The 517,154-nt window shown below is 48.1% G+C and overlaps 1 long non-coding RNA gene and 1 pseudogene across 1 annotated transcript; both read left to right on the top strand.

Moving 5' to 3' along the window:
• The first annotated feature begins 36,938 nt into the window (after positions 1–36,938).
• On the top strand, positions 36,939–357,078 carry LOC136600985 (uncharacterized). Its single transcript, XR_010789283.1, has 3 exons — positions 36,939–37,007; positions 356,748–356,848; positions 357,013–357,078. It is a non-coding gene; the product is annotated as an uncharacterized lncRNA (long non-coding RNA).
• On the top strand, positions 333,210–333,383 carry LOC136600991 (U2 spliceosomal RNA; annotated as a pseudogene).
• Positions 357,079–517,154: the final 160,076 nt, after the last annotated feature.

Below are 517,154 nucleotides of genomic sequence, written 5' to 3'. Positions count from 1 at the left end.
CGTCCGCGCGTACACCCGCGGCAAATAGAGCATGCCGTGGGTGAGGACGGGTGATTTTACGGTGCGGAATTCCGCTGTGAAATTCCGCACCGTAAGCATTGAGCTACTAGGTTGAATAGATCCGTCTGTGGGAAGGAGCCTTAAGGCCTCATGTCCACTAGCAAAATGGAATTGCGGTTTCCGCAGCGGATTTGCCCCTAGGGAATCATTGGCCATCCGTGGTCCATTAAACTGATTTTTGCACCCGCGGATGGAATTTTAATAGAATTGCGTTTTTCACGCGTGGGAGAAAAAAACCCAGCATGCTCCATTTTACCGCGGATCGGCCACATTGCTATCACATTGATAGCAATGTGTGCAGATATCTGCATGCAAAAATTATACAATAGAAAGCTGATTCTACGCGGATTGTATTTTTCCAGTGGACATGAGGCCTAAGGCCGCCTGCAGACGGCCGTGTCGCATCCAGCTGCTCGCAACGGGACCCGACCTGAGCGCCTGCAGAGAGCAGTGCGGAACTCGCCCGCTCCCGCAGCTCTGACTCATGTGCCAGCAGAATTAGAGCATGGCGCGGTTTGTTTTCTGCGCGTGATTTCGCGTAGACAAACCACGGCCTTCTGCATAGGATTGCGTATTGAAATTCAATCCTATGCAGGCGTGTACAGCCGGAAATGTACGGTGCTTCGTCTGGCATAGACTGAAGTGGCAGCGGTGCGCACTCGTCATCAGCTGATTGGCAGGGATTCTGAGAGGCAGATCAACACTTCACTGCGCATAGATCATCAGTACTGGAGTCCCAGGGAACCCTTTTAACCCCTTGCCACCGCAGCACGTGAATGTATGTATATGTTAGGAAGCAGCTTTCTGGAATGGACTTGCATCTACATCCTACAGATCTGAGCCCATCTACTGCTGAAGACTGTTGCTAATGACAGTTGGCCTCCCGCAGTCACAGCGGGGATGGGTGAGACAACCGATTCCGCTGTTAATGCTTTGCATGCAACGATTGCTCTTATTTCATTAGGTTTTTGCATGTAATCAGATATACTTCAGTCTAAGCCGACCTGAGTATAAGCCAAGGTACCAACTTTTACCCCAAAAACCTGGGGTCAATTATTGACTTGAGTATAAGCCAAGGGGTAATATTAGGTACCTCGGCTAACACTTGGATCGGCTATACTCAAGTATGCATTGTGGCTGCTGCTACAGGCCAAGTGGGCAGTATCCCCCTAGGTAAACTAATTAAGGGGTGTATTGTTAAAATTTTGTGGCTGCTCAACAGCTCTACAACTGTGCTATGGGGCTTTAAAGGCCTTCAAGCAAAATGTCTGTTACGTCTGCTGCTGGTATATGTTGCTCAAAGCTTCAGTTTACTAGCAGCACAGCCCTGAGAGGGTTAATTGATTGAGCTGCCTGGGTGTGGTACTTCCTGCAAGCCAATCTCCTGGCTCTGTGCATACATATAAAGCCAGCTCTTGGCAGTCTGTGTCTGGGTTTCAGACTGAGCAGTTATGAATCCTTGTCTTGAGGTATCTGCCTTTTTCCCACGCAGAACTTGTAAGTGGTTATGTGTCTCTCAGCTTCCCGAAGACGGTTTGGACACCTGTAGTCCTTGTCTCCGTTATATGCATTCCCTTTACAGCTGTGGCCTCTGTACGTCTTGTCTGCTCTGTGTGTCAGTTAATGTAACTTGACACAGTCTCCTATCTCACCTTGTGTAGCTGACTGTCTATTCCCCTATATTATTGAGATGGCACTATATTTGATAGTTGGCGGTGTGCCCCATGCTATGTCCTGCTCCACTTGCAGTTGGCAGTGTGCCCCCTGCTCTGTCCTGTCCCAGATGCAAGCTTTCTGTGTGATCTGTGTCTTGCAGTTTCATGCCCGTTTGTACGTTTACGTTCTGTCAGTTTAGTGTTACCTCATCTCCTGTGTGAATGTTGTCCGGGTCTCCTGGACTCATGGTTAGTGTAGGGAATAGCGGTATAACCAGGAGCTTAGAAGTTCGCCCGCTAGCTTCACGTTTTGTCTAAAATGTCAAGTAATACCTGTTCTTTATAATCAGCCTATCTGTTAGTAGTGGTTGCATTTTTGGCTTCTGTATGCAGTGTTTTCTATCTCTGTGTATTCTGTTCCGTCTCTGTTATATGCCATGCGTGTGTCCTGTTCTGTGGCTCCTAGGATCAGCTATGGCCCAGATCCGAAGACCGCTGGGCCGCGCTCTTATTTGGGCGATGTCTACGCTTAGGTTGGGCCACTGTCGACCCCCCCCCTTTTAGCACAGGGTCAGTGGCATGGATTCCATGTGAATTTCCTGTGTGCATCTTTGGTCACGATGGTGTTGGCAGTCTGCTAAATCTGCCCACACGATCATAACAGTCTGTTCAGAAAGCCACATAGTACTGTTTACATTTTGGGTCCCATTTGTGCATACTAACATAGTGAACAAGCTTTCATGCGATGCAACAGAGAGGAAGGCTCCATAGGGTAACATGGGCCACGAAACCTCACGAGTCGCGGGCATATCGGGATGTCGCACCCTCCAAAACATGTGAATTGCCCCATTGGAAAGCATAGGCCGAACAAACACGTGATTTGTCGCAGTGTGACTTTGTCGCTCATGTAAACGCGGCCTGAGTATTAGGGGACTCCCTAATATATACGAGCCTCCTAACATTTAGGCCATGTTACTGTACAAATCTTTGATAAGATATATATTTCCATCTGTTTACTTTATTCTGGACGCACATTAGAAAAACTTCAGGTTTTTTTTTAACAATTTAGGAGACGTACAAATTTTACATTGATTTTTAACATTTTGAGGAACACTTTTTTTTCCTGCACCAAGCCAAGATTGCAAAGTCTCATGGGTGTCCAAATGATAGATCCCCCCACAAATGACCCCATTTTATAAACTACACCCCTTAATGTATTCACTGAGGGGGTCAGGAGGATTTTTACCCCACAGGTTTTGTCAAGAATTAATGCAATTTGGAGGGGAAGAAATTAAATTTCATATTTTTGCAAATATGTCATTTTAATTTTAATGATGGGATTTTTTTCTATATTGCACATGAAGATGAGGATTGGCACCCCAAAATGGAGACCCCCCGTATGTCCCATGTTCAGAGATATACCCATTGTGGCCCTAATCTTGTGTCCGTATGCACAATGGGGCCCAAACCGAAAGGAGCAGCCGGTGGCTTTGTGAACAGTTATTTTGCATGAAAGTGTTTTAGGTCCCATTGCTCACTTGTGGAGCCCTTGAGCACTTTGGAGAACCCCCACAAATGACCCTGTTTAAAAAAACTAGACCCTTTAACGAATTCCTCTAGGGCTGTGCTGCGTATTTTGACCCACAGTATTTGAATGAATCTGAGCAAAGCAGAAGGAAAAAAGTTAAAGTTGTACTACCTCTAGCTTGGATACAAAATGTGAAACAGACCCCGTTGTATCGCCTCTAGCTTGGATACAAGACGTGATATGGGTGGGCAAGCTGCCACTTGGGATGCATTATGCATTGACACTTGGGGGTCAGGATAACAGCATGCTGACAATAGAGGGCAATGTATAGCTTTATGTCTTTGGTGATGTTAAATTCATTCTCTGTGGCTGATTTTACACAAGTGAGCACTATATCAGCCCGAGAAACTCAAACCAATATCTCGCATGGCAAATATGCGAGTGTGTCTGCCAGTGCAGTGCGCCTTGTAAGAACAATGCATTGCGATGTGTGTATGTGTGTAAAATATATACACATACATACACACATACATATACAAACACACACACACTGCTGTAGGAGCAACTGTAAGAAACAAAATAAATGGTGGGAATATGGCGGCCGCCTGATCTTTCACGCACATAGTATTCATAGGGGAGGTCCTATATTTTCTCGGTCAAGTATTAACGGGAGAGAATACTGCTGGTGAAAACGAAACCACAGAAAGCTTAGGCTTAGTTTTGTCCCAATATACGGCCGTGACCATCACCAGCGATGCTTTTTTTTTTTAGAGGATTAAATCGCATCGCTGCCGCGCACATTAAAAACCACATGTTTTTGTTTAACGCGCAAGTCGGTAGGACTTTCCAATGTTAACATTGCAGCGCATATTTGTCGCCTTGTGATGCGATAAAACGCAGCCTCCATAGGATTACATGGGAGATTTTTAAAAACGCACTGCGCAGAAGGACACAGCAGGCTGCGATTTTCTCTCTCAACATCACATCAGTGAAAACCTTGCTGAAGGGAAGGGAATAGAGATGAGCGAACGTACTCGTTTCGAGTACTTACGCACCCGAGTACCGCCATTTTCGAGTACATCAGTACTCGCGCGCAAAGATTCGGGGGGCGCCGTGGCGGCACGGGGGGTAGCAGTGGGGAGTGGGGGGGAGAGGGAGAGAGAGAGGGCTCCCCCCTGTTCCCCGCTGCTACTCCCCGCACCGCCACGCCTCTCCCCGCCCCCCGGCGCCCCCCGAATCTTTGCGCGCGAGTACTGAAGTACTCGAAAATGGCGGTACTCGGGTGCGTAAGTACTCGAAACGAGTACGTTCGCTCATCTCTAGAAGGGAACCGTCGGGAATCATTGGCTGCGAAATCTGCTTTTTTTTTTTCAATAACCAACGCATCAGTTAAAAATGGCGCGATTTTACCCGCCGGTTTGAAACCACCCTAGAGAAAAATAGGGCAAAAAGATGGAGAACTGGGAGGTGACCCGCTAATCTCTATGGTGCTGTAAGTTTGGGTAAATCCAATAGGTGGTGCAACACGTTTCTGTAAAACCAACAGAGGGCGCTGCAATGTTACTGTAGAAACCAATGGACAGCATGGCAGGTAGCTATACATAAACTATACAAAATCTGATTGGTTGCTGCTGCCGCCGCCATTTTTTTAAAAGGTACGCTCAGTTCTTTCATAGAGAACAAGAAGGTAGGTACTTACAATTCAGGTAGGTAGGTTCAGTTTGGGCCTGGGAGAGACTCCAGTGGAGACTGACGGAAAAATGGCTGCTTACAACCTGTGGTCCTTGTTTCGGGTGCGTTTGTCACCATCGATCTAATGTATCTTACTGCATAGATATATATCTAGCTATAAAAATAGATAGTTATATATCAATATAGATATTTCTAAAAATATCTAGCTTTACGTATAATTTAAACTTCTATAGTTATGGTTTTGTAAGGCTGAAAACAGACATACAGAATTTGTATTATTATCAGCATTATTCTTATAATTGCCATTGATGTTATTCCAGGGTCAGGTAATACACTGCATGAGGCTTTGACCAATTTTTACTATTTTAGGTAAAAAGCTGCATTGACTGCACTTCTGCATTTAGTGCGATATGGTAGGACTGCAAGCAAAGCCTGAGACAAGATCTTGGTGCGCCCCATGACAATACATATCAGGTAGGTATCCTGCCCTAGAGGTATGAAGGCACCATACAGCAGCACTCATCTGTAATCCAACCTGCAGGGACATTGTGTGCTGCTGTAATGCCCCAAAGTTACTGTAAGATTCTATTGCTTTACTGGTTTTTGCTTTTTTTGGTGTTTTTTATCTTTCATCCCAGTGCTACAAAGACCGAGGACAGAAAGCTCTGGCACTGAAATACTGTGATGAGGCTTCAGCCATGCCACCGGTTACTAAAGAGGTGAGGACTGTCAGTAGTAACGTGGTAACACAATTCAACTGTTGTTTCAGCCATTAATTTACTGACCTACTCCACTGCTTACTGTATTGATTCTCTAGAATAGAGCCTCCATAGCCGCCTGTTCCCCATCTTCTATACTAGAAGCTAGAAGTGGTACAACGCAGTACTAGAGTCCCCTTGCCTGTCCTTATCTTATCTTTTATCCAAGCTACAAGGCGTACAACAGGGTACTAGAGCCTCCATTCCCATCTGTATAACCTCTTGTATCCAAGCTAGAAGTGGTACAACAGGACACCAGAGCCTCCTTGCCCACGTTTCATGTTTTGTCACCAGCTGCTTCCTTTGGGTAAGTGAGAATAGTGAGAATTTTGGCCCATGTGAAAGGGGAATTACTGTATGCTAAACTGTTCATTTTCATTACCTTCTATGACATTTATGGAAATGACACGGCACAGATTATTGTTAGGGGTTCCATCATACTCCCCTTCTGTAGCCGCACCGCCTCCACGCTCCCCTCATGTAAGCCCACTTTCCTAGTGTAACCGTATTGTCACCACACCCCCCTTATGTAACCATACCGTCTTCACACTCCCCGCATGTAACCATACCACGGTTCGAAAAGTGTCATAATAGAGCCTTAAAGGGGTTCTGTCATTAAAAACAAAAAAATATACTGTATACTTACCGATTGCTCCCCAGGGAGCCTGCTTACCTCTTCTTCTTATCCCAAATCTTCTCCTGGAGCCGCTTGTCACTTCGGTCACGTGACCTCCAGCAACCCGATTTTCCTCCATCCGGTCAAAAAGTGTACATTGCGCTACCTTCCGCTTCCTTCACTAGTGACGTATGCGTACATTGCCTTGTCAGGAAGCACGGAATGAAAGCAGCCGTGCGAGACAATGGCGCGACTGCGCACCCCGCACACGACTGCGCATGCAGCTATCCTGGAGATAGCTATAGTCTATGGAATATACACGGGCTTTAGCCTTGGCAGTCGTCGTCTTTAAAATCTATGTATAGCTACCTCCCATGCTGTCCATTGGTTTCTACAGTAACATTGCAGCGCCCTCTATTGGTTTTACAGAAACGTGCTGCACCTATGCTCCCTTTAATAAATGATCCCCAAATAGGGGACGTATCAGATGCAACACGCTCAGGCAGCACTCCGGGCGCACCCACAATGCTCTGAGGGAGCTGGAAGACCTTTGCATAGCCCCACCCAACGCTTTCTCAACCGCGCCCTCCCCCCTCCCCCTCACATCCTCCTCAGTCCTTCCTCTTGCACCGTGCTCACGCATCCTAGGCTTGCAGAGCCTGCAGGACTCGTCACCTCCCTACGCAGGATGGTTAAGCAGACGATGACACTAGAAGCAAGCACTAGTTTGCCTCTGAAGGTGCGTCCGTCGGTCGTTTTGAGAGATCTCTTTTGGTGGACGCATTTCGAGTGGGGACGGACGTAAACTTTTTCCCAAAAAAAGGAAAATTGGCTTCGAGCCCATAGGGCTTTATTGGCTTCCCCTGGGCTGGCATTAGTAGACCCTAGTAAGAATAAGAATAGATCAGCATGGTCATCTGAAGAAGTTAAAATGTACAGCAGGCCTTTTTTTTCCCCGCCATACATAAATAAATTCATCCATCCATCCATAACTATAGATTATATAGAGAAATAAATCTTGCTATTTGTATAGCGATAGATAGATAGATAGATAGATAGATAGAGTAGATTATAGACATACATTATATCCACATGATAGATTTTAGATTATTTATATCTGTGTAGATTTTATCATCTATATTAATTAGATAATCCATAGATCTATTATCTATCTATCAATCAATAGATCTATTATATAATCAACATACATTATAGAATCTACATATATACATAATACAGCTTTATGTGTTTGTGTATGTATGTAGATATATAAATATATATATATATATATATATATATATATATATATCATCTAAAATCTATCTTTAATCTATATGCACAAAATCTATATAATCTATATCTACATAATTAATAAATAAATAGATAGATTCATTCATTCATACTCATTCATTCATACATACATACATACATACACACTGTATGCAAATGAGCCAGGTGTCTGGCAGGCTGATGTCACTGCATTGTGATGTCATCAATTTAGAAGTATAAATACCGGACTTGGCAGCCATGTTAGTCAGTCTCCGCTGCAGCTCGGAGACGGGAGGTGGGGGAACCCCTATCTCCTCCGAGAAGCCACAGAACTGGACCCTTTTTATTTTTAGCAGAGTGCATTTTTAATGCAGCACACAAGGGGGAGACAGCGGCCTACCAAAATCTACTGGGTCATATGACGTGGCTGGCGGTGGGCGGGGAAGCGGTTTTTACTCACTCTGAGGAGTAAAGCCCTGGGGACTGTGGACATGACAGCTCCTGGCGGAAGATGATGATTGGTATTTGTTTCGGGGGTGGGGGGAGAAAATTCCGGAATACTTATTGGGTGTCTCGTCTGAAGTTTTTGCATCTATGGTCGGGGAATGGGAGAGCCCAAATCTTATAGTTCCAGTGTATGTACAACCTTCCACGAGAGCGCGGGGACGTTACTAGTCTAAGTAAACGATGCGCATAAATGCCACAAATGTATTAACCCTTAATCGTACTGACCAGCAGATTGTGTGCCTTTAGGAAAAGCATAGGTGTACCGTCAGGTGTCACAATTGCAAACCGGCCCCTGCGGTGAGGGAACTCAGAGGCCCCCACCATATAAAGAATGTGCATGGAGTGCATTACTCCCTTGCCGCACTGCCTGTTGTGGGAGGGGGTGGAGGGTTGGCCAATGCAGTGTACAGCGCGGAGCTGGTTGATGACATCATCATTCTTCTGCTCCTGGCACCCGTGTGGTCTCCTCACACTACCAGACGCCTGTTTTGGGAGGGGTGGAGGGTCGGCCGACGCGGTGTACGGCGCGGAGTTGGATGATGACATCATCATCCTGCTCCTGGCGCCTGTGTGGTCCCTTCACACTGCCGGACGCCTGTTGTGGGAGGGGTGGAGTGTCGGCCGACGCGGTGTATGTAGTGGAGCCGGATGATGACATCATCATTCTTCTGCTCCTGGCACCTGTAGAGAGCATTGGTCCTGTTCCGGAGGGCTGGTCCCATGACTGTCATATTCTGACTGCCCTGTGTTTGTCCCCCCCTTCCCCACGGCTCAGGGGTCAATGTATTTCTTGGAAGCCCCTTGAGAACATGGCCATATGAGGCCTGGTGAAGTGTAGTTCTTATTTTCCCATCTCTCGATGCCTGTGATGTATTCCAGCATTAATGCCCGGATACATTGTGTCCTGCGGGGGGCAGATTATCTCCATATCAAACACAACGCTTGGTTTTGGAAGTTCTTTTCCCATCCCTGCATTCAGCATCCCATAACTTCTGCATCTTCCCCGGTCAGAGGTAGGTGAGGCCTTGCTTTCTACGTGACGACCTTTTTGCCCCATTTTGGGTCCATACTTTTGATCACTTAGTATTTTGCCTCCATTTATTAGAGGTTTGTCTTTTTCTCCAGTTTTTCTGTGTTTGATAGTGTATTCAGTGTATTGTACAGGCCATTACGGATATGGTGATACCAAATATGGGGGTCTTCACCCCCCCTCCCATATGAAATAGAGGAAAATGCACAGAAAAGTTGAATATCTATATCTCTCTCTATAGGGGCCACAACAGCCATGATTATACAAGAGGCTTCTGTACCGCAATGCCTCATCAGTTACAGTAGTGATCATAGGTAATGGCAAGCAGGGACACCTGTTGTCATGGCAACCAATCGGCCCGCCACGATTACAAGGGCCAGACGACATAACATAGGGAGCATGCTCCCTCGGGGAATCCTCTACTTGCTGCCATCTCAACAGAATGTAGGAGTTTAATAGTAGGGATCGCTATCCTTATGTACCCTGCTGTAGCAGTGGGAAGCCCGCTATCGGATGGTGTGAGCTCAGCTTCTGATCCCACGCCATCCACATGATGTACGCTTGTGTCCTGTTGTGGCAAGTACCACACAGCCAGGACAGACGTACATCCGGTGGCATTAAGGGTTTAACCCCTTAAGAGATAACTTATGTCCTGGGTGGTTGGTACTTGCTGTAAACTCGTGGGAGCAGAATCTGAGATTGTACTATCCCACAGTGGGAGCTGGCTGGGACTGACAGCAATCTATGCTGATCGTGGCATGTAAAGGGTTCACAGAGGGAGCTGGCTGGGACTGACAGCAATCTATGCTGACCGTGGCATGTAAAGGGTTCACAGTGGGAGCTGGCTGGGGCTCACAGCAATCTATGCTGACCGTGGCATGTAAAGGGTTTATAGAGGGAGCTGGCTGGGACTGACAGCAATCTATGCTGACCGTAGCATGTAAAGGGTTCGCAGAGGGAGCTGGCTGGGACTGACAGCAATCTATGCTGACTGGGCATGTAAAAGGTTTACAGGGGGAGCTGGCTGGGACTGACAGCCATCTATGCTGACCGCGGCATGTGGAGGGAGCACAGAGGGAGCTGGCTGGGACTGACAGCAATCTACGCTGATCGCGACATGTAAAGGGTTTACAGAGGGAGCTGGCTGGGACTGACAGCCATCTTTGCTGACCGCGGCTTGTAAAGGGTTCACAGTGGGAGCTGGCTGGGATTGAAAGTAATAAATGCTGACCACGGCATGTAAAGGGTTTACAGAGGGAGCTGGCTGGGGCTGACAGCAATCTATGCTGACCGTGGCATGAAAAACATAGTAACATAGTAACATAGTATGTAAGGCCGAATGAAGACATTGTCCATCTAGTCCAGCCTGTCTATCCTACTGTGTTGATCCAGAGGAAGGCAAAAAACCCCAAGGCCAGAAGCCAATTAGCCCTTTTTGGGGGAAAAATTCCTTCCCGACTCCCTAATGGCAATCAGACTGTTCCCTGGATCAACCCCTAATAGTTCCTACCTGCCTGTATACCAGGATTGACACTTAACCTAATATTTATATCCTGTAATATCCTTCTTCTCCAGAAAGACATCAAGTCCCCTTTTAAACTCCTCTATCGATTTTGCCATCACCACTTCCTCCGGTAGAGAGTTCCACAGTCTAACTGCTCTTACAGTAAAGAACCCCTTTCTATGTTGGTGATGAAACCTACTTTCCTCTAATCGTAGCGGATGTCCTCTTGTTACCTTTGTGGTCCTGGGTGTAAACAGATCACGGGAGAGATCCATGTGTTGTCCCCTCATGTACTTATACATGGTTATTTGGTCGCCTCTTAACCTTTTTTCTAGAGTAAATAGTCCCAATTTGGATAGCCTCTCTGGGTATTCCAGTCCCGTCATTCCATGTATTAGTTTAGTTGCCCTTCTTTGAACCCCTTCAAGCACTGTGACATCTTTCCTGAGCACCGGTGTCCAGAATTGTACGCAGTATTCCATGTGAGGCCTGACAAGTGCCTTATATAGTGGAAGGATAATGTTCTCGTCCTTCGCCCCTATACCTCTTTTAATGCACCCCAAGACTTTATTTGCCTTTGCAGCAGCTGACTGGCATTGGTTACTCCAGTTTAGTCTATTATCCACTAATACCCCTAGATCCTTTTCCATATCACTTTTCCCTAGTGGTACCCCAATAAGTGAATATTGGTGACATCCGTTTCTCCTGCCCATGTGCATAGTCTTACATTTTTCAACATTGAACTTCATTTGCCATTTTTCTGCCCAAGCCCCCATCTTATCCAGGTCCGTTTGTAGCCGCACATTGTCCTCCGTTGCATTAATTATATTGTATAATTTTGTGTCATCTGCAAATATTGATATTTTGCTGTGCAGCCCCTCTATCAGGTCATTAATAAATATGTTGAACAGAGTGGGGCCTAATACTGAACCCTGTGGCACCCCGCTAGCGACTGTGGTCCAATCAGAGTACGAACCATTTATTACCACCCTCTGCTTTCTATCGTTGAGCCAATTTTTTACCCACTTACACACGTTTTCGCCCAGTCCGAGCTGCCTCATTTTGTATATTAGCCTATTATGTGGCACAGTGTCAAAGGCTTTAGAGAAGTCCAGATATACAAGATCAATAGATTCCCCCTGGTCCAGCTTAGAGCTTACTTCATCGTAGAAACTGATCAGATTTGTCTGACATGAGCGACCCTTCATGAATCCATGCTGGTGAGGAGTTATTCCCTTAATCTCCTTGAGGTACTCATCGATGGCGTCTCTCAGAATCCCCTCGAAAATTTTTCCTGTTACTGAAGTGAGACTTACTGGCCTGTAGTTACCAGGCTCACTTTTGCTCCCTTTTTTGTAAATTGGAACCACGTTGGCAATGTGCCAGTCCAATGGTACTACTCCGGTCTTGATAGTGTCTAGAAATATTAGGTATAGCGGCCTAGCTATCTCGTCACTTAGTTCCTTTAGTATCCTTGGGTGTAATCCATCTGGGCCCGGTGATTTATCAATTTTAGTTTTCTTTAGACGCTTCCGCACCTCCTCCTGCGTTAGGTATGAGATATTTTGTGAGGGGTTCGTTTTATTCCCCTGCATCTCGTGTGGCATTTCCTTTTCTTTGGTGAACACACTTGAGAAGAAGCTGTTTAGTAGATTTGCTTTCCCTTCGTCATCATCAATGATTTCTCCTGCATTGTTTTTTAAAGGGCCAGCGCTCTCCCTGCAAATCCTTTTGCTGTTTATGTAGTTGAAAAATAGCTTCGGGTTGTTTCTGCTCTCTTTTGCGATCCGTCTTTCTGCTTCCTCCTTGGCAGTTTTGATCGTATCTTTGCATATTTTGTTTTTTTCCCTGTATGATTTTAGCGCTTCTTCGCTGCCTTCTTGCTTTAGTAGTTTGAACGCTTTCTTCTTTTCGTTTATTGCCCCTCGTACCGTCTTGTCGAGCCACATTGGTTTCCTTTTAGCTGAGTTTCTTTTATTTTTAAAGGGAATGAACTGCTCACATGAGGTGATTAGGATCCTTTTGAACTTTTCCCATTTTTCCTCCGTACTGATATTTTTGAGGATGTTGTCCCAATTAATGTTACCGATAGTAGTTCTAAGCTCATCAAATTTTGCTTTACTAAAGTTTAGTTTCTTTGCCACTCCCTTATAAGGCTTCCTATTGATTGACAGCTGGAAGTTGATTATATTGTGGTCGCTGTTCCCCAAGTGCCCCTCAACCTGAACCCCCCTTATACGTTCCGGTTTGTTAGTTAGTACTAGGTCCAGAATGGCCCTCCCTCTTGTTGGTTCCTGCACAAGTTGGTTCAGGTAATTGTCTTTAATTACTCTCAAGAACTTATCACCCCTGTGAGATTTGCAGGTTTCGTTCTCCCATGTTATATCTGGGTAATTAAAGTCCCCCATGATAATTACTTCGTTTCGTTTTGACACCTCTTCTATCTGCCTTAGTAGTAAGTCTTCAGTTTCTTCTGTTGCTTTTGGTGGTCGATAGAAGACCCCTATCAGGATTTTGTTATTTTTTCCTCCCTGTATTTCTACCCACAGAGATTCCACCTGTTCGTCTCCTACCCCTATATCCTCCCGTAGCCTCGGCTTCAAGTTCGATTTGACGTACAGACATACCCCTCCCCCTTTCTGGTTCCTTCGGTCTCTTCTGAAGAGATTGTACCCCTGCAAATTCACCGCCCAATCGCACTTATCATCAAGGTTTACAGAGGGAGCTGGCTTGGGCTGACAGCAATCTATGCTGACCGTGACATGTAAAGGGTTCACAGAGGGAGCTGGCTGGGGCTGACAGCAATCTATGCTGACCGTGGCATGTAAAAGGTTTACAGAGGGAGCTGGCTGGGGCTGACAGCAATCTATGCTGACCGTGGCATATAAAGGGAGCACAGTGGGAGCTGGCTTGGGCTGACAGCAATCTATGCTGACCGTGGAATGTAAAGGGTTCACAGTGGGAGCTGGTTGGGACTGACAGCAATCTATGCTGACCGTGGAATGTAAAGGGTACAATGGTGTCGCATCTGTAAGAAGTCCCCGCGCTGCACGCAGATGGCGCAGAGCGGTGCAGTTGGGGCCGCGCCATGTCCGCTAGGTGCTGTTATTCACCCGCCCCTCCAGCCTCCTGTGCGGCAGTAGCCATGCATGAAGACTCGGCCTGCGCTGTGCAGCTGCTTCTGTTGTGCGCATAAACCTCTCCATTTATGACCCCACTAGTCCCAGCGAAGACTAGAGAGCCCTCCCCATTACCCACAATGCCCCAGCGGAGACTATGGCCCGCCCATTACCCACAATGCCCTGGTTAAAGCAGCTGTAAACACTAATGCCCACTAGAGATATGATAGCCTCATCTGCTGGATGTGCAGCTCTGCCTGCAGGAACTGAAGTCCGGCCACCGCACCCACCCCAAAAGACATGAAGTTCAGAACTGCTGCGTTAAAAAACTAGACCCCTTAACGAATTCTTCTAGGGCTGTGCTGCGTATTTTGACCCACAGTATTTGAATGAATCTGAGCAAAGCAAAAGGAAAAAATTACAATTTTAATTTTTTGGGCAATTGTGTCATTTTAAAAGCATTTTTTTGTACAGTGTACATAGGAATGAAGACTTTCACTCCAAAATGGATCCCCGTTTGTCCCGTGTTCAGAAACCTACCCATTGTGGCCCTAATATTATGACCGTATGCACAACAGGGCCCAAACCGAAAGGCGCATCAAACGTCAACTGTGTCTTAACATTTACGTAATCGCCATTATCCATCGGATAACAGCGATCACATGACCGGGGACCGCTCACTGCGGCCCTCAGTCACTGCTCCAGGCTCTCGGCTACCTTTAGTAGCCAGGAGTAAGGAGACTTTAAATTTACCAGGCCCTCTGCAGCTTCTGCGCTTGCGTCCACCATCTTGCTGATGGGCATATGCGCTCACATGGACCATGCTCCATTTTCGTGCGGGAGACCAAAATCGGAATTTACTCACCTGCTCCGGATCTTCCCTTCGCCGCGGCTGGCTGTATAACCTATCCAGTCGTGTAACGATCACAATAAAGCTGCGCTGCGAACACACAGGATAGATGATGTATACTCACTTAGGAGAGGGGAGTGTCAGCCTCCCCCCTCAGGAGTCCGAGATGGCACTAAACAATTGTTAACTCCGAAGACTACCTCCACCAGAATCGAAAGTTGCTTCCTCACGATCCAATATCAGGAAATAGTTTTTATTATTAAACAAACACAAATAGGTCCCTTTTTGAGGGGACCCGGCATATACATACAACGCGTTTCGGCTGTTGGAAGCCTTTTTCAAGTATATCCTGCCACTCATAGATAGCTAACTTAAATATAAAACTACTAGACATACAATTCAATCACCTGGAAGAGCCACGTTGTATCGGGCGAAGTATACATCCTGGCGTGCGTCCCTGCATTGCCACCGGCTCACGCGTCATAATAACGCTGCTGGAGGACCTGTGATGATGCCGAAAAGTGGGCGGAGCAAGCGGTCACATGACTGGCAATGTCATGTGACACCGCAGATGGAATTGACAGTGAGGAGGTCACGTGACTGGCACTGTCATGTGAGCGGCACAGACACGGCACATTACGTATGGGGGTTCACAGCGGGAGAGGTGGGCTAGCCGTCACCTATTATCCCGGCTGACATGTAAAGCTCCTTCCCATGTAATAACATGATAGGCATCCTATAATGTGATACACCATGACATATCAAAAAAGGCCCATTATATAAATATATATATAAATATATATATATTATATAAATATATAAATTATATAAGTGATTTTTTTTTAAATGGAGCATGAAAAAATCTGGACCATGCTCCATTTTCGTGCGGGAGACCAAAATCGGAATTCACCTGCTCCAGATCTTCCCTTCGCCGCGGCTGGCTGTATAACATATCCAGTCGTGTGAGACCGGCCTTCGGTAGATCACTACCTTTTTATCACGTGACCAGGGACAGCTCAACGAGACCACCGATCACTGCTCCAGGCTCTCGGTGACCTTTGGTAGCCGGGAGCATAGAGATTTAAAATTTACCGGGCTCCCCAGCTGCTGCGCATGTCTCTGGCATTTTAAGGCAGGTTCATGCGCAGAAGCCGGAGAAGGTCCACGGAGGAGGATCACATTGAGGTTCAAATACGGAGGCCTCCGGTAAGAAGTTTCACCGATCTAAGAGGGGAGATTAAACTTCAACTTTTTCTTAACTTTTACATGATTGCCGCTATCCAACCGAGGATAAGGATCCCGGGGGACATCTCTGGAGGCCTATAGAAATATTGTCACCTTCCTTTACGGATTGGATTCGTTACGGAATGGATATCCATTGGCTAACGGCAATCACGTGACTGGGGACCATGTACTGCGGCCCACCATGAAATCTCCAGGCTCTCGGCTATGTTTGGTAGCCAGGAGCAGGGATATCTTAAATTACTCAGGCAAACTGCGGCTCTTGCATCGGCCAACGTTGACGACGGGCGCGTGCGCAGAAGCCGAGGTGAGGTCCAAGGGTAAATCCGGGGGCCTTAGGTATGTAATTACATCTCCCCTCACGAATATGAGCGAAGATTACATTTGACCATTTTTTAACTTTGTTTACTTTTAAGGGTGACTGGTGGTCGCGCCAACAGCAGGGAGCTGTCATGTCCACAGCCCCCAGGGCTTTAATCCCCAGAGCAAGTGTCTTTTTACGGCCCTGGAGATTAAAGGCCGCTTAGGCAGGAAGTCACTAAGGGGTTAAGGAGCAAACAGACTTCGTCACTAGGGCCGCTCTCACACAGACAGTTTTTACAGCGTTTAGCTCGGCGTTTGAAAAGCCACGGTAAACACTGTAAAACACCTCCATTGATTTCAGTGGAGCTTCTCAGTGATGTGGATTTATTTTGGGGTCTACGGCGTAATCAATAGGAATGTTTGTACCCTTCCAGATTTATGTTCAGAGATTGTGCGCACAATGTAAGAGATCACACGGAGACAAGACTGTCAGTGAAGAAAGTCTTCCTGACTGTTTATTAGTAGGCGTATAGCATCTTATATAGCATGATGAGTTAATTGCCCTTTATGGGCAGCAGGAAGCAATACGTGGTTGGGAATCAAAGCATGGGATTGGGTGGTCCAAATATGGTCTTTTTCCATACGGTCCTGCGTGAGTTGCTGTAGTCATGGACGTCCGACATCACGTGGTTTCAGGTACAAAATCAGCGCCATCTCTCCGAGTTTGATGGAGAGGGCAGGGGCGAGAATGAGCAATGTGTCGTCAAATGACGCCTGAGGGTTATGTGCAGGTAAAATGTGTCCTGAGGTTATGAGCGTGTGTTTCTATAATGCTGCATATTCTGATGACGGTTAGCAGTAATGAAACTGTCTGTTTTACTAACTGTCCCTACACTACCCCGCAGCCCTCAACGGTTGACCCTCCTCGACCTCCCAGATCGAGGCAGGCCCATCGAGCAAGCTAAGGCAAGCTCTCCGGGTCTACCACAGGGTTTTTCACAGCCCTTGCGACTGGACCACAGCTAGCCTGAGTCCCCTGTATTAGTTTAGTCGCTCTTCTTTGAACCCCCTCCAATACTGTAACATCTTTCCTGAGCACCGGTGATGAAATAAGAACATCTAAAATCTATTTGGTATCTTCGTGTCCATAACAATTTGAACTCTCAAAAAATCTGCATCATTTATGTTGTCAGAAAAAAAGCCAAAATGTCAGAATTGTACTTTTTGGGTCATTCAATTCCCCCCCCCCAAAAAATATCATAAAAAACGTCCACGGTCCAAGGGTAAATCCGGGGGCCTTAGGTATGTAATTGCATCTCCCCTCACGAATATGAGCGAAGATTACATTTTACCATTTTTTAACTTTCTGTTGACTTTTAAGGGTGACTGGTGGTCGCGCCAACAGCAGGGAGTTGTCATGTCAAGCACTGAGCTCCCATGAACGGCGGAGTCGTAGTCATGCAATGAGACTAGTGCTACGTGACCAAGATCGCTGTATAGCCCTGCGACCTCACACTCTCGGGCCGGCTTCACACCACCGGTTTCCTATTGTTCAATCCGCAGTCGTCGTCCACACGGAGGATCTGCAGCAAATCACATGCATTGAAAGATACATACTACTGCTACTTCCTTTACACTCGCGGTCATCTGCATTACAGAATCTGCAGGAACGCAGGGTCGCCGGCTGGGGTAACGGCCAGATTCTGCTGTGGTATCCCGCAATCGGAATGTGAAGCGGTTGTGTGCAGCTGGCCTTACTGAAGACAATGTAGTTGCGATACAACTCACAAGTAGCTGCGACCAATATATTGCAAAAATCCAACCTCGGTGAGGTTTTAGCACTCTATAGGTTGTGGGAACTTGCGCGACCCCATTGATATATTTGAGAATGCAAGTTCACAGGGCTGCACAGCGATCTTTGGTCACATGACCCATGTCATGGCGAAAGACTCCATAGAGCTCCAGCCTTAGGGCTCATGTCCACGATTGTGTTCTCACCGCAGAGAGGCAGCGTTTTACGCATACCACCGTGGGCTCTTCGGCCAGATTCACACAGATGTATTTGCGTAGCATATTACGCATGAAAAATATACATGCTAAATACATGTCAGTAGAACCCGCTGATTGCAGCGAGTTCCTTCACATAAGTGTATTTTGCATGCGCATTTTGTCCAAAAAAAAAGCAGTCCCCTTTATTTTCTCGTGCATTTCTGCAGGGGAAGAACATGTATTATTCTAATTACACTAATTGCCTATTTCAATAAATGGCGGCATGGTTGCGTGTTTTTTTGCGCTTGCAAATGTGCTTGATTCATGCTAACAAAAGTACAGTAAGGGCCGCTTCACACAAACATATTTGTTTCAATGGGTGCCTTCAGAATTCTCTTTACAATATAGTTGCGTATAGGCTGCGGGTATATCCGCGACCACGGAGCACAATAGGCTCTATGCTGCGGATATCCGCGGTAAAATAGAACCTGCTGCGTTCTCTTTTCTGCTTCCAGGGGTGGAAATTCTGCAGGAAATCCGGCAGCGGAATTTCCGCCCGTGTGCACGGGGCCTAAGGCTGCTCTAAGACGTGCGTTCAGAAAACACAGCTTAAAATCGTGGGTTTTTTACCTCAATTTTGAGCAGCACTTTTGAACGCATGGTAAAGCGGTTTTAATGCACCCCACAATTGTGATGGGTGGGGAGGTGCGTTAGAAAACGCAAATACAGGACAGATAGCGCTTAAAAATCACCGCTTCCGAGCTCACGTCTGAGTAATCGCATTCAAATCAATAGAAACAGTATACCGCAATAAAAAGCGGTGTGTGTGTGTGATTCTCATCTAGCGCAGGAAACGCGTTAATAGGGCTAATTCATGTATGGAAATTCGTTTTGCAGCTTTCCTAGCTATCCTCCGGCACGGCTACTTACCCGAAGTGATGCGAGGCGGTTTTGAGATAAAAATGCCTCACATCCGCGGGGAAATTGCATGTTGGCGAGGGAGTGATTCACGGCCCGATATCGCACTCGTCCGTGTGACGTTAGCTTTATAGTTTGGGGGATAGTTCTGGTATACACGCTGATTTTGTAGCATAGATGCGCTGTGAATTGAGGTGAATATATATTTTGGCAAGTCAGTCAATGGAGCTAAAAGAGGAGTCAAGGCATGATCTACTGACTTAGGGCTAATGCCCACGGATGGATTTCTGCCGCGTTTCATGAACCTAATAATAGCTTACTGCCTTTAAATGTTCACACATCATGAAAGAAATCGTGCCATGTTCTAATTGCCACGGGAAAACGCGCAGCCGGCGTCCATTGCAGTCAATTGAAGCCATGCATCACGTGATACATGGCGGAAGTATAGCATGATTACGCGTTTTTTTTGTTTTTTTCAGCCTCACTGCGGCTGTAGATTGCTGCGCCCGTGTGAAGGAGTCCTAAAGAATATTTAACATTAAGCAAAAACTAGTGCCAGATTCTTGACAAGCACACAAGCTACCGCTAATCTCTGCGCCAAAACTATGCCAAATGATTGTGCCCCAATACCTTTACCTTACTTATATTTGTTACTGTATTACTTTATTATTGCAACACACTGTATGCAAATGAGCCAGGTGTCTGGCAGGCTGATGTCACTGCATTGTGATGTCATCAATTTAGAAGTATAAATACCGGCAGCCATGTTAGTCAGTCTCCACTGCAGCTTGGAGACGGGAGGTGGGGGAACCCCTATCTCCTCCGAGAAGCCACAGAACTGGACCTTTTTTTATTTTTAGCTGAGTGCATTTTTAATGCAGCACACAAGGGGGAGACAGCGGCCTACCAAAATCTACTGGGTCATATGACGCGGCTGGCGGTGGGCGGGGAAGCGTTTTTTACTCTATCTTCCGCTGTGCTACAGCGGAAGATAGCGTGACGGACGGCTTCCATTGACTAGAATGGAGGCCGGCCACGCGTACACCCGCGGCAAATAAAGCATACCGCGGGTGAGGTCGGGTGATTTCACAGTGCGGAATTCCGCGATGGAATTCCGCACCGTGAGCATTGAGCTATTAGGTTCAATAGAACCTAATAGCTGCGGGCAATGCAGCGGACTTACGCAGCGTATTACGCAGCGGAAATCCCTCCGTGGGAAGGAGCCCTAACTTTAGCCAGCAGAAGGCGCCATAGTATAAGGCAGAAAAAGAAAAGCCCCTAGGCAACCCCGAATCCAAAATTGGATTGCAGAGGGTTAAAGAGGCCCTATCCTTTTTAGAACGACGGGGTAAAATCATACGTCCTGATCAGCCCCGCCCCTGACACGTTGGCACTTTGCGATAAATAAGTGGGTTTTGTGTTGCAGTTTGGGTACCCAGTCTCTAAAAGGTTCGCCATCACTGATATAGAGGAAGCCCCGACATGTTGGACATGTTGGATACACATGGGAGTGCAGCGCCAAAAACACATGGAACCGTAGTGAGAGGAAAAACAGTGTGAAAATGGCCTTATAAAGATATATTTTTACATTTAGGCTGGATTCCGACGAGCTTACGCATATTTGCACAGACAAAGAAATAACACGCAACGATTATCTCAGCTAGTGAAATAGACAATTAGTATAATATGCGTTCTTTCCCTATGAGAATGTGCGAGAAAATATAGTATGCTGCGTATTTTTTTGTGCGATCGAAATGCACAATGTATGTACGTACGTGCGTGTATGTATGTAAGTACGTGCGTGTATGTATGTACGTGCGTGCATGCATGCATGTATGTATGTATGTACGTACGTGCGTGTATGTATGTACGTACGTGCGTGTATGTGTGTACGTGCGTGTATGTGTGTACGTGCGTGTATGTGTGTACGTGCGTGTATGTATGTACGTGCGTGTATGTATGTACGTGCGTGTATGTACGTGCGTGTATGTATGTACGTATGTACATGTGTTTATGTATGTATGTACGTGCGTGTATGTATGTATGTACGCGTACGTACGTGTATGTATGTACGTACGCGTGTGTACGTACGCGTGTGTATGTACGTACGCGTGTGTACGTACGCGTGTGTATGTACGTACGCGTGTGTACACGTACGTCGAATTTGGACAATAGTATGCTGTGCATACTAACATAACATTAGGGCCACAATGGGTACATTTCTGAAAACAATACAAACAGGGGTATCCATTTTGGGGTGTCAGTGCACATGAAAATGATTTTGGGGGAAAAAATTTTGGAATAGCACATTACCCGAACACTTTTTTTTTTTTTTTAATCTAAATTGCATTAATTCCTGAAAATGTGGGATCTAAATAATGTGGCGCGCATGCGCAGAAGCCGGCGAGCCCGGCAAATGCAAAATCTCCCTGCACCCGGCTGTCACAGATAGCCGAGTGCAGGGAGATATGACTGGGATAACGGTGATCTTATAAAGTTAAAAAGTAAAAAAAAAAAAAAAGTTAAAAGTATTACGTACCCAAGGTCCCGGATTTGTTCCCTGGTGGGATGTTGATCCGTGGACCTTACCCCAGCTTCTGCGCATGCGCCCGTCAGTATGATGGCGGACGCATGCGCAAAAGTGAAAGATTGCCCAATAAATGTAACATCTCCCTGCTGCTGGCTACCAAAGGTCGCCAAGAGCCTGGAGATGTCACGGGGAGCCGCGGTATACGGTTACTGGTCACGTGATCGCCGTTATCCAATGCATAATGGCGATCACGTAAAAGTTCTTTAAAAAGTGGCAGTTTCATCTCCCCTCACCGAAGCGATCGGTGAGAGGAGATGAAACATCTTCTCGGAGGCTTCCGCATTTGAATCCAGATGCGATTATCCTCCATGGATCCTGCCAGCTCCTGGGTATGCGCCCGCCGGCAAAATGCCGGACACATTCGCAGGAGCTGGGGAGCCCAGGAAATTTTAAATCTCCTTGCTCCCAGCGACCAATGGTTGCTGCGTGCTTGGAGCAGTGACCGGGGGCCTCGTTGAGCGGTCCCCGGTCACATGATAAAGTAGCGAACTAACATTAGGCCGGTCACACATGACCGGAGAGGAATTACGGGTTCTGCATGCGCTTGATCAACGGTAATCCACGGATCAATCGCATGCATTGGATTACACAATTCCCCCCAATTAGCGGGTCGGAATTGCGTAATCCACTCGCAGAAACCACACACACATATATACACACACACACACAAGGCTCTCACCCTGCAGCTGCTCCTCCTCAGCGATGCTCTCCTTGCTGCAGAGATCATGTTCTCTGCACTCCCCTTCCCTCCTCCGCGGCCGTTGTCAGTCTGCTATCGGCACTCCTCTATTACTGTCTGCATTAGACAGAACAAGCCGAGAGCAGACTGCCTACTGACAGCAGCACTCCCCACCAGGCACACAAACAGCAGCGGGGGAGGGGCGGCCCACAAAGGACACAGAAGAACTGGCAGTATCTCAAGAGCCCTGTAGCCCCCCATGCTCCCCCTATTCATCACCCTCAGGGGCAAACACAAGGGGCCCACGCCAGCACCCTCCACCAGACTCACATTGCGAAGAGGAGCAATGGGATTGGCGCGCACACCTGCGTTCACTCCCCACCAAAAGAGATCTGGACGAATCTCTATATAAGCTCGAACAATCCCACAAAAGAGACATTACAGGTCTACAAAAAGACATCCTGCACGTAGGTCAACGCCTTGGGGAAGTGGAGGAAATACAGGAAAAGCTAATTGACACTGTCGACTCGCACAGAAAGGTCATCCAAGCACAGTCGGCCCAAATTTCGGAGTTGTTTCTTCACTTAGACGACCTTGAAAACCGCCATAGGCGGAACAATTTGCGCATAAGAGGCCTAGACGAAAGGGTCGAGCACAACCAACTTGCCACCTGGGCACAAAAATTCTTCAACGACTTACTGAAACGCCCACCAGAAGACCTCATAGAGATCGACAGAATACACCGCACTCTGGGCCCGCGCTCCGCAGACCCCGCAAGGCCGCGAGATGTAGTGTGCAGAGTGCACTTCTTCCAGGAGAAAGAACAGATAATGAGAAGCGCTAGAGATGCTGGAAATCTACACTACAAGGGGTCCCCCATTCTCATCCTACAAGACCTTTCCCGCCGCACACTTCAACAAAGAAGAGCACTAAAACCACTACTGACGGCGCTGAGAGATAAGGACATTCTATATCAATGGGGCTACCCCTTCCAACTGCAGGCGCGCAAAGGGAACAAAAGAGCAACCTTTAGGTCCCTGGGGGATCTGCCCAATTTCCTGCACACATTCGAACTCCCGATGATTGACTTACCGGACTGGCCCAGACACGTAGGGGCGCTGGCTCCCGCTGTGGGCTCCCCATGGCAAAGAGCCAGCGACAAAACCAAACGCTGACAACCCAGACCCTCTCTTCTGAGATGCCGACCAACTGTCAAGAGACAAACGCAAGCCGACGTCCCCGCTTGCCCACCCGCTCCAGAGACCCGCTGAGACATCACTAACGCTCCTGAGAACGGAGCCACTAAGCTATAGCCTTAAAATGTTATATTTGTTCTAGCCGCGGCCGTAACGGGGCACAGCTCCGATGCCAGGTTTCGTTCGTTCCCCAGCAGAGGGTGCAGCCCGGGCGCTGCCACGTAAGGTGTTTTCCTTAAACTGCACTGAGGAAAGTTTAATGGGGCCTCACCCCATATATGTTATATTTCTCCTGTCTGTTTCTGTGTTGTTCTTTCACCCCCCCTTCCCACCTCTCCCACTTGTGCCTTACCCCCCACACCCCCCCACACCCTAAGATTGGTCACCTAGCATTCCAAAACACGCTCACTCAACTACTAGAGATATGGCCAACGTAACAGTCTGCACTTACAATGTTAAAGGCCTGAACACTCCGGGGAAAAGAAGCCAAGTTCTGTATCACTTACATAAGAAAAAAATAATGGTAGCCTTACTGCAAGAGACCCACTTTAAAGCAGACAACATTCCACGCTTTTCCTCTAAATTCTACACCACGTGGGTCCACAGCCCGCACCCCACAAAAAAGGCGAGGGGGGTCTCGGTGGCACTACACAAGTCCTTCCAACATGAGGTGATCGATCAAATGGTCGACCCACAGGGCCGTTACATCTTCTTAAAACTAGAGGTCATGAATTCAATAATCTCAATTGCTAACATTTATTTCCCCAATCAGGACCAGATCTCCTTCGGGCTGACAACTTTGAGAAAACTGGCTGACTTCGCCGATGGCTCTGACGTGATCCTAGGCGGCGACCTTAATCTAGTGATGGACCCAGGACTGGACTCGTCGGTTGGTAAGTCCCCCATCTCCCACGCAGCACGTCGCACATTCAAAAAAGAACTAGATAGGCTGAGGTTGGTGGACCTGTGGAGGATTTTGCACCCCGGGGTCAGGGACTATAGCTTCCATTCGGCGGTGCATAACAGCTACAGCCGAATAGACCACCTTTTTATATCCCACAGACTGTTGGACCATGGCCCCTCGTGCTCCATAGGCCCCTTCCTGTGGTCAGACCACGCCCCTATCTATGGGGGTCTCTCTAGAGTGGGAGGACCTCCCAAAACATTTCAGTGGAAACTCAACGACAATTTGCTTAACGACGCTGTCTGCGCCGGAGACATCAAAAAAACAATAGAGATGTTCGCGGAAACACAAAGGGAGGTCCACACAGACCCCCCCATTAAATGGGAGGCCCTGAAGTGCGTCCTACGAGGCGTCTTCATCTCCCATGGATCCCGCTTAAAAAAAGACAGGTCAGCAAAACTGAAAAGACTCTTAGAAGAATTACAGACAAAAGAGAGACTAAACAAAGGTAGACCCACAGAGAACACGAAAGTGGAAATCTCCACAATTCGTCAACAAATCCTCTCGATACTCGACCAAAGGACACTAGGATTCAGAGACAAGATGCGCAGATGCGCGTTCGAGTATGGAGATAAATGTGGGAAATGGCTCTCAAAGACCCTACACCCCAAGGCCCCCCTGACTTATATCCCGAAAATACAAAAGCGACAGGGAGGAGTAGCCCACTCAACTACCGAAATTCTCGAGGCCTTCCGCGAATACTATAGCAGCCTATATAACATAGAGAGAGACCCCGCTCGGACCCCGAGGGACAGTGAAGTCGAGGAATACCTAGACAGCCACGCTCCTGGACCTATAGATCCAGAAGCGTCTGCGGAAATGGAAGAGGACTTCTCCCCCACAGAAGTCTCAGCCCTCATCAAAGAGCTAAAAGTAGGCAAGAGCCCGGGCCCAGACGGACTGACCCCAAAATTCTATAAACTATTCAAAAACGAATTAGCCCCATTGCTGACCAATTCTTTCAATGCAATAAACAGAGGCTGCCCCTTCCCGACTCAGGCCTTGCAGGCACACCTGGTCGTAATACCCAAACCGGGAAAAGACGCTACGGAGTGCGGTAGTTACAGGCCTATTTCACTCCTAAACGTAGACGTTAAACTTTTCGCCAAGTCAATCGCCACCCGACTTCAGCCATACATCCCGAAACTAATACATAGAGACCAGGTGGGGTTTGTCCCGGGAAGAGAGGGGAGGGACAATATAATAAAAACCATGTCACTGATCTCGCGGGCCCGACAAGAGAGGTCTCCATTAGGCCTTATGGCGGTCGACGCCGAAAAGGCCTTCGACAGGGTCGGATGGAGGTTCTTAGAGGGCACACTGGGGAGAGTGGGACTGGGGCCCCGCATGAGGGAGTGGATTATGGCGCTATACGGGAACCCCTCGGCGAGGATCAGAATCAACGGCGCCCTCTCAGATAACATCCCCATACGAAACGGAACGCGACAGGGCTGCCCGCTGTCCCCCTTTTTATACATATTGACGATGGAGTCCCTGGCCAACGCCATAAGAAAAAACGATGCCATAAGAGGGGTTAAACTGGGCCAGAGGGAGCTTAAACTCTCTTTATTCGCAGACGACCTCCTGCTATATTTATCCTGCCCGAGAATAGGGATCCCGGTTCTTCTGCAGGAATTCGACAAATTTAGTGCGATTAGCAACTTCAAAATCAACCTGCAAAAAACCGAAATGCTAAATATCTCCCTCCCAAGGGACGAAGCACACTCCCTACAGGAACTTTTCCCACTCAAATGGCAATCGAAATCCCTCAAATACTTAGGAATACAACTGCCGGAAGACCCCGCAAACGTATACGACCTAAACTTTAAACCCTTCCTAACAAACTTAGAGAGAGACCTGGGGAAATGGAGTCCCCTCTTCCTATCCTGGGCGGGAAGGGTGAACGCGGTCAAAATGGACGTCTTACCAAAGTTCCTGTACATATGCCAAGCATTCCCCATAAAACTGCACAGGGCCTATTTTAAGCACATCCGCTCCCTGATTACTAAGTTTGTCTGGCGAGGCCGCAGTCCCAGACTTAAATACAGAACCCTGACCAGAGACAAACCCAGGGGAGGCCTGGGCCTCCCAGACTTTTCACTGTATAATAAAGCTAACATAGCGAACTGCGTGCTAAACCTGCTCAGGAACCGGAGCTCCAAGCTCTGGGTTGAACTAGAATACAACCTAGATGCCAGGCAGACGCAGGGAGTATTCTGGATCCCGCAGACCTTAATTAGGCGCCTTACAGTAATGTCCCCACTGCTGAACCAGCTAACAAGAGCCTGGTCGGGCTTTGCAAGGGATACAGAACTGATCTCAGTGCCAGGCCCCTTCACACCTCTACTAGCTAACCCCCAATTTGAGGCCTTCCTACACCGAAAAACCCTAGCGACCACGTCAATAAACCCCGCGCCACGACTAAGAGACGTAATGACAGGAGACAATCTGAAACCACTGACGGAACTATTTGAAGGACGCATCGTTCCACCAGGGACGTGACTAGAATACTTCCAGCTGAGGAGTGCGATAGACACCCTGGGTCCTGAGTCCCGGGGGGCGGAAGACCCCACTGACTTTGAAAAATTGTGCATGTCCACAGCCCCCATCAGCCACCCAATCTCAGTACTTTATAAGATGATGCTGGACCGGGAGATGGGGGATGGTCCCCTAGACTTTGTCCACGCGTGGGAAGAAGAATTGGGAAGGCACCTGCAGCCGAATGATTGGGTCAAAGCGTTTGCCCTGACACACAAGGGGTCGGTATACTCCAGACTCCAAGAACTAAATTTTAAAATAATCTCTCGCTGGTACAGAACCCCAGCCAGGGGTTGCCAATGAGCAACCAGTTTTTCAGTCTTTATTTTTGTGCATTCCTGGGATCAGAACTATAAGGGGACTAAAGTACATTCGTGTGAAGGAGCCCTCGGCGCAATTTTATGCATATGAGAGCGAATTTGCTTACCCCCTTAGACTCTAATGGAATATCGGGAGCGCAAATGCACGTAAAAATCATTGCGGTTTCTGCGACCGCTTTTCTGCTAAATTTAGCACGCCGTGTGAAAGAGGCCCTAGGGCTTCGGCAGACGAGTGTACACGCCAAGACTATTGTCGCAGTGGAGCGTATTTGTGCATAAACAAGGTTTACAGTAATCGGGTTGCGCTTGAAATGCCAGTTCACACGCGCGTTCACCCCTTTCCGTGGCATACAGTGGCGATGGTCATCTTCTCCCTGCGACGGCCGCCGGGTCACAACCCTTTCCTGTCATTTTTGTATATAAAACGCAGAAAGATGAGGTGAGAAACACCCTTAGGGTCAGGGGCGTACCTAAAGGCTCAAGGGCCCGGGTGCAAAAGTTCAGCTCAGGGCCCCCCCTTACCTTTCTCACCGCGTACCCATACCTAAATCATGCTGCATACAGCTGCAAAACGAATTTCCATACATGAATTAGCCCTATTAACGCGTTTCCTGCACTAGATGAAAATCACACACACACACCACTTTTTATTGCGGTATACTGCTTCCATTGATTTGAATGCGATTACTCAGACGTGAGCTCGGAAGCGGTGATTTTTAAGCGCTATCTGTCCTGTATTTGCGTTTTCTAACGCACCTCCCCACCTATCACAATTGTGGGGTGCATTAAAACCGCTTTACCATGCGTTCAAAAGTGCTGCTAAAAATTGAGGTAAAAAACCCACGATTTTAAGCTGTGTTTTCTGAATGCACGTCTTAGAGCAGCCCTAGGCCCCGTGCACACGGGCGGAAATTCCGCTGCCGGATTTCCCGCAGAATTTCCACCCATGGAAGCTGCTATAGGATTGCGTTAGAAAACGCAATCCTAGGCAGACGGCCGCGGTTTGTCCGCGCGAAATCACACGTGGAAAACAAACCGCGGCATGCTCTATTTCTGTGCAGGGATCGCAGAGCCCCACACAGAAACGTCACTCCCCGGCCGCTGGCACCGGTCTGCGCATTTAGGACGGCAACTCCCACAGCCTAGAAGTTTGTATGATCTAGAGCACAGGTGTCAAACAATGCCCGCGGGCCGAATCCGGCCCGCCGCCTATGCAGTAGGTTCCCTCACTCCTCCGTGCTGTAGCTCGGCCTGTGGTGTTGCCGTGTCAGGGTGGATTTTATCTGACCTGCTTTGCGATCCTCCCTGCGACTGTGAGCAGTTTGTGGATCTGGGCTCCCTGGACTGGCAGCTTGCGCTATCGTCCGAGTCGTCCGTCTCAGCGGCTCTCTCCTTCTGCACGCTGCTGCTAGGTCGCGCCGGACCTCCCGTCGGCGCCATCTTGATTTTTCCCCGCTCACCGGCCGCCTCTGCTTGCGGTCTCAGGAACGGCTCCAAACTGCCTGCACTGCGTTCCGGAGTGCGCCCCGAGGTGTTCTGGGCTCTCTTGCGCCCCATGACGTCTCTCTGTGCCGCTGTGATAGCTTGTGGAGCCTTAAAGAAGCCGCGGCCGCCGGAGCGCGTCTCAGAAGCTACTTACTCCGGCATCAGGTAGCTCCGCCCCCCCCTTTTTAAACTTTTTAAAAACTTTTTAAACTTTTTTTTTACTTTTTCACACTTTTTTTTTTAACTTTACATGATCACTGTCATCCACCCAGACACATGTTTTTACGTCCTCAGGGATTAAGGCCCACTTGGGCAGGACGTAAAAACACTATGGGCTGGTCACTAAGGGGTTAAGAATTAAATTATGCAAACCGAATAATACGAAATGTAACGATTGGCCAATTTTGCATCTTTCAAATAATGTGGAATATGATTTAGACGCGTTACCACTGAGAAACAAGGCGAGGTTCATCCATAGACTCATCACAACAGTTCTTTTGTTTTATTATATACTTTATTATTGTGATTTGCATTTTATGTACTTTGTCAAATCAATAATTTAGAAAATCAATTAAATATTTGTTGATGAAAATGGACAAATGTTTCCGCTTACCTGTACAGAGCTGACGGAAAATGCGTTTTTCCCATGGAATCGGCTCTTTAACCCCTTAACGACGGCCCCATCGGGATTCTACGTCCTGGCCGGCTGGGCTTTATTCCTAGAGGACGTAGTTTTATGCATCCTCTAGGAATGACAGCCCTGCAGGCTCAGGACGTGATAGCTCCATGCTGCCGGTTACCGGAGGTAGCCGACAGCATGGAGCTGTCATCCCGGGCCGCGGGACCCCACCCCCGGTCACGCGATCGCGTTAAACTCAATGGAAAGTTAAAAACAATTAAAGTTTCAGCTCCCCTTACGGATCCGAGCGTCCACCAAAAGAGATCTCTCAAAACGACCGACGGACGCACCTTCAGAGGCAAACTGGTGCTTGCTTCTAGTGTCATCGTCTGCTTAACCATCCTGCGTAGGGAGGTGACGAGTCCTGCAGGCTCTGCAAGCCTAGGATGCGTGAGCACGGTGCAAGAGGAAGGACTGAGGAGGATGTGAGGGGGAGGGGGGAGGGCGCGGTTGAGAAAGCGTTGGGTGGGGCTATGCAAAGGTCTTCCAGCTCCCTCAGAGCATTGTGGGTGCGCCCGGAGTGCTGCCTGAGCGTGTTGCATCTGATACGTCCCCTATTTGGGGATCATTTATTAAAGGGAGCATAGGTGCAGCACGTTTCTGTAAAACCAATAGAGGGCGCTGCAATGTTACTGTAGAAACCAATGGACAGCATGGGAGGTAGCTATACATAGATTTTAAAGACGACGACTGCCAAGGCTAAAGCCCGTGTATATTCCATAGACTATAGCTATCTCCAGGATAGCTGCATGCGCAGTCGTGTGCGGGGTGCGCAGTCGCGCCATTGTCTCGCACGGCTGCTTTCATTCCGTGCTTCCTGACAAGGCAATGTACGCATACGTCACTAGTAAAGGAAGCGGAAGGTAGCGCAATGTACACTTTTTGACCGGATGGAGGAAAATCGGGTTGCTGGAGGTCACGTGACCGAAGTGACAAGCGGCTCCAGGAGAAGATTTGGGATAAGAAGAAGAGGTAAGCAGGCTCCCTGGGGAGCAATAGGTAAGTATACAGTATATTTTTTTGTTTTTAATGACAGAACCCCTTTAAGGCTCTATTATGACACTTTTCGAACCGTGGTATGGTTACATGCGGGGAGTGTGAAGACGGTATGGTTACATAAGGGGGGTGTGGTGACAATACGGTTACACTAGGAAAGTGGGCTTACATGAGGGGAGCGTGGAGGCGGTGCGGCTACAGAAGGGGAGTGTGATGGAACCCCTAACAATAATCTGTGCCGTGTCATTTCCATAAATGTCATAGAAGGTAATGAAAATGAACAGTTTAGCATACAGTAATTGCACTTTCACATGGGCCAAAATTCTCACTATTCTCACTTACCCAAAGGAAGCAGCTGGTGACAAAACATGAAACGTGGGCAAGGAGGCTCTGGTGTCCTGTTGTACCACTTCTAGCTTGGATACAAGAGGTTATACAGATGGGAATGGAGGCTCTAGTACCCTGTTGTACGCCTTGTAGCTTGGATAAAAGATAAGATAAGGACAGGCAAGGGGACTCTAGTACTGCGTTGTACCACTTCTAGCTTCTAGTATAGAAGATGGGGAACAGGCGGCTATGGAGGCTCTATTCTAGAGAATCAATACAGTAAGCAGTGGAGTAGGTCAGTAAATTAATGGCTGAAATAACAGTTGAATTGTGTTACCACGTTACTACTGACAGTCCTCACCTCTTTAGTAACCGGTGGCATGGCTGAAGCCTCATCACAGTATTTCAGTGCCAGAGCTTTCTGTCCTCGGTCTTTGTAGCACTGGGATGAAAGATAAAAAACACCAAAAAAAGCAAAAACCAGTAAAGCAATAGAATCTTACAGTAACTTTGGGGCATTACAGCAGCACACAATGTCCCTGCAGGTTGGATTACAGATGAGTGCTGCTGTATGGTGCCTTCATACCTCTAGGGCAGGATACCTACCTGATATGTATTGTCATGGGGCGCACCAAGATCTTGTCTCAGGCTTTGCTTGCAGTCCTACCATATCGCACTAAATGCAGAAGTGCAGTCAATGCAGCTTTTTACCTAAAATAGTAAAAATTGGTCAAAGCCTCATGCAGTGTATTACCTGACCCTGGAATAACATCAATGGCAATTATAAGAATAATGCTGATAATAATACAAATTCTGTATGTCTGTTTTCAGCCTTACAAAACCATAACTATAGAAGTTTAAATTTATACGTAAAGCTAGATATTTTTAGAAATATCTATATTGATATATAACTATCTATTTTTATAGCTAGATATATATCTATGCAGTAAGATGCATTAGATCGATGGTGACACGCGCACCCGAAACAAGGACCACAGGTTGTAAGCAGCCATTTTTCCGTCAGTCTCCACTGGAGTCTCTCCCAGGCCCAAACTGAACCTACCTACCTGAATTGTAAGTACCTACCTTCTTGTTCTCTATGAAAGAACTGAGCGTACCTTTTAAAAAAATGGCGGCAGCAGCAGCAACCAATCACATTTTGTATAGTTTATGTATAGCTACCTGCCATGCTGTCCATTGGTTTCTACAGTAACATTGCAGCGCCCTCTGTTGGTTTTACAGAAACGTGCTGCACCACCTATTGGATTTACCCAAACTTACAGCACCATAGAGATTAGCGGGTCACCTCCCAGTTCTCCATCTTTTTGCCCTATTTTTCTCTAGGGTGGTTTCAAACCGGCGGGTAAAATCGCGCCATTTTTAACCGATGCGTTGGTTATTGAAAAAAAAGCAGATTTCGCAGCCAATGATTCCCAACGGTTCCCTTCCCTTCAGCAAGGTTTTCACTGATGTGATGTTGAGAGAGAAAATCACAGCCTGCTGTGTCCTTCTGCGCAGTGCGTTTTTTAAAATCTCCCATGTAATCCTATGGAGGCTGCGTTTTATCGCATCACAAGGCGAAAAATATGCGCTGCATGTTAACATTGGAAAGTCCTACCGACTTGCGCGTTAAACAAAAACATGCGGTTTTTAATGTGCGCGGCAGCGATGCGATTTAATCCTCTAAAAAAAAAGCATCGCTGGTGATTGTCACGGCCGTATATTGGGACAAAACTAAGCCTAAGATTTCTGTGGTTTCGTTTTCACCAGCAGTATTCTCTCCCGTTAATACTTGACCGAGAAAATATAGGACCTCCCCTATGAATACTATGTGCGTAAAAGATCAGGCGGCCGCCATATTCCCACCATTTATTTTGTTTTTTACAGTTGCTCCTACAGCGGTGTGTGTTTGTGTTTGTATATGTATGTGTGTATGTATGTGTATATATTTTACACACATACACACATCGCAATGCATTGTTCTTACAAGGCGCACTGCACTGGCAGACACACTCGCATATTTGCCATGCGAGATATTGGTTTGAGTTTCTCGGGCTGATATAGTGCTCACTTGTGTAAAATCAGCCACAGAGAATGAATTTAACATCACCAAAGACATAAAGCTATACATTGCCCTCTATTGTCAGCATGCTGTTATCCTGACCCCCAAGTGTCAATGCATAATGCATCCCAAGTGGCAGCTTGCCCACCCATATCACGTCTTGTAGCCAAGCTAGAGGCGATACAACAGGGTCTGTTTCACATTTTGTATCCAAGCTAGAGGTAGTACAACTTTAACTTTTTTCCTTCTGCTTTGCTCAGATTCATTCAAATACTGTGGGTCAAAATACGCAGCACAGCCCTAGAGGAATTCGTTAAGGGGTCTAGTTTTTTTAAACAGGGTCATTTGTGGGGGTTCTCCAACAGCACCTAGCGGACATGGCGCGGCCCCAACTGCACCGCTCTGCGCCATCTGCGTGCAGCGCGGGGACTTCTTACAGATGCGACACTATTGTACCCTTTACATTCCACGGTCAGCATAGATTGCTGTCAGTCCCAACCAGCTCCCACTGTGAACCCTTTACATTCCACGGTCAGCATAGATTGCTGTCAGCCCAAGCCAGCTCCCACTGTGCTCCCTTTATATGCCGCGGTCAGCATAGATTGCTGTCAGCCCCAGCCAGCTCCCTCTGTAAACCTTTTACATGCCACGGTCAGCATAGATTGCTGTCAGCCCCAGCCAGCTCCCTCTGTGAACCCTTTACATGTCACGGTCAGCATAGATTGCTGTCAGCCCCAGCTAGCTCCCTCTGTAAACCCTTTACATGCCGTGGTCAGCATTTATTGCTTTCAATCCCAGCCAGCTCCCACTGTGAACCCTTTACATGTCGCGATCAGCGTAGATTGCTGTCAGTCCCAGCCAGCTCCCACTGTGCTCCCTTTATATGCCGCGGTCAGCATAGATTGCTGTCAGCCCCAGCCAGCTCCCTCTGTGAACCCTTTACATGTCACGGTCAGCATAGATTGCTGTCAGCCCCAGCTAGCTCCCTCTGTAAACCCTTTACATGCCGTGGTCAGCATTTATTGCTTTCAATCCCAGCCAGCTCCCACTGTGCTCCCTTCACATGCCGCGGTCAGCATAGATGGCTGTCAGTCCCAGCCAGCTCCCTCTGTAAACCTTTTACATGCCCAGTCAGCATAGAGTGCTGTCAGTCCCAGCCAGCTCCCTCTGCGAACCCTTTACATGCCACAGTCAGCATAGATTGCTGTCAGTCCCAGCCAGCTCCCTCTATAAACCCTTTACATGCCACGGTCAGCATAGATTGCTGTGAGCCCCAGCCAGCTCCCACTGTGCACTCCCCGCATGTAAACGCACCGTCAATACACTCCCCAGCATGTAACCACACCGTCACCACACTCCCCGCATGTAACCCCACCATCACCACACCGCCCTTATGTAACCGTACCGCCACCACACTCCCAGCATGTAACCCCACCGTCTCCACACTCCCTGCATGTAACCGTACCGTCACCACACTCCCTGCATGTAACCCCAGGTCGCCACATTTCCCTCATGAAAACCCACTAGTCATTTGAGGGGGTTCTTTATAGTTTTGGCCGCTCAATGGCTCTATAAGTGGGCAATGGGGCCTGAAATTTATTCAGTGGTACCCTGAAATCCAACGGGTATTCCTTTCATTGTAGGCCTAGCCATGGGTCCTGTAAGTCTATTAGGGCCACAATGGGTATGTTTCTGAACACGGGACAAACAGGGGTATCGATTTTGGGGTGAAAGCCTTCATTTATATGTGTGCTGTACAAAAAAAACTGTTTTTAAATTGACACAATAGCCCAAAAAATGAAAATCCTATTTTTTTCCTTTTGCTTTGCTTGAATTTATTCAAAAACTGTGGGGTCAAAATATGCAGTACATCCCTAGATAAATTCGTTAAGGGGTCTAGTTTTTAAAATGGGGTCATTTGTGGGGGTTCTATATGGTTTTGGGCGCTCAAGAACTCTACAAGTGGGCAATGGGGCCTAAAAGGACTTCAAGCAAAATCTATGTTCTGAAAGCCACCGATTACTCCTTTTATTTTGGGCCCCGTTGTGTATCCAGACATAAGATTAGGGCCACAATGGGTATGTCTCTGAACACGGGACAAACGGGTATCCATTTTTGGGTGCAAGTCTTCCTTCATATGTGTGCTGTACAAAAAAAGCTGTTTTTAAAATGACAGAATTGCCGAAAAAACGAAAATCACAATTTTTTCCTTTTGCTTGGTTTGAATTCATTCAAAAACTGTGGGGTCAAAATATGCAGTACACCCCTAGATAAATTCCTTAAGGGGTCTAGTTTTCAAAATGGGGTCATTTGTGGGGGGTTTCTATTGTTTTGGGCGCTCAAGAACTCTACATGTGTGCTATGGGGCCTAAAAGGACTTCAAGCAAAATTTCTGTTTTGAAAGACACTGACTACTCCTTTCATTTTGGGCCCCGTTGTGGACTCAGATATAACAATAGGGCCACAATGGGTATATTTCTGAACACGGGAGAAATAGGGGTATCCATTTTGGGGTGTAAATCCTGATTTTCATGTAAACTATAGGAAAAAAATATGTCTTTAAAATAACAGATTTGCAAAAATATGAAATTTTACTTTTTCTCCTCTAAATTGAATTAATTCCTGAAAAAAAACTGTGGGGTCAAAATACTCATGACACCCCTCAGTGAATACATTAAGGGGTGTAGTTTTTAAAATGAGGTCATTTGGGGGGGTATCTATTATTCTGACACTCATGAGCCTTTCCAATCTCGGCTTGGTATAGAAAAACAAAGTGTTCCTCAAAATGCTAAAAAGTAATGTTAAATTTGTACGTCTCCTAAATAGTTAAAAAAAAACGAAAGTTTTTCCAATGTGCGCCCAAAATAAAGTAAACGGGTGGAAATATAAATCTTAGCAAAAATTTCTATATTATGTTTGCACATATTTAAGATATTGCAGTTGGAAATGTGAAAAAATGACGATTTTTTTCAAAATTTTCCCAATTGTGGCGCTTTTAATAAATAAACACAATTTCTATCGGTCTATTTTTTCCGCCTAAATGAAGCACAACATGTGGCGAAAAAACAATGTCAGAATCGCTTGGATATGCAAAACCTTTCTGGTGTTTTTCCATGTTAAAGTGACACATGTCAGATTTGGAAAATTTGGCCTGGTCATTAAGGCGCAAACAGGCTTGGTCACTAAGGGGTTAAATATGAGCCATACAGAAGTTATTCACTTACCTGCTCCGTTGCTGGCGTCCCCGTCTCCATGGCTCCGTCTAATTTCGCTGGCTTCTTGCTTTTTTAGACGCGCTTGCGCTGTGCGGTCTTCTGCCTGGTGAATGGGGCCGCTCGTGCCAGAGAGCTGCTCACCGCGTCGTCATCGTAGCTCCGCCCCGTCACGTGTGCCGATTCCAGCCAATCAGGAGGCTGGAATCGGCAATGGAACGCAAGGAAGGAGAAGAAAATCCACGGTGCACCATGGGAGAAGACCCGCGGTCCACCGTGGGAGAAGACCAGCGGCGCCATCTTTAAAAGAAGAATAGAAGAAGCTGCAGAACGCTGATGCAGGTAAGTGCAATGTGCTTTTTAAAAACTAACCTATGCTTTCTTTTTAACAGACTTTAAATGCACACAAAAGTAGAGCATGCAGCGGTTTTTTCGCATTTGGGCAAAAAAAGGAAACGAAAACCAATCCGTTGAAATCAATGGGTTTTATTCTCTGCATATTGTGCTCAGAAAGTTTGCGCATGCTAACACACGCGTGTAAATGTCCATGTGAAGGAACTCTTAAGCCTGGCTTCACATCGGTGTGTTTGTGTGCGCATTTATGCAGCGAATAGAGCCCTAATGAACGGGTTCGTTCACAAGTGCGCATCTTTACATTTCATGCAAAAAAAAATATGCAGCATACTCTATTTTGCGGCACTTTTGCACACCAAAAGTCCCCATAGAAGTCAATGGGGATGCACAAATATACATGTGATATGCCAGGAGGTGCGTGATACGTTGCGTAATTGCGCAGGAAAGGAACACATCCAGAACTCGTTAGACTAATTCCATACATATTTTTAGGTGACTTGGACATTTTCGTTCCTAAGATCTGAGTTCGACCAACAGACGGGCCTAATGTCACACGATGTCAATAGTAAGTAGCTTGTGTTCTCCCGCGGGGTTTTGAACGATAATTGTCCCATGTAAAAACATGCAGAAACTGAACGACTGGATCAGAATCGTCCAGTTGTTCACTTTTAAGCAGCTTAAAATCCAAACACATTTCTCGGTGTAAGCAGCAGCCGTCCAGTACTGAACGTCTGCTGCTTACAGTGAATGGAGGTGAGCAGAACTCTCCTCCAGCTGCCCCGCCTCCCTGCTGGCTGCGCTGTCAGCGATCCAGCAATGCTCGCTCCTGTGCAGAGCGAGCACCACAGGGATGAATGTCGGGCATTGTTTGCCTGACACTCGTTTTGTGTAAAAGGACCCTTGGACCTCCCTCACACAGGTGTTTTTGTACAGTTTTTAGTGCTGCGCTAAACGCTGTACAACGCACCCATACATTTCAATGGGGCTGCTCACACAAGGCTAAAAATGCTGTGTCTTCAACGCTGCGCTTTAACAGCGTTGCATGTTCTATTTTGGGACGTTTTCAGCCCTGTGTCACCCATTGAAATGAATGGGCAGCGGCCCGGGCTTCCCCTGCACTGACAAATGATCTATTGCTGTAAGCGAGGTTTGAGAACTCTCCTCCAGCAATAGATTGCTGTGATTGGACAGCATGGAGCTGTCATCCCGGGCCGCGGGACCCCACCCCCGGTCACGCGATCGCGTTAAACTCAATGGAAAGTTAAAAACAATTAAAGTTTCAGCTCCCCTTACGGATCGGATCCGTAAGGGGAGCTGAGAGTACTCACCTCCGGTCCTCCGCAGCGTCCGGATCCTTCTGTCTTCTCCCCGGCACTGCCGCCGGCGTCTGCGCGTCCGCGCCAGACGCATTACGTCACGCGCATGCACAGAGAGCCGGGAGGCCCGGGAAATTTAAAAATTCCCTGCTCTCGACTAGAATGAGTAGCCGAGAGCAGGGAGCTGTCACCGGGAGCCGCTGTATGCGGTTCCCGCTCACATGATCCACCATTTTGCTTTTGTTGGTATCGGGTTGCATGTATTGATCGTGTCCTGTATGTGATAGTATAATATAGATATTTTCCCCGCTGTGGTGGTGGCGTTACCTATTATGTCCGCCACTATGTTCGTTGTCACTGTTATTTCCGCCAAATTCTTTTACATCTGTGACTGAAGGCTTAGAAGGGTATTTCAATCTCAGCAAATAAAAGTAATACCTTGTATAATCAAAAATTAAAATTTTCCAATATAATTTATAAGCGACTATATGCATAAAACAATGCGGGTGTCCCGTAGTGTACTAACGGTCTATGTGATGCCGACTCTGTCGGCAGAGACTGCGTATGGCAGCGAGTGTACTGCGCATGACTACGTATCTCACGTACACGATCATGCGATGTGTGACTGTCTTTTTTCTTCTAATTCCCTGCTCTGTTTCATCGTGGGGGTTGCATATGTATTGCGTATGGACAGTGCTGTATATACGCTGCCCATACAAAAGTATAGGGCTCACACTGCGTGGTATGTGGAGAAATAGAGCAAGCTGCCATCTTTTCCTCGCTCGGATCTACACACAGTGTTTGATTCAAGAAGCAATCCAGCGGGATGGCGCCGAGTGGCTGGAGGAGTTAATCGCCAGCTGCAGGTCGGGATCGGAGTCGGGGAGGCCACTCGAGCCAGCAGCAAGGGAGCCGGTATCCGGAGAGGGAGCAGCACTAGAGGGGGATGCCGGGCGAGGCCGCCCGAAGCAAAGAAACCCCCCCCCCCCCCCCGGCGCGACTCAGCCCGAGTCCCGCTGCAAAGAGAGGCGGCCGTAAGAGCAGTCGCGGCGGCGAGAGGCCGCAAGGAGCAGGACGTGCCATGAGGTTTTTAGCGCCAAATTCAAACCGGGCGTCGGGGAGAGCGCCGGGACCGGTGCCCATCGTGAAATCTCCAGGCTTTCAGCTACGTTTGCTAGCCAGCAACAGGGAGATTTTAAATTACCCCGGCAATCTGGGGTAAGGTCCGCGGATAAATCCGGGGGCTTTAGGTATGTAATTTCATCTCCACTCACGGATATGAGGAAAGATGAAATTTTAAAGTTTTTAACTGTTTACTTGGATAACGGCAATAGCGTGACTGGGGGTCACTCTGGCAGCTGACAACAAGGAGCTGTCATGTCCACAGCCCCCAGGGCTGTAATCCTCAGCATGAGCATGTTTTTATGGCTGTGGGGATTAAAAACACTATAGGGCGGTCAATAAGGGGTTAAGGAGCAAACAGACTTTGTCACTAAGGCCTCTTTCACACAGAATGTTTTTTACAGCATTTAGCGTGGTTTGTGAAAAGCCGCAAAAAAAACCACTGATTGATCACAATGGAGCTTCTCAGGGAGCGTTCGAACACTACAATTTTCTAATGCTATCTGCTCTAGTTTAGTTTGTTTCAGCCCTTTTTAATGCCCCATATCACCCATTGTAAAGAGGCGCCGGAATAGTAGCCCCCGGGGATATATATGGAGGCAGCCCATGACAGGGTTAACGGGGAGGCCAGGGTTAATGGAAGGGTGAAGAGGGGGGGGGGGGTGTGTAGTATAGGGGGGAGTAGAGGGGGAAGTTAGAGAGAAAGTGCGGGAACAGCAGGGGGAGGAGCATCCCTAGGCGGCAACGGAGGAAGAAGAAGCAGAAGGAGAAGACGGAGGCCACGAGGAAGAAGAGGGAAGAGGTAGAGAAGACCCAAGACCCCAGGCAGAAGTCCCAAGACCCCAGGCAGAAGTCCCAAGACCCCAGGCAGAAGTCCCAAGACCCCAGGCAGAAGTCCCAAGACCCCAGGCAGAAGTCCCAAGACCCCAGACAGGAGTCCCAAGACCGAAGTCTGCAGACTGAAGTCCCCAGACCTGTCCGTGAAGAGCCCGAAGGTGATCGTCAGGAAGCGCCCAGAAGAGGACTTACCGGACATGGAGGCCGCCATGGAGAAGATCCGGGCAGCGGTGGAGGAGCGGGGCATCGACTGGCTCATGAGGGTCCTGGATGTCGGGGCCCCGGGCCCATCGGAGGTGGAAGCGGCACCCGCACGGTCAGCAGCATCGGGGGGAGAGGCGTCCGGAGCCCCTGCAGCAACTGCGGTGAGAGAAAGGGGGCGAAGGACAGCCGCTGCGGGGAGCCGCACACCGGAGGCAGCAGCGGGAGCGCTGTCGGGGACTGCTAGCGGCCGGAGGGAGGAGGCAGGAGGGAGCAGGCAGACACCGGCAGCATCGGCGAGAGGGCCGAGTACTAGGAGGGCCCGCGCTCCGGCGCGTCTGAGCCCTGATCAGGCTCCACAGCGTCGGCGCCGCATAGAGAGTCCCTCACGGGCCCCTCCGGGCCGGCTCCCTGCACCATCCATGCCATCGGGGGAGCGCAGGCCCGGGAGGAATCTCGCCGGGCGGCACGGCGCAGCGTCCGGCACTAGGTCCCGTGCTGCCAGGGGGGCGGGGCCTAACACCGGGCTGTCGGCGGTGAACCGAGCTACAGCGTGGGGCCGCTCTGCAGGAGAGCCGGTGGTAGCAGAGCAGCCCCACAGTGACTTCCAGGGACAAGCTGAAGTGCGGCCCGTGAGAGCCAGGCCGAGCAGCAGGCAGGCGGCTGCGAATCCGGAGGTGCGTATGCAGCCAGAGGAGGACCCCGGTCGTCAGTTCGGACCACATTCGGACGAGGAATCGGATCCGCTGGAGGGAGGATCGGCGGCTGGTGGGACTACAGCCCCTACGCAGCCAGGTGAGCAAACACACGGGGACAGTACATTACATGCAGTTAGCCGCGTTGCGCACGCGGGAGATAGTTTTGGGGGGTGGACAGGGGATGGGGGGGCGATGGCAGGCACACATGGCGCAGCGAGTGATTTTGGGTTATTTCTGGGTGGATTATGGGAGTTGTGGCGCAAGCAAGACGCAAGAGCAGGGCCGTCGCCAGTAGCTGCTTGGACGCTACCGTCCAATGCGTCGATCGCCGACGATAGCGCTAGGGGTGGTAGCACGGCGGGGGCGTCTGTAGGGCAGCAGGTAGCGCCCGTTACGGTAGGGGTCCAGACAGAGAAAGATGGGGAAGGGATTCGCTTGGATGACAGAGCAAAGGGGGAAGTTTATGTGTGTTTCGAGGGCCCCCTAGGTGCACACTTAAAGAAGGAGGTTAGAGAAAAGATTTGGCGCGACGAATACGTCGAGATCTTTTCCCTTCTCCCTTTGGAAAAATTCAATTTAGATAAAGGGAAAAGGACAGAATATAAGAAGGAAGAGGAGGAGAAACGTCGGTGGAGACTGATTCCACAGACGTTCTCCAACTGGATGCAAGCCTTCGCTATTCTGGCCAGCGTTATAGGTGAAAAGGCGCCTGAGAATTGCTCCAGCCTTTTTTGCTATCTCGATGCGATAGGTGAGGCGTACAGGGTGTACGGGGGCCAGACGTGGCTTAGGTACGACGAACAATTTCGTCAGCGGAAAGCGATCCGACCGTCTATTCGGTGGGATCAGAAAGATATTGGCCTATGGTTGCGGGTAATGGCCCCAGTTAGGTTTGGCCAGCCCTTTCAGGGGGGGGCCGGGACTAGCAGCTCGGCCAGTGGTTCCCAAGGGGGGGGGCAGGGAGGACAGTCAGGGAGTCATAGGCTCGGATTGTGTTGGCAGTTTAACGACGGCCAATGCAAATTCGGGAACTCTTGCAGGTTCAAGCACGTCTGCTCCGTGTGTAACGGCACGTCACATGGAGCAGCAAAGTGCTTTAAAAAAGGAAAAGGAAAGGGTTTCGGGGCACCTGGAAAAAGGGATGACACCAGTGAAACTGGCAAAGATGGTGCCGTTTCTAAATAGGTACCCCGACCGAGATAAGGCTAGTTTACTGTTTGAGGGTTTTAGGGACGGTTTTAGAATTCCCGCCCCAGTTCATAGGGTTCCGGTCACAACCAAGAATTTGCCGTCAGCGATTCGGCAATCGGCTGTGGTGACCGAAAAATTGTTTAAGGAGGTTCAGTTAGGCCGCATGGCGGGACCGTTCCGTTCCCCGCCCGTGGCGGACCTGGTGGTCTCACCGCTGGGGGTTGTTCCTAAGAAGGAACCTAACAAGTTTCGACTCATACACCATCTGTCATACCCAAAGGGGGCGTCAGTAAATGACGGTATAGACCCGGAAATTTGTTCTGTGGTGTATACTTCATTTGACGCCGCAATAAAATGGGTCCGCAGGTATGGGCAGGGAGCGAAGCTGGCAAAGGTGGATATCGAGTCTGCGTTTAGGTTGCTCCCAGTTGCTCCCGAGAGCATTCGTTTGTTAGGGTGTTTTTGGGAGGGAAGTTATTTTGCGGATAGGTGCCTACCCATGGGCTGTTCCATTTCTTGCGCTTATTTTGAAGCGTTCAGTTCCTTTTTAGAATGGGTAGTTAGGGATTGCACGGGGATTAGGTCAGTGATCCATTATTTGGATGACTTCCTATGCATAGGGCCAGCAGGTTCGCCTATTTGTGCAACTTTGCTGGGGTCACTTCAATGGGTTTCCGGTCAATTCGGGGTGCCTTTGGCGCCTGGGAAGACAGAGGGGCCCAATACATGTTTAAAGTTCCTGGGCATTACCATTGACACGGTTGCAATGGAATGCAGATTGCCCGAGGAGAAGTTGACAGAGTTAAAGGCGGAGGTAAAAAGAGCAAGGGTTGTCACCAAGGTCACTTTGAGGGAGCTCCAATCGTTATTGGGCAAGCTTAATTTCGCTTGCCGAATAATGCCGATGGGGCGAATTTTCAGCAGAAGGCTAGCGTCAGCAACGGCGGGGGTTCGGTTACCCCACCATTTTATCCGGCTAGGTAAGGAACTCAAGAAAGATTTAGCAGTATGGGCGGCGTTTCTAGAGAACTACAACGGTCGGTCAGTAATGATGGAGGAAATGGTAAACAATTTTGATTGGGAATTGTTTACTGACGCCGCAGGGAGTTCGGGTTTTGGGATTTACTTCCAGGGCCAGTGGTGCGCGGCCGGATGGCCGAGCGATTGGTTCTCGTCAGGGTTGGTAAGGAACTTGGTGCTACTCGAGCTCTTCCCCATTATAGTGGCGGTGGAGATATGGGGCGAGCAATTTAGGAACAAGAGAGTACGCTTTCACTGCGACAACCTGGGGGTCGTGCAGGCGATAAATAAATTGTCTGCATCGTCCCCTCCAGTGGTGGCCTTACTGCGCCACCTGGTGCTGAAAGCGTTATCACTTAACGCTTGGATAGGTGCGGTACATGTGCCGGGGGTGAGCAATTCACTAGCGGATGCTCTTTCTCGTTGCCAGTGGGAGCGATTCCGACGTTTGGCCCCGGCAGCAGAGAAGGAAGGGGTGTCTTGCCCGAGACACATCTGGAGCGTGGTCAGCGAGCAGTGAGGCACTTGATAGGTACCTCACTGGCTCGGAGTACGTGGACGTCTTATAGGGCAGCCTGGTCGGAATGGGAGGAGTGGCTGCAGCAGTGGGGAATCGTGCGTTCAGACGAGGACAGGGTAGGGGCGTTGTTAGGATGGTTGGGGAAAAGTTCTGAGACAGGGTTGTCAGTCGCCAGAGTTAACAAATTTATGGGAGGAGTGGCGTTTGGCGCTAAGTTGCGGGGTTTGACTGATGTTACAAAGAATTTTGTAGTCAGACAGGCACTAAAGGGGTTTAGAAGGGGGCGGGGGGGGGGTCAGATATGCGTCGGCCAATCTCGTTCGACTTGTTGAAGAGATTGGGGGGCGCATTGGGGGAGATATGCGGGGACGGGTTTGAATACTCGCTTTTTAAGTTGGCTTTTTCATTAGCTTTCTTTGGGGCTCTTCGGCTGGGGGAACTGGTTTCCCCCAGCAAAAAGAAAGGGGGGGGTTTACAAAGCGAGGATACCAAGGTTATAAAAGGGCGGTTGGAATTAGTCATCCGTCGTTCTAAGATGGATCAGGAGGGTAGAGGTCGGAGAGTGTCGCTAGGACAAGTGCGGGGAGAGTCCATGTGCCCAGTTAAATGTTGGGAGGACTACAGTTTGTTAGCAGGAGTCAGGGTGGGGCCTCTTCTGCAGCACCGAGATGGTCGTTTTTTGTCAAGGTTCCAGTTCGAGGCGGTGTTAAGAAGAGCGATAGATACGCTGGGGTTAGACAGCTCTAATTTCGGGACACATTCTTTTAGAATAGGCGCGGCAACGGAGGCAGCAGAGAGGGGACTTGATAGTCAGGCGGTGATGGGCATCGGTCGGTGGCAGTCGGGACGGTTTAAACGTTATATCAGGCCGCACTTGCTTTAAGCGGGGGGGGGGGTACGTTTTTGCGGCGGGGTTAATTACGACTAGTTGTTTTTTCTTTTGTTACAGATCATCGAGCCGCGTTGGTGTGGATAATGGGCCACTCTTTTGTGTATTGGGGGGGGGGATTGGGCTAAGATCAGGCCTAACGGTAGACAGTTAAGGCTGAGTAGAGAGACGGCGGTAATTCGATGGATCGGAGTGCGGGGCATGGCCTGGTTCCGGGTGTTACAGGACGTTCAGCGCTTAGTCTCCCTAGACAGGCCGCCTAACATCCTCGTACTGCACGTCGGGGGCAACGATTTGGGGCAGAGACCCTTTAGGGACCTAGGTAGGGACATCCGGTACGATATGCTTCGTATGATGCAGATGTACCGGGGCTTGATCGTGGTCTGGTCAGAGATGGTCCCTCGCAAGGTGTGGCGCAACGCGCGCTCAGTGCGGGGGATAGACAAGGCCAGGATCAAGGTTAACCGGGAGGTTTCACGCTTCGTTGCGCGTAATGGAGGAGTGGCCGTTCGGCACATAGATCTTGAGAAGGGAGTAGGAAACTATTGGAGGAGCGATGGCGTGCATCTCAACGAGATTGGGACGGATCTGTGGTTAGAGGGGGTTCAGGAGGGAATAGAACGCGCGTTAGTTCTGTGGGGTGCTGCGCAGGCATGAGGTGGTCATGCCATGCTGGCGGTGGCGTTCGGAAGGGGGGGGGGGGGGAGTTCTTGGAGCCAGCTGATGTGCGGGGCGGGGGGGGGGGGGAACGGGGGCTGATGGCTACCTCCCCCCCCCCCCCTCCCCCTTTTTGGGTATAGTGTGTGTGGTCAGCCTGTCGCCTCCCGGCTCTGTCAGGCCGTAGTCCCTGCAGAGAAACGTGGCTAGCCGAGGAACGGCTCGCGCCTCTCTGAGTCGGGAGGAGGAGGGCGACTAGGGGCAACCGGTTGTGTGTTGCCTCCCGAGTCGGCTGTCTTGCGACGGGAGGGTTTTAGCGGGAAGGATTTCAGTCTCCCGAGTCGGATAGAGGGAGAGAGCGGCGGGAGGCAGGACGGAAATCCTTTTCCCTGTTGGGGAGGCGACAGGGGGTTGGAGGCTCCAGCGACTTCCCCCTTTTCAGTGGGTTGTTTTATTTGATGTTTTTATCAATTGTTAATAAGAATTTTAATAAATGGCCGCTGTGGCCAAAAATTTATCCAAGCTAGAAGTTGCAGCGTTTTAATTGAAGAAAGGGGGAGGTTTGGGTTAGGTCACAGAGGTCACATCCGATATACCCGCGTCAAGAGGCGCCGGAATAGTAGCCCCCGGGGATATATATGGAGGCAGCCCATGACAGGGTTAACGGGGAGGCCAGGGTTAATGGAAGGGTGAAGAGGGGGGGGGTGTGTAGTATAGGGAGGAGTAGAGGGGGAAGTTAGAGAGAAAGTGCGGGAACAGCAGGGGGAGGAGCATCCCTAGGCGGCAACGGAGGAAGAAGAAGCAGAAGGAGAAGACGGAGGCCACGAGGAAGTCCCACCCACCCGCCCTTACTTTAGCATATAGGGGGCAGTTTAGTTAGTAGAAAGGGTCGTAGAGGTATCGTAACATTGTCATAGCGGCGTTCGGAAGGGGGGGGGGGAAGAGTTCTTGGAGCCAGCTGATGTGCGGGGCGGGGGGGGGGGGGGGAACGGGGGCTGATGGCTACCTCCCCCCCCCCCCCCCCCTCCCCCTTTTTGGGTATAGTGTGTGTGGTCAGCCTGTCGCCTCCCGGCTCTGTCAGGCCGTAGTCCCTGCAGAGAAACGTGGCTAGCCGAGGAACGGCTCGCGCCTCTCTGAGTCGGGAGGAGGAGGGCGACTAGGGGCAACCGGTTGTGTGTTGCCTCCCGAGTCGGCTGTCTTGCGACGGGAGGGTTTTAGCGGGAAGGATTTCAGTCTCCCGAGTCGGATAGAGGGAGAGAGCGGCGGGAGGCAGGACGGAAATCCTTTTCCCTGTTGGGGAGGCGACAGAGGGGGTTGGAGGCTCCAGGGACTTCCCCCTTTTCAGTGGGTTGTTTTATTTGATGTTTTTATCAATTGTTAATAAGAATTTTAATAAATGGCCGCTGTGGCCAAAAATTTATCCAAGCTAGAAGTTGCAGCGTTTTAATTGAAGAAAGGGGGAGGTTTGGGTTAGGTCACAGAGGTCACATCCGATATACCCGCGTCATGACTGCCACCTCTGTACACCTTATTTCTCTATCAAGGAGTACAGTCATTGCCTCTAGGGAGTACTTAGTCTGTCCTGGTATTGTGATGAAGGTAGGTACAACACATAGTGCCATGATAACCTTTGCTGAATTTTTAAGTAATTTATTTGAGAAGGGAATACTTGGCCAAGGAATGTTGGAAAACCCTATTCTAGATGCTCATGGTCTGCTTGTATCTTGTGCGCACTCTTCTCTGAACACACACCCTTAGGGCTAATTCACATGGACATATGTCTCCCAATGTGAAAAATACATGCGTAGTAAGCAGTGCTAAAAGCCCACTGATTTGTCTAGGGCTTCTCACACCAGCGTTTTTTATTCACGTCTGTGGAAAAAAAATTGCACCGTGTCCTATTTTGGTGCGGAATATGCACCTTATCTAGTTTTTGGGGATTTAACAGGCGTAGTAAATGTGCATATGAAAAATACGTGGGACACATACTCCCGTCTGAGTGAGCCCTTAATCTATGGGGGTTTGCCTTTGTTTCCGCAGGAGAAATCAGCTTGTCCAGGCCTGTCTGTTTCCTTCGGGGATGCTAGGATATTCTAGGATATATATATATTTATGCATATGCATATAGTCGCTTATAAATTATATTGGAAAATTTTAATTTTTGATTATACAAGGTATTACTTTTATTTGCTGAGATTGAAATACCCTTCTAAGCCTTCAGTCACAGATGTAAAAGAATTTGGCGGAAATAACAGTGACAACGAACATAGTGGCGGACATAATAGGTAACGCCACCACCACAGCGGGGAAAATATCTATATTATACTATCACATACAGGACACGATCAATACATGCAACCCGATACCAACAAAAGCAAAATGGTGGATCATGTGAGCGGGAACCGCATACAGCGGCTCCCGGTGACAGCTCCCTGCTCTCGGCTACTCATTCTAGTCGAGAGCAGGGAATTTTTAAATTTCCCGGGCCTCCCGGCTCTCTGTGCATGCGCGTGACGTAATGCGTCTGGCGCGCACGCGCAGACGCCGGCGGCAGTGCCGGGGAGAAGACAGAAGGATCCGGACGCTGCTGAGGACCGGAGGTGAGTACTCTCAGCTCCCCTTACGGATCCGATCCGTAAGGGGAGCTGAAACTTTAATTGTTTTTAACTTTCCATTGAGTTTAACGCGATCGCGTGATCGGGGGTGGGGTCCCGCGGCCCGGGATGACAGCTCCATGCTGTCCAATCACAGCAATCTATTGCTGGAGGAGAGTTCTCAAACCTCGCTTACAGCAATAGATCATTTGTCAGTGCAGGGGAAGCCCGGGCCGCTGCCCATTCATTTCAATGGGTGACACAGGGCTGAAAACGTCCCAAAATAGAACATGCAACGCTGTTAAAGCGCAGCGTTGAAGACACAGCATTTTTAGCCTTGTGTGAGCAGCCCCATTGAAATGTATGGGTGCGTTGTACAGCGTTTAGCGCAGCACTAAAAACTGTACAAAAACACCTGTGTGAGGGAGGTCCAAGGGTCCTTTTACACAAAACGAGTGTCAGGCAAACAATGCCCGACATTCATCCCTGTGGTGCTCGCTCTGCACAGGAGCGAGCATTGCTGGATCGCTGACAGCGCAGCCAGCAGGGAGGCGGGGCAGCTGGAGGAGAGTTCTGCTCACCTCCATTCACTGTAAGCAGCAGACGTTCAGTACTGGACGGCTGCTGCTTACACCGAGAAATGTGTTTGGATTTTAAGCTGCTTAAAAGTGAACAACTGGACGATTCTGATCCAGTCGTTCAGTTTCTGCATGTTTTTACATGGGACAATTATCGTTCAAAACCCCGCGGGAGAACACAAGCTACTTACTATTGACATCGTGTGACATTAGGCCCGTCTGTTGGTCGAACTCAGATCTTAGGAACGAAAATGTCCAAGTCACCTAAAAATATGTATGGAATTAGTCTAACGAGTTCTGGATGTGTTCCTTTCCTGCGCAATTACGCAGCGTATCACGCACCTCCTGGCATATCACATGTATATTTGTGCATCCCCATTGACTTCTATGGGGACTTTTGGTGTGCAAAAGTGCCGCAAAATAGAGTATGCTGCATATTTTTTTTTGCATGAAATGTAAAGATGCGCACTTGTGAACGAACCCGTTCATTAGGGCTCTATTCGCTGCATAAATGCGCACACAAACACACCGATGTGAAGCCAGGCTTAAGAGTTCCTTCACATGGACATTTACACGCGTGTGTTAGCATGCGCAAACTTTCTGAGCACAATATGCAGAGAATAAAACCCATTGATTTCAACGGATTGGTTTTCGTTTCCTTTTTTTGCCCAAATGCGAAAAAACCGCTGCATGCTCTACTTTTGTGTGCATTTAAAGTCTGTTAAAAAGAAAGCATAGGTTAGTTTTTAAAAAGCACATTGCACTTACCTGCATCAGCGTTCTGCAGCTTCTTCTATTCTTCTTTTAAAGATGGCGCCGCTGGTCTTCTCCCACGGTGGACCGCGGGTCTTCTCCCATGGTGCACCGTGGATTTTCTTCTCCTTCCTTGCGTTCCATTGCCGATTCCAGCCTCCTGATTGGCTGGAATCGGCACACGTGACGGGGCGGAGCTACGATGACGACGCGGTGAGCAGCTCTCCGGCACGAGCGGCCCCATTCACCAGGCAGAAGACCGCACAGCGCAAGCGCGTCTAAAAAAGCAAGAAGCCAGCGGAATTAGACGGAGCCATGGAGACGGGGACGCCAGCAACGGAGCAGGTAAGTGAATAACTTCTGTATGGCTCATATTTAACCCCTTAGTGACCAAGCCTGTTTGCGCCTTAATGACCAGGCCAAATTTTCCAAATCTGACATGTGTCACTTTAACATGGAAAAACACCAGAAAGGTTTTGCATATCCAAGCGATTCTGACATTGTTTTTTCGCCACATGTTGTGCTTCATTTAGGCGGAAAAAATAGACCGATAGAAATTGTGTTTATTTATTAAAAGCGCCACAATTGGGAAAATGTTGAAAAAAATCGTCATTTTTTCACATTTCCAACTGCAATATCTTAAATATGTGCAAACATAATATAGAAATTTTTGCTAAGATTTATATTTCCACCCGTTTACTTTATTTTGGGCGCACATTGGAAAAACTTTCGTTTTTTTTTAACTATTTAGGAGACGTACAAATTTAACATTACTTTTTAGCATTTTGAGGAACACTTTGTTTTTCTATACCAAGCCGAGATTGGAAAGGCTCATGAGTGTCAGAATAATAGATACCCCCCCAAATGACCTCATTTTAAAAACTACACCCCTTAATGTATTCACTGAGGGGTGTCATGAGTATTTTGACCCCACAGTTTTTTTTCAGGAATTAATTCAATTTAGAGGAGAAAAAGTAAAATTTCATATTTTTGCAAATCTGTTATTTTAAAGACATATTTTTTTCCTATAGTTTACATGAAAATCAGGATTTACACCCCAAAATGGATACCCCTATTTCTCCCGTGTTCAGAAATATACCCATTGTGGCCCTATTGTTATATCTGAGTCCACAACGGGGCCCAAAATGAAAGGAGTAGTCAGTGTCTTTCAAAACAGAAATTTTGCTTGAAGTCCTTTTAGGCCCCATAGCACACATGTAGAGTTCTTGAGCGCCCAAAACAATAGAAACCCCCCACAAATGACCCCATTTTGAAAACTAGACCCCTTAAGGAATTTATCTAGGGGTGTACTGCATATTTTGACCCCACAGTTTTTGAATGAATTCAAACCAAGCAAAAGGAAAAAATTGTGATTTTCGTTTTTTCGGCAATTCTGTCATTTTAAAAACAGCTTTTTTTGTACAGCACACATATGAAGGAAGACTTGCACCCAAAAATGGATACCCGTTTGTCCCGTGTTCAGAGACATACCCATTGTGGCCCTAATCTTATGTCTGGATACACAACGGGGCCCAAAATAAAAGGAGTAATCGGTGGCTTTCAGAACATAGATTTTGCTTGAAGTCCTTTTAGGCCCCATTGCCCACTTGTAGAGTTCTTGAGCGCCCAAAACCATATAGAACCCCCACAAATGACCCCATTTTAAAAACTAGACCCCTTAACGAATTTATCTAGGGATGTACTGCATATTTTGACCCCACAGTTTTTGAATAAATTCAAGCAAAGCAAAAGGAAAAAAATAGGATTTTCATTTTTTGGGCTATTGTGTCAATTTAAAAACAGTTTTTTTTGTACAGCACACATATAAATGAAGGCTTTCACCCCAAAATCGATACCCCTGTTTGTCCCGTGTTCAGAAACATACCCATTGTGGCCCTAATAGACTTACAGGACCCATGGCTAGGCCTACAATGAAAGGAATACCCGTTGGATTTCAGGGTACCACTGAATAAATTTCAGGCCCCATTGCCCACTTATAGAGCCATTGAGCGGCCAAAACTATAAAGAACCCCCTCAAATGACTAGTGGGTTTTCATGAGGGAAATGTGGCGACCTGGGGTTACATGCAGGGAGTGTGGTGACGGTACGGTTACATGCAGGGAGTGTGGAGACGGTGGGGTTACATGCTGGGAGTGTGGTGGCGGTACGGTTACATAAGGGCGGTGTGGTGATGGTGGGGTTACATGCGGGGAGTGTGGTGACGGTGTGGTTACATGCTGGGGAGTGTATTGACGGTGCGTTTACATGCGGGGAGTGCACAGTGGGAGCTGGCTGGGGCTCACAGCAATCTATGCTGACCGTGGCATGTAAAGGGTTTATAGAGGGAGCTGGCTGGGACTGACAGCAATCTATGCTGACTGTGGCATGTAAAGGGTTCGCAGAGGGAGCTGGCTGGGACTGACAGCAATCTATGCTGACTGGGCATGTAAAAGGTTTACAGAGGGAGCTGGCTGGGACTGACAGCCATCTATGCTGACCGCGGCATGTGAAGGGAGCACAGAGGGAGCTGGCTGGGACTGACAGCAATCTACGCTGATCGCGACATGTAAAGGGTTCACAGTGGGAGCTGGCTGGGATTGAAAGCAATAAATGCTGACCACGGCATGTAAAGGGTTTACAGAGGGAGCTAGCTGGGGCTGACAGCAATCTATGCTGACCGTGACATGTAAAGGGTTCACAGAGGGAGCTGGCTGGGGCTGACAGCAATCTATGCTGACCGTGACATGTAAAAGGTTTACAGAGGGAGCTGGCTGGGGCTGACAGCAATCTATGCTGACCGCGGCATATAAAGGGAGCACAGTGGGAGCTGGCTTGGGCTGACAGCAATCTATGCTGACCGTGGAATGTAAAGGGTTCACAGTGGAAGCTGGTTGGGACTGACAGCAATCTATGCTGACCGTGGAATGTAAAGGGTACAATAGTGTCGCATCTGTAAGAAGTCCCCGCGCTGCACGCAGATGGCGCAGAGCGGTGCAGTTGGGGCCGCGCCATGTCCGCTAGGTGCTGTTGGAGAACCCCCACAAATGACCCTGTTTAAAAAAACTAGACCCCTTAACGAATTCCTCTAGGGCTGTGCTGCGTATTTTGACCCACAGTATTTGAATGAATCTGAGCAAAGCAGAAGGAAAAAAGTTAAAGTTGTACTACCTCTAGCTTGGATACAAAATGTGAAACAGACCCTGTTGTATCGCCTCTAGCTTGGCTACAAGACGTGATATGGGTGGGCAAGCTGCCACTTGGGATGCATTATGCATTGACACTTGGGGGTCAGGATAACAGCATGCTGACAATAGAGGGCAATGTATAGCTTTATGTCTTTGGTGATGTTAAATTCATTCTCTGTGGCTGATTTTACACAAGTGAGCACTATATCAGCCCGAGAAACTCAAACCAATATCTCGCATGGCAAATATGCGAGTGTGTCTGCCAGTGCAGTGCGCCTTGTAAGAACAATGCATTGCGATGTGTGTATGTGTGTAAAATATATACACATACATACACACATACATATACAAACACAAACACACACCGCTGTAGGAGCAACTGTAAGAAACAAAATAAATGGTGGGAATATGGCGGCCGCCTGATCTTTTACGCACATAGTATTCATAGGGGAGGTCCTATATTTTCTCGGTCAAGTATTAACGGGAGAGAATACTGCTGGTGAAAACGAAACCACAGAAATCTTAGGCTTAGTTTTGTCCCAATATACGGCCGTGACAATCACCAGCGATGCTTTTTTTTTAGAGGATTAAATCGCATCGCTGCCGCGCACATTAAAAACCGCATGTTTTTGTTTAACGCGCAAGTCGGTAGGACTTTCCAATGTTAACATGCAGCGCATATTTTTCGCCTTGTGATGCGATAAAACGCAGCCTCCATAGGATTACATGGGAGATTTTAAAAAACGCACTGCGCAGAAGGACACAGCAGGCTGTGATTTTCTCTCTCAACATCACATCAGTGAAAACCTTGCTGAAGGGAAGGGAACCGTTGGGAATCATTGGCTGCGAAATCTGCTTTTTTTTCAATAACCAACGCATCGGTTAAAAATGGCGCGATTTTACCCGCCGGTTTGAAACCACCCTAGAGAAAAATAGGGCAAAAAGATGGAGAACTGGGAGGTGACCCGCTAATCTCTATGGTGCTGTAAGTTTGGGTAAATCCAATAGGTGGTGCAGCACGTTTCTGTAAAACCAACAGAGGGCGCTGCAATGTTACTGTAGAAACCAATGGACAGCATGGCAGGTAGCTATACATAAACTATACAAAATGTGATTGGTTGCTGCTGCTGCCGCCATTTTTTTAAAAGGTACGCTCAGTTCTTTCATAGAGAACAAGAAGGTAGGTACTTACAATTCAGGTAGGTAGGTTCAGTTTGGGCCTGGGAGAGACTCCAGTGGAGACTGACGGAAAAATGGCTGCTTACAACCTGTGGTCCTTGTTTCGGGTGCGCGTGTCACCATCGATCTAATGCATCTTACTGCATAGATATATATCTAGCTATAAAAATAGATAGTTATATATCAATATAGATATTTCTAAAAATATCTAGCTTTACGTATAAATTTAAACTTCTATAGTTATGGTTTTGTAAGGCTGAAAACAGACATACAGAATTTGTATTATTATCAGCATTATTCTTATAATTGCCATTGATGTTATTCCAGGGTCAGGTAATACACTGCATGAGGCTTTGACCAATTTTTACTATTTTAGGTAAAAAGCTGCATTGACTGCACTTCTGCATTTAGTGCGATATGGTAGGACTGCAAGCAAAGCCTGAGACAAGATCTTGGTGCGCCCCATGACAATACATATCAGGTAGGTATCCTGCCCTAGAGGTATGAAGGCACCATACAGCAGCACTCATCTGTAATCCAACCTGCAGGGACATTGTGTGCTGCTGTAATGCCCCAAAGTTACTGTAAGATTCTATTGCTTTACTGGTTTTTGCTTTTTTTGGTGTTTTTTATCTTTCATCCCAGTGCTACAAAGACCGAGGACAGAAAGCTCTGGCACTGAAATACTGTGATGAGGCTTCAGCCATGCCACCGGTTACTAAAGAGGTGAGGACTATCAGTAGTAACGTGGTAACACAATTCAACTGTTCATTTCAGCCATTGATTTACTGACCTACTCCACTGCTTACTGTATTGATTCTCTAGAATAGAGCCTAGAATCACACGTGGAAAACAAACCGCGGCATGCTCTATTTCTGTGCGGGGCTCTGCGAGCCCCGCACAGAAACGTCACTCGCCGGCCGCTGGCACCGGTCTGCGCATTTAGGATGGCAACTCCCACAGCCTAGAAGTTTGTATGATCTAGAGGCTCAGTCACAGCAAATGTGGACACATAATACCATATGGAACCTGTATGCCTCAATTGCCCCCCATATCACATCTTGTATCCAAGCTAGAGGCGGTACAACAAAGTACTAGAGCCTCCATACTCGCCTGTATCACATCTTGTATCCAAGCTAGAGGTGGGACAACAGGGTACTAGAGCCTCCATGTTCGCCTGTATCACATCATCTTTTTTTATGATCGCAGGGAGAGAAAACGGCAGAATTGAGCTCCAGGCTCTCGGTGACCTTTGTTAGCCGGGAGCACAGAGATTAAAAAATGTACCGGGCTCCCCAGCTGCTGCGCATGTGTCTGGCATTTTAAGGCAGGTTCATGCGCAGAAGCCGGAGAAGGTCCACGGAGGAGGATCACATCGAGGTTCAAATACGGAGGCCTCCGGTAAGAAGTTTCATCTCCTCTCACCGATCAAAGAGGGGAGATTAAACTTCAACTTTTTCTTAACTTTTACATGATCGCCGTTATCCAACCGAGGATAAGGATCCCGTCGGGGGACATCGCCGGAGGCCTTAGGGAAATATTTTCACCTTCCCTTACGGATTGGATTCGTGACAGGAGGTGAAGCTGTAACTCTTACTTTTACATGATCGCCGTTATCCATTGGCTAATGGCAATCACGTGACTGGGGACCACGTACTGCGGCCCACCATGAAATCTCCAGGCTCTCGGCTATGTTTGGTAGCCAGGAGCAGGGATATCTTAAATTACTCAGGCAATCTGCGGCTCTTGCATCGGCCAACATTGACGACGGGCGCGTGCGCAGAAGCTGAGGTGAGGTCCAAGGGTAAATCCGGGGGCCTTAGGTATGTAATTGCATCTCCCCTCACGAATATGAGCGAAGATTACATTTTACCATTTTTTAACTTTCTGTTTACTTTTAAGGGTGACTGGTGGTCGCGCCAACAGCAGGGAGTTGTCATGTCAAGCACTGAGCTCCCATGAACGGCAGAGTCGTAGTCATGCAATGAGACTAGTGCTACGTGACCAAGATCGCTGTATAGCCCTGCGACCTCACACTCTCGGGCCGGCTTCACACCACCGGTTTCCTATTGTTCAATCCGCAGTCATCGTCCACACGGAGGATCTGCAGCAAATCACATGCATTGAAAGATACATACTACTGCTACTTCCTTCACACTCGCGGTCATCTGCATTACAGATTCTGCAGGAACGCTGGGGTAACGGCCAGGTTCCGCTGTGGTATCCCGCATTCGGAATGTGAAGCGGTCGTGTGCAGCTGGCCTTACTGAAGACAATGTAGTTGCGATACAACTCACAAGTAGCTGCGACCAATATATTGCAAAAATCCAACCTCGGTGAGGTTTTAGCACTCTATAGGTTGTGGGAACTTGCGCGACCCCATTGATATATTTGAGTATGCAAGTTCACAGGGCTGCACAGCGATCTTTGGTCACATGACCCATGTCATGGCGAAAGACTCCATAGAGCTCCAGCCTTAGGGCTCATGTCCACGATTGTGTTCTCACCGCAGAGACGCAGCGTTTTACGCATACCACCGTGGGCTCTTCGGACAGATTCACACAGATGTATTTGCGTAGCATATTACGCATGAAAAATATACATGCTAAATACACGTCAGTAGAACCCGCTGATTGCAGCGAGTTCCTTCACATAAGTGTATTTTGCATGCGCATTTTGTCCAAAAAAAAAGCATTCCCCCTTATTTTCTCGTGCATTTCTGCAGGGGAAGAACATGTATTATTCTAATTACACTAATTGCCCATTTCAATAAATGGCAGCATGGTTGCGTGTTTTTTTGCGCTTGCAAATGTGCTTGATTCATGCTAACAAAAGTACAGTAAGGGCCGCTTCACACAAACATATTTGTTTCAATGGGTGCCTTCAGAATTCAAACATGTGGGCAAGGAGGCTCTGGTATCCTGTTGTACCACTTCTAGCTTGGATACAAGAGGTTATACAGATGGGAATGGAGGCTCTAGTACCCTGTTGTACGCCTTGTAGCTTGGATAAAAGATAAGATAAGGACAGGCAAGGGGACTCTAGTACCCCGTTGTACCACTTCTAGCTTCTAGAATAGAAGATGGGGAACAGGCGGCTATGGAGGCTCTATTCTAGAGAATCAATACAGTAAGCAGTGGAGTAGGTCAGTAAATCAATGGCTGAAATAACAGTTGAATTGTGTTACCACGTTACTACTGACAGTCCTCACCTCTTTAGTAACCAGTGGCATGGCTGAAGCCTCATCACAGTATTTCAGTGCCAGAGCTTTCTGTCCTCGGTCTTTGTAGCACTGGGATGAAAGATAAAAAACACCAAAAAAAGCAAAAACCAGTAAAGCAATAGAATCTTACAGTAACTTTGGGGCATGACTAGGTACAACGGAGTCGTCGCTGTGACCACTTACCCCCCCATTACCCCTTTTAACCTAGCTTATCTAAAATAAACACCGACAACTTCTTTTTGGATTAAATTTGGCCACAGCAGCCAATTTTATTATAACATACAACAATAAATCCTGAATAACACTTTTTTAACCCTTATCCTAACTACTATGGAGAGATCCTTGGAGTTCCCCACAAAATTATCTGTCGCCTCACCCAAAAAACAAGGAAGATAGGTGTAACTGTCTCCCGTCTCCTAAAAATCCTGACTCGGGAAACCCTATCTTCCAAACTACGCCTCCCGTCTCCAATCACCTGACTCAGGAGACTCGCCATTTACCTCGAGTCACCAACCTCCCGACCCCGAGGCTATCTAGCCATACCCCGGCTATTAACAACCACAACTTTAGCAGGTAACCCCCTGCCAAACAAGAGGCGACAGACCCACCTACAATTTAAAACTAACCAGAGGGGGGAGGAGGTAACTCTACTAACCCCTGCCTCCCCCCTTACCCCCTCTTATATTGACTCCAAGGACCCCTCCCTAACCGCCACAGCCAGCATGGCTTGAAACCTCAAGCCTGCGCCGCCCTCCACAACAACAAGGCGCGCTCCACTCCCTCCTGAACTGCCTCTAACCACAAGTCCAAACCTATCTCATTTAAATGCACCCCATCTTGTCTCCAATAATTCCCCCTGCCAGACTCTAGGTCTATGTGTCGCACCGCGACCCCCCCATTCCTTCCCACAAAGCGAGATACTTCCCTATTAAGCTTTATTCTCGCTTTGTCTAATCCTCTTGCAGTCCGCACAAACTTCCATACCTGCCTAGGCACGATCTCTGACCAGACCACCACCATCTTCTTATGCGCCGCTAACAATCTCAGGATATCATACCTGATATCCCTCGATAGATCCCTGAAGGGCCTTTTCCCCAAATCATTCCCCCCTGCATGTATAACAACTATGTCCGGGGCCCTGTCTAAACCCACCATCCTCTCAAACTCCTCCAACACTTTGCACCACGACATCCCTCTAACTCCCATCCATCTCAGGACCGCCTCTGACCTAGGAAACCTCAACTGTCTCCCGTCCTGCCTCACACTAGCCCTCTCCGCCCCCCAATAAACATATGAGTGGCCCATAATCCACACAAGCGCCGATTGTGAACCTGAAACAAAAAGGAGAAAACAAAATTGACCAACACCCCTTGATTATCATTATACCCCCTACCCCCCTAACACTGTTACAGCAACTGGGGACGAACATACAATTTATATCTCCCAGATTGCCACCTACCGATTTTTCTAATCGACTCGCCCGACAAACCTTGCACCTGTGCCTCTGTAGCCGCCCCCACCCTAAACGAGTGTGTCCCAAATTGCGACTCATCTAAACCGAGCTCCCTCAGCGCCTTCCCAAAGATCGCTGTAAACTGGAAGCGTGACAAAAACTGGCCCCCCTCATGCTGCAATAAAGGGCCTAATCTCTTACCCGCTACCTCAGTATAGCTAACCCATGCCGACACGGGGCACATTATTGACCCGTGAACCCTACCCAATCTAATCAAATGTCCCCGCCCAGCCTGATCTGTTTTTGATCGGCGTATGACCAACTCTAAATGGTCATCAACTTTTCTAACATCCCCCCCCCTGTAAACCTCCCCCAACTGATTTACTAGGGGACACCAACTCCCCCACCCTAAATGCCCCAAAAAAATGCCAGTGAAAACGCTAACCTGAATAACGATCTTTCGAACAACGTATCGCAGAGGCCTTCCAGTACCCCCCCTAACTTTTCTAACAACTCAAACGAAACTGGTCTACGTAAGTCCACACTGCCTTTACCTTTTCTAAAACCCTTCAACGCTTGTCTCACTAGGAAATTCTTCGTTATATCCCCCACCCCCCTTAACTTACACCCAAATGCTACCCCTGCCATGAACCTGTTCGCTCGTGACACCGAAACATTATCCTGCTCTGCCTTACCCAACCAACTTAACAGCGCCCCCACTCTATCTTCCTCCGCCTCTCCTATCCCAAGCTGACCTACCCAGCCTTCCCACTCCTGCCACGCTGCTATATACGCAGCTCTAGTACCCCGAGCCAGTGACCTCTCGATTAGATGCCCCACTGCTCTCTTACCACACTCCAAAGATGAGACGGGCACGTCCTCCCTCGGTCCTCCGCCTGAGGGGCCAGGGTCCTGAATCGCTCCCACTGAAACCGAGAAAGAGCATCCGCGATTGAATTCTCAATCCCCGGCACGTGCACCGCCACTATCCAAATATTCATCTTCAATGTTTCCAATACCAGGTGGCGCAACAAATTCACCACCGGGGGTGATGAGGCGGTCAAAGCATTGATCACCTGCACCACCCCCATATTGTCACAATGGAACCTCACCTTCTTGTTCTGAAGGCGATCGCCCCAAAGCGCCACGGCCACCACTATTGGAAACAGTTCCAACAATACCAGATTCTTCGTCAAACCTTCCTCCCGCCATCTGACTGGCCATTCCCCAACACACCATTGCCCCTGGCAAAATGCCCCAAATCCCGCACTCCCTGCCGCGTCTGTAAACAACTCGTAGTCCACATTCTCACTCACTTCCGAGATTATCATGGACCTCCCATTGTATTTGTTTAAAAAGGAAGCCCAGACTGCTAGGTCCCCTTTTAAACTCCTCCCCACTCTGATGTAGTGATGCGGGGCTCGAATTCCCGCCGTGGCCGATGCCATTCTTCGACAAAATATTCGCCCCATAGGCATTATTCTGCAAGCGAAATTCAACTTGCCCAATAATGACTGAAGCCCCTTCAGCGTGACTTTCTTGACTTTCCGTGTCTTTTCTACCTCGCATTTTAAATCCCGCAACTTATCTTCCGGTAATTGACATACCATCGCCTCCGTATCAATCCAGATGCCCAAAAACTGAAGAGAAGTTGCAGGGCCCTCTGTCTTGTCGGGAGCCAAAGGCACCCCGAACCGATCCGCCACCCACTGTAACGTTCCCAGCAGAGTCGCACACATCGGCGATTCCGCTGGGCCAATACACAAAAAATCGTCAAGGTAGTGAATTACTGACTGCTGCTTTGCAGTGTCTTTCACTACCCATTCCAAGAAAGTGCTGAAGGCTTCGAAGTATGCACATGAGATTGAACATCCCATGGGCAGACACCGATCGGCGAAATACTTACCTCCCCAAAAACAACCAAGTAAGCGAATACTATCTGGAGAAACCGGCAAAAGGCGGAACGCCGACTCAATGTCGGCTTTCGCTAACAGCGCCCCCCTCCCATACCTTCTTACCCATTTTAGTGCCGCATCAAAAGATGTATAAACCACCGAATGTCAGGACAGTGTCCGGGATATGGGGTCCCTGAGATATCCCGCAACCCCTGTCCCTGCCTACTTGCCCCCCTGGGCTACCCCCCAGGGCGACAACTGGGCGACGGTCCCTACCCTCACTAGGGAAGCGGGACACGGGAGACAAACAGACACTGAGACAAGCAACGGTAGAATGGTCAGACAATCCGGGTAGGCAACAAGAGGGTACGCAGTACGGAGGGGTCAGGCAAAAACGTGGTCAAGTCCAAAAGCAGGTGTCAGAAAAGCCGAGGTCACAAGAGCAGTCAGGATAAACGCGGGTGCAGCTGGAGAACCAAACTAACACTGGCAAGGCCTGAGAGGAAAACACACCTATTTAAATGCTGTCAGCGCTCCCGCCCCAGAAGCTGATTGGGGCGGGGAGCCTGACAGCAGCAGGGCTAATCAGGGCGGTGCTGGGGGCACGCCCCCAGTCTCACTGCACAGACCGTTACCAGGGAAGCCAGCCTGGTAGTCAAGCGACTAGAAGCACCAGCTGCCTCCCTAGCAACCCGGCGGCGACCAGTCTTACAGCGGCCCGGGGAGATCACAAGAACCGGGGTACCTCTGCGCCGTGCTCCTGTACCCCGGGTGGCCGGACCGGTGGTGCGGGCCCGGCGGCCCCGAGAGTTGCCGGTTCTGACAGTACCCCCCCTTCTACGGGGGGACACCGGACCCCCATGGCCAGGTGCGGGCTTAAGCGGGAAAGCCCTGTGGAATGCCTGGACTAGGCGTGGCGCATGCACGTCCCTGGCAGGGACCCACGTCCTATCCTCAGGGCCAAATCCTCTCCAGTGGACCAGGTACTGCAGCCCACCTCTAACCCGTCGGGCATCCACAAGCCTTTCTACTTCATACTCCAGTTCCCCCTGTACCAGAGAGGGAGGAGGCGGGTTCTGGGTGGGGAGAACTGGAGTCACATACTTCTTAAGCAAGTTCTTGTGAAAAACCTTGTGGACCTTCCAGGGGTCAGGAAGTGCCAACTTATATGACACCGGGTTGATAACCTGAGAAACCGTAAATGGGCCAATGAACCGAGGAGCAAGTTTCAGGGAGGGAACCTTAAGTCTCAGATTCTTAGATGATAATAAAACCTGCTCCCCGACCACAAAAGGTGCAGAGATAGTACGTCTTTTATTTGCGTATTTACGCAGTTTCTCTTGGGAACCCTGAAGGTTCTTACGAACCTGGGCCCAAACTGTGCACAGTTCTTCGGCGGATATGTCGGCGGCCGGATTGTTCGAGACCAAAGGAGTAGAAAGCGAGAACCGGGGATGGAACCCATAGTTACAAAAAAAAGGTGACAGTTGGGTCGACGAGTTACCATGGTTGTTAATAGCAAATTCGGCGAGAGGTAAGTAGTTGGCCCACTGATGCTGGTTATCAGAGACAAACAGTCGCAGATACTGGATAAGTTCTTGGTTCATCCGTTCCGTTTGTCCGTTACTCTCGGGATGGAAAGCGGAGGAAAAGGACAAATTAACGTTTAGATTTTTACAGAAGGCTCGCCAGAAGCGAGCGACGAACTGAACCCCTCTATCAGACACAATATCCTCGGGGATCCCATGTAACCGAACAATCTCCTTGATGAACATCTCAGACAAAAGTTTGGCGTTAGGCAACTTGCCAAGTGGAACAAAATGAGACATTTTGGAGAAACGGTCAACTATTACCCAAATGACCGTATTCCCCAGCGAGGATGGCAGATCAGTAATAAAATCCATGGACAAATGGGACCATGGCCTGGACGGAATGGGCAAGGGCAGAAGAGGCCCCTCAGGACGTCTCCTGAGGTTCTTCCCCCTTGCGCAAACCGGGCACGCGGACACAAATACCCGTACATCCTTGGCCATGTGCGGCCACCAATAGAGTCTGGCCGCTAACTCCAGAGTACCCCTGATACCGGGGTGTCCAGCTAGGACTGAAGCATGTGTCTCCTCTAACACTTTCAATCTCAGTGACAACGGGACAAATAATTTGCCTTCCGGAAGGGCTTCAGGAGCAGATTGTTGAGCGGCGTGAATGAGAGGTGAAAGGTCGGAGGAGACAGCAGCGAGGACCACCCCAGGGGAGAGAATGCTCTCAGGCTCCGGCTCGGAAGGTTCCGGAGAACCAAAACTCCTAGACAGGGCATCAGCCTTGACATTCTTAGAACCAGGTCTATAGGTAACAACAAAATTGAACCGAGAGAAAAACAAGGCCCAGCGGGCTTGCCGAGCATTTAACCTCTTAGCGGAATCTAGATAAGTGAGGTTTTTATGGTCAGTGAGTACCGTAATCTGGTGATGGGCTCCTTCCAAAAAATGCCTCCACTCTTCGAAAGCCCACTTAATCGCCAGCAATTCCCGGTTGCCTATATCATAGTTCCGTTCGGTGGACGAAAACTTCCTAGAAAAATAGGCACACGGTCTAAGGTTGGTGAGAGTGGAGGGACCTTGGGACAGTACCGCTCCCACACCAAACTCAGAGGCATCTACCTCCACCACAAAAGGACTGGACAGATCCGGTTGTACTAGGACAGGTGCAGACGAGAACGCCGCCTTTAGGGTATTGAAGGCCCTCAGAGCCTCAGAAGACCAGGTCCTCACATCTGCCCCCTTTCTGGTGAGGTCCGTTAGAGGTTTAGCCACCACGGAGAAGTCTTTAATGAATTTGCGATAGTAGTTGGCGAAGCCGAGGAAGCGTTGAAGGGCTTTCAACGACCCTGGCTGGGCCCACTCCGTGATGGCCTTCACCTTTTCAGGATCCATCTGGAAGTCGCATGGCGTGATGATATACCCCAAAAATGATATCTTTTGTACCCCGAAAACACATTTCTCGAGTTTAGCAAACAGCTTGTTATGTCTGAGTCGAGCTAGCACAGTCTGAACGTGAGTATGGTGACTCGGCAAGTCGGAGGAAAAAATCAAAATGTCGTCTAGATATACAACCACGAACACCCCCATGATATCCTGAAACACTGAGTTCATGTACCCCTGAAAAATGGCGGGGGCGTTACACAATCCAAAAGGCATAACTAGGTATTCAAAATGCCCGAGGGGCGTATTGAAGGCGGTTTTCCACTCATCCCCCTCCCGAATGCGGATGAGGTTGTATGCTCCCCTGAGATCAAGTTTAGAAAACCATCGGGCACCAGCGACCTGGTTGAGGAGGTCAGGAATGAGTGGAAGAGCATACTGGTTTCGGACTGTGATTTTATTTAGCTCTCTATAGTCAATACAGGGCCGGAGACCCCCATCCTTCTTCTCAACGAAGAAAAACCCGGCGCCCACCGGGGATTCTGAGGGCCGGATGTGCCCCTTGGCCAGGCTGTCCTGGATGTAGTCCCTCATGGATTCTCTCTCTGGAACCGTAACGTTATAAATGCGGCCCTTAGGAAGTTTGGCCCCAGGAATCAAGTCTATTTTACAGTCCCATTCCCTATGAGGGGGCAGAGCTTCAGATAATTGTTTGGAGAACACGTCAGAAAACTCGGAGAGGTATTCTGGTAGGGGGCTCCCCTCGCAGGTGGAGATTCCCACCTTCACCGCACAAAGGTGGTTGGCACAGCGGGGACCCCACTTTACCAGTTCCAACGTGTCCCAATTTACTACCGGGTTGTGCTCCCGGAGCCAGGGGAGGCCTAGGACGACGTCCACAGACAAATCTCTCATCACTAGAAAGGTGCAGGTTTCCACGTGTAAGGCTCCTATAGTAAACCTTACTTCAGGGGTCACCAGATTAACCACCCCTGCTTGCAAAGGAGTGGAGTCCACTCCTGAAACCAGAATCGGAGTTTCTAAACGTAACAAAACCCCGGACAGTTGAGCAACGAAATTAAAGTTAACGAAATTAGCCGCAGCCCCCGAATCAACAAAGGCTTGCCCAGTACGGTGGAAAGCATGAAATTCTAGGGTGCAAGGCACTAACATTTTGGACAACACAGGGAGTACCTTGGCTCCTAGACAGTCCCCCCGATAACTGCCTAGGAGCGGGAGTTCTTCCTGCCGAGGCTTCTTAGCGCAGGTAGCAATGCGGTGACCCGGCTCCCCACAGTAGAAGCAGAGGTTCTTCTTCAGGCGGTGTTCCCGTCGTTGCTCGGGGTTCACGGCTCCCAGCTCCATGGCCTCGGTGGTGGGAGGGTAAAAGGTCGGGTCAGTCGAAGAAGTAGACGTGGGGAGTGGGGTGGTCCGAGCGGCGTGTCTGGCCCTCAAACGTCGGTCGGCTCGAATAGCCAGCGACATGGCTTGCTCCAGGGTTTTAGGCTCTGGGTGGGCCACAAGTAGGTCCTTGAGACCCTCAGACAGACCGGTCAAAAATAAGTCTTTTAGGGCGGCATCGTTCCACCGGGATTCCGTACAATGTTGACGGAATTGGGAACAGTAGTCCTCCGCCATCTTACAACCCTGGCGCAGGGCCAGAAGTTTGGAGACTGCGTAGCCCGCCCGGTCGGGTTCGTCATAAATTTGACCCAGGGCGAAAAAAAAGGCGTCAAGGGATAGTCGGGCTGGGGAGCCAGCTGGTAGCGAGAAAGCCCAATTCTGGGGCTCTCCCCTCAGGCGGGTAATTACGATTCCCACTTTCTGGTATTCAGTACCAGAGGAGTGGGGGCGGAGATCAAAGTAGAGCTTGCAGCTCTCTCTAAATGCAAAAAACTGATCTCTCTCTCCGGAGAAGCAATCCGGAAGCGTGGCTCGAGGTTCTGACATCGTTCCTGGAGCGGACGAGGGCTGCATGGGGCCTGCAGCTGCCACTTGTTCCCGTGGCTGCAAGCGGGCTGTTAGGTCCTGGGCAAGGGTCGTAAGGACCTGGACCTGGTTCGCTACAGCCGCCACGGCCTCCATCGAGGGGCTCAAAGTTGCCGGGCGGATGCAAGGGTCTGACCTTAGTTCGGCCAGTGTTACTGTCAGGACAGTGTCCGGGATATGGGGTCCCTGAGATATCCCGCAACCCCTGTCCCTGCCTACTTGCCCCCCTGGGCTACCCCCCAGGGCGACAACTGGGCGACGGTCCCTACCCTCACTAGGGAAGCGGGACACGGGAGACAAACAGACACTGAGACAAGCAACGGTAGAATGGTCAGACAATCCGGGTAGGCAACAAGAGGGTACGCAGTACGGAGGGGTCAGGCAAAAACGTGGTCAAGTCCAAAAGCAGGTGTCAGAAAAGCCGAGGTCACAAGAGCAGTCAGGATAAACGCGGGTGCAGCTGGAGAACCAAACTAACACTGGCAAGGCCTGAGAGGAAAACACACCTATTTAAATGCTGTCAGCGCTCCCGCCCCAGAAGCTGATTGGGGCGGGGAGCCTGACAGCAGCAGGGCTAATCAGGGCGGTGCTGGGGGCACGCCCCCAGTCTCACTGCACAGACCGTTACCAGGGAAGCCAGCCTGGTAGTCAAGCGACTAGAAGCACCAGCTGCCTCCCTAGCAACCCGGCGGCGACCAGTCTTACAGCGGCCCGGGGAGATCACAAGAACCGGGGTACCTCTGCGCCGTGCTCCTGTACCCCGGGTGGCCGGACCGGTGGTGCGGGCCCGGCGGCCCCGAGAGTTGCCGGTTCTGACACCGAACAGAGCTCAGGGTCTATACCATCATTCACTGATGCCCCTTTCGGATAAGAAAGATGGTGTATTAACCGAAACTTATTCGGTTCCCTCTTAGGTACTACTCCCAGGGGAGACACTACGAAGTTCCGGAGGGGAGGCTCCTGAAAGGGGCCTGCCATCCGCCCTAAGCTAATTTCTTTTGCCAGTTTCTCCGAAACCACTTCCGGATTCCTCATGGCCGAGAGTAGGTTTTTTGTTGATAACGGAATCTCATGTTTTGGGGGAGGGATGTGAAACCCCCCCCGAAAACCTTCTTCCAACAATTTCGCCTTTTCCCTGTCAGGATACCTATTTAGAAACCTGACCATCTCTTCCAGCCTCACCGGCGTCCTCCCTTTTTCCACCCCCTCCTGCGGCCTTTCCTTTTCCTTTCTTAAAGCATTTTGATGCTCCTTGTGACCCGCCATTGCAGTGTGAGCAGACATGCTTAAATCTGCAGCCTGCTCCGAATTTGCATTGGCCCTCATTAAATTGCCAACACAAACCGACTCTATTACCCCCTGACTGACCCCCCTGGTTTCCCCCCTGTGAGGTTGAAGCCAGGCCTGATGGCCCGGCTCCCCCGTGAAAAGGCTGCCCAAATCGACTAGGTGCCATGACCCGAAGCCACAGACCAATATCTTTTTGGTCCCAACGGATTGACGGCCTCACCGCCTTACGTTGCCTAAACTGTTCGTCGTACCTTAACCAGGTTTGACCCCCGTAAACCCGATACGCCTCGCCTATCGAATCTAGATAACAGAAGAGGCCGGAACAGTTCTCCGGCGCCTTCTCCCCAATTACGCTGGCCAATATAGCGAACGCCTGCAACCAATTATTAAATGTTTGAGGAATTAAACGCCATCTGCGTTTTTCTTCCTCCTCCTTCTTGTATTCGGTCCTTTTGCCTTTGTCCAAATTAAATTTCTCCAAAGGCAAGAGGGAGAATATCTCTACAAATTCGTCCCGCCATATCTTCTCCCTCGTTTCCTTCTTAAGATGTGCTCCCAACGGGCCCTCGAAACACACGTATACCTCCCCTTTTGCCCTATCGTCCAACCGCACTGCTTCCCCGTCCCTTTCCGTTTGTACGGCAACCGTCACCCCTGACGCCGTTTCATCTGCCCCCCCCGAGCTGACCCCTAGAGTACTTACCCTACTGGAAGGGGTTGCCATTGAAGTACTCCATGCAGCCACCGGCGATGGCCCCACGTCCGGCCCTCCCGTTCCCCCTGCCTGGACTCCCCCAGTCGCCCCAGCGGGGAAGCCCTCCCCGCCAGACGACACACTACCCGGCGTGTTAAACGCCGTTCCAGGCAAACCGACCGACCCCATTTCCTGCCTCCGCAGGAATTCCCACATACAACCCATAAGTGCCCTCAAATCGTTATCCCCCCCATGCGCACCAGCAAAACTGACCGCACCACTACCTATACCCCCCCCCCTACAGGCACAGATCTAGCAATAACATTTACAGTGTTTTGTGTGGTAGACTCACCGGGCTGCGCAGGTGCTGTGGGCCCACCAGCCGCCGCTCCGTCTTCCTGGCGTCTCATCCTGGGATCCGTCCATGTCCCGCCCGATCCGTCTGATTCCTCCGCCGACTGCCGCCTCTCCGCTGCGCGCGCAGCCGCCCCGCTGGAACTCAAAAAACCGGCATTAATAAAATCCTCCGGACCAGCCTGCTGCTGTCCCCTTCTTCCGCCAAACACCTGCTCCAGCTCCCCTCCCCTGGTCCCCCGGCTAACCCTCCCGCTGGGTCCACACTGCTCCCCTCCAGCAGCTCTGGACCCTCTGCTCTGTCCTGACACGGATCCTCTCGCCGAACTGGGACAAGGGCGCTCCTCTCTGCTACCCTCACCGCTGGAGTGCCCCCCCCCTCTAACTGCTCCTGGAGCCGACTGTGCAGTCGCAGGTCCCGGCCCCCTCGCAGCCCGGGTACCTGCGCTGCACGCAGCGCCATGCCGCCGATTAGGATTCCTCCCAGCCCTGGCCCCCCCCCCTGCCGCTGCGGGGGCTGGCCCGGCTGGAGGTTCCACAGATGGGCTCCCTGTGCGGCGCCGGCGCACAGGCGCGTGCTCGGGGCTAAGCCTCTCCGGCGCACGCGCCCGACGCGGCCTCCTCTCCCTCTCTGGAACTGCCGCCGCTCCCCCCTCTCCCTCACTTGCCAGTCTTTCGAGCCACCCGATTCCTCACTCAGCTGCCGCTGCCCGGATCCTCTCCATCAGCGCTTCCATCTCTTCAGGCTCTTCTTGAACTGCAGTACCTCCGATCTCCACCGGGGGCAATCTTCCTGCTCAGGTCCTGTCACCAACGGTGTTTTGTGCTCCGGTCTTCTGAACAGCGATCTTCCTGCTCCGGTCTTCTCACTAACGGTCTTCTTGCTCCGATCTCCTCACCAGCGGTCTTCCTGCTCTGGTCTTCTCACCAGCGGTCTTCTTGCTCCGATCTTCTCACCAGCGGTCTTCCTGCTCAGGTCTTCAGGTAGGTCTTCTAATTTCTTCTGTCTTCACCCGATCGTCCTCTGCTTCAGGTCCTCCCGATCCTCCTCAGCTGCCACGCTTAAATTCTTATCCTGCTGTCTTTTTTCTTCGGTCTTCACTCTTCTCCCCGTCCAGGTTCCAGGTCCTTCTTCTTCCTCTGCTGCTCCCGGAATGACTCCTCCCCCTTTTCTTCCCGCTCTTTCTATCCCATAAACCTTTGCTCCCCCTCATTACACCCCCTCCCTTTTAACCTCCACCTCACCTTATTTTCATTTAAAATATTAACCCTTTCCTCCCCGTTAACCCCGTCATGATCGCCTTCACCTACGGCCTTGCGGGCCCCGGTTCCGGCCTCCCTTTACAGCAGCACACAATGTCCCTGCAGGTTGGATTACAGATGAGTGCTGCTGTATGGTGCCTTCATACCTCTAGGGCAGGATACCTACCTGATATGTATTGTCATGGGGCGCACCAAGATCTTGTCTCAGGCTTTGCTTGCAGTCCTACCATATCGCACTAAATGCAGAAGTGCAGTCAATGCAGCTTTTTACCTAAAATAGTAAAAATTGGTCAAAGCCTCATGCAGTGTATTACCTGACCCTGGAATAACATCAATGGCAATTATAAGAATAATGCTGATAATAATACAAATTCTGTATGTCTGTTTTCAGCCTTACAAAACCATAACTATAGAAGTTTACATTTATACGTAAAGCTAGATATTTTTAGAAATATCTATATTGATATATAACTATCTATTTTTATAGCTAGATATATATCTATGCAGTAAGATACATTAGATCGATGGTGACACACGCACCCGAAACAAGGACCACAGGTTGTAAGCAGCCATTTTTCCGTCAGTCTCCACTGGAGTCTCTCCCAGGCCCAAACTGAACCTACCTACCTGAATTGTAAGTACCTACCTTCTTGTTCTCTATGAAAGAACTGAGCGTACCTTTTAAAAAAATGGCGGCGGCAGCAGCAACCAATCAGATTTTGTATAGTTTATGTATAGCTACCTGCCATGCTTTCCATTGGTTTCTACAGTAACATTGCAGCGCCCTCTGTTGGTTTTACAGAAACGTGCTGCACCACCTATTGGATTTACCCAAACTTACAGCACCATAGAGATTAGCGGGTCACCTCCCAGTTCTCCATCTTTTTGCCCTATTTTTCTCTAGGGTGGTTTCAAACCGGCGGGTAAAATCGCGCCATTTTTAACCGATGCGTTGGTTATTGAAAAAAAAAAGCAGATTTCGCAGCCAATGATTCCCGACGGTTCCCTTCCCTTCAGCAAGGTTTTCACTGATGTGATGTTGAGAGAGAAAATCACAGCCTGCTGTGTCCTTCTGCGCAGTGCGTTTTTTAAAATCTCCCATGTAATCCTATGGAGGCTGCGTTTTAGCGCATCACAAGGCGAAAAATATGCGCTGCAATGTTAACATTGGAAAGTCCTACCGACTTGCACGTTAAACAAAAACATGCGGTTTTTAATGTGCGCGGCAGCGATGCGATTTAATCCTCTAAAAAAAAGGATCGCTGGTGATTGTCACGGCCGTATATTGGGACAAAACTAAGCCTAAGATTTCTGGCTGGAATCGGCACACGTGACGGGGGGGGAACTACGATGACGACGCGGTGAGCAGCTCTCCGGCACGAGCGGCCCCATTCACCAGGCAGAAGACCGCACAGCGCAAGCGCGTCTAAAAAAGCAAGAAGCCAGCGAAATTAGACGGAGCCATGGAGACGGGGACGCCAGCAACGGAGCAGGTAAGTGAATAACTTCTGTATGGCTCATATTTAACCCCTTAGTGACCAAGCCTGTTTGCGCCTTAATGACCAGGCCAAATTTGGCAAATCTGACATGTGTCACTTTAACATGGAAAAACACCAGAAAGGTTTTGCATATCCAAGCGATTCTGACATTGTTTTTTCGCCACATGTTGTGCTTCATTTAGGCGGAAAAAATAGACCGATAGAAATTGTGTTTATTTATTAAAAGCGCCAAAATTGGGAAAATTTTGAAAAAAATGGTCATTTTTTCACATTTCCAACTGCAATATCTTAAATATGTGCAAACATAATATAGAAATTTTTGCTAAGATTTATATTTCCACCCGTTTACTTTATTTTGGGCGCACATTGGAAAAACTTTCGGTTTTTTTTAACTATTTAGGAGACGTACAAATTTAACATTACTTTTTAGCATTTTGAGGAACACTTTGTTTTTCTATACCAAGCCGAGATTGGAAAGGCTCATGAGTGTCAGAATAATAGATACCCCCCCCAAATGACCTCATTTTAAAAACTACACCCCTTAATGTATTCACTGAGGGGTGTCATGAGTATTTTGACCCCACAGTTTTTTTTCAGGAATTAATTCAATTTAGAGGAGAAAAAGTAAAATTTCATATTTTTGCAAATCTGTTATTTTAAAGACATATTTTTTTCCTATAGTTTACATGAAAATCATGATTTACACCCCAAAATGGATACCCCTATTTCTCCCGTGTTCAGAAATTTACCCATTGTGGCCCTATTGTTATATCTGAGTCCACAACGGGGCCCAAAATGAAAGGAGTAGTCAGTGTCTTTCAAAACAGAAATTTTGCTTGAAGTCCTTTTAGGCCCCATAGCACACATGTAGAGTTCTTGAGCGCCCAAAACAATAGAAACCCCCCACAAATGACCCCATTTTGAAAACTAGACCCCTTAAGGAATTTATCTAGGGGTGTACTGCATATTTTGACCCCACAGTTTTTGAATGAATTCAAACCAAGCAAAAGGAAAAAATTGTGATTTTCGTTTTTTCGGCAATTCTGTCATTTTAAAAACAGCTTTTTTTGTACAGCACACATATGAAGGAAGACTTGCACCCAAAAATGGATACCCCTGTTTGTCCCGTGTTCAGAGACATACCCATTGTGGCCCTAATCTTATGTCTGGATACACAACGGGGCCCAAAATAAAAGGAGTAATCGGTGGCTTTCAGAACATAGATTTTGCTTGAAGTCCTTTTAGGCCCCATTGCCCACTTGTAGAGTTCTTGAGCGCCCAAAACCATATAGAACCCCCACAAATGACCCCATTTTAAAAACTAGACCCCTTAACGAATTTATCTAGGGATGTACTGCATATTTTGACAGTGGCGGCGCGGTTACGTGCAGGGAGTGTGGTGGCGGCGCGGTTACGTGCAGGGAGTGTAGTGGCGGCACGGTAACATGAGGGAATTGTGGTGGCGGTGCGGTTATGTGCGGGGAGTGTGGTGACGGTGCGGAGAGTGTGGAGGCGCAATGGTTACATGAGGAAGGTGTGGTGATGGTACGGTTACATGCTGGGAGTGTGGTGGCGGTACGGTTACATAAGGGCGGTGTGGTGATGGTGGGGTTACATGCTGGGGAGTGTGGTGACGGTGTGGTTACATGCTGGGGAGTGTAGTGACGGTGTGTTTACATGCGGGGAGTGTGGAGGCGGCGCGGTTACATGCGGGGAGTGTGGAGGCGGTACAGCTGCACAAGGGGAGTGTGGTGGGGATGCTGATTTTCGCACCTGTGATGGAACCCCTAACAATAATTTGTGCCGTGCCATTTCCATAAATGTCATAGAAGGCAATGAAAATGAAGTGAACAGTTTAGCATACAGTAATGCCCCTTTCGCACGGGCCAAAAATCTCACTTACCCAAAGGAACCAGCTTATTCACACTCATGAGGCTCTATTAGACTACATAAATAGGTACGCAGCATGTTCTACTTTAGGGCTCATGCGATGTACTGCCGTGTGACACGTGGTGAATCAGTATATCAGTGAGTATATGGCCGCTCTCTGTGATTTTTTTTTTTTTGTTGTCTGACTTTTATTGATCCATTCACATTAGCGTGTAAACACTGTGTGTAGATCCGAGCGAGGAAAAGATGGCAGCTTGCTCTATTTCTCCACATACCACGCAGTGTGAGCCCTATACTTTTGTATGGGCAGCGTATATACAGCACTGTCCATACGCAATACATATGCAACCCCCACGATGAAACAGAGCAGGGAATTAGAAGAAAAAAGACAGTCACACATCGCATGATCGTGTACGTGAGATACGTAGTCATGCGCAGTACACTCGCTGCCATACGCAGTCTCTGCCGACAGAGTCGGCATCACATAGACCGTTAGTACACTACGGGACACCCGCATTGTTTTATGCATATAGTCGCTTATAAATTATATTGGAAAATTTTAATTTTTGATTATACAAGGTATTACTTTTATTTGCTGAGATTGAAATACCCTTCTAAGCCTTCAGTCACAGATGTAAAAGAATTTGGCGGAAATAACAGTGACAACGAACATAGTGGCGGACATAATAGGTAACACCACCACCACAGCGGGGAAAATATCTATATTATACTATCACATACAGGACACGATCAATGCATGCAACCCGATACCAACAAAAGCAAAATGGTGGATCATGTGAGCGGGAACCGCATACAGCAGCTCCCGGTGACAGCTCCCTGCTCTCGGCTACTCATTCTAGTCGAGAGCAGGGAATTTTTAAATTTCCCGGGCCTCCCGGCTCTCTGTGCATGCGCGTGACGTAATGCGTCTGGCGCGCACGCGCAGACGCCGGCGGCAGTGCCGGGGAGAAGACAGAAGGATCCGGACGCTGCGGAGGACCGGAGGTGAGTACTCTCAGCTCCCCTTACGGATCCGATCCGTAAGGGGAGCTGAAACTTTAATTGTTTTTAACTTTCCATTGAGTTTAACGCGATCGCGTGACCGGGGGTGGGGTCCCGCGGCCCGGGATGACAGCTCCATGCTGTCGGCTACCTCCGGTAACCGGCAGCATGGAGCTATCACGTCCTGAGCCTGCAGGGCTGTCATTCCTAGAGGATGCATAAAACTACGTCCTCTAGGAATAAAGCCCAGCCGGCCAGGACGTAGAATCCCGATGGGGCCGTCGTTAAGGGGTTAAAGAGCCGATTCCATGGGAAAAACGCATTTTCCGTCAGCTCTGTACAGGTAAGCGGAAACATTTGTCCATTTTCATCAACAAATATTTATTTGATTTTCTAAATTATTGATTTGACAAAGTACATAAAATGCAAATCACAATAATAAAACAAAAGAACTGTTGTGATGAGTCTATGGATGAACCTCGCCTTGTTTCTCAGTGGTAACGCGTCTAAATCATATTCCACATTATTTGAAAGATGCAAAATTGGCCAATCGTTACATTTCGTATTATTCGGTTTGCATAATTTAATTCTTAACCCCTTAGTGACCAGCCCATAGTGTTTTTACGTCCTGCCCAAGTGGGCCTTAATCCCTGAGGACGTAAAAACATGTGTCTGGGTGGATGACAGTGATCATGTAAAGTTAAAAAAAAAAGTGTGAAAAAGTAAAAAAAAAGTTTAAAAAGTTTTTAAAAAGTTTAAAAAGGGGGGGGCGGAGCTACCTGATGCCGGAGTAAGTCGCTTCTGAGACGCGCTCCGGCGGCCGCGGCTTCTTTAAGGCTCCACAAGCTATCACAGCGGCACAGAGAGACGTCATGGGGCGCAAGAGAGCCCAGAACACCTCGGGGCGCACTCCGGAACGCAGTGCAGGCAGTTTGGAGCCGTTCCTGAGACCGCAAGCAGAGGCGGCCGGTGAGCGGGGAAAAATCAAGATGGCGCCGACGGGAGGTCCGGCGCGACCTAGCAGCAGCGTGCAGAAGGAGAGAGCCGCTGAGACGGACGACTCGGACGATAGCGCAAGCTGCCAGTCCAGGGAGCCCAGATCCACAAACTGCTCACAGTCGCAGGGAGGATCGCAAAGCAGGTCAGATAAAATCCACCCTGACACGGCAACACCACAGGCCGAGCTACAGCACTCCCCACCAGGCACACAAACAGCAGCGGGGGAGGGGCGGCCCACAAAGGACACAGAAGAACTGGCAGTATCTCAAGAGCCCTGTAGCCCCCCATGCTCCCCCTATTCATCACCCTCAGGGGCAAACACAAGGGGCCCACGCCAGCACCCTCCACCAGACTCACATTGCGAAGAGGAGCAATGGGATTGGCGCGCACACCTGCGTTCACTCCCCACCAAAAGAGATCTGGACGAATCTCTATATAAGCTCGAACAATCCCACAAAAGAGACATTACAGGTCTACAAAAAGACATCCTGCTCGTAGGTCAACGCCTTGGGGAAGTGGAGGAAATACAGGAAAAGCTAATTGACATTGTCGACTCGCACAGAAAGGTCATCCAAGCACAGTCGGCCCAAATTTCGGAGTTGTTTCTTCACTTAGACGACCTTGAAAACCGCCATAGGCGGAACAATTTGCGCATAAGAGGCCTAGACGAAAGGGTCGAGCACAACCAACTTGCCACCTGGGCACAAAAATTCTTCAACGACTTACTGAAACGCCCACCAGAAGACCTCATAGAGATCGACAGAATACACCGCACTCTGGGCCCGCGCTCCGCAGACCCCGCAAGGCCGCGAGATGTAGTGTGCAGAGTGCACTTCTTCCAGGAGAAAGAACAGATAATGAGAAGCGCTAGAGATGCTGGAAATCTACACTACAAGGGGTCCCCCATTCTCATCCTACAAGACCTTTCCCGCCGCACACTTCAACAAAGAAGAGCACTAAAACCACTACTGACGGCGCTGAGAGATAAGGACATTCTATATCAATGGGGCTACCCCTTCCAACTGCAGGCGCGCAAAGGGAACAAAAGAGCAACCTTTAGGTCCCTGGGGGATCTGCCCAATTTCCTGCACACATTCGAACTCCCGATGATTGACTTACCGGACTGGCCCAGACACGTAGGGGCGCTGGCTCCCGCTGTGGGCTCCCCATGGCAAAGAGCCAGCGACAAAACCAAACGCTGACAACCCAGACCCTCTCTTCTGAGATGCCGACCAACTGTCAAGAGACAAACGCAAGCCGACGTCCCCGCTTGCCCACCCGCTCCAGAGACCCGCTGAGACATCACTAACGCTCCTGAGAACGGAGCCACTAAGCTATAGCCTTAAAATGTTATATTTGTTCTAGCCGCGGCCGTAACGGGGCACAGCTCCGATGCCAGGTTTCGTTCGTTCCCCAGCAGAGGGTGCAGCCCGGGCGCTGCCACGTAAGGTGTTTTCCTTAAACTGCACTGAGGAAAGTTTAATGGGGCCTCACCCCATATATGTTATATTTCTCCTGTCTGTTTCTGTGTTGTTCTTTCACCCCCCCTTCCCACCTCTCCCACTTGTGCCTTACCCCCCCCCCCCCACACCCTAAGATTGGTCACCTAGCATTCCAAAACACGCTCACTCAACTACTAGAGATATGGCCAACGTAACAGTCTGCACTTACAATGTTAAAGGCCTGAACACTCCGGGGAAAAGAAGCCAAGTTCTGTATCACTTACATAAGAAAAAAATAATGGTAGCCTTACTGCAAGAGACCCACTTTAAAGCAGACAACATTCCACGCTTTTCCTCTAAATTCTACACCACGTGGGTCCACAGCCCGCACCCCACAAAAAAGGCGAGGGGGGTCTCGGTGGCACTACACAAGTCCTTCCAACATGAGGTGATCGATCAAATGGTCGACCCACAGGGCCGTTACATCTTCTTAAAACTAGAGGTCATGAATTCAATAATCTCAATTGCTAACATTTATTTCCCCAATCAGGACCAGATCTCCTTCGGGCTGACAACTTTGAGAAAACTGGCTGACTTCGCCGATGGCTCTGACGTGATCCTAGGCGGCGACCTTAATCTAGTGATGGACCCAGGACTGGACTCGTCGGTTGGTAAGTCCCCCATCTCCCACGCAGCACGTCGCACATTCAAAAAAGAACTAGATAGGCTGAGGTTGGTGGACCTGTGGAGGATTTTGCACCCCGGGGTCAGGGACTATAGCTTCCATTCGGCGGTGCATAACAGCTACAGCCGAATAGACCACCTTTTTATATCCCACAGACTGTTGGACCATGGCCCCTCGTGCTCCATAGGCCCCTTCCTGTGGTCAGACCACGCCCCTATCTATGGGGGTCTCTCTAGAGTGGGAGGACCTCCCAAAACATTTCAGTGGAAACTCAACGACAATTTGCTTAACGACGCTGTCTGCGCCGGAGACATCAAAAAAACAATAGAGATGTTCGCGGAAACACACAGGGAGGACCACACAGACCCCCCCATTAAATGGGAGGCCCTGAAGTGCGTCCTACGAGGCGTCTTCATCTCCCATGGATCCCGCTTAAAAAAAGACAGGTCAGCAAAACTGAAAAGACTCTTAGAAGAATTACAGACAAAAGAGAGACTAAACAAAGGTAGACCCACAGAGAACACGAAAGTGGAAATCTCCACAATTCGTCAACAAATCCTCTCGATACTCGACCAAAGGACACTAGGATTCAGAGACAAGATGCGCAGATGCGCGTTCGAGTATGGAGATAAATGTGGGAAATGGCTCTCAAAGACCCTACACCCCAAGGCCCCCCTGACTTATATCCCGAAAATACAAAAGCGACAGGGAGGAGTAGCCCACTCAACTACCGAAATTCTCGAGGCCTTCCGCGAATACTATAGCAGCCTATATAACATAGAGAGAGACCCCGCTCGGACCCCGAGGGACAGTGAAGTCGAGGAATACCTAGACAGCCACGCTCCTGGACCTATAGATCCAGAAGCGTCCGCGGAAATGGAAGAGGACTTCTCCCTCACAGAAGTCTCAGCCCTCATCAAAGAGCTAAAAGTAGGCAAGAGCCCGGGCCCAGACGGACTGACCCCAAAATTCTATAAACTATTCAAAAACGAATTAGCCCCATTGCTGACCAATTCTTTCAATGCAATAAACAGAGGCTGCCCCTTCCCGACTCAGGCCTTGCAGGCACACCTGGTCGTAATACCCAAACCGGGAAAAGACGCTACGGAGTGCGGTAGTTACAGGCCTATTTCACTCCTAAACGTAGACGTTAAACTTTTCGCCAAGTCAATCGCCACCCGACTTCAGCCATACATCCCGAAACTAATACATAGAGACCAGGTGGGGTTTGTCCCGGGAAGAGAGGGGAGGGACAATATAATAAAAACCATGTCACTGATCTCGCGGGCCCGACAAGAGAGGTCTCCATTAGGCCTTATGGCGGTCGACGCCGAAAAGGCCTTCGACAGGGTCGGATGGAGGTTCTTAGAGGGCACACTGGGGAGAGTGGGACTGGGGCCCCGCATGAGGGAGTGGATTATGGCGCTATACGGGAACCCCTCGGCGAGGATCAGAATCAACGGCGCCCTCTCAGATAACATCCCCATACGAAACGGAACGCGACAGGGCTGCCCGCTGTCCCCCTTTTTATACATATTGACGATGGAGTCCCTGGCCAACGCCATAAGAAAAAACGATGCCATAAGAGGGGTTAAACTGGGCCAGAGGGAGCTTAAACTCTCTTTATTCGCAGACGACCTCCTGCTATATTTATCCTGCCCGAGAATAGGGATCCCGGTTCTTCTGCAGGAATTCGACAAATTTAGTGCAATTAGCAACTTCAAAATCAACCTGCAAAAAACCGAAATGCTAAATATCTCCCTCCCAAGGGACGAAGCACACTCCCTACAGGAACTTTTCCCACTCAAATGGCAATCGAAATCCCTCAAATACTTAGGAATACAACTGCCGGAAGACCCCGCAAACGTATACGACCTAAACTTTAAACCCTTCCTAACAAACTTAGAGAGAGACCTGGGGAAATGGAGTCCCCTCTTCCTATCCTGGGCGGGAAGGGTGAACGCGGTCAAAATGGACGTCTTACCAAAGTTCCTGTACATATGCCAAGCATTCCCCATAAAACTGCACAGGGCCTATTTTAAGCACATCCGCTCCCTGATTACTAAGTTTGTCTGGCGAGGCCGCAGTCCCAGACTTAAATACAGAACCCTGACCAGAGACAAACCCAGGGGAGGCCTGGGCCTCCCAGACTTTTCACTGTATTATAAAGCTAACATAGCGAACTGCGTGCTAAACCTGCTCAGGAACCGGAGCTCCAAGCTCTGGGTTGAACTAGAATACGACCTAGATGCCAGGCAGACGCAGGGAGTATTCTGGATCCCGCAGACCTTAATTAGGCGCCTTACAGTAATGTCCCCACTGCTGAACCAGCTAACAAGAGCCTGGTCGGGCTTTGCAAGGGATACAGAACTGATCTCAGTGCCAGGCCCCTTCACACCTCTACTAGCTAACCCCCAATTTGAGGCCTTCCTACACCGAAAAACCCTAGCGACCACGTCAATAAACCCCGCGCCACGACTAAGAGACGTAATGACAGGAGACAATCTGAAACCACTGACGGAACTATTTGAAGGACGCATCGTTCCACCAGGGACGTGGCTAGAATACTTCCAGCTGAGGAGTGCGATAGACACCCTGGGTCCTGAGTCCCGGGGGGCGGAAGACCCCACTGACTTTGAAAAATTGTGCATGTCCACAGCCCCCATCAGCCACCCAATCTCAGTACTTTATAAGATGATGCTGGACCGGGAGATGGGGGATGGTCCCCTAGACTTTGTCCACGCGTGGGAAGAAGAATTGGGAAGGCACCTGCAGCCGAATGATTGGGTCAAAGCGTTTGCCCTGACACACAAGGGGTCGGTATACTCCAGACTCCAAGAACTAAATTTTAAAATAATCTCTCGCTGGTACAGAACCCCAGCCAGGGGTTGCCAATGAGCAACCAGTTTTTCAGTCTTTATTTTTGTGCATTCCTGGGATCAGAACTATAAGGGGACTAAAGTACATTCGTGTGAAGGAGCCCTCGGCGCAATTTTATGCATATGAGAGCGAATTTGCTTACCCCCTTAGACTCTAATGGAATATCGGGAGCGCAAATGCACGTAAAAATCATTGCGGTTTCTGCGACCGCTTTTCTGCTAAATTTAGCACGCCGTGTGAAAGAGGCCCTAGGGCTTCGGCAGACGAGTGTACACGCCAAGACTATTGTCGCAGTGGAGCGTATTTGTGCATAAACAAGGTTTACAGTAATCGGGTTGCGCTTGAAATGCCAGTTCACACGCGCGTTCACCCCTTTCCGTGGCATACAGTGGCGATGGTCATCTTCTCCCTGCGACGGCCGCCGGGTCACAACCCTTTCCTGTCATTTTTGTATATAAAATGCAGAAAGATGAGGTGAGAAACACCCTTAGGGTCAGGGGCGTACCTAAAGGCTCAAGGGCCCGGGTGCAAAAGTTCAGCTCAGGGCCCCCCCCTTACCTTTCTCACCGCGTACCCATACCTAAATCATGCTGCATACAGCTGCAAAACGAATTTCCATACATGAATTAGCCCTATTAACGCGTTTCCTGCACTAGATGAAAATCACACACACACACCACTTTTTATTGCGGTATACTGCTTCCATTGATTTGAATGCGATTACTCAGACGTGAGCTCGGAAGCGGTGATTTTTAAGCGCTATCTGTCCTGTATTTGCGTTTTCTAACGCACCTCCCCACCCATCACAATTGTGGGGTGCATTAAAACCGCTTTACCATGCGTTCAAAAGTGCTGCTAAAAATTGAGGTAAAAAACCCACGATTTTAAGCTGTGTTTTCTGAATGCACGTCTTAGAGCAGCCCTAGGCCCCGTGCACACGGGCGGAAATTCCGCTGCCGGATTTCCCGCAGAATTTCCACCCATGGAAGCTGCTATAGGATTGCGTTAGAAAACGCAATCCTAGGCAGACGGCCGCGGTTTGTCCGCGCGAAATCACACGTGGAAAACAAACCGCGGCATGCTCTATTTCTGTGCAGGGATCGCAGAGCCCCACACAGAAACGTCACTCCCCGGCCGCTGGCACCGGTCTGCGCATTTAGGACGGCAACTCCCACAGCCTAGAAGTTTGTATGATCTAGAGCACAGGTGTCAAACAATGCCCGCAGGCCGAATCCGGCCCGCCGCCTATGCAGTAAGTTCCCTCACTCCTCCGTGCTGCTGTCAGTAGGCAGTCTGCTCTCGGCTTGTTCTGTCTAATGCAGACAGTAATAGAGGAGTGCCGATAGCAGACTGACAACGGCCGCGGAGGAGGGAAGGGGAGTGCAGAGAACATGATCTCTGCAGCAAGGAGAGCATCGCTGAGGAGGAGCAGCTGCAGGGTGAGAGCCGTGTGTGTGTGTGTATATATGTGTGTGTGGTTTCTGCGAGTGGATTACGCAATTCCGACCCGCTAATTGGGGGGAATTGTGTAATCCAATGCATGCGATTGATCCGTGGATTACCGTTGATCAAGCGCATGCAGAACCCGTAATTCCTCTCCGGTCATGTGTGACCGGCCTAATGTTAGTTCGCTACTTTATCATGTGACCGGGGACCGCTCAACGAGGCCCCCGGTCACTGCTCCAAGCACGCAGCAACCATTGGTCGCTGGGAGCAAGGAGATTTAAAATTTCCTGGGCTCCCCAGCTCCTGCGAATGTGTCCGGCATTTTGCCGGCGGGCGCATACCCAGGAGCTGGCAGGATCCATGGAGGATAATCGCATCTGGATTCAAATGCGGAAGCCTCCGAGAAGATGTTTCATCTCCTCTCACCGATCGCTTCGGTGAGGGGAGATGAAACTGCCACTTTTTAAAGAACTTTTACGTGATCGCCATTATGCATTGGATAACGGCGATCACGTGACCAGTAACCGTATACCGCGGCTCCCCGTGACATCTCCAGGCTCTTGGCGACCTTTGGTAGCCAGCAGCAGGGAGATGTTACATTTATTGGGCAATCTTTCACTTTTGCGCATGCGTCCGCCATCATGCTGACGGGCGCATGCGCAGAAGCTGGGGTAAGGTCCACGGATCAACATCCCACCAGGGAACAAATCCGGGACCTTGGGTACGTAATTTCATCCCCCTTACGGATACGATCCGTAAGGGGAGATGAAACTTTAACTTTTTAAACTTTTAACTTTTTTTTTTTTTTTACTTTTTAACTTTATAAGATCACCGTTATCCCAGTCATATCTCCCTGCACTCGGCTATCTGTGACAGCCGGGTGCAGGGAGATTTTGCATTTGCCGGGCTCGCCGGCTTCTGCGCATGCGCGCCACATTATTTAGATCCCACATTTTCAGAAATTAATGCAATTTAGATTAAAAAAAAAAAAAAAAGTGTTCGGGTAATGTGCTATTCTAAAATTTTTTCCCCCAAAATCATTTTCATGTGCACTGACACCCCAAAATGGATACCCCTGTTTGTATTGTTTTCAGAAATGTACCCATTGTGGCCCTAATGTTATGTTAGTATGCACAAATAGGACCCAAAATGTAATCAGTACTATGTGGCTTTCTGAACAGACTGTTATGATCGTGTGGGCAGATTTAGCAGACTGCCAACACCATCGTGACCAAAGGACTAGTAGTCTAGTAGTATACATGCACACAGGAAATTCACATGGAATCCATGCCACTGACCCTGTGCTAAAAGGGGGGGGGGGGGGTCGACAGTGGCCCAACCTAAGCGTAGACATCGCCCAAATAAGAGGGCGGCCCAGCGGTCTTCGGAACTGGGCCATAGCTGATCCTAGGAGCCACAGAACAGGACACACGCATGGCATATAACAGAGACGGAACAGAATACAGAGATAGAAAACACTGCATACAGAAGCCAAAAATGCAACCACTACTAACAGATAGGCTGATTATAAAGAACAGGTATTACTTGACATTTTAGACAAAACGTGAAGCTAGCGGGCGAACTTCTAAGCTCCTGATTATACCGCTATTCCCTACACTAACCATGAGTCCAGGAGACCCGGACAACGATCACACAGGAGATCTCTAATAAATCTCTAAACCGCTATAAGCTACATACTGTCCCTGCTTTTCTTCACCACAACTTTAATAGATCCAGACATCTCATTTGGACAATTAGTATGTTTTTCCGAAGCTTTGTTAGCTGTGTGCTAATTTGGTACAGTATTGTGATGGCACCTGTACGTTTGCAAGAAAATAAATAAAAGCTATTAGTGTATCCAAAAATGCCAAATAAAAAATAAAAATTCAAAAATTTTATGTAATCTGTTATCCGGCCTATAAAATGAAATTTTAGCACAGCAAATTATTGTCCAAATTCGACGTACGTGTACACACGCGTACGTACATACACACGCGTACGTACACACGCGTACGTACATACACACGCGTACGTACACACGCGTACGTACGTACATACATACACGCACGTACATACATAAACGCATGTACGTACATACGTACATACATACACGCACGTACATGCACGTACGTACATACATACATACATACACGTACGTACATACATGCACGCACGTACGTACATACATACACGCACGTACGTACATACATACACGCACGTACGTACATACATACACGCACGTACGTACATACATACACGTACGTACATACATACATACATGCACGTACGTACATACATACACGCACGTACGTACATACATTGTGCATTTCGATCGCACAAAAAAATACGCAGCATACTATATTTTCTCGCACATTCTCATAGGGAAAGAACGCATATTATACTAATTGTCTATTTCACTAGCTGAGATAATCGTTGCGTGTTATTTCTTTGTCTGTGCAAATATGCGTAAGCTCGTCGGAATCCAGCCTAAATGTAAAAATATATCTTTATAAGGCCATTTTCACACTGTTTTTCCTCTCACTACGGTTCCATGTGTTTTTGGCGCTGCACTCCCATGTGTATCCAACATGTCCAACATGTCGGGGCTTCCTCTATATCAGTGATGGCGAACCTTTTAGAGACTGGGTACCCAAACTGCAACACAAAAGCCACTTATTTATCGCAAAGTGCCAACGTGTCAGGGGCGGGGCTGATCAGGACGTATGATTTTACCCCGTCGTTCTAAAAAGGACAGGGCCTCTTTAACCCTCTGCAATCCAATTTTGGATTCGGGGTTGCCTAGGGGCTTTTCTTTTTCTGCCTTATACTATGGCGCCTTCTGCTGGCTAAAGTTAGGGCTCCTTCCCACGGAGGGATTTCCGCTGCGTAATACGCTGCGTAAGTCCGCTGCATTGCCCGCAGCTATTAGGTTCTATTGAACCTAATAGCTCAATGCTCACGGTGCGGAATTCCATCGCGGAATTCCGCACTGTGAAATCACCCGACCTCACCCGCGGTATGCTTTATTTGCCGCGGGTGTACGCGTGGCCGGCCTCCATTCTAGTCAATGGAAGCCATCCGTCACGCTATCTTCCGCTGTAGCACAGCGGAAGATAGAGTAAAAACCGCTTCCCCGCCCACCGCCAGCCGCGTCATATGACCCAGTAGATTTTGGTAGGCCGCTGTCTCCCCCTTGTGTGCTGCATTAAAAATGCACTCAGCTAAAAATAAAAAAAGGTCCAGTTCTGTGGCTTCTCGGAGGAGATAGGGTTTCCCCCACCTCCCGTCTCCAAGCTGCAGTGGAGACTGACTAACATGGCTGCCGGTATTTATACTTCTAAATTGATGACCTCACAATGCAGTGACATCAGCCTGCCAGACACCTGGCTCATTTGCATACAGTGTGTTGCAATAATAAAGTAATACAGTAACAAATATAAGTAAGGTAAAGGTATTGGGGCACAATCATTTGGCATAGTTTTGGCGCAGAGATTAGCGGTAGCTTGTGTGCTTGTCAAGAATCTGGCACTAGTTTTTGCTTAATGTTAAATATTCTTTAGGACTCCTTCACACGGGCGCAGCAATCTACAGCCGCAGTGAGGCTGAAAAAAACAAAAAAAACGCGTAATCATGCTATACTTCCGCCATGTATCACGTGATGCATGGCTTCAATTGACTGCAATGGACGCCGGCTGCGCGTTTTCCCGTGGCAATTAGAACATGGCACGATTTCTTTCATGCTGTGTGAACATTTAAAGGCAGTAAGCTATTATTAGGTTCATGAAACGCGGCAGAAATCCATCCGTGGGCATTAGCCCTAAGTCAGTAGATCATGCCTTGACTCCTCTTTTAGGTCCATTGACTGACTTGCCAAAATATATATTCACCTCAATTCACAGCGCATCTATGCTACAAAATCAGCGTGTATACCAGAACTATCCCCCAAACTATAAAGCTAACGTCACACGGACGAGTGCGATATCGGGCCGTGAATCACTCCCTCGCCAACATGCAATTTCCCCGCGGATGTGAGGCATTTTTATCTCAAAACCGCCTCGCATCACTTCGGGTAAGTAGCCGTGCCGGAGGATAGCTAGGAAAGCTGCAAAACGAATTTCCATACATGAATTAGCCCTATTAACGCGTTTCCTGCGCTAGATGAGAATCACACACACACACCGCTTTTTATTGCGGTATACTGTTTCTATTGATTTGAATGCGATTACTCAGACGTGAGCTCGGAAGCGGTGATTTTTAAGCGCTATCTGTCCTGTATTTGCGTTTTCTAACGCACCTCCCCACCCATCACAATTGTGGGGTGCATTAAAACCGCTTTACCATGCGTTCAAAAGTGCTGCTCAAAATTGAGGTAAAAAACCCACGATTTTAAGCTGTGTTTTCTGAACGCACGTCTTAGAGCAGCCTTAGGCCCCGTGCACACGGGCGGAAATTCCGCTGCCGGATTTCCTGCAGAATTTCCACCCATGGAAGCAGAAAAGAGAACGCAGCAGGTTCTATTTTACCGCGGATATCCGCAGCATAGAGCCTATTGTGCTCCGTGGTCGCGGATATACCCGCAGCCTATACGCAACTATATTGTAAAGAGAATTCTGAAGGCACCCATTGAAACAAATATGTTTGTGTGAAGCGGCCCTTACTGTACTTTTGTTAGCATGAATCAAGCACATTTGCAAGCGCAAAAAAACACGCAACCATGCCGCCATTTATTGAAATAGGCAATTAGTGTAATTAGAATAATACATGTTCTTCCCCTGCAGAAATGCACGAGAAAATAAAGGGGACTGCTTTTTTTTTGGACAAAATGCGCATGCAAAATACACTTATGTGAAGGAACTCGCTGCAATCAGCGGGTTCTACTGACGTGTATTTAGCATGTATATTTTTCATGCGTAATATGCTACGCAAATACATCTGTGTGAATCTGGCCGAAGAGCCCACGGTGGTATGCGTAAAACGCTGCGTCTCTGCGGTGAGAACACAATCGTGGACATGAGCCCTAAGGCTGGAGCTCTATGGAGTCTTTCGCCATGACATGGGTCATGTGACCAAAGATCGCTGTGCAGCCCTGTGAACTTGCATTCTCAAATATATCAATGGGGTCGCGCAAGTTCCCACAACCTATAGAGTGCTAAAACCTCACCGAGGTTGGATTTTTGCAATATATTGGTCGTAGCTACTTGTGAGTTGTATCGCAACTACATTGTCTTCAGTAAGGCCAGCTGCACACGACCGCTTCACATTCCGAATGCGGGATACCACAGCGGAATCTGGCCGTTACCCCAGCCGGCGACCCTGCGTTCCTGCAGATTCTGTAATGCAGATGACCGCGAGTGTGAAGGAAGTAGCAGTAGTATGTATCTTTCAATGCATGTGATTTGCTGCAGATCCTCCGTGTGGACGACGACTGCGGATTGAATAATAGGAAACCGGTAATGTGAAGCCGGCCCGAGAGTGTGAGGTCGCAGGGCTATACAGCGATCTTGGTCACGTAGCACTAGTCTCATTGCATGACTACGACTCCGCCGTTCATGGGAGCTCAGTGCTTGACATGACAACTCCCTGCTGTTGGCGCGACCACCAGTCACCCTTAAAAGTCAACAGAAAGTTAAAAAATGGTAAAATGTAATCTTCGCTCATATTCGTGAGGGGAGATGCAATTACATACCTAAGGCCCCCGGATTTACCCTTGGACCTCACCTCAGCTTCTGCGCACGCGCCCGTCGTCAACGTTGGCCGATGCAAGAGCCGCAGATTGCCTGAGTAATTTAAGATATCCCTGCTCCTGGCTACCAAACATAGCTGAGAGCCTGGAGATTTCATGGTGGGCCGCAGTACGTGGTCCCCAGTCACGTGATTGCCATTAGCCAATGGATAACGGCGATCATGTAAAAGTAAAAGAGTTACAGCTTCACCTCCTGTCACGAATCCAATCCGTAAGGGAAGGTGAAAATATTTCCCTAAGGCCTCCGGCGATGTCCCCCGACGGGATCCTTATCCTCGGTTGGATAACGGCGATCATGTAAAAGTTAAGAAAAAGTTGAAGTTTAATCTCCCCTCTTTGATCGGTGAGAGGAGATGAAACTTCTTACCGGAGGCCTCCGTATTTGAACCTCGATGTGATCCTCCTTCGTGGACCTTCTCCGGCTTCTGCGCATGAACCTGCCTTAAAATGCCAGACACATGCGCAGCAGCTAGGGAGCCCGGTAAATTTTAAATCTCTGTGCTCCCGGCTAACAAAGGTCACCAAGAGCCTGGAGCAGTGATCGGTGGTCTCGTTGAGCTGTCCCTGGTCACGTGATAAAAAGGTAGCGATCTACCGAAGGCCGGTCTCACACGACTGGATATGTTATACAGCCAGCCGCGGCGAAGGGAAGATCCGGAGCAGGTGAGTAAATTCCGATTTTGGTCTCCCGCACGAAAATGGAGCATGGTCCAGATTTTTTCATGCTCAATTTTTAAAAAAATCACTTTTATTGACCATCCGCGGGTATTTATCTACCCGCGGGTGATCAATGCATCCCTATGGGATGCGGATCCGCGGGCAGGAGAAGAGTTAAAATCCGCCTTAGGCCCCATGTCCACGGGCAAATTCGGATTTTGAATCCGCATCGTTTTTCCTGCACGCGGATCCACGCCCCATAGGGATGCATTAGACACCCGCAGGTAGTAAAATATCTGCGGATGTCATTTTTCCTGCAGGCGCGGGTCCCATGTGCAGAAAAAAATCCGGACATGATACATTCAGGCGTGGGACTCCCGCGGGGACGGCTCCCGCAGGCTTCTATTGAGGCCTATGGAAGCCGTCCGGATCCGCAGGAGACCCGCGCCTGAATTAAACTCACCTGCTCCGGGCAAGCAAGAAGAGGGAGAGTGTGCCAGAGTGGTCCGTGGAAGCAAGAAGACCCAAGACTGAGGATGGAAGATTTGCGGCTACAGATTCAAGAAGCAATCCAGCGGAATGGCGCCGAGTGGCTGGAGGAGTTAATCGCCAGCTGCAGGTCGGGATCGGAGTCGGGGGGGCCACTCGAGCCAGCAGCAAGGGAGCCGGTATCCGGAGAGGGAGCAGCACAAGAGGGGGATGCCGGGCGAGGCCGCCCGAAGCGAAGAAACACCCCCCCCCCCCCCCCCCCCGGCGCGACTCAGCCCGAGTCCCACTGCAAAGAGAGGCGGTCATAAGAGCAGTCGCGGCGGCGAGAGGCCGCAAGGAGCAAGACGCGCCATGAGGTTTTTGGCGCCAAATTCAAACCGGGTGTCGGGGAGAGCGCCGGGACCGGTGCCCATCGTGAAATCTCCAGGCTTTCAGCTACGTTTGCTAGCCAGCAACAGGGAGATTTTAAATTACCCCGGCAATCTGGGGTAAGGTCCGCGGATAAATCCGGGGGCTTTAGGTATGTAATTTCATCTCCACTCACGGATATGAGGAAAGATGAAATTTTAAAGTTTTTAACTGTTTACTTGGATAACGGCAATAGCGTGACTGGGGGTCACTCGGGCAGCTGACAACAAGGAGCTGTCATGTCCACAGCCCCCAGGGCTGTAATCCTCAGCATGAGCATGTTTTTATGGCTGTGGGGATTAAAAACACTATAGGGCGGTCAATAAGGGGTTAAGGAGGTACAAAATCAGCGCCATCTCTCTGAGTTTGATGGAGAGGGCAGGGGCGAGAATGAGCAATGTGTCGTCAAATGACGCCTGAGGGTTATGTGCAGGTAAAATGTGTCCTGAGGTTATGATGAGCGTGTGTTTCTATCATGCTGCATATTCTGATGACGGTTAGCAGTAATGAAACTGTCTGTTTTACTAACTGTCCCTACACTACCCCGCAGCCCTCAACGGTTGACCCTCCTCGACCTCCCAGATCGAGGCAGGCCCATCGAGCAAGCTAAGGCAAGCTCTCCGGGTCTACCACTGGGTTTTTCACAGCCCTTGCAACTGGACCACAGCTAGCCTGAGCCCCCTGTATTAGTTTAGTCGCTCTTCTTTGAACCCCCTCCAATACTGTAACATCTTTCCTGAGCACCGGTGATGAAATAAGAACATCTAAAATCTATTTGGTATCTTCGTGTCCATAACAATTTGAACTCTCAAAAAATCAGCATCATTTATGTTGTCAGAAAAAAAGCCAAAATGTCAGAATTGTACTTTTTGGGTCATTCAATTCCCCCCCCCAAAAAAAATATCATAAAAAACGATGAAAAAGTGGCATGTAGTCCAAAATGATACCAAGAGAAACCATAGGTTGTCCTGCAAAGTTTTGAGATGGCAGCAAGTAAAGGATTCCCCAAGGGAGCGTGCTCCCTATGTTATGTCGTCTGGCCCTTGTAATCATGGCGGGCCGATGGGTTGCCATGACAACAGGTGTCCCTGCTTGCCATTACCTATGATCACTACTGTAACTGATAAGGCATTGCCGTACGTGTACGTATGTATATATATTTATTATATATGATTGTTCTGACCAGGTTGGGGGAGTAGTGGTCAATGTAAGTGGGTGGAGCGGATCTAGAGATCAGTAATACTGGTGTGATGTGACTGTTAACCTGCTGATTTTTCATCATTTCCTGCAGATCTGACGTCCTTGAGAATGGGAAGGCTGTCCGACAGTGAAGAGACCCTCGACGTTCAGCAATCTTGAAACCCTTCGTTTTATGGACTGCTTTTTGCCTGTGACTCACCTTTTTTTTTTTTTATAAGCTTTTTCTTTCAAAGAATTATGACGGAGGATCCTGAAAAACTGCGCAATATTTTACACCGATTGAGTAAACAGAAAAGATACCCAAACACAGCGGCCTTTGTTTTATCTGGGAATGACACTTGGTGTAAAATCCACATTTTTAATAAATAATAAAACGTGATTTGAATTTGTTTTTTTGTTTTACCTTATTTATGTTTTTAACTCCTGATTACCCACGCTGTAAAGCCGGCTGCACATGGCTGTGACGGGCTCCGCCATGGAATTCCGGGGCGGAGCCCGTCACGGCGGCCCCAAGAGACCCCAATACTTACCTCCAGTTTCGGAGTCCCGCATGACGCCTCAGCGCGCATGGGCAATCGAGCGCGTGACGCACCGCAGCGGCATGTGACGCGGTAGGCGTAGAGGCGGTTTCACACTATCTTCCGCTGTGCTACAGCGGAAGATAGCGTGAATGGACGGCTTCCACAGACTGCAATGGAAGCCGTCCGCGCGTACACCCGCGGCAAATAGAGCATGCCGTGGGTGAGGAGGGGTGATTTTACGGTGCGGAATTCCGCTGTGAAATTCCGCACCGTAAGCATTGAGCTATTAGGTTGAATAGATCCGTCTGTGGGAAGGAGCCTTAAGGCCTCATGTCCACTAGCAAAATGGAATTGCGGTTTCCGCAGCGGATTTGCCCCTAGGGAATCATTGGCCATCCGTGGTCCATTAAACTGATTTTTGCACCCGCGGATGGAATTTTAATAGAATTGCGTTTTTCACGCGTGGGAGAAAAAAACCCGGCATGCTCCATTTTACCGCGGATCGGCCACATTGCTATCACATTGATAGCAATGTGTGCAGATATCTGCATGCAAAAATTATACAATAGAAAGCTGATTCTACGCGGATTGTATTTTTCCAGTGGACATGAGGCCTAAGGCCGCCTGCAGACGGCCGTGTCGCATCCAGCTGCTCGCAACGGGACCCGACCTGAGCGCCTGCAGAGAGCAGTGCGGAACTCATGTGCCAGCAGACGGCACATGCGCAGAGCCGGCAGCCAGCGAGTGACGTTTATGTCCGGGGCTCTGCGAACCCCGCACAGAATTAGAGCATGGCGCAGTTTGTTTTCTGCGCGTGATTTCGCGTAGACAAACCACGGCCTTCTGCATAGGATTGCGTATTGAAATGCAATCCTATGCAGGCGTGTACAGCCGGAAATGTACGGTGCTTCGTCTGGCATAGACTGAAGTGGCAGCGGTGCGCACTCGTCATCAGCTGATTGGCAGGGATTCTGTGAGGCAGATCAACACTTCACTGCGCATAGATCATCAGTACTGGAGTCCCAGGGAACCCTTTTAACCCCTTGCCACCGCAGCACGTGAATGTATGTATATGTTAGAAAGCAGCTTTCTGGAATGGACTTGCATCTACATCCTACAGATCTGAGCCCATCTACTGCTGAAGACTGTTGCTAATGACAGTTGGCCTCCCGCAGTCACAGCGGGGATGGGTGAGACAACCGATTCCCGCTGTTAATGCTTTGCATGCAACGATTGCTCTTATTTCATTAGGTTTTTGCATGTAATCAGATATACTTCAGTCTAAGCCGACCTGAGTATAAGCCAAGGTACCAACTTTTACCCCAAAAACCTGGGGTCAATTATTGACTTGAGTATAAGCCAAGGGGTAATATTAGGTACCTCGGCTAACACTTGGATCGGCTATACTCAAGTATGCATTGTGGCTGCTGCTACAGGCCAAGTGGGCATTATCCCCCTAGGTAAACTAATTAAGGGGTGTATTGTTAAAATTTTGTGGCTGCTCAACAGCTCTACAACTGTGCTATGGGGCTTTAAAGGCCTTCAAGCAAAATGTCTGTTACGTCTGCTGCTGGTATATGTTGCTCAAAGCTTCAGTTTACTAGCAGCACAGCCCTGAGAGGGTTAATTGATTGAGCTGCCTGGGTGTGGTACTTCCTGCAAGCCAATCTCCTGGCTCTGTGCATACATATAAAGCCAGCTCTTGGCAGTCTGTGTCTGGGTTTCAGACTGAGCAGTTATGAATCCTTGTCTTGAGGTATCTGCCTTTTTCCCACGCAGAACTTGTAAGTGGTTATGTGTCTCTCAGCTTCCCGAAGACGGTTTGGACACCTGTAGTCCTTGTCTCCGTTATATGCATTCCCTTTACAGCTGTGGCCTCTGTACGTCTTGTCTGCTCTGTGTGTCAGTTAATGTAACTTGACACAGTCTCCTATCTCACCTTGTGTAGCTGACTGTCTATTCCCCTATATTATTGAGATGGCACTATATTTGATAGTTGGCGGTGTGCCCCATGCTATGTCCTGCTCCACTTGCAGTTGGCAGTGTGCCCCCTGCTCTGTCCTGTCCCAGATGCAAGCTTTCTGTGTGATCTGTGTCTTGCAGTTTCATGCCCGTTTGTACGTTTACGTTCTGTCAGTTTAGTGTTACCTCATCTCCTGTGTGAATGTTGTCCGGGTCTCCTGGACTCATGGTTAGTGTAGGGAATAGCGGTATAACCAGGAGCTTAGAAGTTCGCCCGCTAGCTTCACGTTTTGTCTAAAATGTCAAGTAATACCTGTTCTTTATAATCAGCCTATCTGTTAGTAGTGGTTGCATTTTTGGCTTCTGTATGCAGTGTTTTCTATCTCTGTGTATTCTGTTCCGTCTCTGTTATATGCCATGCGTGTGTCCTGTTCTGTGGCTCCTAGGATCAGCTATGGCCCAGATCCGAAGACCGCTGGGCCGCCCTCTTATTTGGGCGATGTCTACGCTTAGGTTGGGCCACTGTCGACCCCCCCCCCCCTTTTAGCACAGGGTCAGTGGCATGGATTCCATGTGAATTTCCTGTGTGCATCTTTGGTCACGATGGTGTTGGCAGTCTGCTAAATCTGCCCACACGATCATAACAGTCTGTTCAGAAAGCCACATAGTACTGTTTACATTTTGGGTCCCATTTGTGCATACTAACATAACATTAGGGCCACAATGGGTACATTTCTGAAAACAATACAAACAGGGGTATCCATTTTGGGGTGTCAGTGCACATGAAAATGATTTTGGGGGAAAAAAATTTAGAATAGCACATTACCCGAACACTTTTTTTTAAAATCTAAATTGCATTAATTCCTGAAAATGTGGGATCTAATTACTCCTGACACCCCTCAGTGAACACATTAAGGGGTGTACTTTGTAAAATAGGGTCATTTTAGGGGGTATGTATTCTGACACCCACGAGCCTTTGCAATCTTGGCTCGGTGGAGAAAAAAGGGTTTATCAAAATGAGGAAAAGTAAGATTCAACTTGAATGTCTCCTAAATGGTTCCAAACAAAGGATGTTTTTGCAAATGTGCGTCTAGAATAAAGTGAACAGATGGAAATATATGTTGGCAAAGATTTGTAGAGTATGCTTGCACATATGAGATATAACATTTGCAAATGTTAAAAAATTACAAGTTATTCAAAATGTTGTCAATATTCTTAATTTTAATTAATATACACAACTTCTAACTGCCCATTTTTACCACTTAAACGAAGTACAACAAGGCACAGAAAAAACAATGTAAGAATCACTTCGATTTGCAAACATGCCCATCTTGAAAGCGTCCTACTGAGCCAACATCTAGGACCGTCAGTCTCTCTGCTGCTTCAACAATGATTGTGAGCAAACGCAGTGTGGTAATCTTGAAATAACTTATCAGCTCACCTGTAAAGAAGAAGGAAAAAAGTTTGCTTTATTCTGGTGGTTTGCGTACTTTGTGGCTAATAAATCTCTAAACCGCTATAAGCTACATACTGTCCCTGCTTTTCTTCACCACAACTTTAATAGATCCAGACATCTCATTTGGACAATTGGTATGTTTTTCCGAAGCTTTGTTAGCTGTGTGCTAATTTGGTACAGTATTGTGATGGCACCTGTACGTTTGCTAGAAAATAAATAAAAGCTATTAGTGTATCCAAAAATGCCAAATAAAAAATAAAAATTCAAAAATTTTATGTAATCTGTTATCCGGCCTATAAGATGAAGTTTTAACACAGCAAATTATTGTCCAAATTCGACGTACGTGTACACACGCGTACGTACATACACACGCGTACGTACGTACACACGTACACGTATGTACGTACATACATACATGCACGCACGTACATACATACATACATACACGCACGTACGTACATACATACACGCACGCACGTACGTACGTACACGCACGCACATACGTACATACACGTATATACGTACATACATGTACATACGTACGTGTACGTACATACACACACAGTAATATATATACATATATGAACATATGAGCAGATGCAAGTGAAAACCTGCAAATATGCGCCAAATATACACATATGAGCAGATGCTAGTGAAAACATGTAAACATGCACATATGAGCAGATGCAAGCGAAAACCTGCAAACATGCACATATGAGCAGATGCAAGCAAAAACCTGCAACTAGGCGCAAAATGTGCACATATGAGCAGATGCACGCAATGAAAATTTTGGCAGATGCAGCAGCTTACCTCGACGAGTTATGTCAGCTGGTGTCCGAGCGAAGCAAAATTCTTCTCAAAACGTGTCCAAACGTCAGGATCCTCTCCACACGTAAGTTTGCAAAAAGGCGCACAAATCTCGGGTGGCCGCGTCTCCACACGTAGCGCACAATTCTGCAAAAACAGTCAGGTGGCGTCGCGCAAATCTCAAGTGACGTACTCACCACACGTAGCGCACGAATCTCGGGTGGCCGCGTCTCCACACGTAGCGCACGAATCTGCAAAAAAAAGTCAGGTGGCGTGGTGCAAATCTCAAGTGACATACTCACCACACGTAGCGCACGAATCTCGGGTGGCCGCGTCTCCACACGTAGCGCACGAATCTCAGGTGGCCGCGTCTCCACACGTAGCGCACGAATCTCGGGTGGCCACGTCTCCACACGTAGCGCACGAATCTGCAAAAACAGTCAGGTGGCGTCGCGCAAATCTCAGGTGACGTACTCACCACACGTAGCGCACGAATCTCGGGTGGCCGCGTCTCCACACGTAGCGCACGAATCTGCAAAAAAAAGTCAGGTGGCGTGGTGCAAATCTCAAGTGACATACTCACCACACGTAGCGCACGAATCTCGGGTGGCCGCGTCTCCACACGTAGCGCACGAATCTCAGGTGGCCGCGTCTCCACACGTAGCGCACGAATCTCAGGTGGCCGCGTCTCCACACGTAGCGCACGAATCTCAGGTGGCTGCGTCTCCACACGTAGCGCACAGCGCACAAATCTCAGGTGGGTACTCACCACATGTAGCGCACAGCGCACTAATCTCAGGTGGCGTCTCCACACGTAGCGCACAGTGCACAAATCTCAGGCGGCCGCGTCTCCACAATTAGCGCACAAATCTCAGGTGGCCGCGTCTCCACACGTAGCGCACAAATCTCAGGTGACCGCGTCTCCACAAATAGCGCACAGCGCACTGGCTGCTGGGAGATCCTACCACCAGCCAATACATTCTAGCCAGCAGATCAGTGAAGTGGCTAGAGTGGAGCTACTGAAGAGAGGAGCCGCTCCAATCTAGTCTTGTGGAACTAGTGAGCTCCATATTACCTTCAGAGGGGAAGGATGGGTGGGGGGCTCATTTGTTGGCTGATGGCGTCCTTTACACGGGCTAAACACGAACGGCTCCTTGTCGTCTCTCTCCGTGTAAACCACAACCATAGCTGCGGATTTGGACAGCAGATCACTGCAGCCGATCCACAACCATAGCTGCGGAATTGGACAGCAGATCACTGCAGCCGATCCACAACCGTAGCTGCGGATTTGGACAGCAGCTCACCGCAGCCGATCCACAACCGTAGCTGCGGATTTGGCAAACAAAAAACTGTGTACTGCGCATGACCGGCTGTTTATGTGCAGTACACCGGTTTTTGTTTGTATTTCCCGCACCATCACTTAGATATGACTCGGGTACCCGCAGCCCATGCACAATACAGTTGCGTATGGGCTGCGGGTATATCCGCGACTATAGAGCACAATGGGCTCGAGGTCGTGGATATCCACGGTAAAATATAACATGCTGTGTTCTGTTTTCTGCGAGTGGATTAGGTAATTCCGACTCGCTAATTGGGGGGAATTGTGATTGATCCATGGATTACCGCTGATCAAGCGCATGCAGAACCCGTAATTCCTATCCGGCCGTGTGAGACAGGCCCAATGTTAGATCCCTACTTTTTTATCACGTGACTAGGGACCGCTCATCAAGGCCACCAATCACTGCTCCAAGCACTCCGCGACCGTTGGTCGCCAACAGCAGGGAGGTTTAAAATTTCCTGGGCTCCTGCGAATGTGTCCGGCATTTTGCCGGCGGGCACATGCGCAGAGGCCGGAAAGGTCCATGGAGGATAACCGCATCTGGATTAAAATGCGGAAGCCTCCGAGAAGATGTTTTATCTCCTCTCGCTGATCGCCGGGGTAAGGTCCTCGGATCAAATGCAAATCATAATAATAAAGTATATAATAAAACAAAAAAACTGTTGTGATGAGTCTATGGATGAACCTCGCCTTGTTTTTCAGTGGTAACGGGTCTAAATCATATTCCACATTATTTGAAAGATGCAAAATTGGCCAATCGTTACATTTCGTATTATTCAGTTTGCATAATTTAATTCTTAACCCCATAATGACCAGCACATAGTGTTTTTACATCCTGCCCAAGTGGGCCTTAATCCCTGAGGACGTAAAAACTTGTGTCTGGACGTGACAGCTTCATGCTGTCGGTGCCCGCAGATAGCTCCTCTGGGTAATATGTAAATGAGGGAGCTGGCATGAATCCTCCTTAGGGAGAGCAACTACAAACTGAGTAAGGAAACGCACCTGGCCATGCATGCTCCTCTGGGTAATATGCAAATGAGGGAGCTGGCATGAATCCTCCTAAGGGAGAGCAACTACAAACTGAGTAAGGAAACGCACCTGGCCATGCATGCTCCTCTGGGTAATATGCAAATGAGAAAGCTGGCATGAATCCTCCTTAGGGAGCGCAACTACAAACTGAGTAAGTAGACGCACCTGGCCATGCACGCTCCTCTGGGTAATATGCAAATGAGGGAGCTGGCATGAATCCTCCTCAGGAAGAGCAACTACAAACTGAGTAAGGAGCCGCACCTGGCCATGCACGCTCCTCTGGGTAATATGCAAATAAGGGAGCTAACATGAATCCTCCTTAGGGAGAGCAACTACAAACAGAGTAAGGAGACGCACCTGGCCATGCACGCTACTCTGGGTAATATGCAAATGAGCGAGCTGGCACGAATCCTCCTTAGGGAGAGCAACTGCAAACTGAGTAAGGGGATGCACATGGCCATGCACGCTCCTCTGGGTAATATGCAAATGAGGGAGCTGGCATGAATCCTCCTTAGGGAGAGCAACTACAAACTGAGTAAGGAGACGCACCTGGCCATGCACGCTACTCTGGGTAATATGCAAATGAGGGAGCTGGCACGAATCCTCCTTAGGGAGAGCAACTGCAAACTGAGTAAGGAAACGCACCTGGCCATGCACGCTCTTCTGGGTAATATGCAAATGAGGGAGCTGGCATAAATCCTCCTTAGGGAGAGCAACTACAAACTGAGTAAGGAGATGCACCTGGCCATGCACGCTCCTCTGGGTCATAGGCGTACATATAGGGGGTGCTGGGGTCGCGGTTGCCACCCGGCCCCTGAGCCCCCGGGGGCCCTCTTTCGCACGGACTGACCGCAGTTACTTTCATTAAGGTCTCTGCACTCGCCGGCAGCTTCTCCTGCACGCCGGCGCTTCCTCCCGGACCTCCGCTCAGACTCCTCCCCTCTGCAGGAGAAGCTGCCGGCCCGCGCGCATGTGTTTCTTTTCAGCCCCACTTCTGTAGCCTTGAGTACTTCCAGCAACCTCATTGGTTGTTGGGGACACACCTTCCTTTAAGATGTGCCCGAGGATACAGTTACACAGAGCTGTGCACGAGAAACAGGTGCTGACAGGAATACAGTTACACAGATCTGCCGTGTATTCACAGAGCTGACGAAGCAAGAGAAGCAGTGAATACACCGCAGATCTGTGTAACTGTACTCCTGTCAGCACCTGCTTCTCGTGCACAGCTCTGTGTAAATGTATCCTCGGGCACATCTGAAAGGAAGGTGTGTCCCCAACAACCAATGAGGTTGCTGGAAGTACTCAAGGCTACTGAAGTGGGGCTGAAACTGCGGTCAGTGTGCGGGACCCTGTGTGACGGGGGTGGGGAGCACGAGGGGCACCCTGTGTGATGGGGGGTGAACGAAGGGGACCCTGTGTGATGGGGCGGGGGAGAACGAGGGGGACCCTGAGTGATGGGGGAGGGGGGGGGGGGAGAACGAGGGGCACCCTGTGTGATGGGGGGAGAACGAGGGGGGCCCTGTGTGATGGGGGGGGGAGAACGAGGGGGGCCCTGTGTGATGTGGGGGAGAACGAGGGTGATCCTGTGGGATGGGGGGGGGAGCACGAGGGGGACCCTGTGTGATGGGGGGTGAACGAAGGGGACCCTGTGTGATGGGGGTGGGGAGCACAAGGGGCACCCTGTGTGATGGGGGGTGAACGAAGGGGACCCTGTGTGATGGGGCGGGGGAGAACGAGGGGGACCCTGAGTGATGGGGGGGGGGGGAGAACGAGGGGCACCCTGTGTGATGGGGGGGAGAACGAGGGGGGCCCTGTGTGATGGGGGGGGGGGAGAACGAGGGGGGCCCTGTGTGATGTGGGGGAGAACGAGGGTGATCCTGTGGGATGGGGGGGGGGGGGGGAACAAGGGTGATCCTGTGTGATGGGGGGAGAATGAGGGGGATCCTGTGTGATGGGGAGTGGGAGGTGGGGTACGAGAGGCGTTCTGTGTGATGGGGAGTGTGTGGAGGGAAAACAAGGGGCGTTCCGTGTAGTGGGGGGGGGGGGGGTATAAGAGGCACTTCGTGTGATGGGGAGTGGGGGGGGGGGGGCGACGACAAGGGGTGTTCCATGTGATGGGGAGTGTTTAGAGTGTCACTGCGTATGGAGACAATGTATTGCGTATGGGTGGTTTATCACATGCAGCCCATAGAAGTGTACAGGGCTCACGTTGCATGGTACACAAAGAAAGAAAGCATGCTGGGATTTATTTCTCTTGCATATCTACATGCAGTCCATTGACTTTCATTGACTGCGTTCACTGTGCACCACGTGTGTATGCGCAACGCACGCATATTAGGTGGTGAAAACCTGGCCGTGGACATGAGCCCCAAACATGTTATATAAAGTTAGCTTTATGTTGTTTCTATTGTATATATTGTTATTATGCTGTCTCCAATGTATATGTGTGTGTGTATGTATATATATATATTTTTTTCTTTTTCTTTCCTGAGGAAGCGAAGCATGCCTTGAGGCTTGTGTTCTGGATGTTTTAAAACTCTGCTAAAACCACTGATTACCAATGATCTATTGATGGGTAATTTTAAAAAAACAGTAATGGAGCTAAAAGTGATGTAGAAGTAGTAGCCGTGAAAAGGAGTGGAGGTTGGAGGGGTCTGTAGAGGGCCCCAAGCTAAACTTATGCACCCGAGCCCATGAGCCTCTATCTACACCCCTGCTCTGGGTAATATGCAAATGAGGGAGCTGGCATGAATCCTCCTTAGGGAGAGCAACTACAAACTGAGTAAGGAGACGCAGCTGGCCATGCACGCTCCTCTGGGTAATATGCAAATAAGGGAGCTGGCATGAATCCTCCTTAGGGAGAGCAACTACAAACTGAGTAAGGAGACGCACCTGGCCATGCACGCTACTTTGGGTAATATGCAAATGAGGGAGCTGGCATGAATCCTCCTTAGGGAGAGCAACTGCAAACTGAGTAAGTAGACGCACCTCGTCATGCATGCTCCTCTGGGTAATACGCAAATAAGGGAGCTGGCATGAATCCTCCTTAGGGAGAGCAACTACAAACTGAGTAAGTACACGCACCTGGCCATGCACGCTCCTCTGGGTAATATGCAAATAAGGGAGCTGGCATAAATCCTCCTTAGGGAGAGCAAGTACAAATTGAGTAAGTAGATGCACCTGGCTGTGCACGCTCCTCTGGGTAATATGCAAATGAAGGAGCTGGCATGAATCCTCCTTAGGGAGAGCACCTACAAACTGAGTAAGGAGACGAACCTGGCCATGCACGCTCCTCTGGGTAATATGCAAATAAGGGAACTGGCATGAATCCTCCTTAGGGAGAGCAAGTACAAATTGAGTAAGTAGACGCACCTGGCCATGCACGCTCCTCTGGGTAATATGCAAATATCCGTAGCGGGCCTGATTTTCCCCGTGGACCTCGATTTTGAGCTCCCCGCCTAGAGCATGAATCAGAGCACGATTCGCGTCTAACACAAACTCACTGTTTTCACCGTCCTGTAACTCGGCACCTGAGAGGTGTAGACCGTGTTTGAAAAAGCAATAAGCTTGCGCTCCCAGCCTAGAGCATGAATCAGAGCACGATTCGCGTCTAACACAAACTCACTGTTTTCACCGTCCTGTAACTCGGCACCTGAGAGGTGTAGACCGTGTTTGAAAAAGCAATAAGCTTGAGCTCCCCGCCTAGAGCATGAATCAGAGCACGATTCGCGTCTAACACAGACTCACTGTTTTCACCGTCCTGTACCTCGGCACCTGAGAGGTGTAGACCGTGTTTGAAAAAGCAATAAGCTTGAGCTCCCAGCCTAGAGCATGAATCAGAGCACGATTCGCGTCTAACACAAACTCACTGTTTTCACCGTCCTGTAACTCGGCACCTGAGAGGTGTACACCGTGTTTGAAAAAGCAATAAGCTTGCGCTCCCAGCCTAGAGCATGAATCAGAGCACGATTCACGTCTAACACAAACTCACTGTTTTCACCGTCCTGTAACTCGGCACCTGAGAGGAGTAGACCGTGTTTGAAAAAGCAATAAGCTTTAGCTCCCAGCCTAGAGCATGAATCAGAGCACGATTCGCGTCTAACACAAACTCACTGTTTTCACCGTCCTGTAACTCGGTACCTTAGAGGTGTAGACCGTGTTTGAAAAAGCAATAAGCTTGCGCTCCCAGCCTAGAGCATGAATCAGAGCACGATTCGCGTCTAACACAAACTCACTGTTTTCACCGTCCTGTAAATCGGCACCTGAGAGGTGTAGACCGTGTTTGAAAAAGCAATAAGCTTTAGCTCCCAGCCTAGAGCATGAATCCAAGCACGATTCGCGTCTAACACAAACTCACTGTTTTCACCGTCGTGTAACTCGGCACCTGAGAGGTGTAGACAGTGTTTGAAAAAGTAATAAGCTTGCGCTCCCAGCCTAGAGCATGAATCAGAGCACGATTCGCGTCTAACACAAACTCACTGTTTTCACCGTCCTGTAACTCGGCACCTGAGAGGAGTAGACCGTGTTTGAAAAAGCAATAAGCTTTAGCTCCCAGCCTAGAGCATGAATCAGAGCACGATTCGCGTCTAACACAAACTCACTGTTTTCACCGTCCTGTAACTCGGCACCTGAGAGATGTAGACCGTGTTTGAAAAAGCAATAAGCTTGCGCTCCCAGCCTAGAGCATGAATCAGAGCACGATTCGCGTCTAACACAAACTCACTGTTTTCACCGTCCTGTACCTCGGCACCTGAGAGGTGTAGACCGTGTTTGAAAAAGCATTACGCTTGCGCTCCCAGCCTAGAGCATCAATCCCAGCACGATTCGCGTCTAACACAAACTCACTGTTTTCACCGTCCTGTACCTCGGCACCTGAGAGGTGTAGACCGTGTTTGAAAAAGCAAAAAGCTTGCGCTCCCAGCCTAGAGCATGAATCAGAGCACGATTCGCGTCTAACACAAACTCACTGTTTTCACCGTCCTGTAACTCGGCACCTGAGAGGTGTAGACCGTGTTTGAAACAGCAATAAGCTTGCGCTCCCAGCCTAGAGCATGAATCAGAGCACGATTCGCGTCTAACACAAACTCACTGTTTTCACCGTCCTGTAACTCGGCACCTGAGAGGTGTAGACCGTGTTTGAAAAAGCAATAAGCTTTAGGTCCCAGCCTAGAGCATGAATCAGAGCACGATTCGCGTCTAACACAAACTCACTGTTTTCACCGTCCTGTACCTCGGCACCTGAGAGGTGTAGACCGTGTTTGAAAAAGCATTACGCTTGCGCTCCCAGCCTAGAGCATGAATCCAAGCACGATTCGCGTCTAACACAAACTCACTGTTTTCACCGTCCTGTAACTCGGCACCTGAGAGGTGTAGACCGTGTTTGAAAAAGCAATAAGCTTGCGCTCCCAGCCTAGAGCATGAATCAGAGCACGATTCGCGTCTAACACAAACTCACTGTTTTCACCGTCCTGTACCTCGGCACCTGAGAGGTGTAGACCGTGTTTGAAAAAGCATTACGCTTGCGCTCCCAGCCTAGAGCATCAATCCCAGCATGATTCGCGTCTAACACAAACTCACTGTTTTCACCGTCCTGTACCTCGGCACCTGAGAGGTGTAGACCGTGTTTGAAAAAGCAAAAAGCTTGCGCTCCCGGCCTAGAGCATGAATCAGAGCACGATTCGCGTCTAACACAAACTCACTGTTTTCACCGTCCTGTAACTCGGCACCTGAGAGGTGTAGACCGTGTTTGAAACAGCAATAAGCTTGCGCTCCCAGCCTAGAGCATGAATCCAAGCACGATTCGCGTCTAACACAAACTCACTGTTTTCACCGTCCTGTAACTCGGCACCTGAGAGGAGTAGACCGTGTTTGAAAAACCAATAAGCTTTAGCTCCCAGCCTAGAGCATGAATCCAAGCACGATTCGCGTCTAACACAAACTCACTGTTTTCACCGTCCTGTAACTCGGCACCTGAGAGGTGTAGACCGTGTTTGAAAAAGCAATAAGCTTGCGCTCCCAGCCTAGAGCATGAATCAGAGCACGATTCGCGTCTAACACAAACTCACTGTTTTCACCGTCCTGTAACTCGGCACCTGAGAGGTGTACACCGTGTTTGAAGAAGCAATAAGCTTTAGCTCCCAGCCTAGAGCATGAGTCAGAGCACGATTCGCGTCTAACACAAACTCACTGTTTTCACCGTCCTGTAACTCGGCACCTGAGAGATGTAGACCGTGTTTGAAAAAGCAATAAGCTTGCGCTCCCAGCCTAGAGCATGAATCATAGCACGATTCGCGTCTAACACAAACTCACTGTTTTCACCGTCCTGTAACTCGGCACCTGAGAGGTGTAGACCGTGTTTGAAAAAGCAATAAGCTTGCGCTCCCAGCCTAGAGCATGAATCAGAGCACGATTCGCGTCTAACACAAACTCACTGTTTTCACCGTCCTGTACCTCGGCACCTGAGAGGTGTAGACCGTGTTTGAAAAAGCATTACGCTTGCGCTCCCAGCCTAGAGCATCAATCCCAGCACGATTCGCGTCTAACACAAACTCACTGTTTTCACCGTCCTGTACCTCGGCACCTGAGAGGTGTAGACCGTGTTTGAAAAAGCAAAAAGCTTGCGCTCCCAGCCTAGAGCATGAATCAGAGCACGATTCGCGTCTAACACAAACTCACTGTTTTCACCGTCCTGTAACTCGGCACCTGAGAGGTGTAGACCGTGTTTGAAACAGCAATAAGCTTGCGCTCCCAGCCTAGAGCATGAATCAGAGCACGATTCGCGTCTAACACAAACTCACTGTTTTCACCGTCCTGTAACTCGGCACCTGAGAGGTGTAGACCGTGTTTGAAAAAGCAATAAGCTTTAGCTCCCAGCCTAGAGCATGAATCAGAGCACGATTCGCGTCTAACACAAACTCACTGTTTTCACCGTCCTGTACCTCGGCACCTGAGAGGTGTAGACCGTGTTTGAAAAAGCATTACGCTTGCGCTCCCAGCCTAGAGCATGAATCCAAGCACGATTCGCGTCTAACACAAACTCACTGTTTTCACCGTCCTGTAACTCGGCACCTGAGAGGTGTAGACCGTGTTTGAAAAAGCAATAAGCTTGCGCTCCCAGCCTAGAGCATGAATCAGAGCACGATTCGCGTCTAACACAAACTCACTGTTTTCACCGTCCTGTAACTCGGCACCTGAGAGGAGTAGACCGTGTTTGAAAAACCAATAAGCTTTAGCTCCCAGCCTAGAGCATGAATCAGAGCACGATTCGCGTCTAACACAAACTCACTGTTTTCACCGTCCTGTAACTCGGCACCTGAGAGATGTAGACCGTGTTTGAAAAAGCAATAAGCTTGCGCTCCCAGCCTAGAGCATGAATCAGAGCACGATTCGCGTCTAACACAAACTCACTGTTTTCACCGTCCTGTAACTCGGCACCTGAGAGGTGTAGACCGTGTTTGAAGAAGCAATAAGCTTTAGCTCCCGGCCTAGAGCATGAATCAGAGCACGATTCGCGTCTAACACAAACTCACTGTTTTCACCGTCCTGTAACTCGGCATCTGAGAGGAGTAGACCGTGTTTGAAAAACCAATAAGCTTTAGCTCCCAGCCTAGAGCATGCATCAGAGCACGATTCGCGACTAACACAAACTCACTGTTTTCACCGTCCTGTAACTCGGCACCTGAGAGATGTAGACCGTGTTTGATAAAGCAATAAGCTTGCGCTCCCAGCCTACAGCATGAATCCAAGCACGATTCGCGTCTAACACAAACTCACTGTTTTCACCGTCCTGTAACTCGGCACCTGAGAGGAGTAGACCGTGTTTGAAAAACCAATAAGCTTTAGCTCCCAGCCTAGAGCATGAATCAGAGCACGATTCGCGTCTAACACAAACTCACTGTTTTCACCGTCCTGTACCTCGGCACCTGAGAGGTGTAGACCGTGTTTGAAAAAGCATTACGCTTGCGCTCCCAGCCTAGAGCATCAATCCCAGCACGATTCGCGTCTAACACAAACTCACTGTTTTCACCGTCCTGTACCTCGGCACCTGAGAGGTGTAGACCGTGTTTGAAAAAGCAAAAAGCTTGCGCTCCCAGCCTAGAGCATGAATCAGAGCACGATTCGCGTCTAACACAAACTCACTGTTTTCACCGTCCTGTAACTCGGCACCTGAGAGGTGTAGACCGTGTTTGAAACAGCAATAAGCTTGCGCTCCCAGCCTAGAGCATGAATCAGAGCACGATTCGCGTCTAACACAAACTCACTGTTTTCACCGTCCTGTAACTCGGCACCTGAGAGGTGTAGACCGTGTTTGAAAAAGCAATAAGCTTTAGCTCCCAGCCTAGAGCATGAATCAGAGCACGATTCGCGTCTAACACAAACTCACTGTTTTCACCGTCCTGTACCTCGGCACCTGAGAGGTGTAGACCGTGTTTGAAAAAGCATTACGCTTGCGCTCCCAGCCTAGAGCATGAATCCAAGCACGATTCGCGTCTAACACAAACTCACTGTTTTCACCGTCCTGTAACTCGGCACCTGAGAGGTGTAGACCGTGTTTGAAAAAGCAATAAGCTTGCGCTCCCAGCCTAGAGCATGAATCAGAGCACGATTCGCGTCTAACACAAACTCACTGTTTTCACCGTCCTGTAACTCGGCACCTGAGAGGAGTAGACCGTGTTTGAAAAACCAATAAGCTTTAGCTCCCAGCCTAGAGCATGAATCAGAGCACGATTCGCGTCTAACACAAACTCACTGTTTTCACCGTCCTGTAACTCGGCACCTGAGAGATGTAGACCGTGTTTGAAAAAGCAATAAGCTTGCGCTCCCAGCCTAGAGCATGAATCAGAGCACGATTCGCGTCTAACACAAACTCACTGTTTTCACCGTCCTGTAACTCGGCACCTGAGAGGTGTAGACCGTGTTTGAAGAAGCAATAAGCTTTAGCTCCCGGCCTAGAGCATGAATCAGAGCACGATTCGCGTCTAACACAAACTCACTGTTTTCACCGTCCTGTAACTCGGCATCTGAGAGGAGTAGACCGTGTTTGAAAAACCAATAAGCTTTAGCTCCCAGCCTAGAGCATGCATCAGAGCACGATTCGCGACTAACACAAACTCACTGTTTTCACCGTCCTGTAACTCGGCACCTGAGAGATGTAGACCGTGTTTGATAAAGCAATAAGCTTGCGCTCCCAGCCTACAGCATGAATCCAAGCACGATTCGCGTCTAACACAAACTCACTGTTTTCACCGTCCTGTAACTCGGCACCTGAGAGGAGTAGACCGTGTTTGAAAAACCAATAAGCTTTAGCTCCCAGCCTAGAGCATGAATCAGAGCACGATTCGCGTCTAACACAAACTCACTGTTTTCACCGTCCTGTACCTCGGCACCTGAGAGGTGTAGACCGTGTTTGAAAAAGCATTACGCTTGCGCTCCCAGCCTAGAGCATGAATCCAAGCACGATTCGCGTCTAACACAAACTCACTGTTTTCACCGTCCTGTAACTCGGCACCTGAGAGGTGTAGACCGTGTTTGAAAAAGCAATAAGCTTGCGCTCCCAGCCTAGAGCATGAATCAGAGCACGATTCGCGTCTAACACAAACTCACTGTTTTCACCGTCCTGTAACTCGGCACCTGAGAGGAGTAGACCGTGTTTGAAAAACCAATAAGCTTTAGCTCCCAGCCTAGAGCATGAATCAGAGCACGATTCGCGTCTAACACAAACTCACTGTTTTCACCGTCCTGTAACTCGGCACCTGAGAGATGTAGACCGTGTTTGAAAAAGCAATAAGCTTGCGCTCCCAGCCTAGAGCATGAATCAGAGCACGATTCGCGTCTAACACAAACTCACTGTTTTCACCGTCCTGTAACTCGGCACCTGAGAGGTGTAGACCGTGTTTGAAGAAGCAATAAGCTTTAGCTCCCGGCCTAGAGCATGAATCAGAGCACGATTCGCGTCTAACACAAACTCACTGTTTTCACCGTCCTGTAACTCGGCATCTGAGAGGAGTAGACCGTGTTTGAAAAAGCAATAAGCTTTAGCTCCCAGCCTAGAGCATGCATCAGAGCACGATTCGCGACTAACACAAACTCACTGTTTTCACCGTCCTGTAACTCGGCACCTGAGAGATGTAGACCGTGTTTGATAAAGCAATAAGCTTGCGCTCCCAGCCTAGAGCATGAATCCAAGCACGATTCGCGTCTAACACAAACTCACTGTTTTCACCGTCCTGTACCTCGGCACCTGAGAGGTGTAGACCGTGTTTGAAAAAGCATTACGCTTGCGCTCCCAGCCTAGAGCATCAATCCCAGCACGATTCGCGTCTAACACAAACTCACTGTTTTCACCGTCCTGTACCTCGGCACCTGAGAGGTGTAGACCGTGTTTGAAAAAGCAAAAAGCTTGCGCTCCCAGCCTAGAGCATGAATCAGAGCACGATTCGCGTCTAACACAAACTCACTGTTTTCACCGTCCTGTAACTCGGCACCTGAGAGGTGTAGACCGTGTTTGAAACAGCAATAAGCTTGCGCTCCCAGCCTAGAGCATGAATCAGAGCACGATTCGCGTCTAACACAAACTCACTGTTTTCACCGTCCTGTAACTCGGCACCTGAGAGGTGTAGACCGTGTTTGAAAAAGCAATAAGCTTTAGCTCCCAGCCCAGAGCATGAATCAGAGCACGATTCGCGTCTAACACAAACTCACTGTTTTCACCGTCCTGTACCTCGGCACCTGAGAGGTGTAGACCGTGTTTGAAAAAGCATTACGCTTGCGCTCCCAGCCTAGAGCATGAATCCAAGCACGATTCGCGTCTAACACAAACTCACTGTTTTCACCGTCCTGTAACTCGGCACCTGAGAGGTGTAGACCGTGTTTGAAAAAGCAATAAGCTTGCGCTCCCAGCCTAGAGCATGAATCAGAGCACGATTCGCGTCTAACACAAACTCACTGTTTTCACCGTCCTGTAACTCGGCACCTGAGAGGAGTAGACCGTGTTTGAAAAACCAATAAGCTTTAGCTCCCAGCCTAGAGCATGAATCAGAGCACGATTCGCGTCTAACACAAACTCACTGTTTTCACCGTCCTGTAACTCGGCACCTGAGAGATGTAGACCGTGTTTGAAGAAGCAATAAGCTTTAGCTCCCGGCCTAGAGCATGAATCAGAGCACGATTCGCGTCTAACACAAACTCACTGTTTTCACCGTCCTGTAACTCGGCATCTGAGAGGAGTAGACCGTGTTTGAAAAACCAATAAGCTTTAGCTCCCAGCCTAGAGCATGCATCAGAGCACGATTCGCGACTAACACAAACTCACTGTTTTCACCGTCCTGTAACTCGGCACCTGAGAGATGTAGACCGTGTTTGATAAAGCAATAAGCTTGCGCTCCCAGCCTAGAGCATGAATCCAAGCACGATTCGCGTCTAACACAAACTCACTGTTTTCACCGTCCTGTAACTCGGCACCTGAGAGGAGTAGACCGTGTTTGAAAAACCAATAAGCTTTAGCTCCCAGCCTAGAGCATGCATCAGAGCACGATTCGCGTCTAACACAAACTCACTGTTTTCACCGTCCTGTAACTCGGCACCTGAGAGATGTAGACCGTGTTTGAAAAAGCAATAAGCTTGCGCTCCCAGCCTAGAGCATGAATCCAAGCACGATTCGCGTCTAACACAAACTCACTGTTTTCACCGTCCTGTAACTCGGCACCTGAGAGGTGTAGACCGTGTTTGAAAAAGCAATAAGCTTGCGCTCCCAGCCTAGAGCATGAATCAGAGCACGATTCGCGTCTAACACAAACTCACTGTTTTCACCGTCCTGTAACTCGGCACCTGAGAGGTGTACACCGTGTTTGAAGAAGCAATAAGCTTTAGCTCCCAGCCTAGAGCATGAGTCAGAGCACGATTCGCGTCTAACACAAACTCACTGTTTTCACCGTCCTGTAACTCGGCACCTGAGAGATGTAGACCGTGTTTGAAAAAACAATAAGCTTGCGCTCCCAGCCTACAGCATGAATCATAGCACGATTCGCGTCTAACACAAACTCACTGTTTTCACCGTCCTGTAACTCGGCACCTGAGAGGTGTAGACCGTGTTTGAAAAAGCAATAAGCTTGCGCTCCCAGCCTAGAGCATGAATCAGAGCACGATTCGCGTCTAACACAAACTCACTGTTTTCACCGTCCTGTACCTCGGCACCTGAGAGGTGTAGACCGTGTTTGAAAAAGCATTACGCTTGCGCTCCCAGCCTAGAGCATCAATCCCAGCACGATTCGCGTCTAACACAAACTCACTGTTTTCACCGTCCTGTACCTCGGCACCTGAGAGGTGTAGACCGTGTTTGAAAAAGCAAAAAGCTTGCGCTCCCAGCCTAGAGCATGAATCAGAGCACGATTCGCGTCTAACACAAACTCACTGTTTTCACCGTCCTGTAACTCGGCACCTGAGAGGTGTAGACCGTGTTTGAAACAGCAATAAGCTTGCGCTCCCAGCCTAGAGCATGAATCCAAGCACGATTCGCGTCTAACACAAACTCACTGTTTTCACCGTCCTGTAACTCGGCACCTGAGAGGAGTAGACCGTGTTTGAAAAACCAATAAGCTTTAGCTCCCAGCCTAGAGCATGAATCAGAGCACGATTCGCGTCTAACACAAACTCACTGTTTTCACCGTCCTGTACCTCGGCACCTGAGAGGTGTAGACCGTGTTTGAAAAAGCATTACGCTTGCGCTCCCAGCCTAGAGCATGAATCCAAGCACGATTCGCGTCTAACACAAACTCACTGTTTTCACCGTCCTGTAACTCGGCACCTGAGAGGTGTAGACCGTGTTTGAAAAAGCAATAAGCTTGCGCTCCCAGCCTAGAGCATGAATCAGAGCACGATTCGCGTCTAACACAAACTCACTGTTTTCACCGTCCTGTACCTCGGCACCTGAGAGGTGTAGACCGTGTTTGAAAAAGCATTACGCTTGCGCTCCCAGCCTAGAGCATCAATCCCAGCATGATTCGCGTCTAACACAAACTCACTGTTTTCACCGTCCTGTACCTCGGCACCTGAGAGGTGTAGACCGTGTTTGAAAAAGCAAAAAGCTTGCGCTCCCAGCCTAGAGCATGAATCAGAGCACGATTCGCGTCTAACACAAACTCACTGTTTTCACCGTCCTGTAACTCGGCACCTGAGAGGTGTAGACCGTGTTTGAAACAGCAATAAGCTTGCGCTCCCAGCCTAGAGCATGAATCCAAGCACGATTCGCGTCTAACACAAACTCACTGTTTTCACCGTCCTGTAACTCGGCACCTGAGAGGAGTAGACCGTGTTTGAAAAACCAATAAGCTTTAGCTCCCAGCCTAGAGCATGAATCCAAGCACGATTCGCGTCTAACACAAACTCACTGTTTTCACCGTCCTGTAACTCGGCACCTGAGAGGTGTAGACCGTGTTTGAAAAAGCAATAAGCTTGCGCTCCCAGCCTAGAGCATGAATCAGAGCACGATTCGCGTCTAACACAAACTCACTGTTTTCACCGTCCTGTAACTCGGCACCTGAGAGGTGTACACCGTGTTTGAAGAAGCAATAAGCTTTAGCTCCCAGCCTAGAGCATGAGTCAGAGCACGATTCGCGTCTAACACAAACTCACTGTTTTCACCGTCCTGTAACTCGGCACCTGAGAGATGTAGACCGTGTTTGAAAAAGCAATAAGCTTGCGCTCCCAGCCTAGAGCATGAATCATAGCACGATTCGCGTCTAACACAAACTCACTGTTTTCACCGTCCTGTAACTCGGCACCTGAGAGGTGTAGACCGTGTTTGAAAAAGCAATAAGCTTGCGCTCCCAGCCTAGAGCATGAATCAGAGCACGATTCGCGTCTAACACAAACTCACTGTTTTCACCGTCCTGTACCTCGGCACCTGAGAGGTGTAGACCGTGTTTGAAAAAGCATTACGCTTGCGCTCCCAGCCTAGAGCATCAATCCCAGCACGATTCGCGTCTAACACAAACTCACTGTTTTCACCGTCCTGTACCTCGGCACCTGAGAGGTGTAGACCGTGTTTGAAAAAGCAAAAAGCTTGCGCTCCCAGCGTAGAGCATGAATCAGAGCACGATTCGCGTCTAACACAAACTCACTGTTTTCACCGTCCTGTAACTCGGCACCTGAGAGGTGTAGACCGTGTTTGAAACAGCAATAAGCTTGCGCTCCCAGCCTAGAGCATGAATCAGAGCACGATTCGCGTCTAACACAAACTCACTGTTTTCACCGTCCTGTAACTCGGCACCTGAGAGGTGTAGACCGTGTTTGAAAAAGCAATAAGCTTTAGCTCCCAGCCTAGAGCATGAATCAGAGCACGATTCGCGTCTAACACAAACTCACTGTTTTCACCGTCCTGTACCTCGGCACCTGAGAGGTGTAGACCGTGTTTGAAAAAGCATTACGCTTGCGCTCCCAGCCTAGAGCATGAATCCAAGCACGATTCGCGTCTAACACAAACTCACTGTTTTCACCGTCCTGTAACTCGGCACCTGAGAGGTGTAGACCGTGTTTGAAAAAGCAATAAGCTTGCGCTCCCAGCCTAGAGCATGAATCAGAGCACGATTCGCGTCTAACACAAACTCACTGTTTTCACCGTCCTGTAACTCGGCACCTGAGAGGAGTAGACCGTGTTTGAAAAACCAATAAGCTTTAGCTCCCAGCCTAGAGCATGAATCAGAGCACGATTCGCGTCTAACACAAACTCACTGTTTTCACCGTCCTGTAACTCGGCACCTGAGAGATGTAGACCGTGTTTGAAAAAGCAATAAGCTTGCGCTCCCAGCCTAGAGCATGAATCAGAGCACGATTCGCGTCTAACACAAACTCACTGTTTTCACCGTCCTGTAACTCGGCACCTGAGAGGTGTAGACCGTGTTTGAAGAAGCAATAAGCTTTAGCTCCCGGCCTAGAGCATGAATCAGAGCACGATTCGCGTCTAACACAAACTCACTGTTTTCACCGTCCTGTAACTCGGCATCTGAGAGGAGTAGACCGTGTTTGAAAAACCAATAAGCTTTAGCTCCCAGCCTAGAGCATGCATCAGAGCACGATTCGCGACTAACACAAACTCACTGTTTTCACCGTCCTGTAACTCGGCACCTGAGAGATGTAGACCGTGTTTGATAAAGCAATAAGCTTGCGCTCCCAGCCTACAGCATGAATCCAAGCACGATTCGCGTCTAACACAAACTCACTGTTTTCACCGTCCTGTAACTCGGCACCTGAGAGGAGTAGACCGTGTTTGAAAAACCAATAAGCTTTAGCTCCCAGCCTAGAGCATGAATCAGAGCACGATTCGCGTCTAACACAAACTCACTGTTTTCACCGTCCTGTACCTCGGCACCTGAGAGGTGTAGACCGTGTTTGAAAAAGCATTACGCTTGCGCTCCCAGCCTAGAGCATGAATCCAAGCACGATTCGCGTCTAACACAAACTCACTGTTTTCACCGTCCTGTAACTCGGCACCTGAGAGGTGTAGACCGTGTTTGAAAAAGCAATAAGCTTGCGCTCCCAGCCTAGAGCATGAATCAGAGCACGATTCGCGTCTAACACAAACTCACTGTTTTCACCGTCCTGTAACTCGGCACCTGAGAGGAGTAGACCGTGTTTGAAAAACCAATAAGCTTTAGCTCCCAGCCTAGAGCATGAATCAGAGCACGATTCGCGTCTAACACAAACTCACTGTTTTCACCGTCCTGTAACTCGGCACCTGAGAGATGTAGACCGTGTTTGAAAAAGCAATAAGCTTGCGCTCCCAGCCTAGAGCATGAATCAGAGCACGATTCGCGTCTAACACAAACTCACTGTTTTCACCGTCCTGTAACTCGGCACCTGAGAGGTGTAGACCGTGTTTGAAGAAGCAATAAGCTTTAGCTCCCGGCCTAGAGCATGAATCAGAGCACGATTCGCGTCTAACACAAACTCACTGTTTTCACCGTCCTGTAACTCGGCATCTGAGAGGAGTAGACCGTGTTTGAAAAAGCAATAAGCTTTAGCTCCCAGCCTAGAGCATGCATCAGAGCACGATTCGCGACTAACACAAACTCACTGTTTTCACCGTCCTGTAACTCGGCACCTGAGAGATGTAGACCGTGTTTGATAAAGCAATAAGCTTGCGCTCCCAGCCTAGAGCATGAATCCAAGCACGATTCGCGTCTAACACAAACTCACTGTTTTCACCGTCCTGTAACTCGGCACCTGAGAGGAGTAGACCGTGTTTGAAAAACCAATAAGCTTTAGCTCCCAGCCTAGAGCATGCATCAGAGCACGATTCGCGTCTAACACAAACTCACTGTTTTCACCGTCCTGTAACTCGGCACCTGAGAGATGTAGACCGTGTTTGAAAAAGCAATAAGCTTGCGCTCCCAGCCTAGAGCATGAATCCAAGCACGATTCGCGTCTAACACAAACTCACTGTTTTCACCGTCCTGTAACTCGGCACCTGAGAGGTGTAGACCGTGTTTGAAAAAGCAATAAGCTTGCGCTCCCAGCCTAGAGCATGAATCAGAGCACGATTCGCGTCTAACACAAACTCACTGTTTTCACCGTCCTGTAACTCGGCACCTGAGAGGTGTACACCGTGTTTGAAGAAGCAATAAGCTTTAGCTCCCAGCCTAGAGCATGAGTCAGAGCACGATTCGCGTCTAACACAAACTCACTGTTTTCACCGTCCTGTAACTCGGCACCTGAGAGATGTAGACCGTGTTTGAAAAAACAATAAGCTTGCGCTCCCAGCCTACAGCATGAATCATAGCACGATTCGCGTCTAACACAAACTCACTGTTTTCACCGTCCTGTAACTCGGCACCTGAGAGGTGTAGACCGTGTTTGAAAAAGCAATAAGCTTGCGCTCCCAGCCTAGAGCATGAATCAGAGCACGATTCGCGTCTAACACAAACTCACTGTTTTCACCGTCCTGTACCTCGGCACCTGAGAGGTGTAGACCGTGTTTGAAAAAGCATTACGCTTGCGCTCCCAGCCTAGAGCATCAATCCCAGCACGATTCGCGTCTAACACAAACTCACTGTTTTCACCGTCCTGTACCTCGGCACCTGAGAGGTGTAGACCGTGTTTGAAAAAGCAAAAAGCTTGCGCTCCCAGCCTAGAGCATGAATCAGAGCACGATTCGCGTCTAACACAAACTCACTGTTTTCACCGTCCTGTAACTCGGCACCTGAGAGGTGTAGACCGTGTTTGAAACAGCAATAAGCTTGCGCTCCCAGCCTAGAGCATGAATCAGAGCACGATTCGCGTCTAACACAAACTCACTGTTTTCACCGTCCTGTAACTCGGCACCTGAGAGGTGTAGACCGTGTTTGAAAAAGCAATAAGCTTTAGCTCCCAGCCCAGAGCATGAATCAGAGCACGATTCGCGTCTAACACAAACTCACTGTTTTCACCGTCCTGTACCTCGGCACCTGAGAGGTGTAGACCGTGTTTGAAAAAGCATTACGCTTGCGCTCCCAGCCTAGAGCATGAATCCAAGCACGATTCGCGTCTAACACAAACTCACTGTTTTCACCGTCCTGTAACTCGGCACCTGAGAGGTGTAGACCGTGTTTGAAAAAGCAATAAGCTTGCGCTCCCAGCCTAGAGCATGAATCAGAGCACGATTCGCGTCTAACACAAACTCACTGTTTTCACCGTCCTGTAACTCGGCACCTGAGAGGAGTAGACCGTGTTTGAAAAACCAATAAGCTTTAGCTCCCAGCCTAGAGCATGAATCAGAGCACGATTCGCGTCTAACACAAACTCACTGTTTTCACCGTCCTGTAACTCGGCACCTGAGAGATGTAGACCGTGTTTGAAGAAGCAATAAGCTTTAGCTCCCGGCCTAGAGCATGAATCAGAGCACGATTCGCGTCTAACACAAACTCACTGTTTTCACCGTCCTGTAACTCGGCATCTGAGAGGAGTAGACCGTGTTTGAAAAACCAATAAGCTTTAGCTCCCAGCCTAGAGCATGCATCAGAGCACGATTCGCGACTAACACAAACTCACTGTTTTCACCGTCCTGTAACTCGGCACCTGAGAGATGTAGACCGTGTTTGATAAAGCAATAAGCTTGCGCTCCCAGCCTAGAGCATGAATCCAAGCACGATTCGCGTCTAACACAAACTCACTGTTTTCACCGTCCTGTAACTCGGCACCTGAGAGGAGTAGACCGTGTTTGAAAAACCAATAAGCTTTAGCTCCCAGCCTAGAGCATGCATCAGAGCACGATTCGCGTCTAACACAAACTCACTGTTTTCACCGTCCTGTAACTCGGCACCTGAGAGATGTAGACCGTGTTTGAAAAAGCAATAAGCTTGCGCTCCCAGCCTAGAGCATGAATCCAAGCACGATTCGCGTCTAACACAAACTCACTGTTTTCACCGTCCTGTAACTCGGCACCTGAGAGGTGTAGACCGTGTTTGAAAAAGCAATAAGCTTGCGCTCCCAGCCTAGAGCATGAATCAGAGCACGATTCGCGTCTAACACAAACTCACTGTTTTCACCGTCCTGTAACTCGGCACCTGAGAGGTGTACACCGTGTTTGAAGAAGCAATAAGCTTTAGCTCCCAGCCTAGAGCATGAGTCAGAGCACGATTCGCGTCTAACACAAACTCACTGTTTTCACCGTCCTGTAACTCGGCACCTGAGAGATGTAGACCGTGTTTGAAAAAACAATAAGCTTGCGCTCCCAGCCTACAGCATGAATCATAGCACGATTCGCGTCTAACACAAACTCACTGTTTTCACCGTCCTGTAACTCGGCACCTGAGAGGTGTAGACCGTGTTTGAAAAAGCAATAAGCTTGCGCTCCCAGCCTAGAGCATGAATCAGAGCACGATTCGCGTCTAACACAAACTCACTGTTTTCACCGTCCTGTACCTCGGCACCTGAGAGGTGTAGACCGTGTTTGAAAAAGCATTACGCTTGCGCTCCCAGCCTAGAGCATCAATCCCAGCACGATTCGCGTCTAACACAAACTCACTGTTTTCACCGTCCTGTACCTCGGCACCTGAGAGGTGTAGACCGTGTTTGAAAAAGCAAAAAGCTTGCGCTCCCAGCCTAGAGCATGAGTCAGAGCACGATTCGCGTCTAACACAAACTCACTGTTTTCACCGTCCTGTAACTCGGCACCTGAGAGGTGTAGACCGTGTTTGAAACAGCAATAAGCTTGCGCTCCCAGCCTAGAGCATGAATCCAAGCACGATTCGCGTCTAACACAAACTCACTGTTTTCACCGTCCTGTAACTCGGCACCTGAGAGGAGTAGACCGTGTTTGAAAAACCAATAAGCTTTAGCTCCCAGCCTAGAGCATGAATCAGAGCACGATTCGCGTCTAACACAAACTCACTGTTTTCACCGTCCTGTACCTCGGCACCTGAGAGGTGTAGACCGTGTTTGAAAAAGCATTACGCTTGCGCTCCCAGCCTAGAGCATGAATCCAAGCACGATTCGCGTCTAACACAAACTCACTGTTTTCACCGTCCTGTAACTCGGCACCTGAGAGGTGTAGACCGTGTTTGAAAAAGCAATAAGCTTGCGCTCCCAGCCTAGAGCATGAATCAGAGCACGATTCGCGTCTAACACAAACTCACTGTTTTCACCGTCCTGTACCTCGGCACCTGAGAGGTGTAGACCGTGTTTGAAAAAGCATTACGCTTGCGCTCCCAGCCTAGAGCATCAATCCCAGCATGATTCGCGTCTAACACAAACTCACTGTTTTCACCGTCCTGTACCTCGGCACCTGAGAGGTGTAGACCGTGTTTGAAAAAGCAAAAAGCTTGCGCTCCCAGCCTAGAGCATGAATCAGAGCACGATTCGCGTCTAACACAAACTCACTGTTTTCACCGTCCTGTAACTCGGCACCTGAGAGGTGTAGACCGTGTTTGAAACAGCAATAAGCTTGCGCTCCCAGCCTAGAGCATGAATCCAAGCACGATTCGCGTCTAACACAAACTCACTGTTTTCACCGTCCTGTAACTCGGCACCTGAGAGGAGTAGACCGTGTTTGAAAAACCAATAAGCTTTAGCTCCCAGCCTAGAGCATGAATCCAAGCACGATTCGCGTCTAACACAAACTCACTGTTTTCACCGTCCTGTAACTCGGCACCTGAGAGGTGTAGACCGTGTTTGAAAAAGCAATAAGCTTGCGCTCCCAGCCTAGAGCATGAATCAGAGCACGATTCGCGTCTAACACAAACTCACTGTTTTCACCGTCCTGTAACTCGGCACCTGAGAGGTGTACACCGTGTTTGAAGAAGCAATAAGCTTTAGCTCCCAGCCTAGAGCATGAGTCAGAGCACGATTCGCGTCTAACACAAACTCACTGTTTTCACCGTCCTGTAACTCGGCACCTGAGAGATGTAGACCGTGTTTGAAAAAGCAATAAGCTTGCGCTCCCAGCCTAGAGCATGAATCATAGCACGATTCGCGTCTAACACAAACTCACTGTTTTCACCGTCCTGTAACTCGGCACCTGAGAGGTGTAGACCGTGTTTGAAAAAGCAATAAGCTTGCGCTCCCAGCCTAGAGCATGAATCAGAGCACGATTCGCGTCTAACACAAACTCACTGTTTTCACCGTCCTGTACCTCGGCACCTGAGAGGTGTAGACCGTGTTTGAAAAAGCATTACGCTTGCGCTCCCAGCCTAGAGCATCAATCCCAGCACGATTCGCGTCTAACACAAACTCACTGTTTTCACCGTCCTGTACCTCGGCACCTGAGAGGTGTAGACCGTGTTTGAAAAAGCAAAAAGCTTGCGCTCCCAGCGTAGAGCATGAATCAGAGCACGATTCGCGTCTAACACAAACTCACTGTTTTCACCGTCCTGTAACTCGGCACCTGAGAGGTGTAGACCGTGTTTGAAACAGCAATAAGCTTGCGCTCCCAGCCTAGAGCATGAATCAGAGCACGATTCGCGTCTAACACAAACTCACTGTTTTCACCGTCCTGTAACTCGGCACCTGAGAGGTGTAGACCGTGTTTGAAAAAGCAATAAGCTTTAGCTCCCAGCCTAGAGCATGAATCAGAGCACGATTCGCGTCTAACACAAACTCACTGTTTTCACCGTCCTGTACCTCGGCACCTGAGAGGTGTAGACCGTGTTTGAAAAAGCATTACGCTTGCGCTCCCAGCCTAGAGCATGAATCCAAGCACGATTCGCGTCTAACACAAACTCACTGTTTTCACCGTCCTGTAACTCGGCACCTGAGAGGTGTAGACCGTGTTTGAAAAAGCAATAAGCTTGCGCTCCCAGCCTAGAGCATGAATCAGAGCACGATTCGCGTCTAACACAAACTCACTGTTTTCACCGTCCTGTAACTCGGCACCTGAGAGGAGTAGACCGTGTTTGAAAAACCAATAAGCTTTAGCTCCCAGCCTAGAGCATGAATCAGAGCACGATTCGCGTCTAACACAAACTCACTGTTTTCACCGTCCTGTAACTCGGCACCTGAGAGATGTAGACCGTGTTTGAAAAAGCAATAAGCTTGCGCTCCCAGCCTAGAGCATGAATCAGAGCACGATTCGCGTCTAACACAAACTCACTGTTTTCACCGTCCTGTAACTCGGCACCTGAGAGGTGTAGACCGTGTTTGAAGAAGCAATAAGCTTTAGCTCCCGGCCTAGAGCATGAATCAGAGCACGATTCGCGTCTAACACAAACTCACTGTTTTCACCGTCCTGTAACTCGGCATCTGAGAGGAGTAGACCGTGTTTGAAAAACCAATAAGCTTTAGCTCCCAGCCTAGAGCATGCATCAGAGCACGATTCGCGACTAACACAAACTCACTGTTTTCACCGTCCTGTAACTCGGCACCTGAGAGATGTAGACCGTGTTTGATAAAGCAATAAGCTTGCGCTCCCAGCCTACAGCATGAATCCAAGCACGATTCGCGTCTAACACAAACTCACTGTTTTCACCGTCCTGTAACTCGGCACCTGAGAGGAGTAGACCGTGTTTGAAAAACCAATAAGCTTTAGCTCCCAGCCTAGAGCATGAATCAGAGCACGATTCGCGTCTAACACAAACTCACTGTTTTCACCGTCCTGTACCTCGGCACCTGAGAGGTGTAGACCGTGTTTGAAAAAGCATTACGCTTGCGCTCCCAGCCTAGAGCATGAATCCAAGCACGATTCGCGTCTAACACAAACTCACTGTTTTCACCGTCCTGTAACTCGGCACCTGAGAGGTGTAGACCGTGTTTGAAAAAGCAATAAGCTTGCGCTCCCAGCCTAGAGCATGAATCAGAGCACGATTCGCGTCTAACACAAACTCACTGTTTTCACCGTCCTGTAACTCGGCACCTGAGAGGAGTAGACCGTGTTTGAAAAACCAATAAGCTTTAGCTCCCAGCCTAGAGCATGAATCAGAGCACGATTCGCGTCTAACACAAACTCACTGTTTTCACCGTCCTGTAACTCGGCACCTGAGAGATGTAGACCGTGTTTGAAAAAGCAATAAGCTTGCGCTCCCAGCCTAGAGCATGAATCAGAGCACGATTCGCGTCTAACACAAACTCACTGTTTTCACCGTCCTGTAACTCGGCACCTGAGAGGTGTAGACCGTGTTTGAAGAAGCAATAAGCTTTAGCTCCCGGCCTAGAGCATGAATCAGAGCACGATTCGCGTCTAACACAAACTCACTGTTTTCACCGTCCTGTAACTCGGCATCTGAGAGGAGTAGACCGTGTTTGAAAAAGCAATAAGCTTTAGCTCCCAGCCTAGAGCATGCATCAGAGCACGATTCGCGACTAACACAAACTCACTGTTTTCACCGTCCTGTAACTCGGCACCTGAGAGATGTAGACCGTGTTTGATAAAGCAATAAGCTTGCGCTCCCAGCCTAGAGCATGAATCCAAGCACGATTCGCGTCTAACACAAACTCACTGTTTTCACCGTCCTGTAACTCGGCACCTGAGAGGAGTAGACCGTGTTTGAAAAACCAATAAGCTTTAGCTCCCAGCCTAGAGCATGCATCAGAGCACGATTCGCGTCTAACACAAACTCACTGTTTTCACCGTCCTGTAACTCGGCACCTGAGAGATGTAGACCGTGTTTGAAAAAGCAATAAGCTTGCGCTCCCAGCCTAGAGCATGAATCCAAGCACGATTCGCGTCTAACACAAACTCACTGTTTTCACCGTCCTGTAACTCGGCACCTGAGAGGTGTAGACCGTGTTTGAAAAAGCAATAAGCTTGCGCTCCCAGCCTAGAGCATGAATCAGAGCACGATTCGCGTCTAACACAAACTCACTGTTTTCACCGTCCTGTAACTCGGCACCTGAGAGGTGTACACCGTGTTTGAAGAAGCAATAAGCTTTAGCTCCCAGCCTAGAGCATGAGTCAGAGCACGATTCGCGTCTAACACAAACTCACTGTTTTCACCGTCCTGTAACTCGGCACCTGAGAGATGTAGACCGTGTTTGAAAAAACAATAAGCTTGCGCTCCCAGCCTACAGCATGAATCATAGCACGATTCGCGTCTAACACAAACTCACTGTTTTCACCGTCCTGTAACTCGGCACCTGAGAGGTGTAGACCGTGTTTGAAAAAGCAATAAGCTTGCGCTCCCAGCCTAGAGCATGAATCAGAGCACGATTCGCGTCTAACACAAACTCACTGTTTTCACCGTCCTGTACCTCGGCACCTGAGAGGTGTAGACCGTGTTTGAAAAAGCATTACGCTTGCGCTCCCAGCCTAGAGCATCAATCCCAGCACGATTCGCGTCTAACACAAACTCACTGTTTTCACCGTCCTGTACCTCGGCACCTGAGAGGTGTAGACCGTGTTTGAAAAAGCAAAAAGCTTGCGCTCCCAGCCTAGAGCATGAATCAGAGCACGATTCGCGTCTAACACAAACTCACTGTTTTCACCGTCCTGTAACTCGGCACCTGAGAGGTGTAGACCGTGTTTGAAACAGCAATAAGCTTGCGCTCCCAGCCTAGAGCATGAATCAGAGCACGATTCGCGTCTAACACAAACTCACTGTTTTCACCGTCCTGTAACTCGGCACCTGAGAGGTGTAGACCGTGTTTGAAAAAGCAATAAGCTTTAGCTCCCAGCCCAGAGCATGAATCAGAGCACGATTCGCGTCTAACACAAACTCACTGTTTTCACCGTCCTGTACCTCGGCACCTGAGAGGTGTAGACCGTGTTTGAAAAAGCATTACGCTTGCGCTCCCAGCCTAGAGCATGAATCCAAGCACGATTCGCGTCTAACACAAACTCACTGTTTTCACCGTCCTGTAACTCGGCACCTGAGAGGTGTAGACCGTGTTTGAAAAAGCAATAAGCTTGCGCTCCCAGCCTAGAGCATGAATCAGAGCACGATTCGCGTCTAACACAAACTCACTGTTTTCACCGTCCTGTAACTCGGCACCTGAGAGGAGTAGACCGTGTTTGAAAAACCAATAAGCTTTAGCTCCCAGCCTAGAGCATGAATCAGAGCACGATTCGCGTCTAACACAAACTCACTGTTTTCACCGTCCTGTAACTCGGCACCTGAGAGATGTAGACCGTGTTTGAAGAAGCAATAAGCTTTAGCTCCCGGCCTAGAGCATGAATCAGAGCACGATTCGCGTCTAACACAAACTCACTGTTTTCACCGTCCTGTAACTCGGCATCTGAGAGGAGTAGACCGTGTTTGAAAAACCAATAAGCTTTAGCTCCCAGCCTAGAGCATGCATCAGAGCACGATTCGCGACTAACACAAACTCACTGTTTTCACCGTCCTGTAACTCGGCACCTGAGAGATGTAGACCGTGTTTGATAAAGCAATAAGCTTGCGCTCCCAGCCTAGAGCATGAATCCAAGCACGATTCGCGTCTAACACAAACTCACTGTTTTCACCGTCCTGTAACTCGGCACCTGAGAGGAGTAGACCGTGTTTGAAAAACCAATAAGCTTTAGCTCCCAGCCTAGAGCATGCATCAGAGCACGATTCGCGTCTAACACAAACTCACTGTTTTCACCGTCCTGTAACTCGGCACCTGAGAGATGTAGACCGTGTTTGAAAAAGCAATAAGCTTGCGCTCCCAGCCTAGAGCATGAATCCAAGCACGATTCGCGTCTAACACAAACTCACTGTTTTCACCGTCCTGTAACTCGGCACCTGAGAGGTGTAGACCGTGTTTGAAAAAGCAATAAGCTTGCGCTCCCAGCCTAGAGCATGAATCAGAGCACGATTCGCGTCTAACACAAACTCACTGTTTTCACCGTCCTGTAACTCGGCACCTGAGAGGTGTACACCGTGTTTGAAGAAGCAATAAGCTTTAGCTCCCAGCCTAGAGCATGAGTCAGAGCACGATTCGCGTCTAACACAAACTCACTGTTTTCACCGTCCTGTAACTCGGCACCTGAGAGATGTAGACCGTGTTTGAAAAAACAATAAGCTTGCGCTCCCAGCCTACAGCATGAATCATAGCACGATTCGCGTCTAACACAAACTCACTGTTTTCACCGTCCTGTAACTCGGCACCTGAGAGGTGTAGACCGTGTTTGAAAAAGCAATAAGCTTGCGCTCCCAGCCTAGAGCATGAATCAGAGCACGATTCGCGTCTAACACAAACTCACTGTTTTCACCGTCCTGTACCTCGGCACCTGAGAGGTGTAGACCGTGTTTGAAAAAGCATTACGCTTGCGCTCCCAGCCTAGAGCATCAATCCCAGCACGATTCGCGTCTAACACAAACTCACTGTTTTCACCGTCCTGTACCTCGGCACCTGAGAGGTGTAGACCGTGTTTGAAAAAGCAATAAGCTTGCGCTCCCAGCCTAGAGCATGAATCAGAGCACGATTCGCGTCTAACACAAACTCACTGTTTTCACCGTCCTGTAACTCGGCACCTGAGAGGTGTAGACCGTGTTTGAAACAGCAATAAGCTTGCGCTCCCAGCCTAGAGCATGAATCAGAGCACGATTCGCGTCTAACACAAACTCACTGTTTTCACCGTCCTGTAACTCGGCACCTGAGAGGTGTAGACCGTGTTTGAAAAAGCAATAAGCTTTAGCTCCCAGCCTAGAGCATGAATCAGAGCACGATTCGCGTCTAACACAAACTCACTGTTTTCACCGTCCTGTACCTCGGCACCTGAGAGGTGTAGACCGTGTTTGAAAAAGCATTACGCTTGCGCTCCCAGCCTAGAGCATGAATCCAAGCACGATTCGCGTCTAACACAAACTCACTGTTTTCACCGTCCTGTAACTCGGCACCTGAGAGGTGTAGACCGTGTTTGAAAAAGCAATAAGCTTGCGCTCCCAGCCTAGAGCATGAATCAGAGCACGATTCGCGTCTAACACAAACTCACTGTTTTCACCGTCCTGTAACTCGGCACCTGAGAGGAGTAGACCGTGTTTGAAAAACCAATAAGCTTTAGCTCCCAGCCTAGAGCATGAATCAGAGCACGATTCGCGTCTAACACAAACTCACTGTTTTCACCGTCCTGTAACTCGGCACCTGAGAGATGTAGACCGTGTTTGAAAAAGCAATAAGCTTGCGCTCCCAGCCTAGAGCATGAATCAGAGCACGATTCGCGTCTAACACAAACTCACTGTTTTCACCGTCCTGTAACTCGGCACCTGAGAGGTGTAGACCGTGTTTGAAGAAGCAATAAGCTTTAGCTCCCGGCCTAGAGCATGAATCAGAGCACGATTCGCGTCTAACACAAACTCACTGTTTTCACCGTCCTGTAACTCGGCATCTGAGAGGAGTAGACCGTGTTTGAAAAACCAATAAGCTTTAGCTGCCAGCCTAGAGCATGCATCAGAGCACGATTCGCGACTAACACAAACTCACTGTTTTCACCGTCCTGTAACTCGGCACCTGAGAGATGTAGACCGTGTTTGATAAAGCAATAAGCTTGCGCTCCCAGCCTACAGCATGAATCCAAGCACGATTCGCGTCTAACACAAACTCACTGTTTTCACCGTCCTGTAACTCGGCACCTGAGAGGCGTAGACCGTGTTTGAAAAACCAATAAGCTTTAGCTCCCAGCCTAGAGCATGAATCAGAGCACGATTCGCGTCTAACACAAACTCACTGTTTTCACCGTCCTGTACCTCGGCACCTGAGAGGTGTAGACCGTGTTTGAAAAAGCATTACGCTTGCGCTCCCAGCCTAGAGCATCAATCCCAGCACGATTCGCGTCTAACACAAACTCACTGTTTTCACCGTCCTGTACCTCGGCACCTGAGAGGTGTAGACCGTGTTTGAAAAAGCAAAAAGCTTGCGCTCCCAGCCTAGAGCATGAATCAGAGCACGATTCGCGTCTAACACAAACTCACTGTTTTCACCGTCCTGTAACTCGGCACCTGAGAGGTGTAGACCGTGTTTGAAACAGCAATAAGCTTGCGCTCCCAGCCTAGAGCATGAATCAGAGCACGATTCGCGTCTAACACAAACTCACTGTTTTCACCGTCCTGTAACTCGGCACCTGAGAGGTGTAGACCGTGTTTGAAAAAGCAATAAGCTTTAGCTCCCAGCCTAGAGCATGAATCAGAGCACGATTCGCGTCTAACACAAACTCACTGTTTTCACCGTCCTGTACCTCGGCACCTGAGAGGTGTAGACCGTGTTTGAAAAAGCATTACGCTTGCGCTCCCAGCCTAGAGCATGAATCCAAGCACGATTCGCGTCTAACACAAACTCACTGTTTTCACCGTCCTGTAACTCGGCACCTGAGAGGTGTAGACCGTGTTTGAAAAAGCAATAAGCTTGCGCTCCCAGCCTAGAGCATGAATCAGAGCACGATTCGCGTCTAACACAAACTCACTGTTTTCACCGTCCTGTAACTCGGCACCTGAGAGGAGTAGACCGTGTTTGAAAAACCAATAAGCTTTAGCTCCCAGCCTAGAGCATGAATCAGAGCACGATTCGCGTCTAACACAAACTCACTGTTTTCACCGTCCTGTAACTCGGCACCTGAGAGATGTAGACCGTGTTTGAAAAAGCAATAAGCTTGCGCTCCCAGCCTAGAGCATGAATCAGAGCACGATTCGCGTCTAACACAAACTCACTGTTTTCACCGTCCTGTAACTCGGCACCTGAGAGGTGTAGACCGTGTTTGAAGAAGCAATAAGCTTTAGCTCCCGGCCTAGAGCATGAATCAGAGCACGATTCGCGTCTAACACAAACTCACTGTTTTCACCGTCCTGTAACTCGGCATCTGAGAGGAGTAGACCGTGTTTGAAAAACCAATAAGCTTTAGCTCCCAGCCTAGAGCATGCATCAGAGCACGATTCGCGACTAACACAAACTCACTGTTTTCACCGTCCTGTAACTCGGCACCTGAGAGATGTAGACCGTGTTTGATAAAGCAATAAGCTTGCGCTCCCAGCCTACAGCATGAATCCAAGCACGATTCGCGTCTAACACAAACTCACTGTTTTCACCGTCCTGTAACTCGGCACCTGAGAGGAGTAGACCGTGTTTGAAAAACCAATAAGCTTTAGCTCCCAGCCTAGAGCATGAATCAGAGCACGATTCGCGTCTAACACAAACTCACTGTTTTCACCGTCCTGTACCTCGGCACCTGAGAGGTGTAGACCGTGTTTGAAAAAGCATTACGCTTGCGCTCCCAGCCTAGAGCATGAATCCAAGCACGATTCGCGTCTAACACAAACTCACTGTTTTCACCGTCCTGTAACTCGGCACCTGAGAGGTGTAGACCGTGTTTGAAAAAGCAATAAGCTTGCGCTCCCAGCCTAGAGCATGAATCAGAGCACGATTCGCGTCTAACACAAACTCACTGTTTTCACCGTCCTGTAACTCGGCACCTGAGAGGAGTAGACCGTGTTTGAAAAACCAATAAGCTTTAGCTCCCAGCCTAGAGCATGAATCAGAGCACGATTCGCGTCTAACACAAACTCACTGTTTTCACCGTCCTGTAACTCGGCACCTGAGAGATGTAGACCGTGTTTGAAAAAGCAATAAGCTTGCGCTCCCAGCCTAGAGCATGAATCAGAGCACGATTCGCGTCTAACACAAACTCACTGTTTTCACCGTCCTGTAACTCGGCACCTGAGAGGTGTAGACCGTGTTTGAAGAAGCAATAAGCTTTAGCTCCCGGCCTAGAGCATGAATCAGAGCACGATTCGCGTCTAACACAAACTCACTGTTTTCACCGTCCTGTAACTCGGCATCTGAGAGGAGTAGACCGTGTTTGAAAAAGCAATAAGCTTGCGCTCCCAGCCTAGAGCATGAATCCAAGCACGATTCGCGTCTAACACAAACTCACTGTTTTCACCGTCCTGTAACTCGGCACCTGAGAGGAGTAGACCGTGTTTGAAAAACCAATAAGCTTTAGCTCCCAGCCTAGAGCATGCATCAGAGCACGATTCGCGTCTAACACAAACTCACTGTTTTCACCGTCCTGTAACTCGGCACCTGAGAGATGTAGACCGTGTTTGAAAAAGCAATAAGCTTGCGCTCCCAGCCTAGAGCATGAATCCAAGCACGATTCGCGTCTAACACAAACTCACTGTTTTCACCGTCCTGTAACTCGGCACCTGAGAGGTGTAGACCGTGTTTGAAAAAGCAATAAGCTTGCGCTCCCAGCCTAGAGCATGAATCAGAGCACGATTCGCGTCTAACACAAACTCACTGTTTTCACCGTCCTGTAACTCGGCACCTGAGAGGTGTACACCGTGTTTGAAGAAGCAATAAGCTTTAGCTCCCAGCCTAGAGCATGAGTTAGAGCACGATTCGCGTCTAACACAAACTCACTGTTTTCACCGTCCTGTAACTCGGCACCTGAGAGGTGTAGACCGTGTTTGAAAAAGCAATAAGCTTTAGCTCCCAGCCTAGAGCATGAATCAGAGCACGATTCGCGTCTAACACAAACTCACTGTTTTCACCGTCCTGTACCTCGGCACCTGAGAGGTGTAGACCGTGTTTGAAAAAGCATTACGCTTGCGCTCCCAGCCTAGAGCATGAATCCAAGCACGATTCGCGTCTAACACAAACTCACTGTTTTCACCGTCCTGTAACTCGGCACCTGAGAGGTGTAGACCGTGTTTGAAAAAGCAATAAGCTTGCGCTCCCAGCCTAGAGCATGAATCAGAGCACGATTCGCGTCTAACACAAACTCACTGTTTTCACCGTCCTGTAACTCGGCACCTGAGAGGAGTAGACCGTGTTTGAAAAACCAATAAGCTTTAGCTCCCAGCCTAGAGCATGAATCAGAGCACGATTCGCGTCTAACACAAACTCACTGTTTTCACCGTCCTGTAACTCGGCACCTGAGAGATGTAGACCGTGTTTGAAGAAGCAATAAGCTTTAGCTCCCGGCCTAGAGCATGAATCAGAGCACGATTCGCGTCTAACACAAACTCACTGTTTTCACCGTCCTGTAACTCGGCATCTGAGAGGAGTAGACCGTGTTTGAAAAACCAATAAGCTTTAGCTCCCAGCCTAGAGCATGCATCAGAGCACGATTCGCGACTAACACAAACTCACTGTTTTCACCGTCCTGTAACTCGGCACCTGAGAGATGTAGACCGTGTTTGATAAAGCAATAAGCTTGCGCTCCCAGCCTAGAGCATGAATCCAAGCACGATTCGCGTCTAACACAAACTCACTGTTTTCACCGTCCTGTAACTCGGCACCTGAGAGGAGTAGACCGTGTTTGAAAAACCAATAAGCTTTAGCTCCCAGCCTAGAGCATGCATCAGAGCACGATTCGCGTCTAACACAAACTCACTGTTTTCACCGTCCTGTAACTCGGCACCTGAGAGATGTAGACCGTGTTTGAAAAAGCAATAAGCTTGCGCTCCCAGCCTAGAGCATGAATCCAAGCACGATTCGCGTCTAACACAAACTCACTGTTTTCACCGTCCTGTAACTCGGCACCTGAGAGGTGTAGACCGTGTTTGAAAAAGCAATAAGCTTGCGCTCCCAGCCTAGAGCATGAATCAGAGCACGATTCGCGTCTAACACAAACTCACTGTTTTCACCGTCCTGTAACTCGGCACCTGAGAGGTGTACACCGTGTTTGAAGAAGCAATAAGCTTTAGCTCCCAGCCTAGAGCATGAGTCAGAGCACGATTCGCGTCTAACACAAACTCACTGTTTTCACCGTCCTGTAACTCGGCACCTGAGAGATGTAGACCGTGTTTGAAAAAACAATAAGCTTGCGCTCCCAGCCTACAGCATGAATCATAGCACGATTCGCGTCTAACACAAACTCACTGTTTTCACCGTCCTGTAACTCGGCACCTGAGAGGTGTAGACCGTGTTTGAAAAAGCAATAAGCTTGCGCTCCCAGCCTAGAGCATGAATCAGAGCACGATTCGCGTCTAACACAAACTCACTGTTTTCACCGTCCTGTACCTCGGCACCTGAGAGGTGTAGACCGTGTTTGAAAAAGCATTACGCTTGCGCTCCCAGCCTAGAGCATCAATCCCAGCACGATTCGCGTCTAACACAAACTCACTGTTTTCACCGTCCTGTACCTCGGCACCTGAGAGGTGTAGACCGTGTTTGAAAAAGCAAAAAGCTTGCGCTCCCAGCCTAGAGCATGAATCAGAGCACGATTCGCGTCTAACACAAACTCACTGTTTTCACCGTCCTGTAACTCGGCACCTGAGAGGTGTAGACCGTGTTTGAAACAGCAATAAGCTTGCGCTCCCAGCCTAGAGCATGAATCCAAGCACGATTCGCGTCTAACACAAACTCACTGTTTTCACCGTCCTGTAACTCGGCACCTGAGAGGAGTAGACCGTGTTTGAAAAACCAATAAGCTTTAGCTCCCAGCCTAGAGCATGAATCAGAGCACGATTCGCGTCTAACACAAACTCACTGTTTTCACCGTCCTGTACCTCGGCACCTGAGAGGTGTAGACCGTGTTTGAAAAAGCATTACGCTTGCGCTCCCAGCCTAGAGCATGAATCCAAGCACGATTCGCGTCTAACACAAACTCACTGTTTTCACCGTCCTGTAACTCGGCACCTGAGAGGTGTAGACCGTGTTTGAAAAAGCAATAAGCTTGCGCTCCCAGCCTAGAGCATGAATCAGAGCACGATTCGCGTCTAACACAAACTCACTGTTTTCACCGTCCTGTACCTCGGCACCTGAGAGGTGTAGACCGTGTTTGAAAAAGCATTACGCTTGCGCTCCCAGCCTAGAGCATCAATCCCAGCATGATTCGCGTCTAACACAAACTCACTGTTTTCACCGTCCTGTACCTCGGCACCTGAGAGGTGTAGACCGTGTTTGAAAAAGCAAAAAGCTTGCGCTCCCAGCCTAGAGCATGAATCAGAGCACGATTCGCGTCTAACACAAACTCACTGTTTTCACCGTCCTGTAACTCGGCACCTGAGAGGTGTAGACCGTGTTTGAAACAGCAATAAGCTTGCGCTCCCAGCCTAGAGCATGAATCCAAGCACGATTCGCGTCTAACACAAACTCACTGTTTTCACCGTCCTGTAACTCGGCACCTGAGAGGAGTAGACCGTGTTTGAAAAACCAATAAGCTTTAGCTCCCAGCCTAGAGCATGAATCCAAGCACGATTCGCGTCTAACACAAACTCACTGTTTTCACCGTCCTGTAACTCGGCACCTGAGAGGTGTAGACCGTGTTTGAAAAAGCAATAAGCTTGCGCTCCCAGCCTAGAGCATGAATCAGAGCACGATTCGCGTCTAACACAAACTCACTGTTTTCACCGTCCTGTAACTCGGCACCTGAGAGGTGTACACCGTGTTTGAAGAAGCAATAAGCTTTAGCTCCCAGCCTAGAGCATGAGTCAGAGCACGATTCGCGTCTAACACAAACTCACTGTTTTCACCGTCCTGTAACTCGGCACCTGAGAGATGTAGACCGTGTTTGAAAAAGCAATAAGCTTGCGCTCCCAGCCTAGAGCATGAATCATAGCACGATTCGCGTCTAACACAAACTCACTGTTTTCACCGTCCTGTAACTCGGCACCTGAGAGGTGTAGACCGTGTTTGAAAAAGCAATAAGCTTGCGCTCCCAGCCTAGAGCATGAATCAGAGCACGATTCGCGTCTAACACAAACTCACTGTTTTCACCGTCCTGTACCTCGGCACCTGAGAGGTGTAGACCGTGTTTGAAAAAGCATTACGCTTGCGCTCCCAGCCTAGAGCATCAATCCCAGCACGATTCGCGTCTAACACAAACTCACTGTTTTCACCGTCCTGTACCTCGGCACCTGAGAGGTGTAGACCGTGTTTGAAAAAGCAAAAAGCTTGCGCTCCCAGCGTAGAGCATGAATCAGAGCACGATTCGCGTCTAACACAAACTCACTGTTTTCACCGTCCTGTAACTCGGCACCTGAGAGGTGTAGACCGTGTTTGAAACAGCAATAAGCTTGCGCTCCCAGCCTAGAGCATGAATCAGAGCACGATTCGCGTCTAACACAAACTCACTGTTTTCACCGTCCTGTACCTCGGCACCTGAGAGGTGTAGACCGTGTTTGAAAAAGCAATAAGCTTTAGCTCCCAGCCTAGAGCATGAATCAGAGCACGATTCGCGTCTAACACAAACTCACTGTTTTCACCGTCCTGTACCTCGGCACCTGAGAGGTGTAGACCGTGTTTGAAAAAGCATTACGCTTGCGCTCCCAGCCTAGAGCATGAATCCAAGCACGATTCGCGTCTAACACAAACTCACTGTTTTCACCGTCCTGTAACTCGGCACCTGAGAGGTGTAGACCGTGTTTGAAAAAGCAATAAGCTTGCGCTCCCAGCCTAGAGCATGAATCAGAGCACGATTCGCGTCTAACACAAACTCACTGTTTTCACCGTCCTGTAACTCGGCACCTGAGAGGAGTAGACCGTGTTTGAAAAACCAATAAGCTTTAGCTCCCAGCCTAGAGCATGAATCAGAGCACGATTCGCGTCTAACACAAACTCACTGTTTTCACCGTCCTGTAACTCGGCACCTGAGAGATGTAGACCGTGTTTGAAAAAGCAATAAGCTTGCGCTCCCAGCCTAGAGCATGAATCAGAGCACGATTCGCGTCTAACACAAACTCACTGTTTTCACCGTCCTGTAACTCGGCACCTGAGAGGTGTAGACCGTGTTTGAAGAAGCAATAAGCTTTAGCTCCCGGCCTAGAGCATGAATCAGAGCACGATTCGCGTCTAACACAAACTCACTGTTTTCACCGTCCTGTAACTCGGCATCTGAGAGGAGTAGACCGTGTTTGAAAAACCAATAAGCTTTAGCTCCCAGCCTAGAGCATGCATCAGAGCACGATTCGCGACTAACACAAACTCACTGTTTTCACCGTCCTGTAACTCGGCACCTGAGAGATGTAGACCGTGTTTGATAAAGCAATAAGCTTGCGCTCCCAGCCTACAGCATGAATCCAAGCACGATTCGCGTCTAACACAAACTCACTGTTTTCACCGTCCTGTAACTCGGCACCTGAGAGGAGTAGACCGTGTTTGAAAAACCAATAAGCTTTAGCTCCCAGCCTAGAGCATGAATCAGAGCACGATTCGCGTCTAACACAAACTCACTGTTTTCACCGTCCTGTACCTCGGCACCTGAGAGGTGTAGACCGTGTTTGAAAAAGCATTACGCTTGCGCTCCCAGCCTAGAGCATGAATCCAAGCACGATTCGCGTCTAACACAAACTCACTGTTTTCACCGTCCTGTAACTCGGCACCTGAGAGGTGTAGACCGTGTTTGAAAAAGCAATAAGCTTGCGCTCCCAGCCTAGAGCATGAATCAGAGCACGATTCGCGTCTAACACAAACTCACTGTTTTCACCGTCCTGTAACTCGGCACCTGAGAGGAGTAGACCGTGTTTGAAAAACCAATAAGCTTTAGCTCCCAGCCTAGAGCATGAATCAGAGCACGATTCGCGTCTAACACAAACTCACTGTTTTCACCGTCCTGTAACTCGGCACCTGAGAGATGTAGACCGTGTTTGAAAAAGCAATAAGCTTGCGCTCCCAGCCTAGAGCATGAATCAGAGCACGATTCGCGTCTAACACAAACTCACTGTTTTCACCGTCCTGTAACTCGGCACCTGAGAGGTGTAGACCGTGTTTGAAGAAGCAATAAGCTTTAGCTCCCGGCCTAGAGCATGAATCAGAGCACGATTCGCGTCTAACACAAACTCACTGTTTTCACCGTCCTGTAACTCGGCATCTGAGAGGAGTAGACCGTGTTTGAAAAAGCAATAAGCTTTAGCTCCCAGCCTAGAGCATGCATCAGAGCACGATTCGCGACTAACACAAACTCACTGTTTTCACCGTCCTGTAACTCGGCACCTGAGAGATGTAGACCGTGTTTGATAAAGCAATAAGCTTGCGCTCCCAGCCTAGAGCATGAATCCAAGCACGATTCGCGTCTAACACAAACTCACTGTTTTCACCGTCCTGTAACTCGGCACCTGAGAGGAGTAGACCGTGTTTGAAAAACCAATAAGCTTTAGCTCCCAGCCTAGAGCATGCATCAGAGCACGATTCGCGTCTAACACAAACTCACTGTTTTCACCGTCCTGTAACTCGGCACCTGAGAGATGTAGACCGTGTTTGAAAAAGCAATAAGCTTGCGCTCCCAGCCTAGAGCATGAATCCAAGCACGATTCGCGTCTAACACAAACTCACTGTTTTCACCGTCCTGTAACTCGGCACCTGAGAGGTGTAGACCGTGTTTGAAAAAGCAATAAGCTTGCGCTCCCAGCCTAGAGCATGAATCAGAGCACGATTCGCGTCTAACACAAACTCACTGTTTTCACCGTCCTGTAACTCGGCACCTGAGAGGTGTACACCGTGTTTGAAGAAGCAATAAGCTTTAGCTCCCAGCCTAGAGCATGAGTCAGAGCACGATTCGCGTCTAACACAAACTCACTGTTTTCACCGTCCTGTAACTCGGCACCTGAGAGATGTAGACCGTGTTTGAAAAAACAATAAGCTTGCGCTCCCAGCCTACAGCATGAATCATAGCACGATTCGCGTCTAACACAAACTCACTGTTTTCACCGTCCTGTAACTCGGCACCTGAGAGGTGTAGACCGTGTTTGAAAAAGCAATAAGCTTGCGCTCCCAGCCTAGAGCATGAATCAGAGCACGATTCGCGTCTAACACAAACTCACTGTTTTCACCGTCCTGTACCTCGGCACCTGAGAGGTGTAGACCGTGTTTGAAAAAGCATTACGCTTGCGCTCCCAGCCTAGAGCATCAATCCCAGCACGATTCGCGTCTAACACAAACTCACTGTTTTCACCGTCCTGTACCTCGGCACCTGAGAGGTGTAGACCGTGTTTGAAAAAGCAAAAAGCTTGCGCTCCCAGCCTAGAGCATGAATCAGAGCACGATTCGCGTCTAACACAAACTCACTGTTTTCACCGTCCTGTAACTCGGCACCTGAGAGGTGTAGACCGTGTTTGAAACAGCAATAAGCTTGCGCTCCCAGCCTAGAGCATGAATCAGAGCACGATTCGCGTCTAACACAAACTCACTGTTTTCACCGTCCTGTAACTCGGCACCTGAGAGGTGTAGACCGTGTTTGAAAAAGCAATAAGCTTTAGCTCCCAGCCCAGAGCATGAATCAGAGCACGATTCGCGTCTAACACAAACTCACTGTTTTCACCGTCCTGTACCTCGGCACCTGAGAGGTGTAGACCGTGTTTGAAAAAGCATTACGCTTGCGCTCCCAGCCTAGAGCATGAATCCAAGCACGATTCGCGTCTAACACAAACTCACTGTTTTCACCGTCCTGTAACTCGGCACCTGAGAGGTGTAGACCGTGTTTGAAAAAGCAATAAGCTTGCGCTCCCAGCCTAGAGCATGAATCAGAGCACGATTCGCGTCTAACACAAACTCACTGTTTTCACCGTCCTGTAACTCGGCACCTGAGAGGAGTAGACCGTGTTTGAAAAACCAATAAGCTTTAGCTCCCAGCCTAGAGCATGAATCAGAGCACGATTCGCGTCTAACACAAACTCACTGTTTTCACCGTCCTGTAACTCGGCACCTGAGAGATGTAGACCGTGTTTGAAGAAGCAATAAGCTTTAGCTCCCGGCCTAGAGCATGAATCAGAGCACGATTCGCGTCTAACACAAACTCACTGTTTTCACCGTCCTGTAACTCGGCATCTGAGAGGAGTAGACCGTGTTTGAAAAACCAATAAGCTTTAGCTCCCAGCCTAGAGCATGCATCAGAGCACGATTCGCGACTAACACAAACTCACTGTTTTCACCGTCCTGTAACTCGGCACCTGAGAGATGTAGACCGTGTTTGATAAAGCAATAAGCTTGCGCTCCCAGCCTAGAGCATGAATCCAAGCACGATTCGCGTCTAACACAAACTCACTGTTTTCACCGTCCTGTAACTCGGCACCTGAGAGGAGTAGACCGTGTTTGAAAAACCAATAAGCTTTAGCTCCCAGCCTAGAGCATGCATCAGAGCACGATTCGCGTCTAACACAAACTCACTGTTTTCACCGTCCTGTAACTCGGCACCTGAGAGATGTAGACCGTGTTTGAAAAAGCAATAAGCTTGCGCTCCCAGCCTAGAGCATGAATCCAAGCACGATTCGCGTCTAACACAAACTCACTGTTTTCACCGTCCTGTAACTCGGCACCTGAGAGGTGTAGACCGTGTTTGAAAAAGCAATAAGCTTGCGCTCCCAGCCTAGAGCATGAATCAGAGCACGATTCGCGTCTAACACAAACTCACTGTTTTCACCGTCCTGTAACTCGGCACCTGAGAGGTGTACACCGTGTTTGAAGAAGCAATAAGCTTTAGCTCCCAGCCTAGAGCATGAGTCAGAGCACGATTCGCGTCTAACACAAACTCACTGTTTTCACCGTCCTGTAACTCGGCACCTGAGAGATGTAGACCGTGTTTGAAAAAACAATAAGCTTGCGCTCCCAGCCTACAGCATGAATCATAGCACGATTCGCGTCTAACACAAACTCACTGTTTTCACCGTCCTGTAACTCGGCACCTGAGAGGTGTAGACCGTGTTTGAAAAAGCAATAAGCTTGCGCTCCCAGCCTAGAGCATGAACCAGAGCACGATTCGCGTCTAACACAAACTCACTGTTTTCACCGTCCTGTACCTCGGCACCTGAGAGGTGTAGACCGTGTTTGAAAAAGCATTACGCTTGCGCTCCCAGCCTAGAGCATCAATCCCAGCACGATTCGCGTCTAACACAAACTCACTGTTTTCACCGTCCTGTACCTCGGCACCTGAGAGGTGTAGACCGTGTTTGAAAAAGCAAAAAGCTTGCGCTCCCAGCCTAGAGCATGAATCAGAGCACGATTCGCGTCTAACACAAACTCACTGTTTTCACCGTCCTGTAACTCGGCACCTGAGAGATGTAGACCGTGTTTGAAAAAGCAATAAGCTTGCGCTCCCAGCCTAGAGCATGAATCCAAGCACGATTCGCGTCTAACACAAACTCACTGTTTTCACCGTCCTGTAACTCGGCACCTGAGAGGTGTAGACCGTGTTTGAAAAAGCAATAAGCTTGCGCTCCCAGCCTAGAGCATGAATCAGAGCACGATTCGCGTCTAACACAAACTCACTGTTTTCACCGTCCTGTAACTCGGCACCTGAGAGGTGTACACCGTGTTTGAAGAAGCAATAAGCTTTAGCTCCCAGCCTAGAGCATGAGTCAGAGCACGATTCGCGTCTAACACAAACTCACTGTTTTCACCGTCCTGTAACTCGGCACCTGAGAGATGTAGACCGTGTTTGAAAAAGCAATAAGCTTGCGCTCCCAGCCTAGAGCATGAATCAGAGCACGATTCGCGTCTAACACAAACTCACTGTTTTCACCGTCCTGTACCTCGGCACCTGAGAGGTGTAGACCGTGTTTGAAAAAGCATTACGCTTGCGCTCCCAGCCTAGAGCATCAATCCCAGCACGATTCGCGTCTAACACAAACTCACTGTTTTCACCGTCCTGTACCTCGGCACCTGAGAGGTGTAGACCGTGTTTGAAAAAGCAAAAAGCTTGCGCTCCCAGCCTAGAGCATGAATCAGAGCACGATTCGCGTCTAACACAAACTCACTGTTTTCACCGTCCTGTAACTCGGCACCTGAGAGGTGTAGACCGTGTTTGAAAAAGCAATAAGCTTGCGCTCCCAGCCTAGAGCATGAATCAGAGCACGATTCGCGTCTAACACAAACTCACTGTTTTCACCGTCCTGTAACTCGGCACCTGAGAGGAGTAGACTGTGTTTGAAAAAGCAATAAGCTTTAGCTCCCAGCCTAGAGCATCAATCAGAGCACGATTCGCGTCTAACACAAACTCACTGTTTTCACCGTCCTGTAACTCGGCACCTGAGAGGTGTAGACCGTGTTTGAAAAAGCAATAAGCTTGCGCTCCCAGCCTAGAGCATGAGTCATAGCACGATTCGCGTCTAACACAAACTCACTGTTTTCACCGTCCTGTAACTCGGCACCTGAGAGGTGTAGACCGTGTTTGAAAAAGCAATAAGCTTGCGCTCCCAGCCTAGAGCATGAATCAGAGCACGATTCGCGTCTAACACAAACTCACTGTTTTCACCGTCCTGTACCTCGGCACCTGAGAGGTGTAGACCGTGTTTGAAAAAGCATTACGCTTGCGCTCCCAGCCTAGAGCATGAATCCAAGCACGATTCGCGTCTAACACAAACTCACTGTTTTCACCGTCCTGTAACTCGGCACCTGAGAGGTGTAGACCGTGTTTGAAAAAGCAATAAGCTTGCGCTCCCAGCCTAGAGCATGAATCATAGCACGATTCGCGTCTAACACAAACTCACTGTTTTCACCGTCCTGTAACTCGGCACCTGAGAGGTGTAGACCGTGTTTGAAAAAGCAATAAGCTTGCGCTCCCAGCCTAGAGCATGAATCAGAGCACGATTCGCGTCTAACACAAACTCACTGTTTTCACCGTCCTGTACCTCGGCACCTGAGAGGTGTAGACCGTGTTTGAAAAAGCATTACGCTTGCGCTCCCAGCCTAGAGCATCAATCCCAGCACGATTCGCGTCTAACACAAACTCACTGTTTTCACCGTCCTGTACCTCGGCACCTGAGAGGTGTAGACCGTGTTTGAAAAAGCAAAAAGCTTGCGCTCCCAGCCTAGAGCATGAATCAGAGCACGATTCGCGTCTAACACAAACTCACTGTTTTCACCGTCCTGTAACTCGGCACCTGAGAGGTGTAGACCGTGTTTGAAACAGCAATAAGCTTGCGCTCCCAGCCTAGAGCATGAATCCAAGCACGATTCGCGTCTAACACAAACTCACTGTTTTCACTGTCCTGTAACTCGGCACCTGAGAGGTGTAGACCGTGTTTGAAAAAGCAATAAGCTTGCGCTCCCAGCCTAGAGCATGAATCAGAGCACGATTCGCGTCTAACACAAACTCACTGTTTTCACCGTCCTGTACCTCGGCACCTGAGAGGTGTAGACCGTGTTTGAAAAAGCATTACGCTTGCGCTCCCAGCCTAGAGCATCAATCCCAGCACGATTCGCGTCTAACACAAACTCACTGTTTTCACCGTCCTGTACCTCGGCACCTGAGAGGTGTAGACCGTGTTTGAAAAAGCAAAAAGCTTGCGCTCCCAGCCTAGAGCATGAATCAGAGCACGATTCGCGTCTAACACAAACTCACTGTTTTCACCGTCCTGTAACTCGGCACCTGAGAGGTGTAGACCGTGTTTGAAACAGCAATAAGCTTGCGCTCCCAGCCTAGAGCATGAATCCAAGCACGATTCGCGTCTAACACAAACTCACTGTTTTCACCGTCCTGTAACTCGGCACCTGAGAGGAGTAGACCGTGTTTGAAAAACCAATAAGCTTGCGCTCCCAGCCTAGAGCATGAATCAGAGCACGATTCGCGTCTAACACAAACTCACTGTTTTCACCGTCCTGTAACTCGGCACCTGAGAGGTGTAGACCGTGTTTGAAGAAGCAATAAGCTTTAGCTCCCGGCCTAGAGCATGAATCAGAGCACGATTCGCGTCTAACACAAACTCACTGTTTTCACCGTCCTGTAACTCGGCATCTGAGAGGAGTAGACCGTGTTTGAAAAACCAATAAGCTTTAGCTCCCAGCCTAGAGCATGCATCAGAGCACGATTCGCGACTAACACAAACTCACTGTTTTCACCGTCCTGTAACTCGGCACCTGAGAGATGTAGACCGTGTTTGATAAAGCAATAAGCTTGCGCTCCCAGCCTAGAGCATGAATCCAAGCACGATTCGCGTCTAACACAAACTCACTGTTTTCACCGTCCTGTAACTCGGCACCTGAGAGGAGTAGACCGTGTTTGAAAAACCAAAAAGCTTTAGCTCCCAGCCTAGAGCATGCATCAGAGCACGATTCGCGTCTAACACAAACTCACTGTTTTCACCGTCCTGTAACTCGGCACCTGAGAGATGTAGACCGTGTTTGAAAAAACAATAAGCTTGCGCTCCCAGCCTACAGCATGAATCATAGCACGATTCGCGTCTAACACAAACTCACTGTTTTCACCGTCCTGTAACTCGGCACCTGAGAGGTGTAGACCGTGTTTGAAAAAGCAATAAGCTTGCGCTCCCAGCCTAGAGCATGAACCAGAGCACGATTCGCGTCTAACACAAACTCACTGTTTTCACCGTCCTGTACCTCGGCACCTGAGAGGTGTAGACCGTGTTTGAAAAAGCATTACGCTTGCGCTCCCAGCCTAGAGCATCAATCCCAGCACGATTCGCGTCTAACACAAACTCACTGTTTTCACCGTCCTGTACCTCGGCACCTGAGAGGTGTAGACCGTGTTTGAAAAAGCAAAAAGCTTGCGCTCCCAGCCTAGAGCATGAATCAGAGCACGATTCGCGTCTAACACAAACTCACTGTTTTCACCGTCCTGTAACTCGGCACCTGAGAGATGTAGACCGTGTTTGAAAAAGCAATAAGCTTGCGCTCCCAGCCTAGAGCATGAATCCAAGCACGATTCGCGTCTAACACAAACTCACTGTTTTCACCGTCCTGTAACTCGGCACCTGAGAGGTGTAGACCGTGTTTGAAAAAGCAATAAGCTTGCGCTCCCAGCCTAGAGCATGAATCAGAGCACGATTCGCGTCTAACACAAACTCACTGTTTTCACCGTCCTGTAACTCGGCACCTGAGAGGTGTACACCGTGTTTGAAGAAGCAATAAGCTTTAGCTCCCAGCCTAGAGCATGAGTCAGAGCACGATTCGCGTCTAACACAAACTCACTGTTTTCACCGTCCTGTAACTCGGCACCTGAGAGATGTAGACCGTGTTTGAAAAAGCAATAAGCTTGCGCTCCCAGCCTAGAGCATGAATCAGAGCACGATTCGCGTCTAACACAAACTCACTGTTTTCACCGTCCTGTACCTCGGCACCTGAGAGGTGTAGACCGTGTTTGAAAAAGCATTACGCTTGCGCTCCCAGCCTAGAGCATCAATCCCAGCACGATTCGCGTCTAACACAAACTCACTGTTTTCACCGTCCTGTACCTCGGCACCTGAGAGGTGTAGACCGTGTTTGAAAAAGCAAAAAGCTTGCGCTCCCAGCCTAGAGCATGAATCAGAGCACGATTCGCGTCTAACACAAACTCACTGTTTTCACCGTCCTGTAACTCGGCACCTGAGAGGTGTAGACCGTGTTTGAAAAAGCAATAAGCTTGCGCTCCCAGCCTAGAGCATGAATCAGAGCACGATTCGCGTCTAACACAAACTCACTGTTTTCACCGTCCTGTAACTCGGCACCTGAGAGGAGTAGACTGTGTTTGAAAAAGCAATAAGCTTTAGCTCCCAGCCTAGAGCATCAATCAGAGCACGATTCGCGTCTAACACAAACTCACTGTTTTCACCGTCCTGTAACTCGGCACCTGAGAGGTGTAGACCGTGTTTGAAAAAGCAATAAGCTTGCGCTCCCAGCCTAGAGCATGAGTCATAGCACGATTCGCGTCTAACACAAACTCACTGTTTTCACCGTCCTGTAACTCGGCACCTGAGAGGTGTAGACCGTGTTTGAAAAAGCAATAAGCTTGCGCTCCCAGCCTAGAGCATGAATCAGAGCACGATTCGCGTCTAACACAAACTCACTGTTTTCACCGTCCTGTACCTCGGCACCTGAGAGGTGTAGACCGTGTTTGAAAAAGCATTACGCTTGCGCTCCCAGCCTAGAGCATGAATCCAAGCACGATTCGCGTCTAACACAAACTCACTGTTTTCACCGTCCTGTAACTCGGCACCTGAGAGGTGTAGACCGTGTTTGAAAAAGCAATAAGCTTGCGCTCCCAGCCTAGAGCATGAATCATAGCACGATTCGCGTCTAACACAAACTCACTGTTTTCACCGTCCTGTAACTCGGCACCTGAGAGGTGTAGACCGTGTTTGAAAAAGCAATAAGCTTGCGCTCCCAGCCTAGAGCATGAATCAGAGCACGATTCGCGTCTAACACAAACTCACTGTTTTCACCGTCCTGTACCTCGGCACCTGAGAGGTGTAGACCGTGTTTGAAAAAGCATTACGCTTGCGCTCCCAGCCTAGAGCATCAATCCCAGCACGATTCGCGTCTAACACAAACTCACTGTTTTCACCGTCCTGTACCTCGGCACCTGAGAGGTGTAGACCGTGTTTGAAAAAGCAAAAAGCTTGCGCTCCCAGCCTAGAGCATGAATCAGAGCACGATTCGCGTCTAACACAAACTCACTGTTTTCACCGTCCTGTAACTCGGCACCTGAGAGGTGTAGACCGTGTTTGAAACAGCAATAAGCTTGCGCTCCCAGCCTAGAGCATGAATCCAAGCACGATTCGCGTCTAACACAAACTCACTGTTTTCACTGTCCTGTAACTCGGCACCTGAGAGGTGTAGACCGTGTTTGAAAAAGCAATAAGCTTGCGCTCCCAGCCTAGAGCATGAATCAGAGCACGATTCGCGTCTAACACAAACTCACTGTTTTCACCGTCCTGTACCTCGGCACCTGAGAGGTGTAGACCGTGTTTGAAAAAGCATTACGCTTGCGCTCCCAGCCTAGAGCATCAATCCCAGCACGATTCGCGTCTAACACAAACTCACTGTTTTCACCGTCCTGTACCTCGGCACCTGAGAGGTGTAGACCGTGTTTGAAAAAGCAAAAAGCTTGCGCTCCCAGCCTAGAGCATGAATCAGAGCACGATTCGCGTCTAACACAAACTCACTGTTTTCACCGTCCTGTAACTCGGCACCTGAGAGGTGTAGACCGTGTTTGAAACAGCAATAAGCTTGCGCTCCCAGCCTAGAGCATGAATCCAAGCACGATTCGCGTCTAACACAAACTCACTGTTTTCACCGTCCTGTAACTCGGCACCTGAGAGGAGTAGACCGTGTTTGAAAAACCAATAAGCTTGCGCTCCCAGCCTAGAGCATGAATCAGAGCACGATTCGCGTCTAACACAAACTCACTGTTTTCACCGTCCTGTAACTCGGCACCTGAGAGGTGTAGACCGTGTTTGAAGAAGCAATAAGCTTTAGCTCCCGGCCTAGAGCATGAATCAGAGCACGATTCGCGTCTAACACAAACTCACTGTTTTCACCGTCCTGTAACTCGGCATCTGAGAGGAGTAGACCGTGTTTGAAAAACCAATAAGCTTTAGCTCCCAGCCTAGAGCATGCATCAGAGCACGATTCGCGACTAACACAAACTCACTGTTTTCACCGTCCTGTAACTCGGCACCTGAGAGATGTAGACCGTGTTTGATAAAGCAATAAGCTTGCGCTCCCAGCCTAGAGCATGAATCCAAGCACGATTCGCGTCTAACACAAACTCACTGTTTTCACCGTCCTGTAACTCGGCACCTGAGAGGAGTAGACCGTGTTTGAAAAACCAAAAAGCTTTAGCTCCCAGCCTAGAGCATGCATCAGAGCACGATTCGCGTCTAACACAAACTCACTGTTTTCACCGTCCTGTAACTCGGCACCTGAGAGATGTAGACCGTGTTTGAAAAAGCAATAAGCTTGCGCTCCCAGCCTAGAGCATGAATCCAAGCACGATTCGCGTCTAACACAAACTCACTGTTTTCACCGTCCTGTAACTCGGCACCTGAGAGGTGTAGACCGTGTTTGAAAAAGCAATAAGCTTGCGCTCCCAGCCTAGAGCATGAATCAGAGCACGATTCGCGTCTAACACAAACTCACTGTTTTCACCGTCCTGTAACTCGGCACCTGAGAGGTGTACACCGTGTTTGAAGAAGCAATAAGCTTTAGCTCCCAGCCTAGAGCATGAGTCAGAGCACGATTCGCGTCTAACACAAACTCACTGTTTTCACCGTCCTGTAACTCGGCACCTGAGAGATGTAGACCGTGTTTGAAAAAACAATAAGCTTGCGCTCCCAGCCTACAGCATGAATCATAGCACGATTCGCGTCTAACACAAACTCACTGTTTTCACCGTCCTGTAACTCGGCACCTGAGAGGTGTAGACCGTGTTTGAAAAAGCAATAAGCTTGCGCTCCCAGCCTAGAGCATGAATCAGAGCACGATTCGCGTCTAACACAAACTCACTGTTTTCACCGTCCTGTACCTCGGCACCTGAGAGGTGTAGACCGTGTTTGAAAAAGCATTACGCTTGCGCTCCCAGCCTAGAGCATCAATCCCAGCACGATTCGCGTCTAACACAAACTCACTGTTTTCACCGTCCTGTACCTCGGCACCTGAGAGGTGTAGACCGTGTTTGAAAAAGCAAAAAGCTTGCGCTCCCAGCCTAGAGCATGAATCAGAGCACGATTCGCGTCTAACACAAACTCACTGTTTTCACCGTCCTGTAACTCGGCACCTGAGAGGTGTAGACCGTGTTTGAAACAGCAATAAGCTTGCGCTCCCAGCCTAGAGCATGAATCCAAGCACGATTCGCGTCTAACACAAACTCACTGTTTTCACCGTCCTGTAACTCGGCACCTGAGAGGAGTAGACCGTGTTTGAAAAACCAATAAGCTTTAGCTCCCAGCCTAGAGCATGCATCAGAGCACGATTCGCGTCTAACACAAACTCACTGTTTTCACCGTCCTGTAACTCGGCACCTGAGAGATGTAGACCGTGTTTGAAAAAGCAATAAGCTTGCGCTCCCAGCCTAGAGCATGAATCCAAGCACGATTCGCGTCTAACACAAACTCACTGTTTTCACCGTCCTGTAACTCGGCACCTGAGAGGTGTAGACCGTGTTTGAAAAAGCAATAAGCTTGCGCTCCCAGCCTAGAGCATGAATCAGAGCACGATTCGCGTCTAACACAAACTCACTGTTTTCACCGTCCTGTAACTCGGCACCTGAGAGGTGTAGACCGTGTTTGAAAAAGCAATAAGCTTGCGCTCCCAGCCTAGAGCATGAATCAGAGCACGATTCGCGTCTAACACAAACTCACTGTTTTCACCGTCCTGTAACTCGGCACCTGAGAGGTGTAGACCGTGTTTGAAAAAGCAATAAGCTTGCGCTCCCTGCCTAGAGCATGAATCAGAGCACGATTCGCGTCTAACACAAACTCACTGTTTTCACCGTCCTGTAACTCGGCACCTGAGAGGTGTAGACCGTGTTTGAAAAAGCAATAAGCTTGCGCTCCCAGCCTAGAGCATGAATCAGAGCACGATTCGCGTCTAACACAAACTCACTGTTTTCACCGTCCTGTAACTCGGCACCTGAGAGACGTAGACCGTGTTTGAAAAAGCAATAAGCTTGAGCTCCCATCCTAGAGCATGAATCAGAGCACGATTCGCGTCTAGCACAAACTCACTGTTTTCACCGTCCTGTACCTCGGCACCTGAGAGGTGTAGACCGTGTTTGAAAAAGCAATAAGCTTGAGCTCCCAGCCTAGAGCATGAATCAGAGCACGATTCGCGTCTAACACAAACTCACTGTTTTCACCGTCCTGTAACTCGGCACCTGAGAGGTGTAGACCGTGTTTGAAAAAGCAATAAGCTTGCGCTCCCAGCCTAGAGCATGAATCAGAGCACGATTCGCGTCTAACACAAACTCACTGTTTTCACCGTCCTGTAACTCGGCACCTGAGAGGTGTAGACCGTGTTGGAAAAAGCAATAAGCTTGAGCTCCCAGCCTAGAGCATGAATCAGAGCACGATTCGCGTCTAACACAAACTCACTGTTTTCACCGTCCTGTAAGTCAGCACCTGAGAGATGTAGACCGTGTTTGAAAAAGCAATAAGCTTGCGCTCCCAGCCTAGAGCATGAATCATATCACGATTCGGGTCTAACACAAACTCACTGTTTTCACCGTCCTGTACCTCGGCACCTGAGAGGTGTAGACCGTGTTTGAAAAAGCAATAAGCATGCGCTCCCAGCCTAGAGCAGGAATCAGAGCACGATTCGCGTCTAACACAAACTCACTGTTTTCACCGTCCTGTAACTCGGCACCTGAGAGGTGTAGACCGTGTTTGAAAAAGCAATAAGCTTGCGCTCCCAGCCTAGAGCATGAATCAGAGCACGATTCGCGTCTAACACAAACTCACTGTTTTCACCGTCCTGTAACTCGGAACCTGAGAGGTGTAGACCGTGTTTGAAAAAGCAATAAGCTTGCGCTCCCAGCCTGGAGCATGAATCATATCACGATTCGCGTCTAACACAAACTCACTGTTTTCACCGTCCAGTAACTCGGCACCTGAGAGATGTAGACCGTGTTTGAAAAAGCAATAAGCTTGCGCTCCCAGCCTAGAGCATGATTCAGAGCACGATTCGCGTCTAACACAAACTCACTGTTTTCACCGTCCTGTAACTCGGCACTTGAGAGGTGTAGACCGTGTTTGAAAAAGCAATAAGCTTGCGCTCCCAGCCTAAAACATGAATCAGAGCACGATTCGCGTCTAACACAAACTCACTGTTTTCACCGTCCTGTACCTCGGCACCTGAGAGGTGTAGACCGTGTTTGAAAAAGCATTACGCTTGCGCTCCCAGCCTAGAGCATGAATCCCAGCACGATTCGCGTCTAACACAAACTCACTGTTTTCACCGTCCTGTAATTCGGCACTTGAGAGGTGTAGACGGTGTTTGAAAAAGCAAGAAGCTTGCGCTCCCAGCCTAGAGCATGAATCCCAGCACGATTCGCGTCTAACACAAACTCACTGTTTTCACTGTCCTGTACCTCGGCACCTGAGAGGTGTAGACCGTGTTTGAAAAAGCAATAAGCTTGCGCTCCCAGCCTAGAGCATCAATCATAGCACGATTCGCGTCTAACACAAACTCACTGTTTTCACCGTCCTGTAACTCGGCACCTGAGAGGTGTAGACCGTGTTTAAAAAAGCAATAAGGTTGCCATCCCAGCCTAGAGCATGAATCAGAGCACGATTCGCGTCTAACACAAACTCACTGTTTTCACCGTCCTGTAACTCGGCACCTGAGAGGTGTAGACCGTGTTTGAAAAAGCAATAAGCTTGCGCTCCCAGCCTAGAGCATGAATCAGAGCACGATTCGCGTCTAACACAAACTCACTGTTTTCACCGTCCTGTAACTCGGCACCTGAGAGATGTAGACCGTGTTTGAAAAAGCAATAAGCTTGCGCTCCCAGCCTAGAGCATGAATCAGAGCACGATTCGCGTCTAACACAAACTCACTGTTTTCACCGTCCTGTAACTCGGCACCTGAGAGGTGTAGACCGTGTTTGAAAAAGCAATAAGGTTGCGCTCCCAGCCTAGAGCATGAATCAGAGCACGATTCGCGTCTAACACAAACTCACTGTTTTCACCGTCCTGTAACTCGGCACCTGAGAGGTGTAGACCGTGTTTGAAAAAGCAATAAGCTTGCGCTCCCAGCCTAGAGCATGAATAAGAGCACGATTCGCGTCTAACACAAACTCACTGTTTTCACCGTCCTGTAACTCGGCACCTGAGAGATGTAGACCGTGTTTGAAAAAGCAATAAGCTTGCGCTCCCAGCCTAGAGCATGATTCAGAGCACGATTCGCGTCTAACACAAACTCACTGTTTTCACCGTCCTGTAACTCGGCACTTGAGAGGTGTAGACCGTGTTTGAAAAAGCAATAAGCTTGCGCTCCCAGCCTAAAACATGAATCAGAGCACGATTCGCGTCTAACACAAACTCACTGTTTTCACCGTCCTGTACCTCGGCACCTGAGAGGTGTAGACCGTGTTTGAAAAAGCATTACGCTTGCGCTCCCAGCCTAGAGCATGAATCCCAGCACGATTCGCGTCTAACACAAACTCACTGTTTTCACCGTCCTGTAACTCGGCACTTGAGAGGTGTAGACCGTGTTTGAAAAAGCAAGAAGCTTGCGCTCCCAGCCTAGAACATGAATCAGAGCACGATTCGCGTCTAACACAAACTCACTGTTTTCACCGTCCTGTAACTCGGCACCTGAGAGATGTAGACCGTGTTTGAAAAAGCAATAAGGTTGCGCTCCCAGCCTAGAGCATGAATCCCAGCACGATTCGCGTCTAACACAAACTCACTGTTTTCACTGTCCTGTACCTCGGCACCTGAGAGGTGTAGACCGTGTTTGAAAAAGCTATAAGGTTGCGCTCCCAGCCTAGAGCATGATTCAGAGCACGATTCGCGTCTAACACAAACTCACTGTTTTCACCGTCCAGTAACTCGGCACCTGAGAGATGTAGACCGTGTTTGAAAAAGCAATAAGCTTGCACTCCCAGCCTAGAGCATGATTCAGAGCACGATTCGCGTCTAACACAAACTCACTGTTTTCACCGTCCTGTAACTCGGCACTTGAGAGGTGTAGACCGTGTTTGAAAAAGCAATAAGCTTGCGCTCCCAGCCTAAAACATGAATCAGAGCACGATTCGCGTCTAACACAAACTCACTGTTTTCACCGTCCTTCACCTCGGCACCTGAGAGGTGTAGACCGTGTTTGAAAAAGCAATAAGCTTGCGCTCCCAGCCTAGAGCATGAATCATAGCACGATTCGCGTCTAACACAAACTCACTGTTTTCACCGTCCTGTAACTCGGCACCTGAGAGGTGTAGACCGTGTTTGAAAAGGCAATAAGCTTGCGCTCCCAGCCTAGAGCATGAATCAGAGCACGATTCGCGTCTAACACAAACTCACTGTTTTCACCGTCCTGTACCTCGGCACCTGAGAGGTGTAGACCGTGTTTGAAAAAGCATTACGCTTGCGCTCCCAGCCTAGAGCATCAATCCCAGCACGATTCGCGTCTAACACAAACTCACTGTTTTCACCGTCCTGTACCTCGGCACCTGAGAGGTGTAGACCGTGTTTGAAAAAGCAAAAAGCTTGCGCTCCCAGCCTAGAGCATGAATCAGAGCACGATTCGCGTCTAACACAAACTCACTGTTTTCACCGTCCTGTAACTCGGCACCTGAGAGGTGTAGACCGTGTTTGAAACAGCAATAAGCTTGCGCTCCCAGCCTAGAGCATGAATCCAAGCACGATTCGCGTCTAACACAAACTCACTGTTTTCACTGTCCTGTAACTCGGCACCTGAGAGGTGTAGACCGTGTTTGAAAAAGCAATAAGCTTGCGCTCCCAGCCTAGAGCATGAATCAGAGCACGATTCGCGTCTAACACAAACTCACTGTTTTCACCGTCCTGTACCTCGGCACCTGAGAGGTGTAGACCGTGTTTGAAAAAGCATTACGCTTGCGCTCCCAGCCTAGAGCATCAATCCCAGCACGATTCGCGTCTAACACAAACTCACTGTTTTCACCGTCCTGTACCTCGGCACCTGAGAGGTGTAGACCGTGTTTGAAAAAGCAAAAAGCTTGCGCTCCCAGCCTAGAGCATGAATCAGAGCACGATTCGCGTCTAACACAAACTCACTGTTTTCACCGTCCTGTAACTCGGCACCTGAGAGGTGTAGACCGTGTTTGAAACAGCAATAAGCTTGCGCTCCCAGCCTAGAGCATGAATCCAAGCACGATTCGCGTCTAACACAAACTCACTGTTTTCACCGTCCTGTAACTCGGCACCTGAGAGGAGTAGACCGTGTTTGAAAAACCAATAAGCTTGCGCTCCCAGCCTAGAGCATGAATCAGAGCACGATTCGCGTCTAACACAAACTCACTGTTTTCACCGTCCTGTAACTCGGCACCTGAGAGGTGTACACCGTGTTTGAAGAAGCAATAAGCTTTAGCTCCCAGCCTAGAGCATGAGTCAGAGCACGATTCGCGTCTAACACAAACTCACTGTTTTCACCGTCCTGTAACTCGGCACCTGAGAGATGTAGACCGTGTTTGAAAAAACAATAAGCTTGCGCTCCCAGCCTACAGCATGAATCATAGCACGATTCGCGTCTAACACAAACTCACTGTTTTCACCGTCCTGTAACTCGGCACCTGAGAGGTGTAGACCGTGTTTGAAAAAGCAATAAGCTTGCGCTCCCAGCCTAGAGCATGAATCAGAGCACGATTCGCGTCTAACACAAACTCACTGTTTTCACCGTCCTGTACCTCGGCACCTGAGAGGTGTAGACCGTGTTTGAAAAAGCATTACGCTTGCGCTCCCAGCCTAGAGCATCAATCCCAGCACGATTCGCGTCTAACACAAACTCACTGTTTTCACCGTCCTGTACCTCGGCACCTGAGAGGTGTAGACCGTGTTTGAAAAAGCAAAAAGCTTGCGCTCCCAGCCTAGAGCATGAATCAGAGCACGATTCGCGTCTAACACAAACTCACTGTTTTCACCGTCCTGTAACTCGGCACCTGAGAGGTGTAGACCGTGTTTGAAACAGCAATAAGCTTGCGCTCCCAGCCTAGAGCATGAATCCAAGCACGATTCGCGTCTAACACAAACTCACTGTTTTCACCGTCCTGTAACTCGGCACCTGAGAGGAGTAGACCGTGTTTGAAAAACCAATAAGCTTTAGCTCCCAGCCTAGAGCATGCATCAGAGCACGATTCGCGTCTAACACAAACTCACTGTTTTCACCGTCCTGTAACTCGGCACCTGAGAGATGTAGACCGTGTTTGAAAAAGCAATAAGCTTGCGCTCCCAGCCTAGAGCATGAATCCAAGCACGATTCGCGTCTAACACAAACTCACTGTTTTCACCGTCCTGTAACTCGGCACCTGAGAGGTGTAGACCGTGTTTGAAAAAGCAATAAGCTTGCGCTCCCAGCCTAGAGCATGAATCAGAGCACGATTCGCGTCTAACACAAACTCACTGTTTTCACCGTCCTGTAACTCGGCACCTGAGAGGTGTAGACCGTGTTTGAAAAAGCAATAAGCTTGCGCTCCCAGCCTAGAGCATGAATCAGAGCACGATTCGCGTCTAACACAAACTCACTGTTTTCACCGTCCTGTACCTCGGCACCTGAGAGGTGTAGACCGTGTTTGAAAAAGCAATAAGCTTGCGCTCCCTGCCTAGAGCATGAATCAGAGCACGATTCGCGTCTAACACAAACTCACTGTTTTCACCGTCCTGTAACTCGGCACCTGAGAGGTGTAGACCGTGTTTGAAAAAGCAATAAGCTTGCGCTCCCAGCCTAGAGCATGAATCAGAGCACGATTCGCGTCTAACACAAACTCACTGTTTTCACCGTCCTGTAACTCGGCACCTGAGAGACGTAGACCGTGTTTGAAAAAGCAATAAGCTTGAGCTCCCATCCTAGAGCATGAATCAGAGCACGATTCGCGTCTAGCACAAACTCACTGTTTTCACCGTCCTGTACCTCGGCACCTGAGAGGTGTAGACCGTGTTTGAAAAAGCAATAAGCTTGAGCTCCCAGCCTAGAGCATGAATCAGAGCACGATTCGCGTCTAACACAAACTCACTGTTTTCACCGTCCTGTAACTCGGCACCTGAGAGGTGTAGACCGTGTTTGAAAAAGCAATAAGCTTGCGCTCCCAGCCTAGAGCATGAATCAGAGCACGATTCGCGTCTAACACAAACTCACTGTTTTCACCGTCCTGTAACTCGGCACCTGAGAGGTGTAGACCGTGTTGGAAAAAGCAATAAGCTTGAGCTCCCAGCCTAGAGCATGAATCAGAGCACGATTCGCGTCTAACACAAACTCACTGTTTTCACCGTCCTGTAACTCAGCACCTGAGAGATGTAGACCGTGTTTGAAAAAGCAATAAGCTTGCGCTCCCAGCCTAGAGCATGAATCATATCACGATTCGCGTCTAACACAAACTCACTGTTTTCACCGTCCTGTACCTCGGCACCTGAGAGGTGTAGACCGTGTTTGAAAAAGCAATAAGCATGCGCTCCCAGCCTAGAGCAGGAATCAGAGCACGATTCGCGTCTAACACAAACTCACTGTTTTCACCGTCCTGTAACTCGGCACCTGAGAGGTGTAGACCGTGTTTGAAAAAGCAATAAGCTTGCGCTCCCAGCCTAGAGCATGAATCAGAGCACGATTCGCGTCTAACACAAACTCACTGTTTTCACCGTCCTGTAACTCGGAACCTGAGAGGTGTAGACCGTGTTTGAAAAAGCAATAAGCTTGCGCTCCCAGCCTGGAGCATGAATCATATCACGATTCGCGTCTAACACAAACTCACTGTTTTCACCGTCCTGTAACTCGGCACCTGAGAGATGTAGACCGTGTTTGAAAAAGCAATAAGCTTGCGCTCCCAGCCTAGAGCATGATTCAGAGCACGATTCGCGTCTAACACAAACTCACTGTTTTCACCGTCCTGTAACTCGGCACTTGAGAGGTGTAGACCGTGTTTGAAAAAGCAATAAGCTTGCGCTCCCAGCCTAAAACATGAATCAGAGCACGATTCGCGTCTAACACAAACTCACTGTTTTCACCGTCCTGTACCTCGGCACCTGAGAGGTGTAGACCGTGTTTGAAAAAGCATTACGCTTGCGCTCCCAGCCTAGAGCATGAATCCCAGCACGATTCGCGTCTAACACAAACTCACTGTTTTCACCGTCCTGTAATTCGGCACTTGAGAGGTGTAGACGGTGTTTGAAAAAGCAAGAAGCTTGCGCTCCCAGCCTAGAGCATGAATCCCAGCACGATTCGCGTCTAACACAAACTCACTGTTTTCACTGTCCTGTACCTCGGCACCTGAGAGGTGTAGACCGTGTTTGAAAAAGCAATAAGCTTGCGCTCCCAGCCTAGAGCATCAATCATAGCACGATTCGCGTCTAACACAAACTCACTGTTTTCACCGTCCTGTAACTCGGCACCTGAGAGGTGTAGACCGTGTTTAAAAAAGCAATAAGGTTGCCATCCCAGCCTAGAGCATGAATCAGAGCACGATTCGCGTCTAACACAAACTCACTGTTTTCACCGTCCTGTAACTCGGCACCTGAGAGGTGTAGACCGTGTTTGAAAAAGCAATAAGCTTGCGCTCCCAGCCTAGAGCATGAATCAGAGCACGATTCGCGTCTAACACAAACTCACTGTTTTCACCGTCCTGTAACTCGGCACCTGAGAGATGTAGACCGTGTTTGAAAAAGCAATAAGCTTGCGCTCCCAGCCTAGAGCATGAATCAGAGCACGATTCGCGTCTAACACAAACTCACTGTTTTCACCGTCCTGTAACTCGGCACCTGAGAGGTGTAGACCGTGTTTGAAAAAGCAATAAGGTTGCGCTCCCAGCCTAGAGCATGAATCAGAGCACGATTCGCGTCTAACACAAACTCACTGTTTTCACCGTCCTGTAACTCGGCACCTGAGAGGTGTAGACCGTGTTTGAAAAAGCAATAAGCTTGCGCTCCCAGCCTAGAGCATGAATAAGAGCACGATTCGCGTCTAACACAAACTCACTGTTTTCACCGTCCTGTAACTCGGCACCTGAGAGATGTAGACCGTGTTTGAAAAAGCAATAAGCTTGCGCTCCCAGCCTAGAGCATGATTCAGAGCACGATTCGCGTCTAACACAAACTCACTGTTTTCACCGTCCTGTAACTCGGCACTTGAGAGGTGTAGACCGTGTTTGAAAAAGCAATAAGCTTGCGATCCCAGCCTAAAACATGAATCAGAGCACGATTCGCGTCTAACACAAACTCACTGTTTTCACCGTCCTGTACCTCGGCACCTGAGAGGTGTAGACCGTGTTTGAAAAAGCATTACGCTTGCGCTCCCAGCCTAGAGCATGAATCCCAGCACGATTCGCGTCTAACACAAACTCACTGTTTTCACCGTCCTGTAACTCGGCACTTGAGAGGTGTAGACCGTGTTTGAAAAAGCAAGAAGCTTGCGCTCCCAGCCTAGAACATGAATCAGAGCACGATTCGCGTCTAACACAAACTCACTGTTTTCACCGTCCTGTAACTCGGCACCTGAGAGATGTAGACCGTGTTTGAAAAAGCAATAAGGTTGCGCTCCCAGCCTAGAGCATGAATCCCAGCACGATTCGCGTCTAACACAAACTCACTGTTTTCACTGTCCTGTACCTCGGCACCTGAGAGGTGTAGACCGTGTTTGAAAAAGCTATAAGGTTGCGCTCCCAGCCTAGAGCATGATTCAGAGCACGATTCGCGTCTAACACAAACTCACTGTTTTCACCGTCCAGTAACTCGGCACCTGAGAGATGTAGACCGTGTTTGAAAAAGCAATAAGCTTGCGCTCCCAGCCTAGAGCATGATTCAGAGCACGATTCGCGTCTAACACAAACTCACTGTTTTCACCGTCCTGTAACTCGGCACTTGAGAGGTGTAGACCGTGTTTGAAAAAGCAATAAGCTTGCGCTCCCAGCCTAAAACATGAATCAGAGCACGATTCGCGTCTAACACAAACTCACTGTTTTCACCGTCCTGTACCTCGGCACCTGAGAGGTGTAGACCGTGTTTGAAAAAGCATTACGCTTGCGCTCCCAGCCTAGAGCATGAATCCCAGCACGATTCGCGTCTAACACAAACTCACTGTTTTCACCGTCCTGTAACTCGGCACTTGAGAGGTGTAGACCGTGTTTGAAAAAGCAAGAAGCTTGCGCTCCCAGCCTAGAGCATGAATCCCAGCACGATTCGCGTCTAACACAAACTCACTGTTTTCACTGTCCTGTACCTCGGCACCTGAGAGGTGTAGACCGTGTTTGAAAAAGCAATAAGCTTGCGCTCCCAGCCTAGAGCATGAATCCCAGCACGATTCGCGTCTAACACAAACTCACTGTTTTCACCGTCCTGTAACTCGGCACTTGAGAGGTGTAGACCGTGTTTGAAAAAGCAAGAAGCTTGCGCTCCCAGCCTAGAACATGAATCAGAGCACGATTCGCGTCTAACACAAACTCACTGTTTTCACCGTCCTGTAACTCGGCACCTGAGAGATGTAGACCGTGTTTGAAAAAGCAATAAGCTTGCGCTCCCAGCCTAGAGCATCAATCATAGCACGATTCGCGTCTAACACAAACTCACTGTTTTCACCGTCCTGTAGCTCGGCACCTGGGAGGTGTAGACCGTGTTTGAAAAAGCAATAAGGTTGCGCTCCCAGCCTAGAGCATGAATCAGAGCACGATTCGCGTCTAACACAAACTCACTGTTTTCACCGTCCTGTAACTCGGCACCTGAGAGGTGTAGACCGTGTTTGAAAAAGCAATAAGCTTGCGCTCCCAGCCTAGAGCATGAATCAGAGCACGATTCGCGTCTAACACAAACTCACTGTTTTCACCGTCCTGTAACTCGGCACCTGAGAGATGTAGACCGTGTTTGAAAAAGCAATAAGCTTGCGCTCCCAGCCTAGAGCATGAATCAGAGCACGATTCGCGTCTAACACAAACTCACTGTTTTCACCGTCCTGTAACTCGGCACCTGAGAGGTGTAGACCGTGTTTGAAAAAGCAATAAGCTTTAGCTCCCAGCCTAGAGCATGAATCAGAGCACGATTCGCGTCTAACACAAACTCACTGTTTTCACCGTCCTGTAACTCGGCACCTGAGAGATGTAGACCGTGTTTGAAAAAGCAATAAGCTTGCGCTCCCAGCCTAGAGCATGAATCAGAGCACGATTCGCGTCTAACACAAACTCACTGTTTTCACCGTCCTGTAACTCGGCATCTGAGAGGTGTAGACCGTGTTTGAAAGAGCAATAAGCTTGCGCTCCCAGCCTAGAGCATGAATCAGAGCACGATTCGCGTCTAACACAAACTCACTGTTTTCACCGTCCTGTAACTCGGCACCTGAGAGGTGTAGACCGTGTTTGAAAAAGCAATAAGCTTGCGCTCCCAGCCTAGAGCATGAATCAGAGCACGATTCACGTCTAACACAAACTCACTGTTTTCACCGTCCTGTAACTCGGCACCTGAGAGGTGTAGACCGTGTTTGAAAAAGCAATAAGCTTTAGCTCCCAGCCTAGAGCATGAATCAGAGCACGATTCGCGTCTAACACAAACTCACTGTTTTCACCGTCCTGTAACTCGGCACTTGAGAGGTGTAGACCGTGTTTGAAAAAGCAAGAAGCTTGCGCTCCCAGCCTAGAGCATGAATCCCAGCACGATTCGCGTCTAACACAAACTCACTGTTTTCACTGTCCTGTACCTCGGCACCTGAGAGGTGTAGACCGTGTTTGAAAAAGCAATAAGCTTGCGCTCCCAGCCTAGAGCATGAATCCCAGCACGATTCGCGTCTAACACAAACTCACTGTTTTCACCGTCCTGTAACTCGGCACTTGAGAGGTGTAGACCGTGTTTGAAAAAGCAAGAAGCTTGCGCTCCCAGCCTAGAACATGAATCAGAGCACGATTCGCGTCTAACACAAACTCACTGTTTTCACCGTCCTGTAACTCGGCACCTGAGAGATGTAGACCGTGTTTGAAAAAGCAATAAGCTTGCGCTCCCAGCCTAGAGCATCAATCATAGCACGATTCGCGTCTAACACAAACTCACTGTTTTCACCGTCCTGTAGCTCGGCACCTGGGAGGTGTAGACCGTGTTTGAAAAAGCAATAAGGTTGCGCTCCCAGCCTAGAGCATGAATCAGAGCACGATTCGCGTCTAACACAAACTCACTGTTTTCACCGTCCTGTAACTCGGCACCTGAGAGGTGTAGACCGTGTTTGAAAAAGCAATAAGCTTGCGCTCCCAGCCTAGAGCATGAATCAGAGCACGATTCGCGTCTAACACAAACTCACTGTTTTCACCGTCCTGTAACTCGGCACCTGAGAGATGTAGACCGTGTTTGAAAAAGCAATAAGCTTGCGCTCCCAGCCTAGAGCATGAATCAGAGCACGATTCGCGTCTAACACAAACTCACTGTTTTCACCGTCCTGTAACTCGGCACCTGAGAGGTGTAGACCGTGTTTGAAAAAGCAATAAGCTTTAGCTCCCAGCCTAGAGCATGAATCAGAGCACGATTCGCGTCTAACACAAACTCACTGTTTTCACCGTCCTGTAACTCGGCACCTGAGAGATGTAGACCGTGTTTGAAAAAGCAATAAGCTTGCGCTCCCAGCCTAGAGCATGAATCAGAGCACGATTCGCGTCTAACACAAACTCACTGTTTTCACCGTCCTGTAACTCGGCATCTGAGAGGTGTAGACCGTGTTTGAAAGAGCAATAAGCTTGCGCTCCCAGCCTAGAGCATGAATCAGAGCACGATTCGCGTCTAACACAAACTCACTGTTTTCACCGTCCTGTAACTCGGCACCTGAGAGGTGTAGACCGTGTTTGAAAAAGCAATAAGCTTGCGCTCCCAGCCTAGAGCATGAATCAGAGCACGATTCACGTCTAACACAAACTCACTGTTTTCACCGTCCTGTAACTCGGCACCTGAGAGGTGTAGACCGTGTTTGAAAAAGCAATAAGCTTTAGCTCCCAGCCTAGAGCATGAATCAGAGCACGATTCGCGTCTAACACAAACTCACTGTTTTCACCGTCCTGTAACTCGGCACCTGAGAGATGTAGACCGTGTTTGAAAAAGCAATAAGCTTGCGCTCCCAGCCTAGAGCATGAATCATATCACGATTCGCGTCTAACACAAACTCACTGTTTTCACCGTCCTGTACCTCGGCACTTGAGAGGTGTAGACCGTGTTTGAAAAAGCAATAAGCATGCGCTCCCAGCCTAGAGCAGGAATCAGAGCACGATTCACGTCTAACACAAACTCACTGTTTTCACCGTCCTGTAACTCGGCACCTGAGAGGTGTAGACCGTGTTTGAAAAAGCAATAAGCTTGCGCTCCCAGCCTAGAGCATGAATCAGAGCACGATTCGCGTCTAACACAAACTCACTGTTTTCACCGTCCTGTAACTCGGAACCTGAGAGGTGTAGACCGTGTTTGAAAAAGCAATAAGCTTGCGCTCCCAGCCTGGAGCATGAATCAGAGCACGATTCACGTCTAACACAAACTCACTGTTTTCACCGTCCAGTAACTCGGCACCTGAGAGATGTAGACCGTGTTTGAAAAAGCAATAAGCTTGCGCTCCCAGCCTAGAGCATGATTCAGAGCACGATTCGCGTCTAACACAAACTCACTGTTTTCACCGTCCTGTAACTCGGCACTTGAGAGGTGTAGACCGTGTTTGAAAAAGCAATAAGCTTGCGCTCCCAGCCTAAAACATAAATCAGAGCACGATTCGCGTCTAACACAAACTCACTGTTTTCACCGTCCTGTACCTCGGCACCTGAGAGGTGTAGACCGTGTTTGAAAAAGCATTACGCTTGCGCTACCAGCCTAGAGCATGAATCCCAGCACGATTCGCGTCTAACACAAACTCACTGTTTTCACCGTCCTGTAACTCGGCACTTGAGAGGTGTAGACCGTGTTTGAAAAAGCAAGAAGCTTGCGCTCCCAGCCTAGAGCATGAATCCCAGCACGATTCGCGTCTAACACAAACTCACTGTTTTCACCGTCCTGTAACTCGGCACCTGAGAGGTGTAGACCGTGTTTGAAAAAGCAATAAGCTTGCGCTCCCAGCCTAGAGCATGAATCAGAGCACGATTCGCGTCTAACACAAACTCACTGTTTTCACCGTCCTGTAACTCGGCACCTGAGAGGTGTAGACCGTGTTGGAAAAAGCAATAAGCTTGAGCTCCCAGCCTAGAGCATGAATCAGAGCACGATTCGCGTCTAACACAAACTCACTGTTTTCACCGTCCTGTAACTCAGCACCTGAGAGATGTAGACCGTGTTTGAAAAAGCAATAAGCTTGCGCTCCCAGCCTAGAGCATGAATCATATCACGATTCGCGTCTAACACAAACTCACTGTTTTCACCGTCCTGTACCTCGGCACCTGAGAGGTGTAGACCGTGTTTGAAAAAGCAATAAGCATGCGCTCCCAGCCTAGAGCAGGAATCAGAGCACGATTCGCGTCTAACACAAACTCACTGTTTTCACCGTCCTGTAACTCGGCACCTGAGAGGTGTAGACCGTGTTTGAAAAAGCAATAAGCTTGCGCTCCCAGCCTAGAGCATGAATCAGAGCACGATTCGCGTCTAACACAAACTCACTGTTTTCACCGTCCTGTAACTCGGAACCTGAGAGGTGTAGACCGTGTTTGAAAAAGCAATAAGCTTGCGCTCCCAGCCTGGAGCATGAATCATATCACGATTCGCGTCTAACACAAACTCACTGTTTTCACCGTCCAGTAACTCGGCACCTGAGAGATGTAGACCGTGTTTGAAAAAGCAATAAGCTTGCGCTCCCAGCCTAGAGCATGATTCAGAGCACGATTCGCGTCTAACACAAACTCACTGTTTTCACCGTCCTGTAACTCGGCACTTGAGAGGTGTAGACCGTGTTTGAAAAAGCAATAAGCTTGCGCTCCCAGCCTAAAACATGAATCAGAGCACGATTCGCGTCTAACACAAACTCACTGTTTTCACCGTCCTGTACCTCGGCACCTGAGAGGTGTAGACCGTGTTTGAAAAAGCATTACGCTTGCGCTCCCAGCCTAGAGCATGAATCCCAGCACGATTCGCGTCTAACACAAACTCACTGTTTTCACCGTCCTGTAATTCGGCACTTGAGAGGTGTAGACGGTGTTTGAAAAAGCAAGAAGCTTGCGCTCCCAGCCTAGAGCATGAATCCCAGCACGATTCGCGTCTAACACAAACTCACTGTTTTCACTGTCCTGTACCTCGGCACCTGAGAGGTGTAGACCGTGTTTGAAAAAGCAATAAGCTTGCGCTCCCAGCCTAGAGCATCAATCATAGCACGATTCGCGTCTAACACAAACTCACTGTTTTCACCGTCCTGTAACTCGGCACCTGAGAGGTGTAGACCGTGTTTAAAAAAGCAATAAGGTTGCCATCCCAGCCTAGAGCATGAATCAGAGCACGATTCGCGTCTAACACAAACTCACTGTTTTCACCGTCCTGTAACTCGGCACCTGAGAGGTGTAGACCGTGTTTGAAAAAGCAATAAGCTTGCGCTCCCAGCCTAGAGCATGAATCAGAGCACGATTCGCGTCTAACACAAACTCACTGTTTTCACCGTCCTGTAACTCGGCACCTGAGAGATGTAGACCGTGTTTGAAAAAGCAATAAGCTTGCGCTCCCAGCCTAGAGCATGAATCAGAGCACGATTCGCGTCTAACACAAACTCACTGTTTTCACCGTCCTGTAACTCGGCACCTGAGAGGTGTAGACCGTGTTTGAAAAAGCAATAAGGTTGCGCTCCCAGCCTAGAGCATGAATCAGAGCACGATTCGCGTCTAACACAAACTCACTGTTTTCACCGTCCTGTAACTCGGCACCTGAGAGGTGTAGACCGTGTTTGAAAAAGCAATAAGCTTGCGCTCCCAGCCTAGAGCATGAATAAGAGCACGATTCGCGTCTAACACAAACTCACTGTTTTCACCGTCCTGTAACTCGGCACCTGAGAGATGTAGACCGTGTTTGAAAAAGCAATAAGCTTGCGCTCCCAGCCTAGAGCATGATTCAGAGCACGATTCGCGTCTAACACAAACTCACTGTTTTCACCGTCCTGTAACTCGGCACTTGAGAGGTGTAGACCGTGTTTGAAAAAGCAATAAGCTTGCGCTCCCAGCCTAAAACATGAATCAGAGCACGATTCGCGTCTAACACAAACTCACTGTTTTCACCGTCCTGTACCTCGGCACCTGAGAGGTGTAGACCGTGTTTGAAAAAGCATTACGCTTGCGCTCCCAGCCTAGAGCATGAATCCCAGCACGATTCGCGTCTAACACAAACTCACTGTTTTCACCGTCCTGTAACTCGGCACTTGAGAGGTGTAGACCGTGTTTGAAAAAGCAAGAAGCTTGCGCTCCCAGCCTAGAACATGAATCAGAGCACGATTCGCGTCTAACACAAACTCACTGTTTTCACCGTCCTGTAACTCGGCACCTGAGAGATGTAGACCGTGTTTGAAAAAGCAATAAGGTTGCGCTCCCAGCCTAGAGCATGAATCCCAGCACGATTCGCGTCTAACACAAACTCACTGTTTTCACTGTCCTGTACCTCGGCACCTGAGAGGTGTAGACCGTGTTTGAAAAAGCTATAAGGTTGCGCTCCCAGCCTAGAGCATGATTCAGAGCACGATTCGCGTCTAACACAAACTCACTGTTTTCACCGTCCAGTAACTCGGCACCTGAGAGATGTAGACCGTGTTTGAAAAAGCAATAAGCTTGCGCTCCCAGCCTAGAGCATGATTCAGAGCACGATTCGCGTCTAACACAAACTCACTGTTTTCACCGTCCTGTAACTCGGCACTTGAGAGGTGTAGACCGTGTTTGAAAAAGCAATAAGCTTGCGCTCCCAGCCTAAAACATGAATCAGAGCACGATTCGCGTCTAACACAAACTCACTGTTTTCACCGTCCTGTACCTCGGCACCTGAGAGGTGTAGACCGTGTTTGAAAAAGCATTACGCTTGCGCTCCCAGCCTAGAGCATGAATCCCAGCACGATTCGCGTCTAACACAAACTCACTGTTTTCACCGTCCTGTAACTCGGCACTTGAGAGGTGTAGACCGTGTTTGAAAAAGCAAGAAGCTTGCGCTCCCAGCCTAGAGCATGAATCCCAGCACGATTCGCGTCTAACACAAACTCACTGTTTTCACTGTCCTGTACCTCGGCACCTGAGAGGTGTAGACCGTGTTTGAAAAAGCAATAAGCTTGCGCTCCCAGCCTAGAGCATGAATCCCAGCACGATTCGCGTCTAACACAAACTCACTGTTTTCACCGTCCTGTAACTCGGCACTTGAGAGGTGTAGACCGTGTTTGAAAAAGCAAGAAGCTTGCGCTCCCAGCCTAGAACATGAATCAGAGCACGATTCGCGTCTAACACAAACTCACTGTTTTCACCGTCCTGTAACTCGGCACCTGAGAGATGTAGACCGTGTTTGAAAAAGCAATAAGCTTGCGCTCCCAGCCTAGAGCATCAATCATAGCACGATTCGCGTCTAACACAAACTCACTGTTTTCACCGTCCTGTAGCTCGGCACCTGGGAGGTGTAGACCGTGTTTGAAAAAGCAATAAGGTTGCGCTCCCAGCCTAGAGCATGAATCAGAGCACGATTCGCGTCTAACACAAACTCACTGTTTTCACCGTCCTGTAACTCGGCACCTGAGAGGTGTAGACCGTGTTTGAAAAAGCAATAAGCTTGCGCTCCCAGCCTAGAGCATGAATCAGAGCACGATTCGCGTCTAACACAAACTCACTGTTTTCACCGTCCTGTAACTCGGCACCTGAGAGATGTAGACCGTGTTTGAAAAAGCAATAAGCTTGCGCTCCCAGCCTAGAGCATGAATCAGAGCACGATTCGCGTCTAACACAAACTCACTGTTTTCACCGTCCTGTAACTCGGCACCTGAGAGGTGTAGACCGTGTTTGAAAAAGCAATAAGCTTTAGCTCCCAGCCTAGAGCATGAATCAGAGCACGATTCGCGTCTAACACAAACTCACTGTTTTCACCGTCCTGTAACTCGGCACCTGAGAGATGTAGACCGTGTTTGAAAAAGCAATAAGCTTGCGCTCCCAGCCTAGAGCATGAATCAGAGCACGATTCGCGTCTAACACAAACTCACTGTTTTCACCGTCCTGTAACTCGGCATCTGAGAGGTGTAGACCGTGTTTGAAAAAGCAATAAGCTTGCGCTCCCAGCCTAGAGCATGAATCAGAGCACGATTCGCGTCTAACACAAACTCACTGTTTTCACCGTCCTGTAACTCGGCACCTGAGAGGTGTAGACCGTGTTTGAAAAAGCAATAAGCTTGCGCTCCCAGCCTAGAGCATGAATCAGAGCACGATTCACGTCTAACACAAACTCACTGTTTTCACCGTCCTGTAACTCGGCACCTGAGAGGTGTAGACCGTGTTTGAAAAAGCAATAAGCTTTAGCTCCCAGCCTAGAGCATGAATCAGAGCACGATTCGCGTCTAACACAAACTCACTGTTTTCACCGTCCTGTAACTCGGCACCTGAGAGATGTAGACCGTGTTTGAAAAAGCAATAAGCTTGCGCTCCCAGCCTAGAGCATGAATCATATCACGATTCGCGTCTAACACAAACTCACTGTTTTCACCGTCCTGTACCTCGGCACTTGAGAGGTGTAGACCGTGTTTGAAAAAGCAATAAGCATGCGCTCCCAGCCTAGAGCAGGAATCAGAGCACGATTCACGTCTAACACAAACTCAGTTTTCACCGTCCTGTAACTCGGCACCTGAGAGGTGTAGACCGTGTTTGAAAAAGCAATAAGCTTGCGCTCCCAGCCTAGAGCATGAATCAGAGCACGATTCGCGTCTAACACAAACTCACTGTTTTCACCGTCCTGTAACTCGGAACCTGAGAGGTGTAGACCGTGTTTGAAAAAGCAATAAGCTTGCGCTCCCAGCCTGGAGCATGAATCAGAGCACGATTCACGTCTAACACAAACTCACTGTTTTCACCGTCCAGTAACTCGGCACCTGAGAGATGTAGACCGTGTTTGAAAAAGCAATAAGCTTGCGCTCCCAGCCTAGAGCATGATTCAGAGCACGATTCGCGTCTAACACAAACTCACTGTTTTCACCGTCCTGTAACTCGGCACTTGAGAGGTGTAGACCGTGTTTGAAAAAGCAATAAGCTTGCGCTCCCAGCCTAAAACATAAATCAGAGCACGATTCGCGTCTAACACAAACTCACTGTTTTCACCGTCCTGTACCTCGGCACCTGAGAGGTGTAGACCGTGTTTGAAAAAGCATTACGCTTGCGCTACCAGCCTAGAGCATGAATCCCAGCACGATTCGCGTCTAACACAAACTCACTGTTTTCACCGTCCTGTAACTCGGCACTTGAGAGGTGTAGACCGTGTTTGAAAAAGCAAGAAGCTTGCGCTCCCAGCCTAGAGCATGAATCCCAGCACGATTCGCGTCTAACACAAACTCACTGTTTTCACTGTCCTGTACCTCGGCACCTGAGAGGTGTAGACCGTGTTTGAAAAAGCTATAAGGTTGCGCTCCCAGCCTAGAGCATGAATCAGAGCACGATTCGCGTCTAACACAAACTCACTGTTTTCACCTTCCTGTAACTCGGCACTTGAGCGGTGTAGACCGTGTTTGAAAAAGCAATAAGCTTGCGCTCCCAGCCTAGAACATGAATCAGAGCACGATTCGCGTCTAACACAAACTCACTGTTTTCACCGTCCTGTAACTCGGCACCTGAGAGATGTAGACCGTGTTTGAAAAAGCAATAAGCTTGCGCTCCCAGCCTAGAGCATCAATCATAGCACGATTCGCGTCTAACACAAACTCACTGTTTTCACCGTCCTGTAACTCGGCACCTGAGAGGTGTAGACCGTGTTTGAAAAAGCAATAAGCTTGCGCTCCCAGCCTAGAGCATGAATCAGAGCACGATTCGCGTCTAACACAAACTCACTGTTTTCACCGTCCTGTAACTCGGCACCTGAGAGGTGTAGACCGTGTTTGAAAAAGCAATAAGCTTGCGCTCCCAGCCTAGAGCATGAATCAGAGCACGATTCGCGTCTAACACAAACTCACTGTTTTCACCGTCCTGTAACTCGGCACCTGAGAGATGTAGACCGTGTTTGAAAAAGCAATAAGCTTGCGCTCCCAGCCTAGAGCATGAATCAGAGCACGATTCGCGTCTAACACAAACTTACTGTTTTCACCGTCCTGTAACTCGGCACCTGAGAGGTGTAGACCGTGTTTGAAAAAACAATAAGGTTGCGCTCCCAGCCTAGAGCATGAATCAGAGCACGATTCGCGTCTAACACAAACTCACTGTTTTCACCGTCCTGTAACTCGGCACCTGAGAGGTGTAGACCGTGTTTGAAAAAGCAATAAGCTTGCGCTCCCAGCCTAGGGCATGAATCAGAGCACGATTCGCGTCTAACACAAACTCACTGTTTTCACCGTCCTGTAACTCGGCACCTGAGAGATGTAGACCGTGTTTGAAAAAGCAATAAGCTTGCGCTCCCAGCCTAGAGCATGATTCAGAGCACGATTCGCGTCTAACACAAACTCACTGTTTTCACCGTCCTGTAACTCGGCACTTGAGAGGTGTAGACCGTGTTTGAAAAAGCAATAAGCTTGCGCTCCCAGCCTAAAACATGAATCAGAGCACGATTCGCGTCTAACACAAACTCACTGTTTTCACCGTCCTGTACCTCGGCACCTGAGAGGTGTAGACCGTGTTTGAAAAAGCATTACGCTTGCGCTCCCAACCTAGAGCATGAATCCCAGCACGATTCGCGTCTAACACAAACTCACTGTTTTCACCGTCCTGTAACTCGGCACTTGAGAGGTGTAGACCGTGTTTGAAAAAGCAAGAAGCTTGCGCTCCCAGCCTAGAGCATGAATCCCAGCACGATTCGCGTCTAACACAAACTCACTGTTTTCACTGTCCTGTACCTCGGCACCCGAGAGGTGTAGACCGTGTTTGAAAAAGCTATAAGGTTGCGCTCCCAGCCTAGAGCATGAATCAGAGCACGATTCGCGTCTAACACAAACTCACTGTTTTCACCGTCCTGTAACTCGGCACTTGAGCGGTGTAGACCGTGTTTGAAAAAGCAATAAGCTTGCGCTCCCAGCCTAGAACATGAATCAGAGCACGATTCGCGTCTAACACAAACTCACTGTTTTCACCGTCCTGTAACTCGGCACCTGAGAGATGTAGACCGTGTTTGAAAAAGCAATAAGCTTGCGCTCCCAGCCTAGAGCATCAATCATAGCACGATTCGCGTCTAACACAAACTCACTGTTTTCACCGTCCTGTAACTCGGCACCTGAGAGGTGTAGACCGTGTTTGAAAAAGCAATAAGGTTGCGCTCCCAGCCTAGAGCATGAATCAGAGCACGATTCGCGTCTAACACAAACTCACTGTTTTCACCGTCCTGTAACTCGGCACCTGAGAGGTGTAGACCGTGTTTGAAAAAGCAATAAGCTTGCGCTCCCAGCCTAGAGCATGAATCAGAGCACGATTCGCGTCTAACACAAACTCACTGTTTTCACCGTCCTGTAACTCGGCACCTGAGAGATGTAGACCGTGTTTGAAAAAGCAATAAGCTTGCGCTCCCAGCCTAGAGCATGAATCAGAGCACGATTCGCGTCTAACACAAACTCACTGTTTTCACCGTCCTGTAACTCGGCACCTGAGAGATGTAGACCGTGTTTGAAAAAGCAATAAGCTTGCGCTCCCAGCCTAGAGCAGGAATCAGAGCACGATTCGCGTCTAACACAAACTCACTGTTTTCACCGTCCTGTAACTCGGCACCTGAGAGGTGTAGACCGTGTTTGAAAAAGCAATAAGCTTGCGCTCCCAGCCTAGAGCATGATTCAGAGCACGATTCGCGTCTAACACAAACTCACTGTTTTCACCGTCCTGTAACTCGGCACTTGAGAGGTGTAGACCGTGTTTGAAAAAGCAATAAGCTTGCGCTCCCAGCCTAAAACGTGAATCAGAGCACGATTCGCGTCTAACACAAACTCACTGTTTTCACCGTCCTTTACCTCGGCACCTGAGAGGTGTAGACCGTGTTTGAAAAAGCATTACGCTTGCGCTCCCAGCCTAGAGCATGAATCCCAGCACGATTCGCGTCTAACACAAACTCACTGTTTTCACCGTCCTGTAACTCGGCACTTGAGAGGTGTAGACCGTGTTTGAAAAAGCAAGAAGCTTGCGCTCCCAGCCTAGAGCATGAATCCCAGCACGATTCGCGTCTAACACAAACTCACTGTTTTCACTGTCCTGTACCTCGCCACCCGAGAGGTGTAGACCGTGTTTGAAAAAGCTATAAGGTTGCGCTCCCAGCCTAGAGCATGAATCAGAGCACGATTCGCGTCTAACACAAACTCACTGTTTTCACCGTCCTGTAACTCGGCACTTGAGCGGTGTAGACCGTGTTTGAAAAAGCAATAAGCTTGCGCTCCCAGCCTAGAACATGAATCAGAGCACGATTCGCGTCTAACACAAACTCACTGTTTTCACCGTCCTGTAACTCGGCACCTGAGAGATGTAGACCGTGTTTGAAAAAGCAATAAGCTTGCGCTCCCAGCCTAGAGCATCAATCATAGCACGATTCGCGTCTAACACAAACTCACTGTTTTCACCGTCCTGTAACTCGGCACCTGAGAGGTGTAGACCGTGTTTGAAAAAGCAATAAGGTTGCGCTCCCAGCCTAGAGCATGAATCATAGCACGATTCGCGTCTAACACAAACTCACTGTTTTCACCGTCCTGTAACTCGGCACCTGAGAGGTGTAGACCGTGTTTGAAAAAGCAATAAGCTTGCGCTCCCAGCCTAGAGCATGAATCAGAGCACGATTCGCGTCTAACACAAACTCACTGTTTTTACCGTCCTGTAACTCGGAACCTGAGAGGTGTAGACCGTGTTTGAAAAAGCAATAAGCTTGCGCTCCCAGCCTGGAGCATGAATCAGAGCACGATTCGCGTCTAACACAAACTCACTGTTTTCACCGTCCAGTAACTCGGCACCTGAGAGATGTAGACCGTGTTTGAAAAAGCAATAAGCTTGCGCTCCCAGCCTAGAGCATGATTCAGAGCACGATTCGCGTCTAACACAAACTCACTGTTTTCACCGTCCTGTAACTCGGCACTTGAGAGGTGTAGACCGTGTTTGAAAAAGCAATAAGCTTGCGCTCCCAGCCTAAAACATGAATCAGAGCACGATTCGCGTCTAACACAAACTCACTGTTTTCACCGTCCTGTAACTCGGAACCTGAGAGGTGTAGACCGTGTTTGAAAAAGCAATAAGCTTGCGCTCCCAGCCTGGAGCATGAATCAGAGCACGATTCGCGTCTAACACAAACTCACTGTTTTCACCGTCCTGTAACTCGGCACCTGAGAGATGTAGACCGTGTTTGAAAAAGCAATAAGCTTGCGCTCCCAGCCTAGAGCATGATTCAGAGCACGATTCGCGTCTAACACAAACTCACTGTTTTCACCGTCCTGTAACTCGGCACTTGAGAGGTGTAGACCGTGTTTGAAAAAGCAATAAGCTTGCGCTCCCAGCCTAAAACATGAATCAGAGCACGATTCGCGTCTAACACAAACTCACTGTTTTCACCGTCCTGTACCTCGGCACCTGAGAGGTGTAGGCCGTGTTTGAAAAAGCATTACGCTTGCGCTCCCAGCCTAGAGCATGAATCCCAGCACGATTCGCGTCTAACACAAACTCACTGTTTTCACCGTCCTGTAACTCGGCACTTGAGAGGTGTAGACCGTGTTTGAAAAAGCAAGAAGCTTGCGCTCCCAGCCTAGAGCATGAATCCCAGCACGACTCGCGTCTAACACAAACTCACTGTTTTCACTGTCCTGTACCTCGGCACCTGAGAGGTGTAGACCGTGTTTGAAAAAGCTATAAGGTTGCGCTCCCAGCCTAGAGCATGAATCAGAGCACGATTCGCGTCTAACACAAACTCACTGTTTTCACCTTCCTGTAACTCGGCACTTGAGCGGTGTAGACCGTGTTTGAAAAAGCAATAAGCTTGCGCTCCCAGCCTAGAACATGAATCAGAGCACGATTCGCGTCTAACACAAACTCACTGTTTTCACCGTCCTGTAACTCGGCACCTGAGAGATGTAGACCGTGTTTGAAAAAGCAATAAGCTTGCGCTCCCAGCCTAGAGCATCAATCATAGCACGATTCGCGTCTAACACAAACTCACTGTTTTCACCGTCCTGTAACTCGGCACCTGAGAGGTGTAGACCGTGTTTGAAAAAGCAATAAGGTTGCGCTCCCAGCCTAGAGCATGAATCAGAGCACGATTCGCGTCTAACACAAACTCACTGTTTTCACCGTCCTGTAACTCGGCACCTGAGAGGTGTAGACCGTGTTTGAAAAAGCAATAAGCTTGCGCTCCCAGCCTAGAGCATGAATCAGAGCACGATTCGCGTCTAACACAAACTCACTGTTTTCACCATCCTGTAACTCGGCACCTGAGAGATGTAGACCGTGTTTGAAAAAGCAATAAGCTTGCGCTCCCAGCCTAGAGCATGAATCAGAGCACGATTCGCGTCTAACACAAACTCACTGTTTTCACCGTCCTGTAACTCGGCACCTGAGAGGTGTAGACCGTGTTTGAAAAAGCAATAAGCTTGCGCTCCCAGCCTAGAGCATGAATCAGAGCACGATTCGCGTCTAACACAAACTCACTGTTTTCACCGTCCTGTAACTCGGCACCTGAGAGGTGTAGACCGTGTTTGAAAAAGCAATAAGCTTGCGCTCCCAGCCTAGAGCATGAACCAGAGCACGATTCGCGTCTAACACAAACTCACTGTTTTCACCGTCCTGTAACTCGGCACCTGAGAGGTGTAGACCGTGTTTGAAAAAGCAATAAGCTTGCGCTCCCAGCCTAGAGCATGAATCAGAGCACGATTCGCGTCTAACACAAACTCACTGTTTTCACCGTCCTGTAACTCGGCACCTGAGAGGTGTAGACCGTGTTTGAAAAAGCAATAAGCTTTAGCTCCCAGCCTAGAGCATGAATCAGAGCACGATTCGCGTCTAACACAAACTCACTGTTTTCACCGTCCTGTAACTCGGCACCTGAGAGATGTAGACCATGTTTGAAAAAGCAATAAGCTTGCGCTCCCAGCCTAGAGCATGAATCAGAGCACGATTCGCGTCTAACACAAACTCACTGTTTTCACCGTCCTGTAACTCGGCACCTGAGAGACGTAGACCGTGTTTGAAAAAGCAATAAGCTTGAGCTCCCAGCCTAGAGCATGAATCAGAGCACGATTCGCGTCTAGCACAAACTCACTGTTTTCACCGTCCTGTACCTCGGCACCTGAGAGGTGTAGACCGTGTTTGAAAAAGCAATAAGCTTGAGCTCCCAGCCTAGAGCATGAATCAGAGCACGATTCGCGTCTAACACAAACTCACTGTTTTCACCGTCCTGTAACTCGGCACCTGAGAGGTGTAGACCGTGTTTGAAAAAGCAATAAGCTTGCGCTCCCAGCCTAGAGCATGAATCAGAGCACGATTCGCGTCTAACACAAACTCACTGTTTTCACCGTCCTGTAACTCGGCACCTGAGAGGTGTAGACCGTGTTGGAAAAAGCAATAAGCTTGAGCTCCCAGCCTAGAGCATGAATCAGAGCACGATTCGCGTCTAACACAAACTCACTGTTTTCACCGTCCTGTAACTCAGCACCTGAGAGATGTAGACCGTGTTTGAAAAAGCAATAAGCTTGCGCTCCCAGCCTAGAGCATGAATCATATCACGATTCGCGTCTAACACAAACTCACTGTTTTCACCGTCCTGTACCTCGGCACCTGAGAGGTGTAGACCGTGTTTGAAAAAGCAATAAGCATGCGCTCCCAGCCTAGAGCAGGAATCAGAGCACGATTCGCGTCTAACACAAACTCACTGTTTTCACCATCCTGTAACTCGGCACCTGAGAGGTGTAGACCGTGTTTGAAAAAGCAATAAGCTTGCGCTCCCAGCCTAGAGCATGAATCAGAGCACGATTCGCGTCTAACACAAACTCATTGTTTTCACCGTCCTGTAACTCGGAACCTGAGAGGTGTAGACCGTGTTTGAAAAAGCAATAAGCTTGCGCTCCCAGCCTGGAGCATGAATCATAACACGATTCGCGTCTAACACAAACTCACTGTTTTCACCGTCCAGTAACTCGGCACCTGAGAGATGTAGACCGTGTTTGAAAAAGCAATAAGCTTGCGCTCCCAGCCTAGAGCATGATTCAGAGCACGATTCGCGTCTAACACAAACTCACTGTTTTCACCGTCCTGTAACTCGGCACCTGAGAGGTGTAGACCGTGTTTGAAAAAGCAATAAGGTTGCCATCCCAGCCTAGAGCATGAATCAGAGCACGATTCGCGTCTAACACAAACTCACTGTTTTCACCGTCCTGTAACTCGGCACCTGAGAGGTGTAGACCGTGTTTGAAAAAGCAATAAGCTTGCGCTCCCAGCCTAGAGCATGAATCAGAGCACGATTCGCGTCTAACACAAACTCACTGTTTTCACCGTCCTGTAACTCGGCACCTGAGAGATGTAGACCGTGTTTGAAAAAGCAATAAGCTTGCGCTCCCAGCCTAGAGCATGAATCAGAGCACGATTCGCGTCTAACACAAACTCACTGTTTTCACCGTCCTGTAACTCGGCACCTGAGAGGTGTAGACCGTGTTTGAAAAAGCAATAAGGTTGCGCTCCCAGCCTAGAGCATGAATCAGAGCACGATTCGCGTCTAACACAAACTCACTGTTTTCACCGTCCTGTAACTCGGCACCTGAGAGGTGTAGACCGTGTTTGAAAAAGCAATAAGCTTGCGCTCCCAGCCTAGAGCATGAATCAGAGCACGATTCGCGTCTAACACAAACTCACTGTTTTCACCGTCCTGTAACTCGGCACCTGAGAGATGTAGACCGTGTTTGAAAAAGCAATAAGCTTGCGCTCCCAGCCTAGAGCATGATTCAGAGCACGATTCGCGTCTAACACAAACTCACTGTTTTCACCGTCCTGTAACTCGGCACTTGAGAGGTGTAGACCGTGTTTGAAAAAGCAATAAGCTTGCGCTCCCAGCCTAAAACATGAATCAGAGCACGATTCGCGTCTAACACAAACTCACTGTTTTCACCGTCCTGTACCTCGGCACCTGAGAGGTGTAGACCGTGTTTGAAAAAGCATTACGCTTGCGCTCCCAGCCTAGAGCATGAATCCCAGCACGATTCGCGTCTAACACAAACTCACTGTTTTCACCGTCCTGTAACTCGGCACTTGAGAGGTGTAGACCGTGTTTGAAAAAGCAAGAAGCTTGCGCTCCCAGCCTAGAACATGAATCAGAGCACGATTCGCGTCTAACACAAACTCACTGTTTTCACCGTCCTGTAACTCGGCACCTGAGAGATGTAGACCGTGTTTGAAAAAGCAATAAGCTTGCGCTCCCAGCCTAGAGCATCAATCATAGCACGATTCGCGTCTAACACAAACTCACTGTTTTCACCGTCCTGTAACTCGGCACCTGAGAGGTGTAGACCGTGTTTGAAAAAGCAATAAGGTTGCGCTCCCAGCCTAGAGCATGAATCAGAGCACGATTCGCGTCTAACACAAACTCACTGTTTTCACCGTCCTGTAACTCGGCACCTGAGAGGTGTAGACCGTGTTTGAAAAAGCAATAAGCTTGCGCTCCCAGCCTAGAGCATGAATCAGAGCACGATTCGCGTCTAACACAAACTCACTGTTTTCACCGTCCTGTAACTCGGCACCTGAGAGATGTAGACCGTGTTTGAAAAAGCAATAAGCTTGCGCTCCCAGCCTAGAGCATGAATCAGAGCACGATTCGCGTCTAACACAAACTCACTGTTTTCACCGTCCTGTAACTCGGCACCTGAGAGGTGTAGACCGTGTTTGAAAAAGCAATAAGCTTGCGCTCCCAGCCTAGAGCATGAATCAGAGCACGATTCGCGTCTAACACAAACTCACTGTTTTCACCGTCCTGTAACTCGGCACCTGAGAGGTGTAGACCGTGTTTGAAAAAGCAATAAGCTTGCGCTCCCAGCCTAGAGCATGAATCAGAGCACGATTCGCGTCTAACACAAACTCACTGTTTTCACCGTCCTGTAACTCGGCACCTGAGAGGTGTAGACCGTGTTTGAAAAAGCAATAAGCTTTAGCTCCCAGCCTAGAGCATGAATCAGAGCACGATTCGCGTCTAACACAAACTCACTGATTTCACCGTCCTGTAACTCGGCACCTGAGAGATGTAGACCGTGTTTGAAAAAGCAATACGCTTGCGCTCCCAGCCTAGAGCATGATTCAGAGCACGATTCGCGTCTAACACAAACTCACTGTTTTCACCGTCCTGTAACTCGGCACTTGAGAGGTGTAGACCGTGTTTGAAAAAGCAATAAGCTTGCGCTCCCAGCCTAAAACATAAATCAGAGCACGATTCGCGTCTAACACAAACTCACTGTTTTCACCGTCCTGTACCTCGGCACCTGAGAGGTGTAGACCGTGTTTGAAAAAGCATTACGCTTGCGCTCCCAGCCTAGAGCATGAATCCCAGCACGATTCGCGTCTAACACAAACTCACTGTTTTCACCGTCCTGTAACTCGGCACCTGAGAGGTGTAGACCGTGTTTGAAAAAGCAATAAGCTTGCGCTCCCAGCCTAGAGCATGAATCAGAGCACGATTCGCGTCTAACACAAACTCACTGTTTTCACCGTCCTGTAACTCGGCACCTGAGAGGTGTAGACCGTGTTTGAAAAAGCAATAAGCTTGCGCTCCCAGCCTAGAGCATGAATCAGAGCACGATTCGCGTCTAACACAAACTCACTGTTTTCACCGTCCTGTAACTCGGCACCTGAGAGATGTAGACCGTGTTTGAAAAAGCAATAAGCTTGCGCTCCCAGCCTAGAGCATGAATCAGAGCACGATTCGCGTCTAACACAAACTCACTGTTTTCACCGTCCTGTAACTCGGCACCTGAGAGGTGTAGACCGTGTTTGAAAAAGCAATAAGCTTGCGCTCCCAGCCTAGAGCATGAATCAGAGCACGATTCGCGTCTAACACAAACTCACTGTTTTCACCGTCCTGTAACTCGGCACCTGAGAGGTGTAGACCGTGTTTGAAAAAGCAATAAGCTTGCGCTCCCAGCCTAGAGCATGAATCAGAGCACGATTCGCGTCTAACACAAACTCACTGTTTTCACCGTCCTGTAACTCGGCACCTGAGAGGTGTAGACCGTGTTTGAAAAAGCAATAAGCTTGCGCTCCCAGCCTAGAGCATGAATCAGAGCACGATTCGCGTCTAACACAAATTCACTGTTTTCACCGTCCTGTAACTCGGCACCTGAGAGGTGTAGACCGTGTTTGAAAAAGCAATAAGCTTTAGCTCCCAGCCTAGAGCATGAATCAGAGCACGATTCGCGTCTAACACAAACTCACTGTTTTCACCGTCCTGTAACTCGGCACCTGAGAGATGTAGACCGTGTTTGAAAAAGCAATAAGCTTGCGCTCCCAGCCTAGAGCATGAATCAGAGCACGATTCGCGTCTAACACAAACTCACTGTTTTCACCGTCCTGTAACTCGGCACCTGAGAGACGTAGACCGTGTTTGAAAAAGCAATAAGCTTGAGCTCCCATCCTAGAGCATGAATCAGAGCACGATTCGCGTCTAGCACAAACTCACTGTTTTCACCGTCCTGTACCTCGGCACCTGAGAGGTGTAGACCGTGTTTGAAAAAGCAATAAGCTTGAGCTCCCAGCCTAGAGCATGAATCAGAGCACGATTCGCGTCTAACACAAACTCACTGTTTTCACCGTCCTGTAACTCGGCACCTGAGAGGTGTAGACCGTGTTTGAAAAAGCAATAAGCTTGCGCTCCCAGCCTAGAGCATGAATCAGAGCACGATTCGCGTCTAACACAAACTCACTGTTTTCACCGTCCTGTAACTCGGAACCTGAGAGGTGTAGACCGTGTTTGAAAAAGCAATAAGCTTGCGCTCCCAGCCTGGAGCATGAATCATATCACGATTCGCGTCTAACACAAACTCACTGTTTTCACCGTCCAGTAACTCGGCACCTGAGAGATGTAGACCGTGTTTGAAAAAGCAATAAGCTTGCGCTCCCAGCCTAGAGCATGATTCAGAGCACGATTCGCGTCTAACACAAACTCACTGTTTTCACCGTCCTGTAACTCGGCACTTGAGAGGTGTAGACCGTGTTTGAAAAAGCAATAAGCTTGCGCTCCCAGCCTAAAACATGAATCAGAGCACGATTCGCGTCTAACACAAACTCACTGTTTTCACCGTCCTGTACCTCGGCACCTGAGAGGTGTAGACCGTGTTTGAAAAAGCATTACGCTTGCGCTCCCAGCCTAGAGCATGAATCAGAGCACGATTCGCGTCTAACACAAACTCACTGTTTTCACCGTCCTGTAACTCGGCACTTGAGAGGTGTAGACGGTGTTTGAAAAAGCAAGAAGCTTGCGCTCCCAGCCTAGAGCATGAATCCCAGCACGATTCGCGTCTAACACAAACTCACTGTTTTCACTGTCCTGTACCTCGGCACCTGAGAGGTGTAGACCGTGTTTGAAAAAGCAATAAGCTTGCGCTCCCAGCCTAGAGCATCAATCATAGCACGATTCGCGTCTAACACAAACTCACTGTTTTCACCGTCCTGTAACTCGGCACCTGAGGGGTGTAGACCGTGTTTAAAAAAGCAATAAGGTTGCCATCCCAGCCTAGAGCATGAATCAGAGCACGATTCGCGTCTAACACAAACTCACTGTTTTCACCGTCCTGTAACTCGGCACCTGAGAGGTGTAGACCGTGTTTGAAAAAGCAATAAGCTTGCGCTCCCAGCCTAGAGCATGAATCAGAGCACGATTCGCGTCTAACACAAACTCACTGTTTTCACCGTCCTGTAACTCGGCACCTGAGAGATGTAGACCGTGTTTGAAAAAGCAATAAGCTTGCGCTCCCAGCCTAGAGCATGAATCAGAGCACGATTCGCGTCTAACACAAACTCACTGTTTTCACCGTCCTGTAACTCGGCACCTGAGAGGTGTAGACCGTGTTTGAAACAGCAATAAGGTTGCGCTCCCAGCCTAGAGCATGAATCAGAGCACGATTCGCGTCTAACACAAACTCACTGTTTTCACCGTCCTGTAACTCGGCACCTGAGAGGTGTAGACCGTGTTTGAAAAAGCAATAAGCTTGCGCTCCCAGCCTAGAGCATGAATAAGAGCACGATTCGCGTCTAACACAAACTCACTGTTTTCACCGTCCTGTAACTCGGCACCTGAGAGATGTAGACCGTGTTTGAAAAAGCAATAAGCTTGCGCTCCCAGCCTAGAGCATGATTCAGAGCACGATTCGCGTCTAACACAAACTCACTGTTTTCACCGTCCTGTAACTCGGCACTTGAGAGGTGTAGACCGTGTTTGAAAAAGCAATAAGCTTGCGCTCCCAGCCTAAAACATGAATCAGAGCACGATTCGCGTCTAACACAAACTCACTGTTTTCACCGTCCTGTACCTCGGCACCTGAGAGGTGTAGACCGTGTTTGAAAAAGCATTACGCTTGCGCTCCCAGCCTAGAGCATGAATCCCAGCACGATTCGCGTCTAACACAAACTCACTGTTTTCACCGTCCTGTAACTCGGCACTTGAGAGGTGTAGACCGTGTTTGAAAAAGCAAGAAGCTTGCGCTCCCAGCCTAGAACATGAATCAGAGCACGATTCGCGTCTAACACAAACTCACTGTTTTCACCGTCCTGTAACTCGGCACCTGAGAGATGTAGACCGTGTTTGAAAAAGCAATAAGGTTGCGCTCCCAGCCTAGAGCATGAATCCCAGCACGATTCGCGTCTAACACAAACTCACTGTTTTCACTGTCCTGTACCTCGGCACCTGAGAGGTGCAGACCGTGTTTGAAAAAGCTATAAGGTTGCGCTCCCAGCCTAGAGCATGAATCAGAGCACGATTCGCGTCTAACACAAACTCACTGTTTTCACCTTCCTGTAACTCGGCACTTGAGCGGTGTAGACCGTGTTTGAAAAAGCAATAAGCTTGCGCTCCCAGCCTAGAACATAAATCAGAGCACGATTCGCGTCTAACACAAACTCACTGTTTTCACCGTCCTGTAACTCGGCACCTGAGAGATGTAGACCGTGTTTGAAAAAGCAATAAGCTTGCGCTCCCAGCCTAGAGCATGAATCAGAGCACGATTCGCGTCTTACACAAACTCACTGTTTTCACCGTCCTGTAACTCGGCACCTGAGAGGTGTAGACCGTGTTTGAAAAAGCAATAAGCTTGCGCTCCCAGCCTAGAGCATGAATCAGAGCACGATTCGCGTCTAACACAAACTCACTGTTTTCACCGTCCTGTAACTCGGCACCTGAGAGATGTAGACCGTGTTTGAAAAAGCAATAAGCTTGCGCTCCCAGCCTAGAGCATGAATCAGAGCACGATTCGCGTCTAACACAAACTCACTGTTTTCACCGTCCTGTAACTCGGCACCTGAGAGGTGTAGACCGTGTTTGAAAAAGCAATAAGCTTGCGCTCCCAGCCTAGAGCATGAATCAGAGCACGATTCGCGTCTAACACAAACTCACTGTTTTCACCGTCCTGTAACTCGGCACCTGAGAGGTGTAGACCGTGTTTGAAAAAGCAATAAGCTTGCGCTCCCAGCCTAGAGCATGAATCAGAGCACGATTCGCGTCTAACACAAACTCACTGTTTTCACCGTCCTGTAACTCGGCACCTGAGAGGTGTAGACCGTGTTTGAAAAAGCAATAAGCTTGCGCTCCCAGCCTAGAGCATGAATCAGAGCACGATTCGCGTCTAACACAAACTCACTGTTTTCACCGTCCTGTAACTCGGCACCTGAGAGGTGTAGACCGTGTTTGAAAAAGCAATAAGCTTTAGCTCCCAGCCTAGAGCATGAATCAGAGCACGATTCGCGTCTAACACAAACTCACTGTTTTCACCGTCCTGTAACTCGGCACCTGAGAGATGTAGACCGTGTTTGAAAAAGCAATAAGCTTGCGCTCCCAGCCTAGAGCATGAATCAGAGCACGATTTGCGTCTAACACAAACTCACTGTTTTCACCGTCCTGTAACTCGGCACCTGAGAGACGTAGACCGTGTTTGAAAAAGCAATAAGCTTGAGCTCCCAGCCTAGAGCATGAATCAGAGCACGATTCGCGTCTAGCACAAACTCACTGTTTTCACCGTCCTGTACCTCGGCACCTGAGAGGTGTAGACCGTGTTTGAAAAAGCAATAAGCTTGAGCTCCCTGCCTAGAGCATGAATCAGAGCACGATTCGCGTCTAACACAAACTCACTGTTTTCACCGTCCTGTAACTCGGCACCTGAGAGGTGTAGACCGTGTTTGAAAAAGCAATAAGCTTGCGCTCCCAGCCTAGAGCATGAATCAGAGCACGATTCGCGTCTAACACAAACTCACTGTTTTCACCGTCCTGTAACTCGGAACCTGAGAGGTGTAGACCGTGTTTGAAAAAGCAATAAGCTTGCGCTCCCAGCCTGGAGCATGAATCATAACACGATTCGCGTCTAACACAAACTCACTGTTTTCACCGTCCAGTAACTCGGCACCTGAGAGATGTAGACCGTGTTTGAAAAAGCAATAAGCTTGCGCTCCCAGCCTAGAGCATGATTCAGAGCACGATTCGCGTCTAACACAAACTCACTGTTTTCACCGTCCTGTAACTCGGCACTTGAGAGGTGTAGACCGTGTTTGAAAAAGCAATAAGCTTGCGCTCCCAGCCTAAAACATGAATCAGAGCACGATTCGCGTCTAACACAAACTCACTGTTTTCACCGTCCTGTACCTCGGCACCTGAGAGGTGTAGACCGTGTTTGAAAAAGCATTACGCTTGCGCTCCCAGCCTAGAGCATGAATCCCAGCACGATTCGCGTCTAACACAAACTCACTGTTTTCACCGTCCTGTAACTCGGCACTTGAGAGGTGTAGACCGTGTTTGAAAAAGCAAGAAGCTTGCGCTCCCAGCCTAGAGCATGAATCCCAGCACGATTCGCGTCTAACACAAACTCACTGTTTTCACTGTCCTGTACCTCGGCACCTGAGAGGTGTAGACCGTGTTTGAAAAAGCAATAAGCTTGCGCTCCCAGCCTAGAGCATCAATCATAGCACGATTCGCGTCTAACACAAACTCACTGTTTTCACCGTCCTGTAACTCGGCACCTGAGAGGTGTAGACCGTGTTTGAAAAAGCAATAAGGTTGCCATCCCAGCCTAGAGCATGAATCAGAGCACGATTCGCGTCTAACACAAACTCACTGTTTTCACCGTCCTGTAACTCGGCACCTGAGAGGTGTAGACCGTGTTTGAAAAAGCAATAAGCTTGCGCTCCCAGCCTAGAGCATGAATCAGAGCACGATTCGCGTCTAACACAAACTCACTGTTTTCACCGTCCTGTAACTCGGCACCTGAGAGATGTAGACCGTGTTTGAAAAAGCAATAAGCTTGCGCTCCCAGCCTAGAGCATGAATCAGAGCACGATTCGCGTCTAACACAAACTCACTGTTTTCACCGTCCTGTAACTCGGCACCTGAGAGGTGTAGACCGTGTTTGAAAAAGCAATAAGGTTGCGCTCCCAGCCTAGAGCATGAATCAGAGCACGATTCGCGTCTAACACAAACTCACTGTTTTCACCGTCCTGTAACTCGGCACCTGAGAGGTGTAGACCGTGTTTGAAAAAGCAATAAGCTTGCGCTCCCAGCCTAGAGCATGAATCAGAGCACGATTCGCGTCTAACACAAACTCACTGTTTTCACCGTCCTGTAACTCGGCACCTGAGAGATGTAGACCGTGTTTGAAAAAGCAATAAGCTTGCGCTCCCAGCCTAGAGCATGATTCAGAGCACGATTCGCGTCTAACACAAACTCACTGTTTTCACCGTCCTGTAACTCGGCACTTGAGAGGTGTAGACCGTGTTTGAAAAAGCAATAAGCTTGCGCTCCCAGCCTAAAACATGAATCAGAGCACGATTCGCGTCTAACACAAACTCACTGTTTTCACCGTCCTGTACCTCGGCACCTGGGAGGTGTAGACCGTGTTTGAAAAAGCATTACGCTTGCGCTCCCAGCCTAGAGCATGAATCCCAGCACGATTCGCGTCTAACACAAACTCACTGTTTTCACCGTCCTGTAACTCGGCACTTGAGAGGTGTAGACCGTGTTTGAAAAAGCAAGAAGCTTGCGCTCCCAGCCTAGAACATGAATCAGAGCACGATTCGCGTCTAACACAAACTCACTGTTTTCACCGTCCTGTAACTCGGCACCTGAGAGATGTAGACCGTGTTTGAAAAAGCAATAAGCTTGCGCTCCCAGCCTAGAGCATCAATCATAGCACGATTCGCGTCTAACACAAACTCACTGTTTTCACCGTCCTGTAACTCGGCACCTGAGAGGTGTAGACCGTGTTTGAAAAAGCAATAAGGTTGCGCTCCCAGCCTAGAGCATGAATCAGAGCACGATTCGCGTCTAACACAAACTCACTGTTTTCACCGTCCTGTAACTCGGCACCTGAGAGGTGTAGACCGTGTTTGAAAAAGCAATAAGCTTGCGCTCCCAGCCTAGAGCATGAATCAGAGCACGATTCGCGTCTAACACAAACGCACTGTTTTCACCGTCCTGTAACTCGGCACCTGAGAGATGTAGACCGTGTTTGAAAAAGCAATAAGCTTGCGCTCCCAGCCTAGAGCATGAATCAGAGCACGATTCGCGTCTAACACAAACTCACTGTTTTCACCGTCCTGTAACTCGGCACCTGAGAGGTGTAGACCGTGTTTGAAAAAGCAATAAGCTTGCGCTCCCAGCCTAGAGCATGAATCAGAGCACGATTCGCGTCTAACACAAACTCACTGTTTTCACCGTCCTGTAACTCGGCACCTGAGAGGTGTAGACCGTGTTTGAAAAAGCAATAAGCTTGCGCTCCCAGCCTAGAGCATGAATCAGAGCACGATTCGCGTCTAACACAAACTCACTGTTTTCACCGTCCTGTAACTCGGCACCTGAGAGGTGTAGACCGTGTTTGAAAAAGCAATAAGCTTTAGCTCCCAGCCTAGAGCATGAATCAGAGCACGATTCGCGTCTAACACAAACTCACTGATTTCACCGTCCTGTAACTCGGCACCTGAGAGATGTAGACCGTGTTTGAAAAAGCAATACGCTTGCGCTCCCAGCCTAGAGCATGATTCAGAGCACGATTCGCGTCTAACACAAACTCACTGTTTTCACCGTCCTGTAACTCGGCACTTGAGAGGTGTAGACCGTGTTTGAAAAAGCAATAAGCTTGCGCTCCCAGCCTAAAACATAAATCAGAGCACGATTCGCGTCTAACACAAACTCACTGTTTTCACCGTCCTGTACCTCGGCACCTGAGAGGTGTAGACCGTGTTTGAAAAAGCAATAAGCTTGCGCTCCCAGCCTAGAGCATGAATCAGAGCACGATTCGCGTCTAACACAAACTCACTGTTTTCACCGTCCTGTAACTCGGCACCTGAGAGGTGTAGACCGTGTTTGAAAAAGCAATAAGCTTGCGCTCCCAGCCTAGAGCATGAATCAGAGCACGATTCGCGTCTAACACAAACTCACTGTTTTCACCGTCCTGTAACTCGGCACCTGAGAGGTGTAGACCGTGTTTGAAAAAGCAATAAGCTTGCGCTCCCAGCCTAGAGCATGAATCAGAGCACGATTCGCGTCTAACACAAACTCACTGTTTTCACCGTCCTGTAACTCGGCACCTGAGAGATGTAGACCGTGTTTGAAAAAGCAATAAGCTTGCGCTCCCAGCCTAGAGCATGAATCAGAGCACGATTCGCGTCTAACACAAACTCACTGTTTTCACCGTCCTGTAACTCGGCACCTGAGAGGTGTAGACCGTGTTTGAAAAAGCAATAAGCTTGCGCTCCCAGCCTAGAGCATGAATCAGAGCACGATTCGCGTCTAACACAAACTCACTGTTTTCACCGTCCTGTAACTCGGCACCTGAGAGGTGTAGACCGTGTTTGAAAAAGCAATAAGCTTGCGCTCCCAGCCTAGAGCATGAATCAGAGCACGATTCGCGTCTAACACAAACTCACTGTTTTCACCGTCCTGTAACTCGGCACCTGAGAGGTGTAGACCGTGTTTGAAAAAGCAATAAGCTTGCGCTCCCAGCCTAGAGCATGAATCAGAGCACGATTCGCGTCTAACACAAATTCACTGTTTTCACCGTCCTGTAACTCGGCACCTGAGAGGTGTAGACCGTGTTTGAAAAAGCAATAAGCTTTAGCTCCCAGCCTAGAGCATGAATCAGAGCACGATTCGCGTCTAACACAAACTCACTGTTTTCACCGTCCTGTAACTCGGCACCTGAGAGATGTAGACCGTGTTTGAAAAAGCAATAAGCTTGCGCTCCCAGCCTAGAGCATGAATCAGAGCACGATTCGCGTCTAACACAAACTCACTGTTTTCACCGTCCTGTAACTCGGCACCTGAGAGACGTAGACCGTGTTTGAAAAAGCAATAAGCTTGAGCTCCCATCCTAGAGCATGAATCAGAGCACGATTCGCGTCTAGCACAAACTCACTGTTTTCACCGTCCTGTACCTCGGCACCTGAGAGGTGTAGACCGTGTTTGAAAAAGCAATAAGCTTGAGCTCCCAGCCTAGAGCATGAATCAGAGCACGATTCGCGTCTAACACAAACTCACTGTTTTCACCGTCCTGTAACTCGGCACCTGAGAGGTGTAGACCGTGTTTGAAAAAGCAATAAGCTTGCGCTCCCAGCCTAGAGCATGAATCAGAGCACGATTCGCGTCTAACACAAACTCACTGTTTTCACCGTCCTGTAACTCGGCACCTGAGAGGTGTAGACCGTGTTGGAAAAAGCAATAAGCTTGAGCTCCCAGCCTAGAGCATGAATCAGAGCACGATTCGCGTCTAACACAAACTCACTGTTTTCACCGTCCTGTAACTCAGCACCTGAGAGATGTAGACCGTGTTTGAAAAAGCAATAAGCTTGCGCTCCCAGCCTAGAGCATGAATCATATCACGATTCGCGTCTAACACAAACTCACTGTTTTCACCGTCCTGTAACTCGGCACCTGAGAGGTGTAGACCGTGTTTGAAAAAGCAATAAGCATGCGCTCCCAGCCTAGAGCAGGAATCAGAGCACGATTCGCGTCTAACACAAACTCACTGTTTTCACCGTCCTGTAACTCGGCACCTGAGAGGTGTAGACCGTGTTTGAAAAAGCAATAAGCTTGCGCTCCCAGCCTAGAGCATGAATCAGAGCACGATTCGCGTCTAACACTAACTCACTGTTTTCACCGTCCTGTAACTCGGCACCTGAGAGGTGTAGACCGTGTTTGAAAAAGCAATAAGCTTGCGCTCCCAGCCTAGAGCATGAATCAGAGCACGATTCGCGTCTAACACAAACTCACTGTTTTCACCGTCCTGTAACTCGGCACCTGAGAGGTGTAGACCGTGTTTGAAAAAGCAATAAGCTTGCGCTCCCAGCCTAGAGCATGAATCAGAGCACGATTCGCGTCTAACACAAACTCACTGTTTTCACCGTCCTGTAACTCGGCACCTGAGAGGTGTAGACCGTGTTTGAAAAAGCAATAAGCTTTAGCTCCCAGCCTAGAGCATGAATCAGAGCACGATTCGCGTCTAACACAAACTCACTGTTTTCACCGTCCTGTAACTCGGCACCTGAGAGATGTAGACCGTGTTTGAAAAAGCAATAAGCTTGCGCTCCCAGCCTAGAGCATGAATCAGAGCACGATTCGCGTCTAACACAAACTCACTGTTTTCACCGTCCTGTAACTCGGCACCTGAGAGACGTAGACCGTGTTTGAAAAAGCAATAAGCTTGAGCTCCCAGCCTAGAGCATGAATCAGAGCACGATTCGCGTCTAGCACAAACTCACTGTTTTCACCGTCCTGTACCTCGGCACCTGAGAGGTGTAGACCGTGTTTGAAAAAGCAATAAGCTTGAGCTCCCAGCCTAGAGCATGAATCAGAGCACGATTCGCGTCTAACACAAACTCACTGTTTTCACCGTCCTGTAACTCGGCACCTGAGAGGTGTAGACCGTGTTTGAAAAAGCAATAAGCTTGCGCTCCCAGCCTAGAGCATGAATCAGAGCACGATTCGCGTCTAACACAAACTCACTGTTTTCACCGTCCTGTAACTCGGCACCTGAGAGGTGTAGACCGTGTTGGAAAAAGCAATAAGCTTGAGCTCCCAGCCTAGAGCATGAATCAGAGCACGATTCGCGTCTAACACAAACTCACTGTTTTCACCGTCCTGTAACTCAGCACCTGAGAGATGTAGACCGTGTTTGAAAAAGCAATAAGCTTGCGCTCCCAGCCTAGAGCATGAATCATATCACGATTCGCGTCTAACACAAACTCACTGTTTTCACCGTCCTGTACCTCGGCACCTGAGAGGTGTAGACCGTGTTTGAAAAAGCAATAAGCATGCGCTCCCAGCCTAGAGCAGGAATCAGAGCACGATTCGCGTCTAACACAAACTCACTGTTTTCACCGTCCTGTAACTCGGCACCTGAGAGGTGTAGACCGTGTTTGAAAAAGCAATAAGCTTGCGCTCCCAGCCTAGAGCATGAATCAGAGCACGATTCGCGTCTAACACAAACTCACTGTTTTCACCGTCCTGTAACTCGGCACCTGAGAGGTGTAGACCGTGTTTGAAAAAGCAATAAGCTTTAGCTCCCAGCCTAGAGCATGAATCAGAGCACGATTCGCGTCTAACACAAACTCACTGTTTTCACCGTCCTGTAACTCGGCACCTGAGAGATGTAGACCGTGTTTGAAAAAGCAATAAGCTTGCGCTCCCAGCCTAGAGCATGAATCAGAGCACGATTTGCGTCTAACACAAACTCACTGTTTTCACCGTCCTGTAACTCGGCACCTGAGAGACGTAGACCGTGTTTGAAAAAGCAATCAGCTTGAGCTCCCAGCCTAGAGCATGAATCAGAGCACGATTCGCGTCTAGCACAAACTCACTGTTTTCACCGTCCTGTACCTCGGCACCTGAGAGGTGTAGACCGTGTTTGAAAAAGCAATAAGCTTGAGCTCCCAGCCTAGAGCATGAATCAGAGCACGATTCGCGTCTAACACAAACTCACTGTTTTCACCGTCCTGTAACTCGGCACCTGAGAGGTGTAGACCGTGTTTGAAAAAGCAATAAGCTTGCGCTCCCAGCCTAGAGCATGAATCAGAGCACGATTCGCGTCTAACACAAACTCACTGTTTTCACCGTCCTGTAACTCGGCACCTGAGAGGTGTAGACCGTGTTGGAAAAAGCAATAAGCTTGAGCTCCCAGCCTAGAGCATGAATCAGAGCACGATTCGCGTCTAACACAAACTCACTGTTTTCACCGTCCTGTAACTCAGCACCTGAGAGATGTAGACCGTGTTTGAAAAAGCAATAAGCTTGCGCTCCCAGCCTAGAGCATGAATCATATCACGATTCGCGTCTAACACAAACTCACTGTTTTCACCGTCCTGTACCTCGGCACCTGAGAGGTGTAGACCGTGTTTGAAAAAGCAATAAGCATGCGCTCCCAGCCTAGAGCAGGAATCAGAGCACGATTCGCGTCTAACACAAACTCACTGTTTTCACCATCCTGTAACTCGGCACCTGAGAGGTGTAGACCGTGTTTGAAAAAGCAATAAGCTTGCGCTCCCAGCCTAGAGCATGAATCAGAGCACGATTCGCGTCTAACACAAACTCACTGTTTTCACCGTCCTGTAACTCGGAACCTGAGAGGTGTAGACCGTGTTTGAAAAAGCAATAAGCTTGCGCTCCCAGCCTGGAGCATGAATCATAACACGATTCGCGTCTAACACAAACTCACTGTTTTCACCGTCCAGTAACTCGGCACCTGAGAGATGTAGACCGTGTTTGAAAAAGCAATAAGCTTGCGCTCCCAGCCTAGAGCATGATTCAGAGCACGATTCGCGTCTAACACAAACTCACTGTTTTCACCGTCCTGTAACTCGGCACTTGAGAGGTGTAGACCGTGTTTGAAAAAGCAATAAGCTTGCGCTCCCAGCCTAAAACATGAATCAGAGCACGATTCGCGTCTAACACAAACTCACTGTTTTCACCGTCCTGTACCTCGGCACCTGAGAGGTGTAGACCGTGTTTGAAAAAGCATTACGCTTGCGCTCCCAGCCTAGAGCATGAATCCCAGCACGATTCGCGTCTAACACAAACTCACTGTTTTCACCGTCCTGTAACTCGGCACTTGAGAGGTGTAGACCGTGTTTGAAAAAGCAAGAAGCTTGCGCTCCCAGCCTAGAGCATGAATCCCAGCACGATTCGCGTCTAACACAAACTCACTGTTTTCACTGTCCTGTACCTCGGCACCTGAGAGGTGTAGACCGTGTTTGAAAAAGCAATAAGCTTGCGCTCCCAGCCTAGAGCATCAATCATAGCACGATTCGCGTCTAACACAAACTCACTGTTTTCACCGTCCTGTAACTCGGCACCTGAGAGGTGTAGACCGTGTTTGAAAAAGCAATAAGGTTGCCATCCCAGCCTAGAGCATGAATCAGAGCACGATTCGCGTCTAACACAAACTCACTGTTTTCACCGTCCTGTAACTCGGCACCTGAGAGGTGTAGACCGTGTTTGAAAAAGCAATAAGCTTGCGCTCCCAGCCTAGAGCATGAATCAGAGCACGATTCGCGTCTAACACAAACTCACTGTTTTCACCGTCCTGTAACTCGGCACCTGAGAGATGTAGACCGTGTTTGAAAAAGCAATAAGCTTGCGCTCCCAGCCTAGAGCATGAATCAGAGCACGATTCGCGTCTAACACAAACTCACTGTTTTCACCGTCCTGTAACTCGGCACCTGAGAGGTGTAGACCGTGTTTGAAAAAGCAATAAGGTTGCGCTCCCAGCCTAGAGCATGAATCAGAGCACGATTCGCGTCTAACACAAACTCACTGTTTTCACCGTCCTGTAACTCGGCACCTGAGAGGTGTAGACCGTGTTTGAAAAAGCAATAAGCTTGCGCTCCCAGCCTAGAGCATGAATCAGAGCACGATTCGCGTCTAACACAAACTCACTGTTTTCACCGTCCTGTAACTCGGCACCTGAGAGATGTAGACCGTGTTTGAAAAAGCAATAAGCTTGCGCTCCCAGCCTAGAGCATGATTCAGAGCACGATTCGCGTCTAACACAAACTCACTGTTTTCACCGTCCTGTAACTCGGCACTTGAGAGGTGTAGACCGTGTTTGAAAAAGCAATAAGCTTGCGCTCCCAGCCTAAAACATGAATCAGAGCACGATTCGCGTCTAACACAAACTCACTGTTTTCACCGTCCTGTACCTCGGCACCTGAGAGGTGTAGACCGTGTTTGAAAAAGCATTACGCTTGCGCTCCCAGCCTAGAGCATGAATCCCAGCACGATTCGCGTCTAACACAAACTCACTGTTTTCACCGTCCTGTAACTCGGCACTTGAGAGGTGTAGACCGTGTTTGAAAAAGCAAGAAGCTTGCGCTCCCAGCCTAGAACATGAATCAGAGCACGATTCGCGTCTAACACAAACTCACTGTTTTCACCGTCCTGTAACTCGGCACCTGAGAGATGTAGACCGTGTTTGAAAAAGCAATAAGCTTGCGCTCCCAGCCTAGAGCATCAATCATAGCACGATTCGCGTCTAACACAAACTCACTGTTTTCACCGTCCTGTAACTCGGCACCTGAGAGGTGTAGACCGTGTTTGAAAAAGCAATAAGGTTGCGCTCCCAGCCTAGAGCATGAATCAGAGCACGATTCGCGTCTAACACAAACTCACTGTTTTCACCGTCCTGTAACTCGGCACCTGAGAGGTGTAGACCGTGTTTGAAAAAGCAATAAGCTTGCGCTCCCAGCCTAGAGCATGAATCAGAGCACGATTCGCGTCTAACACAAACTCACTGTTTTCACCGTCCTGTAACTCGGCACCTGAGAGATGTAGACCGTGTTTGAAAAAGCAATAAGCTTGCGCTCCCAGCCTAGAGCATGAATCAGAGCACGATTCGCGTCTAACACAAACTCACTGTTTTCACCGTCCTGTAACTCGGCACCTGAGAGGTGTAGACCGTGTTTGAAAAAGCAATAAGCTTGCGCTCCCAGCCTAGAGCATGAATCAGAGCACGATTCGCGTCTAACACAAACTCACTGTTTTCACCGTCCTGTAACTCGGCACCTGAGAGGTGTAGACCGTGTTTGAAAAAGCAATAAGCTTGCGCTCCCAGCCTAGAGCATGAATCAGAGCACGATTCGCGTCTAACACAAACTCACTGTTTTCACCGTCCTGTAACTCGGCACCTGAGAGGTGTAGACCGTGTTTGAAAAAGCAATAAGCTTTAGCTCCCAGCCTAGAGCATGAATCAGAGCACGATTCGCGTCTAACACAAACTCACTGATTTCACCGTCCTGTAACTCGGCACCTGAGAGATGTAGACCGTGTTTGAAAAAGCAATACGCTTGCGCTCCCAGCCTAGAGCATGATTCAGAGCACGATTCGCGTCTAACACAAACTCACTGTTTTCACCGTCCTGTAACTCGGCACTTGAGAGGTGTAGACCGTGTTTGAAAAAGCAATAAGCTTGCGCTCCCAGCCTAAAACATAAATCAGAGCACGATTCGCGTCTAACACAAACTCACTGTTTTCACCGTCCTGTACCTCGGCACCTGAGAGGTGTAGACCGTGTTTGAAAAAGCATTACGCTTGCGCTCCCAGCCTAGAGCATGAATCCCAGCACGATTCGCGTCTAACACAAACTCACTGTTTTCACCGTCCTGTAACTCGGCACCTGAGAGGTGTAGACCGTGTTTGAAAAAGCAATAAGCTTGCGCTCCCAGCCTAGAGCATGAATCAGAGCACGATTCGCGTCTAACACAAACTCACTGTTTTCACCGTCCTGTAACTCGGCACCTGAGAGGTGTAGACCGTGTTTGAAAAAGCAATAAGCTTGCGCTCCCAGCCTAGAGCATGAATCAGAGCACGATTCGCGTCTAACACAAACTCACTGTTTTCACCGTCCTGTAACTCGGCACCTGAGAGATGTAGACCGTGTTTGAAAAAGCAATAAGCTTGCGCTCCCAGCCTAGAGCATGAATCAGAGCACGATTCGCGTCTAACACAAACTCACTGTTTTCACCGTCCTGTAACTCGGCACCTGAGAGGTGTAGACCGTGTTTGAAAAAGCAATAAGCTTGCGCTCCCAGCCTAGAGCATGAATCAGAGCACGATTCGCGTCTAACACAAACTCACTGTTTTCACCGTCCTGTAACTCGGCACCTGAGAGGTGTAGACCGTGTTTGAAAAAGCAATAAGCTTGCGCTCCCAGCCTAGAGCATGAATCAGAGCACGATTCGCGTCTAACACAAACTCACTGTTTTCACCGTCCTGTAACTCGGCACCTGAGAGGTGTAGACCGTGTTTGAAAAAGCAATAAGCTTGCGCTCCCAGCCTAGAGCATGAATCAGAGCACGATTCGCGTCTAACACAAATTCACTGTTTTCACCGTCCTGTAACTCGGCACCTGAGAGGTGTAGACCGTGTTTGAAAAAGCAATAAGCTTTAGCTCCCAGCCTAGAGCATGAATCAGAGCACGATTCGCGTCTAACACAAACTCACTGTTTTCACCGTCCTGTAACTCGGCACCTGAGAGATGTAGACCGTGTTTGAAAAAGCAATAAGCTTGCGCTCCCAGCCTAGAGCATGAATCAGAGCACGATTCGCGTCTAACACAAACTCACTGTTTTCACCGTCCTGTAACTCGGCACCTGAGAGACGTAGACCGTGTTTGAAAAAGCAATAAGCTTGAGCTCCCATCCTAGAGCATGAATCAGAGCACGATTCGCGTCTAGCACAAACTCACTGTTTTCACCGTCCTGTACCTCGGCACCTGAGAGGTGTAGACCGTGTTTGAAAAAGCAATAAGCTTGAGCTCCCAGCCTAGAGCATGAATCAGAGCACGATTCGCGTCTAACACAAACTCACTGTTTTCACCGTCCTGTAACTCGGCACCTGAGAGGTGTAGACCGTGTTTGAAAAAGCAATAAGCTTGCGCTCCCAGCCTAGAGCATGAATCAGAGCACGATTCGCGTCTAACACAAACTCACTGTTTTCACCGTCCTGTAACTCGGCACCTGAGAGGTGTAGACCGTGTTGGAAAAAGCAATAAGCTTGAGCTCCCAGCCTAGAGCATGAATCAGAGCACGATTCGCGTCTAACACAAACTCACTGTTTTCACCGTCCTGTAACTCAGCACCTGAGAGATGTAGACCGTGTTTGAAAAAGCAATAAGCTTGCGCTCCCAGCCTAGAGCATGAATCATATCACGATTCGCGTCTAACACAAACTCACTGTTTTCACCGTCCTGTAACTCGGCACCTGAGAGGTGTAGACCGTGTTTGAAAAAGCAATAAGCATGCGCTCCCAGCCTAGAGCAGGAATCAGAGCACGATTCGCGTCTAACACAAACTCACTGTTTTCACCGTCCTGTAACTCGGCACCTGAGAGGTGTAGACTGTGTTTGAAAAAGCAATAAGCTTGCGCTCCCAGCCTAGAGCATGAATCAGAGCACGATTCGCGTCTAACACAAACTCACTGTTTTCACCGTCCTGTAACTCGGAACCTGAGAGGTGTAGACCGTGTTTGAAAAAGCAATAAGCTTGCGCTCCCAGCCTGGAGCATGAATCATATCACGATTCGCGTCTAACACAAACTCACTGTTTTCACCGTCCAGTAACTCGGCACCTGAGAGATGTAGACCGTGTTTGAAAAAGCAATAAGCTTGCGCTCCCAGCCTAGAGCATGATTCAGAGCACGATTCGCGTCTAACACAAACTCACTGTTTTCACCGTCCTGTAACTCGGCACTTGAGAGGTGTAGACCGTGTTTGAAAAAGCAATAAGCTTGCGCTCCCAGCCTAAAACATGAATCAGAGCACGATTCGCGTCTAACACAAACTCACTGTTTTCACCGTCCTGTACCTCGGCACCTGAGAGGTGTAGACCGTGTTTGAAAAAGCATTACGCTTGCGCTCCCAGCCTAGAGCATGAATCAGAGCACGATTCGCGTCTAACACAAACTCACTGTTTTCACCGTCCTGTAACTCGGCACTTGAGAGGTGTAGACGGTGTTTGAAAAAGCAAGAAGCTTGCGCTCCCAGCCTAGAGCATGAATCCCAGCACGATTCGCGTCTAACACAAACTCACTGTTTTCACTGTCCTGTACCTCGGCACCTGAGAGGTGTAGACCGTGTTTGAAAAAGCAATAAGCTTGCGCTCCCAGCCTAGAGCATCAATCATAGCACGATTCGCGTCTAACACAAACTCACTGTTTTCACCGTCCTGTAACTCGGCACCTGAGGGGTGTAGACCGTGTTTAAAAAAGCAATAAGGTTGCCATCCCAGCCTAGAGCATGAATCAGAGCACGATTCGCGTCTAACACAAACTCACTGTTTTCACCGTCCTGTAACTCGGCACCTGAGAGGTGTAGACCGTGTTTGAAAAAGCAATAAGCTTGCGCTCCCAGCCTAGAGCATGAATCAGAGCACGATTCGCGTCTAACACAAACTCACTGTTTTCACCGTCCTGTAACTCGGCACCTGAGAGATGTAGACCGTGTTTGAAAAAGCAATAAGCTTGCGCTCCCAGCCTAGAGCATGAATCAGAGCACGATTCGCGTCTAACACAAACTCACTGTTTTCACCGTCCTGTAACTCGGCACCTGAGAGGTGTAGACCGTGTTTGAAACAGCAATAAGGTTGCGCTCCCAGCCTAGAGCATGAATCAGAGCACGATTCGCGTCTAACACAAACTCACTGTTTTCACCGTCCTGTAACTCGGCACCTGAGAGGTGTAGACCGTGTTTGAAAAAGCAATAAGCTTGCGCTCCCAGCCTAGAGCATGAATAAGAGCACGATTCGCGTCTAACACAAACTCACTGTTTTCACCGTCCTGTAACTCGGCACCTGAGAGATGTAGACCGTGTTTGAAAAAGCAATAAGCTTGCGCTCCCAGCCTAGAGCATGATTCAGAGCACGATTCGCGTCTAACACAAACTCACTGTTTTCACCGTCCTGTAACTCGGCACTTGAGAGGTGTAGACCGTGTTTGAAAAAGCAATAAGCTTGCGCTCCCAGCCTAAAACATGAATCAGAGCACGATTCGCGTCTAACACAAACTCACTGTTTTCACCGTCCTGTACCTCGGCACCTGAGAGGTGTAGACCGTGTTTGAAAAAGCATTACGCTTGCGCTCCCAGCCTAGAGCATGAATCCCAGCACGATTCGCGTCTAACACAAACTCACTGTTTTCACCGTCCTGTAACTCGGCACTTGAGAGGTGTAGACCGTGTTTGAAAAAGCAAGAAGCTTGCGCTCCCAGCCTAGAACATGAATCAGAGCACGATTCGCGTCTAACACAAACTCACTGTTTTCACCGTCCTGTAACTCGGCACCTGAGAGATGTAGACCGTGTTTGAAAAAGCAATAAGGTTGCGCTCCCAGCCTAGAGCATGAATCCCAGCACGATTCGCGTCTAACACAAACTCACTGTTTTCACTGTCCTGTACCTCGGCACCTGAGAGGTGCAGACCGTGTTTGAAAAAGCTATAAGGTTGCGCTCCCAGCCTAGAGCATGAATCAGAGCACGATTCGCGTCTAACACAAACTCACTGTTTTCACCTTCCTGTAACTCGGCACTTGAGCGGTGTAGACCGTGTTTGAAAAAGCAATAAGCTTGCGCTCCCAGCCTAGAACATAAATCAGAGCACGATTCGCGTCTAACACAAACTCACTGTTTTCACCGTCCTGTAACTCGGCACCTGAGAGATGTAGACCGTGTTTGAAAAAGCAATAAGCTTGCGCTCCCAGCCTAGAGCATGAATCAGAGCACGATTCGCGTCTTACACAAACTCACTGTTTTCACCGTCCTGTAACTCGGCACCTGAGAGGTGTAGACCGTGTTTGAAAAAGCAATAAGCTTGCGCTCCCAGCCTAGAGCATGAATCAGAGCACGATTCGCGTCTAACACAAACTCACTGTTTTCACCGTCCTGTAACTCGGCACCTGAGAGATGTAGACCGTGTTTGAAAAAGCAATAAGCTTGCGCTCCCAGCCTAGAGCATGAATCAGAGCACGATTCGCGTCTAACACAAACTCACTGTTTTCACCGTCCTGTAACTCGGCACCTGAGAGGTGTAGACCGTGTTTGAAAAAGCAATAAGCTTGCGCTCCCAGCCTAGAGCATGAATCAGAGCACGATTCGCGTCTAACACAAACTCACTGTTTTCACCGTCCTGTAACTCGGCACCTGAGAGGTGTAGACCGTGTTTGAAAAAGCAATAAGCTTGCGCTCCCAGCCTAGAGCATGAATCAGAGCACGATTCGCGTCTAACACAAACTCACTGTTTTCACCGTCCTGTAACTCGGCACCTGAGAGGTGTAGACCGTGTTTGAAAAAGCAATAAGCTTGCGCTCCCAGCCTAGAGCATGAATCAGAGCACGATTCGCGTCTAACACAAACTCACTGTTTTCACCGTCCTGTAACTCGGCACCTGAGAGGTGTAGACCGTGTTTGAAAAAGCAATAAGCTTTAGCTCCCAGCCTAGAGCATGAATCAGAGCACGATTCGCGTCTAACACAAACTCACTGTTTTCACCGTCCTGTAACTCGGCACCTGAGAGATGTAGACCGTGTTTGAAAAAGCAATAAGCTTGCGCTCCCAGCCTAGAGCATGAATCAGAGCACGATTTGCGTCTAACACAAACTCACTGTTTTCACCGTCCTGTAACTCGGCACCTGAGAGACGTAGACCGTGTTTGAAAAAGCAATAAGCTTGAGCTCCCAGCCTAGAGCATGAATCAGAGCACGATTCGCGTCTAGCACAAACTCACTGTTTTCACCGTCCTGTACCTCGGCACCTGAGAGGTGTAGACCGTGTTTGAAAAAGCAATAAGCTTGAGCTCCCTGCCTAGAGCATGAATCAGAGCACGATTCGCGTCTAACACAAACTCACTGTTTTCACCGTCCTGTAACTCGGCACCTGAGAGGTGTAGACCGTGTTTGAAAAAGCAATAAGCTTGCGCTCCCAGCCTAGAGCATGAATCAGAGCACGATTCGCGTCTAACACAAACTCACTGTTTTCACCGTCCTGTAACTCGGAACCTGAGAGGTGTAGACCGTGTTTGAAAAAGCAATAAGCTTGCGCTCCCAGCCTGGAGCATGAATCATAACACGATTCGCGTCTAACACAAACTCACTGTTTTCACCGTCCAGTAACTCGGCACCTGAGAGATGTAGACCGTGTTTGAAAAAGCAATAAGCTTGCGCTCCCAGCCTAGAGCATGATTCAGAGCACGATTCGCGTCTAACACAAACTCACTGTTTTCACCGTCCTGTAACTCGGCACTTGAGAGGTGTAGACCGTGTTTGAAAAAGCAATAAGCTTGCGCTCCCAGCCTAAAACATGAATCAGAGCACGATTCGCGTCTAACACAAACTCACTGTTTTCACCGTCCTGTACCTCGGCACCTGAGAGGTGTAGACCGTGTTTGAAAAAGCATTACGCTTGCGCTCCCAGCCTAGAGCATGAATCCCAGCACGATTCGCGTCTAACACAAACTCACTGTTTTCACCGTCCTGTAACTCGGCACTTGAGAGGTGTAGACCGTGTTTGAAAAAGCAAGAAGCTTGCGCTCCCAGCCTAGAGCATGAATCCCAGCACGATTCGCGTCTAACACAAACTCACTGTTTTCACTGTCCTGTACCTCGGCACCTGAGAGGTGTAGACCGTGTTTGAAAAAGCAATAAGCTTGCGCTCCCAGCCTAGAGCATCAATCATAGCACGATTCGCGTCTAACACAAACTCACTGTTTTCACCGTCCTGTAACTCGGCACCTGAGAGGTGTAGACCGTGTTTGAAAAAGCAATAAGGTTGCCATCCCAGCCTAGAGCATGAATCAGAGCACGATTCGCGTCTAACACAAACTCACTGTTTTCACCGTCCTGTAACTCGGCACCTGAGAGGTGTAGACCGTGTTTGAAAAAGCAATAAGCTTGCGCTCCCAGCCTAGAGCATGAATCAGAGCACGATTCGCGTCTAACACAAACTCACTGTTTTCACCGTCCTGTAACTCGGCACCTGAGAGATGTAGACCGTGTTTGAAAAAGCAATAAGCTTGCGCTCCCAGCCTAGAGCATGAATCAGAGCACGATTCGCGTCTAACACAAACTCACTGTTTTCACCGTCCTGTAACTCGGCACCTGAGAGGTGTAGACCGTGTTTGAAAAAGCAATAAGGTTGCGCTCCCAGCCTAGAGCATGAATCAGAGCACGATTCGCGTCTAACACAAACTCACTGTTTTCACCGTCCTGTAACTCGGCACCTGAGAGGTGTAGACCGTGTTTGAAAAAGCAATAAGCTTGCGCTCCCAGCCTAGAGCATGAATCAGAGCACGATTCGCGTCTAACACAAACTCACTGTTTTCACCGTCCTGTAACTCGGCACCTGAGAGATGTAGACCGTGTTTGAAAAAGCAATAAGCTTGCGCTCCCAGCCTAGAGCATGATTCAGAGCACGATTCGCGTCTAACACAAACTCACTGTTTTCACCGTCCTGTAACTCGGCACTTGAGAGGTGTAGACCGTGTTTGAAAAAGCAATAAGCTTGCGCTCCCAGCCTAAAACATGAATCAGAGCACGATTCGCGTCTAACACAAACTCACTGTTTTCACCGTCCTGTACCTCGGCACCTGAGAGGTGTAGACCGTGTTTGAAAAAGCATTACGCTTGCGCTCCCAGCCTAGAGCATGAATCCCAGCACGATTCGCGTCTAACACAAACTCACTGTTTTCACCGTCCTGTAACTCGGCACTTGAGAGGTGTAGACCGTGTTTGAAAAAGCAAGAAGCTTGCGCTCCCAGCCTAGAACATGAATCAGAGCACGATTCGCGTCTAACACAAACTCACTGTTTTCACCGTCCTGTAACTCGGCACCTGAGAGATGTAGACCGTGTTTGAAAAAGCAATAAGCTTGCGCTCCCAGCCTAGAGCATCAATCATAGCACGATTCGCGTCTAACACAAACTCACTGTTTTCACCGTCCTGTAACTCGGCACCTGAGAGGTGTAGACCGTGTTTGAAAAAGCAATAAGGTTGCGCTCCCAGCCTAGAGCATGAATCAGAGCACGATTCGCGTCTAACACAAACTCACTGTTTTCACCGTCCTGTAACTCGGCACCTGAGAGGTGTAGACCGTGTTTGAAAAAGCAATAAGCTTGCGCTCCCAGCCTAGAGCATGAATCAGAGCACGATTCGCGTCTAACACAAACGCACTGTTTTCACCGTCCTGTAACTCGGCACCTGAGAGATGTAGACCGTGTTTGAAAAAGCAATAAGCTTGCGCTCCCAGCCTAGAGCATGAATCAGAGCACGATTCGCGTCTAACACAAACTCACTGTTTTCACCGTCCTGTAACTCGGCACCTGAGAGGTGTAGACCGTGTTTGAAAAAGCAATAAGCTTGCGCTCCCAGCCTAGAGCATGAATCAGAGCACGATTCGCGTCTAACACAAACTCACTGTTTTCACCGTCCTGTAACTCGGCACCTGAGAGGTGTAGACCGTGTTTGAAAAAGCAATAAGCTTGCGCTCCCAGCCTAGAGCATGAATCAGAGCACGATTCGCGTCTAACACAAACTCACTGTTTTCACCGTCCTGTAACTCGGCACCTGAGAGGTGTAGACCGTGTTTGAAAAAGCAATAAGCTTTAGCTCCCAGCCTAGAGCATGAATCAGAGCACGATTCGCGTCTAACACAAACTCACTGATTTCACCGTCCTGTAACTCGGCACCTGAGAGATGTAGACCGTGTTTGAAAAAGCAATACGCTTGCGCTCCCAGCCTAGAGCATGATTCAGAGCACGATTCGCGTCTAACACAAACTCACTGTTTTCACCGTCCTGTAACTCGGCACTTGAGAGGTGTAGACCGTGTTTGAAAAAGCAATAAGCTTGCGCTCCCAGCCTAAAACATAAATCAGAGCACGATTCGCGTCTAACACAAACTCACTGTTTTCACCGTCCTGTACCTCGGCACCTGAGAGGTGTAGACCGTGTTTGAAAAAGCAATAAGCTTGCGCTCCCAGCCTAGAGCATGAATCAGAGCACGATTCGCGTCTAACACAAACTCACTGTTTTCACCGTCCTGTAACTCGGCACCTGAGAGGTGTAGACCGTGTTTGAAAAAGCAATAAGCTTGCGCTCCCAGCCTAGAGCATGAATCAGAGCACGATTCGCGTCTAACACAAACTCACTGTTTTCACCGTCCTGTAACTCGGCACCTGAGAGGTGTAGACCGTGTTTGAAAAAGCAATAAGCTTGCGCTCCCAGCCTAGAGCATGAATCAGAGCACGATTCGCGTCTAACACAAATTCACTGTTTTCACCGTCCTGTAACTCGGCACCTGAGAGGTGTAGACCGTGTTTGAAAAAGCAATAAGCTTTAGCTCCCAGCCTAGAGCATGAATCAGAGCACGATTCGCGTCTAACACAAACTCACTGTTTTCACCGTCCTGTAACTCGGCACCTGAGAGATGTAGACCGTGTTTGAAAAAGCAATAAGCTTGCGCTCCCAGCCTAGAGCATGAATCAGAGCACGATTCGCGTCTAACACAAACTCACTGTTTTCACCGTCCTGTAACTCGGCACCTGAGAGACGTAGACCGTGTTTGAAAAAGCAATAAGCTTGAGCTCCCATCCTAGAGCATGAATCAGAGCACGATTCGCGTCTAGCACAAACTCACTGTTTTCACCGTCCTGTACCTCGGCACCTGAGAGGTGTAGACCGTGTTTGAAAAAGCAATAAGCTTGAGCTCCCAGCCTAGAGCATGAATCAGAGCACGATTCGCGTCTAACACAAACTCACTGTTTTCACCGTCCTGTAACTCGGCACCTGAGAGGTGTAGACCGTGTTTGAAAAAGCAATAAGCTTGCGCTCCCAGCCTAGAGCATGAATCAGAGCACGATTCGCGTCTAACACAAACTCACTGTTTTCACCGTCCTGTAACTCGGCACCTGAGAGGTGTAGACCGTGTTGGAAAAAGCAATAAGCTTGAGCTCCCAGCCTAGAGCATGAATCAGAGCACGATTCGCGTCTAACACAAACTCACTGTTTTCACCGTCCTGTAACTCAGCACCTGAGAGATGTAGACCGTGTTTGAAAAAGCAATAAGCTTGCGCTCCCAGCCTAGAGCATGAATCATATCACGATTCGCGTCTAACACAAACTCACTGTTTTCACCGTCCTGTACCTCGGCACCTGAGAGGTGTAGACCGTGTTTGAAAAAGCAATAAGCATGCGCTCCCAGCCTAGAGCAGGAATCAGAGCACGATTCGCGTCTAACACAAACTCACTGTTTTCACCGTCCTGTAACTCGGCACCTGAGAGGTGTAGACCGTGTTTGAAAAAGCAATAAGCTTGCGCTCCCAGCCTAGAGCATGAATCAGAGCACGATTCGCGTCTAACACAAACTCACTGTTTTCACCGTCCTGTAACTCGGAACCTGAGAGGTGTAGACCGTGTTTGAAAAAGCAATAAGCTTGCGCTCCCAGCCTGGAGCATGAATCATATCACGATTCGCGTCTAACACAAACTCACTGTTTTCACCGTCCAGTAACTCGGCACCTGAGAGATGTAGACCGTGTTTGAAAAAGCAATAAGCTTGCGCTCCCAGCCTAGAGCATGATTCAGAGGACGATTCGCGTCTAACACAAACTCACTGTTTTCACCGTCCTGTAACTCGGCACTTGAGAGGTGTAGACCGTGTTTGAAAAAGCAATAAGCTTGCGCTCCCAGCCTAAAACATGAATCAGAGCACGATTCGCGTCTAACACAAACTCACTGTTTTCACCGTCCTGTACCTCGGCACCTGAGAGGTGTAGACCGTGTTTGAAAAAGCATTACGCTTGCGCTCCCAGCCTAGAGCATGAATCAGAGCACGATTCGCGTCTAACACAAACTCACTGTTTTCACCGTCCTGTAACTCGGCACTTGAGAGGTGTAGACGGTGTTTGAAAAAGCAAGAAGCTTGCGCTCCCAGCCTAGAGCATGAATCCCAGCACGATTCGCGTCTAACACAAACTCACTGTTTTCACTGTCCTGTACCTCGGCACCTGAGAGGTGTAGACCGTGTTTGAAAAAGCAATAAGCTTGCGCTCCCAGCCTAGAGCATCAATCATAGCACGATTCGCGTCTAACACAAACTCACTGTTTTCACCGTCCTGTAACTCGGCACCTGAGGGGTGTAGACCGTGTTTAAAAAAGCAATAAGGTTGCCATCCCAGCCTAGAGCATGAATCAGAGCACGATTCGCGTCTAACACAAACTCACTGTTTTCACCGTCCTGTAACTCGGCACCTGAGAGGTGTAGACCGTGTTTGAAAAAGCAATAAGCTTGCGCTCCCAGCCTAGAGCATGAATCAGAGCACGATTCGCGTCTAACACAAACTCACTGTTTTCACCGTCCTGTAACTCGGCACCTGAGAGATGTAGACCGTGTTTGAAAAAGCAATAAGCTTGCGCTCCCAGCCTAGAGCATGAATCAGAGCACGATTCGCGTCTAACACAAACTCACTGTTTTCACCGTCCTGTAACTCGGCACCTGAGAGGTGTAGACCGTGTTTGAAAAAGCAATAAGGTTGCGCTCCCAGCCTAGAGCATGAATCAGAGCACGATTCGCGTCTAACACAAACTCACTGTTTTCACCGTCCTGTAACTCGGCACCTGAGAGGTGTAGACCGTGTTTGAAAAAGCAATAAGCTTGCGCTCCCAGCCTAGAGCATGAATAAGAGCACGATTCGCGTCTAACACAAACTCACTGTTTTCACCGTCCTGTAACTCGGCACCTGAGAGATGTAGACCGTGTTTGAAAAAGCAATAAGCTTGCGCTCCCAGCCTAGAGCATGATTCAGAGCACGATTCGCGTCTAACACAAACTCACTGTTTTCACCGTCCTGTAACTCGGCACTTGAGAGGTGTAGACCGTGTTTGAAAAAGCAATAAGCTTGCGCTCCCAGCCTAAAACATGAATCAGAGCACGATTCGCGTCTAACACAAACTCACTGTTTTCACCGTCCTGTACCTCGGCACCTGAGAGGTGTAGACCGTGTTTGAAAAAGCATTACGCTTGCGCTCCCAGCCTAGAGCATGAATCCCAGCACGATTCGCGTCTAACACAAACTCACTGTTTTCACCGTCCTGTAACTCGGCACTTGAGAGGTGTAGACCGTGTTTGAAAAAGCAAGAAGCTTGCGCTCCCAGCCTAGAACATGAATCAGAGCACGATTCGCGTCTAACACAAACTCACTGTTTTCACCGTCCTGTAACTCGGCACCTGAGAGATGTAGACCGTGTTTGAAAAAGCAATAAGGTTGCGCTCCCAGCCTAGAGCATGAATCCCAGCACGATTCGCGTCTAACACAAACTCACTGTTTTCACTGTCCTGTACCTCGGCACCTGAGAGGTGCAGACCGTGTTTGAAAAAGCTATAAGGTTGCGCTCCCAGCCTAGAGCATGAATCAGAGCACGATTCGCGTCTAACACAAACTCACTGTTTTCACCTTCCTGTAACTCGGCACTTGAGCGGTGTAGACCGTGTTTGAAAAAGCAATAAGCTTGCGCTCCCAGCCTAGAACATAAATCAGAGCACGATTCGCGTCTAACACAAACTCACTGTTTTCACCGTCCTGTAACTCGGCACCTGAGAGATGTAGACCGTGTTTGAAAAAGCAATAAGCTTGCGCTCCCAGCCTAGAGCATGAATCAGAGCACGATTCGCGTCTTACACAAACTCACTGTTTTCACCGTCCTGTAACTCGGCACCTGAGAGGTGTAGACCGTGTTTGAAAAAGCAATAAGCTTGCGCTCCCAGCCTAGAGCATGAATCAGAGCACGATTCGCGTCTAACACAAACTCACTGTTTTCACCGTCCTGTAACTCGGCACCTGAGAGATGTAGACCGTGTTTGAAAAAGCAATAAGCTTGCGCTCCCAGCCTAGAGCATGAATCAGAGCACGATTCGCGTCTAACACAAACTCACTGTTTTCACCGTCCTGTAACTCGGCACCTGAGAGGTGTAGACCGTGTTTGAAAAAGCAATAAGCTTGCGCTCCCAGCCTAGAGCATGAATCAGAGCACGATTCGCGTCTAACACAAACTCACTGTTTTCACCGTCCTGTAACTCGGCACCTGAGAGGTGTAGACCGTGTTTGAAAAAGCAATAAGCTTGCGCTCCCAGCCTAGAGCATGAATCAGAGCACGATTCGCGTCTAACACAAACTCACTGTTTTCACCGTCCTGTAACTCGGCACCTGAGAGGTGTAGACCGTGTTTGAAAAAGCAATAAGCTTGCGCTCCCAGCCTAGAGCATGAATCAGAGCACGATTCGCGTCTAACACAAACTCACTGTTTTCACCGTCCTGTAACTCGGCACCTGAGAGGTGTAGACCGTGTTTGAAAAAGCAATAAGCTTTAGCTCCCAGCCTAGAGCATGAATCAGAGCACGATTCGCGTCTAACACAAACTCACTGTTTTCACCGTCCTGTAACTCGGCACCTGAGAGATGTAGACCGTGTTTGAAAAAGCAATAAGCTTGCGCTCCCAGCCTAGAGCATGAATCAGAGCACGATTTGCGTCTAACACAAACTCACTGTTTTCACCGTCCTGTAACTCGGCACCTGAGAGACGTAGACCGTGTTTGAAAAAGCAATAAGCTTGCGCTCCCAGCCTAGAGCATGAATCAGAGCACGATTCGCGTCTAACACAAACTCACTGTTTTCACCGTCCTGTAACTCGGCACCTGAGAGATGTAGACCGTGTTTGAAAAAGCAATAAGCTTGCGCTCCCAGCCTAGAGCATGAATCAGAGCACGATTCGCGTCTAACACAAACTCACTGTTTTCACCGTCCTGTAACTCGGCACCTGAGAGGTGTAGACCGTGTTTGAAAAAGCAATAAGCTTGCGCTCCCAGCCTAGAGCATGAATCAGAGCACGATTCGCGTCTAACACAAACTCACTGTTTTCACCGTCCTGTAACTCGGCACCTGAGAGGTGTAGACCGTGTTTGAAAAAGCAATAAGCTTGCGCTCCCAGCCTAGAGCATGAATCAGAGCACGATTCGCGTCTAACACAAACTCACTGTTTTCACCGTCCTGTAACTCGGCACCTGAGAGGTGTAGACCGTGTTTGAAAAAGCAATAAGCTTGCGCTCCCAGCCTAGAGCATGAATCAGAGCACGATTCGCGTCTAACACAAACTCACTGTTTTCACCGTCCTGTAACTCGGCACCTGAGAGGTGTAGACCGTGTTTGAAAAAGCAATAAGCTTTAGCTCCCAGCCTAGAGCATGAATCAGAGCACGATTCGCGTCTAACACAAACTCACTGTTTTCACCGTCCTGTAACTCGGCACCTGAGAGATGTAGACCGTGTTTGAAAAAGCAATAAGCTTGCGCTCCCAGCCTAGAGCATGAATCAGAGCACGATTTGCGTCTAACACAAACTCACTGTTTTCACCGTCCTGTAACTCGGCACCTGAGAGACGTAGACCGTGTTTGAAAAAGCAATAAGCTTGAGCTCCCAGCCTAGAGCATGAATCAGAGCACGATTCGCGTCTAGCACAAACTCACTGTTTTCACCGTCCTGTACCTCGGCACCTGAGAGGTGTAGACCGTGTTTGAAAAAGCAATAAGCTTGAGCTCCCTGCCTAGAGCATGAATCAGAGCACGATTCGCGTCTAACACAAACTCACTGTTTTCACCGTCCTGTAACTCGGCACCTGAGAGGTGTAGACCGTGTTTGAAAAAGCAATAAGCTTGCGCTCCCAGCCTAGAGCATGAATCAGAGCACGATTCGCGTCTAACACAAACTCACTGTTTTCACCGTCCTGTAACTCGGCACCTGAGAGGTGTAGACCGTGTTGGAAAAAGCAATAAGCTTGAGCTCCCAGCCTAGAGCATGATTCAGAGCACGATTCGCGTCTAACACAAACTCACTGTTTTCACCGTCCTGTAACTCAGCACCTGAGAGATGTAGACCGTGTTTGAAAAAGCAATAAGCTTGCGCTCCCAGCCTAGAGCATGAATCATATCACGATTCGCGTCTAACACAAACTCACTGTTTTCACCGTCCTGTACCTCGGCACCTGAGAGGTGTAGACCGTGTTTGAAAAAGCAATAAGTATGCGCTCCCAGCCTAGAGCAGGAATCAGAGCACGATTCGCGTCTAACACAAACTCACTGTTTTCACCGTCCTGTAACTCGGCACCTGAGAGGTGTAGACCGTGTTTGAAAAAGCAATAAGCTTGCGCTCCCAGCCTAGAGCATGAATCAGAGCACGATTCGCGTCTAACACAAACTCACTGTTTTCACCGTCCTGTAACTCGGCACCTGAGAGGTGTAGACCGTGTTTGAAAAAGCAATAAGCTTGAGCTCCCAGCCTAGAGCATGAATCAGAGCACGATTCGCGTCTAACACAAACTCACTGTTTTCACCGTCCTGTAACTCGGCACCTGAGAGGTGTAGACCGTGTTTGAAAAAGCAATAAGCTTGCGCTCCCAGCCTAGAGCATGAATCAGAGCACGATTCGCGTCTAACACAAACTCACTGTTTTCACCGTCCTGTAACTCGGCACCTGAGAGGTGTAGACCGTGTTGGAAAAAGCAATAAGCTTGAGCTCCCAGCCTAGAGCATGAATCAGAGCACGATTCGCGTCTAACACAAACTCACTGTTTTCACCGTCCTGTAACTCAGCACCTGAGAGATGTAGACCGTGTTTGAAAAAGCAATAAGCTTGCGCTCCCAGCCTAGAGCATGAATCATATCACGATTCGCGTCTAACACAAACTCACTGTTTTCACCGTCCTGTAACTCGGCACTTGAGAGGTGTAGACCGTGTTTGAAAAAGCAATAAGCTTGCGCTCCCAGCCTAAAACATGAATCAGAGCACGATTCGCGTCTAACACAAACTCACTGTTTTCACCGTCCTGTACCTCGGCACCTGAGAGGTGTAGACCGTGTTTGAAAAAGCATTACGCTTGCGCTCCCAGCCTAGAGCATGAATCAGAGCACGATTCGCGTCTAACACAAACTCACTGTTTTCACCGTCCTGTAACTCGGCACTTGAGAGGTGTAGACGGTGTTTGAAAAAGCAAGAAGCTTGCGCTCCCAGCCTAGAGCATGAATCCCAGCACGATTCGCGTCTAACACAAACTCACTGTTTTCACTGTCCTGTACCTCGGCACCTGAGAGGTGTAGACCGTGTTTGAAAAAGCAATAAGCTTGCGCTCCCAGCCTAGAGCATCAATCATAGCACGATTCGCGTCTAACACAAACTCACTGTTTTCACCGTCCTGTAACTCGGCACCTGAGGGGTGTAGACCGTGTTTAAAAAAGCAATAAGGTTGCCATCCCAGCCTAGAGCATGAATCAGAGCACGATTCGCGTCTAACACAAACTCACTGTTTTCACCGTCCTGTAACTCGGCACCTGAGAGGTGTAGACCGTGTTTGAAAAAGCAATAAGCTTGCGCTCCCAGCCTAGAGCATGAATCAGAGCACGATTCGCGTCTAACACAAACTCACTGTTTTCACCGTCCTGTAACTCGGCACCTGAGAGATGTAGACCGTGTTTGAAAAAGCAATAAGCTTGCGCTCCCAGCCTAGAGCATGAATCAGAGCACGATTCGCGTCTAACACAAACTCACTGTTTTCACCGTCCTGTAACTCGGCACCTGAGAGGTGTAGACCGTGTTTGAAAAAGCAATAAGGTTGCGCTCCCAGCCTAGAGCATGAATCAGAGCACGATTCGCGTCTAACACAAACTCACTGTTTTCACCGTCCTGTAACTCGGCACCTGAGAGGTGTAGACCGTGTTTGAAAAAGCAATAAGCTTGCGCTCCCAGCCTAGAGCATGAATAAGAGCACGATTCGCGTCTAACACAAACTCACTGTTTTCACCGTCCTGTAACTCGGCACCTGAGAGATGTAGACCGTGTTTGAAAAAGCAATAAGCTTGCGCTCCCAGCCTAGAGCATGATTCAGAGCACGATTCGCGTCTAACACAAACTCACTGTTTTCACCGTCCTGTAACTCGGCACTTGAGAGGTGTAGACCGTGTTTGAAAAAGCAATAAGCTTGCGCTCCCAGCCTAAAACATGAATCAGAGCACGATTCGCGTCTAACACAAACTCACTGTTTTCACCGTCCTGTACCTCGGCACCTGAGAGGTGTAGACCGTGTTTGAAAAAGCATTACGCTTGCGCTCCCAGCCTAGAGCATGAATCCCAGCACGATTCGCGTCTAACACAAACTCACTGTTTTCACCGTCCTGTAACTCGGCACTTGAGAGGTGTAGACCGTGTTTGAAAAAGCAAGAAGCTTGCGCTCCCAGCCTAGAACATGAATCAGAGCACGATTCGCGTCTAACACAAACTCACTGTTTTCACCGTCCTGTAACTCGGCACCTGAGAGATGTAGACCGTGTTTGAAAAAGCAATAAGGTTGCGCTCCCAGCCTAGAGCATGAATCCCAGCACGATTCGCGTCTAACACAAACTCACTGTTTTCACTGTCCTGTACCTCGGCACCTGAGAGGTGCAGACCGTGTTTGAAAAAGCTATAAGGTTGCGCTCCCAGCCTAGAGCATGAATCAGAGCACGATTCGCGTCTAACACAAACTCACTGTTTTCACCTTCCTGTAACTCGGCACTTGAGCGGTGTAGACCGTGTTTGAAAAAGCAATAAGCTTGCGCTCCCAGCCTAGAACATAAATCAGAGCACGATTCGCGTCTAACACAAACTCACTGTTTTCACCGTCCTGTAACTCGGCACCTGAGAGATGTAGACCGTGTTTGAAAAAGCAATAAGCTTGCGCTCCCAGCCTAGAGCATGAATCAGAGCACGATTCGCGTCTTACACAAACTCACTGTTTTCACCGTCCTGTAACTCGGCACCTGAGAGGTGTAGACCGTGTTTGAAAAAGCAATAAGCTTGCGCTCCCAGCCTAGAGCATGAATCAGAGCACGATTCGCGTCTAACACAAACTCACTGTTTTCACCGTCCTGTAACTCGGCACCTGAGAGATGTAGACCGTGTTTGAAAAAGCAATAAGCTTGCGCTCCCAGCCTAGAGCATGAATCAGAGCACGATTCGCGTCTAACACAAACTCACTGTTTTCACCGTCCTGTAACTCGGCACCTGAGAGGTGTAGACCGTGTTTGAAAAAGCAATAAGCTTGCGCTCCCAGCCTAGAGCATGAATCAGAGCACGATTCGCGTCTAACACAAACTCACTGTTTTCACCGTCCTGTAACTCGGCACCTGAGAGGTGTAGACCGTGTTTGAAAAAGCAATAAGCTTGCGCTCCCAGCCTAGAGCATGAATCAGAGCACGATTCGCGTCTAACACAAACTCACTGTTTTCACCGTCCTGTAACTCGGCACCTGAGAGGTGTAGACCGTGTTTGAAAAAGCAATAAGCTTGCGCTCCCAGCCTAGAGCATGAATCAGAGCACGATTCGCGTCTAACACAAACTCACTGTTTTCACCGTCCTGTAACTCGGCACCTGAGAGGTGTAGACCGTGTTTGAAAAAGCAATAAGCTTTAGCTCCCAGCCTAGAGCATGAATCAGAGCACGATTCGCGTCTAACACAAACTCACTGTTTTCACCGTCCTGTAACTCGGCACCTGAGAGATGTAGACCGTGTTTGAAAAAGCAATAAGCTTGCGCTCCCAGCCTAGAGCATGAATCAGAGCACGATTTGCGTCTAACACAAACTCACTGTTTTCACCGTCCTGTAACTCGGCACCTGAGAGACGTAGACCGTGTTTGAAAAAGCAATAAGCTTGCGCTCCCAGCCTAGAGCATGAATCAGAGCACGATTCGCGTCTAACACAAACTCACTGTTTTCACCGTCCTGTAACTCGGCACCTGAGAGATGTAGACCGTGTTTGAAAAAGCAATAAGCTTGCGCTCCCAGCCTAGAGCATGAATCAGAGCACGATTCGCGTCTAACACAAACTCACTGTTTTCACCGTCCTGTAACTCGGCACCTGAGAGGTGTAGACCGTGTTTGAAAAAGCAATAAGCTTGCGCTCCCAGCCTAGAGCATGAATCAGAGCACGATTCGCGTCTAACACAAACTCACTGTTTTCACCGTCCTGTAACTCGGCACCTGAGAGGTGTAGACCGTGTTTGAAAAAGCAATAAGCTTGCGCTCCCAGCCTAGAGCATGAATCAGAGCACGATTCGCGTCTAACACAAACTCACTGTTTTCACCGTCCTGTAACTCGGCACCTGAGAGGTGTAGACCGTGTTTGAAAAAGCAATAAGCTTGCGCTCCCAGCCTAGAGCATGAATCAGAGCACGATTCGCGTCTAACACAAACTCACTGTTTTCACCGTCCTGTAACTCGGCACCTGAGAGGTGTAGACCGTGTTTGAAAAAGCAATAAGCATGCGCTCCCAGCCTAGAGCATGAATCAGAGCACGATTCGCGTCTAACACAAACTCACTGTTTTCACCGTCCTGTAACTCGGCACCTGAGAGATGTAGACCGTGTTTGAAAAAGCAATAAGCTTGCGCTCCCAGCCTAGAGCATGAATCAGAGCACGATTTGCGTCTAACACAAACTCACTGTTTTCACCGTCCTGTAACTCGGCACCTGAGAGACGTAGACCGTGTTTGAAAAAGCAATAAGCTTGAGCTCCCAGCCTAGAGCATGAATCAGAGCACGATTCGCGTCTAGCACAAACTCACTGTTTTCACCGTCCTGTACCTCGGCACCTGAGAGGTGTAGACCGTGTTTGAAAAAGCAATAAGCTTGAGCTCCCTGCCTAGAGCATGAATCAGAGCACGATTCGCGTCTAACACAAACTCACTGTTTTCACCGTCCTGTAACTCGGCACCTGAGAGGTGTAGACCGTGTTTGAAAAAGCAATAAGCTTGCGCTCCCAGCCTAGAGCATGAATCAGAGCACGATTCGCGTCTAACACAAACTCACTGTTTTCACCGTCCTGTAACTCGGCACCTGAGAGGTGTAGACCGTGTTGGAAAAAGCAATAAGCTTGAGCTCCCAGCCTAGAGCATGATTCAGAGCACGATTCGCGTCTAACACAAACTCACTGTTTTCACCGTCCTGTAACTCAGCACCTGAGAGATGTAGACCGTGTTTGAAAAAGCAATAAGCTTGCGCTCCCAGCCTAGAGCATGAATCATATCACGATTCGCGTCTAACACAAACTCACTGTTTTCACCGTCCTGTACCTCGGCACCTGAGAGGTGTAGACCGTGTTTGAAAAAGCAATAAGTATGCGCTCCCAGCCTAGAGCAGGAATCAGAGCACGATTCGCGTCTAACACAAACTCACTGTTTTCACCGTCCTGTAACTCGGCACCTGAGAGGTGTAGACCGTGTTTGAAAAAGCAATAAGCTTGCGCTCCCAGCCTAGAGCATGAATCAGAGCACGATTCGCGTCTAACACAAACTCACTGTTTTCACCGTCCTGTAACTCGGAACCTGAGAGGTGTAGACCGTGTTTGAAAAAGCAATAAGCTTGCGCTCCCAGCCTGGAGCATGAATCATATCACGATTCGCGTCTAACACAAACTCACTGTTTTCACCGTCCAGTAACTCGGCACCTGAGAGATGTAGACTGTGTTTGAAAAAGCAATAAGCTTGCGCTCCCAGCCTAGAGCATGATTCAGAGCACGATTCGCGTCTAACACAAACTCACTGTTTTCACCGTCCTGTAACTCGGCACTTGAGAGGTGTAGACCGTGTTTGAAAAAGCAATAAGCTTGCGCTCCCAGCCTAAAACATGAATCAGAGCACGATTCGCGTCTAACACAAACTCACTGTTTTCACCGTCCTGTACCTCGGCACCTGAGAGGTGTAGACCGTGTTTGAAAAAGCATTACGCTTGCGCTCCCAGCCTAGAGCATGAATCCCAGCACGATTCGCGTCTAACACAAACTCACTGTTTTCACCGTCCTGTAACTCGGCACTTGAGAGGTGTAGACCGTGTTTGAAAAAGCAAGAAGCTTGCGCTCCCAGCCTAGAGCATGAATCCCAGCACGATTCGCGTCTAACACAAACTCACTGTTTTCACCGTCCTGTAACTCGGCACCTGAGAGGTGTAGACCGTGTTTGAAAAAGCAATAAGCTTGCGCTCCCAGCCTAGAGCATGAATCAGAGCACGATTCGCGTCTAACACAAACTCACTGTTTTCACCGTCCTGTAACTCGGCACCTGAGAGATGTAGACCGTGTTTGAAAAAGCAATAAGCTTGCGCTCCCAGCCTAGAGCATGAATCAGAGCACGATTCGCGTCTAACACTAACTCACTGTTTTCACCGTCCTGTAACTCGGCACCTGAGAGGTGTAGACCGTGTTTGAAAAAGCAATAAGCTTGCGCTCCCAGCCTAGAGCATGAATCAGAGCACGATTCGCGTCTAACACAAACTCACTGTTTTCACCGTCCTGTAACTCGGCACCTGAGAGGTGTAGACCGTGTTTGAAAAAGCAATAAGCTTGCGCTCCCAGCCTAGAGCATGAATCAGAGCACGATTCGCGTCTAACACAAACTCACTGTTTTCACCGTCCTGTAACTCGGCACCTGAGAGGTGTAGACCGTGTTTGAAAAAGCAATAAGCTTTAGCTCCCAGCCTAGAGCATGAATCAGAGCACGATTCGCGTCTAACACAAACTCACTGTTTTCACCGTCCTGTAACTCGGCACCTGAGAGATGTAGACCGTGTTTGAAAAAGCAATAAGCTTGCGCTCCCAGCCTAGAGCATGAATCAGAGCACGATTCGCGTCTAACACAAACTCACTGTTTTCACCGTCCTGTAACTCGGCACCTGAGAGACGTAGACCGTGTTTGAAAAAGCAATAAGCTTGAGCTCCCAGCCTAGAGCATGAATCAGAGCACGATTCGCGTCTAGCACAAACTCACTGTTTTCACCGTCCTGTACCTCGGCACCTGAGAGGTGTAGACCGTGTTTGAAAAAGCAATAAGCTTGAGCTCCCAGCCTAGAGCATGAATCAGAGCACGATTCGCGTCTAACACAAACTCACTGTTTTCACCGTCCTGTAACTCGGCACCTGAGAGGTGTAGACCGTGTTTGAAAAAGCAATAAGCTTGCGCTCCCAGCCTAGAGCATGAATCAGAGCACGATTCGCGTCTAACACAAACTCACTGTTTTCACCGTCCTGTAACTCGGCACCTGAGAGGTGTAGACCGTGTTGGAAAAAGCAATAAGCTTGAGCTCCCAGCCTAGAGCATGAATCAGAGCACGATTCGCGTCTAACACAAACTCACTGTTTTCACCGTCCTGTAACTCAGCACCTGAGAGATGTAGACCGTGTTTGAAAAAGCAATAAGCTTGCGCTCCCAGCCTAGAGCATGAATCATATCACGATTCGCGTCTAACACAAACTCACTGTTTTCACCGTCCTGTACCTCGGCACCTGAGAGGTGTAGACCGTGTTTGAAAAAGCAATAAGCATGCGCTCCCAGCCTAGAGCAGGAATCAGAGCACGATTCGCGTCTAACACAAACTCACTGTTTTCACCGTCCTGTAACTCGGCACCTGAGAGGTGTAGACCGTGTTTGAAAAAGCAATAAGCTTGCGCTCCCAGCCTAGAGCATGAATCAGAGCACGATTCGCGTCTAACACAAACTCACTGTTTTCACCGTCCTGTAACTCGGCACCTGAGAGGTGTAGACCGTGTTTGAAAAAGCAATAAGCTTTAGCTCCCAGCCTAGAGCATGAATCAGAGCACGATTCGCGTCTAACACAAACTCACTGCTTTCACCGTCCTGTAACTCGGCACCTGAGAGATGTAGACCGTGTTTGAAAAAGCAATAAGCTTGCGCTCCCAGCCTAGAGCATGAATCAGAGCACGATTTGCGTCTAACACAAACTCACTGTTTTCACCGTCCTGTAACTCGGCACCTGAGAGACGTAGACCGTGTTTGAAAAAGCAATCAGCTTGAGCTCCCAGCCTAGAGCATGAATCAGAGCACGATTCGAGTCTAGCACAAACTCACTGTTTTCACCGTCCTGTACCTCGGCACCTGAGAGGTGTAGACCGTGTTTGAAAAAGCAATAAGCTTGAGCTCCCAGCCTAGAGCATGAATCAGAGCACGATTCGCGTCTAACACAAACTCACTGTTTTCACCGTCCTGTAACTCGGCACCTGAGAGGTGTAGACCGTGTTTGAAAAAGCAATAAGCTTGCGCTCCCAGCCTAGAGCATGAATCATATCACGATTCGCGTCTAACACAAACTCACTGTTTTCACCGTCCTGTACCTCGGCACCTGAGAGGTGTAGACCGTGTTTGAAAAAGCAATAAGTATGCGCTCCCAGCCTAGAGCAGGAATCAGAGCACGATTCGCGTCTAACACAAACTCACTGTTTTCACCGTCCTGTAACTCGGCACCTGAGAGGTGTAGACCGTGTTTGAAAAAGCAATAAGCTTGCGCTCCCAGCCTAGAGCATGAATCAGAGCACGATTCGCGTCTAACACAAACTCACTGTTTTCACCGTCCTGTAACTCGGAACCTGAGAGGTGTAGACCGTGTTTGAAAAAGCAATAAGCTTGCGCTCCCAGCCTGGAGCATGAATCATATCACGATTCGCGTCTAACACAAACTCACTGTTTTCACCGTCCAGTAACTCGGCACCTGAGAGATGTAGACCGTGTTTGAAAAAGCAATAAGCTTGCGCTCCCAGCCTAGAGCATGATTCAGAGCACGATTCGCGTCTAACACAAACTCACTGTTTTCACCGTCCTGTAACTCGGCACTTGAGAGGTGTAGACCGTGTTTGAAAAAGCAATAAGCTTGCGCTCCCAGCCTAAAACATGAATCAGAGCACGATTCGCGTCTAACACAAACTCACTGTTTTCACCGTCCTGTACCTCGGCACCTGAGAGGTGTAGACCGTGTTTGAAAAAGCATTACGCTTGCGCTCCCAGCCTAGAGCATGAATCCCAGCACGATTCGCGTCTAACACAAACTCACTGTTTTCACCGTCCTGTAACTCGGCACTTGAGAGGTGTAGACCGTGTTTGAAAAAGCAAGAAGCTTGCGCTCCCAGCCTAGAGCATGAATCCCAGCACGATTCGCGTCTAACACAAACTCACTGTTTTCACCGTCCTGTAACTCGGCACCTGAGAGGTGTAGACCGTGTTTGAAAAAGCAATAAGCTTGCGCTCCCAGCCAAGAGCATGAATCAGAGCACGATTCGCGTCTAACACAAACTCACTGTTTTCACCGTCCTGTAACTCGGCACCTGAGAGATGTAGACCGTGTTTGAAAAAGCAATAAGCTTGCGCTCCCAGCCTAGAGCATGAATCAGAGCACGATTCGCGTCTAACACAAACTCACTGTTTTCACCGTCCTGTAACTCGGCACCTGAGAGGTGTAGACCGTGTTTGAAAAAGCAATAAGCTTGCGCTCCCAGCCTAGAGCATGAATCAGAGCACGATTCGCGTCTAACACTAACTCACTGTTTTCACCGTCCTGTAACTCGGCACCTGAGAGGTGTAGACCGTGTTTGAAAAAGCAATAAGCTTGCGCTCCCAGCCTAGAGCATGAATCAGAGCACGATTCGCGTCTAACACAAACTCACTGTTTTCACCGTCCTGTAACTCGGCACCTGAGAGGTGTAGACCGTGTTTGAAAAAGCAATAAGCTTGCGCTCCCAGCCTAGAGCATGAATCAGAGCACGATTCGCGTCTAACACAAACTCACTGTTTTCACCGTCCTGTAACTCGGCACCTGAGAGGTGTAGACCGTGTTTGAAAAAGCAATAAGCTTTAGCTCCCAGCCTAGAGCATGAATCAGAGCACGATTCGCGTCTAACACAAACTCACTGTTTTCACCGTCCTGTAACTCGGCACCTGAGAGATGTAGACCGTGTTTGAAAAAGCAATAAGCTTGCGCTCCCAGCCTAGAGCATGAATCAGAGCACGATTCGCGTCTAACACAAACTCACTGTTTTCACCGTCCTGTAACTCGGCACCTGAGAGACGTAGACCGTGTTTGAAAAAGCAATAAGCTTGAGCTCCCAGCCTAGAGCATGAATCAGAGCACGATTCGCGTCTAGCACAAACTCACTGTTTTCACCGTCCTGTACCTCGGCACCTGAGAGGTGTAGACCGTGTTTGAAAAAGCAATAAGCTTGAGCTCCCAGCCTAGAGCATGAATCAGAGCACGATTCGCGTCTAACACAAACTCACTGTTTTCACCGTCCTGTAACTCGGCACCTGAGAGGTGTAGACCGTGTTTGAAAAAGCAATAAGCTTGCGCTCCCAGCCTAGAGCATGAATCAGAGCACGATTCGCGTCTAACACAAACTCACTGTTTTCACCGTCCTGTAACTCGGCACCTGAGAGGTGTAGACCGTGTTGGAAAAAGCAATAAGCTTGAGCTCCCAGCCTAGAGCATGAATCAGAGCACGATTCGCGTCTAACACAAACTCACTGTTTTCACCGTCCTGTAACTCAGCACCTGAGAGATGTAGACCGTGTTTGAAAAAGCAATAAGCTTGCGCTCCCAGCCTAGAGCATGAATCATATCACGATTCGCGTCTAACACAAACTCACTGTTTTCACCGTCCTGTACCTCGGCACCTGAGAGGTGTAGACCGTGTTTGAAAAAGCAATAAGCATGCGCTCCCAGCCTAGAGCAGGAATCAGAGCACGATTCGCGTCTAACACAAACTCACTGTTTTCACCGTCCTGTAACTCGGCACCTGAGAGGTGTAGACCGTGTTTGAAAAAGCAATAAGCTTGCGCTCCCAGCCTAGAGCATGAATCAGAGCACGATTCGCGTCTAACACAAACTCACTGTTTTCACCGTCCTGTAACTCGGCACCTGAGAGGTGTAGACCGTGTTTGAAAAAGCAATAAGCTTTAGCTCCCAGCCTAGAGCATGAATCAGAGCACGATTCGCGTCTAACACAAACTCACTGTTTTCACCGTCCTGTAACTCGGCACCTGAGAGATGTAGACCGTGTTTGAAAAAGCAATAAGCTTGCGCTCCCAGCCTAGAGCATGAATCAGAGCACGATTTGCGTCTAACACAAACTCACTGTTTTCATCGTCCTGTAACTCGGCACCTGAGAGACGTAGACCGTGTTTGAAAAAGCAATCAGCTTGAGCTCCCAGCCTAGAGCATGAATCAGAGCACGATTCGCGTCTAGCACAAACTCACTGTTTTCACCGTCCTGTACCTCGGCACCTGAGAGGTGTAGACCGTGTTTGAAAAAGCAATAAGCTTGAGCTCCCAGCCTAGAGCATGAATCAGAGCACGATTCGCGTCTAACACAAACTCACTGTTTTCACCGTCCTGTAACTCGGCACCTGAGAGGTGTAGACCGTGTTTGAAAAAGCAATAAGCTTGCGCTCCCAGCCTAGAGCATGAATCAGAGCACGATTCGCGTCTAACACAAACTCACTGTTTTCACCGTCCTGTAACTCGGCACCTGAGAGGTGTAGACCGTGTTGGAAAAAGCAATAAGCTTGAGCTCCCAGCCTAGAGCATGAATCAGAGCACGATTCGCGTCTAACACAAACTCACTGTTTTCACCGTCCTGTAACTCAGCACCTGAGAGATGTAGACCGTGTTTGAAAAAGCAATAAGCTTGCGCTCCCAGCCTAGAGCATGAATCATATCACGATTCGCGTCTAACACAAACTCACTGTTTTCACCGTCCTGTACCTCGGCACCTGAGAGGTGTAGACCGTGTTTGAAAAAGCAATAAGTATGCGCTCCCAGCCTAGAGCAGGAATCAGAGCACGATTCGCGTCTAACACAAACTCACTGTTTTCACCGTCCTGTAACTCGGCACCTGAGAGGTGTAGACCGTGTTTGAAAAAGCAATAAGCTTGCGCTCCCAGCCTAGAGCATGAATCAGAGCACGATTCGCGTCTAACACAAACTCACTGTTTTCACCGTCCTGTAACTCGGAACCTGAGAGGTGTAGACCGTGTTTGAAAAAGCAATAAGCTTGCGCTCCCAGCCTGGAGCATGAATCATATCACGATTCGCGTCTAACACAAACTCACTGTTTTCACCGTCCAGTAACTCGGCACCTGAGAGATGTAGACCGTGTTTGAAAAAGCAATAAGCTTGCGCTCCCAGCCTAGAGCATGATTCAGAGCACGATTCGCGTCTAACACAAACTCACTGTTTTCACCGTCCTGTAACTCGGCACTTGAGAGGTGTAGACCGTGTTTGAAAAAGCAATAAGCTTGCGCTCCCAGCCTAAAACATGAATCAGAGCACGATTCGCGTCTAACACAAACTCACTGTTTTCACCGTCCTGTACCTCGGCACCTGAGAGGTGTAGACCGTGTTTGAAAAAGCATTACGCTTGCGCTCCCAGCCTAGAGCATGAATCCCAGCACGATTCGCGTCTAACACAAACTCACTGTTTTCACCGTCCTGTAACTCGGCACTTGAGAGGTGTAGACCGTGTTTGAAAAAGCAAGAAGCTTGCGCTCCCAGCCTAGAGCATGAATCCCAGCACGATTCGCGTCTAACACAAACTCACTGTTTTCACCGTCCTGTAACTCGGCACCTGAGAGGTGTAGACCGTGTTTGAAAAAGCAATAAGCTTGCGCTCCCAGCCAAGAGCATGAATCAGAGCACGATTCGCGTCTAACACAAACTCACTGTTTTCACCGTCCTGTAACTCGGCACCTGAGAGATGTAGACCGTGTTTGAAAAAGCAATAAGCTTGCGCTCCCAGCCTAGAGCATGAATCAGAGCACGATTCGCGTCTAACACAAACTCACTGTTTTCACCGTCCTGTAACTCGGCACCTGAGAGGTGTAGACCGTGTTTGAAAAAGCAATAAGCTTGCGCTCCCAGCCTAGAGCATGAATCAGAGCACGATTCGCGTCTAACACTAACTCACTGTTTTCACCGTCCTGTAACTCGGCACCTGAGAGGTGTAGACCGTGTTTGAAAAAGCAATAAGCTTGCGCTCCCAGCCTAGAGCATGAATCAGAGCACGATTCGCGTCTAACACAAACTCACTGTTTTCACCGTCCTGTAACTCGGCACCTGAGAGGTGTAGACCGTGTTTGAAAAAGCAATAAGCTTGCGCTCCCAGCCTAGAGCATGAATCAGAGCACGATTCGCGTCTAACACAAACTCACTGTTTTCACCGTCCTGTAACTCGGCACCTGAGAGGTGTAGACCGTGTTTGAAAAAGCAATAAGCTTTAGCTCCCAGCCTAGAGCATGAATCAGAGCACGATTCGCGTCTAACACAAACTCACTGTTTTCACCGTCCTGTAACTCGGCACCTGAGAGATGTAGACCGTGTTTGAAAAAGCAATAAGCTTGCGCTCCCAGCCTAGAGCATGAATCAGAGCACGATTCGCGTCTAACACAAACTCACTGTTTTCACCGTCCTGTAACTCGGCACCTGAGAGACGTAGACCGTGTTTGAAAAAGCAATAAGCTTGAGCTCCCAGCCTAGAGCATGAATCAGAGCACGATTCGCGTCTAGCACAAACTCACTGTTTTCACCGTCCTGTACCTCGGCACCTGAGAGGTGTAGACCGTGTTTGAAAAAGCAATAAGCTTGAGCTCCCAGCCTAGAGCATGAATCAGAGCACGATTCGCGTCTAACACAAACTCACTGTTTTCACCGTCCTGTAACTCGGCACCTGAGAGGTGTAGACCGTGTTTGAAAAAGCAATAAGCTTGCGCTCCCAGCCTAGAGCATGAATCAGAGCACGATTCGCGTCTAACACAAACTCACTGTTTTCACCGTCCTGTAACTCGGCACCTGAGAGGTGTAGACCGTGTTGGAAAAAGCAATAAGCTTGAGCTCCCAGCCTGGAGCATGAATCAGAGCACGATTCGCGTCTAACACAAACTCACTGTTTTCACCGTCCTGTAACTCAGCACCTGAGAGATGTAGACCGTGTTTGAAAAAGCAATAAGCTTGCGCTCCCAGCCTAGAGCATGAATCATATCACGATTCGCGTCTAACACAAACTCACTGTTTTCACCGTCCTGTACCTCGGCACCTGAGAGGTGTAGACCGTGTTTGAAAAAGCAATAAGCATGCGCTCCCAGCCTAGAGCAGGAATCAGAGCACGATTCGCGTCTAACACAAACTCACTGTTTTCACCGTCCTGTAACTCGGCACCTGAGAGGTGTAGACCGTGTTTGAAAAAGCAATAAGCTTGCGCTCCCAGCCTAGAGCATGAATCAGAGCACGATTCGCGTCTAACACAAACTCACTGTTTTCACCGTCCTGTAACTCGGAACCTGAGAGGTGTAGACCGTGTTTGAAAAAGCAATAAGCTTGCGCTCCCAGCCTGGAGCATGAATCATATCACGATTCGCGTCTAACACAAACTCACTGTTTTCACCGTCCAGTAACTCGGCACCTGAGAGATGTAGACCGTGTTTGAAAAAGCAATAAGCTTGCGCTCCCAGCCTAGAGCTTGATTCAGAGCACGATTCGCGTCTAACACAAACTCACTGTTTTCACCGTCCTGTAACTCGGCACTTGAGAGGTGTAGACCGTGTTTGAAAAAGCAATAAGCTTGCGCTCCCAGCCTAAAACATGAATCAGAGCACGATTCGCGTCTAACACAAACTCACTGTTTTCACCGTCCTGTACCTCGGCACCTGAGAGGTGTAGACCGTGTTTGAAAAAGCATTACGCTTGCGCTCCCAGCCTAGAGCATGAATCCCAGCACGATTCGCGTCTAACACAAACTCACTGTTTTCACCGTCCTGTAACTCGGCACTTGAGAGGTGTAGACCGTGTTTGAAAAAGCAAGAAGCTTGCGCTCCCAGCCTAGAGCATGAATCCCAGCACGATTCGCGTCTAACACAAACTCACTGTTTTCACTGTCCTGTACCTCGGCACCTGAGAGGTGTAGACCGTGTTTGAAAAAGCAATAAGCTTGCGCTCCCAGCCTAGAGCATGAATCCCAGCACGATTCGCGTCTAACACAAACTCACTGTTTTCACCGTCCTGTAACTCGGCACTTGAGAGGTGTAGACCGTGTTTGAAAAAGCAAGAAGCTTGCGCTCCCAGCCTAGAACATGAATCAGAGCACGATTCGCGTCTAACACAAACTCACTGTTTTCACCGTCCTGTAACTCGGCACCTGAGAGATGTAGACCGTGTTTGAAAAAGCAATAAGCTTGCGCTCCCAGCCTAGAGCATCAATCATAGCACGATTCGCGTCTAACACAAACTCACTGTTTTCACCGTCCTGTAACTCGGCACCTGGGAGGTGTAGACCGTGTTTGAAAAAGCAATAAGGTTGCGCTCCCAGCCTAGAGCATGAATCAGAGCACGATTCGCGTCTAACACAAACTCACTGTTTTCACCGTCCTGTAACTCGGCACCTGAGAGATGTAGACCGTGTTTGAAAAAGCAATAAGCTTGCGCTCCCAGCCTAGAGCATGAATCAGAGCACGATTCGCGTCTAACACAAACTCACTGTTTTCACCGTCCTGTAACTCGGCACCTGAGAGGTGTAGACCGTGTTTGAAAAAGCAATAAGCTTTAGCTCCCAGCCTAGAGCATGAATCAGAGCACGATTCGCGTCTAACAAAAACTCGCTGTTTTCACCGTCCTGTAACTCGGCACCTGAGAGATGTAGACCGTGTTTGAAAAAGCAATAAGCTTGCGCTCCCAGCCTAGAGCATGAATCAGAGCACGATTCGCGTCTAACACAAACTCACTGTTTTCACCGTCCTGTAACTCGGCACCTGAGAGGTGTAGACCGTGTTTGAAAAAGCAATAAGCTTGCGCTCCCAGCCTAGAGCATGAATCAGAGCACGATTCGCGTCTAACACAAACTCACTGTTTTCACCGTCCTGTAACTCGGCACCTGAGAGGTGTAGACCGTGTTTGAAAAAGCAATAAGCTTGCGCTCCCAGCCTAGAGCATGAATCAGAGCACGATTCGCGTCTAACACAAACTCACTGTTTTCACCGTCCTGTAACTCGGCACCTGAGAGGTGTAGACCGTGTTTGAAAAAGCAATAAGCTTTAGCTCCCAGCCTAGAGCATGAATCAGAGCACGATTCGCGTCTAACACAAACTCACTGTTTTCACCGTCCTGTAACTCGGCACCTGAGAGATGTAGACCGTGTTTGAAAAAGCAATAAGCTTGCGCTCCCAGCCTAGAGCATGAATCATATCACGATTCGCGTCTAACACAAACTCACTGTTTTCACCGTCCTGTACCTCGGCACTTGAGAGGTGTAGACCGTGTTTGAAAAAGCAATAAGCATGCGCTCCCAGCCTAGAGCAGGAATCAGAGCACGATTCACGTCTAACACAAACTCACTGTTTTCACCGTCCTGTAACTCGGCACCTGAGAGGTGTAGACCGTGTTTGAAAAAGCAATAAGCTTGCGCTCCCAGCCTAGAGCATGAATCAGAGCACGATTCGCGTCTAACACAAACTCACTGTTTTCACCGTCCTGTAACTCGGAACCTGAGAGGTGTAGACCGTGTTTGAAAAAGCAATAAGCTTGCGCTCCCAGCCTGGAGCATGAATCAGAGCACGATTCGCGTCTAACACAAACTCACTGTTTTCACCGTCCAGTAACTCGGCACCTGAGAGATGTAGACCGTGTTTGAAAAAGCAATAAGCTTGCGCTCCCAGCCTAGAGCATGATTCAGAGCACGATTCGCGTCTAACACAAACTCACTGTTTTCACCGTCCTGTAACTCGGCACTTGAGAGGTGTAGACCGTGTTTGAAAAAGCAATAAGCTTGCGCTCCCAGCCTAAAACATAAATCAGAGCACGATTCGCGTCTAACACAAACTCACTGTTTTCACCGTCCTGTACCTCGGCACCTGAGAGGTGTAGACCGTGTTTGAAAAAGCATTACGCTTGCGCTACCAGCCTAGAGCATGAATCCCAGCACGATTCGCGTCTAACACAAACTCACTGTTTTCACCGTCCTGTAACTCGGCACTTGAGAGGTGTAGACCGTGTTTGAAAAAGCAAGAAGCTTGCGCTCCCAGCCTAGAGCATGAATCCCAGCACGATTCGCGTCTAACACAAACTCACTGTTTTCACTGTCCTGTACCTCGGCACCTGAGAGGTGTAGACCGTGTTTGAAAAAGCAATAAGCTTGCGCTCCCAGCCTAGAGCATGAATCCCAGCACGATTCGCGTCTAACACAAACTCACTGTTTTCACCGTCCTGTAACTCGGCACTTGAGAGGTGTAGACCGTGTTTGAAAAAGCAAGAAGCTTGCGCTCCCAGCCTAGAACATGAATCAGAGCACGATTCGCGTCTAACACAAACTCACTGTTTTCACCGTCCTGTAACTCGGCACCTGAGAGATGTAGACCGTGTTTGAAAAAGCAATAAGCTTGCGCTCCCAGCCTAGAGCATCAATCATAGCACGATTCGCGTCTAACACAAACTCACTGTTTTCACCGTCCTGTAACTCGGCACCTGGGAGGTATAGACCGTGTTTGAAAAAGCAATAAGGTTGCGCTCCCAGCCTAGAGCATGAATCAGAGCACGATTCGCGTCTAACACAAACTCACTGTTTTCACCGTCCTGTAACTCGGCACCTGAGAGATGTAGACCGTGTTTGAAAAAGCAATAAGCTTGCGCTCCCAGCCTAGAGCATGAATCAGAGCACGATTCGCGTCTAACACAAACTCACTGTTTTCACCGTCCTGTAACTCGGAACCTGAGAGGTGTAGACCGTGTTTGAAAAAGCAATAAGCTTGCGCTCCCAGCCTGGAGCATGAATCATATCACGATTCGCGTCTAACACAAACTCACTGTTTTCACCGTCCAGTAACTCGGCACCTGAGAGATGTAGACCGTGTTTGAAAAAGCAATAAGCTTGCGCTCCCAGCCTAGAGCTTGATTCAGAGCACGATTCGCGTCTAACACAAACTCACTGTTTTCACCGTCCTGTAACTCGGCACTTGAGAGGTGTAGACCGTGTTTGAAAAAGCAATAAGCTTGCGCTCCCAGCCTAAAACATGAATCAGAGCACGATTCGCGTCTAACACAAACTCACTGTTTTCACCGTCCTGTACCTCGGCACCTGAGAGGTGTAGACCGTGTTTGAAAAAGCATTACGCTTGCGCTCCCAGCCTAGAGCATGAATCCCAGCACGATTCGCGTCTAACACAAACTCACTGTTTTCACCGTCCTGTAACTCGGCACTTGAGAGGTGTAGACCGTGTTTGAAAAAGCAAGAAGCTTGCGCTCCCAGCCTAGAGCATGAATCCCAGCACGATTCGCGTCTAACACAAACTCACTGTTTTCACTGTCCTGTACCTCGGCACCTGAGAGGTGTAGACCGTGTTTGAAAAAGCAATAAGCTTGCGCTCCCAGCCTAGAGCATGAATCCCAGCACGATTCGCGTCTAACACAAACTCACTGTTTTCACCGTCCTGTAACTCGGCACCTGAGAGGTGTAGACCGTGTTTGAAAAAGCAATAAGCTTTAGCTCCCAGCCTAGAGCATGAATCAGAGCACGATTCGCGTCTAACAAAAACTCGCTGTTTTCACCGTCCTGTAACTCGGCACCTGAGAGATGTAGACCGTGTTTGAAAAAGCAATAAGCTTGCGCTCCCAGCCTAGAGCATGAATCAGAGCACGATTCGCGTCTAACACAAACTCACTGTTTTCACCGTCCTGTAACTCGGCACCTGAGAGGTGTAGACCGTGTTTGAAAAAGCAATAAGCTTGCGCTCCCAGCCTAGAGCATGAATCAGAGCACGATTCGCGTCTAACACAAACTCACTGTTTTCACCGTCCTGTAACTCGGCACCTGAGAGGTGTAGACCGTGTTTGAAAAAGCAATAAGCTTGCGCTCCCAGCCTAGAGCATGAATCAGAGCACGATTCGCGTCTAACACAAACTCACTGTTTTCACCGTCCTGTAACTCGGCACCTGAGAGGTGTAGACCGTGTTTGAAAAAGCAATAAGCTTTAGCTCCCAGCCTAGAGCATGAATCAGAGCACGATTCGCGTCTAACACAAACTCACTGTTTTCACCGTCCTGTAACTCGGCACCTGAGAGATGTAGACCGTGTTTGAAAAAGCAATAAGCTTGCGCTCCCAGCCTAGAGCATGAATCATATCACGATTCGCGTCTAACACAAACTCACTGTTTTCACCGTCCTGTACCTCGGCACTTGAGAGGTGTAGACCGTGTTTGAAAAAGCAATAAGCATGCGCTCCCAGCCTAGAGCAGGAATCAGAGCACGATTCACGTCTAACACAAACTCACTGTTTTCACCGTCCTGTAACTCGGCACCTGAGAGGTGTAGACCGTGTTTGAAAAAGCAATAAGCTTGCGCTCCCAGCCTAGAGCATGAATCAGAGCACGATTCGCGTCTAACACAAACTCACTGTTTTCACCGTCCTGTAACTCGGAACCTGAGAGGTGTAGACCGTGTTTGAAAAAGCAATAAGCTTGCGCTCCCAGCCTGGAGCATGAATCAGAGCACGATTCGCGTCTAACACAAACTCACTGTTTTCACCGTCCAGTAACTCGGCACCTGAGAGATGTAGACCGTGTTTGAAAAAGCAATAAGCTTGCGCTCCCAGCCTAGAGCATGATTCAGAGCACGATTCGCGTCTAACACAAACTCACTGTTTTCACCGTCCTGTAACTCGGCACTTGAGAGGTGTAGACCGTGTTTGAAAAAGCAATAAGCTTGCGCTCCCAGCCTAAAACATAAATCAGAGCACGATTCGCGTCTAACACAAACTCACTGTTTTCACCGTCCTGTACCTCGGCACCTGAGAGGTGTAGACCGTGTTTGAAAAAGCATTACGCTTGCGCTACCAGCCTAGAGCATGAATCCCAGCACGATTCGCGTCTAACACAAACTCACTGTTTTCACCGTCCTGTAACTCGGCACTTGAGAGGTGTAGACCGTGTTTGAAAAAGCAAGAAGCTTGCGCTCCCAGCCTAGAGCATGAATCCCAGCACGATTCGCGTCTAACACAAACTCACTGTTTTCACTGTCCTGTACCTCGGCACCTGAGAGGTGTAGACCGTGTTTGAAAAAGCAATAAGCTTGCGCTCCCAGCCTAGAGCATGAATCCCAGCACGATTCGCGTCTAACACAAACTCACTGTTTTCACCGTCCTGTAACTCGGCACTTGAGAGGTGTAGACCGTGTTTGAAAAAGCAAGAAGCTTGCGCTCCCAGCCTAGAACATGAATCAGAGCACGATTCGCGTCTAACACAAACTCACTGTTTTCACCGTCCTGTAACTCGGCACCTGAGAGATGTAGACCGTGTTTGAAAAAGCAATAAGCTTGCGCTCCCAGCCTAGAGCATCAATCATAGCACGATTCGCGTCTAACACAAACTCACTGTTTTCACCGTCCTGTAACTCGGCACCTGGGAGGTATAGACCGTGTTTGAAAAAGCAATAAGGTTGCGCTCCCAGCCTAGAGCATGAATCAGAGCACGATTCGCGTCTAACACAAACTCACTGTTTTCACCGTCCTGTAACTCGGCACCTGAGAGATGTAGACCGTGTTTGAAAAAGCAATAAGCTTGCGCTCCCAGCCTAGAGCATGAATCAGAGCACGATTCGCGTCTAACACAAACTCACTGTTTTCACCGTCCTGTAACTCGGAACCTGAGAGGTGTAGACCGTGTTTGAAAAAGCAATAAGCTTGCGCTCCCAGCCTGGAGCATGAATCATATCACGATTCGCGTCTAACACAAACTCACTGTTTTCACCGTCCAGTAACTCGGCACCTGAGAGATGTAGACCGTGTTTGAAAAAGCAATAAGCTTGCGCTCCCAGCCTAGAGCTTGATTCAGAGCACGATTCGCGTCTAACACAAACTCACTGTTTTCACCGTCCTGTAACTCGGCACTTGAGAGGTGTAGACCGTGTTTGAAAAAGCAATAAGCTTGCGCTCCCAGCCTAAAACATGAATCAGAGCACGATTCGCGTCTAACACAAACTCACTGTTTTCACCGTCCTGTACCTCGGCACCTGAGAGGTGTAGACCGTGTTTGAAAAAGCATTACGCTTGCGCTCCCAGCCTAGAGCATGAATCCCAGCACGATTCGCGTCTAACACAAACTCACTGTTTTCACCGTCCTGTAACTCGGCACTTGAGAGGTGTAGACCGTGTTTGAAAAAGCAAGAAGCTTGCGCTCCCAGCCTAGAGCATGAATCCCAGCACGATTCGCGTCTAACACAAACTCACTGTTTTCACTGTCCTGTACCTCGGCACCTGAGAGGTGTAGACCGTGTTTGAAAAAGCAATAAGCTTGCGCTCCCAGCCTAGAGCATGAATCCCAGCACGATTCGCGTCTAACACAAACTCACTGTTTTCACCGTCCTGTAACTCGGCACTTGAGAGGTGTAGACCGTGTTTGAAAAAGCAAGAAGCTTGCGCTCCCAGCCTAGAACATGAATCAGAGCACGATTCGCGTCTAACACAAACTCACTGTTTTCACCGTCCTGTAACTCGGCACCTGAGAGATGTAGACCGTGTTTGAAAAAGCAATAAGCTTGCGCTCCCAGCCTAGAGCATCAATCATAGCACGATTCGCATCTAACACAAACTCACTGTTTTCACCGTCCTGTAACTCGGCACCTGGGAGGTGTAGACCGTGTTTGAAAAAGCAATAAGGTTGCGCTCCCAGCCTAGAGCATGAATCAGAGCACGATTCGCGTCTAACACAAACTCACTGTTTTCACCGTCCTGTAACTCGGCACCTGAGAGATGTAGACCGTGTTTGAAAAAGCAATAAGCTTGCGCTCCCAGCCTAGAGCATGAATCAGAGCACGATTCGCGTCTAACACAAACTCACTGTTTTCACCGTCCTGTAACTCGGCACCTGAGAGGTGTAGACCGTGTTTGAAAAAGCAATAAGCTTTAGCTCCCAGCCTAGAGCATGAATCAGAGCACGATTCGCGTCTAACAAAAACTCACTGTTTTCACCGTCCTGTAACTCGGCACCTGAGAGATGTAGACCGTGTTTGAAAAAGCAATAAGCTTGCGCTCCCAGCCTAGAGCATGAATCAGAGCACGATTCGCGTCTAACACAAACTCACTGTTTTCACCGTCCTGTAACTCGGCACCTGAGAGGTGTAGACCGTGTTTGAAAAAGCAATAAGCTTGCGCTCCCAGCCTAGAGCATGAATCAGAGCACGATTCGCGTCTAACACAAACTCACTGTTTTCACCGTCCTGTAACTCGGCACCTGAGAGGTGTAGACCGTGTTTGAAAAAGCAATAAGCTTTAGCTCCCAGCCTAGAGCATGAATCAGAGCACGATTCGCGTCTAACACAAACTCACTGTTTTCACCGTCCTGTAACTCGGCACCTGAGAGATGTAGACCGTGTTTGAAAAAGCAATAAGCTTGCGCTCCCAGCCTAGAGCATGAATCATATCACGATTCGCGTCTAACACAAACTCACTGTTTTCACCGTCCTGTACCTCGGCACTTGAGAGGTGTAGACCGTGTTTGAAAAAGCAATAAGCATGCGCTCCCAGCCTAGAGCAGGAATCAGAGCACGATTCACGTCTAACACAAACTCACTGTTTTCACCGTCCTGTAACTCGGCACCTGAGAGGTGTAGACCGTGTTTGAAAAAGCAATAAGCTTGCGCTCCCAGCCTAGAGCATGAATCAGAGCACGATTCGCGTCTAACACAAACTCACTGTTTTCACCGTCCTGTAACTCGGAACCTGAGAGGTGTAGACCGTGTTTGAAAAAGCAATAAGCTTGCGCTCCCAGCCTGGAGCATGAATCAGAGCACGATTCGCGTCTAACACAAACTCACTGTTTTCACCGTCCAGTAACTCGGCACCTGAGAGATGTAGACCGTGTTTGAAAAAGCAATAAGCTTGCGCTCCCAGCCTAGAGCATGATTCAGAGCACGATTCGCGTCTAACACAAACTCACTGTTTTCACCGTCCTGTAACTCGGCACTTGAGAGGTGTAGACCGTGTTTGAAAAAGCAATAAGCTTGCGCTCCCAGCCTAAAACATAAATCAGAGCACGATTCGCGTCTAACACAAACTCACTGTTTTCACCGTCCTGTACCTCGGCACCTGAGAGGTGTAGACCGTGTTTGAAAAAGCATTACGCTTGCGCTACCAGCCTAGAGCATGAATCCCAGCACGATTCGCGTCTAACACAAACTCACTGTTTTCACCGTCCTGTAACTCGGCACTTGAGAGGTGTAGACCGTGTTTGAAAAAGCAAGAAGCTTGCGCTCCCAGCCTAGAGCATGAATCCCAGCACGATTCGCGTCTAACACAAACTCACTGTTTTCACTGTCCTGTACCTCGGCACCTGAGAGGTGTAGACCGTGTTTGAAAAAGCAATAAGCTTGCGCTCCCAGCCTAGAGCATGAATCCCAGCACGATTCGCGTCTAACACAAACTCACTGTTTTCACCGTCCTGTAACTCGGCACTTGAGAGGTGTAGACCGTGTTTGAAAAAGCAAGAAGCTTGCGCTCCCAGCCTAGAACATGAATCAGAGCACGATTCGCGTCTAACACAAACTCACTGTTTTCACCGTCCTGTAACTCGGCACCTGAGAGATGTAGACCGTGTTTGAAAAAGCAATAAGCTTGCGCTCCCAGCCTAGAGCATCAATCATAGCACGATTCGCGTCTAACACAAACTCACTGTTTTCACCGTCCTGTAACTCGGCACCTGGGAGGTATAGACCGTGTTTGAAAAAGCAATAAGGTTGCGCTCCCAGCCTAGAGCATGAATCAGAGCACGATTCGCGTCTAACACAAACTCACTGTTTTCACCGTCCTGTAACTCGGCACCTGAGAGATGTAGACCGTGTTTGAAAAAGCAATAAGCTTGCGCTCCCAGCCTAGAGCATGAATCAGAGCACGATTCGCGTCTAACACAAACTCACTGTTTTCACCGTCCTGTAACTCGGAACCTGAGAGGTGTAGACCGTGTTTGAAAAAGCAATAAGCTTGCGCTCCCAGCCTGGAGCATGAATCATATCACGATTCGCGTCTAACACAAACTCACTGTTTTCACCGTCCAGTAACTCGGCACCTGAGAGATGTAGACCGTGTTTGAAAAAGCAATAAGCTTGCGCTCCCAGTCTAGAGCTTGATTCAGAGCACGATTCGCGTCTAACACAAACTCACTGTTTTCACCGTCCTGTAACTCGGCACTTGAGAGGTGTAGACCGTGTTTGAAAAAGCAATAAGCTTGCGCTCCCAGCCTAAAACATGAATCAGAGCACGATTCGCGTCTAACACAAACTCACTGTTTTCACCGTCCTGTACCTCGGCACCTGAGAGGTGTAGACCGTGTTTGAAAAAGCATTACGCTTGCGCTCCCAGCCTAGAGCATGAATCCCAGCACGATTCGCGTCTAACACAAACTCACTGTTTTCACCGTCCTGTAACTCGGCACTTGAGAGGTGTAGACCGTGTTTGAAAAAGCAAGAAGCTTGCGCTCCCAGCCTAGAGCATGAATCCCAGCACGATTCGCGTCTAACACAAACTCACTGTTTTCACTGTCCTGTACCTCGGCACCTGAGAGGTGTAGACCGTGTTTGAAAAAGCAATAAGCTTGCGCTCCCAGCCTAGAGCATGAATCCCAGCACGATTCGCGTCTAACACAAACTCACTGTTTTCACCGTCCTGTAACTCGGCACTTGAGAGGTGTAGACCGTGTTTGAAAAAGCAAGAAGCTTGCGCTCCCAGCCTAGAACATGAATCAGAGCACGATTCGCGTCTAACACAAACTCACTGTTTTCACCGTCCTGTAACTCGGCACCTGAGAGATGTAGACCGTGTTTGAAAAAGCAATAAGCTTGCGCTCCCAGCCTAGAGCATCAATCATAGCACGATTCGCGTCTAACACAAACTCACTGTTTTCACCGTCCTGTAACTCGGCACCTGGGAGGTGTAGACCGTGTTTGAAAAAGCAATAAGGTTGCGCTCCCAGCCTAGAGCATGAATCAGAGCACGATTCGCGTCTAACACAAACTCACTGTTTTCACCGTCCTGTAACTCGGCACCTGAGAGATGTAGACCGTGTTTGAAAAAGCAATAAGCTTGCGCTCCCAGCCTAGAGCATGAATCAGAGCACGATTCGCGTCTAACACAAACTCACTGTTTTCACCGTCCTGTAACTCGGCACCTGAGAGGTGTAGACCGTGTTTGAAAAAGCAATAAGCTTTAGCTCCCAGCCTAGAGCATGAATCAGAGCACGATTCGCGTCTAACACAAACTCACTGTTTTCACCGTCCTGTAACTCGGCACCTGAGAGATGTAGACCGTGTTTGAAAAAGCAATAAGCTTGCGCTCCCAGCCTAGAGCATGAATCAGAGCACGATTCGCGTCTAACACAAACTCACTGTTTTCACCGTCCTGTAACTCGGCACCTGAGAGGTGTAGACCGTGTTTGAAAAAGCAATAAGCTTGCGCTCCCAGCCTAGAGCATGAATCAGAGCACGATTCGCGTCTAACACAAACTCACTGTTTTCACCGTCCTGTAACTCGGCACCTGAGAGGTGTAGACCGTGTTTGAAAAAGCAATAAGCTTGCGCTCCCAGCCTAGAGCATGAATCAGAGCACGATTCGCGTCTAACACAAACTCACTGTTTTCACCGTCCTGTAACTCGGCACCTGAGAGGTGTAGACCGTGTTTGAAAAAGCAATAAGCTTTAGCTCCCAGCCTAGAGCCTGAATCAGAGCACGATTCGCGTCTAACACAAACTCACTGTTTTCACCGTCCTGTAACTCGGCACCTGAGAGATGTAGACCGTGTTTGAAAAAGCAATAAGCTTGCGCTCCCAGCCTAGAGCATGAATCATATCACGATTCGCGTCTAACACAAACTCACTGTTTTCACCGTCCTGTACCTCGGCACTTGAGAGGTGTAGACCGTGTTTGAAAAAGCAATAAGCATGCGCTCCCAGCCTAGAGCAGGAATCAGAGCACGATTCACGTCTAACATAAACTCACTGTTTTCACCGTCCTGTAACTCGGCACCTGAGAGGTGTAGACCGTGTTTGAAAAAGCAATAAGCTTGCGCTCCCAGCCTAGAGCATGAATCAGAGCACGATTCGCGTCTAACACAAACTCACTGTTTTCACCGTCCTGTAACTCGGAACCTGAGAGGTGTAGACCGTGTTTGAAAAAGCAATAAGCTTGCGCTCCCAGCCTGGAGCATGAATCAGAGCACGATTCGCGTCTAACACAAACTCACTGTTTTCACCGTCCAGTAACTCGGCACCTGAGAGATGTAGACCGTGTTTGAAAAAGCAATAAGCTTGCGCTCCCAGCCTAGAGCATGATTCAGAGCACGATTCGCGTCTAACACAAACTCACTGTTTTCACCGTCCTGTAACTCGGCACTTGAGAGGTGTAGACCGTGTTTGAAAAAGCAATAAGCTTGCGCTCCCAGCCTAAAACATAAATCAGAGCACGATTCGCGTCTAACACAAACTCACTGTTTTCACCGTCCTGTACCTCGGCACCTGAGAGGTGTAGACCGTGTTTGAAAAAGCATTACGCTTGCGCTACCAGCCTAGAGCATGAATCCCAGCACGATTCGCGTCTAACACAAACTCACTGTTTTCACCGTCCTGTAACTCGGCACTTGAGAGGTGTAGACCGTGTTTGAAAAAGCAAGAAGCTTGCGCTCCCAGCCTAGAGCATGAATCCCAGCACGATTCGCGTCTAACACAAACTCACTGTTTTCACTGTCCTGTACCTCGGCACCTGAGAGGTGTAGACCGTGTTTGAAAAAGCAATAAGCTTGCGCTCCCAGCCTAGAGCATGAATCCCAGCACGATTCGCGTCTAACACAAACTCACTGTTTTCACCGTCCTGTAACTCGGCACTTGAGAGGTGTAGACCGTGTTTGAAAAAGCAAGAAGCTTGCGCTCCCAGCCTAGAACATGAATCAGAGCACGATTCGCGTCTAACACAAACTCACTGTTTTCACCGTCCTGTAACTCGGCACCTGAGAGATGTAGACCGTGTTTGAAAAAGCAATAAGCTTGCGCTCCCAGCCTAGAGCATCAATCATAGCACGATTCGCGTCTAACACAAACTCACTGTTTTCACCGTCCTGTAACTCGGCACCTGGGAGGTATAGACCGTGTTTGAAAAAGCAATAAGGTTGCGCTCCCAGCCTAGAGCATGAATCAGAGCACGATTCGCGTCTAACACAAACTCACTGTTTTCACCGTCCTGTAACTCGGCACCTGAGAGATGTAGACCGTGTTTGAAAAAGCAATAAGCTTGCGCTCCCAGCCTAGAGCATGAATCAGAGCACGATTCGCGTCTAACACAAACTCACTGTTTTCACCGTCCTGTAACTCGGCACCTGAGAGGTGTAGACCGTGTTTGAAAAAGCAATAAGCTTTAGCTCCCAGCCTAGAGCATGAATCAGAGCACGATTCGCGTCTAACACAAACTCACTGTTTTCACCGTCCTGTAACTCGGCACCTGAGAGATGTAGACCGTGTTTGAAAAAGCAATAAGCTTGCGCTCCCAGCCTAGAGCATGAATCAGAGCACGATTCGCGTCTAACACAAACTCACTGTTTTCACCGTCCTGTAACTCGGCACCTGAGAGGTGTAGACCGTGTTTGAAAAAGCAATAAGCTTGCGCTCCCAGCCTAGAGCATGAATCAGAGCACGATTCGCGTCTAACACAAACTCACTGTTTTCACCGTCCTGTAACTCGGCACCTGAGAGGTGTAGACCGTGTTTGAAAAAGCAATAAGCTTGCGCTCCCAGCCTAGAGCATGAATCAGAGCACGATTCGCGTCTAACACAAACTCACTGTTTTCACCGTCCTGTAACTCGGCACCTGAGAGGTGTAGACCGTGTTTGAAAAAGCAATAAGCTTTAGCTCCCAGCCTAGAGCATGAATCAGAGCACGATTCGCGTCTAACACAAACTCACTGTTTTCACCGTCCTGTAACTCGGCACCTGAGAGATGTAGACCGTGTTTGAAAAAGCAATAAGCTTGCGCTCCCAGCCTAGAGCATGAATGATATCACGATTCGCGTCTAACACAAACTCACTGTTTTCACCGTCCTGTACCTCGGCACTTGAGAGGTGTAGACCGTGTTTGAAAAAGCAATAAGCATGCGCTCCCAGCCTAGAGCAGGAATCAGAGCACGATTCACGTCTAACACAAACTCACTGTTTTCACCGTCCTGTAACTCGGCACCTGAGAGGTGTAGACCGTGTTTGAAAAAGCAATAAGCTTGCGCTCCCAGCCTAGAGCATGAATCAGAGCACGATTCGCGTCTAACACAAACTCACTGTTTTCACCGTCCTGTAACTCGGAACCTGAGAGGTGTAGACCGTGTTTGAAAAAGCAATAAGCTTGCGCTCCCAGCCTGGAGCATGAATCAGAGCACGATTCGCGTCTAACACAAACTCACTGTTTTCACCGTCCAGTAACTCGGCACCTGAGAGATGTAGACCGTGTTTGAAAAAGCAATAAGCTTGCGCTCCCAGCCTAGAGCATGATTCAGAGCACGATTCGCGTCTAACACAAACTCACTGTTTTCACCGTCCTGTAACTCGGCACTTGAGAGGTGTAGACCGTGTTTGAAAAAGCAATAAGCTTGCGCTCCCAGCCTAAAACATAAATCAGAGCACGATTCGCGTCTAACACAAACTCACTGTTTTCACCGTCCTGTACCTCGGCACCTGAGAGGTGTAGACCGTGTTTGAAAAAGCATTACGCTTGCGCTACCAGCCTAGAGCATGAATCCCAGCACGATTCGCGTCTAACACAAACTCACTGTTTTCACCGTCCTGTAACTCGGCACTTGAGAGGTGTAGACCGTGTTTGAAAAAGCAAGAAGCTTGCGCTCCCAGCCTAGAGCATGAATCCCAGCACGATTCGCGTCTAACACAAACTCACTGTTTTCACTGTCCTGTACCTCGGCACCTGAGAGGTGTAGACCGTGTTTGAAAAAGCTATAAGGTTGCGCTCCCAGCCTAGAGCATGAATCAGAGCACGATTCGCGTCTAACACAAACTCACTGTTTTCACCTTCCTGTAACTCGGCACTTGAGCGGTGTAGACCGTGTTTGAAAAAGCAATAAGCTTGCGCTCCCAGCCTAGAACATGAATCAGAGCACGATTCGCGTCTAACACAAACTCACTGTTTTCACCGTCCTGTAACTCGGCACCTGAGAGATGTAGACCGTGTTTGAAAAAGCAATAAGCTTGCGCTCCCAGCCTAGAGCATCAATCATAGCACGATTCGCGTCTAACACAAACTCACTGTTTTCACCGTCCTGTAACTCGGCACCTGAGAGGTGTAGACCGTGTTTGAAAAAGCAATAAGGTTGCGCTCCCAGCCTAGAGCATGAATCAGAGCACGATTCGCGTCTAACACAAACTCACTGTTTTCACCGTCCTGTAACTCGGCACCTGAGAGGTGTAGACCGTGTTTGAAAAAGCAATAAGCTTGCGCTCCCAGCCTAGAGCATGAATCAGAGCACGATTCGCGTCTAACACAAACTCACTGTTTTCACCGTCCTGTAACTCGGCACCTGAGAGATGTAGACCGTGTTTGAAAAAGCAATAAGCTTGCGCTCCCAGCCTAGAGCATGAATCAGAGCACGATTCGCGTCTAACACAAACTCACTGTTTTCACCGTCCTGTAACTCGGCACCTGAGAGATGTAGACCGTGTTTGAAAAAGCAATAAGCTTGCGCTCCCAGCCTAGAGCAGGAATCAGAGCACGATTCGCGTCTAACACAAACTCACTGTTTTCACCGTCCTGTAACTCGGCACCTGAGAGGTGTAGACCGTGTTTGAAAAAGCAATAAGCTTGCGCTCCCAGCCTAGAGCATGATTCAGAGCACGATTCGCGTCTAACACAAACTCACTGTTTTCACCGTCCTGTAACTCGGCACTTGAGAGGTGTAGACCGTGTTTGAAAAAGCAATAAGCTTGTGCTCCCAGCCTAAAACATGAATCAGAGCACGATTCGCGTCTAACACAAACTCACTGTTTTCACCGTCCTGTACCTCGGCACCTGAGAGGTGTAGACCGTGTTTGAAAAAGCATTACGCTTGCGCTCCCAGCCTAGAGCATGAATCCCAGCACGATTCGCGTCTAACACAAACTCACTGTTTTCACCGTCCTGTAACTCGGCACTTGAGAGGTGTAGACCGTGTTTGAAAAAGCAAGAAGCTTGCGCTCCCAGCCTAGAGCATGAATCCCAGCACGATTCGCGTCTAACACAAACTCACTGTTTTCACTGTCCTGTACCTCGCCACCCGAGAGGTGTAGACTGTGTTTGAAAAAGCTATAAGGTTGCGCTCCCAGCCTAGAGCATGAATCAGAGCACGATTCGCGTCTAACACAAACTCACTGTTTTCACCGTCCTGTAACTCGGCACTTGAGCGGTGTAAACCGTGTTTGAAAAAGCAATAAGCTTGCGCTCCCAGCCTAGAACATGAATCAGAGCACGATTCGCGTCTAACACAAACTCACTGTTTTCACCGTCCTGTAACTCGGCACCTGAGAGATGTAGACCGTGTTTGAAAAAGCAATAAGCTTGCGCTCCCAGCCTAGAGCATCAATCATAGCACGATTCGCGTCTAACACAAACTCACTGTTTTCACCGTCCTGTAACTCGGCACCTGAGAGGTGTAGACCGTGTTTGAAAAAGCAATAAGGTTGCGCTCCCAGCCTAGAGCATGAATCATAGCACGATTCGCGTCTAACACAAACTCACTGTTTTCACCGTCCTGTAACTCGGCACCTGAGAGGTGTAGACCGTGTTTGAAAAAGCAATAAGCTTGCGCTCCCAGCCTAGAGCATGAATCAGAGCACGATTCGCGTCTAACACAAACTCACTGTTTTCACCGTCCTGTAACTCGGAACCTGAGAGGTGTAGACCGTGTTTGAAAAAGCAATAAGCTTGCGCTCCCAGCCTGGAGCATGAATCAGAGCACGATTCGCGTCTAACACAAACTCACTGTTTTCACCGTCCAGTAACTCGGCACCTGAGAGATGTAGACCGTGTTTGAAAAAGCAATAAGCTTGCGCTCCCAGCCTAGAGCATGATTCAGAGCACGATTCGCGTCTAACACAAACTCACTGTTTTCACCGTCCTGTAACTCGGCACTTGAGAGGTGTAGACCGTGTTTGAAAAAGCAATAAGCTTGCGCTCCCAGCCTAAAACATGAATCAGAGCACGATTCGCGTCTAACACAAACTCACTGTTTTCACCGTCCTGTAACTCGGAACCTGAGAGGTGTAGACCGTGTTTGAAAAAGCAATAAGCTTGCGCTCCCAGCCTGGAGCATGAATCAGAGCACGATTCGCGTCTAACACAAACTCACTGTTTTCACCGTCCAGTAACTCGGCACCTGAGAGATGTAGACCGTGTTTGAAAAAGCAATAAGCTTGCGCTCCCAGCCTAGAGCATGATTCAGAGCACGATTCGCGTCTAACACAAACTCACTGTTTTCACCGTCCTGTAACTCGGCACTTGAGAGGTGTAGACCGTGTTTGAAAAAGCAATAAGCTTGCGCTCCCAGCCTAAAACATGAATCAGAGCACGATTCGCGTCTAACACAAACTCACTGTTTTCACCGTCCTGTACCTCGGCACCTGAGAGGTGTAGGCCGTGTTTGAAAAAGCATTACGCTTGCGCTCCCAGCCTAGAGCATGAATCATATCACGATTCGCGTCTAACACAAACTCACTGTTTTCACCGTCCTGTAACTCGGCACTTGAGAGGTGTAGACCGTGTTTGAAAAAGCAAGAAGCTTGCGCTCCCAGCCTAGAGCATGAATCCCAGCACGACTCGCGTCTAACACAAACTCACTGTTTTCACTGTCCTGTACCTCGGCACCTGAGAGGTGTAGACCGTGTTTGAAAAAGCTATAAGGTTGCGCTCCCAGCCTAGAGCATGAATCAGAGCACGATTCGCGTCTAACACAAACTCACTGTTTTCACCTTCCTGTAACTCGGCACTTGAGCGGTGTAGACCGTGTTTGAAAAAGCAATAAGCTTGCGCTCCCAGCCTAGAACATGAATCAGAGCACGATTCGCGTCTAACACAAACTCACTGTTTTCACCGTCCTGTAACTCGGCACCTGAGAGGTGTAGACCGTGTTTGAAAAAGCAATAAGCTTTAGCTCCCAGCCTAGAGCATGAATCAGAGCACGATTCGCGTCTAACACAAACTCACTGTTTTCACCGTCCTGTAACTCGGCACCTGAGAGGTGTAGACCGTGTTTGAAAAAGCAATAAGCTTTAGCTCCCAGCCTAGAGCATGAATCAGAGCACGATTCGCGTCTAACACAAACTCACTGTTTTCACCGTCCTGTAACTCGGCACCTGAGAGGTGTAGACCGTGTTTGAAAAAGCAATAAGCTTGCGCTCCCAGCCTAGAGCATGAATCAGAGCACGATTCGCGTCTAACACAAACTCACTGTTTTCACCGTCCTGTAACTCGGCACCTGAGAGGTGTAGACCGTGTTTGAAAAAGCAATAAGCTTGCGCTCCCAGCCTAGAGCATGAATCAGAGCACGATTCGCGTCTAACACAAACTCACTGTTTTCACCGTCCTGTAACTCGGCACCTGAGAGATGTAGACCGTGTTTGAAAAAGCAATAAGCTTGCGCTCCCAGCCTAGAGCATGAATCATATCACGATTCGCGTCTAACACAAACTCACTGTTTTCACCGTCCTGTACCTCGGCACTTGAGAGGTGTAGACCGTGTTTGAAAAAGCAATAAGCATGCGCTCCCAGCCTAGAGCAGGAATCAGAGCACGATTCACGTCTAACACAAACTCACTGTTTTCACCGTCCTGTAACTCGGCACCTGAGAGGTGTAGACCGTGTTTGAAAAAGCAATAAGCTTGCGCTCCCAGCCTAGAGCATGAATCAGAGCACGATTCGCGTCTAACACAAACTCACTGTTTTCACCGTCCTGTAACTCGGAACCTGAGAGGTGTAGACCGTGTTTGAAAAAGCAATAAGCTTGCGCTCCCAGCCTGGAGCATGAATCAGAGCACGATTCGCGTCTAACACAAACTCACTGTTTTCACCGTCCTGTAACTCGGCACCTGAGAGGTGTAGACCGTGTTTGAAAAAGCAATAAGCTTTAGCTCCCAGCCTAGAGCATGAATCAGAGCACGATTCGCGTCTAACACAAACTCACTGTTTTCACCGTCCTGTAACTCGGCACCTGAGAGATGTAGACCGTGTTTGAAAAAGCAATAAGCTTGCGCTCCCAGCCTAGAGCATGAATCAGAGCACGATTCGCGTCTAACACAAACTCACTGTTTTCACCGTCCTGTAACTCGGCACCTGAGAGGTGTAGACCGTGTTTGAAAAAGCAATAAGCTTGCGCTCCCAGCCTAGAGCATGAATCAGAGCACGATTCGCGTCTAACACAAACTCACTGTTTTCACCGTCCTGTAACTCGGCACCTGAGAGGTGTAGACCGTGTTTGAAAAAGCAATAAGCTTGCACTCCCAGCCTAGAGCATGAATCAGAGCACGATTCGCGTCTAACACAAACTCACTGTTTTCACCGTCCTGTAACTCGGCACCTGAGAGGTGTAGACCGTGTTTGAAAAAGCAATAAGCTTTAGCTCCCAGCCTAGAGCATGAATCAGAGCACGATTCGCGTCTAACACAAACTCACTGTTTTCACCGTCCTGTAACTCGGCACCTGAGAGATGTAGACCGTGTTTGAAAAAGCAATAAGCTTGCGCTCCCAGCCTAGAGCATGAATCATATCACGATTCGCGTCTAACACAAACTCACTGTTTTCACCGTCCTGTACCTCGGCACTTGAGAGGTGTAGACCGTGTTTGAAAAAGCAATAAGCATGCGCTCCCAGCCTAGAGCAGGAATCAGAGCACGATTCACGTCTAACACAAACTCACTGTTTTCACCGTCCTGTAACTCGGCACCTGAGAGGTGTAGACCGTGTTTGAAAAAGCAATAAGCTTGCGCTCCCAGCCTAGAGCATGAATCAGAGCACGATTCGCGTCTAACACAAACTCACTGTTTTCACCGTCCTGTAACGCGGAACCTGAGAGGTGTAGACCGTGTTTGAAAAAGCAATAAGCTTGCGCTCCCAGCCTGGAGCATGAATCAGAGCACGATTCGCGTCTAACACAAACTCACTGTTTTCACCGTCCAGTAACTCGGCACCTGAGAGATGTAGACCGTGTTTGAAAAAGCAATAAGCTTGCGCTCCCAGCCTAGAGCATGATTCAGAGCACGATTCGCGTCTAACACAAACTCACTGTTTTCACCGTCCTGTAACTCGGCACTTGAGAGGTGTAGACCGTGTTTGAAAAAGCAATAAGCTTGCGCTCCCAGCCTAAAACATAAATCAGAGCACGATTCGCGTCTAACACAAACTCACTGTTTTCACCGTCCTGTACCTCGGCACCTGAGAGGTGTAGACCGTGTTTGAAAAAGCATTACGCTTGCGCTACCAGCCTAGAGCATGAATCCCAGCACGATTCGCGTCTAACACAAACTCACTGTTTTCACCGTCCTGTAACTCGGCACTTGAGAGGTGTAGACCGTGTTTGAAAAAGCAAGAAGCTTGCGCTCCCAGCCTAGAGCATGAATCCCAGCACGATTCGCGTCTAACACAAACTCACTGTTTTCACTGTCCTGTACCTCGGCACCTGAGAGGTGTAGACCGTGTTTGAAAAAGCAATAAGCTTCCGCTCCCAGCCTAGAGCATGAATCCCAGCACGATTCGCGTCTAACACAAACTCACTGTTTTCACCGTCCTGTAACTCGGCACTTGAGAGGTGTAGACCGTGTTTGAAAAAGCAAGAAGCTTGCGCTCCCAGCCTAGAACATGAATCAGAGCACGATTCGCGTCTAACACAAACTCACTGTTTTCACCGTCCTGTAACTCGGCACCTGAGAGATGTAGACCGTGTTTGAAAAAGCAATAAGCTTGCGCTCCCAGCCTAGAGCATCAATCATAGCACGATTCGCGTCTAACACAAACTCACTGTTTTCACCGTCCTGTAACTCGGCACCTGGGAGGTGTAGACCGTGTTTGAAAAAGCAATAAGGTTGCGCTCCCAGCCTAGAGCATGAATCAGAGCACGATTCGCGTCTAACACAAACTCACTGTTTTCACCGTCCTGTAACTCGGCACCTGAGAGATGTAGACCGTGTTTGAAAAAGCAATAAGCTTGAGCTCCCAGCCTAGAGCATGAATCAGAGCACGATTCGCGTCTAACACAAACTCACTGTTTTCACCGTCCTGTAACTCGGCACCTGAGAGGTGTAGACCGTGTTTGAAAAAGCAATAAGCTTTAGCTCCCAGCCTAGAGCATGAATCAGAGCACGATTCGCGTCTAACACAAACTCACTGTTTTCACCGTCCTGTAACTCGGCACCTGAGAGATGTAGACCGTGTTTGAAAAAGCAATAAGCTTGCGCTCCCAGCCTAGAGCATGAATCAGAGCACGATTCGCGTCTAACACAAACTCACTGTTTTCACCGTCCTGTAACTTGGCACCTGAGAGGTGTAGACCGTGTTTGAAAAAGCAATAAGCTTGCGCTCCCAGCCTAGAGCATGAATCAGAGCACGATTCGCGTCTAACACAAACTCACTGTTTTCACCGTCCTGTAACTCGGAACCTGAGAGGTGTAGACCGTGTTTGAAAAAGCAATAAGCTTGCGCTCCCAGCCTGGAGCATGAATCAGAGCACGATTCGCGTCTAACACAAACTCACTGTTTTCACCGTCCAGTAACTCGGCACCTGAGAGATGTAGACCGTGTTTGAAAAAGCAATAAGCTTGCGCTCCCAGCCTAGAGCATGATTCAGAGCACGATTCGCGTCTAACACAAACTCACTGTTTTCACCGTCCTGTAACTCGGCACTTGAGAGGTGTAGACCGTGTTTGAAAAAGCAATAAGCTTGCGCTCCCAGCCTAAAACATGAATCAGAGCACGATTCGCGTCTAACACAAACTCACTGTTTTCACCGTCCTGTAACTCGGAACCTGAGAGGTGTAGACCGTGTTTGAAAAAGCAATAAGCTTGCGCTCCCAGCCTGGAGCATGAATCAGAGCACGATTCGCGTCTAACACAAACTCACTGTTTTCACCGTCCAGTAACTCGGCACCTGAGAGATGTAGACCGTGTTTGAAAAAGCAATAAGCTTGCGCTCCCAGCCTAGAGCATGATTCAGAGCACGATTCGCGTCTAACACAAACTCACTGTTTTCACCGTCCTGTAACTCGGCACTTGAGAGGTGTAGACCGTGTTTGAAAAAGCAATAAGCTTGCGCTCCCAGCCTAAAACATGAATCAGAGCACGATTCGCGTCTAACACAAACTCACTGTTTTCACCGTCCTGTACCTCGGCACCTGAGAGGTGTAGGCCGTGTTTGAAAAAGCATTACGCTTGCGCTCCCAGCCTAGAGCATGAATCATATCACGATTCGCGTCTAACACAAACTCACTGTTTTCACCGTCCTGTAACTCGGCACTTGAGAGGTGTAGACCGTGTTTGAAAAAGCAAGAAGCTTGCGCTCCCAGCCTAGAGCATGAATCCCAGCACGACTCGCGTCTAACACAAACTCACTGTTTTCACTGTCCTGTACCTCGGCACCTGAGAGGTGTAGACCGTGTTTGAAAAAGCTATAAGGTTGCGCTCCCAGCCTAGAGCATGAATCAGAGCACGATTCGCGTCTAACACAAACTCACTGTTTTCACCTTCCTGTAACTCGGCACTTGAGCGGTGTAGACCGTGTTTGAAAAAGCAATAAGCTTGCGCTCCCAGCCTAGAACATGAATCAGAGCACGATTCGCGTCTAACACAAACTCACTGTTTTCACCGTCCTGTAACTCGGCACCTGAGAGGTGTAGACCGTGTTTGAAAAAGCAATAAGCTTTAGCTCCCAGCCTAGAGCATGAATCAGAGCACGATTCGCGTCTAACACAAACTCACTGTTTTCACCGTCCTGTAACTCGGCACCTGAGAGATGTAGACCGTGTTTGAAAAAGCAATAAGCTTGCGCTCCCAGCCTAGAGCATGAATCAGAGCACGATTCGCGTCTAACACAAACTCACTGTTTTCACCGTCCTGTAACTCGGCACCTGAGAGGTGTAGACCGTGTTTGAAAAAGCAATAAGCTTGCGCTCCCAGCCTAGAGCATGAATCAGAGCACGATTCGCGTCTAACACAAACTCACTGTTTTCACCGTCCTGTAACTCGGCACCTGAGAGGTGTAGACCGTGTTTGAAAAAGCAATAAGCTTGCGCTCCCAGCCTAGAGCATGAATCAGAGCACGATTCGCGTCTAACACAAACTCACTGTTTTCACCGTCCTGTAACTCGGCACCTGAGAGATGTAGACCGTGTTTGAAAAAGCAATAAGCTTGCGCTCCCAGCCTAGAGCATGAATCATATCACGATTCGCGTCTAACACAAACTCACTGTTTTCACCGTCCTGTACCTCGGCACTTGAGAGGTGTAGACCGTGTTTGAAAAAGCAATAAGCATGCGCTCCCAGCCTAGAGCAGGAATCAGAGCACGATTCACGTCTAACACAAACTCACTGTTTTCACCGTCCTGTAACTCGGCACCTGAGAGGTGTAGACCGTGTTTGAAAAAGCAATAAGCTTGCGCTCCCAGCCTAGAGCATGAATCAGAGCACGATTCGCGTCTAACACAAACTCACTGTTTTCACCGTCCTGTAACTCGGAACCTGAGAGGTGTAGACCGTGTTTGAAAAAGGAATAAGCTTGCGCTCCCAGCCTGGAGCATGAATCAGAGCACGATTCGCGTCTAACACAAACTCACTGTTTTCACCGTCCTGTAACTCGGCACCTGAGAGGTGTAGACCGTGTTTGAAAAAGCAATAAGCTTTAGCTCCCAGCCTAGAGCATGAATCAGAGCACGATTCGCGTCTAACACAAACTCACTGTTTTCACCGTCCTGTAACTCGGCACCTGAGAGATGTAGACCGTGTTTGAAAAAGCAATAAGCTTGCGCTCCCAGCCTAGAGCATGAATCAGAGCACGATTCGCGTCTAACACAAACTCACTGTTTTCACCGTCCTGTAACTCGGCACCTGAGAGGTGTAGACCGTGTTTGAAAAAGCAATAAGCTTGCGCTCCCAGCCTAGAGCATGAATCAGAGCACGATTCGCGTCTAACACAAACTCACTGTTTTCACCGTCCTGTAACTCGGCACCTGAGAGGTGTAGACCGTGTTTGAAAAAGCAATAAGCTTGCGCTCCCAGCCTAGAGCATGAATCAGAGCACGATTCGCGTCTAACACAAACTCACTGTTTTCACCGTCCTGTAACTCGGCACCTGAGAGGTGTAGACCGTGTTTGAAAAAGCAATAAGCTTTAGCTCCCAGCCTAGAGCATGAATCAGAGCACGATTCGCGTCTAACACAAACTCACTGTTTTCACCGTCCTGTAACTCGGCACCTGAGAGATGTAGACCGTGTTTGAAAAAGCAATAAGCTTGCGCTCCCAGCCTAGAGCATGAATCATATCACGATTCGCGTCTAACACAAACTCACTGTTTTCACCGTCCTGTACCTCGGCACTTGAGAGGTGTAGACCGTGTTTGAAAAAGCAATAAGCATGCGCTCCCAGCCTAGAGCAGGAATCAGAGCACGATTCACGTCTAACACAAACTCACTGTTTTCACCGTCCTGTAACTCGGCACCTGAGAGGTGTAGACCGTGTTTGAAAAAGCAATAAGCTTGCGCTCCCAGCCTAGAGCATGAATCAGAGCACGATTCGCGTCTAACACAAACTCACTGTTTTCACCGTCCTGTAACGCGGAACCTGAGAGGTGTAGACCGTGTTTGAAAAAGCAATAAGCTTGCGCTCCCAGCCTGGAGCATGAATCAGAGCACGATTCGCGTCTAACACAAACTCACTGTTTTCACCGTCCAGTAACTCGGCACCTGAGAGATGTAGACCGTGTTTGAAAAAGCAATAAGCTTGCGCTCCCAGCCTAGAGCATGATTCAGAGCACGATTCGCGTCTAACACAAACTCACTGTTTTCACCGTCCTGTAACTCGGCACTTGAGAGGTGTAGACCGTGTTTGAAAAAGCAATAAGCTTGCGCTCCCAGCCTAAAACATAAATCAGAGCACGATTCGCGTCTAACACAAACTCACTGTTTTCACCGTCCTGTACCTCGGCACCTGAGAGGTGTAGACCGTGTTTGAAAAAGCATTACGCTTGCGCTACCAGCCTAGAGCATGAATCCCAGCACGATTCGCGTCTAACACAAACTCACTGTTTTCACCGTCCTGTAACTCGGCACTTGAGAGGTGTAGACCGTGTTTGAAAAAGCAAGAAGCTTGCGCTCCCAGCCTAGAGCATGAATCCCAGCACGATTCGCGTCTAACACAAACTCACTGTTTTCACTGTCCTGTACCTCGGCACCTGAGAGGTGTAGACCGTGTTTGAAAAAGCAATAAGCTTCCGCTCCCAGCCTAGAGCATGAATCCCAGCACGATTCGCGTCTAACACAAACTCACTGTTTTCACCGTCCTGTAACTCGGCACTTGAGAGGTGTAGACCGTGTTTGAAAAAGCAAGAAGCTTGCGCTCCCAGCCTAGAACATGAATCAGAGCACGATTCGCGTCTAACACAAACTCACTGTTTTCACCGTCCTGTAACTCGGCACCTGAGAGATGTAGACCGTGTTTGAAAAAGCAATAAGCTTGCGCTCCCAGCCTAGAGCATCAATCATAGCACGATTCGCGTCTAACACAAACTCACTGTTTTCACCGTCCTGTAACTCGGCACCTGGGAGGTGTAGACCGTGTTTGAAAAAGCAATAAGGTTGCGCTCCCAGCCTAGAGCATGAATCAGAGCACGATTCGCGTCTAACACAAACTCACTGTTTTCACCGTCCTGTAACTCGGCACCTGAGAGATGTAGACCGTGTTTGAAAAAGCAATAAGCTTGAGCTCCCAGCCTAGAGCATGAATCAGAGCACGATTCGCGTCTAACACAAACTCACTGTTTTCACCGTCCTGTAACTCGGCACCTGAGAGGTGTAGACCGTGTTTGAAAAAGCAATAAGCTTTAGCTCCCAGCCTAGAGCATGAATCAGAGCACGATTCGCGTCTAACACAAACTCACTGTTTTCACCGTCCTGTAACTCGGCACCTGAGAGATGTAGACCGTGTTTGAAAAAGCAATAAGCTTGCGCTCCCAGCCTAGAGCATGAATCAGAGCACGATTCGCGTCTAACACAAACTCACTGTTTTCACCGTCCTGTAACTCGGCACCTGAGAGGTGTAGACCGTGTTTGAAAAAGCAATAAGCTTGCGCTCCCAGCCTAGAGCATGAATCAGAGCACGATTCGCGTCTAACACAAACTCACTGTTTTCACCGTCCTGTAACTCGGCACCTGAGAGGTGTAGACCGTGTTTGAAAAAGCAATAAGCTTTAGCTCCCAGCCTAGAGCATGAATCAGAGCACGATTCGCGTCTAACACAAACTCACTGTTTTCACCGTCCTGTAACTCGGCACCTGAGAGATGTAGACCGTGTTTGAAAAAGCAATAAGCTTGCGCTCCCAGCCTAGAGCATGAATCATATCACGATTCGCGTCTAACACAAACTCACTGTTTTCACCGTCCTGTACCTCGGCACTTGAGAGGTGTAGACCGTGTTTGAAAAAGCAATAAGCATGCGCTCCCAGCCTAGAGCAGGAATCAGAGCACGATTCACGTCTAACACAAACTCACTGTTTTCACCGTCCTGTTACTCGGCACCTGAGAGGTGTAGACCGTGTTTGAAAAAGCAATAAGCTTGCGCTCCCAGCCTAGAGCATGAATCAGAGCACGATTCGCGTCTAACACAAACTCACTGTTTTCACCGTCCTGTAACTCGGAACCTGAGAGGTGTAGACCGTGTTTGAAAAAGCAATAAGCTTGCGCTCCCAGCCTGGAGCATGAATCAGAGCACGATTCGCGTCTAACACAAACTCACTGTTTTCACCGTCCAGTAACTCGGCACCTGAGAGATGTAGACCGTGTTTGAAAAAGCAATAAGCTTGCGCTCCCAGCCTAGAGCATGATTCAGAGCACGATTCGCGTCTAACACAAACTCACTGTTTTCACCGTCCTGTAACTCGGCACTTGAGAGGTGTAGACCGTGTTTGAAAAAGCAATAAGCTTGCGCTCCCAGCCTAAAACATAAATCAGAGCACGATTCGCGTCTAACACAAACTCACTGTTTTCACCGTCCTGTACCTCGGCACCTGAGAGGTGTAGACCGTGTTTGAAAAAGCATTACGCTTGCGCTACCAGCCTAGAGCATGAATCCCAGCACGATTCGCGTCTAACACAAACTCACTGTTTTCACCGTCCTGTAACTCGGCACTTGAGAGGTGTAGACCGTGTTTGAAAAAGCAAGAAGCTTGCGCTCCCAGCCTAGAGCATGAATCCCAGCACGATTCGCATCTAACACAAACTCACTGTTTTCACTGTCCTGTACCTCGGCACCTGAGAGGTGTAGACCGTGTTTGAAAAAGCTATAAGGTTGCGCTCCCAGCCTAGAGCATGAATCAGAGCACGATTCGCGTCTAACACAAACTCACTGTTTTCACCTTCCTGTAACTCGGCACTTGAGCGGTGTAGACCGTGTTTGAAAAAGCAATAAGCTTGCGCTCCCAGCCTAGAACATGAATCAGAGCACGATTCGCGTCTAACACAAACTCACTGTTTTCACCGTCCTGTAACTCGGCACCTGAGAGATGTAGACCGTGTTTGAAAAAGCAATAAGCTTGCGCTCCCAGCCTAGAGCATCAATCATAGCACGATTCGCGTCTAACACAAACTCACTGTTTTCACCGTCCTGTAACTCGGCACCTGAGAGGTGTAGACCGTGTTTGAAAAAGCAATAAGCTTGCGCTCCCAGCCTAAAACATAAATCAGAGCACGATTCGCGTCTAACACAAACTCACTGTTTTCACCGTCCTGTACCTCGGCACCTGAGAGGTGTAGACCGTGTTTGAAAAAGCATTACGCTTGCGCTACCAGCCTAGAGCATGAATCCCAGCACGATTCGCGTCTAACACAAACTCACTGTTTTCACCGTCCTGTAACTCGGCACTTGAGAGGTGTAGACCGTGTTTGAAAAAGCAAGAAGCTTGCGCTCCCAGCCTAGAGCATGAATCCCAGCACGATTCGCGTCTAACACAAACTCACTGTTTTCACTGTCCTGTACCTCGGCACCTGAGAGGTGTAGACCGTGTTTGAAAAAGCAATAAGCTTCCGCTCCCAGCCTAGAGCATGAATCCCAGCACGATTCGCGTCTAACACAAACTCACTGTTTTCACCGTCCTGTAACTCGGCACTTGAGAGGTGTAGACCGTGTTTGAAAAAGCAAGAAGCTTGCGCTCCCAGCCTAGAACATGAATCAGAGCACGATTCGCGTCTAACACAAACTCACTGTTTTCACCGTCCTGTAACTCGGCACCTGAGAGATGTAGACCGTGTTTGAAAAAGCAATAAGCTTGCGCTCCCAGCCTAGAGCATCAATCATAGCACGATTCGCGTCTAACACAAACTCACTGTTTTCACCGTCCTGTAACTCGGCACCTGGGAGGTGTAGACCGTGTTTGAAAAAGCAATAAGGTTGCGCTCCCAGCCTAGAGCATGAATCAGAGCACGATTCGCGTCTAACACAAACTCACTGTTTTCACCGTCCTGTAACTCGGCACCTGAGAGATGTAGACCGTGTTTGAAAAAGCAATAAGCTTGAGCTCCCAGCCTAGAGCATGAATCAGAGCACGATTCGCGTCTAACACAAACTCACTGTTTTCACCGTCCTGTAACTCGGCACCTGAGAGGTGTAGACCGTGTTTGAAAAAGCAATAAGCTTTAGCTCCCAGCCTAGAGCATGAATCAGAGCACGATTCGCGTCTAACACAAACTCACTGTTTTCACCGTCCTGTAACTCGGCACCTGAGAGATGTAGACCGTGTTTGAAAAAGCAATAAGCTTGCGCTCCCAGCCTAGAGCATGAATCAGAGCACGATTCGCGTCTAACACAAACTCACTGTTTTCACCGTCCTGTAACTCGGCACCTGAGAGGTGTAGACCGTGTTTGAAAAAGCAATAAGCTTGCGCTCCCAGCCTAGAGCATGAATCAGAGCACGATTCGCGTCTAACACAAACTCACTGTTTTCACCGTCCTGTAACTCGGCACCTGAGAGGTGTAGACCGTGTTTGAAAAAGCAATAAGCTTTAGCTCCCAGCCTAGAGCATGAATCAGAGCACGATTCGCGTCTAACACAAACTCACTGTTTTCACCGTCCTGTAACTCGGCACCTGAGAGATGTAGACCGTGTTTGAAAAAGCAATAAGCTTGCGCTCCCAGCCTAGAGCATGAATCATATCACGATTCGCGTCTAACACAAACTCACTGTTTTCACCGTCCTGTACCTCGGCACTTGAGAGGTGTAGACCGTGTTTGAAAAAGCAATAAGCATGCGCTCCCAGCCTAGAGCAGGAATCAGAGCACGATTCACGTCTAACACAAACTCACTGTTTTCACCGTCCTGTTACTCGGCACCTGAGAGGTGTAGACCGTGTTTGAAAAAGCAATAAGCTTGCGCTCCCAGCCTAGAGCATGAATCAGAGCACGATTCGCGTCTAACACAAACTCACTGTTTTCACCGTCCTGTAACTCGGAACCTGAGAGGTGTAGACCGTGTTTGAAAAAGCAATAAGCTTGCGCTCCCAGCCTGGAGCATGAATCAGAGCACGATTCGCGTCTAACACAAACTCACTGTTTTCACCGTCCAGTAACTCGGCACCTGAGAGATGTAGACCGTGTTTGAAAAAGCAATAAGCTTGCGCTCCCAGCCTAGAGCATGATTCAGAGCACGATTCGCGTCTAACACAAACTCACTGTTTTCACCGTCCTGTAACTCGGCACTTGAGAGGTGTAGACCGTGTTTGAAAAAGCAATAAGCTTGCGCTCCCAGCCTAAAACATAAATCAGAGCACGATTCGCGTCTAACACAAACTCACTGTTTTCACCGTCCTGTACCTCGGCACCTGAGAGGTGTAGACCGTGTTTGAAAAAGCATTACGCTTGCGCTACCAGCCTAGAGCATGAATCCCAGCACGATTCGCGTCTAACACAAACTCACTGTTTTCACCGTCCTGTAACTCGGCACTTGAGAGGTGTAGACCGTGTTTGAAAAAGCAAGAAGCTTGCGCTCCCAGCCTAGAGCATGAATCCCAGCACGATTCGCATCTAACACAAACTCACTGTTTTCACTGTCCTGTACCTCGGCACCTGAGAGGTGTAGACCGTGTTTGAAAAAGCTATAAGGTTGCGCTCCCAGCCTAGAGCATGAATCAGAGCACGATTCGCGTCTAACACAAACTCACTGTTTTCACCTTCCTGTAACTCGGCACTTGAGCGGTGTAGACCGTGTTTGAAAAAGCAATAAGCTTGCGCTCCCAGCCTAGAACATGAATCAGAGCACGATTCGCGTCTAACACAAACTCACTGTTTTCACCGTCCTGTAACTCGGCACCTGAGAGATGTAGACCGTGTTTGAAAAAGCAATAAGCTTGCGCTCCCAGCCTAGAGCATCAATCATAGCACGATTCGCGTCTAACACAAACTCACTGTTTTCACCGTCCTGTAACTCGGCACCTGAGAGGTGTAGACCGTGTTTGAAAAAGCAATAAGGTTGCGCTCCCAGCCTAGAGCTTGAATCAGAGCACGATTCGCGTCTAACACAAACTCACTGTTTTCACCGTCCTGTAACTCGGCACCTGAGAGGTGTAGACCGTGTTTGAAAAAGCAATAAGCTTGCGCTCCCAGCCTAGAGCATGAATCAGAGCACGATTCGCGTCTAACACAAACTCACTGTTTTCACCGTCCTGTAACTCGGCACCTGAGAGATGTAGACCGTGTTTGAAAAAGCAATAAGCTTGCGCTCCCAGCCTAGAGCATGAATCAGAGCACGATTCGCGTCTAACACAAACTCACTGTTTTCACCGTCCTGTAACTCGGCACCTGAGAGATGTAGACCGTGTTTGAAAAAGCAATAAGCTTGCGTTCCCAGCCTAGAGCAGGAATCAGAGCACGATTCGCGTCTAACACAAACTCACTGTTTTCACCGTCCTGTAACTCGGCACCTGAGAGGTGTAGACCGTGTTTGAAAAAGCAATAAGCTTGCGCTCCCAGCCTAGAGCATGATTCAGAGCACGATTCGCGTCTAACACAAACTCACTGTTTTCACCGTCCTGTAACTCGGCACTTGAGAGGTGTAGACCGTGTTTGAAAAAGCAATAAGCTTGCGCTCCCAGCCTAAAACATGAATCAGAGCACGATTCGCGTCTAACACAAACTCACTGTTTTCACCGTCCTGTACCTCGGCACCTGAGAGGTGTAGACCGTGTTTGAAAAAGCATTACGCTTGCGCTCCCAGCCTAGAGCATGAATCCCAGCACGATTCGCGTCTAACACAAACTCACTGTTTTCACCGTCCTGTAACTCGGCACTTGAGAGGTGTAGACCGTGTTTGAAAAAGCAAGAAGCTTGCGCTCCCAGCCTAGAGCATGAATCCCAGCACGATTCGCGTCTAACACAAACTCACTGTTTTCACTGTCCTGTACCTCGCCACCCGAGAGGTGTAGACCGTGTTTGAAAAAGCTATAAGGTTGCGCTCCCAGCCTAGAGCATGAATCAGAGCACGATTCGCGTCTAACACAAACTCACTGTTTTCACCGTCCTGTAACTCGGCACTTGAGCGGTGTAGACCGTGTTTGAAAAAGCAATAAGCTTGCGCTCCCAGCCTAGAACATGAATCAGAGCACGATTCGCGTCTAACACAAACTCACTGTTTTCACCGTCCTGTAACTCGGCACCTGAGAGATGTAGACCGTGTTTGAAAAAGCAATAAGCTTGCGCTCCCAGCCTAGAGCATCAATCATAGCACGATTCGCGTCTAACACAAACTCACTGTTTTCACCGTCCTGTAACTCGGCACCTGAGAGGTGTAGACCGTGTTTGAAAAAGCAATAAGGTTGCGCTCCCAGCCTAGAGCATGAATCATAGCACGATTCGCGTCTAACACAAACTCACTGTTTTCACCGTCCTGTAACTCGGCACCTGAGAGGTGTAGACCGTGTTTGAAAAAGCAATAAGCTTGCGCTCCCAGCCTAGAGCATGAATCAGAGCACGATTCGCGTCTAACACAAACTCACTGTTTTCACCGTCCTGTAACTCGGAACCTGAGAGGTGTAGACCGTGTTTGAAAAAGCAATAAGCTTGCGCTCCCAGCCTGGAGCATGAATCAGAGCACGATTCGCGTCTAACACAAACTCACTGTTTTCACCGTCCTGTACCTCGGCACCTGAGAGGTGTAGGCCGTGTTTGAAAAAGCATTACGCTTGCGCTCCCAGCCTAGAGCATGATTCAGAGCACGATTCGCGTCTAACACAAACTCACTGTTTTCACCGTCCTGTAACTCGGCACTTGAGAGGTGTAGACCGTGTTTGAAAAAGCAATAAGCTTGCGCTCCCAGCCTAAAACATGAATCAGAGCACGATTCGCGTCTAACACAAACTCACTGTTTTCACCGTCCTGTAACTCGGAACCTGAGAGGTGTAGACCGTGTTTGAAAAAGCAATAAGCTTGCGCTCCCAGCCTGGAGCATGAATCAGAGCACGATTCGCGTCTAACACAAACTCACTGTTTTCACCGTCCAGTAACTCGGCACCTGAGAGATGTAGACCGTGTTTGAAAAAGCAATAAGCTTGCGCTCCCAGCCTAGAGCATGATTCAGAGCACGATTCGCGTCTAACACAAACTCACTGTTTTCACCGTCCTGTAACTCGGCACTTGAGAGGTGTAGACCGTGTTTGAAAAAGCAATAAGCTTGCGCTCCCAGCCTAAAACATGAATCAGAGCACGATTCGCGTCTAACACAAACTCACTGTTTTCACCGTCCTGTACCTCGGCACCTGAGAGGTGTAGGCCGTGTTTGAAAAAGCATTACGCTTGCGCTCCCAGCCTAGAGCATGAATCCCAGCACGATTCGCGTCTAACACAAACTCACTGTTTTCACCGTCCTGTAACTCGGCACTTGAGAGGTGTAGACCGTGTTTGAAAAAGCAAGAAGCTTGCGCTCCCAGCCTAGAGCATGAATCCCAGCACGACTCGCGTCTAACACAAACTCACTGTTTTCACTGTCCTGTACCTCGGCACCTGAGAGGTGTAGACCGTGTTTGAAAAAGCTATAAGGTTGCGCTCCCAGCCTAGAGCATGAATCAGAGCACGATTCGCGTCTAACACAAACTCACTGTTTTCACCGTCCTGTACCTCGGCACCTGAGAGGTGTAGGCCGTGTTTGAAAAAGCATTACGCTTGCGCTCCCAGCCTAGAGCATGATTCAGAGCACGATTCGCGTCTAACACAAACTCACTGTTTTCACCGTCCTGTAACTCGGCACTTGAGAGGTGTAGACCGTGTTTGAAAAAGCAATAAGCTTGCGCTCCCAGCCTAAAACATGAATCAGAGCACGATTCGCGTCTAACACAAACTCACTGTTTTCACCGTCCTGTAACTCGGAACCTGAGAGGTGTAGACCGTGTTTGAAAAAGCAATAAGCTTGCGCTCCCAGCCTGGAGCATGAATCAGAGCACGATTCGCGTCTAACACAAACTCACTGTTTTCACCGTCCAGTAACTCGGCACCTGAGAGATGCAGACCGTGTTTGAAAAAGCAATAAGCTTGCGCTCCCAGCCTAGAGCATGATTCAGAGCACGATTCGCGTCTAACACAAACTCACTGTTTTCACCGTCCTGTAACTCGGCACTTGAGAGGTGTAGACCGTGTTTGAAAAAGCAATAAGCTTGCGCTCCCAGCCTAAAACATGAATCAGAGCACGATTCGCGTCTAACACAAACTCACTGTTTTCACCGTCCTGTACCTCGGCACCTGAGAGGTGTAGGCCGTGTTTGAAAAAGCATTACGCTTGCGCTCCCAGCCTAGAGCATGAATCCCAGCACGATTCGCGTCTAACACAAACTCACTGTTTTCACCGTCCTGTAACTCGGCACTTGAGAGGTGTAGACCGTGTTTGAAAAAGCAAGAAGCTTGCGCTCCCAGCCTAGAGCATGAATCCCAGCACGACTCGCGTCTAACACAAACTCACTGTTTTCACTGTCCTGTACCTCGGCACCTGAGAGGTGTAGACCGTGTTTGAAAAAGCTATAAGGTTGCGCTCCCAGCCTAGAGCATGAATCAGAGCACGATTCGCGTCTAACACAAACTCACTGTTTTCACCTTCCTGTAACTCGGCACTTGAGCGGTGTAGACCGTGTTTGAAAAAGCAATAAGCTTGCGCTCCCAGCCTAGAACATGAATCAGAGCACGATTCGCGTCTAACACAAACTCACTGTTTTCACCGTCCTGTAACTCGGCACCTGAGAGATGTAGACCGTGTTTGAAAAAGCAATAAGCTTGCGCTCCCAGCCTAGAGCATCAATCATAGCACGATTCGCGTCTAACACAAACTCACTGTTTTCACCGTCCTGTAACTCGGCACCTGAGAGATGTAGACCGTGTTTGAAAAAGCAATAAGGTTGCGCTCCCAGCCTAGAGCATGAATCAGAGCACGATTCGCGTCTAACACAAACTCACTGTTTTCACCGTCCTGTAACTCGGCACCTGAGAGGTGTAGACCGTGTTTGAAAAAGCAATAAGCTTGCGCTCCCAGCCTAGAGCATGAATCAGAGCACGATTCGCGTCTAACACAAACTCACTGTTTTCACCGTCCTGTAACTCGGCACCTGAGAGATGTAGACCGTGTTTGAAAAAGCAATAAGCTTGCGCTCCCAGCCTAGAGCATGAATCAGAGCACGATTCGCGTCTAACACAAACTCACTGTTTTCACCGTCCTGTAACTCGGCACCTGAGAGGTGTAGACCGTGTTTGAAAAAGCAATAAGCATGCGCTCCCAGCCTAGAGCAGGAATCAGAGCACGATTCACGTCTAACACAAACTCACTGTTTTCACCGTCCTGTAACTCGGCACCTGAGAGGTGTAGACCGTGTTTGAAAAAGCAATAAGCTTGCGCTCCCAGCCTAGAGCATGAATCAGAGCACGATTCGCGTCTAACACAAACTCACTGTTTTCACCGTCCTGTAACTCGGCACTTGAGAGGTGTAGACCGTGTTTGAAAAAGCAATAAGCTTGCGCTCCCAGCCTAAAACATGAATCAGAGCACGATTCGCGTCTAACACAAACTCACTGTTTTCACCGTCCTGTAACTCGGAACCTGAGAGGTGTAGACCGTGTTTGAAAAAGCAATAAGCTTGCGCTCCCAGCCTGGAGCATGAATCAGAGCACGATTCGCGTCTAACACAAACTCACTGTTTTCACCGTCCAGTAACTCGGCACCTGAGAGATGTAGACCGTGTTTGAAAAAGCAATAAGCTTGCGCTCCCAGCCTAGAGCATGATTCAGAGCACGATTCGCGTCTAACACAAACTCACTGTTTTCACCGTCCTGTAACTCGGCACTTGAGAGGTGTAGACCGTGTTTGAAAAAGCAATAAGCTTGCGCTCCCAGCCTGGAGCATGAATCAGAGCACGATTCGCGTCTAACACAAACTCACTGTTTTCACCGTCCTGTACCTCGGCACCTGAGAGGTGTAGGCCGTGTTTGAAAAAGCATTACGCTTGCGCTCCCAGCCTAGAGCATGATTCAGAGCACGATTCGCGTCTAACACAAACTCACTGTTTTCACCGTCCTGTAACTCGGCACTTGAGAGGTGTAGACCGTGTTTGAAAAAGCAATAAGCTTGCGCTCCCAGCCTAAAACATGAATCAGAGCACGATTCGCGTCTAACACAAACTCACTGTTTTCACCGTCCTGTAACTCGGAACCTGAGAGGTGTAGACCGTGTTTGAAAAAGCAATAAGCTTGCGCTCCCAGCCTGGAGCATGAATCAGAGCACGATTCGCGTCTAACACAAACTCACTGTTTTCACCGTCCAGTAACTCGGCACCTGAGAGATGTAGACCGTGTTTGAAAAAGCAATAAGCTTGCGCTCCCAGCCTAGAGCATGATTCAGAGCACGATTCGCGTCTAACACAAACTCACTGTTTTCACCGTCCTGTAACTCGGCACTTGAGAGGTGTAGACCGTGTTTGAAAAAGCAATAAGCTTGCGCTCCCAGCCTAAAACATGAATCAGAGCACGATTCGCGTCTAACACAAACTCACTGTTTTCACCGTCCTGTACCTCGGCACCTGAGAGGTGTAGGCCGTGTTTGAAAAAGCATTACGCTTGCGCTCCCAGCCTAGAGCATGAATCCCAGCACGATTCGCGTCTAACACAAACTCACTGTTTTCACCGTCCTGTAACTCGGCACTTGAGAGGTGTAGACCGTGTTTGAAAAAGCAAGAAGCTTGCGCTCCCAGCCTAGAGCATGAATCCCAGCACGACTCGCGTCTAACACAAACTCACTGTTTTCACTGTCCTGTACCTCGGCACCTGAGAGGTGTAGACCGTGTTTGAAAAAGCTATAAGGTTGCGCTCCCAGCCTAGAGCATGAATCAGAGCACGATTCGCGTCTAACACAAACTCACTGTTTTCACCGTCCTGTACCTCGGCACCTGAGAGGTGTAGGCCGTGTTTGAAAAAGCATTACGCTTGCGCTCCCAGCCTAGAGCATGATTCAGAGCACGATTCGCGTCTAACACAAACTCACTGTTTTCACCGTCCTGTAACTCGGCACTTGAGAGGTGTAGACCGTGTTTGAAAAAGCAATAAGCTTGCGCTCCCAGCCTAAAACATGAATCAGAGCACGATTCGCGTCTAACACAAACTCACTGTTTTCACCGTCCTGTAACTCGGAACCTGAGAGGTGTAGACCGTGTTTGAAAAAGCAATAAGCTTGCGCTCCCAGCCTGGAGCATGAATCAGAGCACGATTCGCGTCTAACACAAACTCACTGTTTTCACCGTCCAGTAACTCGGCACCTGAGAGATGTAGACCGTGTTTGAAAAAGCAATAAGCTTGCGCTCCCAGCCTAGAGCATGATTCAGAGCACGATTCGCGTCTAACACAAACTCACTGTTTTCACCGTCCTGTAACTCGGCACTTGAGAGGTGTAGACCGTGTTTGAAAAAGCAATAAGCTTGCGCTCCCAGCCTAAAACATGAATCAGAGCACGATTCGCGTCTAACACAAACTCACTGTTTTCACCGTCCTGTACCTCGGCACCTGAGAGGTGTAGGCCGTGTTTGAAAAAGCATTACGCTTGCGCTCCCAGCCTAGAGCATGAATCCCAGCACGATTCGCGTCTAACACAAACTCACTGTTTTCACCGTCCTGTAACTCGGCACTTGAGAGGTGTAGACCGTGTTTGAAAAAGCAAGAAGCTTGCGCTCCCAGCCTAGAGCATGAATCCCAGCACGACTCGCGTCTAACACAAACTCACTGTTTTCACTGTCCTGTACCTCGGCACCTGAGAGGTGTAGACCGTGTTTGAAAAAGCTATAAGGTTGCGCTCCCAGCCTAGAGCATGAATCAGAGCACGATTCGCGTCTAACACAAACTCACTGTTTTCACCTTCCTGTAACTCGGCACTTGAGCGGTGTAGACCGTGTTTGAAAAAGCAATAAGCTTGCGCTCCCAGCCTAGAACATGAATCAGAGCACGATTCGCGTCTAACACAAACTCACTGTTTTCACCGTCCTGTAACTCGGCACCTGAGAGATGTAGACCGTGTTTGAAAAAGCAATAAGCTTGCGCTCCCAGCCTAGAGCATCAATCATAGCACGATTCGCGTCTAACACAAACTCACTGTTTTCACCGTCCTGTAACTCGGCACCTGAGAGATGTAGACCGTGTTTGAAAAAGCAATAAGGTTGCGCTCCCAGCCTAGAGCATGAATCAGAGCACGATTCGCGTCTAACACAAACTCACTGTTTTCACCGTCCTGTAACTCGGCACCTGAGAGGTGTAGACCGTGTTTGAAAAAGCAATAAGCTTGCGCTCCCAGCCTAGAGCATGAATCAGAGCACGATTCGCGTCTAACACAAACTCACTGTTTTCACCGTCCTGTAACTCGGCACCTGAGAGATGTAGACCGTGTTTGAAAAAGCAATAAGCTTGCGCTCCCAGCCTAGAGCATGAATCAGAGCACGATTCGCGTCTAACACAAACTCACTGTTTTCACCGTCCTGTAACTCGGCACCTGAGAGGTGTAGACCGTGTTTGAAAAAGCAATAAGCTTGCGCTCCCAGCCTAGAGCATGAATCAGAGCACGATTCGCGTCTAACACAAACTCACTGTTTTCACCGTCCTGTAACTCGGCACCTGAGAGGTGTAGACCGTGTTTGAAAAAGCAATAAGCTTGCGCTCCCAGCCTAGAGCATGAACCAGAGCACGATTCGCGTCTAACACAAACTCACTGTTTTCACCGTCCTGTAACTCGGCACCTGAGAGGTGTAGACCGTGTTTGAAAAAGCAATAAGCTTGCGCTCCCAGCCTAGAGCATGAATCAGAGCACGATTCGCGTCTAACACAAACTCACTGTTTTCACCGTCCTGTAACTCGGCACCTGAGAGGTGTAGACCGTGTTTGAAAAAGCAATAAGCTTTAGCTCCCAGCCTAGAGCATGAATCAGAGCACGATTCGCGTCTAACACAAACTCACTGTTTTCACCGTCCTGTAACTCGGCACCTGAGAGATGTAGACCGTGTTTGAAAAAGCAATAAGCTTGCGCTCCCAGCCTAGAGCATGAATCAGAGCACGATTCGCGTCTAACACAAACTCACTGTTTTCACCGTCCTGTAACTCGGCACCTGAGAGACGTAGACCGTGTTTGAAAAAGCAATAAGCTTGAGCTCCCAGCCTAGAGCATGAATCAGAGCACGATTCGCGTCTAGCACAAACTCACTGTTTTCACCGTCCTGTACCTCGGCACCTGAGAGGTGTAGACCGTGTTTGAAAAAGCAATAAGCTTGAGCTCCCAGCCTAGAGCATGAATCAGAGCACGATTCGCGTCTAACACAAACTCACTGTTTTCACCGTCCTGTAACTCGGCACCTGAGAGGTGTAGACCGTGTTTGAAAAAGCAATAAGCTTGCACTCCCAGCCTAGAGCATGAATCAGAGCACGATTCGCGTCTAACACAAACTCACTGTTTTCACCGTCCTGTAACTCGGCACCTGAGAGGTGTAGACCGTGTTGGAAAAAGCAATAAGCTTGAGCTCCCAGCCTAGAGCATGAATCAGAGCACGATTCGCGTCTAACACAAACTCACTGTTTTCACCGTCCTGTAACTCAGCACCTGAGAGATGTAGACCGTGTTTGAAAAAGCAATAAGCTTGCGCTCCCAGCCTAGAGCATGAATCATATCACGATTCGCGTCTAACACAAACTCACTGTTTTCACCGTCCTGTACCTCGGCACCTGAGAGGTGTAGACCGTGTTTGAAAAAGCAATAAGCATGCGCTCCCAGCCTAGAGCAGGAATCAGAGCACGATTCGCGTCTAACACAAACTCACTGTTTTCACCATCCTGTAACTCGGCACCTGAGAGGTGTAGACCGTGTTTGAAAAAGCAATAAGCTTGCGCTCCCAGCCTAGAGCATGAATCAGAGCACGATTCGCGTCTAACACAAACTCACTGTTTTCACCGTCCTGTAACTCGGAACCTGAGAGGTGTAGACCGTGTTTGAAAAAGCAATAAGCTTGCGCTCCCAGCCTGGAGCATGAATCATAACACGATTCGCGTCTAACACAAACTCACTGTTTTCACCGTCCAGTAACTCGGCACCTGAGAGATGTAGACCGTGTTTGAAAAAGCAATAAGCTTGCGCTCCCAGCCTAGAGCATGATTCAGAGCACGATTCGCGTCTAACACAAACTCACTGTTTTCACCGTCCTGTAACTCGGCACTTGAGAGGTGTAGACCGTGTTTGAAAAAGCAATAAGCTTGCGCTCCCAGCCTAAAACATGAATCAGAGCACGATTCGCGTCTAACACAAACTCACTGTTTTCACCGTCCTGTACCTCGGCACCTGAGAGGTGTAGACCGTGTTTGAAAAAGCATTACGCTTGCGCTCCCAGCCTAGAGCATGAATCCCAGCACGATTCGCGTCTAACACAAACTCACTGTTTTCACCGTCCTGTAACTCGGCACTTGAGAGGTGTAGACCGTGTTTGAAAAAGCAAGAAGCTTGCGCTCCCAGCCTAGAGCATGAATCCCAGCACGATTCGCGTCTAACACAAACTCACTGTTTTCACTGTCCTGTACCTCGGCACCTGAGAGGTGTAGACCGTGTTTGAAAAAGCAATAAGCTTGCGCTCCCAGCCTAGAGCATCAATCATAGCACGATTCGCGTCTAACACAAACTCACTGTTTTCACCGTCCTGTAACTCGGCACCTGAGAGGTGTAGACCGTGTTTGAAAAAGCAATAAGGTTGCGATCCCAGCCTAGAGCATGAATCAGAGCACGATTCGCGTCTAACACAAACTCACTGTTTTCACCGTCCTGTAACTCGGCACCTGAGAGGTGTAGACCGTGTTTGAAAAAGCAATAAGGTTGCGCTCCCAGCCTAGAGCATGAATCAGAGCACGATTCGCGTCTAACACAAACTCACTGTTTTCACCGTCCTGTAACTCGGCACCTGAGAGGTGTAGACCGTGTTTGAAAAAGCAATAAGCTTGCGCTCCCAGCCTAGAGCATGAATCAGAGCACGATTCGCGTCTAACACAAACTCACTGTTTTCACCGTCCTGTAACTCGGCACCTGAGAGATGTAGACCGTGTTTGAAAAAGCAATAAGCTTGCGCTCCCAGCCTAGAGCATGATTCAGAGCACGATTCGCGTCTAACACAAACTCACTGTTTTCACCGTCCTGTAACTCGGCACTTGAGAGGTGTAGACCGTGTTTGAAAAAGCAACAAGCTTGCGCTCCCAGCCTAAAACATGAATCAGAGCACGATTCGCGTCTAACACAAACTCACTGTTTTCACCGTCCTGTACCTCGGCACCTGAGAGGTGTAGACCGTGTTTGAAAAAGCATTACGCTTGCGCTCCCAGCCTAGAGCATGAATCCCAGCACGATTCGCGTCTAACACAAACTCACTGTTTTCACCGTCCTGTAACTCGGCACTTGAGAGGTGTAGACCGTGTTTGAAAAAGCAAGAAGCTTGCGCTCCCAGCCTAGAACATGAATCAGAGCACGATTCGCGTCTAACACAAACTCACTGTTTTCACCGTCCTGTAACTCGGCACCTGAGAGATGTAGACCGTGTTTGAAAAAGCAATAAGCTTGCGCTCCCAGCCTAGAGCATCAATCATAGCACGATTCGCGTCTAGCACAAACTCACTGTTTTCACCGTCCTGTAACTCGGCACCTGAGAGGTGTAGACCGTGTTTGAAAAAGCAATAAGGTTGCGCTCCCAGCCTAGAGCATGAATCAGAGCACGATTCGCGTCTAACACAAACTCACTGTTTTCACCGTCCTGTAACTCGGCACCTGAGAGGTGTAGACCGTGTTTGAAAAAGCAATAAGCTTGCGCTCCCAGCCTAGAGCATGAATCAGAGCACGATTCGCGTCTAACACAAACTCACTGTTTTCACCGTCCTGTAACTCGGCACCTGAGAGATGTAGACCGTGTTTGAAAAAGCAATAAGCTTGCGCTCCCAGCCTAGAGCATGAATCAGAGCACGATTCGCGTCTAACACAAACTCACTGTTTTCACCGTCCTGTAACTCGGCACCTGAGAGGTGTAGACCGTGTTTGAAAAAGCAATAAGCTTGCGCTCCCAGCCTAGAGCATGAATCAGAGCACGATTCGCGTCTAACACAAACTCACTGTTTTCACCGTCCTGTAACTCGGCACCTGAGAGGTGTAGACCGTGTTTGAAAAAGCAATAAGCTTGCGCTCCCAGCCTAGAGCATGAATCAGAGCACGATTCGCGTCTAACACAAACTCACTGTTTTCACCGTCCTGTAACTCGGCACCTGAGAGGTGTAGACCGTGTTTGAAAAAGCAATATGCTTTAGCTCCCAGCCTAGAGCATGAATCAGAGCACGATTCGCGTCTAACACAAACTCACTGTTTTCACCGTCCTGTAACTCGGCACCTGAGAGATGTAGACCGTGTTTGAAAAAGCAATAAGCTTGCGCTCCCAGCCTAGAGCATGATTCAGAGCACGATTCGCGTCTAACACAAACTCACTGTTTTCACCGTCCTGTAACTCGGCACTTGAGAGGTGTAGACCGTGTTTGAAAAAGCAATAAGCTTGCGCTCCCAGCCTAAAACATAAATCAGAGCACGATTCGCGTCTAACACAAACTCACTGTTTTCACCGTCCTGTACCTCGGCACCTGAGAGGTGTAGACCGTGTTTGAAAAAGCATTACGCTTGCGCTCCCAGCCTAGAGCATGAATCCCAGCACGATTCGCGTCTAACACAAACTCACTGTTTTCACCGTCCTGTAACTCGGCACCTGAGAGGTGTAGACCGTGTTTGAAAAAGCAATAAGCTTGCGCTCCCAGCCTAGAGCATCAATCATAGCACGATTCGCGTCTAACACAAACTCACTGTTTTCACCGTCCTGTAACTCGGCACCTGAGAGGTGTAGACCGTGTTTGAAAAAGCAATAAGGTTGCGATCCCAGCCTAGAGCATGAATCAGAGCACGATTCGCGTCTAACACAAACTCACTGTTTTCACCGTCCTGTAACTCGGCACCTGAGAGGTGTAGACCGTGTTTGAAAAAGCAATAAGCTTGCGCTCCCAGCCTAGAGCATGAATCAGAGCACGATTCGCGTCTAACACAAACTCACTGTTTTCACCGTCCTGTAACTCGGCACCTGAGAGATGTAGACCGTGTTTGAAAAAGCAATAAGCTTGCGCTCCCAGCCTAGAGCATGAATCAGAGCACGATTCGCGTCTAACACAAACTCACTGTTTTCACCGTCCTGTAACTCGGCACCTGAGAGGTGTAGACCGTGTTTGAAAAAGCAATAAGGTTGCGCTCCCAGCCTAGAGCATGAATCAGAGCACGATTCGCGTCTAACACAAACTCACTGTTTTCACCGTCCTGTAACTCGGCACCTGAGAGGTGTAGACCGTGTTTGAAAAAGCAATAAGCTTGCGCTCCCAGCCTAGAGCATGAATCAGAGCACGATTCGCGTCTAACACAAACTCACTGTTTTCACCGTCCTGTAACTCGGCACCTGAGAGATGTAGACCGTGTTTGAAAAAGCAATAAGCTTGCGCTCCCAGCCTAGAGCATGATTCAGAGCACGATTCGCGTCTAACACAAACTCACTGTTTTCACCGTCCTGTAACTCGGCACTTGAGAGGTGTAGACCGTGTTTGAAAAAGCAACAAGCTTGCGCTCCCAGCCTAAAACATGAATCAGAGCACGATTCGCGTCTAACACAAACTCACTGTTTTCACCGTCCTGTACCTCGGCACCTGAGAGGTGTAGACCGTGTTTGAAAAAGCATTACGCTTGCGCTCCCAGCCTAGAGCATGAATCCCAGCACGATTCGCGTCTAACACAAACTCACTGTTTTCACCGTCCTGTAACTCGGCACTTGAGAGGTGTAGACCGTGTTTGAAAAAGCAAGAAGCTTGCGCTCCCAGCCTAGAACATGAATCAGAGCACGATTCGCGTCTAACACAAACTCACTGTTTTCACCGTCCTGTAACTCGGCACCTGAGAGATGTAGACCGTGTTTGAAAAAGCAATAAGCTTGCGCTCCCAGCCTAGAGCATCAATCATAGCACGATTCGCGTCTAGCACAAACTCACTGTTTTCACCGTCCTGTAACTCGGCACCTGAGAGGTGTAGACCGTGTTTGAAAAAGCAATAAGGTTGCGCTCCCAGCCTAGAGCATGAATCAGAGCACGATTCGCGTCTAACACAAACTCACTGTTTTCACCGTCCTGTAACTCGGCACCTGAGAGGTGTAGACCGTGTTTGAAAAAGCAATAAGCTTGCGCTCCCAGCCTAGAGCATGAATCAGAGCACGATTCGCGTCTAACACAAACTCACTGTTTTCACCGTCCTGTAACTCGGCACCTGAGAGATGTAGACCGTGTTTGAAAAAGCAATAAGCTTGCGCTCCCAGCCTAGAGCATGAATCAGAGCACGATTCGCGTCTAACACAAACTCACTGTTTTCACCGTCCTGTAACTCGGCACCTGAGAGGTGTAGACCGTGTTTGAAAAAGCAATAAGCTTGCGCTCCCAGCCTAGAGCATGAATCAGAGCACGATTCGCGTCTAACACAAACTCACTGTTTTCACCGTCCTGTAACTCGGCACCTGAGAGGTGTAGACCGTGTTTGAAAAAGCAATAAGCTTGCGCTCCCAGCCTAGAGCATGAATCAGAGCACGATTCGCGTCTAACACAAACTCACTGTTTTCACCGTCCTGTAACTCGGCACCTGAGAGGTGTAGACCGTGTTTGAAAAAGCAATATGCTTTAGCTCCCAGCCTAGAGCATGAATCAGAGCACGATTCGCGTCTAACACAAACTCACTGTTTTCACCGTCCTGTAACTCGGCACCTGAGAGATGTAGACCGTGTTTGAAAAAGCAATAAGCTTGCGCTCCCAGCCTAGAGCATGATTCAGAGCACGATTCGCGTCTAACACAAACTCACTGTTTTCACCGTCCTGTAACTCGGCACTTGAGAGGTGTAGACCGTGTTTGAAAAAGCAATAAGCTTGCGCTCCCAGCCTAAAACATAAATCAGAGCACGATTCGCGTCTAACACAAACTCACTGTTTTCACCGTCCTGTACCTCGGCACCTGAGAGGTGTAGACCGTGTTTGAAAAAGCATTACGCTTGCGCTCCCAGCCTAGAGCATGAATCCCAGCACGATTCGCGTCTAACACAAACTCACTGTTTTCACCGTCCTGTAACTCGGCACCTGAGAGGTGTAGACCGTGTTTGAAAAAGCAATAAGCTTGCGCTCCCAGCCTAGAGCATGAATCAGAGCACGATTCGCGTCTAACACAAACTCACTGTTTTCACCGTCCTGTAACTCGGCACCTGAGAGGTGTAGACCGTGTTTGAAAAAGCAATAAGCTTGCGCTCCCAGCCTAGAGCATGAATCAGAGCACGATTCGCGTCTAACACAAACTCACTGTTTTCACCGTCCTGTAACTCGGCACCTGAGAGATGTAGACCGTGTTTGAAAAAGCAATAAGCTTGCGCTCCCAGCCTAGAGCATGAATCAGAGCACGATTCGCGTCTAACACAAACTCACTGTTTTCACCGTCCTGTAACTCGGCACCTGAGAGGTGTAGACCGTGTTTGAAAAAGCAATAAGCTTGCGCTCCCAGCCTAGAGCATGAATCAGAGCACGATTCGCGTCTAACACAAACTCACTGTTTTCACCGTCCTGTAACTCGGCACCTGAGAGGTGTAGACCGTGTTTGAAAAAGCAATAAGCTTGCGCTCCCAGCCTAGAGCATGAATCAGAGCACGATTCGCGTCTAACACAAACTCACTGTTTTCAACGTCCTGTAACTCGGCACCTGAGAGGTGTAGACCGTGTTTGAAAAAGCAATAAGCTTGCGCTCCCAGCCTAGAGCATGAATCAGAGCACGATTCGCGTCTAACACAAATTCACTGTTTTCACCGTCCTGTAACTCGGCACCTGAGAGGTGTAGACCGTGTTTGAAAAAGCAATAAGCTTTAGCTCCCAGCCTAGAGCATGAATCAGAGCACGATTCGCGTCTAACACAAACTCACTGTTTTCACCGTCCTGTAACTCGGCACCTGAGAGATGTAGACCGTGTTTGAAAAAGCAATAAGCTTGCGCTCCCAGCCTAGAGCATGAATCAGAGCACGATTCGCGTCTAACACAAACTCACTGTTTTCACCGTCCTGTAACTCGGCACCTGAGAGACGTAGACCGTGTTTGAAAAAGCAATAAGCTTGAGCTCCCAGCCTAGAGCATGAATCAGAGCACGATTCGCGTCTAGCACAAACTCACTGTTTTCACCGTCCTGTACCTCGGCACCTGAGAGGTGTAGACCGTGTTTGAAAAAGCAATAAGCTTGAGCTCCCAGCCTAGAGCATGAATCAGAGCACGATTCGCGTCTAACACAAACTCACTGTTTTCACCGTCCTGTAACTCGGCACCTGAGAGGTGTAGACCGTGTTTGAAAAAGCAATAAGCTTGCGCTCCCAGCCTAGAGCATGAATCAGAGCACGATTCGCGTCTAACACAAACTCACTGTTTTCACCGTCCTGTAACTCGGCACCTGAGAGGTGTAGACCGTGTTGGAAAAAGCAATAAGCTTGAGCTCCCAGCCTAGAGCATGAATCAGAGCACGATTCGCGTCTAACACAAACTCACTGTTTTCACCGTCCTGTAACTCAGCACCTGAGAGATGTAGACCGTGTTTGAAAAAGCAATAAGCTTGCGCTCCCAGCCTAGAGCATGAATCATATCACGATTCGCGTCTAACACAAACTCACTGTTTTCACCGTCCTGTACCTCGGCACCTGAGAGGTGTAGACCGTGTTTGAAAAAGCAATAAGCATGCGCTCCCAGCCTAGAGCAGGAATCAGAGCACGATTCGCGTCTAACACAAACTCACTGTTTTCACCGTCCTGTAACTCGGCACCTGAGAGGTGTAGACCGTGTTTGAAAAAGCAATAAGCTTGCGCTCCCAGCCTAGAGCATGAATCAGAGCACGATTCGCGTCTAACACAAACTCACTGTTTTCACCGTCCTGTAACTCGGAACCTGAGAGGTGTAGACCGTGTTTGAAAAAGCAATAAGCTTGCGCTCCCAGCCTGGAGCATGAATCATATCACGATTCGCGTCTAACACAAACTCACTGTTTTCACCGTCCAGTAACTCGGCACCTGAGAGATGTAGACCGTGTTTGAAAAAGCAATAAGCTTGCGCTCCCAGCCTAGAGCATGATTCAGAGCACGATTCGCGTCTAACACAAACTCACTGTTTTCACCGTCCTGTAACTCGGCACTTGAGAGGTGTAGACCGTGTTTAAAAAAGCAATAAGCTTGCGCTCCCAGCCTAAAACATGAATCAGAGCACGATTCGCGTCTAACACAAACTCACTGTTTTCACCGTCCTGTACCTCGGCACCTGAGAGGTGTAGACCGTGTTTGAAAAAGCATTACGCTTGCGCTCCCAGCCTAGAGCATGAATCCCAGCACGATTCGCGTCTAACACAAACTCACTGTTTTCACCGTCCTGTAACTCGGCACTTGAGAGGTGTAGACGGTGTTTGAAAAAGCAAGAAGCTTGCGCTCCCAGCCTAGAGCATGAATCCCAGCACGATTCGCGTCTAACACAAACTCACTGTTTTCACTGTCCTGTACCTCGGCACCTGAGAGGTGTAGACCGTGTTTGAAAAAGCAATAAGCTTGCGCTCCCAGCCTAGAGCATCAATCATAGCACGATTCGCGTCTAACACAAACTCACTGTTTTCACCGTCCTGTAACTCGGCACCTGAGAGGTGTAGACCGTGTTTAAAAAAGCAATAAGGTTGCCATCCCAGCCTAGAGCATGAATCAGAGCACGATTCGCGTCTAACACAAACTCACTGTTTTCACCGTCCTGTAACTCGGCACCTGAGAGGTGTAGACCGTGTTTGAAAAAGCAATAAGCTTGCGCTCCCAGCCTAGAGCATGAATCAGAGCACGATTCGCGTCTAACACAAACTCACTGTTTTCACCGTCCTGTAACTCGGCACCTGAGAGATGTAGACCGTGTTTGAAAAAGCAATAAGCTTGCGCTCCCAGCCTAGAGCATGAATCAGAGCACGATTCGCGTCTAACACAAACTCACTGTTTTCACCGTCCTGTAACTCGGCACCTGAGAGGTGTAGACCGTGTTTGAAAAAGCAATAAGGTTGCGCTCCCAGCCTAGAGCATGAATCAGAGCACGATTCGCGTCTAACACAAACTCACTGTTTTCACCGTCCTGTAACTCGGCACCTGAGAGGTGTAGACCGTGTTTGAAAAAGCAATAAGCTTGCGCTCCCAGCCTAGAGCATGAATAAGAGCACGATTCGCGTCTAACAAAAAACTCACTGTTTTCACCGTCCTGTAACTCGGCACCTGAGAGATGTAGACCGTGTTTGAAAAAGCAATAAGCTTGCGCTCCCAGCCTAGAGCATGATTCAGAGCACGATTCGCGTCTAACACAAACTCACTGTTTTCACCGTCCTGTAACTCGGCACTTGAGAGGTGTAGACCGTGTTTGAAAAAGCAATAAGCTTGCGCTCCCAGCCTAAAACATGAATCAGAGCACGATTCGCGTCTAACACAAACTCACTGTTTTCACCGTCCTGTACCTCGGCACCTGAGAGGTGTAGACCGTGTTTGAAAAAGCATTACGCTTGCGCTCCCAGCCTAGAGCATGAATCCCAGCACGATTCGCGTCTAACACAAACTCACTGTTTTCACCGTCCTGTAACTCGGCACTTGAGAGGTGTAGACCGTGTTTGAAAAAGCAAGAAGCTTGCGCTCCCAGCCTAGAACATGAATCAGAGCACGATTCGCGTCTAACACAAACTCACTGTTTTCACCGTCCTGTAACTCGGCACCTGAGAGATGTAGACCGTGTTTGAAAAAGCAATAAGCTTGCGCTCCCAGCCTAGAGCATCAATCATAGCACGATTCGCGTCTAACACAAACTCACTGTTTTCACCGTCCTGTAACTCGGCACCTGAGAGGTGTAGACTGTGTTTGAAAAAGCAATAAGGTTGCGCTCCCAGCCTAGAGCATGAATCCCAGCACGATTCGCGTCTAACACAAACTCACTGTTTTCACTGTCCTGTACCTCGGCACCTGAGAGGTGTAGACCGTGTTTGAAAAAGCTATAAGGTTGCGCTCCCAGCCTAGAGCATGAATCAGAGCACGATTCGCGTCTAACACAAACTCACTGTTTTCACCTTCCTGTAACTCGGCACTTGAGCGGTGTAGACCGTGTTTGAAAAAGCAATAAGCTTGCGCTCCCAGCCTAGAGCATGATTCAGAGCACGATTCGCGTCTAACACAAACTCACTGTTTTCACCGTCCTGTAACTCGGCACTTGAGAGGTGTAGACCGTGTTTGAAAAAGCAATAAGCTTGCGCTCCCAGCCTAAAACATGAATCAGAGCACGATTCGCGTCTAACACAAACTCACTGTTTTCACCGTCCTGTACCTCGGCACCTGAGAGGTGTAGACCGTGTTTGAAAAAGCATTACGCTTGCGCTCCCAGCCTAGAGCATGAATCCCAGCACGATTCGCGTCTAACACAAACTCACTGTTTTCACCGTCCTGTAACTCGGCACTTGAGAGGTGTAGACCGTGTTTGAAAAAGCAAGAAGCTTGCGCTCCCAGCCTAGAACATGAATCAGAGCACGATTCGCGTCTAACACAAACTCACTGTTTTCACCGTCCTGTAACTCGGCACCTGAGAGATGTAGACCGTGTTTGAAAAAGCAATAAGCTTGCGCTCCCAGCCTAGAGCATCAATCATAGCACGATTCGCGTCTAACACAAACTCACTGTTTTCACCGTCCTGTAACTCGGCACCTGAGAGGTGTAGACCGTGTTTGAAAAAGCAATAAGGTTGCGCTCCCAGCCTAGAGCATGAATCCCAGCACGATTCGCGTCTAACACAAACTCACTGTTTTCACTGTCCTGTACCTCGGCACCTGAGAGGTGTAGACCGTGTTTGAAAAAGCTATAAGGTTGCGCTCCCAGCCTAGAGCATGAATCAGAGCACGATTCGCGTCTAACACAAACTCACTGTTTTCACCGTCCTGTAACTCGGCACCTGAGAGATGTAGACCGTGTTTGAAAAAGCAATAAGCTTGCGCTCCCAGCCTAGAGCATGAATCAGAGCACGATTCGCGTCTTACACAAACTCACTGTTTTCACCGTCCTGTAACTCGGCACCTGAGAGGTGTAGACCGTGTTTGAAAAAGCAATAAGCTTGCGCTCCCAGCCTAGAGCATGAATCAGAGCACGATTCGCGTCTAACACAAACTCACTGTTTTCACCGTCCTGTAACTCGGCACCTGAGAGGTGTAGACCGTGTTTGAAAAAGCAATAAGCTTGCGCTCCCAGCCTAGAGCATGAATCAGAGCACGATTCGCGTCTAACACAAACTCACTGTTTTCACCGTCCTGTAACTCGGCACCTGAGAGGTGTAGACCGTGTTTGAAAAAGCAATAAGCTTGCGCTCCCAGCCTAGAGCATGAATCAGAGCACGATTCGCGTCTAACACAAACTCACTGTTTTCACCGTCCTGTAACTCGGCACCTGAGAGGTGTAGACCGTGTTTGAAAAAGCAATAAGCTTTAGCTCCCAGCCTAGAGCATGAATCAGAGCACGATTCGCGTCTAACACAAACTCACTGTTTTCACCGTCCTGTAACTCGGCACCTGAGAGATGTAGACCGTGTTTGAAAAAGCAATAAGCTTGCGCTCCCAGCCTAGAGCATGAATCAGAGCACGATTTGCGTCTAACACAAACTCACTGTTTTCACCGTCCTGTAACTCGGCACCTGAGAGACGTAGACCGTGTTTGAAAAAGCAATAAGCTTGAGCTCCCAGCCTAGAGCATGAATCAGAGCACGATTCGCGTCTAGCACAAACTCACTGTTTTCACCGTCCTGTACCTCGGCACCTGAGAGGTGTAGACCGTGTTTGAAAAAGCAATAAGCTTGAGCTCCCAGCCTAGAGCATGAATCAGAGCACGATTCGCGTCTAACACAAACTCACTGTTTTCACCGTCCTGTAACTCGGCACCTGAGAGGTGTAGACCGTGTTTGAAAAAGCAATAAGCTTGCGCTCCCAGCCTAGAGCATGAATCATATCACGATTCGCGTCTAACACAAACTCACTGTTTTCACCGTCCAGTAACTCGGCACCTGAGAGATGTAGACCGTGTTTGAAAAAGCAATAAGCTTGCGCTCCCAGCCTAGAGCATGATTCAGAGCACGATTCGCGTCTAACACAAACTCACTGTTTTCACCGTCCTGTAACTCGGCACTTGAGAGGTGTAGACCGTGTTTGAAAAAGCAATAAGCTTGCGCTCCCAGCCTAAAACATGAATCAGAGCACGATTCGCGTCTAACACAAACTCACTGTTTTCACCGTCCTGTACCTCGGCACCTGAGAGGTGTAGACCGTGTTTGAAAAAGCATTACGCTTGCGCTCCCAGCCTAGAGCATGAATCCCAGCACGATTCGCGTCTAACACAAACTCACTGTTTTCACCGTCCTGTAACTCGGCACTTGAGAGGTGTAGACCGTGTTTGAAAAAGCAAGAAGCTTGCGCTCCCAGCCTAGAGCATGAATCCCAGCACGATTCGCGTCTAACACAAACTCACTGTTTTCACCGTCCTGTAACTCGGCACCTGAGAGGTGTAGACCGTGTTTGAAAAAGCAATAAGCTTGCGCTCCCAGCCTAGAGCATGAATCAGAGCACGATTCGCGTCTAACACAAACTCACTGTTTTCACCGTCCTGTAACTCGGCACCTGAGAGATGTAGACCGTGTTTGAAAAAGCAATAAGCTTGCGCTCCCAGCCTAGAGCATGAATCAGAGCACGATTCGCGTCTAACACAAACTCACTGTTTTCACCGTCCTGTAACTCGGCACCTGAGAGGTGTAGACCGTGTTTGAAAAAGCAATAAGCTTGCGCTCCCAGCCTAGAGCATGAATCAGAGCACGATTCGCGTCTAACACAAACTCACTGTTTTCACCGTCCTGTAACTCGGCACCTGAGAGGTGTAGACCGTGTTTGAAAAAGCAATAAGCTTGCGCTCCCAGCCTAGAGCATGAATCAGAGCACGATTCGCGTCTAACACAAACTCACTGTTTTCACCGTCCTGTAACTCGGCACCTGAGAGGTGTAGACCGTGTTTGAAAAAGCAATAAGCTTTAGCTCCCAGCCTAGAGCATGAATCAGAGCACGATTCGCGTCTAACACAAACTCACTGTTTTCACCGTCCTGTAACTCGGCACCTGAGAGATGTAGACCGTGTTTGAAAAAGCAATAAGCTTGCGCTCCCAGCCTAGAGCATGAATCAGAGCACGATTCGCGTCTAACACAAACTCACTGTTTTCACCGTCCTGTAACTCGGCACCTGAGAGACGTAGACCGTGTTTGAAAAAGCAATAAGCTTGAGCTCCCAGCCTAGAGCATGAATCAGAGCACGATTCGCGTCTAGCACAAACTCACTGTTTTCACCGTCCTGTACCTCGGCACCTGAGAGACGTAGACCGTGTTTGAAAAAGCAATAAGCTTGAGCTCCCAGCCTAGAGCATGAATCAGAGCACGATTCGCGTCTAGCACAAACTCACTGTTTTCACCGTCCTGTACCTCGGCACCTGAGAGGTGTAGACCGTGTTTGAAAAAGCAATAAGCTTGAGCTCCCAGCCTAGAGCATGAATCAGAGCACGATTCGCGTCTAACACAAACTCACTGTTTTCACCGTCCTGTAACTCGGCACTTGAGAGGTGTAGACCGTGTTTGAAAAAGCAAGAAGCTTGCGCTCCCAGCCTAGAACATGAATCAGAGCACGATTCGCGTCTAACACAAACTCACTGTTTTCACCGTCCTGTAACTCGGCACCCGAGAGATGTAGACCGTGTTTGAAAAAGCAATAAGCTTGCGCTCCCAGCCTAGAGCATCAATCATAGCACGATTCGCGTCTAACACAAACTCACTGTTTTCACCGTCCTGTAACTCGGCACCTGAGAGGTGTAGACCGTGTTTGAAAAAGCAATAAGGTTGCGCTCCCAGCCTAGAGCATGAATCAGAGCACGATTCGCGTCTAACACAAACTCACTGTTTTCACTGTCCTGTACCTCGGCACCTGAGAGGTGTAGACCGTGTTTGAAAAAGCTATAAGGTTGCGCTCCCAGCCTAGAGCATGAATCAGAGCACGATTCGCGTCTAACACAAACTCACTGTTTTCACCGTCCTGTAACTCGGCACCTGAGAGATGTAGACCGTGTTTGAAAAAGCAATAAGCTTGCGCTCCCAGCCTAGAGCATGAATCAGAGCACGATTCGCGTCTTACACAAACTCACTGTTTTCACCGTCCTGTAACTCGGCACCTGAGAGGTGTAGACCGTGTTTGAAAAAGCAATAAGCTTGCGCTCCCAGCCTAGAGCATGAATCAGAGCACGATTCGCGTCTAACACAAACTCACTGTTTTCACCGTCCTGTAACTCGGCACCTGAGAGATGTAGACCGTGTTTGAAAAAGCAATAAGCTTGCGCTCCCAGCCTAGAGCATGAATCAGAGCACGATTCGCGTCTAACACAAACTCACTGTTTTCACCGTCCTGTAACTCGGCACCTGAGAGGTGTAGACCGTGTTTGAAAAAGCAATAAGCTTGCGCTCCCAGCCTAGAGCATGAATCAGAGCACGATTCGCGTCTAACACAAACTCACTGTTTTCACCGTCCTGTAACTCGGCACCTGAGAGGTGTAGACCGTGTTTGAAAAAGCAATAAGCTTGCGCTCCCAGCCTAGAGCATGAATCAGAGCACGATTCGCGTCTAACACAAACTCACTGTTTTCACCGTCCTGTAACTCGGCACCTGAGAGGTGTAGACCGTGTTTGAAAAAGCAATAAGCTTGCGCTCCCAGCCTAGAGCATGAATCAGAGCACGATTCGCGTCTAACACAAACTCACTGTTTTCACCGTCCTGTAACTCGGCACCTGAGAGGTGTAGACCGTGTTTGAAAAAGCAATAAGCTTTAGCTCCCAGCCTAGAGCATGAATCAGAGCACGATTCGCGTCTAACACAAACTCACTGTTTTCACCGTCCTGTAACTCGGCACCTGAGAGATGTAGACCGTGTTTGAAAAAGCAATAAGCTTGCGCTCCCAGCCTAGAGCATGAATCAGAGCACGATTTGCATCTAACACAAACTCACTGTTTTCACCGTCCTGTAACTCGGCACCTGAGAGACGTAGACCGTGTTTGAAAAAGCAATAAGCTTGAGCTCCCAGCCTAGAGCATGAATCAGAGCACGATTCGCGTCTAGCACAAACTCACTGTTTTCACCGTCCTGTACCTCGGCACCTGAGAGGTGTAGACCGTGTTTGAAAAAGCAATAAGCTTGAGCTCCCAGCCTAGAGCATGAATCAGAGCACGATTCGCGTCTAACACAAACTCACTGTTTTCACCGTCCTGTAACTCGGCACCTGAGAGGTGTAGACCGTGTTTGAAAAAGCAATAAGCTTGCGCTCCCAGCCTAGAGCATGAATCAGAGCACGATTCGCGTCTAACACAAACTCACTGTTTTCACCGTCCTGTAACTCGGCACCTGAGAGGTGTAGACCGTGTTGGAAAAAGCAATAAGCTTGAGCTCCCAGCCTAGAGCATGAATCAGAGCACGATTCGCGTCTAACACAAACTCACTGTTTTCACCGTCCTGTAACTCAGCACCTGAGAGATGTAGACCGTGTTTGAAAAAGCAATAAGCTTGCGCTCCCAGCCTAGAGCATGAATCATATCACGATTCGCGTCTAACACAAACTCACTGTTTTCACCGTCCTGTACCTCGGCACCTGAGAGGTGTAGACCGTGTTTGAAAAAGCAATAAGTATGCGCTCCCAGCCTAGAGCAGGAATCAGAGCACGATTCGCGTCTAACACAAACTCACTGTTTTCACCGTCCTGTAACTCGGCACCTGAGAGGTGTAGACCGTGTTTGAAAAAGCAATAAGCTTGCGCTCCCAGCCTAGAGCATGAATCAGAGCACGATTCGCGTCTAACACAAACTCACTGTTTTCACCGTCCTGTAACTCGGAACCTGAGAGGTGTAGACCGTGTTTGAAAAAGCAATAAGCTTGCGCTCCCAGCCTGGAGCATGAATCATATCACGATTCGCGTCTAACACAAACTCACTGTTTTCACCGTCCAGTAACTCGGCACCTGAGAGATGTAGACCGTGTTTGAAAAAGCAATAAGCTTGCGCTCCCAGCCTAGAGCATGATTCAGAGCACGATTCGCGTCTAACACAAACTCACTGTTTTCACCGTCCTGTAACTCGGCACTTGAGAGGTGTAGACCGTGTTTGAAAAAGCAATAAGCTTGCGCTCCCAGCCTAAAACATGAATCAGAGCACGATTCGCGTCTAACACAAACTCACTGTTTTCACCGTCCTGTACCTCGGCACCTGAGAGGTGTAGACCGTGTTTGAAAAAGCATTACGCTTGCGCTCCCAGCCTAGAGCATGAATCCCAGCACGATTCGCGTCTAACACAAACTCACTGTTTTCACCGTCCTGTAACTCGGCACTTGAGAGGTGTAGACCGTGTTTGAAAAAGCAAGAAGCTTGCGCTCCCAGCCTAGAGCATGAATCCCAGCACGATTCGCGTCTAACACAAACTCACTGTTTTCACCGTCCTGTAACTCGGCACCTGAGAGGTGTAGACCGTGTTTGAAAAAGCAATAAGCTTGCGCTCCCAGCCTAGAGCATGAATCAGAGCACGATTCGCGTCTAACACAAACTCACTGTTTTCACCGTCCTGTAACTCGGCACCTGAGAGATGTAGACCGTGTTTGAAAAAGCAATAAGCTTGCGCTCCCAGCCTAGAGCATGAATCAGAGCACGATTCGCGTCTAACACAAACTCACTGTTTTCACCGTCCTGTAACTCGGCACCTGAGAGGTGTAGACCGTGTTTGAAAAAGCAATAAGCTTGCGCTCCCAGCCTAGAGCATGAATCAGAGCACGATTCGCGTCTAACACAAACTCACTGTTTTCACCGTCCTGTAACTCGGCACCTGAGAGGTGTAGACCGTGTTTGAAAAAGCAATAAGCTTGCGCTCCCAGCCTAGAGCATGAATCAGAGCACGATTCGCGTCTAACACAAACTCACTGTTTTCACCGTCCTGTAACTCGGCACCTGAGAGGTGTAGACCGTGTTTGAAAAAGCAATAAGCTTGCGCTCCCAGCCTAGAGCATGAATCAGAGCACGATTCGCGTCTAACACAAACTCACTGTTTTCACCGTCCTGTAACTCGGCACCTGAGAGGTGTAGACCGTGTTTGAAAAAGCAATAAGCTTTAGCTCCCAGCCTAGAGCATGAATCAGAGCACGATTCGCGTCTAACACAAACTCACTGTTTTCACCGTCCTGTAACTCGGCACCTGAGAGATGTAGACCGTGTTTGAAAAAGCAATAAGCTTGCGCTCCCAGCCTAGAGCATGAATCAGAGCACGATTCGCGTCTAACACAAACTCACTGTTTTCACCGTCCTGTAACTCGGCACCTGAGAGACGTAGACCGTGTTTGAAAAAGCAATAAGCTTGAGCTCCCAGCCTAGAGCATGAATCAGAGCACGATTCGCGTCTAGCACAAACTCACTGTTTTCACCGTCCTGTACCTCGGCACCTGAGAGGTGTAGACCGTGTTTGAAAAAGCAATAAGCTTGAGCTCCCAGCCTAGAGCATGAATCAGAGCACGATTCGCATCTAACACAAACTCACTGTTTTCACCGTCCTGTAACTCGGCACCTGAGAGGTGTAGACCGTGTTTGAAAAAGCAATAAGCTTCCGCTCCCAGCCTAGAGCATGAATCAGAGCACGATTCGCGTCTAACACAAACTCACTGTTTTCACCGTCCTGTAACTCGGCACCTGAGAGGTGTAGACCGTGTTGGAAAAAGCAATAAGCTTGAGCTCCCAGCCTAGAGCATGAATCAGAGCACGATTCGCGTCTAACACAAACTCACTGTTTTCACCGTCCTGTAACTCAGCACCTGAGAGATGTAGACCGTGTTTGAAAAAGCAATAAGCTTGCGCTCCCAGCCTAGAGCATGAATCATATCACGATTCGCGTCTAACACAAACTCACTGTTTTCACCGTCCTGTACCTCGGCACCTGAGAGGTGCAGACCGTGTTTGAAAAAGCAATAAGCATGCGCTCCCAGCCTAGAGCAGGAATCAGAGCACGATTCACGTCTAACACAAACTCACTGTTTTCACCGTCCTGTAACTCGGCACCTGAGAGGTGTAGACCGTGTTTGAAAAAGCAATAAGCTTGCGCTCCCAGCCTAGAGCATGAATCAGAGCACGATTCGCGTCTAACACAAACTCACTGTTTTCACCGTCCTGTAACTCGGAACCTGAGAGGTGTAGACCGTGTTTGAAAAAGCAATAAGCTTGCGCTCCCAGCCTGGAGCATGAATCATATCACGATTCGCGTCTAACACAAACTCACTGTTTTCACCGTCCAGTAACTCGGCACCTGAGAGATGTAGACCGTGTTTGAAAAAGCAATAAGCTTGCGCTCCCAGCCTAGAGCATTAATCATAGCACGATTCGCGTCTAACACAAACTCACTGTTTTCACCGTCCTGTACCTCGGCACCTGAGAGGTGTAGACCGTGTTTGAAAAAGCAATAAGCTTGAGCTCCCAGCCTAGAGCATGAATCAGAGCACGATTCGCGTCTAACACAAACTCACTGTTTTCACCGTCCTGTAACTCGGCACCTGAGAGGTGTAGACCGTGTTTGAAAAAGCAATAAGCTTGCGCTCCCAGCCTAGAGCATGAATCAGAGCACGATTCGCGTCTAACACAAACTCACTGTTTTCACCGTCCTGTAACTCGGCACCTGAGAGGTGTAGACCGTGTTGGAAAAAGCAATAAGCTTGAGCTCCCAGCCTAGAGCATGAATCAGAGCACGATTCGCGTCTAACACAAACTCACTGTTTTCACCGTCCTGTAACTCAGCACCTGAGAGATGTAGACCGTGTTTGAAAAAGCAATAAGCTTGCGCTCCCAGCCTAGAGCATGAATCATATCACGATTCGCGTCTAACACAAACTCACTGTTTTCACCGTCCTGTACCTCGGCACCTGAGAGGTGTAGACCGTGTTTGAAAAAGCAATAAGTATGCGCTCCCAGCCTAGAGCAGGAATCAGAGCACGATTCGCGTCTAACACAAACTCACTGTTTTCACCGTCCTGTAACTCGGCACCTGAGAGGTGTAGACCGTGTTTGAAAAAGCAATAAGCTTGCGCTCCCAGCCTAGAGCATGAATCAGAGCACGATTCGCGTCTAACACAAACTCACTGTTTTCACCGTCCTGTAACTCGGAACCTGAGAGGTGTAGACCGTGTTTGAAAAAGCAATAAGCTTGCGCTCCCAGCCTGGAGCATGAATCATATCACGATTCGCGTCTAACACAAACTCACTGTTTTCACCGTCCAGTAACTCGGCACCTGAGAGATGTAGACCGTGTTTGAAAAAGCAATAAGCTTGCGCTCCCAGCCTAGAGCATGATTCAGAGCACGATTCGCGTCTAACACAAACTCACTGTTTTCACCGTCCTGTAACTCGGCACTTGAGAGGTGTAGACCGTGTTTGAAAAAGCAATAAGCTTGCGCTCCCAGCCTAAAACATGAATCAGAGCACGATTCGCGTCTAACACAAACTCACTGTTTTCACCGTCCTGTACCTCGGCACCTGAGAGGTGTAGACCGTGTTTGAAAAAGCATTACGCTTGCGCTCCCAGCCTAGAGCATGAATCCCAGCACGATTCGCGTCTAACACAAACTCACTGTTTTCACCGTCCTGTAACTCGGCACTTGAGAGGTGTAGACCGTGTTTGAAAAAGCAAGAAGCTTGCGCTCCCAGCCTAGAGCATGAATCCCAGCACGATTCGCGTCTAACACAAACTCACTGTTTTCACCGTCCTGTAACTCGGCACCTGAGAGGTGTAGACCGTGTTTGAAAAAGCAATAAGCTTGCGCTCCCAGCCTAGAGCATGAATCAGAGCACGATTCGCGTCTAACACAAACTCACTGTTTTCACCGTCCTGTAACTCGGCACCTGAGAGATGTAGACCGTGTTTGAAAAAGCAATAAGCTTGCGCTCCCAGCCTAGAGCATGAATCAGAGCACGATTCGCGTCTAACACAAACTCACTGTTTTCACCGTCCTGTAACTCGGCACCTGAGAGGTGTAGACCGTGTTTGAAAAAGCAATAAGCTTGCGCTCCCAGCCTAGAGCATGAATCAGAGCACGATTCGCGTCTAACACAAACTCACTGTTTTCACCGTCCTGTAACTCGGCACCTGAGAGGTGTAGACCGTGTTTGAAAAAGCAATAAGCTTGCGCTCCCAGCCTAGAGCATGAATCAGAGCACGATTCGCGTCTAACACAAACTCACTGTTTTCACCGTCCTGTAACTCGGCACCTGAGAGGTGTAGACCGTGTTTGAAAAAGCAATAAGCTTGCGCTCCCAGCCTAGAGCATGAATCAGAGCACGATTCGCGTCTAACACAAACTCACTGTTTTCACCGTCCTGTAACTCGGCACCTGAGAGGTGTAGACCGTGTTTGAAAAAGCAATAAGCTTTAGCTCCCAGCCTAGAGCATGAATCAGAGCACGATTCGCGTCTAACACAAACTCACTGTTTTCACCGTCCTGTAACTCGGCACCTGAGAGATGTAGACCGTGTTTGAAAAAGCAATAAGCTTGCGCTCCCAGCCTAGAGCATGAATCAGAGCACGATTCGCGTCTAACACAAACTCACTGTTTTCACCGTCCTGTAACTCGGCACCTGAGAGACGTAGACCGTGTTTGAAAAAGCAATAAGCTTGAGCTCCCAGCCTAGAGCATGAATCAGAGCACGATTCGCGTCTAACACAAACTCACTGTTTTCACCGTCCTGTAACTCGGCACCTGAGAGGTGTAGACCGTGTTTGAAAAAGCAATAAGCTTGCGCTCCCAGCCTAGAGCATGAATCAGAGCACGATTCGCGTCTAACACAAACTCACTGTTTTCACCGTCCTGTAACTCGGCACCTGAGAGGTGTAGACCGTGTTGGAAAAAGCAATAAGCTTGAGCTCCCAGCCTAGAGCATGAATCAGAGCACGATTCGCGTCTAACACAAACTCACTGTTTTCACCGTCCTGTAACTCAGCACCTGAGAGATGTAGACCGTGTTTGAAAAAGCAATAAGCTTGCGCTCCCAGCCTAGAGCATGAATCATATCACGATTCGCGTCTAACACAAACTCACTGTTTTCACCGTCCTGTACCTCGGCACCTGAGAGGTGCAGACCGTGTTTGAAAAAGCAATAAGCATGCGCTCCCAGCCTAGAGCAGGAATCAGAGCACGATTCACGTCTAACACAAACTCACTGTTTTCACCGTCCTGTAACTCGGCACCTGAGAGGTGTAGACCGTGTTTGAAAAAGCAATAAGCTTGCGCTCCCAGCCTAGAGCATGAATCAGAGCACGATTCGCGTCTAACACAAACTCACTGTTTTCACCGTCCTGTAACTCGGAACCTGAGAGGTGTAGACCGTGTTTGAAAAAGCAATAAGCTTGCGCTCCCAGCCTGGAGCATGAATCATATCACGATTCGCGTCTAACACAAACTCACTGTTTTCACCGTCCAGTAACTCGGCACCTGAGAGATGTAGACCGTGTTTGAAAAAGCAATAAGCTTGCGCTCCCAGCCTAGAGCATCAATCATAGCACGATTCGCGTCTAACACAAACTCACTGTTTTCACCGTCCTGTAACTCGGCACCTGGGAGGTGTAGACCGTGTTTGAAAAAGCAATAAGCTTGCGCTCCCAGCCTAGAGCATGAATCAGAGCACGATTCGCGTCTAACACAAACTCACTGTTTTCACCGTCCTGTAACTCGGAACCTGAGAGGTGTAGACCGTGTTTGAAAAAGCAATAAGCTTGCGCTCCCAGCCTGGAGCATGAATCAGAGCACGATTCGCGTCTAACACAAACTCACTGTTTTCACCGTCCAGTAACTCGGCACCTGAGAGATGTAGACCGTGTTTGAAAAAGCAATAAGCTTGCGCTCCCAGCCTAGAGCATGATTCAGAGCACGATTCGCGTCTAACACAAACTCACTGTTTTCACCGTCCTGTAACTCGGCACTTGAGAGGTGTAGACCGTGTTTGAAAAAGCAATAAGCTTGCGCTCCCAGCCTAAAACATAAATCAGAGCACGATTCGCGTCTAACACAAACTCACTGTTTTCACCGTCCTGTACCTCGGCACCTGAGAGGTGTAGACCGTGTTTGAAAAAGCATTACGCTTGCGCTACCAGCCTAGAGCATGAATCCCAGCACGATTCGCGTCTAACACAAACTCACTGTTTTCACCGTCCTGTAACTCGGCACTTGAGAGGTGTAGACCGTGTTTGAAAAAGCAAGAAGCTTGCGCTCCCAGCCTAGAGCATGAATCCCAGCACGATTCGCGTCTAACACAAACTCACTGTTTTCACCGTCCTGTAACTCGGCACTTGAGAGGTGTAGACCGTGTTTGAAAAAGCAAGAAGCTTGCGCTCCCAGCCTAGAGCATGAATCCCAGCACGATTCGCGTCTAACACAAACTCACTGTTTTCACTGTCCTGTACCTCGGCACCCGAGAGGTGTAGACCGTGTTTGAAAAAGCTATAAGGTTGCGCTCCCAGCCTAGAGCATGAATCAGAGCACGATTCGCGTCTAACACAAACTCACTGTTTTCACCGTCCTGTAACTCGGCACTTGAGCGGTGTAGACCGTGTTTGAAAAAGCAATAAGCTTGCGCTCCCAGCCTAGAACATGAATCAGAGCACGATTCGCGTCTAACACAAACTCACTGTTTTCACCGTCCTGTAACTCGGCACCTGAGAGATGTAGACCGTGTTTGAAAAAGCAATAAGCTTGCGCTCCCAGCCTAGAGCATCAATCATAGCACGATTCGCGTCTAACACAAACTCACTGTTTTCACCGTCCTGTAACTCGGCACCTGAGAGGTGTAGACCGTGTTTGAAAAAGCAATAAGGTTGCGCTCCCAGCCTAGAGCATGAATCAGAGCACGATTCGCGTCTAACACAAACTCACTGTTTTCACCGTCCTGTAACTCGGCACCTGAGAGGTGTAGACCGTGTTTGAAAAAGCAATAAGCTTGCGCTCCCAGCCTAGAGCATGAATCAGAGCACGATTCGCGTCTAACACAAACTCACTGTTTTCACCGTCCTGTAACTCGGCACCTGAGAGATGTAGACCGTGTTTGAAAAAGCAATAAGCTTGCGCTCCCAGCCTAGAGCATGAATCAGAGCACGATTCGCGTCTAACACAAACTCACTGTTTTCACCGTCCTGTAACTCGGCACCTGAGAGGTGTAGACCGTGTTTGAAAAAGCAATAAGCTTGCGCTCCCAGCCTAGAGCATGATTCAGAGCACGATTCGCGTCTAACACAAACTCACTGTTTTCACCGTCCTGTAACTCGGCACTTGAGAGGTGTAGACCGTGTTTGAAAAAGCAATAAGCTTGCGCTCCCAGCCTAAAACATGAATCAGAGCACGATTCGCGTCTAACACAAACTCACTGTTTTCACCGTCCTGTACCTCGGCACCTGAGAGGTGTAGACCGTGTTTGAAAAAGCATTACGCTTGCGCTCCCAGCCTAGAGCATGAATCCCAGCACGATTCGCGTCTAACACAAACTCACTGTTTGCACCGTCCTGTAACTCGGCACTTGAGAGGTGTAGACCGTGTTTGAAAAAGCAAGAAGCTTGCGCTCCCAGCCTAGAGCATGAATCCCAGCACGATTCGCGTCTAACACAAACTCACTGTTTTCACTGTCCTGTACCTCGCCACCCGAGAGGTGTAGACCGTGTTTGAAAAAGCTATAAGGTTGCGCTCCCAGCCTAGAGCATGAATCAGAGCACGATTCGCGTCTAACACAAACTCACTGTTTTCACCGTCCTGTAACTCGGCACTTGAGCGGTGTAGACCGTGTTTGAAAAAGCAATAAGCTTGCGCTCGCAGCCTAGAACATGAATCAGAGCACGATTCGCGTCTAACACAAACTCACTGTTTTCACCGTCCTGTAACTCGGCACCTGAGAGATGTAGACCGTGTTTGAAAAAGCAATAAGCTTGCGCTCCCAGCCTAGAGCATCAATCATAGCACGATTCGCGTCTAACACAAACTCACTGTTTTCACCGTCCTGTAACTCGGCACCTGAGAGGTGTAGACCGTGTTTGAAAAAGCAATAAGGTTGCGCTCCCAGCCTAGAGCATGAATCATAGCACGATTCGCGTCTAACACAAACTCACTGTCTGCACCTCTCAGGTGCCGAGTTACAGGACGGTGAAAACAGTGAGTTTGTGTTAGACGCGAATCGTGCTCTGATTCATGCTCCAGGCTGGGAGCGCAAGCTTATTGCTTTTTCAAACACGGTCTACACCTCTCAGGTGCCGAGTTACAGGACGGTGAAAACAGTGAGTTTGTGTTAGACGCGAATCGTGCTCTGATTCATGTTCTAGGCTGGGAGCGCAAGCTTATTGCTTTTTCAAACACGGTCTACATCTCTCAGGTGCCGAGGTACAGGACGGTGAAAACAGTGAGTTTGTGTTAGTCGCGAATCGTGCTATGATTCATGCTCTAGGCTGAGAGCGCAAGCTTATTGCTTTTTCAAACACGGTCTACACCTCTCAGGTGCCGAGTTACAGGACGGTGAAAACAGTGAGTTTGTGTTAGACGCGAATCGTGCTCTGATTCATGTTCTAGGCTGGGAGCGCAAGCTTATTGCTTTTTCAAACACGGTCTACACCTCTCAGGTGCCGAGTTACAGGACGGTGAAAACAGTGAGTTTGTGTTAGACGCGAATCGTGCTCTGATTCATGCTCTAGGCTGGGAGCGCAAGCTTATTGCTTTTTCAAACACGGTCTACACCTCTCAGGTGCCGAGTTACAGGACGGTGAAAACAGTGAGTTTGTGTTAGACGCGAATCGTGCTATGATTCATGCTCTAGGCTGGGAGCGCAAGCTTATTGCTTTTTCAAACACGGTCTACATCTCTCAGGTGCCGAGTTACAGGACGGTGAAAACAGTGAGTTTGTGTTAGACGCGAATCGTGCTCTGATTCATGCTCTAGGCTGGGAGCGCAAGCTTATTGCTTTTTCAAACACGGTCTACACCTCTCAGGTGCCGAGTTACAGGACGGTGAAAACAGTGAGTTTGTGTTAGACGCGAATCGTGCTCTGATTCATGCTCTAGGCTGGGAGCGCAAGCTTATTGCTTTTTCAAACACGGTCTACATCTCTCAGGTGCCGAGTTACAGGACGGTGAAAACAGTGAGATTGTGTTAGACGCGAATCGTGCTCTGATAATGTTCTAGGCTGGGAGCGCAAGCTTATTGCTTTTTCAAACACGGTCTACACCTCTCAAGTGCCGAGTTACAGGACGGTGAAAACAGTGAGTTTGTGTTAGACGCGAATCGTGCTCTGAATCATGCTCTAGGCTGGGAGCGCAAGCTTATTGCTTTTTTAAACACGGTCTACATCTCTCAGGTGCCGAGTTACAGGACGGTGAAAACAGTGAGTTTGTGTTAGACGCGAATCGTGCTCTGATTCATGCTCTAGGCTGGGAGCGCAAGCTTATTGCTTTTTCAAACACGGTCTACATCTCTCAGGTGCCGAGTTACAGGACGGTGAAAACAGTGAGTTTGTGTCAGACGCGAATCGTGCTCTGATTCATGCTCTAGGCTGGGAGCGCAAGCTTATTGCTTTTTCAAACACGGTCTACACCTCTCAAGTGCCGAGTTACAGGACGGTGAAAACAGTGAGTTTGTGTTAGACGCGAATCGTGCTCTGATTCATGCTCTAGGCTGGGAGCTCAAGCTTATTGCTTTTTCAAACACGGTCTACACCTCTCAGGTGCCGAGGTACAGGACGGTGAAAACAGTGAGTTTGTGTTAGACGCGAATCGTGCTCTGATTCATGCTCTAGGCTGGGAGCTCAAGCTTATTGCTTTTTCAAACACGGTCTACATCTCTCAGGTGCCGAGTTACAGGACGGTGAAAACAGTGAGTTTGTGTTAGACGCGAATCGTGCTCTGATTCATGCTCTAGGCTGGGAGCGCAAGCTTATGGCTTTTTCAAACACGGTCTACACCTCTCAGGTGCCGAGTTACAGGACGGTGAAAACAGTGAGTTTGTGTTAGACGCGAATCGTGCTCTGATTCATGCTCTAGGCTGGGAGCGCAACCTTCTTGCTTTTTTAAACACGGTCTACACCTCTCAGGTGCCGAGTTACAGGACGGTGAAAACAGTGAGTTTGTGTTAGACGCGAATCGTGCTATGATTCATTCTCTAGGCTGGGAGCGCAAGCTTATTGCTTTTTCAAACACGGTCTTCATCTCTAAGGTGCCGAGGTACAGGACGGTGAAAACAGTGAGTTTGTGTTAGACGCGAATCGTGCTCTGATTTTTGTTCTAGGCTGGGAGCGCAAGCTTATTGCTTTTTCAAACACGGTCTACACCTCTCAAGTGCCGAGTTACAGGACGGTGAAAACAGTGAGTTTGTGTTAGACGCGAATCGTGCTCTGATTCATGCTCTAGGCTGGGAGCGCAAGCTTATTGCTTTTTCAAACACGGTCTACATCTCTCAGGTGCCGAGTTACAGGACGGTGAAAACAGTGAGATTGTGTTAGACGCGAATCGTGCTCTGATTCATGTTCTAGGCTGGGAGCGCAAGCTTATTGCTTTTTCAAACACGGTCTACACCTCTCAGGTGCCGAGTTACAGGACGGTGAAAACAGTGAGTTTGTGTTAGACGCGAATCGTGCTCTGATTCATGCTCTAGGCTGGGAGCGCAAGCTTATTGCTTTTTCAAACACGGTCTACACCTCTCAGGTGCCGAGTTACAGGACGGTGAAAACAGTGAGTTTGTGTTAGACGCGAATCGTGCTCTGATTCATGCTCTAGGCTGGGAGCACAAGCTTATTGCTTTTTCAAACACGGTCTACACCTCTCAGGTGCCGAGTTACAGGACGGTGAAAACAGTGAGTTTGTGTTAGACGCGAATCGTGCTCTGATTCATGCTCTAGGCTGGGAGCGCAAGCTTATTGCTTTTTCAAACACGGTCTACACCTCTCAGGTGCCGAGTTACAGGACGGTGAAAACAGTGAGTTTGTGTTAGACGCGAATCGTGCTCTGATTCATGCTCTAGGCTGGGAGCGCAAGCTTATTGCTTTTTCAAACACGGTCTACATCTCTCAGGTGCCGAGGTACAGGACGGTGAAAACAGTGAGTTTGTGTTAGACGCGAATCGTGCTCTGATTCATGCTCTAGGCTGGGAGCGCAAGCTTATGGCTTTTTCAAACACGGTCTACACCTCTCAGGTGCCGAGTTACAGGACGGTGAAAACAGTGAGTTTGTGTTAGACGCGAATCGTGCTCTGATTCATGCTCTAGGCTGGGAGCGCAACCTTCTTGCTTTTTTAAACACGGTCTACACCTCTCAGGTGCCGAGTTACAGGACGGTGAAAACAGTGAGTTTGTGTTAGACGCGAATCGTGCTATGATTCATTCTCTAGGCTGGGAGCGCAAGCTTATTGCTTTTTCAAACACGGTCTACACCTCTCAGGTGCCGAGTTACAGGACGGTGAAAACAGTGAGTTTGTGTTAGACGCGAATCGTGCTCTGATTCATGCTCTAGGCTGGGAGCGCAAGCTTATTGCTTTTTCAAACACGGTCTACATCTCTCAGGTGCCGAGTTACAGGACGGTGAAAACAGTGAGATTGTGTTAGACGCGAATCGTGCTCTGATAATGTTCTAGGCTGGGAGCGCAAGCTTATTGCTTTTTCAAACACGGTCTACACCTCTCAAGTGCCGAGTTACAGGACGGTGAAAACAGTGAGTTTGTGTTAGACGCGAATCGTGCTCTGAATCATGCTCTAGGCTGGGAGCGCAAGCTTATTGCTTTTTTAAACACGGTCTACATCTCTCAGGTGCCGAGTTACAGGACGGTGAAAACAGTGAGTTTGTGTTAGACGCGAATCGTGCTCTGATTCATGCTCTAGGCTGGGAGCGCAAGCTTATTGCTTTTTCAAACACGGTCTACATCTCTCAGGTGCCGAGTTACAGGACGGTGAAAACAGTGAGTTTGTGTTAGACGCGAATCGTGCTCTGATTCATGCTCTAGGCTGGGAGCGCAAGCTTATTGCTTTTTCAAACACGGTCTACACCTCTCAAGTGCCGAGTTACAGGACGGTGAAAACAGTGAGTTTGTGTTAGACGCGAATCGTGCTCTGATTCATGCTCTAGGCTGGGAGCTCAAGCTTATTGCTTTTTCAAACACGGTCTACACCTCTCAGGTGCCGAGGTACAGGACGGTGAAAACAGTGAGTTTGTGTTAGACGCGAATCGTGCTCTGATTCATGCTCTAGGCTGGGAGCTCAAGCTTATTGCTTTTTCAAACACGGTCTACATCTCTCAGGTGCCGAGTTACAGGACGGTGAAAACAGTGAGTTTGTGTTAGACGCGAATCGTGCTCTGATTCATGCTCTAGGCTGGGAGCGCAAGCTTATGGCTTTTTCAAACACGGTCTACACCTCTCAGGTGCCGAGTTACAGGACGGTGAAAACAGTGAGTTTGTGTTAGACGCGAATCGTGCTCTGATTCATGCTCTAGGCTGGGAGCGCAACCTTCTTGCTTTTTTAAACACGGTCTACACCTCTCAGGTGCCGAGTTACAGGACGGTGAAAACAGTGAGTTTGTGTTAGACGCGAATCGTGCTCTGATTCATGCTCTAGGCTGGGAGCGCAACCTTCTTGCTTTTTTAAACACGGTCTACACCTCTCAGGTGCCGAGTTACAGGACGGTGAAAACAGTGAGTTTGTGTTAGACGCGAATCGTGCTATGATTCATTCTCTAGGCTGGGAGCGCAAGCTTATTGCTTTTTCAAACACGGTCTACATCTCTCAGGTGCCGAGGTACAGGACGGTGAAAACAGTGAGTTTGTGTTAGACGCGAATCGTGCTCTGATTTTTGTTCTAGGCTGGGAGCGCAAGCTTATTGCTTTTTCAAACACGGTCTACACCTCTCAAGTGCCGAGTTACAGGACGGTGAAAACAGTGAGTTTGTGTTAGACGCGAATCGTGCTCTGATTCATGCTCTAGGCTGGGAGCGCAAGCTTATTGCTTTTTCAAACACGGTCTACATCTCTCAGGTGCCGAGTTACAGGACGGTGAAAACAGTGAGATTGTGTTAGACGCGAATCGTGCTCTGATTCATGTTCTAGGCTGGGAGCGCAAGCTTATTGCTTTTTCAAACACGGTCTACACCTCTCAAGTGCCGAGTTACAGGACGGTGAAAACAGTGAGTTTGTGTTAGACGCGAATCGTGCTCTGATTCATGCTCTAGGCTGGGAGCGCAAGCTTATTGCTTTTTCAAACACGGTCTACACCTCTCAGGTGCCGAGTTACAGGACGGTGAAAACAGTGAGTTTGTGTTAGACGCGAATCGTGCTCTGATTCATGCTCTAGGCTGGGAGCGCAAGCTTATTGCTTTTTCAAACACGGTCTACACCTCTCATGTGCCGAGTTACAGGACGGTGAAAACAGTGAGTTTGTGTTAGACGCGAATCGTGCTCTGATTCATGCTCTAGGCTGGGAGCGCAAGCTTATTGCTTTTTCAAACACGGTCTACACCTCTCAGGTGCCGAGTTACAGGACGGTGAAAACAGTGAGTTTGTGTTAGACGCGAATCGTGCTCTGATTCATGCTCTAGGCTGGGAGCGCAAGCTTATTGCTTTTTCAAACACGGTCTACATCTCTCAGGTGCCGAGGTACAGGACGGTGAAAACAGTGAGTTTGTGTTAGACGCGAATCGTGCTATGATTCATGCTCTAGGCTGAGAGCGCAAGCTTATTGCTTTTTCAAACACGGTCTACACCTCTCAGGTGCCGAGTTACAGGACGGTGAAAACAGTGAGTTTGTGTTAGACGCGAATCGTGCTCTGATTCATGTTTTAGGCTGGGAGCGCAAGCTTATTGCTTTTTCAAACACGGTCTACATCTCTCAGGTGCCGAGGTACAGGACGGTGAAAACAGTGAGTTTGTGTTAGACGCGAATCGTGCTATGATTCATGCTCTAGGCTGAGAGCGCAAGCTTATTGCTTTTTCAAACACGGTCTACACCTCTCAGGTGCCGAGTTACAGGACGGTGAAAACAGTGAGTTTGTGTTAGACGCGAATCGTGCTATGATTCATGCTCTAGGCTGGGAGCGCAAGCTTATTGCTTTTTCAAACACGGTCTACATCTCTCAGGTGCCGAGTTACAGGACGGTGAAAACAGTGAGTTTGTGTTAGACGCGAATCGTGCTCTGATTCATGTTCTAGGCTGGGAGCGCAAGCTTATTGCTTTTTCAAACACGGTCTACACCTCTCAGGTGCCGAGTTACAGGACGGTGAAAACAGTGAGTTTGTGTTAGACGCGAATCGTGCTCTTATTCATGCTCTAGGCTGGGAGCGCAAGCTTATTGCTTTTTCAAACACGGTCTACACCTCTCAGGTGCCGAGTTACAGGACGGTGAAAACAGTGAGTTTGTGTTAGACGCGAATCGTGCTATGATTCATGCTCTAGGCTGGGAGCGCAAGCTTATTGCTTTTTCAAACACGGTCTACATCTCTCAGGTGCCGAGTTACAGGACGGTGAAAACAGTGAGTTTGTGTTAGACGCGAATCGTGCTCTGATTCATGCTCTAGGCTGGGAGCGCAAGCTTATTGCTTTTTCAAACACGGTCTACATCTCTCAGGTGCCGAGTTACAGGACGGTGAAAACAGTGAGTTTGTGTTAGACGCGAATCGTGCTCTGATTCATGCTCTAGGCTGGGAGCGCAAGCTTATTGCTTTTTCAAACACGGTCTACACCTCTCAGGTGCCGAGTTACAGGACGGTGAAAACAGTGAGTTTGTGTTAGACGCGAATCGTGCTCTGATTCATGCTCTAGGCTGGGAGCGCAACCTTCTTGCTTTTTTAAACACGGTCTACACCTCTCAGGTGCCGAGTTACAGGACGGTGAAAACAGTGAGTTTGTGTTAGACGCGAATCGTGCTATGATTCATTCTCTAGGCTGGGAGCGCAAGCTTATTGCTTTTTCAAACACGGTCTACATCTCTCAGGTGCCGAGGTACAGGACGGTGAAAACAGTGAGTTTGTGTTAGACGCGAATCGTGCTCTGATTTTTGTTCTAGGCTGGGAGCGCAAGCTTATTGCTTTTTCAAACACGGTCTACACCTCTCAAGTGCCGAGTTACAGGACGGTGAAAACAGTGAGTTTGTGTTAGACGCGAATCGTGCTCTGATTCATGCTCTTGGCTGGGAGCGCAAGCTTATTGCTTTTTCAAACACGGTCTACATCTCTCAGGTGCCGAGTTACAGGACGGTGAAAACAGTGAGTTTGTGTTAGACGCGAATCGTGCTCTGATTCATGTTCTAGGCTGGGAGCGCAAGCTTATTGCTTTTTCAAACACGGTCTACACCTCTCAGGTGCCGAGTTACAGGACGGTGAAAACAGTGAGTTTGTGTTAGACGCGAATCGTGCTCTTATTCATGCTCTAGGCTGGGAGCGCAAGCTTATTGCTTTTTCAAACACGGTCTACACCTCTCAGGTGCCGAGTTACAGGACGGTGAAAACAGTGAGTTTGTGTTAGACGCGAATCGTGCTATGATTCATGCTCTAGGCTGGGAGCGCAAGCTTATTGCTTTTTCAAACACGGTCTACATCTCTCAGGTGCCGAGTTACAGGACGGTGAAAACAGTGAGTTTGTGTTAGACGCGAATCGTGCTCTGATTCATGCTCTAGGCTGGGAGCGCAAGCTTATTGCTTTTTCAAACACGGTCTACACCTCTCAGGTGCCGAGTTACAGGACGGTGAAAACAGTGAGTTTGTGTTAGACGCGAATCGTGCTCTGATTCATGCTCTAGGCTGGGAGCGCAAGCTTATTGCTTTTTCAAACACGGTCTACATCTCTCAGGTGCCGAGTTACAGGACGGTGAAAACAGTGAGATTGTGTTAGACGCGAATCGTGCTCTGATTCATGTTCTAGGCTGGGAGCGCAAGCTTATTGCTTTTTCAAACACGGTCTACACCTCTCAGGTGCCGAGTTACAGGACGGTGAAAACAGTGAGTTTGTGTTAGACGCGAATCGTGCTCTGATTCATGCTCTAGGCTGGGAGCGCAAGCTTATTGCTTTTTCAAACACGGTCTACATCTCTCAGGTGCCGAGTTACAGGACGGTGAAAACAGTGAGATTGTGTTAGACGCGAATCGTGCTCTGATTCATGTTCTAGGCTGGGAGCGCAAGCTTATTGCTTTTTCAAACACGGTCTACACCTCTCAAGTGCCGAGTTACAGGACGGTGAAAACAGTGAGTTTGTGTTAGACGCGAATCGTGCTCTGAATCATGCTCTAGGCTGGGAGCGCAAGCTTATTGCTTTTTTAAACACGGTCTACATCTCTCAGGTGCCGAGTTACAGGACGGTGAAAACAGTGAGTTTGTGTTAGACGCGAATCGTGCTCTGATTCATGCTCTAGGCTGGGAGCGCAAGCTTATTGCTTTTTCAAACACGGTCTACATCTCTCAGGTGCCGAGTTACAGGACGGTGAAAACAGTGAGTTTGTGTTAGACGCGAATCGTGCTCTGATTCATGCTCTAGGCTGGGAGCGCAAGCTTATTGCTTTTTCAAACACGGTCTACACCTCTCAGGTGCCGAGTTACAGGACGGTGAAAACAGTGAGTTTGTGTTAGACGCGAATCGTGCTCTGATTCATGCTCTAGGCTGGGAGCTCAAGCTTATTGCTTTTTCAAACACGGTCTACACCTCTCAGGTGCCGAGGTACAGGACGGTGAAAACAGTGAGTTTGTGTTAGACGCGAATCGTGCTCTGATTCATGCTCTAGGCTGGGAGCTCAAGCTTATTGCTTTTTCAAACACGGTCTACATCTCTCAGGTGCCGAGTTACAGGACGGTGAAAACAGTGAGTTTGTGTTAGACGCGAATCGTGCTCTGATTCATGTTCTAGGCTGGGAGCTCAAGCTTATGGCTTTTTCAAACACGGTCTACACCTCTCAGGTGCCGAGTTACAGGACGGTGAAAACAGTGAGTTTGTGTTAGACGCGAATCGTGCTCTGATTCATGCTCTAGGCTGGGAGCGCAACCTTCTTGCTTTTTCAAACACGGTCTACACCTCTCAGGTGCCGAGTTACAGGACGGTGAAAACAGTGAGTTTGTGTTAGACGCGAATCGTGCTATGATTCATGCTCTAGGCTGGGAGCGCAAGCTTATTGCTTTTTCAAACACGGTCTACATCTCTCAGGTGCCGAGGTACAGGACGGTGAAAACAGTGAGTTTGTGTTAGACGCGAATCGTGCTCTGATTTTTGTTCTAGGCTGGGAGCGCAAGCTTATTGCTTTTTCAAACACGGTCTACACCTCTCAAGTGCCGAGTTACAGGACGGTGAAAACAGTGAGTTTGTGTTAGACGCGAATCGTGCTCTGATTCATGCTCTAGGCTGGGAGCGCAAGCTTATTGCTTTTTCAAACACGGTCTACACCTCTCAAGTGCCGAGTTACAGGACGGTGAAAACAGTGAGTTTGTGTTAGACGCGAATCGTGCTCTGATTCATGCTCTAGGCTGGGAGCGCAAGCTTATTGCTTTTTCAAACACGGTCTACACCTCTCAGGTGCCGAGTTACAGGATGGTGAAAACAGTGAGTTTGTGTTAGACGCGAATCGTGCTCTGATTCATGCTCTAGGCTGGGAGCGCAAGCTTATTGCTTTTTCAAACACGGTCTACACCTCTCAGGTGCCGAGTTACAGGACGGTGAAAACAGTGAGATTGTGTTAGACGCGAATCGTGCTCTGATTCATGCTCTAGGCTGGGAGCGCAAGCTTATTGCTTTTTCAAACACGGTCTACACCTCTCAAGTGCCGAGTTACAGGACGGTGAAAACAGTGAGTTTGTGTTAGACGCGAATCGTGCTCTGATTCATGCTCTAGGCTGGGAGCGCAAGCTTATTGCTTTTTCAAACACGGTCTACACCTCTCAGGTGCCGAGTTACAGGACGGTGAAAACAGTGAGTTTGTGTTAGACGCGAATCGTGCTCTGATTCATGCTCTAGGCTGGGAGCGCAAGCTTATTGCTTTTTCAAACACGGTCTACACCTCTCAGGTGCCGAGTTACAGGACGGTGAAAACAGTGAGTTTGTGTTAGACGCGAATCGTGCTCTGATTCATGCTCTAGGCTGGGAGCGCAAGCTCATTGCTTTTTCAAACACGGTCTACACCTCTCAGGTGCCGAGTTACAGGACGGTGAAAACAGTGAGTTTGTGTTAGACGCGAATCGTGCTCTGATTCATGCTCTAGGCTGGGAGCGCAAGCTTATTGCTTTTTCAAACACGGTCTACATCTCTCAGGTGCCGAGGTACAGGACGGTGAAAACAGTGAGTTTGTGTTAGACGCGAATCGTGCTATGATTCATGCTCTAGGCTGAGAGCGCAAGCTTATTGCTTTTTCAAACACGGTCTACACCTCTCAGGTGCCGAGTTACAGGACGATGAAAAAAGTGAGTTTGTGTTAGACGCGAATCGTGCTCTGATTCATGTTTTAGGCTGGGAGCGCAAGCTTATTGCTTTTTCAAACACGGTCTACATCTCTCAGGTGCCGAGGTACAGGACGGTGAAAACAGTGAGTTTGTGTTAGACGCGAATCGTGCTATGATTCATGCTCTAGGCTGGGAGCGCAAGCTTATTGCTTTTTCAAACACGGTCTACATCTCTCAGGTGCCGAGTTACAGGACGGTGAAAACAGTGAGTTTGTGTTAGACGCGAATCGTGCTCTGATTCATGTTCTAGGCTGGGAGCGCAAGCTTATTGCTTTTTCAAACACGGTCTACATCTCTCAGGTGCCGAGGTACAGGACGGTGAAAACAGTGAGTTTGTGTTAGACGCGAATCGTGCTCTGATTCATGTTTTAGGCTGGGAGCGCAAGCTTATTGCTTTTTCAAACACGGTCTACATCTCTCAGGTGCCGAGGTACAGGACGGTGAAAACAGTGAGTTTGTGTTAGACGCGAATCGTGCTATGATTCATGCTCTAGGCTGGGAGCGCAAGCTTATTGCTTTTTCAAACACGGTCTACATCTCTCAGGTGCCGAGTTACAGGACGGTGAAAACAGTGAGTTTGTGTTAGACGCGAATCGTGCTCTGATTCATGTTCTAGGCTGGGAGCGCAAGCTTATTGCTTTTTCAAACACGGTCTACACCTCTCAGGTGCCGAGTTACAGGACGGTGAAAACAGTGAGTTTGTGTTAGACGCGAATCGTGCTATGATTCATGCTCTAGGCTGGGAGCGCAAGCTTATTGCTTTTTCAAACACGGTCTACATCTCTCAGGTGCCGAGTTACAGGACGGTGAAAACAGTGAGTTTGTGTTAGACGCGAATCGTGCTCTGATTCATGTTCTAGGCTGGGAGCGCAAGCTTATTGCTTTTTCAAACACGGTCTACACCTCTCAGGTGCCGAGTTACAGGACGGTGAAAACAGTGAGTTTGTGTTAGACGCGAATCGTGCTCTGATTCATGCTCTAGGCTGGGAGCGCAAGCTTATTGCTTTTTCAAACACGGTCTACACCTCTCAGGTGCCGAGTTACAGGATGGTGAAAACAGTGAGTTTGTGTTAGACGCGAATCGTGCTATGATTCATGCTCTAGGCTGGGAGCGCAAGCTTATTGCTTTTTCAAACACGGTCTACATCTCTCAGGTGCCGAGTTACAGGACGGTGAAAACAGTGAGTTTGTGTTAGACGCGAATCGTGCTCTGATTCATGTTCTAGGCTGGGAGCGCAAGCTTATTGCTTTTTCAAACACGGTCTACACCTCTCAGGTGCCGAGTTACAGGACGGTGAAAACAGTGAGTTTGTGTTAGACGCGAATCGTGCTCTGATTCATGCTCTAGGCTGGGAGCGCAAGCTTATTGCTTTTTCAAACACGGTCTACATCTTTCAGGTGCCGAGTTACAGGACGGTGAAAACAGTGAGATTGTGTTAGACGCGAATCGTGCTCTGATTCATGTTCTAGGCTGGGAGCGCAAGCTTCTTGCTTTGTCAAACACGGTCTACACCTCTCAGGTGCCGAGGTACAGGACGGTGAAAACAGTGAGTTTGTGTTAGACGCGAATCGTGCTATGATTCATGCTCTAGGCTGAGAGCGCAAGCTTATTGCTTTTTCAAACACGGTCTACACCTCTCAGGTGCCGAGTTACAGGACGGTGAAAACAGTGAGTTTGTGTTAGACGCGAATCGTGCTCTGATTCATGTTTTAGGCTGGGAGCGCAAGCTTATTGCTTTTTCAAACACGGTCTACATCTCTCAGGTGCCGAGGTACAGGACGGTGAAAACAGTGAGTTTGTGTTAGACGCGAATCGTGCTATGATTCATGCTCTAGGCTGAGAGCGCAAGCTTATTGCTTTTTCAAACACGGTCTACACCTCTCAGGTGCCGAGTTACAGGACGGTGAAAACAGTGAGTTTGTGTTAGACGCGAATCGTGCTATGATTCATGCTCTAGGCTGGGAGCGCAAGCTTATTGCTTTTTCAAACACGGTCTACATCTCTCAGGTGCCGAGTTACAGGACGGTGAAAACAGTGAGTTTGTGTTAGACGCGAATCGTGCTCTGATTCATGTTCTAGGCTGGGAGCGCAAGCTTATTGCTTTTTCAAACACGGTCTACACCTCTCAGGTGCCGAGTTACAGGACGGTGAAAACAGTGAGTTTGTGTTAGACGCGAATCGTGCTCTGATTCATGCTCTAGGCTGGGAGCGCAAGCTTATTGCTTTTTCAAACACGGTCTACACCTCTCAGGTGCCGAGTTACAGGACGGTGAAAACAGTGAGTTTGTGTTAGACGCGAATCGTGCTATGATTCATGCTCTAGGCTGGGAGCGCAAGCTTATTGCTTTTTCAAACACGGTCTACATCTCTCAGGTGCCGAGTTACAGGACGGTGAAAACAGTGAGTTTGTGTTAGACGCGAATCGTGCTCTGATTCATGCTCTAGGCTGGGAGCGCAAGCTTATTGCTTTTTCAAACACGGTCTACACCTCTCAGGTGCCGAGTTACAGGACGGTGAAAACAGTGAGTTTGTGTTAGACGCGAATCGTGCTCTGATTCATGCTCTAGGCTGGGAGCGCAAGCTTATTGCTTTTTCAAACACGGTCTACATCTCTCAGGTGCCGAGTTACAGGACGGTGAAAACAGTGAGATTGTGTTAGACGCGAATCGTGCTCTGATTCATGTTCTAGGCTGGGAGCGCAAGCTTATTGCTTTTTCAAACACGGTCTACACCTCTCAGGTGCCGAGTTACAGGACGGTGAAAACAGTGAGTTTGTGTTAGACGCGAATCGTGCTCTGATTCATGCTCTAGGCTGGGAGCGCAAGCTTATTGCTTTTTCAAACACGGTCTACATCTCTCAGGTGCCGAGTTACAGGACGGTGAAAACAGTGAGATTGTGTTAGACGCGAATCGTGCTCTGATTCATGTTCTAGGCTGGGAGCGCAAGCTTATTGCTTTTTCAAACACGGTCTACACCTCTCAAGTGCCGAGTTACAGGACGGTGAAAACAGTGAGTTTGTGTTAGACGCGAATCGTGCTCTGAATCATGCTCTAGGCTGGGAGCGCAAGCTTATTGCTTTTTTAAACACGGTCTACATCTCTCAGGTGCCGAGTTACAGGACGGTGAAAACAGTGAGTTTGTGTTAGACGCGAATCGTGCTCTGATTCATGCTCTAGGCTGGGAGCGCAAGCTTATTGCTTTTTCAAACACGGTCTACATCTCTCAGGTGCCGAGTTACAGGACGGTGAAAACAGTGAGTTTGTGTTAGACGCGAATCGTGCTCTGATTCATGCTCTAGGCTGGGAGCGCAAGCTTATTGCTTTTTCAAACACGGTCTACACCTCTCAGGTGCCGAGTTACAGGACGGTGAAAACAGTGAGTTTGTGTTAGACGCGAATCGTGCTCTGATTCATGCTCTAGGCTGGGAGCTCAAGCTTATTGCTTTTTTAAACACGGTCTACACCTCTCAGGTGCCGAGGTACAGGACGGTGAAAACAGTGAGTTTGTGTTAGACGCGAATCGTGCTCTGATTCATGCTCTAGGCTGGGAGCTCAAGCTTATTGCTTTTTCAAACACGGTCTACATCTCTCAGGTGCCGAGTTACAGGACGGTGAAAACAGTGAGTTTGTGTTAGACGCGAATCGTGCTCTGATTCATGTTCTAGGCTGGGAGCTCAAGCTTATGGCTTTTTCAAACACGGTCTACACCTCTCAGGTGCCGAGTTACAGGACGGTGAAAACAGTGAGTTTGTGTTAGACGCGAATCGTGCTCTGATTCATGCTCTAGGCTGGGAGCGCAACCTTCTTGCTTTTTCAAACACGGTCTACACCTCTCAGGTGCCGAGTTACAGGACGGTGAAAACAGTGAGTTTGTGTTAGACGCGAATCGTGCTATGATTCATGCTCTAGGCTGGGAGCGCAAGCTTATTGCTTTTTCAAACACGGTCTACATCTCTCAGGTGCCGAGGTACAGGACGGTGAAAACAGTGAGTTTGTGTTAGACGCGAATCGTGCTCTGATTTTTGTTCTAGGCTGGGAGCGCAAGCTTATTGCTTTTTCAAACACGGTCTACACCTCTCAGGTGCCGAGTTACAGGACGGTGAAAACAGTGAGTTTGTGTTAGACGCGAATCGTGCTCTGAATCATGCTCTAGGCTGGGAGCGCAAGCTTATTGCTTTTTCAAACACGGTCTACACCTCTCAAGTGCCGAGTTACAGGACGGTGAAAACAGTGAGTTTGTGTTAGACGCGAATCGTGCTCTGATTCATGCTCTAGGCTGGGAGCGCAAGCTTATTGCTTTTTCAAACACGGTCTACACCTCTCAGGTGCCGAGTTACAGGACGGTGAAAACAGTGAGTTTGTGTTAGACGCGAATCGTGCTCTGATTCATGCTCTAGGCTGGGAGCGCAAGCTTATTGCTTTTTCAAACACGGTCTACACCTCTCAGGTGCCGAGTTACAGGACGGTGAAAACAGTGAGTTTGTGTTAGACGCGAATCGTGCTCTGATTCATGCTCTAGGCTGGGAGCGCAAGCTTATTGCTTTTTCAAACACGGTCTACACCTCTCAGGTGCCGAGTTACAGGACGGTGAAAACAGTGAGTTTGTGTTAGACGCGAATCGTGCTCTGATTCATGCTCTAGGCTGGGAGCGCAAGCTTATTGCTTTTTCAAACACGGTCTACACCTCTCAGGTGCCGAGTTACAGGACGGTGAAAACAGTGAGTTTGTGTTAGACGCGAATCGTGCTCTGATTCATGCTCTAGGCTGGGAGCGCAAGCTTATTGCTTTTTCAAACACGGTCTACATCTCTCAGGTGCCGAGGTACAGGACGGTGAAAACAGTGAGTTTGTGTTAGACGCGAATCGTGCTATGATTCATGCTCTAGGCTGAGAGCGCAAGCTTATTGCTTTTTCAAACACGGTCTACACCTCTCAGGTGCCGAGTTACAGGACGATGAAAAAAGTGAGTTTGTGTTAGACGCGAATCGTGCTCTGATTCATGTTTTAGGCTGGGAGCGCAAGCTTATTGCTTTTTCAAACACGGTCTACATCTCTCAGGTGCCGAGGTACAGGACGGTGAAAACAGTGAGTTTGTGTTAGACGCGAATCGTGCTATGATTCATGCTCTAGGCTGAGAGCGCAAGCTTATTGCTTTTTCAAACACGGTCTACACCTCTCAGGTGCCGAGTTACAGGACGGTGAAAACAGTGAGTTTGTGTTAGACGCGAATCGTGCTATGATTCATGCTCTAGGCTGGGAGCGCAAGCTTATTGCTTTTTCAAACACGGTCTACATCTCTCAGGTGCCGAGTTACAGGACGGTGAAAACAGTGAGTTTGTGTTAGACGCGAATCGTGCTCTGATTCATGTTCTAGGCTGGGAGCGCAAGCTTATTGCTTTTTCAAACACGGTCTACACCTCTCAGGTGCCGAGTTACAGGACGGTGAAAACAGTGAGTTTGTGTTAGACGCGAATCGTGCTCTGATTCATGCTCTAGGCTGGGAGCGCAAGCTTATTGCTTTTTCAAACACGGTCTACACCTCTCAGGTGCCGAGTTACAGGACGGTGAAAACAGTGAGTTTGTGTTAGACGCGAATCGTGCTATGATTCATGCTCTAGGCTGGGAGCGCAAGCTTATTGCTTTTTCAAACACGGTCTACATCTCTCAGGTGCCGAGTTACAGGACGGTGAAAACAGTGAGTTTGTGTTAGACGCGAATCGTGCTCTGATTCATGCTCTAGGCTGGGAGCGCAAGCTTATTGCTTTTTCAAACACGGTCTACACCTCTCAGGTGCCGAGTTACAGGACGGTGAAAACAGTGAGTTTGTGTTAGACGCGAATCGTGCTCTGATTCATGCTCTAGGCTGGGAGCGCAAGCTTATTGCTTTTTCAAACACGGTCTACATCTCTCAGGTGCCGAGTTACAGGACGGTGAAAACAGTGAGATTGTGTTAGACGCGAATCGTGCTCTGATTCATGTTCTAGGCTGGGAGCGCAAGCTTATTGCTTTTTCAAACACGGTCTACACCTCTCAGGTGCCGAGTTACAGGACGGTGAAAACAGTGAGTTTGTGTTAGACGCGAATCGTGCTCTGATTCATGCTCTAGGCTGGGAGCGCAAGCTTATTGCTTTTTCAAACACGGTCTACATCTCTCAGGTGCCGAGTTACAGGACGGTGAAAACAGTGAGATTGTGTTAGACGCGAATCGTGCTCTGATTCATGTTCTAGGCTGGGAGCGCAAGCTTATTGCTTTTTCAAACACGGTCTACACCTCTCAAGTGCCGAGTTACAGGACGGTGAAAACAGTGAGTTTGTGTTAGACGCGAATCGTGCTCTGAATCATGCTCTAGGCTGGGAGCGCAAGCTTATTGCTTTTTTAAACACGGTCTACATCTCTCAGGTGCCGAGTTACAGGACGGTGAAAACAGTGAGTTTGTGTTAGACGCGAATCGTGCTCTGATTCATGCTCTAGGCTGGGAGCGCAAGCTTATTGCTTTTTCAAACACGGTCTACATCTCTCAGGTGCCGAGTTACAGGACGGTGAAAACTGTGAGTTTGTGTTAGACGCGAATCGTGCTCTGATTCATGCTCTAGGCTGGGAGCGCAAGCTTATTGCTTTTTCAAACACGGTCTACACCTCTCAGGTGCCGAGTTACAGGACGGTGAAAACAGTGAGTTTGTGTTAGACGCGAATCGTGCTCTGATTCATGCTCTAGGCTGGGAGCTCAAGCTTATTGCTTTTTCAAACACGGTCTACACCTCTCAGGTGCCGAGGTACAGGACGGTGAAAACAGTGAGTTTGTGTTAGACGCGAATCGTGCTCTGATTCATGCTCTAGGCTGGGAGCTCAAGCTTATTGCTTTTTCAAACACGGTCTACATCTCTCAGGTGCCGAGTTACAGGACGGTAAAAACAGTGAGTTTGTGTTAGACGCGAATCGTGCTCTGATTCATGTTCTAGGCTGGGAGCTCAAGCTTATGGCTTTTTCAAACACGGTCTACACCTCTCAGGTGCCGAGTTACAGGACGGTGAAAACAGTGAGTTTGTGTTAGACGCGAATCGTGCTCTGATTCATGCTCTAGGCTGGGAGCGCAACCTTCTTGCTTTTTCAAACACGGTCTACACCTCTCAGGTGCCGAGTTACAGGACGGTGAAAACAGTGAGTTTGTGTTAGACGCGAATCGTGCTATGATTCATGCTCTAGGCTGGGAGCGCAAGCTTATTGCTTTTTCAAACACGGTCTACATCTCTCAGGTGCCGAGGTACAGGACGGTGAAAACAGTCAGTTTGTGTTAGACGCGAATCGTGCTCTGATTTTTGTTCTAGGCTGGGAGCGCAAGCTTATTGCTTTTTCAAACACGGTCTACACCTCTCAAGTGCCGAGTTACAGGACGGTGAAAACAGTGAGTTTGTGTTAGACGCGAATCGTGCTCTGAATCATGCTCTAGGCTGGGAGCGCAAGCTTATTGCTTTTTTAAACACGGTCTACATCTCTCAGGTGCCGAGTTACAGGACGGTGAAAACAGTGAGTTTGTGTTAGACGCGAATCGTGCTCTGATTCATGCTCTAGGCTGGGAGCGCAAGCTTATTGCTTTTTCAAACACGGTCTACATCTCTCAGGTGCCGAGTTACAGGACGGTGAAAACAGTGAGTTTGTGTTAGACGCGAATCGTGCTCTGATTCATGCTCTAGGCTGGGAGCGCAAGCTTATTGCTTTTTCAAACACGGTCTACACCTCTCAGGTGCCGAGTTACAGGACGGTGAAAACAGTGAGTTTGTGTTAGACGCGAATCGTGCTCTGATTCATGCTCTAGGCTGGGAGCTCAAGCTTATTGCTTTTTCAAACACGGTCTACACCTCTCAGGTGCCGAGGTACAGGACGGTGAAAACAGTGAGTTTGTGTTAGACGCGAATCGTGCTCTGATTCATGCTCTAGGCTGGGAGCGCAAGCTTATTGCTTTTTCAAACACGGTCTACACCTCTCAGGTGCCGAGTTACAGGACGGTGAAAACAGTGAGTTTGTATTAGACGCGAATCGTGCTCTGATTCATGCTCTAGGCTGGGAGCTCAAGCTTATTGCTTTTTCAAACACGGTCTACACCTCTCAGGTGCCGAGGTACAGGACGGTGAAAACAGTGAGTTTGTGTTAGACGCGAATCGTGCTCTGATTCATGCTCTAGGCTGGGAGCTCAAGCTTATTGCTTTTTCAAACACGGTCTACATCTCTCAGGTGCCGAGTTACAGGACGGTAAAAACAGTGAGTTTGTGTTAGACGCGAATCGTGCTCTGATTCATGTTCTAGGCTGGGAGCTCAAGCTTATGGCTTTTTCAAACACGGTCTACACCTCTCAGGTGCCGAGTTACAGGACGGTGAAAACAGTGAGTTTGTGTTAGACGCGTATCGTGCTCTGATTCATGCTCTAGGCTGGGAGCGCAACCTTCTTGCTTTTTCAAACACGGTCTACACCTCTCAGGTGCCGAGTTACAGGACGGTGAAAACAGTGAGTTTGTGTTAGACGCGAATCGTGCTATGATTCATGCTCTAGGCTGGGAGCGCAAGCTTATTGCTTTTTCAAACACGGTCTACATCTCTCAGGTGCCGAGGTACAGGACGGTGAAAACAGTCAGTTTGTGTTAGACGCGAATCGTGCTCTGATTTTTGTTCTAGGCTGGGAGCGCAAGCTTATTGCTTTTTCAAACACGGTCTACACCTCTCAAGTGCCGAGTTACAGGACGGTGAAAACAGTGAGTTTGTGTTAGACGCGAATCGTGCTCTGAATCATGCTCTAGGCTGGGAGCGCAAGCTTATTGCTTTTTTAAACACGGTCTACATCTCTCAGGTGCCGAGTTACAGGACGGTGAAAACAGTGAGTTTGTGTTAGACGCGAATCGTGCTCTGATTCATGCTCTAGGCTGGGAGCGCAAGCTTATTGCTTTTTCAAACACGGTCTACATCTCTCAGGTGCCGAGTTACAGGACGGTGAAAACAGTGAGTTTGTGTTAGACGCGAATCGTGCTCTGATTCATGCTCTAGGCTGGGAGCGCAAGCTTATTGCTTTTTCAAACACGGTCTACATCTCTCAGGTGCCGAGTTACAGGACGGTGAAAACAGTGAGTTTGTGTTAGACGCGAATCGTGCTCTGATTCATGCTCTAGGCTGGGAGCGCAAGCTTATTGCTTTTTCAAACACGGTCTACACCTCTCAGGTGCCGAGTTACAGGACGGTGAAAACAGTGAGTTTGTGTTAGACGCGAATCGTGCTCTGATTCATGCTCTAGGCTGGGAGCTCAAGCTTATTGCTTTTTCAAACACGGTCTACACCTCTCAGGTGCCGAGGTACAGGACGGTGAAAACAGTGAGTTTGTGTTAGACGCGAATCGTGCTCTGATTCATGCTCTAGGCTGGGAGCTCAAGCTTATTGCTTTTTCAAACACGGTCTACATCTCTCAGGTGCCGAGTTACAGGACGGTGAAAACAGTGAGTTTGTGTTAGACGCGAATCGTGCTCTGATTCATGTTCTAGGCTGGGAGCTCAAGCTTATTGCTTTTTCAAACACGGTCTACACCTCTCAGGTTCCGAGTTACAGGACGGTGAAAACAGTGAGTTTGTGTTAGACGCGAATCGTGCTCTGATTCATGCTCTAGGCTGGGAGCGCAAGCTTATGGCTTTTTCAAACACGGTCTACACCTCTCAGGTGCCGAGTTACAGGACGGTGAAAACAGTGAGTTTGTGTTAGACGCGAATCGTGCTCTGATTCATGCTCTAGGCTGGGAGAGCAACCTTCTTGCTTTTTCAAACACGGTCTACACCTCTCAGGTGCCGAGTTACAGGACGGTGAAAACAGTGAGTTTGTGTTAGGCGCGAATCGTGCTATGATTCATGCTCTAGGCTGGGAGCGCAAGCTTATTGCTTTTTCAAACACGGTCTACATCTCTCAGGTGCCGAGGTACAGGACGGTGAAAACAGTGAGTTTGTGTTAGACGCGAATCGTGCTCTGATTTTTGTTCTAGACTGGGAGCGCAAGCTTATTGCTTTTTCAAACACGGTCTACACCTCTCAAGTGCCGAGTTACAGGACGGTGAAAACAGTGAGTTTGTGTTAGACGCGAATCGTGCTCTGATTCATGCTCTAGGCTGGGAGCGCAAGCTTATTGCTTTTTCAAACACGGTCTACACCTCTCAGGTGTCGAGTTACAGGACGGTGAAAACAGTGAGTTTGTGTTAGACGCGAATCGTGCTCTGATTCATGCTCTAGGCTGGGAGCTCAAGCTTATTGCTTTTTCAAACACGGTCTACACCTCTCAGGTGCCGAGTTACAGGACGGTGAAAACAGTGAGTTTGTGTTAGACGCGAATCGTGCTCTGATTCATGCTCTAGGCTGGGAGCGCAAGCTTATTGCTTTTTCAAACACGGTCTACACCTCTCAGGTGCCGAGTTACAGGACGGTGAAAACAGTGAGTTTGTGTTAGACGCGAATCGTGCTATGATTCATGCTCTAGGCTGAGAGCGCAAGCTTATTGCTTTTTCAAACACGGTCTACACCTCTCAGGTGCCGAGTTACAGGACGGTGAAAACAGTGAGTTTGTGTTAGACGCGAATCGTGCTCTGATTCATGCTCTAGGCTGGGAGCGCAAGCTTATTGCTTTTTCAAACACGGTCTACACCTCTCAGGTGCCGAGTTACAGGACGGTGAAAACAGTGAGTTTGTGTTAGACGCGAATCGTGCTATGATTCATGCTCTAGGCTGAGAGCGCAAGCTTATTGCTTTTTCAAACACGGTCTACACCTCTCAGGTGCCGAGTTACAGGACGGTGAAAACAGTGAGTTTGTGTTAGACGCGAATCGTGCTCTGATTCATGCTCTAGGCTGGGAGCTCAAGCTTATTGCTTTTTCAAACACGGTCTACACCTCTCAGGTGCCGAGGTACAGGACGGTGAAAACAGTGAGCTTGTGTTAGACGCGAATCGTGCTCTGATTCATGCTCTAGGCTGGGAGCTCAAGCTTATTGCTTTTTCAAACACGGTCTACATCTCTCAGGTGCCGAGTTACAGGACGGTAAAAACAGTGAGTTTGTGTTAGACGCGAATCGTGCTCTGATTCATGTTCTAGGCTGGGAGCTCAAGCTTATGGCTTTTTCAAACACGGTCTACACCTCTCAGGTGCCGAGTTACAGGACGGTGAAAACAGTGAGTTTGTGTTAGACGCGAATCGTGCTCTGATTCATGCTCTAGGCTGGGAGCGCAACCTTCTTGCTTTTTCAAACACGGTCTACACCTCTCAGGTGCCGAGTTACAGGACGGTGAAAACAGTGAGTTTGTGTTAGACGCGAATCGTGCTATGATTCATGCTCTAGGCTGGGAGCGCAAGCTTATTGCTTTTTCAAACACGGTCTACATCTCTCAGGTGCCGAGGTACAGGACGGTGAAAACAGTCAGTTTGTGTTAGACGCGAATCGTGCTCTGATTTTTGTTCTAGGCTGGGAGCGCAAGCTTATTGCTTTTTCAAACACGGTCTACACCTCTCAAGTGCCGAGTTACAGGACGGTGAAAACAGTGAGTTTGTGTTAGACGCGAATCGTGCTCTGAATCATGCTCTAGGCTGGGAGCGCAAGCTTATTGCTTTTTTAAACACGGTCTACATCTCTCAGGTGCCGAGTTACAGGACGGTGAAAACAGTGAGTTTGTGTTAGACGCGAATCGTGCTCTGATTCATGCTCTAGGCTGGGAGCGCAAGCTTATTGCTTTTTCAAACACGGTCTACATCTCTCAGGTGCCGAGTTACAGGACGGTGAAAACAGTGAGTTTGTGTTAGACGCGAATCGTGCTCTGATTCATGCTCTAGGCTGGGAGCGCAAGCTTATTGCTTTTTCAAACACGGTCTACACCTCTCAGGTGCCGAGTTACAGGACGGTGAAAACAGTGAGTTTGTGTTAGACGCGAATCGTGCTCTGATTCATGCTCTAGGCTGGGAGCTCAAGCTTATTGCTTTTTCAAACACGGTCTACACCTCTCAGGTGCCGAGGTACAGGACGGTGAAAACAGTGAGTTTGTGTTAGACGCGAATCGTGCTCTGATTCATGCTCTAGGCTGGGAGCTCAAGCTTATTGCTTTTTCAAACACGGTCTACATCTCTCAGGTGCCGAGTTACAGGACGGTGAAAACAGTGAGTTTGTGTTAGACGCGAATCGTGCTCTGATTCATGTTCTAGGCTGGGAGCTCAAGCTTATTGCTTTTTCAAACACGGTCTACACCTCTCAGGTTCCGAGTTACAGGACGGTGAAAACAGTGAGTTTGTGTTAGACGCGAATCGTGCTCTGATTCATGCTCTAGGCTGGGAGCGCAAGCTTATGGCTTTTTCAAACACGGTCTACACCTCTCAGGTGCCGAGTTACAGGACGGTGAAAACAGTGAGTTTGTGTTAGACGCGAATCGTGCTCTGATTCATGCTCTAGGCTGGGAGAGCAACCTTCTTGCTTTTTCAAACACGGTCTACACCTCTCAGGTGCCGAGTTACAGGACGGTGAAAACAGTGAGTTTGTGTTAGGCGCGAATCGTGCTATGATTCATGCTCTAGGCTGGGAGCGCAAGCTTATTGCTTTTTCAAACACGGTCTACATCTCTCAGGTGCCGAGGTACAGGACGGTGAAAACAGTGAGTTTGTGTTAGACGCGAATCGTGCTCTGATTCATGTTTTAGGCTGGGAGCGCAAGCTTATTGCTTTTTCAAACACGGTCTACATCTCTCAGGTGCCGAGGTACAGGACGGTGAAAACAGTGAGTTTGTGTTAGACGCGAATCGTGCTATGATTCATGCTCTAGGCTGAGAGCGCAAGCTTATTGCTTTTTCAAACACGGTCTACACCTCTCAGGTGCCGAGTTACAGGACGGTGAAAACAGTGAGTTTGTGTTAGACGCGAATCGTGCTATGATTCATGCTCTAGGCTGGGAGCGCAAGCTTATTGCTTTTTCAAACACGGTCTACATCTCTCAGGTGCCGAGTTACAGGACGGTGAAAACAGTGAGTTTGTGTTAGACGCGAATCGTGCTCTGATTCATGTTCTAGGCTGGGAGCGCAAGCTTATTGCTTTTTCAAACACGGTCTACACCTCTCAGGTGCCGAGTTACAGGACGGTGAAAACAGTGAGTTTGTGTTAGACGCGAATCGTGCTCTGATTCATGCTCTAGGCTGGGAGCGCAAGCTTATTGCTTTTTCAAACACGGTCTACATCTCTCAGGTGCCGAGTTACAGGACGGTGAAAACAGTGAGTTTGTGTTAGACGCGAATCGTGCTCTGATTCATGCTCTAGGCTGGGAGCGCAAGCTTATTGCTTTTTCAAACACGGTCTACACCTCTCAGGTGCCGAGTTACAGGACGGTGAAAACAGTGAGATTGTGTTAGACGCGAATCGTGCTCTGATTCATGTTCTAGGCTGGGAGCGCAAGCTTATTGCTTTTTCAAACACGGTCTACACCTCTCAAGTGCCGAGTTACAGGACGGTGAAAACAGTGAGTTTGTGTTAGACGCGAATCGTGCTCTGATTCATGCTCTAGGCTGGGAGCGCAAGCTTATTGCTTTTTCAAACACGGTCTACACCTCTCAGGTGCCGAGTTACAGGACGGTGAAAACAGTGAGTTTGTGTTAGACGCGAATCGTGCTCTGATTCATGCTCTAGGCTGGGAGCGCAAGCTTATTGCTTTTTCAAACACGGTCTACACCTCTCAGGTGCCGAGTTACAGGACGGTGAAAACAGTGAGTTTGTGTTAGACGCGAATCGTGCTCTGATTCATGCTCTAGGCTGGGAGCGCAAGCTTATTGCTTTTTCAAACACGGTCTACACCTCTCAGGTGCCGAGGTACAGGACGGTGAAAACAGTGAGTTTGTGTTAGACGTGAATCGTGCTGGGATTCATGCTCTAGGCTGGGAGCGCAAGCGTAATGCTTTTTCAAACACGGTCTACACCTCTCAGGTGCCGAGGTACAGGACGGTGAAAACAGTGAGTTTGTGTTAGACGCGAATCGTGCTATGATTCATGCTCTAGGCTGAGAGCGCAAGCTTATTGCTTTTTCAAACACGGTCTACACCTCTCAGGTGCCGAGTTACAGGACGGTGAAAACAGTGAGTTTGTGTTAGACGCGAATCGTGCTATGATTCATGCTCTAGGCTGGGAGCGCAAGCTTATTGCTTTTTCAAACACGGTCTACATCTCTCAGGTGCCGAGTTACAGGACGGTGAAAACAGTGAGTTTGTGTTAGACGCGAATCGTGCTCTGATTCATGTTCTAGGCTGGGAGCGCAAGCTTATTGCTTTTTCAAACACGGTCTACACCTCTCAAGTGCCGAGTTACAGGACGGTGAAAACAGTGAGTTTGTGTTAGACGCGAATCGTGCTCTGATTCATGCTCTAGGCTGGGAGCGCAAGCTTATTGCTTTTTCAAACACGGTCTACATCTCTCAGGTGCCGAGTTACAGGACGGTGAAAACAGTGAGTTTGTGTTAGCCGCGAATCGTGCTCTGATTCATGCTCTAGGCTGGGAGCTCAAGCTTATTGCTTTTTCAAACACGGTCTACACCTCTCAGGTGCCGAGTTACAGGACGGTGAAAGCAGTGAGTTTGTGTTAGACGCGAATCGTGCTCTGATTCCTGCTCTAGGCGGGGAGCGCTAAATCGAGGTCCACGGGGAAAATCAGGCCCGCTACGGATATTTGCATATTATCCAGAGGAGCGTGCATGGCCAGGTGCGTCTATTTACTCAATTTGTACTTGCTCTCCCTAAGGAGGATTCATGCCAGTTCCCTTATTTGCATATTACCCAGAGGAGCGTGCATGGCCAGGTTCGTCTCCTTACTCAGTTTGTAGGTGCTCTCCCTAAGGAGGATTCATGCCAGCTCCTTCATTTGCATATTACCCAGAGGAACGTGCACAGCCAGGTGCATCTACTTACTCAATTTGTAGTTGCTCTCCCTAAGGAGAATTCATGCCAGCTCCCTAATTTGCATATTACCCAGAACAGCGTGCATGGCCAGGTGCGTTTCCTTACTCAGTTTGCAGTTGCTCTCCCTAAGGAGAATTCGTGCCAGCTCCCTCATTTGCATATTACCCAGAGTAGCGTGCATGGCCAGGTGCGTCTCCTTACTCAGTTTGTAGTTGCTCTCCCTAAGGAGGATTCGTGCCAGCTCCCTCATTTGCATATTACCCAGAGGAGCGTGCATGGCCAGGTGCATCTCCTTACTCTGTTTGTAGTTGCTCCCCCTGAGGAGGATTCATGTTAGCTCCCTTATTTGCATATTACCCAGAGGAGCGTGCATGGCCAGGTGCGTCTCCTTATTCAGTTTGTAGTTGCTCTTCCTGAGGAGGATTCATGCCAGTTCCCTCATTTGCATATTACCCAGAGGAGCGTGCATGGCCAGGTGCGTCTACTTACTCAGTTTGTAGTTGCGCTCCCTAAGGAGGATTCATGCCAGCTATCTCATTTGCATATTACTCAGAGGAGCGTGCATGGCCAGGTGCATCTCCTTACTCAGTTTGTAGTTGCTCTCCCTAAGGAGGATTCATGCCAGCTCTTTCATTTGCATATTACCCAGAGGAGCGTGCATGGCCAGGTGCGTTTCCTTACTCAGTTTGTAGTTGCTCTCCCTAAGGAGGATTCATGCCATCTCCCTCATTTACATATTACCCAGAGGAGCTATCTGCGGGCACCGACAGCATGAAGCTGTCACGTCCAGACACAAGTTTTTACGTCCTCAGGGATTAAGGCCCACTTGGGCAGGATGTAAAAACACTATGTGCTGGTCATTATGGGGTTAAGAATTAAATTATGCAAACTGAATAATACGAAATGTAACGATTGGCCAATTTTGCATCTTTCAAATAATGTGGAATATGATTTAGACCCGTTACCACTGAAAAACAAGGCGAGGTTCATCCATAGACTCATCACAACAGTTCTTTTGTTTTATTATATACTTTATTATTGTGATTTGCATTTGATCTGCGGACCTTACCCCGGCGATCAGCGAGAGGAGATAAAACATCTTCTCGGAGGCTTCCGCATTTGAATCCAGATGCGGTTATCCTCCATGGACCTTTCCGGCCTCTGCGCATGTGCCCGCCGGCAAAATGCCGGACACATTCGCAGGAGCCCAGGAAATTTCAAACCTCCCTGCTGTCGGCGACCAACGGTCGTGGAGTGCTTGGAGCAGTGATTGGTGGCCTTGATGAGCGGTCCCTAGTCACGTGATAAAAAAGTAGGGATCTAACATTGGGCCTGTCTCACACGGCCGGATAGGAATTACGGGTTCTGCATGCGCTTGATCAGCGGTAATCCATGGATCAATCACAATTCCCCCCAATTAGCGAGTCGGAATTACCTAATCCACTCGCAGAAAACAGAACACAGCATGTTATATTTTACCGTGGATATCCACGACCTCGAGCCCATTGTGCTCTATAGTCGCGGATATATCCGCAGCCCATACGCAACTGTATTGTGCATGGGCTGCGGGTACCCGAGTCATATCTAAGTGATGGTGCGGGAAATACAAACAAAAACCGGTGTACTGCACATAAACAGGCGGTCATGCGCAGTACACAGTTTTTTGTTTGCCAAATCCGCAGCTACAGTTGTGGATCGGCTGCGGTGAGCTGCTGTCCAAATCCGCAGCTACGGTTGTGGATCGGCTGCAGTGATCTGCTGTCCAAATCCGCAGCTATGGTTGTGGATCGGCTGCAGTGATCTGCTGTCCAAATCCGCAGCTATGGTTGTGGTTTACACGGAGAGACGACAAGGAGCCGTTCGTGTTTAGCCCGTGTAAAGGACGCCATCAGCCAACAAATGAGCCCCCCACCCATCCTTCCTCTCTGAAGGTAATATGGAGCTCACTAGCTCCACAAGACTAGATTGGAGCGGCTCCTCTCTTCAGTAGCTCCACTCTAGCCACTTCACTGATCTGCTGGCTAGAATGTATTGGCTGGTGGTAGGATCTCCCAGCAGCCAGTGCGCTGTGCGCTATGTGTGGAGACGCGGTCACCTGAGATTTGTGCGCTACGTGTGGAGACGCGGCCACCTGAGATTTGTGCGCTGTGCGCTAATTGTGGAGACGCGGCCGCCTGAGATTTGTGCTCTGTGCGCTACGTGTGGAGACGCCACCTGAGATTAGTGCGCTGTGCGCTACATGTGGTGAGTACCCACCTGAGATTTGTGCGCTGTGCGCTACGTGTGGAGACGCAGCCACCTGAGATTCGTGCGCTACGTGTGGAGACGCGGCCACCTGAGATTCGTGCGCTACGTGTGGAGACGCGGCCACCTGAGATTCGTGCGCTACGTGTGGAGACGCGGCCACCTGAGATTCGTGCGCTACGTGTGGAGACGCGGCCACCCGAGATTCGTGCCCTATGTGTGGTGAGTATGTCACCTGAAATTTGCGCCACGCCACCTGACTTTTTTTTGCAGATTCGTGCGCTACGTGTGGAGACGTGGCCACCCGAGATTCGTGCGCTACGTGTGGAGACGCGGCCACCTGAGATTCGTGCGCTACGTGTGGAGACGCGGCCACCCGAGATTCGTGCGCTACGTGTGGTGAGTATGTCACCTGAGATTTGCACCACGCCACCTGACTTTTTTTTGCAGATTCGTGCGCTACGTGTGGAGACGCGGCCACCCGAGATTCGTACGCTACGTGTGGTGAGTACGTCACCTGAGATTTGCGCGACGCCACCTGACTTTTTTTTGCAGAATTGTGCGCTACGTGTGGAGACGCGGCCACCCGAGATTTGTGCGCCTTTTTGCAAACTTACGTGTGGAGAGGATCCTGACGTTTGGACACGTTTTGAGAAGAATTTCGCTTCGCTCGGACACCAGCTGACATAACTCGTCGAGGTAAGCTGCTGCATCTGCCAAAATTTTCATTGCGTGCATCTGCTCATATGTGCACATTTTGCGCCTAGTTGCAGGTTTTTGCTTGCATCTGCTCATATGTGCATGTTTGCAGGTTTTCGCTTGCATCTGCTCATATGTGCATGTTTACATGTTTTCACTAGCATCTGCTCATATGTGTATATTTGGCGCATATTTGCAGGTTTTCACTTGCATCTGCTCATATGTTCATATATGTATATATATTACTGTGTGTGTATGTACGTACACGTACGTGTATGTACGTACGTATGTACATGTATGTACGTATATACATGTATGTACGTACGTGCGTGCGTGTACGTACGTACATACGTGCGTGTGTGTACGTACGTGCGTACGTGCGTGTATGTATGTACGTACGTGCGTGTATGTATGTACGTACGTGCGTGTATGTATGTACGTACGTGCGTGCGTGCATGTATGTATGTACGTGTACGTGTGTACGTACGTACGCGTGTGTACGTACGTACGCGTGTGTACGTACGTACGTACGCGTGTGTATGTACGTACACGTGTGTACACGTATGTCGAATTTGGACAATAATTTGCTGTGTTAAAACTTCATCTTATAGGCCGGATAACAGATTACATAAAATTTTTGAATTTTTATTTTTTATTTGGCATTTTTGGATACACTAATAGCTTTTATTTATTTTCTAGCAAACGTACAGGGGCCATCACAATACTGTACCAAATTAGCACACAGCTAACAAAGCTTCGGAAAAACATACCAATTGTCCAAATGAGATGTCTGGATCTATTAAAGTTGTGGTGAAGAAAAGCAGGGACAGTATGTAGCTTATAGCGGTTTAGAGATTTATTAGCCACAAAGTACGCAAACCACCAGAATAAAGCAAACTTTTTTCCTTCTTCTTTACAGGTGAGCTGATAAGTTATTTCAAGATTACCACACTGCGTTTGCTCACAATCATTGTTGAAGCAGCAGAGAGACTGACGGTCCTAGATGTTGGCTCAGTAGGACGCTTTCAAGATGGGCATGTTTGCAAATCGAAGTGATTCTTACATTGTTTTTTCTGTGCCTTGTTGTACTTCATTTAAGTGGTAAAAATGGGCAGTTAGAAGTTGTGTATATTAATTAAAATTAAGAATATTGACAACATTTTGAATAACTTATAACATTTGCAAATGTTAAAAAATTACATCTCATATGTGCAAGCATACTCTACAAATCTTTGCCAACATATATTTCCATCTGTTCACTTTATTCTAGACGCACATTTGCAAAAACATCCTTTGTTTGGAACCATTTAGGAGACATTCAAGTTGAATCTTACTTTTCCTCATTTTGATAAACCCTTTTTTCTCCACCGAGCCAAGATTGCAAAGGCTCGTGGGTGTCAGAATACATACCCCCTAAAATGACCCTATTTTACAAAGTACACCCCTTAATGTGTTCACTGAGGGGTGTCAGGAGTATTTAGATCCCACATTTTCAGGAATTAATGCAATTTAGATTAAAAAAAAAAAAAAGTGTTCGGGTAATGTGCTATTCTAAATTTTTTTCCCCCAAAATCATTTTCATGTGCACTGACACCCCAAAATGGATACCCCTGTTTGTATTGTTTTCAGAAATGTACCCATTGTGGCCCTAATGTTATGTTAGTATGCACAAATGGGACCCAAAATGTAAACAGTACTATGTGGCTTTCTGAACAGTCTGTTATGATCGTGTGGGCAGATTTAGCAGACTGCCAACACCATCGTGACCAAAGATGCACACAGGAAATTCACATGGAATTCATGCCACTGACCCTGTGCTAAAAGGGGGGGGGTCGACAGTGGCCCAACCTAAGCGTAGACATCGCCCAAATAAGAGGGCGGCCCAGCGGTCTTCGGATCTGGGCCATAGCTGATCCTAGGAGCCACAGAACAGGACACACGCATGGCATATAACAGAGACGGAACAGAATACACAGAGATAGAAAACACTGCATACAGAAGCCAAAAATGCAACCACTACTAACAGATAGGCTGATTATAAAGAACAGGTATTACTTGACATTTTAGACAAAACGTGAAGCTAGCGGGCGAACTTCTAAGCTCCTGGTTATACCGCTATTCCCTACACTAACCATGAGTCCAGGAGACCCGGACAACATTCACACAGGAGATGAGGTAACACTAAACTGACAGAACGTAAACGTACAAACGGGCATGAAACTGCAAGACACAGATCACACAGAAAGCTTGCATCTGGGACAGGACAGAGCAGGGGGCACACTGCCAACTGCAAGTGGAGCAGGACATAGCATGGGGCACACCGCCAACTATCAAATATAGTGCCATCTCAATAATATAGGGGAATAGACAGTCAGCTACACAAGGTGAGATAGGAGACTGTGTCAAGTTACACTAACTGACACACAGAGCAGACAAGACGTACAGAGGCCACAGCTGTAAAGGGAATGCATATAACGGAGACGAGGACTACAGGTGTCCAAACCGTCTTCGGGAAGCTGAGAGACACATAACCACTTACAAGTTCTGCGTGGGAAAAAGGCAGATACCTCAAGACAAGGATTCATAACTGCTCAGTCTGAAACCCAGACACAGACTGCCAAGAGCTGGCTTTATATGTATGCACAGAGCCAGGAGATTGGCTTGCAGGAAGTACCACACCCAGGCAGCTCAATCAATTAACTCTCTCAGGGCTGTGCTGCTAGTAAACTGAAGCTTTGAGCAACATATACCAGCAGCAGACGTAACAGACATTTTGCTTGAAGGCCTTTAAAGCCCCATAGCACAGTTGTAGAGCTGTTGAGCAGCCACAAAATTTTAACAATACACCCCTTAATTAGTTTACCTAGGGGTATACTGCCCACTTGGCCTGTAGCAGCAGCCACAATGCATACTTGAGTATAGCCGATCCAAGTGTTAGCCGAGGTACCTAATATTACCCCTTGGCTTATACTCAAGTCAATAATTGACCCCAGGTTTTTGGGGTAAAAGTTGGTACCTTGGCTTATACTCAGGTTGGCTTAGACTGAAGTATATCTGATTGCATGCAAAAACCTAATGAAATAAGAGCAATCGTTGCATGCAAAGCATTAACAGCGGGAATCGGTTGTCTCACCCATCCCCGCTGTGACTGCGGGAGGCCAACTGTCATTAACAACAGTCTTCAGCAGTAGATGGGCTCAGATCTGTAGGATGTAGATGCAAGTCCATTCCAGAAAGCTGCTTCCTAACATATACATACATTCACGTGCTGCGGTGGCAAGGGGTTAAAAGGGTTCCCTGGGACTCCAGTACTGATGATCTATGCGCAGTGAAGTGTTGATCTGCCTCTCAGAATCCCTGCCAATCAGCTGATGACAAGTGCGCACCGCTGCCACTTCAGTCTATGCCAGACGCAGCACCGTACATTTCCGGCTGTACACGCCTGCATAGGATTGCATTTCAATACGCAATCCTATGCAGAAGGCCGTGGTTTGTCTACGCGAAATCACGCGCAGAAAACAAACCGCGCCATGCTCTAATTCTGTGCGGGGTTCGCAGAGCCCCGGACATAAACGTCACTCGCTGGCTGCCGGCTCTGCGCATGTGCCGTCTGCTGGCACATGAGTCAGAGCTGCGGGAGCGGGCGAGTTCCGCACTGCTCTCTGCAGGCGCTCAGGTCGGGTCCCGTTGCGAGCAGCTGGATGCGACACGGCCGTCTGCAGGCGGCCTTAGGCCTCATGTCCACTGGAAAAATACAATCCGCGTAGAATCAGCTTTCTATTGTATAATTTTTGCATGCAGATATCTGCACACATTGCTATCAATGTGATAGCAATGTGGCCGATCCGCGGTAAAATGGAGCATGCCGGGTTTTTTTCTCCCACGCGTGAAAAACGCAATTCTATTAAAATTCCATCCGCGGGTGCAAAAATCAGTTTAATGGACCACGGATGGCCAATGATTCCCTAGGGGCAAATCCGCTGCGGAAACCGCAATTCCATTTTGCTAGTGGACATGAGGCCTTAAGGCTCCTTCCCACAGACGGATCTATTCAACCTAATAGCTCAATGCTTACGGTGCGGAATTTCACAGCGGAATTCCGCACCGTAAAATCACCCGTCCTCACCCACGGCATGCTCTATTTGCCGCGGGTGTACGCGCGGACGGCTTCCATTGCAGTCTGTGGAAGCCGTCCATTCACGCTATCTTCCGCTGTAGCACAGCGGAAGATAGCGTGAAACCGCCTCTACGCCTACCGCGTCACATGCCGCTGCGGTGCGTCACGCGCTCGATTGCCCATGCACGCTGAGGCGTCATGCGGGACTCCGAAACTGGAGGTAAGTATTGGGGTCTCTTGGGGCCGCCGTGACGGACTCCGCCCCGGAATTCCATGGCGGAGCCCGTCACAGCCATGTGCAGCCGGCTTTACAGCGTGGGTAATCAGGAGTTAAAAACATAAATAAGGTAAAACAAAAAAACAAATTCAAATCACGTTTTATTATTTATTAAAAATGTGGATTTTACACCAAGTGTCATTCCCAGATAAAACAAAGGCTGCTGTGTTTGGGTATCTTTTCTGTTTACTCAATCGGTGTAAAATATTGCGCAGTTTTTCAGGATCCTCCGTCATAATTCTTTGAAAGAAAAAGCTTATAAAAAAAAAAAAAGGTGATTCACAGGCAAAAAGCAGTCCATAAAACGAAGGGTTTCAAGATTGCTGAACGTCGAGGGTCTCTTCACTGTCGGACAGCCTTCCCATTCTCAAGGACGTCAGATCTGCAGGAAATGATGAAAAATCAGCAGGTTAACAGTCACATCACACCAGTATTACTGATCCCTAGATCCGCTCCACCCACTTACATTGACCACTACTCCCCCAACCTGGTCAGAACAATCATATATAATAAATATATATACATACGTACACGTACGGCAATGCCTTATCAGTTACAGTAGTAATCATAGGTAATGGCAAGCAGGGACACCTGTTGTCATGGCAACCCATCGGCCCGCCATGATTACAAGGGCCAGACGACATAACATAGGGAGCACGCTCCCTCGGGGAATCCTTTACTTGCTGCCATCTCAAAACTTTGCAGGACAACCTATGGTTTCTCTTGGTAGCATGACTACATGCCACTTTTTCATCGTTTTTTATGATATTTTTTTGGGGGGGAGAATTGAATGACCCAAAAAGTACAATTCTGACATTTTGGCTTTTTTTCTGAAAACATAAATGATGCTGATTTTTTGAGAGTTCAAATTGTTATGGACACGAAGATACCAAATAGATTTTAGATGTTCTTATTTCATCACCGGTGCTCAGGAAAGATGTTACAGTATTGGAGGGGGTTCAAAGAAGAGCGACTAAACTAATACAGGGGACTCAGGCTAGCTGTGGTCCAGTTGCAAGGGCTGTGAAAAACCCTGTGGTAGACCCGGAGAGCTTGCCTTAGCTTGCTCGATGGGCCTGCCTCGATCTGGGAGGTCGAGGAGGGTCAACCATTGAGGGCTGCGGGGTAGTGTAGGGACAGTTAGTAAAACAGACAGTTTCATTACTGCTAACCGTCATCAGAATATGCAGCATGATAGAAACACATGCTCATAACCTCAGGACACATTTTACCTGCACATAACCCTCAGGCATCATTTGACGACACATTGCTCATTCTCGCCCCTGCCCTCTCCATCAAACTCAGAGAGATGGCGCTGATTTTGTACCTGAAACCACGTGATGTCGGACGTCCATGACTACAGCAACTCACGCAGGACCGGATGGAAAAAGACCATATTTGGACCACCCAATCCCATGCTTTGATTCCCAACCACGTATTGAATCTTCCTGCTGCCCATAAAGGGCAATTAACTCATCATGCTATATAAGATGCTATACGCCTACTAATAAACAGTCAGGAAGACTTTCTACACTGACAGTCTTGTCTCCGTGTGATCTCTTACATTGTGCGCACAATCTCTGAACATAAATCTGGAAGGGTACAAACATTCCTATTGATTACGCCGTAGACCCCAAAATAAATCCACATCATTGAGAAGCTCTACTGAAATCAATGGAGGTGTTTTACAGTGTTTACCGTGGCTTTTCAAACGCAGCGCTAAACGCTGTAAAAACTGTCTGTGTGAGAGCGGCCCTAGTGACGAAGTCTGTTTGCTTCTTAACCCCTTAGTGACTTCCTGCCTAAGTGGGCTTTAATCTCCAGGGCCGTAAAAAGACACTTGCTCTGGGGATTAAAGCCCTGGGGGCTGTGGACATGACAGCTCCCTGCTGTTGGCGCGACCACCAGTCACCCTTAAAAGTAAACAGAAAGTTAAAAAATGGTAAAATGTAATCTTCGCTCATATTCGTGAGGGGAGATGTAATTACATACCTAAGGCCCTCGGATTTACCCTTGGACCTCACCTCGGCTTCTGCGCACGCGCCCGTCGTCAACGTTGGCCGATGCAAGAGCCGCAGTTTGCCTGAGTAATTTAAGATATCCCTGCTCCTGGCTACCAAACATAGCCGAGAGCCTGGAGATTTCATGGTGGGCCGCAGTACATGGTCCCCAGTCACGTGATTGCCGTTAGCCAATGGATATCTATTCCGTAACAAATCCAATCCGTAAAGGAAGGTGAAAATATTTCTATAGGCCTCCAGCGATGTCCCCCGGGATCCTTATCCTCGGTTGGATAACGGCGATCATGTAAAAGTTAAGAAAAAGTTGAAGTTTAATCTCCCCTCTTCGATCGGTGAGAGATGAAACTTCTTACCGGAGGCCTCCGTATTTGAACCTCAATGTGATCCTCCTCCGTGGACCTTCTCCGGCTTCTGTGCATGAACCTGCCTTAAAATGCCAGACACATGCGCAGCAGCTGGGGAGCCCGGTAAATTTTAAATCTCTGTGCTCCCGGCTACCAAAGGTCACCGAGAGCCTGGAGCAGTGATCGGTGGTCTCGTTGAGCTGTCCCTGGTCACGTGATAAAAAGGTAGTGATCTACCGAAGGCCGGTCTCACACGACTGGATATGTTATACAGCCAGCTGCGGCGAAGGGAAGATCCGGAGCAGGTGAGTAAATTCCGATTTTGGTCTCCCGCACGAAAATGGAGCATGGTCCAGATTTTTTCATGCTCCATTTTAAAAAAAATCACTTATATAATTATATAATTTATATATTTATATTATATATATATATATATATATATATATATATATATATATATATATATGTATATATATATATTTATATAATGGGCCTTTTTTGATATGTCATGGTGTATCATGTGGGAGATATCCTATATGTTCACCATTTTGTATGTATTTTCTGTTGTCAACTGTGTATATACTGTATTTTGTCTATAATGGTCTGAACCTCTGGAGGAAGGGAACATCACCTCCCCTCCACCTCCACCTCCACAAGAATTGGAGGAGCTCAAGAACTGGTAAAACCAGTTCTAACTGGCCAAACCTTTTTAGGAGTGCTTTGTCTTGGACAGCAGAGAGGAGAAACAGGATGTTCTTCTCATGAGACCAAATTCAAGAATGAACTGAGCGTGCTCACTGAAGTTCCTCCCAGATGGATGACATCACAAGCTACCTCACAAATACCTCCCTCTGAGAAATGGCCTATCAGCTCACTGTAACTGCTAAATTGCCTGACTTCCTGTGTTGAAACTTATTTAAGTTTTACGTGCGCATAATAAAGGGAGACTCTTTGGGGAACACATGATGTAGCCGTGTGATCTTTGAAGGCTCTCCAGGCCTGTACACATATTATTTAATTTGGAACACACGGTATATCTATAATAGCAAATTTTGCGCTAACAAATTTGGAGGCACCGCTGGGATAATGAAGATACAGAGATATGAAGATATTTCATCGTTATCCGGACACAAGGGGACTTCGAAGCAGAGATGGACAGATAATGAGCTCAAACAAGGTAATAAGTTATTCTTGTACCTGTACCATCTCTCCCTCTCTGCTATGATCCGTCCCAGGCCGGGTGAGTTGAAATATGATAAGTCTGTATCAAAAGAACAATCAAGTAGATATACTGTGTGGTTTTAATGTTGTCTGTGAAGTAATGTCCTGAGTAGTGAATGGTGTGAACAGACTGCAGGTTAATAAGGAACGAAGAAAGTAGTATAACTTGTTAAAAGAAAGCAAAAAGGAAAGTTGATGTAAGCAATTTTAGCTGAAGGTTATAGTAGTGATTCTGGTTAAAAACAGTAGTGTCCATGTGGTCAGAGAGTGTCCATTGTGCAACATGTGGCTGAAGAGGTCTCCCTTTGTTATGTGGGGGGAGGGGTGCACATGGAATGCTTTCATTTGCCATGCTAGTAGTCATCAACTCAAAGGATTTTGGCTTGGAGTAATTGATACCAGACAGCAGAGAGGCCTGTCTGATGGAAGAGTGAGCCGGCCGAGATACCTATCCAATTGTAGTGGGCCCAACGAATTTTTTGAGGACTAGTGCCAAAAGTAAAAGTTTGTGCTACGAGAGGCCTGTCTGATGGTAGATGTGGGCGCGCCAGAGAAGTCTCCTCCGATTATGGCAGGCCAAGCAGGCTGTTGAGGTTCCACAATGTGGTGCCAAAAATACAGATCTGCGCCATGAGGTGCGGGAGTAGAGACTCTCAATTAATTAAGGATTTTTCCAATTACGACAAGATGGGCAGGGACGAAATTGTAAGTGCTTATTAGTGAGGTAAGCCAGACCTGTGTCGTGAGTTGTGGGAAAAATCATGTATGACTCACAAGCAAATTCAATGAGATGATGTTTGTAAACATAAATGGACACACAAAAATGGGAAAGGAAAAAGCAAGTCAATGAGTTAAGAAAAGGTAGAAGGTTTAACAATGAACGGTGATAATAGTTGCTATCTGGAGTGGTGAATATAAGCATGCGGGTGGAAATGGGCATAAGTTGTATTATGTTTGTCATTGGATAGCCTATTCTGAACAAAATATGTAAAAACCGCGGTACATAAGAGTTTTCTTATATATATACTTTGTTCAATATGGGAAGTTCTATGAACAGTAAATACAATCCCAGTTTCTACTTCACATGAGATACTTATCAGTCTGTGTATGAGTGAGGGAAAACCCCAGTGAGTGAGAATTTGTGTGTAGAAAATGAAGGGCCCGTATGAGAGTTAGATTGTGTTATATGGTGTGTACTGTCCAGTGGCTAGAAATAAAATGAGGCAAGAAAGACCAAACGCTGAGCCAGGCCACAGGGGGTGGAGCTAGGTGATGTAAGGAGATGGGAGGGAAGAACAATAGGAAGAGGTCTTGCTCCACCCTCAACACAGATCAGCCTAGGAGAGAAGTGTGTCTCCATTTAAGTGGATGTTGGTATATATATGTATATTGTGGTAATGTATAGAGGGAAGGTCACTCTTAGACTCCATGTTAAGTCTCTCACTTGAACAAATGTAGGTGACCAAAGGAGGGGCATCTAATTTTATTCCTGAGGGTAGTTGTGTGAGATAATAGTCCAAGATTGCCACAGTATATTTATATACTGTGACCCTGCGTACGGCCGCGTAATGTTCTGCGCATAACTGCCTACTCACACAGGCAGTTTTTTGTTTATATTTCCCGTGCCGTCACTTAGAGATGACCCGGGTACCCGCAGCCCGTACACAATGTGTTTGCATATGGGCTGCGGGTATATCCATGGTCATAGAGCACAATGGGCTCTAGGTCGCGGATATCCGCGGTAAAATATAGCATGCCGTGTTCTGTTTCTGCGAGTGGATTACGCAATTCCGACCCGCTAATTGGGGGGAATTGTGTAATCCAATGCATGCGATTGATCCGTGGATTACCGTTGATCAAGCGCATGCAGAACCCGTAATTCCTCTCCGGTCATGTGTGACCGGCCTAATGTTAGTTCGCTACTTTATCATGTGACCGGGGACCGCTCAACGAGGCCCCCGGTCACTGCTCCAAGCACTCAGCAAGGAGTCGCTGGGAGCAAGGAGATTTAAAATTTCCTGGGCTCCCCAGCTCCTGCGAATGTGTCCGGCATTTTGCCGGCGGGCGCATACCCAGGAGCTGGCAGGATCCATGGAGGATAATCGCATCTGGATTCAAATGCGGAAGCCTCCGAGAAGATGTTTCATCTCCTCTCACCGATCGCTTCGGTGAGGGGAGATGAAACTGCCACTTTTTAAAGAACTTTTACGTGATCGCCATTATGCATTGGATAACGGCGATCACGTGACCAGTAACTGTATACCGCGGCTCCCCGTGACATCTCCAGGCTCTTGGCGACCTTTGGTAGCCAGCAGCAGGGAGATGTTACATTTCTTGGGCAATCTTTCACTTTTGCGCATGCGTCCGCCATCATGCTGACGGGCGCATGCGCAGAAGCTGGGGTAAGGTCCACGGATCAACATCCCACCAGGGAACAAATCCGGGACCTTGGGTACGTAATTTCATCCCCCTTACGGATACGATCCATAAGGGGAGATGAAACTTTAAACTTTTTTTTTTTTTTTTTTTTTTTTTACTTTTTAACTTTATATGATCACCGTTATCCGATGCATAACGCTGATCATATGACTGGAAACCGCATACAGCGGTCCCCAGTCATATTTCCCTGCACTCGGCTATCTGTGACAGCCGGGTGCAGGGAGATTTTGAATTTGCCGGGCTCGCCGGCTTCTGCGCATGCGCACCACATTATTTAGATCCCACATTTTCAGGAATTAAAGGGGTTGTCCCGCGCCGAAACGTTTTTTTGTTTTTTTTTAACCCCCCCCCCCCCCCCCGTTCGGCGCGAGACAACCCCGATGCAGGGGTTAAAAAAACAACCCGCACAGCGCTTACCTGAATCCTGGCGGTCCGGCGTCTTCATACTTACCTGCTGAAGATGGCCGCCGGGATCCTCTGTCTCCGTGGACCGCAGGGCTTCTGTGCGGTCCATTGCCGATTCCAGCCTCCTGATTGGCTGGAATCGGCACGTGACGTGATGAATGTGTGTGTGTGTGTATGAATGTGTGTGTGTGTATGAATGTGTGTGTGTATGAATGTGTGTGTGTGTGTATGAGTGTGTGTGTGTATGAGTGTGTGTGTGAAAATGAATGTGTGTGTGTGAAAATGAATGTGTGTGTGTGAAAATGAATGTGTGTGTGTATATATGTGTGTGTGTATGTATGAATGTGTGTGTGTGTGTGTATGTATGTGTGTGTTACACTAGGAAAGTGGGCTTACATGAGGGGAGCGTGGAGGCGGTGCGGCTACACAAGGGGAGTGTGATGGAACCCCTAACAATAATCTGTGCCGTGTCATTTCCATAAATGTCATAGAAGGTAATGAAAATGAAGTGAACAGTTTAGCATACAGTAATTCCCCTTTCACATGGGCCAAAACTCTCACTATTCTCACTTACCCAAAGGAAGCAGCTGGTGACAAAACATGAAACATGTGGGCAAGGAGGCTCTGGTATCCTGTTGTACCACTTCTAGTTTGGATACAAGAGGTTATACAGATGGGAATGGAGGCTCTAGTACCCTGTTGTACGCCTTGTAGCTTGGATAAAAGATAAGATAAGGACAGGCAAGGGGACTCTAGTACCCCGTTGTACCACTTCTAGCTTCTAGAATAGAAGATGGGGAACAGGCGGCTATGGAGGCTCTATTCTAGAGAATCAATACAGTAAGCAGTGGAGTAGGTCAGTAAATCCATGGCTGAAATAACAGTTGAATTGTGTTACCACGTTACTACTGACAGTCCTCACCTCTTTAGTAACCGGTGGCATGGCTGAAGCCTCATCACAGTATTTCAGTGCCAGAGCTTTCTGTCCTCGGTCTTTGTAGCACTGGGATGAAAGATAAAAAACACCAAAAAAAGCAAAAACCAGTAAAGCAATAGAATCTTACAGTAACTTTGGGGCATTACGTATACCATATATCTAACAATGCTCTTATTATTTATCTGTAATCTGTATTTTGAAATGCACATGTTAATAAAAAAAACGAATTTAAAAAACTTTGGGGCATTACAGCAGCACACAATGTCCCTGCAGGTTGGATTACAGATGAGTGCTGCTGTATGGTGCCTCCATACCTCTAGGGCAGGATACCTACCTGATATGTATTGTCATGGCCCTTTGTGGCCCTAATCTACTTAAAGGACACATGGCTAGGCCTATAATGGAAGGAGCACCCATTGAATTTCAGGGTACAACGGAATAAATTCCAGTCCCCATTGCCCACTTGTAGAGACATTGGGCGGCCAAAACGAAAAAGAACCCTCACAAATGACCCTATTTTGTAAACTAGACCCCTTAACAAATTCATCTAGGGGTGTACTGCGTATTTTGACCCCACAGTATTTGACTGAATCTAAGCAAAGCAGAAGGAAAAAATTACGATTTTCATTTGTTTGGCAATTTTGTCAATTTAAAAACTGGGTTTTTTTTTACAGCACACATAGGAATGAAGACTTTCACCCCAAAATGGATCCCCCCGTTTGTCCCGTGTTCAGAAACATACCCATTGTGGCCCTAATCTACTTACAGGACACATGGCTAGGCCTATAATGGAGGGAATGCCCGCTGGATTTCTGGGCAGAACTGAATAATTTCCAGGCCCCATTGGCCACTTATACAGAAAAAAAAACTGACATCCTAAAAATAATCCCTCCCCCCGCCATCCCCATTTTTTTGGCATTCCCTAAATATTAGATAAAGGTAATAATATAAACTGCGTTTTATGTCCGAAGACAGGGGTAATTACGGAGGCTCCTTGGGATGGGCACATGGGGCAAGAAAACCGGGTATCCCCCCTCCTCTCATGTATTTTGGGGGGGATTTCGTAACCTCAGCAGCGGGTAGGGGGTGTAAAAAGTGGCGCTCTGTGAGGCTTTGTAATTTTGCTGCGGTGCGGCGGTCTCACAGACAAGGCGCACAACAAGCTGCTGCTGGAACTGCAGGAAGGCAAGCGTTCCCGGGGCTTCTTGTAAATTACGGATTACAGGTAGCGGTCTGAATAACGCCGGGCTTACGTAGCCGTAGGCGGAATCTGCTTGCGGAGGCCCGCAGCGGATTCCAGCTGTGAGCCCGGCTGTGACCCTGCGTACGGCCGCGTAATGTTCTGCGCATAACTGCCTACTGGGGTCAGAAACGCTCTTTTCTCCTTAGGGAGAGCAACTATATACTATAAACTAAGTGAGGAGACTCAAATGGCCACGCACGCTCCTCTGGGTAATATGCAAATAAGGGAGATGGAATAAATCCTCCACAGTGCCACCTATTGAAAGGCAGCATTCCTTCGAGTCAAAGTGGGACTTTTTATACAAGTCTTCTTACAATGACTGGGAATCAAAAGCAAAGCCAGACTCCATGTACATACAGCTGTTTCCGGGTTATTGCCCATCATCAGTGTACAGTAGGAGTCTGGCTTTTGCTAGTGAGAGGCCTGGGACAGGGGTCAGAAACGCTGTTTTCTCCTTAGGGAGAGCAACTATATACTATAAACTAAGTGAGGAGACTCAAATGGCCACGCACGCTCCTCTGGGTAATATGCAAATAAGGGAGATGGAATAAATCCTCCACAGTGCCACCTATTGAAAGGCAGCATTCCTTCGAGTCAAAGTGGGACTTTTTATACAATTCTTCTTACAATGACTGGGAATCAAAAGCAAAGCCAGACTCCATGTACATACAGCTGTTTCCGGGTTATTTCCCATCATCAGTGTACAGTAGGAGTCTGGCTTTTGCTAGTGAGAGGCCTAGGACAGGGGTCAGAAACGCTCTTTTCTCCTTAGGGAGAGCAACTATAAACTAAGTGAGGAGACTCAAATGGCCACGCACGCTCCTCTGGGCATAACTGCCTACTCACACAGGCAGTTTTTTGTTCATATTTCCCGTGCCGTCGCTTAGAGATGACCCGGGTACCCGCAGCCCGTACACAATGTGTTTGCATATGGGCTGCGGGTATATCCGTGGTCATAGAGCACAATGGGCTCTAGGTCGCGGATATCCGCGGTAAAATATAGCATGCCGTGTTCTGTTTCTGCAAATGGATTACGTAATTCCGACCCGCTAATTGAGGGGAATTGTGTAATCCAATGCATGCGATTGATCCGTGGATTACCGTTGATCAAGCGCATGCAGAACCCGTAATTCCTCTCCGGTCATGTGTGACCGGCCTAATGTTAGTTCGCTACTTTATCATGTGACCGGGGACCGCTCAACGAGGCCCCCGGTCACTGCTCCAAGCACTCAGCAACCATTGGTCACTGGGAGCAAGGAGATTTAAAATTTCCTGGGCTCCCCGGCTCCTGCGAATGTGTCCGGCATTTTGCCGGCGGGCGCATACCCAGGAGCTGGCAGGATCCATGGAGGATAATCGCATCTGGATTCAAATGCGGAAGCCTCCGAGAAGATGTTTCATCTCCTCTCACCGATCGCATCGGTGAGGGGAGATGAAACTGCCACTTTTTAAAGAACTTTTACGTGATCGCCATTATGCATTGGATAACGGCGATCACGTGACCAGTAACCGCATACCGCGGCTCCCCGTGACATCTCCAGGCTCTTGGCTACCTTTGGTAGCCAGCAGCAGGGAGATGTTACATTTCTTGGGCAATCTTTCACTTTTGCGCATGCGTCCACCATCATGCTGACGGGCGCATGCGCAGAAGCTGGGGTAAGGTCCACGGATCAACATCCCACCAGGGAACAAATCCGGGACCTTGGGTACGTAATTTCATCCCCCTTTCGGATACGATCCGTAAGGGGAGATGAAACTTTAACTTTTTAAACTCGCACGTACATACATACACACACGCACGCACGTACACACACGCACGTACATACACACACGCAGCTGATGACGAGTGCGAACCGCTGCCACTTCAGTCTATGCCAGACGCAGCACCGTACATTTCCGGCTGTACACGCCTGCATAGGATTGCATTTTAATACGCAATCCTATGCAGAAGGCCGTGGTTTATCTACGCGAAATCACGCGCAGAAAACAAACCACGCCATGCTCTAATTCTGTGCGGGGTTCGCAGAGCCCCGGACATAAACGTCACTCGCTGGCTGCCGGCTCTGCGCATGCGCCGTCTGCTGGCACATGAGTCAGAGCTGCGGGAGCGGGCGAGTTCCGCACTGCTCTCTGCAGGCGCTCAGGTCGGGTCCCGTTGCGAGCAGCTGGATGCGACACGGCCGTCTGCAGGCGGCCTTAGGCCTCATGTCCACTAGAAAAATACAATCCGCGTAGAATCAGGCGTCACGCGCTCGATTGCCCATGCGCGCTGAGGCGTCATGCGGGACTCCGAAACCGGAAGTATTGGGGTCTCTTGGGGCCGCCGTGACGGGCTCCGCCCGGAATTCCATGGCAGAGCCTGTCACAGCCATGTGCAGCCGGCTTTACAGTGTGGGTAATCAGGAGTCTGAAAACATAAATAAGGTAAAACAAAAAAAAAATTCAAATCACGTTTTATTATTTATTAAAAATGTGGATTTTACACCAAGTGTCATTCCCTGATAAACCAAAGGCCGCTGTGTTTGAGTATCTTTTCTGTTTACTCAATCGGTGTAAAATATTGCACAGTTTTTCAGGATCCTCCGTCATAATTCTTTGAAAGAAAAAGCTTATAAAAAAAAAAAAAGGTGAGTCACAGGCAAAAAGCAGTCCAATAGCCCTAAACAATATTGTTAAAGGGGCGTTCGAGGCTATCGCTCTTCATGACTGCGAAAGCTTCTTCCCAGGAGCGTGGGCGCAATACACTCGGCGGCACGAAGCGCAATTGTGCCTCGAGGAGAGCGATCCCTTGGCCGGCTTTACCGATACCACGCTACACAGCAGATGAAAGATATGTTTTTTTTCAGACAGCATTCGCTAGTTGTTACCATGTACGTCAGGCGCAAACAGAGCTGTAAGTCACGGATGAGAATAACGGAGGAAAAGATTCCTGAAAGTCGCCCAAAGAAAATATGGCGGAGCGAGAAAACCAAACTAAAACGACGCAGACAGTTCTCAGCGAGGCACAGGATTTACTGAATGTAAAACTATTCGTCTGCAATACAACCCCCCCCCCCCCCATATGAAATAGAGGAAAATGCACAGAAAAGTTGAATATCTATATATCTCTCTATAGGGGCCACAACAGCCATGATTATACAAGAGGCTTCTGTACTGCAATGCCTCATCAGTTACAGTAGTGATCATAGGTAATGGCAAGCAGGGACACCTGTTGTCATGGCAACTAATCGGCCCGCCACGATTACAAGGGCCAGACGACATAAAATAGGGAGCACGCTCCCTCGGGGAATCCTCTACTTGCTTACATCTCAACAGAATGTAGGAGTTTAATAGTAGGGATCGCTATCCTTATGTACCCCGCTGTAGCAGTGGGAAGCCCGCTATCGGATGGTGTGAGCTCAGCTTCTGATCCCACGCCATCCACATGATGTACGGCCTATAATGGGGGGAACACCCGTTGGATTTCAGTGCACAACTGAATAAATTCCAGGCCCCATTGCCCACTTGTGCGGGAAAAAAAATTGACTTTCTAAAAATAATCCCCCTCTACAACCCCCCTCCCCCCTGCCATCCCCAATTTTTAGCATTCCCTAAATCTTAGATAAAAGTAATAATATAAACTGCGTTTTATGTCCGACGGCGGGGTAATTACAGAGGCTGGTTGAGATGGGCACATGGGGCAAGAAAATCAGGTATCCGCCCTCCTCTCATGCTTTTTTGGGGGTATTTCTTGACCTCAGCGGCGGGTATGGGGTGTAAAAAGTGGCGCTCTGTGAGGCTTCGTATGCTTGCCATGGTGCGGAAGTCTCACACAGAAGACTCTCAACAAGCTGCTCTTGGAACTGCAGGAAGGCAAGCGTTCCCGGGGCTTCTTGTAAATTATGTATTCTAGGTAGTGGTCTGAATAACGCTGGGATCACACTGCCGTATGTAGAATCCACTGGTGGAGGCCGGCGGGCGCATGCACAGAAGCCGGAAGGGTCCATGGAGGATAACCGGATCTGGATTCAAATGCGGAAGCCTCCGAGAAGATGTTTCATCTCCTCTCGCTGATGGCCGGGGTAAGGTCCGCGGATCAACATCCCATCAGGGGACAAATCCGGGGACCTTAGGTACGTAATTTCATCTCCCCTTATGGATACGAAGTGGGGTGAGTATCTTCACCTTCCCTCATGGATCCGATCCATGAGGGGAGGTGAAACTTATGAATGTGTGTGTGTGTATGAATGTGTGTGCGTGTGTATATGAATGTGTGTGAAAATGAATGTGTGTGTGTGTGTATGAATGTGTGTGTGTATGAATGTGTGTGTGTGTTTGTGTGTGTGTGTGTGTGTATGTATGAATGCGTGTGTGTGTATGAATGTGTGTGTGTGTGTGTGTGTGTGAGAATGAATGTGTGTGTATGTATGAGTGTGTGTGTGTGTATGTATGAGTGTGTGTGTATGTATGAGTGTGTGTGTGTGTGTATGTATGAGTGTGTGTGTGTGTATGTATGATAAAGAGCTGGTATGTGAGGTTGAAACGTCTCACTCCTTTTCATGCTTACATACTGGGAAAATAAAAGCTGATTTTTCTACGAAAAAGTTATCCAATGTGCTGGTCCTCCTTCTGAAACTTTTCTAAACACTCTGCTCCTCACACAGCCGCCCGCCTGCTCACCCACTTACTCAGCCACCCCCTCTCTCTCACACACACACTTGCTGTGTTCAATTTGTCTTATTGGTCGAAAAAGACATTACATTAGATTAGATTTGAGTATTTAATTCCTTTTTTTTTTTTAGCAAACGTACAGGTTCCATCACAATACTGTACCAAATTTCCACTAACTGAACAAACCTTCGGAGAAACATACCAATTGTCCAAATAAGATATCTTTATCTATTAAAGTAGGAGTGAAAAAAAGCAGGAACAGTGTGTTGCCTATAGATGTTTAGAGATGTATTAGGCAATAACTATGCAAACCCACGGAACTAAGCCAATTGCAGGGAATAGAGCCTCCTGAGTGTGAACAAGCTGGTGATGCCACCAGCTGCTTCCTTTGGGTAAGTGAGTGGAGCTACTGAAGAGAGGAGCCGCTCCAATCTAGTCTTGTGGAGCTAGTGAGCGCTATATTACCTTCAGAGGGGAAGGATGGGTGGGGCGCTGTTGGATCCTGGGGGGGGGTGTTGGATCCTGACAGTCATCAAAGGGATGACAAACAGCTAGAACTAGAAGTAATAGATGTAATATAGACCATCCACCATAACACTGATACATATGGTTGGTGAGGAGACAAACTGCTATAGGCGTGCCGCGCGCCGGGCACATCCGCCGGGCCGAAGAAAGAAGATCCGGCCGCAAAGAAGAGGAGATCTGCCCGGTCCGCTACGGGTAAGTTATTCTTATTTTAGGTCTCCCGCGGATCCGGACGGCTTCCATAGGCTTCAATAGAAGCCTGCGGGAGCCGTCCCCGTGGGAGACCCGCACCTAAATGGAGCATGTCCATTTTTTTTCATGCTCCACATTTTTTTAAATTCACTTTTATTGACCATCCGTGGGTATTTATCTACCCGCGGGTGGTCAATGCATCCCTACGGGGTGCGGATCCGCGTGCAGGTGAGGCCTAAAGGCTCTGCATATCCAAGTGATTCTGATATTGTTTTTTTGCCACATGTTGTACTTCATTTAGGAGGTGAAAATAGTCTGATAAAATTAGTGTATATTTATTAAAAGCGTCAAAATTGAGAAAAATTTTAAAAAAACTTTATTTATTTTCAGCCGCAATATCTCAAACATGTGCAAACATACTGTACAAATCTTTGATAAGATATATATTTCCATCTGTTTACTTTATTCTGGACGCACATTAGAAAAACTTCAGGTTTTTTTTAACCATTTAGGAGACGTACAAATTTTACATTGATTTTTAACATTTTGAGGAACACTTTCTTTTCCTGCACCAAGCCAAGATTGCAAAGTCTCATGGGTGTCCAAATGATAGATCCCCCCACAAATGACCCCATTTTATAAACTACACCCCTTAATGTATTCACTGAGGGGGTCAAAAATGCAAATATGTCATTTTAATTTTAATGATGGGATTTTTTTCTATATTGCACATGAAGATGAGGATTGGCACCCCAAAATGGAGACCCCCTGTATGTCCCGTGTTCAGAGATATACCCATTGTGGCCCTAATCTTGTGTCCGTATGCACAATGGGGGCCAAACCGAAAGGAGCAGCCGGTGGCTTTGTGAAGTTATTTTGCATGAAAGTGTTTTAGGCCCTATTGCCCACTTGTGGAGCCCTTGAGCGGCTTTGGAGAACCCCCACAAATGACCCTGTTTAATTGTCTCTTTATTAACAATTTTCCATTACAATCAAAAGAGAAAAAGAGAGAAAAAAAAAGGGACTTTTCATATTGTTAACATATTGAAGTGTAGTAGTACTGTGGCAATATCCAAATTATACCAGAACTACAGAGCAGAATAGAGCATATATATTTATATAACATATTGAAAGAGGAACAAAATAAAATAAAATAATATGGAATAAAATAACATGAGATAGAGGAGGTACACTTATGATGGGGACTGATGAGTTATTTGAGTCCAAAATCTATCGAATTTACCATACTACCGTATGTTTTCCGGGGTGTGGGTAGGGGGGGGGGGGGCTTCGGTCGACGGAGGGGGAGTTAGAACATGTGGGGGGTCAGCAGGTCCGCCTCATTTGGGTTTAGCAGTTAAGGGAGGTGGCATTGCCTTTTTGTGTCTTTAGGGATTATTAGTCATATAGTCTATCCAGGTTGCCCAAAAGGTCATTCGTGGGCCCCCGGAAGCAAATCTTCGTGAGTAGGCCTCCTCTAAATGAAATGTGTGGTTTACTAAGTTCCTTACCTCCAGTATGGAGGGGGCTTCCTTTGCTTTCCAGTGTTTGGCAATTGCCATACGTGACGCTAGGAGAATGTGTGAGGTGAGAGCCGAGTAGAAGGGGGATAGCTTCTTTGTGTTCAGGAAACAAAGGGCCAGGGTCGGGTCAGAGGCTACATATTGGTGGGTGACTGAGTGGATGAAGTTGAACACTGTGTTCCAGAACGATCTTATGACTGGACAAAGCCACCACATGTGAAAATATGTGCCTTTCGCACCGCACTCTCTCCAGCAGGTCTCCGGGATTAGGTTGTTCATCTTAGATATTCTAGCTGGGGTAAGGTACCAGCGAAGAAATATCTTCTGGGATGTTTCCCAGTGTGCTATTCCATGCGATATCTTTTTCGTCCATGCAAGCGCCCTACTCCAATCTTCCAGACTGAATGTTTGTTTAAAGTCAAGCTCCCATAGCATCATATGGGCTGATTTGGTTTGGGAGATCTGAGAGAACGAGCTCTCGTAAAAAGTAGATATGCCTCCGGAGACCTCTGTTGAGAGCGAGTAGAAAGTAAAGGCCGTTTTTGGGAATAGTGGTTTACTAATATCTAGGGATTGTAGTGCGTATCTCAATCTCAAATGTGAGAAGCCCAGTTTACTAGGGAGATTGAATTTTCTGCTTAATGTAGGGAAGTCCATTATAGCAGCCTCTTCCCATAGATCTCCTACTTTTTTCACCCCAGCTCTCTCCCAGGTCCCAAATTCAAAGTCCGGGAGTATAGAGGATAGGAATCTCAGGGGGAGGGATATGGCCGAGACCTTTTCCGAGTTGGATGCCACTAGTTGGTTCCAAATCTGCACCGACACCTGAAGACTTGGTAGGGTACGAGTCGGCAGCGGGGGGGGGGGGGGCAACTCCGAGAAGGGAGATCAGGGGGGCTCCCAATGTTGCTTTTTCTATGCTCACCCATTTTTTTGGGGATGAGGTAACCCACCAGTGTTTGATTTGATCTAGAATAGTGGCTGCGAAGTATCGCTTAATGTCAGGTGCTCTCATACCTCCCAGTTCGTATGGTTTTGCTAAAGTGGCGAATTTTATTCTAGCGTGGGATCCTCCCCAGATGAATTGGTTAATCAAGGCTTGGAGTTTGGTTATGAATTGGGACGGAATTGGGATTGGTACTGTTCTGAAGACATATAGAATTCGGGGTAGCATCATCATTTTGACTGCCGCTATTCTACCTGCCCAGGAGATGAAGGGTTTGCGAAACTTACTTAGAATATTGGGGATACTGTTAAGAAGTGGTAGATAGTTTTTGGAGAAGGTGAGGGAGCTGGGGTATGCTATGTTGATGCCCAGGTATGGCATAGAACTGCTGCACCATGTGAAAGGGAATGCTTTCGTAATGCTTTGGGTCGTCTTGGGGTCCAGGCCTAAATTTAACATTTGGGATTTTGTGTTGTTGATTTTATAGTATGAGACATCTCCAAATTGGTCTAAAGTAGACTGGACATGTGGCAGGGAAGAGGTTGGGTTAGTAATGGCTAAAATGACGTTGTCTGCATATAAACCAATCTTATGTTCTTGTAATGCTACTTTGATCCCTTGAATGTTTGGATTAGTCCTAAACTTTTCAGCCAGTGGTTCCATTACCAAGGCAAATATTAGGGGGGAAAGGGGGCACCCCTGTCTTGTACCATTAGAGATTGCAAATGGAGAGGAAAGGCATCCCGAGGCGAATATCCTTGCTGACGGGGCAGAGTACAGGGACATAATTGCTGTCTTGATACGTCCTGAAAATCCAAACCTCTCCAGGGTGGCTTCCAGAAACCCCCAATGGATTCGGTCGAATGCTTTCTCAGCATCTAGTGCTAAGAGCATAGCTGGTGTTCTGTTCCTTTCGGCCACCCTGACCAGGTCTAGAAAGCGACGGGTACCATCCGATGCCTGTCTTTGGGGGACAAATCCCACTTGGTCTGTTGCTACTAATACCGGAAGGATTGTGAACAGTCTTATACCAAGGATTTTTGCGTAAATTTTTACATCTGTGTTCAACAGGGAGATAGGTCGGAAATTGGCTGGGGATGTATTCTCCTTCCCTGGTTTGGGGATTGTAACGATCAGAGCTTCCAACATCTCGGGTGGGAAGGAGCCGTTTTCCATCGCCCTGTTGAACACAGATGCCAGATGAGGGGCCAGGAGCGTTGCAAATTTTTTATAATAACCGTTTGAAAATCCGTCCGGGCCTGGGGTTTTGTGGGGCTTAAGTAATTTAATCGCGTCCTCCACTTCCTGAGAGGTGATTGGGGAAGAGAGATTTTCTATTTGCTCGGGAGACAGGCGAGGGAGGTTCACACTTTGTAGGAAACTGTGTATTTCTTCCTTTTGGGGATGGTGTATGTTTTGGTTATTTTTTAAGTTATATAAGGAGGAATAATATGCAGCAAATGCGTTCGCCATTTTTTGGGGATGGAAGATTTTTCTGCCTTGTGGGTCGAGGAGGTATGCAATTCTTTCTTTAGTTCTAAGATCTTTGAGCTGCTTCACTAGTAAGGCCCCCGTCCTATTGTCGTGCGCATAAAATTGCATTCTGAGTTTTTGAAACGCGATGTCATGTTTAAAAACCAACAGGTTTTGTAGCTTCGCCCGAAGGTTAAAAAGGTCTGTTGTCCTTTGTGGGGTAGGTTTATTTTTATTTAATGCTTCTAGGGATTTAATTTTGTCCATTAGGAGGTTAAATTCCTCTTCTCTTTTCTTTTTGGCTCTTGCTCCAAGTTTAATAAATATGCCTCTCATGTAGGCTTTGTGTGTATTCCACACTGTGGAGATGTTCGGGACTGATCCTATATTGTTTGCAAAAAATCCTTCTAATTCCTCTTTAAGAGGCAGTTCGTGCTCAGGATGGTTTAAAGTGTATTCATTTAATCTCCATGGGAATGATGGGGAGTAGTTGAATTTCTCTTGGAGCGTTAAGGATATGGGGGCGTGGTCAGACCATGATATTGTTCCAATATCCGCCTGTAAAACCCCCTCGAGGCCTGCCCGCGGCAGCAGGAACATATCTATCCTAGAATAAGATGCATGTGGCGCGGAGAGAAACGTGTAGTCCCTCTACGATCCATGCATGCACCTCCACACGTCGTATAATTCTTCTGAGTGTATGATTGGGACAATGGGTGACATGCCCCTGCCGCTCGCGGTGGAGTCCAAGGTAGGGTCCACCACTGAGTTTAGATCTCCTCCGATCACCAAATTCCCCTCTCGAATTTTAGCCACTTCGGAAAGAACATGTTTGAAGAATTTGGCCTGCCTTTTAAATGGGAAGTAGACATTTACTAGAGTGTAGGTGGTGGCGTTAATTACGCAGACTAATATTAGAAATCGCCCGCCTGGGTCCACGTATACGTTTTTTTGGGAAAATGTAACGTTCCGGCTAATGGCTATCATTACGCCTTTCTTTTTTTTCCCTTCATTTGATGCCAGGAAAATGTTTGGAAATTTAGGGTGGTTGCAGGGGGGGTGTTTATCTCTCAGGAAGTGTGTCTCTTGGGCGAGGAAGATGTCTGAGTGGGATTTAAGAGCCTGTCTCCAAAGCATGCTATGTTTATAGGGGCTGTTCAGGCCTTTTACATTTAGGGATGTGATGCTAATGGGCATAACTGGTAGGTGGTTTATACGCTGGGGAGTCGTTGTGTTTTTTCATATTAAGTATGGTGGGGGGGTAGGGAAGTGGCCTCCTACTGAACCTTTTATAACTATATTTGACATAAGGAAAAAAAACATCATTAACAGTTAACAAAATCAAAATATTGTTCATCCAGCGCCTATCTGCACTGGATGAATGAACCTTAGGTAGGGGTGGCATTTTAAACCATCCACTTTAGGCTCCGTAAAGGAGAAATATAACTATGGGTTCAAGACCCTTTACAACATCAATTTATGCGTGTCTGCCATGCTTATCTGCTGTTTTCCAGTCTTGTTCGATTCTTGTAGGAGATTCTACCGCCGTCCTCAGAGGCTTCTGAAGGATAGGGATCCCCCATTGTTTCAGGAACGAGACGCCTTCTTCTGGCGAGGTGGCAACCTGGATGGTTCCATTTTTTGAGATCAGTAGTTTGGTTGGGAATCCCCATCTATACTTGATGTGCGCCTCTCGTAGTGCTGCTGTAACTTCTGTAAACTTTCTCCGAGACTGCAGAGTGGCGGCTGAAAGATCTGGAAATATTTGTATGTCTTCATATGGAGTCGGTAGTGTGCCTCTACGCCTTCCAACTGCCAAGACTTCCTCTTTTATTTTATGGAAGTGTATTCTTGCTAAGATGTCTCTGGGGGCTGACTCAGGGACAGAGCGTGCTTTTGGAATTCTGTGGGCTCTGTCAACTGCATATTCGATCTCGGGAAGGTCCGGGAGGAGCGTTTGGAGTAATTTGAGTATATATTGTGGAATGTCAGGGGGGGTCACAGTCTCTGGAACTCCCCTAAATTTGAGATTGTTTCTTCTGGATCGGTCTTCCAAGTCTATGACCTTCTCTCTCAAATATGCGACTTCTTCCATACTGCCATGCGCATCTACCAACTCGTTGTGGGCTTTGGTAAATTCTCCCATTTTCCGTTCAAGGTGGTCAGTTCTGGTAGCTAGGTGGTCGATGTTAGATTGTAATTGACCAGAGAGGCTCTGTATATCTTTAGAAATGTCCTTTTGCAGCGAGATTAGCATAGTCTTCAGAGCGTTTATAGTTAAGGGGCTTTCAGAGTCGGGATAAGCTTGGAGATTGTTGATAGGATCTGTCTGCGGGGGAGTTTCTTGTGGATTGTTATTTTGGCTCTTTTTTGCCGCCGGTCCTTTTGGGGAGGGGGAGGCTGGTAGGGGGTCCTGAACATTCCTTTTCCCTCCGCTTCCAGGGGAGGTGTTGGGATTGGCTGGGGTAGGCGGGAGAGATCCTGTGGAGGAGTATGGAGACAGAGCCGCAGGGCTGTGGGTGTTGGGTATTTCTTCGGTTACGGGGATGTTTGAATGAGATGTGGCGGGTTTGTTTTTGTTGCTCTGTGTGCCAGGCGGGAAGTACTCTGAGAGTCTCCTGGGGGCCGTTGCTTTAATACGTCGCTTAACCATCCTGAATAGTTAATTCTTGGATATGCGCTGTGGATTGGTCGCTATTTGTTGTATAGTGGTCTACCGGGTGGCGTATTCTTTATGGAGGCGTTGGAAGGCGTAGTTGTTTGTTAAAAGTTCCTTTAGAAGCTCATTGATGTTGAGTGGTCCTGTTATGTGTTGCTGAGGAGCCTCATGTGGCGGGTGGAGTTAGAACATAGAGTCCTGCTATTCCATCTTGAGTGCCTTAGGTAGTGCTCCTGTAGAGTTTTGAAGATTTGTTAAGTGTGGCTTTGCCTGATAAGAGTCCTTTCTTTTTTTAGAACTATCAGTATTTGCTGAGAAGAAAGTGTTTGGGATTGAGGAGTCCGCTGGGTCGCACCGGGAATTTGATATTTGCGTCTGCGAGGCGCACGATGTATTGCTTCCTTGGGTGTTGCGGGGGCTGGGACTTGCTTCCAGGCTATTTTGTAATGCTGAGGAGGCTATATAGTGTTTTTCTGTCAGTACCCTTTGGCACAGGGTCTGTCTTTGTGGGTTGCTGACAGTTTCTATATAGCAGTCTGGCTATGCAGATATTCCTCCACAGATCACTTGGCAGTAAGGTGGGGAGGTATTCTCCTTGTAGTTAACTGTGGGTCCCTCTTCTCAACACACTTAGGCCTCCTTCCCACGAACGGATTTACGTCGCGTAAATCCGCGGCAAAAATCCGCTGCGTTGCCCCATGCTATTAGGTTCTATTGAACCTAATAGCACAATGCAGACGATGCGTAATTCCACCGCGGAATTACGCACCGTGAAATCTCCCGTTGTCACCCGCAGCATGTTCTATTTGCTGCGGGTGTACGTGCTGACGGCTTCCATTGCAGTCAATGGAAGCCGTCCGTTCACGCTATCTCCCGCTGCAACCAGCGGAAGATAGCGTGAAAAAACGCTTCCCCGCCTACCGCCGCGCGTCATATGACGCGGCCGGCGCATCATATGACGCGCCCGGCGCGTCACGTGACACGGCCGGCCGCGTCATGTGACGCGGTGGGCGTGTCACATGACGCAACGGCGGTGGGCGGGGAAGCGTCTTCACGCGATCTTCCGCTGGTAAGTATGGGGTCTCTGGGGGGCGCCGTGATGGGCTTCACTGCGTAATATTACGCGGCGGAGCCCGTCACGCTCGTGGGAAGGAGGCCTTAGGGGCCTCGTTGCTCTTTCTAATGGGCAAGGATTGGCTTTGTTTAGTGCTTTGAGAAAGGGATGAGAAGAGGTTCAGGTCCTGGTTATCTCTGTTTTGGCCACTAGATGGTGCTGTGGTGCATTGATATTTGAACTGCACTATACTTTAATGGAGCCTGCTGTCGGTCTGAGAGCTCCGGGGAGAGGACCTCCGTTCCCCCGCTGCACGTCAGAAATAGTGAGTACTGCTTTAAACTTTGCCTGGTGTTGATGTGCTGGGAGGATCACAGTATCCTCTCTTTTTTACTTTTACTTTTCTGCTCTGGTCTGGCTAGTATGCCAAGCAGCCTGCTCGACTCAGGGGGGGGGCGAGATGGCCGCTGCCTCACAGGGAGCTAGAGACTAGGTGCAGATCTTCCGGTGTGCCCGCCCGTGCTGATTGTCGGCTCTGGGGAGCAGGAGGGGGAAAACCACCAGCGCGGGGATTAGTCCAGCGGGGGATCACCCTGATGAGTGTATGTGCCACCGAGTTGCAGGTTGGTGGCCACGGCGGTATATTCAGAGGGAGGGAGCCGTGGCTGTGTATTTGCAAGGCGCTGCGGTGAGAGCGCGGGCACTGAGGGGGACAGAGCCTCCCCTCCAAGTCGGCAGGGGTTACCTTGTGCCGTAGTCCTCTGCTTGGGGCTCCGTGAGCGGTCCTCGCCGGGTGTTTCTGAGCGCGGTACTTGTCGGGTTAGGCCGCGGGCGCGGGCCGCTGTGCAGGGCCGCGGCTCTTCGGCTTCTTTTTAGCGGCTGGAGATCACCAGGTGAGCCTTGTCCGGGCCGGTTGTGGGTTCTGGTGGGTCCCCAGGTGCTGTGCTCTTGTCTGCCTCTGTTTGGGTCACTGATTTGACCCAGAAAAGGGCTGAAAAGGGAGATTCTGTGGAGGAGCAAAACAGCGTGCGACCTCTCTCCTTGCTTGCTAAGCCACGCCCCGGGCCATAGTGTTTTTACGTCCTCCCGAAGTGGGCTTTATTCTCTGAGGACGTAAAAACATGTGTCCTGCAGAGAATAAAGCCCCTCGGGCTCTGGACGTGACAGCTCCATGCTGTCGGTGTCCGCAGCATGGAGCTGTCATCCGGGGCTGTTCGGACCCTCCCACCCCCGGCATTGCGATCGGCGCTATGCAATGGATATGGATGCATTAGACACCCGCAGGTAGTAAAATACCTGCGGATGTCATTTTTCCCTGCAGGCGCGGGTCCCGCGTGCAGGAAAAAATCCGGACATGCTCCATTCAGGCGCGGGTCTCCCGCGCGGACGGCTCACCACTATTGAGAAGGCATTGGGCGGGGCTATGCAAAGGTCTTCCGGCTCCCTCAGTGCATTGTGGGTGTGCCCGGAGTGCTGGCTGAGCGTGTTGCATCTGATACGTCCCCTATCTTGGGATCATATATTAACCCCTTGAGTGGCGGGTTTCCTACCACCCTGTCGTGCCCACCAGGGCAGGTTTTTTAAAATGGTCTAATCATTGAATTTCAACTAGTTTTGCAGTTGCGTCTCAAGAGCCATAACTTTTTCATTTTTCCATTGACATGGCCATATAAGGGCTTGTTTTTTGCGGGGCAAGTTGTGATTTTTTAAACAGGGGGGAGGAAAAAAAGAAATGGGGAAAAAAGAAAAAAAGGAGCCATGTCATTAAGGGGTTAAATAATGTATTAACTTCCTTCTCTGGGTCATTACGACGCACATGGATACCACATGTGTGATTGTATTTTTGATTTTTTACAAAGTAAAAGGAGACAAGTGTTTTTTTTATTTTTTTAATAATTTTTTTACTTTTTTTTTTTTTTATTTTTTTTTAATTTTTTTTTTTGTCCCTTTAGGGGACTTCCACAGGGACCCATCAGGACCCCTGATCACATTCCGGGGGTCCGATGGTGACAGCCCTTTACATGCTGCAGTGACAGCCCTTTACATGCTGCAGTCACATAGACTGCAGCATGTAAAGGGTTAACACAGCAGAGATCGGAGGTTTTCTCTGATCTCTGCTGTAAGAGCTGGTACCTATCTGTCCTCTGACAGCTAACAACCAGCTCTCCCTGCCACAGAGACCATCGGCTTGCTTCTGACAAGCCGATGGTCTCTATGGCAACCTGTAAACAAAGCAGGACATTGCCGACAGGTCGACAATATCTTCTGCTGGTTTTTCAAAGCCCTTGCACTGCTCTGTGTGGGTCTGTGCAGGCAGAGCACAATGTCACAGCTTGAGGCATTGTGCTCTGCAGCTCCCATAGTGATACATAGCCCGGAAATCTTCCGGGCTATGTTGCTATGAGCAGTGGAGCTCGTCACGGAACTTTTCCGGGCGTGCCACTCAAGGGGTTAAATGGATTTTTAGAACAGGGAGCTGGAAAAAGTGCTTGCTCTGTCCACTCCGCACATTGACCTGGTATTGCAGTACCTCCAGTACTGGTGCACCCCCTTTCCTACAGCAGTTTCCAAAAGCAGGAAAAAAAACTGATGAGCAAGAGGTGCAGCGCAGCTGCGGCTGCTAACAACCAAGCACTTAGATTTAGGCCTCATGTCCACGTGATACATGGCGGAAGTATCGCATGATACTTGTGCGACGGCTCGTGTTTTTGCGTGATGTCCTGTAGTTTTTATTTGTACCATTTTGGAGTTTATAAGACTTTTTTATCGCTGTTTATTATAACTTTTTTTGGAGATAGGAATCGGTTACGTGCACACTTCCCATAGACTTGTACAGGGACCCTTGGTGCGCAAATGTGCACAAAAATAGAGCATGGTGAGGTTTTGCACGCATGCGAAATGTGTGAGTAAAGAGAATTCTGAAGGCATCCATTGAAACAAATATGTTTGTGTGAAGCGGCCCTTACCGTACTTTTGTTAGCACGAATCAAGCACATTTGCAAGCGCAAAAAAACACGCAACCATGCTGCCATTTATTGAAATGGGCAATTAGTGTAATTAGAATAATACATGTTCTGCCCCTGCAGAAATGCACGAGAAAATAAAGGGGACTGCTTTTTTTTTTAACAAAATGCGCATGCAAAATACACTTATGTGAAGGAACTCGCTGCAATCAGCGGGTTCTACTGACGTGTATTTAGCATGTATATTTTTCATGCGTAATATGCTGTGCAAATACATCTGTGTGAATCTGGCCGAAGAGCCCACGGTGGTATGCGTAAAACGCTGCGTCTCTGCGGTGAGAACACAGTCGTGGACATGAGCCCTAAGGCTGGAGCTCTATGGAGTCTTTCGCCATGACATGGGTCATGTGACCAAAGATCGCTGTGCAGCCCTGTGAACTTGCACTCTCAAATATATCAATGGGGTCGCGCAAGTTCCCACAACCTATAAATTGCTTAAACCTCTACGAGGTTGGATTTTTGCAATATATTGGTCGCAGCTACTTGTGAGTTGTATCGCAACTCCATTGTCTTCAGTAAGGCCGGTTGCACACGACCGCTTCACATTCCGAATGCGGGATACTACAGCGGAATCTGCCCGTTAACCTAGACGGCGACCCTGCGTTCCTGCAGACTCTGTAATGCGGATGACCGCGAGAGTGAAGGAAGTAGCAGTAGTATGTATCTTTCAATGCGTGTGATTTGCTGCGGATCCTCCGTGTGGACGACGACTGTGGATTGAACAATAGGAAACCGGTGGTGTGAAGCCGGCCCGAGAGTGTGAGGTCACAGGGCTATACAGCAATCTTGGTCGCGTAGCACTAGTCTCATTGCATGACTACGACTCCGCCGTTCATGGGAGCTCAGTGCTTGACCATCTCCGTCAGCTCCACAGAAGTGAATGTAGAAGTAGTCACACGTTTAAAGAAATCTCATCCATATAATGCGGAAAAACAATCTACAGTTTAAATTGACCTGTGGGGCGGATTTTAAAGCTGCCCCTTCAGCAGCGCTCTGCACTCACACTATAGCAGGTTAGTGTGAGAGCGCAGAGTGCTGCTGAAGGGGCCACGGGATTGTTCCTTTTAGAACAAAAGTTCCTGGCGGGAACAAATCCCAATCATCATCTTCTGTCAAGTCACTAAGATGACTAATTCGATATTTTTGTATCTAAGTGAACTGAATATGGCCGCCACCACAACTTGCCTCCAGCTTTCCTAGTCTTCTGCACAACATCATTGCATGTCTACACCACTTTGTTTTCAGGAGCCGAGGCAAGTGGGGTGACGACTACCGAGCGAGGCTCTGTTCGTGTCAGTGGTAGGGAGCTCCATGATGGTCATCAGGTTACCAACATGTTCTGTCACCCAGCTTTCCTAGTTCCTGAATGGCCAGCTTCACAGAGCGCCACTTTTTACAACCCATACCCGTCGCTGAGGTCAAGAAATACCCCAAAAAGCATTAGAGGAGGGGGGAAACCTGGTTTTCTTGCCCCATGTGCCCATCCCAACCAGCCTCTGTAATTACCCCCGCCGTCGGACATAAAACGCAGTTTACGTTATTTTAGGGAATACTAAAATGCTCCTCTCTTCAGTAGCTCCACTCTAGCCACTTCACTGATCTGCTGGATAGAATGTATTGGCTAGTGGTAGGATCTCCCAGCAGCCACTACACTCCAGACGCACCATCCAATCAGTGAGCGGGGAGCAGGGCTAGTGAGCGGCAGCTCTGGGGAGGACGCAGCAGTTCTGAACTCCATGTCTTCTGGGGTGGGTGCGGTGGCCGGGCTTCAGTTCCTGCAGGCAGAGCTGCACATCCAGCAGGTGAGGCCATCCTATCTCTAGTGGGCATTAGTGTTTACAGCTGCTTTAACCAGGGCATTGTGGGTAATGGGCGGGGCCATAGTCTCCGCTGGGGCATTGTGGGTAATTGGGGGGGGGCTCTCTAGTCTTCGCTGGGACTGGTGGGGTCATAAATGGAGAGGTTTATGTGCACAACAGAAGCAGCTGCACAGCGCTGGCCAAGTCTTCATGCATGGCTGTCATTGCACAGGAGGCTGGAGGGGCGGCCCCAACTGCACCGCTCTGCGCCATTTGCGTGCGGCGCGGGGACTTCTTACAGAAGTGACACCATTGTACCCGTGGGATTGGTTTACTGGGCTAACAGCTGGCCACGGGTTCCCGTAAAAGGGAAGTCCGCGCCAATATCTGCAGTGGCCGAAGGTTCGTGGCCACTGACTGGTGCCCGCTCATTACCTCGTGTGAACATGGCAGCGATGAGCGGACTAACGAGGAAATGCTCATTTGTTGGCTGATGGCGTCTTTTACATGGGCTAAACATGAACGGCTCCTTGTCGTCTCTCCGTGTAAACCACAACCATAGCTGCGGATTTGGACAGCTCCCAGTGTGTGTATATATATATATAATATATATATACTGGGAGGAAGCTGCAGCAGCGCCGGGCAGCGCTCCTAGGTGATGTGTGTGTGTGTATATATATATAGGCCTTAGGTTATGGCTGTGATGATAGGATTTCCTCCTGTCAAAGTTGCATCGCACCGCACAAAAATCACGCTTTCATGCGATGCAACAGAGAGGAAGGCTCCATAGGGTAACATGGGCCACGAAACCTCACGAGTCGCGGGCATATCGGGATGTCGCACCCTCCAAAACATGTGAATTGCCCCATTGGAAAGCATGGGCCGAACAAACACGTGATGTGTCGCAGTGTGACTTTGTCGCTCATGTAAACGCGGCCTGAGTATTAGGGGACTCCCTAATATATACGAGCCTCCTAACATTTAGGCCATGTTCGTAGCTTGCTGGACCACGTGGTGCTAATAATCTCCGCTGTCGGTGTCCTGCGGCAGATTTGTACGTATTGCTGCGAACGTGTCGGACGCTCCTCGACTTCACAGCAGGTTTGCTGTTTCTGTGTTCATTGTGTGAAAATCCTGCTTAAGACGTGTTCTGCCTCCGAACGCCAACCGTAAATGCGCCAATATTCAGATGGAACATAAACGGTTGTATTCCCACGTTTGAGCGTTTCACTATTACCCGACTCCAGTTTACCATATGGTGCAGCCAACATGTCTGTTCATCATATGGCAGAAGGACGGCGTAATACTTAATTTCTCCTGCGGGGGCGTTGCAGGGGAATTGAACACTTCGGCCTTTTTCACGCGGCAGAGCAAATATTGCACGTATATGAACCGCGGCTCGTTCTATCTTTGGGCGGGGCCTTGCATCACCCATTGTTTTAATGGGGCTGGCGGCAGCATCGCACCGCGTGCTAGGTGCGGACAGCCGCAGCGGGAGGGAGGGGAGGCAGTTTTATTACAAAAATGACTCACATCCACAGAAAAATCGTACGTTAGCGAGCGCGAAAACGGGCCGCGATTCACGGCCTGGTATCGCACTCACTGTGTGACATTAGCCTTACTGCCAGATCTTCCTTGGATTACAGCGGATCGCTGGGGGTTCAGCTAACCTAATGCCAACACAATGGATCTCCCAGCTTTCCTAGAACCCTCTAGAGCAGTGCTCCCCACCTCCGCCCCTCAGCGCCCCCAACAGGTCATGTACAGGATCTCGTATAGTAAGAACACCTGTGGCAATGTCTGAGGTACCGATGATAATTACATCACCTGTACAACACTGAGGAAGTCCTGAAAACATGACCTGTGGGGTCCCTAGGACTGGAGGTGGGAGTCACTGCCCTACAGTGATATGACAAAAGGAGGCTGACTGGCCATTCAGGGACTAGGAAAGCTGGGTGACAGAACTGTTGGTAACCTGATGACCATCATGGAGCACCCTACCGCTGACACGAACAGAGCCTCGCTCGGTAGTCGTCACACCACTTGCCTCGGCTCCTGAAAACAAAGTGGTGTAGACATGTAATGATGTTGTGCAGAAGACTAGGAAAGCTGGAGGCAAGTTGTGGTGGCGGCCATATTCAGTTCACTAAGATACAAAAATATCATGAGTTCAGAACTGCTGCGTCCTCCCCAGAGCTGCCGCTCACTAGCCCCGCCCCCGCTCACTGATTGGATGGTGCGTCTGGAGTGTATTGGCTGCTGGGAGATCCTACCACCAGCCAATACATACTAGCCAGCAGATCAGTGAAGTGGCTAGAGTGGAGCTACTGAAGAGAGGAGCCGCTCCAATCTAGTCTTGTGGAGCTAGTGAGCGCTATATTACCTTCAGAGGGGAAGGATGGGTGTGGGGCTGCTGGATCCTGATGGGTGTGGGGCCGCTGGATCCTGATGGGTGTGGGGCCGCTGGATCCTGATGGGTGTGGGGCCGCTGGATCCTGATGGGTGTGGGGCCGCTGGATCCTGATGGGTGTGGGGCCGCTGGATCCTGATGGGTGGGACGCTGTTGGATCCTGATGGGTGGGACGCTGTTGGATCCTGATGGGTGGGGCGCTGTTGGATTCTGATGGGTGGGGGGGCTGGTGGATCCTGATGGGTTGGAGGGGGGGGTTGTTGGATCCTGACAGTCATCAAAGAGATGACAACCAGCTAGAACTAGGAGTAATAGATGCAATATAGACCATCCACCATAACACTGATGCATATGGTTGGTGAGGAGACAAACTGTTATAGGCGTGCCGCGCGCCGAAGAAAGAAGATCTGGCCGCAAAGAAGAGAAGATCTGCCCGGTCCGCTACGGGTAAGTTATTCTTATTTTAGGTCTCCCGCGGATCCGGACGGCTTCCATAGGCTTCAATAGAAGCCTGCGGGAGACCCGCACCTAAATGGAGCATGTCCATTTTTTTTTCATGCTCCACATTTTTCTTAATTCACTTTTATTGACCATCCGCGGGTATTTATCTACCCGAGGGTGGTCAATGCATCCCTATGGGGTGCGGATCCGCGTGCGGGTGATCCGCTGCGGATTTTAATTCTTCTTTTCACCGTGGACATGAGGCCTAAAGGCTCTGCATATCCAAGTGATTCTGTTATTGTTTTTTTGCCACATGTTGTACTTCATTTAGGTGGTGAAAATAGTCTGATAAAATTAGTGTATATTTATTAAAAGCGTCAAAATTGAGAAAAAATTTATAAAAATGTAATTTATTTTCAGCCACAATATCTCAAACATGTGCAAACATACTGTACAAATCTTTGATAAGATATATATTTCCATCTGTTTACTTTATTCTGGACGCACATTAGAAAAACTTCAGTTTTTTTTTAACAATTTAGGAGACGTACAAATTTTACATTGATTTTTAACATTTTGAGGAACACTTTCTTTTCCTGCACCAAGCCAAGATTGCAAAGTCTCATGGGTGTCCAAATGATAGATCCCCCCACAAATGACCCCATTTTATAAACTACACCCCTTAATGTATTCACTGAGGGGGTCAGGAGGATTTTTACCCCACAGGTTTTGTCAAGAATTAATGCAATTTGGAGGGGAAGAAATTAAATTTCATATTTTTGCAAATATGTCATTTTAATTTTAATGATGGGATTTTTTTCTATATTGCACATGAAGATGAGGATTGGCACCCCCAAAATGGAGACCCCCCGTATGTCCTGTGTTCAGAGATATACCCATTGTGGCCCTAATCTTGTGTCCGTATGCACAATGGGGCCCAAACCGAAAGGAGCAGCCGGTGGCTTTGTGAACAGTTATTTTGCATGAAAGTGTTTTAGGTCCCATTGCTCACTTGTGGAGCCCTTGAGCACTTTGGAGAACCCCCACAAATGACCCTGTTTAAAAAACTAGACCCCTTAACGAATTCCTCTAGGGCTGTGCTGCGTATTTTGACCCACAGTATTTGAATGAATCTGAGCAAAGCAGAAGGAAAAAAGTTAAAGTTGTACTACCTCTAGCTTGGATACAAAATGTGAAACAGACCCTGTTGTATCGCCTCTAGCTTGGATACAAGATGTGATATGGGTGGGCAAGCTGCCACTTGGGATGCATTATGCATTGACACTTGGGGGTCAGGATAACAGCATGCTGACAATAGAGGGCAATGTATAGCTTTATGTCTTTGGTGATGTTAAATTCATTCTCTGTGGCTGATTTTACACAAGTGAGCACTATATCAGCCCGAGAAACTCAAACCAATATCTCGCATGGCAAATATGCGAGTGTGTCTACCAGTGCAGTGCGCCTTGTAAGAACAATGCATTGTGATGTGTGTATGTGTGTAAAATATATACACATACATACATACATACATATACAAACACACACACACCGCTGTAGGAGCAACTGTAAGAAACAAAATAAATGGTGGGAATATGGCGGCCGCCTGATCTTTCACGCACATAGTATTCATAGGGGAGGTCCCATATTTTCTCGGTCAAGTATTAACGGGAGAGAATACTGCTGGTGAAAACGAAACCACAGAAAGCTTAGGCTTAGTTTTGTCCCAATATACGGCCGTGACCATCACCAGCGATGCTTTTTTTTTTTTAGAGGATTAAATCGCATCGCTGCCGCGCACATTAAAAACCACATGTTTTTGTTTAACGCGCAAGTCGGTAGGACTTTCCAATGTTAACATTGCAGCGCATATTTGTCGCCTTGTGATGCGATAAAACGCAGCCTCCATAGGATTACATGGGAGATTTTAAAAAACGCACTGCGCAGAAGGACACAGCAGGCTGCGATTTTCTCTCTCAGCATCACATCAGTGAAAACCTTGCTGAAGGGAAGGGAACCGTCGGGAATCATTGGCTGCGAAATCTGCTTTTTTTTTTTTTTCAATTACCAACGCATCGGTTAAAAAAGGCGCGATTTTACCCGCTGGTTTGAAACCACCCTAGAGAAAAATAGGGCAAAAAGATGGAGAACTGGGAGGTGACCCGCTAATCTCTATGGTGCTGTAAGTTTGGGTAAATCCAATAGGTGGTGCAACACGTTTCTGTAAAACCAACAGAGGGCGCTGCAATGTTACTGTAGAAACCAATGGACAGCATGGCAGGTAGCTATACATAAACTATACAAAATCTGAATGGTTGCTGCTGCCGCCACCATTTTTTTAAAAGGTACGCTCAGTTCTTTCATAGAGAACAAGAAGGTAGGTACTTACAATTCAGGTAGGTAGGTTCAGTTTGGGCCTGGGAGAGACTCCAGTGGAGACTGACGGAAAAATGGCTGCTTACAACCTGTGGTCCTTGTTTCGGGTGCGTGTGTCACCATCGATCTAATGTATCTTACTGCATAGATATATATCTAGCTATAAAAATAGATAGTTATATATCAATATAGATATTTCTAAAAATATCTAGCTTTACGTATAAATTTAAACTTCTATAGTTATGGTTTTGTAAGGCTGAAAACAGACATACAGAATTTGTATTATTATCAGCATTATTCTTATAATTGCCATTGATGTTATTCCAGGGTCAGGTAATACACTGCATGAGGCTTTGACCAATTTTTACTATTTTAGGTAAAAAGCTGCATTGACTGCACTTCTGCATTTAGTGCGATATGGTAGGACTGCAAGCAAAGCCTGAGACAAGATCTTGGTGCGCCCCATGACAATACATATCAGGTAGGTATCCTGCCCTAGAGGTATGAAGGCACCATACAGCAGCACTCATCTGTAATCCAACCTGCAGGGACATTGTGTGCTGCTGTAATGCCCCAAAGTTACTGTAAGATTCTATTGCTTTACTGGTTTTTGCTTTTTTTGGTGTTTTTTATCTTTCATCCCAGTGCTACAAAGACCGAGGACAGAAAGCTCTGGCACTGAAATACTGTGATGAGGCTTCAGCCATGCCACCTGTTACTAAAGAGGTGAGGACTGTCAGTAGTAATGTGGTAACACAATTCAACTGTTATTTCAGCCATTGATTTACTGACCTACTCCACTGCTTACTGTATTGATTCTCTAGAATAGAGCCTCCATAGCCGCCTGTTCCCCATCTTCTATACTAGAAGCTAGAAGTGGTACAACGCAGTACTAGAGTCCCCTTGCCTGTCCTTATCTTATCTTTTATCCAAGCTACAAGGCGTACAACAGGGTACTAGAGCCTCCATTCCCATCTGTATAACCTCTTGTATCCAAGCTAGAAGTGGTACAACAGGATACCAGAGCCTCCTTGCCCACGTTTCATGTTTTGTCACCAGCTGCTTCCTTTGGGTAAGTGAGAATAGTGAGAATTTTGGCCCATGTGAAAGGGGAATTACTGTATGCTAAACTGTTCACTTCATTTTCATTACCTTCCATGACATTTATGGAAATGACACAGCACAGATTATTGTTAGGGGTTCCATCACACTCCCCTTCTGTAGCCGCCCCGCCTCCACGCTCCCCTCGTGTAAGCCCACTTTCCTAGTGTAACCGTATTGTCACCACACCCCCCTTATGTAACCATACCGTCTTCACACTCCCCGCATGTAACCATACCACGGTTCGAAAAGTGTCATAATAGAGCCTTAAAGGGGTTCTGTCATTAAAAACAAAAAAATATACTGTATACTTACCTATTGCTTCCCAGGGAGCCTGCTTACCTCTTCTTCTTATCCCAAATCTTCTCCTGGAGCCGCTTGTCACTTCGGTCACGTGACCTCCAGCAACCCGATTTTCCTCCATCCGGTCAAAAAGTGTACATTGCGCTACCTTCCGCTTCCTTCACTAGTGACGTATGCGTACATTGCCTTGTCAGGAAGCGCGGAATGAAAGCAGCCGTGTGAGACAATGGCGCGACTGCGCACGTGCGAACCCGGCACACGACTGCGCATGCAGCTATCCTGGAGATAGCTATAGTCTATGGAATATACACGGGCTTTAGCCTTGGCAGTCGTCGTCTTTAAAATCTATGTATAGCTACCTCCCATGCTGTCCATTGGTTTCTACAGTAACATTGCAGCGCCCTCTATTGGTTTTACAGAAACGTGCTGCACCTATGCTCCCTTTAATAAATGATCCCCAAATAGGGGACGTATCAGATGCAACACGCTCAGGCAGCACTCCCGGCACACCCACAATGCTCTGAGGGAGCTGGAGGACCTTTGCATAGCCCCACCCAACGCTTTCTCAACTGCGCCCTCCCCCCTCCCCCTCACATCCTCCTCAGTCCTTCCTCTTGCACCGTGCTCACGCATCCTAGGCTTGCAGAGCCTGCAGGACTCGTCACCTCCCTACGCAGGATGGTTAAGCAGACGATGACACTAGAAGCAAGCACTAGTTTGCCTCTGAAGGTGCGTCCGTCGGTCGTTTTGAGAGATCTCTTTTGGTGGACGCATTTGGAGTGGGGACGGACGGAAACTTTTTCCCAAAAAAAGGAAAATTGGCTTCGAGCCCATAGGGCTTTATTGGCTTCCCCTGGGCTGGCATTAGTAGACCCTAGTAAGAATAAGAATAGATCAGCATGGTCATCTGAAGAAGTTAAAATGTACAGCAGGCCTTTTTTTTCCCCGCCATACATAAATAAATTCATCCATCCATCCATCCATAACTATAGATTATATAGAGAAATAAATCTTGCTATTTGTATAGCGATAGATAGATAGATAGATAGATAGATAGAGTAGATTATAGACATACATTATATCCAGATGATAGATTTTAGATTATTTATATCTGTGTTAGATTTTATCATCTATATTAATTATATAATAGATCTATGGATTATCTATCTATCAATCAATAGATCTATTATATAATCAACATACATTATAGAATCTACATATATACATAATACAGCTTTATGTGTTTGTGTATGTATGTAGATATATAAATATATATATATATATCATCTAAAATCTATCTTTAATCTATATGCACAAAATCTATAATTCAGATATAATCTATATCTATAATCTACATAATTAATAAATAAATAGATAGATTCATTCAGTCATACTCATTCATACATACATACATACATACATACATACATACATACTGTATGCAAATGAGCCAGGTGTCTGGCAGGCTGATGTCACTGCATTGTGATGTCATCAATTTAGAAGTATAAATACCGGACTTGGCAGCCATGTTAGTCAGTCTCCGCTGCAGCTCGGAGACGGGAGGTGGGGGATCCCCTATCTCCTCCGAGAAGCCACAGAACTGGACCCTTTTTATTTTTAGCAGAGTGCATTTTTAATGCAGCACACAAGGGGGAGACAGCGGCCTACCAAAATCTACTGGGTCATATGACGTGGCTGGCGGTGGGCGGGGAAGTGGTTTTTACTCTATCTTCCGCTGTGCTACAGCGGAAGATAGCGTGACGCACTGCTTCCATTGACTAGAATGGAGGCCGGCCGCGCGTACACCCGCGGCAAATAAAGCATACCGCGGGTGAGGTCAGGTGATTTCACGGTGCGGAATTCCATCGTGGAATTCCGCACCGTGAGCATTGAGCTATTAGGTTCAATAGAACCTAATAGCTGCCGGCAACGCAGCAGATTTACGCAGCATAAATCCCTCCGTGGGAAGGAGCCCTAACTTTAGCCAGCAGAAGGCGCCATAGTATAAGGCAGAAAAAGAAAAGCCCCTAGGCAACCCAAATCCAAAATTGGATTGCAGAGGGTTAAAGAGGCCCTGTCCTTTTTAGAACGACGGGGGTAAAATCATACGTCCTGATCAGCCCCGCCCCTGACACGTTGGCGCTTTGCGATAAATAAGTGGGTTTTGTGTTGCAGTTTGGGTACCCAGTCTCTAAAAGGTTCGCCATCACTGATATAGAGGAAGCCCCGACATGTTGGATACACATGGGAGTGCAGCGCCAAAAACGCATGGAACCGTAGTAAGAGGAAAAACAGTGTGAAAATGGCCTTATAAAGATATATGTTTACATTTAGGCTGGATTCCGATGAGCTTACGCATATTTGCACAGACAAAGAAATAACACGCAATGATTATCTCAGCTAGTGAAATAGACAATTAGTATAATATGCGTTCTTTCCCTATGAGAATGTACGAGAAAATATAGTATGCTGCGTATTTTTTTGTGCGATCGAAATGCACATGGAAAATACGCGCCTGTGAACAAACCCATTGAAATCAATCATTTCTATTTTCTGTGACTTTCATAGGTGCAACTGCCCCAGAACAAATGGAATCCTGTCCCCTTCACCAGCAGTTTACACTCCGTGCCAGTGCGCGGAAGTTTGGAAATTGCTACGGGATGACAGGCGCCGCCCGATCTTCCCTGCAGGTACTGTCACTACATGATAGGGCAGGTCTTATCTTTTCCCGAGCGCACAAATAACGGCCGGGAAAAGAAGTGGTAAAAACAAAACCGCAGAAATTCCACATTGCAAGAGGGCAGTGTTTCGATACACTCTCCTGCTCTGAACAGAGCGGGAATAAAAAAAAAAAAATCAAACTGCGCATGTCCGTGATGTGAAATTAGTGGGCATGCACAGTGCTATACTTACCACATACGCGGCCTCTGCCGTCTATCTGCCGGCAGAGAGTATTGGTTGCAATTTGTAAAACACCGCAGGAGACCCACAGTGTGTTACGTATACGCCCGTGGACATGAGCCCTAAGGCTGCTTTCACACAGGTAAAATGCTGCATTTTAAAGCGTTTTCGAACGCCATTTTCTTCCTTTTGGGGATGGTGTATGTTTTGGTTATTTTTTAAGTTATATAAGGAGGAATAATATGCAGCAAATGCGTTCGCCATTTTTTGGGGATGGAAGATTTTTCTGCCTTGTGGGTCGAGGAGGTATGCAATTCTTTCTTTAGTTCTAAGATCTTTGAGCTGCTTCCCTAGTAAGGCCCCCGTCCTATTGTCGTGCGCATATAATTGCATTCTGAGTTTTTGAAACGCGATGTCATGTTTAAAAACCAACAGGTTTTGTAGCTTCGCCCGAAGGTTAAAAAGGTCTGTTGTCCTTTGTGGGGTAGGTTTATTTTTATTTAATGCTTCTAGGGATTTAATTTTGTCCATTAGGAGGTTAAATTCCTCTTCTCTTTTCTTTTTGGCTCTTGCTCCAAGTTTAATAAATATGCCTCTCATGTAGGCTTTGTGTGTATTCCACACTGTGGAGATGTTCGGGACTGATCCTATATTGTTTGCAAAAAATCCTTCTAATTCCTCTTTAAGAGCTAGTTCGTGCTCAGGATGGTTTAAAGTGTATTCATTTAATCTCCATGGGAATGATGGGAAGTAGTTGAATTTCTCTTGGAGCGTTAAGGATATGGGGGTGTGGTCAGACCATGATATTGTTCCAATATCCGCCTGTAAAACCCCCTCGAGGCCTGCCCGCGGCAGCAGGAACATATCTATCCTAGAATAAGATGCATGTGGCGCGGAGAGAAACGTGTAGTCCCTCTACGATCCATGCATGCACCTCCACACGTCGTATAATTCTTCTGAGTGTATGATTGGGACAATGGGTGACATGCCCCTGCCGCTCGCGGTGGAGTCCAAGGTAGGGTCCACCACTGAGTTTAGATCTCCTCCGATCACCAAATTCCCCTCTCGAATTTTAGCCACTTCGGAAAGAACATGTTTGAAGAATTTGGCCTGCCTTTTAAATGGGAAGTAGACATTTACTAGAGTGTAGGTGGTGGCGTTAATTACGCAGACTAATATTAGAAATCACCCGCCTGGGTCCACGTATACGTTTTTTTGGGAAAATGTAACGTTCCGGCTAATGGCTATCATTACGCCTTTCTTTTTTTTCCCTTCATTTGATGCCAGGAAAATGTTTGGAAATTTAGGGTGGTTGCAGGGGGGGTGTTTATCTCTCAGGAAGTGTGTCTCTTGGGCGAGGAAGATGTCTGAGTGGGACTTAAGAGCCTGTCTCCAAAGCATGCTACGTTTATAGGGGCTGTTCAGGCCTTTTACATTTAGGGATATGATGCTAATGGGCATAACTGGTAGGTGGTTTATACGCTGGGGAGTCGTTGTGTTTTTTCATATTAAGTATGGTGGGGGGGAAGGGAAGTGGCCTCCTACTGAACCTTTTATAACTATATTTGACATAAGGAAAAAAAACATCATTAACAGTTAACAAAATCAAAATATTGTTCATCCAGCGCCTATCTGCACTGGATGAATGAACCTTAGGTAGGGGTGGCATTTTAAACCATCCACTTTAGGCTCCGTAAAGGAGAAATATAACTATGGGTTCAAGACCCTTTACAACATCAATTTATGCGTGTCTGCCATGCTTATCTGCTGTTTTCCAGTCTTGTTCGATTCTTGTAGGAGATTCTACCGCCGTCCTCAGAGGCTTCTGAAGGATAGGGATCCCCCATTGTTTCAGGAACGAGACGCCTTCTTCTGGCGAGGTGGCAACCTGGATGGTTCCATTTTTTGAGATCAGTAGTTTGGTTGGAAATCCCCATCTATACTTGATGTGCGCCTCTCGTAGTGCTGCTGTAACTTCTGTAAACTTTCTCCGAGACTGCAGAGTGGCGGCTGAAAGATCTGGAAATATTTGTATGTCTTCATATGGAGTCGGTAGTGTGCCTCTACGCCTTCCAACTGCCAAGACTTCCTCTTTTATTTTATGGAAGTGTATTCTTGCTAAGATGTCTCTGGGGGCTGACTCAGGGACAGAGCGTGCTTTTGGAATTCTGTGGGCTCTGTCAACTGCATATTCGATCTCGGGAAGGTCCGGGAGGAGCGTTTGGAGTAATTTGAGTATATATTGTGGAATGTCAGGGGGGGTCACAGTCTCTGGAACTCCCCTAAATTTGAGATTGTTTCTTCTGGATCGGTCTTCCAAGTCTATGACCTTCTCTCTCAAATATGCGACTTCTTCCATACTGCCATGCGCATCTACCAACTCGTTGTGGGCTTTGGTAAATTCTCCCATTTTCCGTTCAAGGTGGTCAGTTCTGGTAGCTAGGTGGTCGATGTTAGATTGTAATTGACCAGAGAGGCTCTGTATATCTTTAGAAATGTCCTTTTGCAGCGAGATTAGCATAGTCTTCAGAGCGTTTATAGTTAAGGGGCTTTCAGAGTCGGGATAAGCTTGGAGATTGTTGATAGGATCTGTCTGCGGGGGAGTTTCTTGTGGATTGTTATTTTGGCTCTTTTTTGCCGCCGGTCCTTTTGGGGAGGGGGAGGCTGGTAGGGGGTCCTGAACATTCCTTTTCCCTCCGCTTCCAGGGGAGGTGTTGGGATTGGCTGGGGTAGGCGGGAGAGATCCTGTGGAGGAGTATGGAGACAGAGCCGCAGGGCTGTGGGTGTTGGGTATTTCTTCGGTTACGGGGATGTTTGAATGAGATGTGGCGGGTTTGTTTTTGTTGCTCTGTGTGCCAGGCGGGAAGTACTCTGAGAGTCTCCTGGGGGCCGTTGCTTTAATACGTCGCTTAACCATCCTGAATAGTTAATTCTTGGATATGCGCTGTGGATTGGTCGCTATTTGTTGTATAGTGGTCTACCGGGTGGCGTATTCTTTATGGAGGCGTTGGAAGGCGTAGTTGTTTGTTAAAAGTTCCTTTAGAAGCTCATTGATGTTGAGTGGTCCTGTTATGTGTTGCTGAGGAGCCTCATGTGGCGGGTGGAGTTAGAACATAGAGTCCTGCTATTCCATCTTGAGTGCCTTAGGTAGTGCTCCTGTAGAGTTTTGAAGATTTGTTAAGTGTGGCTTTGCCTGATAAGAGTCCTTTCTTTTTTTAGAACTATCAGTATTTGCTGAGAAGAAAGTGTTTGGGATTGAGGAGTCCGCTGGGTCGCACCGGGAATTTGATATTTGCGTCTACGAGGCGCGCGATGTATTGCTTCCTTGGGTGTTGCGGGGGCTGGGACTTGCTTCCAGGCTATTTTGTAATGCTGAGGAGGCTATATAGTGTTTTTCTGTCAGTACCCTTTGGCACAGGGTCTGTCTTTGTGGGTTGCTGACAGTTTCTATATAGCAGTCTGGCTATGCAGATATTCCTCCACAGATCACTTGGCAGTAAGGTGGGGAGGTATTCTCCTTGTAGTTAACTGTGGGTCCCTCTTCTCAACACACTTAGGCCTCCTTCCCACGAACGGATTTACGCCGCGTAAATCCGCGGCAAAAATCCACTGCGTTGCCCCATGCTATTAGGTTCTATTGAACCTAATAGCACAATGCACACGATGCGTAATTCCACCGCGGAATTACGCACCGTGAAATCTCCCGTTGTCACCCGCAGCATGTTCTATTTGCTGCGAGTGTACGCGCTGACGGCTTCCATTGCAGTCAATGGAAGCCGTCCGTTCACGCTATCTCCCGCTGCAACCAGCGGAAGATAGCGTGAAAAAACGCTTCCCCGCCTACCGCCGCGCGTCACGTGACACGGCCGGCCACGTCATGTGACGCGGTGGGCGTGTCACATGACGCGGTGGGCGTGTCACATGACGCGACGGCGGAGGGCGGGGAAGCGTCTTCACGCGATCTTCCGCTGGTAAGTATGGGGTCTCTGGGGGGCGCCGTGACGGGCTTCACTGCGTAATATTACGCGGCGGAGCCCGTCACGCTCGTGGGAAGGAGGCCTTAGGGGCCTCGTTGCTCTTTCTAATGGGCAAGGATTGGCTTTGTTTAGTGCTTTGAGAAAGGGATGAGAAGAGGTTCAGGTCCTGGTTATCTCTGTTTTGGCCACTAGATGGTGCTGTGGTGCATTGATATTTGAACTGCACTATACTTTAATGGAGCCTGCTGTCGGTCTGAGAGCTCCGGGGAGAGGACCTCTGTTCCCCCGCTGCACGTCAGAAATAGTGAGTACTGCTTTAAACTTTGCCTGGTGTTGGTGTGCTGGGAGGATCACAGTATCCTCTCTTTTTTACTTTTACTTTTCTGCTCTGGTCTGGCTAGTATGCCAAGCAGCCTGCTCGACTCAGGGGGGAGGGGGGGGGGCGAGATGGCCGCTGCCTCACAGGGAGCTAGAGACTAGGTGCAGATCTTCCGGTGTGCCCGCCCGTGCTGATTGTCGGCTCTGGGGAGCAGGAGGGGGAAAACCACCAGCGTGGGGATTAGTCCAGCGGGGGATCACCCTGATGAGTGTATGTGCCGCCGAGTTGCAGGTTGGTGGCCACGGCGGTATATTCAGAGGGAGGGAGCCGCGGCTGTGTATTTGCAAGGCGCTGCGGTGAGAGCGCGGGCACTGAGGGTGACAGAGCCTCCCCTCCAAGTCGGCAGGGGTTACCTTGTGCCGTAGTCCTCTGCTTGGGGCTCCGTGAGCGGTCCTCGCCGGGTGTTTCTGAGCGCGGTACTTGTCGGGTTAGGCCGCGGGCGCGGGCCGCTGTGCAGGGCCACTGTGCAGGGCCGCGGCTCTTCGGCTTCTTTTTTGCGGCTGGAGATCACCAGGTGAGCCTTGTCCGGGCCGGTTGTGGGTTCTGGTGGGTCCCCAGGTGCTGTGCTCTTGTCTGCCTCTGTTTGGGTCACTGATTTGACCCAGAAAAGGGCTGAAAAGGGAGATTCTGTGGAGGAGCAAAACAGCGTGCGACCTCTCTCCTTGCTTGCTAAGCCACGCCCCGGGCCATAGTGTTTTTACGTCCTCCCGAAGTGGGCTTTACTCTCTGAGGACGTAAAAACATGTGTCCTGCAGAGAATAAAGCCCCTCGGGCTCTGGACGTGACAGCTCCATGCTGTCGGTGTCCGCAGCATGGAGCTGTCATCCCGGGCTGTTCGGACCCCCCCACCCCCGGCATTGCGATCGGCGCTATGCAATGGATATGGATGCATTAGACACCCGCAGGTAGTAAAATACCTGCAGATGTCATTTTTCCCTGCAGGCGCGGGTCCCGCGTGCAGGAAAAAATCCGGACATGCTCCATTCAGGCGCGGGTCTCCCGCGGGGACGGCTCACCACGGTTGAGAAGACATTGGGCGGGGCTATGCAAAGGTCTTCCGGCTCCCTCAGTGCATTGTGGGTGTGCCCGGAGTGCTGGCTGAGCGTGTTGCATCTGATATGTCCCCTATCTGGGGATCATATATTAAATGGATTTTTAGAACAGGGAACTGGAAAAAGTGCTTACTCTGTCCACTCTGCACATTGACCTGGTATTGCAGTACCTCCAGTACTGGTGCACCCCCTTTCCTACAGCAGTTTCCAAAAGCAGGAAAAAAAACTGATGAGCAAGAGGTGCAGCGCAGCTGCGGCTGCTAACAACCAAGCACTTAGATTTAGGCCTCATGTCCACGTGATACATGGCGGAAGTATCGCATGATACTTGTGCGACGGCTCGTGTTTTTGCGTGATGTCCTGTAGTTTTTATTTGTACCATTTTGGAGTTTATAAGACTTTTTTATCGCTGTTTATTATAACTTTTTTTGGAGATAGGAATCGGTTACGTGCACACTTCCCATAGACTTGTACAGGGACCCTTGGTGCGCAAATGTGCACAAAAATAGAGCATGGTGAGGTTTTGCACGCATGCGAAATGTGTGAGTAAAGAGAATTCTGAAGGCATCCATTGAAACAAATATGTTTGTGTGAAGCGGCCCTTACTGTACTTTTGTTAGCACGAATCAAGCACATTTGCAAGCGCAAAAAAACACGCAACCATGCCGCCATTTATTGAAATGGGCAATTAGTGTAATTAGAATAATACATGTTCTGCCCCTGCAGAAATGCACGAGAAAATAAAGGGGACTGCTTTTTTTTTTAACAAAATGCGCATGCAAAATACACTTATGTGAAGGAACTCGCAGCGGGTTCTACTGACGTGTATTTAGCATGTATATTTTTCATGCGTAATATGCTGCGCAAATACATCTGTGTGAATCTGGCCGAAGAGCCCACGGTGGTATGCGTAAAACGCTGCGTCTCTGCGGTGAGAACACAGTCGTGGACATGAGCCCTAAGGCTGGAGCTCTATGGAGTCTTTCGCCATGACATGGGTCATGTGACCAAAGATCGCTGTGCAGCCCTGTGAACTTGCATTCTCAAATATATCAATGGGGTCGCGCAAGTTCCCACAACCTATAGATTGCTTAAACCTCTACGAGGTTGGATTTTTGCAATATATTGGTCGCAGCTACTTGTGAGTTGTATCGCAACTCCATTGTCTTCAGTAAGGCCGGTTGCACACGACCGCTTCACATTCCGAATGCGGGATACCACAACGGAATCTGGCTGTTAACCCAGACGGCGACCCTGCGTTCCTGCAGAATCTGTAATGCGGATGACCGCGAGAGTGAAGGAAGTAGCAGTAGTATGTATCTTTCAATGCGTGTGATTTGCTGCGGATCCTCCGTGTGGACGACGACTGTGGATTGAACAATAGGAAACCGGTGGTGTGAAGCCGGCCCGAGAGTGTGAGGTCGCAGGGCTATACAGCAATCTTGGTCGCGTAGCACTAGTCTCATTGCATGACTACGACTCCGCCGTTCATGGGAGCTCAGTGCTTGACCATCTCCGTCAGCTCCACAGAAGTGAATGGAGAAGTAGTCACACGTTTAAAGAAATCTCATCCATATAATGCGGAAAAACAATCCACAGTTTAAATTGACCTGTGGGGCGGATTTTAAAGCTGCCCCTTCAGCAGCCCTCTGCACTCACACTATAGCAGGTTAGTGTGAGAGCGCAGAGTGCTGCTGAAGGGGCCACGGGATTGTTCCTTTTAGAACAAAAGTTCCTGGCGGGAACAAATCCCAATCATCATCTTCCGCCAAGTCACTAAGATGACTAATCCGATATTTTTGTATCTAAGTGAACTGAATATGGCCGCCACCACAACTTGCCTCCAGCTTTCCTAGTCTTCTGCACAACATCATTACATGTCTACACCACTTTGTTTTCAGGAGCCGAGGCAAGTGGGGTGACGACTACCGAGCGAGGCTCTGTTCGTGTCAGTGGTAGGGAGCTCCATGATGGTCATCAGGTTACCAACATGTTCTGTCACCCAGCTTTCCTAGTTCCTGAATGGCCGGCTTCACAGAGCGCCACTTTTTACAACCCATACCCGTCGCTGAGGTCAAGAAATACCCCAAAAAGCATTAGAGGAGGGGGGAAACCTGGTTTTCTTGCCCCATGTGCCCATCCCAACCAGCCTCTGTAATTACCCCCGCCGTCGGACATAAAACGCAGTTTACGTTATTTTAGGGAATGCTAAAATGCTCCTCTCTTCAGTAGCTCCACTCTAGCCACTTCACTGATCTGCTGGATAGAATGTATTGGCTAGTGGTAGGATCTCCCAGCAGCCACTACACTCCAGACGCACCATCCAATCAGTGAGCGGGGAGCAGGGCTAGTGAGCGGCAGCTCTGGGGAGGACGCAGCAGTTCTGAACTCCATGTCTTCTGGGGTGGGTGCGGTGGCCGGGCTTCAGTTCCTGCAGGCAGAGCTGCACATCCAGCAGGTGAGGCCATCATATCTCTAGTGGGCATTAGTGTTTACAGCTGCTTTAACCAGGGCATTGTGGGTAATGGGCGGGGCCATAGTCTCCGCTGGGGCATTGTGGGTAATTGGGGGGGGGGCTCTCTAGTCTTCCCTGGGACTGGTGGGGTCATAAATGGAGAGGTTTATGTGCACAACAGAAGCAGCTGCACAGCGCAAGCCAAGTCTTCATGCATGGCTGTCGTCGCACAGGAGGCTGGAGGGGCGGGTGTATAACAGCACCTAGCGGAGATGGCGCGGCCCCAACTGCACCGCTCTGTGCCATTTGCGTGCGGCGCGGGGACTTCTTACAGATGCGACACCATTGTACCCGTGGGATTGGTTTACTGGGCTAACAGCTGGCTACGGGTTCCCGTAAAAGGGAAGTCCGCGCCAATATCTGCAGTGGCCGAAGGGTCGTGGCCGCTGACTGGTGCCCGCTCATTACCTCGTGTGAACATGGCAGCGATGAGCGGACTAACGAGGAAATGCTCATTTGTTGGCTGATGGCGTCCTTTACATGGGCTAAACATGAACGGCTCCTTGTCGTCTCTCCGTGTAAACCACAACCATAGCTGCGGATTTGGACAGCTCCCAGTGTGTATATATATATATATGTATGTATATATATATGTATGTATGTATATATATATATATATATATATATATATATATATATATATATACACTGGGAGGAAGCTGCAGCAGCGCCGGGCAGCGCTCCTAGGTGATGTGTGTGTGTATATATATAGGCCTTAGGTTATGGCTGTGATGATAGGATTTCCTCCTGTCAAAGTTGCATCGCACCGCACAAAAATCACGCTTTCATGCGATGCAACAGAGAGGAAGGCTCCATAGGGTAACATGGGCCACGAAACCTCATGAGTCGCGGGCATATCGGGATGTCGCACCCTCCAAAACATGTGAATTGCCCCATTGGAAAGCATAGGCCGAACAAACACGTGATTTGTCGCAGTGTGACTTTGTCGCTCATGTAAACGCGGCCTGAGTATTAGGGGACTCCCTAATATATACGAGCCTCCTAACATTTAGGCCATGTTACTGTACAAATCTTTGATAAGATATATATTTCCATCAGTTTACTTTATTCTGGACGCACATTAGAAAAACTTCAGTTTTTTTTTTAACAATTTAGGAGACGTACAAATTTTACATTGATTTTTAACATTTTGAGGAACACTTTTTTTTCCTGCACCAAGCCAAGATTGCAAAGTCTCAGGGGTGTCCAAATGATAGATCCCCCCACAAATGACCCCATTTTATAAACTACACCCCTTAATGTATTCACTGAGGGGGTCAGGAGGATTTTTACCCCACAGGTTTTGTCAAGAATTAATGCAATTTGGAGGGGAAGAAATTAAATTTCATATTTTTGCAAATATGTCATTTTAATTTTAATGATGGGATTTTTTTCTATATTGTACATGAAGATGAGGATTGGCACCCCAAAATGGAGACCCCCCGTATGTCCCGTGTTCAGAGATATACCCATTGTAGCCCTAATCTTGTGTCCGTATGCACAATGGGGCCCAAACCGAAAGGAGCAGCCGGTGGCTTTGTGAACAGTTATTTTGCATGAAAGTGTTTTAGGTCCCATTGCTCACTTGTGGAGCCCTTGAGCACTTTGGAGAACCCCCACAAATGACCCTGTTTAAAAAAACTAGACCCTTTAACGAATTCCTCTAGGGCTGTGCTGCGTATTTTGACCCACAGTATTTGAATGAATCTGAGCAAAGCAGAAGGAAAAAAGTTAAAGTTGTACTACCTCTAGCTTGGATACAAAATGTGAAACAGACCCTGTTGTATCGCCTCTAGCTTGGATACAAGACGTGATATGGGTGGGCAAGCTGCCACTTGGGATGCATTATGCATTGACACTTGGGGGTCAGGATAACAGCATGCTGACAATAGAGGGCAATGTATAGCTTTATGTCTTTGGTGATGTTAAATTCATTCTCTGTGGCTGATTTTACACAAGTGAGCACTATATCAGCCCGAGAAACTCAAACCAATATCTCGCATGGCAAATATGCGAGTGTGTCTGCCAGTGCAGTGCGCCTTGTAAGAACAATGCATTGCGATGTGTGTATGTGTGTAAAATATATACACATACATACACACATACATATACAAACACACACACACCGCTGTAGGAGCAACTGTAAGAAACAAAATAAATGGTGGGAATATGGCGGCCGCCTGATCTTTCACACACATGGTATTCATAGGGGAGGTCCTATATTTTCTCGGTCAAGTATTAACGGGAGAGAATACTGCTGGTGAAAACGAAACCACAGAAAGCTTAGGCTTAGTTTTGTCCCAATATACGGCCGTGACCATCACCAGCGATGCTTTTTTTTTTTTAGAGGATTAAATCGCATCGCTGCCGCGCACATTAAAAACCACATGTTTTTGTTTAACGCGCAAGTCGGTAGGACTTTCCAATGTTAACATTGCAGCGCATATTTGTCGCCTTGTGATGCGATAAAACGCAGCCTCCATAGGATTACATGGGAGATTTTAAAAAACGCACTGCGCAGAAGGACACAGCAGGCTGCGATTTTCTCTCTCAACATCACATCAGTGAAAACCTTGCTGAAGGGAAGGGAATAGAGATGAGCGAACGTACTCGTTTCGAGTACTTACGCACCCGAGTACCGCCATTTTCGAGTACATCAGTACTCGCGCGCAAAGATTCGGGGGGCGCCGTGGCGGCACGGGGGGTAGCAGTGGGGAGTGGGGGGGAGAGGGAGAGAGAGAGGGCTCCCCCCTGTTCCCCGCTGCTACCCCCCGCACCGCCACGCCTCTCCCCGCCCCCCGGCGCCCCCCGAATCTTTGCGCGCGAGTACTGAAGTACTCGAAAATGGCGGTACTCGGGTGCGTAAGTACTCGAAACGAGTACGTTCGCTCATCTCTAGAAGGGAACCGTCGGGAATCATTGGCTGCGAAATCTGCTTTTTTTTTTTTCAATAACCAACGCATCAGTTAAAAATGGCGCGATTTTACCCGCCGGTTTGAAACCACCCTAGAGAAAAATAGGGCAAAAAGATGGAGAACTGGGAGGTGACCCGCTAATCTCTATGGTGCTGTAAGTTTGGGTAAATCCAATAGGTGGTGCAACACGTTTCTGTAAAACCAACAGAGGGCGCTGCAATGTTACTGTAGAAACCAATGGACAGCATGGCAGGTAGCTATACATAAACTATACAAAATCTGATTGGTTGCTGCTGCCGCCGCCATTTTTTTAAAAGGTACGCTCAGTTCTTTCATAGAGAACAAGAAGGTAGGTACTTACAATTCAGGTAGGTAGGTTCAGTTTGGGCCTGGGAGAGACTCCAGTGGAGACTGACGGAAAAATGGCTGCTTACAACCTGTGGTCCTTGTTTCGGGTGTGTTTGTCACAATCGATCTAATGTATCTTACTGCATAGATATATATCTAGCTATAAAAATAGATAGTTATATATCAATATAGATATTTCTAAAAATATCTAGCTTTACGTATAAATTTAAACGTCTATAGTTATGGTTTTGTAAGGCTGAAAACAGACATACAGAATTTGTATTATTATCAGCATTATTCTTATAATTGCCATTGATGTTATTCCAGGGTCAGGTAATACACTGCATGAGGCTTTGACCAATTTTTACTATTTTAGGTAAAAAGCTGCATTGACTGCACTTCTGCATATCGCTATGGTAGGACTGCAAGCAAAGCCTGAGACAAGATCTTGGTGCGCCCCATGACAATACATATCAGGTAGGTATCCTGCCCTAGAGGTATGAAGGCACCATACAGCAGCACTCATCTGTAATCCAACCTGCAGGGACATTGTGTGCTGCTGTAATGCCCCAAAGTTACTGTAAGATTCTATTGCTTTACTGGTTTTTGCTTTTTTTGGTGTTTTTTATCTTTCATCCCAGTGCTACAAAGACCGAGGACAGAAAGCTCTGGCACTGAAATACTGTGATGAGGCTTCAGCCATGCCACCTGTTACTAAAGAGGTGAGGACTGTCAGTAGTAACGTGGTAACACAATTCAACTGTTATTTCAGCCATTGATTTACTGACCTACTCCACTGCTTACTGTATTGATTCTCTAGAATAGAGCCTCCATAGCCGCCTGTTCCCCATCTTCTATACTAGAAGCTAGAAGTGGTACAACGCAGTACTAGAGTCCCCTTGCCTGTCCTTATCTTATCTTTTATCCAAGCTACAAGGCGTACAACAGGGTACTAGAGCCTCCATTCCCATCTGTATAACCTCTTGTATCCAAGCTAGAAGTGGTACAACAGGATACCAGAGCCTCCTTGCCCACGTTTCATGTTTTGTCACCAGCTGCTTCCTTTGGGTAAGTGAGAATAGTGAGAATTTTGGCCCATGTGAAAGGGGAATTACTGTATGCTAAACTGTTCACTTCATTTTCATTACCTTCCATGACATTTATGGAAATGACACAGCACAGATTATTGTTAGGGGTTCCATCACACTCCCCTTCTGTAGCCGCCCCGCCTCCACGCTCCCCTCGTGTAAGCCCACTTTCCTAGTGTAACCGTATTGTCACCACACCCCCCTTATGTAACCATACCGTCTTCACACTCCCCGCATGTAACCATACCACGGTTCGAAAAGTGTCATAATAGAGCCTTAAAGGGGTTCTGTCATTAAAAACAAAAAAATATACTGTATACTTACCTATTGCTTCCCAGGGAGCCTGCTTACCTCTTCTTCTTATCCCAAATCTTCTCCTGGAGCCGCTTGTCACTTCGGTCACGTGACCTCCAGCAACCCGATTTTCCTCCATCCGGTCAAAAAGTGTACATTGCGCTACCTTCCGCTTCCTTCACTAGTGACGTATGCGTACATTGCCTTGTCAGGAAGCGTGGAATGAAAGCAGCCGTGCGAGACAATGGCGCGACTGCGCACGTGCGAACCCGGCACACGACTGCGCATGCAGCTATCCTGGAGATAGCTATAGTCTATGGAATATACATGGGCTTTAGCCTTGGCAGTCGTCGTCTTTAAAATCTATGTATAGCTACCTCCCATGCTGTCCATTGGTTTCTACAGTAACATTGCAGCGCCCTCTATTGGTTTTACAGAAACGTGCTGCACCTATGCTCCCTTTAATAAATGATCCCCAAATAGGGGACGTATCAGATGCAACACGCTCAGGCAGCACTCCCGGCACACCCACAATGCTCTGAGGGAGCTGGAGGACCTTTGCATAGCCCCACCCAACGCTTTCTCAACTGCGCCCTCCCCCCTCCCCCTCACATCCTCCTCAGTCCTTCCTCTTGCACCGTGCTCACGCATCCTAGGCTTGCAGAGCCTGCAGGACTCGTCACCTCCCTACGCAGGATGGTTAAGCAGACGATGACACTAGAAGCAAGCACTAGTTTGCCTCTGAAGGTGCGTCCGTCGGTCGTTTTGAGAGATCTCTTTTGGTGGACGCATTTGGAGTGGGGACGGACGGAAACTTTTTCCCAAAAAAAGGAAAATTGGCTTCGAGCCCATAGGGCTTTATTGGCTTCCCCTGGGCTGGCATTAGTAGACCCTAGTAAGAATAAGAATAGATCAGCATGGTCATCTGAAGAAGTTAAAATGTACAGCAGGCCTTTTTTTTTCCCGCCATACATAAATAAATTCATCCATCCATCCATCCATAACTATAGATTATATAGAGAAATAAATCTTGCTATTTGTATAGCGATAGATAGATAGATAGATAGAGTGAGTAGATTATAGACATACATTATATCCAGATGATAGATTTTAGATTATTTATATCTGTGTAGATTTTATCATCTATATTAATTATATAATAGATCTATGGATTATCTATCTATCAATCAATAGATCTATTATATAATCAACATACATTATAGAATCTACATATATACATAATACAGCTTTATGTGTTTGTGTATGTATGTAGATATATAAATATATATATATATATCATCTAAAATCTATCTTTAATCTATATGCACAAAATCTATAATTCAGATATAATCTATATCTATAATCTACATAATTAATAAATAAATAGATAGATTCATTCAGTCATACTCATTCATACATACATACATACATACATACATACATACATACTGTATGCAAATGAGCCAGGTGTCTGGCAGGCTGATGTCACTGCATTGTGATGTCATCAATTTAGAAGTATAAATACCGGACTTGGCAGCCATGTTAGTCAGTCTCCGCTGCAGCTCGGAGACGGGAGGTGGGGGATCCCCTATCTCCTCCGAGAAGCCACAGAACTGGACCCTTTTTATTTTTAGCAGAGTGCATTTTTAATGCAGCACACAAGGGGGAGACAGCGGCCTACCAAAATCTACTGGGTCATATGACGTGGCTGGCGGTGGGCGGGGAAGTGGTTTTTACTCTATCTTCCGCTGTGCTACAGCGGAAGATAGCGTGACGCACTGCTTCCATTGACTAGAATGGAGGCCGGCCGCGCGTACACCCGCGGCAAATAAAGCATACCGCGGGTGAGGTCAGGTGATTTCACGGTGCGGAATTCCATCGTGGAATTCCGCACCGTGAGCATTGAGCTATTAGGTTCAATAGAACCTAATAGCTGCGGGCAACGCAGCAGATTTACGCAGCATAAATCCCTCCGTGGGAAGGAGCCCTAACTTTAGCCAGCAGAAGGCGCCATAGTATAAGGCAGAAAAAGAAAAGCCCCTAGGCAACCCAAATCCAAAATTGGATTGCAGAGGGTTAAAGAGGCCCTGTCCTTTTTAGAACGACGGGGGTAAATCATACGTCCTGATCAGCCCCGCCCCTGACACGTTGGCGCTTTGCGATAAATAAGTGGGTTTTGTGTTGCAGTTTGGGTACCCAGTCTCTAAAAGGTTCGCCATCACTGATATAGAGGAAGCCCCGACATGTTGGATACACATGGGAGTGCAGCGCCAAAAACGCATGGAACCGTAGTAAGAGGAAAAACAGTGTGAAAATGGCCTTATAAAGATATATGTTTACATTTAGGCTGGATTCCGATGAGCTTATGCATATTTGCACAGACAAAGAAATAACACGCAACGATTATCTCAGCTAGTGAAATAGACAATTAGTATAATATGCGTTCTTTCCCTATGAGAATGTACGAGAAAATATAGTATGCTGCGAATTTTTTTGTGCGATCGAAATGCACATGGAAAATACGCGCCTGTGAACAAACCCATTGAAATCAATCATTTCTATTTTCTGTGACTTTCATAGGTGCAACTGCCCCAGAACAAATGGAATCCTGTCCCCTTCACCAGCAGTTTACACTCCGTGCCAGTGTGCGGAAGTTTGGAAATTGCTACGGGATGACAGGCGCCGCCCGATCTTCCCTGCAGGTACTGTCACTACATGATAGGGCAGGTCTTATCTTTTCCCGAGCGCACAAATAACGGCCGGGAAAAGAAGTGGTAAAAACAAAGCCGCAGAAATTCCACATTGCAAGAGGGCAGTGTTTCGATACACTCTCCTGCTCTGAACAGAGCGGGAATTAAAAAAAAAAAATCAAACTGCGCATGTCCGTGATGTGAAATTAGTGGGCATGCACAGTGCTATACTTACCACATACGCGGCCTCTGCCGTCTATCTGCCGGCAGAGAGTATTGGTTGCAATTTGTAAAACACCGCAGGAGACCCACAGTGTGTTACGTATACGCCCGTGGACATGAGCCCTAAGGCTGCTTTCACACAGGTAAAATGCTGCATTTTAAAGCGTTTTCGAACGCCATTTTCTTCCTTTTGGGGATGGTGTATGTTTTGGTTATTTTTTAAGTTATATAAGGAGGAATAATATGCAGCAAATGCGGTCGCCATTTTTTGGGGATGGAAGATTTTTCTGCCTTGTGGGTCGAGGAGGTATGCAATTCTTTCTTTAGTTCTAAGATCTTTGAGCTGCTTCCCTAGTAAGGCCCCCGTCCTATTGTCGTGCGCATAAAATTGCATTCTGAGTTTTTGAAACGCGATGTCATGTTTAAAAACCAACAGGTTTTGTAGCTTCGCCCGAAGGTTAAAAAGGTCTGTTGTCCTTTGTGGGGTAGGTTTATTTTTATTTAATGCTTCTAGGGATTTAATTTTGTCCATTAGGAGGTTAAATTCCTCTTCTCTTTTCTTTTTGGCTCTTGCTCCAAGTTTAATAAATATGCCTCTCATGTAGGCTTTGTGTGTATTCCACACTGTGGAGATGTTCGGGACTGATCCTATATTGTTTGCAAAAAATCCTTCTAATTCCTCTTTAAGAGGTAGTTCGTGCTCAGGATGGTTTAAAGTGTATTCATTTAATCTCCATGGGAATGATGGGGAGTAGTTGAATTTCTCTTGGAGCGTTAAGGATATGGGGGTGTGGTCAGACCATGATATTGTTCCAATATCCGCCTGTAAAACCCCCTCGAGGCCTGCCCGCGGCAGCAGGAACATATCTATCCTAGAATAAGATGCATGTGGCGCGGAGAGAAACGTGTAGTCCCTCTACGATCCATGCATGCACCTCCACGCGTCGTATAATTCTTCTGAGTGTATGATTGGGACAATGGGTGACATGCCCCTGCCGCTCGCGGTGGAGTCCAAGGTAGGGTCCACCACTGAGTTTAGATCTCCTCCGATCACCAAATTCCCCTCTCGAATTTTAGCCACTTCGGAAAGAACATGTTTGAAGAATTTGGCCTGCCTTTTAAATGGGAAGTAGACATTTACTAGAGTGTAGGTGGTGGCGTTAATTACGCAGACTAATATTAGAAATCACCCGCCTGGGTCCACGTATACGTTTTTTTGGGAAAATGTAACGTTCCGGCTAATGGCTATCATTACGCCTTTCTTTTTTTTCCCTTCATTTGATGCCAGGAAAATGTTTGGAAATTTAGGGTGGTTGCAGGGGGGGTGTTTATCTCTCAGGAAGTGTGTCTCTTGGGCGAGGAAGATGTCTGAGTGGGACTTAAGAGCCTGTCTCCAAAGCATGCTACGTTTATAGGGGCTGTTCAGGCCTTTTACATTTAGGGATATGATGCTAATGGGCATAACTGGTAGGTGGTTTATACGCTGGGGAGTCGTTGTGTTTTTTCATATTAAGTATGGTGGGGGGGAAGGGAAGTGGCCTCCTACTGAACCTTTTATAACTATATTTGACATAAGGAAAAAAAACATCATTAACAGTTAACAAAATCAAAATATTGTTCATCCAGCGCCTATCTGCACTGGATGAATGAACCTTAGGTAGGGGTGGCATTTTAAACCATCCACTTTAGGCTCCGTAAAGGAGAAATATAACTATGGGTTCAAGACCCTTTACAACATCAATTTATGCGTGTCTGCCATGCTTATCTGCTGTTTTCCAGTCTTGTTCGATTCTTGTAGGAGATTCTACCGCCGTCCTCAGAGGCTTCTGAAGGATAGGGATCCCCCATTGTTTCAGGAACGAGACGCCTTCTTCTGGCGAGGTGGCAACCTGGATGGTTCCATTTTTTGAGATCAGTAGTTTGGTTGGAAATCCCCATCTATACTTGATGTGCGCCTCTCGTAGTGCTGCTGTAACTTCTGTAAACTTTCTCCGAGACTGCAGAGTGGCGGCTGAAAGATCTGGAAATATTTGTATGTCTTCATATGGAGTCGGTAGTGTGCCTCTACGCCTTCCAACTGCCAAGACTTCCTCTTTTATTTTATGGAAGTGTATTCTTGCTAAGATGTCTCTGGGGGCTGACTCAGGGACAGAGCGTGCTTTTGGAATTCTGTGGGCTCTGTCAACTGCATATTCGATCTCGGGAAGGTCCGGGAGGAGCGTTTGGAGTAATTTGAGTATATATTGTGGAATGTCAGGGTGGGGTCACAGTCTCTGGAACTCCCCTAAATTTGAGATTGTTTCTTCTGGATCGGTCTTCCAAGTCTATGACCTTCTCTCTCAAATATGCGACTTCTTCCATACTGCCATGCGCATCTACCAACTCGTTGTGGGCTTTGGTAAATTCTCCCATTTTCCGTTCAAGGTGGTCAGTTCTGGTAGCTAGGTGGTCGATGTTAGATTGTAATTGACCAGAGAGGCTCTGTATATCTTTAGAAATGTCCTTTTGCAGCGAGATTAGCATAGTCTTCAGAGCGTTTATAGTTAAGGGGCTTTCAGAGTCGGGATAAGCTTGGAGATTGTTGATAGGATCTGTCTGCGGGGGAGTTTCTTGTGGATTGTTATTTTGGCTCTTTTTTGCCGCCGGTCCTTTTGGGGAGGGGGAGGCTGGTAGGGGGTCCTGAACATTCCTTTTCCCTCCGCTTCCAGGGGAGGTGTTGGGATTGGCTGGGGTAGGCGGGAGAGATCCTGTGGAGGAGTATGGAGACAGAGCCGCAGGGCTGTGGGTGTTGGGTATTTCTTCGGTTACGGGGATGTTTGAATGAGATGTGGCAGGTTTGTTTTTGTTGCTCTGTGTGCCAGGCGGGAAGTACTCTGAGAGTCTCCTGGGGGCTGTTGCTTTAATACGTCGCTTAACCATCCTGAATAGTTAATTCTTGGATATGCGCTGTGGATTGGTCGCTATTTGTTGTATAGTGGTCTATCGGGTGGCGTATTCTTTATGGAGGCGTTGGAAGGCGTAGTTGTTTGTTAAAAGTTCCTTTAGAAGCTCATTGATGTTGAGTGGTCCTGTTATGTGTTGCTGAGGAGCCTCATGTGGCGGGTGGAGTTAGAACATAGAGTCCTGCTATTCCATCTTGAGTGCCTTAGGTAGTGCTCCTGTAGAGTTTTGAAGATTTGTTAAGTGTGGCTTTGCCTGATAAGAGTCCTTTCTTTTTTTAGAACTATCAGTATTTGCTGAGAAGAAAGTGTTTGGGATTGAGGAGTCCGCTGGGTCGCACCGGGAATTTGATATTTGCGTCTACGAGGCGCGCGATGTATTGCTTCCTTGGGTGTTGCGGGGGCTGGGACTTGCTTCCAGGCTATTTTGTAATGCTGAGGAGGCTATATAGTGTTTTTCTGTCAGTACCCTTTGGCACAGGGTCTGTCTTTGTGGGTTGCTGACAGTTTCTATATAGCAGTCTGGCTATGCAGATATTCCTCCACAGATCACTTGGCAGTAAGGTGGGGAGGTATTCTCCTTGTAGTTAACTGTGGGTCCCTCTTCTCAACACACTTAGGCCTCCTTTCCACGAACGGATTTACGCCGCGTAAATCCGCGGCAAAAATCCGCTGCGTTGCCCCATGCTATTAGGTTCTATTGAACCTAATAGCACAATGCACACGATGCGTAATTCCACCGCGGAATTACGCACCGTGAAATCTCCCGTTGTCACCCGCAGCATGTTCTATTTGCTGCGAGTGTACGCGCTGACGGCTTCCATTGTAGTCAATGGAAGCCGTCCGTTCACGCTATCTCCCGCTGCAACCAGCGGAAGATAGCGTGAAAAAACGCTTCCCCGCCTACCGCCGCGCGTCACGTGACACGGCCGGCCACGTCATGTGACGCGGTGGGCGTGTCACATGACGCGGTGGGCGTGTCACATGACGCGACGGCGGAGGGCGGGGAAGCGTCTTCACGCGATCTTCCGCTGGTAAGTATGGGGTCTCTGGGGGGCGCCGTGACGGGCTTCACTGCGTAATATTACGCGGCGGAGCCCGTCACGCTCGTGGGAAGGAGGCCTTAGGGGCCTCGTTGCTCTTTCTAATGGGCAAGGATTGGCTTTGTTTAGTGCTTTGAGAAAGGGATGAGAAGAACTGGTTATCTCTGTTTTGGCCACTAGATGGTGCTGTGGTGCATTGATATTTGAACTGCACTATACTTTAATGGAGCCTGCTGTCGGTCTGAGAGCTCCGGGGAGAGGACCTCTGTTCCCCCGCTGCACGTCAGAAATAGTGAGTACTGCTTTAAACTTTGCCTGGTGTTGATGTGCTGGGAGGATCACAGTATCCTCTCTTTTTTACTTTTACTTTTCTGCTCTGGTCTGGCTAGTATGCCAAGCAGCCTGCTCGACTCAGGGGGGAGGGGGGGGCGAGATGGCCGCTGCCTCACAGGGAGCTAGAGACTAGGTGCAGATCTTCCGGTGTGCCCGCCCGTGCTGATTGTCGGCTCTGGGGAGCAGGAGGGGGAAAACCACCAGCGTGGGGATTAGTCCAGCGGGGGATCACCCTGATGAGTGTATGTGCCGCCGAGTTGCAGGTTGGTGGCCACGGCGGTATATTCAGAGGGAGGGAGCCGCGGCTGTGTATTTGCAAGGCGCTGCGGTGAGAGCGCGGGCACTGAGGGTGACAGAGCCTCCCCTCCAAGTCGGCAGGGGTTACCTTGTGCCGTAGTCCTCTGCTTGGGGCTCCGTGAGCGGTCCTCGCCGGGTGTTTCTGAGCGCGGTACTTGTCGGGTTAGGCCGCGGGCGCGGGCCGCTGTGCAGGGCCACTGTGCAGGGCCGCGGCTCTTCGGCTTCTTTTTTGCGGCTGGAGATCACCAGGTGAGCCTTGTCCGGGCCGGTTGTGGGTTCTGGTGGGTCCCCAGGTGCTGTGCTCTTGTCTGCCTCTGTTTGGGTCACTGATTTGACCCAGAAAAGGGCTGAAAAGGGAGATTCTGTGGAGGAGCAAAACAGCGTGCGACCTCTCTCCTTGCTTGCTAAGCCACGCCCCGGGCCATAGTGTTTTTACGTCCTCCCGAAGTGGGCTTTACTCTCTGAGGACGTAAAAACATGTGTCCTGCAGAGAATAAAGCCCCTCGGGCTCTGGACGTGACAGCTCCATGCTGTCGGTGTCCGCAGCATGGAGCTGTCATCCCGGGCTGTTCGGACCCCCCCACCCCTGGCATTGCGATCGGCGCTATGCAATGGATATGGATGCATTAGACACCCGCAGGTAGTAAAATACCTGCAGATGTCATTTTTCCCTGCAGGCGCGGGTCCCGCGTGCAGGAAAAAATCCGGACATGCTCCATTCAGGCGCGGGTCTCCCGCGGGTAAGGCTCACCACGGTTGAGAAGACGTTGGGCGGGGCTATGCAAAGGTCTTCCGGCTCCCTCAGTGCATTGTGGGTGTGCCCGGAGTGCTGGCTGAGCGTGTTGCATCTGATACGTCCCCTATCTGGGGATCATATATTAAATGGATTTTTAGAACAGGAAGCTGGAAAAAGTGCTTACTCTGTCCACTCCGCACATTGACCTGGTATTGCAGTACCTCCAGTACTGGTGCACCCCCTTTCCTACAGCAGTTTCCAAAAGCAGGAAAAAAAACTGATGAGCAAGAGGTGCAGCGCAGCTGCGGCTGCTAACAACCAAGCACTTAGATTTAGGCCTCATGTCCACGTGATACATGGCGGAAGTATCGCATGATACTTGTGCGACGGCTCGTGTTTTTGCGTGATGTCCTGTAGTTTTTATTTGTACCATTTTGGAGTTTATAAGACTTTTTTATCGCTGTTTATTATAACTTTTTTTGGAGATAGGAATCGGTTACGTGCACACTTCCCATAGACTTGTACAGGGACCCTTGGTGCGCAAATGTGCACAAAAATAGAGCATGGTGAGGTTTTGCACGCATGCGAAATGTGTGAGTAAAGAGAATTCTGAAGGCATCCATTGAAACAAATATGTTTGTGTGAAGCGGCCCTTACTGTACTTTTGTTAGCACGAATCAAGCACATTTGCAAGCGCAAAAAAACACGCAACCATGCCGCCATTTATTGAAATGGGCAATTAGTGTAATTAGAATAATACATGTTCTGCCCCTGCAGAAATGCACGAGAAAATAAAGGGGACTGCTTTTTTTTTTAACAAAATGCGCATGCAAAATACACTTATGTGAAGGAACTCGCAGCGGGTTCTACTGACGTGTATTTAGCATGTATATTTTTCATGCGTAATATGCTGCGCAAATACATCTGTGTGAATCTGGCCGAAGAGCCCACGGTGGTATGCGTAAAACGCTGCGTCTCTGCGGTGAGAACACAGTCGTGGACATGAGCCCTAAGGCTGGAGCTCTATGGAGTCTTTCGCCATGACATGGGTCATGTGACCAAAGATCGCTGTGCAGCCCTGTGAACTTGCATTCTCAAATATATCAATGGGGTCGCGCAAGTTCCCACAACCTATAGATTGCTTAAACCTCTACGAGGTTGGATTTTTGCAATATATTGGTCGCAGCTACTTGTGAGTTGTATCGCAACTCCATTGTCTTCAGTAAGGCCGGTTGCACACGACCGCTTCACATTCCGAATGCGGGATACCACAACGGAATCTGGCCGTTAACCCAGACGGCGACCCTGCATTCCTGCAGAATCTGTAATGCGGATGACCGCGAGAGTGAAGGAAGTAGCAGTAGTATGTATCTTTCAATGCGTGTGATTTGCTGCGGATCCTCCGTGTGGACGACGACTGTGGATTGAACAATAGGAAACCGGTGGTGTGAAGCCGGCCCGAGAGTGTGAGGTCGCAGGGCTATACAGCAATCTTGGTCGCGTAGCACTAGTCTCATTGCATGACTACGACTCCGCCGTTCATGGGAGCTCAGTGCTTGACCATCTCCGTCAGCTCCACAGAAGTGAATGGAGAAGTAGTCACACGTTTAAAGAAATCTCATCCATATAATGCGGAAAAACAATCTACAGTTTAAATTGACCTGTGGGGCGGATTTTAAAGCTGCCCCTTCAGCAGCCCTCTGCACTCACACTATAGCAGGTTAGTGTGAGAGCGCAGAGTGCTGCTGAAGGGGCCACGGGATTGTTCCTTTTAGAACAAAAGTTCCTGGCGGGAACAAATCCCAATCATCATCTTCCGCCAAGTCACTAAGATGACTAATCCGATATTTTTGTATCTAAGTGAACTGAATATGGCCGCCACCACAACTTGCCTCCAGCTTTCCTAGTCTTCTGCACAACATCATTACATGTCTACACCACTTTGTTTTCAGGAGCCGAGGCAAGTGGGGTGACGACTACCGAGCGAGGCTCTGTTCGTGTCAGTGGTAGGGAGCTCCATGATGGTCATCAGGTTACCAACATGTTCTGTCACCCAGCTTTCCTAGTTCCTGAATGGCCGGCTTCACAGAGCGCCACTTTTTACAACCCATACCCGTCGCTGAGGTCAAGAAATACCCCAAAAAGCATTAGAGGAGGGGGGAAACCTGGTTTTCTTGCCCCATGTGCCCATCCCAACCAGCCTCTGTAATTACCCCCGCCGTCGGACATAAAACGCAGTTTACGTTATTTTAGGGAATGCTAAAATGCTCCTCTCTTCAGTAGCTCCACTCTAGCCACTTCACTGATCTGCTGGATAGAATGTATTGGCTAGTGGTAGGATCTCCCAGCAGCCACTACACTCCAGACGCACCATCCAATCAGTGAGCGGGGAGCAGGGCTAGTGAGCGGCAGCTCTGGGGAGGACGCAGCAGTTCTGAACTCCATGTCTTCTGGGGTGGGTGCGGTGGCCGGGCTTCAGTTCCTGCAGGCAGAGCTGCACATCCAGCAGGTGAGGCCATCATATCTCTAGTGGGCATTAGTGTTTACAGCTGCTTTAACCAGGGCATTGTGGGTAATGGGCGGGGCCATAGTCTCCGCTGGGGCATTGTGGGTAATTGGGGGGGGGGCTCTCTAGTCTTCCCTGGGACTGGTGGGGTCATAAATGGAGAGGTTTATGTGCACAACAGAAGCAGCTGCACAGCGCAAGCCAAGTCTTCATGCATGGCTGTCGTCGCACAGGAGGCTGGAGGGGCGGGTGTATAACAGCACCTAGCGGAGATGGCGCGGCCCCAACTGCACCGCTCTGCGCCATTTGCGTGCGGCGCGGGGACTTCTTACAGATGCGACACCATTGTACCCGTGGGATTGGTTTACTGGGCTAACAGCTGGCTACGGGTTCCCGTAAAAGGGAAGTCCGCGCCAATATCTGCAGTGGCCGAAGGGTCGTGGCCGCTGACTGGTGCCCGCTCATTACCTCGTGTGAACATGGCAGCGATGAGCGGACTAACGAGGAAATGCTCATTTGTTGGCTGATGGCGTCCTTTACATGGGCTAAACATGAACGGCTCATTGTCGTCTCTCCGTGTAAACCACAACCATAGCTGCGGATTTGGACAGCTCCCAGTGTGTATATATATATATATATGTATGTATATATATATGTATGTATATATATATATATATATATATATATATACACACTGGGAGGAAGCTGCAGCAGCGCCAGGCAGCGCTCCTAGGTGATGTGTGTGTGTATATATATAGGCCTTAGGTTATGGCTGTGATGATAGGATTTCCTCCTGTCAAAGTTGCATCGCACCGCACAAAAATCACGCTTTCATGCGATGCAACAGAGAGGAAGGCTCCATAGGGTAACATGGGCCACGAAACCTCATGAGTCGCGGGCATATCGGGATGTCGCACCCTCCAAAACATGTGAATTGCCCCATTGGAAAGCATAGGCCGAACAAACACGTGATTTGTCGCAGTGTGACTTTGTCGCTCATGTAAACGCGGCCTGAGTATTAGGGGACTCCCTAATATATACGAGCCTCCTAACATTTAGGCCATGTTACTGTACAAATCTTTGATAAGATATATATTTCCATCTGTTTACTTTATTCTGGACGCACATTAGAAAAACTTCAGTTTTTTTTTTAACAATTTAGGAGACGTACAAATTTTACATTGATTTTTAACATTTTGAGGAACACTTTTTTTTCCTGCACCAAGCCAAAATTGCAAAGTCTCAGGGGTGTCCAAATGATAGATCCCCCCACAAATGACCCCATTTTATAAACTACACCCCTTAATGTATTCACTGAGGGGGTCAGGAGGATTTTTACCCCACAGGTTTTGTCAAGAATTAATGCAATTTGGAGGGGAAGAAATTAAATTTCATATTTTTGCAAATATGTCATTTTAATTTTAATGATGGGATTTTTTTCTATATTGCACATGAAGATGAGGATTGGCACCCCAAAATGGAGACCCCCCGTATGTCCCGTGTTCAGAGATATACCCATTGTAGCCCTAATCTTGTGTCCGTATGCACAATGGGGCCCAAACCGAAAGGAGCAGCCGGTGGCTTTGTGAACAGTTATTTTGCATGAAAGTGTTTTAGGTCCCATTGCTCACTTGTGGAGCCCTTGAGCACTTTGGAGAACCCCCACAAATGACCCTGTTTAAAAAAACTAGACCCCTTAACGAATTCCTCTAGGGCTGTGCTGCGTATTTTGACCCACAGTATTTGAATGAATCTGAGCAAAGCAGAAGGAAAAAAGTTAAAGTTGTACTACCTCTAGCTTGGATACAAAATGTGAAACAGACCCTGTTGTATCGCCTCTAGCTTGGATACAAGACGTGATATGGGTGGGCAAGCTGCCACTTGGGATGCATTATGCATTGACACTTGGGGGTCAGGATAACAGCATGCTGACAATAGAGGGCAATGTATAGCTTTATGTCTTTGGTGATGTTAAATTCATTCTCTGTGGCTGATTTTACACAAGTGAGCACTATATCAGCCCGAGAAACTCAAACCAATATCTCGCATGGCAAATATGCGAGTGTGTCTGCCAGTGCAGTGCGCCTTGTAAGAACAATGCATTGCGATGTGTGTATGTGTGTAAAATATATACACATACATACACACATACATATACAAACACACACACACCGCTGTAGGAGCAACTGTAAGAAACAAAATAAATGGTGGGAATATGGCGGCCGCCTGATCTTTCACGCACATGGTATTCATAGGGGAGGTCCTATATTTTCTCGGTCAAGTATTAACGGGAGAGAATACTGCTGGTGAAAACGAAACCACAGAAAGCTTAGGCTTAGTTTTGTCCCAATATACGGCCGTGACCATCACCAGCGATGCTTTTTTTTTTTAGAGGATTAAATCGCATCGCTGCCGCGCACATTAAAAACCACATGTTTTTGTTTAACGCGCAAGTCGGTAGGACTTTCCAATGTTAACATTGCAGCGCATATTTGTCGCCTTGTGATGCGATAAAACGCAGCCTCCATAGGATTACATGGGAGATTTTAAAAAACGCACTGCGCAGAAGGACACAGCAGGCTGCGATTTTCTCTCTCAACATCACATCAGTGAAAACCTTGCTGAAGGGAAGGGAATAGAGATGAGCGAACGTACTCGTTTCGAGTACTTACGCACCCGAGTACCGCCATTTTCGAGTACATCAGTACTCGCGCGCAAAGATTCGGGGGGCGCCGTGGCGGCACGGGGGGTAGCAGTGGGGAGTGGGGGGGAGAGGGAGAGAGAGAGGGCTCCCCCCTGTTCCCCGCTGCTACCCCCCGCACCGCCACGCCTCTCCCCGCCCCCCGGCGCCCCCCGAATCTTTGCGCGCGAGTACTGAAGTACTCGAAAATGGCGGTACTCGGGTGCGTAAGTACTCGAAACGAGTACGTTCGCTCATCTCTAGAAGGAAACCGTCGGGAATCATTGGCTGCGAAATCTGCTTTTTTTTTTTCAATAACCAACGCATCAGTTAAAAATGGCGCGATTTTACCCGCCGGTTGGAAACCACCCTAGAGAAAAATAGGGCAAAAAGATGGAGAACTGGGAGGTGACCCGCTAATCTCTATGGTGCTGTAAGTTTGGGTAAATCCAATAGGTGGTGCAACACGTTTCTGTAAAACCAACAGAGGGCGCTGCAATGTTACTGTAGAAACCAATGGACAGCATGGCAGGTAGCTATACATAAACTATACAAAATCTGATTGGTTGCTGCTGCCGCCGCCATTTTTTTAAAAGGTACGCTCAGTTCTTTCATAGAGAACAAGAAGGTAGGTACTTACAATTCAGGTAGGTAGGTTCAGTTTGGGCCTGGGAGAGACTCCAGTGGAGACTGACGGAAAAATGGCTGCTTACAACCTGTGGTCCTTGTTTCGGGTGCGTTTGTCACCATCGATCTAATGTATCTTACTGCATAGATATATATCTAGCTATAAAAATAGATAGTTATATATCAATATAGATATTTCTAAAAATATCTAGCTTTACGTATAAATTTAAACTTCTATAGTTATGGTTTTGTAAGGCTGAAAACAGACATACAGAATTTGTATTATTATCAGCATTATTCTTATAATTGCCATTGATGTTATTCCAGGGTCAGGTAATACACTGCATGAGGCTTTGACCAATTTTTACTATTTTAGGTAAAAAGCTGCATTGACTGCACTTCTGCATATCGCTATGGTAGGACTGCAAGCAAAGCCTGAGACAAGATCTTGGTGCGCCCCATGACAATACATATCAGGTAGGTATCCTGCCCTAGAGGTATGAAGGCACCATACAGCAGCACTCATCTGTAATCCAACCTGCAGGGACATTGTGTGCTGCTGTAATGCCCCAACGTTACTGTAAGATTCTATTGCTTTCCTGGTTTTTGCTTTTTTTGGTGTTTTTTATCTTTCATCCCAGTGCTACAAAGACCGAGGACAGAAAGCTCTGGCACTGAAATACTGTGATGAGGCTTCAGCCATGCCACCGGTTACTAAAGAGGTGAGGACTGTCAGTAGTAACGTGGTAACACAATTCAACTGTTATTTCAGCCATTAATTTACTGACCTACTCCACTGCTTACTGTATTGATTCTCTAGAATAGAGCCTCCATAGCCGCCTGTTCCCCATCTTCTATACTAGAAGCTAGAAGTGGTACAACGCAGTACTAGAGTCCCCTTGCCTGTCCTTATCTTATCTTTTATCCAAGCTACAAGGCGTACAACAGGGTACTAGAGCCTCCATTCCCATCTGTATAACCTCTTGTATCCAAGCTAGAAGTGGTACAACAGGACACCAGAGCCTCCTTGCCCACGTTTCATGTTTTGTCACCAGCTGCTTCCTTTGGGTAAGTGAGAATAGTGAGAATTTTGGCCCATGTGAAAGGGGAATTACTGTATGCTAAACTGTTCACTTCATTTTCATTACCTTCTATGACATTTATGGAAATGACACGGCACAGATTATTGTTAGGGGTTCCATCACACTCCCCTTCTGTAGCCGCACCGCCTCCACGCTCCCCTCATGTAAGCCCACTTTCCTAGTGTAACCGTATTGTCACCACACCCCCCTTATGTAACCATACCGTCTTCACACTCCCCGCATGTAACCATACCACGGTTCGAAAAGTGTCATAATAGAGCCTTAAAGGGGTTCTGTCATTAAAAACAAAAAAATATACTGTATACTTACCTATTGCTCCCCAGGGAGCCTGCTTACCTCTTCTTCTTATCCCAAATCTTCTCCTGGAGCCGCTTGTCACTTCGGTCACGTGACCTCCAGCAACCCGATTTTCCTCCATCCGGTCAAAAAGTGTACATTGCGCTACCTTCCGCTTCCTTCACTAGTGACGTATGCGTACATTGCCTTGTCAGGAAGCACGGAATGAAAGCAGCCGTGCGAGACAATGGCGCGACTGCGCACCCCGCACACGACTGCGCATGCAGCTATCCTGGAGATAGCTATAGTCTATGGAATATACACGGGCTTTAGCCTTGGCAGTCGTCGTCTTTAAAATCTATGTATAGCTACCTCCCATGCTGTCCATTGGTTTCTACAGTAACATTGCAGCGCCCTCTATTGGTTTTACAGAAACGTGCTGCACCTATGCTCCCTTTAATAAATGATCCCCAAATAGGGGACGTATCAGATGCAACACGCTCAGGCAGCACTCCCGGCGCACCCACAATGCTCTGAGGGAGCTGGAAGACCTTTGCATAGCCCCACCCAACGCTTTCTCAACTGCGCCCTCCCCCCTCCCCCTCACATCCTCCTCAGTCCTTCCTCTTGCACCGTGCTCACGCATCCTAGGCTTGCAGAGCCTGCAGGACTCGTCACCTCCCTACGCAGGATGGTTAAGCAGACGATGACACTAGAAGCAAGCACTAGTTTGCCTCTGAAGGTGCGTCCGTCGGTCGTTTTGAGAGATCTCTTTTGGTGGACGCATTTGGAGTGGGGACGGACGGAAACTTTTTCCCAAAAAAAGGAAAATTGGCTTCGAGCCCATAGGGCTTTATTGGCTTCCCCTGGGCTGGCATTAGTAGACCCTAGTAAGAATAAGAATAGATCAGCATGGTCATCTGAAGAAGTTAAAATGTACAGCAGGCCTTTTTTTTCCCCGCCATACATAAATAAATTCATCCATCCATCCATCCATAACTATAGATTATATAGAGAAATAAATCTTGCTATTTGTATAGCGATAGATCGATAGATAGATAGATAGATAGATAGATAGATAGATAGATAGATAGAGTGAGTAGATTATAGACATACATTATATCCAGATGATAGATTTTAGATTATTTATATCTGTGTTAGATTTTATCATCTATATTAATTATATAATAGATCTATGGATTATCTATCTATCAATCAATAGATCTATTATATAATCAACATACATTATAGAATCTACATATATACATAATACAGCTTTATGTGTTTGTGTATGTATGTAGATATATAAATATATATATATATATATCATCTAAAATCTATCTTTAATCTATATGCACAAAATCTATAATTCAGATATAATCTATATCTATAATCTACATAATTAATAAATAAATAGATAGATTCATTCAGTCATACTCATTCATACATACATACATACATACATACATACTGTATGCAAATGAGCCAGGTGTCTGGCAGGCTGATGTCACTGCATTGTGATGTCATCAATTTAGAAGTATAAATACCGGACTTGGCAGCCATGTTAGTCAGTCTCCGCTGTAGCTCGGAGACCGGAGGTGGGGGAACCCCTATCTCCTCCGAGAAGCGACAGAACTGGACCCTTTTTATTTTTAGCAGAGTGCATTTTTAATGCAGCACACAAGGGGGAGACAGCGGCCTACCAAAATCTACTGGGTCATATGACGTGGCTGGCAGTGGGCGGGGAAGCGGTTTTTACTCACTCTGAGGAGTAAAGCCCTGGGGGCTGTGGACATGACAGCTCCTGGCGGAAGATGATGATTGGTATTTGTTTCGGGGGTGGGGGGAGAAATTTCCGGAATACTCATTGGGTGTCTCGTCTGAAGTTTTTGCATCTATGGTCGGGGAATGGGAGAGCCCAAATCTTATAGTTCCAGTGTATGTACAACCTTCCACGAGAGCGCGGGGACGTTACTAGTCTAAGTAAACGATGCGCATAAATGCCACAAATGTATTAACCCTTAATCGTACTGACCAGCAGATTGTGTGCCTTTAGGAAAAGCATAGGTGTACCGTCAGGTGTCACAATAGCAAACCGGCCCCTGCGGTGAGGGAACTCAGAGGCCCCCACCATATAAAGAATGTGCATGGAGTGCATTACTCCCTTGCCGCACTGCCTGTTGTGGGAGGGGGTGGAGGGTTGGCCAATGCAGTGTACAGCGCGGAGCTGGTTGATGACATCATCATTCTTCTGCTCCTGGCACCCGTGTGGTCTCCTCACACTACCAGACGCCTGTTTTGGGAGGGGTGGAGGGTCGGCCGACGCGGTGTACGGCGCGGAGTTGGATGATGACATCATCATCCTGCTCCTGGCGCCTGTGTGGTCCCTTCACACTGCCGGACGCCTGTTGTGGGAGGGGTGGAGTGTCGGCCGACGCGGTGTATGTAGTGGAGCCGGATGATGACATCATCATTCTTCTGCTCCTGGCACCTGTAGAGAGCATTGGTCCTGTTCCGGAGGGCTGGTCCCATGACTGTCATATTCTGACTGCCCTGTGTTTGTCCCCCCCTTCCCCACGGCTCAGGGGTCAATGTATTTCTTGGAAGCCCCTTGAGAACATGGCCATATGAGGCCTGGTGAAGTGTAGTTCTTATTTTCCCATCTCTCGATGCCTGTGATGTATTCCAGCATTAATGCCCGGATACATTGTGTCCTGCGGGGGGCAGATTATCTCCATATCAAACACAACGCTTGGTTTTGGAAGTTCTTTTCCCATCCCTGCATTCAGCATCCCATAACTTCTGCATCTTCCCCGGTCAGAGGTAGGTGAGGCCTTGCTTTCTACGTGACGACCTTTTTGCCCCATTTTGGGTCCATACTTTTGATCACTTAGTATTTTGCCTCCATTTATTAGAGGTTTGTCTTTTTCTCCAGTTTTTCTGTGTTTGATAGTGTATTCAGTGTATTGTACAGGCCATTACGGATATGGTGATACCAAATATGGGGGTCTTCACCCCCCCTCCCATATGAAATAGAGGAAAATGCACAGAAAAGTTGAATATCTATATCTCTCTCTATAGGGGCCACAACAGCCATGATTATACAAGAGGCTTCTGTACCGCAATGCCTCATCAGTTACAGTAGTGATCATAGGTAATGGCAAGCAGGGACACCTGTTGTCATGGCAACCAATCGGCCCGCCACGATTACAAGGGCCAGACGACATAACATAGGGAGCATGCTCCCTCGGGGAATCCTCTACTTGCTGCCATCTCAACAGAATGTAGGAGTTTAATAGTAGGGATCGCTATCCTTATGTACCCTGCTGTAGCAGTGGGAAGCCAGCTATCGGATGGTGTGAGCTCAGCTTGTGATCCCACGCCATCCACATGATGTACGCTTGTGTCCTGTTGTGGCAAGTACCACACAGCCAGGACAGACGTACATCCGGTGGCATTAAGGGTTTAACCCCTTAAGAGATAACTTATGTCCTGGGTGGTTGGTACTTGCTGTAAACTCGTGGGAGCAGAATCTGAGATTGTACTATCCCACAGTGGGAGCTGGCTGGGACTGACAGCAATCTATGCTGATCGTGGCATGTAAAGGGTTCACAGAGGGAGCTGGCTGGGACTGACAGCAATCTATGCTGTACGCGGCATGTAAAGTGGTCACAGAGGGAGCTGGCTGGGGCTGACAGCAATCTATGCTGACCGCGGCATGTAAAGGGTTCACAGAGGGAGCTGGCTGGGACTGACAGCAATCTATGCTGACTGGGCATGTAAAAGGTTTACAGAGGGAGCTGGCTGGGGCTCACAGCAATCTATGCTGACTGGGCATGTAAAGGGTTCACAGTGGGAGCTGGCTGGGGCTCACAGCAATCTATGCTGACCGTGGCATGTAAAGGGTTTATAGAGGGAGCTGGCTGGGACTGACAGCAATCTATGCTGACCGTGGCATGTAAAGGGTTCGCAGAGGGAGCTGGCTGGGACTGACAGCAATCTATGCTGGCTGGGCATGTAAAAGGTTTACAGAGGGAGCTGGCTGGGACTGACAGCCATCTATGCTGACCGCGGCATGGGGAGGGAGCACAGAGGGAGCTGGCTGGGACTGACGGCAATCTACGCTGATCGCGACATGTAAAGGGTTTACAGAGGGAGCTGGCTGGGACTGACAGCCATCTTTGCTGACCGCGGCATGTAAAGGGTTCACAGTGGGAGCTGGCTGGGATTGAAAGTAATAAATGCTGACCACGGCATGTAAAGGGTTTACAGAGGGAGCTGGCTGGGGCTGACAGCAATCTATGCTGGCCGTGGCATGTAAAAGGTTTACAGAGGGAGCTGGCTTGGGCTGACAGCAATCTATGCTGACCGTGACATGTAAAGGGTTCACAGAGGGAGCTGGCTGGGGCTGACAGCAATCTATGCTGACCGTGGCATGTAAAAGGTTTACAGAGGGAGCTGGCTGGGGCTGACAGCAATCTATGCTGACCGCGGCATATAAAGGTAGCACAGCGGGAGCTGGCTTGGGCTGACAGCAATCTGTGCTGACCGTGGAATGTAAAGGGTTCACAGTGGGAGCTGGTTCGGACTGACAGCAATCTATGCTGACCGTGGAATGTAAAGGGTACAATGGTGTCGCATCTGTAAGAAGTCCCCGCGCTGCACGCAGATGGCGCAGAGCGGTGCAGTTGGGGCCGCGCCATGTCCGCTAGGTGCTGTTATTCACTCGCCTCTCCAGCCTCCTGTGCGGCAGCAGCCATGCATGAAGACTCGGCCTGCGCTGTGCAGCTGCTTCTGTTGTGCGCATAAACCTCTCCATTTATGACCCCACTAGTCCCAGCGAAGACTAGAGAGCCCTCCCCATTACCCACAATGCCCCAGCGGAGACTATGGCCCGCCCACTACCTACAATGCCCTGGTTAAAGCAGCTGTAAACACTAATGCCCACTAGAGATATGATAGCCTCACCTGCTGGATGTGCAGCTCTGCCTGCAGGAACTGAAGCCCGGCCACCGCACCCACCCCAAAAGACATGAAGTTCAGAACTGCTGCGTTAAAAAAACTAGACCCCTTAACGAATTCTTCTAGGGCTGTGCTGCGTATTTTGACCCACAGTATTTGAATGAATCTGAGCAAAGCAAAAGGAAAAAATTACAATTTTAATTTTTTGGGCAATTGTGTCATTTTAAAAGCATTTTTTTTGTACAGTGTACATAGGAATGAAGACTTTCACTCCAAAATGGATCCCCGTTTGTCCCGTGTTCAGAAACCTACCCATTGTGGCCCTAATATTATGACCGTATGCACAACAGGGCCCAAACCGAAAGGCGCATCAAACGTCAACTGTGTCTTAACATTTACGTAATCGCCATTATCCATCGGATAACAGCGATCACATGACCGGGGACCGCTCACTGCGGCCCTCAGTCACTGCTCCAGGCTCTCGGCTACCTTTAGTAGCCAGGAGTAAGGAGACTTTAAATTTACCAGGCCCTCTGCAGCTTCTGCGCTTGCGTCCACCATCTTGCTGATGGGCACATGCGCTCACATGGACCATGCTCCATTTTCGTGCGGGAGACCAAAATCGGAATTTACTCACCTGCTCCGGATCTTCCCTTCGCCGCGGCTGGCTGTATAACATATCCAGTCGTGTAACGATCACAATAAAGCTGCGCTGCGAACACACAGGATAGATGATGTATACTCACTTAGGAGAGGGGAGTGTCAGCCTCCCCCCTCAGGAGTCCGAGATGGCTCTAAACAATTGTTAACTCCGAAGACTACCTCCACCAGAATCGAAAGTTGCTTCCTCACGATCCAATATCAGGAAATAGTTTTTATTATTAAACAAACACAAATAGGTCCCTTTTTGAGGGGACCCGGCATATACATACAACGCGTTTCGGCTGTTGGAAGCCTTTTTCAAGTATATCCTGCCACTCATAGATAGCTAACTTAAATATAAAACTACTAGACATACAATTCAATCACCTGGAAGAGCCACGTTGTATCGGGCGAAGTATACATCCTGGCGTGCGTCCCTGCATTGCCACCGGCTCACGCGTCATAATAACGCTGCTGGAGGGCCTGTGATGATGCCGAAAAGTGGGCGGAGCAAGCGGTCACATGACTGGCAATGTCATGTGACACCGCAGATGGAATTGACAGTGAGGAGGTCACGTGACTGGCACTGTCATGTGACCGTCACAGACACGTCACATTACGTATGGGGGTTCACAGCGGGAGAGGTGGGCTAGCCGTCACCTATTATCCCGGCTGACATGTAAAGCTCCTTCCCATGTAATAACATGATAGGCATCCTATAATGTGATACACCATGACATATCAAAAAAGGCCCATTATATAAATATATATATATATATATATATATATATTATATATATAATATAAATTATATAATTATATAAGTGATTTTTTTTAAAATGGAGCATGAAAAAATCTGGACCATGCATCATTTTCGTGCGGGAGACCAAAATCGGAATTCACCTGCTCCGGATCTTCCCTTCGCCGCGGCTGGCTGTATAACATATCCAGTCTTGTGAGACCGGCCTTCGGTAGATCACTACCTTTTTATCACGTGACCAGGGACAGCTCAACGAGACCACCGATCACTGCTCCAGGCTCTCGGTGACCTTTGGTAGCCGGGTGCACAGAGATTTAAAATTTATCGGGCTCCCCAGCTGCTGCGCATGTGTCTGGCATTTTAAGGCAGGTTCATGCGCAGAAGCCGGAGAAGGTCCACGAAGGAGGATCACATTGAGGTTCAAATACGGAGGCCTCCGGTAAGAAGTTTCATCTCCTCTCACCGATCTAAGAGGGGAGATTAAACTTCAACTTTTTCTTAACTTTTACATGATCGCCGCTATCCAACCGAGGATAAGGATCCCGGGGGACATCTCCGGAGGCCTATAGAAATATTTTCACCTTCCTTTACGGATTGGATTCGCTACGGAATGGATATCCATTGGCTAACGGCAATCACGTGACTGGGGACCATGTACTGCGGCCCACCATGAAATCTCCAGGCTCTCGGCTATGTTTGGTAGCCAGGAGCAGGGATATCTTAAATTACTCAGGCAAACTGCGGCTCTTGCATCGGCCAACGTTGACGACGGGCGCGTGCGCAGAAGCCGAGGTGAGGTCCAAGGGTAAATCCGGGGGCCTTAGGTATGTAATTACATCTCCCCTCACGAATATGAGCGAAGATTACATTTTACCATTTTTTAACTTTGTTTACTTTTAAGGGTGACTGGTGGTCGCGCCAACAGCAGGGAGCTGTCATGTCCACAGCCCCCAGGGCTTTAATCCCCAGAGCAAGTGTCTTTTTACGGCCCTGGAGATTAAAGCCCGCTTAGGCAGGAAGTCACTAAGGGGTTAAGGAGCAAACAGACTTCGTCACTAGGGCCGCTCTCACACAGACAGTTTTTACAGCGTTTAGCTCGGCGTTTGAAAAGCCACGGTAAACACTGTAAAACACCTCCATTGATTTCAGTGGAGCTTCTCAGTGATGTGGATTTATTTTGGGGTCTACGGCGTAATCAATAGGAATGTTTGTACCCTTCCAGATTTATGTTCAGAGATTGTGCGCACAATGTAAGAGATCACACGGAGACAAGACTGTCAGTGTAGAAAGTCTTCCTGACTGTTTATTAGTAGGCGTATAGCATCTTATATAGCATGATGAGTTAATTGCCCTTTATGGGCAGCAGGAAGCAATACGTGGTTGGGAATCAAAGCATGGGATTGGGTGGTCCAAATATGGTCTTTTTCCATACGGTCCTGCGTGAGTTGCTGTAGTCATGGACGTCCGACATCACGTGGTTTCAGGTACAAAATCAGCGCCATCTCTCCGAGTTTGATGGAGAGGGCAGGGGCGAGAATGAGCAATGTGTCGTCAAATGACGCCTGAGGGTTATGTGCAGGTAAAATGTGTCCTGAGGTTATGAGCGTGTGTTTCTATAATGCTGCATATTCTGATGACGGTTAGCAGTAATGAAACTGTCTGTTTTACTAACTGTCCCTACACTACCCCGCAGCCCTCAACGGTTGACCCTCCTCAACCTCCCAGATCGAGGCAGGCCCATCGAGCAAGCTAAGGCAAGCTCTCCGGGTCTACCACAGGGTTTTTCACAGCCCTTGCGACTGGACCACAGCTAGCCTGAGTCCCCTGTATTAGTTTAGTCGCTCTTCTTTGAACCCCCTCCAATACTGTAACATCTTTCCTGAGCACCGGTGATGAAATAAGAACATCTAAAATCTATTTGGTATCTTCGTGTCCATAACAATTTGAACTCTCAAAAAATCAGCATCATTTATGTTGTCAGAAAAAAAGCCAAAATGTCAGAATTGTACTTTTTGGGTCATTCAATTCCCCCCCCAAAAAAATATCATAAAAAACGATGAAAAAGTGGCATGTAGTCCAAAATGATACCAAGAGAAACCATAGGTTGTCCTGCAAAGTTTTGAGATGGCAGCAAGTAAAGGATTCCCCGAGGGAGCGTGCTCCCTATGTTATGTCGTCTGGCCCTTGTAATCATGGCGGGCCGATGGGTTGCCATGACAACAGGTGTCCCTGCTTGCCATTACCTATGATCACTACTGTAACTGATGAGGCATTACCGTATGTGTACGTATGTATATATCTTTATTATATATGATTGTTCTGACCAGGTTGGGGGAGTAGTGGTCAATGTAAGTGGGTGGAGCGGATCTAGGGATCAGTAATACTGGTGTGATGTGACTGTTAACCTGCTGATTTTTCATCATTTCCTGCAGATCTGACGTCCTTGAGAATGGGAAGGCTGTCCGACAGTGAAGAGACCCTCAACGTTCAGCAATCTTGAAACCCTTCGTTTTATGGACTGCTTTTTGCCTGTGACTCACCTTTTTTTTTTTTTATAAGCTTTTTCTTTCAAAGAATTATGACGGAGGATCCTGAAAAACTGCGCAATATTTTACACCGATTGAGTAAACAGAAAAGATACCCAAACACAGCGGCCTTTGGTTTATCAGGGAATGACACTTGGTGTAAAATCCACATTTTTAGTAAATAATAAAACGTGATTTGAATTTGTTTTTTTGTTTTACCTTATTTATGTTTTTAACTCCTGATTACCCACGCTGTAAAGCCGGATGCACATGGCTGTGACGGGCTCCGCCATGGAATTCCGGGGCGGAGCCCGTCACGGCGGCGCCAAGAGACCCCAATACTTACCTCCAGTTTCGGAGTCCCGCATGACGCCTCAGCGCGCATGGGCAATCGAGCGCGTGACGCAGCGCAGCGGCATGTGACGCGGTAGGCGTAGAGGCGGTTCCACGCTATTTTCCGCTGTGCTACAGCGGAAGATAGCGTGAATGGACGGCTTCCACAGACTGTAATGGAAGCCGTCCACGCGTACACCCGCGGCAAATAGAGCATGCCGTGGGTGATGACGGGTGATTTTACGGTGCGGAATTCCGCTGTGAAATTCCGCACCGTAAGCATTGAGCTATTAGGTTGAATAGATCCGTCTGTGGGAAGGAGCCTTAAGGCCTCATGTCCACTAGCAAAATGGAATTGCGGTTTCCGCTCGGATTTGCCCCTAGGGAATCATTGGCCATCCGTGGTCCATTAAACTGATTTTTGCACCCGCGGATGGAATTTTAATAGAATTGCGTTTTTCACGCGTGCGAGAAAAAAACCCGGCATGCTCTGAGGGAGCTGGAAGACCTTTGCATAGCCCCACCCAACGCTTTCTCAACTGCGCCCTCCCCCCTCCCCCTCACATCCTCCTCAGTCCTTCCTCTTGCACCGTGCTCACGCATCCTAGGCTTGCAGAGCCTGCAGGACTCGTCACCTCCCTACGCAGGATGGTTAAGCAGACGATGACACTAGAAGCAAGCACTAGTTTGCCTCTGAAGGTGCGTCCGTCGGTCGTTTTGAGAGATCTCTTTTGGTGGACGCATTTGGAGTGGGGACGGACGGAAACTTTTTCCCAAAAAAAGGAAAATTGGCTTCGAGCCCATAGGGCTTTATTGGCTTCCCCTGGGCTGGCATTAGTAGACCCTAGTAAGAATAAGAATAGATCAGCATGGTCATCTGAAGAAGTTAAAATGTACAGCAGGCCTTTTTTTTCCCCGCCATACATAAATAAATTCATCCATCCATCCATAACTATAGATTATATAGAGAAATAAATCTTGCTATTTGTATAGCGATAGATAGATAGATAGAGTGAGTAGATTATAGACATACATTATATCCAGATGATAGATTTTAGATTATTTATATCTGTGTAGATTTTATCATCTATATTAATTAGATAATCCATAGATCTATTATCTATCTATCAATCAACAGATCTATTATATAATATAATCTATATCTACATAATTAATAAATAAATAGATAGATTCATTCATTCATACTCATTCATTCATACATACATACATACATACATACACACTGTATGCAAATGAGCCAGGTGTCTGGCAGGCTGATGTCACTGCATTGTGATGTCATCAATTTAGAAGTATAAATACCGGACTTGGCAGCCATGTTAGTCAGTCTCCGCTGCAGCTCGGAGACGGGAGGTGGGGGAACCCCTATCTCCTCCGAGAAGCGACAGAACTGGACCCTTTTTATTTTTAGCAGAGTGCATTTTTAATGCAGCACACAAGGGGGAGACAGCGGCCTACCAAAATCTACTGGGTCATATGACGTGGCTGGCGGTGGGCGGGGAAGCGGTTTTTACTCTATCTTCCGCTGTGCTACAGCGGAAGATAGCGTGACGCACTGCTTCCATTGACTAGAATGGAGGCTGGCCGCGCGTACACCCGCGGCAAATAAAGCATACCGCGGGTGAGGTCGGGTGATTTCACGGTGCGGAATTCCACGATGGAATTCCACACCGTGAGCATTGAGCTATTAGGTTCAATAGAACCTAATAGCTGCGGGCAACGCAGCAGATTTACGCAGCGTAAATCCCTCCGTGGGAAGGAGTCCTAACTTTAGCCAGCAGAAGGCGCCATAGTATAAGGCAGAAAAAGAAAAGCCCCTAGGCAACCCGAATCCAAAATTGGATTGCAGAGGGTTAAAGAGGCCCTGTCCTTTTTAGAACGACGGGGGGTAAAATCATACGTCCGGATCAGCCCCGCCCCTGGCACGTTGGCGCTTTGCGATAAATAAGTGGGTTTTGTGTTGCAGTTTGGGTACCCAGTCTCTAAAAGGTTCGCCATCACTGATATAGAGGAAGCCCCGACATGTTGGATACACATGGGAGTGCAGCGCCAAAAACGCATGGAACCGTAGTAAGAGGAAAAACAGTGTGAAAATGGCCTTATAAAGATATATGTTTACATTTAGGCTGGATTCCGATGAGCTTACGCATATTTGCACAGACAAAGAAATAACACGCAACGATTATCTCAGCTAGTGAAATAGACAATTAGTATAATATGCATTCTTTCCCTATGAGAATGTGCGAGAAAATATAGTATGCTGCGTATTTTTTTGTGCGATCGAAATGCACATGGAAAATACGCGCCTGTGAACAAACCCATTGAAATCAATCATTTCTATTTTCTGTGACTTTCGTAGGTGCAACTGCCCCAGAACAAATGGAATCCTGTCCCCTTCACCAGCAGTTTACACTCCGTGCCAGTGCGCGGAAGTTTGGAAATTGCTACGGGATGACAGGCGCCGCCCGATCTTCACCACCTAAATCAAGTACAACATATGGCAAAAAAACAATATCAGAATCACTTGGATATGCAGAGCCTTTAGGCCTCATGTCCACGGGGAAAAGAAGAATTAAAATCCGCAGCGGATCACCTGCACGCGGATCCGCACCCCATAGGGATGCAATGACCACCCGCGGGTAGATAAATACCTGCGGATGGTCAATAAAAGTGAATTAATAAAAATGTGGACATGCTCCATTTAGGTGCGGGTCTCCCGCGGGGACGGCTCCCGCAGGCTTCTATTGAAGCCTATAGAAGCCGTCCGGATCCGCGGGAGACCTAAAATAAGAATAACTTACCCGTAGCGGACCGGGCAGATCTTCTTTCTTCGGCCCGGCGGATGTGCCCGGCGCACGCGCGCGGCACGCCTATAGCAGTTTGTCTCCTCACCAACCATATGTATCAGTGTTATGGTGGATGGTCTATATTGCATCTATTACTCCTAGTTCTAGCTGGTTGTCATCCCTTTGATGACTGTCAGGATCCAGTAGCCCCCCACCCATCCTTCCCCTCTGAAGGTAATATGGAGCTCACTAGCTAGACTAGATTGGAGCGGCTCCTCTCTTCAGTAGCTCCACTCTAGCGACTTCACTGATCTGCTGGCTAGAATGTATTGGCTGGTGGTAGGATCTCCCAGCAGCCACTACACTCCAAACGCACCATCCAATCAGTGAGCGCGGGGCGTGGCTAGTGGGCGGCAGCGCTGGGGAGGACGCAGCAGTTCTGAACTTCATGTCTTTTGGGGTGGGTGCGGTGGCCGGGCTTCAGTTCCTGCAGGCAGAGCTGCACATCCAGCAGGTGAGGCCATCATATCTCTAGTGGGCATTAGTGTTTACAGCTGCTTTAACCAGGGCATTGTGGGTAATGGGCGGGGCCATAGTCTCCGCTGGGGCATTGTGGGTAATTGGGGGGGGGGGCTCTCTAGTCTTCGCTGGGACTGGTGGGGTCATAAATGGAGAGGTTTATGTGCACAACAGAAGCAGCTGCACAGCGCAGGCCAAGTCTTCATGCATGGCTGTCATTGCACAGGAGGCTGGAGGGGCGGGTGTATAACAGCACCTAGCGGAGACGGCGCGGCCCCAACTGCACCGCTCTGCGCCATTTGCGTGCGGCGCGGGGACTTCTTACAGAAGCGACACCATTGTACCCGTGGGATTGGTTTACTGGGCTAACAGCTGGCCACGGGTTCCCGTAAAAGGGAAGTCCGCGCCAATATCTGCAGTGGCCGAAGGTTCGTGGCCACTGACTGGTGCCCGCTCATTACCTCGTGTGAACATGGCAGCGATGAGCGGACTAACGAGGAAATGCTCATTTGTTGGCTGATGGCGTCCTTTACATGGGCTAAACATGAACGGCTCCTTGTCGTCTCTCCGTGTAAACCACAACCATAGCTGCGGATTTGGACAGCTCCCAGTGTGTGTATATATATATAATATATATATACTGGGAGGAAGCTGCAGCAGCGCCGGGCAGCGCTCCTAGGTGATGTGTGTGTGTGTATATATATATATAGGCCTTAGGTTATGGCTGTGATGATAGGATTTCCTCCTGTCAAAGTTGCATCGCACCGCACAAAAATCACGCTTTCATGCGATGCAACAGAGAGGAAGGCTCCATAGGGTAACATGGGCCACGAAACCTCACGAGTCGCGGGCATATCGGGATGTCGCACCCTCCAAAACATGTGAATTGCCCCATTGGAAAGCATGGGCCGAACAAACACGTGATTTGTCGCAGTGTGACTTTGTCGCTCATGTAAACGCGGCCTGAGTATTAGGGGACTCCCTAATATATACGAGCCTCCTAACATTTAGGCCATGTTCGTAGCTTGCTGGACCACGTGGTGCTAATAATCTCCGCTGTCGGTGTCCTGCGGCAGATTTGTACGTATTGCTGCGAACGTGTCGGACGCTCCTCGACTTCACAGCAGGTTTGCTGTTTCTGTGTTCATTGTGTGAAAATCCTGCTTAAGACGTGTTCTGCCTCCGAACGCCAACCGTAAATGCGCCAATATTCAGATGGAACATAAACGGTTGTATTCCCACGTTTGAGCGTTTCACTATTACCCGACTCCAGTTTACCATATGGTGCAGCCAACATGTCTGTTCATCATATGGCAGAAGGACAGCGTAATACTTAATTTCTCCTGCGGGGGCGTTGCAGGGGAATTGAACACTTCGGCCTTTTTCACGCGGCAGAGCAAATATTGCACGTATATGAACCGCGGCTCGTTCTATCTTTGGGCGGGGCCTTGCATCACCCATTGTTTTAATGGGGCTGGCGGCAGCATCGCACCGCGTGCTAGGTGCGGACAGCCGCAGCGGGAGGGAGGGGAGGCAGTTTTATTACAAAAATGACTCACATCCACAGAAAAATCGTACGTTAGCGAGCGCGAAAACGGGCCGCGATTCACGGCCTGGTATCGCACTCACTGTGTGACATTAGCCTTACTGCCAGATCTTCCTTGGATTACAGCGGATCGCTGGGGGTTCAGCTAACCTAATGCCAACACAATGGATCTCCCAGCTTTCCTAGAACCCTCTAGAGCAGTGCTCCCCACCTCCGCCCCTCAGCACCCCCAACAGGTCATGTACAGGATCTCGTATAGTAAGAACACCTGTGGCAATGTCTGAGGTACCGATGATAATTACATCACCTGTACAACACTGAGGAAGTCCTGAAAACATGACCTGTGGGGTCCCGAGGACTGGAGGTGGGAGTCACTGCCCTACAGTGATATGACAAAAGGAGGCTGACTGGCCATTCAGGGACTAGGAAAGCTGGATGACAGAACTGTTGGTAACCTGATGACCATCATGGAGCCCCCTACCGCTGACACGAACAGAGCCTCGCTCGGTAGTCGTCACACCACTTGCCTCGGCTCCTGAAAACAAAGTGGTGTAGACATGTAATGATGTTGTGCAGAAGACTAGGAAAGCTGGAGGCAAGTTGTGGTGGCGGCCATATTCAGTTCACTAAGATACAAAAATATCGTGAGTTCAGAACTGCTGCGTCCTCCCCAGAGCTGCCGCTCACTAGCCCCGCCCCCGCTCACTGATTGGATGGTGCCTCTGGAGTGTATTGGCTGCTGGGAGATCCTACCACCAGCCAATACATTCTAGCCAGCAGATCAGTGAAGTGGCTAGAGTGGAGCTACTGAAGAGAGGAGCCGCTCCAATCTAGTCTTGTGGAGCTAGTGAGCGCTATATTACCTTCAGAGGGGAAGAATGGGTGGGGGGCTGCTGGATCCTGATGGGTGTGGGGCCGCTGGATCCTGATGGGTGTGGGGCCGCTGGATCCTGATGGGTGGGGCGCTGTTGGATCCTGATGGGTGGGGCGCTGTTGGATCCTGATGGGTGGGGGGGCTGGTGGATCCTGATGGGTGGGAGGGGGGGGTTGTTGGATCCTGACAGTCATCAAAGGGATGACAACCAGCTAGAACTAGGAGTAATAGATGCAATATAGACCATCCACCATAACACTGATGCATATGGTTGGTGAGGAGACAAACTGTTATAGGCGTGCCGCGCGCCGAAGAAAGAAGATCTGGCCGCAAAGAAGAGAAGATCTGCCCGGTCCGCTACGGGTAAGTTATTCTTATTTTAGGTCTCCCGCGGATCCGGACGGCTTCCATAGGCTTCAATAGAAGCCTGCGGGAGACCCGCACCTAAATGGAGCATGTCCATTTTTTTTTCATGCTCCACATTTTTCTTAATTCACTTTTAGTTTCAAAATACTTTATTCAGGAGTCAAACATATAAAGTACAACTTTTTTTTTTTTAAGTATTCAAGAATGGATTTCCCCTCGCAGGGGGTGTAACATAACAAACAACATTAATCCTATTCCTAAATTGAGTGTACTTATCCAATTTAATTCTAACAATATTATTCCTTAGACTCTATCTCCGTTTTTCACTAGAAATATTGTTTCAACAAAAAACAAACAAACAAAAAAAAAATAAAAATAAAAATAAAAAAATAAGAAAATATTTGTAGGTCCTAAATATCGTGGTTCAAACATTAAACTTTTAACAAAGATCAACTGTGGTCGTCTCTCATTCCCTTATTAGGTGCATTCGTATTTCTCCCGTCTATTCATCATATGGGTCTTATTTTTATGTCGACTGGAGGATGTGTCTCAAACCTGGTATTTCTACCATGTTTATCCAGGGGTCCCAAATTTCACCGAACTTTTCTAAAGCATCTGTTCCTACTGCATGCATTCTCTCGTATAGTACGATACGTGAGACTCTATCTAGCACGTCCTGGAAGAAAAGGTCTCTCTGCTTCCATCTGGAGGCAATGTGTATTCTGGCGGCCTGGTCTGGCCGGCCTGATCGCCTGGATTAACTTGTGGGCTCGATATCTGGTCCCAGGTTGACGATCACCCAGTAAGAGTGTGGCTGGTGATCTCTGTAGGTTACCTATGAATAGCCTCCGTAGAAGCCTATGGACTTGCGTCCAGAGTCTAGCCACCACTGGACATGTCCACCAGATATGGGCTTGTGTGCCTATTTCAGCGCATCCTCGAAAACACAAAGGCGACGTGGACTGATATATTTGGTGCAGTCTGTATGGCACCAAGTGGGTTCTATGGAGAATCTTCATAGATGTTTCTGTCAAGGTCACCTGGTGACTCCCCTTCGCCACCGTCTCACAACACTGTCTCCATTTCTCTAGTGACAAGCTTATTTTTAGGTCCTTTTCCCATTTTTCCATATAAGGAAGCTTTCCTTCTCCCCCTGGTCTGTTCAGCATGTTATAGATTAATGATAGGGACCCCTTTTTCATAGGGTCCCTCAGGCATAGTCTCTCGAATGCAGTCAGCTCTGGTAGAGAACTTGGAAGCCTGAGTGAGCCTAGGAAATGATATACCTGATTAATTCTAAAGTTCTCGGATGTGGGAGGATTGAATTTGATTTTAAATTGATTTATGGTGAGTATTTTGGAGTTTTCTATCATGCTGTGTAGGCTAGTAAGCTCGTTTATTTTCCACCACTGAAAATGTAACAGGTCCCTGCTTGGAGGGAACTTTTCGTTTGGTATCAGTGTCATTAGTCTAGATGGATTGTTTGATAGTTTATGTTTGTACCTGGATTCCCTCCAGATGCGTATCGAGTGATATGATAGTGGGCTCTTGTCCATAAAGTTTGATTTGAGTGGACCTGCCAACCAAGTCAGTTCCGCGGGGGTGTGAGGGGCTAGCTTATGCGTCTCCATGGTGACCCAGATTGGGGCTTTTGTACCCCCCATGGTTTCGATCCATTGTGCCAGTCTCGCTGCTAGATAGTATTTTTTCAGGTTGGGGACTGAAAGGCCTCCTAATTTCTTATGATAGTACATAGTCCTGTTTTTAATCCTTGCCTTTCTACCGGCCCAAATAAACTTGAAGATGGCTTTTTGAAATTCATCCAGAACTCCGTTTGGGATAGGAATGGGCAGTGACCTAAACAAATATAGTATCCGGGGCAGGGTATTCATTTTTACCGCGTTTATCCTTCCCATCCACGAGAGCATGGGATCATTCCACTTTGTTAGCTCCGAGGTTAGTTTCTTGATTAGCGGTGGGTAATTCCATTTATATAGAGAGGACAGGGAGGGGGTCAGGTTAATTCCCAGATATGGTATATATTGTGCCTGCTGATTAAAGCCGAAATTTATATCTATTAACTTTATTAGGGAGGGTGGAGTATTTATATGTGTTATATCGCTTTTATCTGTATTTACTCTCAGTCCCGTTAAGGTTGCCCACTTATCGAGGAGATTCATCAAATTTGGCAAGGTTGTTAGGGGTTGAGTGATAGTCAATAGCATATCATCCGCGAATAAATTTATTTTATATTCCTTATCCCCCAAGGTGACTCCCTTTATATTTGGGTTCTCTCTTATTGCTATCGCTAACGGCTCCATAGCTAGGGCGAAAAGCGCTGGAGAGAGAGGGCATCCCTGTCGGGTGCCTCGCTTAATTGGGATTGGTCTTTCTTTGGTTGTTGGCAGTTTCAATAGGGTTGAGGGATGAGAGTACAAAGATTTTATTGCCCGTAGAAATTCCCAGTTAAAACCCATGTGACCCAGCAGGGCGAACAGATAGTCCCACGATATGGAATCGAACGCTTTTTCGATGTCTAAAGCGAGTAGAGTCAGGGAGTTACTATTTCTCTGGGCCTGGTCAATAATGTTTAGTACTTTCCTGATATTGTCCGGCGCCTGTCTTTGCGGAATAAAGCCTACTTGGTCTTTATGGATGAGTTTTGCAAGAAAGAGATTCAGTCGCCTCGCTAGGACACTTGTAAAGATTTTATAATCTAAGTTTAGGAGCGATATTGGCCTATAATTTTTTGGGGACAGTGGATCTTTGTTCGCCTTCGGTATCACCGTTAGGTTTGAATTAAGAAATTCCGCTGGTGGGGTTTGTCCGTCCATCAGGGTTTGAAACATCTCCCCGAGGGGTCCGGCTAGACGGTCCTTGTATTTTTTATAATATATAGCTGTAAGGCCATCAGGGCCTGGGGCCTTACCTGGTTTTAGGTTGTCTATTACCTCTACTATCTCCTCCTCCGTGATGTCGGCATTTAATGAGTCTCTCTGTTCCTGACTTATGGTGGGTAGTTGTACTGACTCTAGGAATTCTTTTCTCAAGGATTCTCCTCCCCCCCCATGTTCTCGGTAAAGGGCCGTATAAAAGTCGGCGAATGTGTTGTAGATTTTTGTTGGATTGGTAGTCGTTGTATTATGTGGAGTGTATAATTTGAATACTGAGTTTAGTCTCTGCGTTTCCTGCAGCTTCTTGGCTAGCATTTTATCTGGTTTGTTTGCAAATTTATAATATTTGTATTTGGTCCACTGTAGCACCCGTTCTACTTTTTCCGACATTAAGATGTTTAGTTGGAGTTTAATGTCCTTGATTTCTTTCGTGGTCGCCCGCGTCGGATTCCGCTGGTTCAAGTTTTCCAGGAGAAATAATCTCCTTTCTAGTGCTTGGAAAGCTTTAGATCTTTCCTTTTTTTTCTGGGATGATGTTTGAATCAATCTACCCCGGATATATGCCTTGTGGGCGAGCCATGCCCACTGCGGTTTGTTTTCTGGCCCCTTATTATACTCAAAGAATTCTGCTATTTGGGTCGCAATTTTGTTTGAGGTTGCTGGGTCCTCTTAATTCACTTTTATTGACCATCCGCGGGTATTTATCTACCCGCGGGTGGTCAATGCATCCCTATGGGGTGCGGATCCGCGTGCGGGTGATCCGCTGCGGATTTTAATTCTTCTTTTCCCCGTGGACATGAGGCCTAAAGGCTCTGCATATCCAAGTGATTCTGATATTGTTTTTTTGCCACATGTTGTACTTCATATAGGTGGTGAAAATAGTCTGATAAAATTAGTGTATATTTATTAAAAGCGTCAAAATTGAGAAAAAATTTATAAAAATGTAATTTATTTTCAGCCACAATATCTCAAACATGTGCAAACATACTGTACAAATCTTTGATAAGATATATATTTCCATCTGTTTACTTTATTCTGGACGCACATTAGAAAAACTTCAGGTTTTTTTTAACAATTTAGGAGACGTACAAATTTTACATTGATTTTTAACATTTTGAGGAACACTTTCTTTTCCTGCACCAAGCCAAGATTGCAAAGTCTCATGGGTGTCCAAATGATAGATCCCCCCACAAATGACCCCATTTTATAAACTACACCCCTTAATGTATTCACTGAGGGGGTCAGGAGGATTTTTACCCCACAGGTTTTGTCAAGAATTAATGCAATTTGGAGGGGAAGAAATTAAATTTCATATTTTTGCAAATATGTCATTTTAATTTTAATGATGGGATTTTTTTCTATATTGCACATGAAGATGAGGATTGGCACCCCCAAAATGGAGACCCCCCGTATGTCATGTGTTCAGAGATATACCCATTGTGGCCCTAATCTTGTGTCCGTATGCACAATGGGGCCCAAACCGAAAGGAGCAGCCGGTGGCTTTGTGAACAGTTATTTTGCATGAAAGTGTTTTAGGTCCCATTGCTCACTTGTGGAGCCCTTGAGCACTTTGGAGAACCCCCACAAATGACCCTGTTTAAAAAACTAGACCCCTTAACGAATTCCTCTAGGGCTGTGCTGCGTATTTTGACCCACAGTATTTGAATGAATCTGAGCAAAGCAGAAGGAAAAAAGTTAAAGTTGTACTACCTCTAGCTTGGATACAAAATGTGAAACAGACCCTGTTGTATCGCCTCTAGCTTGGATACAAGACGTGATATGGGTGGGCAAGCTGCCACTTGGGATGCATTATGCATTGACACTTGGGGGTCAGGATAACAGCATGCTGACAATAGAGGGCAATGTATAGCTTTATGTCTTTGGTGATGTTAAATTCATTCTCTGTGGCTGATTTTACACAAGTGAGCACTATATCAGCCCGAGAAACTCAAACCAATATATCGCATGGCAAATATGCGAGTGTGTCTGCCAGTGCAGTGCGCCTTGTAAGAACAATGCATTGCGATGTGTGTATGTGTGTAAAATATATACACATACATACATACATACATATACAAACACACACACACCGCTGTAGGAGCAACTGTAAGAAACAAAATAAATGGTGGGAATATGGCGGCCGCCTGATCTTTCACGCACATAGTATTCATAGGGGAGGTCCCATATTTTCTCGGTCAAGTATTAACGGGAGAGAATACTGCTGGTGAAAACGAAACCACAGAAAGCTTAGGCTTAGTTTTGTCCCAATATACGGCCGTGACCATCACCAGCGATGCTTTTTTTTTTTTTTTTAGAGGATTAAATCGCATCGCTGCCGCGCACATTAAAAACCACATGTTTTTGTTTAACGCGCAAGTCGGTAGGACTTTCCAATGTTAACATTGCAGCGCATATTTGTCGCCTTGTGATGCGATAAAACGCAGCCTCCATAGGATTACATGGGAGATTTTAAAAAAAGCACTGCGCAGAAGGACACAGCAGGCTGCGATTTTCTCTCTCAGCATCACATCAGTGAAAACCTTGCTGAAGGGAAGGGAACCGTCGGGAATCATTGGCTGCGAAATCTGCTTTTTTTTTTTTCAATTACCAACGCATCGGTTAAAAATGGCGCGATTTTACCCGCTGGTTTGAAACCACCCTAGAGAAAAATAGGGCAAAAAGATGGAGAACTGGGAGGTGACCCGCTAATCTCTATGGTGCTGTAAGTTTGGGTAAATCCAATAGGTGGTGCAACACGTTTCTGTAAAACCAACAGAGGGCGCTGCAATGTTACTGTAGAAACCAATGGACAGCATGGCAGGTAGCTATACATAAACTATACAAAATCTGATTGGTTGCTGCTGCCGCCGCCATTTTTTTAAAAGGTACGCTCAGTTCTTTCATAGAGAACAAGAAGGTAGGTACTTACAATTCAGGTAGGTAGGTTCAGTTTGGGCCTGGGAGAGACTCCAGTGGAGACTGACGGAAAAATGGCTGCTTACAACCTGTGGTCCTTGTTTCGGGTGCGTGTGTCACCATCGATCTAATGTATCTTACTGCATAGATATATATCTAGCTATAAAAATAGATAGTTATATATCAATATAGATATTTCTAAAAATATCTAGCTTTACGTATAAATTTAAACTTCTATAGTTATGGTTTTGTAAGGCTGAAAACAGACATACAGAATTTGTATTATTATCAGCATTATTCTTATAATTGCCATTGATGTTATTCCAGGGTCAGGTAATACACTGCATGAGGCTTTGACCAATTTTTACTATTTTAGGTAAAAAGCTGCATTGACTGCACTTCTGCATTTAGTGCGATATGGTAGGACTGCAAGCAAAGCCTGAGACAAGATCTTGGTGCGCCCCATGACAATACATATCAGGTAGGTATCCTGCCCTAGAGGTATGAAGGCACCATACAGCAGCACTCATCTGTAATCCAACCTGCAGGGACATTGTGTGCTGCTGTAATGCCCCAAAGTTACTGTAAGATTCTATTGCTTTACTGGTTTTTGCTTTTTTTGGTGTTTTTTATCTTTCATCCCAGTGCTACAAAGACCGAGGACAGAAAGCTCTGGCACTGAAATACTGTGATGAGGCTTCAGCCATGCCACCTGTTACTAAAGAGGTGAGGACTGTCAGTAGTAACGTGGTAACACAATTCAACTGTTATTTCAGCCATTGATTTACTGACCTACTCCACTGCTTACTGTATTGATTCTCTAGAATAGAGCCTCCATAGCCGCCTGTTCCCCATCTTCTATACTAGAAGCTAGAAGTGGTACAACGCAGTACTAGAGTCCCCTTGCCTGTCCTTATCTTATCTTTTATCCAAGCTACAAGGCATACAACAGGGTACTAGAGCCTCCATTCCCATCTGTATAACCTCTTGTATCCAAGCTAGAAGTGGTACAACAGGATACCAGAGCCTCCTTGCCCACGTTTCATGTTTTGTCACCAGCTGCTTCCTTTGGGTAAGTGAGAATAGTGAGAATTTTGGCCCATGTGAAAGGGGAATTACTGTATGCTAAACTAGGGAATCATTGGCCATCCGTGGTCCATTAAACTGATTTTTGCACCCGCGGATGGAATTTTAATAGAATTGCGTTTTTCACGCGTGCGAGAAAAAAACCCGGCATGCTCTGAGGGAGCTGGAAGACCTTTGCATAGCCCCACCCAACGCTTTCTCAACCGCGCCCTCCCCCCTCCCCCTCACATCCTCCTCAGTCCTTCCTCTTGCACCGTGCTCACGCATCCTAGGCTTGCAGAGCCTGCAGGACTCGTCACCTCCCTACGCAGGATGGTTAAGCAGACGATGACACTAGAAGCAAGCACTAGTTTGCCTCTGAAGGTGCGTCCGTCGGTCGTTTTGAGAGATCTCTTTTGGTGGACGCATTTGGAGTGGGGACGGACGGAAACTTTTTCCCAAAAAAAGGAAAATTGGCTTCGAGCCCATAGGGCTTTATTGGCTTCCCCTGGGCTGGCATTAGTAGACCCTAGTAAGAATAAGAATAGATCAGCATGGTCATCTGAAGAAGTTAAAATGTACAGCAGGCCATTTTTTTTCCCGCCATACATAAATAAATTCATCCATCCATCCATCCATAACTATAGATTATATAGAGAAATAAATCTTGCTATTTGTATAGCGATAGATAGATAGATAGATAGATAGAGTGAGTAGATTATAGACATACATTATATCCAGATGATAGATTTTAGATTATTTATATCTGTGTAGATTTTATCATCTATATTAATTATATAATAGATCTATGGATTATCTATCTATCAATCAATAGATCTATTATATAATCAACATACATTATAGAATCTACATATATACATAATACAGCTTTATGTGTTTGTGTATGTATGTAGATATATAAATATATATATATATATATCATCTAAAATCTATCTTTAATCTATATGCACAAAATCTATAATTCAGATATAATCTATATCTATAATCTACATAATTAATAAATAAATAGATAGATTCATTCAGTCATACTCATTCATTCATACATACATACATACATACATACATACATACACACTGTATGCAAATGAGCCAGGTGTCTGGCAGGCTGATGTCACTGCATTGTGATGTCATCAATTTAGAAGTATAAATACCGGACTTGGCAGCCATGTTAGTCAGTCTCCGCTGCAGCTCGGAGACGGGAGGTGGGGGATCTCCTATCTCCTCCGAGAAGCCACAGAACTGGACCCTTTTTATTTTTAGCAGAGTGCATTTTTAATGCAGCACACAAGGGGGAGACAGCGGCCTACCAAAATCTACTGGGTCATATGACGTGGCTGGCGGTGGGCGGGGAAGTGGTTTTTACTCTATCTTCCGCTGTGCTACAGCGGAAGATAGCGTGACGCACTGCTTCCATTGACTAGAATGGAGGCCGGCCGCGCGTACACCCGCGGCAAATAAAGCATACCGCGGGTGAGGTCAGGTGATTTCACGGTGCGGAATTCCATCGTGGAATTCCGCACCGTGAGCATTGAGCTATTAGGTTCAATAGAACCTAATAGCTGCCGGCAACGCAGCAGATTTACGCAGCATAAATCCCTCCGTGGGAAGGAGCCCTAACTTTAGCCAGCAGAAGGCGCCATAGTATAAGGCAGAAAAAGAAAAGCCCCTAGGCAACCCAAATCCAAAATTGGATTGCAGAGGGTTAAAGAGGCCCTGTCCTTTTTAGAACGACGGGGGTAAAATCATACGTCCTGATCAGCCCCGCCCCTGACACGTTGGCGCTTTGCGATAAATAAGTGGGTTTTGTGTTGCAGTTTGGGTACCCAGTCTCTAAAAGGTTCGCCATCACTGATATAGAGGAAGCCCCGACATGTTGGATACACATGGGAGTGCAGCGCCAAAAACGCATGGAACCGTAGTAAGAGGAAAAACAGTGTGAAAATGGCCTTATAAAGATATATGTTTACATTTAGGCTGAATTCCGATGAGCTTACGCATATTTGCACAGACAAAGAAATAACACGCAATGATTATCTCAGCTAGTGAAATAGACAATTAGTATAATATGCGTTCTTTCCCTATGAGAATGTACGAGAAAATATAGTATGCTGCGTATTTTTTTGTGCGATCGAAATGCACATGGAAAATACGCGCCTGTGAACAAACCCACTGAAATCAATCATTTCTATTTTCTGTGACTTTCATAGGTGCAACTGCCCCAGAACAAATGAAATCCTGTCCCCTTCACCAGCAGTTTACACTCCGTGCCAGTGCGCGGAAGTTTGGAAATTGCTACGGGATGACAGGCGCCGCACGATCTTCCCTGCAGGTACTGTCACTATATGATAGGGCAGGTATTATCTTTTCCCGAGCGCACAAATAACGGGCGGGAAAAGAAGTGGTAAAAACAAAACCGCAGAAATTCCACATTGCAAGAGGGCAGTGTTTCGATACACTCTCCTGCTCTGAACAGAGCGGGAATTAAAAAAAAAAAATCAAACTGCGCATGTCCGTGATGTGAAATTAGTGGGCATGCACAGTGCTATACTTACCACATACGCGGCCTCTGCCGTCTATCTGCCGGCAGAGAGTATTGGTTGCAATTTGTAAAACACCGCAGGAGACCCACAGTGTGTTACGTATACGCCCGTGGACATGAGCCCTAAGGCTGCTTTCACACAGGCGTCTGGTAAAATGCTGCATTTTAAAGCGTTTTCGAACGCCATTTTCAAACGTGCTCAACAGCGTTGTGTAACGCACTCCATCATTACAATGGGTGATGAGGGGCGTTAAAAAGGGCTGAAACAAACTAAAATAGAGAGGCCTTAGTGACAAAGTCTGTTTGCTCCTTAACCCCTTATTGACCGCCCTATAGTGTTTTTGATCCCTAGGGCCGTAAAAACATGCTCACTCTGAGGATTAAAGCCCTGGGGGCTGTGGACATGACAGCTCCTGGCGGAAGATGATGATTGGTATTTGTTTCGGGGGTGGGGGGAGAAATTTCCGGAATACTCATTGGGTGTCTCGTCTGAAGTTTTTGCATCTATGGTCAGGGAATGGGAGAGCCCAAATCTTATAGTTCCAGTGTATGTACAACCTTCCACGAGAGCGCGGGGACGTCACTAGTCTAAGTAAACGATGCGCATAAATGCCACAAATGTATTAACCCTTAGGGCGCCCACCCACTGGCGATTTTTATTTTTTTTTCCCCTGCGAAATTCGCAGCATTTTTTTCTCTGCAGTGGTCTATGGGACTTGTAATGTTAAAATCGCGATCGCGGTTTTAACATTACAAGTCCCATAGACCCCTGCAGAGAACAAAATGCTGCGAATTTCGCAGGGAAAAAAATCGCCAGTGGGTGGGCGCCCTTAATCGTACTGACCAGCAGATTGTGTGCCTTTAGGAAAAGCATAGGTGTACCGTCAGGTGTCACAATTGCAAACCGGCCCCTGTGGTAGAGGGAACTCAGAGGCCCCCACCATATAAAGAATGTGCATGGAGTGCGTTACTCCCTTGCCGCACTGCCTGTTGTGGGAGGGGGTGGAGGGTTGGCCAATGCAGTGTACAGCGCGGAGCTGGTTGATGACATCATCATTCTTCTGCTCCTGGCACCCGTGTGGTCTCCTCACACTACCAGACACCTGTTGTGGGAGGGGTGGAGGGTCGGCCGGCGCGGAGTTGGATGATGACATCATCATCCTGCTCCTGGCGCCTGTGTGGTCCCTTCACACTGCCGGACGCCTGTTGTGGGAGGGGTGGAGTGTCGGCCGACGCGGTGTATGTAGTGGAGCCGGATGATGACATCATCATTCTTCTGCTCCTGGCACCTGTAGAGAGCATTGGTCCTGTTCCGGAGGGCTGGTCCCATGACTGTCATATTCTGACTGCCCTGTGTTTGTCCCCCCCTTCCCCAGGGGTCAATGTATTTCTTGGAAGCCCCTTGAGGACATGGCCATATGAGGCCTGGTGAAGTGTAGTTCTTATTTTCCCATCTCTCGACGCCTGTGATGTATTCCAGCATTAATGCCCGGATACATTGTGTCCTGCGGCGGGCAGATTATCTCCATATCAAACACAACACTTGGTTTTGGAAGTTCTTTTCCCATCCCCGCATTCAGCATCCCATAACTTCTGCATCTTCCCCGGTCAGAGGTATGTGAGGCCTTGCTTTCTACGTGACGAGCTTTTTGCCCCATTTTGGGTCCATACTTTTGATCACTTAGTATTTTGCCTCCATTTATTAGAGGTTTGTCTTTCTCCAGTTTTTCTGTGTTTGATAGTGTATTCAGTGTATTGTACAGGCCATTACGGATATGGTGATACCAAATATGGGGGTCTTCACCCCCCCTCCCCCATATGAAATAGAGGAAAATGCACAGAAAAGTTGAATATCTATATCTCTCTCTATAGGGGCCACAACAGCCGAGATTATACAAGAGGCTTCTGTACCGCAATGCCTCATCAGTTACAGTAGTGATCATAGGTAATGGCAAGCAGGGACACCTGTTGTCATGGCAACCAAACGGCCCGCCACGATTACAAGGGCCAGACGACATAACTGTAAGGAGAATTTATGTGTTTATCAAAGAGAAGATGATCCCAGATCCCGTGCAGAAGTCTGGGCCCAGGAGAAACACATCACACCAGCCTGTGCGGTATCAAGTGATTTCTAATTTATTCTAAGGTGGTCAAAGATTATATACTATAAATGACATCACAGCAAAAGTATATACCTCCAAGGTGAATAAGGATACATAATAGGCTAAAATAAAAGTGATTAACATAAGTTACACCTCCTTAAGTGTATCTATTACATACAATAAGACCGTCATAAATTCAGGAAAAAGGAAGGCCTGGGAAGGCGCCATACAGTCTATTCTGCTTCTCCCTATGTATGTTATTCTATAAACATACATGAGTGATTTAGTAGACTGTCTTATCTTCTAATCTTTCTTCCTCAGAAGACATGCAGGCCTATAGAAGAGTTTCGTTTAACCCCTTCACTGCTATATATTCCTAATGTACAATGCAATATAGAATAATTAACTGACACATTGATCTACAATTTTCTTAACATTCCCCACTTTAGATCAATACGTCAACACAGTATAATAGTAAATACACATATAAAATGACTCTACCACAGACCCCCTGGCTTCATCAGGCCCAAAACTTTATAGCCAGAAGATCCGGGTTTACACTTCAAAACTAAGTATGTAATTATTTCATATAAAAATATTTCATATAAAAGTATTACATTGATGCATATATATATATATATATATATAAGTTCTTCCACCAATTGTACCCAAAATTAGGCCCGCCCCCCCAAGAGAAGCTTGGCCTTGATTTATTATCCAATTGATGCTTCTTTCTTCATATATAAATGATTGTCCATCAGGATATAAAATCTTACTTATCGAAGTGTCCATCAGTTATTTAGAGCAATCCTCCGGTACAATCAGGACACACTGGAATCAAAATGTCACACTTCAAAATCATCAAAGTAAAATGGCGCTTCCTTCATACAACTTTTACCCATCACTTGTCAGACAGAGGTGGTCACCTGACCCAGTAAGCCATCTTGTATATTTTGAAACATAGTTTTGGTGATGGAAGTGTTAATAATAATAATATTTTGTAACAGTCCTCGGATACAGCAGCAACCGCAGAGTACTAGAATGGAGGCAAATACTGACATAGAGACTAATGTGGAGTATATGACTTGTGACCAGTGTCCGAACAAGTTTTCCAACCAGTCTGTGAATGGATTGTCTATACCAGAGTTATCAGCTAGTTCATTTTATTATGCATTTAACCCTTCCAGTGCTCGAGTAACACTACCATCAGGTGCTGTGTTATTAGGAATGAAAGTACAACAATATCCTCCAATCATTTTACAAACTCTGCTAGTAACATATAACAAGAGCCATTCTATTTTGCCATGCAATAAGTGTAAGGTATGTCCTAGTTGTTCCTCTAGGCCCTTGATTGCATCTCTTGTATAATTAACAAATCTCTGTTGGTTATAGTATGTGTAATTAATCCGGTCTACATCTTTATTCACTGTTACCCACCATACGAGAAGAGACTCAAACCCCCTGCAGCCATCCGATTTCTCGTCCCATACTCGTCCGGTACCCCCCTTGGGACCCCGATGGGTCAGAGGAACCTTTGGGAGAGGTGTTCCTAGTTCTCCAGACACGGCCCTTGCTGTTGCCCTCGGAGGTCTTTAGGTACACAGGCATTATCAGTTGTACCAAGCACAATCCCGTTAGGGGCTGTACCTGGCACCTGTTCTAGGCCCGGTCACCACACAACCATCACACGTCTGTGCGTGCTCTCTGTAGCTCAGGCCATATCCCAGAGACAGCGTGCCCTTTACGGTTCTCCTCTCCGCACAGCATCCCTCAGGCAGTCTCCCGTAGTCTGCCTTGGTCCCATTACCAGGCAGCGCGAAGCAAGTCTAACCCCAGGATCAGAGGCAACAGCAGGTATTTGGTCCCTGCTCACAGGTGGAAACAGCAAACTCAATGTATAGCATGGATCACTTATCTGTGGGGTGTAGGTACAGTTAAGAAGCTTAATCACACATTTTACGTTCATCACAGCTTGAAGACTTGTCATTAACTTTTATCTATCGTGGGATCAAGTCTTTCTACCTCATATAATTATTAACATTATCTATACACAATATTTACTGCATAACATTAAGATTTACACAACTACTACTACTCCAATCATCTGCAGTCGCTTGATCCTCCAACCTTAACACCCCCCCTCAGGAATTTCTCTTATCAGGGAGAGGTGATGGAGTAAGATAAACAGAGCTTTAGCTGTGTCTGGACTCCTACAGATAACTGCAGCATCCTTGTGCTATCCTTCCCGTAATAGGGACACTCAGCTCTCACATTATCAACAACTTCATTATTATTTTTCTCTTAAGGACATTATTACATTGAAAACACCATTTAACAATCAAAATCACTGCAAACCAATCACAGAACTGACATGTACACAGATAACAGCAAGAATGTACGTTCCCTATTCACACAGGTTTATACTAAACTTCATTCCTGATCATCTTCATTACAGGTCTATTCATATCAAGCAAGCAGAGCATGGCTAGTCAGTCACACTCCCCCCTCCCTTTTTCTCACTGAACTCTAAAGCTGAAAGGTGGGGGTGAGGGTGAAAGAAGCATTCCCATGTAACAGATGATTTAACCATTTGTGAGCTGACCCCAGCACACAGAGCAGCACTCAGGCCGTTGTCATCTTCATCTAATACTACTGTAAACCTTCATTCCTTCACTGTGTGATCCCAGGACTGTCTGCATCATGTAATCATCCCTTCTGTCCTGCTGCCTACTATCCCTGGTCCTTGTCAGCAACACCGTCACCCATAGCAACCTGTCACCTCACTACCGTCACCCATAGCAACCTGTCCCCTCACTACCTGACACTTATCTGAAGGAGACCGTACATATTCCTCTGCTACGACTAAATATCCCGCAGTATCATACTGACCCCATCTTATAGCACACACCTCAGGTAGACAACATATCATCAACACACAGAGGACAGTGATGGAGGCTGCTGACTATTCCTATGCAGTTCAGAGAAGGCACTAATCACTGGTGTTGTGTACTACAAGTACAAGCATTGGGATGCCAGGTAGAAGGTACAGCTATGGGATGTAAGGAGCCAAGATGGCACCTGGGCGGCGGCTGAAGGTATTACAGCAGGTACTAAAATGGCCTAGCACTAAGATGGCCACCAGGGACGTGGCCTGACTAGGAGTACGATCAAGCCAGGCAAGCATCTAGCCACGCCTTACCCCTTTGTGTGCAATGCCAACAAGTCCCTCATCTGACACACATCTATAATAATCTTTGTATATAGCGCCAACATATCCCGCAGCGCTTACATAGACAGGGGGGATACAGAAAGACAATACAAACATTACAGAACCACGGTTACATAGTAATCAGTTGATGGAAACAATAGGAGTGAGGGTCCTGCTCCAACGAGCTTACATACTACAGGTAATGGGGGGTACAGGAGGTAAAGGGGATGGAGATGTGCACGGTATGGCAGGGTGGAGATGTGCACGGTATGGTGAGATGTGCACAGTATGGCGGGGTGGAGATGTGAGAGATGCTATACACATAGACAATGGTCAGACATTTAGCCGTGTGACGGCAGAAACTGTGTGACTGCAGGAGCGGTTTATGATGGCTAGCAGGGATTGCAGTCAGTAGGTCAGGGAGCAGATCTACCAGTATGGCACTCGTCACTCCTTCTATAGAAGTTACACCCAGAGCTCTCCCAGCATCCCCCATGTGTAGGACGGCGCCCCCTCCTGGTCTTATACTCCCTTCTGCATTGTTTAGCACAAATAATACAAGACAAAAAAAAATTTTTTAGAGTAGTTTGTAAACCCCTAGGCTGTGAATACTGTCCATATGAGTGCCACCATCCCCCCTGTTGAGACATGACACAGCCCATGGCTCAAAACTGCTGCACATCTGAAGAACAATTTAGGTAAGATAGCTTTTTTTTTTTTTTTTTTTAACGGAGATGTACAGTCCATCTACAAAGAGTGTATTCAGCATCCACAAGAGATGCCTCCTGCAGATCTGGTCTGAGTAACACCTCATGTGCCATCTCTCCTAGACAGTTGTATGGAGGACCGTCTGAAGAGATAGGCAGTAAGGTAGATGGATGGAGCGTAGTACATCCCTAGGTTGGCAGGTGCGGCTGTGAGCAGTAGTGTCCTGCAGGGGGATGTCTAGAAGGACTAAGATATGAGTATAACTAACTGCGTGCGGTACTCAGTGTGTGGGGGGGGGACAGCACTATAGTGGCAGAAGGTCTGACTACCACTTGTACGCAGGGTGGGAGCGCTCGGCCACTGGATCTAGTCTGCAAGAGTAGTATGCCAGCGGTCTGTTTCCCAACATGTTCCTGAGTTAACACAGAGGTCATATATCCTTCCCCTGAGTCAACAGTTAGCACTAAGGGCTTACTGTAGTTCAGCAGCCCCCCAGACTGATGTGCCCACCAGAGTCTGTTTTAACCTGACAAAGGCTTCCTCAGAGGCCCATCTCACTGGATCCGGTCAACTGCAGCCAGAAGTTCATCACAGATGAGTCTGGTAAGAAGCGCTGTCAGAGATGCAGAATTTGGGATCCAGGAGCTGCAGAAGTTTGTCTGTTACGATCGCGTGGGCAGGCAAAGCACGGAACCCACATGATCATGACCAAAGGGGACGCACACGGGTATCACCAGGGTCACACGGGACTCACACCGGTTTCAGGCAACTGACCCTGTGCTACAAGGGAGGATGACAGTGGCCCTACCTAAGCGGGGACATTGCCCTAATAAGGGCAGCCCAGCGGTCTTCGGATCTGGGCCCTAGCTGATCCTAGGAGCCACACACCAGAACAGGATGCATTCACATGCCACAGACCCAGAATACACCGCATACAACATGCAACCACTAGTACCAGATTAGAAGCTGAATATAAATACCAGGTATTAGTTGACATGTTGTACAATATGTTGAAAGCTAGTAGGCCACTTCACGGCTCCTGGTTATACTGCTAGTCCCTACACTAACCAGGAGTCCAGCAAACCCAGACAGCGTTCACACCGCACTGCAACAGGACAGGACACAGATTGCAGGACACACAGCAAGCTAACACAAAACTGACAGAATATAAACGTACAAACGGACATGAACCTGATCACACTGCAACCCTCACCAGACAAGCATTCATGACTGCTCGCCTGAGGGGCCATATAGACTGACCAGGGGATTGGCTAGCAGACAGTACCACACCCAGCCAGCTCAATCATTAACCCTGAGAGTGCTGTGCTGCTGGAAACACAATAGAACAACAAATCCCAGCAGCACACGTAACATTGTCATTCCCAAAGAGGACATCATTTGCTCATAGTTTTGGGACCTCCAGAATTGCTTGCCTACCTTCATCTGACAGGTTATACCCCAAATATTTAATCGTTTGCTGACCGTATTGGAGTTTCTACATGTTTACTTTATGGCCTTGCTCATAAATAAACCTCAAGAGTACGACTGTGTCCCCCCACAATTCTCTCCACTGTCTGCTGTTAGCTACCAACATACAGTAGTCGCTGACTACCTCTAAGAGGCTGGAACTGGGCTAAGTGTACTGACATAGCCTGGGAGAAAATTGTTGGAGATTCACAGCAGCCCTGAGGTACTCTGGTGAAGGTATACCTAATTTTATCATAATATCTCATCACAACACATTTACTGGACATATTCAAGACTACATAATCTGACATTTCACAGGCTTATTTGTCTCTAGGTCTGTTATAACTGGTTCAGAGAGGGATTCCCTGTGGGTCCGGCCATTAACCCCTCTTACCAGGATATGACTATTACTACATTTAACATTGGCTACATATTGGGATGTGTTAATGTCCTGGTCGCTCCTGAGCCCACCAGGAAAGTAATCATCCGCCCATTCACCTGGAGATCTATCTCAGGCAGTAGAAATTGCCATGAGATCCTCCAAGTGTTGTACATCGACCCCTCCTAGTTATTTTTCCCCAAGGTGGCTGAGAACATTGTTTCTCAGGGCACTCTCGGGCAAAATCACTAGACTTCCCATAATTCCAACACACATTTAAATCCCCGAGCTGCATCCCACCTCTGCTTCTTCCTCTGTCTCTGCTTTCACATCCTCTCGCTGTCCAATGACCTCTCTGACTTTCTTGAACCATCATATCACATTCTTCTCCCCATATAAAAAACCTCACTTTCTCACCCTTTTCTTTGTAACACTTTTCTGCATGTTTTGCATATTGCAAAACATCCTGCAAGGATCCCATCCTCAGGGTAACCATGTATCTCACTATATAACCTCCTATTCCCTTCTGATTATACTATGGAAGGGGTCCACCATCTCCTCCCCTCCCATTCTAATTTCCTTCTACAGAACTCCAATCTGGCCATAGAATTATTCTATCTGCTCTCTCTATTTTTCATTCAATTGGAACTCCTCATTAACCCTTTGAATTGTTCATCAAACTGTCGGGCGTCTATTTTTATATGGGCGTGACAGTTTGGGGCTTCTTTTAACCAGACTTCAGCAGCGGATAATCCGTATTTCTGCTGATCTTTTAGCTGATTTTGTCCGTATGTTATCACATAATTCTTTACAACTAGGAACTCTTAATTTATTTATTTATTCCACTCATCTCAATCACTCACACATTCGCTTCATGCAATATAAGACAGCAATACAAATAGTACATTATGTTAGTAGGCGGCCGCCCTCTTCATATTCTTAGTTACTCTATAACACAATATCAAAGAGAAAGTAATAGAAAGATAAGGAGTAAAGTTCCTGGACACCCCTGTGTCCCATGACGTCATCTAACCACTTTTTACGTGTCGCACGGAGTTAATTCTTTCCTGTAGCCTTCTCACAATGGCTATGGTCTCACATAGACTACTGCTATTGCCCCTTTGGCAACCCATTCGTCTATACTTCTCATTTACCTTACACATTTCACATAGACTACTGCTATTGTCCCTTCGTCTATGATTGCCTCTCATTTACAATACACATTGTAAATTCTACTAACACTAAAGTATACAGAAGAAGAAGAGAGAAGAGAAGTTTAACCATTGTTATACTTACTACACGTTATCTGGGAGGCTTCTAAATTCTCCGGCTAGTTCTGAAAAACGTCACTGTTTCAGACAGGATGCCCGACTGGCCTCTAATGACGTCTAAGCAAGACGGAGGTCTTTTAATGATCGGAGAGTACTTCAGACCCACCTTTTCACAGCCAGGCTGTCCTCTCCCTCTGCAGTGAGTGATTCCGGCTCGAAGGACCAAAAATGTAAGGAGAATTTATGTGTTTATCAAAGAGAAGATGATCCCAGATCCCGTGCAGAAGTCTGGGCCCAGGAGAAACACATCACACCAGCCTGTGCGGTATCAAGTGATTTCTAATTTATTCTAAGGTGGTCAAAGATTATATACTATAAATGACATCACAGCAAAAGTATATACCTCCAAGGTGAATAAGGATACATAATAGGCTAAAATAAAAGTGATTAACATAAGTTACACCTCCTTAAGTGTATCTATTACATACAATAAGACCGTCATAAATTCAGGAAAAAGGAAGGCCTGGGAAGGCGCCATACAGTCTATTCTGCTTCTCCCTATGTATGTTATTCTATAAACATACATGAGTGATTTAGTAGACTGTCTTATCTTCTAATCTTTCTTCCTCAGAAGACATGCAGGCCTATAGAAGAGTTTCGTTTAACCCCTTCACTGCTATATATTCCTAATGTACAATGCAATATAGAATAATTAACTGATACACTGATCTACAATTTTCTTAACAATAACATAGGGAGCATGCTCCCTCGGGGAATCCTCTACTCTCTGCCATCTCAACAGAATGTAGGAGTTTAATAGTAGGGATCGCTATCCTTATGTACCCTGCTGTAGCAGTGGGAAGCCCGCTATCGGATGGTGTGAGCTCAGCTTCTGATCTCATGCCATCCACATGATGTACGTTTGTGTCCTGTTGTGGCAAGTACCACAAAGCCAGAACAGACGTACATCCGGTGGCATTAAGGGTTTAACCCCTTAAGAGATAACTTATGTCCTGGGTGGCTGGTACTTGCTGTAAACTCGTGGGAGCAGAATCTGAGATTGTACTATCCCACAGTGGGAGCTGGCTGGGACTGACAGCAATCTATGCTGATCGTGGCATGTAAAGGGTTCACAGAGGGAGCTGGCTGGGACTGACAGCAATCTATGCTGACCGCGGCATGTAAAGTGGTCACAGAGGGAGCTGGCTGGGGCTGACAGCAATCTATGCTGACCGTGACATGTAAAGGCTTCACAATGGGAGCTGGCTGGGACTGACAGCAATCTATGCTGACCGTGGCATGTAAAGGGTTCACAGTGGGAGCTGGCTGGGGCTCACAGCAATCTATGCTGACCGTGGCATGTAAAGGGTTTATAGAGGGAGCTGGTTGGGACTGACAGCAATCTATGCTGACCGTGGCATGTAAAGGGTTCGCAGAGGGAGCTGGCTGGGACTGACAGCAATCTATGCTTACCGCGGCATGTAAAGGGTTTACAGAGGGAGCTGGCTGGGGCTGACAGCAATCTATGCTGACTGGGCATGTAAAAGGTTTACAGAGGGAGCTGGCTGGGACTGACAGCCATCTACGCTGATCGCGACATGTAAAGGGTTCACAGAGGGAGCTGGCTGGGGCTGACAGCAATCTATGCTGACCGTGGCATGTAAAAGGTTTACAGAGGGAGCTGGCTGGGGCTGACAGCAATCTATGCTGACCGCGGCATATAGAGGGAGCACAGTGGGAGCTGGCTGGGACTGACAGCAATCTATGCTGAGCGTGGCATGTAAAGGGTTTACAGAGGGAGCTGGTTGGGACTGACAGCAATCTATGCTGACCGTGGAATGTAAAGGGTACAATGGTGTCGCATCTGTAAGAAGTCCCCGCGCTGCACGCAGATGGCGCAGAGCGGTGCAGTTGGGGCCGCGCCATGTCCGCTAGGTGCTGTTATTCACCCGCCCCTCCAGCCTCCTGTGCGGCAGCAGCCATGCATGAAGACTCGGCCTGCGCTGTGCAGATGCTTCTGTTGTGCACATAAACCTCTGCATTTATGACCCCACTAGTCCCAGCGAAGACTAGAGAGCCCCCCCCCATTACCCACAATGCCCTAGCGGAGACTATGGCCCCGCCCATTACCCACAATGCCCTGGTTAAAGCAGCTGTAAACACTAATGCCCCCTAGAGATATGATGGCCTCACCTGCTGGATGTGCAGCTCTGCCTGCAGGAACTGAAGCCCGGCCACCGCACCCACCCCAAAAGACATGAAGTTCAGAACTGCTGCGTCGTCCCCAGCGCTGCCGCCCACTAGCCCCGCCCTGCGCTCACTGATTGGATGGTGCGTCTGGAGTGTAGTGGCTGCTGGGAGATCCTACCACCAGCCAATACATTCTAGCCAGCAGATCAGTGAAGTCGCTAGAGTGGAGCTACTGAAGAGAGGAGCCGCTCCAATCTAGTCTAGCTAGTGAGCTCCATATTACCTTCAGAGGGGAAGGATGGGTGGGGGGCTACTGGATCCTGACAGTCATCAAAGGGATGACAACCAGCTAGAACTAGGAGTAATAGATGCAATATAGACCATCCACCATAACACTGATACATATGGTTGGTGAGGAGACAAACTGCTATAGGCGTGCCGCGCGCGTGCGTCGGGCACATCCGCCGGGCCGAAGAAAGAAGATCTGCCCGGTCCGCTACGGGTAAGTTATTCTTATTTTAGGTCTCTCGCGGATCCGGACGGCTTCTATAGGCTTCAATGGGAGCCGTCCCCGCGGGAGACCCGCACCTAAATGGAGCATGTCCACATTTTTATTAATTCACTTTTATTGACCATCCGCAGGTATTTATCTACCCGCGGGTGGTCCTTGCATCCCTATGGGGTGCGGATCCGCGTGCAGGTGATCCGCTGCGGATTTTAATTCTTCTTTTCCCCGTGGACATGAGGCCTAAAGGCTCTGCATATCCAAGTGATTCTGATATTGTTTTTTTGCCACATGTTGTACTTGATTTAGGTGGTGAAGATCGGGCGGCGCCTGTCATCCCGTAGCAATTTCCAAACTTCCGCGCACTGGCACGGAGTGTAAACTGCTGGTGAAGGGGACAGGATTCCATTTGTTCTGGGGCAGTTGCACCTACGAAAGTCACAGAAAATAGAAATGATTGATTTCAATGGGTTTGTTCACAGGCGCGTATTTTTCATGTGCATTTCGATCGCACAAAAAAATACGCAGCATACTATATTTTCTCGCACATTCTCATAGGGAAAGAACGCATATTATACTAATTGTCTATTTCACTAGCTGAGATAATCGTTGCGTGTTATTTCTTTGTCTGTGCAAATATGCGTAAGCTCATCGGAATCCAGCCTAAATGTAAACATATATCTTTATAAGGCCATTTTCACACTGTTTTTCCTCTTACTACGGTTCCATGCGTTTTTGGCGCTGCACACCCATGTGTATCCAACATGTCGGGGCTTCCTCTATATCAGTGATGGCGAACCTTTTAGAGACTGGGTACCCAAACTGCAACACAAAACCCACTTATTTATCGCAAAGCGCCAACGTGTCAGGGGCGGGGCTGATCCGGACGTATGATTTTACCCCCGTCGTTCTAAAAAGGACAGGGCCTCTTTAACCCTCTGCAATCCAATTTTGGATTCGGGTTGCCTAGGGGTTTTTCTTTTTCTGCCTTATACTATGGCGCCTTCTGCTGGCTAAAGTTAGGACTCCTTCCCATGGAGGGATTTACGCTGCGTAAATCTGCTGCGTTGCCCGCAGCTATTAGGTTCTATTGAACCTAATAGCTCAATGCTCACGGTGCGGAATTCCATCGTGGAATTCCGCACCGTGAAATCACCTGACCTCACCCGCGGTGTGCTTTATTTGCCGCGGGTGTACGCGCGGCCGGCCTCCATTCTAGTCAATGGAAGCAGTGCGTCACGCTATCTTCCGCTGTAGCACAGCGGAAGATAGAGTAAAAACCGCTTCCCCGCCCACCGCCAGCCACGTCATATGACCCAGTAGATTTTGGTAGGCCGCTGTCTCCCCCTTGTGTGCTGCATTAAAAATGCACTCTGCTAAAAATAAAAAGGGTCCAGTTCTGTCGCTTCTCGGAGGAGATAGGGGTTCCCCCACCTCCCGTCTCCGAGCTGCAGCGGAGACTGACTAACATGGCTGCCAAGTCCGGTATTTATACTTCTAAATTGATGACATCACAATGCAGTGACATCAGCCTGCCAGACACCTAACTCATTTGCATACAGTGTGTATGTATGTATGTATGTATGTATGTATGAATGAATGAGTATGAATGAATGAATCTATCTATTTATTTATTAATTATGTAGATATAGATTATATTATATAATAGATCTGTTGATTGATAGATAGATAATAGATCTATGGATTATCTAATTAATATAGATGATAAAATCTACACAGATATAAATAATCTAAAATCTGTCATGTGGATATAATGTATGTCTATAATCTACTCACTCACTCTATCTATCTATCTATCTATCTATCTATCTATCTATCTATCTATCTATCTATCTATCTATCTATCTATCTATCTATCGCTATACAAATAGCAAGATTTATTTCTCTATATAATCTATAGTTATGGATGGATGGATGAATTTATTTATGTATGGCGGGGGAAAAAAAGGCCTGCTGTACATTTTAACTTCTTCAGATGACCATGCTGATCTATTCTTATTCTTACTAGGGTCTACTAATGCCAGCCCAGGGGAAGCCAATAAAGCCCTATGGGCTCGAAGCCAATTTTCCTTTTTTTTTGGGAAAAAGTTTCCGTCTGTCCCCACTCGAAATGCGTCCACCAAAAGAGATCTCTCAAAACGACCGACGGACGCACCTTCAGAGACAAACTAGTGCTTGCTTCTAGTGTCATCGTCTGCTTAACCATCCTGCGTAGGGAGGTGACGAGTCCTGCAGGCTCTGCAAGCCTAGGATGCGTGAGCACGGTGCAAGAGGAAGGACTGAGGAGGATGTGAGGGGGAGGGGGGAGGGCGCGGTTGAGAAAGCGTTGGGTGGGGCTATGCAAAGGTCTTCCAGCTCCCTCAGAGCATGCCGGGTTTTTTTCTCCCACGCGTGAAAAACGCAATTCTATTAAAATTCCATCCGCGGGTGCAAAAATCAGTTTAATGGACCACGGATGGCCAATGATTCCCTAGGGGCAAATCCGCTGCGGAAACCGCAATTCCATTTTGCTAGTGGACATGAGGCCTTAAGGCTTCTTCCCACAGACGGATCTATTCAACCTAATAGCTTAATGCTTACGGTGCGGAATTTCACAGCGGAATTCCGCACCGTAAAATCACCCGTCCTCACCCACGGCATGCTCTATTTGCCGCGGGTGTACGCGTGGACGGCTTCCATTACAGTCTGTGGAAGCCGTCCATTCACGCTATCTTCCGCTGTAGCACAGCGGAAGATAGCGTGAAACCGCCTCTACGCCTACCGCGTCACATGCCGCTGCGGTGCGTCACGCGCTCGATTGCCCATGCGCGCTGAGGCGTCATGCGGGACTCCGAAACTGGAGGTAAGTATTGGGGTCTCTTGGGGCCGCCGTGACGGGCTCCGCCCTGGAATTCCATGGCGGAGCCCGTCACAGCCATGTGCAGCCGGCTTTACAGCGTGGGTAATCAGGAGTTAAAAACATAAATAAGGTAAAACAAAAAAACAAATTCAAATCACGTTTTATTATTTACTAAAAATGTGGATTTTACACCAAGTGTCATTCCCTGATAAACCAAAGGCCGCTGTGTTTGGGTATCTTTTCTGTTTACTCAATCGGTGTAAAATATTGCGCAGTTTTTCAGGATCCTCCGTCATAATTCTTTGAAAGAAAAAGCTTATAAAAAAAAAAAAGGTGAGTCACAGGCAAAAAGCAGTCCATAAAACGAAGGGTTTCAAGATTGCTGAACGTTGAGGGTCTCTTCACTGTCGGACAGCCTTCCCATTCTCAAGGACGTCAGATCTGCAGGAAATGATGAAAAATCAGCAGGTTAACAGTCACATCACACCAGTATTACTGATCCCTAGATCCGCTCCACCCACTTACATTGACCACTACTCCCCCAACCTGGTCAGAACAATCATATATAATAAATATATATACATACGTACACGTACGGTAATGCCTCATCAGTTACAGTAGTGATCATAGGTAATGGCAAGCAGGGACACCTGTTGTCATGGCAACCCATCGGCCCGCCATGATTACAAGGGCCAGACGACATAACATAGGGAGCACGCTCCCTCGGGGAATCCTTTACTTGCTGCCATCTCAACAGAATGTAGGAGTTTAATAGTAGGGATCGCTATCCTTATGTACCCCGCTGTAGCAGTGGGAATGCCACTTTTTCATCGTTTTTTACGATATTTTTTTTGGGGGGGGAATTGAATGACCCAAAAAGTACAATTCTGACATTTTGGCTTTTTTCTGACAACATAAATGATGCTGATTTTTTGAGAGTTCAAATTGTTATGGACACGAAGATACCAAATAGATTTTAGATGTTCTTATTTCATCACCGGTGCTCAGGAAAGATGTTACAGTATTGGAGGGGGTTCAAAGAAGAGCGACTAAACTAATACAGGGGACTCAGGCTAGCTGTGGTCCAGTCGCAAGGGCTGTGAAAAACCCTGTGGTAGACCCGTAGAGCTTGCCTTAGCTTGCTCGATGGGCCTGCCTCGATCTGGGAGGTCGAGGAGGGTCAACCGTTGAGGGCTGCGGGGTAGTGTAGGGACAGTTAGTAAAACAGACAGTTTCATTACTGCTAACCGTCATCAGAATATGCAGCATTATAGAAACACACGCTCATAACCTCAGGACACATTTTACCTGCACATAACCCTCAGGCGTCATTTGACGACACATTGCTCATTCTCGCCCCTGCCCTCTCCATCAAACTCGGAGAGATGGCGCTGATTTTGTACCTGAAACCACGTGATGTCGGACGTCCATGACTACAGCAACTCACGCAGGACCGTATGGAAAAAGACCATATTTGGACCACCCAATCCCATGCTTTGATTCCCAACCACGTATTGCTTCCTGCTGCCCATAAAGGGCAATTAACTCATCATGCTATATAAGATGCTATACGCCTACTAGTAAACAGTCAGGAAGACTTTCTTCACTGACAGTCTTGTCTCCGTGTGATCTCTTACATTGTGCGCACAATCTCTGAACATAAATCTGGAAGGGTACAAACATTCCTATTGATTACGCCGTAGACCCCAAAATAAATCCACATCACTGAGAAGCTCCACTGAAATCAATGGAGGTGTTTTACAGTGTTTACCGTGGCTTTTCAAACGCCGAGCTAAACGCTGTAAAAACTGTCTGTGTGAGAGCGGCCCTAGTGACGAAGTCTGTTTGCTCCTTAACCCCTTAGTGACTTCCTGCCTAAGCGGCCTTTAATCTCCAGGGCCGTAAAAAGACACTTGCTCTGGGGATTAAAGCCCTGGGGGCTGTGGACATGACAGCTCCCTGCTGTTGGCGCGACCACCAGTCACCCTTAAAAGTAAACAAAGTTAAAAAATGGTAAAATGTAATCTTCGCTCATATTCGTGAGGGGAGATGTAATTACATACCTAAGGCCCTCGGATTTACCCTTGGACCTCACCTCGGCTTCTGCGCACGCGCCCGTCGTCAACGTTGGCCGATGCAAGAGCCGCAGTTTGCCTGAGTAATTTAAGATATCCCTGCTCCTGGCTACCAAACATAGCCGAGAGCCTGGAGATTTCATGGTGGGCCGCAGTACATGGTCCCCAGTCACGTGATTGCCGTTAGCCAATGGATATCCATTCCGTAACGAATCCAATCCGTAAAGGAAGGTGAAAATATTTCTATAGGCCTCCGGAGATGTCCCCCGGGATCCTTATCCTCGGTTGGATAGCGGCAATCATGTAAAAGTTAAGAAAAAGTTGAAGTTTAATCTCCCCTCTTAGATCGGTGAGAGAAGATGAAACTTCTTACCGGAGGCCTCCGTATTTGAACCTCAATGTGATCCTCCTCCGTGGACCTTCTCCGGCTTCTGCGCATGAAACTGCCTTAAAATGCCAGACACATGCGCAGCAGCTGGGGAGCCCGGTAAATTTTAAATCTCTGTGCTCCCGGCTACCAAAGGTCACCGAGAGCCTGGAGCAGTGATCGGTGGTCTCGTTGAGCTGTCCCTGGTCACGTGATAAAAAGGTAGTGATCTACCGAAGGCCGGTCTCACACGACTGGATATGTTATACAGCCAGCCGCGGCGAAGGGAAGATCCGAAGCAGGTGAATTCCGATTTTGGTCTCCCGCACGAAAATGGAGCATGGTCCAGATTTTTTCATGCTCCATTTTAAAAAAAATCACTTATATATTTATATAATATATATATATTTATATAATGGGCCTTTTTTGATATGTCATGGTGTATCACATTATAGGATGCCTATCATGTTATTACATGGGAAGGAGCTTTACATGTCAGCCGGGATAATAGGTGACGGCTAGCCCACCTCTCCCGCTGTGAACCCCCATACGTAATGTGACGTGTCTGTGCCGGTCACATGACAGTGCCAGTCACGTGACCTCCTCACTGTCAATTCCATCTGCGGTGTCACATGACATTGCCAGTCATGTGACCGCTTGCTCCGCCCACTTTTCGGCATCATCACAGGTCCTCCAGCAGCGTTATTATGACGCGTGAGCCGGTGGCAATGCAGGGACGCACGCCAGGATGTATACTTCGCCCGATACAATTCAATCACCTGGAAGAGCCACGTTGTATGTCTAGTAGTTTTATATTTAAGTTAGCTATCTATGAGTGGCAGGATATACTTGAAAAAGGCTTCCAACAGCCGAAACGCGTTGTATGTATATGCCGGGTCCCCTCAAAAAGGGACCTATTTGTGTTTGTTTAATAATAAAAACTATTTCCTGATATTGGATCGTGAGGAAGCAACTTTCGATTCTGGTGGAGGTAGTCTTCGGAGTTAACAATTGTTTAGAGCCATCTCGGACTCCTGAAGGGGGAGGCTGACACTCCCCTCTCCTAAGTGAGTATACATCATCTATCCTGTGTGTTCGCAGCGCAGCTTTATTGTGATCGTTACACGACTGGATATGTTATACAGCCAGCCGCGGCGAAGGGAAGATCCGGAGCAGGTGAGTAAATTCCGATTTTGGTCTCCCGCACGAAAATGGAGCATGGTCCATGTGAGCGCATGTGCCCATCAGCAAGATGGTGGACGCAAGCGCAGAAGCTGCAGAGGGCCTGGTAAATTTAAAGTCTCCTTACTCCTGGCTACTAAAGGTAGCCGAGAGCCTGGAGCAGTGACTGAGGGCCGCAGTGAGCGGTCCCCGGTCATGTGATCGCTGTTATCCGATGGATAATGGCGATTACGTAAATGTTAAGACACAGTTGACGTTTGATGCGCCTTTCGGTTTGGGCCCTGTTGTGCATACGGTCATAATATTAGGGCCACAATGGGTAAGTTTCTGAACACGGGACAAACGGGGATCCATTTTGGAGTGAAAGTCTTCATTCCTATGTACACTGTACAAAAAAATGCTTTTAAAATGACACAATTGCCCAAAAAATTAAAATTGTAATTTTTTCCTTTTGCTTTGCTCAGATTCATTCAAATACTGTGGGTCAAAATACGCAGCACAGCCCTAGAAGAATTCGTTAAGGGGTCTAGTTTTTTAACGCAGCAGTTCTGAACTTCATGTCTTTTGGGGTCGGTGCGGTGGCCGGACTTCAGTTCCTGCAGGCAGAGCTGCACATCCAGCAGATGAGGCTATCATATCTCTAGTGGGCATTAGTGTTTACAGCTGCTTTAACCAGGGCATTGTGGGTAATGGGCGGGCCATAGTCTCCGCTGGGGCATTGTGGGTAATGGGGAGGGCTCTCTAGTCTTCGCTGGGACTAGTGGGGTCATAAATGGAGAGGTTTATGCGCACAACAGAAGCAGCTGCACAGCGCAGGCCGAGTCTTCATGCATGGCTGCTGCCGCACAGGAGGCTGGAGAGGCGGGTGAATAACAGCACCTAGTGGACATGGCGCGGCCCCAACTGCACCGCTCTGCGCCATCTGCGTGCAGCGCGGGGACTTCTTACAGATGCGACACCATTGTACCCTTTACATTCCACGGTCAGCATAGATTGCTGTCAGTCCCAACCAGCTCCCACTGTGAACCCTTTACATTCCACGGTCAGCATAGATTGCTGTCAGCCCAAGCCAGCTCCCACTGTGCTCCCTTTATATGCCGCGGTCAGCATAGATTGCTGTCAGCCCCAGCCAGCTCCCTCTGTAAACCTTGTACATGCCACGGTCAGCATAGATTGCTGTCAGCCCCAGCCAGCTCCCTCTGTGAACCCTTTACATGTCACGGTCAGCATAGATTGCTGTCAGCCCAAGCCAGCTCCCTCTGTAAACCTTGATGATAAGTGCGATTGGGCGGTGAATTTGCAGGGGTACAATCTCTTCAGAAGAGACCGAAGGAACCAGAAAGGGGGAGGGGTATGTCTGTACGTCAAATCGAACTTGAAGCCGAGGCTACGGGAGGATATAGGGGTAGGAGACGAACAGGTGGAATCTCTGTGGGTAGAAATACAGGGAGGAAAAAATAACAAAATCCTGATAGGGGTCTTCTATCGACCACCAAAAGCAACAGAAGAAACTGAAGACTTACTACTAAGGCAGATAGAAGAGGTGTCAAAACGAAACAAAGTAATTATCATGGGGGACTTTAATTACCCAGATATAACATGGGAGAACGAAACCTGCAAATCTCACAGGGGTGATAAGTTCTTGAGAATAATTAAAGACAATTACCTGAACCAACTTGTGCAGGAACCAACAAGAGGGAGGGCCATTCTGGACCTAGTACTAACTAACAAACCGGAACGTATAAGGGGGGTTCAGGTTGAGGGGCACTTGGGGAACAGCGACCACAATATAATCAACTTCCAGCTGACAATCAATAGGAAGCCTTATCAGGGAGTGGCAAAGAAACTAAACTTTAGTAAAGCAAAATTTGATGAGCTTAGAACTACTATCGGTAACATTAATTGGGACAACATCCTCAAAAATATCAGTACGGAGGAAAAATGGGAAAAGTTCAAAAGGATCCTAATCACCTCATGTGAGCAGTTCATTCCCTTTAAAAATAAAAGAAACTCAGCTAAAAGGAAACCAATGTGGCTCGACAAGACGGTACGAGGGGCAATAAACGAAAAGAAGAAAGCGTTCAAACTACTAAAGCAAGAAGGCAGCGAAGAAGCGCTAAAATCATACAGGGAAAAAAGCAAAATATGCAAAGATACGATCAAAACTGCCAAGGAGGAAGCAGAAAGACGGATCGCAAAAGAGAGCAGAAACAACCCGAAGCTATTTTTCAACTACATAAACAGCAAAAGGATTTGCAGGGAGAGCGCTGGCCCTTTAAAAAACAATGCAGGAGAAATCATTGATGATGACGAAGGGAAAGCAAATCTACTAAACAGCTTCTTCTCAAGTGTGTTCACCAAAGAAAAGGAAATGCCACACGAGATGCAGGGGAATAAAGCGAACCCCTCACAAAATATCTCATACCTAACGCAGGAGGAGGTGCGGAAGCGTCTAAAGAAAACTAAAATTGATAAATCACCGGGCCCAGATGGATTACACCCAAGGATACTAAAGGAACTAAGTGACGAGATAGCTAGGCCGCTATACCTAATATTTCTAGACACTATCAAGACCGGAGTAGTACCATTGGACTGGCGCATTGCCAACGTGGTTCCAATTTACAAAAAAGGGAGCAAAAGTGAGCCTGGTAACTACAGGCCAGTAAGTCTCACTTCAGTAACGGGAAAAATTTTCGAGGGGATTCTGAGAGACGCCATCAATGAGTACCTCAAGGAGATTAAGGGAATAACTCCTCACCAGCATGGATTCATGAAGGGTCGCTCATGTCAGACAAATCTGATCAGTTTCTACGATGAAGTAAGCTCTAAGCTGAACCAGGGAGAATCTATTGATCTTGTATATCTGGACTTCTCTAAAGCCTTTGACACTGTGCCACATAATAGGCTAATATACAAAATGAGGCAGCTCGGACTGGGCGAAAACGTGTGTAAGTGGGTAAAAAATTGGCTCAACGATAGAAAGCAGAGGGTGGTAATAAATGGTTCGTACTCTGATTGGACCACAGTCGCTAGCGGGGTGCCACAGGGTTCAGTATTAGGCCCCACTCTGTTCAACATATTTATTAATGACCTGATAGAGGGGCTGCACAGCAAAATATCAATATTTGCAGATGACACAAAATTATACAATATAATTAATGCAACGGAGGACAATGTGCGGCTACAAACGGACCTGGATAAGATGGGGGCTTGGGCAGAAAAATGGCAAATGAAGTTCAATGTTGAAAAATGTAAGACTATGCACATGGGCAGGAGAAACGGATGTCACCAATATTCACTTATTGGGGTACCACTAGGGAAAAGTGATATGGAAAAGGATCTAGGGGTATTAGTGGATAATAGACTAAACTGGAGTAACCAATGCCAGTCAGCTGCTGCAAAGGCAAATAAAGTCTTGGGGTGCATTAAAAGAGGTATAGGGGCGAAGGACGAGAACATTATCCTTCCACTATATAAGGCACTTGTCAGGCCTCACATGGAATACTGCGTACAATTCTGGACACCGGTGCTCAGGAAAGATGTCACAGTGCTTGAAGGGGTTCAAAGAAGGGCAACTAAACTAATACATGGAATGACGGGACTGGAATACCCAGAGAGGCTATCCAAATTGGGACTATTTACTCTAGAAAAAAGAAGGTTAAGAGGCGACCAAATAACCATGTATAAGTACATGAGGGGACAACACATGGATCTCTCCCGTGATCTGTTTACACCCAGGACCACAAAGGTAACAAGAGGACATCTGCTACGATTAGAGGAAAGTAGGTTTCATCACCAACATAGAAAGGGGTTCTTTACTGTAAGAGCAGTTAGACTGTGGAACTCTCTACCGGAGGAAGTGGTGATGGCAAAATCGATAGAGGAGTTTAAAAGGGTACTTGATGTCTTTCTGGAGAAGAAGGATATTACAGGATATAAATATTAGGTTAACTCCTCAGGGATTAAGGCCCACTTGGGCAGGATGTAAAAACACTATGTGCTGGTCATTATGGGGTTAAGAATTAAATTATGCAAACTGAATAATACGAAATGTAACGATTGGCCAATTTTGCATCTTTCAAATAATGTGGAATATGATTTAGACCCGTTACCACTGAAAAACAAGGCGAGGTTCATCCATAGACTCATCACAACAGTTTTTTTGTTTTATTATATACTTTATTATTGTGATTTGCATTTGATCCGAGGACCTTACCCCGGCGATCAGCGAGAGGAGATAAAACATCTTCTCGGAGGCCTCCGCATTTGAATCCAGATGCGGTTATCCTCCATGGACCTTTCCGGCCTCTGCGCATGTGCCTGCCGGCAAAATGCCGGACACATTCGCAGGAGCCCAGGAAATTTTAAACCTCCCTGCTGTCGGCGACCAACGGTCGCGGAGTGCTTGGAGCAGTGATTGGTGGCCTTGATGAGCGGTCCCTAGTCACGTGATAAAAAAGTAGGGATCTAACATTGGGCCGGTCTCACACGGCCGGATAGGAATTACGGGTTCTGCATGCGCTTGATCAGCGGTAATCCATGGATCAATCACAATTCCCCCCAATTAGCGAGTCGGAATTACCTAATCCACTCGCAGAAAACAGAACACAGCATGTTATATTTTACCGTGGATATCCACGACCTCGAGCCCATTGTGCTCTATAGTCGCGGATATACCCGCAGCCCATACGCAACTGTATTGTGCATGGGCTGCGGGTACCCGAGTCATATCTAAGTGATGGTGCGGGAAATACAAACAAAAACCGGTGTACTGCACATAAACAGGCGGTCATGCGCAGTACACAGTTTTTTGTTTGCCAAATCCACAGCTACGGTTGTGGATCGGCTGCGGTGAGCTGCTGTCCAAATCCGCAGCTACGGTTGTGGATCGGCTGCAGTGATCTGCTGTCCAAATCCACAGCTATGGTTGTGGATCGGCTGCAGTGATCTGCTGTCCAAATCCGCAGCTATGGTTGTGGTTTACACGGAGAGAGACGACAAGGAGCCGTTCGTGTTTAGCCCGTGTAAAGGACGCCATCAGCCAACAAATGAGCCCCCCACCCATCCTTCCCCTCTGAAGGTAATATGGAGCTCACTAGTTCCACAAGACTAGATTGGAGCGGCTCCTCTCTTCAGTAGCTCCACTCTAGCCACTTCACTGATCTGCTGGCTAGAATGTATTGGCTGGTGGTAGGATCTCCCAGCAGCCAGTGCGCTGTGCGCTATGTGTGGAGACGCGGTCACCTGAGATTTGCGCGCTACGTGTGGAGACGCGGCCACCTGAGATTTGTGCGCTGTGCGCTAATTGTGGAGACGCGGCCGCCTGAGATTTGTGCGCTGTGCGCTACGTGTGGAGACGCCACCTGAGATTAGTGCGCTGTGCGCTACATGTGGTGAGTACCCACCTGAGATTTGTGCGCTGTGCGCTACGTGTGGAGACGCAGCCACCTGAGATTCGTGCGCTACGTGTGGAGACGCGGCCACCTGAGATTCGTGCGCTACGTGTGGAGACGCGGCCACCTGAGATTCGTGCGCTACGTGTGGAGACGCGGCCACCCGAGATTCGTGCCCTATGTGTGGTGAGTATGTCACCTGAAATTTGCGCCACGCCACCTGACTTTTTTTTGCAGATTCGTGCGCTACGTGTGGAGACGTGGCCACCCGAGATTCGTGCGCTACGTGTGGAGACGCGGCCACCTGAGATTCGTGCGCTACGTGTGGAGACGCGGCCACCCGAGATTCGTGCGCTACGTGTGGCGAGTATGTCACTTGAGATTTGCACCACGCCACCTGACTTTTTTTTGCAGATTCGTGCGCTACGTGTGGAGACACGGCCACCCGAGATTCGTGCGCTACGTGTGGTGAGTACGTCACCTGAGATTTGCGCGACGCCACCTGACTTTTTTTGCAGAATTGTGCGCTACGTGTGGAGACGCGGCCACCCGAGATTTGTGCGCCTTTTTGCAAACTTACGTGTGGAGAGGATCCTGACGTTTGGACACGTTTTGAGAAGAATTTTGCTTCGCTCGGACACCAGCTGACATAACTCGTCGAGGTAAGCTGCTGCATCTGCCAAAATTTTCATTGCGTGCATCTGCTCATATGTGCACATTTTGCGCCTAGTTGCAGGTTTTTGCTTGCATCTGCTCATATGTGCATGTTTGCAGGTTTTCGCTTGCATCTGCTCATATGTGCATGTTTACATGTTTTCACTAGCATCTGCTCATATGTGTATATTTGGCGCATATTTGCAGGTTTTCACTTGCATCTGCTCATATGTTCATATATGTATATATATTACTGTGTGTGTATGTACGTACACGTACGTGTATGTACGTACGTATGTACATGTATGTACGTATATACGTGTATGTACGTACGTGCGTGCGTGTACGTACGTGCGTGTGTGTACGTACGTGCGTACGTGCGTGTATGTATGTGTGTGTGTATGTGCGTAAGTGTGTACACGTACGTCGAATTTGGACAATAATTTGCTGTGTTAAAACTTCATCTTATAGGCCGGATAACAGATTACATAAAATTTTTGAATTTTTATTTTTTATTTGGCATTTTTGGATACACTAATAGCTTTTATTTATTTTCTAGCAAACGTACAGGTGCCATCACAATACTGTACCAAATTAGCACACAGCTAACAAAGCTTCGGAAAAACATACCAATTGTCCAAATGAGATGTCTGGATCTATTAACCCCTTAGTGACGAAGCCTGTTTGCGCCTTAGTGACGGAGCCAAATTTTGGAAATCTGACATGCGTCGTTCAACGTAGCATAACTCCATAAAGGCTTTACATATCCCAGTGATTCTGACACTGTTTTTTCGCCACATGTTGTACTTCATTTAGGTTGTAAAAAGAGACCGAGATAATTTGTGTATATTTATTAAAAGTACCAATATTGGAAAAATTTTGAAAAAATTGTCATTTTTTCAGATTTTCAACCGTAATAGCTCAAATATGTCCAAACATACTGTACAAATTTTTGATAAGATATATATTTCCATCTGTTTACTTTATTCTGAATGCACACTTGAAAAACTTTTGTGTTTTTTTTAACCATTTAGAGGACATACAAATTTAACATTACTTTTCAGCATTTTGAGGAACACTTTGCTTTCCTGCACCAAACCAAGTTTGCAAAGGCTCATAAGTGTCAGAATAATAGATACCCCCTCAAATGACCCCATTTTAAAAACTACACCCCTTAATGTATTCACTGAGGGGTGTCATGAGTATTTTGACCCCACCAGTTTTTTTCAGGAATTAATTCAATTTAGAGGAGAAAAAATAAAATTTCATATTTTTGCAAATATGTCATTTTAAAGACATATTTTTTTCCTATAGAGCCCATGAAAATGAGGATTTACACACCAAAATGGATACCCCCGTTTCTCCCGTGTTCAGAAACATACCCATTGTGGCCCTAATCTTATGTCTGGATGCACAACGGGACCCAAAATGAAAGGAGTAGTCGGTGTCTTTCAGAACATAAATTTTGCTTGAAGGCGTTTTAGGCCCCATAGCACTTTTGTAGAGCTCTTGAGCAGCCAAAACCAAAGAGAGCCCCCACCAGTGACCCCATTTTGAAAACTAGACCCCTTAACGAATTTATCTAGGGGTGTACTGCCCTTTTTGACCCCACAGTTTTTGAATGAATTCAAGCAAAAGCAAAAGGAAAAAATTGTGATTTTCGTTTTTTTGTCAATTCTGTCATTTTAAAAACAGCTTTTTTTGTACAGCACACACATGAATGGAGCCTTGCACCCCAAAATGGATACCCCTGTTTCTCCCGTGTTCAGAGACATACCCATTGTGGCCCTAATCTTATGTCTGGATGCACAACGGGGACCAAAACCAATGGAGTAGTCGGTGGTTTTCAGAACATAAATTTTCCTTGAAGGCATTTTAGGCCCCATAGCACATTTGTAGAGCTCTTGAGCGGCCAAAACCAAAGAGAGCCCCCACCAGTGACCCCATTTTGAAAACTAGACCCCTTAACGAATTTATCTAGGGGTGTACTGCCCATTTTGACCCCACAGTTTTTGAATGAATTCAAGCAAAAGCAAAAGGAAAAAATTGTGATTTTCGTTTTTTTGTCAATTCTGTCATTTTAAAAACAGCTTTTTTTGTACAGCACACACATGAATGGAGCCTTGCACCCCAAAATGGATACCCCTGTTTCTCCCGTGTTCAGAGACATACCCATTGTGGCCCTAATCTTATGTCTGGATGCACAACGGGGACCAAAACCAATGGAGTAGTCGGTGGTTTTCAGAACATAAATTTTCCTTGAAGGCATTTTAGGCCCCATAGCACATTTGTAGAGCTCTTGAGCGGCCCAAATCAAAGAGAACCCCCACAAGTAACCCCATTTTGAAAACTAGACCCCTTAACGAATTTATCTAGGGGTGTACTGCCCATTTTGACCCCACAGTTTTTGAATGAATTCAAGCAAAAGCAAAAGGAAAAAATTGTGATTTTCGTTTTTTTGTCAATTCTGTCATTTTAAAAACAGCTTTTTTTGTACAGCACACACATGAATGAAGACTTGCACCCCAAAATAGATACCCCAGTTTGTCCCGTGTTCAGAAACATACCTATTGTGGCCCTAATCTTTTGTCTGGATGCACAACGGGGCCCAAAATGAAAGGAGTAATCGGTGGCTTTCAGAACAGAAATTTAGCATGAAGGTGATTTAGGCCCCATTGCCTACTTGCAAAGCCCTTGAGCGGCCAAAACGACAGAGAGCCCCCACAAATGACCCCATTTTGAAAACTAGACCCCCTAACGAATTTATCTAGGGGTGTACTGTGTATTTTTACACTACAATTTTTGAATAAATCTAAGCAAAGCAGTAGGAGAAAAATTACAATTTTCATTATTTCGGCAGTTGTATCAATTTAAAAACAGTTTTTTTTGTACAGCACACATAGGAATGAAGACTTTCACCCCAAAATGGATACGTTTGTCCCGTGTTCAGAACCATAACCCTTGTAACCCTAATCTACTTAAAGGACACATGGCTAGGCCTATAATGGATGGAGCACCCGTTGGATTTCAGGGTACAACAGTATAAATTCCAGGCCCCATTGCCCACTTATAGAGCCATTGAGCGTCCAAAACGATAAAACCTCCCCACAAATGACCCCATTTAAAAAACTAGACCCCTTAATGAATTCATCTAGGGGTGTATTGCGTATTTTGACCCCACAGTATTTGAATAAATCTAAGCAAAGCGGAAGGAAAAAATTACGATTTTCATTTTTTTGGCAATTTTGTCAATTTAAAAACAGGTTTTTTTGTACAGTGTACATAGGAATGAAGACCTTCACCCCAAAATGGATCCCCCCGTTTGTCCCGTGTTCAGAAACATACCCATTGTGGCCCTAATCTACTTACAGGAAACTGTCAGAACCGGCAACTCTCGGGGCCGCCGGGCCCGCACCACCGGTCCGGCCACCCGGGGTACAGGAGCACGGCGCAGAGGTACCCCGGTTCTTGTGATCTCCCCGGGCCGCTGTAAGACTGGTCGCCGCCGGGTTGCTAGGGAGGCAGCTGGTGCTTCTAGTCGCTTGACTACCAGGCTGGCTTCCCTGGTAACTGTCTGTGCAGTGAGACTGGGGGCGTGCCCCCAGCACCGCCCTGATTAGCCCTGCTGCTGTCAGGCTCCCCGCCCCAATCAGCTTCTGGGGCGGGAGCGCTGACAGCATTTAAATAGGTGTGTTTTCCTCTCAGGCCTTGCCAGTGTTAGTTTGGTTCTCCAGCTGCACCCGCGTTTATCCTGACTGCTCTTGTGACCTCGGCTTTTCTGACACCTGCTTTTGGACTTGACTACGTTTTTGCCTGACCCCTCCGTACTGCGTACCCTCTTGTTGCCTACCCGGATTGTCTGACCATTCTACCGTTGCTTGTCTCAGTGTCTGTTTGTCTCCCGTGTCCCGCTTCCCTAGTGAGGGTAGGGACCGTCGCCCAGTTGTCGCCCTGGGGGGTAGCCCAGGGGGGCAAGTAGGCAGGGACAGGGGTTGCGGGATATCTCAGGGACCCCCATATCCCGGACACTGTCCTGACAGTAACACTGGCCGAACTAAGGTCAGACCCTTGCATCCGCCCGGCAACTTTGAGCCCCTCGATGGAGGCCGTGGCGGCTGTAGCGAACCAGGTCCAGGTCCTTACGACCCTTGCCCAGGACCTAACAGCCCGCTTGCAGCCACGGGAACAAGTGGCAGCTGCAGGCCCCATGCAGCCCTCGTCCGCTCCAGGAACGATGTCAGAACCTCGAGCCACGCTTCCGGATTGCTTCTCCGGAGAGAGAGATCAGTTTTTTGCATTTAGAGAGAGCTGCAAGCTCTACTTTGATCTCCGCCCCCACTCCTCTGGTACTGAATACCAGAAAGTGGGAATCGTAATTACCCGCCTGAGGGGAGAGCCCCAGAATTGGGCTTTCTCGCTACCAGCTGGCTCTCCAGCCCGACTATCCCTTGACGCCTTTTTTTTCGCCCTGGGTCAAATTTATGACGAACCCGACCGGGCGGGCTACGCAGTCTCCAAACTTCTGGCCCTGCGCCAGGGTTGTAAGATGGCGGAGGACTACTGTTCCCAATTCCGTCAACATTGTACGGAATCCCGGTGGAACGATGCCGCCCTAAAAGACTTATTTTTGACCGGTCTGTCGGAGGGTCTCAAGGACCTACTTGTGGCCCACCCAGAGCCTAAAACCCTGGAGCAAGCCATGTCGCTGGCTATTCGAGCCGACCGACGTTTGAGGGCCAGACACGCCGCTCGGACCACCCCACTCCCCACGTCTACTTCTTCGACTGACCCGACCTTTTACCCTCCCACCACCGAGGCCATGGAGCTGGGAGCCGTGAACCCCGAGCAACGACGGGAACACCGCCTGAAGAAGAACCTCTGCTTCTACTGTGGGGAGCCGGGTCACCGCATTGCTACCTGCGCTAAGAAGCCACGGCAGGAAGAACTCCCGCTCCTAGGCAGTTATCGGGGGGACTGTCTAGGAGCCAAGGTACTCCCTGTGTTGTCCAAAATGTTAGTGCCTTGCACCCTAGAATTTCATGCTTTCCACCGTACTGGGCAAGCCTTTGTTGATTCGGGGGCTGCGGCTAATTTCGTTAACTTTAATTTCGTTGCTCAACTGTCCGGGGTTTTGTTACGTTTAGAAACTCCGATTCTGGTTTCAGGAGTGGACTCCACTCCTTTGCAAGCAGGGGTGGTTAATCTGGTGACCCCTGAAGTAAGGTTTACTATAGGAGCCTTACACGTGGAAACCTGCACCTTTCTAGTGATGAGAGATTTGTCTGTGGACGTCGTCCTAGGCCTCCCCTGGCTCCGGGAGCACAACCCGGTAGTAAATTGGGACACGTTGGAACTGGTAAAGTGGGGTCCCCGCTGTGCCAACCACCTTTGTGCGGTGAAGGTGGGAATCTCCACCTGCGAGGGGAGCCCCCTACCAGAATACCTCTCCGAGTTTTCTGACGTGTTCTCCAAACAATTATCTGAAGCTCTGCCCCCTCATAGGGAATGGGACTGTAAAATAGACTTGATTCCTGGGGCCAAACTTCCTAAGGGCCGCATTTATAACGTTACGGTTCCAGAGAGAGAATCCATGAGGGACTACATCCAGGACAGCCTGGCCAAGGGGCACATCCGGCCCTCAGAATCCCCGGTGGGTGCCGGGTTTTTCTTCGTTGAGAAGAAGGATGGGGGTCTCCGGCCCTGTATTGACTATAGAGAGCTAAATAAAATCACAGTCCGAAACCAGTATGCTCTTCCACTCATTCCTGACCTCCTCAACCAGGTCGCTGGTGCCCGATGGTTTTCTAAACTTGATCTCAGGGGAGCATACAACCTCATCCGCATTCGGGAGGGGGATGAGTGGAAAACCGCCTTCAATACGCCCCTCGGGCATTTTGAATACCTAGTTATGCCTTTTGGATTGTGTAACGCCCCCGCCATTTTTCAGGGGTACATGAACTCAGTGTTTCAGGATATCATGGGGGTGTTCGTGGTTGTATATCTAGACGACATTTTGATTTTTTCCTCCGACTTGCCGAGTCACCATACTCACGTTCAGACTGTGCTAGCTCGACTCAGACATAACAAGCTGTTTGCTAAACTCGAGAAATGTGTTTTCGGGGTACAAAAGATATCATTTTTGGGGTATATCATCACGCCATGCGACTTCCAGATGGATCCTGAAAAGGTGAAGGCCATCACGGAGTGGGCCCAGCCAGGGTCGTTGAAAGCCCTTCAACGCTTCCTCGGCTTCGCCAACTACTATCGCAAATTCATTAAAGACTTCTCCGTGGTGGCTAAACCTCTAACGGACCTCACCAGAAAGGGGGCAGATGTGAGGACCTGGTCTTCTGAGGCTCTGAGGGCCTTCAATACCCTAAAGGCGGCGTTCTCGTCTGCACCTGTCCTAGTACAACCGGATCTGTCCAGTCCTTTTGTGGTGGAGGTAGATGCCTCTGAGTTTGGTGTGGGAGCGGTACTGTCCCAAGGTCCCTCCACTCTCACCAACCTTAGACCGTGTGCCTATTTTTCTAGGAAGTTTTCGTCCACCGAACGGAACTATGATATAGGCAACCGGGAATTGCTGGCGATTAAGTGGGCTTTCGAAGAGTGGAGGCATTTTTTGGAAGGAGCCCATCACCAGATTACGGTACTCACTGACCATAAAAACCTCACTTATCTAGATTCCGCTAAGAGGTTAAATGCTCGGCAAGCCCGCTGGGCCTTGTTTTTCTCTCGGTTCAATTTTGTTGTTACCTATAGACCCGGTTCTAAGAATGTCAAGGCTGATGCCCTGTCTAGGAGTTTTGGTTCTCCGGAACCTTCCGAGCCGGAGCCTGAGAGCATTCTCTCCCCTGGGGTGGTCCTCGCTGCTGTCTCCTCCGACCTTTCACCTCTCATTCACGCCGCTCAACAATCTGCTCCTGAAGCCCTTCCGGAAGGCAAATTATTTGTCCCGTTGTCACTGAGATTGAAAGTGTTAGAGGAGACACATGCTTCAGTCCTAGCTGGACACCCCGGTATCAGGGGTACTCTGGAGCTAGCGGCCAGACTCTATTGGTGGCCGCACATGGCCAAGGATGTACGGGTATTTGTGTCCGCGTGCCCGGTTTGCGCAAGGGGGAAGAACCTCAGGAGACGTCCTGAGGGGCCTCTTCTGCCCTTGCCCATTCCGTCCAGGCCATGGTCCCATTTGTCCATGGATTTTATTACTGATCTGCCATCCTCGCTGGGGAATACGGTCATTTGGGTAATAGTTGACCGTTTCTCCAAAATGTCTCATTTTGTTCCACTTGGCAAGTTGCCTAACGCCAAACTTTTGTCTGAGATGTTCATCAAGGAGATTGTTCGGTTACATGGGATCCCCGAGGATATTGTGTCTGATAGAGGGGTTCAGTTCGTCGCTCGCTTCTGGCGAGCCTTCTGTAAAAATCTAAACGTTAATTTGTCCTTTTCCTCCGCTTTCCATCCCGAGAGTAACGGACAAACGGAACGGATGAACCAAGAACTTATCCAGTATCTGCGACTGTTTGTCTCTGATAACCAGCATCAGTGGGCCAACTACTTACCTCTCGCCGAATTTGCTATTAACAACCATGGTAACTCGTCGACCCAACTGTCACCTTTTTTTTGTAACTATGGGTTCCATCCCCGGTTCTCGCTTTCTACTCCTTTGCTCTCGAACAATCCGGCCGCCGACATATCCGCCGAAGAACTGTGCACAGTTTGGGCCCAGGTTCGTAAGAACCTTCAGGGTTCCCAAGAGAAACTGCGTAAATACGCAAATAAAAGACGTACTATCTCTGCACCTTTTGTGGTCGGGGAGCAGGTTTTATTATCATCTAAGAATCTGAGACTTAAGGTTCCCTCCCTGAAACTTGCTCCTCGGTTCATTGGCCCATTTACGGTTTCTCAGGTTATCAACCCGGTGTCATATAAGTTGTCACTTCCTGACCCCTGGAAGGTCCACAAGGTTTTTCACAAGAACTTGCTTAAGAAGTATGTGACTCCAGTTCTCCCCACCCAGAACCCGCCTCCTCCCTCTCTGGTACAGGGGGAACTGGAGTATGAAGTAGAAAGGCTTGTGGATGCCCGACGGGTTAGAGGTGGGCTGCAGTACCTGGTCCACTGGAGAGGATTTGGCCCTGAGGATAGGACGTGGGTCCCTGCCAGGGACGTGCATGCGCCACGCCTAGTCCAGGCATTCCACAGGGCTTTCCCGCTTAAGCCCGCACCTGGCCATGGGGGTCCGGTGTCCCCCCGTAGAAGGGGGGGTACTGTCAGAACCGGCAACTCTCGGGGCCGCCGGGCCCGCACCACCGGTCCGGCCACCCGGGGTACAGGAGCACGGCGCAGAGGTACCCCGGTTCTTGTGATCTCCCCGGGCCGCTGTAAGACTGGTCGCCGCCGGGTTGCTAGGGAGGCAGCTGGTGCTTCTAGTCGCTTGACTACCAGGCTGGCTTCCCTGGTAACTGTCTGTGCAGTGAGACTGGGGGCGTGCCCCCAGCACCGCCCTGATTAGCCCTGCTGCTGTCAGGCTCCCCGCCCCAATCAGCTTCTGGGGCGGGAGCGCTGACAGCATTTAAATAGGTGTGTTTTCCTCTCAGGCCTTGCCAGTGTTAGTTTGGTTCTCCAGCTGCACCCGCGTTTATCCTGACTGCTCTTGTGACCTCGGCTTTTCTGACACCTGCTTTTGGACTTGACTACGTTTTTGCCTGACCCCTCCGTACTGCGTACCCTCTTGTTGCCTACCCGGATTGTCTGACCATTCTACCGTTGCTTGTCTCAGTGTCTGTTTGTCTCCCGTGTCCCGCTTCCCTAGTGAGGGTAGGGACCGTCGCCCAGTTGTCGCCCTGGGGGGTAGCCCAGGGGGGCAAGTAGGCAGGGACAGGGGTTGCGGGATATCTCAGGGACCCCCATATCCCGGACACTGTCCTGACAGAAACATGGCAAGGCCTATAATGGAGGGAACACCCGTTGGATTGCAGGGCACAACTGAATACATTCCAGGCCCCATTGCCCACTTGTACGGAATAAAAATTGACACCTTAAAAAAATATCCCCCCCCCACACACACACACACACACACACACCCCTACCGCTCCGCCCTTTTCGGCGTTACCCAAATCTTAGATAAAAGTAATAATGTGAACTGTGTAATATTTCCAAAGACAAGGGTAATTACGGAGGCTGGTTGGGATGGGTACATGGGGCTATAAAACCGGGTATCCCCCCTCCTCTCATGCTTTTTGGGGGTATTTTTTGACCTCAGTAGCGGGTATGGGGTGTAAAAAGTGGCGCTCTGTGAGTCTCCGTAAGCTTAATGAGATGCGGCGGTCTCACACAGAAGGCGCTCAACAAGCTGCTCCTGGAACTGCAGGAAGGCGAGCGTTCCCGGGGCTTCTTGTAAAATACGTATCACAGGTAGCGGTCTGAATAACGCCGGGCTCACATGGCTGTAGGTGGAATCTGCTTGCGGAGGCCCACAGCAGATCCCAGCTGTGAGCCCGGCTGTGACCCTGCGTACGGCCGCGTAATGTACTGTGCATAACTGCCTACTCACACAGGCGGTCATACGCAGTATATATATATTTTTTTGTTTGTATTTTCCGCACCGTCGCTTAGCGATGACGCGGGTACCCGCAGCCCGTATACAAGGTAGTTGCGTATGGGCAGCGGGTATATCCGCGACCATGGAGCACAATGGCCTCTATGTTGCGGATATCCGCGGTAAAATAGAACCTGCTGCGTTCTCTTTTCTGCGAGTGGATTACGCAATTCCGACCCACTGTGAGCGGAATTGGGTAATCCAATGCAATTGATCTGCGTATTACCGCGGATCAGAAGCATGCGGAATCCGTAATTCCTATCCGGTCATGTGAGACCGACCTAAGGTAGATCGCTACCTTTTTTTCACGTGACCGGGGACCGCCCAACGAGGCCACCCGTCACTGCTCCAGGCTCTCGGTGACCGTTGGTCGCTGGGAGCAAGGAGATTTTAAATTTCCTGGGCTCCCCGACTCCTGCGCATGTGTTTTGCCGGCGGTCGCATGCGCAGAATCCGGGAAAGTTCACGGAAGAAGATTGTGTCGGGGCGCAAATACGGAGGCCTCCGGCAAAAAGTTTCATCTCCTCTCACCGATCGCATCAGTGAGGGGAGATGAACCTTCACCTTTTTTTTACTTTTACGTGATCGCCATTATCCATTGGATAACGGCGAACACGTGATCAGGAACCACTCACCGCGGCCCCCCGTGAAATCTCCAGGCTCTCGGCTAAGTTTTGTAGCCAGGAGCAGGGAGATTTTAAATTACCACGGCTTTTGCGCATGCACCTGCCATATTGGCGACGGGCGCGTGCGCAGAAGCTGGGGTAAGGTCCGCGGATAAATCCGCGGGCCTTAGGTACGTCATTTCATCCTCCCTCACGGATAAGATCCGTGGGGGGAGATGAAACGCAAGTTTTTTCAACTTTTTTAAACTTTTTTTATTTAACTTTTTGCACTTTTTTTTTTTACTTTTTACCCCTTTTTTTTATTTTTATTTTTTAACTTTATGCACTTATTTTTTTTACTTTACATGATCACTGTCATCCAGTGACATCCCTCTGCTCTTGGCTACACATGGCAGCCAAGAGCAGAGGGATTTTGAATTTCCCGGGGTTCGAGCCCCTCTGTGCACGCGCCCGATGTCAATCATCGGGCGCGCATGCGCAGACCGGGATTTCGGGTCTCGGGACATCGCAGAGGACCGGGGGTGAGTATTTTCACCTCCCCTCATGGATCCGATCCATGAGGGGAGGTGAAACCTTACGTTTTTTTTACTTTTTCAACTTTTTCGCGATCGCCGCTATCTAATCGATAGCAGCGATCGCGGGCCCGGGGACCGCTCACAGCGGTCCCCGGTAACACCTCCTGGCTCCCGGCTACCTTCAGGAGCCGGGAGCCAGGAGATTTTAAATTTGCCGGGGGCTCCCGGGCTTCTGCGCATGCGCGTGACGTCATCGCCTGGCGCGCATGCGCAGAAGGCCGCCGGCGGGTCCGGGAGGACGAGATCTCCGTGGGACACCGCCGACATAAGTAATTTCAGCTGCCCTGGTGGAGCCGATCCAGCAGGGCAGCTGAAGAACTAACTTTTTTGACAGTTTTCTTTACTTTTTTGCGATCGGCGCTAGCCATTGGCTAGCGCCGATCGCAATGCCGGGGGGGACTGCCCGCATCCTGGGATGACAGCTCCATGCTGTCGGCTACCTGCGTGCACCGACAGCATGGAGCTGTCACGTCCTCAGGCAAGTGGGCATCAATCCAAAGAGGATGCATAAAACTACGTCCTCTAGGATTAAGGCCCACTTTCTGAGGACGTAGTTTCCCGATGGGGCAGTCGTTAAGGGGTTAAAGTTGTGGTGAAGAAAAGCAGGGACAGTATGTAGCTTATAGCGGTTTAGAGATTTATTAGCCACAAAGTACGCAAACCACCAGAATAAAGCAAACTTTTTTCCTTCTTCTTTACAGGTGAGCTGATAAGTTATTTCAAGATTACCACACTGCGTTTGCTCACAATCATTGTTGAAGCAGCAGAGAGACTGACGGTCCTAGATGTTGGCTCAGTAGGACGCTTTCAAGATGGGCATGTTTGCAAATCGAAGTGATTCTTACATTGTTTTTTCTGTGCCTTGTTGTACTTCGTTTAAGTGGTAAAAATGGGCAGTTAGAAGTTGTGTATATTAATTAAAATTAAGAATATTGACAACATTTTGAATAACTTGTAATTTTTTAACATTTGCAAATGTTATATCTCATATGTGCAAGCATACTCTACAAATCTTTGCCAACATATATTTCCATCTGTTCACTTTATTCTAGACGCACATTTGCAAAAACATCCTTTGTTTGGAACCATTTAGGAGACATTCAAGTTGAATCTTACTTTTCCTCATTTTGATAAACCCTTTTTTCTCCACCGAGCCAAGATTGCAAAGGCTCGTGGGTGTCAGAATACATACCCCCTAAAATGACCCTATTTTACAAAGTACAGGGCCTTAATGTGTTCACTGAGGGGTGTCAGGAGTATTTAGATCCCACATTTTCAGGAATTAATGCAATTTAGATTAAAAAAAAAAAAAAAAGTGTTCGGGTAATGTGCTATTCTAAATTTTTTTCCCCCAAAATCATTTTCATGTGCACTGACACCCCAAAATGGATACCCCTGTTTGTATTGTTTTCAGAAATGTACCCATTGTGGCCCTAATGTTATGTTAGTATGCACAAATGGGACCCAAAATGTAAACAGTACTATGTGGCTTTCTGAACAGACTGTTATGATCGTGTGGGCAGATTTAGCAGACTGCCAACACCATCGTGACCAAAGATGCACACAGGAAATTCACATGGAATCCATGCCACTGACCCTGTGCTAAAAGGGGGGGGTCGACAGTGGCCCAACCTAAGCGTAGACATCGCCCAAATAAGAGGGCGGCCCAGCGGTCTTCGGATCTGGGCCATAGCTGATCCTAGGAGCCACAGAACAGGACACACGCATGGCATATAACAGAGACGGAACAGAATACACAGAGATAGAAAACACTGCATACAGAAGCCAAAAATGCAACCACTACTAACAGATAGGCTGATTATAAAGAACAGGTATTACTTGACATTTTAGACAAAACGTGAAGCTAGCGGGCGAACTTCTAAGCTCCTGGTTATACCGCTATTCCCTACACTAACCATGAGTCCAGGAGACCCGGACAACATTCACACAGGAGATGAGGTAACACTAAACTGACAGAACGTAAACGTACAAACGGGCATGAAACTGCAAGACACAGATCACACAGAAAGCTTGCATCTGGGACAGGACAGAGCAGGGGGCACACTGCCAACTGCAAGTGGAGCAGGACATAGCATGGGGCACACCGCCAACTATCAAATATAGTGCCATCTCAATAATATAGGGGAATAGACAGTCAGCTACACAAGGTGAGATAGGAGACTGTGTCAAGTTACATTAACTGACACACAGAGCAGACAAGACGTACAGAGGCCACAGCTGTAAAGGGAATGCATATAACGGAGACGAGGACTACAGGTGTCCAAACCGTCTTCGGGAAGCTGAGAGACACATAACCACTTACAAGTTCTGCGTGGGAAAAAGGCAGATACCTCAAGACAAGGATTCATAACTGCTCAGTCTGAAACCCAGACACAGACTGCCAAGAGCTGGCTTTATATGTATGCACAGAGCCAGGAGATTGGCTTGCAGGAAGTACCACACCCAGGCAGCTCAATCAATTAACCCTCTCAGGGCTGTGCTGCTAGTAAACTGAAGCTTTGAGCAACATATACCAGCAGCAGACGTAACAGACATTTTGCTTGAACGCCTTTAAAGCCCCATAGCACAGTTGTAGAGCTGTTGAGCAGCCACAAAATTTTAACAATACACCCCTTAATTAGTTTACCTAGGGGTATACTGCCCACTTGGCCTGTAGCAGCAGCCACAATGCATACTTGAGTATAGCCGATCCAAGTGTTAGCCGAGGTACCTAATATTACCCCTTGGCTTATACTCAAGTCAATAATTGACCCCAAGTTTTTGGGGTAAAAGTTGGTACCTTGGCTTATACTCAGGTCGGCTTAGACTGAAGTATATCTGATTACATGCAAAAACCTAATGAAATAAGAGCAATCGTTGCATGCAAAGCATTAACAGCGGGAATCGGTTGTCTCACCCATCCCCGCTGTGACTGCGGGACGCTAACTGTCATTAGCAACAGTCTTTAGCAGTAGATGGGCTCAGATCTGTAGGATGTAGATGCAAGTCCATTCCAGAAAGCTGCTTCCTAACATATACATACATTCACGTGCTGCGGTGGCAAGGGGTTAAAAGGGTTCCCTGGGACTCCAGTACTGATGATCTATGCGCAGTGAAGTGTTGATCTGCCTCACAGAATCCCTGCCAATCAGCTGATGACGAGTGCGCACCGCTGCCACTTCAGTCTATGCCAGACGAAGCACCGTACATTTCCGGCTGTACACGCCTGCATAGGATTGCATTTCAATACGCAATCCTATGCAGAAGGCCGTGGTTTGTCTACGCGAAATCACGCGCAGAAAACAAACCGCGCCATGCTCTAATTCTGTGCGGTACTTCTGGCACATGAGTCAGAGCTGCGGGAGCGGGCGAGTTCCGCACTGCTCTCTGCAGGCGCTCAGGTCGGGTCCCGTTGCGAGCAGCTGGATGCGACACGGCCGTCTGCAGGCGGCCTTAGGCCTCATGTCCACTGGAAAAATACAATCCGCGTAGAATCAGCTTTCTATTGTATAATTTTTGCATGCAGATATCTGCACACATTGCTATCAATGTGATAGCAATGTGGCCGATCCGCGGTAAAATGGAGCATGCCGGGTTTTTTTCTCCCACGCGTGAAAAACGCAATTCTATTAAAATTCCATCCGCGGGTGCAAAAATCAGTTTAATGGACCACGGATGGCCAATGATTCCCTAGGGGCAAATCCGCTGCGGAAACCGCAATTCCATTTTGCTAGTGGACATGAGGCCTTAAGGCTCCTTCCCACAGACGGATCTATTCAACCTAATAGCTCAATGCTTACGGTGCGGAATTTCACAGCGGAATTCCGCACCGTAAAATCACCCGTCCTCACCCACGGCATGCTCTATTTGCCGCGGGTGTACGCGCGGACGGCTTCCATTGCAGTCTGTGGAAGCCGTCCATTCACGCTATCTTCCGCTGTAGCACAGCGGAAGATAGTGTGAAACCGCCTCTACGCCTACCGCGTCACATGCCGCTGCGGTGCGTCACGCGCTCGATTGCCCATGCGCGCTGAGGCGTCATGCGGGACTCCGAAACTGGAGGTAAGTATTGGGGTCTCTTGGGGCCGCCGTGACGGGCTCCGCCCCGGAATTCCATGGCGGAGCCCGTCACAGCCATGTGCAGCCGGCTTTACAGCGTGGGTAATCAGGAGTTAAAAACATAAATAAGGTAAAACAAAAAAACAAATTCAAATCACGTTTTATTATTTATTAAAAATGTGGATTTTACACCAACTGTCATTCCCAGATAAAACAAAGGCCGCTGTGTTTGGGTATCTTTTCTGTTTACTCAATCGGTGTAAAATATTGCGCAGTTTTTCAGGATCCTCCGTCATAATTCTTTGAAAGAAAAAGCTTATAAAAAAAAAAAAAAAGGTGAGTCACAGGCAAAAAGCAGTCCATAAAACGAAGGGTTTCAAGATTGCTGAACGTCGAGGGTCTCTTCACTGTCGGACAGCCTTCCCATTCTCAAGGACGTCAGATCTGCAGGAAATGATGAAAAATCAGCAGGTTAACAGTCACATCACACCAGTATTACTGATCTCTAGATCCGCTCCACCCACTTACATTGACCACTACTCCCCCAACCTGGTCAGAACAATCATATATAATAAATATATATACATACGTACACGTACGGCAATGCCTTATCAGTTACAGTAGTGATCATAGGTAATGGCAAGCAGGGACACCTGTTGTCATGGCAACCCATCGGCCCGCCATGATTACAAGGGCCAGACGACATAACATAGGGAGCACGCTCCCTCGGGGAATCCTTTACTTGCTGCCATCTCAAAACTTTGCAGGACAACCTATGGTTTCTCTTGGTATCATTTTGGACTACATGCCACTTTTTCATCGTTTTTTATGATATTTTTTTTGGGGGGGGGAATTGAATGACCCAAAAAGTACAATTCTGACATTTTGGCTTTTTTTCTGACAACATAAATGATGATGATTTTTTGAGAGTTCAAATTGTTATGGACACGAAGATACCAAATAGATTTTAGATGTTCTTATTTCATCACCGGTGCTCAGGAAAGATGTTACAGGATTGGAGGGGGTTCAAAGAAGAGCGACTAAACTAATACAGGGGACTCAGGCTAGCTGTGGTCCAGTTGCAAGGGCTGTGAAAAACCCTGTGGTAGACTCGGAGAGCTTGCCTTAGCTTGCTCGATGGGCCTGCCTCGATCTGGGAGGTCGAGGAGGGTCAACCGTTGAGGGCTGCGGGGTAGTGTAGGGACAGTTAGTAAAACAGACAGTTTCATTACTGCTAACCATCATCAGAATATGCAGCATTATAGAAACACACGCTCATCATAACCTCAGGACACATTTTACCTGCACATAACCCTCAGGCGTCATTTGACGACACATTGCTCATTCTCGCCCCTGCCCTCTCCATCAAACTCAGAGAGATGGCGCTGATTTTGTACCTGAAACCACGTGATGTCGGACGTCCATGACTACAGCAACTCACGCAGGACCGGATGGAAAAAGACCATATTTGGACTACCCAATCCCATGCTTTGATTCCCAACCACGTATTGAATCTTCCTGCTGCCCATAAAGGGCAATTAACTCATCATGCTATATAAGATGCTATACGCCTACTAATAAACAGTCAGGAAGACTTTCTACACTGACAGTCTTGTCTCCGTGTGATCTCTTACATTGTGCGCACAATCTCTGAACATAAATCTGGAAGGGTACAAACATTCCTATTGATTACGCCGTAGACCCCAAAATAAATCCACATCATTGAGAAGCTCCACTGAAATCAATGGAGGTGTTTTACATTGTTTACCGTGGCTTTTCAAACGCAGAGCTAAACGCTGTTAAAACTGTCTGTGTGAGAGCGGCCCTAGTGACGAAGTCTGTTTGCTCCTTAACCCCTTAGTGACTTCCTGCCTAAGTGGGCTTTAATCTCCAGGGCCGTAAAAAGACACTTGCTCTGGGGATTAAAGCCCTGGGGGCTGTGGACATGACAGCTCCCTGCTGTTGGCGCGACCACCAGTCACCCTTAAAAGTAAACAGAAAGTTAAAAAATGGTAAAATGTAATCTTCGCTCATATTCGTGAGGGGAGATGTAATTACATACCTAAGGCCCCCGGATTTACCCTTGGACCTCACCTCGGCTTCTGCGCACGCGCCCGTCGTCAACGTTGGCCGATGCAAGAGCCGCAGTTTGCCTGAGTAATTTAAGATATCCCTGCTCCTGGCTACCAAACATAGCCGAGAGCCTGGAGATTTCATGGTGGGCCGCAGTACATGGTCCCCAGTCACGTGATTGCCGTTAGCCAATGGATATCTATTCCGTAACGAATCCAATCCGTAAAGGAAGGTGAAAATATTTCTATAGGCCTCCGGCGATGTCCCCCGGGATCCTTATCCTCGGTTGGATAACGGCGATCATGTAAAAGTTAAGAAAAAGTTGAAGTTTAATCTCCCCTCTTCGATCGGTGAGAGGAGATGAAACTTCTTATCGGAGGCCTCCGTATTTGAACCTCAATGTGATCCTCCTCCGTGGACCTTCTCCGGCTTCTGTGCATGAACCTGCCTTAAAATGCCAGACACATGCGCAGCAGCTGGGGAGCCCGGTAAATTTTAAATCTCTGTGCTCCCAGCTACCAAAGGTCACCGAGAGCCTGGAGCAGTGATCGGTGGTCTCGTTGAGCTGTCCCTGGTCACGTGATAAAAAGGTAGTGATCTACCGAAGGCCGGTCTCACACGACTGGATATGTTATACAGCCAGCTGCGGCGAAGGGAAGATCCGGAGCAGGTGAGTAAATTCCGATTTTGTCTAGTAGTTTTATATTTAAGTTAGCTATCTATGAGTGGCAGGATATACTTGAAAAAGGCTTCCAACAGCCGAAACGCATTGTATGTATATGCCGGGTCCCCTCAAAAAGGGACCTATTTGTGTTTGTTTAATAATAAAAACTATTTCCTGATATTGGATCGTGAGGAAGCAACTTTCGATTCTGGTGGAGGTAGTCTTCGGAGTTAACAATTGTTTAGAGCCATCTCGGACTCCTGAGGGGGGAGGCTGACACTCCCCTCTCCTAAGTGAGTATACATCATCTATCCTGTGTGTTCGCAGCGCAGCTTTATTGTGATCGTTACATGACTGGATATGTTATACAGCCAGCCGCGGCGAAGGGAAGATCCGGAGCAGGTGAGTAAATTCCGATCTTGGTCTCCCGCATGAAAATGGAGCATGGTCCATGTGAGTGCATGTGCCCATCAGCAAAATGGTGAACGCAAGCGCAGAAGCTGCAGAGGGCCTGGTAAATTTAAAGTCTCCTTGCTCATGGCTACTAAAAGGTAGCCGAGAGCCTGGAGCAGTGACTGAGGGCCGCAGTGAGCGGTCCCCGGTCATGTGATCGCCGTTATCCGATGGATAATGGCGATTACGTAAAAGTTAAGACACAGTTGACGTTTGATGCGCCTTTCGGTTTGGGCCCTGTTGTGCATACGGTCATAATATTAGGGCCACAATGGGTAGGTTTCTGAACACGGGACAAACGGGGATCCATTTTGGAGTGAAAGTCTTCATTCCTATGTACACTGTACAAAAAAATGCTTTTAAAATGACACAATTGCCCAAAAAATTAAAATTGTAATTTTTTTCCTTTTGCTTTGTTCAGATTCATTCAAATACTGTGGGTCAAAATACGCAGCACAGCCCTAGAAGAATTCGTTAAGGGGTCTAGTTTTTTTAACCCCTTAGTGACCAAGCCTGTTTGCGCCTTAATGGCCAGGCCAAATTTTGCAAATCTGACACGTGTCATTTTAGCATGGAAAAACACCAGAAAGGATTTCCAAGCGATTCTGACATTGTTTTTTCGCCACATGTTGTACTTCATTTAGGTGGGAAAAAAAGACCGATAGAATTTGTGTTTATTTATTAAAAGCGTCAAAATTGGGAACAATTTGAAAAAAATCGTCATTTTTTCACATTTCCAACTGCAATATCTCAAATATGTGCAAACATAATATAGAAATTTTTGCTAAGATTTATATTTCCATCCGTTTACTTTATTTTGGGCGCACATTGGAAAAACTTTTTTTTTTTTTTTTTTAACCATTTAGGAGACGTACAAATGTAACATTACTTTTCAGCATTTTGAGGAACACTTTGTTTTCCTACACTAAGCCAAGATTGGAAAGGCTCATAGGAGTCAAAATGATAGATACCCCCACAAGTGACCCCATTTTAAAAACTACATCCTTTAACGTATTCACTGAGGGGTGTCAGGAGTATTTTAACCCCACAGTTTTTTTCAGGAGTCAATGCAATTTAGTGAAAATTAGGATTTGCACCCCAGAATGGATACCCCTGTTTCTCCCGTGCTCAGAAACATACCCATTGTGGCCCTAATCGTATGTCTGGATGCACAATGGGGCCCAAAATGAAAGGAGCAACCGGTGGCTTTCGGAACAGAAATTTTGCTTGAAGGAGATTTAGTCCCCATTGCCCACTTGTAGAGCCATTGAGTGACCAAAACGATGGAGAACCCCCACAAGTGACCCCATTTTGAAAAGTATACCCCCTAACGAATTTATCTAGGGGTATGATGACTTTTTTGGCTTCACAGTTTTTGAATGAATCTAAGCCAAGCAGAAGGAAAAAATTATGATTTTCAATTTTTTGGCAATTGTGTCAATTTAAAAACTGGGTTTTTTGGACAGTGTACATAGGAATGAAGACATTCACCCCAAAATGGATACCCCCGCTGTCCCGTGTTCAGAAACATACCCATTGTGGCCCTAATCTACTTAAAGGACACATGGCTAGGCCTATAATGGAAGGAGCACCCATTGGATTTCAGGGTACAACGGAATAAATTCCAGTCCCCATTGCCCACTTGTAGAGACATTGGGCGGCCAAAACGAAAAAGAACCCTCACAAATGACCCTATTTTGTAAACTAGACCCCTTAACAAATTCATCTAGGGGTGTACTGCGTATTTTGACCCCACAGTATTTGACTGAATCTAAGCAAAGCAGAAGGAAAAAATTACGATTTTCATTTGTTTGGCAATTTTGTCATTTTAAAAACTGGGGTTTTTTTTACAGCACACATAGGAAAGAAGACTTTCACCCCAAAATGGATCCCCCCGTTTGTCCCGTGTTCAGAAACATACCCATTGTGGCCCTAATCTACTTACAGGACACATGGCTAGGCCTATAATGGAGGGAATGCCCGCTGGATTTCTGGGCAGAACTGAATAATTTCCAGGCCCCATTGCCCACTTATACAGAAAAAAAAATTGACATCCTAAAAATAATCCCTCCCCCCCCCCCCCCCCCCGCCATCCCCATTTTTTGGCATTCCCTAAATATTAGATAAAGGTAATAATATAAACTGCGTTTTATGTCCGAAGACAGGGATAATTACGGAGGCTCCTTGGGATGGGCACATGGGGCAAGAAAACCGGGTATCCCCCCTCCTCTCATGTATTTTGGGGGGGATTTCGTAACCTCAGCAGCGGGTATGGGGTGTAAAAAGTGGCGCTCTGTGAGGCTTTGTAATTTTGCTGCGGTGCGGCGGTTTCACAGACAAGGCGCACAACAAGCTGCTCCTGGAACTGCAGGAAGGCGAGCGTTCCCGGGGCTTCTTGTAAATTACGGATTACAGGTAGCGGTCTGAATAACGCCGGGCTCACGTAGCCGTAGGCGGAATCTGCTTGTGGAGGCCCGCAGCGGATTCCAGCTGTGAGCCCGGCTGTGACCCTTCGTACGGCCGCGTAATGTTCTGCGCATAACTGCCTACTCACACAGGCAGTTTTTTGTTTATATTTCCCGTGCCGTCGCTTAGAGATGACCCGGGTACCCGCAGCCCGTACACAATGTGTTTGCATATGGACTGCGGGTATATCCGTGGTCATAGAGCACAATGGGCTCTAGGTCGCGGATATCCGCGGTAAAATATAGCATGCCGTGTTCTGTTTCTGCGAGTGGATTACGCAATTCCGACCCGCTAATTGGGGGGAATTGTGTAATCCAATGCATGCGATTGATCCGTGGATTACCGTTGATCAAGCGCATGCAGAACCCGTAATTCCTCTCCGGTCATGTGTGACCGGCCTAATGTTAGTTCGCTACTTTATCATGTGACCGGGGACCGCTCAACGAGGCCCCCGGTCACTGCTCCAAGCACGCAGCAACCATTGGTCGCTGGGAGCAAGGAGATTTAAAATTTCCTGGGCTCCCCAGCTCCTGCGAATGTGTCCGGCATTTTGCCGGCGGGCGCATACCCAGGAGCTGGCAGGATCCATTGAGGATAATCACATCTGGATTCAAATGCGGAAGCCTCCGAGATGATGTTTCATCTCCTCTCACCGATCGCTTCGGTGAGGGGAGATGAAACTGCCACTTTTTAAAGAACTTTTACGTGATCGCCATTATGCATTGGATAACGGCGATCACGTGACCAGTAACCGTATACCGCGGCTCCCCGTGACATCTCCAGGCTCTTGGCGACCTTTGGTAGCCAGCAGCAGGGAGATGTTACATTTATTGGGCAATCTTTCACTTTTGCGCATGCGTCCGCCATCATGCTGACGGGCGCATGCGCAGAAGCTGGGGTAAGGTCCACGGATCAACATCCCACCAGGGAACAAATCCGGGACCTTGGGTACGTAATTTCATCCCCCTTACGGATACGATCCGTAAGGGGAGATGAAACTTTAACTTTTTAAACTTTTAACTTTTTTTTTTTTTTACTTTTTAACTTTATATGATCACCGTTATCCCAGTCATATCTCCCTGCACTCGGCTATCTGTGACAGCCGGGTGCAGGGAGATTTTGAATTTGCCGGGCTCGCCGGCTTCTGCGCATGCGCGCCACATTATTTAGATCCCACATTTTCAGGAATTAATGCAATTTAGATTAAAAAAAAAAAAAAAAGTGTTCGGGTAATGTGCTATTCTAAAATTTTTTCCCCCAAAATCATTTTCATGTGCACTGACACCCCAAAATGGATACCCCTGTTTGTATTGTTTTCAGAAATGTACCCATTGTGGCCCTAATGTTATGTTAGTATGCACAAATGGGACCCAAAATGTAATCAGTACTATGTGGCTTTCTGAACAGACTGTTATGATCGTGTGGGCAGATTTAGCAGACTGCCAACACTATCGTGACCAAAGGACTAGTAGTCTAGTAGTATACATGCACACAGGAAATTCACATGGAATCCATGCCACTGACCCTGTGCTAAAAGGGGGGGGTCGACAGTGGCCCAACCTAAGCGTAGACATCGCCCAAATAAGAGGGCGGCCCAGCGGTCTTCGGAACTGGGCCATAGCTGATCCTAGGAGCCACAGAACAGGACACACGCATGGCATATAACAGAGACGGAACAGAATACACAGAGATAGAAAACACTGCATACAGAAGCCAAAAATGCAACCACTACTAACAGATAGGCTGATTATAAAGAACAGGTATTACTTGACATTTTAGACAAAACGTGAAGCTAGCGGGCGAACTTCTAAGCTCCTGGTTATACCGCTATTCCCTACACTAACCATGAGTCCAGGAGACCCGGACAACGATCACACAGGAGATCTCTAATAAATCTCTAAACCGCTATAAGCTACATACTGTCCCTGCTTTTCTTCACCACAACTTTAATAGATCCAGACATCTCATTTGGACAATTAGTATGTTTTTCCGAAGCTTTGTTAGCTGTGTGCTAATTTGGTACAGTATTGTGATGGCACCTGTACGTTTGCAAGAAAATAAATAAAAGCTATTAGTGTATCCAAAAATGCCAAATAAAAAATAAAAATTCAAAAATTTTATGTAATCTGTTATCCGGCCTATAAGATGAAATTTTAACACAGCAAATTATTGTCCAAATTCGACGTACGTGTACACACGCGTACGTAAATACACACGCGTACGTACATACATACACGTACGTACGCGTACATACATACACGCACGTACATACATAAACGCATGTACGTACATACATGTACATACGTACATACATACACGCACGTACATACACGCACGCACGTACGTACATACATACATACATACATACACGCACGTACGTACATACATACATACATACATGCACGCACGTACGTACATACATACACGCACGTACTTACATACACGCACGTACGTACATACATTGTGCATTTCGATCGCACAAAAAAATACGCAGCATACTATATTTTCTCGCACATTCTCATAGGGAAAGAACGCATATTATACTAATTGTCTATTTCACTAGCTGAGATAATCGTTGCGTGTTATTTCTTTGTCTGTGCAAATATGCGTAAGCTCGTCGGAATCCAGCCTAAATGTAAAAATATATCTTTATAAGGCCATTTTCACACTGTTTTTCCTCTCACTACGGTTCCATGTGTTTTTGGCGCTGCACTCCCATGTGTATCCAACATGTCCAACATGTCGGGGCTTCCTCTATATCAGTGATGGCGAACCTTTTAGAGACTGGGTACCCAAACTGCAACACAAAACCCACTTATTTATCGCAAAGTGCCAACGTGTCAGGGGCGGGGCTGATCAGGACGTATGATTTTACCCCGTCGTTCTAAAAAGGACAGGGCCTCTTTAACCCTCTGCAATCCAATTTTGGATTCGGGGTTGCCTAGGGGCTTTTCTTTTTCTGCCTTATACTATGGCGCCTTCTGCTGGCTAAAGTTAGGGCTCCTTCCCACGGAGGGATTTCCGCTGCGTAATACGCTGCGTAAGTCCGCTGCATTGCCCGCAGCTATTAGGTTCTATTGAACCTAATAGCTCAATGCTCACGGTGCGGAATTCCATCGCGGAATTCCGCACTGTGAAATCACCCGACCTCACCCGCGGTATGCTTTATTTGCCGCGGGTGTACGCGTGGCCGGCCTCCATTCTAGTCAATGGAAGCCGTCCGTCACGCTATCTTCCGCTGTAGCACAGAGGAAGATAGAGTAAAAACCGCTTCCCCGCCCACCGCCAGCCGCGTCATATGACCCAGTAGATTTTGGTAGGCCGCTGTCTCCCCCTTGTGTGCTGCATTAAAAATGCACTCAGCTAAAAATAAAAAAAAGGTCCAGTTCTGTGGCTTCTCGGAGGAGATAGGGGTTCCCCCACCTCCCGTCTCCAAGCTGCAGTGGAGACTGACTAACATGGCTGCAGGTATTTATACTTCTAAATTGATGACATCACAATGCAGTGACATCAGCCTGCCAGACACCTGGCTCATTTGCATACAGTGTGTTGCAATAATAAAGTAATACAGTAACAAATATAAGTAAGGTAAAGGTATTGGGGCACAATCATTTGGCATAGTTTTGGCGCAGAGATTAGCGGTAGCTTGTGTGCTTGTCAAGAATCTGGCACTAGTTTTTGCTTAATGTTAAATATTCTTTAGGACTCCTTCACACGGGCGCAGCAATCTACAGCCGCAGTGAGGCTGAAAAAAACAAAAAAAACGCGTAATCATGCTATACTTCCGCCATGTATCACGTGATGCATGGCTTCAATTGACTGCAATAGACGCCGGCTGCGCGTTTTCCCGTGGCAATTAGAACATGGCACGATTTCTTTCATGCTGTGTGAACATTTAAAGGCAGTAAGCTATTATTAGGTTCATGAAACGCGGCAGAAATCCATCCGTGGGCATTAGCCCTAAGTCAGTAGATCATGCCTTGACTCCTCTTTTAGGTCCATTGACTGACTTGCCAAAATATATATTCACCTCAATTCACAGCGCATCTATGCTACAAAATCAGCGTGTATACCAGAACTATCCCCCAAACTATAAAGCTAACGTCACACGGACGAGTGCGATATCGGGCCGTGAATCACTCCCTCGCCAACATGCAATTTCCCCGCGGATGTGAGGCATTTTTATCTCAAAACCGCCTCGCATCACTTCGGGTAAGTAGCCGTGCCGGAGGATAGCTAGGAAAGCTGCAAAACGAATTTCCATACATGAATTAGCTCTATTAACGCGTTTCCTGTGCTAGATGAGAATCACACACACACACCGCTTTTTATTGCGGTATACTGTTTCTATTGATTTGAATGCGATTACTCAGACGTGAGCTCGGAAGCGGTGATTTTTAAGCGCTATCTGTCCTGTATTTGCGTTTTCTAACGCACCTCCCCACCCATCACAATTGTGGGGTGCATTAAAACCGCTTTACCATGTGTTCAAAAGTGCTGCTCAAAATTGAGGTAAAAAACCCACGATTTTAAGCTGTGTTTTCTGAACGCACGTCTTACAGCAGCCTTAGGCCCCGTGCACACGGGCGGAAATTCCGCTGCCGGATTTCCTGCAGAATTTCCACCCATGGAAGCAGAAAAGAGAACGCAGCAGGTTCTATTTTACCGCGGATATCCGCAGCATAGAGCCTATTGTGCTCCGTGGTCGCGGATATACCCGCAGCCTATACGCAACTATATTGTAAAGAGAATTCTGAAGGCACCCATTGAAACAAATATGTTTGTGTGAAGCGGCCCTTACTGTACTTTTGTTAGCATGAATCAAGCACATTTGCAAGCGCAAAAGAAGACGCAACCATGCCGCCATTTATTGAAATGGGCAATTAGTGTAATTAGAATAATACATGTTCTTCCCCTGCAGAAATGCACGAGAAAATAAAGGGGACTGCTTTTTTTTTGGACAAAATGCGCATGCAAAATACACTTATGTGAAGGAACTCGCTGCAATCAGTGGGTTCTACTGACGTGTATTTAGCATGTATATTTTTCATGCGTAATATGCTACGCAAATACATCTGTGTGAATCTGGCCGAAGAGCCCACGGTGGTATGCGTAAAACGCTGCCTCTCTGCGGTGAGAACACAATCGTGGACATGAGCCCTAAGGCTGGAGCTCTATGGAGTCTTTCGCCATGACATGGGTCATGTGACCAAAGATCGCTGTGCAGCCCTGTGAACTTGCATTCTCAAATATATCAATGGGGTCGCGCAAGTTCCCACAACCTATAGAGTGCTAAAACCTCACCGAGGTTGGATTTTTGCAATATATTGGTCGCAGCTACTTGTGAGTTGTATCGCAACTACATTGTCTTCAGTAAGGCCAGCTGCACACGACCACTTCACATTCCGAATGCGGGATACCACAGCGGAATCTGGCCGTTACCCCAGCCGGCGACCCTGCGTTCCTGCAGATTCTGTAATGCAGATGACCGCGAGTGTGAAGGAAGTAGCAGTAGTATGTATCTTTCAATGCATGTAATTTGCTGCAGATCCTCCGTGTGGACGACGACTGCGGATTGAACAATAGGAAACCGGTGGTGTGAAGCCGGCCCGAGAGTGTGAGGTCGCAGGGCTATACAGCGATCTTGGTCACGTAGCACTAGTCTCATTGCATGACTACGACTCCGCCGTTCATGGGAGCTCAGTGCTTGACATGACAACTCCCTGCTGTTGGCGCGACCACCAGTCACCCTTAAAAGTCAACAGAAAGTTAAAAAATGTAAAATGTAATCTTCGCTCATATTCGTGAGGGGAGATGCAATTACATACCTAAGGCCCCCGGATTTACCCTTGGACCTCACCTCAGCTTCTGCGCACGCGCCCGTCGTCAACGTTGGCTGATGCAAGAGCCGCAGATTGCCTGAGTAATTTAAGATATCCCTGCTCCTGGCTACCAAACATAGCTGAGAGCCTGGAGATTTCATGGTGGGCCGCAGTACGTGGTCCCCAGTCACGTGATTGCCATTAGCCAATGGATAACGGCGATCATGTAAAAGTAAAAGAGTTACAGCTTGACCTCCTGTCACGAATCCAATCCGTAAGGGAAGGTGAAAATATTTCCCTAAGGCCTCCGGCGATGTCCCCCGACGGGATCCTTATCCTCGGTTGGATAACGGCGATCATGTAAAAGTTAAGAAAAAGTTGAAGTTTAATCTCCCCTCTTTGATCGGTGAGAGGAGATGAAACTTCTTACCGGAGGCCTCCGTATTTGAACCTCGATGTGATCCTCCTCCGTGGACCTTCTCCGGCTTCTGCGCATGAACCTGCCTTAAAATGCCAGACACATGCGCAGCAGCTAGGGAGCCCGGTAAATTTTAAATCTCTGTGCTCCCGGCTAACAAAGGTCAACAAGAGCCTGGAGCAGTGATCGGTGGTCTCGTTGAGCTGTCCCTGGTCACGTGATAAAAAGGTAGCGATCTACCGAAGGCCGGTCTCACACGACTGGATATGTTATACAGCCAGCCGCGGCGAAGTAGAGATCGGTGGCCGGGACCCGGACGGCACATGCTTTTTTTTTTTCCCAGCATCCTTGGCTGCTTTTTCAGCTGTGTGAGGGAAGCCTTAGACTGGTGTATAAAATGCTGGTTTAAGTAAATATCCTACAAAATGTTTAAAATTTGGAGACACGCTTTATTGTATACATATTTTTGATCAATTCAAAAAATGAAATACAATCCTATATAGATTTGGTTACATACTGTGCCATGTAATCCCGAACATTGTTTGCATATAAAAAATAATCCTCCTCCTCCTCCTCAGAGGGAACATAAACAGGCAGAAACTAAAAGGGAAAGATAAGGTCCAGTTAAAGGGAACATATCAGCACCCACATTATGGGGCTCAAAGCTGAGGGAGGAACTTGTAGAGGGGGGGGGGGTGCTTTTTATACTCTCCAGGTCCCTCATTCCAGCGCTGTAACCCTGAGAAATCGGAGAAGCAGACAGCACGACTCTGCAGACGGCTCTGTAAGCATGCGCTCTCGTATAGAGTTTAATGAGAGAGCACATGCGCATTATCTTCTAAAAAGGGTCACGCTGCGCGTGTTCTGATTTCTCGGAGACACAGTGCTGGAAAAGAGGAACCTGGTGAGTATAAAGAGCAGCTCCCTGTTACCCCCAATTCCTTACCTTTCAGCCCCATAGCATAGTTTACTTTAATAAACAGGAATGATTCTACTACAGATCTCCGCTAAAACGTTTTGGGAACATTATATTTCATATAGTATTCCTTACCTCTACTTCTACATTGGTACAGACTTGACACACGGTCATGAGTAAAAGTTTTGCCCCGAGAATTGTAAGTAGAAGAAAAGATGAATAAATAAATAAGTAAATAAATATAATAAGGGATCTTCCCATAGGATTATCATGTCCGTATGGGATACCTACTCCACTTAGCCAGAGGGGAGAGATGCCATCAAGCAATAGCTCTCGCTCAGGTAGACATTGGCCTTCTATGTAATACATGGCATTCATGTACTGGTCAGTAACACTAATACAGCTCTGTACTCCCAGAATACTGTAAACGTACAGGCCTATTGAACATTGAAGCTTCTAAGACTATGGCCAAAGACAAAAACTTGCTTGGTAGATCTCAGGGTAGGGCTTATATTTCAAGCCCCATTGAAAAATAATGGTAGAGCTTATTTTGTAGGTAGTTCTTATTTTTGGGGAAACAGGGTAGTTACTCCCATTCTCCACACCCTTTTTAGAGGACAGGATGTGTTAATGTAGAATATCCTAGCATCCCCGAAGGAAACAGACAGGCCTGGACAAGCTGATTTCTCCTGCGGAAACAAAGGCAAACCCCCATAGATTAAGGGCTCACTCAGACGGGAGTATGTGTCCCACGTATTTTTCATATGCACATTCACTACGCCTGTTAAATCCCCAAAAACTAGATAAGGTGCATATTCTGCACCAAAATAGGACACGTTGCAATTTTTTTTCCACAGACGTGAATAAAAAACGCTGGTGTGAGAAGCCCTAGACAAATCAGTGGGCTTTTAGCACTGCTTACTACGCATGTATTTTTCACATTGGGAGACATATGTCCATGTGAATTAGCCCTAAGGGTGTGTGTTCAGAGAAGAGTGCGCACAAGATACAAGCAGACCATGAGCATCTAGAATAGGGTTTTCCAACATTCCTTGGCCAAGTATTCCCTTCTCAAATAAATTACTTAAAAATTCAGCAAAGGTTATCATGGCACTATGTGTTGTACCTACCTTCATCACAATACCAGGACAGACTAAGTACTCCCTAGAGGCAATGACTGTACTCCTTGATAGAGAAATAAGGTGTACAGAGGTGGCAGTCACTCTCCTGCCACACTAGTATTATAAATGGCACATGGTGGGGAAAGCCCTGTTAGGGCCCTAGAAGCTTCAAGGTACATCTCTAGCCCATGAGATACATATATGACTGGCTCAGAGCCAACCATCCGATGGTTTAACCCCTTAACGACCAGCCCATAGTGTTTTTACGTCCGATTAAATTGATACAACTGCCAAAATAATGAAAATTGAAATTTTTCCTACTGCTTAGATTTATTCAAAAATTGTGCGGTAAAAATACGCAGTACACCACTAGATGAATTCGTTAAGGGGTCTAGTTTTCAAAATGGGGTCATTTGTAGGGGTTCTCTGTCGTTTTGGCCGCTCAAGGGCTCTACAAGTGTGCTATGGGGCCGAAATCCCCTTCATGCTAAATTTCAGTTCTGAAAGCCACCGACTACTCCTTACATTTTGGGCCCCTTTGTGCATCCAGACATAAGATTAGGGCCACAATGGGTATGTCTCTGAACACTGGACAAACAGGGGTATCTATTTTGGGGTGCAAATCTTAATTCATGTGTGTGCTGTACAAAAATGCTGTTTTTAAAATGACAAAATTGCCAAAAAACGAAAATCACAATTTTTTTCCTTTTGCTTTGCTTGAATTCATTTAAAAGCTGTGGGGTCAAAATGTGCAGTACACCCCTAGATAAATTTGTTCTGGGGTCTAGTTTTCAAAATGGGGTCACTTGTGGGCGTTCTCTATGTAATGTGCAGGGGGGGGGGGGGAGGATGGAAGAGCCAGGAGAAGGAACTGAGCTCCCGTCCCCCTCCCGTCCCCCCCCTGCACACGAGGACAACGTATATCTGTGCATGGGGGAAGGGGGGAGAAAACCCCCCCCGCAGCTTTAGGCCTCTTTCATACAAGCGTTGCATTCACCCGCACCCGGCTTAGGTAGTTAACCATGTGCTGCCTGCTTGCTGGAGGAGAACCCCTCTGTCTGCTGGGAGTCCCCCAAACTATTGCAGATTTACATGCAATTCACCTAACAACCCTCCATCTGTAACCTCACTGACCAGCAGTGAATGCCCGCAGTTAACTCCTTCATGACTGACCTGGTTTAAGCACTAATGAGCAACCAGTTTTTCAGTCTTTATTTTTGTGCATTCCTGGGATCAGAACTATAAGGGGACTAAAGTACATTCATGTGAAGGAGCCCTCGGCGCAATTTTATGCATATGAGAGCGAATTTGCTTACCCCCTTAGACTCTAATGGAATATCGGGAGCGCAAATGCACGTAAAAATCATTGCGGTTTCTGCGACCGCTTTTCTGCTAAATTTAGCACGCCGTGTGAAAGAGGCCCTAGGGCTTCGGCAGACGTGATCTGGAATATGATTTCTCCAGCAGGCTTTTGGGGTATTTTGTCGCTTTCCTAATTGTGTGGAAGCAGTATGCGCACACTGACCAAGTCAAACATAAGGTATGAATCTCATGTTAAAAATGGCTCTCCGTCCAGAAACAGCCAGACAGGGCCTTTTATTGTACAGACACACAATGGGCGTGCAACAGGTTACATCAGTAACATATAGGATTCTCATTTGTCAGATCATACAGAATCCCCCACCTCTCTGCCCTCCCGTCCTCACGTCCGCCAAGGTATGGACTTTGTATTCTTTAGCATGCAGACAGCCTTAAGGAATTCTGTGTAGTTGACAAATGATGTGTTTAACTAGCTTATGTTTGAAGAGTGGAAGGGGCCTAGGTAAACACACAGTATATACACATAACACTGTAGCCCTTAACTTCTTAGAAACTGGTTGTGCAACTTGTGTAACTTCTATGTACTTAACTAACATTAGATCAGACATCCATTGTCTAGCAAATACTATGATTAGATTGTGTGTGTGTCCTTTAAACTCCTGAGCTAAAAGTCATTACAATAGCAAAATACATTTGGGTTATATTAAACGATAGACATTTTATAAATAATCATCATGTCTATCACAATCCCCCCTTAAAATGTCTATCCTCTAATTTTCTATCTAATTTTCACAGTTTTCTGCGCATGAGCCTATAACTGGAGCGCGTTGAAGGTTCGTTTTAGGGTCTTCAAGGGGGTGTAGGACTTGTCCACTCCTTCTGGGGATGCATCCAGCAAACTCATGGTGGGAGCGGCTTTTCCAGCATCAGTTTCACAGGTCTCTCTGACACAGGGGATAACACAGCAGACTAGAACAGAAAAGGTAACCATCAGTTCACATACAACAGCGACGCCCGTCTGTGCCAGGATCCTTTACCACCCGCTCATCCATGGCGAGGGCTGGTCCCAAAAGTTAGCTCTTTTTAGTTAGTGCGGTCAGCTTCTTAATAGCAACTGCGTTTTTACCCGCGGGTCACGTGTCGTCTAGGATGTAGGTATGACAAGTCTCCCCTATCATCTTTCAGACACTCCCCTTTTTAGCTAAAGTCATATCTAAGGTCACTCTATTTTTAAAAAAGTCATAGTCGACGTAGGTCCTATTGGTCGACTAGTCCCTATAAGGCGTCTCTAGTATAATTTATAAACCACTGCTAATTATAATAAACATAATTAATCCAGTCAACGTTTATTTACCATAATGATCAGGAAAATGGACTCGAATCTAGTTTTAACTTGATCTCTAATTTTTAAAACTTGTCAGGTACCCCCCTTGGCTATCCTATGACGTCAATGTACACGTGTAGATCAAAACTACCACCAGGGGTCTCTCTTCTCGCTCTAGCATAATGTTACAATACTAGTAGCGTACACAGGTACGCACGGCGTGGGACTCCCTAATCTTCACCCACACCAATGTCCCTCCTGGAGATAGTCCTAATGGTGAACACGTCCAAGTCGCCTCACCCTTGCGTCAGGGTTTTCCCACTGCCCGTAAGTCCCTACTCCTAGGAGGGGGGGATCCCTACCTCACCTCAGAGGGAGGCCATGGATTCCCTGGGCTCATTTCCGGGCATCCATACCCTCTATCTGTACAAGTTAACACCCCACAGGGTGTGCCCTCGCCGGAACCTAGGGTCTTCTGCACTATCCCTAGGCAAATGGGAATTCCACTGACAATCCATCTTAGGAGATCGGGGCAGGCACAGTACTAGTACATTTCTCCTTTTCTTTGGTAGCGTATGTGGTTGGCATTATCGGAACTGGTTCTTCATCTTTTTCAAACAAGGGAAATGTTGGTGTCTGACAGGATGTGGAGGAGCATAAGGGCTTTACTAAGGCACACTCCCCTGTCCAATTACCCTCCAGGCGGGTCTTCTACCTCATGTCTCCACAAAGCCAGTAAACGTCTCCTAAGGACTGGACCTGATTCTGCATCTATTCCCCTCCTATCATACTGTAGGAGGAGCAATACCCGTTGGCGAGTTCCCCAAAAATCTCCCTCCACCCTGCCTATTTGCCTGGCAGGTGTAGTTTCCAGGGTAGTCAGTAATACTCTCTCCGGTGCAAAACACTTAAGTAGTTATAGAGTATTCCTTCTTCCATTTCTCACGGACAGTGAAATTAGCGGAAATGTTCGTGAAGAGACTAATAAACCACTCTTCAGCATCTACAGGGAGATTTAGGGGGACCATCCCCGAGTGTAGTCGGGCACTACCGCACACGCAACAGTTAGACTTGTTGCTCCTGTTAGCATTGTACCTCATCAACTCCAACCAGAGATTCTGGTCAGAGTAGCCAGTCGCTACTGTCAAGGTGTCCTCAAAGGTAGGGTCGACTATGATCATCATGTTCGTCAAGGTCTTTATCTTACGGCGGAGGGGGTTAATTATGGGCACGGGACTAAGTGAAGGCTTCCATTCGGCTGCATCTACCATACCCCTTATTTTAAACTTCCCTAAGGGATCTGTCCTCCCGTACCGGTATGTCCCCAGACTATAAGTCTCCCCGTCCCCCGGGCTTGGATCTCCCATGGTTAATGTAAAAACCGCATTAAAACCAAGCAGCATACTAAGTTCAGCCTTCCAATACCTGCTGTCCTTATTATTCTCAAGGAGGGTTATACGACTAATTAGGGATTTCCCGCTCCTATTTTTCTTATTTAAGGCACTTCGCGGTTTATAGGACTAGTCTATTCCTGTGTTCCATCCCACTAATCCCCAATAACGGCAGTCTTCTCCCCAGACGTTATCAGTGGCGCAAACATATTGTATTCCCCGGGTATATAAGTCATATAACCAGCTGGACTGAGCTAAATCTGGCCTGCGGTGGGATCTTGCGCCTAGACACGGGACCACAGTACAATAGTCGAAGGAATATGCAGCTACTTGAGCATTGGACGAGTTATACTAGAAGGTAACCATACCCCCATATTCTTCCGACTAAGGATTCCAGTTGCTACCTTCCTCTCTCACTAGCCCTAACCAGAGTAACGTCTTTGGCACAACTAAGACTGGTCTCCCGGATCTGAAGCTTTCTTACAGTATGAAGCATGGATCCATGTAAGTCTTTCGGCTAGTTTCACAGCTGTGGCAGTAGTCAGAAGCACCTGGTAGGGGCCATCAAATCGGGGCTCAGGAGGGTGCTTCCTGGGGAACTTCTTGATGCACACCCAATCCCCAGGCTGCAAGATATGTGTCCCAGTGTCTGCCTCTGAGTCTGGAAGAGAACACCTGTGCATAGGCTTTGGTTAGTTCTTTAACAACGGAAATCACATACTCAGTCAACACATCAGATTGTAATTGTAACCACTGAGGATAGTAACGACCTAGCCTTGGGGCTAGCCCAAACAATCTCGTAGGGAGACAATGTATAATCCCCCCTGGGTTCATATCTAACACTGTATAAGGCTATTGGAGGACAGTCTTTCCAAAGTGGCGTCATTTTTAAGTATCTTACTTTTTAGCGTGCCACTACGTCTCTCCACCTTTCCACTACTCTAAAGATGGTAGAGTATGTAAAAGGCCTGGGATACACCCAGAGCAGACATGACATGTTACATTCACCTGCGAAGTTTATACCTCTGTCTGACTCTGAATCACCTCTGGTACCCCATATTCACAGTTTACCTCGTTCATGAGCTTCTTTGCGGTTACCTACTTGTTTACCTTGGTAACAGGGTCGGCCTCCAACCTGCAAAGACATCAACAACAACAAGCACGTAGTCATACTTCCCAACAAGTGGGAGCTGAACGTAGTCAATTTGCAATCCCTGAAATGGGTAGAGTGGTCCCGGCAAGTGTGATGTGGCAAATTTACTTCTGCCCTGACTTACCCATGGCATAGATCATGCTAAACCGGACAAATGATGCAGCAGCTACAGAGAACCTAGAAGTCGCCCAACCTCTTTCAAGCGTCGTCGTCATTACTGCTTTACTAGGTGGGTCTTTGCGTCCATCAGCTGGGCCATCATGGGATACAGGAACTGTGGTGGGCAAGTGCTGTTGACTGTTCACCACACGCTGTCCTGTTTCTGCTGCTCCCATATTAGTCCATTTATTCTTTCCTTCCTTGCTGGCTGGTAACTGTAAAAGTCTTTTAGCATATCAAAGTCCAAATTTTTGTCAATGTCCAAAGTTTTTTTACCACTGACTCATGCTGTCAGTATCTTTCTTCTTTCTTCCACGGCTTGAGGGCCGCTGCCTTTGCTGCGCTGTCAGCGAGGGTGTCGTCTCTCGCCTCTCCAGTGTAGGAATCGGTGCAAACTCTCAACTTTGTCAGGTAGAAGCAGGGCCTCCATGCGACTCTGTACCGCTGCACCATTCTCAATTGGTTGTCCTGCTAAGGTAAAAACTGTCTGGCCTTCCATATTGGGCCGTAATCATGAGCTATGCCAAATGCATACCAGGAGTCAGTGTAAAGGATTGCCGGTCTTACCTCTCGCCACTCTACACGCCTCAGTGAGGGCCTTCCATTCCGCTTATTGTACTGTGACATGCGGAGGCAGAGCTCCTGCTTCTAGGACATCTTGTTGTGTGACCACTGCATATCCGATGTGGAGTCATCAGTCCTCACCCTGGTACCATCTGCAAAAAGCTCAACATATGCATTATCAACAGAGGTTCTGATAACTGTTTGCATATCTGCAGTTTCTTACTGAATTAGTACTAAATAATCGTGCTGATGTTCTATTTCACATGGCTCGGAATCTTGTAGCACAAAATCATTTATTTATTTTTCAAACCCAATAGCTGATCTACAACACCTAGATCATCTATGACCCAGATCACCTATGCCTCCCCCCTTTTGAACCGCAATACTCAATGGAAAAAGAGTCATTGCGTTCAAACTAGTAAACCAAGAGGCACAAAAACAAGCACTTTGTAGGTCAAGGTGACATTGTATGCAGCGAAGTCTGAGCGAAAATCTCCTTAAAAAAATTTTTTTTCCTTTTTTTCCCTTTCAGGTCGCAGTTAGTATTTTTTTAACACAAGGGGGCGACACACAATTCAAATTTTACGTCACCCAGTGTAATAGTATTTCAGGGTATGGCCAGCGTTTAGCTTTTACTCTCCTGTCGGAATATAATTATAGCTTCAGTGTAGACTGACACTAGAATATACAAAAGACTTAAAGAAAAACTAAAGAATACGGATGAATTAACATCCTACTCTGGGCAATTCAGTCCCTCTTTCTTCACATTAAAAGTAAAATTACTTCATCAAATTGCATGAAAAAAGTTTGCTGGGTGACTATAGGGAAATTATTCCATCTGTAGGAGCCTTCCATAACATCATCGGTCTGAATATCCATTGGAGAAGCGGGCAGTGGAAAACAGAGCCCCTGGGAACATGAGAGAGCGTCCCCTGTCATGTATTCCCGGCCTCTGCCCCCCATGCATCAACTCCAATCTTCCATGCACTATAAACCAGCTTAGTCATCTACTATGTCCCAAGCTGCATCTCCACAAAGGTTTGTTTCCCTGAACTTATCACACATCCAAAGTGGCCACATCTTGGAGTGTAACAAAGTCTGGTCAAACAAAACCTCACTTCAGACAATCATGATGTTAGCACTGGATACAGTGGCATTGGGGAAATATAGGCTTCCCAAATGCAGCAAAATGGCCGCCAGAGGCAGAAAGGGGCGGGGCTACAAATCTCCCACGTGAGGCAAAATGGCTGCCGGAGGAACGGGCGGGGCCAGGGGCAGCAGCACTCCCAGGTGAGGCAAAATGGCTGCTGAGTAGCAGCACTTCCAGGTGAGGCAAGATGGCCGCTGGAGGAGGAAGGGGCGGGGCCAGGTCCTGTCCCGGATGGGGAGGGACCGGAAGTAACATCACACACCCTGAAAGTGAGCACATGGGGGGGGGAAGTAACTTCAGGGTGGGGGCAGGCCTCACTACATTTTCTGCAGAGTCACACTATGTTGGATTGTAAACATTGCAAGCGCGGCCGCCATTACAGGGAGGGGCCGCAGTCAACACAAAGACATTACATTGTTCATAAGCAATACACATACCCCCCCTACATGCTTTCCCCTCTTCAATCTCTTAACTACATTATACCTCCTTCTAGCAATCTAAAAACACATTTCTTTCTGCTAGGCTTCCTGCTCATCTTCTGAAAACTTTCTACAATCTATCTTATCTGTCCATGACCTAACATTTCTTTCTGCAACTTTTCCTGGTCCTTCTCTTTGTATAACATTTCTACATGTTCAGTAAACTCTGCTGCCTTCAGCAACCAGATGACAAGCTCTATGACCTTTGTCCTTGCTCACTTTGCTCAACTCTATGCTACCTGCTTATTCTATTCTATTCAAAGTTTCTGCACACAGTACTGTTTCTCTTGTAAAATCTGCTTTCTTCAAATCCTTTCCATATAACCTCTTTCCCACTCAGAATTATAATGCACATTAATTCTACAAAACACAGGGAACGACAAAGTAAACAGAAAGGGTTAATTGGAAAAAGCTTTCAGTTCACTCTTATCAGCAGCCCTCCCCCCAACAATAAACACTGCACATTCTTTCTATAATACCAGACAGACGGGATTACTGGAGAATACCCACAACGGCTCAAGGTATATATATATATCTCATCCACCTTTATATCAACCAACCTCTACTAGTAATCCCCAAGAGCACTCCTTATACACGATCTAGACAGGACATTTAGCTATACACAGAGACTGACGATTATTTTCAATGACCAAAACCTCAATAATATTCTGGAGAAATCAGCCGTCACAAAGCACGACTATACTTCATACGTATATACCTTTCCACATATGAGAACATAACACGCTCAATCATAAAGTTAAGTATACGTATCATAAATCTTCCTAACCTCACACTAGTTTTACCTAGGAGCACGTGTCACTGGCGTGTTTCTTCAGACTTAAACAGCCGAGTCCGCCCTCCCGACACATTAACCCTCACAGAATTTATCTCTTGGTCTTGTATACACAATTTTTTAACCGTCTCAGACATAACAGACACAGCATACAAAATACCCCTTAAGCAGGTTAAAACGGTGGTCTTTTCCGAGTAAGAAAGAACTATATTACCTGCCTTTCATTGATTTATCACTCTGGATCAGGAACAGGCAGAAAAGCAGTCAGAACCCAGATCACATCGGTAGATTTACATAAAGCAATCTTACCGTGTTCTGTAGATTTTCGGGCCCCTGAGTTCTGCGTGCCATCCGCCGATCTCTGTATTTTTCCAGAATGAAAGAAATCAAAATCTCTTAACTCGGCCCACCCAGGGACGCCACTGATCTGGAATATGATTTCTCCAGCAGGCTTTTGGGGTATTTTGTCGCTTTCCTAATTGTGTGGAAGCAGTATGCGCACACTGACCAAGTCAAACATAAGGTATGAATCTCATGTTAAAAATGGCTCTCCGTCCAGAAACAGCCAGACAGGGCCTTTTATTGTACAGACACACAATGGGCGTGCAACAGGTTACATCAGTAACATATAGGATTCTCATTTGTCGGATCATACAGAATCCCCCACCTCTCTGCCCTCCCGTCCTCACGTCCGCCAAGGTATGGACTTTGTATTCTTTAGCATGCAGACAGCCTTAAGGAATTCTGTGTAGTTGACAAATGATGTGTTTAACTAGCTTATGTTTGAAGAGTGGAAGGGGCCTAGGTAAACAAACAGTATATACACATAACACTGTAGCCCTTAACTTCTTAGAAACTGGTTGTGCAACTTGTGTAACTTCTATGTACTTAACTAACATTAGATCAGACATCCATTGTCTAGCAAATACTATGATTAGATTGTGTGTGTGTCCTTTAAACTCCTGAGCTAAAAGTCATTACAATAGCAAAATACATTTGGGTTATATTAAACGATAGACATTTTATAAATAATCATCATGTCTATCACAGACGAGTGTACACGCCAAGACTATTGTCGCAGTGGAGCGTATTTGTGCATAAACAAGGTTTACAGTAATCGGGTTGCGCTTAAAATGCCAGTTCACACGCGCGTTCACCCCTTTCCGTGGCATACAGTGGCGATGGTCATCTTCTCCCTGCGACGGCCGCCGGGTCACAACCCTTTCCTGTCATTTTTGTATGTAAAACGCAGAAAGATGAGGTGAGAAACACCCTTAGGGTCAGGGGCGTACCTAAAGGCTCAAGGGCCCGGGTGCAAAAGTTCAGCTCAGGGCCCCCCCTTACCTTTCTCACCACGTACCCATACCTAAATCATGCTGCATACAGCTGCAAAACGAATTTCCATACATGAATTAGCCCTATTAACGCGTTTCCTGCACTAGATGAAAATCACACACACACCGCTTTTTATTGCGGTATACTGCTTCCATTGATTTGAATGCGATTACTCAGACGTGAGCTCGGAAGCGGTGATTTTTAAGCGCTATCTGTCCTGTATTTGCGTTTTCTAACGCACCTCCCCACCCATCACAATTGTGGGGTGCATTAAAACCGCTTTACCATGCGTTCAAAAGTGCTGCTAAAAATTGAGGTAAAAAACCCACGATTTTAAGCTGTGTTTTCTGAATGCACGTCTTAGAGCAGCCTTAGGCCCCGTGCACACGGGCGGAAATTCCGCTGCCGGATTTCCCGCAGAATTTCCACCCATGGAAGCTGCTATAGGATTGCGTTAGAAAACGCAATCCTAGGCAGACGACCGCGGTTTGTCCGCGCGAAATCACACGTGGAAAACAAACCGCGGCATGCTCTATTTCTGTGCGGGGATCGCAGAGCCCCACACAGAAACGTAACTCGCCGGCCGCTGGCACCGGTCTGCGCATTTAGGACGGCAACTCCCACAGCCTAGAAGTTTGTATGATCTAGAGCACAGGTGTCAAACAATGCCCGCGGGCCGAATCCGGCCCGCCGCCTATGCAGTGGGTTCCCTCACTCCTCCGTGCTGCTGTCAGTAGGCAGTCTGCTCTCGGCTTGTTCTGTCTAATGCAGACAGTAATAGAGGAGTGCCGATAGCAGACTGACAACGGCCGCGGAGGAGGGAAGGGGAGTGCAGAGAACATGATCTCTGCAGCAAGGAGAGCATCGCTGAGGAGGAGCAGCTGCAGGGTGAGAGCCTTGTGTGTGTGTGTGTGTGTGTGTGTATATATGTGTGTGTGGTTTCTGCGAGTGGATTACGCAATTCCGACCCGCTAATTGGGGGGAATTGTGTAATCCAATGCATGCGATTGATCCGTGGATTACCGTTGATCAAGCGCATGCAGAACCCGTAATTCCTCTCCGGTCATGTGTGACCGGCCTAATGTTAGTTCGCTACTTTATCATGTGACCGGGGACCGCTCAACGAGGCCCCCGGTCACTGCTCCAAGCACGCAGCAACCATTGGTCGCTGGGAGCAAGGAGATTTAAAATTTCCTGGGCTCCCCAGCTCCTGCGAATGTGTCCGGCATTTTGCCGGCGGGCGCATACCCAGGAGCTGGCAGGATCCATGGAGGATAATCACATCTGGATTCAAATGCGGAAGCCTCCGAGATGATGTTTCATCTCCTCTCACCGATCGCTTCGGTGAGGGGAGATGAAACTGCCACTTTTTAAAGAACTTTTACGTGATCGCCATTATGCATTGGATAACGGCGATCACGTGACCAGTAACCGTATACCGCGGCTCCCCGTGACATCTCCAGGCTCTTGGCGACCTTTGGTAGCCAGCAGCAGGGAGATGTTACATTTATTGGGCAATCTTTCACTTTTGCGCATGCGTCCGCCATCATGCTGACGGGCGCATGCGCAGAAGCTGGGGTAAGGTCCACGGATCAACATCCCACCAGGGAACAAATCCGGGACCTTGGGTACGTAATTTCATCCCCCTTACGGATACGATCCGTAAGGGGAGATGAAACTTTAACTTTTTAAACTTTTAACTTTTTTTTTTTTTTACTTTTTAACTTTATATGATCACCGTTATCCCAGTCATATCTCCCTGCACTCGGCTATCTGTGACAGCCGGGTGCAGGGAGATTTTGAATTTGCCGGGCTCGCCGGCTTCTGCGCATGCGCGCCACATTATTTAGATCCCACATTTTCAGGAATTAATGCAATTTAGATTAAAAAAAAAAAAAAAAGTGTTCGGGTAATGTGCTATTCTAAAATTTTTTCCCCCAAAATCATTTTCATGTGCACTGACACCCCAAAATGGATACCCCTGTTTGTATTGTTTTCAGAAATGTACCCATTGTGGCCCTAATGTTATGTTAGTATGCACAAATGGGACCCAAAATGTAATCAGTACTATGTGGCTTTCTGAACAGACTGTTATGATCGTGTGGGCAGATTTAGCAGACTGCCAACACTATCGTGACCAAAGGACTAGTAGTCTAGTAGTATACATGCACACAGGAAATTCACATGGAATCCATGCCACTGACCCTGTGCTAAAAGGGGGGGGTCGACAGTGGCCCAACCTAAGCGTAGACATCGCCCAAATAAGAGGGCGGCCCAGCGGTCTTCGGAACTGGGCCATAGCTGATCCTAGGAGCCACAGAACAGGACACACGCATGGCATATAACAGAGACGGAACAGAATACACAGAGATAGAAAACACTGCATACAGAAGCCAAAAATGCAACCACTACTAACAGATAGGCTGATTATAAAGAACAGGTATTACTTGACATTTTAGACAAAACGTGAAGCTAGCGGGCGAACTTCTAAGCTCCTGGTTATACCGCTATTCCCTACACTAACCATGAGTCCAGGAGACCCGGACAACGATCACACAGGAGATCTCTAATAAATCTCTAAACCGCTATAAGCTACATACTGTCCCTGCTTTTCTTCACCACAACTTTAATAGATCCAGACATCTCATTTGGACAATTAGTATGTTTTTCCGAAGCTTTGTTAGCTGTGTGCTAATTTGGTACAGTATTGTGATGGCACCTGTACGTTTGCAAGAAAATAAATAAAAGCTATTAGTGTATCCAAAAATGCCAAATAAAAAATAAAAATTCAAAAATTTTATGTAATCTGTTATCCGGCCTATAAGATGAAATTTTAACACAGCAAATTATTGTCCAAATTCGACGTACGTGTACACACGCGTACGTACATACACACGCGTACGTACATACATACACGTACGTACGCGTACATACATACACGCACGTACATACATAAACGCATGTACGTACATACATGTACATACGTACATACACGCACGTACATACACGCACGCACGTAGGTACACGCACGCACGTACGTACGTACATACACGCACGCACGTACATACACGCACGCACGTACGTACATACATACATACATACATACACGCACGTACACACATACACGCACGTACACACATACACGCACGTACGTACATACATACATACATGCACGCACGTACGTACATACATACACGCACGTACGTACATACATACACGCACGTACGTACATACATTGTGCATTTCGATCGCACAAAAAAATACGCAGCATACTATATTTTCTCGCACATTCTCATAGGGAAAGAACGCATATTATACTAATTGTCTATTTCACTAGCTGAGATAATCGTTGCGTGTTATTTCTTTGTCTGTGCAAATATGCGTAAGCTCGTCGGAATCCAGCCTAAATGTAAAAATATATCTTTATAAGGCCATTTTCACACTGTTTTTCCTCTCACTACGGTTCCATGTGTTTTTGGCGCTGCACTCCCATGTGTATCCAACATGTCCAACATGTCGGGGCTTCCTCTATATCAGTGATGGCGAACCTTTTAGAGACTGGGTACCCAAACTGCAACACAAAACCCACTTATTTATCGCAAAGTGCCAACGTGTCAGGGGCGGGGCTGATCAGGACGTATGATTTTACCCCGTCATTCTAAAAAGGACAGGGCCTCTTTAACCCTCTGCAATCCAATTTTGGATTCGGGGTTGCCTAGGGGCTTTTCTTTTTCTGCCTTATACTATGGCGCCTTCTGCTGGCTAAAGTTAGGGCTCCTTCCCACGGAGGGATTTCCGCTGCGTAATACGCTGCGTAAGTCCGCTGCATTGCCCGCAGCTATTAGGTTCTATTGAACCTAATAGCTCAATGCTCACGGTGCGGCATTCCATTGCGGATTTCCGCACCGTGAAATCACCCGACCTCACCCGCGGTATGCTTTATTTGCCGTGGGTGTAAGCGTGGCCGGCCTCCATTCTAGTCAATGGAAGCCGTCCGTCACGCTATCTTCCGCTGTAGCACAGCGGAAGATAGAGTAAAAACCGCTTCCCCGCCCACCGCCAGCCGTGTCATATGACCCAGTAGATTTTGGTAGGCCGCTGTCTCCCCCTTGTGTGATGGAACCCCTAACAATAATCTGTGCCGTGTCATTTCCATAAATGTCATAGAAGGTAATGAAAATGAAGTGAACAGTTTAGCATACAGTAATTCCCCTTTCACATGGGCCAAAACTCTCACTTACCCAAAGGAAGCAGCTGGTGACATCACCAGCTTGTCCACACACATGAAGCTCTGTTAGACTACACATGCGATACTTGACAATGCACCCATCCTCAGCCCTTGTTGGCCTGTGGTTCACATTCCTATGTGGGTCAGAAGCGGTGTTGTGTCTCCTTAAGGAGAGCACCCAAAAAGTATGTGGAGACACCTAAGGGGTAAATGGGTCAGGGAATGGTATAGTCACTACCCAAGCACTGCACACAGAAGAGGCATTTGAAAACCTAAAAAATGAGTAAGAACACTTATAAGGTGATGCTAGCTCCTCTGGGATATCTATGCAAATAAGGATGAGAAAATACCTCTATAGCGCCATCTATTGGATGCAGCATTGCTTCAAATCCAAGTGATTTATCACAAGCCTTAACCTGACTTAAATGGTTATTTACCCTAATGAGTAGGCAAAAAAAAAAAGTTCTGATCCCAGGAATGCACAAAAATAAAGACTGAAAAACAGGTTGCTCATTAGCAGGGGCGTACCTAAAGCCTAAGGGGCCCGGGTGCAAAAGTTCAACTGGGCCCCCCTCCATCTGTACCCGTACCTATACCTAAACCGTGCTAATTTACAAACATGATCTAGCCCCTTGGTGCTTTTTATTGCGGTATACTGCTTCCATTGATTTGAATGCGATTACTCAGACGTGAGCTCGGAAGCGGAGGCGGGATTCACGGCCCCACATCACGCTCGCCCGTGTGAATTGGCCTCAGGGCTCATGTCCACGACCGTGTTTTTACGGAGTATCAAGGGTGCGTTGCATGACACGCAGTGAATGGAGGCAATGAAAGTCAGTGGACATGCTCTATTTCTCTGCACATGACATGCAGCCCTTTTATGGGTTGCGTATGATACGCTGTCCATACGCACACATTGCGAGAGGGCAGTGTTTCGATACACATTCCTGCTCTGAACAGAGCGGGAATTTAAAAAAACAAAATCACGCTGCGCATGTCCGTGATGTGAGATTAGTGGGCATGTGCAGTGCTATACTTGCCACATACACGACCTCTGCCGGCAGAGAGTATTGGTTGTAATTTGTAAAACACCGCGGGAGACCCACAGTGTATTACGTATACGCCCGTGGACATGAGCCCTAAGGTTGCTTTCACACAGGCGTCTGTTAAAATGCTGCATTTTAAAGCGTTTTCGAACGCCATTTTTAAATGTGTTCAACAGCGTTGTGTAACGCACTCCATCATTACAATGGGTGATATGGGGCATTAAAAAGGGCTGAAACAAACTAAACTAGAGCAGATAGCGTTAGAAAATTGTAGTGTTCGAACGCTCCCTGAGAAGCTCCATTGTGATCAATCAGTGTTTTTTTTGCGGCTTTTCACAAACCACGCTAAATGCTGTAAAAAACATTCTGTGTGAAAGAGGCCTTAGTGACAAAGTCTGTTTGCTCCTTAACCCCTTATTGACCGCCCTATAGTGTTTTTAATCCCCACAGCCATAAAAACATGCTCATGCTGAGGATTACAGCCCTGGGGGCTGTGGACATGACAGCTCCTTGTTGTCAGCTGCCGGAGTGACCCCCAGTCACGCTATTGGCGTTATCCAAGTAAACAGTTAAAAACTTTAAAATTTCATCTTTCCTCATATCCGTGAGTGGAGATGAAATTACATACCTAAAGCCCCCGGATTTATCCGCGGACCTTACCCCAGATTGCCGGGGTAATTTAAAATCTCACTGTTGCTGGCTAGCAAACGTAGCTGAAAGCCTGGAGATTTCACGATGGGCACCGGTCCCGGCGCTCTCCCCGACACCCGGTTTGAATTTGGCGCCAAAAACCTCATGGCGCGTCTTGCTCCTTGCGGCCTCTCGCCGCCGCGACTGCTCTTATGACCGCCTCTCTTTGCAGCGGGACTCGGGCTGAGTCGCGCCGGGGGGAGTTCTTCTCTTCTGGCGGCCTCGCCCGGCATCCCCCTCTTGTGCTGCTCCCTCTCCGGATACCGTCTCCCTTGCTGCTGGCTCGAGTGGCCTCCCCGACTCCGATCCCGACCTGCAGCTGGCGATTAACTCCTCCAGCCACTCGGCGCCATCCTGCTGGATTGCTTCTTGAATCTGTAGCCGCAAATCTTCCATCCTCAGTCTTGGGTCTTCTTGCTTCCACGGACCACTCTGGCACACTCTCCCTCTTCTTGCTTGCCCGGAGCAGGTGAGTTTAATTCAGGCGCGGGTCTCCTGCGGATCCGGACGGCTTCCATAGGCCTCAATAGAAGCCTGCGGGAGCCGTCCCCGCGGGAGTCCCACGCCTGAATGTATCATGTCCGGATTTTTTTCTGCACATGGGACCCGCGCCTGCAGGAAAAATGACATCCGCAGATATTTTACTACCTGCGGGTGTCTAATGCATCCCTATGGGGGGTGGATCCGCGTGCAGGAAAAACGATGCGGATTTAAAATCCGAATTTGCCCGTGGACATGGGGCCTAAGGCGGATTTTAACTCTTCTCCTGCCCGCGGATCCGCATCCCATAGGGATGCATTGATCACCCGCGGGTAGATAAATACCCGCGGATGGTCAATAAAAGTGATCTTTTTAAAAATTGAGCATGAAAAAATCTGGACCATGCTCCATTTTCGTGCGGGAGACCAAAATCGGAATTTACTCACCTGCTCCGGATCTTCCCTTCGCCGCGGCTGGCTGTATAACATATCCAGTCGTGTGAGACCGCCTTCGGTAGATCGCTACCTTTTTATCACGTGACCAGGGACAGCTCAACGAGACCACCGATCACTGCTCCAGGCTCTTGGTGACCTTTGTTAGCCGGGAGCACAGAGATTTAAAATTTACCGGGCTCCCCAGCTGCTGCGCATGTGTCTGGCATTTTAAGGCAGGTTCATGCGCAGAAGCCGGAGAAGGTCCACGGAGGAGGATCACATCGAGGTTCAAATACGGAGGCCTCCGGTAAGAAGTTTCATCTCCTCTCACCGATCAAAGAGGGGAGATTAAACTTCAACTTTTTCTTAACTTTTACATGATCGCCGTTATCCAACCGAGGATAAGGATCCCGTCGGGGGACATCGCCGGAGGCCTTAGGGAAATATTTTCACCTTCCCTTACGGATTGGATTCGTGACAGGAGGTGAAGCTGTAACTCTTTTACTTTTACATGATCGTCGTTATCCATTGGCTAATGGCAATCACGTGACTGGGGACCACGTACTGCGGCCCACCATGAAATCTCCAGGCTCTCAGCTATGTTTGGTAGCCAGGAGCAGGGATATCTTAAATTACTCAGGCAATCTGCGGCTCTTGCATCGGCCAACGTTGACGACGGGCGCGTGCGCAGAAGCTGAGGTGAGGTCCAAGGGTAAATCCGGGGGCCTTAGGTATGTAATTGCATCTCCCCTCACGAATATGAGCGAAGATTACATTTTACCATTTTTTAACTTTCTGTTGACTTTTAAGGGTGACTGGTGGTCGCGTCAACAGCAGGGAGTTGTCATGTCAAGCACTGAGCTCCCATGAACGGCGGAGTCGTAGTCATGCAATGAGACTAGTGCTACGTGACCAAGATCGCTGTATAGCCCTGCGACGTCACACTCTCGGGCCGGCTTCACACCACTGGTTTCCTATTGTTCAATCCACAGTCGTCGTCCACACGGAGGATCTGCAGCAAATCACATGCATTGAAAGATACATACTACTGCTACTTCCTTCACACTCGCGGTCATCTGCATTACAGAATCTGCAGGAACGCAGGGTCGCCGGCTGGGGTAACGGCCAGATTCCGCTGTGGTATCCCGCATTCGGAATGTGAAGCGGTCGTGTGCAGCTGGCCTTACTGAAGACAATGTAGTTGCGATACAACTCACAAGTAGCTGCGACCAATATATTGCAAAAATCCAACCTCGGTGAGGTTTTAGCACTCTATAGGTTGTGGGAACTTGCACGACCCCATTGATATATTTGAGAATGCAAGTTCACAGGGCTGCACAGCGATCTTTGGTCACATGACCCATGTCATGGCGAAAGACTCCATAGAGCTCCAGCCTTAGGGCTCATGTCCACGATTGTGTTCTCACCGCAGAGACGCAGCGTTTTACGCATACCGTCGTGGGCTCTTCGGCCAGATTCACACAGATTTATTTGCGTAGCATATTACGCATGAAAAATATACATGCTAAATACACGTCAGTAGAACCCGCTGATTGCAGCGAGTTCCTTCACATAAGTGTATTTTGCATGCGCATTTTGTCCAAAAAAAAAGCAGTCCCCTTTATTTTCTCGTGCATTTCTGCAGGGGAAGAACATGTATTATTCTAATTACACTAATTGCCCATTTCAATAAATGGCGGCATGGTTGCGTGTTCTTTTGCGCTTGCAAATGTGCTTGATTTATGCTAACAAAAGTACAGTAAGGGCCGCTTCACACAAACATATTTGTTTCAATGGGTGCCTTCAGAATTCTCTTTACAACATAGTTGCGTATGGGCTGCGGGTATATCCGCGACCACGGAGCACAATAGGCTCTATGCTGCGGATATCCGCGGTAAAATAGAACCTGCTGCGTTCTCTTTTCTGCTTCCATGGGTGGAAATTCTGCGGGAAATCCGGCAGCGGAATTTCCGCCCGTGTGCACGGGGCCTAAGGCTGCTCTAAGACGTGCGTTCAGAAAACACAGCTTAAAATCGTGGGTTTTTTACCTCAATTTTGAGCAGCACTTTTGAACGCATGGTTAAGCGGTTTTAATGCACCCCACAATTGTGATGGGTGGGGAGGTGTGCAGCAGGCTTCTGGCTAAGTCTGTGAGGGGCCTATGATGTGGATTATAAGCGGTGTCCTATCTCCTTAAGGTGAGCACCCAAAAAGTGTGTGGAGACACCTAGGGTGTAAGTGAGTCAGGGAATGGTGTGGTCTCTCCATCTTTCTTATATACATTCCTATGTGGGGTTACACGAGGTGTGTGGTGATGGTACAGTTATATAAGGGGAGTGTGGTGGTGTTATGGTTACGCGAGAGAAGTGGGTTTTTATGAGGGAAATGTGGCGACGGTGGGGTTACATGCAGAGAGTGTGGTGACGGTGGGGTTACATGCAGAGAGTGTGGTGACGGAGGGGTTACGTGCGGGGAGAGTGGTGACGGCTTGGTTACGTGCAGGGAGTGTGGTGGTGGCACGGTTACGTGCAGGGAGTGTGGTGGCGGCGCGGTTACGTGCAGGGAGTGTGGTGGCGGCGCGGTTACGTGCAGGGAGTGTGGTGGCGGTACGGTTACATGCAGGGAATGTGGTGGCGGTACGGTTACATGCAGGGAGTGTGGAGACGGTGGGGTTACATGCAGAGAGTGTGGTGACGGTGGGGTTACATGCAGAGAGTGTGGTGACGGTGGGGTTACATGCAGAGAGTGTGGTGACGGAGGAGTTACGTGCGGGGAGAGTGGTGACGGCTTGGTTACGTGCAGGGAGTGTGGTGGCGGCGCGGTTACGTGCAGGGAGTGTGGTGGCGGCGCGGTTACGTGCAGGGAGTGTGGTGGTGGCGCGGTTACGTGCAGGGAGTGTAGTGGCGGCACGGTAACATGAGGGAATTGTGGTGGCGGTGCGGTTACGTGCGGGGAGTGTGGTGACGGTGCGGTTATGTGCGGAGAGTGTGGAGGCGCAATGGTTACATGAGGAAGGTGTGGTGATGGTACGGTTACATGCTGGGAGTGTGGTGGCGGTACGGTTACATAAGGGCGGTGTGGTGATGGTGGGGTTACATGCGGGGAGTGTGGTGACGGTGTGGTTACATGCTGGGGAGTGTAGTGACGGTGTGTTTACATGCGAGGAGTGTGGAGGCGGCGCGGTTACATGCGGGGAGTGTGGAGGCGGCGCGGTTACATGCGGGGAGTGTGGAGGCGGTACAGCTGCACAAGGGGAGTGTGGTGGGGATGCTGATTTTCGCACCTGTGATGGAACCCCTAACAATAATTTGTGCCGTGCCATTTCCATAAATGTCATAGAAGGCAATGAAAATGAAGTGAACAGTTTAGCATACAGTAATGCCCCTTTCACACGGGCCAAAAATCTCACTTACCCAAAGGAACCAGCTTATTCACACTCATGAGGCTCTATTAGACTACATAAATAGGTACGCAGCATGTTCTACTTTAGGGCTCATGCGATGTACTGCCGTGTGACACGTGGTGAATCAGTATATCAGTGAGTATATGGCCGCTCTCTGTGATTTTTTTTTTTTGTTGTCTGACTTTTATTGATCCATTCACATTAGCGTGTAACACTGTGTGTAGATCCGAGCGAGGAAAAGATGGCAGCTTGCTCTATTTCTCCACATACCACGCAGTGTGAGCCCTATACTTTTGTATGGGCAGCGTATATACAGCACTGTCCATACGCAATACATATGCAACCCCCACGATGAAACAGAGCAGGGAATTAGAAGAAAAAAGACAGTCACACATCGCATGATCGTGTACGTGAGATACGTAGTCATGCGCAGTACACTCGCTGCCATACGCAGTCTCTGCCGACAGAGTCGGCATCACATAGACCGTTAGTACACTACGGGACACCCGCATTGTTTTATGCATATAGTCGCTTATAAATTATATTGGAAAATTTTAATTTTTGATTATACAAGGTATTACTTTTATTTGCTGAGATTGAAATACCCTTCTAAGCCTTCAGTCACAGATGTAAAAGAATTTGGCGGAAATAACAGTGACAACGAACATAGTGGCGGACATAATAGGTAACGCCACCACCACAGCGGGGAAAATATCTATATTATACTATCACATATAGGACACGATCAATGCATGCAACCCGATACCAACAAAAGCAAAATGGTGGATCATGTGAGCGGGAACCGCATACAGCAGCTCCCGGTGACAGCTCCCTGCTCTCGGCTACTCATTCTAGTCGAGAGCAGGGAATTTTTAAATTTCCCGGGCCTCCCGGCTCTCTGTGCATGCGCGTGACGTAATGCGTCTGGCGCGCACGCGCAGACGCCGGCGGCAGTGCCGGGGAGAAGACAGAAGGATCCGGACGCTGCGGAGGACCGGAGGTGAGTACTCTCAGCTCCCCTTACGGATCCGATCCGTAAGGGGAGCTGAAACTTTAATTGTTTTTAACTTTCCATTGAGTTTAACGCGATCGCGTGACCGGGGGTGGGGTCCCGCGGCCCGGGATGACAGCTCCATGCTGTCCAATCACAGCAATCTATTGCTGGAGGAGAGTTCTCAAACCTCGCTTACAGCAATAGATCATTTGTCAGTGCAGGGGAAGCCCGGGCCGCTGCCCATTCATTTCAATGGGTGACACAGGGCTGAAAACGTCCCAAAATAGAACATGCAACGCTGTTAAAGCGCAGCGTTGAAGACACAGCATTTTTAGCCTTGTGTGAGCAGCCCCATTGAAATGTATGGGTGCGTTGTACAGCGTTTAGCGCAGCACTAAAAACTGTACAAAAACACCTGTGTGAGGGAGGTCCAAGGGTCCTTTTACACAAAACGAGTGTCAGGCAAACAATGCCCGACATTCATCCCTGTGGTGCTCGCTCTGCACAGGAGCGAGCATTGCTGGATCGCTGACAGCGCAGCCAGCAGGGAGGCGGGGCAGCTGGAGGAGAGTTCTGCTCACCTCCATTCACTGTAAGCAGCAGACGTTCAGTACTGGACGGCTGCTGCTTACACCGAGAAATGTGTTTGGATTTTAAGCTGCTTAAAAGTGAACAACTGGACGATTCTGATCCAGTCGTTCAGTTTCTGCATGTTTTTACATGGGACAATTATCGTTCAAAACCCCGCGGGAGAACACAAGCTACTTACTAGTATTAAGAGGCACAAGCTACTTACTATTGACATCGTGTGACATTAGGCCGGTCTGTTGGTCGAACTCAGATCTTAGGAACGAAAATGTCCAAGTCACCTAAAAATATGTATGGAATTAGTCTAACGAGTTCTGGATGTGTTCCTTTCCTGCGCAATTACGCAGCGTATCACGCACCTCCTGGCATATCACATGTATATTTGTGCATCCCCATTGACTTCTATGGGGACTTTTGGTGTGCAAAAGTGCCGCAAAATAGAGTATGCTGCATATATTTTTTTTGCATGAAATGTAAAGATGCGCACTTGTGAACGAACCCGTTCATTAGGGCTCTATTCGCTGCATAAATGCGCACACAAACACACCGATGTGAAGCCAGGCTTAAGAGTTCCTTCACATGGACATTTACACGCGTGTGTTAGCATGCGCAAACTTTCTGAGCACAATATGCAGAGAATAAAACCCATTGATTTCAACGGATTGGTTTTCGTTTCCTTTTTTTGCCCAAATGCGAAAAAACCGCTGCATGCTCTACTTTTGTGTGCATTTAAAGTCTGTTAAAAAGAAAGCATAGGTTAGTTTTTAAAAAGCACATTGCACTTACCTGCATCAGCGTTCTGCAGCTTCTTCTATTCTTCTTTTAAAGATGGCGCCGCTGGTCTTCTCCCACGGTGGACCGCGGGTCTTCTCCCATGGTGCACCGTGGATTTTCTTCTCCTTCCTTGCGTTCCATTGCCGATTCCAGCCTCCTGATTGGCTGGAATCGGCACACGTGACGGGGCGGAGCTACGATGACGACGCGGTGAGCAGCTCTCCGGCACGAGCGGCCCCATTCACCAGGCAGAAGACCGCACAGCGCAAGCGCGTCTAAAAAAGCAAGAAGCCAGCGAAATTAGACGGAGCCATGGAGACGGGGACGCCAGCAACGGAGCAGGTAAGTGAATAACTTCTGTATGGCTCATATTTAACCCCTTAGTGACCAAGCCTGTTTGCGCCTTAATGACCAGGCCAAATTTTGCAAATCTGACATGTGTCACTTTAACATGGAAAAACACCAGAAAGGTTTTGCATATCCAAGCGATTCTGACATTGTTTTTTCGCCACATGTTGTGCTTCATTTAGGCGGAAAAAATAGACCGATAGAAATTGTGTTTATTTATTAAAAGCGCCAAAATTGGGAAAATTTTGAAAAAAATCGTCATTTTTTCACATTTCCAACTGCAATATCTTAAATATGTGCAAACATAATATAGAAATTTTTGCTAAGATTTATATTTCCACCCGTTTACTTCATTTTGGGCGCACATTGGAAAAACTTTCGTTTTTTTTTTAACTATTTAGGAGACGTACAAATTTAACATTACTTTTTAGCATTTTGAGGAACACTTTGTTTTTCTATACCAAGCCGAGATTGGAAAGGCTCATGAGTGTCAGAATAATAGATACCCCCCCAAATGACCTCATTTTAAAAACTACACCCCTTAATGTATTCACTGAGGGGTGTCATGAGTATTTTGACCCCACAGTTTTTTTTCAGGAATTAATTCAATTTAGAGGAGAAAAAGTAAAATTTCATATTTTTGCAAATCTGTTATTTTAAAGACATATTTTTTTCCTATAGTTTACATGAAAATCAGGATTTACACCCCAAAATGGATACCCCTATTTCTCCCGTGTTCAGAAATATGCCCATTGTGGCCCTATTGTTATATCTGAGTCCACAACGGGGCCCAAAATGAAAGGAGTAGTCAGTGTCTTTCAAAACAGAAATTTTGCTTGAAGTCCTTTTAGGCCCCATAGCACACATGTAGAGTTCTTGAGCGCCCAAAACAATAGAAACCCCCCACAAATGACCCCATTTTGAAAACTAGACCCCTTACGGAATTTATCTAGGGGTGTACTGCATATTTTGACCCCACAGTTTTTGAATGAATTCAAACCAAGCAAAAGGAAAAAATTGTGATTTTCGTTTTTTCGGCAATTCTGTCATTTTAAAAACAGCTTTTTTTGTACAGCACACATATGAAGGAAGACTTGCACCCAAAAATGGATACCCCTGTTTGTCCCGTGTTCAGAGACATACCCATTGTGGCCCTAATCTTATGTCTGGATACACAACGGGGCCCAAAATAAAAGGAGTAATCGGTGGCTTTCAGAACATAGATTTTGCTTGAAGTCCTTTTAGGCCCCATTGCCCACTTGTAGAGTTCTTGAGCGCCCAAAACCATATAGAACCCCCACAAATGACCCCATTTTAAAAACTAGACCCCTTAACGAATTTATCTAGGGATGTACTGCATATTTTGACCCCACAGTTTTTGAATAAATTCAAGCAAAGCAAAAGGAAAAAAATAGGATTTTCATTTTTTGGGCTATTGTGTCAATTTAAAAACAGTTTTTTTTGTACAGCACACATATAAATGAAGGCTTTCACCCCAAAATCGATACCCCTGTTTGTCCCGTGTTCAGAAACATACCCATTGTGGCCCTAATAGACTTACAGGACCCATGGCTAGGCCTACAATGAAAGGAATACCCGTTGGATTTCAGGGTACCACTGAATAAATTTCAGGCCCTATTGCCCACTTATAGAGCCATTGAGCGGCCAAAACTATAAAGAACCCCCTCAAATGACTAGTGGGTTTTCATGAGGGAAATGTGGCGACCTGGGGTTACATGCAGGGAGCGTGGTGACGGTACGGTTACATGCAGGGAGTGTGGAGACGGTGGGGTTACATGCTGGGAGTGTGGTGGCGGTACGGTTACATAAGGGCGGTGTGGTGATGGTGGGGTTACATGCGGGGAGTGTGGTGACGGTGTGGTTACATGCTGGGGAGTGTATTGACGGTGCGTTTACATGCGGGGAGTGCACAGTGGGAGCTGGCTGGGGCTCACAGCAATCTATGCTGACCGTGGCATGTAAAGGGTTTATAGAGGGAGCTGGCTGGGACTGACAGCAATCTATGCTGACTGTGGCATGTAAAGGGTTCGCAGAGGGAGCTGGCTGGGACTGACAGCAATCTATGCTGACTGGGCATGTAAAAGGTTTACAGAGGGAGCTGGCTGGGACTGGCAGCCATCTATGCTGACCGCGGCATGTGAAGGGAGCACAGAGGGAGCTGGCTGGGACTGACAGCAATCTACGCTGATCGCGACATGTAAAGGGTTCACAGTGGGAGCTGGCTGGGATTGAAAGCAATAAAGGCTGACCACGGCATGTAAAGGGTTTACAGAGGGAGCTGGCTGGGGCTGACAGCAATCTATGCTGACCGTGACATGTAAAGGGTTCACAGAGGGAGCTGGCTGGGGCTGACAGCAATCTATGCTGACCGTGGCATGTAAAGGGTTCACAGAGGGAGCTGGCTGGGGCTGACAGCAATCTATGCTGACCGTGACATGTAAAGGGTTCACAGAGGGAGCTGGCTGGGGCTGACAGCAATCTATGCTGACCGTGGCATGTAAAAGGTTTACAGAGGGAGCTGGCTGGGGCTGACAGCAATCTATGCTGACCGTGACATGTAAAGGGTTCACAGAGGGAGCTGGCTGGGGCTGACAGCAATCTATGCTGACCATGGCATGTAAAAGGTTTACAGAGGGAGCTGGCTGGGGCTGACAGCAATCTATGCTGACCGTGGAATGTAAAGGGTTCACAGTGGGAGCTGGTTGGGACTGACAGCAATCTATGCTGACCGTGGAATGTAAAGGGTACAATAGTGTCGCATCTGTAAGAAGTCCCCGCGCTGCACGCAGATGGCGCAGAGCGGTGCAGTTGGGGCCGCGCCATGTCCGCTAGGTGCTGTTGGAGAACCCCCACAAATGACCCTGTTTAAAAAACTAGACCCCTTAACAAATTCCTCTAGGGCTGTGCTGCGTATTTTGACCCACAGTATTTGAATGAATCTGAGCAAAGCAGAAGGAAAAAAGTTGTACTACCTCTAGCTTGGATACAAAATGTGAAACAGACCCTGTTGTATCGCCTCTAGCTTGGCTACAAGACGTGATATGGGTGGGCAAGCTGCCACTTGGGATGCATTATGCATTGACACTTGGGGGTCAGGATAACAGCATGCTGACAATAGAGGGCAATGTATAGCTTTATGTCTTTGGTGATGTTAAATTCATTCTCTGTGGCTGATTTTACACAAGTGAGCACTATATCAGCCCGAGAAACTCAAACCAATATCTCGCATGGCAAATATGCGAGTGTGTCTGCCAGTGCAGTGCGCCTTGTAAGAACAATGCATTGCGATGTGTGTATGTGTGTAAAATATATACACATACATACACACATACATATACAAACACAAACACACACCGCTGTAGGAGCAACTGTAAGAAACAAAATAAATGGTGGGAATATGGCGGCCGCCTGATCTTTTACGCACATAGTATTCATAGGGGAGGTCCTATATTTTCTCGGTCAAGTATTAACGGGAGAGAATACTGCTGGTGAAAACGAAACCACAGAAATCTTAGGCTTAGTTTTGTCCCAATATACGGCCGTGACAATCACCAGCGATGCTTTTTTTTAGAGGATTAAATCGCATTGCTGCCGCGCACATTAAAAACCGCATGTTTTTGTTTAACGCGCAAGTCGGTAGGACTTTCCAATGTTAACATGCAGCGCATATTTTTCGCCTTGTGATGCGATAAAACGCAGCCTCCATAGGATTACATGGGAGATTTTAAAAAACGCACTGCGCAGAAGGACACAGCAGGCTGTGATTTTCTCTCTCAACATCACATCAGTGAAAACCTTGCTGAAGGGAAGGGAACCGTTGGGAATCATTGGCTGCGAAATCTGCTTTTTTTTTCAATAACCAACGCATCGGTTAAAAATGGCGCGATTTTACCCGCCGGTTGGAAACCACCCTAGAGAAAAATAGGGCAAAAAGATGGAGAACTGGGAGGTGACCCGCTAATCTCTATGGTGCTGTAAGTTTGGGTAAATCCAATAGGTGGTGCAGCACGTTTCTGTAAAACCAACAGAGGGCGCTGCAATGTTACTGTAGAAACCAATGGACAGCATGGCAGGTAGCTATACATAAACTATACAAAATCTGATTGGTTGCTGCTGCCGCCGCCATTTTTTTAAAAGGTACGCTCAGTTCTTTCATAGAGAACAAGAAGGTAGGTACAATCAAAACTTTGACCCATTTTGACCACAGATTTTTGTTTTTTGGTCTACTGACCTGTATGTTGAGGATCTGCAAAATTTATGGAGGCCCCGCATGGCTACGGCACGGTCTGTGTTTCACCCTAGATAGGTGTGTCCACCCTAGATAGGCGTTTCTCCTATTGCCACCTGTTCCTGGAACCAGCAAGTGTAGTGGAAGCAGTTTCTCAATCTATCCTTTACCCTTTGTGGTAATAGTTGGATAAAACTTCCCCAGGTTTCGAAGAAGGCTTGTACCTTCTTTTCTTTAAAAAGCGATGTTTCTGCCCAATCCATTTGAAACAGAAACGCTAGCTTGTCCAGGAACAGTCTGAATGGAGGCCCTGTTGGTTGTATCCATGTCTGTAAAATGGCCTTTAGTCCTGCTGCTGCTATGAAGTGTAGTAATTTTCTGACACCCCTTGAGCAGTGATAGATTTCGGGGTCTAAGTAGCCAAGTATTGCCCATGTTGGCTCTTGTGGGCAAAAATTTGTCAGGTGTGTTTTTGTGTAGTCGCCTATTCGTGTCCAGAAGTCCTCTGCACAGAGTGCAAAAGTTCAGCTGGGCCCCCCTCCATCTGTACCCGTACCTATACCTAAACCGTGCTAATTTACAAACATGATCTAGCCCCTTGGTGCTTTTTATTGCGGTATACTGCTTCCATTGATTTGAATGCGATTACTCAGACGTGAGCTCGGAAGCGGAGGCGGGATTCACGGCCCCACATCACGCTCGCCCGTGTGAATTGGCCTCAGGGCTCATGTCCACGACCGTGTTTTTACGGAGTATCAAGGGTGCGTTGCATGACACGCAGTGAATGGAGGCAATGAAAGTCAGTGGACATGCTCTATTTCTCTGCACATGACATGCAGCCCTTTTATGGGTTGCGTATGATACGCTGTCCATACGCACACATTGCGAGAGGGCAGTGTTTCGATACACATTCCTGCTCTGAACAGAGCGGGAATTAAAAAAAACAAAATCACGCTGCGCATGTCCGTGATGTGAGATTAGTGGGCATGCGCAGTGCTATACTTGCCACATACACGACCTCTGCCGGCAGAGAGTATTGGTTGTAATTTGTAAAACACCGCGGGAGACCCACAGTGTATTACGTATACGCCCGTGGACATGAGCCCTAAGGTTGCTTTCACACAGGCGTCTGTTAAAATGCTGCATTTTAAAGCGTTTTCGAATGCCATTTTTAAATGTGTTCAACAGCGTTGTGTAACACACTCCATCATTACAATGGGTGATATGGGGCATTAAAAAGGGCTGAAACAAACTAAACTAGAGCAGATAGCGTTAGAAAATTGTAGTGTTCGAACGCTCCCTGAGAAGCTCCATTGTGATCAATCAGTGGGTTTTTTTGCGGCTTTTCACAAACCACGCTAAATGCTGTAAAAAACATTCTGTGTGAAAGAGGCCTTAGTGACAAAGTCTGTTTGCTCCTTAACCCCTTATTGACCGCCCTATAGTGTTTTTAATCCCCACAGCCATAAAAACATGCTCATGCTGAGGATTACAGCCCTGGGGGCTGTGGACATGACAGCTCCTTGTTGTCAGCTGCCGGAGTGACCCCCAGTCACGCTATTGCCGTTATCCAAGTAAACAGTTAAAAACTTTAAAATTTCATCTTTCCTCATATCCGTGAGTGGAGATGAAATTACATACCTAAAGCCCCCGGATTTATCTGCGGACCTTACCCCAGATTGCCGGGGTAATTTAAAATCTCCCTGTTGCTGGCTAGCAAACGCAGCTGAAAGCCTGGAGATTTCACGATGGGCACCGGTCCCGGCGCTCTCCCCGACACCCGGTTTGAATTTGGCGCCAAAAACCTCATGGCGCGTCTTGCTCCTTGCGGCCTCTCGCCGCCGCGACTGCTCTTATGACCGCCTCTCTTTGCAGCGGGACTCGGGCTGAGTCGCGCCGGGGGGAGTTCTTCGCTTCGCCCGGCATCCCCCTCTTGTGCTGCTCCCTCTCCGGATACCGTCTCCCTTGCTGCTGGCTCGAGTGGCCTCCCCGACTCCGATCCCGACCTGCAGCTGGCGATTAACTCCTCCAGCCACTCGGCGCCATCCTGCTGGATTGCTTCTTGAATCTGTAGCCGCAAATCTTCCATCCTCAGTCTTGGGTCTTCTTGCTTCCACGGACCACTCTGGCACACTCTCCCTCTTCTTGCTTGCCCGGAGCAGGTGAGTTTAATTCAGGCGCGGGTCTCCTGCGGATCCGGACGGCTTCCATAGGCCTCAATAGAAGCCTGCGGGAGCCGTCCCCGCGGGAGTCCCACGCCTGAATGTATCATGTCCGGATTTTTTTCTGCACATGGGACCCGCGCCTGCAGGAAAAATGACATCCGCAGATATTTTACTACCTGCGGGTGTCTAATGCATCCCTATGGGGGGTGGATCCGCGTGCAGGAAAAACGATGCGGATTTAAAATCCGAATTTGCCCGTGGACATGGGGCCTAAGGCGGATTTTAACTCTTCTCCTGCCCGCGGATCCGCATCCCATAGGGATGCATTGATCACCCGCGGGTAGATAAATACCCGCGGATGGTCAATAAAAGTGATCTTTTTAAAAATTGAGCATGAAAAAATCTGGACCATGCTCCATTTTCGTGCGGGAGACCAAAATCGGAATTTACTCACCTGCTCCGGATCTTCCCTTCGCCGCGGCTGGCTGTATAACATATCCAGTCGTGTGAGACCGGCCTTCGGTAGATCGCTACCTTTTTATCACGTGACCAGGGACAGCTCAACGAGACCACCGATCACTGCTCCAGGCTCTTGGTGACCTTTGTTAGCCGGGAGCACAGAGATTTAAAATTTACCGGGCTCCCCAGCTGCTGCGCATGTGTCTGGCATTTTAAGGCAGGTTCATGCGCAGAAGCCGGAGAAGGTCCACGGAGGAGGATCACATCGAGGTTCAAATACGGAGGCCTCCGGTAAGAAGTTTCATCTCCTCTCACCGATCAAAGAGGGGAGATTAAACTTCAACTTTTTCTTAACTTTTACATGATCGCCGTTATCCAACCGAGGATAAGGATCCCGTCGGGGGACATCGCCGGAGGCCTTAGGGAAATATTTTCACCTTCCCTTACGGATTGGATTCGTGACAGGAGGTGAAGCTGTAACTCTTTTACTTTTACATGATCGTCGTTATCCATTGGCTAATGGCAATCACGTGGCTGGGGACCACGTACTGCGGCCCACCATGAAATCTCCAGGCTCTCAGCTATGTTTGGTAGCCAGGAGCAGGGATATCTTAAATTACTCAGGCAATCTGCGGCTCTTGCATCGGCCAACGTTGACGACGGGCGCGTGCGCAGAAGCTGAGGTGAGGTCCAAGGGTAAATCCGGGGGCCTTAGGTATGTAATTGCATCTCCCCTCACGAATATGAGCGAAGATTACATTTTACCATTTTTTAACTTTCTGTTGACTTTTAAGGGTGACTGGTGGTCGCGTCAACAGCAGGGAGTTGTCATGTCAAGCACTGAGCTCCCATGAACGGCGGAGTCGTAGTCATGCAATGAGACTAGTGCTACGTGACCAAGATCGCTGTATAGCCCTGCGACCTCACACTCTCGGGCCGGCTTCACACCACCGGTTTCCTATTGTTCAATCCACAGTCGTCGTCCACACGGAGGATCTGCAGCAAATCACATGCATTGAAAGATACATACTACTGCTACTTCCTTCACACTCGCGGTCATCTGCATTACAGAATCTGCAGGAACGCAGGGTCGCCGGCTGGGGTAACGGCCAGATTCCGCTGTGGTATCCCGCATTCGGAATGTGAAGCGGTCGTGTGCAGCTGGCCTTACTGAAGACAATGTAGTTGCGATACAACTCACAAGTAGCTGCGACCAATATATTGCAAAAATCCAACCTCGGTGAGGTTTTAGCACTCTATAGGTTGTGGGAACTTGCGCGACCCCATTGATATATTTGGGAATGCAAGTTCACAGGGCTGCACAGCGATCTTTGGTCACATGACCCATGTCATGGCGAAAGACTCCATAGAGCTCCAGCCTTAGGGCTCATGTCCACGATTGTGTTCTCACCGCAGAGACGCAGCGTTTTACGCATACCGCCGTGGGCTCTTCGGCCAGATTCACACAGATGTATTTGCGTAGCATATTACGCATGAAAAATATACATGCTAAATACACGTCAGTAGAACCCGCTGATTGCAGCGAGTTCCTTCACATAAGTGTATTTTGCATGCGCATTTTGTCCAAAAAAAAAGCAGTCCCCTTTATTTTCTCGTGCATTTCTGCAGGGGAAGAACATGTATTATTCTAATTACACTAATTGCCCATTTCAATAAATGGCGGCATGGTTGCGTGTTCTTTTGCGCTTGCAAATGTGCTTGATTCATGCTAACAAAAGTACAGTAAGGGCCGCTTCACACAAACATATGTGTTTCAATGGGTGCCTTCAGAATTCTCTTTACAACATAGTTGCGTATGGGCTGCGGGTATATCCGCGACCACGGAGCACAATAGGCTCTATGCTGCGGATATCCGCGGTAAAATAGAACCTGCTGCGTTCTCTTTTCTGCTTCCATGGGTGGAAATTCTGCGGGAAATCCGGCAGCGGAATTTCCGCCCGTGTTCACGGGGCCTAAGGCTGCTCTAAGACGTGCGTTCAGAAAACACAGCTTAAAATCGTGGGTTTTTTACCTCAATTTTGAGCAGCACTTTTGAACGCATGGTTAAGCGGTTTTAATGCACCCCACAATTGTGATGGGTGGGGAGGTGTGCAGCAGGCTTCTGGCTTAGTCTGTGAGGGGCCTATGATGTGGATTATAAGCGGTGTCCTATCTCCTTAAGGTGAGCACCCAAAAAGTGTGTGGAGACACCTAGGGTGTAAGTGAGTCAGGGAATGGTGTGGTCTCTCCATCTTTCTTATATACATTCCTATGTGGGGTTACACGAGGTGTGTGGTGATGGTACAGTTATATAAGGGGAGTGTGGTGGTGTTATGGTTACGCGAGAGAAGTGGGTTTTCGTTCAAAAAGTATTTTTATTACATATTTTCAAGGTGGTAAACATACGTTTATCCAAAAATGAGTACAGTTAAAACGTTGTAGATTAGTGTCGCCAGCTGCAAATAAACGTACTTCTGTATCAAGAAATCAAATATGTTTCCATTTTTTCCCCCTCCCCCCTTGGACAGTAATTACTGTCTACCCATGTTAACTGCAAAACCAAGACAAAGACAAAACTGACAGACAAGTATAATAGGGGGAAAAAAAAAAAAAAAAAGGGAGGAGGGGGAGGGGAGGGAAGGGGGTTAGGTGATTTACCAGAGAGCGGTCTGGAGTAATGGAGTAGGTCTCAAAGGAGGGCCACACCCAGGTCCCGGGTTTCTCCTCGGGACGTCTCCGAGTTCTCTATAGTCGTCCCGACTCCACCCAGGTTTTGAATTTCTCAGAGGACCTGAAGGCGATCCACGTCTGCCAGGTGTGGTAGAAATTCTCTTGGGTGTCACCCTTCTCCGCTCCCAGCTCATCAAAGCGCATGAGGTCATTCAACTCTTCCACCCACATGGCTCTAGAGGGAGGTGTGATGGATTTCCAGAGTCGCGGGATGACTCTTCTGGTCGCAAGTATAAAAAATCTTAATATACCTTTCTTAACTTTTTTAATTGGGCCTGGAAGGATTGAGAGCAGGGCCATCTCCTGAGTTAAGTTTAATTGTGTCTTGCAAATATAGTTATATACCTCTATTGTTTCCTTCCATAAGTCGGCCACTCCAGGGCAGCTCCACCATATGTGGGACATGTTTCCTCTATCTGCGCTGCAACGCCAGCATCTAGGTGAAGTCTGTGGGAAGATTTTGTGTAGATGGTCGGGGGTCCTATACCATCTGGATAAAATTTTAAAGTTTAGATCTTGGGCTTTGCAAGCCGGGGACAATTTGTGACACAGGAGCCAGGCTCTCTCCCAATCCTCCCTTGGTAATCTGTGACCCAGCTCTCTCTCCCAGGCCTCCATATATGCAGGTTTTTGGGCCTCTGCCTCCCGATCCAGCAACAACTTGTATATGGATGAAATTGTGTGTCTTTGTGGGGTCGAGGACATGACCATTTGTTCGAAGGGGGTAAGGGAGGCCGTGAGGTTCACCCGAGGAGCCAGGGACCCCACGAATCCCCTCAACTGAAAATATTGCAGCCAAGAGCCGGGACGTGATTCCCTCTCTCCCAAGATCTCTGTCAGGGTCTTTAAGCTCGTATTGGACATGACATCTCTAATTCTTGGCATTGGTGTTGTGTGTGTATCTAGTATGGAAGCTCCTCCCAGCGTCATCTTGAATTGTGGGTTGGCAATGAGGGGAGTTAAGGGTCCTGGTATTGAGACCATTCCGTTTTATTGGCCAAAGTCTGCCCAGGTCCGGAATAGCTGGCCCGCGAACGGGGAGATGTTAGGTATTGTGTTTATCAGTTTAGGTGGGATCCATGCTGCCCCCCGTAGGGATCCCGGGACCCAAGCGTGTTCCGCCGCAACCCACAATTTGTTGTTGCTCTCTTTAAGTAAGTCTAGAATACAACTTGAGAGGCACGATTTGTAGTAGAGGGTAAAATTGGGTAGCCCCAATCCCCCCTTCTCTTTTTGTCTGGTGAGTAGCGAGAAGCGCATACGTGGCTTCCTTCCTCTCCACACGAACGCGGTGACCAGGGTTCGAAGACGTTTTAAGTAATAGCTTGGTATTTTTACTGGTATCGTCTGGCATAAGTAGAGGAATTTCGGGAGGGAGTCCATTTTGATCACATTGACTCTGCCACTCCAGGACAAAAACAGTGGTTTCCATTTGTTGAGGTCCCTTTCCAGTTCCGTCAGATATGGGAGAAAGTTAAGTTTAAAGGCCTGAGTAGTGTCTGACGGAAGCTGAATTCCCAGGTATTTTATTGAGGAGTGTCTCCATCTGAATGGAAACTGTGTCTCCAGCTGTGTTGCCTCATTTTGAGGCAGTCACATTCAGGATTTCTGATTTTTGTGCGTTCACCTTGTAGTTGCTTATTCCGCCAAAACGTCTGAACTCTTCCAGGACCATTGGTAGCCCAACTCGCGGATTGGACAGGTACAAGAGTAGGTCATCTGCGAACAGCGCCATCTTATGTTCGATGTTCCCTGTCCAGATCCCTCTGATTGAGTCGTTTTGGCGGATCGCATTCGCTAGTGCTTCCATTGTAAGCAGATAGAGGAACGGGGAGAGGGGGCAGCCCTGTCTAGTCCCATTGGTTATTTGGAAGGCACCCGACAGGGCACCGTTAACTCTGATCCTTGCGGAGGGGTTGCTATATAAGGACATAATTCTATCTTTCGTTTTCGGCCCCACCCCTATTTTGTCTAGCGTGGCCGAGAGAAAGTGCCAACTGACCCTGTCGAATGCCTTCTCTGCATCGACCGCCAGGAGGCATAGGGGGACTTCGGAGGCCCCCGCCTTGGCAATCAATGATAGGGATTTTACCGTGTTGTCCCTAGCTTCTCTGCCCGGGACAAACCCCACTTGCTCTCCATGAATTAGCCGTGGGATGGTGTTTTGTAGGCGTGTGGCAATCATTTTCGCGAATAATTTAATATCTATATTGAGAAGGGATATGGGTCTATAGTTGCCACATACCGAGGCGTCTTTCCCTGGTTTGGGGATGACTGAAATGTGGGCTATTAAGGATTGTGGCGGGAAGGGGCACTCTCTTCCTACCGCGTTAAAGGCTCTTAGCATTAGGGGTGAGATCTCCTTTTGGAAGACCTTGTAGAACCTGGCTGTGTATCCATCCGGTCCGGGGCATTTGCCCACCTTTAAGTCTTTGATGCTTTTCTCGAGCTCTCCCGCGCTGAAGTCGTCATCTAAGCTCCCTGTCTCTTCTGCTGTCATTCTTTTGGGGCCATTTAGGGTCAGGTAGGCCTCCGTCTCCCTCTCCAGTCTCTGATTGTCACATTGTGTCGGGTCTTTAATATTATATAGTTTGGAATAGTACTTTTTAAATTCCTCCAGTATGTCTGATGTTGCGTGTACATGACTTCCTCCCTCTGTCTGTATTTTGGTGACATGAGCGGGGGATGTTTTAGGATGGAGTGCTCTAGCTAACCAACTTCCACATCTGTCTCCATATTCAAAAGCCCCCCTGCGTAGCTTGTCTCTATATGCTAAAGATCGTTGGTCTAAGATTTTAAGGATCTGCTGTCGTATGGAGGAGATTTCAGCTTTAAGAGTGTCGCGTTGGGATTTTTTGTTGGCCTCCTCTTTGATTTGTAGATGTGAGATGAGTTTACGTAGGGTCGCTGAGTTTTCTTTTTTGAGTCTGGTTCCGTGGGAGATTAGAATTCCCCTAATGACGCATTTTAACGCTTCCCATTTGGTGGGGGCCGGTGTTTGATCGTTTTCATGAGTCGCTACGAACCCCGCGATTGCCTCTTTAATGTCAGAGACACACAGGTAGTCCCGGAGTAGATTGTCGTTAAGCCTCCACGAGGTGACCCCCGGGCGACCAGTGCGTCTCGCGAACCCTCCGTACACTGGAGCGTGATCCGACCAAATAAAATCTCCCAGGGAGCACCTCGGGGAGCAATCCAGTAAGTCCCGTGAGACCAGGAGCATGTCTATGCGAGTGTATGTGTTGTGGACTGCCGAGTGGAACGTGTAGTCTCTGGTCCCCGGGTGAAGGATCCTCCATAGGTCCACTAGGTGTAGGTTGTTTAATGTTTTTTTAAGCAAATGTAGTGCAGATCGGGATATAGAGGTCCTACCTGATGAAGAGTCCATCTCTGGGTTCAGAACCAGGTTCCAGTCTCCGCCCAGGATAATTTTGGATCCCCTCGCGAACTCAGCTAGGTTCTTCAGCATCTTGACGGCAGTTGACACTTGATCCTGGTTAGGAAGATAGACGTTAGCCAGAGTAAATACTGTTTCATACACTTCTAATTTTAGGAAGATGAATCTGCCTTCTTGATCGATTGAGGTGTCGATTACGTTATGTCTAAACCCTCTGTGCAGTGCTATCGACACTCCTCCTGCTTTCTTCGTGGGGTGTGGGCTGTGGAACCAGGAGGGATAAAATTTGGAGCTGCATGATGGGACACAGTCTGCCCTAAAGTGTGTCTCCTGAAACATAGCTACCTGTATTCTTTTCTTGTGGAGGTGGTACAATATCTGGCCCCTCTTCTGAGGGATGTTTAGGCCCTTGGTGTTGTATGTGCTGCATGTTAGATCAGCCATGTTTATCTTCAAGATGGGGGGGCCATTGCGTGGAATTCTGTCCGCCGTCTCCGGTGGGAGGGTCTTGGGAAGGGGGGGTGGGAAACACACAAGGTAAATCACATAAACACGAGGACAAATAACCAATATCAAACTGAAAATCTATCTTCTCCCGATAGTTAGCGAGGGCTAACTGTGCCATCGCCATAGGCTATATTAGCAAAAACTAGCAAATTAACGTGCTGCCGCTCCCAGCCCCCTATAACTCTATACGTTTTGAAATGCCCTTGAACCCCGAAACCTCATGGACCCCAAGACAGTCCCGAACTCGCTTTTCTCCCGTCAATTTCTCTTCTCTCAAGTGGATGGATAGCCCATACTCGAATTGATCTGTCAGGTTGGTTTAACCCCCTTGGGTGTCTGAGGTTCTCGGCTCCCTCGGGGTCTCTCTTTTCTTCGGCGTGATCTGTGTTCCACTGGCTGCCACTCGCTTCTTGGTGGTGGAGTCAGAAGGGGGGTCGGCTTGGGCCAGTCCGGTAGGGACACCTGCGGCAGCTCAAAGGTACCAAGGAAGTTGGGTAAGTCGCCCAGTCCTCGGAATGTAGCTGATTTGCCTCCTTTGCTGGCGTGGAGCTGAAACGGAAAGCCCCATCTATACACAATTTCTTTTTCTTGAAGTAATGTAAGTAGCGGTTTCAGGGCTTTTCTTTGCTGGAGAGTACGACGAGATAGGTCTGCCAGGATCATTAGTGGAGCCTCCTTATAGGCCAAGTCGCTCACTTTTCTCGCTTGTTGGAGGATTTGTTCCTTCAGTTTGTAGAAGTGCACTCTACATATGATATCTCTTGGTCTTTTTGGATCGGTGGATTTTGGGCCAAGGGCGCGGTGGATTCTGTCGATTTCTACTTCTGTATCTGATGGTCTTTGCAAGAGCTTGTTAAAGAATTCTTGCGCCCACTTCTCCAGCTGGGCGTTTTCAACCTCCTCCGGTAGGCCTCTAATTCTCAAAGTGTTCCTACGGTGACGGTTTTCCAAGTCGTCTACCATGTTGAATAGCTCAGAGATTTGTTGGGAGTGCTGCGAGAGCTCGTGCGCATGTTCATTTACGGTATTAGAGGCTATCTCTTGTTCACCCTCGATCTCTTCCAGTCTCTGGCCCAGGTGGCGGATGTCTAGTTGTAGAGCTTCAATGTCCTTTTTATGCGAGCTTTCCATCTTTTGGAAGAGACCATTTATTTCGTTTTTAGTGGGAAGCGCTCGAAGATGCTCCTTCCAGTCCCACTCCTCAGGGGGGGGTCAGATCTCGGGGGGGAGAGGTTCGCTCCGCCGCTCGCGGTTCTCTTCTGCATCGTGTTGGCGGGTGACGCGGCTCTTATGGTGGGCCTTGCTGATACGGGTGCAGCTTCTGGCGCGCTATGTCTGTCTATGGCATGTGTCTCAGTCGCGGACTCTCGTCTCCTGGGGCCACTTAATTCTCCCTTTTTCTGCTGGAGTCTCTGTGGCAGGGGCTGTGGCATATGGGGGGGGGTTGCTTTCTTCTCCCCTGTTGTGCTGCTGAGCACCTGTTCCCCTAGCTTCTCCTGCCCTGGGCTCTTCTGCCTCTCCTTCTCCCAGGTTCTGGGGTGGTTTGTGGGTCTGCCTGTACAGGGATTTGGGGCCAGGCGGTGTGGGGGTGGGGCTGGGGCAACTCTTACCCCATTCTGCCGTCGGCTCCTCCGGCTCGCCTGCTTGCGCTGCCGCCCGGTCCTCCAGCCCACTCCTCTCTGCTACTCCCTCTGAGCTGCCTCTTGAGCTGTATGTAGCAGGGAGCTCGCTCTCCGCCGCTCCTCCTGAGCGGCCTCCGCTGCTGTGTGCGGCCAGGAGCTTGTTCTTCACCGCTCCTCCCGAGCGGTCTCCGCTGTTGCGTGCTGCAGGGAGCTCGCTCTCCGCTGCTGCCCTCTCCACTGCGCTAGCGCCCGCCGGCGCTTCAAGGGGTGTCTCCTCTTCTGTCGGCGCCGCCATCTTGGCTGCGGCGCCGCGCTCCCCGCTGTCTCCCATGCCGCGGAGGAAGTTCTCCAAGCCGCTCCTCGAGTGGGTCGGCGTCTTCTTGGAGTGGTCCTGGGTTCTCCTCTTCACCATCTGGCTGGTAAGGGGGTCTTGGGGTCCTCTTGGGTCCGGTAAATTCTCTTGGGGCCGGGAGCGACGTGAGGAAGCGTCTCACTCGCTTATCTGCTAGCCACGCCTCCAGAAGTGGGTTTTTATGAGGGAAATGTGGCGACGGTGGGGTTACATGCAGAGAGTGTGGTGACGGTGGGGTTACATGCAGAGAGTGTGGTGACGGAGGGGTTACGTGCGGGGAGAGTGGTGACGGCTTGGTTACGTGCAGGGAGTGTGGTGGCGGCGCGGTTACGTGCAGGGAGTGTGGTGGCGGTACGGTTACATGCAGGGAGTGTGGTGACGGTACGGTTACATGCAGGGAGTGTGGAGACGGTGAGGTTACATGCAGAGAGTGTGGTGACGGTGGGGTTACATGCAGAGAGTGTGGTGACGGAGGAGTTACGTGCGGGGAGAGTGGTGACGGCTTGGTTACGTGCAGGGAGTGTGGTGGCGGTGCGGTTATATAAGGGGAGTGTGGTGGTGTTATGGTTACGCGAGAGAAGTGGGTTTTTATGAGGGAAATGTGGCGACGGTGGGGTTACATGCAGAGAGTGTGGTGACGGTGGGGTTACATGCAGAGAGTGTGGTGACGGAGGAGTTACGTGCGGGGAGAGTGGTGACGGCTTGGTTACGTGCAGGGAGTGTGGTGGCGGCGCGGTTACGTGCAGGGAGTGTGGTGGCGGCGCGGTTACGTGCAGGGAGTGTGGTGGCGGCGCGGTTACGTGCAGGGAGTGTAGTGGCGGCACGGTAACATGAGGGAATTGTGGTGACGGTGCGGTTACGTGCGGGGAGTGTGGTGACGGTGCGGTTATGTGCGGAGAGTGTGGAGGCGCAATGGTTACATGAGGAAGGTGTGGTGATGGTACGGTTACATGCTGGGAGTGTGGTGGCGGTACGGTTACATAAGGGCGGTGTGGTGATGGTGGGGTTACATGCGGGGAGTGTGGTGACGGTGTGTTTACATGCTGGGGAGTGTAGTGACGGTGTGTTTACATGCGAGGAGTGTGGAGGCGGCGCGGTTACATGCGGGGAGTGTGGAGGCGGCGCGGTTACATGCGGGGAGTGTGGAGGCGGCGCGGTTACATGCGGGGAGTGTGGAGGCGGTACAGCTGCACAAGGGGAGTGTGGTGGGGATGCTGATTTTCGCACCTGTGATGGAACCCCTAACAATAATTTGTGCCGTGCCATTTCCATAAATGTCATAGAAGGCAATGAAAATGAAGTGAACAGTTTAGCATACAGTAATGCCCCTTTCACACGGGCCAAAAATCTCACTTACCCAAAGCAACCAGCTTATTCACACTCATGAGGCTCTATTAGACTACATAAATAGGTACGCAGCATGTTCTACTTTAGGGCTCATGCGATGTACTGCCGTGTGACACGTGGTGAATCAATATATCAGTGAGTATATGGCCTCTCTCTGATTTTTTTTTTTTGTTGTCTGACTTTTATTGATCCATTCACATTAGCGTGTAAACACTGTGTGTAGATCCGAGCGAGGAAAAGATGGCAGCTTGCTCTATTTCTCCACATACCACGCAGTGTGAGCCCTATACTTTTGTAAGGGCAGCGTATATACAGCACTGTCCATACGCAATACATATGCAACCCCCACGATGAAACAGAGCAGGGAATTAGAAGAAAAAAGACAGTCACACATCGCATGATCGTGTACGTGAGATACGTAGTCATGCGCAGTACACTCGCTGCCATACGCAGTCTCTGCCGACAGAGTCGGCATCACATAGACCGTTAGTACACTACGGGACACCCGCATTGTTTTATGCATATAGTCGCTTATAAATTATATTGGAAAATTTTAATTTTTGATTATACAAGGTATTACTTTTATTTGCTGAGATTGAAATACCCTTCTAAGCCTTCAGTCACAGATGTAAAAGAATTTGGCGGAAATAACAGTGACAACGAACATAGTGGCGGACATAATAGGTAACGCCACCACCACAGCGGGGAAAATATCTATATTATACTATCACATACAGGACACGATCAATGCATGCAACCCGATACCAACAAAAGCAAAATGGTGGATCATGTGAGCGGGAACCGCATACAGCAGCTCCCGGTGACAGCTCCCTGCTCTCGGCTACTCATTCTAGTCGAGAGCAGGGAATTTTTAAATTTCCCGGGCCTCCCGGCTCTCTGTGCATGCGCGTGACGTAATGCGTCTGGCGCGCACGCGCAGACGCCGGCGGCAGTGCCGGGGAGAAGACAGAAGGATCCGGACGCTGCGGAGGACCGGAGGTGAGTACTCTCAGCTCCCCTTACGGATCCGATCCGTAAGGGGAGCTGAAACTTTAATTGTTTTTAACTTTCCATTGAGTTTAACGCGATCGCGTGACCGGGGGTGGGGTCCCGCGGCCCGGGATGACAGCTCCATGCTGTCGGCTACCTCCGGTAACCGGCAGCATGGAGCTATCACGTCCTGAGCCTGCAGGGCTGTCATTCCTAGAGGATGCATAAAACTACGTCCTCTAGGAATAAAGCCCAGGCGGCCAGGACGTAGAATCCCGATGGGGCCGTCGTTAAGGGGTTAAAGAGCCGATTCCATGGGAAAAACGCATTTTCCGTCAGCTCTGTACAGGTAAGCGGAAACATTTGTCCATTTTCATCAACAAATATTTAATTGATTTTCTAAATTATTGATTTGACAAAGTACATAAAATGCAAATCACAATAATAAAGTATATAATAAAACAAAAGAACTGTTGTGATGAGTCTATGGATGAACCTCGCCTTGTTTCTCAGTGGTAACGCGTCTAAATCATATTCCACATTATTTGAAAGATGCAAAATTGGCCAATCGTTACATTTCGTATTATTCGGTTTGCATAATTTAATTCTTAACCCCTTAGTGACCAGCCCATAGTGTTTTTACGTCCTGCCCAAGTGGGCCTTAATCCCTGAGGACGTAAAAACATGTGTCTGGGTGGATGACAGTGATCATGTAAAGTTAAAAAAAAAAGTGTGAAAAAGTAAAAAAAAAGTTTAAAAAGTTTTTAAAAAGTTTAAAAAGCGTACGTTTCATCTCCCCTTACGGATCATATCCGTGAGGGTGGATGAAAGTACGCACGTAAGGCCCCCAGATTTATCCGCGGACCTTACCCCAGTTTCTGCGCACACGCCTGTCACCAAAATGGCGGACGCATGCGCAAAAGCTGTGGATTGCCAGGATAATTTAAAATCTCCCTGCTCCTGGCTACAAAACTGAGCCAAGAGCCTGGAGATTTCACGGGGGGCCCCGGTGAGTGGTTCCTGATCCCGTGTTCGCCGTTATACAATGGATAATGGCGATCACGTAAAAGTTTTAAAAAAAAATTGAAGTTTCATCTCCCCTCACCGATGCGATCGGTGAGAGATGAAACTTTTTACCGGAGGCCTCCGTATTTGCACCCCAACGCAATCCTCATCCGTGAACTTACCCGGATTCTGCACATGCGACCGCTGGCAAAACACCGGACACATGCGCAGGAGTTGGGGAGTCCAGGGAACGTAAAATCTCCTTGCTCCCTGGAGAGCCTGGAGCAGTGACCTTGTTGAGCGGTCCCCGGTCACGTGATAAAAAGGTAGAGATCTACTGTAGGCCGGTCTCACATGACCGGATAGGAATTACGGATTCCGCATGCGTCTGATCCGCGGTAATACGCAGATCAATCGCATTGGATTACACAATTCCGCTCACATTAGTGGGTTGGAATTATGTAATCCACTCGCAGAAAAGAGAACGCAGCAGGTTCTATTTTACCGCGGATATCCGCAGCATAGAGCCTATTGTGCTCCGTGGTCGCGGATATACCCGCAGCCCATACGCAACTACGTTGTAAAGAGAATTCTGAAGGCACCCATTGAAACAAATATGTTTGTGTGAAGCGGCCCTTACTGTACTTTTGTTAGCATGAATCAAGCACATTTGCAAGCGCAAAAAAACACGCAACCATGCCACCATTTATTGAAATGGGCAATTAGTGTAATTAGAATAATACATGTTCTTCCCCTGCAGAAATGCACGAGAAAATAAAGGGGACTGCTTTTTTTTTTACAAAATGCGCATGCAAAATACACTTATGTGAAGGAACTCGCTGCAATCAGCGGGTTCTACTGACGTGTATTTAGCATGTATATTTTTCATGCGTAATATGCTGCGCAAATACATCTGTGTGAATCTGGCCGAAGAGCCCACGGTGGTATGCGTAAAACGCTGCGTCTCTGCGGTGAGAACACAATTGTGGACGTGAGCCCTAAGGCTGGAGCTCTATGGAGTCTTTCGCCATGACATGGATCATGTGACCAAAGATCGCTGTGCAGCCCTGTGAACTTGCATTCTCAAATATATCAATGGGGTCGCGCAAGTTCCCACAACCTATAGATTGCTAAAACCTCACCAAGGTTGGATTTTTGCAATATATTGGTCGCAGCTACTTGTGAGTTGTATCGCAACTCCATTGTCTTCAGTAAGGCCAGCTGCACACGACCGCTTCACATTCCGAATGCGGGATACCACAGCGGAATCTGGCCGTTACCCCAGCCGGCGACCATGCGTTCCTGCAGAATCTGTAATGCGGATGACCGCGAGTGTGAAGGAAGTAGCAGTAGTATGTATCTTTCAATGCATGTGATTTGCTGCAGATCCTCCGTGTGGACGACAACTGCGGATTGAACAATAGGAAACCGGTGGTGTGAAGCCGGCCCAAGAGTGTGAGGTCGCAGGGCTATACAGCGATCTTGGTCGCGTAGCACTAGTCTCATTGCATGACTACGACTCCGCCGTTCATGGGAGCTCAGTGCTTGACCATCTCCGTCAGCTCCACAGAAGTGAATGGAGAAGTAGTCACACGTTTAAAGAAATCTCATCCATATAATGCGGAAAAACAATCTACAGTTTAAATTGACCTGCGGGGCGGATTTTAAAGCTGCAAGACATCAATTTACAGATGTAGTAACACTAACGCATTCCACGTCAGCGTGCCACTGAGTAATTGAGTCACAGCTCCAATTGGCTTAGCACAACTACACTATCTGTGCAGCACGGCTCCGCTAAGCAAGTAGCGTAGTGCATCTTACAGACGCCGTCTGGTCCGCACGGCACATGTAGCCTGCCATCCTTCAAGGATGTAAAAGAATTTGGCGGAAATAACAGTGACAACGAACATAGTGGCGGACATAATAGATAACGCCACCACCACAGCGGGGAAAATATCTATATTATACTCTCACATACAGGACACGATCAATGCATGCAACCTGATACCAACAAAAGCAAAAGACATGAAGTTCAGAACTGCTGCGTCCTCCCCAGTGCTGCCGCCCACTAGCCCCGCCCCGCGCTCACTGATTGGATGGTGCGTCTGGAGTGTAGTGGCTGCTGGGAGATCCTACCACCAGCCAATACATTCTAGCCAGCAGATCAGTGAAGTGGCTAGAGTGGAGCTACTGAAGAGAGGAGCCGCTCCAATCTAGTCTTGTGGAGCTAGTGAGCTCCATATTACCTTCAGAGGGGAAGGATGGGTGGGGGGGCTGCTGGATCCTGACAGTCATCAAAGGGATGACAACCAGCTAGAACTAGGAGTAATAGATGCAATATAGACCATCCACCATAACACTGATACATATGGTTGGTGAGGAGACAAACTGCTATAGGCGTGCCGCGCGCGTGCGCCGGGCACATCCGCCGGGCCGAAGAAAGAAGATCTGGCCGCAAAGAAGAGAAGATCTGCCCGGTCCACTACGGGTAAGTTATTCTTATTTTAGGTCTCCCGCGGATCCGGACGGCTTCCATAGGCTTCAATAGAAGCCTGCGGGAGACCCGCACCTAAATGGAGCATGTCCATTTTTTTTCATGCTCCACATTTTTCTTAATTCACTTTTATTGACCATCCGCAGGTATTTATCTACCCGCGGGTGGTCAATGCATCCCTATGGGGTGCGGATCCACATGCGGCTGATCCGCTGCGGATTTTAATTCTTCTTTTCCCCGTGGACATGAGGCCTAAAGGCTCTGCATATCCAAGTGATTCTGATATTGTTTTTTTGCCACATGTTGTACTTCATTTAGGAGGTGAAAATAGTCTGATAAAATTAGTGTATATTTATTAAAAGCGTCAAAATTGAGAAAAAAGTTAAAAAAAGTAATTTATTTTCAGCCACAATATCTCAAACATATGCAAACATACTGTACAAATCTTTGATAAGATATATATTTCCATCTGTTTACTTTATTCTGGACGCACATTAGAAAAACTTCAGGTTTTTTTTAACCATTTAGGAGACGTACAAATTTAACATTGATTTTTAACATTTTGAGGAACACTTTCTTTTCCTGCACCAAGCCAAGATTGCAAAGTCTCATGGGTGTCCAAATGATAGATCCCCCCACAAATGATCCCATTTTATAAACTACACCCCTTAATGTATTCACTGAGGGGGTCAGGAGGATTTTTACCCTACAGTTTTTGTCAAGAATTAATGCAATTTGGAGGGGAAGAAATTAAATTTCATATTTTTGCAAATATGTCATTTTAATTTTAATGATGGGATTTTTTTCTATATTGCACATGAAGATGAGGATTGGCACCCCAAAATGGAGACCCCCCCGTATGTCCCGTGTTCAGAGATATACCCATTGTGGCCCTAATCTTGTGTCCGTATGCACAATGGGGCCCAAACCGAAAGGAGCAGCCGGTGGCTTTGTGAACAGTTATTTTGCATGAAAGTGTTTTAGGTCCCATTGCTCACTTGTGGAGCCCTTGAGCGCTTTGGAGAACCTCCACAAATGACCCTGTTTAAAAAACTAGACCCCTTAACGAATTCCTCTAGGGCTGTGCTGCGTATTTTGACCCACAGTATTTGAATGAATCTGAGCAAAGCAGAAGGAAAAAAGTTAAAGTTGTACTACCTCTAGCTTGGATACAAAATGTGAAACAGACCCTGTTGTATCGCCTCTAGCTTGGCTACAAGACGTGATATGGGTGGGCAAGCTGCCACTTGGGATGCATTATGCATTGACACTTGGGGGTCAGGATAACAGCATGCTGACAATAGAGGGCAATGTATAGCTTTATGTCTTTGGTGATGTTAAATTCATTCTCTGTGGCTGATTTTACACAAGTGAGCACTATATCAGCCCGAGAAACTCAAACCAATATCTCGCATGGCAAATATGCGAGTGTGTCTGCCAGTGCAGTGCGCCTTGTAAGAACAATGCATTGCGATGTGTGTATGTGTGTAAAATATATACACATACATACACACATACATATACAAACACACACACACACCGCTGTAGGAGCAACTGTAAGAAACAAAATAAATGGTGGGAATATGGCGGCCGCCTGATCTTTCACGCACATAGTATTCATAGGGGAGGTCCTATATTTTCTCGGTCAAGTATTAACGGGAGAAAATACTGCTGGTGAAAACGAAACCACAGAAATCTTAGGCTTAGTTTTGTCCCAATATACGGCCGTGACAATCACCAGCGATCCTTTTTTTTAGAGGATTAAATCGCATCGCTGCCGCGCACATTAAAAACCGCATGTTTTTGTTTAACGCGCAAGTCGGTAGGACTTTCCAATGTTAACATTGCAGCGCATATTTTTCGCCTTGTGATGCGCTAAAACGCAGCCTCCATAGGATTACATGGGAGATTTTTTAAAACGCACTGCGCAGAAGGACACAGCAGGCTGTGATTTTCTCTCTCAACATCACATCAGTGAAAACCTTGCTGAAGGGAAGGGAACCGTCGGGAATCATTGGCTGCGAAATCTGCTTTTTTTTTCAATAACCAACGCATCGGTTAAAAATGGCGCGATTTTACCCGCCGGTTTGAAACCACCCTAGAGAAAAATAGGGCAAAAAGATGGAGAACTGGGAGGTGACCCGCTAATCTCTATGGTGCTGTAAGTTTGGGTAAATCCAATAGGTGGTGCAGCACGTTTCTGTAAAAACAACAGAGGGCGCTGCAATGTTACTGTAGAAACCAATGGACAGCATGGCAGGTAGCTATACATAAACTATACAAAATCTGATTGGTTGCTGCTGCCGCCGCCATTATTTTGAAAGGTACGCTCAGTTCTTTCATAGAGAACAAGAAGGTAGGTACTTACAATTCAGGTAGGTAGGTTCAGTTTGGGCCTGGGAGAGACTCCAGTGGAGACTGACGGGAAAATGGCTGCTTACAACCTGTGGTCCTTGTTTCGGGTGCGTGTGTCACCATCGATCTAATGTATCTTACTGCATAGATATATATCTAGCTATAAAAATAGATAGTTATATATCAATATAGATATTTCTAAAAATATCTAGCTTTACGTATAAATTTAAACTTCTATAGTTATGGTTTTGTAAGGCTGAAAACAGACATACAGAATTTGTATTATTATCAGCATTATTCTTATAATTGCCATTGATGTTATTCCAGGGTCAGGTAATACACTGCATGAGGCTTTGACCAATTTTTACTATTTTAGGTAAAAAGCTGCATTGACTGCACTTCTGCATTTAGTGCGATATGGTAGGACTGCAAGCAAAGCCTGAGACAAGATCTTGGTGCGCCCCATGACAATACATATCAGGTAGGTATCCTGCCCTAGAGGTATGAAGGCACCATACAGCAGCACTCATCTGTAATCCAACCTGCAGGGACATTGTGTGCTGCTGTAATGCCCCAAAGTTACTGTAAGATTCTATTGCTTTACTGGTTTTTGCTTTTTTTGGTGTTTTTTATCTTTTATCCCAGTGCTACAAAGACCGAGGACAGAAAGCTCTGGCACTGAAATACTGTGATGAGGCTTCAGCCATGCCACTGGTTACTAAAGAGGTGAGGACTGTTAGTAGTAACGTGGTAACACAATTCAACTGTTATTTCAGCCATTGATTTACTGACCTACTCCACTGCTTACTGTATTGATTCTCTAGAATAGAGCCTCCATAGCCGCCTGTTCCCCATCTTCTATTCTAGAAGCTAGAAGTGGTACAACGGGGTACTAGAGTCCCCTTGCCTGTCCTTATCTTATCTTTTATCCAAGCTACAAGGCGTACAACAGGGTAGTAGAGCCTCCATTCCCATCTGTATAACCTCTTGTATCCAAGCTAGAAGTGGTACAACAGGATACCAGAGCCTCCTTGCCCACATGTTTGAATTCTGAAGGCACCCATTGAAACAAATATGTTTGTGTGAAGCGGCCCTTACTGTACTTTTGTTAGCATGAATCAAGCACATTTGCAAGCGCAAAAAAACACGCAACCATGCTGCCATTTATTGAAATGGGCAATTAGTGTAATTAGAATAATACATGTTCTTCCCCTGCAGAAATGCACGAGAAAATAAAGGGGACTGCTTTTTTTTTGGACAAAATGCGCATGCAAAATACACTTATGTGAAGGAACTCGCTGCAATCAGCGGGTTCTACTGACGTGTATTTAGCATGTATATTTTTCATGCGTAATATGCTACGCAAATACATCTGTGTGAATCTGGCCGAAGAGCCCACGGTGGTATGCGTAAAACGCTGCGTCTCTGCGGTGAGAACACAATCGTGGACATGAGCCCTAAGGCTGGAGCTCTATGGAGTCTTTCGCCATGACATGGGTCATGTGACCAAAGATCGCTGTGCAGCCCTGTGAACTTGCATACTCAAATATATCAATGGGGTCGCGCAAGTTCCCACAACCTATAGAGTGCTAAAACCTCACCGAGGTTGGATTTTTGCAATATATTGGTCGCAGCTACTTGTGAGTTGTATCGCAACTACATTGTCTTCAGTAAGGCCAGCTGCACACGACCGCTTCACATTCCGAATGCGGGCTACCACAGCGGAACCTGGCCGTTACCCCAGCGTTCCTGCAGAATCTGTAATGCAGATGACCGCGAGTGTGAAGGAAGTAGCAGTAGTATGTATCTTTCAATGCATGTGATTTGCTGCAGATCCTCCGTGTGGACGATGACTGCGGATTGAACAATAGGAAACCGGTGGTGTGAAGCCGGCCCGAGAGTGTGAGGTCGCAGGGCTATACAGCGATCTTGGTCACGTAGCACTAGTCTCATTGCATGACTACGACTCCGCCGTTCATGGGAGCTCAGTGCTTGACATGACAACTCCCTGCTGTTGGCGCGACCACCAGTCACCCTTAAAAGTAAACAGAAAGTTAAAAAATGGTAAAATGTAATCTTCGCTCATATTCGTGAGGGGAGATGCAATTACATACCTAAGGCCCCCGGATTTACCCTTGGACCTCACCTCAGCTTCTGCGCACGCGCCCGTCGTCAACGTTGGCCGATGCAAGAGCCGCAGATTGCCTGAGTAATTTAAGATATCCCTGCTCCTGGCTACCAAACATAGCCTGGAGATTTCATGGTGGGCCGCAGTACGTGGTCCCCAGTCACGTGATTGCCATTAGCCAATGGATAACGGCGATCATGTAAAAGTAAGAGTTACAGCTTCACCTCCTGTCACGAATCCAATCCGTAAGGGAAGGTGAAAATATTTCCCTAAGGCCTCCGGCGATGTCCCCCGACGGGATCCTTATCCTCGGTTGGATAACGGCGATCATGTAAAAGTTAAGAAAAAGTTGAAGTTTAATCTCCCCTCTTTGATCGGTGAGAGGAGATGAAACTTCTTACCGGAGGCCTCCGTATTTGAACCTCGATGTGATCCTCCTCCGTGGACCTTCTCCGGCTTCTGCGCATGAACCTGCCTTAAAATGCCAGACAGATGCGCAGCAGCTGGGGAGCCCGGTAAATTTTTTAATCTCTGTGCTCCCGGCTAACAAAGGTCACCGAGAGCCTGGAGCTCAATTCTGCCGTTTTCTCTCCCTGCGATCATAAAAAAAGATGATGTGATACAGGCGAACATGGAGGCTCTAGTACCCTGTTGTCCCACCTCTAGCTTGGATACAAGATGTGATACAGGCGAGTATGGAGGCTCTAGTACTTTGTTGTACCACCTCTAGCTTGGATACAAGATGTGATATGGGGGGCAATTGAGGCATACAGGTTCCATATGGTATTATGTGTCCTCATTTGCTGTGACTGAGCCTCTAGATCATACAAACTTCTAGGCTGTGGAAGTTGCCATCCTAAATGCGCAGACCGGTGCCAGCTCTGCGATCCCCGCACAGAAATAGAGCATGCCGCGGTTTGTTTTCCACGTGTGATTCTAGGCTCTATTCTAGAGAATCAATACAGTAAGCAGTGGAGTAGGTCAGTAAATCAATGGCTGAAATAACAGTTGAATTGTGTTACCACGTTACTACTGATAGTCCTCACCTCTTTAGTAACCGGTGGCATGGCTGAAGCCTCATCACAGTATTTCAGTGCCAGAGCTTTCTGTCCTCGGTCTTTGTAGCACTGGGATGAAAGATAAAAAACACCAAAAAAAGCAAAAACCAGTAAAGCAATAGAATCTTACAGTAACTTTGGGGCATTACAGCAGCACACAATGTCCCTGCAGGTTGGATTACAGATGAGTGCTGCTGTATGGTGCCTTCATACCTCTAGGGCAGGATACCTACCTGATATGTATTGTCATGGGGCGCACCAAGATCTTGTCTCAGGCTTTGCTTGCAGTCCTACCATATCGCACTAAATGCAGAAGTGCAGTCAATGCAGCTTTTTACCTAAAATAGTAAAAATTGGTCAAAGCCTCATGCAGTGTATTACCTGACCCTGGAATAACATCAATGGCAATTATAAGAATAATGCTGATAATAATACAAATTCTGTATGTCTGTTTTCAGCCTTACAAAACCATAACTATAGAAGTTTAAATTTATACGTAAAGCTAGATATTTTTAGAAATATCTATATTGATATATAACTATCTATTTTTATAGCTAGATATATATCTATGCAGTAAGATGCATTAGATCGATGGTGACACACGCACCCGAAACAAGGACCACAGGTTGTAAGCAGCCATTTTTCCGTCAGTCTCCACTGGAGTCTCTCCCAGGCCCAAACTGAACCTACCTACCTGAATTGTAAGTACCTACCTTCTTGTTCTCTATGAAAGAACTGAGCGTACGTTTTTAAAAAATGGCGGCGGCAGCAGCAACCAATCAGATTTTGTATAGTTTATGTATAGCTACCTGCCATGCTGTCCATTGGTTTCTACAGTAACATTGCAGCGCCCTCTGTTGTTTTTACAGAAACGTGCTGCACCACCTATTGGATTTACCCAAACTTACAGCACCATAGAGATTAGCGGGTCACCTCCCAGTTCTCCATCTTTTTGCCCTATTTTTCTCTAGGGTGGTTTCAAACCGGCGGGTAAAATCGCGCCATTTTTAACCGATGCGTTGGCTATTGAAAAAAAAAGCAGATTTCGCAGCCAATGATTCCCAACGGTTCCCTTCCCTTCAGCAAGGTTTTCACTGATGTGATGTTGAGAGAGAAAATCACAGCCTGCTGTGTCCTTCTGCGCAGTGCGTTTTTTAAAATCTCCCATGTAATCCTATGGAGGCTGCGTTTTATCGCATCACAAGGCGAAAAATATGCGCTGCATGTTAACATTGGAAAGTCCTACCGACTTGCGCGTTAAACAAAAACATGCGGTTTTTAATGTGCGCGGCAGCGATGCGATTTAATCCTCTAAAAAAAAGCATCGCTGGTGATTGTCACGGCCGTATATTGGGACAAAACTAAGCCTAAGATTTCTGTGGTTTCGTTTTCACCAGCAGTATTCTCTCCCGTTAATACTTGACCGAGAAAATATAGGACCTCCCCTATGAATACTATGTGCGTAAAAGATCAGGCGGCCGCCATATTCCCACCATTTATTTTGTTTCTTACAGTTGCTCCTACAGCGGTGTGTGTTTGTGTTTGTATATGTATGTGTGTATGTATGTGTATATATTTTACACACATACACACATCGCAATGCATTGTTCTTACAAGGCGCACTGCACTGGCAGACACACTCGCATATTTGCCATGCGAGATATTGGTTTGAGTTTCTCGGGCTGATATAGTGCTCACTTGTGTAAAATCAGCCACAGAGAATGAATTTAACATCACCAAAGACATAAAGCTATACATTGCCCTCTATTGTCAGCATGCTGTTATCCTGACCCCCAAGTGTCAATGCATAATGCATCCCAAGTGGCAGCTTGCCCACCCATATCACGTCTTGTAGCCAAGCTAGAGGCGATACAACAGGGTCTGTTTCACATTTTGTATCCAAGCTAGAGGTAGTACAACTTTAACTTTTTTCCTTCTGCTTTGCTCAGATTCATTCAAATACTGTGGGTCAAAATACGCAGCACAGCCCTAGAGGAATTTGTTAAGGGGTCTAGTTTTTTAAACAGGGTCATTTGTGGGGGTTCTCCAACAGCACCTAGCGGACATGGCGCGGCCCCAACTGCACCGCTCTGCGCCATCTGCGTGCAGCGCGGGGACTTCTTACAGATGCGACACTATTGTACCCTTTACATTCCACGGTCAGCATAGATTGCTGTCAGTCCCAACCAGCTCCCACTGTGAACCCTTTACATTCCACGGTCAGCATAGATTGCTGTCAGCCCAAGCCAGCTCCCACTGTGCTCCCTTTATATGCCACGGTCAGCATAGATTGCTGTCAGCCCCAGCCAGCTCCCTCTGTAAACCTTTTACATGTCACGGTCAGCATAGATTGCTGTCAGCCCCAGCCAGCTCCCTCTGTAAACCTTTTACATGCCGTGGTCAGCATTTATTGCTTTCAATCCCAGCCAGCTCCCACTGTGAACCCTTTTCATGTCGCGATCAGCGTAGATTGCTGTCAGTCCCAGCCAGCTCCCTCTGCGAACCCTTTACATGTCGCGATCAGCGTAGATTGCTGTCAGTCCCAGCCAGCTCCCTCTGTGCTCCCTTCACATGCCGCGGTCAGCATAGATGGCTGTCAGTCCCAGCCAGCTCCCTCTGTAAACCTTTTACATGCCCAGTCAGCATAGATTGCTGTCAGTCCCAGCCAGCTCCCTCTGCGAACCCTTTACATGCCACAGTCAGCATAGATTGCTGTCAGTCCCAGCCAGCTCCCTCTATAAACCCTTTACATGCCACGGTCAGCATAGATTGCTGTGAGCCCCAGCCAGCTCCCACTGTGCACTCCCCGCATGTAAACGCACCGTCAATACACTCCCCAGCATGTAACCACACCGTCACCACACTCCCCGCATGTAACCCCACCATCACCACACTGCCCTTATGTAACCGTATCGCCACCACACTCCCAGCATGTAACCCCACCGTCTCCACACTCCCTGCATGTAACCGTACCGTCACCACACTCCCTGCATGTAACCCCAGGTCGCCACATTTCCCTCATGAAAACCCACTAGTCATTTGAGGGGGTTCTTTATAGTTTTGGCCGCTCAATGGCTCTATAAGTGGGCAATGGGGCCTGAAATTTATTCAGTGGTACCCTGAAATCCAACGGGTATTCCTTTCATTGTAGGCCTAGCCATGGGTCCTGTAAGTCTATTAGGGCCACAATGGGTATGTTTCTGAACACGGGACAAACAGGGGTATCGATTTTGGGGTGAAAGCCTTCATTTATATGTGTGCTGTACAAAAAAAACTGTTTTTAAATTGACACAATAGCCCAAAAAATGAAAATCCTATTTTTTTCCTTTTGCTTTGCTTGAATTTATTCAAAAACTGTGGGGTCAAAATATGCAGTACATCCCTGGATAAATTCGTTAAGGGGTCTAGTTTTTAAAATGGGGTCATTTGTGGGGGTTCTATATGGTTTTGGGCGCTCAAGAACTCTACAAGTGGGCAATGGGGCCTAAAAGGACTTCAAGCAAAATCTATGTTCTGAAAGCCACCGATTACTCCTTTTATTTTGGGCCGCGTTGTGTATCCAGACATAAGATTAGGGCCACAATGGGTATGTCTCTGAACACGGGACAAACAGGGGTATCCATTTTTGGGTGCAAGTCTTCCTTCATATGTGTGCTGTACAAAAAAAGCTGTTTTTAAAATGACAGAATTGCCGAAAAAACGAAAATCACAATTTTTTCCTTTTGCTTGGTTTGAATTCATTCAAAAACTGTGGGGTCAAAATATGCAGTACACCCCTAGATAAATTCCTTAAGGGGTCTAGTTTTCAAAATGGGGTCATTTGTGGGGGGTTTCTATTGTTTTGGGCGCTCAAGAACTCTACATGTGTGCTATGGGGCCTAAAAGGACTTCAAGCAAAATTTCTGTTTTGAAAGACACTGACTACTCCTTTCATTTTGGGCCCCGTTGTGGACTCAGATATAACAATAGGGCCACAATGGGTATATTTCTGAACACGGGAGAAATAGGGGTATCCATTTTGGGGTGTAAATCCTGATTTTCATGTAAACTATAGGAAAAAAATATGTCTTTAAAATAACAGATTTGCAAAAATATGAAATTTTACTTTTTCTCCTCTAAATTGAATTAATTCCTGAAAAAAAACTGTGGGGTCAAAATACTCATGACACCCCTCAGTGAATACATTAAGGGGTGTAGTTTTTAAAATGAGGTCATTTGGGGGGGTATCTATTATTCTGACACTCATGAGCCTTTCCAATCTCGGCTTGGTATAGAAAAACAAAGTGTTCCTCAAAATGCTAAAAAGTAATGTTAAATTTGTACGTCTCCTAAATAGTTAAAAAAAAAACGAAAGTTTTTCCAATGTGCGCCCAAAATAAAGTAAACGGGTGGAAATATAAATCTTAGCAAAAATTTCTATATTATGTTTGCACATATTTAAGATATTGCAGTTGGAAATGTGAAAAAATGACGATTTTTTTCAAAATTTTCCCAATTTTGGCGCTTTTAATAAATAAACACAATTTCTATCGGTCTATTTTTTCCGCCTAAATGAAGCACAACATGTGGCGAAAAAACAATGTCAGAATCGCTTGGATATGCAAAACCTTTCTGGTGTTTTTCCATGTTAAAGTGACACATGTCAGATTTGCAAAATTTGGCCTGGTCATTAAGGCGCAAACAGGCTTGGTCACTAAGGGGTTAAATATGAGCCATACAGAAGTTATTCACTTACCTGCTCCGTTGCTGGCGTCCCCGTCTCCATGGCTCCGTCTAATTTCGCTGGCTTCTTGCTTTTTTAGACGCGCTTGCGCTGTGCGGTCTTCTGCCTGGTGAATGGGGCCGCTCGTGCCGGAGAGCTGCTCACCGCGTCGTCATCGTAGCTCCGCCCCGTCACGTGTGCCGATTCCAGCCAATCAGGAGGCTGGAATCGGCAATGGAACGCAAGGAAGGAGAAGAAAATCCACGGTGCACCATGGGAGAAGACCCGCGGTCCACCGTGGGAGAAGACCAGCGGCGCCATCTTTAAAAGAAGAATAGAAGAAGCTGCAGAACGCTGATGCAGGTAAGTGCAATGTGCTTTTTAAAAACTAACCTATGCTTTCTTTTTAACAGACTTTAAATGCACACAAAAGTAGAGCATGCAGCGGTTTTTTCGCATTTGGGCAAAAAAAGGAAACGAAAACCAATCCGTTGAAATCAATGGGTTTTATTCTCTGCATATTGTGCTCAGAAAGTTTGCGCATGCTAACACACGCGTGTAAATGTCCATGTGAAGGAACTCTTAAGCCTGGCTTCACATCGGTGTGTTTGTGTGCGCATTTATGCAGCGAATAGAGCCCTAATGAACGGGTTCGTTCACAAGTGCGCATCTTTACATTTCATGCAAAAAAAAATATGCAGCATACTCTATTTTGCGGCACTTTTGCACACCAAAAGTCCCCATAGAAGTCAATGGGGATGCACAAATATACATGTGATATGCCAGGAGGTGCGTGATACGCTGCGTAATTGCGCAGGAAAGGAACACATCCAGAACTCGTTAGACTAATTCCATACATATTTTTAGGTGACTTGGACATTTTCGTTCCTAAGATCTGAGTTCGTCCAACAGACCGGCCTAATGTCACACGATGTCAATAGTAAGTAGCTTGTGCCTCTTAATACTAGTAAGTAGCTTGTGTTCTCCCGCGGGGTTTTGAACGATAATTGTCCCATGTAAAAACATGCAGAAACTGAACGACTGGATCAGAATCGTCCAGTTGTTCACTTTTAAGCAGCTTAAAATCCAAACACATTTCTCGGTGTAAGCAGCAGCCGTCCAGTACTGAACGTCTGCTGCTTACAGTGAATGGAGGTGAGCAGAACTCTCCTCCAGCTGCCCCGCCTCCCTGCTGGCTGCGCTGTCAGCAATCCAGCAATGCTCGCTCCTGTGCAGAGCGAGCACCACAGGGATGAATGTCCGGCATTGTTTGCCTGACACTCGTTTTGTGTAAAAGGACCCTTGGACCTCCCTCACACAGGTGTTTTTGTACAGTTTTTAGTGCTGCGCTAAACGCTGTACAACGCACCCATACATTTCAATGGGGCTGCTCACACAAGGCTAAAAATGCTGTGTCTTCAACGCTGCGCTTTAACAGCGTTGCATGTTCTATTTTGGGACGTTTTCAGCCCTGTGTCACCCATTGAAATGAATGGGCAGCGGCCCGGGCTTCCCTTGCACTGACAAATGATCTATTGCTGTAAGCGAGGTTTGAGAACTCTCCTCCAGCAATAGATTGCTGTGATTGGACAGCATGGCGCTGTCATCCCGGGCCGCGGGACCCCACCCCCGGTCACGCGATCGCGTTAAACTCAATGTAAAGTTAAAAACCATTAAAGTTTCCGCTCCCCTTACGGATCGGATCCGTAACGGGAGCTGAGAGTACTCACCTCCGGTCCTCCGCAGCGTCCGGATCCTTCTGTCTTCTCCCCGGCACTGCCGCCGGCGTCTGCGCGTGCGCGCCAGACGCATTACGTCACGCGCATGCACAGAGAGCCGGGAGGCCCGGGAAATTTAAAAATTCCCTGCTCTCGACTAGAATGAGTAGCCGAGAGCAGGGAGCTGTCACCGGGAGCCGCTGTATGCGGTTCCCGCTCACATGATCCACCATTTTGCTTTTGTTGGTATCGGGTTGCATGCATTGATCGTGCCCTGTATGTGATAGTATAATATAGATATTTTCCCCGCTGTGGTGGTGGCGTTACCTATTATGTCCGCCACTATGTTCGTTGTCACTGTTATTTCCGCCAAATTCTTTTACATCTGTGACTGAAGGCTTAGAAGGGTATTTCAATCTCAGCAAATAAAAGTAATACCTTGTATAATCAAAAATTAAAATTTTCCAATATAATTTATAAGCGACTATATGCATAAAACAATGCGGGTGTCCCGTAGTGTACTAACGGTCTATGTGATGCCGACTCTGTCGGCAGAGACTGCGTATGGCAGCGAGTGTACTGCGCATGACTACGTATCTCACGTACACGATCATGCGATGTGTGACTGTCTTTTTTCTTCTAATTCCCTGCTCTGTTTCATCGTGGGGGTTGCATATGTATTGCGTATGGACAGTGCTGTATATACGCTGCCCTTACAAAAGTATAGGGCTCACACTGCGTGGTATGTGGAGAAATAGAGCAAGCTGCCATCTTTTCCTCGCTCGGATCTACACACAGTGTTTGATTCAAGAAGCAATCCAGCGGGATGGCGCCGAGTGGCTGGAGGAGTTAATCGCCAGCTGCAGGTCGGGATCGGAGTCGGGGAGGCCACTCGAGCCAGCAGTAAGGGAGCCGGTATCCGGAGAGGGAGCAGCACAAGAGGGGGATGCCGGGCGAGGCCGCCCGAAGCGAAGAAACCCCCCCCCCCCCAGCGCGACTCAGCCCGAGTCCCGCTGCAAAGAGAGGCGGCCGTAAGAGCAGTCGCGGCGGCGAGAGGCCGCAAGGAGCAGGACGCGCCATGAGGTTTTTAGCGCCAAATTCAAACCGGGCGTCGGGGAGAGCGCCGGGACCGGTGCCCATCGTGAAATCTCCAGGCTTTCAGCTACGTTTGCTAGCCAGCAACAGGGAGATTTTAAATTACCCCGGCAATCTGGGGTAAGGTCCGCGGATAAATACGGGGGCTTTAGGTATGTAATTTCATCTCCACTCACGGATATGAGGAAAGATGAAATTTTAAAGTTTTTAACTGTTTACTTGGATAACGGCAATAGCGTGACTGGGGGTCACTCCGGCAGCTGACAACAAGGAGCTGTCATGTCCACAGCCCCCAGGGCTGTAATCCTCAGCATGAGCATGTTTTTATGGCTGTGGGGATTAAAAACACTATAGGGCGGTCAATAAGGGGTTAAGGAGCAAACAGACTTTGTCACTAAGGCCTCTTTCACACAGAATGTTTTTTACAGCATTTAGCGTGGTTTGTGAAAAGCCGCAAAAAAAACCACTGATTGATCACAATGGAGCTTCTCAGGGAGCGTTCGAACACTACAATTTTCTAATGCTATCTGCTCTAGTTTAGTTTGTTTCAGCCCTTTTTAATGCCCCATATCACCCATTGTAATGATGGAGTGTGTTACACAACGCTGTTGAACACATTTAAAAATGGCGTTCGAAAACGCTTTAAAATGCAGCATTTTAACAGACGCCTGTGTGAAAGCAACCTTAGGGCTCATGTCCACGGGCGTATACGTAATACACTGTGGGTCTCCCGCGGTGTTTTACAAATTACAACCAATACTCTCTGCCGGCAGAGGTCGTGTATGTGGCAAGTATAGCACTGCGCATGCCCACTAATCTCACATCACGGACATGCGCAGCGTGATTTTGTTTTTTTTAATTCCCGCTCTGTTCAGAGCAGGAATGTGTATCGAAACACTGCCCTCTCGCAATGTGTGCGTATGGACAGCGTATCATACGCAACCCATAAAAGGGCTGCATGTCATGTGCAGAGAAATAGAGCATGTCCACTGACTTTCATTGCCTCCATTCACTGCGTGTCATGCAACGCACCCTTGATACTCCGTAAAAACACGGTCGTGGACATGAGCCCTGAGGCCAATTCACACGGGCGAGCGTGATGTGGGGCCGTGAATTCCGCCTCCGCTTCCGAGCTCACGTCTGAGTAATTGCATTCAAATCAATGGAAGCAGTATACCGCAATAAAAAGCACCAAGGGGCTAGATCATGTTTGTAAATTAGCACGGTTTAGGTATAGGTACGGGTACAGATGGAGGGGGGGCCCAGCTGAACTTTTGCACCCGGGCCCCTTAGGCTTTAGGTACGCCCCTGCTAATGAGCAACCAGTTTTTCAGTCTTTATTTTTGTGCATTCCTGGGATCAGAACTTTTTTTTTTTTGCCTACTCATTAGGGTAAATAACCATTTAAGTCAGGTTAAGGCTTGTGATAAATCACTTGGATTTGAAGCAATGCTGCATCCAATAGATGGCGCTATAGAGGTATTTTCTCATCCTTATTTGCATAGATATCCCAGAGGAGCTAGCATCACCTTATAAGTGTTCTTACTCATTTTTTAGGTTTTCAAATGCCTCTTCTGTGTGCAGTGCTTGGGTAGTGACTATACCATTCCCTGACCCATTTACCCCTTAGGTGTCTCCACATACTTTTTGGGTGCTCTCCTTAAGGAGACACAACACCGCTTCTGACCCACATAGGAATGTGAACCACAGGCCAACAAGGGCTGAGGATGGGTGCATTGTCCAGTATCGCATATGTAGTCTAACAGAGCTTTATGAGTGTGGACAAGCTGGTGATGTCACCAGCTGCTTCCTTTGGGTAAGTGAGAGTTTTGGCCCACGTGAAAGGGGAATTACTGTATGCTAAACTGTTCACTTCATTTTCATTACCTTCTATGACATTTATGGAAATGACACGGCACAGATTATTGTTAGGGGTTCCATCACACAAGGGGGAGACAGCGGCCTACCAAAATCTACTGGGTCATATGACGCGGCTGGCGGTGGGCGGGGAAGCGGTTTTTACTCTATCTTCCGCTGTGCTACAGCGGAAGATAGCGTGACGGACGGCTTCCATTGACTAGAATGGAGGCCGGCCACGCTTACACCCACGGCAAATAAAGCATACCGCGGGTGAGGTCGGGTGATTTCACGGTGCGGAAATCCGCAATGGAATGCCGCACCGTGAGCATTGAGCTATTAGGTTCAATAGAACCTAATAGCTGCGGGCAATGCAGCGGACTTACGCAGCGTATTACGCAGCGGAAATCCCTCCGTGGGAAGGAGCCCTAACTTTAGCCAGCAGAAGGCGCCATAGTATAAGGCACAAAAAGAAAAGCCCCTAGGCAACCCCGAATCCAAAATTGGATTGCAGAGGGTTAAAGAGGCCCTGTCCTTTTTAGAACGACGGGGTAAAATCATACGTCCTGATCAGCCCCGCCCCTGACACGTTGGCACTTTGCGATAAATAAGTGGGTTTTGTGTTGCAGTTTGGGTACCCAGTCTCTAAAAGGTTCGCCATCACTGATATAGAGGAAGCCCCGACATGTTGGACATGTTGGATACACATGGGAGTGCAGCGCCAAAAACACATGGAACCGTAGTGAGAGGAAAAACAGTGTGAAAATGGCCTTATAAAGATATATTTTTACATTTAGGCTGGATTCCGACGAGCTTACGGATATTTGCACAGACAAAGAAATAACACGCAACGATTATCTCAGCTAGTGAAATAGACAATTAGTATAATATGCGTTCTTTCCCTATGAGAATGTGCGAGAAAATATAGTATGCTGCTTATTTTTTTGTGCGATCGAAATGAACATGGAAAATACGCGCCTGTGAACAAACCCATTGAAATCAATCATTTCTATTTTCTGTGACTTTCGTAGGTGCAACTGCCCCAGAACAAATGGAATCCTGTCCCCTTCACCAGCAGTTTACACTCCGTGCCAGTGCGCAGAAGTTTGGAAATTGCTACGGGATGACAGGCGCCGCCCGATCTTCCCTGCAGGTACTGTCACGACATGATAGGGCAGGTCTTATCTTTTCCCGAGCGCACAAATAACGGCCGGGAAAAGAAGTGGTAAAAACAAAACCGCAGAAATTCCATTGAGATCAGCGGTTTCTATTGTTCGGTTATATGGCGGTGATTATCGCGGCAGTATAAGGGGGCAAAACCGTGTTCGTCTGAATCCGCCATAAGAGAAAGGGTTCTGTCTGTGTATCTGTCCAGCTTCTAATGAGCGTATACACATTTGTGCGCACTTCAGCGCAACTTTTTTGTGCCCTGAACAAGGCTTTTTTTTACTGTCCTTTTTCCACTCGCAAGGCATGTTTATTTGCGTGCGTAAAAAAAGATGCTCCTCTTGAAATGGTAAATTTAGTGTAATTTGTTTCAGACGTTTTCTTTTCTCAATGGAATTACGCAGCATATTACACACCTCTGCATACTGTGCGCGCATTTGTGCACCATTAACTAATGGGGACCTTTAGTGCGCAAATGTGCAGAAATGTAGAGCATGCCGCAGGCGAAGGGGCATGTATGTGCAGAAATGTGAAAAACCCCATTGAAATCCACCGGTTCTGTTCGCTACATGTAAATGCGCTGATGTGAAAGAGTTCTATCTGCATCTGTCCACCCTGTCCTGTCACACAGCCACCATTATCAGCCCTGGGGTAATAGGTGGGCACCGCACTGCTGGTCCATGTATAGTCTGTCACTGAGCAGCACACCCCCAGCTACATGTCTCTCCCTGCTGTCGTGTCACACAGCCGCCATTATCAGCCCTGAGGGTAATAGGTGGGCACAGCACTGTTGCACCAGCTCCCTGTATAGTCTGTCACTAAGCAGCACACCCCCAGCTACATGTCTCCCCGCTGTCCTGTCACACAGCCACCATTATCAGTCCTGGGGGTAATAGGTGGGCACCACACTGCTGGCCCATGTATAGTCTGTCAATCAGCAGCACACCCCCAGCTACATGTCTCCCCACTGTCTTGTCATAATTTCCTCCATTTGATATTGTATTTAGCTGGCGACGCTTAGCGATGACGCGGGTACCCACTGCCCGTACACAATACAGTAACAAATATAAGTAAGGTAAAGGTATTGGGGCACAATCATTTGGCATAGTTTTGGCGCAGAGATTAGCGGTAGCTTGTGTGCTTGTCAAGAATCTGGCACTAGTTTTTGCTTAATGTTAAATATTCTTTAGGACTCCTTCACACGGGCGCAGCAATCTACAGCCGCAGTGAGGCTGAAAAAAACAAAAAAAACGCGTAATCATGCTATACTTCCGCCATGTATCACGTGATGCATGGCTTCAATTGACTGCAATGGACGCCGGCTGCGCGTTTTCCCGTGGCAATTAGAACATGGCACGATTTAAATTACCCCGGCAATCTGGGGTAAGGTCCGCGGATAAATCCGGGGGCTTTAGGTATGTAATTTCAATTATATTTATTTACTTATTTATTTATTCATCTTTTCTTCTACTTACAATTCTCGGAGCAAAACTTTTTCTCATGACCGTGTGTCAAGTCTGTACCAATGTAGAAGTAGAGGTAAGGAATACTATATGAAATATAATGTTCCCAAAACGTTTTAGCGGAGATCTGTAGTAGAATCATTCCTGTTTATTAAAGTAAACTATGCTATGGGGCTGAAAGGTAAGGAATTGGGGGTAACAGGGAGCTGCTCTTTATACTCACCAGGTTCCTCTTTTCCAGCACTGTGTCTCCGAGAAATCAGAACACGCGCAGCGTGACCCTTTTTAGAAGATAATGCGCATGTGCTCTCTCATTAAACTCTATACGAGAGCGCACGCTTACAGAGCCGTCTGCAGAGTCGTGCTGTCTGCTTCTCCGATTTCTCAGGGTTACAGCCCTGGAATGAGGGACCTGGAGAGTATAAAAAGCACCCCCCCCCCCCCTCTACAAGTTCCTCCCTCAGCTTTGAGCCCCATAATGTGGGTGCTGATATGTTCCCTTTAACTGGACCTCATCTTTCCCTTTTAGTTTCTGCCTGTTTATGTTCCCTCTGAGGAGGAGAAGGATTATTTTTTATATGCAAACAATGTTCGGGATTACATGGCACAGTATGTAACCAAATCTATATAGGATTGTATTTCATTTTTTGAATTGATCAAAAATATGTATACAATAAAGTGTCTCTCCAAATTTTAAACATTTTGTAGGATATTTACTTAAACCAGCATTTTATACACCAGTCTAAGGCTTCCCTCACACAGCTGAAAAAGCAGCCAAGGATGCTGGAAAAAAAAAAAGCATGTGCCGTCCGGGTCCCGGCCACCGATCTCTGCCACTACTCCGGGCTTCCCCTGCACTGACAAATGATCTATTGCTGTAAACAAGGTTTGAGAACTCGCCTCCAGCAATAGACTGCTGTGATTGCCTGGGACAGCCATGAATGGCTGTGATTGCTTCTCGACGCTGGCTCGATGTCCTATCACAGCAATCTATTGCTGGAGGAGAGTTCTTAAACCTCGCTTACAGCAATAGATTATTTGTCAGTGCAGGGGAAGCCCGGGCCACTGCCCATTCATTTCAATGGGTGATACAGGGCTGAAAACGTCCCAAAATAGAACATGCAACGCTGTTAAAGCGCAGCGGTGAAGACACAGCGTTTTCAGCCTTGTGTGAGCAGCCCCATTGAAATGTATGGGTGCGTTGTACAGCGTTTAGCGCAGCACTAAAAACTGTACAAAAACACCTGTGTGAGGGAGGTCCAAGGGTCCTTTTACACAAAACGAGTGTCAGGCAAACAATGCCCAACATTCATCCCTGTGGTGCTCGCTATGCACAGGAGCGAGCATTGCTGGATCGCTGACAGCGCAGCCAGCAGGGAGGCGGGGCAGCTGGAGGAGAGTTCTGCCCCCTGCTCACCTCCATTCACTGTAAGCAGCAGACGTTCAGTACTGGACGGCTGCTGCTTACACCGAGAAATGTGTTTGGATTTTAAGCTGCTTAAAAGTGAACAACTGGACGATTCTGATCCAGTCGTTCAGTTTCTGCATGTTTTTACATGGGACAATTATCGTTCAAAACCCCGCGGGAGAACACAAGCTACTTACTAGTATTAAGAGGCACAAGCTACTTACTATTGACATCGTGTGACATTAGGCCGGTCTGTTGGTCGAACGCAGATCTTAGGAACGAAAATGTCCAAGTCACCTAAAAATATGTATGGAATTAGTCTAACGAGTTCTGGATGTGTTCCTTTCCTGCGCAATTACGCAGCGTATCACACACCTCCTGGCATATCACATGTATATTTGTGCATCCCCATTGACTTCTATGGGGACTTTTGGTGTGCAAAAGTGCCGCAAAATAGAGTATGCTGCATATTTTTTTTTTGCGTGAAATGTAAAGATGCGCACTTGTGAACGAACCCGTTCGTTAGGGCTCTATTCGCTGCATAAATGCGCACACAAACACACCCATCTGAAGCCAGGCTTAAGAGTTCCTTCACATGGACATTTACACGCGTGTGTTAGCATGCGCAAACTTTCTGAGCACAATATGCAGAGAATAAAACCCATTGATTTCAACGGATTGGTTTTCGTTTCCTTTTTTTGCCCAAATGCGAAAAAACCGCTGCATGCTCTACTTTTGTGTGCATCCCAAAAATCACCGCTTCCGAGCTCACGTCTGAGTAATCGCATTCAAATCAATAGAAACAGTATACCGCAATAAAAAGCGGTGTGTGTGTGTGATTCTCATCTAGCGCAGGAAACACGTTAATAGGGCTAATTCATGTATGGAAATTCGTTTTGCAGCTTTCCTAGCTATCCTCCGGCACGGCTACTTACCCGAAGTGATGCGAGGCGGTTTTGAGATAAAAATGCCTCACATCCGCGGGGAAATTGCATGTTGGTGAGGGAGTGATTCACGGCCCGATATCGCACTCGTCCGTGTGACGTTAGCTTTATAGTTTGGGGGATAGTTCTGGTATACACGCTGATTTTGTAGCATAGATGCGCTGTGAATTGAGGTGAATATATATTTTGGCAAGTCAGTCAATGGACCTAAAAGAGGAGTCAAGGCATGATCTACTGACTTAGGGCTAATGCCCACAGATGGATTTCTGCCGCGTTTCATGAACCTAATAATAGCTTACTGCCTTTAAATGTTCACACAGCATGAAAGAAATCGTGCCATGTTCTAATTGCCACGGGAAAACGCACAGCCGGCGTCCATTGCAGTCAATTGAAGCCATGCATCACGTGATACATGGCGGAAGTATAGCATGATTACGCTTTTTTTTTGGTTTTTTTCAGCCTCACTGCGGCTGTAGATTGCTGCGCCCGTGTGAAGGAGTCCTAAAGAATATTTAACATTAAGCAAAAACTAGTGCCAGATTCTTGACAAGCACACAAGCTACCGCTAATCTCTGCGCCAAAACTATGCCAAATGATTGTGCCCCAATACCTTTACCTTACTTATATTTGTTACTGTATTACTTACTTTCAACAATTTGTTTTCAGCCTTAGGGCGCCTACCCACTGGCGTTTACTATAAGATGTCACAACTTGAGACGTGTAACTTTTGGGAACTTGGTAGCATATAATAGGCTGAAAAATGACTTGTGTCCATCTAGTTCAGCCTGCTATCCTGCAATGTTGATCCAGAGGAAGGCAGAAAAACCCAATGAGGCCGAAGCCAATTATACTCATTTTAGGAAAAATATTCCTTCCCGACTCCAATCTGGCAATCGGAATAATCCCCGGGTCACCGACCCTTCTGAAGTAATCAGTGACTATAACATATAATATTGTAACGCCCAAGAAAGGCGTCCAGGCCCCTCTTGTACTCTTATCGAGTTCACCATCACTACATACTCTTTCCTCTAGACGTAGAGGGCGCTCTGTTGGCACAGTCCTGGGTATAAACAGATGATGGGAGCGATCTTTGCATTGTCCCTCGATATATTTATACATAGTTATTAAGTCGCCCCACTCCCCCAACTGTCTTTTTTGCTAAACTAAATAACCCCAATTATAAATCTTCAGCCTTGTGCAAAACTCTGCACTGATCATGATCATATTATATCTGTATAATGGCCGAAGCTCATTTTTCCCGATATAATGCTCCAGTCCCCCTGTATAGACATAGTCCTTTTATTCGATAATTTCTGGTGCTGTCATTGAAATGAATGGAGCAGTGGTTTGCATGCATGTCCTCAATTTCTGCGGGGACTGTCAGGACCGCCATACTTGTGGGAACCCCAGTGGTTGCACCCAATGATCAGAGGGGGGGAGAGCTCCCCCCGGCACCCCCCCGAATCTTTTTGCCCGAGTAGGCAGTTACTCGAAAAAAGCGATGCTCGTTTGCGAAATAGCCCTAAACAGTATTGTTAAAGGGGCGTTCGAGGCTATCGCTCTTCATGACTGCGAAAGCTTCTTCCCAGGAGCGTGGGCGCAATACACTCGGCGGCACGAAGCGCAATTGTGCCTCAAGGAGAGCGATCCCTTGGCCGGCTTTACTGATACCACGCTACACAGCAGATGAAAGATATGTTTTTTTCAGACCGCATTCGCTAGTTGTTACCATGTACATCAGGCGCAAACCGAGCTATAAGTCACGGATGAGAATAACGGAGGAAAAGATTCCTGAAAGTCGCCCAAAGAAAATATGGCAGAGCGAGAAAACCAAACTAAAACGACGCAGACAGTGCTCAGCGAGGCACAGGATTTAATGAATGTAAAACTATTCGTCTGCAATACATGCCGGTCCGAGGATTTACACGTCCAAAAGGGTCTCGTCCAAATGACACGAAGGAACGCTACGCTCTCCGGGGAATTTTTTACACTCCTGGGAAGATTACTGGCATAGTACAACTATGCTACGATAGGTGGCGCGCGTGCGAGCATCGTTGACAGTTATGCCCCCCAGACAAAGATTGTTTGATTTCCATTAAAGCACGAAAGCTCCCCCCCCCCCCCCCACTCCTCTCTGCAACCCCTCGGCGCCCCTCG

Source organism: Eleutherodactylus coqui, unplaced genomic scaffold, assembly GCF_035609145.1.
Source record: "Eleutherodactylus coqui strain aEleCoq1 unplaced genomic scaffold, aEleCoq1.hap1 HAP1_SCAFFOLD_33, whole genome shotgun sequence".
In the NCBI taxonomy this organism is placed as follows: domain Eukaryota; kingdom Metazoa; phylum Chordata; class Amphibia; order Anura; family Eleutherodactylidae; genus Eleutherodactylus; species Eleutherodactylus coqui.
This window is presented reverse-complemented; position numbering and strand designations above follow the sequence as displayed.